The sequence below is a fragment of the Ptychodera flava genome (assembly GCF_041260155.1).
Source record: "Ptychodera flava strain L36383 chromosome 3 unlocalized genomic scaffold, AS_Pfla_20210202 Scaffold_25__1_contigs__length_14229661_pilon, whole genome shotgun sequence".
Lineage (NCBI taxonomy): Eukaryota > Metazoa > Hemichordata > Enteropneusta > Ptychoderidae > Ptychodera > Ptychodera flava.
In genome coordinates this window covers 8,722,493-9,206,277 of record NW_027248279.1, presented here as the reverse complement: position 1 = coordinate 9,206,277, position 483,785 = coordinate 8,722,493, and the positions used below count along the sequence as shown (strand labels likewise).

General features: G+C 36.5%; 5 protein-coding genes and 1 long non-coding RNA gene across 25 annotated transcripts; 2 read left to right on the top strand and 4 right to left on the bottom strand.

Moving 5' to 3' along the window:
- The first annotated feature begins 15,095 nt into the window (after positions 1-15,095).
- Positions 15,096-17,293, top strand: LOC139125476 (uncharacterized). The gene is made up of 3 exons (XR_011550238.1): positions 15,096-16,330; positions 16,600-16,668; positions 17,117-17,293. It is a non-coding gene; the product is annotated as an uncharacterized lncRNA (long non-coding RNA).
- Positions 17,294-28,654: 11,361 nt separating this feature from the next.
- Positions 28,655-58,579, bottom strand: LOC139125489 (galactosylceramide sulfotransferase-like). Of its 2 annotated transcripts, none has more exons than XM_070691553.1 (3): positions 58,335-58,579; positions 32,363-32,513; positions 28,655-30,094 (listed from the first exon to the last, which is right to left on the bottom strand). In XM_070691553.1, the coding sequence occupies exons 2-3, from the start codon at positions 32,491-32,493 to the stop codon at positions 28,990-28,992; spliced, it is 1,236 nt and encodes a 411-aa protein (XP_070547654.1). In that variant the 5' UTR covers positions 32,494-32,513; positions 58,335-58,579; the 3' UTR covers positions 28,655-28,989. The 2 variants fall into 2 exon arrangements, with proteins under 2 accessions (XP_070547654.1, XP_070547655.1); XM_070691554.1 differs by lacking the exon at positions 58,335-58,579 and adding an exon at positions 33,925-34,011.
- A 48,387-nt stretch (positions 58,580-106,966) lies between these two features.
- Positions 106,967-115,797, bottom strand: LOC139125304 (C-type lectin mannose-binding isoform-like). Its single transcript, XM_070691402.1, has 5 exons — positions 115,608-115,797; positions 114,911-115,063; positions 112,846-112,931; positions 107,265-107,439; positions 106,967-107,125 (listed from the first exon to the last, which is right to left on the bottom strand). Exons 1-4 carry the CDS (start codon positions 115,768-115,770, stop codon positions 107,290-107,292), a joined length of 552 nt encoding a protein of 183 aa, XP_070547503.1. The 5' UTR covers positions 115,771-115,797; the 3' UTR covers positions 106,967-107,125; positions 107,265-107,289.
- Positions 115,798-145,432: 29,635 nt separating this feature from the next.
- Positions 145,433-381,279, top strand: LOC139125284 (cell adhesion molecule-related/down-regulated by oncogenes-like). Of its 16 annotated transcripts, none has more exons than XM_070691369.1 (23): positions 145,433-145,560; positions 154,295-154,395; positions 206,224-206,344; positions 226,186-226,301; positions 238,310-238,378; positions 272,097-272,185; positions 319,476-319,542; positions 360,547-360,713; positions 362,139-362,435; positions 363,181-363,327; positions 363,640-363,786; positions 364,004-364,288; positions 364,689-364,850; positions 365,247-365,357; positions 366,889-367,170; positions 368,365-368,499; positions 371,157-371,369; positions 371,666-371,856; positions 372,860-373,088; positions 373,744-373,977; positions 374,379-374,653; positions 375,943-376,195; positions 376,581-381,279. In XM_070691369.1, the coding sequence occupies exons 8-23, from the start codon at positions 360,620-360,622 to the stop codon at positions 376,796-376,798; spliced, it is 3,273 nt and encodes a 1,090-aa protein (XP_070547470.1). In that variant the 5' UTR covers positions 145,433-145,560; positions 154,295-154,395; positions 206,224-206,344; positions 226,186-226,301; positions 238,310-238,378; positions 272,097-272,185; positions 319,476-319,542; positions 360,547-360,619; the 3' UTR covers positions 376,799-381,279. The 16 variants fall into 16 exon arrangements, with proteins under 16 accessions (XP_070547470.1, XP_070547469.1, XP_070547468.1 ...); XM_070691368.1 differs by lacking the exon at positions 226,186-226,301 and adding an exon at positions 185,469-185,558; XM_070691367.1 differs by lacking the exon at positions 226,186-226,301.
- LOC139125396 (splicing factor 3A subunit 2-like) lies at positions 354,352-354,978 on the bottom strand. The gene has a single exon (XM_070691482.1). It carries the CDS (start codon positions 354,976-354,978, stop codon positions 354,352-354,354), a length of 627 nt encoding a protein of 208 aa, XP_070547583.1.
- A 19,290-nt stretch (positions 381,280-400,569) lies between the features above and the next one.
- On the bottom strand, positions 400,570-483,221 carry LOC139125673 (nephrin-like). 4 transcript variants are annotated; one of them, XM_070691777.1, is made up of 15 exons: positions 483,033-483,221; positions 473,296-473,649; positions 449,670-450,032; positions 430,995-431,318; positions 429,982-430,260; positions 419,747-420,070; positions 416,455-416,781; positions 414,123-414,425; positions 411,377-411,658; positions 410,825-410,992; positions 409,137-409,182; positions 408,486-408,544; positions 407,871-407,966; positions 406,823-406,944; positions 400,570-403,193 (listed from the first exon to the last, which is right to left on the bottom strand). In XM_070691777.1, the coding sequence occupies exons 1-15, from the start codon at positions 483,097-483,099 to the stop codon at positions 403,002-403,004; spliced, it is 3,306 nt and encodes a 1,101-aa protein (XP_070547878.1). In that variant the 5' UTR covers positions 483,100-483,221; the 3' UTR covers positions 400,570-403,001. The 4 variants fall into 4 exon arrangements, with proteins under 4 accessions (XP_070547878.1, XP_070547876.1, XP_070547880.1 ...); XM_070691775.1 differs by having other exon boundaries at positions 414,117-414,425; positions 483,033-483,197; XM_070691779.1 differs by lacking the exon at positions 406,823-406,944 and having other exon boundaries at positions 483,033-483,198.
- Between the last annotated feature and the right edge of the window lie 564 nt (positions 483,222-483,785).

Genomic DNA, 483,785 nt, shown 5'->3' with positions numbered 1-483,785 from the left:
TGTTTCACCAATTTGGTTTATGATGCCGTTTCTGACAAACTGTTACTTGGTATACAGGTCAATAGGGATGATCAAAATATGATATATTCAAATTATGATGAAAGCTATGCATTTTGGGGAAATTTTTGGTAAAAAAATTTGTTTAAAAAACAACTCGTCTGATAGGGTAGGATTAACTAATGTGATTTATTGAAATTGTGATGAAATCAGCAATTTTGTATATTTTGGGCAATTTTTGCCTATTTTTTGTCAGAAAATTGTTTATCAAAATCTACTTGTCTGATTGCTTGATATTTGGCATACAGGCTCCTAGGGGTTTTCTTAGTGTGATATATTGAAATTGTGATGAAATCTTCAATTTTATATTTCGGGGTAATTTTTACCGTTTTTGGTCAAAAACTTTCTCAAAAGTTACTCAATTGATAGTATTTTTTGTCAAACTGCCTGTATAAGTTTTCACCTGGCATGAGAGACACATTGCAAAGACACTTTCTATGCTTGCTATTGATGAATGTCTGTGTACATGGGTCTGTAAGTATTAGTCATACTGCAACAATTCTTCTGCCATAAGAATACACTATTGCCAAAGGACCTCTGCACTCAGTATGTATCTGATATTATGCTATGCACATCCTGTATACTAAATATTGACAAAGTTACAGATTCCATTTTCATTTATGTTTCCCTTTCGCACTATGATATTTCGGCAACAATTTCACTGAGGAATTCTTAAATTACCCCGGCGATAATATTCATATGAAAAAGTAAAAAACAAAAATTAAACGATAGTTTTAATGAAATTTGTAATCTCAAATATTGTAAACTTAAGAAATAACAAAATGAAAGGGTTAAACCAAAAGGGTTTTTCAGATATATTTTTCATTTTACGACGTGGCTAGTACCCTGCATTTTCCATACAGAACATGTTGTCTAATGCATGAATGAATGTCCCGTACAGGTTGCACACTTCTCGCCGATTCAAATTCCTCATTTAATAAGGATGAACAATGGCCTGATTACATTTCGATTGGTATACAAGAAATCCCATCCTAGATTTTGAATTTCTCAACGAAACTTGCTTTACTTGCGTCTTATTAATTCTTATCACACATATGCTGTTGCCCAGAATAAAATGGCGATGTGACGGCGTTTACATATGCAGAATTAGGGTCTTAAGTTGACGCACTTTGATCAGTACACGTCTATGAAATTTTAAAGATCAAACATCACTTTGGGCAAATCTGAAATGTGAAAACTGCAATAAATTGGAAAGAGTAACAGAACTGAGGCGAACAGGCAGGTAATCTCCACTGTCACTGGTGTAGTGAACTTTGTCGATCGACATACTTTCCGTCGAAAAGAAATTGATACAATGTTGTCTTTCTTTCTTTTATGTCGTTCCCAGCTCAGTGGAGCCAAATTAACTTGCTCAAAGTTAAACATCAGCAAAACTGAAAAAAAGTGTTGTCGATTCAATTTGAGTACAAGAAACAAACGGATAGGTAGATGTTATGCTATATAAGTCAATAAATTTGGGTTTAGTAGCCTATCGTGGGAACATTTAGGCCTATGATGTGACCTGAACACACGAGCAACGCTCGACCAGACTTAGGGACGGACCATTAGATCTTGGGAGGGGGGGTGGTCAAAAACAGAAAAAAAAAAATTTCAGAGCAGAAAGTTAGGAAAAAAAAAATCTTCAAACTAGTTTGCAAAATAAAAAAAAAATAAATAAGAAGACAAAGGCGTAAAAAAAAAAATCTGCAAAAGTCTTTAAAATTTTGAATTTTTTTTAGATTTTACCGACAGAAAGCAACTTTCTGTATTTTTTAGTACATCCTCCCGGCACATTTTTAATTTTAATTTATACATTTAGAGTGACTGTATCCCTTATACTGGAAGTTGTGATTATCTTATCTTTTCAGGACTTTTGTATTCTGATCACTTGAAAATTATGAAATTATAGAACCTGTTTTCTACTTGTTTCCTGCGTACAAACCAAGCAGGTACACTAGGTAAAATGTTGAAACTATGGTATGGTTGTCAAGACAGAAAGTTGTATTTGCCTTTTAAGATCAAGGTAAACAGATGCAGGCCACATCAGTTTCATTTTTTTCACAGCATTTTATTGCAATGATGAATGCAAGAATGGGTGAACAAGTAGAAACACGTCAATAATGATAAAACAACATATCAAGTCATTATGTATTATTTTGCTTTTAAAAGGCATTTTCAATTCTTTTTTCTCAAAAAACAGCCTCAAAAAACAACAGCAACACATGTTTTAACATTCAACAATACACTACGTAGAATGCCATCTATCCAACAAATCCCAACACAAAAACACACAAAAGGAGTTGAACTTTGAAAGTTTCTCAATAGCAAATACTGAATAAATCTGCATGGATAATCGTTTTTGTGTAGCAAATTTCAAAGAAATTCGACAAGCCCTTTCAGAGAATACAGATTTTTTGACCATGAATGGCATAAATTTCCCTAAAAAGACAAATATTGAAATTTCAACACATCTATACACATTCAATCAATTTGGACATGCTGCTACAGAGAAATAGATGTTTTGATCAAAAAAGGGCAACAATCGCTCTAAAAACACAAATATGCAAATTTAACTATATTATTTAGCTTATTTTAGCTTCTCAGCTTGTCAAAATCAATTGTAAATCATGAGATATGCATGATGTTTGGGAAGGTTTATGTAGCCATTTCACCAATCAGTAGAAAGGGAAGCCAGGAAACCAAAATAGTCAATTTTCAAAACTATAGGAAGCTACTGAGGAGCAAGAAGACCATGTTTCAGAGGAAGATGTGTAATCCGAAAAAAATGCTCCCAAAGTGCCACCAAATAACACCATTTTTATCTCTATTTTTCAAAAGCTCCAACGGCAGGAGGGGGACACCCCTCCTGACCACCCCCCGCAAAAATACTCCCCAAGTGCCACCAAATAACACCATTTTAATCTCTATTTAACAAAAGCTCCAACGGCAGGAGGGGGACACCCCCTCCTGACCTCCCCCCACAAAAATACTCCCCAAGTGCCACCAAATAACACCATTTTAATCTCTATTTTTCAAAAGCTCCAACGGCAGGAGGGGGACACCCCCTCCTGACCACCCCCCGCAAAAATACTCCCCAGTGCCACCAAATAACACCATTTTAATCTCTATTTTTCAAAAGCTCCAACAGCAGCAGGGGGACACCCCTCTCCTGACCTCCCCCCCCCCCCCCCGTGACCGCTTGCGTGGCCGCTTGTGGTGCTTGGCACCACATCTTTGCCCTCTTTATCTTCAGACAGCGACGAACTAAAAAAAAAGTTATAAATCTGAAAATTTACTCTGGAAACCAAAAAATTTGCACAGCTAATCTCAATTGGAAAAAAAAATTTCAGAAATTTACAATAGTAAAAAAAAAATTTTCACAATTTCATTGTGACCACCCCCCTCCCAAGGTCGAATGGTCCATCCCTTAGATCGATATGTTTTTGGGTAAAAACTCACGGATGCGCTATTTTGCGGGTTGCGGACATAAAAAAATGCGTGATTTTCGGTATCATTTTCGCTAGTAATTAGAATAAGTGCTAAAAGAGTATCTAGATGTATTTGTTTATGGAATAAAAGCCGTGAACTTCTTGAATAATGCCGGGTTTTTTTGGTGTTTTTTTTTTTGAAAAAGATAAATTTATTTCAACATAGTCACAAATAAAACAAATCTACACAACTGTGAATGCGTTAAAATTACAATGCGTCTTGTGTGAAAAAAAACAAATAATTAGCTGTTTGATTACAAAGATCATCATATGAATGCATTCAGGATGCATTCTTCTCCTTCCAGTCTTACAAGGCTTGAAAACTTTGTGATAAAATCCTCAGTTTTGTTCATCATCTTATAAATGAAATACAATGTATTCATCCATAAGGAGAGATGACATTTCAATTGCATGACATAGGATTGAAGGGAAACTTTAATCCCATCAAGAGTAACCGAATTTCGAATATTCCAAACTGTATATTTTACAAAGGAAGTAATACAGTAAATAATGTCAGATGTTGCATTATTATCATTTTCGATTCCTGCAATTGCTAATCTTTTGATATTGATATTATTATCAAAGTTGTGGTTTCTGACAAAGAAAGAAATACATTTCTGCCAGATTTCTTTAACATATTTACACTCAAAAAGAAATCTGGCAGAAATGTATTTCTGTATAATGTATAATGCCGTTATTTCAGCTTACATCTGGTAAAGCGCCACCAACGTCAGAATAGTCCATTTCCCATCCAACATTCGCCGTTGCACAGCGCACTGCAGATCGAAGCTTTCGAAACTGATGGGAATAATATGAACACAAGACAGATTTCACAACAACTCGCTATATTAACTTTTTATGTTATGATTCTAAGGATTGATAGTTTAAAAGTAAGTTTGGGATCGTTGACAGCACAGATGAACTGGGAGATGAACTTCAGTTCGTTGAAACTCGACACGCCTAATAATTTGTTACTTTTTCATAGAATGCCATGCCCTTCTCACACTTCAGATTAGTTCAACCGCCGATAAAAGCACAATTTTCAGAATCGTTTTCAATGCCGTTTAAAATTATTTTATTGTGGTGAACACGATAATAGTCCTACGAAACTTTTCATAGTCACGCTGGATCAAATGCATATGGAGCGACTATCATGCTGCAGGTGCAAGTCATAGAATACGTTCATAATATTGGGAGATACACAATTATTGAGAGCTGCAGAACACAAACTCATCCAAAATATTCCTATTAGATCGATTCCTGAAAATAAGTCAACGCACCGGCGTGTTTTTCCCGCTGAAATTCTCGCGTAAAATGTTAGCGGAATGTCGTTCTCTGCGGTTGAACCGAAACGGCAAAGTAAGCTAAGTCCATTGTCGTACGTCTTTTTCTTTTTAAAGATTTCATGAAAAATACACGGCATTTAAATACACATCACTTCTACGCTTTTTGAAGTCAAATCTTTCCTTACACATTGCATTTAAATAGGCATTGTTTAATTTTCTGTATGTGTTGCCCTAGAACCGAATTGTGAATAGATGTATTACAAAGAATTTACTTCCTATGGCCTGATACTAGAAATGTAACAATTTTCATTCCGCGATAAGTGGCGACATTTCCGAGGCGCGAATGTTTTTGTCAGTCTGGTATTATTTCTCACTCACATCCATGGCAAGAAAGAAAAGTGATTTCAGATCCCAAATTATTTGTAATGGCCAGGCAGCTCGGAATAAATAAATTGGTCCTCGGAATCGCCGCTTTTAGTTTAGCAGATTTTGATTTTTTTCAGAAACATGACGTATTTTCACCCACTTGGTTTGGTCTGTTATAGCATCTTTAGTCCAAAAAATCTAGTTTACAGCATATATGTTTTCAACAGCCTTCAAATGTACAGTATTATGTTAAAATACACCATATAGTTGTGTTTCATTAATTTTAACCATCTTGACCCGATGGTGAAATATGGACTTGGCAGGAAAAGGGATACTGTAAGATAGACCTGATCATGATTATTGATAATAGACACCTTCTAAAGGTTTTATTTCTTATATACTAAATGCCAAATTACATATATTAGAAATCTAGCCATAATTCTAAAAACCAGCAACCCGCAGCCCGCACTTTAGCAGATTCCAAAAACTCAATGTTCGGTGTCGACACCAGCTGAAAGCACGGTCACATAGGAAATATGTTTCGCGGAATACCTGTATGCATGATCTGTAGTTTGCCAGTTTTTGTCCACATGATTACACGACCCTGTAGAATATAGTTCGCCAGTTCCTGTCTCTAACATTGTCTGATACTGTAGAAAGCTGTTTACATGATCCTGTAGTTTGTCAATTCCTATTTGATAAGTACCGAATATTGTATATTGCAATATGCACTGATCCTATGGAAATGCACGATACTGCAGTTTGCCACTTCCTGTCGGTAAATAGCATACTCCTGTACACTGTAGTTCGCAAGTTCTCGTCTATAAGATTGCCTGATACTATAGAAAGCTGTTTACATGATCCTGTAGTTTGTCAATTCCTATTTGATAAGTACCGAATATTGTATATTGCAATATGCACTGATCCTATGAAAATCTAGACTGGATATACAGTATGGTAAAACAAAATAAATATAAATAAATACTTACACGATCACAATACAGAAAACATTTTATAATAATACATAAGAGTAAAAACAAATAAATAATAAAGTATACGTGATAGAGAAAAAATACGCTCATTCGGCATGTATATTTTTTTAAATATAATTTGTAGAACACATCTCTAATAGTATTTGCGAAACATAACTAGGTACTGCACCCACAGGGCTCACCAAAAAATATTAAACATCCAGATATCTCTGATATATATATATATATATCTGATATATGGAAGTCATGCGGCTGAAGGGCATGCTGTGAAATACAGGCCTTTGCTGCTAATAAGCTTACCTACCCGTTTCACAATTTGTGCATACCAGACATCGAAACGGGGCGGTAAGCAGCAAAGGCCTGTATGTTTCATATTTTACAGTAAAGCGCCCGAAACATACAGATACCTCTGACATATATATGTCTGATATATTAAAGTTTCGCACTTGGAGGGGGCTCTAAATAATGTCTTATTATTATTATTATTAAAGTTATGCGCCCGAAGGGCGCGCCGAAAAATGCAACTGAATGATGAAATTTGTGGCTTGTTGTACGATGCATTTTAGGCAAGTATGAGCCCGTGTCGAAATTCAAAAACATACTGACCCCCCCCCCCTTTGGGCATTTCAAAACATGGTAACCCCCTTATCAAAGTCAAAAACAGGGTGACCCCCATGAATCCACCGCCCACTCCCCCCCCCCGGCCGAAGAAACTGACCAGTCCCTAACCAAACTTTGAGCATGAGTAAACCCAGTGGGATCATCAAGGAATCCGAAAGTCTGCTTCAAATTGGTGGATTCAGTAACATATACGGCCTAATTACAGGACTTAATTTAATATGCAAAACAACTAAAATAAGCATATCATAGACATCAGATATTATTTCTAGATTGAGTATTACAAACACAATTCAAAGTTCCCAGGAAATTACTCTCTTGAATTTTGATTTATGGCTTAATTTACGATAATTCTTCAAATATTCAAATGGCATTATAGTCTAAGCCAATGAAACGTTTAGCATAGCATGACCGTACAACGATATGAGTGTTTGCAGTTACATCAACCTTGTTCTATTATCCGGTAAGCTACGTCTGGTGGCAGCATAATAAATAATACAAGCAAGTCTGTACTTGACAGTATAGCGCCCGCTATCGTTTTATGTCTTACTCAATTCCTAACACTCGTGCCATTATAATGATGAATATGAGCACCACTTATATAGAAACCATCAACTAACAGGTCATATTGGCCCTCATTTCTCAACTTTGTATGCTCGAAAACCTGTGAGACATGTCATTAACATCCATTACACGATTGGAAGTAATTTTGAGAAGTAATGTCGATTTCAACTGCAAATGTAAGCTAATCTGCTGTTTAAGTTAACCTTATACACTTGTTTTTAAGTGTAATTTGTAGTATTGCAAGATTCAGCTGTAGGACCCCTAATACTTTTACGAAATTTGAATATGTGAAAATCCAATTCTCCCAAATTACTCACATCAATGCCATACACCGTATAACCAGTTGTATAAGTGGATAACCAGTTGTGAATTGTATAGCGGTGACAATGTCCATGTTAGCCAGGCTTTATCCGTTCTTGGCAAACTGATGACAACGTTGTAGGTCTCAAAGCTGACGATAAACCAGGTGAAGTCCTTTAAAAATATTCAACACTAAAACTGTTGCATTTCAAAAGCAACGCTATTGGAACTCTTCCCCTAATTAATGGGGCCCAAAAGGGCAAAGAATCGTCTGCCTATAGGGGGGCCCTGAAAATATTTTGACTCCCAACATTTTGATGTCGTCCAATGGTTCTAATGTTAGTAATAATTAAACAAAATCTAGAACCGTTTTGTCATATTTTATGTCTTTAATCTCGAAAAAGTCTAAAAATGTATGAATGCCATTAAATTTTCGTAGAACAAGTTGGCCTTGTAATGGGGCAGGAGCTACAACAGTTACTGTTGATAATTTTTCAATATTTCTATGCAATGTATCAAACACAGTTTCTTGGTGTCTCTCTACAGCATGCTGCTGAAAAACACAATATTCAGTTTGTCAAACCCCCCCCCTTTGTATAAATATTGGTGATAATTGAATGATGCAAATGCATGGTACACGTAGGCTGTGTTGGCAAGCTGAATACTGGATAGCTCAACATTATGTAGGGAGTAGAACAAGAAAACAATTGCATGAACTGAACAAAAATATTGTCAAAATAAAAAGTTAATACAACTACTGCCCTGCTACTACATACTGGCAGTGACAGTGATACATGCAGCTCTGACTCTGATGTAGTTTAAGAAGAGTTTCGGTCATAGGACACTCAATTGACAGTGAAACATACATCTACTTGTACACAAGATCCAGCCAGAGAGCAACACATAGAAGACTAGGGGACTAACAGTTACAATGGATTTTTGAATTCTGGCATATGAGAACAATCAAATATTAGAGAAAAAAGATAGGGTCACCATACTTGATCTTATACAAATGTACGATGAAAAGTTAGTTTTTCTAAAAACTTAAAATCATATCAATATATAAAACCATTCATTTCAAGTTCATGCAGTGAATGAAATTTTCACATCTCATTGTACCAATAATACAAAAGTAAAACTTTGAACAGTAAAGACTCTAATTTAAATGGAAAAATTTGTGACTAAATGGAATCTTTTATTTTTTATCAAATTTACCATTATTACACCCAAAATTTCTGAGATTAAAACATTAACATGGAAAATTTTAACCTTCCAGTATTGTCAATTTTGTAAACGTTTAGTAAGTGGCATCTAAGTTGTATATGTCTTGTACTTTTGAAAAAAAAAGTTTCGGTAGGTCACTGTGCTCATTTTTTCACAATTTGGTTAAACGTAGCTAGGAATACACAATTTTCATACTCTCTCATGATTGTCATTTTGTGTGCTTTTCAGCTGGTGCCAAAGTTGGATAAACTTAAGTCGGCTTACACTGAGAAATCCAAAAAGTTCATTGATGCATTTAAAAATGAATCAATTTAAGAACTTGCCTTAGGTATATGCTCTACAACCTGCTGATAAGAGGTAGTGTTGAACATTTGCGTGCAGAACGACACATTACATGTTTTTTTTTACTCTGCGTGCATTCCTAATAAATATGCGGCTATATGGTAATTTTTTTGGGGGGGACTTGAAAATTTTTGAGGGTATTGAGGGGGGATCTGAAAAATAAATAAGATTTCAATCGCGATTCCTCCAGCCCCCCCCCCTCACCATTTTTTTGAACGCGGCCTTACGAAGAAAGTGCAAATTCTACTTACTGTCAGTACCGTTGTAGTATAATATGTAAGGGAACGCCGCACCAACATACACTTGCAGCACTGAACTCTCCATCTATCAACTCTGCTAATTATTTAGGAATAGTGCTGTGAAGCTTTATAAAATCGTTTCGAAGTACGGTTCCAACATACGTATTTTTCTGCAGTCAATTGATGTTCGTCATCTTAATCGTGTCACAAAGAAAGTAAATCCCCTGCTGTTTGATGAAACTCATACTCTCAGGCAATAATTTGATAACAGATGAATTGACAGAATTAGCATGTCGAGATTTCTGGTTGTTCAAAATAATATGTTGCGAAAAACGTTGATACCACAATCAATTAGACTTTTAAAAGCTAATTTTCGTTCAAGAATATGAATCGTTTTCTGAGGCTATCCGCCGTCTCTTTTTTGGTACATTTGTACAACATTTGTACATTTCTCCGCCTTTTCGAACTAGTATTATATTATGTGCATTTTCCAGTTGTTTTTCATTTGTAACGTATATTTTGCAGAAGGTTTTTCATTGCCCTCCAGGGTTCTAATAAAGTGTCTTAAAGCAAAGTATTATCGGGTCGAGCTTTTCGCTAGCTCATAATTGTCTCAAATGAAACCAAAAGAGGTTGCATTATTGTTTGTTGTTGTCGCCTTTATATGAATGGAGTCCATAACAGCTAGCTTCGACAGGACTGCTGGTAGATGCCCATGCTGCAGCATTGCAGCTAGATTAAAAAAGAACTTATTTTTGGAAGGCTTGTTTTGTACTATGTTATTTTTATTATTGTATTTATTATTCTTTGTCACCTGATAAATTTTCACACCTCAGATATTATTGACCTTTGTATTTTAATCTATGTCCAAAGTTGATCGCCATATTATAGTTTATGAAATATTTATAAGAATATATAATATATTTATAAGAATATTCTATCACATGCCAGTTTGAATGTATCATATACAGCTATCTTAGAAAATACCCTACTTCATGTGACAGTCACCTAATAATAATGCATCGTTAGAAACAGTCATAACAAGAAAATTTCCCAACATTCCCCGAAATTGTGCGTTTTACTAATTTAATTTAATCGAATGCGAATTGTTTTGGTCAGAAATCTTTTGAGAAGCTGCAGACCATACTGAATTTCAGTTCCCTATTCAAATAAGCTAAAGGAGCAAGTGATGCAACCGCTAGCGCTGTTTTATTGTAAGAGTAACATCCCGCGATAAGCAATCCTGTCTGTTGCTTCTCACACAACTTTTATAGAAATATTACACTTGTATCGAAAAAGATAACTAATCTTTAACTTAGCTGTACGGCATTTTGAAATGTTTAGTCCTGCAAATATTAAAATGTACATTCAGAAATTTTAGTACTGAGCTCTGAAGCAAGCAGTTAGATTTTAGTACTGAGCTCTGAAGCGAGCAGTTTTACTTTGTCTTCAGACATGGCCAAGAATAGAGAATCTGGGGCACATTTTGGCCATTTAAATGTATGATGATTAGGTCACTGTCACTCAAAGATCAGTCAAGTAATAACCTGCAGACAGTCGTTTTTTATTTTAGCGTAACAACAACATATCTTTTCAGTTTAAGGAGTGAAGAGAATCACGATGAAACTGCAGAAGAGACAGCGGTTGGTGACTTTGTATATATTTACATGTTTGCCATAAGATTTCACTGGGAAACAACAGTGTCATCTACAAATAAAGGTTTATATGCTTATTTATTTATTTATTTATTTATTTATTTATTTATTTATTTTATTCATTCATTCATTTATTTATTTATGTATTTCTTTACCCCTATCACGATCAGGAGTAATTTACCGATAATGTGGGTCGGAGAGCATACAAATTTCATAAATTAGACAATGAATTAAATTTTTAAAATAAAACTTACTGTAACGATGCAAAATATGAAAAAAATTATCTCCACTCTTTTGGTAATTGATTACAAATTAAATTAATCCGAACATTAGGCAAACTTGAGGTTGAGTGCAACTTTTGAAATCAGTGACAAAAGAGATAGGCGTTAATAAAATAAGATATCAAAGTCTGTCACTTGTCATTGCTCTTGTCAGTGATCCATGCTCAATGCTTTCTCTCTGACGTAATGTTGATATTAATTTACAAATTGTCGGTATCCAATTCGCGAGGCAATATATTCTCTTTTGCCAAACAGTAATTAGATAATTTTCTTTTTTTTTTCACTTGTTTTCGCAAGTAAATGTCTAATATTATTACTATCAATGAAAATAATAATTGTAAACTACCTATGGAAAGTTCGCGTATAAGATACAATCACACATTCTAAATTAGATTTGCCAATGTGTGGTTATAATTCACCCTTTTGATCATAAATAGACATACCATGAGATAAGTCATAGACTTCATTTCAAAAATTACCAGTGTAACAGGATTACAGTAAAAAACAAAATGGAAAAATGTGGTTTTGAATAGTCACATTTCTATCCTTTGCAAAATTTGTGATGATATAAATCCGTAGCACATTTCGCCCAACCAAAACACCAATTTGCACCTTCAAAATAGCAAATCGAAATGGAGCTAATTTTTAATGTTCAAATGGTTTCATCATCTTGATTATTATCTTTTAGGCCTATTTTTAAATTTAACATCTTTGGTCTGAGATTGAAAATACAGGAAACAGATGTATACAGCCGTGAAGATAGAACTTTGAGGCCATTAAAATTTCCCTATGATTGTAATTGTAAATTTAATTGTAATTTATTTCTCCAGAATATCAGGAACATCGTACATAACAAAGGAGTAAACTCAAAAAGTATTTCTGGTGAGGTCATGGAAAAATTTCTATTTGAACTAGTCAAGTCCACGACCCTAACAAATGTGATTTTACTATAGCGAGTTCAAGTGTAACCGTATGAGAAACCTTTAAACGAGCATAATAGAAGTTTACTAAATGTCAACTGCAAATTAAGAAGATTACAATACTCAATAAAATAAAATACAATACACAGTAAATTACATGAGCAAGTACGCCTTTGTAGCAGCTGCAAATAATCTTCTATCTGAAATATTTTTGATATGATTTGGTAGGGAGTTCCAATGAAATGTTGCAGCATACGTAAAGTTGTGTTTACTCTGTGTCAAATGAACTTTAGGAATAGAGAAATTATCAAGAGAAGCGAAACGGATGCTATAATCATGGGGAATTGGATTAAGTAATGATGTATATCATGGGCAAAATGATCTTTACGCAGATCATATATAAACAAACATGTGTGAAGTTTACAGAGTTGATGAACATCTAAGATTCGAAGTTGTTGGAACAAAATGGCAGAGGGAGCGCGGCAGTCAGAAAATGTAATCAGACGGACAAGTTTCTTTGTAACAGGAGTATTAGCTCTAGATATGAAGTAAATGTATTGCCCCATATTTCATTACAGTATGTAATATGTGGTAGAATAAGTGAATTATATAACAAAAGAAGGATATGTCTTGGTACATAATGCCTTAACTGAGAATATAGGCCAATTTTTTGGGCTATAGCCTTTACAAATTTTTGGACATGAGACTTCCATGTAAGGTTCTCATCAAGTGAAACCCGAGGTAAATTGCTGACTGAACACTTTGTATGGGACATCCGTCAATTTCCACCCTGCCATGCACATTTACCTTTCTTCTCGATGTTTTAAAGATCATGAAGTTTGTCTTTTCAACACTGATAGTCAGCTTGTTAGCATGGCACCAATCACAGACATTTTGGAAGCCTGAATTTATGTGCGCTATATAGATTGAGGTCATTGCCTTCCAAAAACTTAAATAGATTGGTATCATCAGCAAAAAGTCTGAAGTGAAAAGAGCTGCTGCAGTTTGCAATGTCATTGATATATATTAAAAACAGTATTGGGCCAAGAATAGACCCTTGTGGGATGCCACACTTTATTTCCCTACATGAAGATGACACATTGTCAATGTTGACAGACTGTTTTCGACAGGATAAATAACTTTCAAACCAGTGTAAAGGAATTCCTCTAATAATGCTCCAACTTATGTACCAGAATGGTATGGTCGATGGTATCAAAAGCCTCTTTTAGGTCAATAAAAAGACCAAGTGTAGGATGACTGTTGTCTAGATGTTTGAGATATCAGAGACCAAGTCTACAAGTGCTAGCTTTGTACTAAATTTTTAACGAAAACCAAATTGTGTGTCTAAAAGAATATTTTAAGTCTCGAGGTAATTCATAAACTGCTTATTGACTACTGATTCGAAAACTTTGCTAAAAATGGGGAGTATAGACAAACTCTATTTCCCACAATGCACATTTCCGGGTTTTTTTCAATTTCAAATATACTAAATATCCAATCTTCCCATTTCATTTTGTGCGTGGCGCAGTATATTTGGAATCTTTGGATACTATGGCGGAAAGTAAATATATCGAATCGTTATTAAAGTGTAATGAATGTACTTGGGGAGGCGCTCAGTAAAGATAATTGCAGAAGATAATTTTTTCAAATTAGCGGGAATAACATCGTCTCACGACCGACATAGTTATACGGGAAGAAAAGCAAACAGTGTTCTTTTTGATAGAGTGCATGTACTTCAGGCAATGAATTTAAGTTGGTGCGTTCAGCCTCAAGAAATTCAAAATGGTTGATAAGGAAGAAGTCGCCGCGAAATATTGGTGTTCATCTCTAAAATGTTTTGCCCAGTGCAAGTTGTATCTCTGAATGAAGTGTAAGACGATAGCGTCTCAAACATGATATCAAACGCCTTCAAATTCAAGATTTGGATCGGGCTGTAACGGATGCAATTTATATAGTGGGCCGCAATAAAAACTATTACGGGGCACTTAGATCATTTTGCAGAGAACATCGTTGCGTACAAAGATTGACATCTGAATAGATTAATCAGATAAAATGAATATGGATGCCGCACTCTGATTGGGCTGATGGCTGTCACAATTTTTTTCACAACGTACAAGTGTGCAACATTGACGGGAAGCGCGCAAAATTGTAGCAGGTCAGGTCAAACTGATTATATCGGACTTTCCTCTCCGGCAGCAACACAATTGTTCTTTGTATGTTCGTTACTCGATCCATTGAAACAAGTTGCCCGCGCAAATAACTGTCACAATTTGATGCATTCCTGGGCCAAAGATAGGTACTATCAGCTGCCAGGCACAAAATGAAATAGGAAAATGAGATGTTTGGTAAATTGAAAATTTGAAAAACTTAAATATGTATTGTGAGAAATAGAGTTTGTTGTAGGGAAATTTGAATGGCCGCAAAGTGCCATCCTCACAGCATTCCTATTTTCTATATTTCAATCTCAGACCAAAGATTTTAATTTTAAAAATAGGCATAAAAGTTAATAATTAAGATGATAAAACCATTTGAAAATTGAAAATTAGCTTCATTTCGATTATCTTTTTTTAAGGTTCAAATTGGTTTATTGGTTGGCCGAAATTTACCTCCGGTTGATATAGTTTATTAACTATTCCCACTTGAATGCACAAGCTACTTTATCTGCTTTAAAATAATATACTCATAGGGACTTAGCAGTCATAATATGTAACTTGCTTGCTACTACCCGTTGCAGGCACTGGCATATAGTTCTGAGCACAGAATGGTGGCCGAGGTCTGGAAATATCCCTATAAATATACTTCAAGGAGATTTGATGAAACTACTAACACACCAAGGACGGGTTTATATGACTATCTTCGAACCTTCTGAGGCTGAAAAAATGGACGCCGAGAAAAAGCAGATCAAATTAATAGAGGCAGAAAATTTTCAAAATGATAGGTTATCACTCACAGAGCGACTTCTCCGACACAAATCCTATTTCCCCTCTCTTAAAAATGAGTGTGCTGACGTCAAAATTATAATAGGGTATTCTATGGTTAACGGACGACAGACGCTGCTAGGAGCATTCATGAAGAAATTTTTCCAAATGCTCATTTTGTTCCAGTCTTGTCATACATACCGGAAGACCTTAACAAAGAACCGAGTGACATCCAAGATTTTGAATATGAAATAATGGAATATGTTGAGAAAGCTAAGTTTGCCATTTCAATCGGACCCAAAGTACATTCCCACTTTTCCATTAAATTTAACGCCCTAGAAAATAAACCAGAGCATATAGAATTTTTACCAGCGGTGGATGATCAAATATTTGATAAAACGATTTCTAATCTTGATATTAATGATCAAATACATTTATTAACATTCGATTTCTCTTCAAGGACAGTTGAAAAATGTACAGAAAGTTTAGAAACTGTCGCTCTTGCAAGTGGTAAAATCGCTAATTATTTTGCAAACCGAATACGCACAAAATTGAAAATCCGAGGTCTTCCTGAAAAGATTGGAAAAGAATGTCAAGAAAATTTATTAAGAATTTCTGGTTCACCTTATCTCGATATTATTCATTATCCTTCTCCTGTAACTATTGTTCATTTACAAAACACTATTTTGAAGGACTTTAGTCAATGTCACCTACATCTACATGCCCCTACAATAGCACCTTTTGGCTTTATAAGCTTATTAGCAAGTGCTGCTGGAGTTCCATCCCTAAGCACAGGACTGTCAGGGTTTTCAGAGTTCATTAAAAGGGATTTGACATATTATTATGACACTGTCATTATCAAAGAAATTGGAATTAATCAGCACTGTAATGACTCGGCAGAGATATTGAAAGATAAATGTATCGAAACTTTGGTAGAACCCCGATTATATGAAACGTTTTTGAAGAAGACGAAGGACCTACAACGAGACTTGAAGGAGAGTATGACAAATGGAGCTATTAAGGAATCACATCATAGGTTGTCGAAAACTTTTAACACTGTCATCTCAGAAAATAAGCTAGGTAAGTGAGCCAACCTAAGAGCTATGATATACTTAAGAAATGATGCATAGTTGTTGGGATAGACAGGCAAACTAAAAAAACACACTGATGGAGTAAGAGACTGTACGGAACAAACAGACGCACTGATTGACTAAAGTTAGACGAAATGGGTCAAAAGCATTTGGTGAGTGACAAACCTAATGTGTGGCCGACAGGCTACGCAAATGTATATAATGTTGTATATCCTCTTGATTGTTCACCTTTGACTTTGTATGCATTTGATCCTTTAGACTCGACAGCTACACAGGAATCAACTGAAAGTGAAGACAATCACAATTCAACAAGTGCATCTACAGAAGGTAAGCAGAAAATCTTTCAGTAGATATTTTCTACAATGCTTTGTAAGTGCCTGTATGACAAGTAGAAACAATGCTTATAAGCATACTGGCTCGCTTAAATAATTACTCAAAATCAGTTTCCTTCTGATAAAGTAAAGGCTTGCTGAAGTTTAACTATTTTCTTGTATATTTGATCATCAATAATGTCAATGACATATTGCATTATTTGTTCTTATTATAGCCATTTTGCGAGGCCGTGTTTACATTTGGAAAGGAGACAAATTTTACATGTGGATTAGCGGAATGAATGTTATTGTCTGAACGATCGATGAAAAGTGACCATATGATTCATTTCTAAGAAACTTTCAAACAGTGTCTGCTATTATGTGGATGTCATTTTTGACGAATCAATAAATTTGATAAATTTACGTTATTGATAAAGATGGATGCTTTTTTTATTTGTTTTCAGTTTTCATCCAAATTGACGTAAAAGTCACTGCACCAGCTGATGATCTATCAAAGGTTGAATCCTGTGATAGCCTTACAAGACTAAATGAGTTCTTAAGTCTTATTGGAAGTAGATGTCAATGTGTAAAAAATAACAGTCCGCTGAAAATTCGTGTGTCTTGCCCAACATTGCAATCGGTGGAGGGCTGGAGCTCTGGGAAAGCTACAAAAGTGATTTTCTCCTCCAAGTGATCTGCTCTGATGTTTTGCTGAAATTTGATAGTGATGGTATCTGTGACAAAGTAATTATTGAGAGTTGGCGATATCGTAAAGCAAAACTAGAGTTGAATTCTCTGTACTTAGGTAATTTTACAGATATATGACAATATTTATGTAATTTTGAAAGCGTGACACGTTTGAGTTAAGTGGATGACGGTTCTCTACTGTCAATATCCAGAGATTTGTTTCACAATACGTTACTTATCTTTAGCTAAGCATTTAGAATAGGTCATAAAGTCATCAACATATTGAAGAATTACGTTCCATCCTGATGCCTGTCTGTCATCAAAATTAATTATGAAAAAAGGCTTCTACAATTTTTGGATTGGTATTTCATCTACATAATGGTTTTAAAAGGATTCTCACATATATTGTTTTGCTACTTTCGTGGAGGTAACCATGGCAATAATGGCAATGGTTCAGTGAGAGACCCTGTGAATACCAAACCTGATAACAAAACTGGTAATGGTAGGAATGGTGGTAACCAGGTACAAAAAATGACCATTGATTAGCATCACTCAAGGTAAGTAATTAAACAGGCTCCAGAAACAAACAGAAAGTGACAATGCCAATAGGTAATCTAGACCACCATTGCTGTGGTGGTTGTTGACACGCATCCGGAATGGTTAAGCGTAACCTTACAGCATGCCACACCCGTCAAGAATGACCCGCCATGATAGGTGTAGTGCGAATCAGCGAAGCAACTGTTGTCAGTTAAAGTTCGTTATACTGTCGCTCATAATTTGAAAAACAGACATGTCATCATTAAATGTCTCTCGGTAACTACCATAAAACTTTGTCAATATTATAAATATTCTAGTTCTGAAAAAATCCTTACCTCAACTTAGGTGCTAATAAGCTGTACCTCACCATCGTATCTCATGAGTTTTCACGCCACATGTGTTAAGTAGGTTAAGACCGGTTTGATGTAAATTGAAGTTTTGAAGTCAAAGGTTCATTACCATGCTATTATGCAGACCTATGAACACCACGGTCAGGGTCTTCTTCAGCAAGCTGTACTGTCTCCTTAGATCTGCACAACAAATACCTGACATTGTCATATTAATTCCCAATACTCGATAGACCATCAACAGTTTATGATTACATTATTATGTTTAATATTCTGTTTCAGTTTTTAGCATCAGGTTCAGAGATATCATTTTACGTGTATCCCGGATAACTTGTGAATGACATATATAGACCGCGAAAAATTCTAGCAACCGTCCTATCGGGCTCTCAAACTGTTCGAGGGAAGGCATAGATTAAGCAACATAATGTATTACATATGGGGAACGCCTGGAAATGGTAAAATATTACGAAACAGGCGTTCCCTACCGCTTTTTATCGCACGCAAAGTTCTATGGTTCTCTTTTGAGGAGCTCTTAACATACGCTATAAATCCAGACAAATTTGATATTACACAATAACTGTCGATACTCGACCCAATGTACACTCCAGTCTCGAATGTAATATGCATTATGATAAGTTTAATCCTTTAGTTACTGACTTATTTGGATTTTGATTTCTTTCGTAAATTATTCAGTACAAAGAAACAGAGGTAGCACAAAATTCCTTACTTAACTTTTAAAAAGTCACAGAAATTCATTTTCCGAGGACTACACATTGACAAAGGGTTAAAACATATTTTCACTGTGTTCCTCACCTATATCCGATGGTAGGCTATTTTAAATTTTCACAGAGTGTCTACGCCGAAACTGTACAGTGGCTTCTCTGTATGCAAATCTACAATGGTTGGGTAGCTTATGGAAGCCAGGGCAATAGTAAGAGAGAGCGGAAATAATTTCCAAATCGATATTAGTAATGTATTATGACTTGCAAAGGGAGTATTACATACATCCTTGTTAGATCGATGTTGGTGACATATTTAATCTAACAAGATCGTTCTTTTTTGGTTTTCACCAACAGTGCAGCCAAACTTGACAAAAAATTCTAACTGTTGACATTTGTTTGACATTTCTTAAAGGTTTACCACAAAACATCACTGTTGTTTTCTTCATCAGGATAGAGCGATATCATTATCTATCTGTGCATGATATTCATGAACTGGTAGATAAAGTAACTTTTAACTGTTTCATAAATTGACGGTAGTTTTCCTCATGCAAGCAACTGATTCTCATCATAAATGCTGATTTGGAAATGTTGACTTATCACTCCTTTCCTTATTTGGACCCACTATAATATCATTTTCTGAATGCCTCCCAGGGGGCTCCACCAAGGGGCTCCACAATTTAATGCTACTCATTATACTTCATTAATTTCCCTCTTCTTTTTCTTTGGATGTCGCGCAAAGGATATTACAGATCGTTCTTCCATGATCGAAGTCATCGCATATCGCCATTTACTTGTACAAGAGAGGCGTTCGGGTTAGCTGTTAGTTGCCATAGCGATTTCTTTCAACATAGACAAAACAGCCATCGATCAACAATTTCACATTTCATCTACAACTGTAAACGAACTTCAAATATAGAAGATTTACGACAAATAGGGTAGTTGATATATATATTCTCAGAGGGGTAAAGTGCTCGTTGGAGGGATGTAGAGATGTAGAGCAATATTATAATACAATGCAATAGTATATATATATATATATATATATATATATATATATATATATATATATATATATATTCATATATATATATTCGTGTGCCTTATGCTTTACTTTGTAAGATGGAGTTGACATATCTTAATGCTGTACAATTTTATGACATGAGTTTTAGAGTAACTGTTGAATATCGTGTTAAGTACTTTGTTTTATATATCAATTGAAAGTTCTCGTTCTATCTCCCCTAAGCATGTTCAATCTGATTTCAGTTTATCAAAACAGCCTATGTCCGTATAAATGCACTGTTTTTTGTTTAAATTTGAATTCTTGTTCAGACCACAGTTCGCTTATTAACGATACATGCAGTTTACACATGTAAAGGCTGAGTTGACAAGCTGACTGCTGTTTATCGCAATTTGCTTTTGGGAGTGAACACCACTAAAATAATAGTGAAAAGGTTAATTTAAGTTGAAACATCGACACAATTAGTTTTCATCCGAATTTTGGTAAAGGTTTATAATGTATCAGTTATTTCTTGTTCACCCCTGTTACTTATGTCTTATTCCTTGTCATGTGACTGCATAGAAAGGGAACTTATTGTAGACTTACACAAGTTCACACCAGGGAAGAATACAGGATCCTTGACAATAACTGTCAGGTGATTACTTAGGGAGTAATGTAAAAGTTATAAGGTGTCATATATGAAGGAACAATTTAAAGTCACGCGATGTTTTTTATTAGTAAATGCACCATTAAACATTTGCTTACTGTACGTACAGTTACAATTGAAAGCCCACCGTATGTATAAAATTCATCGCAAACACACAGAAAACAAAATTTTCGAAGCCGATAGTAACATTGCTCTTGTTAACGCCTTACAGTGCAAAAAGATACGTTTCTTTGATCGCATCCCTTCTGTAAAATTGAAAATCCAAAAACTTTGTGGCAACAAAATTACCGTCCGTGTGCCATGTTTTTCAAAAGGTACCTTAAAAAATAATTTTGATTATTACAGTCTTAGGGTCACAAATCAATCTCCCTTACAGTAAATATTGTAAGTAGGGTGATTATCTTAACGTGGCTCTATCAATTTACTTTCACTAATCACTTGAACAAGTTCATCTCCCTATCCTTTGCATGGTGACATTTTTCTCTACCTAAAGCTTGGACTGTCTTTCAATTATCATGGATATTTTGGCGATCTTCAAATACATTCAGTGTGTTTGCAGTGGAAATATCATACCATTTAATGCACTGACCCTAATTACTAAGATGTTAGTTAGCCTCACAGAATAACTGCACAAACATTAACACATTTTCACTTGTTCCACATTCTCTTGAATACATATGCTAAATCTATTATTACCAGGTATCGTCCGTTCCTTGTGTCGTACCAGCGCAAGTATTATTTAGCTGTGTGAGAAAGTAAACTTAATTAGTGGATTTGTAAAGTCCTCGATAACATTTTCCAAAGCTTTTATTCTCAAGTGAAACTTTATCAACGAGACAGATTGTTGTCAATATAACATTTCAACACTTACTAATTAGGTTTTTTCTGTCTGTATTTTCTTCGTTTTTTCATTTATTTCTCCTTGTCATGAGTAATTTATATGTATATTTACACTTGCAATCCCTGTGTTACTATCAATGCTGACTTTACATGACAAAACTCGCACTTTCCGTGATGATTTAGCATATATGTAGTAGACACGCTGTAAGTTGCGATGTGTTTTCCATTATGTTCGTTGCTGTCATAAAGTACAGTTTCTTGAACAACTCCCGAAATCATACCTACTGAATTTAAGTCTGGTGTAGAATTCATTCGTCAACAAACACATTACCTGATGTACACAATGTGTAAACTAGAAAGGTTTATATTTGTCTTTCGTAGCATAGGGTGAAGAAAATAAAACTAACGAAAATAATGAAGATATCATTAAAAGTTACAGCTATTGATCATTTAAGCAGCCTTTAAACTATGTATCCAGTACTGTAAACAGAAGAATTATTTTTGTATATTTGTGTATGCCGAGTGATTCATGGTTATAATAAAATATTCTTAAATTATATGACTGATTACCTGTTTATAAGCATAAAAAGCGACAACTGCTTATATTATCATATATATTTTTGTAATTTAACAGTTTTAATGTGATTTAAGAAATAAAATCGTTCGAAGTCCCCATCAGTATGCTTTCTATATTTTCTTAATGATGATGATTGATTTTTTCTAGATATTAGACTTCACGTATATTGTGAATAATATATTTAGGACTTCTGCCTTTTTGAATTGCGGTTTCAGTTATATAATCTTTTGTTATAGGAGAAAAGATTTAGAAATCCGACTATGACGAGGAGATATCAAGCAAGAAAGAGCAAGATAAGTAGACTAAAGATTAAAGTGTAAGTCCCGCATAAATTCAAAGTTAATTTTGCTTAAAATGAGCCATGCTATATGATTTTGCCACCCCTACTTTATCAAATAAACGCATCATCCCAAGAAAACGAGGCGGTTAAATATTATAAAAATGCAATATGTTGTGCGATTTTGAAGTTGGCTGCCATTCGTGTCGTTTTGGAATTCGCGGGCATTGCAACCGGAAATGACGTAACTAATTGAACGTACGAGTGAACGTGTTCACCACGGCCATAGCGAATCCTTACGCAGGCGGCAGAAGTTGCAACTGTAAAATGACCTGAGGGCAGCGCTGCCCTCAGGGCAGCTCAGAGCAGAGTGAACATGTGCACAACATTCAATTACGTCATTGAGGAACTCAGATATGGTGCCCTCGGGGCAGATTGGCATATAGGACAGGAAATGTATGTCTGCCCTGAGGGCAGCTCTGATATATTGCTGCCCTCAGGGCAGATTGATAGATATACAATTATGCAATGATGTGCGAGCATAGAAAACGTATGTTTGCCCCGAGGCAGCAATATTTGTGAGCTGCTCTCAGGGAAGACATACACTTCCTATCCTTAAAGTATTGCATAATGTATATCTACCAATCTGTCCTGAGGGCAGCAATATATCAGAGCTGCCCTCAGGGCAGACGTGCATTTCTTATCCTATTTGCCAATCTGCCCCGAGGGCAGCAATATCTAAGCTGCCCTAAGGGCAGATATACAATTCCTCAGGGACGTCATTAGATGTGCACATGTTTACTCCGCTCTGAGCTGCCCTGAGGGCAGCGATGCCCTCAGATCATTTTTCAGTTGCAACTTCTGCTGCCTGCCAATGCTTACCGCTAACATGGTGAGAAGTTCTGCTTTTGCTGTCTGAAGCAACTGTGGTCATTGCCAGTTTAATATGCATTTTAGGATGCCGTATTAGCATTTGCAAAAATTACAAGAAAGTGTCGGAAAAGAGGCATTCAGAAAAGCGTTTTTTTGCGGTGCACACTTTCGGTGCCTCTCATGCCGTGCCTTGGCCTTGTGACTTCGCGTTGAATATAGAGTTAGATGTACTTACGGTAAGATAGACTTTAGTTCCTGGAGCTAGTCCATCGATTCTGTGATCGAAATGCCTTACCAGTACGACCATTGTCACCAGGAAGTGTTCGCGTGTATCATCATCAACTGAGGTGGACAAGAGCGAGAACAGCAGCAAGACTGCGACAGGTTGCCCAAAACATATCGAGGGGGTCCAGGGCGTGAAGAAATATGGCCGTGTTTACATCCACCAGGACTGAACGCCGATTCAGCTGCTTTACGAAAGTGGTTGTAAATAAAAAAAAGTACTACATCTCATGTATGTGTGACTCTATAATTACATGTTGTAACGTTAGGAGATATAGAATTTATTCAGTTGTGATTATTGACTGACTTTCTGCGAGACACTATCAGTGGCAACATGTAACAAAGTTTCATTCTGTTGACGAGGTAGTCACGTTGTCGTCATCTGTTCCCTTCTGTCCGACTAAGTCTCCCCTAAAATATTTTAGCATCTCTGAGAATTTTGTAGTCATGAAACAATTGATACTGTGCTTTACATCGCTGTTACATGTTACAGTGACTTATCAAGTTATACCACTCCAGGTCATGTGACCTATTGTTCTTGCCATCCATTTATTACTGAAATCACGACTGACACCTATTGTTCTTATGCAAAATAAGTAATCAGTCATACTTTTATTCATATGTAAATAAGTAATCACCACACTTTAATGAAAGAAAATCATTATCATATCAATAAAAGTGTAGTGATTACTTATTTAAATATGAAAAAAGTATGACTGATTACTAATTTGCAAGAGAACAATAGGTCAAGTCGAGATTTCTAAAGCATTCACACACATTCAATAACAAAATGAAGACAATTTGTTCAACTGATATGTTATAGCATCACATTTTATAATTCAATTTTAACTTTCTTTGGACCATGCTCAATGTAAGCAACATGATTTGTTGATGAAGAATGTCCATCTTTAGATTCGGCGTCTTCTTGGGTTGGACCAATCTTGTCTGTTTTGCTACATTGTTTTGTCGTAACTTGAGAAACTGGTTTACTTACAGATTTCTCTGATTAAACACTAGATGGAGGTGGTGGTAATATATTCGACACATGCTTTTGTTGTGCAGTAGACATACATTTGAGGCGCGTACACCGTCATCTGATCTGTGACCTGTTTGTTCTTTGATAAGCTGCTCATCGAATCCCTGATGGTACAGAGATGTTGCCGCATTCACCTGAAATTATCAAACAAAAGACATATGTGACAAATATCATGGAAATAAGTACAGCCTTTTTGTAACGTTTGTGGAATAGTCGAAAGAAATTCTGTGATACTGCCGCACACACAACAAATTGTTTTGGTCAATGAATTTAATTTTATAACTTTACAGAATTCGTTCTGTGTATAAATATTTTAGTAAAAGAATAAATTACCTTGCCAGAATATCCAGTGTGCTCTCAGTCTGGCCAAGCCATCTTGTACATGTGCTTTGTGTAAAGACGTATATTTCCTGGCAGGAGACTTGATTATCCCTTGGCAAGGGTCATCGATAGTACAATCCCGTCCGGTGTTATCATCGCCAAGTACTTTTTTATAAGTTGAAGTTGAAGTACACATCGTGGATTTTATGCGCTCCGTAGTAGCGGCTGCTCTTATAGGGCAGTTTGCCCGTGTAAAATCCACTTTGGTTGTTTTTACATGGCCGTCCATGGAACTCTGGGGAGTCTCTTGGGTCATCAGATCAGACAAGTTGACAAGGTCCATCTTGACCAGTCGAAAAAACGAAAATGATATTGAAAGCCTGATGCATCCACGAGGCAATCACATGCATCTACAGATTGAATTCCTTCTCGCAAGCCAATAGCCAACAAGATAGAGTAAGGCAAGCCATTTTATTTAACCAATCAGACTAAAACAGTTTCCTTCTCCACAGGTGCATTATACCACTCTGTAACCCTTATTCAAATGCAGATTTGCAGTTGTCCAGAGCCCTTGTCCTACTTAATTGTCTGGGATAGGTCATTCTCCCCGGACTCGCATGCCAGGTGCATGATGACCTCTGTGAACCTTTCGACGTACAATGGGTCACTCCATTCCATTGTGGGTATTCAAATCAAAAGTAGATTTATTGACGGTAATTTTCAAATTTTAGAGAAGATTGGCCTGTTTTTCGTGGTATAAGTCGTTAATCGCACCTCGTAGGTGTGCTGTTACAGTTGTAATCACCACACTTATGGTCAGGAACTTGTAAACATCACTCGGCCTTCGGCCTCGTGATGTTTACAAGTTCCTGACCATAAGTGTGGTGATTACAACTGTAACAGCACACCTACTCGTGCAATTAACTATAGAAATAACCTGCCGAAGCGTGACTGATTACTCCGTCACAGAAATGGCCAGCTGAGCCGCCCGGCCTCGGGTGCCATTGTGCCCGATATTTACACCATGTCAATTTTAATTTATCTCTTCCCGATAATTTAGCTGGACATGTCTTCACAGTTATATGATTTTAAAAGTGCCAAACTTATGTGAGGTTTCATAACGTCAAAGGTTTAGCGGCGAGAAAACTACTTTGTTTTTATGCTAACTTGACCCCCAGCCGGTTCGATCCACTTCAGCTGTGGATCGGAAAGATGTGTAATTTTCAATTTGATCTCTACTACAATTATCTACAAACGTCATGGTGTCATATAAATTTTTGTGTACATATTTTGAACGAGGCAATTCATGTTGAGAAGTAATAATGAGGTGGGATGGCAACTCCAGACTTCGTTCATATTTTGGTAGCTTGTGGTTGTGTGTACGGTATAGCTTAGACTCTCCACAGTCGCTGTGCCTTGTTGTGTGCCCAAAGTGGGCCTGCATTCGAAGGCTACGCTGTGCTAGCTGTGAGCAAGCGCTGCCAGACACTGCGTGGCAAGGCTGTGTTACGGGCGTTATACGGCACAGTAAGTGAGGTTACCCACAATTCCTCTTGATTTGTTCACTCAGACTTTTTTTGCTAAAGGCTTTTTCAATTTTATCAGTTTCTTAACAATTTTTTACTTACAATTTAAGTTCAGGATAATTTGTTAAAAGTATGTTCCAAAATTATTGATTATGTTTAAAAAAGAGTAAATTGAATGAGAAGTCGATGTTTGGAGGTACTAAAAATTGCACACTTGTCAAGATAAAGTTATCAGCAACTAAGATGGTCTCATCATACCACCTGTCAGACATGCAAATTTCCTTTGTCATCATGAACATTAAAAAAATCAATACCCTTTCTTTTGCCAACACAGATGCAACTTATTCCCTTAGTTTCCTTGACAATATTGTGTATGGCTGTCAAAAATCTATGTCGATAAAATTACAAAATTGCTATCTCCTCCGCGGAAAAGGGGTTGATCTCCTCATTATTCTCAGTGAGAAATCAGAAAATTATGATTATCAGAATATGTTGCCAGAATTTTGAAATATGGACCGAGTAGTTCTGTGTACAGAAGAAATTTGCTTCAGTTCAGTGAGTGATCTCCGTGTGTACAGATCATGGCGAATTGTGGGTAGCCTCACTTACTGTGTACGGTGGGAGGCCGTATAACGCCGGTAACACACAGCCCAGCCAAGCAGAGCTATGTACGGTAGTGCTCTAGTGTGTTGGACTGTAGTGATCTCGTCATAGACGACCAACAAGAGTTCCTTTCCTGTTCTCGTTAAGGTTGAGGTCCCGATGGCTGAAATCTGCAGGCCTGTAAATTCTGAACAGCTTCGTCATATCTTCTGTGACGATAACATTCTCAGTTGCACTGATTTCACTCATGACATTATCACTATCACCATAACCAATGCACTATTAGTGCAAAGTCGCCATCGCATGTTCTATTAGTGACGTCACAGCTACTTACGCCAGAACGGGACGAGCTCGGCAATTTCCGGGAAATGTCGCTATGATTGCAGTCAAAAGTGTAACTTTTCCCGTGTTTTTTTCGTCAAAATAACACAAAACAACAGTCTAAAAACCGCCCCAATAAGCTTCAGTTTGTGTGCGAATGTTTGTTTTATTGACAACACGATTGGAACTAATTTGGGAAAATTGGATGGGAATAATTTTTAGGAAAATGTAACGAAATCGAAATTTTTATTGCTGAAATTTTACAAAATGATAGAATAGTGTAAAATTTGAAATATTGTTCTCATCGAACAAAACAACGAAAACACAACGATTATTGCTTACCTCTTTCATCGGATTCATTTTCATGAAAAAAAGGTTCATTTTTGTGTAAATGTACTAAAGAAACGAGACAAATGCTTAAAATTTCTCTTAATGATTTTTGAGTCGGGGAACTTTTGAAATGCCCCTGACTTTTGAATTTAAGGCTTCATAAACATTAAATTGAGTCAGGGCACATTTTAAACGACCCTGACTGACTTATCAGTAAATCAATCGAAAAGCTTCATTTTGTTCGTGGAAAAATGACAAACTGAGATCATTACTAGCATTATGTAGTTTTTAACCATTGCACTCAACAAATAAAGTTACTACTGTCTGTAGCTTTCGGGTCCGTCCGTTAACCCTTCATCAGCATGAATGACACTGGCTGACAATTGGCATCAGTCACGTAGTTCGGTGATCACATGTAAATCACGTGATTGAATTAGGCTACTAAATACTGATGGTAAGGCATAGCGGCCACGATCACGATTCAATTCAGGATTAGAGCTGGCGATGTGTATTGCTTCCTTGACTCCATGTCGAATCCGAATGTGTTGTTTAGGTTGTCAATTTCAATCTTTAATGTTTGGCTAATATTTTTGGTGGTTTTGTTTTGTGTATTCACCTCAGTTTCTTGTTCTACTCCCTGAAGCATGGTGAAAAGTACGCACAGCAATATGTGTACAGTCAGCATTAAAATTTAAAATTGAATTCAAGTCCGGATTAGAATTCATTTGTCATCAATAACAATTACTGTGGTCTTTACACACGCGTATACAGAGTACTTGCCAACGGAATATTTTCATTCTATCATGCTGTGGGGAGTAGAACAAGAAACTGCCCTCGGTACACAGAGCAAAGCATACCTGATTGGCCGAAAGGTACACCTAATGTCCCTTTTATACAAATATGTTAATTTCGTCCAGTTTTACTGACAGATGAGGGAAGCTATCCTGTTCCCAAACCTATTTATGTGATCACAAAAGGGACAATATCTATTAAATGTATACTTTCATTTATAGAGAGGTTTGTAATTGTAGAGACAGCACTATTACTATTTTGTTAATAAATTTATTACAGCCTAAAGTCAATATTTACAACACCCACATAAATACATATACATTTATATATTACAGATATAGCTAGTTTTATAAGGGAAGATATTTAGTAGATTACCTATAGACTACCATGAGAAGTGATATTGGTAATATTCCAATTTCAGTGTAATGTGGCACTATATATAACTTTTCTTGTGTTGGATTGCTTGCTTGACAGTGTTTAAGTCCAGGAATTGTATTGAGGCAAAATAAGCATTATTGCTATAGATTGTCATGTATTTTCCAATCATTACGTTATACTCTTGACACTGAGCATATCAAGTTGGTAAAAACAAAATGTAGCCGTCACCCTTTGTGTGGGAAACTACTGTGTCTGGTATATTTTGTCTGCATCAGTAATTTTTGATGTTTTGTCAAATTGTAATTTTCTGCAGCCTCCTGCTTAAGCATGTCGTGAAACTGTCCATTATCAATCAAAGCTAGCCTGCATTCAGCGCTTGCATTCGCCTTCATTAAAGGTTTATATACACGTCCTGACGTTCGTTCCGTTTTGTTCATTTCGACACAATCTTCTTGAAACTCTTGCAAACGGGTTCGATACTCACGTACGTCCTCATAGAAATCTGTGCCGTAACTATGAACTTTCTTCCAAAAGGTTTGATTGAAATGCTCGTACAACTTGACGTCAGCTTTGTTCCACTTCAAAATCTTTTTAGCGACCGATTTCGATATCGGATACCGTTTGCTGTCAGTTCTTATGAACTTGCTGATGTACAATAGGTCATCTAGTTTCCAGCATAAAGCCTTTTTTAACAACACAAGCGATTCATCGAAGTAGTCAGATATTAAAACTAAGTCAAGTTCTCTATCCAATCTGTCAATCATTTCATTAATTGCAGAATCATTGTCATGAAAGCGATGATCAAATCCCAAAATAACGGACATGCCATTCCTTAGAAATACTCCCTTTCGTCCTCCGATTTTATTGACATATTTGTCAGGTTCCTTCATGAATTCTTTGAGGGCGTTTTCACGTTTATTTAGTCCAACTTCGCTTGCATATTTAAAGAAGGCAAACGCCGATTCAAACCTCTTTACAGGACTTCGTATTATGGTGATATAGGTGGCATTAGGAACAACTTTATCAAGTTCAGGTCTGTTGTATGTCATATGGCTTGCTATAATGTTAAAATGAGCGCTCTGGTTCCCCGGTGGTCTTTGGTATTGTAACTTTCTATGAGAGAATGGTTGCTGTTCATCAAAGTGATGTCCATGCTTCGGCAAGGCAAACGCCAAACTACGATTGTATCCAAAACGCTGAAAGACAGAATTGGTTGTAGTACTAGCTGTCTTATGAGTCTTGATAAATACTATTTGAGTGATTTCTGTGCACGAAATTCTTCTCTTTCCATGGGGTCTGGGGGCGTTTCTTAAAGCATCCGAGGCAAACCTGGAAGTAGTAATACAAACGCGCATGATGAAACAAACTTCACTTTCTTCAGAAGTCGTCTGTCGGAAAGGCATATGTGTACAGTTCTTGATTACCAGCTCTTGTTGATTATATTCAAATCAATTTACAACATTTCATAAATTATCTTTTCCAGTGCAATTCCTGACTCTAAGTTGTATTTGTGTATACTTGTAGTAAATAAATGGTGTTTGATGTTTCCCTTTCATTGATGTTCATTTCTCAAATTCTTTTCCTGTAAGTTTCAGATTTTGTAAATAAATGATGCAAAATGTGTCTAGATAAAGCAAATAACAAACATTATATGTATGATTATTATAATCTTAAAATAATATAGCACGTCGCAGTTTTTAAATACGTAAGTAGAACGGGTCTGCGCTTTCGTACATGTATGAGTAGAAAAAAACTGTGCAAAATGGTGAATATATGCCATACGCGAATTAAAATCCTGAAAGGGACACAGTGTTACAATCGACTGAGTCCCATGCCAGTAAATCTTTTCACAGTCTCTGGTTTAATGATAAATTTTGAAAAATGGCGGGAAATTGTAAAAAAAGAGTTAAAATTGATGCATTTTGTTACCAATTGTCTTTGTCTTACAGATTAACATTGTTGCTAATAAGCAGCGAAAACCCTCTTCTTTCAATGGATAGAATCCAAATATATCGGAGAATATTACAAATAACTGTGATGTCAATAAACAAAGTATGAATAATGCGTCCAGTTCAGCATTCCTTTTTTCACCTTGTACTGAAAGTGATGTTGTCAATACCATTGTATCTCTTGATACCCGCAAGACTGGCCATGACTTCATAAATGTAAGGCTTGTAAAAGATGCAATTTCTGAAATACGTAAATCACTCTGTCATATCATAGATTTGTCATTTTTCGGGGAATTCCGCAATGACTTAAAAGTTCCAAGGGTTTTGCAAACTGGGCTTTAACCTAGATGTGACGTATTGGTACGATGCCAACAGGCTGACAATAAACTCTAAAAAAATAAAATATGCAATCATACAGTAATACAAAAGACTGTGTTTGTCACAGGTCGCTCGAATGAAAAATGAAATAGTAGAAGGAGTTGACTGTGCATTTTTTTGGAGTAACTATAGATAGCAATTTATCATGGAAACATCACATTGTACAAGTCAGAATGAAAATCAGTAAGTTAACAGGTATGTTCTTAAAATTAGGTCATCTAGTAGCGCTTTTCACACTAGTATTGGTATACAATTCCTTTGTTCTACCCCAAATAATATATGGCTTGGAGAGTCTGGGGAAATACTTATTCTACTTATTTGAAAGATATTTTTCTGGTCCAACCAAAACAGATGGTTCGTATAATGACCTTCAGTGATTATAGCGCAAACTCATCACCAAGTTTTTAAGAAACTTGGTATTTAGATATATTTAAGCAACATAAATTACAGCTTGCAGTTTTTGTACATGATGCTTTAAAGCATAGACTACCAGATGCTTTTAAGATTTTTTCCTTCCGATTCGACATACGTATAGTACAAGACAAAGTGTTCGTAACGATTTAGCCATAACACAAATGAGACTTAAGGCAGGTGAGTTTACTGTAAAATGCGCTACAACAAAGGTCTGGAATGATATACCCAGTTATATAAGAGAAATACCCAGTAGATATCACTTTGAAACTGGAATATAGAAATTATCTTCAGAACAGTCTCACCAGCCATTAATGTACATTGAATCCTTGGTTTTCATTTTCACAAATATTTTGATTTTGCAAATTTTGAAATAATTTCTCTATAACTGTCCAAGTATATGTCATACACATCTGCTTTTTTTGTCTTCCTGAGAGCTGTACGTCTCGATACTGAGCTCCTAATTTAAAGGTTAATTAGCACATTCTATGTAATTTCAGTCATAACAGTCAGCCCATATTGTGAGTTTGTCAAACAATCAAGTACTCGGCAGTGAACCCGATTTGGTTGCTAGACAACTATTTTTACTCTCGTTTTCCCAGCCATGTCATAGTTACTTTGGTTCTTTACATAGGAAGTAAACAGAAAACAGTTTCGGTAATATCTCCACCCAAGATTTGTGAACGGTGACACTACCTGACAACCTACAAAATTACCTTCTTCGTTGATCGGCTTTCATCCTGGTAGCTCCGAAAGCTACCTTACTTTAATGATGTCTTTACCCGTTTTAGGTTGATGTCAATTCTATGAAAAGAGTCATCCAGACTATAAACGTTATTCTGTAAAAATCATTACTTACTGACGGAAAGATGTGCTCAACTTGGTAGCTGAAGCGAGGACGTGACCGTTCAACATAGCAATATAGCAAGCCATAACGAAAAATGTTATTGCTATGATGCAGAGGAAAGCCGTCTTTCTTGTAACACCCATGCTGATTAATGTAGGAGTTTCTGAAATGAATGAAAAAATTTCAAGAACAGCTAATTAGACAAGCAAAATAAGAGGGTAAAAACAATAAAATTGACATTTTATCCACTTTCACCGGGGGGGGGGGGGTATTTTTCATCCGCAACAAGACAGCACAAGGTGCGTAAAAGAGTAAAGTGAAACCAATACTGATAGTTATTCTTGAAATATCAATGATTAATAAAGTAAAATCGATAGTGATCAGTAATCTTGAAATACCAGTAATTAATAAAATGCAGAAGGAAATGTTTCTGAATAGCTCAAGTTTTAGAACTCAACGTGTTTCGAGTTTATTTTTCTCATATTTTTTTCTCAGGTTTGCGTGGCAAATTTGTTTTTGTACAAGCATCACTCAATCCAATGAGAGTTCCCGGCCGAACGGCAAACTGTCATACTAACGTTTTTTTTATCAGTCCATCATCCAACCGGCGTTAGCCCAATTACAGGATGAGGTACCCCCAGCGTAGGATTGTCATGGTATAATGTCCTTATTAAGTTTCGGATGAAATTGATGTAGACGTCTGCATAATAGATCTTGATTTGACAATGTGTAACAATGACTGTCCGTCCATATTGTGATATAAGGTGGCATACACAAACATCTCTTGAGGGGGTGGGAGATTTCAGGGGGAGGGCGTTGGAAAAGATTGCAGTGATGTTAAATCTTTAAAGACTCTGTATATCGCCCTGGTACGCAGCGGCCTCGAATACTGTTCTGTTATCTGGAATCCGTGGCAGCAGAATTTTGTTGATAAGGTTGAAGGTGTTAAAAAGAAATTCATTAAGTACTTGTGTTTTAAACTGAATATGCGTTACTGTTCATCAGGATACACAGAATTATGCAAATTTTTCAATTTGCCTCCTCTATACAATCGTAGGAAGGTTTCTGATCTTAGCTTCCTGTACAAATGTATTCATTCTGTGGTAAATTGTTCTCATTCGACTCAAATCCTACTGAAACGTTCAACGTACTCTACAGGTAAACCTAACATTTCGGGTACCTTTTCCAGAATCAATGTTCGTAAACACTCCTTTTTGCCACGTGCTTTAAGCACTTAAAAACTGTATTTCAAAATTACGCTCGAGTATTGACAATATTGACAAATTTAGCCTTTTTAAACAAGAGTAAGGAATTATTTTTATTCATGATTTGTATGTTCTTTGTAATTGTTCTTTGCATTAATTTTGTGTTAGTCTGTATTTTGTGTATTTCTATGTTTTGCGGAGCCTGTAATTGGATCCCTGAGATTCCTAGAACAACAACGTTATGGAAAATAAAGATTCTTTTGAAAATTCGTTTTGAAATGCATATTTGATACTCGGATATATTGAGATAAAAAACTGGGCTAATTCAGTCCACGAGTCCAGTTCACAGGTCTAGTGTACAAAACTTACGCAAAATCTCAACTGGCCAAGCGGGCTAGCAACTGAAAAACAATTACTGGCCCTGAAGGAAATCAATTGGTCCGATCCTCAGATTAATCCAAATATAGTGCAGATTTTTAACTCGTGCCTAGAACAAGATTGAAAAAAAAGAAAAAGACACTTCAACATCCTAACATGAAATGGTTTTTCTTGCCTTTTAAATCATTTTAAAGGAAAGCAAAGAAGATGACTATCAAAAGCAAAAGTTTGGGCAACTGACGTCCTACATATTTCTGTCATACATAACAATCTATATATCGGGTCTGAGATTGATACAAGACGATACAAGAATGCCTTTTGTGGCGACACGCTTGGTTTGCGAAATTGCCGATAATTTACATCAGGCTGATACAAATTGACGATTTTAGGACTCTCAATCGATACTGGACAATTCTAGAATGACTTGCCTTGCGCCTCGGCACGCCAGATCTTTGAAATCACAGATATTTACTCAATATTTATTGTCGTTTGGAACTCTATATCGACACTAGAATGACTTGTATCTCGGCACGTCTGGTCTATGTAAAACACCGATGTTTATCGGCGATTTCAGGACAAATATCCGATATATAAGCTTAAGCCAATAAAAATAGAAATTTTGTTTCTCCTCATTGCCCGTGTCAATCCAGACCCACTGCGTCCACCTTTTTTCTCCTCATGAGGAAATAAAATTAGAAATTTAAAACCGCAAAAATGCGTGACGATACCCAAAAAATTATGTGCCCGTAGTGCATAACACAGTGCCGTACAAAACAAAACTATAAATAAAATAACTGACACTAACATTCCATTCAGAACTGTACACATATGTCACTGTTCGATTAAGCTGTCATGTAACTTTTGACCATTTTTTACCTCGGAAAATTCCATGTTGGAGGCTCATATTTGTTGCAAAATGTTGTTTTACGAAGAAACAAACATGATTAGTGATGTTATAGCCACATAAAACTGCTAATTTTTGTTCAAACATGTTGCCCTTCCGAGCTCGTTTGTTGATATCTGGCATGCTCAGCGTGCTGGGGAGAACGCAGATATGGTGACGCCGCGATCACGCGAGATGTACAAGTTTACGTTTATTGCGGGATCAAAACAACATTGCGTCGTGGATTGCCAGACATCTGGCTACGCAACGTGCTCGGACAATGGACTACGACGTAACTACCGGGCATAAGTAATGAATATTTATTTTGAAATTGCTGTAAATGGCTCGCGCAGGTGCAGAAGAATGCTTACGTTGCAATCCGCGTGTCAACAGAGTTTGTATTTCTGTCCGGACAAAAATTGAAATTTTCGTTGTAAAATCACATGTTAATTAGTTTTAGGGCACGTAATGTTTCCGAATCATATGCGATTCTCTGTTATTTGACAGGCTATTCAACATGAGCCAGCGATCATTTCAATCAAAACTAACGGAAAAATCGCCAGAAGATACAGCTAATGGAACTTTAACAAATGAGGAGCATACTGAAAAGCGCCACTACTCTCGCCAGAAAACGTGAGTTGAGGTCTTTCGCTTTGATGCAGTACCGATCAGTCAGTTCACTTTTTATTTGTGAATTCTACGTTTTGTTAATCTCTTGAAAGAATAAATTTCCTATCTTTGAATAATTCTGTCAGGTATTCAGCTTAGCGAAACATTCTGGTAAACTTCTTTACATATAGGGGAAGTTACTGACCCGCGTCTTTAGGAACAGCAGGACATCTGGGGCGACTTGCAGCGATTTGAAAGCTTTTGTCCAATTGGTTGGCAGAATCTCACCATTATAATTGAATAATGAAAATAAACTCCCTAAGTTGCTGTGAATAATGACAATCGACCAATCAGATATAACCTTGCAAACACGCTGCAAGTCAGCCGGGACATCTTTCAAGAGTTACGGGTCCTGCCTGAAAACTGCCGGTCTCGGGCATCGGGTTAGGGTGAATTTTTGCACGCTGCACAGGTCAGGTCGACGGGTCCAGTCCATGGGTTCGGCTCACGAGTCTGGTCTACTAGTCCAGTACAGGTTTTAGACACTGCCGTTAAATCTAGACGTTCATGAGCCAGCGTCGGTAGATTACTTAATTACATTTTCTTTGACAATCACTTTGCTGACCGTCTTTAGTTAATTATAGATGCATACCAAGGCATGACAGTAATGTAGATTTGGAGACGATTTAAGTTATACTCTTTCTAGCGAGAGTCATCCCCGCATTCGACTAGACACAAATTTGTAGACACTCTGAGACCTTTATGTATTGACTTCAGTGAGATGCCCAGTCTGTTTGACAGTCACTATAGGAAAAAATTCCGAGACTGGAGCGAGAAAGTGACGCTTTCTCGCAATTGGTGAGAATCTCTTGTTATTCTCACTGCTGTCGGTGAGAAGTTTTAATTCTCACCGGTGAACTGCGAGAAATGCACTCGTTGGTGAGAATAAAGTATGATAACAGATTCTCACCAGTGAGACTGGAAATTCTCACCAAGCACGGTGAGAATGGTAATTTTCACGGTGAGAATGTATCATACTCATCATTTACTGGTGAGAATCAAGCAGACTCGCTGTTCACTGGTGAGAATTAACCAGAGTCGCCGTTCATCGGTAAGAATCAACCAGACTCACCATTTACTGGTGAGAATCAAGCAGACTCGCCGTTCATAGTGAAAATCAACTTGTGAACAGCGAGTCTGGCTGATTCTCACCAGTGAACAGCGAGTCTGCTTGATTCTCGCCAGTGAATGGTTAGTCTGGTTGATTCTCACCAATGAACGGCGAGTCTGGTTTATTCACAGGGTGCCCAGGAAACAAACAAACAAACAAATAAACAAACAAATAAATAAATAAACAAACAAACAAGCAAACAAAATGTAACAAAAACATACAACCAAGCATACAAATACATAAATAAATAATAAAAACACAGACAAACATAAACAAATAGATAAACCAACAAACATACAATATCATAGAACGTTGAAGCGAAGAAAAATCAAGCACTTAAGGATTCGAAGGGCCTCTTTTCTATTCAATCTGTTATCAAAAAAATTAGGTGGGCTTTCTATCTCAAGTGCTTTTAAACTATTTGATTCTGTAATTGTACCTACTATCCGCTATGAAAGAGAAAAAATGGGGTTATGAATATTCTGATGAGTTAGAGCATATTCAACTCAGATTTTGTAGATATCTACTAGGTGTTAATAGCAATGCTAGTAATTATGCTGTCCTTGGAGAATGTGGAAGATTGCCATTATGCTGTATTTATTATAAAAGATGTATTATGTACAGGATAAAACTTCTTGAAATGAGTGACAATAGACTACCAAAGGCTTGCTATTGTATGTTAAAAAAACTTGATGACGCAGGTAGAACCACTTGGGCCACCCACATCATAAATATTCTTTTTAAATATGGTTTTTGGGTGGTCTGGATAGAACAGCAAGTTGGGGATAAAAACGATTTCTTACATGTTTTTCGCAAAGAATAAAAGATTGTTTCCAGCAAGAATGGCATGATAATATAACAGAGTCACCTAAATTAAGTCTGTACTGTAAATTTAAATCGCTGCTCGAGCCGGAAAAGTATCTGAGTCATCTCAACGGTATATAAGATTATTTTTTCAAAGTTTCGTTGTTGTAGTCATAGACTGAATCAAGGGGATGACACCTAAAATTGCTACTTTAACAGAGAATTTGTATGCATTGTAAAATTGTAAATGACGTTGAACTCGTAGAAAATGAATTTCACTTTTATGTTTATTTGCCCACTTTATAGTGATATAAGAACAAGGTATATATCCACATTACTGACTACATTTCCATCCGATAAAAATCGTATTCATATTTTATCTTCGCAAAATATTCATGAGATCCAAAAGTTTGCCACTTATCTATCTATCTATCTATCTATCTATCTATCTATCTATCTATCTATCTATCCATCCATCTATCTATCTATCTATCTATCTATCTATCTATCTATCTATCTATCTATCTCTCTCTCTCTCTCTCTCTCTCTCTCTCTCTCTCTCTCTCTCTCTCTCTCTCTCTCTCTCTATATATATATATATATATCCTATTTAGGGAGTAGTGGTACTGCCGTTGCATGTTGATATGTTGCATAAGTAGTAGAGTAAGCGTGGACAACTGGGATGAAGTAAGAATTTTACACCCATTTTATTCATTTATCTACATGAAGCGAAGGAAAAATTAACCATCCATGTAACTAAAGTATGACCCTGACCTATATATGAACTCACGCATGCGCAACAGTGCATTGTCCTGAACTAAGCAGGGAAATTCCCTGCTGAGTCACACAACATGTATAAACATGTACGGGAAATTCCGTGTGAGTCATCACCATCAAACTAGCCTATATAAAGGACCCCGTTGTCAGTCCGGCCGCGGAGTCTAGCTGATGTTGAACACGAAGTTCCTATCGGTGCGAACTTGTTCACCTGATAGATAAAATTTTAGTAATTTCCTCTGAACTTAAAATGTGACGGAAGACCATTACTTCAAATAATATGAGACGTTTCAGATGAATGGTACTGATATCTAAAGTGTTCCTCTTTTATCTCTACGTACAAATGTAGTTCCTAAGTCGTTCTCTATTCTATTCCCACCAACAAAACATTCAATACTCATTTCCCCTCCCCGATCTTTATCAATACTTATGATAATATCACAAGTTGTTCTGTTATCTGTTTTCATAGCATAATATCCAACCAATCGTCAAATTCATCTCCAGTAGCTAACTTTACACATCTAATGAGAACTGTACCATGTTGAAGTATTTTCATATTATCAGTCATCTGTTGATTTACTGTCTGTAAAGTGAGAACAGCTGCCTCGTCACCGACACTTTTCAAGCCCAGTTTCTTTAAAGTTGTGTCCCAAAATAATCTAACTGGAACTCCGCTAGCTGTATACGAGCAATAATTCTCCCCCTCGTTTATCCACCTTCTTAGTGTATTATCTGCCTTCATTATTGTATTAAGAGGACTAATTTTAAGATGAATTGGTATACCAAGAAGTGCAATGTATGGATTTGTAGGAGTAAGCCAACTACGAAATCTAACAATTTATATTTGTTTACATTGCTATCAAAATAAATCACATTCGGAGTTCCTGGTGGTTCAGCAACACCTCCTGCAATTTCACTATCCAATATATCTAAGATGTTACGCGGCACATTATAAGGCATGAATTTCTGACTATCCCCATCCCATGTCAGAGCAAAAGGAGTAGAATCATTCGAAGCCTTTGTGGCGTCAATTACAGTTTCATCAATGTCTTTAAGTTCGGAAAATTCTACAGCATGCTCGTGGGATTGCACCGCGGCATTGGCTAAAACGAAATATTTTTCGCGGTCTTTATAACGAAGGACGTAATCCTTATTATGATTAGCAGCCATCTTAGTATTATTGTTAACTTTAACATCACTCAGATCTTCAAGCTCAAGATTTTGCATACGAATTGTACCTAGACCGAAGCCACTTGGATCAGACATACTCCGTAGGGACCTATATACAGTGAAAATTAAAATAATACCTTGTAATATACAATACACAGTCATGGCTTCAGCTATAGAATGACAGTTCTCGGTGCTGTATTAAATGCAACGGCATTTACAGGAGGAAATATTATCGGACAAAAGCTTTCGGGGAATGGTGAGGCTCTTATTGAAGAGAAAATTAGACATGATAAAGCATTAGAAAAATTTGAACATGATCGCAACGTCTGGTCAGAAAAAAGATTACTACAGGCTGATTGGGAAAGAGAAAATCAAGCAAAGACGCACATGCTGCAGCTGAGTTAAGAGATACAGATGCAGAAATCCTTGAAGAAGCAGCGGCGCAAAGCCGTTCCGAAGTGCCAGTTCAATTCTCAGATTATTATCAACCCAGTCCTGAGCAAAAGAAATATGAGATGATCTATATTGCTGGAGGATTAGTCGTGGGATGGTTTATCTTCCGATAGGGTTACACCGGGCCCGCTTCGGGACTACTACAGCAATTCAATACAAAAGCTAATTGGCCAGTTATTGAAATCGATCATGTTCCCATCCTGATCCGTTATCCAGATACGAATTGAATTCATGTAATCTCCCCCTTTTCTCAATGGCATAGAAATTGCTCCGTTTTTAAAATCGTAAGTAACCTTTTCACTTATTTCTCTCGTATCCCGGATGGGAAGTATTTGTAAACAGTTCGATACTTTCCCCTGTATGTATCCTCCGGAGCCAAATGAAACATAATTTCCAGTAACATCGACTACATCTGAATGAACTATATATTTAGTGACTGTTAAGAAATCCACTTTCTTCGGACTCATAGTACTTTTTATAACTGGGTTGTCCTCAGGTTTATCTGAAAAACCAACTACGTTGGCAAAGCTACCTGTAGCATTGAAATAAACTTTAACATCTTTAGCCAAAGTTAGAAGAACGTGGTTTGTCGGCAGATGTTTTTCAAAATTAATTTTTTGCTTCAACCCGATTGCTTTGTTTAACGTATCGATATTGTAGTTACCTGGACGTATTGATTTAGTCTTCTTCGGTTGGTCACCTTCTTGATATTTTATTACATTATTCGTCGATGTTATGTTATGCCATGAATTATATAGTCCGCACTCTAGCAGTCTTATCTTCGTAAACTGTGTCGTGTCAATACAAGGGTAAAAATTAACAGTAACAGGTTCACCTGTTTGACTTTCAATCCAAATGATCATCGTTGTACGTTGTATGTATATATTACTAAGTATAAATGTTCGATGAATATTATTATTACGAAGTATAAGGTTCAGCAGGAATAATATTTTTCTGTTCAAGGAGATCTTTGGTTGCTACCGCGGCAGCAGTCGCACCGCCTAATTTTGCCAATCGAGTCAAATTTGGACGACTTGGATCGCCAACCTCTATTTTCAGAAATTTGCTGGAGATCATTAGATATCCCATCGCAAGTCCTGCGATTACAATACCATCGTACATTGTGTTTACAACTGTTTTAATATCCATGATTGCTGACTAGTATATAAAATAAAAAATAAAAATAAAAAATATGGGGAGTTAATCCATCTCATACAATGTAGAGGAGCTGGAAACCTCTCCCTCCCCCTCCCCTCCTCTCGGAACCCCTGTCGGAACTGTTCCGGATGGAGCTGCTACGGGCTCTGTTTTTTTCGCTTTCTGAAGCGGTTCCCGCGGTTTCCGGGGAGGACAGGGGGTATACCGAGCACGCCCCCAATATAGCCCTAATGCAGTCAATGAAACTCCCACAATTCCTAAAACAAGATAACATTTATTATACCAGCGTGAATTATTATCACACTGTTCTTTCATTGTAGGCGGTAGGTCTGCCGCTACCGCATAGCTATCCTCCCTCCCCCACCATTGCTTGGCGTTTCTTCTCCTTGTTTTGCCTGTTCCATTCCGCTAGTCGCTTGCCCGCAGCAACTCTCCCTGGATGCTTCGGCGGCATTGTAACTTTCTCTATGTTGCGCTGTGACGGAGTCGGGAAGGTCGTCCCTGACGGAGTCGTTTGCGGTGTGGAGGTCGTTTCCGTTTGCTGAGTCGGCGAAGTTGAATCCATTTATTTCAGGTACTATATTAAACCCGATTTTTTTAAAATTTAAATGTTTACCGTAATTAAACCGGTGGAAATTAGAGCAATCAGGGGCCCCCACGTGTAGGCTATCCGTCCTGATAATCGTTTTATTTCACTGTTTAGAATAAAATCCTTTTTAAGATCAGTGGCATAGTTATCTCGGTCATTGATCGGAACTACCTGACTTATTGCGCGGGCTCCTAGATCTATGAAACTTTGAGTGATATTATCACTTATAAGAGAACTGTATTTCGCTTCATAGACTTTAAATGCTTTATTCACCGTTTCATCTCCCCATTTTTCTACGTCAGCAACTGAAATCTCCTTACCAAAAAATAACTTACTTTGACCACTTGCGATGACACAGAGTATTTTTTTTTTTCACGTTTCGTCTCTATTATGGATTGAGCGTCCGAAGGCGCCGAAGACCCTTCGGAACGCGTATTTGCCGCTGCCGATGACTTTATTAAATTCTCCATTGTTTGCAGTATGTTATCTATTCTTAGTAAAAATAAAAATTCGTTTAAACCTGAATCCGAAATATAATATTAACATGGTCTGGAATGTTAGAATGATTCCGACAGGGATTCCGAAGTATGGAAAATTCTCCTCCATTAAAATCTATCTGTATATAGAAACACGAATCATGAGTACAGACTTATTCCCAGTTGCTTTTCAATTGAATAAGACGAGCGTACCGACAGTACAGCATGCTGATACCCCCCCTCCCAAACCGGACGGGGGAATAAAACCTATTCTCATGGACTTAGAAATATATGTAACGCCGACAGATAAATTTACTTTTCATCCTCGAGATATATTTAAAGATAACGTAATCACTCATCGAACAGCGAAAGAAAGTAATGTCTGGCTGGGGGCGGCCAAACATGAAATACTGGGACCAGCAACTGAATTTCGCCGTATGGTGCAGCACTACTGGTTGTGGTATATCATTCGCCCATCTCTTTGATAAGAAATTTCCGCCCCAAATACGATCATTCTGCCGTTTCCATGTATACTTTACAATACGTCGTATCCTTCACGAAATGGGCGTTGCACTTCCAGACGATACCCCCACCTTCAAAGCGGGCGACAATCCGTACAATCTCGTCCAATATGAACTTCTATGTACAGAATTTGGAAATATAAGTCCAACGAAGTCCGACTTTCGATATCGAAAAGGTCAAAATAAAGGTCTTGGTTATGGTTATGAATATTACACTAATCGTGGTCCCGTTCGACAGCCAAAAGCGATATACAACGGTCGGGACTTTTTCCTCTCCGCCGACGGAGGCGTTTTCTATACACATACCATTTTTGGAAAGAAAAAACATGTACTGCCCGACAAAGACAGACCACACTATTATTTCTTCCGAAATGATGGATCGGAGGGACAATACAATAGTTTCATTCCTCTGAAGGGAGACTCGGGACTAACAAAGGCCGGTCTCGCCCGCCTCAATGAAAGCCTTGAAGCCTACGTATATTGCATACTCGGCGCACAAGCAAATATTCGCAGTACCATTGTGGGCGATACTGGCAGTGCACAGCAAGTAAGAAAAGAATTCGGCGTTCTCCTCGAAGATGAAATTCGTAATACTGACAAAGTAATCAGTTATAGGCGATATCAAGACACAATAATGAATACTGGTGTCAAACTTGATATGGCAGTCTCACCAATTTACTTCTCTTACCGTCTGAGATGGTCATCCTTTCGGGCCCGGCAATCTCGGGTTATAATAATGAATTGCAATACGCAACAGAATCTATGTCCTTCGGGGTGAATGGTGATATAAACACGGAAGTTCGAGAAAGTGCTATACATGAGATGGAAGGGAGGGAGGATCCTGTGAAGTGGCAGGACGAGCCCGGAGTGTCACCACCACCTCACAATGACACGACTCGGTCCCGAAGGCCCTTCGGAACCGTTCCGACAGGGCTTCGGAACGGGCAGCAGCAGTGACCGGCGCAGACCCTATTCATGAATATGGTAAAATTGGTTTGTTATCTTTAGCAATATTCATTACATTAATGTACAGTATATAGATCCGATGTATGCAACTGTACCATTCAACATGATTGTTACTGGACCGACAAATTCTGGCAAAACAGAATATGTAATGGATCTCCTCACCGGTCCGTACCTAGGAAAATTCGAATATATAGTTTTCATTTGTCCGACATTCATGAACAATAAAACGTATAATAAAAGATTCATTTTCACTGATGACAACGTGTTTGTGTTTCCAGTCGGACTCGATGCTGTGGATGATACACTAGCCTTCGTACGGAACGAATGGGCCAGTACAAACACTTTAATAGTACTCGACGACTGCGCTGCCTCCAAAGATATGAAGAAGCGCAGTGACGTTTTTAGTCAAACTTGGTTTCAGCGCAAGACACGACGGACTATCTGTCTGGGTTCTGACTCAGCAATATACTAGTATTAGTAAACCATTTAGGGAAAACATACAGATGTTAGTACTTTTTTACACACCGAGCAAGACAGATAACAAGACTATTATTAAAGAATATGGAATGGAGGTGTCAGAACGGGAGGCCACGGACCTGGTCAGACAATTGAAAAGTAAGCCATTCAGTAAACTAGTATTTCATTTACGGCATCCGTACGACATAAAATTTTTCGTATAATATAGCAATTATGGAAGCCGAAGGTACTCTTAGAGAATTATATTACAACCCAAAACTGGTTTTGGAGGTGTACAAAAATTGTATGACGCAGCACGGGCCAGCGGACTCCACGTCACTAAGAAAGAGGTACAGGACTGGTTAAAAACTCAGCTAACTTATAATCTTCATAAACCGGTCCTCGTACTCGTGGCGCGTTCCGAAGGGGCCGGCGCGTTTTCGTAACATCGATAGACTCTCAATGGCAAGCGGATCTCGTGGAATTCCCTCCCCCATTCGCAAAAGAGAACCGTAACATTCGATACATGCTAACAGTAATCGATGTGCTCAGCAAATATGCATGGGCCAGGCCGATTCAGTCAAAAACGGCCGATGACACTCTGAAGGCACTACAAGATGTGATTAAGAAATCTGGGAGAAGACCCGAAAACTTCAAACAGATGAGGGGCGGGAATTTACTAACCGAAAAATGCAGGGGTGGTTGGAGGAGGTGGGAATTCACTGGTTTCACACCTACAGTGACAAAAAAGCTAGCGTCGTTGAACGTTTTAATCGGACTCTTAAGACGATGATGTGGAAATACTTTACATATAAACAGACACGTTCCTGGCTTTCTATTCTACCCCAACTTCTTGAGAATTACAATAACACCGTACACGGAAGTATCAAAATGAAACCCAGGGACGTAACAGAGGAGAACGATTGGCAGGCATTTTATACACTATTCGGTCCTGAGTTGGCAGCCGGGGAGCCAACCCTGAATTCAAGCCGGGAGAACGAGTCCGAATTACAAAATACAAGACCACTTTCAAGAAAGGATATTTACCAAATTGGACAGAGGAGATTTTCGTAGTTTCAAAAGTTGTGTACGCAGCTGGCTTGGGAACACCACCAGTTTACAAAATAAAAGATCTGAATGGAGAGGAAATACTCGGCACTTTCTATTCTGATGAACTTCAGAGCGCCCGGGGAGCCGACGAGCTGTACAGAGTAGAACGAATTTTGAAGACGAAAAAAATTAGAGGAAAGAAATATTATCTGATAAAATGGAAAGGTTATCCAGAAAGTTTCAATAGTTGGGAGCCAGAGGAAAATGTTATTAGAACTTCGTAAGTTCCTGTGCTGGTACTTGTCAAGTACTACGTAAGTTCCTGTGTTGGTACTTGTCAAGTACTACGTAAGTACTAACGTAAGTATTTACGAAAGTTACTCAATAAGAACCATGGAGGAAGTCTTAATTTCTTGAAAGCCGAAAGTGTCAGTTTACCACCCCGCTTCCACCCCCCACCTGGCCAAGTATTTATCATGTACTGTCGTAAGTAATGTTCACTTATTGCATCTTTTTCGGCCGTATGTGGATGAGGTGGGGGCCCCTCAGTTCCTCCGGAGGCACATATTAAGTTTGCAAGATCTTCAAAACGACTGTGCATGTTACCACAGTCCGTTCTTTCGAGTCCCCCTTTTTCAGCTTTATCTATAAGTTCTGTTGAAGTATAATGTACACAACTGACATAAGCCATAGACAAGTAACTTCAAAGTCCGGTGTTACAGAACCGTAGGGTTCCTTCGGCATCATATCAAGTGCTCGTAGGTCAAACGAAGCATTATAAGCACACACAGATTCACAAGCGTTAAGAAGTTTGTGTAGGTTCTTTAGTGAGACTCGAGGTTGTTCTAGTTGTTCTTGACCAGGTGGGAAGTACGCTTTTTCAAGTTCACCTTCGGAAAAACCGTCTATTAAAAATCCCTGGCTGCCGCTATCGCGTGCCGAAGGGCTGCCCCATGCAATTCCAAGTCAAAGCTCGTGGATATTCTACTGGTCCGACTGTCTCGGTATCAATTGTTGGATTAAGTATATTCTTGAGAACGAGGGGGGTAAGAGTGTTCCGAATTACCAAACATGGAAGTCTGTAGTCGTGGCAAATTTCTAAGAAAGTCTGTTTGAACTTATTGTGAATCTCTTCTAGTTCTTCTAAGGCGGTACCGGTTATTTCGTACGACCTGGCTCGAGTCAACACATTCCGCCTGCAATAATCCCAAGGCATATCTTTGAATATGATAATGAAACTGGGTAAATGGTCAAATGCTCTAGAAACAATCTTTTTTTCTTCCGACTCCGTGGAAACACCCCGGATTCTAGAAAAAGTTAGATGTTGAATTATGGAAGAGTCACAAATAATGTAGCGTTCCGAAGGAGAGGCCCTCCCAGCCTGACATTGTAAACTAAGAGTATGTTCTATAACTGATTCTGAAAATCAGCAATCGAAACGGGGGTGACACGCCCATTATAAAAGTCGGCAATGTTGCTGGAAAAACTAGTGTCAAATTCTGGTACGTGATACACCTCCGGTCCCTCCGCCAAATTTATTGCATCGTACTCTTACCACTTCCAGTTGGTCCATTTATGAATATGTATGACATTTTGGGATACTATATCATAGAAATTTTTTTAATTTTTTTTTTATTAAGATATATACTATAAGACAATGACAATCCTTTCTATTTCAGATGCAATAAAAATACTTGAAACCGGAGAAAACATCAAATTGATGATGGAGGCAAATTAGTATTTGGTGAATATGTAGATCCTTTCATATACGTAGACAGTGAGCTAGAAGTAGTTTTCAACATCGGACCTAAGTACGGTTCTAGAGATCCAGCTACATGTGATGGGGTGTGTGTCAGTTGGCAACTTAGTCTTCAAAAGTTTACTGATTTAATAATATTCCGTACCCTAGGTGAAAGTTTCGATGCATCTACTGCTAAAAGTTATGCTCTAAGCCTGGCCGCTCACTCCAAGAATACTATCGGAACCGTCACCGAAGGGTGCAGATTTTACAATCCATCTAAAGTGTATCCGAAGCGAGGGAGCGAGGCACAGCCGGGCATGAGGTATTTTAAATTTCAGTTTAAAAGAGGGAGAGGGAGAGGGAGAGGGGTTCACGATTTCGCTACATGTATTGATATGGTTCAAGAAATTGACTGCGGTTTTAAAACAGTGAGTCCGTTACTACCAGTCCGAGAAAATCCTGCTATTGTACCTCGTAATATCCGAAAAGGTAGTAAGATAGAATTCTTAGCATTTAAACCGCGATTAAGTAAGCGTGGCCTTTCTTTCACTGTTGAGAGATTAATATTTTGTGCTGCGCCTAATAAACCAGAAATTCAAGATGTGGAAGAACTAGTCGACTTAGAAAGATTAGGTGAGATATATAAACAAATAAATGCTGACAAAAATATTATAGTGGATTTTGATGACCTATCATAGAATAATTATTTTTTCATTTTAAAAATTTTTAGGATAGTATATATCATAAAGATTATTATGGCCCGTCGATTACATACAGCATTCAAGGGAGCAGTTTTACGAAAAGAATTTCCTGAAGTCAAGCGAGTCAAGGATATCGGGAGCTGGTGGATATTGAAGGTATGGTCAAAGGGGCGGAACGAAAGATGTACTCTGTTTATACCGAAATGGAAGTCAAATTATCGGATCCGAAAACTGGTAATACACAACCGCGTTCATTGTATGTTAAATTAAATGATACATACACAAAAGATGTAAGAGGATCGGGATCGGATGTGGGGCAACAGTTAATAGATCGCTACGATCGTATGCTTGATACAATTGAAAATGTTGAGGGTTCTGGTCTCGTTCTCGAGGAGATACTTAATTTTGAAGTAATTCTAGTAGAAGTTTTACTCGGGGCTGGGGCTCCTACGGAACGGAACGAGTCCAACTTCCAGATGGTTAAAAAATAAGCATTGTGTTAGCGATCTGGTGCTACCTTCGGGCAGCGAGAACTGTTTTCAATACGCCATCGTAGCAAGTTTAAAGTTGACCGACCCCGAGTTTCGTGAAAAGAAATGTGGTCAGGTAAGGAGAAAATGGAATACGTACGCCCCATTTATGGCTGACTACTGTTGGGAAGGTATTCCCTTTCCTACGCCCGCCGATCTGACTATATTCAAGCGCTTCGAGCAGCAAAATCCAGGCATCAAACTTCAAGTATTTCAGATCTACGAAAATGATCCCGCTCCCCCGTCCGACATAACTGTGTTATATAGTGCCCCTGGCGGAGCCCCTGACGGAACCGTTCCGATAAGGGAAGGTGAAGCCTGTTCCGAAGGCGGAGCCCGTTCCGAAGGTGATAGGAATCAAATAGCAAATATCTTACTGATAGTTGGCGAAGACGGCGGCCGTTCTCACTTCGTACCAATTACTGCGGAAAATCGCCTTCGTAATTCTCGTACTAATCGAAAGAATGAGCGCAGACGGAAGTGTATTTGTATGGTTTGTAAAAGAGGTTTTAAGTCAACAGAAGAATTAGAAAAACATCAGGTATACTGTGGAACAGACACTGCCCAGCCAGATTTTCCTAAGGAAGTGTGTCAATTTGAAGGACATCGGAAGAAGGTTCCTTCTCCTTACGTCGTCTATGCAGATACTGAGGCAATTATTGAGAAGGGGACCGGTCGACACATTCCAATTTGTTCTTTCGTATGTTATGGTGGAACGGGGGTGGGGGGCTCCTTCGAACGGCGACCACCCACTGTTTATGGTAAAAGAACATTCACAGGTCTCTCCTGTGTTACAGACTTTCTAAAGGATATGAAAGAACGGGCCGAGTATTATTCTAAATCGTATTATTGGAAAATAAACCGATGAGGAAATAATACCGATGAGGGATCCTTCTAATTACCGGCGCGACGGATGTGATCCAGTCTGTATTGCATGTGGAGAGCCGGCAGGATACCGAGTAGTGAAGGAGGAGGCGACCTTCTATTGCGAAGGATGCCGGCCGTCGAGAACCATTCCTATCTACTTTCACAACCTCAAGGGATACGATGGTTCTTTTATTTTGAAAGAATTACATGAAATAGACGCCGGAGGGGGACCAGAGCCTAAAATTATAGCTAAGACGAGCAATGGAGGAATTATGGGTCTCTCGAAAACATTTATTTTTCACGCCTCAATTGTTGTTGCCGGAGGGAAGAGGGAGATAAAGAAACGTTTCTTTTCTATAAAGTTTATGGACAGTGCTCAGTTGATGATGGGGTCATTGGCGAAGTTGGCAACGACTGTGCCGGACCACGGATGGACGACAGTACCACTTACGTACCCGGACATTCAAAGGGCGAAAGGTTTCTTCCCCTACGAATATTTAGACTCGGTTGACAGACTAGAAGAGGAGGAGCTCCCGGAGAGGGGGGAATTTTATAGCGAATTGACGGAAGAGGGGATTTCAGAGTCCGATTACGAACATGCTTTGCGAGTATGGGATGAAGTTGGATGTAAGACGATTCGTGATTATATGGAATTCTATTGTGAGACTGACGTTCTACTTCTTGCAAATATATTTGAAAACTTTCGTGACACATGTTTAGAAGCATATAAGTTAGATCCGGCCCATTACATGTCAGCGCCTGGCTTGACATGGGATGCTATGTTACTTTACACGGGTAATAAGTTTAAACTCATTCAAGATGCTGAGCAGATGACTTTCGTACAACGGGGGATTCGAGGCGGCATCAGCCAGTGTAATATTCATTATTTACAGACAAATCATCCGGCTTACGCTGGCCCCGCCGGCGGGAATACTTACGTTAGTTACGATCCAGAGAAGCCGGTGACCGAAATAAAATATCTCGATGCAAACAATCTCTACGGCTGGGCAATGAGTCAGGCAATGCCTACGGGCGGACTTCATTGGATGACGATGGAAGAGTGGGAGGAATGGGAAGAAGGGGTCGAGGCGGAGCGGGGGGCGGAACGGGGGGCGGAGCGTGGGGACCTGGTTCCACCTTTCCACCAAGTTTTCTAGAAGTAGACTTAGAATACCCAGCCGAATTACATGAAGAACACAGCGATTTGCCATTAGCGCCGCATCACTATGAATTTCCGAGGCAGGGCGGTCGACTGATTACAAGTGTGATGGATAGAGAGTCCTATGTCTTACACTACAAGTTGCTGGAATTCTATCTTCGGATGGGAATGAGATTGAAAAAGATTTATCGGGTGCTTGCTTTCGATGAGGCTCCATGTCTCGCGAAATATATTGACTTTAACACTAAAATGAGGGCAAAGGGGAGGACAGATTTCGAAAAGAATTTCTATAAGCTGATGAATAATGCAATGTTCGGTAAGACAATAGAAGATGTTCGAAAGTACAGAGACTTTAAATTTGTTTCGGACTGGAACGGCACGGATAGTGGACGTAAAAAGATTCAGAAGTATAATCCAAAGATGAAACATATAACTTTCATAACTTCCGAAGAGGATGGTGATTCCTGCGACAGTGCCCTACTGGAACTGAAAACGGATGAGCATAGATATGTAAAACCAGTTTCATCGGCGCCGCAGTACTGGAACTTTCTAAGCTGCTTATGTATGAGACGCATTACAATTACTTTCGGGTCAAGTTCCCTGGAATACGATTAGCCTACATGGATACTGATAGTTTTGTTTACAGTGTGCCGATCCCGAACCCGGACGGCTCACGCGTCAGCACTTTCAATGATATAGTCCGAGAAGATGTTGAAAAGAATGGTGAGAAGTCTATATATGATACTAGTGGGATGAGCTCCGCAATAGGCCCCAACTTTCCGAAGATTAATAAAAAAGTGATAGGTAAATTTAAAGATGAGTTGAATGGTGAACCTATTCTTGATTTTGTCGGCATACGCTCGAAAGTGTATGCTTTTCGAACTCCAACTTCGGAGACGAAAAAAATAAAGGGGTGAAAGATGTTTGTGTTAGAAAACATTTGAACTTTGAAGATTATAAAGATCTATTTGAAACTGGGAAGAAGCCGGAGCCGGCACAGTTTGTACAGTTTGTACGGAAAAAGGCTGGAGAAATCCGTAGTGAAAAGCGTAGTAAAATTATGATGGCACCAAATGATATCAACGTGTGCAGTTATATAATCCAGACAAGGGTGAATGGCTGGCAGAAACATGGCCGATAGGACGGACGACGGGTCATGGTTAAAATTGTAAAGACTTTAATCTACTATTTTCAATAGAGACCAGGGCATCACTGATAACATAAATGTGGGCAAATATATTGTCATCGTGAATGTAATCGCCAACCCTAGATGAGAGGTCTTTCTTCAGAATTTCAAGTTGAATTCCGTCCTTTGTGTTCATTACTTTTAAACCATTTCCATGAAATTCAATATCTTTAAAACTACGCAGATCAATAAACAGACAGAATTTATTCTTCAAATAATCAACTTCATCTATGTCAATTTCACACCAATCTTTATCTTCAGCAAAATACCGTCGCGCCTCTCGCCAAAATGTCTTGGTATCATCTTCTGAGCGTATACTTTATTTGCAATGCCTTCGATTGATACAGACACAGATTCAATGGAGGGGTTAATGAAAAGTTCACTATTAATTTCTTCATTACTATAATATTTAGTGAAGAGTATTGCGATACCTCTAATGCTACGTCGTGGTACATTTATATTTTCATTGATAACCGTGTCCGATTCTTTGAAAGGGATTGTTCTAAAATAATGTATATGCTCGTAAAGGTAACTTTTTCCACCGTTGTAATAACCAGCAGTTGACCTCGCGAGTTCGGGGTCAGAAATTGTTTCGTATTCCATTTGAATGTTTTTTAATTTATAATTGGCTGGAAAATTAGCACGATTATACATGATAATTAATTGGAAGATGGGTGCCAACGTAATTTCCCATTCAATATGACTCCCTAACGCTTTTGGATATGCAACTCCATGGCCTGTTATGAGGGGATGAGTGAGACGAATAGCATATTTTGTTTTATATGTGTCGAAAAGTAACTTATCGCCCACGACGGTGTCATCTGCATCTTTCGCACCGCTTCTTAATTTTCTTAGATTTTCGTTCTGAATTCCGTACAGTGTCATGTTCGATCTCTCCTTTTTATGTTTGAAGAGATCACGATAGCATTCAATAAGTCTATATTTATTCAAATCGAAAGTGTCTGACCCTCAAATGTGAGTTTCATACGCTCCACCAAATTTTTTGCAACATTTTGTACTACTCGGTTATTTTCATCTCCCATTACTTCGAGATCAAAACCAGGTTGAAAGTATCTGGAACTAAGAGTACTCCGCTTTCTAACTTCGGACATCGTATGATAAGTGTCTGGCCTGGATCTGCCTCACTTGGATTATGAGCAATCACGTGATGAGTTCTTTCTGACTTCGTTCCATTCGGTATTCGGTTGGTGAAATTCGGTAATAATGTTCTATCGTACCCCATTTTTCGTGTAATGTATATAGTAGAAGAAAAAAAGAAATTAAGTTTCACTTCGTGTATATAATAACTTAGAAGAAAAATTCAAAAATCACATCTTTACGTAAATATTTCCGTCTGACTGAAAGATAAATCGATTGCCTGTGTCGCGAATCAATCGAAGAACCCAATATTCTTGGAGATGATGAGCCTCCTGGTCATCCTCAGTATCCTGGAATACAGCTATGAATTCTAGTCGCTTAAAGAAGTTAGTCTTTTGACATTCCTTCACGAAAGCTAATATGTTATGATATAGATTATCATCTTTGAGTCGGACACCTGGATTTGCTCGAAGTATATGTCGATTTACTCGTCGGAGTTTGCACCATTCCAATTCGACGGAGAAACCAAACAGGTCTTTATTTTTAGAAAGAAACTTTGCAATATTCTTTTCACCAAACATGTTGATGCCATATTAATACATAATTTTATTTATAATGACTAATGTTAATCCAGTTAAAAATATCCATAGCTGTTCTCCAACAAATCCGACAACCGATCCTGCTGTTTTTAATAGAAAACTGACAAGGGAGCCGATTAAACCTGGTATTGCAGCAGCACTTTTTGCAGCCAATGTTTTTAACCATTCGCCAAATTGCTTTACAATTTCTTTCGCTTTTGTATATACTTTGGGCGGACCTGAACCACCTGTGTTTGCTCCAGTTCCTGCTCCCCCTCCTCCTCCTCCTTTAGTCACAGCCAGGGCAATTGTTGATATTGTCATTCCAAGGGCAGTCAGTATTGCAGCGATTGTTATACCATTTCGTTTAAATAACTCTGTCAGCTTCAGTCTCAGTGATAATTCTGGATCGGAAATTACATCACGAAGAGACCTAGTCGGCGCCAGTCTTTCACGTGCCCCACTGATCATATCAAGTTGTACTTCAATTCGATTATTAATTTTAGCTAGTCTTCTTCTTCTGAGTTCGGGTGTAAGTTCTGTCTGCTCTGACAGATTTTCTCTTTCACTGTAAAGCTCATCAAGACTCATATTTGCTATCTTTAATTCATCAACAAAAGCTCTATATTCTGGGTTTAGATTGTTCCATTGTTCGATTTTATTTTCAAAAGCTTGTATTTTGTCTGCATTACCAGAAGCATCTTGCCGTAACTCTGTCAGTTCATCTTTGTATACACCCATGTCTTCTGGCGTCATCTTCTCAGCCGGTATTTTATCGTTTTTCACATCTTCAGAATACAATGTTGAACTAACAAATTCGGGCTCTGCGCTGCTCCCCCTCAAACTGTATACTTTACTTACAAATTCATATCCTCCTTCTTCTCTTTTTACTGTCTCGAGTGATCTAAATCCACGTCCTGTAGTTTTTGATAGCCTGAGGTTTTTATAATACAGCTTTCCATTCTTAATATTTGCATTCAAAATTAATTCGTTTCGTGCTGCTTCATCAGTAATATTATTCTCATTTAAGAATTTTTCAGCCACTTGTATTTCGATTGTTACTCTCTGTCTAGTCGAAGGATCTACCTGCGGGCTCTTCGCGCTTGAGCTATCCCGGTAAGGATCGACTTCTGCAAGGGCATTATCATCGTCTATAAAGAATGTTTCAGCAGTAGCGTCATCATCATCATCATTTACATTTGCATCATCTAAACCCTGGAGTGGTATATCTTCTCCTCCTTCTGCCATATTGTATTTCTATATTACTACAATTATTTTTTATCATCCCTTACATATACAGTAAAAAAAAATGCACATCTCAGTTGTTGAAAGCGTTGAACAATTGGCTGATTACATAGAAAGAACAAGTGCTGCATATCGACGAAGTTATAAATTAATGGGTCGAATTGATATGGCTCTTAATATTACTAAAGGAATTCTTGTAAGCTCTGCTGTAATAGCAGCAATTCCGACAGTTCCGGTTCTTTTAGCTTTAACTCCTATACCAGGTGTTGTTATTGATGTAATACAGGGAAAAACGGGTGTAGCAAAGAGACGAGAGAAGTATAAACATTATTATGTGCAATATAAGCAGCTGCTTACACAAATACAAGAAAAAGGTGCAACCCTTCGGAACGAGGAGGCTCCGGAGTCAGAACTTATTCAGAACATATTTCATCAGGCGCTAGAAATTCAAAACAAGAAGGATTTAGTCCACCTCTGGAAAGATACCTAAAACATTATGGATTAAATGGATATGAAATTTAGTTAACTTCGTGTTCAACATCAGCTAGACTCCGCGGCCGGACTGACAACGGGGTCCTTTATATAGGCTAGTTTGATGGTGATGACTCACACGGAATTTCCCGTACATGTTTATACATGTTGTGTGACTCAGCAGGGAAATTCCCTGCTTAGTTCAGGACAATGCACTGTTGCGCATGCGTGAGTTCATATATAGGTCAGGGTCATACTTTAGTTACATGGATGGTTAATTTTTCCTTCGCTTCATGTAGATAAATGAATAAAATGGGTGTAAAATTCTTACTTCATCCCAGTTGTCCACGCTTACTCTACTACTTGCATAAGCTGTTCAGTCAATCATTTCCATCTTTTTTCAATACGCTATTGTCTCTCACACTCACACGCACAACATACATTATATATATATATATATATATATATATATATATATATATATATATATATATATATATATATATATATATATATATATTTATTTCTTTATGTATATGCATGAGTGTTTACATTTGTCTGTTTATTTGTTTGCATGTTTTTTATCCAACGTTCTTTTATATTGTATATTTGTTTATTTGTTTATCTATTTTTATGTTTGTCTGTGTTTATTATTTATTTATGTATTTGTATGCTTGTTTGCATGTTTGTTTATATTTTGTTTATTAGCCAATCCTGTCAATCTTTTTTTAATATGCTGTTGTCTCTCACACTCACACACATACATTGTATAAATAAATACATATATATATAAATATATATATATACATATATTTATTTATATAAATATATATACATATAAGTATATTTAGGTATATGCATGAGTGTATACATTTGTCTTTTTATTTGTTTGCATGTTTATTTCTTCAACGTTCTATGATAATTTATGTTTGTTTATCTATTTATGTTTGTCTGTGTTTTATTATTCATTATGTATTTGTATGCTTGTTTGTATGTTTGTTTATAGTATGTTTGTTTGTATGTTTGTTTGTTTGTTTCCTGAGCGCCCTGTGGTTTATTCTCACCAGTGAATGATGAGTATAATGACAGTCCCCTGTGGTCTATTCCGCTCTGCGTCTATGCGCCCCATAGATATTTGTACATATGCCTGAGAAAAAAAGGTATATGTACACACGTCTATGGGGCGCATAAACGCAGAGCGGAATAGACCACAGGGGACTGTGGTATACTTTATTCTCACCGTGCTTTGTGACAATTTCCAGTCTCACCGGTGAGAATCTGTTATCATACTTTATTCTCACCAAGGAGTGCATTTCTCGCAGCTCACCGGTGAGAATTAAAAAATTCTCACTGACAGCAGCGAGAATAACAAGAATTTCTCACCAATTGCGAGAAAGCGTCACTTTCTCGCTCCAGTCTCGGAATTTTTTCCTATAGTGGTGTGGTGGACCACGTATCAGCAGACAGCCGACCTTTCTAGACATTGTAATCATGTAGGAGTACTAACTATCCGAATTATGATGTACTACTCGCCTGTATGTGCTTTATTACCGGACCTGTTACACGAGTAAAGGCGGAATAGCACAGACTAATCACGAACAATATACGTACCGGGACCATCACGACCTAAGGGGCCGGGGATAATTAAAACATGCGCACAGTAAACGAAACTTAGTGCGTTTGTCCTCAAATCGCCCCCACCCCCCACATACCACCTCTAAAATCAATCTCTGTTCAGCGCAAAATCAACAATGACGCAACCAACAGAATGAAATAAAACAGTGTATACAAAATGATTGTTATGTTACTCGTGCAATGATTCACATAGATGTCAAAGCTGGTGTAGCGCCGGTGTCGTACTGGCCAGGTACACGCCAAACAATATAGCGCGATATTTTGCGAATAAAAAAAAACGTGTAGCGAGATGTTACGATAGGAAAACTTTTAGTGCGATTTTTGCGCACTCTAATCGAAATACAGCCAAACCCCTCCCCCTAAACACAGAAGTTTCGTTTACCGTGCGCGTGTTTTAATTATCCACGGCCCCTAACCACTGCTCGACCAAGCCACATTACATATTGGTGCAGGAGGGGAAATGATCGACCAAAGCCAGAAGCCTTTGCCGTTATTGTGTTTCATCGGTATACTGTTTGCTGTGCTATCATTTCGTAATTGCAATTACCGAAGATATTTTCACACTACACTTTTGTAATGAATGTAATCTTCTGGTGAAGTACATTGACGTGATGAAATTGACGACTGATAAGCTTATGATTTCATGACAGCAGAAATACGGACATTGAACGACTTAAATTTGGGCATATTGCAAAGAGGCTAGTGAATTTGAAAATGTAAACGGACTATTGATGTATTAAATTCACATTGTCACCGACGACGACGACGAATATAGCGCGTGTAGCCGTGGTGATGACTCCAGCGCGCGAAGACGATCATCAGCCCACGTTCCGGTCTTTCGCGGACAAGGACCGACGTTCCGGCAGAGGCTTATTACTGGCAATCAGCCAAAGGAGGCGATGGTGATTTGTAATACCAAGTAGATCTGTTTCACGAGAATGATGTTCCCGGTTCTAGGCAGACCTACCTTGACGAGAACCATGATAGCGACCAAGGCGAATTAGTGGCAACCGGCCCGGATGAGGTGTTGCCCGAAAGGTAGAGCTGTGTGAATCTTTCCGAGACGAATGTGTGCCCCGAGCAGACGACACAGCTGGACGAGCTTTGTTACAGTATGGAATACAACCTCTTTACGGACATTGACGAAGATAAAACAAAACAGATAAAGGAATTCGCCGACTTAAAACGCAACGCCCGTGTTATATAAGTACCTGCCTACCAGTGAACTGTAGAAACCAATACAATCAACGTATGTAAGACAGATAATAATGACACTGAAACTATCAAAAGTGACCATGTTACAAATAGACTCTGTGATATTGGATTTGAATCGTCTTTCGAGATCAATAACAACGTTGAACTTGTAAACGAAGAACATCATCGCACTCTTACGAACTTCACGAAATGATTGCCACTGTAGTGAACTTTGGTATCTGTAAAACCTGTATTCATTGATTATTCTCCCTTCTATTATGATTTTTGACTTTGTTGATTTTTGATATTGTTTTATTGTTTTTGTGTTTTTTGATTTGGAGATCTAACAAGACCGCCTATGGACATACTTCAGACGAAAGGACGACCACCCCTTTCTTCAGTATCTACACCAATGAGTGACAGTATAAGTGTAGGTAAATCATGGCTATCTCACTGGTCCAGTCCTGCAGGTGCTTGGTTTGATGAATACTCTTTGTAACGTCACCTTGAAAGCCATACAACCCCGCCATTCCTATCAGTTTAATTTTTCAGCTCTCTGAAACAGCTGTATATTATGTTGATTTTTGATATTGTTTTATTGTTTTTGTTGTTTTTGATTTGGAGATCTAACAAGACCGCCTATGGACATACTTCAGACGAAAGGACGACCACCCCTTTCTTCAGTATCTACACCAATGAGTGACAGTATAAATGTAAGGTAAATCATGGCTATCTCACTGGTCCAGTCCTGCAGGTGCTTGGTTTGATGAATACTCTTTGTAACGTCACCTTGAAAGCCATATAACCCCGCCATTCCTATCAGTTTAATTTTTCAGCTCTCTGAAACAGCTGTATATTATCGGTAGTGATGGTATGCAAATTGTAAGGTTTGTAGAAGAAAGAATACGATTACCTTGTAAAGTCTCCGTCGCCTTTTACAAATATGTAACATTGATGTTGGTAGTCTTATACAAGCCTTTCCCCGGACTTTTCAATGAGTGAACTTGCACACTTTGTGAAGACTTTCACGAGTGAGCCCGGCTTGTGATACCCGATTCGCTGTCTTGCAATAAATTGTAAAGCTACGACCTCTGTTTTTTTCTTGTAACAACTCTCTCAAACACCGATAAAATCATGGTATAATCACTTGGTATGTTGATTACGTGGCATCATTTGCCTATAAATAATCGAGGCTATTTGGGTAACCATTTGAACATTACCACAACAATAGTGTTTGCATACCAAGTGAATTATCGGCCACTCTATGGTCTACAACGGCTGTTCAGCCGTCAATTGATGGCACTCAAACACATTGTCTCGATGTACATAACTCATGATTTCAGGATCTGTTTGTGAACATTCAAATCTGCCGATATCGGACATCGCTGCAAGATACATTCAATCCCAATGATTCAGTTCGTATCTTCATAATAGGCTAAACGGTGTGATCATAAAAAATGTCTTTTCTGAGAGGACAGCGATTGTTTCGGTCGTTCCTCAGGAATCTCATCTTGGTCAGTGGTCCGCTTTTATTTATTTTTTTCATTAATGGTATATGTGATAACCTCGTGTCAGACTCGTTACTCTTGGCTGATGACATGAAGATTAATCGCATTATTGATTTTGATAATGACCCTGTCAAGGTGCAATTTAATCAAAAATAGAATAGTTAGCTGGTCTACCACTTGGTTATCAAGTTTTAATCCTACCAAATGCAAGTTCCTAACTGTTGCAATGAAAAGAAATGTTCTTATTTTCCCGTACAAACTCGATAGCCATGCACTGATTAAAGTCAATCATAGAAGTAGCCTGGGGGCGGGGTGTGCAAAGTGCAATTGAATCACAGAGATGCTGATAAAATTGTTATTATATCATACCAGTATATTGATGGTGCAAAATTCCAGTGATCTGATCGGTCGAGACGCGAAAAGAAACGGGTATATTGGCGATATACCACGGCTGGCATACGCGTTGAGCAAAAATCCGTTTTTTGACGTCACACGCCAGAATTTCAATATACTGTTATGATAAAATAGCAATAAATCACATCCAGCGACGGTATACCACTCGATTTTGACCAGTTCACTTCATATATGCACTCGCTTTCGCTTGTGCGTATATGTCGTGAACTGGTCAAAATCTCCTGGTATACCATCGCTGGGTGTGCTTTATTAATCCGTGGCACAATTCGGCCAACCAATAAACCAATTTGCATTTTCAAAAATGAAAATCGAAATGGAGCTAATTTTCAATTTTCAAATGGTTTTATCATCTTGATTACTAACTTTTAGGCCTATTTCTAAATTTAGAATCTTTGGGCTGAGATTGAAATATAGGAAACAGGTGTATACTGCAGTGTCAGTGTGGTTGTAAAGTTCTAGGGTGGTTGAGGACACCAAAGTTCAATGTGAATTTACACTTTTACAGAGGAGTAAAGAGCACAGGCAATTATTCATTTCATGTCTTTGTTCATACTGCTTGAAAACTGACTTGTACTATTTTTAAATTTCTGAAATGCACTTGACATAAATAATTCAATATTGTGAACAGAAAGCTTTTAGCAATTTCCAGTTTTCCATTTCTTAGCTAATTAATCATCAATGAATAGAAGACATTTCAAATATGCTGAAGTCACATGATTGGGATACAATGTTGCAGTTTAATACATTATTAGATACAATTTGTCAAATCAATTTCATTATTGTTATATCTGTGTACACAAAATGTTTACAGTTGTGGAGTTTATGTCTGGTATATAGTTACCCTCTACCGTTTGACAAAGTTTGATATACATTCACTTCTATAGCGATTTTGACTGCTCATATAATGCCATGTAATTTATTGCAGGTTCAAGTTTGCGGGGGTCACAGTTTACAATTGATAAATTAAAGGGGTCAAATTTTAGAAATTTGATTTGGAGGGAGTGTTGCTATTTTGCATTTTATTTGTAGCTTAAGTTCCAACCGGCACCCCCTCCCGTAAAAAACGAATGCTTCCTAAGTATACCATTTTGTAGGCTGTCAAAGGAAAAACGTCGTTCAACATGACGCCAGGTCGTATGCATGCATCGCAGTGACTACGAATGTGGTCGATATAATCTTTAAATGGCAGGTAGGTCTCGTTTTGAAATATTTGGTGGCCCTGAAAAGGGCTGTTTGGTTTGTGATCACTGTGAATCAAGGCTTGGAGCCTGCAAGTTTTCCCTTTCGGTACGGGCAAACTGAAACTGTTACGATTGTAATTTTCAAAGTAAAGTATTATAGGAAATATGTACAATTTTGTTGAACTCATAACGAACGTTCACGGAGATAAACAATGTCACACGGTACAACGTGGAGGGTCTTTTCTTTGTTTACTGGAGTATTATTACTGGTAGTTCTTTTATTACCTCAAGTATCATTGCAAGGTGTAATTAACGAACAATGCCACTATCGGTCAGATGAATACGAACAAAAGATGTTTACTGACATTGACATTGATACTGGTACTCGAACGGACAATTAAGCTAAAACAATGACGTATGACACCGATATGGCTACATCGCGGTGGTCATCATTTAATTGACTTCGGCATGAAACAATGGCTCATACATACATACATAATCATATCCTGGCTCCACAAGTCTTGACCATGGAACGGTAGCTACTATTATTTTTAGAAGTCGGCATTTGTCAAAAGAACATTATAAATATTAAAAAGCGTTAGTTGAGATGCCAACTCAGCAGAATAATTCTGAATATTTTAGAAACTTCTTCCAATCAAGTACTTGTATTTTTATCTTTTACCCAATCAAGTTTCTTTAATACTTTTTAGCCAATGTACAGTCACTTCCTGTAATGTATTTTACATGTTCAGGTTACGCCCTGAAAAATTGTCTATTTAATGTGAAGTTTTGAGAAATAGGCATGACTTTCTGGTCGGTCAAGCTGACAGCGTTTGCAATAAACATCGTCCACTTCAACCTACGACGCCTCTGTGTAGTAGCATTTTGTGTTACCTCTCAGCGAGTTAATTTCCCAGCTGAAGTCTTCACCGTTAAAATAGCCGGCAACAAAACGTCTCTGCATTTTTGAAGTAGGCTTCTACTAATATAGCAACAGCACGCAAACATCTTAGGGACTGGTCAGTTTCTTGGGCCTATGGGCCGGTTGATTATTATTTGCCTACGTCAAAAAGTGGCTGACCCCCCAATTCCAACTTTAAAAACAGGGTGACCCCCCTGCGCGCGACAAAGTTAAAGCCCCAATAGCTGTAAATCTGTAACAAAAGGATCTCAAAATATCCCAATTTTCCAAGAGTTTTCTTTGAATAAGACCCATTAAAGACTGAAAAAGCATATAATACTGCCATAAGTGCCGAAAATGACATGTAAATTCAAACGTTTTACATCATTTTAGATTTCCCGCCATTTTCAAAAACTAATCATATGACAGAGAAAATAAAGATTACAACAGCAAAATGTTAGCCATCGTGTATTGTGCATTCAAATAAATGGCTTCATGCTTGTTTCTGGTATGATCACCATGTGTACGTGCAGGAAATAGTGTTTTTCGTACTTGTCCGTGAGGGTGCCATTTTATGAGTGCGGCACCCGTTTATTATTCAGCCTGTTAAAATGTGTACGCATGGTCCAAATCAGCAAGCAGTGATACTTCTATACATGTCCTTCAGTCAGAACATTTACATGAACCAACTTTTGTTTGAAAATAAAATCATGAAAATAATGCATAAAATTTCCAGCTATTGGGGCTTTAAAACAGAAGGTGGTATATAAATTGAATAATTCAGTGTATATATATATATATATATATATATATATATATATATATATATATATATATATTATATATATATATATAAATTTTGGGGTATATTTTAAACATTCAGTCATTCTGTATTTCAATGAAATTGTTGTTGTGTCAGTTGTAAGATAGGAACTTAAAAGTGTCAATTCTAAAGTTTATACAATTTATTTTGAATGAGCTGTGAATGTACTGCACTCTTTTTATGCATAAGCAGATGTCCAGAACTGTTGTAAGAAAACTGTGGCTGTGAAATATTAGTGCATGTTGCTTTCTAATACTGAGGTCTCATAGACGAAACAGAAAAGTATCAGGAACTTGTAATACTTTTCATATGAACTGAAGATTTCATAATCGTTAGTACACTTTGAACAAGTTATTGACAATGACATAGTCCCACTTGTAATAGGAGTATTAGTCTTGAGTAATTGATCAGCTGTCCTTGGAGAATGTGGAAGATTGCCATTATGCTGTATTTATTATAAAAGATGTATTATGTACTGGATAAAACTTCTTGAAATGAGTGACAATAGACTACCAAAGGCTTGCTATAGTATGTTAAAAAACTTGATGACGCAGGTAGAACCATTTGGGCCACCCACATCAAAATATTCTTTTTAAATATGGTTTTTGGGTGGTCTGGATAGAACAGCAAGTTGGGGATAAAAACATTTTTCTCATGTTTTTCACAAAGAATAAATGATTGTTTCCGACAAGGATGGCATGATAATATAACAGAGTCACCTAAATTAAGTCTGTACTGTAAATTTAAATCGCTGCTCGAGCCGGAAAAGTATCTGAGTCATCTCAACGGTATATAAGATTATTTTTTCAAAGTTTCGTTGTTGTAGTCATAGACTGAATGTTGAAAGGGGACGACACCTAAAAATGCTACTTTAACAGAGAATTTGTATGCATTGTAAGATTGTAAATGACGTTGAACTTGTAGAAAATGAATTTCACTTTGTGTTTATTTGCCCACTTTATAGTGATATAAGAACAAGGTATATATCCACATTACTGACAACATTTCCATCCGATGAAAATCGTATTCGTATTTTATCTTCGCAAAATGTTCATGAGATCCAAAAGTTTGCCACTTTCCTGAGAAAAGCATTTAAAAAGACAAGACGAAAGTGTAACAGATTTAATTTAAATGCGATTGTAAACTATTTCATCATTGTGTTGTATTTAAATGTTTATTTGTCAACATTTGTATTTTGTTAATTTGTTTAGTGATATGTTTGTCACCGACCATCATCCTTCTTTTGTATTTTTCTTCAATTGAATTGTACGATGGGCTGAGGCCTTGTACTGCAAAAAATAATTATATATTATAGAACGTTGAATGAATAAACCTTAAAACAAATAAACATACAAATGTATACACTCATGCATATCTATCTATCTATCTATCTCTATCTATCTATCTATCTATCTACTATCTATCTATCTGTCTGTCTATCTATCTATCTATCTATCTATCTATCTATCTTTTATATATATATATATATATATATATATATATATATATATATATATATATATATATATATCCTATTTAGGGAGTAGTGGTACTGCCGTCGCATGTTGAAATGTTGCATAAGCTGTTCAGTCAATCATTTCCATCTTTTTTCAATATGCTATTGTCTCTCACACTCACACACACATACATTATATATATATATATATATATATATATATATATATATATATATATATACATTACTATATCTATATTTATTTCTTTATATATATGCATGAGTGTTTACATTTGTCTGTTTATTTGTTTGCATGTTTATTTATCCAACGTTCTATGATATTGTATATTTGTTAATTTGTTTATCTATCTTTTATGTTTGTCTGTGTTTATTATTTTTTATAGCTTGTTTGAATGTTTGTTTACATTTTGTTTGTTAGCCAATCCTTTCAATCTTTTTTTTAATATGTTGTTGTCTCTCACACTCACACACATACATTGTATAAATAAATGCATATATATAAATATATATATACATATACTTATTTATATAAATATATATATACATATAAGTATATTTAGATATATGCATGAGTGTATACATTTGTCTTTTTATTTGTTTGCATGTTTATTTCTTCAACGTTCTATGATAATGTATGTTTGTTTATCTATTTATGTTTGTCTGTGTTTTATTATTCATTATGTATTTGTATGCTTGTTTGTATGTTTGTTTGTTTATGGTATGCTTGTTTGTATGTTTGTTTATTTGTTTGTTTGTTTCCTGAGCGCCCTGTGGTTTATTCTCACCAGTGAATGATGAGTATAATCACAGTCCCCTGTGGTCTATTCCGCTCTGCGTCTATGCGCCCCATAGACATTTGTACATATGCCTGAGAAAAAAAGGTATATGTACACACGTCTATGGGGCGCATAAACGCAGAGCGGAATAGACCACAGGGGACTGTGGTATAATTTATTCTCACCGTGCTTTGTGACGATTTTCCAGTCTCACCGGTGAGAATCTGTTATCATACTTTATTCTCACCAAGGAGTGCATTTCTCGCAGCTCACCGGTGAGAATTATAAAATTCTCACTGACAGCACCCAGAATAACAAGAATTTCTCACCAATTGCGAGAAAGCGTCAATTTCTCGCTCCAGTCTCGCAATTTTTCCTATAGTGGTGTGGTGGACCACGTATCAACAGACAGCCGACCTTTCTAGACATTGTAATCATGTAGGAGTACTAACTATCCGAATTATGATGTACTACTCGCCTGTATGTGCTTTATTACCGGACCTGTTACACGAGTAAAGGCGGAATAGCACAGACTAATCACGAACAATATACGTACCGGGACCATCACGACCTAAGGGGCCGGGGATAATTAAAACATGCGCACGGTAAACGAAACTAAGTGCGTTTGTCCTCAAATCGCCCCCCCCCCCACATACCACCTCTAAAATCAATCTCTGTTCAGCGCAAAATCAACAATGACGCAACCAACAGAATGAAATAAAACAGTGTATATACGAAATGATTGTTATGTTAGTCGTGCAATGATTCACATGGATGTCGATGCTGGTGTAGCGCCGGTGTCGTACTGGCCTGGTACACGCCAAACAATATAGCGCGATATTTTGCGAATAAAACAAAAATGTGTAGCGAGATGTTGCGATAGGAAAACTTTTAGTGCGATTTTTGCGCACGCTAATCGAAATACAGCCAAACCCCCTCCCCCTAAACAGAAGTTTCGTTTACCGTGCGCGTGTTTTAATTATCCACGGCCCCTAACCACTGCTCGACCAAGCCACATTACATATTGGTGCAGGAGGGGAAATGATCGACCAAAGCCAGAAGCCTTTGCCGTTATTGTGTTTCATCGGTATACTGTTTGCTGTGCTATCATTTTGTAATTGCAATTACCGAAGATATTTTCACACTGCACTTTTGTAATGAATGTATTCTTCTGGTGAAGTACATTGACGTGATAAAAATTGACGACTGATAAGCTCATGATTTCATGACAGCAGAAATACGGACATTGAACGACTTGAATTTGGGCATATTGCAAAGAGGCTAGTGAATTTGAAAATGTAAACGGACTATTGATTTGTAATACCAAGTAGATCTGTTTCACGAGGATGATGTTCCCCGGTTCTAGGCAGACCTGCCTTGACGAGAACCATGATAGCGACCAAGGCGAATTAGTGGCAACCGGCCCGGATGAGGTGTTTGCCCGAAAGGTAGAGCTGTGTGAATCTTTCCGAGACGAATGTGTGCCCCGAGCAGACGACACAGCTGGACGAGCTTTGTTACAGTATGGAATACAACCTCTTTACGGACATTGACGAAGATAAAACAAAACAGATAAAGGAATTCGCCGACTTAAAACGCAACGCCCGTGTTATATAAGTACCTGCTTACCAGTGAACTGTAGAAACCAATACAATCAACGTATGTAAGACAGATAAAAATGACACTGAAACTATCAAAAGTGACAATGTTATTGATCTTTACAAATAGACTCTGTGATATTGGATTTGAATCGTCTTTCGAGATCAATAACAACGTTGAACTTGTAAACGAAGAACATCATTCACTCTTACGAACTTCACGAAATGATTGCCACTGTAGTGAACTTTGGTATCTGTAAAACCTGTATTCATTGATTATTCTCCCTTCTATTATGATTTTTGACTTTGTTGATTTTTGATATTGTTTTATTATTTTTGTTGTTTTTGATTTGGAGATCTAACAAGACCGCCTATGGACGTACTTCAGACGAAAGGACGGCCACCCCTTTCTTCAGTATCTACACCAATGCGTGACAGTATAAATGTAAGATAAATCATGGCTATCTCACTGGTCCAGTCCTGCAGGTGCTTGGTCTGATGAATACTCTTTGTAACGTCACCTTGAAAGCCATACAACCCCGCCATTCCTATCAGTTTAATTTTTCAGCTCTCTGAAACAGCTGTATATTATCGGTAGTGATGGTGTGCAAATTGTAAGGTTTGTAGAAGAAAAAATACGATTACCTTGTAACAGCCATCTCCGATTTGTTTGAGTGTTTTTTAATTGTAACGTACAACCTAGAACTACATGTACTAGATGTCAAAATTTTTTACCCCAAGAATATCACCTTTCATGCTAGCAGTCCCACAAATTAACAAACGTGTTTCACGTAACTTTCATTACAGTCCTTTTATCAATCGCCCATGAAATTATTTTGGGGGCGTTAATTTCCTTGTAATTCGACAATATCGAATCGAAATCAAATTCTTTTTTTCGTTCCTGAAATCGCAAGTGAATAGGTATGTGGATCATCGGGTGTGTATAATTGGAAATGCCCATTAGTGATGTTTCAAACTTAGAACGTCGTTTCGAAACATGTTAAAACACGACCAGCGTAAGCTGTGTAAGCACATTGCAGGGATATATGTAAACTCATTGTAGTCTCTGGTCGTCTATTAAACTAAAGTACCCTTTTAGAGTTCGATTGCCGAAGTTCCAGGCAGCTTGCTTGCGCTCAAGGATGTTCAAAAAACTGTAAGCGTACGTCTACCACCATAGCCGATCTGAGCTTATTTGAGAGCAAATAGATACGCAAATAAATTGCCATCGCTCCAGACCGTAACGTACACACTCATTATACACCACGAAACCCTATCACCATCCACGTAAATTTAACGTGAAGCTGTTATTCCGTTGGCTGGAGGGGCCCACCGTGCACCCCCACCCCCGCCCCAACACACACAAACCTACTCCACGGGTATTTTTTTGTTCTTTAGGGTCTGCTGAGCTAGAAATTGATGTTAACATTGGATATTTTTGGATGCACTACCTCTCTGAACTTGTTTTTGATTTGCATGTACCGCGAAAAATGACGAAAAATCTGAAGGGGTAGGGGTACTATATCCTCCCCTACACAAAGTAAACTGGCATAAAATAACACAAACCTTACACTTTTGGAAAGCTCAGATGCTGCTCTTTATTGAAAACACTTATTTTCTTGTTTAATATGCAGAATATTTAAACACAGAAAATTGTCAAAAGTTTGCTCCATAAAAAGTAAATCACAATTGTTACATGGTATTTTGGGTAAAAATTTCAAAATTTTCAAAAACATTCATTTTAAAGTCGTTCTATTCTATGTACACAAATTTATTTTCCTAAAGTTGGTGTTTTCCATATAGGGCAATATCTGAGTTTTCTAAAATGTATGTGTTATTTCATACAAGTTTACTTAATGCATGGGAAGATACAGTACCCCTTCCCGTTTTTCGCGGTACATGCAAATCAAAAACCTGCCAGAGATGTAATGCATCCCAAAATATCCAATGTTAACATCTTTTTTCCAGTTCAGTAGATCCTAAAGAACACAAAATACCCATGCAGTAGGTTTGGGGGGGGGGATGCATGCTGGGCCCCTCAGCCATGGACTATGGACCACGGGTCCTGCCACAGCTGCCTTTAATGGCAAATGAAATATGACATGTAAATTTTTGATCTTTTTCCTATGTTATTTATCTCGATGTTGATGGTATCACCAGTTATGGTACTAACCTTGTTCATTTTTGGCTTAGTGTTCAAACACATGAGCTAATGTCGCAGCAATGTCTGTCTATCTATCTGTCTGTCTGTCTGTCTGTTTGTCTGTCTGTCTGTCTGTTGGCCCAATACCTCAAAAACGGCTGATCAGATCAGAATCAAATTTGGTACATCGATTGAGTTTGCAAATGGCAAGAGCTGATTAGTTTTTGGTGGGTGTGGCTTGTTTACTTTTTGCTCATTTGCATAATTAATGATTTTAGAAAAAAAAATTGATATACAATGAGAACGACTGCGCTTAATTTAATGAGATTTGCTACAAATGTTGATCACAACAAGATATATCAGCCGTAAAGGGTATCAAGGGGTGACATGAAAGATAATTGCTAATTTGCATCTTTAATGAACTTTCCTAATTACGGATATAGATGGATATAGATCTGAATTAACTTGATCAAAATTGACGAAACTTGATAAGTATATTGAAGACTCTATGATTTAACATTATTGAAAGTTAAGCATTACTTCCGCCAATTCCTAATTTGCATATTTAATGAATTTTCCTATTTAGGGATACAATCTGAACTGACTTGACCAAAGTTGACGAAACTTGCTATGTTCATTGAAGATACTTTGATACAAATTTATTGCAAGTTACTAAACATTTTCATTTCAGCCAATTCCTAATTTAAATATTTAATGAACTTTCCTAGTTAAGGATATTTGTCTTGATTGACTCCGCTAAAGTTGACAAAACGTGCTATGTTCATTAAAGATGCTATGATACAAAATTAATGAAACTCACTAAACATTTTTACTTCAACCAATTCTTAATTTGCATATTTAATGAACTTTCTTATTAGGGATATAGGTCTTGATTGACTCAACCAAAGTTGACAAAACATGCTACGTACGTGAAAGATACATTATGCGACATTATTGAAAGTCATTAAGCACTTTTATTTCAGCCCATTCCTAATTTGCATATTTAATTAACTTTCCTAATTTGGGATATTTACCGGGACTATGTACGTAAGGTTAAATATGCAGCTTGTCAACACAGCCTATACAGAAAGCAATTCTATAATTATTGACAATTGAATATAAAGGTTCATCTTCCATACCTTTGTTTTGTGCATAAACCAGAGTTTCTTGTTCTGCTCTTTATTGCATGTATTGAAACACAAAGTATTCACTTCTGATATCATCATAATTAATTGTATGTTATTATTTGAACAACTGAATTGCAGTTCAGGCTGGAGCTGACTGTATAACACCCACTGTCGGTAAGCCGAATACATGTTTTGGGGGAGTAAAACATTAAACTGATGACATACAAAACATTCGGAAAAAAATGTGATCAAAAATTGCTGCGACTGTCCCCTTCACAAGTCACAAGTGAAAATAAACATATTATAGAGCCTGTGCTAGACAAGGTGAATATATGAAAATTTCGGCATGATTTGCGGGTAGAATATGTAATTGTTAAAGCCGCAATCTGCAATAATCACCCGGTACCCTTGTATAAAATGTATCGACAAAGTAAATAGAAATCACGAATTTTGAAATGTGGATGACTGATAAATAATTTTAGATATTGACGGTAAATTGTAAATGGTCAGGAAATTTTGCTAAAAATCCGATTGATACATTTTGCAACGAACATATTATCCATAGAGAGTAACATTAATTAAATTTGATATTTTTATCAACATTTTCATTCTGTGCGTCAACATTATTTTCTTGTACGTATTAAAACAATATAAAGTTGAAATGCTTTCAGTTTTTTAACACAGCTTGAATATGAATATGCAGCAGTTTTATTGTAATATTGACATTTCAATTTTTGGCCGAACTGAATTACACCTGACAGCAATATAAGAGAAAATAAGTGAACGAAACATATATGAAGGCTCTTGATGTTTTTCTACCCGTCAAAAACAGGAGAAAGTGCAGAAGAAAGGACGCTACAATATTTTAGTGTTGCTCAAAGCAAAGTGGAAATTATAGAGCGTTATTCACCGCTTGAACTCACATGTTACATTAATTTGCTGCGTCTTTCCGTCTTCCCTTCAATTTAGAAAAAATAAACTTGCTTAACAGTCATATGTTTGACCTTTTTTGAATAGCTGCAGCTCCCTACCAGGTGAACATTTGCATGAAAATTTCCACATGTCAAGAATAAAGATGACATTTAGCCACTGAATAATCGTGCATCGGCACAATATTTGTCCAAAATTTGTCGGGACCAAAAACTGCAAACCATGACATGCGTGACACTGTTCTACTCGAGTAAACTTTCAAGGTTGTTGACCTTGATTGTGTAATGTCAACAAAAAGAGGACACAATTGGGTTTTTTTGTGGTTTTTTTTTGTTTTTGTTTTGTGGTGTTTTTTGGCAATCTAAATTTTTCCAAGGTCGGTGGAACCTTCCTGGAGATTTGTTCATTGTCATGCGGAGTGCTTTGGTTACCCATGAAGATAGCACATAAGAAAAGTAATTGTGTTCGATTTTACAGCTTCAGCCATCCTTGGTTAGCTTGAGCTTAAAGTGCCTATGCCATGCCCAGAACAACAACTTTTAAAATTAATCTGCACGCTGTAGATAGTTATAAGCAAGTAAATGTTGCCGGTAGGTGTGTCCCCAAAAGCCCGCTCGGTCAAATTTTTTCGCCTTTTCGAAGTTCACACGAAGGTTTATCTAAGTATTTCACACCTCTGAAGCTCTCCCTGAAATAACAGTGAATTTCGAGGGACTCTGTTTACACAATTGTTATATCGATGAACTACGTCACTAGGTACCATTTCTCCACTGACCATGGTTTAAGGCTTTCGTTTTGTGGCCGCAAGAACAAAGGCGGTTCGGGGATGAATTGTACCCAAGTTCCTCATTCTTACCTAACTTGATGTCCTCCAAAATTGAGAGAATTTTCGCACGTCTGTACCGGCAAGAAAGTTAAAGAATATTCGATGTAATTCATTCAGAGTCAGATTTATTGTGTTCGAGTAATACACATTGTACCTCATCAACGTTAAACCAGTCCATCCCGTTTAGTTGAATCTGAAGATGTACTATTTTGTCACATGAATGCGGGCAATGTGAGAGGATCCTAAGGGATTGTGAATTTACTATGTTTGTGACCTTGTTCGATTTCGACTAGTTTGTGTAATTTGCTGAAACCATGGAGATACCTCCATACTGAAACTAACATCGACATCTATCTAGTCAACTGCAACTTTGTTTCGTTCCTGGGACGAAATGCCAGTAAACTTAAGTGTTCTCCCAAGAGAGTTTTACTTTAATTTAGAGTATCGGGCCCTATATCGTTTAATTTTTGCTATGTTATCTTATCAACCGGCCCGATAACCTTGGTATATCTTATGAAAGTGTACCTCCCTTCAACTTGAGTTTTTCACGTCGGCCATTGTTTTTGTATACGTAAGATCAGTTTTTTCGTACTAAAGCAATGTAACATCGCATTGCATTAAGTATCCACAACAGTCGATGTTTGCAATTTCAAAGCTTGACCTGCTTGAGCGATTGACACTACGGCAATGCAATTGCCAAGGTAGAGGTGTGAATGAGATTTCAGAAGCAAATAGACGTGAGGCAAAGCACGATCCCTCATTTAGAGGGACTAAGGTACTGACAACTCTGTCCTAAGCGACAGGCTTAATTTTAGCTGATCACCAGTAAATTTGATTGGTATGGCCACTCATTAAATTTGGCCGCAGTTTGTCAGAGCTATAGGTAACCGACCAGAGCTGAACATTAGAGAAGGTCATCCGTAGCGAGAACGTAACGTAGCAACGCGTTCCGTACGCGTAACGTTCTGCACAGATTCGGATTAAGACTTGACCGGCCCCGTCGGTTTGCTTTCCACGGCAGCAGTAACTGGCTAGCCGAGCAAGGTTCAGATGTCTGTTTTCACCTAACGATCTACGTAACAGCCTATCACTAATGCGACAGTCTACTGAAGTTTATACATTCAATTCGCTCTGTTTTGATTTTATAGACTTGAAGCATGTCTAGATTAAGGTGTCTAGATTAAGGTGTTTCACACAGTCGCATTGTCTAAAGGATTTTGCTTTGATATCAGATTAATAGAACACAGAGATAAAAACTTGAAAATACTGAAATTTTACTTTGTGTTTGAAAAACCGTGTAAAGCCACGGAGGTATTAACAAATGACAATGTTAATTTCAGTCCAGACTAAATGTTCTCGGCAGTGCAGAGTAACGACGTCTGCCGCGCGTATGCCGTCGTCTGCGGGTGCAGGAGGTACTTTTTCCGTTTTATTACCTAAAATATCTCAAAATCAGACAGCGATCGATAAAACCAGGAGCAACAATACAAAACGAAAGGAATGTCAGTTTTGAATATTAAGTCTATGGCGAAGCGAGCGTGAAAATCGCTCTTGGAAAAGGTACACGTACGAGAAAAGTAGCAGTTTCACGTAGAAAACGACTGCCAAACGACACGAGAACGTGTGACATCATCAGAACATGATGAGAGCGCGCAGAAAGTGATGACGTATCCGTTCGCGTTCCGTTCCCGTATGAAGATCTACCGAGTAACATTTCTAGGCTGCGTGAACACGGAAAAGGAAATCTGCTGTTGAAAACATTGTTTTCTTGCAGTTTTGTCGGACTATGCGGGTTGGTAGGCACGCGATAGAGTTTTTAGTGAAGCGATTTTTACGTTATCTCATTATTTTAAATTAAAGCACGACATCGCCAATATTGCGAATTTTCAACACAATCTTGTAGTCGCTCAGCTTGTCACAATCATGTCGTCACTTGTGCCATGCTCTATCATGGACGTACGTACCAGCGAGATGCGTTAGATAGGTTGAGGTGGAATAGTCTGTTTTATGTGAGATTTTGTCAGTCGTGAACGGTTAGATAGGCAACTTTTCTTGCATAAAATAGGCAACATCATCAAATTATAAAATTAAATGCTCAAGTCGAGGTTTTAATTCGTATAGTCAGATCATGAAAGTATCTCTGCATAGCAACCCCTGTCACATCGTCAATGCTGGAATTTCCAAACAGGTACTATGATGATTGTTTATATTGATGAAAATGAATAATTGTAAATTGATTTTTTTTCTTTATTGTCCAACGCGTGTTGTACAATAAATTGCCTTCAACACAAAAATCCTCGAAAAAACTTCCCGTCGAGTCTGAAGCGTTACTGTTGCTCACATCCATGGCAATGACTGCTTCAGAAGTAACGCTATTGGTGGTTAACATATCATGCATATCAATTAGAACAATTGACGTCATTTGTACCTGGTAAACAGTATGCAAAAACCTCATGGCTTAAGATGGTCCAGCGGTCCAGCCCAGCCAGATGCCTGCAGGCGTCCTGCAGAAGTAGAAAATGTCGCGTATTTTTCACATTTGACATCGTTACAATGCATAATGTGACAAAACAACCCTGGAGGAAATTGTTTAAAGAATGTTGTTCGGGGCATGGTATAGACACTTTAAGACGTGAAACATACGTTAGTAAACAGTTTTGTGCCATCATGGAAGTCTAGTGTGATGTAACGAGCGAGCGTCAGAAAAAGGTCAAGAACCCAGCCCGTGAGCGGATGTTCTACGGCACAAAATTTACATTCTTCTGTTAACAGAGGCAGGTATATGTTCCAGGATCGGCGGGGGATGGTTTGATCGCTTGTCAACGTAGAGTAGCTGGTTGCTTGTTTTGCTATATGGCTGGTAAGAAGCGTTTTCAAGGTTGAATGTTACGTCAAGAAAGTTGGTGATCTTGATGTTGGTTTGGATGGTAATACGGAGGTCGAATGCCTGGACTCCTGGTGTTTGCTTAGTGCATGAAATAGCCTGTAGAGTGACAACTACAGGTTCCTAGATTCTCAGTATTACCGCCCTGTAAAAATGCATCCAGCACTGTACTTTGCCTGCAATGACAAGCAAATCGCTTTTCGTATATATATATATATAATCACCAAAGTCAAAACCAAGGTGACCCACCATGAATCACCAAGGCCAAAGAAACTGACCAGTCCCTTATCAGACTCAATAATGCGATAAATCTTCATGTCATCAGCCAAGAGTAACGAGTCTGACACGAGGTTGGCACATACGTCATTTATGGAAAGAATATATAAAAGCCGACCAAGGTGAGATCACTGGGGGCCGCCCGAAACAACAGCTGTCCTCTCACAAAGGGCACTTAATAATCACACTATTTAGCCTATATGAAGATACAGTTGAGTCATTTGGAGTGAATGTGTCTTGAGCTCTTTCAGGGATATCGGCAGATTTGAATGTTCTCATACAGAACCTGAAGGCATAAGGTCTATACAAAGGGACAACGTCCTTGGAAATGGAGTAACATCAGTTGACCGCTGGACAGCCATTGTAGTCCAAGCATTGGACAATAACACAATTGGTATGCAAACACTATCGTTTGATTACGCAATAGCCTCCCTTATTTATAGGCAAATGAAAGCCACGTAATCAACATACCCAGTGACTTTATCAGTGTTTGAGAGAGTTGTTTCAAGGTAAACCAAAGATAGTAGCTTCACACTGTATCCCAAGACTACGAAGCTGGGCTCACTCTTGAAAGTCTTCACACAGTGTGCAAGTTCACTCATTGAGAAGTCCGGGGAAAGGCTTGTTTAAGACTACCAACATCAATGTTACATATTTGTAAAAGGCGACGGAGACTTTACAAGGTAATCGTATTTTCGTTTTATAAACCTTGAAATATGTACACCGTCACTAGAGATTGATGTGAAATTATAAATTGATTTGAAAACAGAAAAGTTTTATCCACAGGCATTGTCTGGCAGTGATGATTGATAGATGGATGTCTGGTGGTGACTTGTAACAATAGATGCATGGAGATGATAGATGGATGACACCATGTCTGGTGGTGACTTGGGGTCCTACTAAAAACTGCCCGGCAATGCCCGGCACTGCCCGGCGACACACAAGCACTGCCCGGCACGAAATAAGCGTGTCAGTTATCACAAGAAGTCGATATCTACATACCACAGACCACTAACTCTTATTAAAAACCTAAAAAACGATAGTTCAAGCCCCCAAAATGTCGATTTACTGGTCTATAGTTACGGTGTTTGTAACCTTACGCTGGGTCGGCCCTCAGCCATCTTGTTTACAGGACCATACTATTTACTGAAAGAAGGGGTAGCAGCATGTGTGCCCGAGGCTTTGGCGGCAAAATTAGTTTGAGATCAGATCTTTTTACATGTTTTCCGCCCGTAATACCACACATCGCCTATACTATTCTTTCGTTCTCTGTGTTTATGTTTGATTTTGTGTGTTTGGCTATTGGTAGATATAAGCCATGGCGAGACGTAGCCGTAATCTGGCTGTCGAATGACAGCGTGATCCTTTGACGCTACGTTTCGAAACCAGTGTGTGGTCTCTTCCTCAGACGTTTTGGGGGCTTGAACTATCGTTTTTTAGATTTTTAATAAGAGTTAGTGGTCTGTGGTATGTAGATATCGACTTCTTGTGATAACTGACGCGCTTATTTCGTGCCGGGCAGTGCCCTGTGTGTCGCCGGGCAGTGCCGGGCATTGCCGGGCAGTTTTTAGTAGGACCGGTGACTTGTACATTTCGGAGAGCTGGATTAATTAAACTGATAGGAATGGCGGGAGTAACATGGCTTTCAAGGCGACGTTACAAAGAGTGTTCACCAGACCAAGCACCTGCAGGACTACACCAGTGAGATAGCCATGGTCGAGTGTTACGTTTTTACTTTACGCATCGGTGCAGGTACTGAAGAAAGGTGTGGCCGCCCTTTCGTCTTCGCGACAGAATATGTCCTCAGGCTATCTATGTGTTTGTGCGGTGCTTCATTGGTCGGAATACCAATGCAGACATCAAGTCATGGAGGTGTTTGGAATGAGTTTCTTTTGCGGAAAATAAAAGAATGTTTATCCTTCAGAACCTGAAAGCATCAGATAATAGCAATGCCAACCAATTATTATGCAAATGTTGTTGAGTAAGGCGCGGAATTGTGTCTTATTGTTCTCAAACCATTTCTACACTATGTGTAAGTGGCTACTTATGATAAATACGGCTGAAAAATAGATAATTATCACTTTCTAAATAGCTTTCAATATTTAAAAATTAGCTGGTTTAGAAAGTCGGGCCTGAAGTGATAAAAAATTTTCAAACGAAATGTCACATATTTACGATAATTATAGCTTACTAAATATATTTTAAAATATATCATTAGCTGGAGCACTATCCTCAGGGACTCAGGTTGAAGTTTAGAAAGTCGGGCCTGAAGTAAAAATAGTTTTCCAGCGATACATCGGATATTTATGATAATTGTTGCTTTTCTTAAAATAGCCTTTAATATTTATAATTAGCTGAAGTTTCGAAAGTCTGGCCTCAAGAAAAATTATTTGCACGATATACCGGATATTTTCGATAATAATCGCTTTCTCAATAGCTTTCAACATTTATAGTAACAGAAGTTTAGAAAGTCAGACCTCAAGTGAAAAACGTCTTCGAACAATTACAAAATTATCGCTCTCTAAATAGCTTTCACAATTTATAATTACCTGAAGTCTAGAAAGTCGGGCTTGGACTAAAAAAGTTGTCAAACGATATCTCGGATACTTACGATAATTATCGCTTTCTAGATATTTATTACACCCCACATATAGTACTGATCTCGTTATTGGCTGAAGCTCCGCCGCGTGACATTCTAAAAACTGTCATTATAACATGGTTGGATCATAGACCCTCGAGGGTCTATGGTTGGATTTGCTATTGCCCTCCACTCTCGCCCGCTAGCCGTTCGAATGCGCGCGCACGCATTGATCAGTGTACAGGTGCCAGGAACACGTGCAAGAGATAGTTAAAATGCGTCATTCGTGATATGCGTGATATTGACCTCGCTGTCATGTGTGTTATTGTTTAAATCTTGATTTAGCAATCACTTTATAGTCTTTTGGCTGGTCTGTAGAAATATTGTGGAAGAGCCAAGATATTAATATCGGTTTGCGAGGGGAAACATTTTTATAGCCAACATTCATCTTGTGGAATAATGATTAATAATATCACAAAGTGCTTCTGTCTGAAGATTTCAAGATGCATGAAACTTACGTAACAGATATTATTACTTTGTACTTGAAGGTTATATATATATATATATATATATATATATATATATATATATATATATATATATATATATATATATATATATATATATATATATATATATATATATATATATATATATATATATATCGAAGTATACAGATGTCCTCGTGGGAAATTACAGTGCTCAATGCAAAAGCAGAGCGTTATAATCTCTGTCTGAAGATTGCAAGATGCATGAAACTTAAGTAATAGAATTCATTACTTTGTGCTTGAAGTAATCTGTTTATATATATATATATATATATATATATATATATATATATATATATATATATATATATATATATATATATATATATATAATGCTTACCTAGTATGGTGTTCATTATCGTGGATTTTAACAATACGAGTAGAAAATTGGATGAAATAAAGTTATTGCGGTACGCCTCTGCAGTTGATTCTGACCGTTTGATCTGAGTCACTGAAAGAAGATACTATATCATGTATGTCTCATCTTATGATAAGAGACAATGACTACGACAAGACTAGCACCTCATTGTTGATCTTTACGTTTCACAACTCAATACAGAGTCACTTCTTGCTCGCTGGCATGTTGTTTCGGACCTTGATGGCCACGACGGCAATTCATAGCATTGTAAATACAACGAGATGGTAATAAGCCAAACCATAGACAGTAGAGGGGCCCCCTCTACTGTCTATGGCCAAACATGCGCTCCATCCCACGTACATCAAACACGAAATTCGTGGAAAATGCTTCATTTTCTCTACCTGTGGACAAATGTGTGTAGACATTTTACATTTTACATTTCAACATCTTTTATAACGATCATACTCATCGTCTTATAAGTTATCAATCCCAGGTATTGTCCATAACGTTTAACTTGAAACATTTCAAGCAATTTCACGATTTCACCAACAAGTTTTACTCATATCATCAGCGGATAAATCGTTGGCAAAAATATTGTATAACAAAGCGTGCATTACTACATATACGAGCGAATTGTGCTGCAGTAACCAGTTAATTTTTATCTCAGTGCTGCAGAGCGGATGTCAAATAAATGAAATTACAACAAATAACTCACAAAATAGGATCACTTGTTTCAAAGTTGTGTCAATCCGATGTCCGATGGTGGTTGACTCCTGTACTATATGCGTTATATGAAAAGCGTGGAAGGCAATGATGAGGAGACTATTTGTTGTAAGCGATGCGTGAATATCAGGAAGGAGTACAAAGTCATTACGGTTGATAACATTATTTTTAGATGAAAGAAAGCAATCAGAGATGACAAAACAATGTAGACTGGAAGTTCAACTGAAACTGCTAATAAAAGCATTTTTGGGGGTAGAGAGCGCCCTCGAGCGACGAATCTTTCAGTCTTTCTGAAATAGACCTAATTTAGAAAGTTGAGAAGGGTAATGAGAAGGCGATAATATCCTAAATGTCTAATATATCATCGTGCTCTGGGGAAACGTTCTATACTTGAGCTAATCTGGAAAGTTGAGCTAAGTGTAGCTAAATTTCATAATTTAGATGAGGACAATTCGATTTTAGTTAATTTACAATTTTAAACTTGAAGCTAAACGTTCTAAAATTATATTTAGACGCAGAAAATTATAATTGAGCCTTCTAAACTTCTAGCTATACTTTCTAAAAACGCCATAACACAATTCTGGCGCACGGCCCATGGGCTACAATTATTGCAGCTAAGGTCGGCTGAGCGTTATTGAGTGAAAACATAACGTCCATTCTATTGTTTTTAACCCTGTAGTCAATTTTGTTTGCCTAATTAGCTGTTCTTCAATTCTTTTCATTCCTTCCAGAAAACTCAACATAAATCAGCATGAGTGTTACAAGAAAGACGGCTTTCCTCTGCATAATAGCAATAACATTTTTCGTGATGGCTTGCTACATTGCTGTGTTGAACGGTCACTTCCTCACTTCAGCTACCAAGTTGAGCACATCTTTCCGTCAGTAAGTAATGATTTTTACAGAATAACGTTTATAGTCTGGATGACTCTTTTCATAGAATTGACATCAACCTAAAACGGGTAAAGACATCATTTAAAGTAAGGTAGCTTTCTGGAGCTACCAGGATGAAAGCCGATCAACGAAGAAGGTAATTTGGTAGGTTGTCAGGTAGTGTCACCGTTCACAAACCTGGCTGGAGATTGTACCGAAACTGTTTTCTATTTATTTCTTATGTAAAGAACCATAGTACTTGCTATAGTGAGGATGAAAATGCCGATATAGGGCTGCGGTCACAAATACCGATGGGGGTGCTGGAGTATGAAAGCCCATAAGGGACATTTTTTTGTGAGGGAAAAAAAATTATTAACTCGTGCGCACGAGATACTATCTTGTGCGCACGTCCCTTATGGACTTTCATACTGGAGGAATCGTGATTGAAATCTTTTTTTTCAGATCCCCCTCAATACCCTAAAATATTTTCAAATTTCCCTCTATATGATCAAAATTTTTCAAGTCCCACCAACTGTCACAAGCCCGTATATCAGTAAAGGATGTGTGCGCAGAAAAAATGAACTCATATCGCGCCCTTCCGCTCGCAGATGTTCAACACTATCTGTTGTGAGCAGTTTGTAAAGTCATATTCCTAAGGCAAGTTCTTAAATTGATCCATTTTTAAACGCATCAGTGAACTTTTTGGATTTATCGGCCTAAGCCAACTTGAGTTAATCCAAACTCTGGCCAGGTCAATTGCTCCTGCTGAAGAGCACACAAAATGATGGTCATGAGAGAGTAGGCAAATTGTGAATTCTGGCTAATAGCCATATTGTAAAATAAACTGAGCACAGTGACCTACCTAAATTTTGTTTCAAAAGTACAAGACATATATGAATTAGATGCTACTCAAAACTGACAATACTGAAGGTTTATAAAATTTAAAGTCTCCTTGTCTTCCACGTGATGTTGCGATGTCATGAGCGTCATTTGACCCAATTTCTTCTTCAACAACCATGTACATCAGAGTCAGAGCAAGTGAACAAGTGAATAACTCTGAAAGGTGCCACAATTTTTTATACAAGATTTGGCATTATCGTACATATTGTAAATTACATTCACTACCATACAGTTAATGCCATGGCTAATAAGCTTTTTCCAAAGTGAGGCTCTATCAATCAGGTCAAAGCTTTTATGTAATCGATAAAGGCACAAGCAACCCGTTTGCGACGAAATAAGTACAAATCTGTAATGCTTTGAAGAACAAAAATGTGATCTATTGTGTTATGACATTGCCTAAAACTAGCCTGTTTGTCGCCGAGCATACTTGTGCTCTCAACGTACCAACAAAGACGGGCATTCAGAACAGAAGTAAACAATTTCCCAAGGCAACTAAGCAGTGTTATACCTCGGTAGCTATCTGGATCATCAACTGACCCTTTGTTTTTGTACAGGGGTTTTATAACACCGATGCAACAGAATCCAGAACCACATTGAACAAATCAACTATAGTCTCGAGGATGTTGTCAGGACTGTTTTTGATGAACTCATTAATGATATTATCTATACCACAACTTTTATTATTCTTTAATTTAGTTATCAATTTACGTAATTATTCGACAGTAAAAGGAGTATTAATGAATTCATTAATGGAATGGTTTATAGATCTCGGGTCGAAAGAGTTGTCTTAGCAGGCATCATCTTTCTGGCTAAGGTTTCTGAAATGTTTGACAAAAGAGTGCATGGGGCACATTACTCCAATAGTGTTTAGACTTATTCTTTTTCAAGTGTCTAAGCTTTGTGTGTAATTCTTTATGTTACTTTTTATACTATTGCTTCAATATTTTTTGGAAGCTTTGTTCATTTGTTTGATTTCTATTCGTTGCTCGAGATCCGTAAGTTCGCAGTGGAACAAACTTCATTGAACTTATTTTCAGCATAAAGTTGTCTTTCCGATTGAAGTCGGATTCCCTTATCCTAAAGACTGATTTATTCCTAGATGCGACAAAGAAACATTGCTTTCCTTCTAAATGGCATTATATGGCATTAATAAACAATGAAAATAACATTAAAGTTTACATTTTGCCATGCTGAAGCGCAACATAACTTTGGCGATCTAGAGTCATATTCAAATCCAATACTGAAGCTGTGGCAATCCCGAATGAACTGGGTCATAGCAATACAAGCCTTTGACAGTACGTTCCAATGTCCCGCCTGATCGTCATCTTTACTGAAGCTTTCCGTCTTTTAGTGTTGGAGTCTGCAGATTTGGTTCTACCTCAGTGACTTAATGTATATACAAGGTAAATAAAAGACAACTCGTCATTTATTGTCCATGAAATACAAAGATTGTGTGATCGCATAGACAACGTCAGCGACCCCATAGCGTACATATGTATACAGTGCAGTCGTGTGTCATAGTCCAGTAGAGTTTGTGTGTGGCGAAGGGTATTCAGTAGTCATTAATGATAATAAAGAAATATGAAAACAATATTATGTAAAATATGAAAATTATCAAAAAATATGAAAAATATGAAAATTATTATTGTTGTTGTTGTTATTATTATTTTCATCATTGTCATCATCATAATGAAGCATCGTTGGCAATGTTGAATTCCTGCCAAAGTTCGCCAGGCGAGCGAAAAGTACTCTGTCTATGTAGATAGAGTACATACTTTTCGCTCGGCTGGCGAACTTTGGTAAGAATTCCACATTGCCAATGGTGCTTCATAATGATGATAATGATGAAACGGGATTTTTGATTCATGAAAACTAGTCGGATCTCTGTGTCCCGATTTATAATGATTTGTTGCGTTTATGTCGGTTGCGTTTATATTATTATTTACCAGTTGTATCGGCGGATGTAATAGTATGTATTGATTATTGAGGCTTTGCGAGGTTTTTCGAGAAATCGTTATTATACGTCGTGCGTGCTTTAATCGACCCCTCGCCGTTCGTGTATAATGCGTGTCGTCGTAACAGATGTGTGCATATTTTGTTGTACATGTGTATTTAATGTATGGCAGGTGCAGTCATGCATTCTGATCTGAAATTCATTGCAAAATTTACGGTCAGTCCTGCAGAAAAATATATAAACAATCGCACTGGAGAGAGCAAGCGTATGAACCGGAAGTACATGACAGAATGACCATGGCGGTAAAAAACCTCCTTTGAATGACTGTCGCGAGTTTCATCTTTGCGTGTTAGCTCCCAAGTGTGCGGAAATGCATGTTTTTAATATAATATCAATTAATACTGAAGAATTACGATTCATAACTACTCTTCTTGCTCCGAAAAAGTTGTATTCAGGACACACTGCCTGTAAGGGCCTGCAAGCATGTTTTGCGAGATTGTGCGACAGTTATATGGTATAGATTTGTTATCAATAGGTAGGCAAATCAAATGTAGTTTATTCCACACTAGTTCGTTCAAAGGAAATACCACAGCTTTCCATCCTGTTTCTCGACTGTCTATGGTTCAACGGATAACTGTGTGTTATGGTCGAATACATGCGTATCAGTAGCCATAGAACTAGCATTTAGCTGTCCCAGTGGTGGCAGTAGTATTATTTCCAACACTTGCGATAAATTATCCGCCAATCAGATTCATAGTGGTTGGTATCATTCCCAGCTCTACTCCATAGTTATTCAGTCTTCATTTCTTACCTGCACTTATGCCATTCTGTGTGCAACTAATGAAAATCAGACAACTCATATCAGACAAATTAAATTTATTACTATGATTGTCGAGAATGTAGTTTGCCACTGTAAAATTGACATAATCTTTTTCACGTTCATAATATATCAACAGAACTTGTGAAGAAAAGGAAGTCTGTTTCATCACGGCAATTTGTATTATTACTTACAGGTTTGCCTCGGATGCTCTAAGAAACGCCCCCAGACCCAATGGAAAGAGGAGAATTTCGTGCACAGAAATCACTCAAATAGTATTTATCAAGACTCATAAGACAGCTAGTACTACAGCCAATACTGTCATTCAGCGTTTTGGATACAATCGTAGTTTGGCGTTTGCCTTGCCGAAGCATGGACATCACTTTGATGAACAGCAACCATTCTCTCATAGAAAGTTACAATACCAAAGACCACCAGGTAATCAGAGCGCTCATTTTAACATTATAGCAAGCCATATGACATACAACAGACCTGAACTTGATAAAGTTGTTCCTAATGCCACCTATATCACCATAATACGAAGTCCAGTACAGAGGTTTGAATCAGCTTTTGCCTTCTTTGAATATGCAAGCGAAGTTGGATTAAATGAAAGTGAAAACGCTCTCAAAGAATTCATGAAGGAACCTGACAAATATGTCAATAAAATCGGAGGACGAAAGGGAGTTTTTCTAAGGAATGGCATGTCCGTTGTTTTGGGATTTGATCATCGCTTTCATGACAATGATTCTGCAATTAATGAAATGATTGACAGATTGGATAGAGAACTTGATTTAGTCTTAATATCTGACTACTTCGATGAATCGCTTGTGTTGTTAAAAAAGGCTTTATGCTGGAAACTAGATGACCTATTGTACATCAGCAAGTTCATAAGAACTAAGAGCAAACGGTATCCGATATCGGAATCGGTCGCTAAAAAGATTTTGAAGTGGAACAAAGCTGACATCAAGTTGTACGAGCATTTCAATCAAACCTTTTGGAAGAAAGTTCATAGTTACGAGGGAGATTTCTATAAGGATATGAGTGAGTATCGAACCCGTTTGCAAGAGTTTCAAGAAGATTGTGTCAAAATGAACAAAACGAAACCATCGAACGGACAACGTGTAGATGCACCTTTAATGAAGGCGAATGCAAGCGCTCAATGTAAGCTAGCGTTGATTGGTAATGGACAGTTTCACGACATGCTAAAGCAGGAGGCTGAAGAAAATTACAATTTGACAAAACACCATAAATTACTGATGCAGACAAAAAATACCAGTCACAGTAGCTTCCCATACAAAGGGTGACAGCTACATTCTCTTTTTATCAACTTTATACGCTCAGTGTCAAGACGATAACGTAATGGTTGCAAAACCCATAAAAATCTATAGCAATAATTCTTATTTTTGCCACAATACAATTCCTTGACTTAAACACTCTGAAGCAAGAAATCCAACTTACAAGAAAAGTAATACAACAAATTACATGAACCGTCACACTCGACAAAAGCAATGTGTTTGTGCTAAAAGTGCGACCCACATTACAACCATTTATAAATCCATCTGATAACATTTCCTTTATAAACAAATGTAACGCTCCATGTTGACAGTGTGATGATTTTTATTGCAAAAAAAACCCATAAAATCTTTGTCAATAATGCCTAAATACAGGGGAAACAGCTACAGTCATATAATGGGTGTTTGTTTTGTTTGTTGTTTTGTTTATTTCACCACTGATGAAAAAATGAACATTTGTAAAAATATACAATTCAGTGCAAATAAACAAAATGTATAAATATTTGTTACAATAATGTGTCTGAAATATCTGAAGTTAAGTGGTGAGGGCCATGAAGATAGTTCGGTAGAACTAATACAAGTTCATAGCCCCGGGAACATATCATCTCGTACAGTAAGATCAGATGACAGTTCGTAAAGCTGGTGATAAAACGAAAAGACAGATGTGATCGAAAAACTTGAAGTTGAACAATGCAACTATAAAAACACACAACATTTGAAACACTCGAATACAATAAATTACTGGTAAAGTTATGTGAATCTTAATCGTCACTATGTAAAAGGTAGTGTTTGAGTTTAGTTTTGAATGCATGCCTTGTGGTGATCTGTTTGAGTGATGGGGAAAGGGACTTCCAATGTGTAGCTGCCGAGTATCTGAACTGGTTTTGTGCCAGTGTGAGGCTATGCTGTGGAATAAGGTAGTCTCCTCTGCTAGATAATCGGGTGGGATAAGAGTGTGAAGGGGTGTCAAGATATTGTTGAACATCACGGGGGTAACGGTTGGATTTTAAATCATGGATAAACATGCAACAAGCATACTTGCTAAGTTTGAAAATATTCAAGATGCCAAGCTGAAGGAAAAGTGGTTTAGTATGGGCTGTAAAATGTGAAAATGTGATAAAGCTGATTAATATGAGATGAATAAGTATTTCCCCAAATCTCAATGCAGTAACTGAGATGGGGAAGAATAAGTGTGTTGTAGAGAAGAATTAATATAGATCTGGGGACAAAATGACGAATATGTGATAGTATTCCGATTTTAGAGATGATTTTATTAGTTATGTATTAATGTGAGAGTGCCAAGTTAAATGTGAATCAATCGATATTCCAAGGTAGGATGAAGACTCTGTAGCAATAACTGGAACATTATTAATGGAAAGGTGACCATGAATGTTAATCAGTTTCTGGTAGGTTTTAATAAACATATAGTTCGTTTTGTCAACGTTTACGGTGAGTTTCTTTGCCCTACACCAATTAGCGACTTTAGTTAATTCGTTGTTAATGATATCAAGATTGATATTTTGATTTTTTTGTGTAATGAAAAATGTTAGTATCATCTGCAAACAGCTTGAAGTCAAAAAAATTAGTTGATTTGTTAATATCGTTAATATAGATAAGAAAGAGAGTTGGACCTAGAATAGAACCCTGGGGGACACCACACTGCACCTGGTGAGACCTGAAGGATATGCTGTCTATGTAAACTGACTGATGGCGATTATCTAGATAACTTGTAAACCAATCAAGTGCACAACCTCTTATTCCATAATGATGAAGTTTCTGTGGGAATATATCATGGTTTATGGTATCAAAGCCCTTTTTTAAATCAATGAAGATCCCTAGGGTAACATAACCTTTATCAATGTAGTCTGTGATCTCAGAAATCAAATCCACTAGGGCAAGTTTGGTACTACGATTTTTCCTAAAGCCATATTGAGTATCTAAGAAGATATTGTATTTGTCTATGCACGAAATCAAATGCTTGTTGACCAGGGATTCAAAGATTTTGCTAAATGTCGGAAGAATTGAGATTGGTCTATAATTTCCAACCTCGAAAGGGGACGCCTTTTTAAAAATTGGCGTTATACGGGCAAACTTCAAAGCGTTGGGGAATTGACCATTAGTAAGAGAGAGGTTCGCAATATCTGCAAGAGGGTGAGAAATGTAATTAACAGCATCTTTAACTAAAAGAGGGTGAATAAAATCGTACCCTGCAGATTTACTACAATCAAGGGCCAAAATTTCCTTGGTGATATCATCTACAGTAATGGGGTTGAAAAAAACGGAATTCATGTTGCTATTATTGAGGTAGTTAGTTGGATGAGTGTCAGTGTGAATATTAGAAGCAAGATCTGGTCCGATGTTAGTGAAGAAATTACAGAAAATGTCTGCAATATTGGCGGGCTCTGTTGTGTAGTTATCGTTCTGGGCGTTAACTCTAATTTTGGTGGGAACGTTGCCTTTGCACTCATTTTTGTTTATCAAGTTGTTTATGACTTGCCATGTTTTGTTAGTATTGCCGGCAACTGAGTTAAACTTGTCGGTATAATAATTACGCTTAGCAAGTCTCAAGAGCTTGGTGAGCAGATTCCTGTAGGTGTGATAGTGACCTATGCGCTCAGTGTTGCGTGGCTGACGTTTCGTGCGTGAGAATAGTAAGTGCTCGGTTCTGATTGAATTACGGAGACCACGTGATATCCAGGGTTTGTTCAATGTGCTGTGTGAATGTTGACGTTTGTTAGTGACAGGTGCATGTTTGGAAGCAACACTATAATACATTCCGTAAAATCTGTCATACGCAATATTTACATCTGATGACTGATAAACTGATTCCCATGAAATATTACATAAATCTTCGTTAAAAAGCTTCTTTACTATAATATTTGAAATTAAAAGTGTGAGAACAAGGCTAAGACTTGAAAAAATGATGAAGTTCATGTGAAATCGCAAAAGTTGAAAAATGATCGCTGATATCGGTCTGCAGTGAACCACAGTCAAAGAACTGATCTGTGATATTTGTTAAAATATGGTCAATAGTTGTAGATGTGTTCATGTGAGTTCTGGTTGGAGAGGTAATAATCTGATGAAAATTGTAACAACTAAGAATTGCTGTGTACTGGGTAGTAGTTGAGTCATTACAGCTTGTGTCGATGTTGAAATCACCAAGCATAATGCAATCTTTGTTTTTTGTTGAAATATCCATTACAACACCTTCTAGGCTATCAAGAAACTAATGAATAGATGTGTTTGGACGCCTGTAAACAACTCCAATTACCACCTTTTTGTTTGCAAAGACCGTTTCGACAATAACAGATTCACAGCTGTCAAGCTGATAGTTATCAATGTGTGAGAAAGACAAAGAGGAGTGAATATATAATGCCACGCCAACACCTCTGGAATTTTGACGGTTGCAGGTGACAAGTCTATACAATGGTAAATGAAAGAGCTGTTGATTTGAACTATTTTTAAGCCAAGTTTCTGCAGCATACATTTTCATTTATAGCTGATCTTCGAAATGCTTACTAATAGATCTGATATTCACATGTAAAGGGGAAAATATGAGCTTATCAGAGGATGATTTACCTGTATTAAATTCGTCAATAGAATATGAGTTACAGTTGTACTTGATGGTTGGTGGTTCTTGTGTTGCGCTCATAGTTCATGAAAACGGAGTTGCAATACAAAACCAAGAGTCAGTGTTTAGAGTAAAGCGTTCACGCGATGCAGATTATGGAGTTTTCTGATGAGATGACGATTGCCCGGGTGTCTTCATTCTTTCTTGTATAGATTTTTCCGTTGCTTGTCCAGATATACTTCCATTTTAGTTGCTTTCGTCTTTCGTTAACTTGGTGAAAAAGTCTTTTCATATCCGGTATCAGGTTTTCGTTCATGTAGATCTTATTACTTGCATGTTGATCGAGGTTGAGTTGTCTCGGTGTTTTATCCTTTAGGAATCTCCTCGCATAATAGATGTTGTTTCGTACGGATCTTCTAACGAATCTAGCAATGATCGGGGGGATTGTTAGGCCGCCCAGTTGCTACATCTTGTCGACGACGAGGCAGACGGCAATGTCGATATCACTTGATGTTATGGTGACACCGACAGTTTTAGCCACCTGTATAACTATATCGTCCGTACTTTCATCATCATGTTGTGGTATTCCGTGTATTTCAATTTTATTGCGCCTTGTGTATTGCTGTAAATCGTGTAATTCATCTCTTGTCGTGGACAGTTCTCTTTTGGTTATTGAAAGTTCAGTGTTTAGGCGATCGTTTTCTTTTTGAAGTTCTGTGAACAGTTATTTGATGTTGGCCATGTCCTGTTTCAAGCTATCAAAACAGGTACTCACGAAATCAACTGAACGTTGTAGATCTGCTAGCTGAGTCTCAATAGTGTCAAACTTGTTTATCTTTACCTTGAGCAGAGCGAGAGAGTTCTGAATATCTGCTAGACATTCAGTCGACTTTACCGGAGACTGCGTGGTTTCGGTTCTATCGGCCATCTTGGTGAGCTGCTTGTTCACTGCGGGGATTTAGTTGATCACACTGCTGAGCAAATGCATACCATACTGCACCTTCTAAATGTCACTTTCAAAGAAAACAGATTTCTATTTTTAAAATTTTCTTTGAAAGGTGGATTCCACAGGGACATGAAAACAGATGTAAGAAGACGACAGCATGACATTTTGAAGAGCCTCGGTTTGGATTTCGAGGGAAGAATCAAATATGCATCGAGTTTGCTTATAGCGAGAGGTTTTCCGCCAGTACACCCTTTTAAACTTTGGCGTTAGTATGCTTAGTAAAGACTACAAACATCAGAAAACAGTGCTTACACATTACCTGTTCATGTAGCACGTCATCTTGGATGTTTTTGATAAACCACAAGCAAAAGTATGTAAAATAAATGTGTGAACAGGCTTCAAATCTTTTCAACATGTCGACTACTGTAAATTCTGTAACCTCAAACAAACAAACAAACAAACAAACAAACAAACAAATTAACTAACATTCAAACGAACATACACACACGCGTAAACTCTCTTGCCAACTTATATACCTGTTGTAAATATTGTTTTAGTACTGCAACATTGCAACAGCGGCACTAAGGATTAATAACTTCCTCTACTATATGTATTTTAATGTTCAGTCTATTGCGTTTCAAGGCCAATGCAAGTGGGGATTACATAATTATTTTAGAGAATAAACACACAAGTCTAGGAACAAAAACAAAGTAACACACACAAGGCCTCCATCGGAGCCATACAATTACATATCAAGTAGTTGGGATGTGACTGTTGTTCTATACTTGCAAGCTTTACATACAAGAATACAAAGACTACGGAGCTCTAAGCTTCAGATTTAGAAGAGCTCATGAGTTTCACAAATTTACAAAAGTTTGGCTCCATCAAAAATTCTTCTTGTGAATATTGCTTTCCCAAATCTGAATACTCTTGACACTCTAAAAGAAATTGGTACTCGTCTTCTACAACCGATTAACTTTGAGCATAATTTACAAAGTCTGGCTGATACATCAAGATTTTGTCTTCTACCTTCCTCTATTGCTAGAGGGATAACGGAACAACGAAAACAATACAATTTTTGAATTATGTTTGACAACATCACAACATGTAAGCAACATGGTAAGCTTAAATATTTCTCAGGCTCGAGCATTTTCTTTTGAAGTGCTTATAAGTTCGCAGTTTTTGTTTCAAGGAGAGTCTGCTCCTCCATTGTTCTTTAAAAATGTCTTAAATTCTTGTATCAAAAAGTGACTGTTGTTTACTACCTATTTCCTGTGCAAGCCAGGCATAACCCAAACCGTATGAGGATAGCATGTACTTTATAGAGATTGCCCACGAGTGTCTGCCAATGGTATCTAGATTATATAACATTGTATACTCATGTCTTGGTAGTCTATCCTGGGGCATCTCAGTAAGTTTTATCCATGAGAGAATACATCGTTTAAAGTATGAAAATGAATGGGAAGTCTTCCGCTTTCGCCCAATACCGCTTCATTTGTTCTATGGTTAGGTACACCTAAAATGTCTTGCACCAAGATCTCTGGACCTTCTTTATTAAATCATAGTAATTAAAACTCTAAATTTCCCAACTGTAGCATAGAATTGGTAAATTCATTATATCAAAAACTCTGGCAAAATCGTCTGGCGGGATAAACAAAGTCAAAGATTTACTAGCTTGACTTGCTAGATTCTGGACCGCTTTTGACTAGTTATTTTGCGGAGTGAAAATCAAACCAAGGTACTTATAGTGTGAAACAACACACAGAGAAGTATTACCAAACACCAGTTTTCCCATCGTGTTCTACGAACGCCATTACTGTAAATCGTGACTTAACTAACATTCAAACAGACATACACACGCGCGCGTAAGCTCTCTTGTCAACTTATATACCTATTGTAAATATTGTTTTAGTACTGCAACATTGCAACAGCCGCACTACGGATTAATAACTTCCCCTACTTTGTACTTCAGTGACAGTGATAAAGTGAGTAAACGATATTTTTGGCCTATCGATTGACAGAGCGTTTCTATCAGTAAAACTACAGATCGCGTGATGACATATATAAATGAAACTTTTTTGCAAAGGGGGCCTAAATGTAATGGGGTTTGACTGACGAACACTTTTCAAAGGAACCCGTTTACAATTCATATTATTTTATGGGGTGTGTTATTCACCATGAAAGGCTGTCTGACAAAAAGAAACATATTTTGGCCATACTGAGGATAAATATGGCAGTTCTCCTTGAATGCTTCATTCAATTCCCTTCATCGTTTTGTTATAAGAACATATAGGTAAAGGGATAAATTTAAGAAAGGACAATGTATTTTGCACGCACAGAATGTAACGCAATGTCTTTCCAATAGCGTGCAGGTAGTATGCAATTCTACAGATCTAAGTTATCGTTGCTGTCTTACTTGGCAGTCGGAATTATTGCGGTATGTGAACATACTGGGTTTGTCGTTCAGGTCTGTATTTCCGTCTTGTAGGCTCAAAAAATACTTCAAATGCAAAATACAAACAACGTCACCATATCATTTTTGTACGATACCCTTAGTAATGAATGAGATGTGTGATTTTTGATCCGAAGAGAATAAAATTGCAAATTTGGTTTATACTGTATTTTGTTTTGAAAATTTAGTCCTCAGTATGAGTCCACTTACATTCAGATAGCGGAAAACTTTTTATATATGATACTATTTTGTTGCAAAGACTCATATAATACCTGGCGTCTGACTTTTCGTCAACAGGAAAAGTGTCTCCCTCCTTAATCTCTTCTCTCAGCAATTTTAACATGAATGTTAAAGGTCACAATGAAGTATGCCTTAGTATCGATATCTGTCTGTGGTATGACGATGTTGATGATTCTCTATCTCACGGCAGAACAACGACAAGACGTCATTTTGTGCAAGGTAGGAATATGTCGAAAGCGAAAAGCGAAATGTACTGATTTTGATCAAGTTCACTGTAAGCTTTCTAAAAATTCTGCTCCTGTTATTACTGATTCTCTTTAAAGCTTTTTCAACATGAGCATAGGACAGCCACGTTTTCAAAATGCATTTCAATGTGCCAGAGTGGTTCCTGTGTACAAAGGTTCAGGGAGTGTCAACAATATTTTGAATTATCGTCCAATATCCTTTTACTAACTCTTTCCAATATTCTTGAAAACCATGTTTACAGTATGCTAAATGACTGCTTTTCATGTAACCATTTACTTTTAGAGAACAAGTCTGGTTTCACAAATAATTACACCCTTCAGACAGTTTTGATACGCTCACAGATGATCTCGTTAATAATATTGATGATGGTTATTTCAACCGTGTCATCTTACATGACCTTTCGAAGGCTTTTGACGTTGTAAATCACCATTCTTTTTAAGAAATTGTCACTTTATATTTCGTCCGATACACTTATTACTTGGTTTCAATATTACCTTTCAGATCGTCAACAAATCGGTAGCTATATGAGCAGTGTGTCAGAATGAGCTATTGATAATGCAGGTGTTCAACAAGGCTCTATATTAGGTCCGCTTCTATTTACACTTTTCATAAATGACCTGCCTCTAGCCACTGATTCTTCTCAGCTACATACGTACCCAGATGATCAGACTTTACTAAGTCTTGCCGGCGGTAAAATATATAGCTAATGATGTAAATGAAGCTATTAATAGCGACATCTTCCATATAGAGCGGTGGATCACCTCTAACTCTATGGGCCTAAGGGGCAAGTTGGGTGACAACTCCATACAGATTAAATGGTGTTAATAAGAGTGATTTTTCATTATCTATTGATATTAACAGAACGACTATGTCATATGTTTTTTCCTCAAAAGTTCTAGGTGTTATTCTCGATGAATGGTTATCTGGAAATGACTACATTGATTGTATAAGGGACTGCAAGTACAGGCACAGAAACATGTGACTGGAGCCGAAGATTAAAGAGTACATCTATTTACCAAAATTAGCTTGCACAGTCTTGATTAACAGTAGAAATCTAGAACGATTCAATAAAGCAAATGTTGCCAGGCGATATTATGACACGAACGCATAATAAATGTAGGACATTCATGCTACGTTTTGAATCTCCCTGCACACCGTCAATCCGAGATTCGTCAATCCTAATATCCCGTGACCGAATACTGAATACCATCAGTGTCTTGAGTTACTGAGAGTTACCATGACTACAATGCTAATCAGTATCAGTATCAGATTACTTTACATAAGACTACATGAGACAGCGACACGTTGGTAGTTAGTCGACAGTCAATTGAGTTGTGTATATAGCTTTCGTAGAGCTAGTAATAAATGTATTGAAAACGACATCGAGACTCGTCGTATATCATGACATGGTGGCAGCGGTAAACTACTGAACACCAAGAGAAAAGGAAGACGAAGATGGCAGCACAATCGAACATCAAGTCTCCTGAAAACTTCAGCTTCAAGCCCCCAGAGTGGCAAGAATGGAAGCAGCGCTTTGCAAGATACCGGCTCATAACAAAGCTCAACAAAGAAGATGGAGAAATCCAGGTAAATTCTCTTATCTATCATATGGGAGCTGAGGCGGAGAAAATCCTCACGCGATTCAAATTCGATGCAGAAGCAGATGCAAACGACTATGAGAAAGTCTTGAAGAAATTTGATGAGCACTTTGTTCCCAGAAACAATGTCGTCCATGAAAGGGCACGTTTCCGCCGGCGCGTACAAAAGGCAGGGGAAACCGTGGAGGCATATGTGAGAGATCTTTACCACATAGTCAACAAATGTGAGTACGGTGACAGGGATGAGCACATCAGAGATCAGTTAATCTTTGGCATTCAGGATAAAGAACTGTCACGGAAACTACAGTGTAAACCCAACATAACGGTAGAAAAGGCTGTAGATATGGCAATGTATTCTGAAACAGTGACCCACCAAGTAGCGGCTCAAGGAAAAGCCCAGGCTTTAGATGAAGTTGCACAGAAAGGCAAAGGCAAATTTCGGTCTGGTAAAAACCCCATAGAAGTAAAAGGGAGGAAAATTCCAGAGGTGCCTGCACTAGGTGTGGCCGTAAACATGAGAAGGGGGATTGCCCAGCCAAAGGAAAGCAGTGTAATAAATGCAAAAAGACCGGACACTTTGCAGCTGTCTGCAGAAGTAAAGGTGTCAAAGAGGTCACTACCGCCGAAAGTGGTGATGAAGTTGGGTCAGTAAAACATTCACTTTTTCTCGGAGAAGTTTCCAGCGCGGGAAAAAGACAGGGTGACTGGCAGGTAAATTTGAAGATTAACGGAAAAGTAATTAACTTCAAGATTGATACCGGAGCCGACATCACGGTTATCTCTGAGAAAGCACACAAACGCATTCCGAAGTGCGCAATTTTGAAACCCCCAGATACCAATCTTATCAGCCCAGGAGGTAAGCTGAACTGCAAAGGATGGTTCATTGCCGATATAAAACACAAGGGGAAAATATATCATACCAAGGTCTACGTCATTGAGGGAGATCATGTTAATAATCTACTCGGACGAGAAGTCGCTTGTGAGATGGGCCTAGTAATCAGAGCTGAGGAAGTTGTCAAGCCTGATAGTCCAAAACAAACAAACCAAAGCGTGTTTGGAGACATAGGCATATTCAATTGCAAGCCAGTAAAAAATACAGCTGAAAGATGGAGCAAAGCCATACAGTGTCAATACAACAAGGCGAATTCCATTTCCAGTCCTTCCCAAAGTAAAGGAGGAATTGCAGAGAATGATAGAGGGCGGAATCATCGAAGAGGTCACTGAACCTACAGAGTGGTGTGCCCCGATGGTGGTGGTCGCAAAATCGTCAGGGAAAGTTCGTATATGCGTGGATCTGAGGACACTCAATGAAGAAGTGAAAAGAGAAAGGTATGTGCTTCCAACTTTAGAAGACATAGCCCCTAAACTAGCAGGGTCCAAAGTTTTCTCGAAATTAGATGCTTCGAGTGGATTCTGGCAAATTCCGTTAGATCCAGCAAGTTCAAGGTTAACTACATTCATCACACCATTTGGTCGATTCTGTTTTAAAAGACTGCCATTTGGAATCACCTCCGCACCAGAAATATTTCAGCGTTTGATGACAGACTTGTTACGTGACAATGAGAAAGCAGAAGCGATTATGGATGATATAATTATACATGGCGAGACAATGCAAGACCATGACATCCACTTCGACAATACGCTACAAGTCATCGAAAAGTCAGGACTGAAACTAAACAAGAGTAAATGCGAGATAAGAAAAACAAGTATTAAGTTCTTTGGAGGAATAATCAGCGCCGATGGGGTCAGCGCGGATCCAGAAAAAGTAAAGGCAATTCAGGAGTTGAAACCGCCAACAAACAAACACGAGTTGAAACAACTACTCGGTATGGTAAACTATCTGGGAAAATTCCTACCAAATTTGTCAACAGTGATACAGCCAATAAGTGAATTACTGAAGACAGATGTAGCATGGGTCTGGAGCGTAAAGCAAGCTGAAGCATTCCAGAAAATGAAGCAATTGGTATCAACTACACCAATACTTGCATTCTACGACCCAAGCAAACCAACAATAGTGAGTGCAGATGCCAGCAGCTATGGACTAGGTGCAGTCTTGCTGCAACAACATGATGATGTCAAAAGGCCTGTTGCATATGCTTCACGTACACTAACGAAAGCAGAACAGCGGTACGCACAAATCGAAAAGGAGTGTTTAGCAGGTGTTTGGGCTTGTGAGAAATTCTTCCGATACATCACTGGTCTAGAGTCATTCATACTACAGACTGACCACAAACCACTAGTACCACTGATCAACAGCCAAGATATCGACAAAGCACCACTAAGATGTCAACGCTTACTACTAAGGTTGATGCGATTCAATGCAAAGTCAGTATACGTACCTGGAAAAGAATTAGTAGTGGCAGACACACTGTCAAGAAATCCGATTCAGTGTATAGAGAAACCTGATACGGAAGGTGAAATACAAGCACATGTCGATAACCTGGAAGCAATGGAACCAGGAACACCAGACAAGATGGAAGAAATCAGACAAGCAACGATGGATGATGAACAACTGAGGTTAGTACTATAATATACCAGTCTAGGATGGCCAAAACGATCGAGCAAAAGAAGTGCCAGACGAAATTCAACAATACTACTCAGTGAGAAACCAGCTTTCATTGAATGATGGCAAACTCATCTATCAAGACAGAATTGTCATACCAACCACAATGAGAGAGGAAGTCCTGGAGAAAATCCACGAGGGACATCAAGGTGTGACAAAATGCCGTGAACGAGCAATCCATGCAGTATGGTGGCCAGGCATCACCAGTGATATCAAGAGAAAGATAGCTAATTGCAAATTCTGCATGGAAAATAAACCAACACAGCGGAAAGAGCCGATGATAGCAACGCCATTGCCAGAGAGACCATGGCAGAAAATAGCTGTCGATCTATGCGATCTTAACAATAAGAAATATATGGTCGTCATGGACTACTACAGCAGATACTTAGAAATTGTACATATGACAAGTACAACCAGCGAACAAGTAATTGGAAAACTGCAAAATCTGTTTGCCAGATGGGGAATTCCAGAAGAAATATTCTCCGACAATGGTCCGCAGTTTTCATCAGCAGATTTCCAAGAGTTCGGCAGACAGTATGGATTTCGATGCACCACATCTAGTCCACATTACCCACAATCCAACGGGGAGGCAGAAAGTGGAGTACGCATCGCTAAGAAAATCCTAAAGCAGGATGACGTATTTCTTGCATTAATGAGCTACCGAGCAACTCCAATAGCAGCAACCGGCATGAGTCCATGTCAACTGATGATGGGACGCCAAATTCGTACCACATTGCCTACAATAGCAGCAAAACTAGAGCCAAGACAACCTGACTTGGAAGTAGTCAGAGCTGCAGATAAAAAGGTAAAAAGTGCATACGAGCGAGCATTCAACAAAAGACACGGAGCCAAAAGTTTGCCAGAGCTGTTACCTGGAGACAACGTCCAAGTGCAATTGGATGGAGAAAAGGGATGGAAAACTCCAGCCAGGGTACTGCAAGCGGGTACAGCACCACGCTCATACATCTTTGGCTTATTCCAGGAAAGGGAGCTTCAACACGGTAATTATAGGTGATTCGACCATTAAATACATTGACCCACAGAAATTTTCAACAATCAGAAAGACGTTTGTGAAAACACTTCATGGAAAAGGAATAGATGACGCCCATGCTTTCATCAAGGCTGCCAAACTAAAAGACCCACAAAACATTGTGCTGCACATTGGATCAAATAACATTGCAAACGGGACACCACTTGACATGTGCCAAAAGAAGTATAAAGATCTAATCGACACAACTAGAGCAACCTATCCAAAAAGTAAAGTGTTTATAATTATATCAAGCATTTTACCGAGGTTAGGCAATGATACCTTCAATCACGCCAGCAGTGAATTTAATGACACTCTCCATTTCATGAGTGACAATTCACAAAACCTACACTTCATACAAAACAATTTCCAAGACAGAGTGAATAATATTAGATTGGAGTTGTTTGAAGATGAAGTACATCCAAATTACAAAGGCACTGCTTCCTAGTGGCAAACATGAAGAGAAGCATCTACAAAGTTATTCTGACACAGATGGGTAACAATCAGCCAAATCCAAGGATTGGAGAAGAGCACATTCCAAAGAAATACACTAATCGGGGGAGAGAGTATAACACTAATGGCTCCTGGAATTACAAATACAATGCAAACAACAATCACAACAGCAACAACAATAACGATAAAGGAAAGCACCTCGTGAGGGAGTTTTTGACGAACATATTGAATTTTATCAACAATTGAATACATCATTGACATCCGTCCTTTAGATATGTGAGGACCTTGAATCAGGTATCTTTATGTCACAATACTTAACTTCACTGTCACTACTTTTGAACTCTTGACATGGTGTGTTCCTCAATAGCGAGAAGTACACTGAAATTTACTACATGGAATATTTATGGAAATTTAGAACAGAAAGTTAGAGATAGCAGTTTTTTAAGTAGTTTAGAAAGGTTTGATTTTTTAAGTCTAGTAGAGACAAAAACAAGAGTTGACTCAAATATTAATATTTCAAAATATAGTTATTTTCATTCGGCTAGAACCAAACAACATGCATAGAAAAGCACGCTCACCCTCTGGAGGAGTTGCATTTTATTTTAGGGATATTTTTACTGCTGGTATTACGCAGATGGAAAGTAGTTCTGAAGATTTATTTGGGTTCGTTTAGATAGTAACTTTTTTAACTTAGATGATGATATCTTTATTTGTACCCTATATTTTAGTCCACAAGGGTCAAGTATTTTTAGCTGGAAAGAGTCAAACCAGTTTCAGCTGTTGGAAAAAGATATTGCAAAATTTTCAAAAAGGGGGCAATTATTCTCACTGGAGATTTCAATGCACGTACTAAGAATATACAGGAGGTTGCAATTTATGAACAAGACGACTATCATTTATCAAATGCAGACATTGCTTTCAAAAAACGAAATTCACAGGATATTTCAATGAAAAATTATTATGGTGACCAACTTTTAGATCTGTGCATGGCCACCGATATGGTAATTCTTAATGGGAGATGTATTGGAGACAGTATTGGAAAATTCACCTGTCACCAAAGGCATGGCAGCAGTACTGTGGACTATAGTATTGTCAGTACTAACTTATTTAGCAAAATTCTATTTTTTAAGGTTCACCCACTGAACATTTCTATATCAGATCATTGCCAAACTGAATTTCAGTTACAAACTAACGCCTACTTAAATAATGTAGATACTAATATAAAAATTAATCAAGATAGACGTAGCAATGATTTTACTCTTGTATGGACAGCGACTCTAGGTATTACTTTTATGAAGCATTACATAATCCACACATTGCATCACCCATTATAATTTTAACAAAACAAATTTTGATGCCACAATACAGTCAGTTAATACAGCTTGTGCAATGTTATCAAACATATTCCTACAAACAGCAGGAGCTAGTCTCCATAAACGCATTATAAGGAAAAAAAAGGAACAAAAGGGCAAGAAGTTAAGCACCTCTAGGAAACCAAAGTGGTATACCAATGATCTTGGTAATTTAAAAAATGATGTTTACAAATTATCAACTAAGTTGAGCAGAGACCCATATAATACTGAATTACGGAGCTCGTGCTACAATTTAAAGAAACAATATAAACGTCTAGTTAAAACAAAGAGAAGAGAATTTAAAAGTCAGATTTTAAACAAATTAGACAGCTTGGGGAAATCAAACCCAAATAAGTACTGGGAGCTGATTAATGAGTTGAAATCAGATTCACAAAATAATAGCAGTGAACACACACCAATTAAAAAAGAAAGGTGGTACAGTCATTTTAAGGCACTTAATACAAAGGTAGATTTGCCATTAATAGATGAGAATGTTATGATAGATCAACAGAGGCTGGGAACACAGATATCAGCTTTGGACAAACCCATTTCTGAATTAGAAATTCAAAAAGCCATCAGTACTTTAAAGAACAGGAAAGCCCCAGGTATGGATAAAATAACAAATGAAATGATAAAAGCAAGTAGACATGTATTAATTAAACAAATCAAAACTCTTTCAACGTAATCTTAGCTAGCGGTCACTTTCCTGATGCATGGAGCACAGGCATTATTGTACCGATATATAAAAAAGGAGACAAAAATGACCCGAGAAATTACAGAGGGATAACATTGCTAAGTACAATTAGTAAACTTTTACTTCAGTTCTAAAACAAAGACTAATTACTCATATTAAAAATGAAAACCTTATAATTAGGGAACAAATTGGCTTTATGCCAGAGTTTAGTACATGTGATCATATATTTGTTTTAAAACAATTACTTACAAAGTATCTGAGTAAGGGGAAATATATTTTTGGCTGTTTCATAGACTTTCAGAAAGCCTTTGATTCAATTTGGCATGTGGGGCTTCTACACAAACTAATAAAGTATGGTATCACAGGGAAATTTTATAACATCATTAAGTCAATTTATTTAAATTCGAAGGGTTGCATTAGGGTGAAAGAGGGACTCACTGAACAGTTTCCCATGGAGAGAGGAATAAGGCAAGGTGACGGCTTAAGCCCACTGCTTTTTAACCTATACATTAATGACATAAAAGATTCGCTTAATTGTGTCAGCAATGACCCACCAACTTTATTACGGAGTACTTTATCATGTCTACTTTATGCAGATGACTTACTTCTACTATCTGAGACACCTACGGGGCTACAGAATGCTATAAATTCAATAGGGCATTATTGTGAAAAATGGCATTTAGGCATAAACATTCTATCATGGTTTTCAACAAATCGGGGAAAATTTTCAACAAATTTAAATTTACTATACATGGTAATGAGTTGGAAAATGTGTCAACATACACTTACCTTGGCATAAAGTTAAATATTACAGGAAAACTAAACAGAGCACAAATTGATTTGAAAAACAGAGCTATGAAGGCATGTTTTAAATTGAGACAGTTACTCTTTGCAGAGTTAAATATTCCAATTAAGGTCCATTTACAAATGTTTGATGCCATGATAAAACCTATTCTGCTATACTGTACAGAAGTATGGACTGCAGACATATGCACAAATGCAAAAACCATACTCACAAACTTAACAAACACAATTGAAAAGTTGCACATTAAATTTTGCAAGCACATACTTAAAGTGAATAACAAAGCATCCAACATAGCATGTCTAATGGAACTGGGTAGATATCCTCTAATTGTTTCAAGCATAACACAAATGGTCAAATATTGGTTAAAAATAAGTAAGAAATCTGATACAACACTGACTCGTGAGGCTTATGATCTGGGTTGTCAACTGGACAATGCACATACAGATAATTGGGTGTCAGGAATTAAACAATCGTTGCTGCTCGTAAATATTGGAGATGCCATGAATGTAAAGATAGAAAATGACAAACACTTTAAAACTAATTTCAATGTAAAAGTTAAACAGCTATTTGAAAAATGTGCATTTGAATTGATTCATGATGATACCAGACAAGGGCACCATAAAAATAAACTTCGCACATACAGAGAGTTGAAAAAAGATTTCTCTCTCGAAAGCTACCTTCATGTTATAAAAAACCCAGATCACAGATCAGCCCTGTGCAAGTTACGCATTAGTGCACACATACTACACATAGAAACAGGTAGATATAGAAACCTTGATGTCATAGACAGAGCATGCCCAATTTGCCAAAACAAACAAGTAGAAGATGAGATACATTTTCTTTTTCATTGCAAAGGATACACAGACATTAGACATGATTTTTTCAGTAAACTAAACATTTGTAAAAACGCATTCAGAGGCACACAAGACCTTGTAAGCATCTTTTCAAGGACAGATAAAGCATCACTATGTGAATTGGGAAAATACATACATACATGTTTTAAACTCAGACAAGACAAAATGAAAAAGGCAAAGTAAACTATTTATGAACCTTTAATATGTTGACCTCATGTATAGATATTTATATTTATATATATATTATATATACTCTTTCATTGTTGTTTTTGCAAAACCTTTATTGTACTTTATGATCAAGATCCCAACTGGGATACGATTTCAATAAAGGCTTACTTTACTTTACTTTACTTTACTTTACATTGTGCAAACACCAAGCGGTACTCTGAGAACAAACCGAAGACATCTATTATTTGTGTCAAGGCCAGACAAAACAGAGAGGAAGACCCTGGATCTATCAATGTTTGACAACGATGAGTCAGCAGATCCAATTACACCAACCTCAGTGGAGAAGTCAACGCCCACTGTGGAACAACAGCCACCGGTTGAAAATATCTCACTGCCTATGCCAGAAGCTCAGGGAAAACAAACAGATGTAATCAGAACCCGGAGTGGAAGAGCAGTTAAGAAGCCTGTGAGATACTACGATGAATACTGTTAAGTAGATAGCAACCAGATTGCCTTGTGCGGGGCAGAATAATCCCCAGGCAGCTGTTCGACTTAGGATAGTCCACCCCTAAGTCTAGTTAGGCGAACCTATTTAGTAGAATAGAAATTTTGCAAATAGGACGACAACCGACATTAGAAAATTATTGACAATTAGACAAGGACAGAACAACGTATTGACCATTATGATTGGATGACGAACACTGTTCAAAATGAACTCAAAAGAAAGGGAGATGTCTTGAGTTACTGAGAGTTACCATGACTACAATGCTAATCAGTATCAGTATCAGATTACTTTACATAAGACTACATGAGACAGCGACACGTTGGTAGTTAGTCGACAGTCAATTGAGTTGTGTATATAGCTTTCGTAGAGCTAGTAATAAATGTATTGAAAACGACATCGAGACTCGTCGTATATCATGACAATCAGGATTAGAAATTTACTCTGAATCTGAGCCAAGTTTGTGCAGGCTGACATGACCTCGATTATTGGGTATATATCGACATAGTATAAAGGAAAAGAGAAAAATAATGTTGGATTCCATCGACATCTGTCGGACTTTGACCTCGAAGCTAATGATTAAACTATAACAAATTGCATCAAAGCTGTCCATAATTCCTGGTTCTCCCATTAATTCGTGTTGACATTGTGCATGGCGTACAGTCTCACATTTTCTGTGGAATTTTTTATCAAATTAAGTAATATAGTTTATGTGCAAAACTAATTCTACTATCCCCTTGCTTCATGCCTGAGTAAAAACGTTTCTTACCAATACTAAGCTTAGTCTTTCCACACTTATTATTTTGAATCTTTTAAAAACCACATTTTTTCAGAAAATTCAGTACAGACCAGATTGAAGGCAACAGATGTAGCTATAGCTAAGTGTATCAGATAGACAGAAGATGTGGTAAATTTTGCTATTTACAGCTGGAACTGTGAAAATTAGACTTTCACACTCGATCTCTGCCACGTGTGTGCTGTAACTCAAACAACCACTGAGAATGAGAGAGATATGCCGTTCATACACCGGCCATTAAAACGCCTCTGAAACGGTTCTGGGCCAATACTGGCAAAGAAAGTTATGTGTGGACACTCCGAAGTGGTTCTGAAGCGTTTCAGATTTGAGACGGTTTAGTCGGCCCGACCTGAGCCGTTGTAGGGATTAACTCTATCTGCAAATCGCTGTGTGGACGGACCGAGCCGCTTCAGAGGCGTTTTAAACGCCCTCACGCGACAGGTTTTTGTAACTTAAACAAACAACAACCAACATATAATATTCGCGTTGGTCATGGCTGCCGAACACAGCTCTACAACTCGTGGAAAATAACTGGTCAGACGACGAAAGAAGTTTGCTGATCTCAGTCTAGGCAGACGAAAGCATTCAAAGAATGCTAAAGAGAACGTGAGTCGCGATAGCCTCGTGTACAAAAAAATTGCAGAAAAGGCTCTACAGAGAGGTTTAAACCGGACAGCAGATCAGTGCCACTGCAAGCTCAAAGCACTGAAGCTAAAATACAAAGAAGTTGTGGACAGCAACAGACCATGAAGGCACGACTTTGCACAATTTTTAAATATCGGATATTTACAATCTAGTATCCCAGTTTGACATATCGACGATTTCGGGACTAATATCGATACTAGACGATACTTGAACGAACTGCGGTTGTCCCATGGGAAGCCGCGTCTCTGAAATTGCCGATATTTACCGGCGATTTGGGGATCTAATATCGATACTATGACAGAACCCCATGGGCGATATTAGATTCATTCAAATCGCGCGTAAATATCCGATTTATATAGCGGAGATTTCACCATCTTACAGTTCTGGCCAAACCCGACTTACAAGGACTGACTCTAGCTTCGATACTACCGATACTAGATTCTGTCAAATCGCGCGTAAATATCCGATATATATCGGAGATTTCACCACCTTACAGTTCTGGCCAAACCCGACTTACAAGGGCTGACTCTAGCTTCGATACTAGCGATACTAGATTCATTCAAATCGCGCGTAAATATCCGATATATATCGGAGATTTCACCACCTTACAGTTCTGGTCAAACCCGACTTCCAAGGACTGTTTCTAGCTGCGATACTAGATTCTGTCAAATAGCGCGTAAATATCCGATATATATCGGAGATTTCACCACCTTACAGTTCTATACAAACCCGACTTCCAAGGACTGACTCTAGCTTCGATACTAGACGATACTAGATTCATTCAAATCGCGCGTAAATATCCGATATAGGCCTACGGTATATCGGAGATTTCACCACTATACAGTTCTTGTCAAACCCGACTACCAAGGACTGACTCTAGCTACGATACTGGACGATACTGGATTCATTCTAATCGCGCGTAAATATCCGATATATATCGGAGATTTCACCACCTTGCAGTTCTGGTCAAACCCGACTTCCAAGGACTGACTCCAGCTACGATACTAGACGATACTAGATTCTGTCAAATCGCGTGTAAATATCCGATATATATCAGAGATTTCACCACCTTAAAAGTTCTGGTCAAACCCGACTTCCAAGGACTGACTCTTGCTTTTATACTAGACGATACTAGATTCTGTCAAATCGCGCTAAATATCCGATATTTATCGGAGATTTCAGCCCTTTTAGATCTAGCTAAGCCAATCTAACTTCGATATTGTACAGTCTAGTAGTCGTAAATATCGGATATCATATAAAAGTGCAATGTCGCGGTGTCCCCCAACAGACGGAGCGGCAGAGGCAGAATATCGGTAATTGGCCATCTGTCAATACCAGTAGAAACGCCAACAGAATACCTGTTAGCTATGCTAAACATTATTCTGAAAAACAATACATTCGAATTTAACAAGGAATTCTACAAACAAACATGTTGGTGCCCAATGGGATCGCCATCGTCACCCGAGATTGCCAATCGACATCACGTTTCACGAATTAGAACTGGAAATCATATGTGAACTCACAACAAAAATATCATTATGGTGTAGATTCAGAGACGATATTTTCCTAACCTTCATTAGAACGGAGCACGAACAGTACAGCGGAACAGTAATTTAAAAATGCATCCTACTGTACTTTCAAATTTTCATATGAAAGTTATTCACGCGAAATAACATTTCTTGACCAAGTCATTTACAAAGGTCAACGATACAACAACGAAAACATACTAGACACTAGAACGCTCACAAAACCAGCAGATACATTCCAGTTCTTACACGGAAAATAATGTCATCCAAAATCAACCTTCAAGGGCCTGATCAAAGGTGAAACATTAACGTGAGGACATGTAACAACGAAGAGGACTTTAACAATAAAGTCAAAACATTTAATGAAAAATTGCTACAACGAGGATATTCACAACAAGAAATATCGAAAGAAGAAAGAAATCCAACATTGGCGACACGCTCATAAATGTACAAGTACACTATCTTACAGAAAAGACAAAATGAAACACAATCAACTGACTCGAATATAAATATCCTAGTCTCCTTACTGGACGAACAAAACACTGACAATGATTAAACCACAAACAGTGACACAAAAATCCAAGGGGAGAAAATATCAAAAAAGCGACTGAGGAAGAAACCACACTGGTTTCGAAACGTAGCGTCAAAGGATCACACTGTCATTCGACAGCCAGATTACGGCTACGTCTCACCGTGGCTTATATCTACACTAATAGCCAATCGCATAAAATAAAAAAATGGACACAGAGAACAAAAAAAATAGTGTAGGTGAAACATGGAGCCGTTTTCCCTTTATTATAATTCTGAACGTATCAAACGCAAGGGCTAAATCGGTTAACGATTTCATTTGGTCTGCATTCAGATCATTAAAGTGACGATGACTCGGTTTGGACTGCATATGCAGCAGGTAAAAAACAGAACACAAGGGAGTACGACGTCGTTCATTTCAGCCTTCGAAAGGCTTGTTACAGGGCCATTATTTGTAACTTTTGACCATTTTTTACCTCGGAAAATTCCATGTTGGAGGCTCATATTTGTTGCAAAATGTTGTTTTACGAAGAAACAAACATGATTAGTGATGTTATAGCCACATAAAACTGCTAATTTTTTGTTCAAACGTGTTGCCTTCCGAGCTCGTTTGTTGACGTCTGGCATGCTCAGCGTGCTGGGGAGAACGGAGATATGGTGACCCCGCGATCACGCGAGATGTACAAGTTCACGTTTATTGCGGGATCAAAACAACATTGCGTCATGGATTGCCAAACATCTGGCTACGCAACGTGCTCGGACAAAGGACTACGATGTAAGTACCGGCCATAAGTATTGAATATTTATTTTGAAATTGCTGTAAATGGCTCGAACAGGTGCAGAAGAATGCCTACATTGCAATCCGCGTGTCAACAGAGTTTGTATTTCTGTCCGGACAAAAATTGAAATTTTCGTTGTAAAATCGCACCTTATTTAGTTGTAGGGCATGTAATGTTTCCGAATAATATGCGATTCTCTGTTATTTGATGGGCTATTCAACATGAGCCAGTGATCATTTCAATCAAAACTAACGGAAAAAATCGCCAGAAGATACAGCTAATGGAACTTTACAATGCCGTATGCTTGGTCATACACACCTTTTGAACTCGAGAGGGTGCATTAAGACGTCTTAAACACCAAAACAATGGCTTGTTGCAGAAGCGTTTCAATTTTTACCTGTCTGAACATAGCATTAATTTTGTGAGTATGGACGCAAGCGGACTCAAACTATTAATCCCCTGTGTTTACGAATCACAAATAGTGTTGCAGAAGCGTTTCAATTTTTACCTGTCTGAACATAGCAAGAGACACAAAGAAATATGGAGATACAGTGGCAGACAGACTAACAGAGAGAGGGTGACAGGATTGAAAGATACAGTGGCAGACAGACTAACAGAGAGAGGGTGACAGAATTGATAGATACAGTGGCAGACAGACTAACAGAGAGAGGGTGACAGAAATTGATAGATACAGTGGCAGACAGACTAACAGAGAGAGGGTGACAGAATTGATAGACTTCATCGAAAGTCATGAACATGATCCTTCGACTTATGTTGCTTACATCACTGTTATCTATTCCTTTCTCTTTTCGCTCTTTTCATCTCTTTCAATATTTCCATGTGAGATATGTAGACTACCACATCACGTAAATGAACAGTGACGGAAATACAAATAGTTTGCAGGAGTAATTTATCTCTTTTATTCAATTCGATTTTGCAAGTCATTGTACTTCCGGATCATCATCACAGGCATATGTACTTCCGGTTCATCATCACAAGCATATGTACTTCACCTACTTCCACACTCAGGAGAATGATTCGTTCGTGGTAGCAATCTGTGATATAGTACAAGAATAAAGAAATTAATGTCGCAGTAAATAATCAATAAGTTATCCGTGGCGGAACTTCTTCAAAATTGACGATGAAAGAAGGCCATGAAAACGTACAGATTTACAGTTTTAGTTTGATACTCACATGTAATTGTAACAAAGTTGTTGGGCTAATAGTTCTTCTCGCATATGTATCCGTAGAGGGCAGTACACGTGGTGTCATACCATTGGCCGTTGTAACTTCTATGCATGTAAACACAGTCGAATAAATTGGAGGATGACGTGAATGGACGATTGTTGTACCAATTGGTGTATGTCACCTGTCAGTGTATAGATTTATCACAAATTACACAAGACTGACAAATAACGAGGTAAGGCTCAACACAAGGTAATAGTGGTGTGCCGCCAATGGCGAGGGTAAGCTCATTTCGAAATATTGCAACTTTACTTCCTAATCCTATCCGAAGGGCAATTCAAACAGACTTTGAACGAGAACCAAAGACAATTGCCTCGCCTACTCATCTTGGCCTGGGGTGATATCATGCACCGTGACTCCTATAAATCTAGCGAAACCATGGCTTGTCGTCCGATTCCACAGTCTTGAGTGATAAAGAACGAATAAAAGAATCAAAAGGGAAACAAATCTGATGAGGATGATTATTTGTTCATGAGACAGTACAAGTCAAAATCTTGACCAATACTGAATGAATGCGTCGAATTTGACACCACACTATCTCGGGCTGGAGAAACTTATAACTGAAATAATATCAAATCTGTTTAAATTTTATTGAACTATGTCGAACCGTGGATGCTTTATGTATGTTCGTTTGCATTCAATGAATCGCGCAGTGGAATGGAGTATGGTGTCCAATCCATGCCAAAATTACTACTTTGATTTTACAACACAACATGCCATTCCGAATTCTATTTTACAATTCAACATGCTATTTCACAACTCAACATGCTATTTGACAACACATCATGCACTTCCAAATCCTATTTTACAACTCAACATGCTCTTCCCAATTTCATTTGACAACACATCATGGACTTCCAAATCCTATTTTACAACTCAACATGCTCTTCCCAATTTCATTTGACAATTCAACATGCTATTTCACAACTCAACATGCTATTTGACAACACATCATGCACTTCCAAATCCTATTTTACAACTCAACATGCTCTTCCCAATTTCATTTGACAACACATCATGGACTTCCAAATCCTATTTTACAACTCAACATGCTCTTCCCAATTTCATTTGACAATTCAACATGCTATTTCACAACTCAACATGCTATTTGACAACACATCATGCACTTCCAAATCCTATTTTACAACTCAACATGCTCTTCCCAATTTCATTTGACAACACATCATGGACTTCCAATTCTATTTTACAACTCAACATGCTCTTCCCAATTTCATTTGACAATTCAACATGCTATTTCACAACTCAACATGCTATTTGACAACACATCATGCACTTCCAAATCCTATTTTACAACTCAACATGCTCTTCCCAATTTCATTTGACAACACATCATGGACTTCCAAATCCTATTTTACAACTCAACATGCTCTTCCCAATTTCATTTGACAATTCAACATGCTATTTCACAACTCAACATGCTATTTGACAACACATCATGCACTTCCAAATCCTATTTTACAACTCAACATGCTCTTCCCAATTTCATTTGACAACACATCATGGACTTCCAAATCCTATTTTACAACTCAACATGCTCTTCCCAATTTCATTTGACAATTCAACATGCTATTTCACAACTCAACATGCTATTTGACAACACATCATGCACTTCCAAATCCTATTTTACAACTCAACATGCTCTTCCCAATTTCATTTGACAACACATCATGGACTTCCAAATCCTATTTTACAACTCAACATCCCATTCTAAAGCTAGCTCTGCGGAGCAGGGCAGTGTTACTGGCTATCGAACAAGATTCAAAATGGCGGACGCGAAATGGTCCCCTCGCACAGAGAGAGAAATGCGAACTTTGCACAAGTCTAAAAACGCAGCTTAGTACATTGTGTATCTAAACAAAATGAGCGTGCTCGAAAACTAGGATCGATCACGATTATAAATTAAAAATTGGCTGTTTTTGGAAAAGAAACTGCGCGCTGCAATCAGCAGTTTTGTCTATTGTGCACCATGCGTGGGAGGCTTATCGTGAAAGACCGAGATTTACTATATGGCGCATCTGATACGGATATGGTCCCATCGCATAGAGAGATGAAAATAGGCTTTGTCTAAGTTTCGAAAGCACAGCTTAGCTCATCGTGCATCTAGACAAGTTGAGCGTGCTCAAAATAGGAGATCGATCACGATTTTGGGTGAAAAAAACCGATTGTTTTCGGTGGAGAAACTGCGCGTTGCAACCAGTGGTTGGTTTTGCCTATGGCGGTCAGCAAGGCTGTGGTGGGAGGCCTTTAGCCGGCAAGGGGTGGACCATTGGGGAGTGGAAAATTTTCGAAAAAAAAATTCCCCACAAATTTCAATAAAAATAATCAGCCAAAGAAACTTGAGAAAAACAGATGACGCACTTAGGTAAAAGGAAAAAAAATCCGTCAAAAGTTACTTTCTGAAACATTTTTATTTTAGTCTGCATCAGATATACTATGATTCTTTGGCCAAGAAGGGGGGGGGGAGGGGAGATCTGAAGGGTATAATCGTGGCCAGTAAATGAAGTAACTTTTTTTATTTTATAACTTTTTGTTCTGTTCATCATATGTTTTTCTTTCACTGAAGTTTGGCATCGTAAAGTAATTCGAGATATAAGATAATATAAAAATCATATCTGTGATATCGATTGTTAACAACTGTATTGTGGGTCTTTACACTATGATTAATTAACAAGAATTCAACAATTCAGGCAGCTTGCATCGGTACATAAAATGGGAAATATTCATCAACCATATGACAAACAATCACTTTCTTTGTATTTCACTATTCAACGAAACTGATTTCCATTGTAATGTTCTAAACTTTATTTTACAATTAAACATTACAAATCCGTATTTTTCTTTTCAAATTTCATTTGTACACTTGTCTTGACGGTTGAATACCGTGCGTGTGAAATGCAATAGTGCAGAAGAATACGGATAGCGACATTACAGCCATGACAGCTGACAACTAAGCCTCAGCAAGCGGAGATGTAAAATACGAATATGGGGCCAGACAAGGGTCAAAGCTCTGTTGGAACGGACTTCGCGAGAAAGACTGTGTGGATAACAACCGATAGAGGTCGCTGTAATGTCGCTATCCGTATTCTTCTGCACTATTGCATTTCACACGCACGGTATTCAACCGTCAAGACAAGTGTACAAATGAAATTTTGAAAAGAAAAATACGGATTTGTAATGTTTAATTGTAAAATAAAGTTTAGAACATTACAATGGAAATCAGTTTCGTTGAATAGTGAAATACAAAGAAAGTGATTGTTTGTCATATGGTTGGTGAATATTTCCCATTTTATGTACCGATGCAAGCTGCCTGAATTGTTGAATTCTTGTTAATTAATCATAGTGTAAAGACCCACAATACAGTTGTTAACAATCGATATCACAGATAAGATTTTTACATTATCTTATATCTCGAATTACTTTACGATGCCAAACTTCAGTGAAAGAAAAAATATGATAAACAGAACAAAAAGTTATAAAATAAAAAAGTTACTTCATTTACTGGCCACGATCATACCTTTCAGATCTCCCTCCCCCCCCCCCCTTCTTGGCCAAAGAATCGTAGTATATCTGATGCAGACTGAAATAAAATGTTTCAGAAAGTAACTTTTGACGGATTTTTTTTCCTTTTACCTAAGTGCGTCATCTGTTTTTCTCAAGTTTCTTTGGCTGATTATTTTTATTGAAATTTGTGGGGAATTTTTTTCGAAAATTTTCCACTCCCCAATGGTCCACCCCTTGCCGGCTAAAGGCCTCCCACCACAGCCCTGCTGACCGCCATAGGCAAAACCAACCACTGGTTGCAACGCGCAGTCTCTCCACAGTCGTTTGGAGAGCTATTCAGCGCTGGGACTATTCGCCCCATAGACGAGTGTACAGAAGCGAGGGGTATTTCTCGCTTCTGCACACTCGTCTATGGGGCGAATAGTCCCAGCGCTGAATAGCTCTCCAAACGACTGTGGTCTCTCCACCGAAAACTCGGTTATTTTCACCGAAAATCGTGATCGATCTCCTATTTGAGCACGCTCAACTTGTCTAGATGCACGATGAGCTAAGCTGTGCTTTTGAACTTACACAAAGCCTATTTTCATCTCTCTATATGCGATGGGACCATATCCGTATCAGATGCGCCATATAGTAAATCTCGGTCTTTCACGATAAGCCTCCCACGCACGGTGCACAATAGACAAAACTGCTGATTGCAGCGCACAGTTTCTTTTCCAAAAACAGCCAATTTTTAATTTATAACCGTGATCGATCCTAGTTTTCGAGCACGCTCATTTTGTTTAGATACACAATGTACTAAGCTGCGTTTTTAGACTTGTGCAAAGTTCGCATTTCTCTCTCTGTGCGAGGGGACCATTTCGCGTCCGCCATTTTGAATCTTGTTCGATAGCCAGTAACACTGCCCTGCTCCGCAGAGCTAGCTTTAGAATGGGATGTTGAGTTGTAAAATAGGATTTGGAAGTCCATGATGTGTTGTCAAATGAAATTGGGAAGAGCATGTTGAGTTGTAAAATAGGATTTGGAAGTGCATGATGTGTTGTCAAATAGCATGTTGAGTTGTGAAATAGCATGTTGAATTGTCAAATGAAATTGGGAAGAGCATGTTGAGTTGTAAAATAGGATTTGGAAGTCCATGATGTGTTGTCAAATGAAATTGGGAAGAGCATGTTGAGTTGTAAAATAGGATTTGGAAGTCCATGATGTGTTGTCAAATGAAATTGGGAAGAGCATGTTGAGTTGTAAAATAGGATTTGGAAGTGCATGATGTGTTGTCAAATAGCATGTTGAGTTGTGAAATAGCATGTTGAATTGTCAAATGAAATTGGGAAGAGCATGTTGAGTTGTAAAATAGGATTTGGAAGTCCATGATGTGTTGTCAAATGAAATTGGAGAGCATGTTGAGTTGTAAAATAGGATTTGGAAGTCCATGATGTGTTGTCAAATAGCATGTTGAGTTGTGAAATAGCATGTTGTGTTGTAAAATCAAAGTAGTAATTTTGGCATGGATTGGACACCATAAATGAAGAACAGACTTTGGGACATTTTAATAAAATTCTTAGTTTGCCGTCCGCGTGCTGGTAGGTTCTCAGAGAAAATTAAGAAAACAAATACAATATTAGTACTATACAAATAAAAATATTATTTTTCCAAAACAAACCAAATAACAAAATGAGATTACGTTAATACACTTGTATTTTCTGTCTGTGTTTGTTTTAGCCTGGCTGGCTTGCAGGTTTGTCAAAATCCAATGACGGCAAACAAAGAATTTTCTTTAAATGGTGTTATGAAGATGATAAGATAGATAATATGTATCACAATATCAATTTCATTGATGTTTGGAAAATAATTATATATCGCAGAGAAAGTCCAACTATACGTTCCTCAAAATATCTGTCCAAATGATAATATTAACGGTAACATACGTGAACAAGCCAGAAATATTTTGAATTGTGGTACTGTTTGAAACAAAGTTAAACAAGTTATGCGAAGTATATATTCTACTCACAATGGAACCTTTATCCCACTTCCAATTTCCCTCAGATAGGATATCATTGAAACCAATCCACAGGTTGCCTTCAAGACGAGCGAATTCTGAAAGGGAAATATTGAACACATTGAGTTTAATTGTGTAATATAAATACAATTTTAAAATAGTAGTATCACAAATAACTCTACGTCAAAGAGTTGAAAGCTGCTTTGCGTTGTGTCATGATACGTTTGACCACGTACATTGTACACTGTCATCGACACATCAGTGGAACGGGTAACCTTCCTTGTTATCCTCCTTAGGGATCGTTCAGTTTTTATGGCCGGGGATGGGCCGGCAAATTCTTCCTGCGCATCAGTCAAAAAAGGTGAACCTCCCTACCCCTTGTACCAAAAAATTGATGAACCCCCCCTTTCAAGATGACAAAAAATTCGTGACACCCCCCCCCCCCCCCCCCATTGCTTGAGTAAATTAGCTGCACACACAAACACCTCAGGGGTATAGAGCAATAGAATCCCCCAAAAAAAGAGCTTAGATTTTTTCAAATGACCTTCCTTACAAACTCAAAAGGTGTTAATGCTCAGATTTCCCATTCTAACTTGCTATAATTTTGAAATTACCCCTCAAAGGGGTTGAACAGAAATTACTGGTGGATCGCAATATTTTTGCGCAAGCGTGTGTGTACATATTTTGATATTTGGATTTAATTAAAAATCAGCTGTTGATAATGTTGATTCACTATACATCGTACACATATATTTTCTCATGCATGTATGAGGAATCTATGTAATACTTTCTCAATGCAAAACTCTATCTATGCATTTATAGATATTTGATAATTTACATAAATGTACTTAAATGAAATAGGGTTGTTACAACTGGCATGTGGACAAAAAGTTTGACCTTAGAATTTCACCAAAAATGCTCATCCACCTCATCCACTATACATGGGAGTAATATTGTGAATAATTTGTTTTCCAATGAAAAACTTGGTATACTTGTGCATATACAGACGTTCAATAATTAACATAATTGAATTAAAGGTGCATATTTATCTGATTATGGAACTTCACTGAAAATGTTCATTCACTATACATTGGAGTCTATTAGGAAAGTATGAATAATTTTTTTCCAATACAAAAATAGGTAAACCCATGTATTTATGTACTCTCGATTATTGATATCAATGTACTTGATTAGATTAGGATGGTAATAAATGGATGTGTTCGCCAGAAATTGGATTTGGAATTATACCAAAAATGTAGATTCACTGTACATGGGAGTCTATGAGGAAAATATGAATAATTTTTTTCCAATACAAAACTATCAAAGTCTGTGTATTTATAGACATGTAATAATTCATTTTAAAGTACTTAGTTAGCCTAGGATGGTTAAAGGTTGATATGTGTGCAAGAAATTAGATTTTGGAATTTCACCGAAATGCTGATTCACTATACACTGGAGTCTATGAGAAAACTAAGAATAATTTTTTACAATGCTTAACTATAAAATTAATTTGTGCTGTTATAGGTGTTTGATAATTGATACAAATGTACTTGATTCAAATAGGGTATTTAAAAGTTCATATGTGGACAACAATTATGATATTGGAATTTCACCTAAAAGTATTATTTAACTTTTCATGGTACTAGTAGTCTCAGTACAGGTAACTGTTAAATAATTTCCCTGACAAAACTTGCTATATCTCTAATATGTAAGTAATAGGAATTGTTCATTGTCCTCAGTGCAGTGAGCTTGATTTACAATAAGAAAGCCTCAGAGTTGTCAAGTCAAGATGTTCATGTGACAGATAATTATACTTTTGTCCAGATTTACAGGTGAATAACTCCAGAGAATGAAATCATGCAACGAATCATTTTTATCACCCAGAATATTTCTGAACACTGAAACTGCTTTTTTACGGGACGGATACTTATAAAAATTAAGTGACCCCCCCCCCCTCTGAGCTGTTTGAAAAATACATGACCCCCCCCCCTTTGTAGTTTTCAAATTCGAGGTGAACCCCCTCCCCCCTGGATTTTGCCGGCCCACCCCCGGCCATAATAACTGAACGCTCCCTTACCTCTCAGGTACGCGTCTTCCATAGCGTCATCAATCGTCGCCAGTTTCCCGCCTCTTAAATTGCACTCGCTTTTCGCTGAACTCCAACTGTACTTTTGTTCAGGGTAGATAAAGTAACAGCTGTTCTTTGGAAAACACCGCCATCCTCTTCCAACTAAGGCAGGAAAATGTATGATAGCATTTGATGAAAATTCATCGTTGGCAATGAAAAACAAATAGCGGACAAGAACACCTTATAAAACAAAACGACTGTGTATATGTTAAGTGTTAATTATCACAGCAGAATGAGTTTACACCGTAAAGATTCCTAAATGTTACTAGATACCTGGCGTAAAATGAATACACAAATTGGTACGTTCTTCGGAAATCGTAAATAGCAATTTTAACCCGTTTTCTTACATAATTGTCAGCTCTTTTTTCGATATCTCACGAACATTCTTTGAGACAGATTCTCATCACAATCAATATCATTTGTCTATCACAGAAAACATAAGCTGTATTTCATGAAGCGATGAAACTACGGTTACTGACTCACAGTTACTTTTCATTTTACGTCAATAAAATGACATCGACGTGATAAAACTTGGAAAACTATATCTACTTTTCTGGTGAACAGCTCCCAAATCATGACCATCCCAGAGTAGAAATACATAAACAGGAGAACTTTCTCTTTCTGTCAACACTATGAAAATACTTACACTTGGCAATCCCAACGTCAAGAGATACGTCTTCACGAACATCAAAGCTGTGATCTCCCGTCTGGACATCGAATGCTTCGTCAGCAGTTTGATGAAATTCGTCAGCACGGTATAGCGCCAAGCTACAAAGTAACAGAGACAAAACCAACTTCAGACAAACCATATCGGTGTCTATTTTGTGCCCAGAGGAAATGGCAGACAGAATGATTGTTTTGCAGTTTACTCGCGGTCTTTTTATATCTTTAGCAAAGCATGGCACGTGCACACATTGCTTATCTACCGGAGTATTTCCCACTGGCTTGACTTAATTCAGCGTATATGACAAATTTCTAAAGACATTACACGTTCCAACGAAATGCGGACTACCTAGGGTGAGTATTATGTTTGAGTTCACTTTGCGAGGTCGTTTTCAATCCCAATATTTCACAAATGACGATTGGTGCTATTTATCATACATTGAGGAACAAACTTAATCAAAAATAGTTTATCCCGTATAAGTCATTCGTGCCATTCAATCATTCATTTATCCATTCATTCATCCATTCATTCGTTCGTTCGTTCGTTCGTTCATTCATTCGCTAATTCACTTCCCGTTTGTTGTGAGATGTAAGTACAAGTTCAACGTGTCAGTATATCATCTGAAAACAAAATGGTTATTTGGTTAAAGTGTACCTTCTGTACAGTTGACGAAAACAAGTCAACAATTCCGTAGAAGATAGTCTTTGCCCTTCTGTCTAAGTACTACGTCATTGGCCGTAAACTATCTCTTAATTAAAAGTTTCGAGTAGTTTCGAGTAGAGGAATCACAAGCAATTAATTATATGGTGTGTATTTCAGTCACAAGGACAGTGTGGATAAGATTTACACATCAGAAAAATGTTGCTTGTGAAATAAACAGATACATGAACATGTTAACTGACAGGGCTGCGCCCATACTTTAGGAAATGACGTTAACCGGAACCAAACTATCGCATTTTAATGGCTATGCTCGATTCCTGGTTACCAAGGAATTAGTGTTTCACGTGCAAACAAAACTTACAGCCACTTATTCTATTTTTAAATTAAATTAAATTTTCTCTGTCACTCGTGATCTAATATGTCATTTTGATCGACAAGTTAATTATGCGGAGTAAACAATAATATCTAAATTTGTCGTCAAATTAATGTTTTAAACGACAAATATTTGACCACCGCCTTGATTGAAGAGGTACGCACCCAGCTATCTTGAATTCATAATGTGCTTTTCAAATTAATAGTTCCTTAATTAAACACATTACATGACAGTATGGGTGCAGTTTGTTTAAAATAACGACAGTCGGCCCATTAATTTAATACGACCTCCATTGCTTTATTTCTCGCAGGAAGTGTCAGCAAGACAATATGACACAGGCGTTGAACAGCGCCATCGGTGTTTGATATGCTGAAAAGAAAAACGCTTCATTGCCAACCTACCTCTTTTACACGTGCGATACGCAATCGAATGATGTGTTCTGACTAAATTATCTCTATTTAAAACGAGTTTCTCTTTGTTGCTCTATGTTACTTGTTTGCACTACAAAAAATGTATAATATAATTTAAGGTGTTTTAATTGAGATAGCGAATGCAAACAACAAGGATCTCTGACGAAAGAGTTTACATGGTAAGCTTACAGTGTTTGGTATTTTAACATGCAGGGAACGTCACTGTGAGTTTTCTGATGCGAACGTCACAGGACTGTTCATGGAAGCAATCAACAACCGAATTACTGGGTTCTTTTAGATTATACGCATTGACATAGTATTATTTTGTAGCCGTTATGAAATTCAAAATACACAATGATCTTGCACCTTGTTGTTCAGAACATTACCGCTATGTTGCGCATACATGAGCAATTTCGAGCTCAAATAACTGTAAGTTATATGCACCTTCTTTAAAGACATCTGCTGGATAAAGAACTTTCATTTACCGTGCAACTGTACTTTGGAACGTTATTCATAATTAGAAATGTTGAAAACGTGTCAAAACTCGCTGCTTGGTTTCCTTTGTTTCTTCATTTAGATTGATTTTTTTCTTCTGTTCCTATTCAGTTGAGTGAGATGCATTTTACTCAGATGATTCCATATTGATGAGGTATACTTTTAAGGGCTTTGATGTAAATCTCAATTAATTTGCAAATCAGACTACTCCCTTTAATAAAGTGTAACTAAAATAAATAAATAAAAACAAGAATTGCGACACAAGTCGATATTAGCTTTTGCAGTCTGCTCGTTGAATACAATAGCACAAACTACTGCCATTAATGTGTTAGCTGTAGAAATAGTGTAGGAATTAAGTGTAGAAATTAGTGTATAGGAATTAAGTGTAGAAATTAGTGTAGGAATTAAGTGTAGAAATTAGTGTAGGAATTAAGTGTAGAAATTAGTGTAGCAATTAAATGTAGAAATTAGTGTAGCAATTAAGTGTAGAAATTAGTGTAGCAATTAAGTGTAGAAATTAGTGTAGCAATTAAGTGTAGAAATTAGTGTAGCAATTAAGTGTAGAAATTAGTGTAGGAATTAAGTGTAGAAATTAGTGTAGGAATTAAGTGTAGAAATTAGTATAGGAATTAAGTGTAGAAATTAGTGTAGGAATTAAGTGTAGAAATTAGTGTAGGAATTAAGTGTAGAAATTAGTGTAGGAATTAAGTGTAGAAATTAGTATAGGAATTAAGTGTAGAAATTAGTGTAGGAATTAAGTGTAGAAATTAGTATAGGAATTAGTGTAGAAATTAGTATAGGAATTAAGTGTAGAAATTAGTGTAGGAATTAAGTGTAGAAATTAGTATAGGAATTAAGTGTAGAAATTAGTATAGGAATTAAGTGTAGAAATTAGTATAGGAATTAAGTGTAGAAATTAGTGTAGGAATTAAGTGTAGAAATTAGTGTAGGAATTAAGTGTAGAAATTAGTATAGGAATTAAGTGTAGAAATTAGTGTAGGAATTAAGTGTAGAAATTAGTATAGGAATTAAGTGTAGAAATTAGTGTAGGAATTAAGTGTAGAAATTAGTGTAGGAATTAAGTGTAGAAATTAGTGTAGGAATTAAGTGTAGAAATTAGTGTAGCAATTAAGTGTAGAAATTAGTGTAGCAATTAAGTGTAGAAATTAGTGTAGGAATTAAGTGTAGAAATTAGTGTAGAAATTAGTGTAGAAATTAGTGTAGGAATTAAGTGTAGAAATTAGTGTAGGAATTAAGTGTAGAAATTAGTGTAGGAATTAAGTGTAGAAATTAGTGTAGGAATTAAGTGTAGAAATTAGTGTAGGAATTAAGTGTAGAAATTAGTGTAGGAATTAAGTGTAGAAATTAGTGTAGGAATTAAGTGTAGAAATTAGTGTAGGAATTAAGTGTAGAAATTAGTGTAGGAATTAAGTGTAGAAATTAGTGTAGGAATTAAGTGTAGAAATTAGTGTAGCAATTAAGTGTAGAAATTAGTGTAGGAATTAAGTGTAGAAATTAGTGTAGAATTAAGTGTAGAAATTAGTGTAGCAATTAAGTGTAGAAATTAGTGTAGGAATTAAGTGTAGAAATTAGTGTAGCAATTAAGTGTAGAAATTAGTGTAGCAATTAAGTGTAGAAATTAGTGTAGCAATTAGTGTAGAAATTAGTGTAGCAATTAAGTGTAAAAATAGTATAGGAATTAAGTGTAGAAATTAGTGTAGGAATTAAGGGTAGAAATTAGTGTAGGAATTAAGTGTAGAAATTAGTGTAGGAATTAAGTCCTTTATTTACGAATTACCGCCATTAATGTGTTAGCTGTAGAAATAAGAGTAGGAATTCAGTGTAGAAACTAGTGTAGGAATTAAGTGTAGGAATTAGTGTAGGAATTAAGTGCTGTTTCACGCATTACTGCCAGTAATTGTTGGCTGTAGAAATTAGTGTAGCAATTAAGTGTAGAAATTAGTGTAGGAATTAAGTGTAGAAATTAGTGTAGAAATTAGTGTAGCAATTAAATGTAGAAATTAGTGTAGGAATTAAGTGTAAAAATTAGTATAGGAATTAAGTGTAGAAATTAGTGTAGCATTAAATGTAGAAATTGGTGTAGGAATTAAGTGTAGAAATTAGTGTAGGAATTAAGTGTAGAAATTAGTGTAGGAATTAAGTGTAGGAATTAGTGTAGGAATTAAGTGTAGAAATTAGTGTAGGAATTAAGTGTAGAAATTAGTGTAGGAATTAAGTGTAGAAATTAGTGTAGGAATTAAGTGTAGAAATTAGTGTAGGAATTAGTGTAGAAATTACTGTAGCAATTAAGTGTAGAAATTAGTGTAGCAATTAAGTATAGAAATTAGTGTAGGAATTCGTGTAGAAATTACTGTAGCAATTAAGTGTAGAAATTAGTGTAGCAATTAAGTGTAGAAATTAGTGTAGGAATTCGTGTAGAAATTAGTGTAGCAATTAAGTGTAGAAATTAGTGTAGGAGTTAAGTGTAGAAATTGTAGGAATTAAGTGTAGAAATTAGTGTAGGAATTAAGTGTAGAAATTAGTGTAGGAATTAAGTGTAGAAATTAGTGTAGGAATTAAGTGTAGAAATTAGTGTAGGAATTAAGTGTAGAAATTAGTGTAGGAATTATGTGTAGAAATTAGTGATAGTGTAGCATTAAGTGTAGAAATTAGTGTAGGAATTAAGTGTAGAAATTAGTGTAGGAATTAAGTGTAGAAATTAGTGTAGGAATTAAGTGTAGAAATTAGTGTAGAATTAAGTGTAGAAATTAGTGTAGGAATAAGTGTAGAAATTAGTGTAGCAATTAAATGTAGAAATTAGTGTAGGAATTAAGTGTAAAAATTAGTATAGGAATTAAGTGTAGAAATTAGTGTAGCAATTAAATGTAGAAATTGGTGTAGGAATTAAGTGTAGAAATTAGTGTAGGAATTAAGTGTAGAAATTAGTGTAGGAATTAAGTGTTAGCAATTAGTGTAGCAATTAAGTGTAGAAATTAGTGTAGGAATTAAGTGTAGAAATTAGTGTAGGAATTAAGTGTAGAAATTAGTGTAGGAATTAAGTGTAGAAATTAGTGTAGGAATTAAGTGTAGAAATTAGTGTAGGAATTAAGTGTAGAAATTAGTGTAGGAATTAAGTGTAGAAATTAGTGTAGGAATTAAGTGTAAAAATTAGTGTAGGAATTAAGTGTAGAAATTAGTGTAGCAATTAAGTGTAGAAATTAGTGTAGCAATTAAGTGTAGAAATTAGTGTAGCAATTAAGTGCTTTATTCACGAATTTTCTCGTAAAGTATGCCTACTGTTATCAGCTAGTTATCGTTTTCGCGTTTTGTGACTTCATGTGATGTGATGTCAAATTTAAAGCTCTATATCGGATCCCCTGACGTTTGCGTTTTTAAATACCCGTCATTAAATTTCCGTTTGAACACTGTAAAGTTAAGTGTTCAAGGATAGAACACCAATTAAACGCCTTTTTGTAACACTTTTTGAACGCTTCTAGACGTTCAGAAATTTAACAGCCCTACGTGTTCAACCAATGTTCAATTTTTGAACACACGTGTGCAGAAATGAACACTATGTGTTTATCAAACATTATATTGAACACCATGATGTTCCATATCTGAACACACGTTGCACATGAAATGTGTTCAAAAAATCGAACGCATTTACGCTTTCAAAGGGCTGTAACACTTTTTGAACGCATGTGGACGCCGTTCAACGATAAGTGTGTTAAAGGATTGAACATATGATATGCACTTGTTGAACACCTTTAATTTTGGGCGTTCAGGTCGTGTTCAAATAACAAAACGGACCACTGATATTCAGTAAAATTATTTTATTCTAAAAATACACAAAAATTCCTTGAGTAAAATACAATTATTTAGTGTAAAATGGGAAAATAAAACAGGCCACTTTGTAAAGTTTGTCAGAGGAAAACGCCAACGGTGTTAACACCTTCCTATCAAAACATAAACAAAAGAAAATCCTTATAAACACTGTCGATCGTTTTCAAAAAATATGAACAAAGTAATGACAAAACAGGTTTTACTTAAATATTGTGGATTACGTTATATGTTCATACTTGTAAAAACGTACAAAAATATATGTTTTAAAAAGCTCAAAATTTGGCTTACTTATTGTGTTGAAAATACGTATTCGTATGAAATGTTTACTCCGTTTTTGTAAGATGGTTTATTTTATTTATTTTATTTTATTTTATATGCTCATCAACAGTGCCATCAGGCAGCCACTTACAAACAAGAAAATAAAAAAGAAGGATAAAATACACTAAACTTTAAACAAGCATAAAAGCACTCTAAAAATCAAACAATGACAAAAACAATTTAACATGCCTTTTAATAGTTGAATGAGATTCTTCAAAAACATTGACATCGCAAACCTTTTTAATCTGATCATTAAAAGTCGTGACCTACGTCCAATCAGGCCATTTTTTGTAACATCAACTCTACAATAAGGGATGTGTAACAGAGGTCTATGTCTAGCAGAGTATCTAGGTACGCATAGACCATAAAAACCTGTACAATCTGTAGAGTCATAAGAAGATAAAAGGCATTTACGCACAAACATACAATCAAATAGTTTCCTACGTAAAAACAAAGGTTGAATTTTAAAAAGATTACAGAGCAAGTTATAGTCACAATTACACCATGATGAAAAGTCACTGTGATGTTTATGATGTAAATATATAAGAAAACGTTTCTGAATTGACTCAATACGGTTTGCCTGACTCTCAGAAATTGAATTGAAAATGACTGTATTATATTCTAAAATTGGACGCACCTTAGTAATAAACAGGTGTCGAAGGACAGCAACTTGAGTAACCAAATTAAAATTGCATTTAATGAGACCAATTATGCGATTAGGCTTACCTACAATAGAGTCAATGTGATGAACAAAAGTGAGTTTTGAATACAAAATGATATCCAAATCCTTAATGTGAGAAATATGATCGAGCAAACAATTATCCACATGGTAATTAAACTTAATAGGTTTCTTTTTTAAGGCGATGGTAAGTACCTTACATTTGCTGGCATTCAAATCTAAGCGCCAAATTTTGACAACTGAACAAGTTTATCTACAGACTTTTGTAAGCTTGTTTCCAGATAGCTACCTGTACACTCATCGTCTTCAATTTCTGTACCATCAGCTTTTGTAATAACTCTTCGATTACCAGGTAAATCCAACTTTTCACATCCTGAAAATAATGCAACAATAGGTAATATGGCGACATGACACTTTAAATGAAAGACAAGGTGGCCTTATTAGGGTGACCCTTTTATTTTTTTGTTTCTCATCTCCAGAGGAATACTCGGGCAGGGCGGGCGGTCGCAATAAAAAAAAACAAGTACCGGAAAAAACACCTGTATTTGTTTCAGTTCAATGTTCTGTCCATTCAGTCTCTACAATTTTTAAGTACAAAAAACGTGTATTTGTTTCAGTTCAATGTTCTGTCCATTCAGTCACTGCAATTTCTTGTCTTTCACTTCAGTGTTCTGTGCTCTCTGTCCTTTCAGTCTGAGTCGCTGCAATCTCACAATTTGATGATGGTGGTGCTGTTGCTAGGATGATCGCCTCAGAGGCGGCGCAAATAAAAAGTTTTTTTTATTTTCATGTCGGAGCTGAAATTTACGGTCGGTCGGGAGATGAGAAACACAAAAATAAAAAATGTCGCCCTTAGGTTGAGGAAAAGGGGTGACTTTGGTATACAGTGCCTCTTTTCGATACTGTTACAAAATATTGGCTTCTTCTTGTCATCAACTGATGAAAAGTAAAGAAAAGCCAACTATCATATGCTGAAACAATATAGTGAACACTCTGCGATGTTTAACTAATGTTTTACATGCGATTGTGATTACTAAAAGACATGTGTTAGCTGTGATTACGAAGCGGTAATGTGGCATATCGATCGCACTCGGGTAAAGGGTCATCACTACAGTTCTGTTGTGATGACCCTTGACCCGAGTGCGATCGATACGCCATGGCCCAAAACACCGCTGCGTATTCACAGCTAGTGTTTGGTATACCAGCCACTGAAAGAAAAAATGGTTTCTTCACGTATTTTAGCTATTCCAAAGTACTATACAAATAATTTCGAAGGATAATGATACAGATGCTTCAAAATTTAACACTTTTTAATTTTTGGAGAGAAAACTTATCCTTTCTGGTCTTCCTTCCGCACGATCACGACTTCAGCGTGCGTTTACGAGAAAAATGTCGCAACTTCCGTTTTGATGCATGACGGGATAAGAAAAGGCATCAAACTTGAACACCAAGTGTTTAGGAGTAGAACGCCTCTTGCACGCCGATGTTAAAATTAAAACGTTTATGGTGGTTATCTGATTTTCTTTTCAAAATTTAAAGATTTGAACCCGTAATAAACGTGTAAAATTATTTTGTATACTTCCTTTTTTAGAAAAAACATGCTTTCAGCAATTTTAGACCGGAGATATTTTTCACTTAGTGGGAACTCGTTACATCAAAATCCGTGTATGTTTGCCGGACAGCGAGGCAGTAGTAAATTTAATATAGCCATAGTAAAGTAAAAAAACACTAAAGATTGTTAATTGTTTTACAGTATTGTAAAATTTCTGTAATGCTGAGTGTTTGAACACTTGAAGGAGATAGTTGATAACACTAAGTGTTCAGGTTTAAATCATCATTATCAATAACATGAACACTAGTGTTAACAATATGAGCACTAGCCGTTCAAATTTGAACACCGACATCTACATTTTGAACGCGTAAAGACGCGTCTAGCGTCCGCTATTTTTACAGTGAAGCTTTCACAGTGATTGTCTATTGAAGTTCCTCACTATCGTATATTTGGGATAAGTTGATGTTCTTGTCGAGTAAACTGAGTAAAGGCAGTTTCCAGAAGCTGGGGTGCTTTTTCCTTTGAAAACAAAAGCAATTGATCGTTGCCTATGAGATATCTAAGTATGGATTTTTCAAAGTCAGTGCACAACAGGAATTAGGACGAACGTCTTAGGGAGCGTTCAGTTATTATGGGGTGGGCCGGCAAATTCTTCCTGCGCATCAGTCAAAATAAGTGACCCCCCTACCCATACCATAAAATTAATGACCCCTTTAAGATGACAAAAATTTCATGAACCCCCCCCCCCACACACACACACACACACACATTGCTTGAGTAAAGCTGCACACACAACACCTCGGGGGGGGGGGAGTATGGTGCGATGGAATCAAAAAAAGAGCTTAGATTTTTTCAAATGACCTTCCTTACAAACTCAAAAGGTGTTAATGCTCAGATTTCCCATTCTGACTTGCTATAATTTTGAAATTACCCCTCAAAGGGGTTGGACAGAAATTACTGGTGGATCGCAATATTTTTGCGCAAGCATGTGTATACATATTTTGATATTTGGATTTAATTAAAAATCAGCTGTTGATAATGTTCATTCACTATACATGTTATACATATATTTTCTCATACATGTATGAGGAATCTATGTAATACTTTCTCGATGCAAAACTATATCTATGCATTTATAGATATTTGATAATTTACATAAATGTACTTAAATGAAATAGGGTTGTTACAACTGGCATGTGGACAAAAAGTTTGACCTTAGAATTTCACCAAAAATGTTCATCCACTATACATGGGAGTCAATGATAAAATTGTGAATATTTTTTTTTCAATGAAAAACTTGGTATACTTGTGCATATACAGACGTTCAATAATTAACATAATTGTACTTGATTAGAATACAATGGTTAAAGGTGCATATTATATGTACAAGAAATCTGATTTGGAATTTCACTGAAAAGTTCTTCCACTATACATGGGAGTCTATGAAGAAAGTATGAATATTTTTTTCCAATACAAAAATAGATAAACCCGTGTATTTATGTACTCTCGATTATTGATATTAATGTACTTGATTAGATTACTGTGGTAACAAATGGATGTGTTCGCCAGAAATTAGATTTTGGAATTATACCAAAATGTAGATGAGTCTATGAGGAAAATATGAATAATGTTTTCCCAACACAAAAATATCAAAATCTGTGTATTTATAGACATTCGATAATTCATTTTCAAGTACTAAGTTAGCCTAGGATGGTTAAAGGTTGATATGTGGGCAAGAAATTGGATTTTGGAAATTGGGTTTTGGAATTTCTTCGAAATGTTAATTCACTATACATTGGAGTCTGAAAACTAAGAATATTTTTTTACAATGCTTAACTATAAATTAATTTGTGCTTTTATAGATGTTTGATGATTGATACAAATGTACTTGATTCAAATAGGGTATTTAAAAGTTCAGATGTGGACAACAATTATGATATTGGAATTTCACCATAAAGTATTATTTAACTTTTCATGGTACTAGTAGTCTCAGTACAGGTAACTGTTAAATAATTTCCCTGACAAAACTTGCTAAATCTCTAACATGTAGGTAATAGGAATTGTTCATTGCCCTCGGTGTAGTGAGCTTGATTTACAATAAGACAAGCCTCAGAGTTGTCAATTCAAGATGTTCATGTGACAGATAATTATACTTTTGTTCAGATTTACAGTTGAATAACTTCAGAGAATGAAATCATGCAACGAATAATTTTTTTTCCAGAATATTTCTGAACACTGAAACTGCTTTTTGACGGGACGGATACTTACGAAAATTAAGTGACCCCCCTCTGAGCTGTTTGAAAAATACATAACCCCCCCCCTTTGCAGTTTTCAAATATGAGGTAACCCTCCCCTGGATTGTGCCGGCCCACCCCCGGCCATAATAACTGAACGCTCCCTAAGTGCAAGAAGTAGAAATCGGATTCCTTCGGATGTTTCCCGGCAGGCCGAAGTGTTCAATTCAGTCCACCGCTGGCGGCGCTGTGCTGGTGTCGTCGCCTAATATAATCACTAAACTATTAGTAGCAACAACGCTCTGAGAAGGCTGTATGGACAACATAACTACAGTCCCTCCACAAGGGAAAGACTGTGACGTAACAAAGGTGATCATATGTTTTCACTTCATATCAGGTTGACAAGCTGTTTTGTTAGGAAACGGATCCACAATTTTTCGCGTTATCATAAAATTTTTGAGTGAATGTTCAGGAAGGTAATCCAATGATTGTACATAAGTGTGATACATATTTATGTATTACTAATAGTATGAACAAATAGGTGTGGTATGTGATTTTTGTTTTGTATTTTTCTCAAGTTCTACCAACGGTGCCTTGTGATTGTCAAATTACATTATTCGCATTGATTGAACTTTTCCAAATTTATGCCGTTTTGCCAATACCTTTAAACTCAGAAACCGAAGCTTTATCCCATCAGACCCAACCGCAGACATCGTTGTCTGTATACATGTTCAGCTAGCACCTCAATATGAACAATGTTCACCACACCACCAGTCAATATCAACAATATTCACCTCATAGCCGGTTAATATCAACAATGTTCCACTTAAAGTTTCTCTGTTGTTCATGGTGAGTGTATAGAAAGGGGTCCCAAATGGTATTTAGTACTATTACACCTCACTCGTTCAGCATGCATGCCATTGGTTGAACACGACTCACGTGACATGTAAAAGAACGTGATGATCCCTCTGCGAATGTGATGATGCCCTCTGCATTTGATATTACATGGATGACATCATTTTACTTACTGCGCATCCTGTCTGCGCAAAACAAATTGTCGTTCGCTTGTTGTACTTTGCAGTTGGCAACTTATGGCAGCGAAACGTCATGCAGAGCTGTCACCGGCACAGTTAGACGATATTTGATGCAAGTAAACAGCAAACGAACAAAATGGCAACAAGGAATGCAATTTCTGTGTTCAGCGACTATGCAAGCAACAATTGGATACGCCACCGAGGAGATCGGCAAACTTTAGCGGCAACCCTAGACTCGGCACTGACAACATTTTACGCTGAGGTCCGGACTCAGAAGGCGAACTGTACTCGAAGAAGTCTTTGTGTTTTTGTTTCTTTGCATGTTTGCTTGCTCGGTGTAACAAAAATAATAACACATGAGAGCTAGGGCAATATCACGATTTATTGCCTGCCCTCAAGCTGTTGGTCATGATCGAAATACTGATGATCCCCTCGCCTACGGCTCGGGCATCATCAGTAGTTTGATCATGACCACCATCCCTTGGGCAGGCAATAAATCGTGATATTGCCCTCGCTCTCATGTGTAAACTCTTATTGCCCTGTGACTTGCATACTTTGACATGATGATGTAACTTCTAGTATGCACTAAAAGATGCGTCATTATCGTAAATCTAGGATCACTAGAAATGCTGATAAAAAATGAGCAAGCTCAGCCAAATTTAGCACTTTTCTTATATAGTATGGTTGCGCCAGTTACCTCTTATTATACAGTGTATAGCTATTGAATTATCAACACAGGCGGCCCAGACTTATTGAGTTTTTCTCACTGTTTTCTCTATCCGTTCCTCTCCATACTCTCCTTTTCATCATGCTCTGACTGATCAGAGTAAATAAAATAAATGATTATATAACCAAGCCTTGCCTCTTGACGTGTTTTTTAATTACCCCCCCCCCAGTACAAGGACATATATCTCTCATATACACATCTTGTAATTAATTAGTCAACACAACTAATTATGCTAATCCATGGACTTATCAGGGATTTTATGGGTTGGTCAACATCGCTAAAGATAGGAAAAGTAACTAAAAGGGGAAGAAAAGGAGAGGAACTGATAGAGAAAAAAAACAGTGAGAACAAAACTCAATACGTCTTGGCCGCCTGTGCGATACCTAGGTAAATTTTGAAAGCGCAACCTATGCATATGCGCATTCTAAAAACGTTAACTGAAGTGGTGGATTTGTTTGTTTGTTTGCAAACGAGACAAACGAAGAAATTTTTCAATTTTTCGGCGGAGAAATGAGACATTGACTTGTCATATTCGGTTAAAAGCGTATGTTTATTTCTTTCGGACCTGTGCGTCACCTCAGAACAGTCGGTTTCCTTCGGTTTACGGCCCTGTTAACTAGACTGCTGAAAGGTCGATTCACAGACAATTGGGGAAACAAAGAAATGCTGTTACCCTGATGACCAGTCAATATGTGAAGATAGGAAGCCATAACACCGTTATTCCCTATAAAGATTTAAATGATATTGTGTACTTGTACAGTACAGGGACCTCATTTTGAACAATGAGCAAACAAATAGAGAGACGACGAAGAAGAAAACGGAATGTTAAAATTAAAATACACAAAAGACAATAATAAGAAAATAAAAAAAACCCATACAGCTTAAACAAAAGAAACGTGGGAAAATCCATACGAGGAACAAAAAGTTAACAAAATGCAAACACCTTGCAATGGCAGACCTTAGAGGTAGTAGACAGAAGATGGCCATTTCATAGTAAAGTGATGACATAAATAGATTAAGTTTAAAGTTGCTCTACAACATATGTTGTATATTTATTTTTCTATTCAGTTTGTGTTTATCTATCTATCTATCCATCCATCCATCCATCCATACATACATACATCGATCTATCTATTTTGATTTTTTCTCATATGTTCTCTTTTGTTTTCCTGGTTTTCTTTTTACTTGCTAATTATCCAGCCTGGTGTACCTATGTAATATGCATGTACAACATATGTTGAAAGGTAATACAGCTAGTTTTCAATCGGGTTCGAATCCACAACATACGGCATCAGTCGCCTAGCGGAGAGGCCACAGAGAGAACCGCTCGGCTAAATCTCCACTCCCAAACAGAGAGTGGTTCTATACAGTCAATATCCGGCTAAGTTGTTACATTTTTCTGACTGAGACCGCTCCACACGTTGTAGAGTTCGTGAAGCACTCACGCACGCATGCTCCACTATCACACATCGCACATACAAACTTTATCGAAGCGAAGAAACGAATTCATCGCTTTAACTGGACGAACGATAACCTTGGGGACAATTCTATCCACCAGCAGAGTTACCAACCCAGGGTAGAAAATACGGCTAGTTTCAATCGGGTTCGAACCCACACATACGGCATCAGTCGCCTTGCGGAGAGGCCACAGAGAGAACCGCTTGGCTAAATCTCTGAAGTCATCCTAGCTTAATTTTGACCGTAGAAATTAATATATCATGTGATCAACCTTTATACCGGTAACGTTTGATTTTATGGTTGGAAAATATTTCGCCTCTGTCAAATATTATATATAGTCGAATCAAAAGAATCTATAACTTGCATCAGTCAAAAAACAGAATATATTAAACTTTGAATATGATCGAATTACGCCTCTAATACCAACGGTTTTAAATCTGAAATGCGCCTTGGGGACAGATATACAAACTTTTAGGGAGCCTTCAGTAATTACAAGGGAGGTGGGCTGGGGGAATTGGGGGGAGGGTCACTTTTTAGAAAACAGTTCAAGGGGGAGGGTCACTTTTTTATAAACCTATCTTGGGGGAGGGTCACTTTTGACAGAAGCTGATTTTATGGCCAAAACTTTGATTGTCCATGTGATATTTCCTAAATAGGAAATCATCAACAAAAAACATACATTATAGACCGCCATGCATAGTGAATTGACATTTCGGTGAAATTCCAAAATCAAATTTCTTACACAACCATGGACTTGTAACCACTCTAGTCTAATCAAGAACAATAAGTGAATAATCAAGCATACATAAATGCACAGTTTTGTATGGAAAAAAAATTATTCATAGTTTCATCATAGACCGCCATGCATAGTGAATCGACATTTCGGTGAAATTCAAAAATCAAATTTCTTGCACAATCATGGACTTGTAACCACTCTAGTCTAATCAAGAACAATAATGTGAATAATCAAGCATACATAAATGCACAGTTTTGTATTAAAAAAAAATATTCATAGTTTCATCATAGACCGCCATGCATAGTGAATCGACATTTTGGTGAAATTCCCAAATCAAATTTCTTACACAACCATAGACTTGTAACCACTCTAGTCTAATCAAGAACATTAATATCAATAATGAAGAGTACACAAATGCAAAGATTTACCTATTTTTGTATTGGAAAAAATCTATTCATAATTTCATCCACGGTCCCTTGTTGTGTTTCATCATAGACACCATGGATAGTGAAATTCAGAAATCAATTTCTTGTACACAAATGCATATTTTACTTCCCTATTCAAGCAAAGTACATTTAAATACATTATCAAACAGATATAAAATACAGATATAGCATGTTTTGTGGGAGGAAATCGTCAATAATTTGCCTGATAGACTCCATGTATATGATTTGGTATTTTTGGATGAATCACTAAATCAGCCACATCTTGCCTTCTTATAGTTGCACAAAATATGGTGACCCTCCCTCAAATGTATGAAATACCATATCTCTTCAAAAATTCTTGCGTGATAAATTGCGACTGTCGCTCCAAAAACACCAGCCCTCCTCTCTGTAATTTGTCCCATTGGTCACATAACAATTGAACCAATTGCTATGTAAATTAGCTGATACTGTTTCAGTTATTCCTGGGGAGAATACTGCAGTGGTTGGGGGAGGGTCAAGTTTTAGAATGTCGAACAAGGGGCAGGGTCACATTTTAGACAGGAGGACAGGAGGGAGGGTCATATTTTACGGTACAGGTGTGCGCGAAATTCCCCCGGCCCACCCCCTGTAATTACTGAAGGCTCCCTTACAATCCTTTTCTGATCTTCAACTTCTTGGGGTTCATTTTAAAGCTCTTGGCGTAAAAATAACTTTTCACCGTCTTAGTTTTTGAAAATCGAAAATTTTATTTTCCTCCACACAGGGATAGCTGCCATTTGAATTCAAATATCAGTAAAACTTGGGTAATTTGTTTCTCTAGTGCCAAAATTTGCACGATGACCCCGATTAATTGTTGTGTTCGTTTTTCTAGGTAATGTTGAAAATTTTAAAGGATGCCAATGTACTGAACATCATCAGCAAAGATGAAATCGCTCCGCCAATGTTCCCGGATGTCGAAAAATATAAATGAGACAACTACTTTTGGTCTCTGGTAGAGCAGGAGATATGTGCACGTAAGTGTTTTTTTTGTTTTTTTTTTTTTGTTTTTTTTTGATTTTTTATTTGCTTTGCAAAAATGAAAAGACACAACACAGATGGACAGGCAAAAACACAGAGAAAAACAAAAAAGAACAGAAGAAGGAAACAATGGTTATATACCTCACTTTAAATCAATTAAAACAGAGTCATGAAAGGAAAATTTACTTTTTAAATTTTACAGAACTTGCTTAATTTTTCCACTTTGTATCTGTATCTCGCGTGAGCATTATCTTATCTTTATATCTTTCTATTTTAACCTTCTGTTGCATACTTAGTAGAAATTGATCTATTTTTGATGTTTTCTCTATCCGTCTACAATCATAGATATATTTTTACCCATTATTATTATGTAATTGATTAAGAAAAAATTATATTTGTTTACATTAGAAGTAGTACCATCATATTTCGGAATACCTAGTATAATATTCTCTGGAGATAGCATGATTGATATTTCACAGTAATTTAGGAGACACAATTCAACATCTGCCCAAAATTGTAAAATACATTCACATTCATAGAAAAGATGTACAATACTTTCGGTCCAAGGTCGACAAAAAGTACATTTGTCTGATTCGGAAATCTTTGCCATTTCAAGAAATTTATTTGTCACTATAGTTCGTGTGAGGATACTGTATTGGAAACTGCGCAGGGCTGTTTCATTTGTTATTTTGAAAGCTAAAGAAAAGTGGTCTCGGAGATTATTGATACCAAAATAATCAATCCATTTTTCTGTGCTTTTTTGTATTTTAACTTTTTTATCACAAGAGACTTCAGTAACATTATGTAAATCTGTCTGCATGTTTTCTCAGACACTGTGTGATTGATTGTTATCTGTAATTGTTGCAATTGTTTGGCACGTGACTTCCATTGTCTTGGAATGGCATCAACTAGACCTATGTATTTTAACTTATCAGAGTGGGGTACACCGTACTTGACACTAAATTGCTCAAAATTCATGACACTGAGATTCTCATCCAACAAGTCTTGAAAATTACAAATACCTTGTCTATGCCAATTGACGTACTGTACAGGTTTATTGTTGACCGTGACCCTGGGATTGAGCCACAGACACTGTGTGCAGCAGTCTTACCTGAACTTGTGTGTAATGTTTGATTGTTTTGCTCTACCGCACTTCCCGAAGTGTGTTGCTTTGCAATAAAGTATTATTATTATTATTATTATTATTAATTTCTTGATTCCCAGTAATAACCAGATATGAACTGAAAATGCTCACGTGTTTCATTATATATTAAAGTTAGGTGTAAATTTGATCCTTTGCCACATGTTTGCAACTTCATTGAAATTATAATCACGCCGATTAATTCTAAAAGGTCATGAAGTATACAAATATGTAATTAGCTGAAATAAAAATATTTAAGTTATTTGACTGCTCTTATTGTATCACCACTTTATTAATTACCATTGGACAAGTCCTTCAAGCCATATACGCCGAGCTGTGAAAGCTCATTAGATATGCAAATTATAAATTAGCTGACATGAAAATGTGAAATGTCTTTCGATATTGTTTTGACCTAGTACCTGGTATAATCATAAATGTACATAGCATGTTTTGCCAACTTTGATAAAGTAAATCCCTGTATATATCCCTAATAAGCAAAGTTCATTAAATACGTAAATTAGGAATTTGCTTCAGTAAAAATGCTTAATGATTGTCAATAATGTTGTATCATGGTATCTGCAATATGTGTAGCAAATTTTGTCAAACTTTGGTCAGTCAATACAGACATATATCTCTAATTAGGAAAGATCATTAAATTTGCAAATTAGGAATTGGCTTAAGAGAAAATGCTTAATGTTTTTCAATAATATTGTATTATAGTATCTTTAATGTACATAGTAAGTTTCATCAATTTTGATCGAGTCAATTCGGATAAATATCCCTAATTATGAAAATTCATTTAATATTCAAATTAGGTTTTGGCTTGAGTAAAAATGTCTTTTGACTTTCAATAATGTTATATCACAGTATCTTTGATGTATATAGCAAATTTCAACAACTACAATCAAGTTAATTCAAATATATATCTCTAATTGGGAAAGTTCATCAAAATATGCAAATTCGGAATTCGCTGAAGTAAAAATGCTTAATGACTTACAAAAATGTTGTATCATAGTGGCTTCAATACATGTAGCAAGGTTCATCAACTTTGGTCCAGTCATTTCAAATATATATTCCTAATTAGCAAAGTTCATGAAATATGCAAATTAGGAATTGGCTGAAGTTAAAACGCTTAATGACTTTCAATAATGTTAAATCATAGTATCTTTAATATACATACCAAATTTGGTTAATTTTGATCGAGTCAAATCAGACATATATCCCTAGTTAGGAAAGTTCATTTAATATGCAAATTAGCATTTATCTTTCATGTCACCCCTTAATGGTTCCCACTTCTGATATATCTTGGTGTGATCAACATTTGTAGCAAATCTCATCAAATTGTGTGTAGTCGTTTTTAATATATAGCCGTTTTTTCTAAAATCATTAATTATGCAAATGAGCAAAAAGTATGCAAGCCACATCCACCAAAAACTAATCAGTTCTTGCCATTTGCTAACTGAATATATGTACCAGATTTGATTCTGATCTGATCAGCCGTTTTTGAGATATTGGACCAACAGACAGACAGACAGACAGACAGACAGACAGACAGACAGACGGACAGACAGACAGACAGACAGACATCGCTGCGACATATGCTCACGTGTGTTAACACGTGAGCAAAAAATTGACCACGTAATCAAAACGTCTTGCCAGAATTTATTTTGGGTAAAACAATTTTGAGCAATGTATTTTATGTGAGTTGGAATCATAAATTGCAAACAATTCCCGCATAAATTACTAACTGATTGAAACCATTCTTTCCATTGGCATTGTTTTTCATTCATTAATCGATATATCCATGCTATGTGGAGAGAATCGGCAAGCGTAGAAATATCTGTCATATTTAATCCTCCATTTTGTATATCACAGCATAATCTTAGCCGGTTCACTTTTGCTCTTTTGCCATTCCATATGAAATTAGAAAATGCATCATTTAACTTTTTCATTAAAACTGGTAGAATCTGCATAATGTGAATGAGCATCGGCACAGCTAGCGTTTTGATTACACATATTTTCCCACACAGTGTAGGTGGCCTTCTTGCCCAGCAATTTAACAGTCGAATTATTTTATTGACCGCAGTAATGTAGTATAACTCTTCGCATCTCATTAATTCCGCATCAAAGGTAATTCCCAGAAGTGTGAACGGTTCATCTATCCAGGGTATATTTGTTCTGTTTCAATTTTTTCTCCACAGTGAATTTTTGACCCAATCCAAACTGCTTTGGTTTTATCAAAATTTGGGCAAAGCCCAGAAATTTTTGAAAAACGATTTAATATGAGCAGTGTTTCTTTCAAAGATCTCTCAGACCCATCTAGAAACAGAAAGGCGTCGTCTGCATACTGCCCCAATAAAAATGATTTTCTTTTTATTTGAATTCCTTTGATAAGACGAGATTTTCTGAAGGCTATTGCTAACAGTTCGACTGCGGTAATAAAAAGATACGGTGAGAGAGGATCTCCCTGCCGTACTCCTCTGTGTAGGTGGAAAAAAGAAGAAAAACTTCCGTTGTTTATAACACAGCTGCTTAAAGTAAGTGTTTATTTACATGGAACTGAATCAATTCGTCATACTCTAAGTGTTCACACAAATGTAACTGCAACACTCTGTCACCTTACTCTGTCATATCCTGATCTGATTGTTTACACAAATGTAAACTGCAACACTGTCATACTCTAAGCGTGCATGTATGTGTAACTGCAACGCCGTGTCACTGTATACACATTTGCATCACGGGTTTGACATGGCCCTTTCATCTTATATCGACTTTTGACCGAGGAAACTGTCGATAAACTGTGTGCTTTTGATCCCTCTTTGAATCTAGCTCAATGTTTGGTTTTAGATAAGCACTTTGTATATATCTTTTTGGAGAATTTGTAGACTTTTAACATATTAAAGGCCTGTGTTGGCACCAGACTGTCTCATCAGAAAATTTACCCACCAGATTACAATTTCAATGGAAAACAAAAGGCTATCACACCTCCATAATCCTCTTACAGACTACTGAACAAAGGCGATCCTAGGGATCGCGAACAGTGCCTTTAATTAAGAATTAGACGTCAAAACTTCGACTTTTGACACCGCCACATTTAATAGGGAGAGTTTTTGCCTTGTTGTTTGAACTGTGCAGAGTACAAGTGTAAAAGTCGGGACTAAGTGACACTTTCCGAGGTATGGTATTTTAATATTTTGGAACAATTCGCTCCACAAAGAAGTCTGGGTAGCCTAGCGGGTTGTGCTATGCATTACACGTGTCCGTGGAGTTGCATAATGTTATCATTACTAATCTTCACCTTTTACTTTTTCTCCAACATTGTACAGTTTCCCATGTTTACATGGCAACTGTACATTCAAGTTTGGAAGCCAATGTTATGAGTGTGAATACGGAATGCCAAAACATTGAAATTGACTGATATTGTATCCTGGATTGCCGACGACACTGCTGTTAGGCGATTAACTTTTGGTTGCAATCACTGCAAGCGAATTCCATTTTTGCCCTCCCTGGATTTACCAGAGAACGACATGAATTTTATAAACTTAAGGCAGAATGGCCGTCGGGGACAGACATTCGGACTTAAAGTTTGTTTCCGGTACTTTGCTGATCTACCACTTGTTGGGGCTCATTTTAAAGCTCTTGGAGTAAGAAAAGGTTTTACCGTCGCAATTTTGCGAAAATCGAAAATACTCATTTTCTCCATTTAGCTAACACAGGAATGGCGGCTACTTTGAATTTCAACCATCTGTAAATGTTGCGAGGCTCTGTGTTTCTCCAGTACAAAACTTGCATGGCGACCCGTGATTTTTATTCTTGATTTGGTAACAGAATGGTTGACAGTTCGTTGTAGAAAGTTTGAGCAAAATTTAAGACTTTCGTTTTCGATGCGTGTACCCTTGTCTTCTATTCAAATTTACTGAGCCATAAGCTTAGGGTTTCAATTGTCGTAACGTGACAATTTATCTGTCATCATGGATATACGTATACTTGCGGTCAAAATAACATTCTTTGTTTTGTCAGACAATCCAACACTGGTCTTGGAGTTTCCAATCTTGATATTTTGTAAAGCTTGAAAAAATTAGACTCACGACTCAAATTTTGCGAAAAATAACATTTGTATCAACAATGTATTGATAAAATGTCCGAGGTCAATGATGTAGAAATACAGTATAAGAAGTAAAGAGTATGTACACATGTTACAGGTCGTCAGTTTGGGTGTAGAAGGTCAAAGGTCAACAGTGCAGGAATAACGAAGTCTGAAGAGATTCACAAAGTTTAACGATGAAGGAACTGAAGGAAGATAATGACCTGACGGGTCAAACACGTAGGAAGTCAGGGTTCAAGGTCAATAATGCAGGAATACCGCGCCAAAGGTAAAAAATATGACCACATGTCGCTGTGACTTGATGTCCAAACGTAGACGGCCTGCTTTGATATTTTTGTTTTGCGGTTATAAACATGAACGTAACTTGCCAGACCGACTTTGTATCCTACGATTTATCAACTCTGGTGGATAAACAGATAAGAAAGATTTTATTTCTCACAACACTGATGAGTGTCATTTTTATTTATAATACGGCTTTGTAGATTTTATATCGCTTCATCATCGCCAGATAATAAATATTTTGGTCGTTGAGATTCAGTACCAACACACAATTTAGATTGTTTACATCAGACACATACATTCAAGTCACAGCTAATGTTGTATTTGTGGCAACGTCTTTTATGTGACTAACAAACTATAATAAAAATGCAAACGACAAGAAGTGTAAAATCCGGCATTGCAAATAATTCAAAATAAACTTAAATTATAAATACTTACTATTTTAAAATAATTAAGAACACCTTTAATACGCACAAATTTAAGGATGTATTTAAAACACACACAAAAATGAGAAAGATGAACACATCACGCTAATAGGTTGAAAACAATAAAAAGATCTGATTTTTAAAATAAAGACAAGGTTACGAAACGAGCAATCAGCTTGACCTTACAAGTCTTATCGGAACCAGCGAATTTGACAATCTCATATAAAGTCAGGAGGAAAGATATTTTTAAAATGTTGTATAATTTGTGGTAATTATTGCGACAGTCTCAATGGAAATCATATGATTGCATGGACAACTTTGCTTCCAACGAAAATTGAACTACTGAGAGGGCCTCAGATTGAGGGCCTTAGGGGCCGTCTCAGACCTTCGCAGAAATTCAAAAACGTCATTCGTTAGATGGACGGGGTGGGTTTGACTCAATTCACTGATGATCATGAGAATTCTTGAAACGAAAGCAAATCTGTCTGCAAAATAATTTAACATAGGAGCTACGTTTATTCAAGATCGATCGCTCGCGCGCGCTCTTTGTGACGCTCATAAGCACAGCTTATTTTAGCGTTTGTAATCATGGTAACCGTAGTTTCACGGAAAGTTAAGGTGTAAATGATTTCCCTTCTGTCTTATTGCTTTCAACTCTTGATGTTGTTTTATAGTAAAAATACCTGTTGAAGAGGATACAGACTGCTTGGTTGACAGTAACCTCACAATTCTCCATCAAAATATCTGGAAATTGTGAGAGTTGGAAATATAGTCGGAAATGACAGCAGGGCAGACTAGAGCAACGAGGCTCCTATCTGTAACCACGAACTCGTAAACCGTTAGATGAGTTCATTTTCCACTTCACGAAGTAAAAGTTGTAAAGATAAACACAAGAGATATCAGAAAAAACTGCATTGGACAATTATTTTGTATTTTCAGCATGATAATTGAGTACTTTATCACTAAATTTCATCCTCTGTATAGTGTCATTGGCATTTTATCATTAGTTAGCATAGTTCTTATTCAGTTTATTACTTTTCAACAGTTGCTTTAAAGCATCGTGTTGTCTGCGCTCTTTTAAGAGGCAAATCCGTGACACGTTGTGTCGTCAAATGTACTGATAATATGGTAAGGCATCAATCTTCCGTTTCTGAGGCGCTGTCTCAGATTATCGCATAAATTCAGCAGTGAAATTCGTTTGCAGTTTTATTTCATTATTGCATTTTCACTTCTTTGTCTAATTTTGCAGTTTTATTTCATTTTGTTGCCGACTTTCATTTATTTGTATTTCATTATATTAATGTTTTTATTTTGTTCTCTCATTTTGCTTGCATTTTTATTTTACTGCTTGAATTTATTTTCGATATTTTATTTTATTTCATTATAGTTTCATTTTCATTTAATTCTCTCATTTATTTGCATTTTTATTTTTGCCTTTTATTTCATTTTTAATTTAATATGTTTACGTTTTATAGTCTAAATTTTTCCTTTTTTGGGTCACAAGTAAAAGCTTTTCAATATTGTCATTCAGTACCACGCTAACTCATTTTCGGAAAGGTTTTGAAATCTAATGAAACGATTTCTAGTATGAAACTGAGAAGTACCCGAATGATGTTTGTTGGAAGGGAACATGCATTGGCGAACAATGACCAGGTCACCACTGTTAAATAATTACTTTGTGAAGAGTAAAGACAGTATTTACCGTAGACCGAAAGATCTGTCGCTCGAGGGCACTCTTTGCGCTCCCCTGGATGGACGGATCTTTCAGACTATATTTACCGTTACTGATTTGATTATCAAGCTGTTTTTCTAGAACAATCAACCCTGGTAAATCGTCATACACTGTATCATATAAATGATCACCGATGTAATTTTATTACAATCATAATTCATAAATTATTTAGATTATTCGAAAAATACTCAGAAGTCGTTTTAACAAAGTATTTGTCTCAAACTCTGCTTCTATCGATTTTATACGAGAAATTTGAGGCTAGTCAGAGAAAGACGCTCAACTTACGAATAACGCCACCGACAGACACGGAAGGTAGGTAAACAATTAAATAATGTCTGGTGTTGGTAAGATATTTGCCTACGCTCAGGGAAAACTTCTATCACTCACTAGACAACGAATAACGTACTTTGGAATCAATGGTTGATTTTGAGTCGGTATTTTGTTTCAAAATATCAGAATCAGCGACTTTTCTCCCTTATCTCAAAATGTTAACACTACATTAATGCCGCTCAAACTTTTCAATTAGATTGTATGCAATTAATTTCAATAATACGAACAAATAAATGTCTCTTAGATAAATTGATTTCTTCCCTAGTGATCATTGTATTAGAGCGAAGGAAACAACTAAAAAGAATTGGAACCGCCGAAAATCAGTCATTCTTCTTCTTGTACAGTCTGTGAATCTCTGTCCACAAAGATTTGTAAATTTTGAATAGTGCCACCAACCGACGGACTAATATATACAAAACATCTCAAACTACAATAAGTAAAGTAATTGATTCAATAAAATACAAAAGCCGACCCCTTCATTTTTGGGACATGCGTCGCGACTGAGCAGAGGATAAAAACGTGAACATGTGGAACAGCCCTTTGTCAGCACTGAAAAAAAAACACACGAAGCTTGAACACAGTGGAAAGAAAACCTTCAAAAAAGCCAATCACGGAACAGAAAACAACCAAACAACCAAATTGTACATTAATTATTTCATCTTGTCGGAGCTTATCCCACGGTCTGCACTATGCACTACTTACCAAGAAATGATACACCAAAACAAATGTTCTTTTTTACTGATTTTAACAAAGATTCTTACACATGCATATCGAACCAATTTTAATGTTCACAAAATGGAAACTGTTATGTAGGTCATTGTTCCCTCACTCATGACCTGAGTTTAATTTGTCTAGAACATCCTTCACGACCTCACGACCTTGAATTCAATTAGTAATGTTTGGAATGTGTGGAAATTTAATTAGTTGTGTAAGGGAGATAATTTTAGGCAGTAATTAGCATATCAATAAAAGTTTTAGATTGTTCTTATATAACAACGGGCACAGCTTGCAGTAAGACATTTGGGATTGTGTCTCTTGCGTGTTACTTCAAGACTTTGGAAACTCCAGCAGTATTAATTTCAAGAATTTTCAAGACCTTCACAGCAAGGCTGGATTTATTCTTTGGACTTTGTGCAACCTCAAGCCTGCAAGCAAGCCAAAGAACTACATCGGTCTGCCTCACTGTCTGACTTTGGAGCTTTGCCGTCCCAGCTGAGATAAGTAGCTGTACACTTTTACAGTTTGTATTCTATCCCTGACTTAGCGATTAGTTTTATTCATTTTCGTAATAAATTTCGTTTTAAAAGGAAACTGCTGAGTTCACCTTTTGTTCGTTTTCTTTCACGTAACAAAATTGTACATAACGCAGCATCTCTTAAAATGTATGTATTTCTGATTAGTTACCGCTGATAACTGGACTAACTGGAGTACGTTAGTCACGACACCTAACGCACAAAATGACGAATGGGATTGTAATGTACACAGTACACATTAGAATTTAGATTGTGTCAAGAGCGAAAAATTACTACGGTGTTATACTTCATCATAACCTGGACCGGACGGATCGTATACGGCGGTACAATATCTGTCTTATTGTTCTAACCACTCACCACATTGACTGCAAATATTAAAGTTCTACAGCGTATACAAAGACGTTCAGTTGCCAGGGATTAATTCTTAACGCAGACTGTACATTACCAATCAAAGATCTTTATTCTAGATTACATTGGTCGCCTCTCACCTTGAGACTCAGTTAAGGGACTATGCGCCTCCAAAGTGAAAGACTTAAACTTTTGCTCAAACTTTTCTAAAGGAATCTTTTAACCATTCTTTTTCAAACTCAAGATTAAAAATCGGGGATTACCGTACAAATTTTGGCACTAGAGAAACAAATAACCCAAAATTTACCGATATTGAAAATTCAAAATGGCCGCCATTCCTGTGTTAAGAGAAAAATAAAATTTTCGAATTTCGAAAAACTAAGCCAGTAAAAAGTTTTCCTACACTAAGAGCTCTAAAATGAACCCCCACTATAGTGGTAGATCAGAAAAGAATAGTAAAAGTTTGAGAGTCCGAATATCTGTCCCCTGGACGCGTTCTACCTCAAGCATTGAGTCGTGTATGTAAGGCTAAAAGAAAGTTTGCAGCAGACAATGCTAATGCCCTTTTTAACAAATAACGTCCTTCACTAAATTTTAAATCAACTATTCAGCACTTTTTAGAAATTCTAAGAGCAAAAAGTGAGTTTTTAAAAGGTAATTTCAGGTAACAATATCCAATGATTTTAACAGTTTACCTTTGTACGTGTATTCGAGAGAAATAGAAAGTGTTGATACTTTTAAGCAGGCTTATTTTAATTATTGTTAACAAAGTACTTGGAGGAATCGTCTTAATGTTACTATGATTTATTTCCTTTCGGTGCGTCTTCGAGTCTTTTTGTCGACTTAGAAACAATATTTATGTCTTTTATTTATTGTAATGTAAAGCACGTGATTGTCCTTCTTTCATGTTATTTATCTTGGACCTTCATGAAAAGAGGTTTGAAAATTATTTTAGTTTCAGTAACCATACCTTATCATGAGCCGATAGCATTCAGGCTTGTATTGTTAAATACGTAAATTTTCTGAAAACTATATTTTCGATGCGATAGGAACTTAGTAACGAATCGGTTGCAGATGTCTAAGTGACGCAGTGTTGCAAGAGATAGTTCACATTTAAAAGGGATACAGTCGTCTCAACTACGCTCAAAGGTCGTATGGGACCCATACGACAATGGCAACACTGTATCCAACGTACGATGGTGATTGATTAAAGTTAAAGATGTCTGTCATAATCTACATCGTATAATTCAAATGTTGCAGCTATGACTGATGATGAGGTGCATCTAGATATCGTGCACAAAATACATTGTTTGTAAGCAAGAAACTAGCACAGGCGCAGTTCCGATGATTGTTTCCCTCTAACTGCGCCGTTATGTATAGGATAAAGCCCGAGTACGAGGGCTCTTCTGGTATATAAAGTCCAACCCAACGATAAAATGTCGAGGCCGCAGGCCGAGACATTTTATCGTAGGGTTGGACTTTATACACCAGATAGAGCCCGAGTACGAGGGTTTTATCCGACTTAAAAGCTATCGCCCCGAACTGATATATTTTCGTTTTCAATGTGTTTACGTCAACCGTCCCCTTTGTCAGTGTAACATGTTTAGGATATGAATTAAAATTTTTATTTGTGAAATAGCCTTCCAATGTAATGGAACATCCTATAAATGCCCTAGGGCACATTAGTTTATGTTTGTAGCACAGAAGATTTTTTGTTGCAGCTGGTTTCCGCTGTGTTACCAAATTTGAATATTAAAACGTACCAGATGTCTACAGAATATGACATGTTCACTTTTGATTGGACAGTACTTTACTACGGCGCTGTCATTCGTTTCTGGAATTTGGTGACCAAGGCTTTAAGAGTAGATAAAACACCCTGAATTGAGCACTCTGATTGGTCAATCAACAGTAGATAGTTTTTAAACACAATTTAAAGTGACAGTGGGATTTAATTCCCACAATACTGTTATTTACGCCTATGTTTACCGTTCTATAGGATCGTGACCGAAACTTCATACGGAGTGTATACCAGCAGTACATTTGAACTCGAGTGCATTAATTCATCAGCACGTGTAGGACCAACTTACACGATTAAAAAACACATCTCCGATAATGCCATAAGCCTGTATTTCGGACGCAATTAGCAAGCGCTCAATTGATATACCAGAGGGTTGGTCATTAAATTCTATTTGCGCCCCTTTAATTTTCAATTTATTTAATTCGAAATCTGCTCAAAGAGAAAGAAAAGATGATTCCCTTAGTAAATGATCAATATTGAATTTTATAGTACAAACCCCCATGCAATGCTAGACTAAACCTTGATGACTTTCCTGATATCACTGTGTTATACAATAACTGAGAAACGTAATCTGTATGTAGCTTTGCGAGACACCGTCTAGATGCATATACATGAAAATTGGCCAAAAGCTATCGTAAAATGTACAGTAAGAATTTCTGTGATTGCAATTAAAGAAATAAAATATCTGATAATTGTTAGATTCTTGTCTCGATTGCATATCACTCCAATCAATGTAATCTGACATAAATCTCCATGTAGTTCTAAAGATTTTTCATATTACAAGATATTTGTTTTACTCTTCATTTTTAGAATGCAAATAATCTCTATATAATTGAAATACAGTTCGTCCAGTTATGCTATTTTTTATACTAATCACCAAAAATCTACTTGCCTATTTTGTAATCCTTTTCAAGATCATTCATCCTCAAGTTGAAAATTGTCGCAGTTCGAACGCCAATACCAGCGACAATGCCGTCACTTCATGTTAAAATTAAAGACAATTCTCGTATTTATTCCTCGATTTCATACCTTTCTTGAATAGGCCCCAGGGTTAGATATCAAGACAAAAGCTATCAAACAGCAAAACGTGAACTGAATCAAATCGAAAGAGCCCGGTCTTCGTTTTACTAATAACATCAAGAACCAGTCATTTGAATACTGCCGACACAATTTTTATACAATCCTTTGTTGGTTTGCCGAGGAAAGACGTCTGACTTTAGTGAGATCTCAATGAACGATTACCAAGGAAAGACGTCTGACTTTAGTGAGAGTTCAATGAACCAATTAACATGCGGTCAATCTCATATTTTCCTGTGAATTTCAAAAAGCGAAACAATATGCTGTTTGGACGGATAGGAGTTTTCTATGTAAAATCAAGTGATCCCGTGTGCAGTGTATATGTGTTTAGGGGTGGGGGAGGGGTAGGTGTTTAGGGGTGGGTAGGGAGGGATAGGGAACATAATCTTCCCTGTGAAATTTTCCTATTTAAATTTTGCCGACCATGACGAGTGATTGTTCCCCATATTTTCCGAGACGAAAACACAAACTGTACCGTGAGGGTGCGACAACTGAGGACATCAATCGTACGCAGTTAGGCTACCCTTCCCCCACTGTCCAAGAGAATCATTAATTGGGACTTTCGGACGCGACCGGAGAAATCGGACTGTAAAGGAAAGGCCGGTGTAAAATTGCGTCTCACCTTTAATTGTTAATAATTTGCTCAGATAATAATTGCTTTTGCAGCTATGAAGTTCTCTAGTGAGGATATATTTTGAGTTAATTCGGTTGTTTTGGTGATGTATTTATGTACCATACCATACTCTCTTCGTATGTGTTGAGTAAAATATAGATAGATAAGCTTACAGGTAGATAGAAAGATAGATAGATAGACATATCGATTGATTGATCAGATTGAATGTTCTTTGTAGCGTAGTTCCTACATTTTAAATTGCACTGATGTGATAATCACCCGGCGGGGTGAGCTGTTTTTCTCGCTTTGTATTTGTGAACGTTTATACGCATTTTTTACTGGAAATATTGAGAGAGAGAGAGAGAGAGAGAGAGAGAGAGAGAGATTCATAATTCATGCCACAGGATTCAGGTCCCATCGCAGAAGCGTACACATCTCCAGTTGTCAACAATGGAATGAATATGTGCCAGATCTGCTCCGTTACTTGTGCATGTGGCGTACGTAAGCTTAAACTTTATGACGAGAGTCTCAAGGAAGAAATTTGAACCGACAAAAATAATGGCGAACAGGAAAGGTTCTTTCTGTCGTCATATTGTTGACTGAAGCTTGTATTGAAACACTCGACACGGCCGACACCTTATCTCTACGCCGCGTTTCAAACCAAAGGGCAGTTTTAGTAATCTTGGAAAGTTGGGAGGAGTCCTTACAAGCCTTGATCACTCAGCCGTGTTAATTTGCATCTTATTTGCATAATTGTCAGCTGCTTGGGCGAACAGTGACTGAGATGAGATTAGACAACTTCAAAACGGTTTTGACTTCAAGAAGCTGGAATCACCCAGGGAATTCGGTAGATTTTTCAGAGAAACAGAAAAGGTAAGTCGTGTAAAACTTACAGACGCAAGGTCGTCGATCAGGATGTTTGAAAACAAACTAGCTTTCGTGGGTCAACTGTTAAAGTTTTGGCCCTGGGGCACCTAACGAAGCGAGCGGTTCAACACCACAGTCTCTCAGAACTCGTCACGGCCACGCTTTCCCGAACCGTCTGCCTCGGTAGATATCCCGGAGGACTCTCAATGCATGCCAAAGCGGGTTTGACGTTTTGCCAGTCGGACGGCGACTGTGTTTATTCGGGAACACATCTTTATAATCGTTTGTAGGCTCCACATGTGTACGTCTGTAGCGTTGTGATAATTTCCATTGAAATGCATGCCATGTCAAATACACTTCGACTTTCAATGGGCAGTCTTTACCGCTGTCCACAGTTCCTCACAACAAAACACAACCAATCTTTTGTCAGTTCTGCTATCACATTCCACGTCTCGGGTTTCCAGACTCTCGACAGCGGAATTTGCGTCAGGGGGGATTTCTAGCCGTGATGTGTGAAGTGTCTTGTACGACTCGCCAGTATTTGAACACAGAGAGGATTAAAATAGCCGATACGGTGTTCTTCAAATCGACCGGTACGCATTTGTAAACAAATCGGAAGTACTGCCAACACGTAATAGTGAAATTTCCATTCAAAACGCTTTGCGTCCCTTCACACCCGGCCTTCATACACACACACTTCCACAGACTGTTATGTTTCACAGGTTAAATATCCCAGTTGCAACACTTAATGTGCTCACATATTCGTGCATTTTCAAAATGTTTGTGAAGACCAGTGAACGTTGTGTTTTTGCGAAAATCCGGTGCACTACGGTGTTTCATATCTCACTCCCAATTAATCCAAGAGTTCTTGCACCATAGACGTTTGTACTGTCTATGCTTCATGCTTCAAGTCAGGTATACTGGTCTCAAGATTTATTCAGCTTGGGTAACGACAATAGCAAACTGTTGATGCGTGGAAGTTCGGCCAAGTCTTTCGCGAATCTAGCCGTTTGATTTCTGTGACAGTTGTTGAGGATATATTATATTTCGCGTACTATGCAGACTTGCAGTATTTTGTCTTTTAAATCCCCTAAATCTAGAATTTTTTGTCAGCGCTAGCAACTAATGCCTTATCATTGATTTATTCAGTATGTTGCCATCGTTTGTAGATTCAGTTGACTTATTGTTCAGACCACATGAAAAATTACATGATATTAAATGTGTAACTTAAAAAATATATATAGTTTCCTTGTTGCTTTCAATTCACTAACATCTCGTCATCATTAAATGTTACCCAAAGCAAAGGTGTACAAAATGTTTTGCAATAGTTGTACTAACAGTCAGTTCAGAATTTTAATTCCTCCCCCCCCCCCCCAACAGACATATGTTTAGTAGCAATGTTTCAAGATATTTTTTGTTTATCATGGTAATCGCACATTGGGATTTTTTTTTTCATTTGGACAACCCCTTCTCTGATGAAATTATCAACCCTTAAGGCGATTATACTCCAAGATGATTTTAAAGACAATAGAACACAATGTCATCCCAGCCAATATACCAAATGGTAATTTTGTGAGTAAATGGAAAACTCCACACTATCTTGTCTAGCCGTGAAGAGAACATGTTATTATAGAAATGACAGACGACGCACTGACCATTAAGGTTTATTTATGGGCAAGGGCGAGAGGAAATTAAGCCAAAAACTAACGGGCGAGGCTTGCCGAGCCCGTTAATTTGGCTTTCCTCTCTCCCGCACCCATAAATATAAACGTTAATGGTCAGCGCGAAATCTGTTATTTCAATTATATTATCAACGAACCCTGAAAAACTGGCAAAATTTACAAAAATTTCCCATGTGAACGACAATGGGGCCCCAGAACCTGTCAGTGAGTACTCTGCACGTGCTGCAAAAATTTTGCAAATCCGGGGATTTTTGAAAAAAGCGTCTAAACTTGGTCCACAAACAGTCTGGGTCGTTTCCAAAATTGGCAACGCTATACCATAATATTTTCCCCCTATCATTAGCTAATCAGCAGCCAGCACGCCATCAGTAAAAATTGTATTTCCTGGCAACCTCCACACGTGTCCTTCGTTACCTACGCCATATTGTGTCGAACTCTTGCGCCATATTCTGTCATAATGTCGAACAGTTGTGTGGCCACTCTGTCAAAACACATTTTCAAAATCGCGTACCATTTTTATTCTGGCTTAGACAACCATACCCCATATATCTATGTCATTCCTGGACTCTGGCCTGAAGTCCTGCGAAATATAAATCGTGTACCTACACAGATCGTTCAGAAAACCCCATTTGTATCGGAGATGGCAGCGATCACAAATTCTACCGTATGCCGAACAGTTGTGTGGCCACTCTGTCAACACATTTTCAAAATCGCGTACCATTTTTAGTCTTTGTAGGACAACTACAAAACAGGTATCATTTTAAAGCTCTGACATAGCTCTTCCATCTTGCAAAAGCCATACGCGTACCCTCACAAATAACCTTTATAACAGCATTTCTAATAGAGATGACGAACATCTACAAAATGATTCTTGGTACTAAAGCGAAATCGATTAACTGGGGGTAGAAACGAATCGTCAATATTTTGGATATTTCTTCACTCATCGGACTAGTTGTTGGACAATGACCTTCTGCAGAACACATGGATTATGTTGACAGTCGAAATTCGTTGAAATTCACAAGACAGAGGCTTATTAAGCAGCCCAAAACTGCTGATCACACTTTGTGGGTAATTTGTGACCCAGCGTGACATGTACTTTATTAATGATGTAATCTGGTCGATGATTGGCTAAAAGCCGGAATACATTATCATAATGAGTTGCCAATTTTAGGAAATGACCCGGACTGACAAATGCTCCATTTTATTTCGATCTTTGTACAAATCACAATTTTCGTTTTAGCCTTAAAGTTACTATGTGTACGATATTATTCATATTCACGGGCATGAAAACAAATCATTAATGTGTATTTGTGGGCAGTCACATGGTTCAGCTCGACCAATTAAAATGCAATGGACAGGGCATGGTAATATAATATTGTGTGTTTGACCATGGAAACCCTAATACCATTAGTAAAAATTGTTTTTTTTAATTGATATTAATTTTACTTTGAGCTTTGTATTGTTGCTATCACTCATGTGTAAGTAATTAGTCCCCCCGGACACCGTCCGGGGGGACTTATAGGTTTGGTTGTGTCCGTGCGTGTGTGCGTGCGTGCGTGCGTCCGTGCGTGCGTCCGTCCGTGCGTGCGTCCGTCCACGCAGATATCTCAGTGATGCCCAAAGCGATTTCATTCAAACTTGGTACAAGGATTACTTCATATGTCATACAGATGCACGTCATTTGTTTTGTGATACGATCCAATATGGCTGCCAGGCGGCCATTTTATTACGATTTTTTCATGTACAGAGCCATAATTCAGGCATGTTTCAACTGATTTTATTCAAAGTTGGTACAAGGACATTGACCAATGTCATAGATATGCACGTCAATTCTTTTTGTGATACGATCCAATACGGCCGCCGTGCGGCCATTTTGTTACGATTTTTTCATGTACAGAGCCATAACTCAGGCATATCTCAACCGATTATATTCAAACTTGGTACAAGGACATTGACCTATGTCATACATATGCACATCAATTTGTTTTGTGATACGATCCAATATGGCCGCCAGGCGGCCATTTTATTACGATTTTTTCATGTACAGAGCCATAACTCAGGCATGTTTCTACAGATTTTATTCAAAGTTGGTACAAGGACATGACCAATGTCATAGCTATGCACATCAATTTGTTTTGTGATATGATCCAATATGGCCACCGTGCGGCCATTTTGTTACGATTTTTTCATGTACAGAGCCATAACTCAGGCATATCTCAACCAATTTTATTCAAAGTTGGTACAAGGACATCAACCTATGTCATACACATGCATATATTGACTTGTTTTGTGATACGATCCAATATGGCCGCCGTGTGGCCATTTATTACGTTTTTTCATGTCCAGAACCATAACTCAGACACGTATCAAGCAATTTATTCAAAGTTGGTCAAGGAGATTGACCAATGTCATACATATGCATGTTAATTTGTTTTGTGATACGATCCAATATGGCTGCTGTGCGGCCATTTTGTTATGATTTTTTCATGTACAAAGCCATAACTCAGGCATATTTCAACCAATTTTAATCAAAGTTGGTACAAGGACATTGACCTACCGTATGTCATACATATGCACATTGATTTGTTTTGTGATTCGATCCATTATGGCCACCATGTTGCCATTTATTACGATTTTTTCATGTCCTGAACTACAACTCAGACATGTATCAAGCGAATTTATTCAAAAGTATTTTTATCACAGACCTAATTAATGAAGAGGACTCTATCCTCTCTGAGGACCTGTAATCAAAGCACCCATTAACAAGTGGGGACTATGTCATCAACGATGACTTGTTTATTTAGGGATTTGATTAAGTAAATAGTATGTGAATGCCCTCACTATACATCATTATTGTTGTAATATTCTTTTTTAAGAAATGTGTTTAAAAATTTGGTAGTAATTTATCGGCATACTCTCAAATTATCATTGTTATTTGGCCAATGTTTTACACAAAAGTTACTTTAATGTGACATTGTGACTATTGCAGGTATTGTTTTAATATGTGTGTTTATGCTGAAGAGGGGCATGGAGAAAAATTTATTAATATTTAAAACAGTTGAAAGTGTATTAGCTGTAGTGACCAAAAACCATAAATTTATCAATTTATTATGCAAATACTGCATGGTATGCAAGCACACATGTACTTATAACTAAAATCAGTACAGCAGTGCAGTGTGTACTCCTTGGAGGTACAGAGTGGAAGTACCAATGATAAATCTTTAAATCACCGTTTGCAAAGAACATTATATAATTATCTTATCAGAACATTTATGATTAAAAGACCACAAACACAAGATGAGGGTAGTAACCTCTATGCAGATATCTAATCTGACTAAATCACTTTTACAATTATCTCATTATCAGTTTGTAGTGCAATGGTTTGTTGCATTTTACAATTATGGATACAAGCAGTTTTGCTACATGTAATTCAACTTCAATGCCACAAGTAAAATATGATCTGATAAGTTATAAAGCCCATATCTGCTTTTAATCTAGAAAACGGAAATTCTGTATAGTCTCCTTCTAAGATTTGAAATTTCTAGAGACAACTTGCTGAATTTCTTAAAGACTTTCAATAAATCATTTCATTAAGTTTCACTTGATAATCCTATGATAATATTTTATTGTGGGACTTCTGATAGTTCTTGTAGAGTTGATAGAGGTTGGATAACGAGTCTTTTTGTGAGTAAAGTGACCCATTGCTAATAACACATGTATTTCAGTGGTAAGCTTAGATATATACTTATGTATCAAAACAGGTTTTATTGGAAGACTGTCTGTTGGCTTGTTGTAGTCTGTCCTGTTAGTTTTCATGTCAGTTACGAACTTGGCAGTGAGAATTTTGAAAAACAGATTTCTACTTCTAAAGAAAATTTGTGTAGTAAGGTCAGTGAGACAGCCAGCATTGTGAACTAAGTGATGTGTGAAAATAACTAAGTGCAAGATGTACGTCATGCGAGCCTGTATGTGTGTATGGAACGCTGTGATGAAACTGTCGCACATCTTAGACTGTTTTGGTCACCCAGTGTGTGATTAACAGTTCTGAAGTTCAAGATAATGTGTACATAACTACATTGTTTGGAATCTAATCATGAAATCATTCTATGTTTTTGAGTTCCTAACACCAGATGGAAGTGTAAGATAGATATGAGAGGGAAGTGTAAGTCACTGAGATGAAAAGAATTTCTGGTTCCTTTTTAGTGCACTGCTTTTGTTAAAGTTTAACAAGCCCTGACAAAAGACATCTTCAAAGAACCGCAGACGTCTTTTTTTTCTCTGTGTTGAAATGTAGAGGAATGCTTACCATTAAACCATGAATAATGTTTTGCCAACTTAGTCACGGATTTCTGTATGTTGAATCACTGGATAGATATAATTAAAGGCTGTTGGCAGATTTCTTTTTGACGTGACTGAATTGTTGGTGTGTCTAATGATAGGCAATATCTGTACATTGAAGACTTCTATGCTAAATTGTAGGTAATCAAAAAGTGACTTCACAGTTTGTACAGGATAAGATCACACCAATAAGGGGATAATCATTGGAAACAATAAAAGACTATGGAAATAATCATGGTATTTTATTTCTAATGATATGCATTCCTTGTCTGCCAAGGTTTTGAGTTTGGTTCATCAAAACTGATCAACTTTAAGGAAATGGTGAACTCATATCATTCTCACACAATGTACAAGGAGTGGTTGTGAGTTACTGGCCTGCTGCACACTGGATGATTTCAGGAAAGTCAAGTTTAGCTCTGCTATCATTTTAAAATGATAAGCACTGACATTTTCTTGACCCACTCCAAGAATCATATTGCAATGTCTACACAGTATTAATATTTCACACACAAGGTGTATTTGTGTGTAATACCCAATGATTTTAATTACAATGGAATTCTGATATTGTGTAGAATTTTGAATTTTAGTTCTGACTGGAATTCACATATAAACAGTATTATTGCAAATTGAACATCATGTACCGTAGTCTCTCTCACTAAAACTTTACAATGTCCCAATGCGCTCTGGGGAAGTGGAATTAGTAAATTTACTAGTTTGATAGAGCAAAGAATACATGTTATGGCAAAAGTTTTGAAAATTCTCTTACTGATACATCCCTTGAATGTGACCAATACATTGATCTGTCATTGGTGATTTAAGGGTAGTTTGCACCTCAAAAGTGAAAGACTGAAATTTTCCTCAAAGAATCTTCCAACAGTTCACTTTCAAAATCTAGAATAAATATCCGAGGTCACCGTGCAAATTTTTGTACAAGAGAAACAAATTTACCCAAGATTTACCAATGTTTGAAATTCAAATGGCCACATCCCTGTGTTAACTCAATGAAGAAAAATAAAATTTTTGATTAGAAAAACTAAGATGGACAAAATTTTCTTACACCAAGAGGTTCAAATGAACCTTCACAAGTGGTAGATCAGAAAGGAATTGTAAAAGTTTGAGAGTCTGAATATCTGTCCCTGAGGTCGCATTCTACCTGAAGGGATCATGAATTTTCAACGCTAAGCTTCAAACGGTAAAAGATTAAAGAATTAAAAAAGTGTGTGTGACCCATTTCCTGTATTAGACTGTCACCATGTCTGTAGAATCAGCTGTCTGCACATAACATGCAATAGAATGGATTACTGATTTAAATGAGACCCCACCCCATCAATAAACTTTCATTTCACAGACCAAAGGAGATTTTCTGTTTAATTTAATTCTACTTTCATGGGATTATAATTCTGTGGATAGGGATCACATACATCCATGGAATGTAATGGAAGAAAACGTATTTGTCAAGTCTTTGCAGAACTTGTCTATGCTATATATCTCCTTCAGTAGAATCTTTTATTAGTTGTGTTTGTGCCGGGCGGAAGGCCCTGGGGGTGGGTGTTCCTCTTTTGTTACAGCTACTTTAAGTCTAGATATCAGACTTTACAGAACTCTGTCTGTAGACATGGTAACTTACCTCAGCTTGTGCATCACTAATTACAAAATATACTCCGTTGTTTTCTCATTTTAAAAGTTGTAATTTCTTAGATCATATTTATCTTATAATTCAGTCTGTCACTTTATCATTGTTTTGGATGCAAATGCTTTGTTGGTTTATTTATTTATTTTTGATTTGTTCAATATTTTTTAGCAAATCAATGCACAAATACCAAACAGACCATTTTGAAGCCCTTTCTCATGTGACTCTTAGCATCGCACAATTAATGCCTTTGTATTGGTTTGGAATTATGGTGTAAAATAGCGTATTATTATGTTGCTGTATTCAACTCTCCAGTCAAATACTGTGACTCAACACCCATTTTTTAATTTCATACAAAACCAACACATTTAAAATGAACACACTTGAAAACAACACAATTACACAGACTTGCATGTATGATACTACATTAAATCAGCTTTCCTTCATGATTTGGTTGATTGAAGAATCTGTAAGTAAGCAGCAGGTACATCTAGCTGTTGTATCTATGGTTACACGTTGCTGTTGTATCTATGGTTACATGTAGCTGTTGTGTCTATGATTACATGTAGCTGTTGTATCTATGGTTACATGTAGCTTTTGTGTCTATGGTTACATGTAGCTGTTGTATCTATGGTTACATGTAGCTGTTGTATCTATGGTTACATGTAGCTGTTGTATCTATGGTTACATGTAGCTGTTGTGTCTATGATTACATGTAGCTGTTGTATCTATGGTTACATGTAGCTGTTGTATCTATGGTTACATGTAGCTGTTGTATCTATGGTTACATGTAGCTGTTGTGTCTATGATTACATGTAGCTGTTGTGTCTATCGTTACATGTAGCTGTTGTATCTATGGTTACATGTAGCTGTTGTATCTATGGTTACATGTAGCTGTTGTATCTATGGTTACATGTAGCTGTTGTATCTATGGTAACATGTACAAATAGCTGTTGTATCTATGGTTACATGTACTTACTAAAAGCTATCAATCTAGTTACCATAGCAATATACTGAATAGATGATTGACAAAAATTCCTGTCATTAATTTCTTTACATGAAGTTTATTGAAGTTTTTTTTCATTTTAAGGTTACATCACAAGACACACTTGGAAGTGTTGCTAAGGGATATCAAGTATTCTTTATAAAATGTTATCAAAAGCTATCATGGCATAGATTGGATAATGACAGGTAAGAGTATTGGCAATTCTCAGCCAAGTCTTGTCAAAATTTGCCTAAAATGTTGGAAACTGTGAAACGTTTCTTCATGGATGTTTCTGATAAGGCTAGAGTGAAACCTTTCTTCGTGGATATGTTTCTGATAAGGCTGTCGACTGATTTGGGTCAGAGGAACATGAGGAAAATTCACCAGATTTTCTATTACAGAAATTGCGTTGATACTTGTGCATGTGACAAGCAATGGTATGTAGTAGTGTTCACCCCTGAGCTATTAACAGTGATTCTGTTATTGGCCGATACCCTGGTAAATGTTACCATTCCAGAGTTCCAATGTCATTTTAATGGGGTTCCCCTTGGTATATCAATGCAATCAGATTTACATGTAGGGACATCAGAAATGTTACGGGGTTCCCTAATCATTTATCAATGTTCCAGAAACTTAGCAAAAACACTGTTATTTCCAAAGGGAAAGACAAAAGGAATTATTAACTTAAAAATTACTTTTACTGTCATGAAAATTTCTGGGAAGAGCTCAGAAGCACCTCATTCTGTACACATCAAAAACAAAATCTAACTTAAAAATTCTAGAGTTGAGCAAGTGAATCTACCTTAAAAATTCTAGAGTTGAGAAAGTGAATCTACCTTAAAAATTCTAGAGTTGAGCAAATGAAATAGGGAATTACCCTCAATAAGCTGTATCATATGAAATAAGTGCTGTTATTTCTGTGTCAGAACATTTTTGGAAAGATTTACGCTTCATAAGTGATGAAATATTATAGTTTGTGAAAGCTGCCATTTTTTCTGGTTAATTAGTCCCCACGGACACCGTCCGGGGGGACTTATAGGTTTGGTCATGTCCGTGCGTGCGTGCGTGCGTGCGTGCGTGCGTGCGTCCGTTCACGCAGATATCTCAGAGATGCAAGGAGCGATTTCATTCAAACTTGGTACAAGGATTACTTCATATGTCATACAGATGCACGTCGATTTGTTTTGTGATACGATCCAATATGGCCGCCAGGCGGCCATTTTATTACGATTTTTTCATGTACAAAGCCATAACTCAGACATGTTTCAACCGATTTTATTCAAAGTTGGTACAAGGACATTGACCAATGTCATAGATACGCATGTTGATTTGTTTTGTGATACGATCCAATATGGCTGCCAGGCGGCCATTTTTATTACGATTTTTTCATGTACAAAGCAAAAAATCAGACATGTTTAAACTGAATTTATTCAAAGTTGGTACAAGGACATAGACCAATGTCGTAGATATGCACGTCACTTGTTTTGTGATACGATCCAATATGGCCGCAAGGCGGCCATTTTTTTACGATTTTTTCATGTACAGAGTCATAAGTCAGACATGTTTCAACCGATTTTTTCAAAGTTTGTACAAGGATATTGACCACTGTAATAGATATGCGCGTCAATTTGTTTTGTGATACGATCCAATATGGCTGCCGTGTGGCCATTTTGTTACAATTTTTTCATGTACAGAGCCATAACTCAAAGATATCTCAACCGATTTTATTCAAAGTTGGTACAAGGACATTGACCTATGTGATACATATGCACGTCAATTTGTTTTGTGATACGATCCAATATGGCCGCTAGGCAGCCATTTTATTATGATTTTGTCATGTACAGAGCCATAACTCAGACATGTTTCAACCAATTTTTTTCAAAGTTGGTACAAGGATATTGACCAATGTCATAGATATGCATGTCAATTTGTTTTGTGATATGATCCAATATGGCTGCCGTGTGGCCATTTTGTTACGATTTTTTCATGTACAGAGCCATAATACTCAGGCATATCTCAACCGATTTTATTCAAAGTTTGTACAATGACATTAACCTATGTCATACATATGTACGTCAATTTGTTTCATGATATGATCCAACATGGCTGCATGGCAGCCATTTTGTTACAATTTGTTCACGTCCTTTGGACACGTACGATTTTATTCACCAATTTTATTAGCTACTATAGACTATAGTCTATAGAAGCTATTGGGATGGGTATCCGTCCGGCGTCCGTCGTCAGTCTGTATGTATGTATGTATGTATGTCCGTTTGTGAGGCGTCCGTCCACTCAAATATCTTGAGAACCGCAGTACTTACTGATTTGATATTTGTTGTGTAGATGAAAAATATGATTTTGAGAAACTATTTTTTTTTATTTTTTGATATTGTTGAAAAAAGGCAAATTAATGCCAAAAAAGGTGTTTTTGGTAAAAAATCTTCTTCTTCATAACCGCTGGTCAGACAGCTTTGTTATTTGGTATACAGGTCCCTAAGGATAACCCAACTTAGATTTGTTCAAATTGTGATGAAATATGCAAATGTGTATTTTTAAGGAATTTTTTTGTCATTTTTGGTTAAAGTTTGACTTACATTGTATGTAATTCTTGTACTGTATAAACCCTATCAATTCACCCAGAAAAAAATAATTAATATGTTTTTAAATAATTGAATTAATTAGGAAATCATCAAAGCCAAAATAATTTTAGTGTGGAATTATCAGAAAGTTCAACTTTTTTTGATAGTTCATAGTGAATTGAGGATTAAAACATGTAAAGGCAACTTTCCTGAATCCCAACTTTGATATATTCTGAACCACCATTTATGTTATCTAAAAGTAATTGCTCATAATAGTTTGTATGATAGGGTGGTCAAATAAATAGAGATAGAGAAAGTTCTAATTTCCATTTATGGTTGACTTGGTAAGGATAAAATAAGATTACTTTTTGAGGAAAAAAATAGAGTGGTCAATTAAAAGAGTGGTCAAAGTGATAGGGTTTTTATGGTAAAGCTGGGCTGTAAGATTCCTCATGTGCTATTTATAGCAATTATGCAATCTGTGTAAACAGTGCAATGAAAGTGTAACATGATTCCTTATGATGCTTTTGATGACCTTGAACTTCTTAAAGCCCCAACTCCCGTATAAAAGCGCGAGAACCTACGAGAGTGGTCATAATGGTGGGATATTCAAACGTACTCGGTACGCTCTGGACGTCGTCAATAAAAACCGTTAATTAGAAATCTACCGATTAATTTTTTCTTAGAAATTGAGGGATATGTGTATAAGTATTTGGAGCACAATATACTTGGTTTCTGACGAAATTAAATTTAAGATGACGTCTGGAACCAGGAAAAGGATAAAATATTTGCCGGTAATATCGCCGGTATAACGTTCGATGTTGTTTGAATCTGCATGATTGACATGATATGCAAATTGCAAATGAGTCATGAGCGATACGTTGTTTACTTTTTACGTACGTAGCGTTGATTGTTCAACGCGGGGAAAAAACACCAAATACTCGGAACGTACCGAAAGATACAAACGCACACACACTGTATATAATAAATACATGCAAACACATTTGATTTGGTAGTTCTCTTTTTGGAAAATTTGTTGGTCCTGAAAAGGACCGTTTTCATTTATGTTGGCCTACCTGAGCCGTACATTTTACAGACAGGAAGGCCTATCTTAGTATCTATACTGTCATTTATGCCCGACATAAAGTATGTCTGGTATGTTCGGGTAGAGACCACGGACAAATACTAGCACAAATTCTGGCATGATCTCTCACTTTGTCTACACTGTCAGTATATCTTCTGTTTTCTTTTCAAATTTCAAGTTTTACCCTCGAGTCAACGTACTGTTGTAAGCGCAATCATCGCAATGCGATATGCGTAACTATCGCTTACGCTTAGCTGTTTCCAAAAGTGATATACATTTTCTTTCCCGATCTAAAGCCGTGCATGCCTATGTGACACAAAACAAGTAGCCTCCAGAATCCAATATGCTGACAAAACCGGGATTTTTTTGACGCCTGCTATCGCCTTCGGCATATTCGGTCGTCACTGCTGGGTCACTTATGCTGATCAGACGTCGAGTTGACAAACGTCGCCGGCGGCAGCTGAGGTCACCGTACCAATCAGTCCCATAAGTTGCACTCAAATGTCCATCACAGCTGGCTCCAATTCATTCCTGGCAAAGAAAATTCCGAGGCTACCTCTAGTGCTCATCAGTGACCGCTATCTTCATAAAGCCAGTGACATAGTGTGATTAGCAGTCTGACTCTGACAACCACCGCGTTTGTAATGAACTGGTATCGCGACTGCGTGGAGAGTGTAGAAGTGCAAGTGCACTCGATTTTGGCGGGATCGTTCAAAGTAGCGAAATACTAGAACTCACCATTTTATAAGGAGGGATGGACATTGAAATGAATACTCCGAGAGATCATGCGATCACTTTATTCTGATTTTATTTTAGGTGATTAAATATTAACAGGTTTGATTTCTAAAATAAGTATTTTTCAGAAGCTTTTTAAAATAATCATAAGACAGCAAATCGACACCACATTTCATTTCGGTCACCATAAAACGTATAATCGAAGCCGGGGTGAATAGTCGTCGCTACCCTCCCATCCGCGACAGCGCCGAGTTCATGAGACAACGAAATTTGAAAAGGAAACTACAACTACCATCCAAGAACTGTGGAAAACTACGTTTTATAATGGAGACACAGCCCTGCCTCGCTAAACTAAGGTCGAATAAGGAAAGGATTGTTTGTAAGACAAAAGCTCTACAAAATTTGGTAGACGACTCGGCCGTTGAGCATTGTGGTAAATGTCCAACGTCGTCCATTGAAATAACCACACTCGATAAATTTGGACATCTAGTAGACGAATTTGCTGTTCTTTTAGAACTGTTTTGATTTTTCCCGTTCTTTCCTGAAATGCGGCATTTCTAGGACGGCGTTTGGACAAAACGGTGCTTCATTATCAAGGCAAATACGACTCTGCAATCAAGACTCCCTGCAAGAGTGATGTACACTATGACGAGCCGAGGAAAACTCCGATAATAGATCCCGCGGCAGAAAAACTACTCGTTGGATTTCTGCATCGTTTACCCGTATACAAAGATGCGGATAGCTATTGCCACTGTTTTGATACGCGCTATGTTGAATCATTCAAAACGCGCTGAATACAATGACAAACGCTTCGTTTTCGGACGAGAAACATATACCATGACGCATGAGATCTAAGGAGTGTCGATCGATCGCCTGGCAACGTCATCACGGTTTGTACAAATCCGAGGCGACGCCGCGCCGAACCTCTGCTTCAGTAAGACTTCGAAAAAGTCTATGTTCAAGACAAACCTATGGGGAAATGAGTGGATGTATCGTATGGAAAGTAAACCGTAAAATTGGGTGAAAATAGTATACGTAAAGTCACCGTGCAGTCAATGTTTACATTATGTGGCGTGCACGTTCTATTTTTGGAGATGTTCAACCAGCTGTTTTAATTTGCTACTTTTTGTTCACAAAGATACCATATTAGTTATGTTTTGCTCCGCCCATTTTTATCGATTTTTCTCGGTAGGGCCCTACCGAGAGTTACCGGTTTAAGTTTCAAACATTTGTCTCTTCAGTGTGCTTTCTCTGAGTACGTATAGTCTCAACTTATCCAACAGAACTTACTTACAATGTTAATTTGAAAGTTAAAATGTGCTTGGTAATAGAATGAAAATACTGATATTAAAAGATAACCAGCTCAAGATTCTTTATAACCTGACAGATATGCTGTTTTTTTATGACGTAAATCTTGATTTAAGCAAGTCTTGTTTACTTTTAATTAGAATGTAATTAACTCTCGTTTATTTGCTATTATAGACTAATATACCGGTAGTCTGTTGAAATATGCAAATCTGTATTTTTACGGAATTTTTTTCCATTTTTGGTCAGGTCATCCTGAAATTAGCTATCAAAGATATCCACCTTCTTCATCAATACATGTGTCACAAAAGGTTATTCTCTACATAACACAGCAGAGCTTTGTCAACTGTTGAGTCGCTTGTTTTTTCAAAACCGCTGGTCAGACAGCTTTAATATTTGGTTTACAAGTCCCTAGGATGACCTTAGTGAGATAATTTCATAGAGTCAGGAAATACTTAATTTTGTATCCATGTCTATAGTAGCTTCAGGGACTTTGGCCCTATGTTTCAAACTTGGTACAAGGACATTGACCTATGTCATACATGCACATCGCTTTGTTTTGTGATACAATCCAATATGGCCGCCTTGTGGCCATTTTGTTGCCATTTTTTCATGTCCGGAACCATAACTCAGACATGTATCAAGCGAATTTATTCAAAGTTGGTACAAGGACATTGACTTATTTATACATATGTATGTCGATTGGTTTCACAAGGTGGTCAAATATGGCCACATGGTGGCAATTTTGTTATGGTTGTTTCATGTCGAGAGCCATAACTCTGGCAAGTCTCAACTGATCTTATTCAAAGTTGGTACATGGACATTGACTATGTAATACATATACGGTACGTGTTGATTTTTTAAACAGTAAGATCAAATATCGCTGCATGGCGGTGATTTTGTTACAATTTTCTAATGTACAGAGCCATAACTCAGACATATTTCCACCAGTATCATTCAAAGTTGGTACAAGGACATTGACCTATTTCATGCATATGCTCGTCAATTTGTTTCACGTCATGTAGCAGTAACATGTCAATTATTGAAGTTTTGTAAGTAGGCTGATATGTCAAGAAATACTGCACCAAATTTCATGAAACTTTGCACAGATGTTAAGCTCACATTGCTTTAACATTGAAAAAGACATTTATCAGTGTCATTTTAATTAATTTGTAATTGCATATGTGATGAACTTTCCTAATTAGAGTGATATAGCCACAAATTAATACAACGTCAAATTTGATGAAACTTGATACAGATGTTGATCTCATAGTTTGTTGTAAATACTGCATCAAACTTCATGAAATATGGTACCAGTGATAATCTATTAAGTATTAGGATTGTATGCAAAAATGTTTTTCAACACCCTGTTGATTAATTCCTAGTTGACTCATTTTATGAACTGTAGGATAGTGGCCTACATTGGTTTTATGTTTTCATCACCATGGAACTCATTCTTGGCCATTGAGTGCCATCTGTATCAAAGTATTTTTATCACAGACCTAATTAATGAAGAGGACTCTCTGAGGACTTGTAATCAAAGTACCCATTAACAAGTGGGGACTGTGTCATCAACGATGACTTGTTGTTTAAATAACAGGAATCAAATAGCTTTTGTTTTGAACATATTTCTCCAAAAAACAAGCCTTGTTTAAAGCTCTAGATTATGTGTGCTTTTGCAATATTGACAGGTGATAATGGTGAATGCTGGGAAAATTTCAGATTATTCTGTGGGAAATATTTCTGTGATAAACAAAGACAACCAGAATTGTCAACTTTCAAAGTTTCAATAGCCTCTGTGGGGTAAAATATCAAAGTGATACTATATTTGATCTGAAAGTTTTAGTCTTGTGTTTCATGATAAAATGTCCAAACAGCTTATTAAATTTTATTCATGGTAATACAATGTTACCCCATGCTATTTAATTTTACATTCCATTGTTGAAATCTAAAATTCCTGTCAAGCGGACAATTTTCCAGGATTATTATACGGATCAAATTTGGTCTCATAGAACAGAATGATTTTATTTTCAAGTTATATAGCTTGAAAAAAAAATAACAAAATGATTGTCAACAATGGTGAGCAAAACAATGCTGCAAAAGATTGAAATGTTTTTAGCTCACATTTGGTTATACCAATGTGAGTTTATCTTATAAGCTGAAGTCGATGGCGTCTGTATGAATGTATGTTTGTATGTATGTATGTACATACGTACAGTATGTCCGTCAACATCAAAAACATGCAGACCGCTGCACGTTTCAGCTTGGTATTTGGTGTGTGGATGCATCCTGGGCTATAGATGGGATTTTGTTCAAATGAAGTCTGCATTGCCAAAATTATGCAAATGAGCTTACAAAATGTGAAAATGGTCAAGAATTAATAACTCGAGAACCGCTGTTTTGATTGCTTTGAAAATTTATGTGCAAGTACCTTAGGTGAACCTTATACAGTTTTATGAATATTGTGAAGATATCCTTAATTTTGTATTTTTGCTGAATTTTTTGGTGATTTTTCTCATTTTCAGTAAACCGCCAGCCCAATCGCTCTCAAATTTGGGTTAGATCTTTGCGAGGGTGTTACTCTTCTAATTTGTTGAAATTATGACAAAATTGGGGAAATTACTATTTTGGAGTAATTTTGTCATTTTTGGTCAAAAAATCTTAAACAGTATTTTCTTTTTAAAACCCCTGGACAGATAGCTTTTATATTTGATACACAGACGTACAGAGATAACAATAGTTAGATGTGTGGAAATTGTCCTGAAATATACGAATTTGTATTTTTAAGACAATATTGTCATTTTTGGTCAAGAAAACTTGTTCTCAAAATTACTTGTTTGATAGCTTTGTAATTTGGTATAAAGTCCCGAGGGATGTTATTAGATAAATTTTCTGCTCAAAGTGTTGGGAAACCCCCAAATTTGTATATTTTAGGTAATTTTCTTTTGTGACCTTAAATGACCTACACCAACCCAGAATATGTTGTGAGACAGTTTCGAAGGCTGTGAACATAATTTTGTCATATTTGGTATCAATTTGTAGGAAAATTTGATCCAGAAAACAAAGCTGAGGTGAATTTTTTCATTGCGGACACATTTCATTGTGTCACAAAAAGTTATTCTCTACATAACACAGCAGAGCTCTGTCAACTGTTGGGTCGCTTGTTTTTTCAAAACCGCTGGTCAGAAAGCTTTAATATTCGGTTCACAGGTCCCTAGGATGACCTTTGTGAGATAATTTCATACAGGCAGGAAACACTTAATTTTGTATCCATGTCTATAGTAGCTTCAGGGACTTTGGCCCTATGTTTACCCACTCCCACCTTTTCTTTTTATCAAGCCTTCTCTGTCTATTTTTTGTTGTTGACATTTTCCTATGTATTTAGGATCTGCTTGTCCCATTGCTATAGAAGTTGATATGCATGTTCCTAAAGATGACCTCCAGTACCTAAGTTGGAGACCTTATTTGCTTTTGTCATTCTTATTTTTTCCTGGTTTAAATATTTCTCTAATGGACCAATTCAAACCGAATGTGAGCGCACTGTCCTTGACGGTATTTTTATGAAAATGTACAAAGAGAGGAAAAAGAGTGATGTCAGAACCTACCATACTGCTGTAAGAGTGCTTTTCATGACAATTGAAGTCTTCTTTTAACCTTCAAACCCCCCCCACCACCCCCATGGGAAAAGTAGTTGAATCCCTTCAGAAATGAAATATATATGAGTAAAAAGTGTAGGTGTGCCGGTAAATTGATTCATAAGTTGTTTCAGTTTGGAACAAAATTAATGGAATAGGTTTTCAGGGCCTGTGGATGTTAAAGAATTGTAGTGTACACTCCCGTGGACTAACAGAGGATCAACTTTCTGTTTGGACCATTCATTGAAATCAAAGCAGTCTCTTGTCAGAAAAAAATGAAAATTGAAAATTCCAGACAGCAGTCAGTTGATTTCCCCAGGGAAGCTAAAGGTAATGCTACACTTCATTCACATGGTTTAACTTGGGTGAGCTGTTTAATCACTTTGACCTGGTTTGACCCAATGACCTCTCTGTGACCTAGGATTAGTGGGGGTTATCTTGTAAAAGTACATGTAAAGTATGTGGAAATCTCAGGGTACAGTTTATTTCATTGAAAGTTTTAAGTCCAATTGCCATTTCAATCAATGCAGTTCCTGTGATATATCTGTAAATGGAGTTTACAGCGAGACGGAAAGATATAGACATATTTATTGTCCAATAGTCTGCTTTATATTATTCTAGACTTTTGACCAGATTATTTTCAAATGTATGTATCTATTAAATGCCACTTTGTGAATGAAATACTGAAAACATTCATTTTCATTGTGTACTCTTTTATTTAAGGATAAAATGTTAAGTTCTACCGTATAAGGTTTAGTCAAACTCTGGACATTCAAAAGTGTTATTGAGTTTTCATCTTCCAACGTTAACACCTGCCTTGGTGCTGATTCATTTACATTACTATTAACCCTTTTCCTGCCAAGTCGGTGAAAATCCGCTTGAAATTCGGTGTAGCCAGAATCTAAGTACTGGTGACCGTTATTCTACCAACCCGGTGGAAATCGGGCCCTTTTTGGGTACCCCCTTTCCTGCCAAGTCGACGGCACTACGTTTTGCTATCCCCTATGCGTTTAGGGGTCATCCGAGGACAGGTTTTCTGACAAGGAACGCCTTTTCCCCTCGAAATGGGTTCGCAGGGAGTCGATAGACAGGGAAAGGTGCAGAAACCTGTCCGCCAGTCCCCCACACCCGAGGGGGGCTGGTTTTTTTTTACCGCTTTTTAGCGGACTTGGCAGGATAGCATGGTGACGTTTTCTGGCGGAGTTGGACGTACTTGGCTGCCTGGCACTATAGAGATTGCTGCCGAACTTGACCAACTCGGCAATGCTAATCTAGAAGGCTACCTCTTGCAAACGACTTGGCAGATGGTGCCGATGGTGCGAGACGAAAGTCACTTATTCAGTTGTGCGTGACTGAAAATGAGAACGTATTTTTGACGGGACGGCTCGACTTGTTCCTCCGATGGAACGGATATGAACGACTCAGAAATACCATTACAAACTGGTGTCCGACGTACTAAGCTGGGCTTAAGCTCTGTAAGTTCAAGCCAGGCAACGTCCTTCACCGCCTTGGCCGTGCCATTCAATGGACGTAGCTTTTATTTATTCCATCGTCCGAAGTATTGGCTCTGGTTTGCAGGCAAACGTATCCTCTTGCCGACGCATTAGTAACTACGTACGCTGTTTGCGTACAGAGAATTCAAAAGGGGACATAAGGTCAATGCGTAGTCTGTGCTACATGGATACCGCCTGCATTTAGCAGGGACTGCTTTTGTTATGCAAACCAGCTAGCAGTACAATATGGCTGCCAGGCATGTGGACACGTCGATGGCTAGAACAATGGAAGCATATTGCGTTGCACCCGTGCATCGCAAAAGTGAACTGAAGACTTGGGTGTAGTGACTGGTTATCACTGGTTAGCTGCAGCCCAAGCCATGTCGGTACAAACCCGTACCTGACTGAGGACCACTCGATTAAGTCAGTAATGAACGATAACACTCGTAAGCCAACTCTCAACTGAGCTGGCTAAAACTACGTGGAGCTGTGCTTCAATGGCTCAGCCATGTCGTTAATACAACGGCAAAAAACGTAGTTTTTGTGCTACACTGCCAAGTCGTTGAAGGTACGTATTCAATTGACCCTACCCTGGGGAAACAGACAGGTTTGCCGGTGCTGCTGCACCCCTAGCACGACCCTCAGGGTCTCTGACTAACAGACGAGTGAGGACATGTTTGTGCCTAGCGGACGTGCGTAATACTGAAGGAGTTTATTTCCGAAAAAATAAACATGAAACGGCAATAAAATGACGCACTCCCAGGGGCAAACAAAGCCGGTGACCTCAATTTTTTTCTGCAGTAACCCTTGAGCTCCTTCCCCTGTCTACGGGCATGTAGAAATTATCGAAGTCTAACACGTATAAGTACGGCTAAAACAACCCTGAAAATGGGCGATTTCTGCCAAAATGCCTGGCAGGATAACATGCAGGAGAGCCAATCTTTTGTAGGCACATATTATGGGGCGGTTTTCTACTGACTTGGCAGGATAACGGACAAGGGCGCTTGGCAGGAAAAGGGTTAAATCAATTTAATACTCTTCTTACCATCACCTCATCTTTAATCACTTAGCCAATTAATGGAATAATTTACCCAGGGCATTAAGGACCATTAATTCAATGCTTGCATTTGACTGAGCAATAAAAAATGGTATTTGAACGAATTTCATGGTTCGTTTGATCCTTAAAACATTTGTACATGGACAGTTCACTACTTTTGTAGTAAACACTTGTACATGGACAGTGTAAACACTTGTACATGGACAGTCCACTACTTTTGTAGTAAACACTTGTACATGGACAGTGTAAACACTTGTACATGGACAGTCCACTACTTTTGTAGTAAACACTTGTACATGGACAGTGTAAACACTTGTACATGGACAGTTCACTACTTTTGTAGTAAACACTTGTACATGGACAGTGTAAACACTTGTACATGGACAGTCCACTACTTTTGTAGTAAACACTTGTACATGGACAGTCCACTACTTTTGTAGTAAACACTTGTACATCCAACTTTCCAACTTTACTTTATTGCCAATTCCAAATATAAGTATAAGTATACAAGGTATACAAAGTATACAATGACGAGGAAAGAGGCAAGTTGGAGCCAGGAATAATAGCTTAGAGCTAATCGAGCCTGGCCCCATTTTCATGAAAGTTACATTGCAATATTTGTTTTAAAGGGCTAATTATGTCGATTGTTAATCAAAATTCTTTATTTTAAATTAAAAAAAAAATAGATAAATATTCACACATCTTGGTATTCACTTAAGAGATGCTGTCTTAATGAGTTTATAAATATATCTCTTGTTGCACTTTGTTTGACAACATTGGGTAGCTGTTCCAGAGTTTCGCACCCATGTATGAAATTGCAAACTGTCCTGCAGTTGTACGTACTTTCGGTAAAGGCAAGTTTTGACCTAGTTTAAATTGAGTGTCATAGCAATGATCAGCTAATCTAAAGTAATCACTCAAATTATATGGTATATTTTTATGATGCAAATCAAACATGAATTTTCCCAGAAGTAATTTATGAAGTTTATATACATCCAGTATACCTAGTCTAAAGAATAAAGTAAACGTAATTATTCGTACCAGCATTTTTTGGGTGATAAAAATCTGATGTAAATATGATGGATATGTACTTCCCCATACCTCAAGACCATACATAATATTTGGTTCAATAAAAGCTTTGTAGAGCAGTACTAGAATTTGCTGTGGTACATAGTTTCTTAGCCTAAATATGATTCCTACTTTTTTTCTTATACTATTATTTATCTCATTAATATGATATTTCCATGTCAAATGTTTATCAAAAACAACCCCAACAAAAGATGCTTGTAGAACTTCTTCTATGATAACATTCTTTACAGATAAATTGCCTTGTAGTGTTACAGAGTTACGATTGCTGTGAAAAAGTACATACTTTGTTTTACTTATATTAACTGTCAGCTTATTGGCATCGCACCATTGAACAACGTCTTGTAAATGTACATCCACAAAAGAAAGATTTACAGAGCGTGTTTCACGTGAAAAAGTGTGGAAAAGGTTGGAATCGTCGGCAAAAAGCCTAAAGTCAAAAAATTTTGAAGAATTAGGAAGATCATTGATGTACATCAAAAATAGTGTAGGGCCAAGTACAGAGCCCTGGGGTACTCCACATGTAATTGGTAAATGTTGAGACATACATCCGTCAACAAAAACATACTGTGACCTGTTATTTTAAGTTGCAATATGGGTCACAATTGACTTCATATTTCGATGATTTAACTTAATAGAAAAATCCGTAACAATTTCATTTGCAGATTCGACCATTAACAGGAACACGGGGATGACTCTAATTTGAGTAAATTGATTTAATTACCGAATAAATTGCTGTTTTGGTACGTACTGTTTGCGAGAGTAAAGCACAGAATTTGAAACGTCATTTCTACTATTTGAATATGTACGCATGGTATTTGGTGCATGGTAACGGTTTGCGAAATCGCAACATCGTGTCAACATGCCTAGCTAGCCTTCCCACGGGCAAGCGGTCAGGTGTCTGCCCGCGTCCTGGTCTCTGCTGACTGATTCAGTTTAATAAAAATGGCAGAAATTAGCCCACAATGTCGGCAAAATAAACAATGTTTGGTCAGATCGAAAGATGGAACCAGAAAAAATAGTGACACGCAACTACTGCACCACGTCGAGGAGGCAGACTGTGTCTACAGCTTCTCGCGAAAGCACCAACGTCGCCACTGTGCTGTGTGATGATCAACTTCGCTAGCCAGCGGTGTTTCCTCGGGCAACATCGACCTACCAACACCGTGCGGACCCCACGATTTGTAATGTGAACCGGGCCGTAGTCCCTCCGCAAGGAAATAACTTAGATCTGTTAGCATACATTGATAATCTATATCCTTCAGGTCAAATATGCATTTTTCGGAAACAAAGAAAAACTGCAGTTTCCATCATGGCATGGTCTCATTTACGACGCGACGCGTCGATCGACGCGCTGACATGGCCATGCAAGACCTGACTGAGGGGCAAGACAGTTGCCGAACTTCTGCAGTGGTGGATAAATATTATATAAATATATAAATAAATATAGCGTGCAGATACCTCGCCTTTTAACATGAAAAATGTAACAACATGCAACGGGGAGAGGATTGCGGAAACGCTGTCAGGCACGCGGTGAACACAACCAGATCGGTGTACGTGGTCTTGACGCTCGATCGATCGAACGTACACAGTAGGTGCACACTGCGCGGCACTGACATACATGTATATGGGTGAGAAAAATCAATCACACGATCTTTTGTAGAGCTGTACTTTATCATATCGATATACTTATATTTCTGAAACATTGTGATGCTACCAAAGTTAGGCAAACGCAAAATTTACAATGAATTATCATTATATATGTCAAGTTCTGTCATCGTGTCAACATCGCCCCTCCAACGTGCACTCTATTGAGACGTCATCACTCTTGGTGGTACTTGTCACGTGCACAGCAGAAAACGCCAATGTTTTTGTTTTGAAAGTTTGTTTACAAAACAGCTTTTCTAGGCGGCCGCAACGTATCAAAATGAACGTATTTGTGTGCCGGGATTGGTAAGAGGCTTAGCTAAGAAGAGTACTTCAACGTAGTATGGTCTATTTGCTTTAGTTTTACGAAAAAAATCGACAATTTTGATCCATATTGCAACTTTAAGTATTCTGTAAACCAAGTAGTGGAATTCCCCTAACACCATAATGATGAAGTTTGAGAGAAGAATAGAATGATCTATGGTATCGAATGCCTTGGCGAAATCAATAAAAATCCCAATGGTAGAATTCCCTTGTCGACTTGTTCAAGTAAATTATTCATTAAACTAATAAGAGAAAGTTTGGCACTATATTTTTCTCGGAAACCATACTGATGCTTATAGAAAACACCGTGATTATTCAAATAGCCAACCATCGGTTATTCACAGTTTGTTCAAGAATTTTACTTATGAGCGGCAATACCGAAATTGGACGATAGTTTCCCGGTATGTCCCTCGAACCCTTTAAAGATAGGAACCACTCTTGCTATTTTTAATGCATCAGGAAACTTACAATATTTAAAGGTCTGGTGAAATGGTCCCGGTCGTGTGACAGAATATCTTCCAGGAGGTCAATACTATTACACTCGCAACAAAATTGCAACCTAAAAGTACGCGCAAGTGTTAATTTTTTGATATTTCTATGCGCGGCTTTCATGGGGTCATTTTGCGACACTCAGGTCACGCCCTCAGCGGGAGTCAAGGTTGGCCGTCTGTGACGTCACAGGTGTGTTCATTTACATCGAATAGCGGTCCAACGCCGCCTTATCTCTGCCCGGTATCCGCTAACAAAACAGGCTTCGCGCTGCCCATTCGCCACGTTCGCCAATGCGAATCGAAATCCGAAGTGGCGAAAAAAAATCGATCCTAATTCGCCACAGTGGCGAAACTGATTTTTGTTTAAAAAATATGGTAAATAAAGAAAAAACGTGGGTTTTTTAGTCTTTTGTTTAATCTGCGCTTCTCTCTCGGCGATTCGCAAAAACTGTGTCTACTTCCTTTCCGTCGCGTCGTACGTATTTGCAATCAAGCCAAGTCTCGCGAGAGATTTGACGTCATCTAGTCTAGTGTACGGCATGCATAAATGGCTCTCGCGAGAATTGAAACTTACACACACGCAATCGAGCCCTTGTGATAAATTTGACGTCATTTGTCCAGTGTACAGCGGGCATAGGAACGCTCGCTCGCGAGAATTGAAACTTTTGCTATACATAGCAGACATACGCATTTTAATCGAGGCAACAAGGTTCGGTGTTATAGTTGATTTACACTGATTGCGGTCTAGATGTTCTGTGTTGTGCATTTTAATCACGGTCTTAAACATTCCATGTTGTGGTCGAGTTGCATCGCGTTCCTCGTGGTCCGGTATTCCCCGTTGTTCTTCAATTTAGCCTCAGTAATTGCCGTCCCAACGACGCGTTCCGTGTTGCTGTCGATTTGTATCATGGAGGACTCTACCTCCATGATTTGTATCATGATCTCTACGTTCCGTGTTGTTGTTCGTTTTTAATGGTAGTCTCAACGTTCAGTGTTGCTGTTCATGCAGCTGATTTGCATCGTGGTCCCAACCTTCCGTGTTGTAGTTGTAGTGCATTTTAATCACGGTCCCATTTACGTTTTTTACTGTCGATTTGCATTGCGGTCACGACGTTCCGTGTTGTAGACTAGTGCATTTTAATGGCAGTCACAACGTTCAGTGTTGGTGTTCATGCAGTTGACTTGCATTGCGGTCCCAACCTTCTGTGTAGCGAGTAGCGAGGCAGGCTCAGCCGAGGGACCGTGGCCGATCGTACGAACCAGCCGAGACAAGCACATTATGGTTCAAACACTCCACACTTGACGGGAACTTGAAAAAGTTTACAGTTGAGCCGTTCATGTTCTTGCCGCTGTCACAGCCACCAAAAGAACCACGTCTTCCCAAAGTGAAGGAGGACACTGTCCTGATCATGTAAGCGGAAACCCTAGAAGTTACCCCGTGGGGAGCTTATGGAGGTGTGAAATACTTCACTTCCCGTTATGAGATACGACGTCGGGCAAACTTCGGAAAGCCGAAAAAAGTCGACTGGAGAGGCTCGGGGGACACGCCCACATTGCATTTTTCTTTTGCCATATTTCATAATCACGCGCGCTAAACGAAAAAAGAAATGAATGCAACTGTTTTATAGACCATCAACTGTATTTTTGTGATTTTGCAACATGGGCATTTCACCAGACCTTTAAAAGAAAGATTAAAAATATAACAAAGAGGTTGAGCAATATACTCTGCTGCATGGTGAATAAGTTTTGCAGGTAAGTCGTCATAACCGGTTGCCTTCTTCACATCAATACTTGTCAACAAATTAACAATTTCCATTTCTGTTGTGGGATACAAAAAGAACGAATTTCTAGGGGATTTGACAGATAATCTGCAAAGGAAGTGTGAGGAGTATGTATTTTTCTAGCAAGATCGGTCCAACGCTAGTGAAAAACTTATTGAACCCATTAAGAATTTCATTTTTTGTACTATAAGTAACTGTATTTTCATTATCGCCTGCAGAACATGATAAATATTCTGGTAGAGACATACCAGGTTTCCTGTTACGTTTACCAAGTAATTCATTCATGATCTTCCATGTTCTTGTGGAATTTTTACTATTTTCAATAAACAAGGACTCGTAATAATTACGCTTGGCAACTCTTAGCACGGTTGTCAAGATATTTCTGAATTTTTTATACTTGACCACAGTTCTAGCTTCGTAATTCGAATGCACCATATCAGCAAATAAGATGTGTTTCCTGTGAATTGAATTTTTGATGGAACGGGTAATCCATGGTTTGCGTTTCATGACAGTGTAAACATGGACATGGACATGGACAGTGTAAACACTTGTACATGAACAGTCCACTACTTTTGTAGTAAACACTTGTACATGGACAGTGTAAACACTTGTACATGGACAGTTCACTACTTTTGTAGTAAACACTTGTACATGGACAGTGTAAACACTTGTACATGGACAGTCCACTACTTTGTAGTAAACACTTGTACATGGACAGTCCACTACTTTTGTAGTAAACACTTGTACATGGACAGTCCACTACTTTTGTAGTAAACACTTTTACATGGACATTGTAAACACTTGTACATGGACAGTCCACTACTTTTGTAGTAAATGTAGACCTAGTTAAACGTGATTTTTCATATTTTTCATTGTTGTATTTTTTCTTTAAGTTGTTGAATATTACTTCAACTTTCCTTTTGCTGGTTTTGTAGTGTTTATGGGAGACTGACTTTGTATCTGTTGGTGATTTGTAACTGTTTTGGTCACCTAATCCTATGAAGATGATTTGTTTTCTGGTTTACCTTGGATGAATCATGGAGGTAGTAGAGAAGGAGTCACATCTAGGCGGAGATCAAAGGGACCATGTGTTTTGCCGCTGTTTGCCTTACTAACTACTCCATTAGCACCAATGGGACTTGCGAATGCGTTTTCTCAGATTTAGGAAACAAGATTAAATTCGTTCGGGGTCGTTCGGGTGTTTCAGCCGTCCCTCAGTAGTTGACAGATCTTCAAACATGGCGTCACGTGTCCAAGCGTCGCGTCGGGAAGTTCGAGTCATTCCACTGATTTTTGTGTACACGGTGTTAAAGAGGTCGAGGAACAGATAATTGAGGAAGGGAGCTTTTGTATCTGCAAAGGCGCGGAGACTGAGTTGATGATAGCTTGCGATCACAAAAAAATGCCATAGGCCTACATCGTAGTGCAGCAATGTTAACACGCCAACTTTTTCCAAATCGCGATTCTTGATTCTTGCCGTGTTTTACCATGTTGTACTGGCATTAATGATAAGGTTAAATAAGAAAGCATAGCTTTTAACTGCTACGTCCATAACTTTAATGAATCGTCATGATATAAAAACAACACGTAGTATGCATTGAAACAAAGCATCGCCTATGGCGTCGCTGGCGTCGTGTCATAAACACCCGGGAAAAGCTACAAGTTTAACCCACGCTCACGGCAGTGCTGCAATCCGCTGCACCATACTCAGTACATGATTGTAAAGTTCGTGATCAGAACTTCCATTCCAATAAGGAAAGGTTCCTGCGATCGAATGTAAAGTATAAAAAAAACGACGTTGAAATTACCAAGATTTTGAGAATGAAAAATTTAAATTCCTTGTAACTCAACTTTTCGTGGACGGAACGTGTCGGTTCTTACACTATCATGACGCACTTGACCCAAGCTAAGCAAATACAGTCTTTGCGCATGCGTTTTGACATTCTGGAGAAACTGAGTCGCATTAGCAAACCCAGGTTCATTTCACTCGGTTCGGTTGCGAAGTCACCGTCGGCAACGCAGATGGCGGGAAAGGGGTGTTAAACAATGGACATAAATGGATTAAACCAATGGTGCACAATAGTAATAAACGTAATTATCTCAGTTGTGACTCCTTCTCTACTACCTCCATGGATGAATCTTATAAAATGAATGAATAAAAATTTATCTCAATTCATTTTAATTAGAAGTTACAAACTTTACTCATAATTATTAATCTACTGATTACTCTGTAGTAAGATTTGGAGGGGAACTTTAACCCTGTTCTGCCAAACTACAATGTAAAGTCCCATTGTTCTCTATGGGAAAGTTGGACCTCTTTACGTGACAGCGTCTTGCTAATGTTAAGCCTATAGAATTGATGCACCATGCCGTAAGCTGTAATCATGTACTTATTTATTCCTGATGTCAGAATTGACGGAACAAAAAACATGATGACAGTGTTTATGTTAGCTATCTTTACATTGTCAGTTGTAGGCAACATTGATTGTGAAATCATTTACTTTGGTGTGTGATGTGGCAGTGTTCATTATTGTACGATCTGAATGAATTCTTTCCTGTTCAGTCATTGGTTCTTGTCAACACTGTACATTGTGATGTCATCACTCTATGTTGTGATGTCATCAGTTTCATCGGCATCACTTGGTGTATCATAGGGAAACAGCACTACATGGTAGTCTGATATGAATCTCCATCAGTTACAACTTTTGAGTATTTCTATTGTGTCACCATATGATTATGCAGTTTCTGTTTCCACTCACAAAGTCATGTTGGAATATTGAGTGTTCTAAATCGTGAACACTACATATACCTGTACAAATATAATGTCTAATGTTAACATTTATAGAAGTCAGCCCTCAAATTGTTTGGCAATAACACTATTTTATATTGTACATAATTGTGCTTGTAAAACTTGCATTTCAACATTATTTAGAAAAGAAGAATAAGAAGCCATTTATTTGTTTTATGGAACCAACATAATGAGTATATGAAGAGTTGCAGTTGTTGTCCCTTTGATCATTGCATGTCAAATCATGAATTACCCAGTAAGATCTTCAGTGGCTCATACCATCATATTATACCTCACTAGGACAAATTTAATTATGTTTAAAGTTATTTTAGAGATCTTCTAGAGGTTAATTTAGCTCAAAGTCCTCACTTGAATATTTTGCCTTTAAATTGAAAAGCAACTTGACCTGATAGTAACAGATCAGAATGTTAGGGAAAGGTAAAAAGTTTTAAAATTTTCTTTTAGATTCAATAACATTTTGCTGCTTTTGAATTGATGTTACTCTTTGCAAGTTTTGAAAAATTTCCATAGTTCAATCTGATTACAAGTGCTAAAATCATCTCTCATTATTAAGTAAAATCTGTGGCACATTTTATGCAGATATAGTGTGTGCTGGAAATCTATGGGTAGGGTTCAGAGGTCAAAACATGCGCACAAATGATGGAAATAAATACTACCTATCACTTCATCATATCTACCTTGGGCTTTAATTGGTATTAGCACAGACAAGGGAATCTTAATGAGATAATTAATAAAAATAAACCAGTCAGTGAAGATAGATTAATTAATAAAATAAACCAATTGATGGAAATGGACATTAGAACCCATTCAAAGCCAGTATCATATCATGAGTTCTGTAAAACTGTTTCAAGAGAGGATATTTATTTATTTTTTAATCAGAATAAGAAAGGATTGGTTATATTTTAAGGAAAGTGGGGATGACTATATCTGTTTAATGATACATTCATTTAATGTGGTTTGGTGAAGATGGAAGGTTTTCATGATTGTGGAGTATGTATGAACGGGAAAATGAATGACTGATAAACTGACAAACTGTTGAACTAGTAAAGTTCATGTATACCTTTAATAAAATTCTTTGTTTGTCATCTGCAGTTGGCTGGTTTTCCGACAAAAAATAAAGAAAACAAACAGTGTTCAAGAATCAAAAATAGCTATCTTCTTTTTCCCATCAAAAATATGTTGGAAATTAATGGATGCACTTACATGCTTTATTTCTGTGTTTTTTTACGCAGTGGGAGAGTATAGGTTTGGGGAAAATTCGATGACGGCAAATAAAGAATTTCATTAAATTCACTTGATGATAGAAAGAACAAAACTTTTCCTGTTTCTTTGCGTGACTATTGTAGGTAATAAATAAAGCCCAGTGTACTGATAGCTTTGACAGATTGTCTTGAAGGGTTGGCGTACTGTAGTGGTGTCTTTGTGACAGCTGTGTGAAATTGTTTTGCAGATAGGATGTTTATTGTTGTTAGACATTGAAACAAAATGTCCTCTATTACCTTAAGCTCTCTGCATGGTACTACTGCCCTGACACTTCAAACATTGTATCAGTTTTCTCTAACAGTTTATTCAACGTGAAAATATGTAAAGATCTGCCGATGCCCTAGGTTCCTGTCTAGGTCCCAATTCAGGAATATTTATCCCATGTTGAATCTTTGGCCGAGCTGATTTACACATCATGTATCATTTTGCTGATATTTTGTAGGTAGCACTGAAAAAAGTCTGTCATAAAAACTGTACTAGTTTGCTGTTACCATGGTAATGACCTAGTTGACTGTAGGTTTGTTCACAATACATACAAGTACATTGAGTCAACTTACATTTATCCTCTCCAAGATCTCTGTTTTTATTTTTGAACAATTTAAAAAGTGAAGTTTTGAAGTTTTGAAGTTAAAGAAAACAAAGCTCTAGCATGCTATGTGCATGATGTGCATACATGTATGATGTGATATAGCTGCTGACATTAATCTAGAGTGTTAGATGCTGACTTGTTCACATTTCTTCAGAGAAATTTTCACTCACTTTGTGACCTGAATATCTGCATGTGATAATTATCATGTAGAAATGGTGGTAAACACAGTTAATGCTAAATCCATTGCCAAAAATATGTCAACAACTGCTGTGAAAATGAGTTGTGGATTGAACCATCATGCTGAGTGGGAGTGGGTTTGGAATCTTATCAGCTGTGATATACAATCACTAGTGTCTGCTGGAAACTCTGTCTGCTTGAAATTATGGAATTACTATCATGACCTGAACATTCTACTAACACTGTGACCTAGATCCAAAGAGCTGAAGTATTGTCGTGTTTTGCAACCCAGATCATCAGTTGTTGCTGTCACTGATTTCAAGCCTTGAAGATTATACCTGATACATGGACTGTCTTGTTGACCTTTTGTTGTGGAAATCAACAAGTTAGCTTTGAGATCATTGTTTCCAGAAGTTTTATGTATAAATAACTGATATCAAAAACATCAGATAATGCTGCCAGGGATTCCAGGTTTAGCACTGTGTTTCAATTGAACATGGGTATACTGGACGTATTACTGTGTATACCGGATGCGTCTGGGTATACCCGATTTATTACTGGGTATACCGGACATATTACTAGGTATACTCTATGTATTACTGGGTATACTGGATGTATTACTGGGTATACTGGACGTATTACTGGGTATACTGTATGTATTACTGGGTATACTCTATGTATTACTGGGTATACTGGACGTATTACTGGGTATACTCTATGTATTACTGCGTATACTGGACGTATTACTGGGTATACTGGACGTATTACTGGGTATACTGTATGTAATACTGGGTATATTGGACGTATTACTGGGTATACTGGATGTATTACTTGGTATACTGGACGTATTACTAGGTATACTGGATGTATTACTGGGTATACTGGATGTATTACTGGGTATACTGGATGTATTACTGGGTATACTGGATGTATTACTGGGTATACTGGATGTATTACTTGTATACTGGATGTATTACTACATTGTAGGTATACTGGACGTATTACTGGGTATACTGGATGTATTACTGGATATACTGGATGTATTACTGGGTATACTGGATGTATTACTGGGTATACTGGATGTATTACTGGGTATACTGGATGTATTACTGGGTATACTGGATGTATACCCAGTAATGTCGACATGGTGAAATGCCAGAGATGGAGAAAATGGAATGTTCATGCATCGACATCAGTATGATCAGCGAGCTGCATGGTATCAGCTGATCAATACGATCATTATTATGTTGCTAGTAGTGTACAGCATTCATTGCTAACGATATCAACAGAGTTCAACATTGTTATTCAATGTTTATATTTCAATAATAATTGTGTCTATAAATTTAATTTTCGATGGCTTCTTGAGAAGAGCTATTTTATTTCGGGGAACGACAGAACTTGACGTAAACGGTTGCTTGAAAGGTACATTTGACAAACATACTGGAGGGCTTCGGTACCGTCGCGATATCGAGAACAAGGCAAGGTAAAATCACAGACATGGAGAAAAAACGATGAATGAAAGTTGTCTCCGATTACAGTCAATGCATCAGAATTAGGTGGCCGAGATGTTAGATCAACGGAGAGTCCACGGTCGTCATGATTGTTGGTAGTAGCTGACCTTGGACCGAGACTTTGAATGGCTCCGTAGTATGTCCGTAAACACTTCCGGTTTTTTACATCCATGATGACAGCAAGCTGCCGTTGTTGGCTCGTTTACAGCTGGTTCGAGTAGCCTTTCACGCTTGCATCGTTTACATGGCCACTGACATGCATAATATGACATGTGTCAAACCCAGTATCGTCTAGGAGTTTGCAAACGTACTGATCTGTTTCACCTATACGGCAACGAAGCGAACCATGTTGTAAACAACGTAGTAATACAACCAGTGTATGCTGAGCGCCAGCCAGACAGACGACAAATGCGTGCGCGAGGACTCAAAAAATGTGATAAATCGTACAGTAAGACATTATTATCAATATTGTGCACGATTATCAAGATTTATAGTTTTGTGTATTACATGGTTTATCCGATATTTTCCCTCCTTTTAAATGCGCAGTCCTTTTTTCGTTTTCCAAAAAAGAATTTGCTCGCTGTGGGGCCGCAATGCTGAATAATGGAATACATTATCAGTAATAATGTATGGATATGACGTCACAAAATTCACTGGTATTGACAAAGCTATAATATAATACTGGGTATACTGGACGTATTACAGGGTATACTGGATGTATTACTGGGTATACTGGACGTACCGGTATTACTGGTTGAAATAAGACATTTTAATCTGTTTTCATTGAAATCCACAAGACTTTGTACTCACTAATTCAAGAAGCTATCTTTGAATACCAAGCCCATCAAACATCGCTTTTAGGTTTAGCCCTGTGCTTCTGTAGGCCATAGGGCATACAGCTGTATGTATTACTAGATAGATGAAAGTATTGCTAGGTAGATGGTGTAATAAAAATTCAAATAATATGTTCACAAACATTTTTAATCAGGAAGGTTTCACAAATGAAAACAAAGTTGTGAAGAACCTGTACATGTTCATATGTTGGTTTACCTTTCCATTCATTTTGAAAACTTAAAATTTTATTTATGAAATGAAAAGTGATAACAGATATTGTCAAATCTACATAAATATGAATATGCTAAGTAAACAAAAGTAGAGGTTATTGATCTGAAAAAAGAAAGAAAGAAAAAATCAATAAATGTTCTTATAGGAGTATGTTTAAGACACTTCCTTTACCTTCAAGTCAAACAAGGATTGAAAAGTTGGTTATAAAATCATCAAGTTTGTTCATCATCCTGTAAACAAATTACATGTTTCATCTATATTTGAGTTGCATAACACAGGATTGAAGTATAATCCCATCAAGAATAACTGAATTTCTGGTAATCCAAACTCTGTATTTCTCTAGGGAAATGATAACGGTAGACATCTAATGTGGAATTGTTGTCAATTCCTGCTATTGCCAATCATTTGTAAGCAATGTTTTTGTTGTTGCTGTTGTTGTTGACATTGTTTATCTGACAAAACTAAGAAAAAAAAAAAAGAGAGATATAATATATATTTTTTTGAAAAAGATAAATTTATTTCAACATAGTCACAAATAAAACAAATCTACATAACTGTGAATGTATTAAAATTACAAATACATTTTCTTGTGAAGGAAAACCAGTGTTTGCTGCCCTCTACAGCCAAGGTGGAAAATTAGTTTGTTTTAGTTGGCTGGTATGTTTACAATGTACATGCAAGCAACTTCAATTTCAGTGCACTAGTTATTTTTGGTACAATATTATTTGCAATACAACATTCAAAATAATGATACTGAATTGCAGAGCTGACAGGATAAACCTATGCATTCTGAAGTATATCTGCTGAATCAAAATTACTGAAAATATACATCAAAAACTTCACTGAATATGTATTTCCATATATTTCCATATATGGGCTTGTCTTTTATTGCAATATCCTTATCTTTGAGTCTGTGGAACACACACATCCTTTTTATTCCAAAATAGAACCATTACTGGTACTTTTATTTTTTGTCATCAACAAGAGTGAAGATGAGTGGACACACAGAAAGTGTGTTGTATATTTCACATGTAACCTAGGGAGCCTGAATGAGGATTAGGCATAGAGTAATATGCCAGGAGGCTCCCTAAGAAGACCAGTTTATTTCATCTGCAAAAGTTTAGGTCAACCAATTTTCATTTATGTGTACATGTATTGATCAAGATACGATAAATTTGTGATGAAACGTAATCATTTGATACCAAATTCTTGCAATTGAATGCACCATCTTCCATGGAAAAGCAACATCAACTGAAAAGTTTTTTAGCTGATGTAAATTTTTGTGGGATTTCTCGGGTTATGTCGAGAGTTCTCTCAAGGTTTTACTCCAGGAGGCAGAAACGAACAAGTAAGCAATGGGGGTGGGGGTGTGCAGGTTTTTGAGTGTGTAAAATCATTTGGTTCAGCAAGATGGATTTGTATTTGACCAGTAAACAAGACTGTAGGAAATTTCAATAACATAATTGATGCCCATTCAACTGTTTCTGTTCACAGCAGATCTACTGTGCAAAAGTTCTGCATATTTACACTGAGGGCATTATGGCCCTGAGGGCTAGTGCAACAATTGGAATAAACTTATTCTTGAACTTAGACAGAAGCCCTCAGTCACTAGCTTTAGAAGGAATCTTACAACTTACATGTACTTATTTACTGTAGTGTTTGCTTCATAACTGTACCATGCCGTGTTCAACATGCAGGTTGGTCATTGACCCCATGTTAAATATCCAGCATTTAGAATGATGAATCCATGGGATGTTTAAGTCGATTGTTGATGACGTCTTGTACATAAGACATCATCAATCAGCTTTGAAGAAAAATAATTCCTGATACTGCCAGAGTTTTTGAAGTCAATGTCAGCAGAGTGTGACCTTTTTCAGTGTCATCGTGATTGTAACCTGATTTATTGACTTTTTGATTTGTACAAATAATCATTCACATCTCAGCAATGTTCCACTTCTTATGATCTTGTGATTTTCTTCAATTCAGTCAACATACTGTCTTCCCTGACCTCTGAGATACCTACAATTACAGGAGATTCTTCATGTTTTGGTGGCCTGCTCAAAAACAATATGTAAATTACCTGACTTTTTTTCCCTCTTTTTTCACGATTTTAAGCAAAAAAAAGCCTGGTCATACTGCTGTAAGAAATCTAATAGAACAATTATATTTAGAAAGAAGCGCAGCTGAGTTGACAAATGTCAATCATGGCCATTGGAGAAACAGAACCGTGTTAGACAAAAATACTAAGCAGGGGACTATGGAGTGGCAGTAGTGTTGTCTTCTGACCACACAGGGAGTTTATTTGTGTCTTGTAAAAGGTGAAAAGAAGGAGGTTGGTTCAACTGTTGCTTTGAAGTGATGCTTGTCAAATGAAGGCTGTGTTCTTCAAATCAGTACAATGACCACATTCAATGCTTTTTATCATGATGGATGTGTTAGGTGGTGTACACCGTGTGACCAATGATGTATTTGCAAAAACGGCAATGACTCCGGGACAATAGTGATGTATTCTATCTTCAATTTAGTCGTAGAGTTTCATTGCCATGGTGAAGATGTGTTTAGATTATGGGTCATTAAGTGAAAATGTATTTTGAAGGAATAATTTTGAAATGTGACCAAATCATTCATTGCTAGAATTGGATCAATTTTTTTATACAAAAGACAACAACACGTCTGTTAGAAAAACTTGTGAGTAAATAGTGATGTGTTTTGACACTGTGAATGACTTGATACTTAATTTTATCTGAATTTTAGTGAGGGATGATGGATGCTTGAAACAGTTTTGTTTTTGAGATTCACAGACTGAGAGATACGTGATGTCAAGTCTATGTTATACATTGGGTCCTGTCCGTGCGTGCATACGTCCGTCCATGTGTCCGTTCGTCCATCCGGAGCTGTTTCTCAGACACTGCTGAACCAATTTTGTTCAAACTTGGCACAAAGGCATAGCACTATGACCTACAGATGCACATCGATTTTGCGATACGATTCAATATGGCCGCAAGGTGGCCATATTTTTGCGATTTTTCATGTCTTTGAACCAGAACTCAAACATCCTTGAACCGATTCTGTTCAAACTTGGCACAAAGGCATAACACTATGGCCTACATATGCATGTAGAATTATATTGCGATACAATCCAATATGGGCATGAGGCGGCCATTTTGTTTGCGATTTTTCGGGTCTTTGAACCATAACTCAAACATCCTTGAACCGATTCTGTTCACACTTGGCACAAAGGCATAGCACTATGACCTACAGATGCACATTGATTTATTTTGCGATACGATTCAATATGGCCGCAAGGTGGCCATATTTTTGCGATTTTTCATGTCTTTGAACCATAACTCAAACATCCTTGAACCGATTCTGTTCAAACTTGGCACAAATGCATAGCACTATGACCTACAGATGCACATCGATTCATTTTGCGATACAATTCAATATGGCCGCAAGGTGGCCATATTTTTGCGATTTTTCATGTCTTTGAACCATAACTCAAACATCCTTGAACCGATTCTCTTCAAACTTGGCACAAAGGCATAACACTATGGCTTACATATGCATGTCGAATTATATTGCAATACAATCCAATATGGGCGTGAGGCGGCCATTTTGTTTGCGATTTTCGTGTCTTTGAACCATTAGCTCAAAGATCCTTGAACCGATTCTGTTCAAACTTGGCACAAAGGCATAACACTATGGACTTCATATGCATGTCGCATTATATTGCGATACGATCCAATATGGGCATGAGGCGGCAATTTTGTTGCGATTTTTTCATGTCTTTGAACCGTAACTCAAATATCCTTGAACTGATTTTGTTCAAACAAGGCACAAAGGCAAAGCACTATGGCATACACATGCATGTATCAATTAACCTTGCAATAGGAGCCAATATGGCTGTAGAACTGCCATTTTGTTGGAATTTTGCATGTTTTTGGAGCTTAATTCAAAGGTCATTACACCGATTTTCTCCAAACTGGGCACAAAGATCATGCACTATGGCATACATATACATGTCAATGTACTTCGTGACATGTTCTAATATGGTTGCCAGATTGTCATTTTCCCCCAATATCGCTGCCAGATGGTCATTTTTGGATTTCTTCATGTCTTTGAGGCTTAATCATATGCAAATATTCCTTATCCAATGTTGTCGAGACTTGGTACAAAGATAAAGCACTGTGGCATGCATGTCTACAAATTTTGTGCTATGATCCATCCGGTCAATAGACAGCCATTTGATTTCAATTTTGGTGTGATTTTTTTATGTCTTTGAAACATAAACATAGGTCACTGTCCTTCGATGGACTGATTTTGTTTAAACGTGATATGGCTGCATTCTTGTGCACATTAATTTGTTTCATTATATGATCCGAAATGGCTGATTACAACAACATACCCGATCCCATACCATTTCTAAAATTCCACCAAACCATGTGTATAGTATGTGCCATCATGACACTAGAGGCAGTGAGGGCATCGTTATGTGTGATGTAATCAAAAGTTCCTTCAATGGTCATTACCGGCAGAGATGGGTCAATTTTATTGAACGTTCCTCAGATTACTTTATTATGCAAGTCACAGGCCTGATGCACCTGTTGCATCAATGTCATTCCACAGCTACCTAGACCACAGCTACCTAGACACCAAAGATTATAACAAAATGGACAAGCGGGGACTGTGTCATCAACGATGACTTGTTGTTCTTTAAAATAAGTTTAAAAGGTCAAAGTTCATCAGATTCTACCCATGATGCATCATTCTTGCACTGGTGATATCAGTATTCCTGTAAAAACAAAAACGCTGTACAAAATTATATTACATTAAAGAGTTTTAAAACTGGGATCTTATAATTGCGGACAGAGACAAACTCCTGTTTCCAAGACAACAGTGTTGAGTTGATCATTATATGTCATTTCTTTATACCTTCCAAGATTTTTCTTATTGTATGTAGTCTTTGAAAGAATCACCCCAGAAACAAACAAATAAACATTTCTTTCATATTCAATAAAACTCAAAGCTAAATGGTATCTGCACCTGCTTTTGTCATTCAACTTTGATATTTGTGTCATAACAAATCAGTGGTATTCTGGGTGATTACGGTAACAGCATTCTGGGTGATTTATGGCATTCTGGGTGATTACGGTAACAGCATTCTGGGTGATATATGACATTTTGGGTGATTACGGTAACAGCATTCTGGGTGATATATGACATTTTGGGTGATTACGGTAACAGCATTCTGGGTGATATATGACATTTTGGGTGATTTACAGCATTCTGGGAGATTTATGGCATGCTGTGTAATGTTATGTCTCATTGTTACATCTTACTTGGTTGTTGCATTGAAATAAAGCAATTATATCCGGATACATGTTATCATTGTGTCCAAAACAGAGTGTGAACAAAACACAGGATATCGTAACTATTACTCTATTTTGTACATCTTTGTTGTATACAGCCCATTCAATGATAGAAATATGTCAATAGCACTCATCAAATTGATATCTGTAGCATTAATAAGAAATCAATCAGATTACCTGTCAATCACTTTCAGTGACATTTATAAAAAATTGGATCCAGGAGGATGGTAACAAAAAGCCAGGAAGTCAGTACTTTGTCTGATTCTCTAGAGAATTAAACAGGAATGATGAAAATCATTGCGTGGAGCTGATGTGGTCTTGGCAAATCTTCAAAATACAGTGGACAGGGCATGCATGATATCATTTGACACTTGGCTGACAAAGTGAATGAAGTTAAGGAATGAATTAATGATATTTCCATACCATAGATAGGCTACTTTACTGAATCTGTTTTTATTATTTTTGACTTCGCTTGAAAAAAAAACTCTTCAAATTCTTGTTTGGACAGAATGCTTTAGCTGAGAATCTTTTGTATTAGTTAACCAGCTGCTAAGAATGATTTTGTCAAAGAAAGGAGATTTTATTTTCATTCAATTTTCTGTTGGACCAAGTCTTGCCACTTGATTTACGAACCATTTATCTACTGGTACATGGTACATGTATATGTGGACAGTGCCCAGCTGTTTCCAGAATACACTCTCTGTCAATCTAAGCATCGTTGAAAGTCACCATAGCTGTTTTTGTAGTTTGAAGGATTTAACAATAATGTTATGAATATACATCTCACAAGAAGTTTGGAAATAATTCAAAAATCTTCATGTATGTAGTTATAGGGTCCTATGGTGGGTTGACATGAGCCAGAACACAGGGAAATCTAGAGGCGGCAACAGTGAACACACTTTCATTGTTAAGTTATGGTGTATTTGGTAAGATAGCGTGTCTTGCAAAGTGTGTCTTTCAGAACATTGCAGACAGTGGAACTTGCAGAATGATGGCCATGTCACTTCAGTTGAAAATGTGTATGCACAAGATTGTGAATTGAAAAAAATGTGGTTGGAGTATCCCATTTGAAGTGTATATGTTAGTGAACATAACCTGGAACCAAAATAAAATAGTGGCAAGTCATCGTTATGGAAACTACCATTGATTAAATGTTTGATGTAAAACTCATCATTGATGTTTCTAACGTCACACTTTTAACAAAAATTTGAACCTCTATCAACTGCAAAACAGTAACAGATAGTGAATAAGTCTCACTTCTGTTGCTGTATAACCACAGATCCATTGTCTATATGGTATTACTGATAGACTATTCCATTCTGAGAAGACAAGTGGGTAAGGGACTATTCCATTCTGAGAAGACAAGCGGGTAAGGGACTATTCCATTCTGAGAAGACAAGTGGGTAAGGAAAGTTTGAATATGAGGGGGAAAATGTAGTTGGCCAGCTGAGTTTTTTAATTGAATCCTGTAGCTTTTAGACCTAATTAAAAATAAACAGGTCATTGAAAAAGTTTTGCCAGTGAATAAAAGTGGTGAATCAAAGAGAATAGGCAGATTTATCTCATTCTGCCGTAATCATGGCAACTATTTAAACATCAATATCAGATAGAGATTACATGTTTCCATGACAATGAGCAATGATAATGCATGGATTATTGAATGGCAGAAGATTTCTTGGGAGTCTTACTGTTTTTTTTTAGTGTCTTTGCAGTGAGGCAGTGAACTGAGGATCAGAGATTTGAATGGTCTATTGTTGTAGCATTCTTTCCTTTGGCTGATTAAACTCTGCAAAGCTATTGTCAGTCTAGGAGTTAAGCTGTTTGCAGAGAATTAGAGTGGAGAGCAAAACCACTGCTGATTTACCAGCCAGTCTTGACATGTGTCCGCTCCTTTATTTTTCAATGCCCCGGACACATTCCCTGAAATCTACTGTCTGCTATTGCTGCTATATTTGCTGAGACATACAGTCAGTTTAGTGGTCAATCTCTCAAGGTAGGTCAGTTTTGGTATGTCAACCTTTGTTGGATAGATCCATACGCTGAACTTCTCTAGAGAAGTAAAGCAGTGTTTTGATTCACGCTGTTTTTGTTACAAGTAACTGTCATCTAAACTAACAATGGAGTTCTTTACATAACCATGTTATGATGGTATCTCTAAAAGTTTAAAGTTCACAGTACATCCATACAAATATACCTTTAGTAGTTTTCCCATTTCCAGGACTGATAGTGCTCAGATAATGTCGGAATTTTACAGAGGTATGTCAACAAGTGGAGTGGAACATGTGTAGAGTCTCAGCAAATAGCTAATCAGTTGAACAAATAGACCATGGCTGGTGGAATGTTTTCCAACATTTTAAATGCCTTGCCCATTACGGCTTGCCTTCTCTATGGATCTGTCTGTCTCCATTTGCAAACTGAAAGAACAGTCTTGTCTCTGGTGTATAAAACATGTGGTCAAGGCATTTTTGTCAAAGGGTACTGAGTTTCTAAAATATCTGAAAGAGGTAAAATGGATCAACTAATGGCAACCTCCATGCCACCATGGAGTGAAGTCATATCTCCAGGACAGACTTTTGAAGTATGAAGATATCAGCAAATGCATTGGTTAACGACTAAGGATAGCATTTCTCATTCGTGATTCCACCACTGTAGCACAAGCTTTGATTCCACCTGTGTAGAATGCCAGCATACACAAGTTGTAATTCCATCTGTGTAGAATTCCAGCATACACAAGTTGTGATTCCACCTGTGAAGAATGCCAGCATACACAAGTTGTGATTCCACCTGTGAAGAATGCCAGCATACACAAGTTGTAATTCCACCTGTGTAGAATTCCAGCATACACAAGTTGTGATTCCACCTGTGAAGAATGCCAGCATACACAAGTTGTAATTCCACCTGTGTAGAATGCCAGCATACACAAGTTGTAATTCCACCTGTGTAGAATTCCAGCATACACAAGTTGTGATTCCACCTGTGAAGAATGCCAGCATACACAAGTTGTAATTCCACCTGTGTAGAATGCCAGCATACACAAGTTGTGATTCCACCTGTGAAGAATGCCAGCATACACAAGTTGTAATTCCACCTGTGTAGAATGCCAGCATACACAAGTTGTAATTCCACCTGTGTAGAATTCCAGCATACACAAGTTGTGATTCCACCTGTGAAGAATGCCAGCATACACAAGTTGTAATTCCACCTGTGTAGAATTCCAGCATACACAAGTTGTGATTCCACCTGTGTAGAATTCCAGCATACACAAGTTGTGATTCCACCTGTGTAGAATGCCAGCATACACAAGTTGTAATTCCAACTGTGTAGAATGCCAGCATACACAAGTTGTGATTCCACCTGTGTAGAATTCCAGCATACACAAGTTGTGATTCCACCTGTGAAGAATGCCAGCATACACAAGTTGTAATTCCACCTGTGTAGAATGCCAGCATACACAAGTTGTAATTCCACCTGTGTAGAATGCCAGCATACACAAGTTGTGATTCCACCTGTGTAGAATGCCAGCATACACAAGTTGTAATTCCACCTGTATAGAATGCCAGCGTACACAAGTTGTAATTCCACCTGTATAGAATGCCAGCATACACAAGTTGTAATTCCACCACTGTAGAATTCCAGCATACACAAGTTGTAATTCCACCTGTGTAGAATGCCAGCATACACAAGTTGTAATTCCACCTGTGTAGAATGCCAGCATACACAAGTTGTGATTCCACCTGTGTAGAATGCCAGCATACACAAGTTGTGATTCCACCTGTGTAGAATGCCAGCATACACAAGTTGTAATTCCACCTGTGTATGATGCAAGCATACACAAGTTGTAATTCCACCTGTGTAGAATGCCAGCATACACAAGTTGTAATTCCACCTTTGTAGAATGCCAGCATACACAAGTTGTGATTCCACCTGTGTAGAATGCCAGCATACACAAGTTGTAATTCCAACTGTGTAGAATGCCAGCATACACAAGTTGTTATTCCAACTGTGTATGATGCCAGCATATACAAGTTGTAATTCCACCTGTGTAGAATGCCAGCATACACAAGTTGTAATTCCAACTGTGTAGAATGCCAGCATACACAAGTTGTAATTCCAACTGTGTAGAATGCCAGCATACACAAGTTGTAATTCCACCACTGTAGAATTCCAGCATACACAAGTTGTAATTCCACCTGTGTAGAATGCCAGCATACACAAGTTGTAATTCCACCTGTGTAGAATGCCAGCCTACACAAGTTGTGATTCCACCTGTGTAGAATGCCAGCATACACAAGTTGTGATTCCACCTGTGTAGAATGCCAGCATACACAAGTTGTGATTCCACCTGTTTAGAATGCCAGCATACACAAGTTGTAATTCCATCCACTGGAGAATGCCAGCATACACAAGTTGTAATTCCACCTGTGTAGAATGCCAGCATACACAAGTTGTAATTCCACCACTGTAGAATGCCAGCATACACAAGTTGTAATTCCACTGTGTAGGGTTAAAGTGAGTTAAAGATGTATGCTGTTGCCCTCATGGCCAGTCAGTATGTGTTTTATAACACACCTCATCCGCAGTCATGCATAAGAATATACCATACACAAAACTTGTCGCATGTACCGGTAATATGTTGGAGTGGTTTGGCAAGAAAAAGTTTTTCTCGACAGTGTTGCAATACTTCTGCAAAACGTTCAATGCACCTTTGATTATCATTTTCATCCATTTTGAGTTCTTGTTTGAAACCAGAACAGTCAGTTCTTCTTCTTCAGAAAGCCTAGAAATTTCTTGACTATCGTTTCCCTTGGTCGCAGACAACATCTTTGTTTACATTCCAGTTTGCGCATGTGCAAATATCGGTTTTGAAGTCAGCGAGTATCATTTTTTGCAACTGATGCCTAGCAGGCAACATTTCCGACAATTATGCCTGAGATTACGTCGTTTACATGGATCAGCACAAAAACAACGCATCCCACTTGACTATCAACTGGCGAATTAGAACACAGACTATGGATGAGGTGTGTTATAAAACAGAATAAAGACTGATGCAGGTCATTGTCATGGAGATCATATCCCGTTGTGTGTCATCTTTCCTTGGTCATCCTGAAGGGAATGAGGTTTTGTGCCCTCATCATCCATCCTTGAGATAAGAGAAACTTTCAGAAATGACAGACACATACATTCCCCATCAACAATCTGCAGCCAACCTCCAAACTATTTCATACTTCCAGTTCAGCAAAGTTGTACACAGAAGATTTTGTTCCTCAGCTACTGTACCTTATCTCTGTCAGTCTACTGGAAACCATGACAAACAACACCCTGTAGACATAATTTTAAAAACTTAAATTCTTCAAAATATGTCCTTCCTTTCTTCAAAACAAAAAATGAAGAAGAAATCTCATGGAAAAGGAGTTAGAGGGTTCGCAGTCTGTGTTTGGGAAACAAAGATTTGCAGTATGAAATTTTTAATGTTAACACAAACATAGGCCAAATATACATTTTCAACCCTTTGCCAAATGTACGTTTTCAACCCTTTGCCAAATATAGATTTTCAACCCTTTGCCAAATATACATTTTCAACCCTTTGCGAAATATACATTTTCAACCCTTTGCCAAACATACATTTTCAACCCTTTGCCAAACATACATTTTCAACCCTTTGCCAAATATACATTTTCAACCCTTTGCCAAATATACATTTTCAACCCTTTGCCAAATATACATTTTCAACCCTTTGCCAACATACATTTTCAACCCTTTGCCAAACATACATTTTCAACCCTTTGCCAAACATACATTTTCAACCCTTTGCCAAACATACATTTTCAACCCTTTCCTGGTGAAGTTTAATCTGTTTCAATCAATGTCTAAATATAACACCTCCTTTGTCCTTCTCACAGTTTACTAAGAGAGCAAGTGCTTCAAGAAGACTCTATTCAGCATAATAATACAATGTTTGCAGTAAATTCAAAATTCTCAGTCTCTTCAGTATTTGTGAATGAACAGAAACAAAGCTGCTTGTTATGATATTGTTTAGGAAATGACATTTTTAAATTAATATATACTGGAAGACTGTTATACTAAACATATAAATGACCAACTTACAAATACGACAGACCAATATCAAAAGTACTGTTTGACCAGTGGCAAAGTACCCTACCATCTGACCAGAGATAGACGTACTGCACAGTAAAATAAATTATCCACAATTCTCTTTGATTTGTATCCTTGAAGGTTACTTTTCTTATAACTTTTTCAGTTCTTCAGGCAAACAATAATGTGCAGCATCAGAATTATTGGTAAATAATATCAAGTAAAAGTACGTTTAGAAATTTCAGCAGAAATTTTCAAATAACCATTAAACAACCATGGAAGTCACGTTTTGTAGGTACTACAAATGCCATACTTTTTAGGCAGCAAGTTATGACGAACTGAAGGGGTCATTCTCTGAGAAAACTTAGAATGCAAATTTCTTTTGTCATTTCCATTAGAAAAAATCAATATCCTTTTGTTTCAAAACTCAGGTGCAACTGGTCTCCCTACTTTCCATCACATTATTCAGTATGGCTGAAGACACAATCAGTGGAAAATTTTACAAAAATGCTATCTCCTCTCTCAATCTTGCATAATTTTCCAAATCATTTAAAATGCGAATTGAGAAGAATGGTGTCCTTAAAAGTACGTTTTCAGAATTTTTACAGCTAGTCTATGAATTTGTCTACTCATGGGAGACCTGGTAGACTTCTCTGGGGAATCTCTGAGGATACAAATTGCAATGAATTATGGGAAATTTACAGGACTGTGTACTGTCTGACCAGTGTTAGAAGTTTTTATCTGACCAGTGGCAAAAAAACTCTTTGACCAGTGGCAGAATTGCCGTCTGACCTGTGGCAGTAATACTCTCTGACCAGTGGTAGGAGTAATCTCTGACCAATGATAGAAATATTTTCTGACCAGTGGCAGAAACACTCTCTGACCAATTGCAGAATCACACTTTGACCGGTGGCTGAATCACTCTCTGACCAGACGGTGGCAGAAGCACTGCCAGGCAAATTGGTAGAGCACTGTGATACCAGTGGCTTACTTCATAACACATGAGGATGATTTTGTGGGTAAAACTTCTGTCTCTCTCAGTCAAGTCAAGATTTCACATGATACATGTATGTTAAACGATGTGTTTGTTGTAAACCATTCATTAACCAAGTGCATGAACCATTTGAAAGATCCTAGTCAAGACACATCCGCCAACGCCACCCCCATTTCAAAGTGTAGAAGTCCAACCAGAGTGATAGCAAACAACCTGGTTTGTACCACTTAATAGTAATGAAAGGGTACATGCAAGTGCTCTCCTGTTTTTCAAGTAATGTTTTGGAAAATTGAGAAACTGATACTGATGGTAAACAAGAACAACAGCTATTGGTTATATGTATACCACCATGTTACATTACCAACAATGGGAGTATTAAGGCAAATAAACGGCCAAGCAACACAACAATCATGGCATTGTACTTTGTTTCTAATTAGCTATCTGAGTGCCCTCCAACCACAGAACCTCACAAACAAATATTCAGACTGCGTTAAATTGGAATTACACGCCTCTAATTAGAAATATTGGCTAGTGTTGGTGTGTTGAATCCCTGTAGCTCTATGATATTGTCTTGCTTGTCTTTGTGGTTGCTTGGCATTGGGGATATTTGTACTAAGGGTTCCAAGGTACCTGTTATATTTTAATTTGCTGTATTCAGCTATTGCTAAAATACAATTATCACTTTGTCTGTTGTGCAAGCTCGCAAAGCTATTTAGTGTTGAAATTTGTCTTTGATGAAGAAAAATAAATCCGTCCCATTAATAGACTTGTTACTTCTTTTGTAACTTGTAGCATCAACGGAAAGTCACCTTCTTTTTACTATGATGAAAGACCAAAACACAAACAAAACCAATAGAATTTGAGTTGATGTGAATCATTTGAAAATCATGCCAATAAACCATCGTGATGTTCTGCTCCACTCTTAGCAAATACATCATCCTGTTCAACTTTTAACTTTCAGCAATTTAAAGTTTATCCGATAGGGTGATCATCAAGTCAGTGTCCAGTGTCCGTCGTCTTCTATCAACTTCTCTCCTCAGACAACTTTCATTGTTTAGCTTGCAAGTCTCTCTGGATGACCTGACTGTGATTTATTCAAATATCAAGGAAATCTTCATATATGCAAATTTCATTGATGTTTTTTGTGTCAAACATCTGTCTGATACTGCATGTCTGACAGCTTTCAAATTTGACATGCAGCTTCTCAGGGATGACTGTCTTCAGATTTGTAAAATAAGCATAATATTTTTTTCATATTTTGCTCAATTTTCTTCAAAAATTGTCTCTGAAACAGTTTGTCCAATATTAATCATGATTTTTCACGCAGTATTATTCAAACAGTGTTCTCCCCAGAGCAATTGTAGAGTGGTGGCTGCCACTCCTTAATTTTTGGTGAACAATAGAAACTTATTTCCATAACAATTACATTTATTGTTATGCAAATTAGCCACCACTCTGCCAGAAAATCCTGGGGAGAACGCTATCAAATGATGATGAAATTTGTGTGTGCAAATTTTCTCATGGTTTTGGTCAAAACATCTTTTTCTTTTATGGCTTTCAAATTTGTGTAGATTCCCAGGGAAATCAATATAAAATGAAACAGAAAGTCATACAGCGATTTAACACTTGTTAACAAACATTTTGAGGATCAAGCAATTTTAACATTTCCTTTGGGGCCAACCTTGTCTACACTGAATCTCTTAATGTCCTCAATCAAGTTTTTTTGTGACTTTTGTCATCATTTTATGTCAAATATTCCAATTAACCCTTTGAGCGCCAAAGTTAGTTTTTGTTGCTTATATCAAAATATACACCAGTCAATTTTTTCTAATTTTTTGTAAAATTTTGAAAAAAAATCTGAAGCCAAAAAAATATGATGTTCATTTGGTCCAAAATTGTCACAAAAATTACAGAAAATTCACAAAATTGGTAAAATGTTGACACAATGATTTTGGTGGGGAAAATTGCAGCGCTCAAAGGGTTAATAAAACAGCCATTCGATTGCCTTTTTGTGAATTTGATTTTCAGGTACAATGTAGTAGTTCTTTTCATTGTTGTGTTTAGCAAAAACTAGCAGCAGAGTTATATTGGTGGTAAGATTGCTTGTTTACTCTTCCAATGTGTATTCTGAAATAGTTCAATTATTTCTTGTTTATATTTGGTTATTCTGTTCTAAGTGCATGTGTGGAGAAAGTCTTACAAAGATTTCAACTTTTTCGATCAAAGTTAGAAAAAGAAAACACACACAATTTTGTAGTTTTTGTGGCCAAACTTTGCAAATTGTAGAAGTAATGTTGATAGAGATGCTTTATGTAGATATTTATTCTTGGTTGTTTGTACCGTACAGTTGGTGACCATTGTTTCGCTTTCAGATTGTTTCAGCTGTTGACAAAACCCATGTTTTGTACCATCAGGTATGTTGATCTCAGAAGCTACTTACCTGGACCATTAAATCAATTATCTATCTCAATCACTTGTCTAAGACTTCAATAAGCAATTGTGACTGGTAGAACACAGCCTTGCAATAGAGCACAGATCACCCACCAAGTAAATGTATGTACATATACCAGTGATTAACTTCACTTGGTCTTTGTAATTTAACGTGATATGACTTGACTAATTCTGCTGTTATTTTGCTGAAAGGAATTCTTGCCTTTCTCTGTTTCATTGGAAAACTATGCTTTAAGGTATGCAGTACTTCCACTACAATGCCAAAACATCAACAGTCTTCCATTTTGTCCAACAGGTGACTCTTAGTCAGAGAGATTTGTGTGTCATTGCAGAGAAACACTGGTGATCATGGCCTGTCAGTACATATTACAGTCTATTACTTCACAGATCTTTATTTTTTATTCCATTTAGGGATTTTGGCAGGAAACTGTGAGGCTACTCTGATATTTGATGAAATTCTGGTTCTGTCTCATCAAGATGGTATTAAATAAAAACATCACAGCTTCAGATTCATAGGAATGAATTGAGCTGAACATCTTTCATTAGCCTCATTGAACCATGCTGGTTTATGTACCTAACCTGCTTGTTTACCAGTGAGTAGCCACTGTCAAATGACAAAGACACATACACAAATAAGGCCACCCTAATCGTCTAATTATATATGCAAATGAGATGCAAATTATCAGTGTCAGTGACCTCTGAACTTGGTGAATAATACAGAAACAACCCACAATTCAGTACCTCACAAAGCCATTTGAAAACAGCTGTTAAATCTACCTGTGGTTACTTTTGTAGTGTGTCTGTATTGTGTGATCTCTTTTAAAACTGATCAGTCTGTTTTTCAGAGTGTTTGCAAATTGATTTTACATCACAGCAACGGTTCACACGATGGCAAAGTTAACTGGTACCTGTGGTTATCTGTGGGAAAATTCCACAATCTTCAGCCTGATAATCTGCTATTTGTTGAACTGTTGTGATACTGTTTTTATGAAAAACGGTCAAGCACACAATACCAAAAATTCAAAGCAGTACATCACTAAACAGGGCTTAGACAGGGTCAGGAACAACAAGCATGGCTATCCATCTACAATAAATTTGCACTGATTCAAAATATTCTAAATATAAATGTATACCATGGAAGAAACATAAATAATTTGATTAATTTTAAGTTCTTCAAAAGATGTCAATAAGATGAAAATAATGTGATTGGTTTGTAAAGTATTGGTCTCAGCCAATGACATTGCAGTAGTATTGGTCTCAGCCAATGACATTGCAGTAGTATTGGTCTCAGCCAATGACACTGCAGTAGTATTCGTCTCAGCCAATGACATTGCAGTAGTATTGGTCTCAGCAAATGACATTGCAGTTCTATTGGTCTCAGCCAATGACATTGCAGTAGTATTGGTCTCAGCCAATGACATTGCAGTAGTATTGGTCTCAGCCAATGACATTGCAGTAGTATTGGTCTCAGCCAATGACATTGCAGTAGTATTGGTCTCAGCCAATGACATTGCAGTAGTATTGGTCTCAGCCAATGACATTGCAGTAGTATTGGTCTCAGCCAATGACATTGCAGTAGTATTGGTCTCAGCCAATGACATTGCAGTAGTATTGGTCTCAGCCAATGACATTGCAGTAGTATTGGTCTCAGCCAATGACATTGCAGTAGTATTCTCCTATATTCTCCAATCAAACATAGCTTTTTCTTGGGTTCTAGGGCCATTATCTCAACCAATGGCATGAAGTGTTCCTTCACATGTTTTGTTCAGAGCCATTCAGTTAAGTAGTATTGTCACAGAACTCAGCCAATGTGTGTAGCTTTATTTAAGGCTATATTGAAACTTTGAGAATCCAAAATACTAAAATTAACATCACAGATCTTTGTGATGTACCAGTATAACATAAATTCAGTGAGGTGAAACTGAGAAAAATAGCTGATGTGTGGCTATTTTGTATGAAATAGATAATACTGACTAATATTTGTTTTAACAAATCATTTGAATTCTCCAAGAACCTCTGGATATCACTACTATCACTTACTGCTCATGTGTACAATCCATTCTTGCTAATGAACGGCCAATATGTATTTCAAATTCACAGCTGTTTCAGCTGTTTCTTCATGTATTATGCCGTGCCAGGGTGATCGACTTCAGTTTGCTGGCTCACAAATAGACACTTCTAATTAAAATCTCTACAGGTTGGATCCATTGAAAGGAAATGTATCTTTTCTGTTCACAACTTCCTGCCTGTAACGGTCCCCAGGTACATATCTCTTTGTCATCCCATCAACATCTTTATTTCAAAATGAAGCAGTATTATGTTGAAATGAAAAGAAAGGCCTACCTATTATGTAACCCATCCAATCTGCCACCTACATGAACAAATGAAGACATCTTTAATCAGGTATCATAGTAACCACCAGCATTCAGGTGTGGTTGCCATGGCAATTATCCTGTCAGTCAATTTACAAGATGTTCTTCTGCAAGGAAGTGCATTGCTTGTTCAACCTGCAGGCATTGTCATCAATGATGTAAATGCAGCGCTCTTCATCTGCTCAGAGAAAGTGTTGTCTCAACAGAGCGTCCTGGATTAATTGTTTTGCAGTTGACAGATACACAGTGGCAGAGTGATTATAGTGAACATTTCTACCAGCACATATCACATGGAGTGCCACTACACTGAGTTTAATGTTTGTGAGTACACTGTCATTTGACAACTATCCTTTTCTATTGTGTTGATTCTGATTGAAATCACATCTCACTCGTTGTTGTCGTTGTGTTCCACTTCATATTTCAGTCACATTAGGCAAGATGTAAAGGAATTAGAGCTAGGACTTTTAATACTGTTTTAATAGTTTTTGGTTCAGAAAACATAGACATTTCCTTCTTTTTATACCTCTGCCAAGTAAGTTGAAAATGAAGTATAAGCCTCACAAAGACAACTCTTTGTGTACAAAATTCAATTTTATCATTAACAAATGAATTCTAGTGTGGACTTTAATTCAGTTAACTACATGTATAAGAGGCATTATCATATACCCATGCCCATATTGCTACATCCTAGTGATGTTCACCGTATAATATCAGCCGTGATATTTCACGGTAAATGTCGAGATATGCATGATGAATGTCATCAGTTTTAGAGTTTTCTCGAACTACATTAGCAGTTTGTTGGTAAACAGCGTAAACAACAAAATGGCTGCTGCTCCCCGCCTGCGAAGCGATGTCGCCGACGTAAAAATTTGAAGGGCTATGAGGAACATGGGTATTTCTGGTTGCAAAAAACAGAAATATCATGTTGAGTCTTGAAATATTTTCCCATGGTATTTTTTTTGGTCAAGTTCAGCAAAATTTCTGCCGTTTGCACGGCACCGGCACCGTGCACAGTCTCCCCGGACAGGTAGTGAGCGCGTGGCGTGACAGCGATGTCGCGCGCGTGACAACTGTTGACATGGCAACTCTAAGGGTAAACTAACCAAATGACGTCCTCTCCACGTGAGCTCTGTGCCGTACGACGATCGAAATCAGGATAGATTTTAAGCTGAGCACAGTTTTTGATCGGTTACAGTTGTAATAGCATATTGCACCTTAAAATGTCCCTTCTGTATGACGATTTTTGTATCCCGGTGTCTTTCTTCTTGGGTTTCATTTAGATATGGACGACTTGCAGCGATGTCGTGCGTGATGTTGACATCTTCCTCGTAAGCTTATAGTTTATGAATGAAGCCTGTTCACACAAACATTTTGATATTTATGCGCGAGGCGTAATAAAGTAAAGCCTCAAAATTTAAGGTTTTTCGTTCTATTGGTAAAAATTCCCTAAAATTATGGGCATGGGTATATGATAAATCGGTTATTAGTCCCCGCGGACGTAGTCCGGCGGGGACTTATAGATTGGTCCCGTCTGTGCGTCCGTCCGTCCGTCCGTCCGTCCGTCCGTCCGTCCGTCCGTCATCACATTTCTCAGACACTGCTGAACCAATTTCGTTCAAACTTGGCACAAAGGCATAGCACTATGACCTACAGATGCACGTTGATTTATTTTGTGATACGATCGAATTTGGCCGCGAGGCGGCCATTTTGTTGCGATTTTTCATGTCTTTGGACCATAACTCAGACATCCTTGAACAGATTCTGTTCAAACTTGGCACAAAAGCATAACACTATGGCTTTCATATCCATGTCAAATAATTTCGCGATACGATCCAATATGGGCGCGAGGCGGCCATTTTGTTGCAATTTTTCATGTCTTTGGACCATAACTCAGACATCCTTGAACAGATTCTGTTCAAACTTGGCACAAAGGCATAACACTATGGCCTACATGTGCATGTCAAATTAGTTTGCGATACCATCCAATATGGCCGCAAGGCGGCCATTTTGTTTGCGATTTTTCATGTCTTTGAACCATAACTCAAACATCCTCGAACTGATTCTGTTCAAACTTGGCACAAAGGCATAACACTATGGCCTACACATGCATGTCAAATTATATTGCGATACGATCCAATATGGGCATGAGGCGGCCATTTTGTTGCGATTTTCATGTCTATGGACCATAACTCAGACATTCTTGAACCGGTTCTGTTCAAACTTGGCACAAAAGCAAAACAATTTGCCCTTCATATGAACACCAATTTATTTTGTGAAATGATCCAATATGGCTGACAGGTGGCCATTTTTTTGCGATTTTTTCATGTCTTTGAACCGTAACTCAAACATCCTTGAACCGATTTTGTTCAAACTTGGCACAAAGGCAAAGCACGTACTATGGCATGCATATGCATGTATCAATTAACCTTGCGATAGGATCCAATATGGCTGCAGAACTGCCATTTTGTTGGAATTTTGCATGTCTTTGAAGCATAATTCAAAGGTCATTACACCCATTTTGTCCAAACTTGGCACAAAGATCAAGCACTATGGCATACATGTCAATTTACTTCGTGACATGTTCCAATATGGCTGCCAGATTGTAAATTTTTTCCAATATCTCTTAATCATATGCAAATATTCCTTAACCAATGTTGTTGAGACTTGGTACAAAGATAAAGTACTATGGCATACATATGCATGTCTACTAATTTTGTGCTATGATCCATATGGTCAATAGACAGCCATTTGATTTCAATTTTGGTGTGATTTTTTTATGTCTTTGAAACATAAACATAGGTCACTGTCCCTCGATGGACTGATTTTGTTCAAATGTGATACGAAGATAAAATACTATGGCTGCATTCTTGTGCACATTAATTTGTTTCATTATATGATCCGAAATGGCTGATTACAACAACATACCCAATCCCATAGCATTTCGAAAATTCCACCAAACCATGTGTATAGTATGTGCCGTCATGACACTAGAGGCAGTGAGGGCATCGTTATGTGTGATGTAATCAAAAGTTCCTTCAGTGGTCATTACCGGCAGAGATGAGTCATTTATTACACGTTCCTCAGATTACTTTATTATGCAAGTCACAGGCCTGATGCACCCATTGCATCAATGTCATTCCACAGCGACCTAGACCACAGCTACCTAGACACCAATGATTATAACAAAATGGACAAGCGGGGACTGTGTCATCAACGATGACTTGTTACCCAATATCGCCTGTTCCTTGTGTCGTATCAGCATTCGTGTCATTTGTGCTGCGTCAGACATTCGACTTCGTCTCGTTTCTCGACTTCGTCTCGTGTCTGACGCAGCACAAATGACACTCATGCTGATACGACACAGGAACAGACGATATTGGGTAATAACCTGTAATTATACACATACAGGTTGAGTTACCATTTTGAACACGATGTGTTTTGACTTGACTTTTGAAGAAGAATAAGAAACTATGTTTTACAAACAGAATAAAATGTTACAGCTGAGCCAATGGAGCATCAGTGTCTAGTGGACTTTTGCTATTCTTTCTGATTGGTTCATTGGAGAGAGGTATGTTTTCTGATTGGTTCATTGGAGAGCAATATGCTTTCTGATTGGTTTGTCGGAGGGAGGTATGCTTTCTGATTGGTTTGTTGGAAAGAGGTAAAGTTACCATCTTCTGATGCTATTTTGTTTAGTTTCTATGGAAATTGATGGGACTGATTTTGTGGCAGTGCAATGTTAGGGGTCATTCCTTGCCACTTATCTACTTCTCTGCTTTCCATAACTTGTAATTCATTGATTTCTCTCTAGATAGCTTGTTGCATACACAGCTGAGTGACTTGCTATAACTATGGTTGCTCTGTATGGTTCAAGTTAACAGATTTGGTGTAGGCACTATTTATGTGATACAGGCAGGGAAATAGGCAGACTATAGGCACTATTTGTGTGATACAGGCAGGGAAATAGGCAGACTGTAGGCACTATTTGTGTGATACAGGCAGGGAAATAGGCAGACTGTAGGCACTATTTGTGTGATACAGGCAGGGAAATGGACAGAGTGTAGGCACTATTTGTGTGATACAGGCAGGGAAATAGGCAGAGTGTAGGCACTATTTGTGTGATACAGGCAGGGAAATAGGCAGAGTGTAGGCACTATTTGTGTGATACAGACAGGGAAATGGACAGAGTGTAGGCACTATTTGTGTGATACAGGCAGGGAAATAGGCAGAGTGTAGGCACTATTTGTGTGATACAGGCAGGGAAATGGACAGAGTGTAGGCACTATTTGTGTGATACAGGCAGGGAAATAGGCAGAGTGTAGGCACTATTTGTGTGATACAGGCAGGGAAATAGGCAGAGTGTAGGCACTATTTGTGTGATACAGGCAGGGAAATAGGCAGAGTGTAGGCACTATTTGTGTGATACAGGCAGGGAAATGGACAGAGTGTAGGCACTATTTGTGTGATACAGGCAGGGAAATAGGCAGAGTGTAGGCACTATTTGTGTGATACAGGCAGGGAAATGGACAGAGTGTAGGCACTATTTGTGTGATACAGGCAGGGAAATAGGCAGAGTGTAGGCACTATTTGTGTGATACAGGCAGGGAAATAGGCAGAGTGTAGGCACTATTTGTGTGATACAGGCAGGGAAATGGACAGAGTGTAGGCACTATTTGTGTGATACAGGCAGGGAAATAGGCAGAGTGTAGGCACTATTTGTGTGATACAGGCAGGGAAATAGGCAGAGTGTAGGCACTATTTGTGTGATACAGGCAGGGAAATAGACAGAGTGTAGGCACTATTTGTGTGATACAGGCAGGGAAATAGGCAGAGTGTAGGCACTATTTGTGTGATACAGGCAGGGAAATAGGCAGAGTGTAGGCACTATTTGTGTGATACAGGCAGGGAAATAGGCAGAGTGTAGGCACTATTTGTGTGATACAGGCAGGGAAATAGGCAGAGTGTAGGCACTATTTGTGTGATACAGGCAGGGAAATGGACAGAGTGTAGGCACTATTTGTGTGATACAGGCAGGGAAATAGGCAGAGTGTAGGCACTATTTGTGTGATACAGGCAGGGAAATGGACAGAGTGTAGGCACTATTTGTGTGATACAGGCAGGGAAATAGGCAGAGTGTAGGCACTATTTGTGTGATACAGGCAGGGAAATGGACAGAGTGTAGGCACTATTTGTGTGATACAGGCAGGGAAATAGGCAGAGTGTAGGCACTATTTGTGTGATACAGGCAGGGAAATAGGCAGAGTGTAGGCACTATTTGTGTGATACAGGCAGGGAAATGGACAGAGTGTAGGCACTATTTGTGTGATACAGGCAGGGAAATAGGCAGAGTGTAGGCACTATTTGTGTGATACAGGCAGGGAAATAGGCAGAGTGTAGGCACTATTTGTGTGATACAGGCAGGGAAATAGGCAGAGTGTAGGCACTATTTGTGTGATACAGGCAGGGAAATAGGCAGAGTGTAGGCACTATTTGTGTGATACAGGCAGGGAAATAGGCAGAGTGTAGGCACTATTTGTGTGATACAGGCAGGGAAATAGGCAGAGTGTAGGCACTATTTGTGTGATACAGGCAGGGAAATAGGCAGAGTGTAGGCACTATTTGTGTGATACAGGCAGGGAAATGGACAGAGTGTAGGCACTATTTGTGTGATACAGGCAGGGAAATAGGCAGAGTGTAGGCACTATTTGTGTGATACAGGCAGGGAAATAGGCAGACTATAGGCACTATTTGTGTGATACAGGCAGGGAAATAGGCAGAGTAAAGGCACTATTTGTGTGATACAGGCAGGGAAATAGGCAGACTGGAGGTAAACAGGAATTCACCGTGCTCTTGTTATCTGTCAACCAAAGCAAAACAAAAATTGAAAAACAAAAATGAACAAGAAAGGCATTATTAAATCAAAACTTGTATGACATGTAGATCAGCCGTATTGATGTTGTCATAGTGATCAAACTGTATTTATACCAGCGTAGATGATGTAAGAAAAACATACTCTGATCCTGGTAGGTAGTGGGAACAGAATTTCTAAATAAATGTAACTTATCTTTGGCAATGAATATGATATGTTGTTTTCTGTCAGCTGATTTTAGAGCTGACAGTAAAAAGCTATCACTGCAGGTAAAAGCTTTAGAGGACATTTTCCTGATTAACGACAATATCATTGGTTAGCCTTGAAAGTGAACTAAAGCAATAACACTTGAAATTCAATTGAGGTTAAAAACCTAGTTACCATAGTTACAAGTATCCATTATGTATGGCTGAGATATTAAAATGTGTGTGTGTGAAGCCTAGAGAATTACTCCTGCATCAAAACTGTTCTAGATGATTCCATAAAAAATGGTATAGCATTGAAGTTTTGACCAGAAATGTGAATACAGCCAGCAAATTAGAGATGGTAGGTAGGTCATTCACTTTGATTTGAATTCAATTCGTCTGGTAGCTGCAGGTCCAACAGAGTCTGAAATGGTCCTTGGTACTAAAGCTCTTTGTTTCTCAACACATTCGAGTTTTTCTAAAGTTGTTTCATGTAGTTCTCCCCTGAAAACCATGGTAGGTATGTGTGTGGCAAAGCAACCCTAGCTTTGAGTAAAGGCCATGCGCTCGTTAAGAGTTAAAGCTTGCCTTGAGGTCATGACTGTTCTCAACACATTGATGTATAAAGCTCTCCCAAAAACCTCACCCACTCTCACTGGTCTAGTCTGAAACTGTTTCTTTTTTTTCTTTAAAATGAAACAAAATTGAAACTGCCATCAGGAGGTCACGGTAACACACCGGTTGTTTTTGGTTTCAGAACCTGGCATAACAGTTTCAGACATGACAGTCATCATATTAGAATCTGATTATCCAGTGTTTGGACTTGAAGTACTTTTTGAGAGTTGGTAGAGAATTCCCAAACAATGTGATTTCTGATGGAAAACCCAGCAGCCTTCAGACATTGATTTGCAAACTAAGTCCCTTGAGTGTGTCTCTCACAGCGTCTTTCATGGTGTCAATAAGCTTAACCTTTTGTACCAGTAGTTTGTATCCCTTGCCTCAACAATAGAATTGCATTTTGTAGTTTACTCATAACCTCCGCCAAAACTGTCCATGGAATGTACGGAAAAAATGACGGAAGATATCAAGAGACTGACTCTCCTGTGTTTCCATAGGTTTTCATAGTGTGTATACTACGGTTGGTGAGTGTCTGGTTGACTAATCTGTCTTTCAAATTTGGTATCTTAATGTCTAAAACATTGCACAAGGAATGGGACAGCAGGCTTGTGTTTTTTGTTTATGTTTGTACAGGGAACTAGAGAAAACTAATAAGAATGAAGTGAAACTCAAATGCCTATTTACATATTTGTAGTGTAAAATTTTACAACTTGTTTATTTTTCAGAAACAAGTTGTTTGTTTATTTCCTGTGATCTCAAATTTTAAGAAATTTGATGATGATCTCTAGTCCTATAACTTGTTAACAATATTTTCAACCTGCACATAAAGACTTCAAAATAATTCCTGACTATAAAAGCCATGTATCAAATCATCATAACAACGTAATACACAAGTGCCACTTGTTTAATCCATACCTATTGTATATACCAAGGAACCATTCTTGACTATGGGTGTGTACCAAGCTACTATTCTAAATCTTGACTATAGCAGTGTACCAGACCAGCATTCTATTTCTTGATCATAGCCATGTACCCAGCCTCTATTCTTGACTATATGGCCACACACCCAGCCACTATTCTTGGCTGTATGGCCACATACCCAGCCACCATTCTTGGTTATATGGTCACACACCAAGCCACTATTCTTGGCTATATGGCCACACACCCAGCCACCATTCTTGGCTATATGGCAACACACCCAGCCACTATTCTTGGCTATATGGCCATACACCCAGCCACTATTCTTGGCTTCATGGCCACATACTACCCAGCCACTATTCTTGGCTTTATGGCCACACACCCAGCCACTATTCTTGGCTTTATGGCCACACACCCAGCCACTATTCTTGGCTTTATGGCCACACACCCAGCCACTATTCTTGGCTATATGGCCACACACCCAGCCACTATTCTTGGCTATATGGCCACACACCCAGCCACTATTCTTGGCTATATGGCCACACACCCAGCCACCATTCTTGGCTATATGGCCACACACCCAGCCACTATTCTTGGCTATATGGCCACACACCCAGCCACTATTCTTGGCTATATGGCCACACACCCAGCCACTATTCTTGGCTGTATGGCCACACACCCAGCCACTATTTTTGGCTATATGGCCACACACCAAACCACTATTCTTGGCTGTATGGCCACATACCCAGCCACTATTCTTGGCTGTATGGCCACAGACACAGCCACCATTCTTGGCTATATGGCCACACACCCAGCCACTATTCTTGGCTATATGGCCACACACCCAGCCACTATTCTTGGCTATATGGCCACATACCCAGCCACTATTCTTGGCTGTATGGCCACATACACAGCCACCATTCTCGCTGTATGGCCACATTGGCTATATGTCCACATACCCAGCCACTATTCTTGGCTATGACCGTGTACCCAGCTACCATTCTTGGCTATACCGGTATATGGCGACACACACAGCCATCATTCTTGCACCATTCAGCTGCATGCATGTATATAGCTGATAACCATCCTTGGATCTGGATGCATGTATATACCCAGCCACCATATATGACTTCAAATATCGTGCCTACCACCATACTGACTATTGTGCCAAAGTCTTACCTGCATAAATTGTCACTAGTCAATCATGCATCCACAAAATTACCATGAGTGCTTTATCCTTGGATAATGTCATATTTAAAGTTTACAAAACATTTTTAATAAAAACGGTAATTTCTTAGCTACATTTACCCTCTACACTCTTTACAAAGGAAGTTGGTAGATATGTTTACTTACAAATGATTATTTTAATTACATTGATGACAGTGACACAGTTTGTAAATGTCTGAAGATGTTGGCCCCCCTCAGGTCAAAGGTCATACCAGGAAGGGGATTCTATTCTAACTGAAAAACTTGTACAATATTTACGGTAGACAGTTGACAGAGTACATCAAATTGCATCAAAGACATTAGAGGGGAAAGACTCTACTGTCTATGATTGCATACATTGAATCACCTAGTTTTGTTTAACTTACAGCAAAGGCATGCATAATCTTAGGTATTGTTGTCATATTTACATGTAAGCGTTTTTATGAAACTGATTCGTGCAGTAGTTAGGTCAATATTATGCTTTATTCAAATGAGATATCTCTCCCTTGATGTGATCATGTATTGTCAATTCCTGATTTACGTAATCTTGCAGTTTAAATAAATGGGCCTAAGTTTCATGAAAAGTCTTACTCATCAAACAGTCATCTAAGGTTGATAACAATTTCTGGATGTAACACCAAAATTAGGTGTGATATGATTAAGTTGTTTAAACTTTTGAAATATGTCTATCAGTTTTGTGATATAGACCAGTGTTCACTAGTCAGCTTTGTCATAAGATAATCTATCTGTCAACCGTCACTGACAAATTACATTTCTAATTTATGAAACAAAAATTTGTGATATGCCCAGTCTACACTATTTTTGCAGACTTTTCTATAATCATATTAATTTAATCTTATTTTTCACTTGAGGAATTAAAACTCACAACTCAGTAGAAGTTTCAGAAAAGAAATGTAATTATTGAACTCACAGGTCAAACTGTGACCCAAGATTTCACTTGATTTGCAATCTGTTTTATAACATCAGTATTCTCAATCTAGAAATATTGATATTGTTTAGATGTCAACATTTACCACGATACTTTTTAAATTTCAGGAATGTAATAAATAAATGCTCTACTGTCAACAGATTGAATTCAGTCCATTTTAACTGTAGAAAACAAAAGATGGTTGAGATAGATTGCAATGCATTGCCATTATCAAGGTTAGATTACCAGCACCAATTACTGAGTTGTTGTAATTCACTGATGCATTTCAGACACCAGAATATCATTAATGGGACCCACTCAACCATAAATCAACATTTTTCACAACGTTACTATGCATAATTCATATTTCATAAATATGCATTCTCTTCTTTGTTTTCAGCATCAACTGTCATTTTTTGAACAGAGGTGTTGATGTCTGTCCACTGTTAAAGTACATATATCTGGATATACTTGTTGGTTTTTGCTCCTAACTCTGGATTAACATCACTGATTTTTGAAAGGTAAGCGTCGTTGTCGGTAGACACCATTTTTAAGTTCAGTTGTGGGTTGTGACTGTTGTTGTGAAACCAACCAAATCACCTTCAGTGCAATCCATACAGCTCTGGTCCAACCATTAGAGTCATCTAGTATTATATGTGACAAACCTACCATTCTCTTTTCTAGATTTTCAATTCTTCATATGCACCTTCAGTGCAATCCATACAGCTCTGGTCCAACCATTGGAGTCATCTAGTATTATATGTGACAAACCTACCATTCTCTTTTCTAGATTTTCAATTCTTCATATGCACCTTCAGTGCAATCCATACAGCTCTGGTCCAACCATTGGAGTTATCTAGTATTATATGTGACAAACCTACCATTCTCTTTTCTAGATTTTCAATTCTTCATATGCACCTTCAGTGCAATCCATACAGCTCTGGTCCAACCATTGGAGTCATCTAGTATTATATGTGACAAACCTACCATTCTCTTTTCTAGATTTTCAATTCTTCATATGCACCTTCAGTGCAATCCATACAGCTCTGGTCCAACCATTAGAGTCATCTAGTATTATATGTGACAAACCTACCATTCTCTTTTCTAGATTTTCAATTCTTCATATGCACCTTCAGTGCAATCCATACAGCTCTGGTCCAACCATTGGAGTTATCTAGTATTATATGTGACAAACCTACCATTCTCTTTCTAGATTTTCAATTCTTCATATGCACCTTCAGTGCAATCCATACAGCTCTGGTCCAACCATTGGAGTCATCTAGTATTATATGTGACAAACCTACCATTCTCTTTTCTAGATTTTCAATTCTTCATATGCACCTTCAGTGCAATCCATACAGCTCTGGTCCAACCATTAGAGTCATCTAGTATTATATGTGACAAACCTACCATTCTCTTTTCTAGATTTTCAATTCTTCATATGCACCTTCAGTGCAATCCATACAGCTCTGGTACAACCATTGGAGTCATCTAGTATTATATGTGACAAACCTACCATTCTCTTTTCTAGATTTTCAATTCTTCATATGCACCTTCAGTGCAATCCATACAGCTCTGGTCCAACCATTAGAGTCATCTAGTATTATATGTGACAAACCTACCATTCTCTTTTCTAGATTTTCAATTCTTCATATGCACCTTCAGTGCAATCCATACAGCTCTGGTCCAACCATTAGAGTCATCTAGTATTATATGTGACAAACCTACCATTCTCTTTTCTAGATTTTCAATTCTTCATATGCACCTTCAGTGCAATCCATACAGCTCTGGTCCAACCATTAGAGTCATCTAGTATTATATGTGACAAACCTACCATTCTCTTTTCTAGATTTTCAATTCTTCATATGCACCTTCAGTGCAATCCATACAGCTCTGGTCCAACCATTAGAGTTATCTAGTATTATATGTGACAAACCTACCATTCTCTTTTCTAGATTTTCAATTCTTCATATGCACCTTCAGTGCAATCCATACAGCTCTGGTCCAACCATTAGAGTTATCTAGTATTATATGTGACAAACCTACCATTCTCTTTTCTAGATTTTCAATTCTTCATATGCACCTTCAGTGCAATCCATACAGCTCTGGTCCAACCATTGGAGTCATCTAGTATTATATGTGACAAACCTACCATTCTCTTTTCTAGATTTTCAATTCTTCATATGCACCTTCAGTGCAATCCATACAGCTCTGGTCCAACCATTAGAGTTATCTAGTATTATATGTGACAAACCTACCATTCTCTTTTCTAGATTTTCAATTCTTCATATGCACCTTCAGTGCAATCCATACAGCTCTGGTCCAACCATTAGAGTCATCTAGTATTATATGTGACAAACCTACCATTCTCTTTTCTAGATTTTCAATTCTTCATATGCACCTTCAGTGCAATCCATACAGCTCTGGTCCAACCATTGGAGTTATCTAGTATTATATGTGACAAACCTACCATTCTCTTTTCTAGATTTTCAATTCTTCATATGCACCTTCAGTGCAATCCATACAGCTCTGGTCCAACCATTGGAGTTATCTAGTATTATATGTGACAAACCTACCATTCTCTTTTCTAGATTTTCAATTCTTCATATGCACCTTCAGTGCAATCCATACAGCTCTGGTCCAACCATTGGAGTTATCTAGTATTATATGTGACAAACCTACCATTCTCTTTTCTAGATTTTCAATTCTTTCATATGCACCTTCAGTGCAATCCATACAGCTCTGGTCCAACCATTGGAGTCATCTAGTATTATATGTGACAAACCTACCATTCTCTTTTCTAGATTTTCAATTCTTCATATGCACCTTCAGTGCAATCCATACAGCTCTGGTACAACCATTGGAGTCATCTAGTATTATATGTGACAAACCTACCATTCTCTTTTCTAGATTTTCAATTCTTCATATGCACCTTCAGTGCAATCCATACAGCTCTGGTCCAACCATTGGAGTCATCTAGTATTATATGTGACAAACCTACCATTCTCTTTTCTAGATTTTCATTCTTCATATGCACCTTCAGTGCAATCCATACAGCTCTGGTCCAACCATTAGAGTCATCTAGTATTATATGTGACAAACCTACCATTCTCTTTTCTAGATTTTCAATTCTTCATATGCACCTTCAGTGCAATCCATACAGCTCTGGTCCAACCATTGGAGTCATCTAGTATTATATGTGACAAACCTACCATTCTCTTTTCTAGATTTTCAATTCTTCATATGCACCTTCAGTGCAATCCATACAGCTCTGGTCCAACCATTAGAGTTATCTAGTATTATATGTGACAAACCTACCATTCTCTTTTCTAGATTTTCAATTCTTCATATGCACCTTCAGTGCAATCCATACAGCTCTGGTCCAACCATTAGAGTTATCTAGTATTATGTGACAAACCTACCATTCTCTTTTCTAGATTTTCAATTCTTCATATGCACCTTCAGTGCAATCCATACAGCTCTGGTCCAACCATTAGAGTCATCTAGTATTATATGTGACAAACCTACCATTCTCTTTTCTAGATTTTCAATTCTTCATATGCACCTTCAGTGCAATCCATACAGCTCTGGTCCAACCATTAGAGTCATCTAGTATTATATGTGACAAACCTACCATTCTCTTTTCTAGATTTTCAATTCTTCATATGCACCTTCAGTGCAATCCATACAGCTCTGGTCCAACCATTAGAGTTATCTAGTATTATATGTGACAAACCTACCATTCTCTTTTCTAGATTTTCAATTCTTCATATGCACCTTCAGTGCAATCCATACAGCTCTGGTCCAACCATTAGAGTCATCTAGTATTATATGTGACAAACCTACCATTCTCTTTTCTAGATTTTCAATTCTTCATATGCACCTTCAGTGCAATCCATACAGCTCTGGTCCAACCATTAGAGTCATCTAGTATTATATGTGACAAACCTACCATTCTCTTTTCTAGATTTTCAATTCTTCATATGCACCTTCAGTGCAATCCATACAGCTCTGGTCCAACCATTAGAGTTATCTAGTATTATATGTGACAAACCTACCATTCTCTTTTCTAGATTTTCAATTCTTCATATGCACCTTCAGTGCAATCCATACAGCTCTGGTCCAACCATTGGAGTCATCTAGTATTATATGTGACAAACCTACCATTCTCTTTTCTAGATTTTCAATTCTTCATATGCACCTTCAGTGCAATCCATACAGCTCTGGTCCAACCATTGGAGTCATCTAGTATTATATGTGACAAACCTACCATTCTCTTTTCTAGATTTTCAATTCTTCATATGCACCTTCAGTGCAATCCATACAGCTCTGGTCCAACCATTAGAGTCATCTAGTATTATATGTGACAAACCTACCATTCTCTTTTCTAGATTTTCAATTCTTCATATGCACCTTCAGTGCAATCCATACAGCTCTGGTCCAACCATTGGAGTCATCTAGTATTATATGTGACAAACCTACCATTCTCTTTTCTAGATTTTCAATTCTTCATATGCACCTTCAGTGCAATCCATACAGCTCTGGTCCAACCATTGGAGTCATCTAGTATTATATGTGACAAACCTACCATTCTCTTTTCTAGATTTTCAATTCTTCATATGCACCTTCAGTGCAATCCATACAGCTCTGGTCCAACCATTGGAGTTATCTAGTATTATATGTGACAAACCTACCATTCTCTTTTCTAGATTTTCAATTCTTCATATGCACCTTCAGTGCAATCCATACAGCTCTGGTCCAACCATTGGAGTCATCTAGTATTATATGTGACAAACCTACCATTCTCTTTTCTAGATTTTCAATTCTTCATATGCACCTTCAGTGCAATCCATACAGCTCTGGTCCAACCATTAGAGTCATCTAGTATTATATGTGACAAACCTACCATTCTCTTTTCTAGATTTTCAATTCTTCATATGCACCTTCAGTGCAATCCATACAGCTCTGGTCCAACCATTGGAGTCATCTAGTATTATATGTGACAAACCTACCATTCTCTTTTCTAGATTTTCAATTCTTCATATGCACCTTCAGTGCAATCCATACAGCTCTGGTCCAACCATTAGAGTCATCTAGTATTATATGTGACAAACCTACCATTCTCTTTTCTAGATTTTCAATTCTTCATATGCACCTTCAGTGCAATCCATACAGCTCTGGTCCAACCATTGGAGTCATCTAGTATTATATGTGACAAACCTACCATTCTCTTTTCTAGATTTTCAATTCTTCATATGCACCTTCAGTGCAATCCATACAGCTCTGGTCCAACCATTGGAGTCATCTAGTATTATATGTGACAAACCTACCATTCTCTTTTCTAGATTTTCAATTCTTCATAGACATGAAGTGTACTTTTTGTATGCCGTGCTTTCCCATTGAACTTGTAAAGCTCAGTTTTCAAAGGCTCAGATTGACCCATTGTGTTCAAAATTGTAACAGTTACTCTTCTGTTCACACTGTCTCCAGTAGACTGAAACAAAATGCAGTTTTCTGAAAAGTGTCTCAGTTCAACAATTGTTTGTACGGTAGAGAATTAGAAAAGCTGTCTTTACTTTAACATCTTTGGTTAATTTTGGATCTGTTTAGTGACATTTTGAACTGCAATTCTTATGTCTTCTGTAAAAGATATATTTTTAGCTAGCATCCTTTTTTTAGCAAATTTAGCCAAGTCTATTGATTTGTTGATTGAACATGTCGCCAATTTTAATCTTTTCCTCATATTTATTGTTGTACGTATGTCTTTTCAGCTGAATTGAAAACCTACTGATTACAATAAAAATCCCTAAAGCTAAAAATGCATGCAGCTTATTCACAGTGTTTTTAGAGCATTTGAATGTACATTTTCAAAGCTGTGATTGTGAAGGCCTGAAACTAGTCACACCTCTGTCCCAATAAATTAATCCAGCACATGATTGAAAGCAGTTTGGATCAGACCACAGGTGTGGATAGAAAAGTGTAAAATAGCCAGTTTGTTGTGAAAGAGTAAAGTCAAGTTCAGAGCAACAAATAGTAAAAAAAAATGAATTGATAAAAAACAAATTTTTGATACAATCTCATAGAAATTTGTAGTGCTCACAAAAGCAATAAAAATACAGAGGTAATACCACACAAAGTTGAAATGCAGTGTTTTTGTGTAAGATGATGTAAAGTAATTTATTGCTGAGAAAAGATCAGCATTGTTGATACAATGCTGAACTAAATAACTTAGATAAATTTGAAATCATCAATGTATGTATTGAACACTGGGAGCTATGTGTGATCATTGAGTTCTACAATAATCCTTTAAACATAACGTTTATATCAAATTAAATTTGTATGAAAGATATTGTAAGCATTGTTTGTAATGATGTTATTGTTTTTGCATTTATATTTTAAAGATTAAATTACTAATATGAGTGACATCACAGGATTAAGAGAATTATTTCTGAATTAAGAGGGGTCGTTATGGTAACATGTATTAGAAAGTTCCATAGGAGTGATCTTTTAGGAGGGGAATAGAAATTGGCTTTCCGGAATAATTTGTCCATTTACCATCAGGTTATATTTACTCCAACTTTATAGAGATTAGCAAGGAACAGCTTTCATCAAAAACAGACGCTAAAAATCTCATGGGGTTGCTGTGTGGATTGTAATTGTCAAAACTAATCACACGATTTACATTTGAAAATACGGACATTGCTGTTCAAAGTCAAATATTGTTAGTATAAGTGACATCTCATTACCATAAACAGAGATTGGATTCATTTTGTTTGGAGAGAAATATTTATCATGAGGTTTTTCAGGATGTGTAAGAACTGAGAAAAAATGGTTTATTATCATGATGAACCCCTTCAGTCACTTTTTGTACAAGTTGGTTGAAAGTGAAAATGATAGTTTTTACCAAGGTAGAAATGTCAGTCTGTTTCTTTCCTTAAGTAGAAATATGAAGATAAAACACTGTTGTAAATTTGACGAAGGTTTCAAGTCATGTTAAAACAAGAAAACAAAATTAAAGACAACCCAACTTATCCTATCACGTATTTGCTGACAATATTGTAATCTGCATTTGGAAATGTTCTTGCATCTGGGAAAGGTGAACAATGTGGTAGTTTTGATTTCAAATCTTTATTTCCCTGATGAACAAAGTACAGCTAACAGATCTATGAGAACTGAAATAAGCTATTGTGCCTTTATATTGCGTGATAATACCATGAAATGCCTCTAGTCTGATCCATCCATGAGATAAGATCATTTTACTCTGATTTGAAATGCGTTAAGAATTATTCTACCCGATTTGCCATGAAATAACCCTGAACGCAGCGTAGTTTTATTCTGTTATTTTGTTGGTCTGTGACTTCATTTCACAGATGACAGAATAACTTGTCTAACATTAGCCATTATAATCTTCACCGTGTAACCACCTACATGGCACAATGGTATGTGCATTTTAATAACGGCTGGCCATCAAATCTGAGTTAATTTCTTCATATTAATTTCTCATTTTAACTGATCATTTCACTGAAAATGTCGATTAAGTTCCTGTGTCAATATTTGCCATTGTATCCTCTTAGTTTGTTCACTCATAAAATGGAAATAAATACTTGAAGTGAAAATAAAAAGATCGTACCAAAATAATATTTGTTATCTCTAATTTTTTCAAAGCTCTGAACAAACCAAAATGATAAAGCCACCTTGGTTTCCATGGCAGTGTTAAATCTAAAACTAAAATTAATGTGAATTTTGATAATATTTTCAGTATTTTTCTTCAAGAAAACAAGTAGTTCGTCCTTAATTAGTGCAAACTGGTGCAAACGCAATACACCATGTATACTGTATGGTACAATGTCATAGTTTTTAACAAATTAATTTTAACAACACAGAACAGGTTCCATTGTTGGAACTAATGCATTGAAGTGAGTTTACCTGCTCTGTGTGAAATGGTGAAAGTTTTTTGAGTGTGAAAGCTGCCCTCAACTTTCTGCAAAGAAATAAGTTCATTTGTGAAGCCATTTACTATTATAAATGTTCAGTAATTATTATATTTACATGCATATGTGTGAAATTTAATGTAAAATATCGCTATTTGACACTACATATCATGACCTATATACCGTACATCAGATCACACCCTAGATAGTAACCTCTAAACTCCAGATAGTAAGCTGTACACTCTAGATAGTAAGCTGTACACTTCAGATAGTAACCTCTACACTCCAGATAGTAACCTCTACACTCCAGATAGTAACCTCTAAACTCCAGATGGTAACCTCTAAACTCCAGATAGTAAGCTCTACACTCTAGATAGTAAGCTCTACACTTCAGATAGTAACCTTTACACTCCAGATAGTAACCTCTACACTCCAGATAGTGACCTTCACACTTTAGTTAATTACTGTCACACCATGGACAGTCACTTCTATACACCAGACTTCATTTTGGTACAGATCTCCCGACATCCAAGCAGTCAGTTTGACACCTAGGATATCTGTACAACCTTTGTACTGCAGGAGACTCTATAGTTTTTAGAAATTTTAGGCTTCAGAAGAGACCAGAGCATAATTTTATGGAAAAACAGAAAAAAACCAAAGTGACAGAGGAAGAAAACTATTTCTAGTTGAAGTTTTAGATAAATTGGAATGACAGAGACGGAGATGCCGTAAGTACATGTACATGTAGAGCATGATCACTTCTGATGTCAAATTGTATCTGCCTTGGTGACCAAGTGACTCAAATTGTATCCGCCTTGGTGACCAAGTGACTCAAATTCAATCCAGGACATGGTTGAACTGCCAAACTTCTGTTTGTATTTTTTCGGCAGAGTCAACGATTTGGCCTGAGTGATGAAGCTCAAACTCTTATCTATCTATCTATCTATCTATCTATCTACCTTCCTTTGTCCTTGATGAACACTACAATTGCCCATGGAGATTTTCTCATATTTTTAGTGCCTTGTACATTTTTTTGAACAACCAAATTACCAGTAATGTTGTGACCATTTGTAGGCTAGAAGTCTGGAATTGTCATTACTGAAATGAGAGGTGGATTTTTGACACGGCTGTAAAACCATTTAGAGGCTACGAGTGAATGAGTCATACAATACATGTGTCCAAGTAGCACAGACAGACATGACATCAGACTTTGAGTGACCCCTAATGTTTAGCCAATGATTTTTGGTCTACAAAAACTCTGTTAATGTCATTGGAAGTTACCTGGATTTCCTAGGTGTGCCAGCTACACAAAAGATCTTCGTTAATTGACACAATGAAGTTTTTAATGCTTCTACAGAAAGATGAAAATTACAAATGTAATTTTGTAACAAAGGCACATTCATTTTCACTAAAAACATCATCATTGTACTTCTCCGTTTCCAGGGCTTTATGTTAAACTCTTATATTTTAGCACAAATAATTAAAGATTTATTTCCAAAATTTTTTTCCTATCTTCCTAATATTTGGATCTAGTGTCCTTAAGTCAATTCTTTGTTCCTCTAAAAAAGTTGATATTTCTGTAATATTTTATTTGTTGGCTGTTATCACTATCTGTCATTATTGTCAACCTCAAACAAATATAGCAGTGCGGTCTCCTTATTGTAGTTTGACTTTCACAGAGTTTCAGAGTGTGTCAGCAATTACATCAAGGCAAGGCAGAGAGGGAGTGTGTGTGACAATTACACCAAGGCAAGGTAGAGAGGGAGTGTGTGTGACAATTACGCCAAGGCAAGGCAGAGAGGGAGTGTGTGTGACAATTACACCAAGGCAAGGCAAAGAGGGAGTGTGTGTGACAATTACACCAAGGCAAGGCAAAGAGGGAGTGTGTGAGACAATTACAACAAGGCAAGGCAAAGAGGGAGTGTGTGTGGCAATTACACCAAGGCGAGGCAGAGAGGGAGTGTGTGTGACAATTACACCAAGGCAAGGCAGAGAGGGAGTGTGTGACAATTACACCAAGGCAAGGCAGAGAGGGAGTGTGTGTGACAATTACACCAAGGCAAGGTAGAGAGGGAGTGTGTGTGACAATTACGCCAAGGCAAGGCAGAGAGGGAGTGTGTGTGACAATTACACCAAGGCAAGGCAAAGAGGGAGTGTGTGTGACAATTACACCAAGGCAAGGCAAAGAGGGAGTGTGTGAGACAATTACAACAAGGCAAGGCAAAGAGGGAGTGTGTGTGACAATTACACCAAGGCGAGGCAGAGAGGGAGTGTGTGTGACAATTACACCAAGGCAAGGCAGAGAGGGAGTGTGTGACAATTACACCAAGGCGAGGCAGAGAGGGAGTGTGTGTGACAATTACACCAAGGCAAGGCAGAGAGGGAGGGCTTATAACAATAAATATAAAAGAGTGTTTCCATTATTGAGAGAATCATCGAATTCCAGAGTGGCGACTTCAACTTGAAACACCATTTAACCCAGTGTAATTTTAAAACTTTAAGCATTAACAGGTGTAAATGGAACAGAGCTAGAGGCAATGGACCACCCTAATATGGGTTTGTTATCCCATATCAAGATAATGAAGGACCATCCCATGCCAAAACAGCTAGGGACCATCCCATGCCAAAACAGCTATAGGGACCATCCTGTGCTAAAACAGCTACAGTGACTATCCAGCTGTATTTTCAGTTTGAATATTTTACGAGCATAAAGCCTTTCCTCTACTTTTTTGCTCTAAAACATACCTTCTCACTCATAGAACCCCAGTCATCTGTAGAAGTCGTCGGGTGGTTGTGATCAAAGTGTGGGTAACTCTGGTTAAATATGGGACATATGTGTAGGGACCTAGGCATTGTGGGATTTAGTTGTATGGGACATTGGTGATATGGGGGCTAGGTGTCATGGTATGTAGGCGTTATGGGACTTAGGTGTTATAGGACGTAGGTGTATGGGACGTATATGGGACCTAGGTGTTATAGTACTTGGGTGTTATGGGAGCTAGGTATTTAGGACCTCAGTGTATGGGAACTAGTTGTTATGGGACCTAACTGATGTGTATTGGATGTATATGGACATATGGGAGCTAGATGTTGTAGGACAGGTTGGGTGTTATCAGACCAGGGACCTCAGTGTATGGAACCTAGCTGTTACGTATTGAACGTGTTTGGGATCTAGGTGTTATGTGAGACCTCGGTGTATGGGACCGTAGAACCATGATTTTTCTTGATTTATCATAAAGGTCATGTGATGATATTTATTCTTTTCAGTATATAGTGGTTGGGTGCAGAACACTATAACCTCTACAGGGTCCGTCTTCTTTCAAAGTCTTCACTGAGGCTGTGTTGTTTATTCAGGGAATGTATTATTGGTCAGGTTGTAATTTCATTGGTGCTATAATATTTAAGCCAAGAGGATATTACAAAGGTGAGCAAGTCTATTAAGTACCTGGTGATTACAGGGCAAATATCCATGATGATCACAGGGCCAATATCCATGATGATTATAGGGCCAATATCCATGATGATACCAGGGCCAGCTTTTGTCTCATGCTAAGGGGTCAGACTGCATGATATTGAAATGCATCATGGGTAAAAGTCAACTTCTCACCACAGTAAGAGTTGAGATAGTGATCTGATAAACACATTTAACGCAAATACAGTGTAGTTAAAACTAGCTACACTCACGTATCTTTTCATCTTTTCAGGCATTTCTGGTATGAATTCCCAGTATAACCTAGAACTTTACTTTGACTTCTGTAATCTCACATACTTTACCTGTAGAAATCCACCATGTTAAAAATATGGTCAACCACCTGAGACTTTCATGACTTACATACCCGTAGATGTTAAAATTGTATTTAAGGTACCAATTATTAGACCCAGGTTTTTAACAAAACACTTGTTTTATTTATCAGTGATATTCAGAATGTACTGGTACAGGTACATTCCAACAAAAGCATTGAATGTGCGTGCACAGAAAGTACTCTCTGAAATATTGATGTTTTCATTTTCATGAAACCTTGCACTCAGTAAATCTCAAGTGGTAAAACAAATTTTCACATGACAATTTTTTAACCAACTGGGGAAAAAATAATAACTTTGGAATTTTTCATTCATTGGTCAAAGTCACCCTGTACAGTGTTGTTAACTCTACATCTTCAAAATGTTAACAGTACTATATGAATCTTCAAATCCATAATGCAACGTCAAAGTCTTTCCGCTTTACTGATGACATGTCATTATTTGACACAATGATATTATACCAACCGCATTGGGATAATATAATTTTTCACTTCTTTCAGTTTATTGTACCATTGTTTCCATGTCTGGTATTATCTTGTACTTGATTTTACCAACAATTTTCATCACCAATACTGGTGCCGGTATCAGTCAGTGGTGGAGGCATGCTTTATCCATGCATTGAGAGGAGAGAAATTTCAAACAAACATTTTGTACATACTAGCACTGGTAAATGGTAGTTGTTAGAAAAAACCAACCAAGCAGAATAATGCCAAACGGCAGATTACCTTGGTCTTTGGTGCCCGAAATGGTTGAGAAAAATTTTGATGGGGAATGAATGAAGAATACCTATGTAGATGTATGTAGGTTGGTTGAGTACACAGAAAAACGATGTCAGTTAGACATTCCTGTGCTAAGAACCAAAGAGAATTCCTTTGTTGAGCCTAATGACTTAATGACTGTGGTCCATTATGGACAATAATACTGAAAAATGAAATGGGTTGGGCTGTAGCAGGCGTTGTTAAATGCCACGACAGATGAATCATACCAGTGTACATTATACTATCACTGTTCTCATCTTGACGCTGGCTGATTTAGCTGAGGTGCTTTTCAGGGCGCTATGGCAACTGTTTCTTTTACTCTATGTGCAAATTCACCAAAACCAAGACTTTTTATCCATTGTCTGGAGGGGTCCCTAGGGGTGTGCTGATCACACTACAGTTACTATCAATCATTTGGAAGATAGGGCACAGTGAGATTTTCAACAGCGATTTGCTGTTCCCCAATTCATAGTTTTGTGATAAAAGTCAGGGCCACCATCTGCCACACGGTCAAATTTCGTGATGGGGGCAAAAATTAGATGTCAGTCAGAAGGGAAAAGTTAGATGTTTTTGACATGGGGAATGGATACAGCATGCTATGGAGACAATAAGATTGTGGTCTGCTTAGTGTTGTGTAACATTGTTGGAAATAATTTCCTTTTGTCTTCTTCCCCAAGAATGGAATTCAAAAAATACCTACCACTGAAAAGACTGTTCTTGTTTCCTGTGATCTAATAACTGAATTGTAAATCTGTCTGGACAGATATTAGACTAACTAGAAAAACAATTAAATGTATTAGCTCTCTGATTTTCATTGATAAACTCCGAGTAAGTGCCATGCTCACCAAATCAGTATGCAATGTTATGGAACAGCGGATCAAGAGACCTGAACACTGTGCTTGAATTGCCAAAAACGAAATAAAGTTTGGTTTGCAGACATTGCACAACTCATTGCCAATGTATTTTTGTCTTTGCCTTATAAAAAAGCCAAGTATTATTGAGTGCATTCCCATTTTTTTACTGCTTCATGTTTTTTTTTATTGGACGTACATGTTTTACATAATATTGCTGTACACTTTACTGTTACGTAGAAAATAGCAGCCGTCATTTATTCAAATACCACCTTGAACATTGATGTTTTTCACCAAATACCTTCAACAAAACATAATGATATTAAAGCAACCCATTAGCTGTCTTTTCTAGACATTTGATCTATGGAGAGTTACTGACAACTTGACAAATGGCACTATTTTTTGCAAATATTTATAAATAAGCTCTACAAGTAATGTTGCAGTGTTTAACATCTAACTGAAAGGAGGGAGCTTTTGTTTAGCTTTCTCATGTGATGTTCATATATTATCATTTTTCTCATGTTTCAAAAATATGGAATGGAAACTTAGATCCTATATAAAGCTTTACTGTTTCTTTGGTTCAAGGTCAAAGATAACACTTAGGTGGTTAGATGTGACAGTGAAGGATTTACAATAAAATGAAAGAATAGTTTTGAGAACTTGAATTTGAACTTCTTGTCATTGAATAAGAGTAGAATATTTTTTACAATTTTAAATGCCAAAAACCATTTTCTAAAATATGCAGACGAGTTTGAAGTGAAATTCATCGGAATCATTATGAGCTGAGTGGTTCTTACTGATGTTTTTGTTAGGTAAATATGTACTGTACATGTACCTCTTGGGTTCAAATCTGAACGGGAATCATTTACTGAATTCTTTGTCAGGCAGGCTAACTATGAACATTGGTTCACAAAAAAGCCATTTGTAAAGAGTTTTTCCATTACCACTTAGAAGCTTACGGCTTTATAAATTACTAATGAATGGATATGACTATTTGAAGTGACCTGTCCAAAGCTAATAGAAAGCAAATGTGGTCAATTATTTTATAAAAAAAAGTAATATTGTGTAATTTGCAATCCTGAATAAAACATGACTTTGATTCCCACAGCGCAACAAATCCATCTTATTGGTGAAATATTTAATGTGCAACCTAACCAAGTGGAAAGTATACCAGCTTGCAGCTAATATCTTTGTCTGTCATTTCTTAATGTGCTGGTATGTATATGGTAGTTCTCTGACTTCAAATTATTTGAAATATAGTGAAATTGTTTGAAACATTCATAACAGCAGAGATTTAATAAAATATTTAAAGATTGATTTTTCAGAGCAGTGTCTAAATATTCAACTGGTACAGAATACATGTAGTTCACCCATGGCAAGGCTGCTCTTCTTAGGTTTTGGGACAAGTTATGATGCATTAGAAATAATCTGTTTTTTTAGCACATTTGCATAATGGTGAATTCACTGCTACACCAATACACTTGTTACAACTTACCCAGTGCTTGAAATTGGTTTATAAGTCCAGAAATGAATGATTTAATTGATCTTAGGCAGTTGGTAATAAGGCATTGATGAAAGTTTTAAAGAAAAAATACATGTACTGTATTTACCTACCGGTATTGAATAAAGCCAAACAATGTTGAAAACTGTTTTTCCATGATTTAAAGGTCCTGTAACTCTAAATGTTGATAATTTTCATTTCATTATTGTCATTTTCAATTGGATGTTTTGGTTCTACTCCCTAACCGCGTGTTTAAACATCCACTATTTAGCTTGTCAACATAGCATTAATGCATGTACCGGTATGTGTAACATAGCATCAATGCATGTACCGGTATGTGTAACATAGCATCAATGCATGTACCGGTATGTGTAACATAGCATCAATGCATGTACCGGTATGTGTAACATAGCATCAATGCATGTACCGGTATGTGTAACATAGCATCAATGCATGTACCGGTATGTGTAACATAGCATCAATGCATGTACCGGTATGTGTAACATAGCATCAATGCATGTACCGGTATATGTAAAATGCACTATTATTGTTTACATGTGAATTCTAGTCTGAACAAGAATTTTTTTCAACAATAACAATGGAGTCTACACACATACAGGCTGAGTTGATAAGCTGAATACTGTGTACCAGTATCTCAACTGCTTTGGGGAGTAAAACAATAAAATTACGGTTGACATTAAAATAAATTAAAATTGTGAAAAAGTCATAAAATGTACCGTACTAACCCTTTAATAATATATTAAATGCAGAAATTGTACAATTTTCCATTTACATGAAGCAGGGTTTTTGATGTGATTATCAAACTTTTTGCCATCTTATACGGAAATTGATGAAATTTTATATTGTCCAGTGGATGTTCAAAAGTTTGAGTTTTTATCACTGGAATTGATGGATGGGTTCAAAAAGGCAACCCATCATCTGCAGCAGTCTCCATTTAATCATAGTGGATCTAATTTGATTACAAAAAAGTCTTAAATTTATCCAGCCATTAAAACCCTGTATTATCATTTTATCTTTCCTCTCTCCAATACCCATGTATCCCCAATAGCTTTTAATTATCCTAAAAGCCATAGTTTTGTCATTTTTTATCTAGCCTGCATAATGATGAACAGTGACAAGACGATATGTAGATTAAGACCATAATATTTTGCATCTATCTTTTCCAATAAATGCCTTTTTTTCAGGCGCATTATTCCATGCTCTTTAGTGTTAAAAATTGACAGTAGAGTTTGATGCAGTTGGGGTTCAAGAACAAAAGAGAGTGAAACAGACATTCTTTACACCCAAGCAGGAAATTGTTTTGCACACCTGGTATTAGATTGGTCCCTGTCTTGATAATGTACATAATCAATCATTCAACAAATATACCAGTCTATATTCCTGGAGTCTGACTTTTAAGTAATGTACTAGTGGAGTACAAGATACTGGAGTCAGTACAAATAAATAAGATAGTAACCCAAGTTCAGCTATTAGTCCATCTCTGAAGAGTTGATGTGAAATGAGGGAAATCCTGCCAAGACAAAAATATTCATATCGCCATCGGTATATATTCTGTAATATGTTAGTTCTTTCTTTTATGTATTTGCCAAAAATTTTCGACAAGACTTTCGGCAATTATAAGTGCAAGAATGGCACAAATGTAACTTAATATCAATCAATGCTGTGACTACATTAGAAATGTTACTTTGTATCAACCAATGCTGTGACTACTGGAAATGATACTTTGTATCAACCAGTGCTGTGACTGCTAGAAATGTTACTTTGTATCAACCAATGCTTTGACTACATAGAAATAATAGTTTCATCTTATCAATCAATGCTGTGACTACATAGAAATAAGTTTCATTGTGTCAACCAATGCTGTGGCTGCATAGAACTGATACTTTGTATCAACCAATGCTGTGACTGCATATAAATGATACTTTGCACAGTACTAGAGATTTCCCATAATGCATCATGATTTGTACCAACGTAGATTCCCCTGTGAAGTCTACCATGCCTCCCATGTGTAGACAAATTCCTGGACTAGTTGTAAAAATTCTGAAAATGTACTTTTAAAAACACCTTTCTTTTCAATGTGCATTTTAAAGGATTAAGAAAATTGTGGTTGATTGAGAGAAGAGAAAGGATTTTTGTAAATTTTCCACTGACTGTGTTCTCAGCCATACAGAATAAAGTGATGGAAAGTAGGGAGACTTGTTGCACCTGTTTTATGAAACAAAAGGATATTGATTTTTTCCAAATAGAAAAGACAAAAGAAATTTACATGCTAACTTTTTTCAGAGAATGACCCCTTTAGTTGGTCATAACTTGTTTCCCAAAACTGTGACATTTGTAGTACCCGCAGAATGTGACTTTTATGGTTGTTTAATGGTTTCTTTGAAAGTTATACTACAATATTTCAACGTACTTTTAATAAATATAATTAATCAATTATCGTGAGACTTCACATTATTGCTTTTATACAGAACTAAAAAAGTTATAAGAAAACTAATGTCGTTGGTACAAATCAAACAGCATTGTGGGTAATTTATTGTACTGTGCTTTATATCAACCAAGGCTGTGACTGCATAGAAATTATATCTACAGATGAGTACCTAGAAATGATAGTCTATGTTTATACATGTACTTACCAATACTATGATCACGTAGAAATGATATGGAAAGAATGTCTGCCTAGAAGTGCACTATGTAAACTTGTGTATTGAACAGGGAAAGTTTTACTGACATATGTATATGTGTTAGCAGCAATCAGTTAGCAGCAATCATGTTTTTTGTGTGTGATGCACTATGTAATCACCATCAGTGTTCTTAACTATATTTCAAAACTCTCACTGCCTTCACCTCTGACCCAAGCATTGGATTTTGACTTGTGTTCAGATATCAATAAGACCTATTTACAGTAATTTATGAGTATTCAGATTTGGTTAGATACATGTTGTACATTGATACAAATTGTCCAGATCCTACATTTAGATGTTGCACCTGTGTGGGTAACTTCAACTCAGTACATAGAGCCATTTGTGGCTGAAAAAATATCAGGGAAATTGTCATATAGAAAAAAACTAAAATTTTAGGGAAAACAAAAATGTTACGGTACTTTCTTTTTGTCAGCACTAATACTTATTCTCCAAAGAGAATATTTAGTATGTATTGTCTTTAACTGTGCGAAAAATTCTGTGCATTATACCCAACTGTAAATATCTATTTGCAATGAGACAATGAAGGCTTGGTAGAACTGTTTTTAGCAGAGATATGGTGAATGTAGAATGATTAACTAGAGGTCGGGTCATAGTCTGAAACAATCAATAACCTTCAACATTATAATGCATATTGTGGCAGAGACGTGATAACGTCTTGGATAAAATGATCTTAGAACATGATAAATACAAGAACAGTGTTTGGCCCTCTCACAGTTTACATCCAAAAAAGAGCCTGCATTCACTTGTAAAGGAATTGCATCATGACAGAGAGCCTAGTTGTTAGACTGTGCTAGGGTAAATATGTCATTACTAATCAGACTAGTCTTGCATGGATTATTTATGACTAGAAATGAAAAATGAATGTCATAGAAATGACAGTCACAATATGTAATTGAGACATTTGACCCATTATATACGCTGAGTTGTAGCTCCTCTTGTCATTTACCTGGATTTTAGTCTGCAGACTAATTGAGCAGAATAAAGCAGCTGATCTGATGGCTTTGTTATGGAGAACAAAAAACAATTTCCTGGGCTTTAGATAAATTACTTTTTAAGAAACTTCAATGATGGCTGTCGCTTGGATAATTCATCCTTTGAAATGGAAGTTTAGGCATTACACTGGAAGCTGGATTTTCCCAATGCACATAATGTCTGATCATTACTGTGTGGGTAGGGATGGTGTTAATGTATTGATCTCTTGAGATCTGGAACAATACCATGGTAATAATAGTATCAAGTTAGCAAAGACACTAAGAATGCACATTTTACCAAATTTGTTCATTTTTCTTGATAATCATAATGTTGTGCTAGGAAATATGTCAATGTTGAACTGAAAATACAACCAGGATACTTTGTCTGGGCTTTGTCACTAATGTCAAGCTTGTCATGACATAATATTTGTCAGACTATTTGGGTTTTAGAAAACGAGGAATAAATAGGAAAGAAGAAAAGAAAACAGTTACAGATGCAAAGTTCTGTGTCTGTATTATATTGAATCTAATGTCTTGTCAACAATTTTGATAAAGATCCACCAGAAATGAGACAGTATTGGTCAACAATATGTCATCAATTATTTTTCTGCTTTTGTGAGCTGGCCATGTTAGATTTAGTTTACACTTTAGAGTTAATTCTATTTCCTGGCTAGAAGGGCTATTTCCTCATAGAAAATCGTCTCCATGTACCAGTATTCACCATGTACCAGTATTCACCATGTACCAGTATTCACCATGTACCAGTATTCACCATGTACCAGTATTCACCATGTACCAGTATTCACAAAGCATGCTAGAGGTAATTTTCTTACACAAGCAATAGGAGTATAACTTTTCTTATAGATACAGTAACATGACTGCATAAGCCCAGCCCTGGACCCACATCTGACCCATCATTTGACTGTGACAATCTTCTTGAACTTGTATGAACTTGCAAAACTATTCTGCAAAAACTAGATCAACATTTCTCTCTTGACTTGCATTCCACAGAAACATGATGGCAATCATTTCTTACAAAAAAGTGAAAACTCTGTCAGAGAGCAAAGAGATCACAAGTTAGATTTTACCGACAAATTGCCAATATCAGCTAGACCTGCCAAGCTGTGCTAGACCTGCCAAGCTGGGCTAGACCTGCCAAGCTGGGCTAGACCTGCCAAGCTGGGCTAGATGATACACATTAAAATTCAAACGATGTTTTTTATGTTTATTGTGTAGATCCATTTACACCTTAGCATTTACTTATATCTGTTCTTAAGTTTAACAAATTGTTAGTCATTTAAAGTTTAATGTGTTAAAGTTTAATGTCATCTGTTCCCTGTCTGGACAATAAAAGTGATTTAACGCAGGTTGTTGTATGTTGGAAACTTTGGCCAGGTTGGCAAATTTACTTTGTTTCATCATCAGTCTCTTCATAAAAATGTTGTTTGATATTTTTCATATTTTAATGAAAAATTCATTATTGAAAGTTGCCAGTAAAATATTTGTAATACCATGGCTGACTTTCTAGTTTATGTGAACTGCAAGTGTTTCAGTGTAAATACAACAGTAATTTACATAAGCAGTTAGACAGTCAAAGTTTTTTCAGTACTTGAAATGCTCCAGATAGAATTTTCTTCTAAAATAAAATTTTATCCAGCTTGTTCTCCTATTTCACTTAATCATGACATAAATGTGACGTTACTTTCCCTGCTCAATGCTTAGACACTGCTCGCAGCACAAACTTGCCAAACATGAATTTATGTAATTGTATTCCTCAGCCATGATGGTTTTGTTTGAATGTGAGAATATGAAAACTTTCTCCACAGGGATAAAAGATAAGGAAAAAGGACACAATCTGTGCAAAAACCTTGGGAAGAGAATGTTTCATATTTCAGTAAAATTGAAAGTTCGATGAAGAAAGAAATCATGAATAATTAATGAGGTAAGCATTAGCAGCAGAGCTGATTGATGGTGGAGGGACTGAGGTTTTTAAGAATGAGCCATTAGGGACAGACATTGATGATAGACACAGATGACTGGATCTAGAATTAGTGAATCATTCTCAGTTGTCTCTAAAGTTGAGCTGCTGTGTTCTGGTCCTCAGTTGTGAGCTTTATTGTCATATCAAAGGCTGCCAACATTACAGTTTGCTGTTTCATGTAAGTTTTGCATTTATTGTATCTGTCATGTTTGTAATATTGTCAGGTTTTCATGATATGGTAGTATCTAAGTATTACTATGACACTACTGAACGGAAACTGACTTACTCTTTAGAGAAAGATATTTTTGATCAAAAAACTGCAAAAGTTCTTTAGAGTGTCATAAAGTCATTGTTCTTCATTGTAAACAATCCAAAATACAATATTAGGTTGCGTTAATCTGTAATATGTCTCATCATTTGCCATAAAAATTTAGTTTTCAAAGACATGTTTTAACGTCCTTGAGAATTACTCTTCTCAGTGCAACTAGATCATGATTACCATTTCCTCTGCTGAAAGTTCTCTGATTCGATGGAATTACAGTGGTCTTACTCTTAGCACAAAAACACATGATTACAATTTTTGAAAATTCTGCTACCAGTAGCATGTAAGTAGCGGTCAGACTATAGAGTGTATAATACTTGTTTTCTGCTAAAATACTACTGATGTCATTGATTTGTGTCTGACTTCTGACAAATGGTGATATGTAGCATTTTGACTGTCTTTAATCCTGGATAATGGACACTAGGTTAATCTCTATAATATCTTTTTCAGTTTCAAAAATTTGATAAGGTATTGTTCAAGTTCCATTTGTAATCTCCAATGTCATCTCTCTGCATCAAATTCCAGTGATTTCACAAATGTTTTTGTAAATTTCCATTGATATTACCAAAGTTTGTATCAATTTTGATAATTTTATCTACATTTTATCACAATCTCAAACATAAAGAAACAACTCTGTTGTGTTTTGATCTGGGTATTGGCAACTGAACTTCCATTTTGCTACTGATACAAACGTTACATTTTTTATATTAAACTTAAAAAGTAAGCATAAATAGACTAATATGATATTAAACTCGACAAGTTGCATAAATAGTCAATTATTGATAATAAACTTGATATAAAGTCACATAAATAGACAAATATTGATAATAAACTTGATATAAAGTCACATAAATAGACATTGATAATAAACATTGATATAAAGTCACATAAATAGACAAAATTGATAATAAACTTGATATAAAGTCACATAAATAGACAAATATTGATAATAAACTTGATATAAAGTCACATGAATAGACAAATATTGATAATAAACTTGATATAAAGTCACATAAATAGACAAATATTGATATTAAACTTGGCAAGTAGCATTAGTAGATACATGATGAATTATGTCAAGTCTTGAATTAATGACTTTGAAATGAAGAGTGTCTGCAATAACTAACACACAACCCAAATTATAAAGGCTGTGCATAAATTCAAACACATGACAATCAGAACTCATTTAGACTGAGGGGTAGAGGATTTAGTGCTAATTGTCATTGAGACTGAGGGGGAGAGGGTTTAGTGCTAATTGTCATTTAGACTGAGGCGGAGAGGGTTTAGTGCTAATTGTCATTGAGACTGAGGGGTAGAGGATTTAGTGCTAATTGTCATTGAGACTGAGGGGAGAGGGATTAGTGCTAATTGTCATTGAGACTGAGGGGGAGAGGGTTTAGTGCTAATTGTCATTGAGACTGAGGGGGAGAGGGTTTAGTGCTAATTGTCATTGAGACTGAGGGGGAGAGGAATTATTGCTAATTGTCATTAGACTGAGGGGGAGAGGAATTAGTGCTAATTGTCATTGAGACTGAGGGGGAGAGGGTTTAGTGCTAATTGTCATTGAGACTGAGGGGAGAGGGTTTAGTGCTAATTGTCATTGAGACTGAGGGGGAGAGGATTTAGTGCTAATTGTCATTGAGACTGAGGGGGAGAGGGTTTAGTGCTAATTGTCATTGAGACTGAGGGGGAGAGGGTTTAGTGCTAATTGTCATTTAGACTGAGGGGGAGAGGGTTTAGTGCTAATTGTCATTGAGACTGAGGGGGAGAGGATTTAGTGCTAATTGTCATTGAGACAGGGGGAGAGGATTTAGTGCTAATTGTCATTGAGACTGAGGGGGAGAGGGTTTAGTGCTAATTGTCATTGAGACTGAGGGGAGAGGGTTTAGTGCTAATTGTCATTGAGACTGAGGGGGAGAGGGTTTAGTGCTAATTGTCATTTAGACTGAGGGGGAGAGGAATTAGTGCTAATTGTCATTTAGAGTGAGGGGGAGAGGGTTTAGTGCTAGTTGTCATTTAGACTGAGGGGAGAGGAATTAGTGCTATTGTCATTGAGACTGAGGGGTAGAGGGTTTAGTGCTAATTGTCATTGAGACTGAGGGGGAGAGGAATTAGTGCTAATTGTCATTTAGACTGAGGGGGAGAGGGTTTAGTGCTAATTGTCATTGAGACTGAGGGGGAGAGGAATTATTGCTAATTGTCATTTAGACTGAGGGGGAGAGGGTTTAGTGCTAATTGTCATTGAGACTGAGGGGGAGAGGATTTAGTGCTAATTGTCATTGAGACTGAGGGGTAGAGGATTTAGTGCTAATTGTCATTGAGACTGAGGGGGAGAGGGTTTAGTGCTAATTGTCATTGAGCAAAGTAATAAAAACTAGACACTGTAAGTTACGCCAAAGGAACGTATTGCCATTCAGATTGTCAAGATATTTGTTGCTCACTGTATCAGCAGTTTACCTTCAGATTATCTCTTTCATCAATTTATCCTGTTTACGGGAAGTTAAAATCATTATTTCATCCCCAGATTTTGAATTTTTCAAACTTTCCTGAGTTTAGTGGCAACAGGGTTTAAAGGTCAAATGTAATGAGTTTAGTATGGCATACTCCTACTTTGATTATAATTGATTTCCTTTAAAACCAGAAACTTTGACCACATCACCAGCATTTAAGCCATGCTGTACTGGCTACCAGTCTATAAGTGCATTGAATAGGCAATTTTGCTGCTAATTTTTCATGCTTTACATAGTAATGCTCCATCCACCGTACAGTAGTGACTTGTTAAGCATCTACCAAAGTAATCGACATTTCCAGTCTGGAAATCAATACTTATACCTGTTGGTTGTTCCTATAGATGCACTTTTAAAGTATTTGGACATCATGCATTTTGCTGTAAAGCACCAAGGATGTGGAACTGTCTCTCATGGCGTCTTAGAGTAGAGAGTCTACGTCAATTGATAGCTTTAAACAAGGACTGAAATCTCATTTGTACAATAAGACTTTACACATTGTACACCTTTTTGACTTTGTTTTGTAAAGTCCTGTGGGCGATTTTATGGATATATCACTATGTAAATATTATTATTGTTGTTGTTATTGTTATCATTTATTGACAGTCCCTAGGAAACACATCATGTTTAAAAGCTATATGTACTAACACACTCCTTCTGTCTTAGTTTATTGTTCTAGTTCTACAGTAAAATTTTGTAAACTGAAATTGCTAGCATTGTTCAACAACTTGGACAAGTGCTTTAGAAAAAAAATGGCTCTTAAAATTTTAATGTGGAAGGCTCTGTTAACAATTTATGATCAAAATAATCAGTTACCGCAAATTTGTTGAATAATTTACAAAGTGTAGATGAGTAAAACTGAAGTACTTACCGGCACAGCGGCAGGCAATTTGCAATCCTCATTCATATTTCATAGATTACAAATACACCCATATTCAGAGTCACCTTTATGTCACGTTATATCAACTGTATATTCCAGATGGGTATGTAGCTTGTGTCTTTGTTTTATTCTTTGTCACCATTCCCATTTGTAAAATTACAGCTTCTAAAATCAGAAAATGACTTTGGTAGGGAGCTAAAAATGACAGGATTTCCTACTGTGGTAAAATCTGCTGAACCACTTTTGTCTAGTGTAATTACAGACAGTAAGGAAAGTCTCCCACAAGTGGTATATATTTTGAAAAGTGATAGTGACACAGAAGCACATCTCTGTGCCTTTAATCCGTGTAATTATATCATTGCCTAAGGATATAGAGGAAGTAATAGCTACCGCACTGTCTGAATCTCACTTGTAATTGATGGTTTGGATGACATACAACTCTCTGTTGAAACTCATTCTGTGTCCACCAACTCAAGAAACCAATTCCCCTTAATGTTTGTTTAATGTTAAACCTAGCCCCTATATTGTGTAGTCAAGCTGAGAGTTCGCATCCAAGTATTGTACAATGTAATGTAATGTATCTATGAAGTGGATAAAATTGTCTCCCATTGTGATTTGTTCATATTATGATGACACTGACAAGCTGAGCAGTCTGTGCTCTCTTAAGTTTGTACTGCCTCAAGCTATTTTCAAATCAGATCTAATTTTTTTTTCTTTTTCATCCATAAATGGAGGCAGATTAAGCAATTATTTATCAAGATTTACCTGCAGGCAGTTCGATTACAGTGCATTGTGATGAAACGACTAGGCACCAAATGTAAAAGAAAAAGGAAACACTGTACGTGTAGGTTGTCATTTTTCAAAAAGAAATGTACATGTATGCCGGGGATTAAGGACCAAACATGTAATATTTTATCCACAATCAATGTCAAAACAATTTTTGGTTTCCAATTGAACTGTTTTCCTCATCCCTTTTAAGGAGAGCATAACATGTTGAATGATAATATGTGGCAGTGTCATAGCGAAAGACTGGGCCTTTCATGACGATGATTGTAAAAATGGTTAATTGCAGCAAATGACATCAAATTTCTAACACCGTAGTGTGCTGTCACTAACAACATGCCCTGTGATTCAAAGACAAATGAATTTTCTACAAAATGTTAAATTGTACACAAAGAAAGAGTATGAACAGGGATGCTTTGTGTTTTTTTCCAATCATTAGAATTCTGTGCGTTTACTCTATGTTCCCCAAGTACTGTATTCCCATTGCCTCAAGGGTCAGCCTTATGTTAGTTACTAGTTCAATATGTCAACTATTGTTTCTGTATCAGTGAAGGGGTCATGCGTAAGGAATTTAACTATGAAGTACCTTCTGGGAATAGTCTTGCTAATACCATGCATTTGCAATAATCACCACAGAAAATGTAGCATCCAAATATCCAATTCCAATGGAATAGCGTTTCAATTGTCACTCTTAAAAGTCTAGAGAGGAAAATATGCTTCTACCAGTAAATGCCAACATAATTGTTTTCACATGATTCAAAGTGTGAAATTTTTTAAAACATTTTGGTGAAAGTTTTGTTTATTTCTATTCATGATATTATATTAATTAAAGTTATTAGAAAGAGTATTTAGTATTGATTGTTAAGTTGCAATGAAAGAATCTAATCTGAAATGAGTTGGTTTTAAGGGAATCACGGGACTACATCAAGGACACGTAGAAAAATCTGCATTACAAAGGACACCGACTACTGAAATGATAAAATATTCATCTGCTCACTTTCCGTGTTTGTAAATACCAAACACCATTGTTAGGTTTTCAGAGCTGGAAGGGATTTAGCATTTAAAGCTGTAATATCTCCAAGTGGATGGGAATAATCTGTCCAAAGTGTAGCATTAAAGCTGTAATGTCTTCAAGTGAATGGGAATAATCTGTCCAAAGTATAGCATTAAAGCTGTAATATCTCCAAGTGGATGGGAATAATCTGTCCAAAGTGTAACATTAAAGCTGTAATGTCTTCAAGTGAATGGGAATAATCTGTCCAAAGTGTAGCATTAAAGCTGTAATATCTCCAAGTGGATGGGAATAATCTGTCCAAAGTATAGCATTAAAGCTGTAATGTCCCCAAGTGGATGGGAATAATCTGTCCAAAGTGTAGCATTAAAGCTGTAATGTCTTCAAGTGAATGGGAATAATCTGTCCAAAGTATAGCATTAAAGCCGTAATATCTCCAGGTGGATGGAAATAATCTGTCCAAAGTGTAGCAGTAAAGCTGTAATGTCTCCAAGTGAATGGGAATAATCTGTCCAAAGTATAGCATTAAAGCCATAATATCTCCAGGTGGATGGGAATAATCTGTCCAAAGTGTAGCATTAAAGCCGTAATATCTTCAGGTGGATGGGAATAATCTGTCCAAATTTGGCATTAAAGCTATAATGTTTTCAAAAGTGAAGGACTGACAGCTTCATCCTAAATGCTCTGAAACAGACTTTTTCTGTCTGTTTTACAATTAATTTATTGAGAGTGCAGCAGATGAATTTCACGTCTATGGGCAATGAGTACATTAAATCTTAAACAGACTATAAAAGTGAAATTACCAGTATGTGATGAATGGTTCATTGACTGTTCGTACAGAGACAGAATCAGAGCCCTGACTTTTCTTACAGGGATAAAATCAGAGCCCTGACTATTCATACAGGGACAGAATCAGAGCCCTGACTATTTGTACAGGGACAGAATCAGAGCCCTGACTTTTCTTACAGGGACAAAATCAGAGCCCTGACTATTTGTACAGAGATAGAATCAAGAACCCTGACTATTTTTGTACATGGACAGAACCAGAGCCCTGACTATTTGTGCAGGGACAGAATCAAGAGCCCTGACTTTTCTTACAGGGACAAAATCAGAACCCTGACTATTTGTACAGGGACAGAATCAAGAGCCCTGACTATTTGTACAGGGACAGCGTTTCCGTTACAATTTCAAAACTTGCGTACGATTTTACGCAACTGAGTTTTTATTTGCGTAAAATGTATTCAAAATGCGTACGGCAGGAATCAGTATCTGAAGTGAGCTGGGCAGTCTTTTCTGTAAAATTTGGGGGGTTTCCTGTGATGCGCATGCTCTATTAACAAAAAACAACAACCTGGGGGGCTTCAAGGCGTAGCTGAACATTTACCATGCCGTGATGCGTGTCCCGTATATGATCGTTGAGCAGCCCAATGAGTTCATGTTCAAAGAAAATACCTTTTGACTACGAAATTAGTGTTTTCAAAGGGCCAACAAAAAGCAGGTACCGTTCAAAGTCCAGCGGAACCTCTCAAGAATGCAACCCGACAGACTCTAAATGGTCACCCGTAAACACTTTCCAAATAACATTCGACGTAATGACCATTAACTGTATTGTGTTACCAACAACGTAGACTCGATCGATTCTCGAATTTTTTGCATCTGTAGTGCCATTGTCTGTACAGAACTGATTGACATGACGTATTGTGCTGATGAAATACAATGTTGCATAAAGTGCTGTGGTCTGCTAAAGTCTAAAATGTTGCAATATCATGATAAATGTCACTTGCAAGCAGGTGCATATGTTCTATTTTTGTCCTGCATTGAACCACGTTCAGGCAATGTAGTGCGGGTCAAATACGTCGTGTCATTGGGCGGCATTTCTCAATGCGTATTTGTTTACGCAGTCATGATTTTTTTTGCGTATTTCCGAACAATTTTGCGTAAAATACGCAGGATTTTGCGTTAACGGAAACACTGCAGGGACAGAATCAGAGCCCTGACTTTTCTAAGGGACAAAATCAGAACCCTGACTATTTGTACAAGGACAGAATCAAAAGCCCTGACTATTTGTACAGGGACAGAATCAGAGCTCTGACTATTTGTACAGAGAGCCCTGACTTTTCTTACAGGGACAAAATCAGAACCCTGACTATTTGTACAGGGACAGAATCAGAGCACTGACTATTTTTACAGGGACAGAATCAGAGCCCTGACTATTTGTACAGGGACAGAATCAGAGCTCTGGCTGTTCTTACAGGAACAGAATCAGAGCCCTGACCATTCTTAAAGGGGAAATATTTGAGCTCAGGCTACTCTATAAGGGACAGAATCAGAGGTGTGACTATTCCTAATAGGGAAGACTGAGGTATATTCAGAATATTCTTCAAGAGGCAGTATTTGAGATTTTGAAAAATTTTAGTGATAGAATCAACTTGATTTTAGCAAAGATCAAGTTGTGCATCACTCTAGCTGTTCTTCAGTAGATGTACTTTATATGTGCAATTTGTGAATATTAAATGTATCTGTCAAGCCTGTTGAAATGCATGAAAAATTTCACCAGCTAACACTCCTGTATGAGTTCAGTGTCAGTGAATTTGGATTTCATTTGAACAGCACATGGATACAAATTATGGAAAGTAGGCAGCATTGAATGTATTCTACAACCATAAGTACAGTGTGTTGTCCAAACTGAAACAGCAGTAATTTCTTTTAAGTCTAATGACTACGAAAGTGATAGTAGGTGATAGTGAAGGAAATATTTCTATTATTAAAAATGTACCGGTAGTCTTTGAAGGGCAACAGAATTTCGTATCATCATTTCATAAATTGATGTTTTCAATCATTGCGCACACTCTGTGCCTAGGGTTCTGTTATAAGGATACGGCACATCTGTCCCTTGAGTCACTGAAAATATGGAAAATTCATCAGTTTTGACTCATAATGGGTTTTTAGGTTCCCTAGGGTGTACCCTAGAAACAATTTTGCTGTTGTAATGCAGGCTGTATGCTTCAAGGGCAGATTTTATATTCAGCTTTGTCGCCATTCTAACAGAGTTTCCTGTGCTCTACTGAAAGGGCAGTAGGAAATGTGATACATAGACTTCAATGGCAAGTGTATTCATCGTGTTACTATGCTAATCGTCCATGAGACATCCATGCATACAATTATTTTGTTACTATAAAAATAATAAGAATAATAATCATGTTTATTTCAAGAACCACTTCAAATAACAAAGACCAAATAAAGTGATAATATATTCAAGTATAAAAATAATACTATCCCCATTACAAGCACATTAAACACATTTTTTAAAACATTTTTTCCAGAAAGATATTTTCACAGGTACAAAAAGTGGCAGCGATTGGTAGATTTTCACTGTCCTTAACCTCCAATAAAACTTTTGCATAAAGTGCATTGTTTGCATTCGAATGTTGTAATATTAAACTGAACTGAAGCTCCGGCAATGCTCACTTGTCTATGGTGATCAAATCGGTAGATTGTAAATAACACTGGAAAAGATGTAGGTTTTGTCTTCATCAAGGTACTAGACAAAATACACGCAATGTTTACATTCAGTTTCAAACATTTGTAATTTATTTTTTCATTGCTACCATAGTTTAATTTGAAAGTTTCTTATCCTCTGACACAAATGCAAATTAATTAATAATTTATAAAAATGTAGCATGATACCGTTTGTGTAGTTTTTGTGGCATTATGTGTGAGATTCAATGTAATTGTAACCTAGCTGTGAATTGCGGATCCGCTGTATTGTGCATTGGTGTTTTGAAAGCTGTATGGAGCAGAGTGCATTCCTATGTACATTCCATGTATGGAGCAGTGTACATTCCTATGTACATTCCATGTATGGAGCAGTGTGCATTCCTTTGTACATTCCATGTATGGAGCAGTGACATCCCTGTGTACATCACATGTACGGAGCACTGTGCATTCCTATGTACATTCCATGTATGGAGCAGTGTACATTCCTATGTACATTCCATGTATGGAGCAATGTACATCCCTGTGTACATCACATGTATGGAGCAGTGTGCATTCCTATGTACATTCCATGTATGGAGCAGTGTACACCCTTGTGTACATCACATGTATGGAGCAGTGTACATTCCTATGTACATTCCATGTATGGAGCAGTGTGCATTCCTATGTACATTCCATGTATGGAGCAGTGTACATTCCCACAGTATGTACATTCCGTGTCTGGAGCAGTGTGCATTCCTATATACACAGTGTTCTCACCAGGCCGTGATTCCTTGACATTCTCGCATATATTTCTGTTTTGTCGCGGATTTCTGGGTCATGTCTGCCAATAGTGGCGCGCATTTCAAATTATAAACTTTCATGGAGCAAGCCGTATGCAATTATGCATGGAAAAATAAAGGACTCAACAACAGCTTAACAACTTTTTTATAAACACTCAGTAAACACATCAACTGATACTGAACATCAGTGCCTTTTAATGAAAATTCTATGGGACTTTTGTTCTTTCCAGTGTGAAAGTGCACTGATATTAAAAGTTGAACCTTTCCATTTCGGGGCCCTCTACCATAATAGTAGTTAGAGTGTCTAGCCGTTCAGCACGAAGTTGATTTCTGTCATAAGTTATGTTGTTTTGCACACTAAATCCCCTTTCACAGTCAGCAGAAGGCCAAATTAGTGCTATGGCATCTATTTAGATTAGGAAACATATATGATGTTTGTAAATAATCATCACATTTTGACGTGAAATTTCGGCCGCCAGCCAAGGCTACAAATTTTGCAAATTGATTGAAGCATGGGCGTAAAAATAGACGTCCATGTTCTCACATATGAGTTCGCCTAGAATAATATACTTATCACATGCACAAGCCAATAATTAATAAATAAGAGAAGTTTTCTCCATCTATTCCACGTTTAAACCTCTGCACTACTTTTGGAATAATATCATCAATCGCCAGTGGGCAAGTTGTCAATGATTTCCAGTTGTAGGTATTAGTTCGCGTTGGCGAGGAATGGAGCAAATACCTGATGATATAACACAACACATACCTTCCTTAAAGTTCATACACGATTTCAAACATAGCAAAGACTTTTTTTTTGGTCAGCGGGACAAAACGTCCCACAAAATTTTTTTTCTGGAGAGAACACTGTGTAAAGCAGCAGTTAGACTGTTGACAGTCCCTGGTGATGTGCCTTTTCTGTCTCTTATTGGTGTAGTCTCTTACACATATGACAGAGAGGCGAATCGCAAGTGTAGCGCTGAATGCGTGAGCTGGGCATTCCGAAAACATGTGTTGACACAAGGGATGTGTCTGTTGGAGGACTTGGGTTGCTATTAATTTATTCATAAGATATGACGTTTGAACATGGCGGAGGCAAAGGAAGAAATTTTCTGTCACCATGGTGGGTTTGTACTGTTTCCAGCTGGCCTTATTGTGATCAGTGACCTGCAACCTGCCTCACCTGTCAATCATTTCCTCTGTGTTAGGTTACAACAGCGTTTCCCTGTTGTTGCCATTGAGGGCGCAGCAGACGGCAACAGTCCCTAATGCCATATGGCACTCGCGGCTTATACGCTTGCGATTCCCCTATTGTCATATGTGCAAGAGACTACAGCAACAAGAGACAGAAAAGGTGCAAGGGATTGTCAACAGTCTATGGAGCAGTGTGCATTCCCATATACATCACATAATGTAAAGACTACCTTGTCAGGATATCAAATATTGAAAATTTGAAAGCTGGTCTCAGGAACTAGATGTGTGTATAACTACAATACAAACGTGTCAATGTACCAGGGGTGTTTGTCACATTGTTTGCTGGGTTTTGAGTTTACAGGAATTTCAAATTCTTCACTTTTGCTGCACAGAAGGTTAATTTTAGGTTTTTAGCATTCTGTAAGTTTGTCTGTTGTCTTGGAAACCAGACATGAGATGAATTGCACAGCATTTCAGTTGTGAGGTTCACTGTGTCAAAGGTCATAGTAAGATCTGATGGAATGAGATAAGAATGACAATTTCAGATATTAGAACGGATTAATATAGAGGGATTATAGCCATCCAAATGGGATCAACCTATCCTATGCTGACACCTGCTCTGAAGCTAGTACAACTCAAACCAGTCAATTGGCAATGACCATAAGGCACAGAATGAATTTTAAATACAACCAAGTGTAATGGACCAATCATAGATGACTGCCGTCATTTATGTGTTATCGTGCAAGAACAAACCAACCAATCAGTGAGTGTGTAATGAACCTTGTTTTGGGTCATTACTACAAAAATCAAGTATCAGGCAACATGCATACATATCACTATCTAATCACTGCCTAATTACACTTAAAACAGATGAACTGGCAACAAACAAGACATTTGTTTTGCTTTTTATTGATTTCTTCATTTTGTGACGGCAGTCTTCCAGAACAGTGCTTCTATTTATCTAAAGCAAAAACTCTCTTGTTTCTATTAATTGCAGATTCAGGGAAGATTGTTTCTCAAAGAAAGATTAAGAAGATTACAAGTTGCTGAGTGTTGATGTCATGAGGTTTGTAAACAAGATGAACAGTTATGTTGTTGAAAAATGAATAGCTTTCTGCAGACAAACAGTGCATGTATTGTGTTCATAAGTCTTTCACAGAAATTTGTAAAGCATTGTGACTCATAATGGCCTGGTTGTACTGAGTAATGGCTGTGAACAGCATTGCCTGCTGCTTTGAAAATATCTCCTCCATGTCAAGCCATTTGATCAGTATTTCAAAATCATAGAAGATGCATTGTACTACAGTTCTTTTTAATGTCTGTTAAGGGAAAGTAAGTGTTTTTCAATTGTTAAATGTAGCAATGCAGTTTGCTGAAATGGTCAACATATGTGTATTTGAAAAGTTTCCTGTACGGTAATTTCCAGAAAAGGTATTGTTCTCCCAAGCTACTTATTTTATTCCTCCCATGCTGGATACGGCTTCCATCAAGGAACTGGTAGATATCATCCCTTCAATGGATCCCTTTGTGAAAGTACAGTGCCGTCCAGTTTTCTGAAAATCAATGCTTCTTTGAAACGCTGAAAAACACCTATTGATTTACAAGTCCTTGATCATGGATTCTGACTCTGTCATATTCACGTCCTACACACTCTCTGTCTTTTCACATCCTTTCTTGTTGTTTCCATTTACTGTATGTTGAAATCTCTTGGTAGATGTCCAGGTGGACATGTCTGTCTTCAGAGAAAGGCTTCACGGTAAAATCTTATGAAGCCCACAATGTTAGTCTCTCACAATCCAGTGTAGTATTAATTTGAAACTTTTGTTCTTTTCATTGGTGACTGGCACTGTGCCAGTCTTTGTATTTTTTTATTGAAGGATCAAGAGAACAGGTGGAGTCAAGACACAGAAACACACCAATTATCTACCAGTGTCATTTCCTCTGGTCAATTCAATATTCCCCCATTTTGTGCAAAGCCAGTTGATATTATCGTCTCCAGCCTTTGAGTGAATTTAACAAAAAGTATTCAAATTTTGTTATTGTTCATATTTCTCAAGGTGCATTGTACACAGTCTGTACCGATGTTGTAAATATGTTGACAATGAAAATACAACTCGTGTCTTAGCCATTAAATTCATGTCTTCCAGTTTACCATGCAACTAACAAAATCTGAATTTTGTGTTCTGATGGGCGACTGTTGCATTGAAACAGTTATCAATGACGCTGTGTCATTATGCAAATTTTGCAAACTTTGAACGGTTTTTAGAGATGAGGAGGTTCAGATAAGTAGCTTTGTGAAGAAATGTTCTTTCAACAAAGAGAAGAAACAAAACAAGGATTTTATGAAAGAGAGGATTGATGCACTGCTTTTAATATTATGTAATTTTCTGTCATTATTTTGGTCTCTTTTCATTGTCTGATGTTTATGTCAATATTGATGACTCAATTGTAAGACTTCTGTCGGCTAAAGAGTTGCAAAATTTAGCAAAAACTGTCCTCAACGGTAAGACGCTTTGAAAAGATTTGGATTTGGGACAGTGAGAAAGAATCAATGAAGCAGGCAGGGCTTGGTTTCAGAATGGCGAATGAAGATTAGATTGTTTAAAAAGATGTAGATTATGTTGTGGCTACAATCGGTAGACTTCAATAGAATTATCGGTCAGTGAACTCAAAGAATCTATGATTTGAAGCCAGTCACTTGGAGGCTTTGATGACTTATTGTCATTCAAAATGCTACATGCATGTAGGAGAGTTTTAAGATAGACACAGAATAAAAGAAACACAAAGACAAGTGTGAGACATCTCTGCCAATGAAACGGAACTCATGTTTGTACTGCCCATTTCATGTCAAGATCTTTTTTCTCAAGTTGACTCTTGTTGAAAGAAAACAGCAAAGAAATTAAGAAATGTTTGCTTTATGTAGCATCCATGTAGGTTCCATGTAGAAATACAAGGATAATTTAAATTTTGGTAAAAGCTCAGTTTTGTTTTACCTTTCGACATCTTGAAATTAGTGTATAATGTGCCAGAAATGTTCTACAAGGCCTTAAACAACGCACATACTATCTGGTAGTTTTAAATTGCATATTGTTCAAGAGTTCATTGAGATGAATTTGATGTACATCTTCAGATTCTCCAATAGTTGCCGGGAAAGAGCTACTTACAGTCTTTTCTGAGAAATGACGTTGAATATGGATGATATGTACAGCATAAACAATACATATTAGTGATATATGTTGTAAAAGGCTTGAGATTAATTGTTACAAAATTACGTGTAGGTCTGTTGTGATGGATGATTCGTCAGTGATGCAAGTCAAGTCCCCTGTATTCTGTTCAGTGACAAAGGCAATTTTGAAAACATTGTTTTTAAATGACAATTACGGCAATATTTCAGAGAGAGTCACACTTTTGTGGAATTCCACCAAAAAAGTTATGAATTCAGATTAGTTTGTGAAAAGTGGAAATGAATTTCAAGTTGTCTCTCTGCCACAATAATTTCATTGTGTGTGACATGCAAACGAGCACCTTTGAAATGCTCTAGTCTGACCAAAGGTAATAATAATGATAAGAAGTATATCAGTAAAATGATATAGACTTCAAAATACATGATACTGAAATCATACAGCCGAAGTGGCTGGAGTATTTGTGAAAGTATTTTGTTTGGTTTTGACCACGGCAACATGCTCTAAAATCATTATGCATTTCTTTCATGATGCTATTGAGAGAAAAAAACACAAAAACAGATAAATCTCTCAAAGTGATTACCATTACAATAGGAATTATGGCAAAGCCCATGTATTTCCGTTTCTGTGTTTAAGAACTAGCCAAGTTTTGTTGAATTCCCAATGAATAGCACAAGAAGAAATGCGATTAGTCAAGCAACCAATGGGATAACAGAATCACTGACAATATTATCAGAAACTCCAATTATACAAATTGGAAGAACAAATATTTGTCTAACGTTGAGGAAAATTTGAAACTGAAAGGAGTGATTTTAAAAATGTGGTGGTATGGTATTTGTAGCTACAAATCTATGTGTTGCAAAGGACACATCTCATTTTAGCCATAGGTAAAGGAAATCCACCCAACCATTCTGTTTCTTTTCAGTTGAACTTTGCTTAAACAGACAAAAGTAGCAGCATGTGAACTGTATCAGTTGAGTAGTGGTGTTTGGTTCTGAAACAAATCTATGAAGACTAATTGTACTAACATTTAGTTGTTGTTCAAAGTTGGATAGTGTCTTCCATGTCTAGAAAAAATCTAAACTCTTCAAATGTAAAGTGATTTTGTAGGATTTGTTTCACTCTATAGTAAACAATATGTATAGAGCAGAATTAACTCCTTGGTCAGAAATACAGCCATTGTATTAGAGATAGATTAGAGTAAATGACTTCAGCTTGGGACAACTTTTGTTGAGTCTAATTGAAAAGTGAACCTGTGTTAATGTGTGTTCTCAACTTGAAACTGTTGAATACAGTAAAGTACATGTTTACCAGTGCCAATGAAATCAGAAAATCTCATTTCCCAATTTCAAATGTTTTTTGTATGGTATTGTTCTCTGCAGTTCATCATCAGTATATCAGGGATTGTGTTTTCCACATTTCCTCTTACATGGATTGTTTTTCTCTTTTCCCCTTAATGACAATTTAAAGTATGTCAACTCTTAACAAGCCAAGGTGTAAGATCATTAGTACATAGATTGGGTGTAAACACTTACAGCTGGGGTTTGGAATGTTCCATTCAAAGCCATTAAAACAAGTCAGCTTTATCTTTAAAGATGTGTTCATCCATAAAAAGTTGGAAAAGATTCTCGCAAACAAAATATTTTTACATAAAGGTGTGCCGAGCCGTGCTGTGCTGTGCCGTGTCTTCAAAATAAAGTATTTTCTTGTTTTGATCATGAAAAAACAGAACAGTGGAATAAAATTTTAGGTAAATTATTGTTCTGTTGATTGAAAACACTTTTTGAGAGTTTCTTTCACTGATTAAAACATTATACTGCAACTGTATTCATTCCACCATTCAAATAATGTAAGTTTGTCATGACATCATATCAAAAATAAAACCCCAAACATAGCAAGAGGGATATATGCACTGAAATTTTTTGGGCATTGTTGTTGATTTATTCAGAAAGTTTTGCTGTAAATTTTCTGAAAATTGAAATGGAATTCATTAGTCTACATTCCAGCAGGATGAATATCCGGTGGAAATATTTCCTGTTTCTTCATCCGTAAAATGGAAATCATGACGGAAAGGAATTGAATGTAGTGTCAAGGTAGAATTTCTCTGACAAATCCATTTATCAGCTCTGAATTTCATCTGATCAGTTTGAAATCAATGTTTCTCTCTACGGCATGTTACACTCTGTGTGTGTTTTACAACTTTTACAAATCCAATCCTGAATTCTACCATCTGCACTCTCTGTTTTCAACAACAACAAAACAAGATTTAAAATGGCAATCATGATAAGAAAGCCTACAAGAACACCAATACTATTGTTTATGGATGTCCTTTCATCAAATTGAAAGGAAAGAATGTGAATATGAAAAATATTTGTTCTTGTCAGGAATGAAAAATATCTGAGAAATGAACTAGTTTTCATTGGTGAATAAATTCATATTTTCACCATTGCAATATAGACATTGTGATTGTACATTAAACTTGACAATGATTGTAACAGCCATCTCTTTCAGGTGTGTCTAATGTTGAAATAAATCCTGAAATATATTTATTTAGATCCATATCTTTAGTATGGTACATATTCAGAATTCCAACACCAATTTAATACATCGGCAACGGTTACAGGATATGGTTTATTCAGAATTCCAACACCAATTTAATACATTGGGAATGGTTACAGGACAAAGAAGCTAGATAAGACAAGTGACAAACAACCAAGACAAAATAATAATCAAAACAAATCAGGAGAGGCAAAGTTTCTTGTGAAAGCAGTTGACTTTCACACAATAATTCTTAAATATCATACTGTAAGTTACTGTTGCTCCTGTTTCATTAATCAGCACAAAATCAGTGCTTTATACCATCCTTATTAATGTCATTGTTTTGATAAGAAATGTTAATTTTTATCCTGGCATGTAACAGACCTGTTATTTTCTTGTTCTGAAAAGTAATTTGGTAGCATTCTGAGGAACCAACACATTCATAATATCAAATTCATGATTAACCCCTTGACTACCAAGGCCAATGTATTCCAATATACCAGGCCCCTTATGTAACTATTGATAAAATCTGGGGTGTGGTCATTGCAACAACACTGCTTAGATTTAAAATTAAGTAAGTACCAATAAACCATATATTTTCTGAATCAACATGAAATTTCCCACTTTCTCATACATAAGTTTTGTATTTTCAGGTCACGTGACTGGTCACATGACTCATCATGTGACCAGAGTTGGCAAAGAATATGCTGGGAAAGAATATTTGAAGCATCAAGACGTGTTTCGAATCCATAAAATGACTCAAATTTGAATACAGTTGCAATTTTCATGGCATTGTCTTTACATATATGTAATAATAACTACCCTTTACTTTATTTATAGATGTACCTGTTTAAGAATTTTCTCATGAAAGGCAGAGTAAATGAACCACAAACATCAGCATCTGACATAATTCTGTACATTTTATTTGTAAATACCTTCTTTATGTCTTCCTTGCAGAAACATGTATCTAAAATGGTTATGATTTATCAAAAAATAATTGACAATATTTAAAATACATTTTAGGGAACAACATATCACATGACCAATTACATGACCAGTCATGTGGCCAGTCATATTGACAGTATGGCTACTATAAAATTTCACTGGGTTATAGTAAAAAATTATATTTCCTCCAGTTTTATTAACAGAATATTGCTGTTAATAGAACATATTTACATATTACTCATTTGTTTTCAATAAATAAACATTTCATTTCATTGGAAAAAACAAATCATAAAAATCTTGCAAGTAAATGACATCAACCAGCTTCTGAAAACTTTAAACAATCAGCGCGACGCTTCTGTGATCAGCTTGACCTTTTAGGGTCGAGGTCATGGGTCACAACCTTTGCTTCTGGATTTTGGCCGTACCCGGATGTACGGGGGCGCAATCACATTCAGGCCAGGTCGGAATACATTTATCTTAGTCGCGCTGCGTGCCGATGCCGAAATTACGGGATTTTTAGGGACAAACACGAAGCAAATACGCCTATTTAACTGTGCCGGATATTTCTGGCACTAAAGGTATATGGTAATTCAAAATGGCGCCGGATATATCCGGCGTACAAGGTAGTCAAGGGGTTAAATGGTATATTGATAGCATTTACTTTCACATCAAATACATGTTGTTATGTTATCATATGAATTGTAGGTTACGTCAAGTGACAGATGTTGAGTTACAGCTTACACTATCAATGTTGAACATTCAATGAAACCATTTCCAGAAAAAACATGTTGTAAGCATCTTTTTCTCTGATACACCTGAGAGGGCAGTGTGCTGGAAAGATGGTATACACTGTGTAAAAAATGAATTCAGGGGTCTGATGTGAAATTTCTTAATTTTATTCACAGTACATGCATTTGTTAATGTAACAGTGAGGACCAAGTGAAATTGCATCAAGGAATTTCGGATCTGATTCCTATTGAATCATGTTGTGTTTCCAGTGAAGAGGTCAATTTATTGACACAAATAAAGTGCAGTACTGCTTGAAGTTTCACCAGAGTAATCTATAGAAGAGAGTGGCTGCCCTTGAATACTGTGAAACTCAAAGATATCCAAATGTTTATTCTTTAACAATACTGTAGTGTGTTCTGGAAGATGAGAGTTACTTACAGTGAGGGTTGTACAAATCAAACTGACTGATAGGCCCACCCTGTGTGTACAAAGTAACTGTCATATCCCTTACTGTGTCTTTTGTTCACTATGGCTGATCTATGGACAGTGGCTAAGTCACAAATGACCAAACTGATGGATAGTGTTCTGACTTCACCAATGTGCATGTCTACTGGTATGCTATGCATGGCTTTTGTGGGATATTTGTGTGATTTTTTTAGTTTTGTCAAAAAGACCATGGATATACTGTCTGTAATTTGCATCAGAGTTGACTTTCCATCGGCAACTTGATATCGTTACAGAATGGTACATGTAACCTCTGTAGGATACAGGATAAATGATGTCTGTAGAAATGCATTCACCCTTACTTGGTAGGGGAGAACCATTTGATTTCGGGGGGGGGGGGATATGGAGGATTTTGAGAAAAAAAAATTTGTCACCAGGTGAAATAGAAGAAAAAAAATTGATCCTGTCACAAGGTGAAATAGAAGAAACAAAATTGATCCTGTCATGGCCTGAGAAAAAAAAATTGTCATAACACACAGAAATGAGAAAAAAATTGTCACAATACACCTGAAATGAGCAAAATTCAGAAACCTTATTCTCATGTATTCTTTGCCGGAGCACCGCTAAGGTGGCGCAAATGTTTTTACCACAAGCAATTCTTATGTTTTTTTCCCAGCACTTATGATATAAGCATGCACTACATAGGTCTACTTTACACCTCAGTGCACTCAATGTTTTCCTTCCCTTTTCTGACCCAAGAAATCATATTTCAGGATTTCTGTTGCAATATCTCAATGGCATAGGCACTATCTAAAGGGGACAATTTGACTTCTGTAAATCATGAAAATTTAAAACACAAGACAGGAGTCAATAAACTAGTGTTAAAACCAATATATTATTCTCTCAATATAAATATGTTAGAAAGATGTACAAGTTGACAATGAAAAATTGAGGAACAACAAATATAATGAAATACAATGTGTGAGCCTTGTTTCTCTGACCACAAAAGATAACATCTTCCCTGAGAACTTACATCGATGCTGGGTCATGTTAATTATAATATGACACCACACACCGATCGCTCACTATAGAGTACGTCAATAGTGGCAAACTCTCTCAATAACTAATCTGGCTTCTCCTCTTTGAGGATGAAGATGACTTAATAATCACACAACCAAGCAGAGGGGATACAAAACAAGAGAGCGATTGATGAAGGAACCCCATTTTTGGTTCCGAAATACCGTTAAGACGAATCACTCAATCAAGAAACCGGTTTACCGGGGACCAAGATCACATGACCAGCGTCAAAGCACTATCGATTCACCGGTGTCTCGCCATGTATCCGGAGGAATGGGGGGGGGGGGGTGGGGGGTGTGTCACTAAAAAAATTGAAAACTTCAGGGGGGCGTGTTACAACCGATAACGTAGTAACTAACCAATAACGTAGCAAACCCAATAACGTTGTAAAAATTTACCGATAACGTAGTAAATCAACCGATAACGTAGTAACGAACCGATAATGTAGTAATTTTTTCTAACCGATAACGTAGTAAAAATTTACCGATAACGTAGTAATTTTTCCTAACCGATAACGTATCAAATCAACTGACAATGTATTGGATCAAATGAATCATGGGAATATATTCTTAGGGATAGATGTATCCTCAATCGATCGATCAATCCATTGATCAATCGATAGATTGACCGATTGATCTATCGATGTACTGATATATCAATCGATCGATCTTTCTATCAATTGATTGAATGAATTGATCGATTGCTTGACTAATAGAACGATTGGTGTGTGTGTGTGTGTGTATATATATATATATATATATATATATATATATATATATATATATATATCGTTGGATAGATAGATCAATCGATTGATAGTGTATCAAATCAACCAATAATGTGCCCAAGAGAACAATAACGTTCAAAATAACCGATGATGTATCAAACCAACCAATAACTTAGCCAAGTCAAAGAGTAAAGATTCCAATCAACTGAAAATGCACCAAGTCAACAAATAAATTATCAATCGACCGATAATGTATTGATAAATGGAAACTAATTGAATATTAATGAGTGTTGTATCTTTCGTTTTATATATAGTCAATCAGTTACACCTTCAGAGTTACAATCATGATATTACTCAGACATCACGAATCGAATTTCATCAATTGGGGAAATGCGAACTAATTAATAAATATTCCTGCAGGATGAATTCAAGATACAACACACATGTGAGTGTCTTTATCGACACACTTTCTAAGTTGGTAGGACTTGGAAAAAAGTTTTCAACATGATCGATTATGAAATTTTGTTATTTACAATGTCAGTATATCAAAATGACAATAAGCTTACAATGTCACTCTCATTCTGGGACTGAATTACAGGTAAATCTGGACTCATTGTTCAATGGAATTCCTTATAATCAGTATTCATTAATTTTGCAAGTTACTCATGTAAGCAAGCCAAGTCAACAGATTTTGTAGACAACATATTGCTTTTTCATTCCTTTTTACCCTCCCATATATGCATATGTATATATGCAAATGGGAGGTATTCGTATAAGGTGGCAAAATGGCGTCTGTGTGTATGTATGTATGTATGTCTGTTAGTCCGTCCACATCAAAAACTCCTAAACCGTAGCACCTACTGTCTTAGTATTTGGTGTACAGGTGCACCTAGTTATCCCTCTGTCGTGATTCACGTCAAGTCATATCTTATTTGAATTAGGATTACAAAGACATCGCAAAATTATTGAGTATTATATTATAGAGCTGATAGAAAAAAACGCATAGGCCAATTAAAATAAAAAGTTTGTTTCTCTTCCTCGCATGCGTCAATTCAGACCCCCACGTCAACCCTTTTTCTGCTCATGAGGAAATAAAATTTTAAAAACCCGGAAAAATACACGATGCATAACACAGTGCTGTATAAAACAGAACTGTAAACAAAATAACTGACACTATAACATTCCATTCAGAACTGTACACATACGTCACTGTTATATTAAATTGACAAAACTGTGCACTGCTGCACTAAAAGTCAACAGAACTGTTGCTATACAAATATACTAAAGCAACACAGCTGTGCATATATTTCTGCGTGCATTCCTGTGTCGTTTTCATGTTTTTTGCGCGTTCTTGTTGGTTGAAGAATAAAAAAATTGAGGAGAAAAGAAACCCGCGTCACCGCATCATTTTTGCAATATGTGTAAGATGAGAAATGAGTTTTTTATTTTGCTTTGCCTTACCAGAGTTCACTCATACATTTATATTGCAGGTTCCTGCATATTAATCACTGATATGGTTACCTTTTTCAAATACACCCGATGGAGATTTTCAATAACATGAAAAATCGTCAATTGTACGAATGACTCATTAATACGCAGTTACTTCTATCGGTGACGTTTACAATATGTGTGCGAAATTTGCGATGTTGGCTGTCGGTGATTGCGGTACTTATACTATCTCTTTGGATTTTACCCAACTAGAACTAAACTGTATAGCTACTATAGCAAGACTAGAAACAACTTCCCAAACCTTTTCCAGTAGTTTAACAACATTTAGATCAACTTAGTCGTTCGTACTACCATGAAAACAGTCGAAACACAATTTGCTGCAGAAATTTGTGACAATTAATGCTAAACAGAAAAAATAAATAGAAGTAAAGAAAATTGCGTACAAGACAATGTGATAACAAATCGATCTATCTATCTATTGACCGATTTATCGAACCGATCGATCGATCGATCTATCGATTAATTCATCTATCTTGCTATCGAATTGATGAATCCCTTGTTCTATCGATCGATCTCCCAATTAATTTATCTATTGATCGATTGATCGATCGATCGACCATCTATCAAACATCGATAGATAGATCTATCAATCTATCGATTGAGTGATCGATTTATTTATCGATATATTGCTCGACCTATTCCTCTATCTATGTATCTATCTATCTATCTATCTGTCTATCTATCTATCTATCTATCTATATACTTATTTATCTATAAATCGATCGATCTATTGCTCCCAATGAATCGCTTAATCAGATATTATCAGTTAATTGATATGTTATTGGTTGTTTTGATGCGGTATTGGTTGACTTTTCTACGTTTATCAGTTGATTTAATCCGTTATTGGTTCATTGATACGTTATCGGTAAATTTGTTGATACGTTATCGGTTAGGTAAAATTACTACGTTATCGGTAAATTTTACTACGTTATCGGTTTTTTACTACGTTATCGGTTAGAAAAATTTACTATGTTATCGGTTGATTACTACGTTATCGGTTGATTTACTACGTTATCGGTAAATATTTACTACGTTATCGGGTTTGCTTCGTTATCGGTTAGTTACTACGTTATCGGTTGTAACAGGGCATTACTCAAAATGTGGAGAGGAAGAAGGGGGGCGCGGGGTTACTCAATTTCTTTGTGCAAAATAAATTGAAACACATCTCAGATTGCACCATTGCACACATCCATTTGTCAAAATTTTTAATGCCAGAGGGGGGCACCCCCCTCTCGTGCTCTCCCCCCTTGGATCTTCTGACAGTTTTACTGGTAAAAGACAAATTGAAAATACCTCTCAGATTGCACTACACTGCACCATGGCGCACATCAATTTCTCAAAATTTTCACAGGATCTAGGACAAAATTGAACTGTTGTGAATTCATCCTTTGTTATCACAGAAACATATGTTTTAATTGACCTCAGTTCAATGACCATTTTGACAGTTAAACATACCATATTCAGGCTTTTCATTAGAAGCTGGCAGCTGGAGAAATGACACAAGAAGTTCACAGATTTTCCGTTCCTGTGTATTCATTTGTCTTCAGTCTCTGGCAAACGGAACTGTTTTTCACAAAATGTATTGTCATTGTTTGGCTGTTGAATATTGTGACTCAAACACCAATCATGCAAAAAATGTAAAAAAATATCAGTTTCAATGTCATTTTCAAACAGTTCTACCGAGTGCAAAGTAAACTGAAACTCCTCTCAGATTGCACCATTAAACACATCAATTTCTCAAAATTTCCAATACAAGAGGGGGAACCACCCTCTCGTGCTGTCCCCCTTGTGGTGTTCTAACACTAACAGTTTCACTTACTGGTGAAAACACCTCTCAGATTGCACCAGACTGCACCATTGCACACATCAATATCTTAAAAATTTCCATGCAAGATAGGGGAAACCCCCTGTAACACTTTCCCCCTAAGCCTCTGGCGTGTTCTCCCCCTGTTCTTTCAAATTCTGCCCGGTCAGATATCCTAGTGAAAACCCTGTCATAATGCCCATCCAAATTAAACAATATACTATATGGTTAGATACTGCGGGAGCTTTTATATCTTTATTTTATGGTGACTTTGAATTTCATTTTGATGGGTTCACCTTTTTTGAACCATCATGAGATAACTGATGATAGTCCAGCAGGGTACATCAGGATTTGAAAGGTCTTTACTGTCGCTGTATTTTGTAAATTTTACAATTACATGTATTTGTATTTAACTTTTCTAAGTGGGGGGTGGGGGGGGGGGGGTGGTGTCAGTCAAAATTTCATGGTTGGCGAGGGGGGGGGTCTATCGACATTTCAGAGTTTCAGGCCGTAAATAATGACGACGCCCTTATATACAACGCATTACAAACTTGATGACCAATAAAAAAAATTTGCACTGCTACTCCATTCGAAAAAAAAAAATTGATGCAGGTCAGACGGTAGAAATAAAAAAATTACTGTCACTCTGACAGGAAAAAAAAATTTGCTCCCATACCCACTTCCTCCATACCCCCCGTCGAAATCAAACGGTTCTCACCTAATGAAATGTACCATATTGTAAAAGGAAATGTATTATTTTGTTGGCTTAGCAATCATTATTGCAAATTTACAGATTATGTAGGGTTTGTAATATCTAAGACAATTCATCCTATTATAAATAATTGCACCAAAAGATCTTCACAGTAAAATCCCCACATTACACTGAACAAAAATAATATCTGCTACTTGCTATCTGTAGGAACTGCGGAGCATGGAAGATGAATTGTTAATATTAAAAACTGTGAAACTCTATGAAAGGTATCAGATATAATCCTTTGCATATGCTATAGCTTTATAAAAACAAAAACATATGTTATAATAAACTCTGAACTTAATTTGATTTTGATTCTGTTACTATTTATTTAGGGCCTAGATAATATCAGGAAAATTAGTTACGGTATGGTAGTCAAAATAAGCTTTGCAGTAGAACTAGTAATACATACATGATAGCTGTGGAATGTTTGCCTAGAGAGTTTGTCTGGTAAAGTAAGAACATGGTTTGTTGACATTGACACAAAGTAACCAGTGATGGTATGACATCTTTGTTGACATAATGACTTTGATATGGCTTGGTGCAGACATTGCCTGCAGTTCTCTTATCTCCAAGTATCTCCTTATTTTTAGGTCAGGTCATCCATTGCTTTATGTTTCTAAAACAGTGACAGAGTTGTCATATTGTTTTGTGGATTCTCAGTGTAGGTATTTCTACAACAATCATGCAGTGTCTGCAGTCGAGTAACCATGCATCAAATCAAGAACAAGAACCAACAAGATTAGAAATTATCCAAATCTATGGTAGCTCTTGCAGCAGTTCTCATCTATGGTGGGTGTAGGTCATTGTTTAAACTTGTACATTTCTGCAGACCTTCCAATCCACTACATAAGGTTACAGAAACATTTTTTCACTTTAGGATGATTCCTAGAAAAAGCATAAAAGTTATTGATTATTTTCATTGCCATCTACTGTGTTAAATCAAGTGGTTGTTTTTTTTTCAACCTAGTATGCCATTAGTGTGAAGTCAGTCTAAAGACAATGACCCATCCATTTACAACTGGACACTGTCATTACTATTGGTTCTGTGAGAGAATGTAGTAGAAATGTCAAAGTGTGATAGTCACTTTACTTCTCTAATAGATCATCTACCCAGTCAGGAAATTAAAAATCTTAGCTGTCAACACCCGAGTTATCTATGAAATTGACATGAGTAGAAACTCTATTTGGTTGACGCCTTTGGTGTTTTGAAAATTGACATGTGGATAAAGGAATGGCGTGCAAGGAAATCAAACCGGATTACTCTGCACTTAGTTCATCTTCAGTACATGATTTTTGTATCTACTTTGTGGTTGCTAGGGGAAACACCCACCTCTTGCCTTTCTGTTTTGCATTACTCAGAATACAATACTAGTACTTGTATCTGCTTTCCCTCAGTGTTTGTAAAGTATCAGTTTGCCATGGAGAACATTGGACCCGTTTCATAAGACGCGATAAGATGAAAAGATTGTATGCTTAAATTCCACCCCTATTCCTGAACACTGAAGAGCATCAATGTCTCAAAAACAATAGGGTTATGCCATATTGCAATCATGAATGGGGTGGATGCTTAGTCAGAGTTAAAGGGGTGAAAACAAAGTCAGAATTAGAGTCAATGCATACTTAGAGATTCCCCGTAATGGCAAAACCAATCAAATCAGGAGTACACTTCATCTTGTCTAATAACTACACTGTGACTAGCATCCCCTATACTGTGAATGGAATATTCCAACTCGACATAAGTAGGGGATTAAACCACAGCTAGGAAATCTATAGGCATTGAACCACAGCTTTGGAATCTGTAGGTTGCATTTCTACAGCTTTTCCTTATGTATTTAGTTTGCTAACATTTATTTCCAAATCATTACATTCTGGTTTACTTCAAGCATACCATATCATGAGTATACACAAAGCAGAGCATTCAGCTGATGTGAAGCACAGGGCAGCATGTGGTGTCGATGTCTTAGTCCAGTGTGGGGCAGTGTGGCACTTAGGACAGTGTGTGGCAGTGAGAGCAGTTTAAGGCACTTACCCTGTTCAGATTGATCACTTTGCGTCGGTGTAGCACCGGTGCGGGGCCGGGGCCGACGTAAAATAACCAATGTGGACACGCTGCGTCGGCCTTAGGCCGACACAGTTTGGTCCCAGTGAGAAGGAGTGGTTCAGGGCCGACGCAGGGCCGACGCAAAATTTGGTCCAATGCAAATCGCCTGTGTGGACACGTTACGTTGGCCCTGGTCCCAGTTGGTGCCCTCACATGTTCATTTTGAGTAACGCATTGGCGCGTAGAATACCAGTATGGCGGTTCATGGGACTAACTGGAGCACGGAGGAGACGTTTAATGACGAGTGGTAGTCATATTTGCCCTTCTTGTGCGTAAAAACCGCCGGAAAATCATGAACAATAGAAATAGCGCGCCAGTATTCAAATCTGCCATCTTGAACCTTGACAGGTCAGAGGTCACAAAGGACGGCAAATTTACGTCGGCCCAAATTCAGGTACCGGTAAGTGCGGACACAGACCAAATCTGTTCTCAAAAGGAGGATTATTTTGCGTCGGCCCAAATTTCAGTTTGGTTGCCAATGTGGACAAGGCTACTGAGGGCAGTATGTGGCACTGAGGGCAGTGTGTGGCAGTGAGAGCAGTGTGAGGCACTGAGGGCAGTATGTGGTACTGAGGGCAGCATGTGGCATGGATGTCTTAGTCCAATGTGTGGCACTGAGGGCAGTGTGTGGCACTGATGTCTTAGTCCAGTGTGATGCAGTGAGGCCAGTGTGGCGCTAAGGGTAGTGTGTGGCAGTGAGGGCAGTGTGTGGCACTGATGTCTTAGTCCATACTTTGCACCATTTTCATAATAACCTTAATTATTATGTCACATAGCATTTGGGTGGTGGTAAAGGGGGTATATCAAATGGGTCAGGTTGTGATGGTTTTCATACGGTGTCACTGCAATATATCTGTTGATTTCCAGCACCATGCAGGATGGAGTTTTCATGATCCAGATTCTGACAGTCTTTGCAACTACATGACCAAAGTCAAAAATGAATTATGGCAAATGTCAATGAGTTCCTTGAATGGGTTCCGTGAAACTGTCCAACGGGTTCCTTGAAAATATCAAAACATGCACTTGCAAATGATGTTGTGATTTGGGTGCCTTTAAACAGTCAGTCTAAGTTACAGAACAGTTATGCTATACATCTTTCTTCTTACACACAAAATTCTATTATTCTCAGTTGTAGATAAATAGTTGTACATCTTAATTTTAGACCATTGTACATGACAAAACATGAAACTTACCATTGTGCATCACAAAACATGACACTTACCACTGTGGGTAAAAGTCTCTGCTCATGGAACACTCTACCTGATCTCATTAAAACAATATTTTGGGACTTCTATTCCATTTTGTGATATGGTATTATGAGCATTGGAACTTTAACAGTAATTTTGCTAGTCCCCACGGACACCGTCCGGGGGGACTTATAGGTTTGGTCATGTCCTTGCGTACATGTGTCCGTGCGTGCGTGCGTGCGTGTGTCCGTTCACGCAGATATCTCAGAGATGCAAAGAGCGATTTCATTCAAACTTGGTACAATGATAACTTCATATGTCATACAGATGCACGTCAATTTGTTTTGTGATACGATCCAATACGGCCGCTAGGCATCCATTTTAAGGGACTGGTCAGTTTCTTCAGCCTGGGGGGGGGGGGCCGGTGGATTCATGGGGGGGGTCACCCTGTTTTTGACTTTGGTGATAGGGGGGGTCACCATGTTTTTGAAATGCCCAATAGGGGGGTCAGTGTGTTTTTGAATTTTGACACAGGCTCATCATTGCCTAAAATGCTAGTGTCAGCCACAAAATTCATCATTCAGTTGTATTTTTCGGCGCGCCCTTCGGGCGCGTAACTTTAATAATCAGTCATATTTTTCAGCACGCCCAACTTTAACATATCAAGCATACATACATCAGAGATATCTGTATGTTCAATATTTTTCAGCGTGCTCTTCAAGCTCATTACTTTAATATATCATACATCTTTCAGCATGCCCTTCAGGTGCATGACTTTAATATACAAGGCATATATATCAGAGATATCAGGATGTTTCATATTTTTTGGCGCGCCCTTCGGGCGCCATACTTTCAGAGATATCTTGATGTTTGCTAAGTGAAAGTGTACCATTATGAAATCTGCATTTCATATGAAAAGGATGACAAATTCCTGATACTTTTCTGTTCTCTCTGTGAGAATTCAGTATGAAAAGCAACATGCACAAATATTCACAATATATATTTGATACAGTGACTTATTTTAGAGATAGAAAAATGACAAGATATCTTTCCTTCTCATTGATGCAATTATTTTCCTTTGTTTCATAGGTTTCTGTAGAAAGATGCTTTTTTTATGAACAAAATAACAGTTAAAAAAGGCAGTTTTTGTCATTATTAGCTGTGCTTTTATGGTTTCAATGTTACACAAGAAAAGGTCCTCTCAGACACTGTACACATCAGATTTGGCTAAAAAAGCTCTCTATGGCTCCTCAGTAGATTTAATTGGATGGTTGGCAAGTCTTAACACCCATCAAATTTTTGATTCACTGCTTTTTCCTCTTTGATATTAATGATTGACATCCATTTCTGTACAACAGTTCAGGACATCTGGTTAAGCAGAGAAAGTGTGAAATACATTCACAGCTCATTCAAAATACAGCTCATTCAAATGTACTGTATTTAAACTTTAAGATTGACACTTTGAAATTCCTATCTTACAACTGACATGTCAACAATTTCACTAAAACATAGAATGACTATTTAAAATATAAATATATGTAAATGTAAAATATAATATTGTTTTACCTTTGTCGCGCCCGGGGGGGGGGGGGGGGGGTCACCCTGTTTTTAGAAATTTGGAATAGGGGGGTCACCCTGTTTTCAAAATTTGGAATAGGGGGGTCAGCCACTTTTGACGTCGGCAAAAAATAATCCACCGCCCCCCCCCCCCCCCCCCCGGCCGAAGAAACTGACCAGTCCCTTATTACGATTTTTTCATGTACAGAGCCATAACTCAGACATGTTCAGCTGATTTTATTCAAAGTTGGTACAAGGACATTGACTAATGTCATAGATATGCACGTCAATTTGTTTTGTGATATGATCCATTATGGCTGCCTTGCGGCCATTTTGTTACGATGTTTTCATGTACAGAGCCATAATACTCAGACATGTATCAAGCGAATTTATTCAAAGTTAGTACAAGGAGATTGACTTATGTCATACATATTCATGTCAATTTGTTATGTGATGCGATCCAATATGGCTGACGTGCGGCCATTTTATTACGATTTTTTCATGTACAGAGCCATAATACTCAGGCATATCTCTACCGATTTTATTCAAAGTTGGTACAAGGACATTAACCTATGTCATACATATGTACGTCAATTTGTTTCATGATATGATCCAATATGGCTGCATGGCAGCCATTTTGTTACAATTTTTACCTCCCATTTGGGAGGTTATATGGTTGAAAAAAGTCTGTATGTGAGATGTCTGTCTGTATGTATGTATGTATGTATGTATTGTATGTATGTATGGATGTCTGTCCGTCCAACGCAAAAACTCATGAACCACTGCACATATTAAGCTGATTTTTGTGTAGTGATGCCATACATGGTGTAGATGTGCCGTTGTTTAAATGAACTTTTTAGTCTCATAGATATGCAAATGAGGTAGAAAAAACGGAGAAAATGGTCAAAAATCAATAACTCAGGAAGTACTCATCTGATCAATGTCATATTTGGGCACATTATCCTGCCAGGCATTTTGGCAGAAATCGCCCATTTTCAGGGTAGTTTTAGCCGTACTTATACGTGTTAGACTTCGATAATTTCTACATGCCGGTATACAGGGGAAGGTGCTCAAGGGTTACTGCAGAAAAAAATTGGGGTCAGCGGCTTTGTTTGCCCCAGGGGGTGCGTCATTTTATTGCTGTTTCATGCTTACTTTTCAGAAATAAGCTCCTTCAGTATTGCGCACGTCCGCTAGGCACAAACATCACCTCGCTCATCTGTTAGTCAGAGACCCTGGGGGTCGTGCTAGGGGTGCAGAAGCACCGTCAAACCTGTCCTGTTTTCCCCAGGGTAGGGTCAATTGAATACGTACCTTCAACGACTTGGCAGTGTAGCACAAAAACTACGTTTTTGCCGTTGTATTAACGACATGGCTGAGCCATTGAGGCACAGCTCAACGTAGTTTAGCCAGCTCGTTGGGAGTTGGCTTACGAGTGTTACCGTTCATTACTGACTTAATCGAGTGGTCCTCAGTCAGGTACGGGTTTGTACCGACATGGCTTGGGCTGCAGCTAACCAGTGATAACCAGTCACTACACCCAAGTCTTCAGTTCACTTTTGCGATGCACGGGTGCAACGCAATATGCTTCCATTGTTCTAGCCATCGACGTGTCCACATGCCTGGCAGCCATATTGTACTGCTAGCTGGTTTGCATAACAAAAGCAGTCCCTGCTAACTGCAGGCGGTATCCCCGTAGCATATTGACCTATGTCACCTTTGAATTCTCGTACGCAAATAGCGTACGTAGTAACTAAAGCTGTCACGTCAGCAAGCAGGATACGTTTGCCTGCAAACCAGAGCCAATACTTCGGACGATGGAATAAATAAAAAATCCAAAGCTACGTCCATTGAATGGCACGGCCAAGGCGGTGAAGGACGTTGCCTGGCTTGAACTTGCAGAGCTGAAGCCCAGCTTAGTACGTCGGACACCAGTTTGTAATGGTATTTCCGAGTCGTTCATATCCGTTCCATCGGAGGAACAAGTCGAGCCGTCCCGTCAAAAATATGTTCTCATTTTCAGTCACGCACAACTGAATAAGTGACTTTCGTCTCGCACCATCGGCACATCTGCCAAGTCGTTTGCAAGAGGTAGCCTTCTAGATTAGCATTGCCGAGTTGGTCAAGTTCGGCAGCAATCTCTATAGTGCCAGGCAGCCAAGTACGTCCAACTCCGCCAGAAAACGTCACCATGCTATCCTGCCAAGTCCGCTAAAAAGCGGTAAAAAAAACCAGCCCCCCTCGGGTGTGGGGGACTGGCGGACAGGTTTCTGCACCTTTCCCTGTCTATCAACTCCCTGCGAATCAATTTCGAGGGGAAAAGGCGTTCCTTGTCAGAAAACCTGTCCTCGGATGACCCCTAAACGCACAGGGGATAGCAAAATGTAGTGCCGTCGACTTGGCAGGAAAGTGGGTACCCAAAAAGGGCCCGATTTCCAACGAGTTGGTAGAATAACGGTCACCAGTACATAGATTTTGGCTACACCGAATTTCAAGCGGATTTTCACCGACTTGGCAGGAAAAGGGTTAAGTTACATTTCTTCAAATTGTGGTGAAATTTTGCAGGTTGTATTTTTTTGGCGATTTTCCCGGGTTTTTTTGGTCAAAAATCTTCTTTTCTGAAAGCGCTCATCCCATTGCCTTGAAAACTTGTATGTATGATCCTAGGGTTTGCCTTTGTCAGATTTGTTCAAATTATGGTGAAATTTTCATATTTGTATTTTTGGGGCAATTTTTCCTATTTTTTGTCAAAAATCATTTTCTCCCAAGTATTTGTTGAATTGCCGTAAAACATGATAGTCTTGATCCTAGGGTTGTTTTCTGTCAGATGTGTAAAAGTCATTATGAGATGGAGCATTTCATATTGCTGGGGTATAATATTAATTTGGACTTTCAATGCAATTTTTCAGTCAACCTGTAAGAATGCAATGTCATGTGTGTACTAGTAGTTTAGTATCTCTGTAAAATGGGAGGACAGTGTCATTGACACTATTTTTTCATGTCCTTAGCCAAAACTTAGGCACTTGTCAACTGATTTTATTTACCGATTTTATTCAAACTTAGTAAAGGACATTGACCTATGTCATACATATGCACATTGATTTGTTTTGTGATACAATCCAATATGGCCGCCCTGTGGCCATTTTTTTCCGATTTTTTCATGTCTGGAACCACAACTCAGACATGTATGAAGCGAATTTATTCAAAGTTGGTACAAGAACATTGACTTATTTATACCGGTACATATGTATGTCAATTGGTTTCTCGAGATGGTCCAATATGGCCACATGGTAGCAACTTTGTTATGGTTGTTTCATGTCGAGACCCATAACTCTGGCAAGTCTCAACTGATCTTATTCAAAGTTGGTACAAGGACATTGACTTAAATCATACATATACTTGTTGATTTTTTTAAACAGTAAGATCAAATATCGCTGCATGGCGGTGATTTTGTTACAATTTCCTAATGTACAGAGCCACAACTCGGACATATTTCCACCAGTATCATTCAAAGTTGGTACAAGGACATTGACCTATTTCATACATATGCTCGTCAATTTGTTTCACATCATGTAGCAGTAACATATCAATTATTGAAGTTTCGTAAGTAGGCTGATATGTCAAGAAATACTGCATCAAATTTCATGAAACTTTGTACAGATGTTAAGCTCACATTGCTTTAATATTGAAAAAGACAATTATCAGTGTCATTTTAATTAATTTGTAATTGCATATGTAATGAACTTTCCTAATTAGAGTGATATAGCCACAAATTAATACAACGTCAAATTTGATGAAACTTGATGCAGATGTTGATCTCATAGTGTTGTAAATACTGCATCAAACTTTATGAAATATGGTACCGGTGATAATCTGTTAAGTGTTCAGATTGTATGCAAAAATGTTTTGCCACATCCTGTTGATTAATTCCTAGTTGACTCATTTTATGAACTTTAGGATGGTGGCCTACATTGGTTTTATGTTTTCATCACCATGGAATTCATTCTTGGCCATTGACTTGAGCGCCATCTGTATCAAAGTATTTTTATCACAGATTTAATTAATGAAGAGGACGCTATCCTCTCTGAGGACTTGTAATCAAAGTACCCATTAACAAGTGGGGACTGTGTCATCAACGATGACTTTTTGATTATTATTTTATCTGCAGAGATGGGATTTCTAGTGTAAAATGTTTTGACTGTTATAAAAAATACCACACATTGAGTTTTAAAAACACTCAGTGATAGGAAGTATTTTTTAGAACTTTACAATGAATATTTTTTATCAGTAAATGTTGAAAAAATGATACAATCATGATATAGGGAGTGTTTTCTGATATATTGTATTCAAGAAAATTGAATGAATCATTCTAAAGTTGAATAATTTCAGTACTATTTTTGCAGTGCAGTTTGAGGGAGGTTATGAATTCTGTTTAAATCACAAATACGTAATCTGCCATGTGATTGCCTTAGAGGTTTACCTACTATACTACAGTGTCACTGATATTATGATGTCACTGATATTATACATTTATTGTTATAAGATGATAATTTTTATCCACAGATGTTGGTGGAAGGAAATTAAAAGTATTGTACATTCAGTTTGATTTCAGAACATAAATCTGTGACATGAAATGTTCTCAATCTTGCTGTCTTTTGTTTTAGTGTCTGTGCTGTAGTGAAGTTTAAAGTCTTACTCTATGAAATTACAGACCAAAGGTATCCCAGACCTCTGACAATTATCTCTGTTGGTTAAAGTGTAATTTTCAGTATTATTACTTTGCCACAGTACAGTCATAAGAAGTATCCAGTGTGGTGTTTTGTCAAGCCAACAAAGACAAATCTCTACCACAGTCCCTTTGTGGAGGGACCGTGTCTCTACCAATATTTATTTGTGTATAGATTTAGAAATATCAGTAAATAATTTAGATGCTTCAGTAACTTTGATGCTGTCCTGTAATGTGAAATTATTGAAATTCAACAGAGTTACTCTGGTAAAATGATACTCAGGGAGGGGAAACCTAGCTGTCAGTATTTGACGACATATTGCTCTTCACAAAATGCCAATTAGGGTCTGAACCCAGCTGTGGATCCCTTGATTGGTTAGTTGTTACAAAAACTCTGACCATTCCCAGTACTGTATGTACCTAGCTTTAGATGCATTGGGATGGTTGGCTAATTGCGTTTTTTAAATCCTTTACTATACTGGCCGTACCTGGGACTGAACTGTGTACATAACGCCAAAAATTCTCTTCTGATATGAAAACTGATGACATCATACATACTGAACGGTAGACTTATTTACCAAATATTCAGTAATCTGGTCTTCACTGAGTTGAATTTGATATGGATTTATATCATGCCTTTAGGTTTGAAATTAGAAAATATGATCAGAGAATGTGGAAAAGTTTGGCTGAAAGGTATAGCTGAAACTGAAATGACAGGTACTTATTGTAAAAATGCCACAATGCATAGTGATATTCAGTTTGTCAGTTACATTCTTGTTGTACATCTGTCGTCTGAATCACAGCATGTGGCTTTGTAGAAAGCATATCAGAAATGGTATGTGAAAAGAAAACATTAAGATAAATTCTGAAGTGTGTTTTTATGACCTGAACAAGGCATCACCAACAGATCAGGCAAATAGGTGAGCGTTTTAATATCTTGTTGTCAATGGTCACTGGCTCAATATGACTGCAAATGTAGGAACAGAAAAGAAATGCAATTTTTGTATGATATTCAAAAGTATTTGTCAGAGGAATTGTTTTTATTTCAATATTAAAAACTAAATGTGAAAGTTATGGAAGCAGACAGAAAAATGATATAAGTAAGTGGCTTGAGAAGGAATTAAAGATTTCTCAAACAGGTATTTGCTATTTGAAAATTAACATGGTGGCTTATGAAGGAATTAAAGATTTCTTAAACAGCTGTGTGCCATTTGAAAAACAAATGCATGTAATGTCAGCTTATCAACATTGGAAAAAAATGGTTTCAGTTGAACATCAAATGTGTTTTTGTCACTTGCAAATAATGTGTATTTGGTCACATGATGTTGGTATTTTTTCCACCTCAAACGGCCATACCTTGTTAAATTCCCTCCCACTCCCAACCCCCGCACTTGGACCTCATTGAACTGCCCCCCCCCCCACCAATTTTACAAGTACCTCTAACAACAGAAGCATTAGTGTAATTATAGCAATACTTGCCTACACAACCTCCATGCTACTGTTAATTGCAAGTAGCATGGATTAACAAATCAAAGCTGAGAACAAAGTCTAAAATTTCACCTCTCAAAACAAAATGTGTTTTCACAAATTAGGAAAATAAAACTAAACACTCCATCTGGTACATGTATTCCAAGATAAGAAATTGTCAAAAATCTGCCAAACACTCAAAGAGTAGTTTATCAACTTTTCTGGAGAGTGTCAGATGAAATCTCTATAGTTGGCAACATTCCAACATGTTTACAACAGATTTGCTAGCTGTGGATGTTATGACTTTCCCATGGCTGATTGGCCGATCACTCTCATTTAGCTACTTTCAGTTAAAGTTGTCTGCAAATCCGCTGATTTCATTTGTAATGAGAGGTGCATGTCACACAACTCAACCATGACTAAGGTTTCCAAGTAGAAACTCACAATAGATTTCACTTTAAGCAGCTGTTTTGAACTGCATGATTTGTTCACCAATTTCAAGCTTTATGGACAAACCTTTTGTCTTTGTAAGCATCTTGTCTTTGTGACTTTCAAAAACAAAATTACATCATCACTACCAGGTTACTTCAATGGTCAACAACCCCTTCCCTTCCACGACATGTGAAGAATGGTGGGTTCTAAAACTTGTAGTTATCCGTAATATGGGCTGTAATTGGTACAAAATTTAAGATTGTTGTTTTCTTTGATAGTGACAATTGACAAGGTGTTGTTCTTGCTTTAGTTGAGTCTAAACACTTTATCAATGGGAATGAATGGCTGGCATTTCTTTGATGAGATTAACAGCTTTTTTGTCGGATCAGTGATTCATGTATATCATGTCAAAAAAGTCTTGGTCCATTCTCATTTCTCTCACGGACACTCACAAAGTGTGTAACGTTTGTCTTCCACTGGATATATTCAGCTATAGTTGTTGCTTGCTATCTACCGTTGTGTGTGCAGGTGTTTTCCAAACACCTCCATTTTAGGAAGACTGGAATCGGAGACTGGATCTGGACAATTATACCTGTGAAAGTGCTTGATGTATGCAACTTAGCAAATAGTTGCAAAGTGTGCATACATTTAGAGGGAGTGTATCCAGGGAGTGTATCTCACACTTGTGTGGCTACGTCGTTGTGGTTTGAACTCAGCAAGTGTATTGCTTCTGCAGCGTTAGTTACTAACGTAATTTGTGAAAACATTGAAAGAGTGCGGTGGTGTTGACAGGACTGCTGTTGACTTTCCAGCTTATCCTCAGAAAGTTTGCAGACCAGGTAGGAGACATTGAAAACTTCAATAGTTGTCTTAATGGTGATCAGAGTTAGTGTCTTCCTGTTAAAAAAAACATTAGACTTTAATTGTCTGCCTAGGCAAGTCAGGCAAGCACAGAGACTGGTCAATAGTCAGGTACAATTTGCCGTCACCATAGGAGAATACACTTAGCATCAAAGACTGTTCAACAGTCAGTCACGGCTTGCTTTCATAGAAGTGTTTGCATCAAGTCCTCAGAAGAGCTTGCATCAAGTCTGCTGCGTAAGTTTTTTAATTTCATGAGTTTTCAATCTTTCCCTGTACTTTTCTGTGCCTGTAGCTCTATGAATGCTATTTTCAGGTGTCAATTGTTTGGATTTAATGCATAAACTATGGGAATGTTCCCAGGAATACAACAGCATTTAAATTGATTCTGTTGAAAAGAAACCATTGTAGGATCATAGCTTTAAAATAAGATGCTCTTGACTCAACTGTTGTGTGTGTGCTATTTTGATGAAGTAAAGCATTCATTAGTGAAAGATGATCCTCTTGTGGAAGTAAATACTCAGCTTTGTTGAAAAGCTTTCTCCTTGATACGTCTCAGACATCTGGCAAAATACTATTCAAAAAGATATGAAAATGCTTAAACAAATTGGTTGTGTTGAGTTCAGAAAATCCAGTTTCTGTCTTGTTCCAGGAATTTGTATTGTTGTGAAGGTAGCGTCTGGTCAAAGATTTTGAATTCTTGCTAAACATTCTGTGTGAAGTTTGTATGTAATACATTATAATCACGGGATCTTTGAACTGAAGGAATGGCAAATTGACTGCTTTGAGCAAAAACAATAGTAGTCCTGTGATATGGACAACTAAACGGTGACTTGGACCACTAGATGGCGACTTGGACCACTAGAAGTGTGTACTTTTCCTAAAAGGATTGAAACAACTAAAAGATGCAGAACCAGTAAAAATAGTTTCTTCTCTTTGATCACAGTGGTCAGGCAAAATTAATCTTTTTTTTATTTCGAATCTTGTTAAAAGTTTACAGATTTTTAGGATAGTTTTCTGATGTAAAAAAAAAATCAAGCACTTTAATGAACCAGATATAAACTCATGCAAATGAGCAAAAAGTAAGCAAGCCACACCTACCAAAAACTGATCAGTTCTTGCCATTTGCAAACTGAATCTATGTACGAAATTTGATTCTTATCTGATAAGCCGTTTTTGAGATATTGAGCGCACAGACAGACACACAGACACACAGACAGACACACAGACAGACAGACATCGCTGCGACATATGCTCATGTGTGTGAACACATGAGCAAAAAATGACAGTGTGAGTTGTTGAAGAGGTGGCATCTCAGACAAGAATATGCAAGCAAAATGCAATGTTTTTTTTTCTGAGCCTGGAGTACATAGGAAGGTAATGTTAATACTACAGTGACATATCTGTTGTCCACAACTTTAAATGCATTGATATACCAAGAAGAAAGTAAATTGTTGTGTGAGGGAGCCTCACAAATTTGTTTACCAGCCGACACTACCTGAACAATCTAGGCTACTTGACTTACATTGCACAAAGTATAGCCATACAAACAATAAACACACCATTCTCTTCCAAACTATGCATGAAACCTTATTAGAACAATGGCTGTGAAATATCCAGCTAGGATTACACTGAGTCTGGTATTTATTTCTGATTTGAATTGAGTTTAAAGACAAAACACCAAGAACTGTGGTGAACACAGATTTGGAACAATACCATTTTTTAGAAGAATGTTTGTATTTACTTAATGCTGTATACCAAAGTAAATTACCAACAAAAATGTCCATCAGTTTGGTTTACACTGCTTACACGCATGGACACTTAGACTAATTAGAAATTCTTCACCTTTTCATGTGAATATTTTCTGAGCAGGCAGAGTTTTGACCGAGTTGGCTCACACTCTGCCTCTTGGCTTGTATCTTCAGAATTTGATCTCAAAATCTGTGATTTAGATAATTTATTGAATACGTCAGTACAGGCTAGGTGTTTATCATATAGAAGTGAGCAATTAAATGATAAAAAAGTTGCACTTTTGGTTAAAACTTCTACCAGATTGTTCTGTAGACTGTATTAACCTCAAGAAAAATGAACGTTGAGTTAGATCACAGTGATTGTATAGTGTTTCACCATATTACAATTTTTCATGTCAGAGTTGTGCACATTATCAATGAACATACCATTATTGTTGTTGTTGTTGTTGTTACATTTGTTTGTTTTAGAAAGCTTTCTTGTCCATATGTTGGACATTATAGAAAAAGTAATTATACTGATCAGCTAAAAAAAACTTATTTAACGTTTTATTCATGGAAATACCTCACACACATACTGATTTAGAGTTAGAAACTGGCAGTATGTCTTGGTCAGTAATCGTCTTTCAGAGGATGCTTTCTTTCTCATCCAGTATCTATTATAAAATAGACTTTTCTTTCCTCCGATAAGTACAAGATCTGTTGGAAAAAGCTATTGTGGAGCTCTACATGACTTACTGCTCAGAGAATCAATGCCATAGTTACTGAATGCTACACGCATCAGGCATTTCTCTAAACTGACTAGTTCCCTGATCATTTGTTTCATTCTAAACTGACTAGGGGAGCCATCATTATTTATTGCCGGTGGGGGGGGGGGGGGGTTCACTCAAAACTGGAAGCTAAGGGGGGGTGGGGTGCTCAAAAGTGGAGAACAAGAAAGGGGGGGGGGGGCTACTCAATTTTGTTGATATGTACTAAAGCATTTAGTGAAGTTATGAATTAATACAACAATAATAGTAAAGAACAGCAATATGTGTGCTTGAGATATGTATGTTCATACCCGGTATATGCACACACACACACACACACACACACACACACACACACACACATATATATATATATATATATATAATATATATATATATTATATATATATATATATATATATATATATATATATATATATATATATATATATATATATATATATAATATATATATATATATATATATACCGGGGTATATATCATAATACAGGTGGTTTCAAGTAGAAACTAAAATCTCATTACACTATGTGTTTCACGTTATTGTGATCTTCAGACAAGAATGATCAGTTATTCGTCGTGGCAAGCCTTTAATGTTACATGCTAGTACTGAGTACATTTTTCAGTATTTCCTGATTAAAGATTGATATACTTGCCTTAAAATTCATGAGAAACGTCTGCTTTCAATATTCTACATTGTATAGGTTACCGATAGGGGAAAATGTGTAAAGCAAGCTAATTCTGATCCTATAAAGTTTAAAACCAGTGGAATGCCTTGACAACAAACCCATCTTTTATTGCAGGAAAATAATAATAAATAATAAATGTGAATAAATGTATGTATGTCTGTGGCTATTTTTTCGTTTTTTAAAATGTAATCTTCATTGAAATCAGTGAAGTGGAATATAAGTTTTGGAATACTGTCTCAAATTTCTGTTTCTTTGAGTTATTTATTAGAAAAAAATCTGAAAAAAAATACTCCCCAAGTGCCACCAAATAACACCATTTTAATCTCTATTTTTCAAAAGCTCCGACAACATGAGGGGGGGGACACCCCCTCCTGACCTCCCCCCATTGCGCGGTCGCTTGTGGTGCTTTCACACCACATCTTCGCCCTCTTGTAAAAATATCCTACGGAGAACACTACATGTCATCAGAGCACTGCATACAGACCTGTACATCAGCCCCTGTCACAGCAATGGAACCTCTTTCCGACACAGACCTGTACCACAGGGTTTAATCAGGGTCTGTACAGGGCCTGTCGCAGCAGCAATCCATTTCACTGTATTGATATTTAACTTTCCCAGTTTCTTTTTTTTTTTGGGGGGGGGGGGCGGGTTTCACTCAAAATTCTGTAGCAGAGAGGGGGGTTACTGAAACATGTCATGGTTGGCAGGGGGGGGGGGGGTTACTCGAAATTTTGGAGTTTCTAAAGCAATGCCTCCGACCCCCTCCCCCAGGCCGTAAATAATGACAGCTCCCTAGTTCCCTGATCAAAAAAGGAAAGCAATTGAAAATGCTAGCGGACTGAAGAAAATAATAGCCACTTTTGAAAAAGAAAGCTATTTCTATCAAGTTGTCGTTTAGTATTGTGAACATCTGAAATTCGCAAATGTTTCTTTCTCTTGATGAGCAGATCTCTGAGGCAAAAAATGTTATGTATTTTTCTTTTTGTGTTGTAGTGTCAGATATATTCACTTTTAGGATCTTTTCCTTGCTGTATAATGTTGAAAAGTCTTCAAGGACAAAGACTAGGATGTAACACTCTGGACGATTAAACTCTGGTAGACCAGTCTATTTCTTTGGTAGACCAGCCTATTTCCCCTTGTAGATCAACCTTTTTCTTTGGTAGACCAGCCTTTCTCTGGTAAACCAGTCTATTTCTCAGGTAGACCAGTCTATTTCCCATGAAGACCAGTCTATTTCTCTGGTAGACCAGTCTATTTTGCCAGGAGATCAGTGTGTTTTTCTGTGTAGACCAGTCCGTTTCTCTGGTAGAACAGTGTATGAATATTATGTACAACATGCACACATACATGTATCCATACCAACGAAATTGATAGAATCTTTCTTTCAGCTGTATATTGCCACAAAATTCATTCTATAAACCATGCACATGTACATGTTGACAAATCACCCATCTCTATATTGCCACAAAATTCATTCTATAAACCATACACATGTACATGTTGACAAATCACCCATCTCTATATTGCCACAAAATTCATTCTATAAACCATGCACATGTACATGTTGACAAATCACCCATCTCTATATTGCCACAAAATTCATTCTATAAACCATGTACATGTACATGTTGACAAATCACCCATCACAAAATTCATTCTATAAACCATGCACATGTACATGTTGACAAATCACCCATCTCTATATTGCCACAAAATTCATTCTATAAACCATGCACATGTACATGTTGACAAATCACCATCTCTATATTGCCACAAAATTCATTCTATAAACCATGCACATGTACATGTTGACAAATCACCCATCTCTATATTGCCACAAAATTCATTCTATAAACCATGCACATGTACATGTTGACAAATCACCCATCTCTATATTGCCACAAAATTCATTCTATAAACCATGTACATGTACATGTTGACAAATCACCCATCTCTATATTGCCACAAAATTCATTCTATAAACCATGTACATGTACATGTTGACAAATCACCCATCTCTATATTGCCACAAAATTCATTCTATAAACCATGCACATGTACATGTTGACAAATCACCCATCTCTAAGATGATGATAAATTCAGCACCATTTGTAGGAGAAATTAAAATTCTCCTTAGTAAAACTCCATAGTTCTGTTATGACTCCACTGTTGCCTTGACTCCACTGTTGCCTTGACTTCACTGTTGCCACGACTCCAGTCTTCATGCAGAGAAAGTGTTCTTCCACGTCTGTTGTGAAATGTTTGAAGTCTGTATAAACAGGTTTGAGCTTTTCTAAAATCCTGGTATCACTTCAACAATCTGTAAACTGAGTCTCATTAAACAAACTGTATATTACAGAAAGTTTACATTGAAAAATTTTGTCAGAGTTAAATTGTTAGGTGAATGCAGTGAACTCTATCTACTGCCCCTAAATGCATTTAATTGTTCTGATGTGATGAGAAGATTTGTAAACATAAAGGTTGTAAGTTTAGAAATCAACTGAAGGAAAGGTCAAAGGTCATTATTTTAAGTGCTGTGTCAGTTTACAGTGTTAAAGGATGGTAGTTAATATTGATTTTCTGACATTTGATGTTTACTGTTTGGTTGCTATGCTACTGGATAAAGCTACTCTGTAGATTGGTCACTTGTGTCAAGATTTATAAAAACTTCGTGACATTCAAAAAACAGTTTCATTCTTTTAGGACAGGAAAGATGTGAAAGATTTCATGAATTAGAAAGATTTGGATTTGAATCTTTTCATGGACTCATAAACCTCTCTTGAATTAGATCTTTTAGCAGAGTTGGATATTTTGCTAATTATCTTTTAGTAGAGCTGAACACTTTGCAAATTATCTTTTAGCAAAATTGGACACTTTGCAAATTAGATCTTTTAGTAGAGTTGGATATTTTGCAAATTAGATCTTTTAGCAGAGCTGGACACTTTGCAAATTAGATCTTTTAGCAGAGTTGGATATTTTGCAAATTATCTTTTAGTAGAGCTGAACACTTTGCAAATTATCTTTTAGCAAAGTTGGACACTTTGCAAATTAGATCTTTTAGCAAAGCTGAACACTTTGCAAATTGTCTTTTAGCAAAGTTGGACACTTTGCAAATTAGATCTTTTAGCAGAGTGGAACATTTTGCAAATTATCTTTTAGCAAAGTTGGACACTTTGCAAATTAGATCTTTTAGCAAAGTTGGACATTTGCAAATTTGATCTTTTAGCAAAGCTGAACACTTTGCAAATTATCTTTTAGAAGAGTTTGACACTTTGCAAATTAGATCTTTTAGGAAAGTTGGACACTTTGCAAATGATCTTTAAGAAGAGTTGGACACTTTGCAAATTAGATCTTTTAGCAAAGCTGAACACTTTGCAAATTATCTTTTAGAAGAGTTGGACACTTTGCAAATTATCTTTTAGCAGAATTGGATATTTTGCAAATTATCTTTTAGCAAAGTTGGACACTTTGCAAATTAGATCTTTTAGCAAAGCTGAACACTTTGCAAATTATCTTTTAGAAGAGTTGGACACTTTGCAAATTAGATCTTTTAGGAAGATTTGACACTTTGCAAAAGATAGGAAAAAAGAAGAATGTAGCAAAATGGAGTTCTGTACAAAGTTGACGGCAATATTGCTATGGCAAGGTTTTCATGTAGACTTGGAGTAAATGTAGTCCTTTTATAATGGCTTGGTTTATTTATCTGCCATGATTTATGAGTCTAAGGAGCAAAGGGATAGAGGGTGTATGTTGAGTGAAAACTTAATGGCCATTGGAATGATTCTGAAATGGAAATCAACTTTTAATTTGTGGTATATTAGTGTACTCTTGGCCATTTGTGGTGTATTAGTGTACTCTTGGCCATTTCCTGTCAGCCAATTACATGTATTACTTGTAATGTTTCTGTCTCCTTAGCCTTTTCCTACAAACTTACATTGTATATGTGGAATTCCTGTGGAGAATTGAGAATTCACTGTTATGCCCAATTCACTCAACAATTCATGTATCCAGTTTTCGTTTATAATAAGTAGTGTCGGTGATTTCTCATTCACGATTACCCTTGCCAAGAAATCTTTCTGAATGTTGAAATTCTTGATATGAATTTTTAGATTCTTAATTCAGTAATATATGGAGATTGTTGGTGTGAATTATAGATCTTGATATCAATTTTTAGATGCCTGATGTGAGTTCTTGAGAATGTTGATGAATAGGAAAGATAAACAACATAGACTTCCATCATGTCTTTGTCAAACCGATCATAAGGGGATATAAAGACCGATTAGAACAGTGTGGGCATGTTAAACCTCGTGAGAAAAATTAATGAAAAAAATGCTATTTCTCAGAGAAGATTTAAATTTTCCTCTATACCATTCATTCAGACTTTATATTTTGGAATGAAGTAAAGATTTTTTTTTTATTTTCTCTGTTTTACAGTTACAACTTTTGTTCCTGCAATTTATTGTCTTCACCATAAAATGCACAGATTCTACGAATATTGTCCATTGAAATATTGACAGGTGTAGAAAGGAAATGTCTCATGTCCTGATCAAAAAATTTTAAATTTGAAAAGTTGATTGTAGCTTGCCCCCCCCCCCCCCTTGCTCCCCCCAATAAAAAAACACAAAAGAAAGAAATTCACAGTTATCAAAGCAGTAAAGATCTGAATTGCTGGAGAGCTTTACAGTAGCTTCACATCAACTAACAAATGTGTGTTGTATCTTCCCACCCCTGTTTTCAATGCAAAAATCCATAGACCCTAAAAACTATGAGAAATCAATAGACTCTAAAAACTATGAGAAATCCATAGACCCTAAAAACTATGAGAAATCAATAGACTCTAAAAACTATGAGAAATCCATAGACCCTAAAAACTATGACAAATCCATATACTCTAAAAACTATGAGAAATCAATAGACCCTAAAAAGTATGAGAAATCCATAGACCCTAAAAACTATGAGAAATCCATAGACCCTAAAAACTATGAGAAATCCATAGACCCTAAAAACTATGAGAAATCCATAGACCCTAAAAAGTATGAGAAATCCATAGACCCTAAAAACTATGACAAATCAATAGACTCTAAAAACTATGAGAAATCCAAACTACCAATTAAAAACAATACGTTGATTCTAAATGTGAAATGTATGTTATGCTAATTTAGATTTCTCAGTTCACATGAAATGACTAGTATCAATGCTTAGAATAATCTCACTCAGAATAATCTTACTTCATATACATTCCATTGATCAAAACCTTAATCCCGTAATCCTGTGTTGCTAATCTTTTTTTCAATTGGGTAGTACCCTATAGCTCTGATACGCTATCGGCAAATAAGAATGAAGAAATCAATGTTAATGTTCTCATGACCTTGTAATATTTCCATGGTAACTGCCAGAGGGGTTCAAATAAGTGCATCTTCAAGTTAGTTTCAGGAAGTGTCATTTACAGAGCTCATTAGCCCAAGGGATACTCTGATGAGAAACACAGATGAAGATTTTAGGATTAGACTTCCACTTTTCTTCTTTTGATTTGTTCTCAGGAAATAGTTTATCCAGTGGTTTTTGATCTCAACAATCACTCTTGATTTACATTAATTTGAAGAAAACCAGACTTCAACAGATGATACAGGTAAGTTTTCTAAAACTGTTACATGTGGAGTTTATGCAGATTATTTACCAAACAACATTGTTATATGTGTATTGAAGTAGAAATTGTATGTCTATTTGCATAAATATGTGAGTATTTATGAAGTCAGCTTGTCCACATCATCTTTATTTCTATTTGTATACTTCACTTTGAAAACAAATACTAACTTGAGAAGTTTGAATCTTGTAGAAATTACAAGTTACAAAAATTTATAGCTTACATGGATCCCAAATTCAAATAACAATTAGCAAATCTCTAATTGAGAAAGTTTGGACTGACACAGGTTAAATGGCATGTAGAGCTATAAGACAGTTACGATAACGGACAGATTGGCCCGGATAACACCACAGACTGACAGACAGAAAAACAGACAGACAAATAGACAGACACATAAATGTTCATTGATTCTATTTATTTTCCCAAGTACAGCTAAATTGTTTAAAAATCAGATGAAACATTTTTTATAAAAATTATGTTTGAACAGCTTTATTCTCCACCTGCAATCATCTTGGATTGTCATTGTAAAATAAAAAAGACAACAGATTTCAGTCAAGAAATGTTGTCTAACAAGACCATTAGTTTGTGGTTTTTTAACCACCAATACTCCGAAGATGAAGAATTTCAGTGTGCGTTCCTCTGTGATTGAGATTTGATTTCATCTCTGCTTGCGTGCAACTCTGTAAAAATCTTAAAGTGTGTGTATTGAACGGTTCCTTTCTGTCTCAAAGGCAATTTGATGTTGTTAGACTTGTCAAACGTTTACTTGGGTGTAATTTGTAGAGGGGACAGTATGTCGCCACACCAAAATAGCTGTCTTTTATGTGATGTAATTAGATTTGAAAGGAGAAAGGTTTTCTTTCTGTGTGAACAGAGTCTTAAGTGAACTGCGTTGTCAGGTAGCTTCCTCTCTGCTAGACTAGGGTTATTAGAAGTCTCTGAGTGTGATATTGGTAATGCTAGAGTGGGAGGGATAGAAGGCTTGAGGGGCAGCCTGCTAATGGTTGGATGGGAGGGGTAGAGGGTTGGTAATGAAGAAGTGGGAGGGACAGAGATGGTGAGGGGAGGGGACAATTCATCTCTACTGATTGTATCACGCCACATGGGTATTAAGGAATTGTAATGTGGAAAGTAAAGGCAATATCATGCATTGATCTGCTCATAAAATGCCAGTAAATCTTGATTCAAAATTGGCAAGTCTTAAATTGGTGTCAGATATTTTGTAACCGCCAGGATATATATGTTGACAGCTTATGGAGTCTTAGATCCCAGGCTGGTAGACTTGAGTCCAGTAATTTGTGTGTCACACTATGTAAGTACAAAACTGACTCCATAAATATTCAATCACTATTCTACCTGACAGCTCCTGTAAATTCACATTGATCACCTTTTCATAGATGTTTTGTGTTTTTTAAAGACAGAGTCTGCTCTTCAATATTTTGTCGAGTCAAACAGTGTACCGCATATCAAAGTATTATGGTAGAATGGCGACACATTGGAGACATTGTGTACCACTTGTCAGGGACAGGATGGTGATTCAACCAACAGTAATAACCCTTGAGGAAGTTAAAATTTTATTAATTTATGCAATATTATGTTGAGTGTTTCAATATTTACAACTTTGATACAATGTTGCCATTGTTATTACATAAAATGTGCCATACCTTTAATTTTATCCATATATAGACGTCTTTCTTGTAAAAGACAACTTTTAACAAAGTTTTCATAAACAGTTGATGTGGTATGGTTTTGTTGAACTTGTGATTGAGAAGGCCAGGTGTTGTGTCTGCTTTAAGTTCTATCAGGCTGACATTTGAGGATAGATGTGTGTGGGAGTCATTCTTCAAAATAGAAAGAACCGTACTGTCTCCAGACATGAAGTATGGAGATCAACAGAGCAGAAAGGTGAAAAGGCCGTTTTCTCTATAACGAGTGATTGCTGAGAAAATTGCAAGGTGGGAAATTCTTTTGCTCGAGTCTTATCTTGGAGCCAAATTTTTTGAAAAAGGAAGCAGTTATTTGTTGTAAAGTGTTGAGGTACAGGGGAAGTGTCTCCGTGTGAACAAAAGTGGTCTTTGATGTGGCTAAGAGTAGAGCCAACTGAGCATTTGGTCAGTTAGTGCTACCCCACTGACAGCAAATTACAAATTGAAAAAAGGTCTGTTCTGTACCATACCGGAGTTTCCGCTCGGATGCTCCAGCTATTGAACCAGTACTGACTGGGATACTTGTAAGGAAGGAGGACTGGGCTTATGGAGTTATGCTTGGTGGAGGCACACAATGTCGGAATTCACAAAAGAACCATAGCATCATCAGTAATGGTCAAAGTAAATATTAGGAGTATGACAAAGATTTTGAATGCTTGTGGCTTTTTATCTACAAAGCAGCAGTATATCGCCCATCACTTTCCATAGGAATGTTACAACAATGACACATTGCAAAAGAAATCTAGTGTCATTAAAATGATAGACACTGAGAGTAGGGCTATAGCAAACTGCAACAACTCATCCCATATATCAAAGCATAGAGCTGACAAACCCTCCATATAATCAAATGGCCAATCCGACTAGGGACATCAATGGATGCACAATGTCCCCGCATGAACTTTGAGATAATTCTTTGAATAAGATTTGAAGACTTTTACCATTGACACACGAAACAAGAGTGGTTTACATACTGCTTGATGAAGCAGAGAATAATTGATTTTTTTTTTGCCCTAAATGACAGTTTAGGTCACAGCATGAACCATGTAATCCATGACACAGAGACAGAGACATAGAGACACAGACAGAAACAGAAACAGAGACAGAGACACAGTCATAGACAGACTGAGACGGAGACACAGTCACAGACACAGAGCGCACACTCAGATCTGAAAAATTTCCAAAGTTGCATTGGATACTGTTTGAGTTACCATGGAAACTCTCCACAGTGTGTGATACTATAACTTGGAATGTGCTATACTGTCATGCATCTTGTTTTCATATTTAAATTTTATTTTATTCTCATATTTGATTTCTTGAGGTAAAAATTAAAAATAGTCAATGTGAGGATTATGTTGGAGTCAGAATTCAAAATCAGAAACAAAGACTGTTGCAAACCTTGAACTCTTGGTTTAATTGTGACTGTCAATACTTAGAGTTGTAAAGTGTGACATGATCTCCCATTAAGCAAAAGGTATTGAAAAATTTTTGCAGATAATATTTGAAACTAGATCTACTATGAAGGTGATCATTTTGCAGTTAAGAAAGTTTCACCAGTGTGTGATTGGAGAAAGAGTTGCAAAGTCTTTGGTTGTTTATCTGAAAGTTTCACCAGTGTGTGATTGGAGAAAGAGTTGCAAAGTCTTTGGTTGTTTATCTGAAAGTTTCACCAGTGTGTGTTTGGAGAAAGAGTTGCAAAGTCTTTGGTTGTTTATCTCAATATAGTGTTGGAATCATTTCAAAGTTTTTTAAAACAGACATTGTTCACACTGATAGCATTGGAAAGTAACAATCAACTCCGCAAAAACTCATCTGACATTGTTTGAATTTCAAAAAAGCTACAATTACTATTTGTTTGTCATTGCAAGTTTGGTATCTTCTATGCAGCTGGTCTTTTCCTTATAATGTCGGATAAAAATCAAAATGACTGTAATTGCGATGATGGTAAAACGGGGTTCATTTAATCTTTTGATCTGATTCAGTGGATGACATTGAATGCAAATCTTACTTGAAGCACACAAGTCACTGTTCTGATGTTGACCAGATCTGAAGAAAAGCCGTACAACTTGTTTACAACAAAGCTGTTAATAGCTGTTCATATCGTAGCCTGATTGGCATACCACTAACAATCAAGGCACTTTACTGGTGAGCTGCTCAATTAACTGGGCCAATTACATTTACATATTTAATTGACTGACCAATGGTATTGTGATTCACCAAAGAAATGAACAACGCTGGAGGTCTCTCATTCTCTAAAGTAATTCACTGTCAATGCTTTCTTAATTAAACAGCCCAACCAACTCAACATTTTTTTTAACGAGATTTTTATTAAGACTCACTGCAGCAAGTTTTTCATCATCAAATATTGCCATTTTTCTTTCCATATCTCTTGTGTCAGCGGAATTCAGTGGAATACTAGTGACCACACACTGTAATTAGAGTATGGAACTGTTAATGAATTCATAGAGAATTCAATTTTGAAAACAATTGCAGAGGAAATGAGAAAAGATAAACATACTGTTTAAGACAACAGATGAACTGTTCAATGCAAGCATATTATTTGTCTGCAAAACTTTGCATTCCAATGCTCAAATTAATACCATCTCTGTTATATTTCATTCCTTGCTTATCTATGCAATGTTTATTACTCCAAGGATTTTGATACAAACACCAAACTAGGTGAATGTCTGAACTCTATGATACTACCATGCTAGTGAATGTCTGTCTACAGTATGGTACTATCATACCAGTGAATGTCTGAACTCTATGGTACTACCATACCAGTGAATGTCTGAACTCTATGGTACTACCATACCAGTGAATGTCTGAACTCTATGGTACTACCATGCCAGTGAATGTCTGAACTCTATGGTACTACCATACCAGTGAATGTCTGAACTCTATGGTACTACCATACCAGTGAATGTCTGAACTCTATGGTACTACCATGCCAGTGAATGTTTGAACTCTACAGTATGGTACTACCATGCCAGTCATCAGTTCATCCATAGAATTGTCTATTTCTTTTTATGCTTCATATTTTCCTTGCATTGTTTATTCTGAAGTATTCTCATATCTTTATATGAAAGCAGAGTTACTTTGTATTTTATTTTCCAATTCAAATTCTTTGCCATTTGGTTACTAAAATCTTCTATTCAGATGTTTGTGTGTTTGTTTATTCACAGCCAACTTCTCCAATGCTGCTGAAACCCATCTGTTATAATTCTTTACCATAATTGCATTGTTGCCAAGGATACACCTTCAAGGTTGTGTGTTCCCTTCAGACATTGTGTGTGCATTCAAAAATCATTTTACAAAGCTAAACCTGTTAAAAATCCAAACCAATTTCTTTTAACATTTCTGAAAAGGTCAAACGTAAAAATACCTGTGTGCATTTTTAGATAGTTCATCATTATTTGCCCTGGCTAACTTTTAGCAGCCATACTACATCAATCTTTTCTTTCCATTAACTTTCTTTCGTACAACTTTATTCCCTTCTTTGAATTAAATGGTTCACTCACATACATCTTATTCAAGAAGTGTTCCAAAGTCATTCATTAATTATGAAGTTGTTTTCTTTCTGCATCCATGATGTTGCATGCTGCATCTAAAGATTGATAAAGCGTAAATTGTCTTTGGACACTCTCACTGATAACACAACACAACACACTACATTCAGGGATTTGAGATAACTTTTATTCCCATCCACTTGATTTCTCTCATCTCATGTCCCCATTCTTCTCAAAAATAAGGACAAATGTTCACACATTCATTTTAAGATTTTTGCTGCATGTTCTGCATAGTAATACTTAATCAATCAAAACTGATAGTCAGAATGGTTGCACAACAGAAAAATATTAAAGTATACAAAATCGAATCAGAATCTAAAGTTCCACTATACACTCTGATATGTAAACAGAATAACAGAAGTGTTGATACATCATTCATCAAGTTAGGGGGCCTATGTATTATTGACCTGCATTGTGCATAGAAGCTAAGTTAAAGGGCCCAGCTCCTTGAGGAGTACCAGTCATGAATAAATAATAGGTTTGATTCCATTGAAGCCTGGCATTTGATGAGCATTAATCACATTGACTACACTGAGTGTCGGCATACTTCCAATGTTAACACTAACATGTGATGGTCTTGAATTTGCTCAACGCCCCAACACAAGTTTTGCCCAGGGATCACAAGTAAGTGTGGAGATTTCTTGACTTTTTTGTAATTTCCAAAAGTTGTTCAGAGCAGTTACCCAGTGACAGTAAGCACACTATCAAAGCTTGAAGCCATCAGTTAGGATAGTGTACCATTGGCGATGTCTTGGTCTCGGTTTAAGAGATCTACTCTGGTTCATTGCATGTGACAGTATGCTTGAAAACAGTGCGTGACACAGAAATACTAATACCAATGGATACTTCTAACACATGGTTTACTGATTACAGATCTCTGCTTGTACTGCCTTACAATTTGAAGGACAAGCATGGTATCTGGTATCCACAGTTGTCCATGAGTAACAACACAGATAGAAAAGTTTACTGGGATGCATCAGACCTTTTTGAAACTTTCAAATTCTTACTTGATTTGCAACTTTTGATGAGCTTAACGCAGTGGCAGGGATCATAGTTTTAAATCTAACCAATCAGCTCTTTGTATGAAAATGTTTTGTAAACTTGCCATGTACCTGTTACATTTCTGTTTAATCAATTTAAAGTTGGTTTGTAGCTCACTAATATGTCTTGAAAGAAACTCAACACCTGATACTACAGATGTCTCTGTCCTTTCCTTGAACATTGACATATAACGTACTCTGTCTCTATAATCTGTTCTATTTCAGTCACTCAAACATCTACCTTAATCCAATATTGTTCAAATTATCGTCCCAAAACTATTAATGAAATTCAAAAACCAGAATGGAGGTTGTATAAGTTGATACATACAGGTGACATATGGCAGTGACTCTGACAGCTTCTGAATAAATTCATTACACACACAGTAGCTCTGACGTAAACACTGTATAGTGTTTATTATTGATTTTTTGTCTGGTTGTTAGAGGTATTAAGATTGTCTGAAGGTGTTGCAACAGAATCGGTGATTCAAACAGTTTCTATTGTCACCACCTAGAATTCCCGTCAGTTTTTATCAATTTATTATTTATTACTTTTTTGCATTGTGTCGTATTTATGGACAATCATTTCAGCTCACTTATTTCAACTAAGCGGTCTTTGTTTCTCAAGACACAACTTTTCAACAAATTTGTAGTCTTCCTTCAAAGGAAAGGAATTGAGTTTTGGAGTAAAAGACTCTTGGGTTGAAAACTCTGGCCCTGAGGGCCTAGGAGTAATTGTTCTACTCTCCATTCTAGCAAGGACATATGTATGCATTCCAATGGGGGCAAGGCAGCTATACTACGGAAACACTTAATGACTTTAAAAAGAGCTCATTTATTCAACCGGAAAAAATCAACAAATTCTTTGGATGCAAAGAGATCTCAAGAAAACTAAACTGAAGGGTCCATGAAGTATTGAAATATCAAGTTGAAGATGAAAAATGAACAGATTTATGGTATCAAGCTGTAAAAAATGCTGTGAAATATTCTGACAATGAAGTTAGTAGCTGTCTTCTGAAAATGTACCTGAAATATGCAGTAGGTGTTTGTGTTATGGTCAAGTTCACAACAAGGGCAAGACTGTTTAAGTCTATCTAAGTCGAAATAGTTTGGTTGTAATATTCAAAATAGCTCTCAGTGTCAGTGGCAGGTAGATCTACTTTGTTTAGGAATTATGTTGAACCCTCATTGACAATTTATTTTCACTGATAGCTGTATCAAGACTTTTTCCCAAAATACTTCATTTTGTTTTCACTCAATTTGTATATTTCTTTGTTTTTTTACTCCAAAGAAAGGCTGTCAGTGCTACAAAAGAACTTTATTTTTTAGTTTGAAATAGGTCAATTAAGACACATAGCTTCTTAATGAGAGTCTAGAGTTCAAGTTCATTTGAAAACAAATGTCAGATCAGTGTAACTTCCAAGTTCACATCTGGTGGAAATTACTGCCGTGTATAGACTCCAAATGCTGAAGTTACACAATGAAGTGATCACTCTCAATCCCACTGTATTTTTATTAATCAGTAAATCTCTGTGCATAGAAGCCTTGTTGCCAATCTGATGAAAACCTCAACCGTTTAACGGTGGACCAATTTAGTGAGAGAGGTCAAAGTTCATGTGACCCTTATCTTGCTGATTATGTGATAGGGATAGTGGTAGTTGTTCATTTGTTCAATACTTCAACTTTATCTTGTTGCTATGGTAGCTGTGGAAGTTGTAAACCTCTCTGATAGTCTAAGGATAAAGCTCATCAGACATTGATTTGTTTGACCAATGGGATCTGTCATGTATGATTTGTGACTGGTCAAAACAATCTACCAACAGGTGTAAACATTGCAAACCGTTGAGCTGCATGATACGGCTGTGTATGATAATGATCTGTGATCTTCAAAGTTTTGCAAGTTGTGTCACAAACATTTGTGAAATGTTCACAGCACATGTGGAGTTATTTCGGAGTGATTTAGATGTGATGCTAATGTCAATTGTACCCTGAACTCAGTCATTTTGCTTGGATTATCCTATACATGTGACATGCTGCAGGCTCCATTGATACAAAATGCAAGGTGTCTGAAACTTGTCAGTATTTTAACTCAGTTAAGTCCAAAGTTCTTGTCAACATTTCAGTGTCAAAGTCATGTACATGCTGGGTTAGATGACTAAGAACTGTGGACAAAGAGAAAGTGATGTCTATCAGTGTAAACATTGCCTGTGGAACAGAGATGCCCCCAAATAATTGATATTTTCTGTTTCTGTGTTTTGTCAACATATTTTTACAGAATTCATCTTTCCCATCTTTACCTACTTCCATGATTTTCTGCAGTTTGTTCATTCTTCTAGACTTTACCAGTTGTCAGCCATTGTATATTACGCATTAAGTTTTGAAATCCTAAGAATTGTTTAAAAAACTTTGATTTGAAGACTGGAACTGGTTTGACAGTATTTATAGATTATTCTAAATTGCTGACACAGCAATGCAGAGTGAAACCAGTTTGCAAATAATATACAGGATATGCCATTAGGGATACTCTAAAAAATGATTTTCAAGTTGACCTGTGACATTTTGCTGGTACTCTCTTCTGCATTGTGATGTAAAGTTTCCAGTTGAAGAAAAACCCTGAATGATGCGACTGATACAATCAGCATGCTCATGATATGACAAATCCATTCATGACCAAACCATGGGATATTTTATTGCTTCCCAGTAAGATTGGTGGACCTCTCTTTACAATGAGAGGGTTGTCACAAGGTTAAAGTTACAGTCATTGGTTAGGATGACATACACACTGGATGTGTACAAATGTTGAAACAGTCTACCGTTCAATGTCATCCTATCCTTCTTATACTTTATGTGAAATTTAAATTTTGAACACCATAGAAAAGAATGAATACTACTTTCCAGTTTTTACAATGACTGAATAAATGAGTGTGTTCTGTTGGCATGGCGATTAGATCATGTGCACTGATATCATTTATTTTGTAAAAGTAGAATGTTATATTTGTACAATGAAGAAAAGGCCTTGTCGGCTACTTGAAATAGCTGTGTAGAATTAGTGAACCACATCACAATACTGCCGGCTTTAACACACTTGAATAGGAAAAGAGAATACAATGTTGGCCACAGTATGGTTCACATGAAACCTTTACAGGCTTTTTGTTCTCAAATGGCCAAACCTCAGTAAGGACTTGATAATATTTCTGCCATTCTAAACTGGTACAGTCAACCTCTGGCTCTACTGCCACAAAAACCTGACCTTGATCTATCCCTCTTGGCAAGAACTGTGGCCATCACAATTATTGAATGGTTTGTTCTAAAACCACCTTGCTACCAGACCTGAGTCTCCAACTCAGAAATGGTTTGTTTCAAACCCACTGTACCACTGAACTTAGCTCCCCTTCACAATAGTTTGTTCCAAAATCACAGTCATCTCTCTGATATTTTCATACCTGTAAAATGTGTTCATTTTTAATAACCTTTCTCTCTTTAGTAATATATCCCATAATAATTCCATGTTTAGTGTGTGTGCTTGATCCCATAGCAGCATGTCAGGCATATAGCCTTCAATACATCCCCTGTGTATCTCAGTGAAAGCTGACTCCAAGAAATATTCAATTGGAAAAATGGTGACTGCATTGTGAGTTAGCTTGAGAGCATTTTCAGGAATACCTGGAAAGAAGATTGTTTGATTTTGGATGACAGCAATGATGTGAAGACAGCCACCACTGATCACTGTGAGAGAAAACTTATTAATAGAATCTGTTCTATTTTGAAAAACGGAAATGTAGATCTCATTTCAGGGTTAGGTTTAGTGAAATATTTGGTCTACCAGTCTGTAAGGGGCACTCTACCCTCAACCTTCCACTCTTAGGTTATATTCTAGAAATAGGAATGCATCAACTATGCTAACCTCACCTATAAATCACGGTGATGGCTTTACCAGCAATCTTATCTTGAATGGAGGAAAAAAACACCAAATGTTTCAAAGTGGACTGTGTCTGTCTCCGATGTTATGAACACAAATTGTGAATGCTATAAAGTAAACTAAGTATTACAAACCAATGTACCATCAACCAAATGAGATTATCTGTTCTACATGAAATGGAATCTTCCAATGTCCATAAGACATACCAGGTACCCAAACTCATTTTGGATGTTTCCATTTGTAAAAGTGCCAGATGCCAGCGTCCCCATTCTGAATAGTGGTGCCATCCAGTCAGTTTTAATCGTATAGACCACATTGAGAGATGCAGGGTTAGTCCAATGATATGTAGCAGGTACACTATTGTTGGGGATATGATCTCATTTTTTTTCTGCTAGAGATTAGATTCTCAAAGCTCACAAAGGTCAGTTGTTGCCACCAAGGTCAGATGTAGCCACCAAGGTCAGTTGTTGCCACCAAGGTCAGATGTAGCCACAGGGAGTAGATAGGAAAGGAGAAGTGGAATAATTGTTAATCTTATTGTGATAGGGAAATTGCAAGATAGGTTGTGTGTGTCTGTTCCTGGTGCAATCATTCTTGCAGAAAATATAGATTAGGAAACTCAAATACAGTGGTCTAGTAGTCTGCATTTAAAAGTTTAAAAAGGATTCTCAAGGAGGTAAAATTCACATAGTTTGCTGTGAAGGAGTCTTTAGTTGGGTTCTGAAAAGTTTGATATTTGATTATGGAAAATATGTTAATATTTGGTATTTGAATGTATGGAAACTGGATCAGCATAACACTGCAAAGTGATCAATACCGTTCCAATAGTTAAGAATTGTGCTCTGATGATCTTCAGTGCATTTTTGTTATGTAATTTCTGTTAAATGTTTCTGTAAAAGACAGTAAAAGACAGACCCTAAACTGTAGTGTACACTTTGCATGTTAGCCTTGGAGTTCAGGGATAGATGATAGTTTTCTGAAGAGAGGTAGATGATAGTTTTCTGAAGAGAGGTAGATGATAGTTTTCTGAAGAGAGGTAGATGATAGTTTTCTGAAGAGAGGTAGATGATAGTTTTCTGAAGAGAGGTAGGTGATAGTTTTCTGAAGAGAGGTAGATGATAGTTTTCTGAAGAGAGGTAGATGATAGTTTTCTGAAGAGAGGTAGATGATAGTTTTCTGAAGAGAGGTAGATGATAGTTTTCTGAAGAGAGGTAGATGATAGTTTTCTGAAGAGAGGTAGATGATAGTTTTCTGAAGAGAGGTAGATGCTCAACACAGAATGGCAGATGAAGTTGCCATGAGAAATTCTATTTTCTGTGTTAATGTTTAACATCATCAAGTCAGCTGTTTATGGAGCATCATTTTTTTAGCTGGCAAATAGACCTCTGGACTGATTTATGAAATCTTGCAGTATTTGAATAGTAGAAACAGTAGCAGTTTTCTGACCAATATTCTGCTACAAATGAAATCTTGTATGACAGTAACTTCCATGGAGTCATCCACTGTGTAAAAGATATTCAGATTGTGCTGTGCTGCTTCTACACAATATCCTGCTAAACATGACATCCACATACAAAATATCATGAAGTCTTATCAAAATGGCATGGAAAATTATCTAGATTTCAGTGAAATCGTGTACCACAGTGAAATTATGTACTTCAGTTAAGTTGTACATTAAAAATTAAACTGTAGAAATGTTAATAGACAGAAAACTTTAGAAGTGCAATGATTGCTATTCATTTTGTCAACTCTTTAGTTTTCTAATAATTCTCAATACATAATTGTTTAATTCATAACTTACACCATACTATCTCAATTCTGTGTTTTGTATCTGTGACATTTCAATTGAACAGAAAACTTGCTTGTAACAAAGTCATATTGATCGGTTTTTGCTATGTTACAATTGCTATCAAATTCATCTCAGTTTCTTTGAATAAATCCATGAGATTGGTGCTATGTACATGTAGGTCAGATTGCATTGCAAATACCTCGGTTTCTGATGTATCTTCATTATACATCTTCTTTTTGTCACCATCTCTATTGATGGATGGCAATATTTTCCTCTATGTCCAAGACATTATTAACACACATTTCATTCTCCCTGATAGAAAACATCTCCATCAAGGCACAAGAAATATTGCACTGTGAATCTTTTATTAGGATAAAGTGCCATCCTGTACAAGTTAATTCTTACACTCACCCATTCTTGTATAAAAACAATTACACTGTCCCTTACCTGATTGAACAAACTCAGTTTGTATCTGGTGCACCTTACAACCAAGTCATTTCATCACCAGAGCATAGTATACTACCATTCAAAAGGTATCAGGTACAAATTTCTGTGAAATTTTGATCTTTGGACCTGCTTGTCAGAAAGTAATGGTTCATGTCATTTGCCAGAATGAGAAAATCAAGGTTTGTCATTGTACTTTGTATGATTGATGTACTGACTTTCAGTCTGTATGTGTGATTCAGATAAGTGATGGAAATGAATACAGGTATTTAGATGGTATTGTTATTTCATTTAGTTTAGTTTGTCAAAAACCAATGAGCTATGAGCATCTATAAGTTAGTAAGTGTGATGAAGCAATCTCCATGACTGTGTCATGTGACAGCATTTCCATTACAGTAATGAAAGTGTATTGGAACAGATAAGGACAGTTGTAAAGATTATGCAAAGTCTTTTGTATTGGCTTAATAATTTTGAATCATATTGAGAAACAATTCAATTACAAATTAGTATATTGATTAATTGATTGATTGATAAAAAATCACAAGTTCATTTTTAGGCACATTAATACTCAACCTATTCACTGTAGCACTGTTTATTGACTCAACATTACCATTAAACAGATCAGGATGATATCTAGACTATGCTATTAGTTGTAAAATGGTTAAATAAACCACAAAATCTGGACTTTGCTATTAGTTGTAAACTGGTTAAATAAACCACAACATCTAGACTTTGCTATTAGGTGTAAACTGGTTAAATAAACCAAAACATCTAGACTTTGCTATTAGGTGTAAACTGGTTAAATAAACCAAAACATCTAGACTTTGATACTGATGGTACACTGGTTAAATAAATCACTAACAGCCAGGAATTGATCCCAAAGTTACATCATTTTAACAAGGAAGAAGTGGTCTTGTAACATCCAGTGCTTATACACCAGTTGTAAAGTGTCGTAGGTTCAAATTTTTATTTTCATCTGTCAAGTGAAATGACTCTTATTGAACTTGACTCAGTTAGGAAAACATGGTAAGTCTCATTTGATCAGTTCTCTGTGAAAAATCTATGTTGTCATGTCTAGGCTGGTAAGAATTCACTCATAAGAAGTCTTGTGTTGTTTTGAAATATTTCAAACTCCTTGACATCAATACAGGTCTCTACATGATGATCAGTTTGTGGTTTCCATAGCAACAGTCACTTGCCGCATCATGTAGCATTATTAATTTGAACATTGCAACGAACTCACTGTATTGGTTGATTCTTGTAAACAATGAAAAGTATAGTGAGAGGGCACTGTACATGTCTTGTACACACCATAGACTTTACATCAAAGGGGCAGAGTTAGCAGATGTAACAGTGTCCCATGGAGTCAAATAAGTCAAAACTCTACTGGGGGACTAAAGCTGATTTTGTACAACACACACTCTATGAAATGTTAGTGATGTCCTGTTTCTGTTTACAACTGTTCATTATCTGTCAACGCTGTACAGCCAGCAACCAAAACATGCTTTAAAGGTCAAAGTGTCAAACAGTAGTTTTCAAATTATTCATTTTGACTAGAGGGAAGAAATGCATTGTAAAGGCTTTGATTGGCTTGTGCTTTTAGCCTTTGACACCCCCTCCCAACAACTGCCTCCCCTCCAAGTTTTGTGTTCCTCAGTCTCAGTACTTGGTGCATGTCCTGTAACTAAATCAAGTACAAGGTTTTGAATGGATCAAAATGTCTTTTGGGAAATACTTTACAAAGGTAGATAGACTTATCAATCTATATTTCTCTATGAATACTTGGTTGAAGTTTCAATCCAAAAATGATCAATAATGTTAGTCAAAGTTTACATAAAATTTTGAACACTAGAATTTGTTGTACCAGATACAGGTTACAGAAAATGCAATTGCCATTTTGAATTTCAAATATTTAGGATCTTGAGTGTCAATTTCCCTGAATTACAGGCTGTTTATCTATGGTTTTCCAACCATTAAAGCTTGTTACTATGGAAACTAACTCAACATTGTGAAAATATTTGCAATGAACATTTGAAGTGAAACAAGAGCACTATTGAGTCTCCCAGTGGAGTAATTAATTAAGTAGGGCAATTATAGAACTAACTAAATTAGTCTGTTTGTTTAATTAACAAACCAAGTTAATAAGTTAATTTATTTACTTTTATTTAGTCAGTTGGCAGTGAGATGGCTATCAAGAAATCACTTAATAAGATCAAGTTTAATGTGAAGGTTGCCTGACACAAGACACAGTGTATGGACAAGTGTGCGATGACAAAACAGAAACAGAGATATATCTGAAAATCAATAAAATATGTCAAACTCTATACAGAATCAATCTACCTTCAAAATCCATTATGTTGAACAAAACTTGTATCTTCTCTCGTAGATATAATTGTTATTTTAATGATTATAATTAACCATTTAAGACCAAGTGAATAATTGAAAAATTTCAATGATTACTCAGAAATGAGTACAAATTCATATTACCCTATTTGTCCTGTATTAAGTGTAAATAATGTTTTTAAGTGTAAAATGTTTTTAACAACATATTATCTGAAAAATGATATTAAAATCATATCTGTGGGCCAGTGGAACTCCTCTGAGGAAATACTAAACTTTGATCACTTCACCGATACGGCTGACTTGTTGCATTCAATAGAAAACGTACATTCTCCTGACTTGTTTTTTTCACTCAACTGTGATAAACCTCTCCCCTCACTCCCCCCTCCATAACCCATCAAATGGACTATCCCTCCATAACCCATCAAATGGACTGTCCCTCCCTAATCCATCAAATGGACTGTCCCTGTTTTTGTCTTTGGCTGACACTGTGATTGAACTCTGAATGGACCACACAGAGAGTAGAGAAGGGTAAACTGGGTACAGATGAATAGTTTACACAGATTACAAACAATAGTCAAATAAACACAATCCCAGTCAGTGTAACTGTGTTGAGTAGCAATTCGCCGCGTTACACAGGTCCAAAACGTAGTCATCACATCGCGACACTTAACTACACTTTATGGATACATGTTAAAAACCACCCTAGATAAACACCAGTGCAAAACTTGGTGTCCAGTCCGTCCGAACAAGAGACAGTTTATTCCTGGTCATAGCTTTCTTTCGGGCCGGTTGCTATGTTCTTCAGAGCAGAAGAGATTTACAAGTTGTGTTTTCTGGAAATAGAAGCCGGTAGGAGCCATGAAGACAAATATTATGGTTGCCGCAAGCTATGAAACCAGTAACATAGGCTAAATAGTTATATCTATGACTCTAGCATCCATGTATGAACTTGTGACTTTTTCACATCTGTCGTCAATATTTTTATGATATATAAGCATATATATGAGAGAGGGACACTTAATTAGACATGAGTGTATACGTTGAGTGGTGATTTGCATCTGAGAAGTCAGTGGTAACCAGTGTCTGAAGATTTTTAGAAGACTTGGCAGAGTTCTATAGATTGTCTGTAAGTATATACTCTATCTGAGCAAGTAGATTTTGACTTTGTTCACAACACAGTACATGTTAGAATCAGCACCAAGAGTTTAATGCTGAGTTTTCTGAAATTTTCCCAGAAAAAACCAAGAAGTTACGAAGTTTATCAGAAAAAAGATGTAGTTGAGAATTTGGAGACAACACATATATAATGTATCCCTGTGATTCTTTGTTGCGCCAGATATTTGACACATAGTTTAGAACAAAATGCAGTTGTTACTTTTCAGACCGTAGTTTCATTATGTGTTGATGTTAGGATCTAATGAGAGGGTCTCAAAAAAGGCTTTTTACAGTTACGACATGTAGCAACTTCTGAGAAAAACAAGTTGTAAATGCGGGGAAAGCCAATTGTTTGTTTGCAAGTCTCTTTCCACATGGGATCTGTTGGACCATGAGATAGTAGCAGTGAAAAGCTGGGGATCCATGGGACTGTAAGGTAGTGGCAAAGGCAAGCTGGATATATTTTCAGTTTAGTGTTCGCCATTAGCATGATAAAAACAACAATGTCATTTGAAGGGACTGTTTAGTTTATTCAGGAGTAAAATTGTTGATACTATTGTAGGAGTAAAATTGTTGATACTATTGTAGTAAGTAACAGTACAAATGTTGTTACTGCAAAGAGAAATACAAAAAATTTACACTGTGTCTTTAACTAAGTTAAAGTGACAGTGTGTGTGTGTGTGTGTGTGTGTGTGAGAGAGAGAGAGAGAGAGAGAGAGAGAGAGAGAGAGAGAGAGAGAGAGAGAGAGAGAGAGAGAGTGTACATGTGTTTTTGCTTTATAACTCACTAACATTCAAGTCATTTTGTGAATGCTATGATATGACTATGGATGATCTATTCCAAATTCTTGAATACTTTTTCTTCTGCTTTTCGCTGAGTAGAAACATTTACAGTTCATGGTTTTGTGAAAATCCAACACGAAGCAACGGATATTATCTACAGGCAAAGAATTTATAGTGATAATTTGGGTTTAGGGATAGGGGATGAGATATTGCTTTGATTTCCAATGTCAAGGTTTGTCCTGCTACTTGTAGGTCAGTGTTTAAGGTCACATGAAAGTTTCTAGAGATATGAACAATTCACAGCGGCAAAACACAAATACTTCTCCTCAATTTCCAACATCATGAAAATGGCCACTATCATTCTCCGACAAGGTCAAAGGTCACACTTCCAGTGTGGAAAACCTTGCATACTGACAGAAGTCCAAGAATATGTAGGATCAATGAACTGCGTTTGATCCTGGCTAATTAACTCAGACAACCTGGTGTGCTTTCCTGAGAAAACACTAATCTGTTTTCCATTAGAACAAAATCTCTTAGAGTTCAGACCATGTCCTTACATTGGACAGGATACCTAACACTGGCAAATAAAGTTGACTGATTGGCTTCAAAGAGAACAAAACTGACAGTGTGTCTGTAAAACACTTGTCCCAGATCTAATTTTTGATGGTGGGAATTAATCCAAATGTGGCCTTCCGTCTCTGTAATCTGGTTCAGGTATGACCAATTATTGTGTTTTGTGGAATAGAAGCAACAATTAGTCCAAGTAACCTGATACTCCAAGATCTGAAGATCTCATCATTAAAAATTTAAATTGTCCAGAAACATAGATATCCCAAGAACCTGGCTGAATCAGTGATATCAAACAATCGGAAAACTAGCTTGAATATCCACCATTCCATTGGAAAAACATGATGCTTTTACACTGAGTGTTTTCAGTTCATCGTAAAATGTTTGAAATTCACAGAAAAATATGGGCATAGAGGAAAGAGAGAAAGTGACAAGACTAGAAAACATCAAATTGATGATGAGAATATAAATATGTTATGTGTTCAATACAGCAATCTAGTGATGGTTATGAAAGATGAATAGTTGTAGCAACAATGTTGATTATCTTTAAATTTGTATATACCAGTATGTGTGGTTGTGATGTCATAGTAATACATATCTCTCTGTTCTTTGAATTTATGGTTGAAGCAATGAGTATTTCAATGATGTATTCTCAATACCCCTTTGCCGCATATATTGGAATCAACCAATGCAGTTAGAACAAAATGGCTGGAATCATAGTTTGTATCGAGTAATGATATTTTTTTTCTTTTTTTTACTTTATTTGCTCATCAACAGCGCCATCAGGCAGCCACTTAGACGTACAGACAAGAAAATAAAAAAAAGGATTTAAACAAATAAAAAGTACTCTAAAAATCAAACAATGACAAAAACAAATTAACATATCTTTTAAAAGTTGAATAAGATTGTTCAAAAACATCGACATAGCAAACCTTATCAATCATATCATTAAAAAGTCGTGACGTACGTCCAATCAGGCCATTTTTTGTAACATCAACTCTACAATAAGGGATGTGTAATAGAGGTCTATGTCTAGCAGAGTATCTAGGTACGCATAGACCATAAAAACCTGTACAATCTGTAGAGTCATAAGAAGATAAAAGGCATTTACGCACAAACATAAAATCAAATATTTTCCTACGTAAGAACAAAGGTTGAATTTTAAAAAGATTACAGAGCAAGTTATAGTCACAATTACACCAAGATGAAAAGTCACTGTGACATCCCTCTTTATGATGTAAAACCCTTTGTTCATGAAGTACTGGTAGATTTGTGCTGGTCATTGAAAGAGGGACAGATTTTAGTTTTGTTTGGCAAGTTTTACTACAATATGTAATGATGCTATGATCAGTTTTAGGTATGTCAGAATAAAAGTTCCCAGCCCATCAATAAAAAAGAGAACTTTGAAAGATCTCAGCACTAATGTCTGCATCAGTCAATAACCAGGCTACTTTACTTTAACGTTTGATAAAATGAAAAACTAGATCTGCAGTGTTGTCAGCAGTGTTCTTGAGTGAGAATAGGGAGCAAAGTTGAGTGACATTGGCTGGACAGGAAATTCCTTGACTTTTGAAATCCAACTGTCCTGTGACATGTAATGCCATCTTTGGCTGCAACAGAATGGAATGTGATCCAATTGAAATAACATACAGAGTAACATGACTTTTGTACACTTTGCTCTATCACAGCTGTCTGATATTTTTAATGCATAACAGAGTAATAATTGCCGCATGATTTAACAGTCATCCCATGATTGGACAAAAATATGCCTGGAATAAACCACTGAAAAGATGGGGGTATCAGGTATCACGTATACAGGTTTGCAAAATGAACACAAAATTTATCATGACCATAAGTCATGCATCTGTCAGGGTAACCACTAAATCAGTGTTGTGTCTGGTGTAAAAACTATATCATAGTCAGAAAAAATCCCAATAAAGGTTGTTTTTTGATTTTCATCTGTTAGAAATCTGTACTCAGTCATTGAATTGCTTGGGTAGAAGAAAGGATTAATTTTGAGTTATTAAGATTTGAAGAGAAAGGCCATCAGAGTTGAAGTTTGCCATTCAACATTTTCAGTGAAATTTTCCATCCTCTACATAAGTTACTTGCTGACATTTTAGGTCAGTTTAGTTTTTAACGTAGAATGCACATCAGGGACAGATATTCAGACTCTCAAACTTTTACAATTCTTTTCTTATATACCACTTGTGGGTGTTCATTTTAAAGCTCTTGGTGTACGAAAACTTTCCACTGACTTAGTTTTTCGAAAATTGAAATTTTAATTTTTCTAAAAAAGTACTGGGATGGTGGCCATTTTGAATTTTTAATATCGGTGAATCTTTGGTTATTTGTTTCTCTTGTACCAAAATTTGCAGGTGGCCCCTATATTTTGCTTCTGAAAGATAATGGTTCAAAGAGTCATTGAGAAAAGTTTGAGCAAAAATTAAGTCTTTTACTTTCGAGGCACATACTACCTTAATTTTTTTTGAATCATGCTTTCACCTGGGTGAAATGACAAGAAATCAAAAATTACTTGTGAATTTTAATGGAGAAATCACATCAATGGTGTGAGAACAACAATATACAACTGACAATGTTGTCACTTATCAAACAGGTCTGTTCACCTTTCTATTTATCTGTGAATTAGTGAAAGAAGAAGAAATGAATGAACAAGGATCAGTTTGGTTTTTATTCCAGAGCGTGTCAAATTGTACTCTCATTAATAGTATAACTGTGAGTGACATGGTGTTTTAACTGCTGGCTTTATTCCGTAGTCTTTTAATTTCAGAAACGATTCTCTGTTAGCGAATTGAATAGCACAACTCAAGATTGACAGGAAATGAAACAATGATTAGAAACAGTTGCATCAAATAATTTTGTGGCTGGAGTCTTCATGTCCCGACTTGCAGTCTGGCAAATCATGAAATTATTGTAGGATAGATAGCGGAAAGTAATCATTGAGATAGAATAACAACTTTGCTGTTACAACTCCATGAGATAATGTGAAAGAGATTTCTAATTCTAACCTTCATGGCTGCAAAAACAAAATATGCAAAAAAATTGTTATGGCCTCAGGTGATATACAGCTAAGAGATAGAAGTTGTGTGTTGTATTTTTTTGCCTGGTTCAGATGATGGTGTTGTAGGTGTGTCTGCCTTTGACAAAACTTGCCGCAAAATATTCTGTGTAAATTTAACCTTCATTTGGAAAGGGTATTTAGCTTCAAGGCCCAATGTACATTAGTGTTGTATAGCCAATGAAGCAAACAAGATGTACTTTGCCTATTCTGGACTTAGAGTCCCTCTGACAGTGAAAACAAAAAGTAGCCCAGCATGTACACTGTCTGGCAACTATCTCAGTGCTCACCTAACAAATACTGATTTTCAATGAATTCAAGGGATCTGAGAAACAATGTCAAGCATTAGTCAGTCTGCATAATTCATTTAATATTACATCTCATTTTATGGACACATTGTGACTTCAGATTTGCTCATATCAGTAGCTTACTCCAGATTTTAGCCTGTTTGGATAAAACAATGCTGCTGGGGGATAGCAAAATCCAAATGTACTTTAGACACTCTTAGACTACCGGTAACACCATTCAAGTCTGTTTGTTTAGATTAAGACTTGAACTTCCAGCAAATAAAAACAGAATGTCAGAGTCTTCAATTTATGTCTAAAAGTGATCAGTGTACATGACCTGACTGTGGCATTTACACCAACACACATAGACTTGGCAGTTTATCTGCTGTGACATCTATCACTTACTTGTGAAAATAAACAAAGTTGTAAACCTTGACTTGGCAGTGACAAAGATTTCTTGCAAAGTTCCAACAACATTTTCTTGATGCAACTTTTCCACCCAATATTTTATCATTATTTTGATGCAACTTTTCCACCCAATATTTTATAATGCAACTTTTCCACCCAATATTTTATCATTATTTTGATGCAACTCTTCCACCCAATATTTTATCATTATTTTAATGCAACTTTTCCACCCAATATTTTATCATTATTTTGATGCAACTTTTCCACCCAATATTTTATAATGCAACTTTTCCACCCAATATTTTATCATTATTTTAATGCTACTTTTCCACCCAATATTTTATCATTATTTTAATGCAACTTTTCCACCCAATATTTCATCATTATTTTAATGCAACTTTTCCACCCAATATTTCATCATTATTTTAATGAAAATATCAAAAAATCAGAATTTCTATTAGTAACTCTTCATTCATTCATTCATTCATTCATTCATTCATTCATTCATTCAGTCAAGTAAATTTTCAAAAAGTGAGGAACAAGTTTGTTATGACGGAAGATGGACAGTGAAAGGAGAATATGAAGTACAGAAGACAAAAGATAAAAATAGACAAAGAGAAATAGACAATGAAAACAAAATAGATGTCCAAAATAGTTCAAGAGTAGCAGCAAAGATATCATAGTAGATCTGAAATAGATAAGTGATTTACTTTTGGAGATATTTCATCCATTCTTGAAGTCAGTGGGATAATCTTGTGGCTAGATTATAACCTAGGTTTGACAATTCATTGAAACTTGAAACTGTTTTGGAGTGTAGAGGAAGTGTCTGGCTGGTATTGCAAGTCCCCCTAGGCAAGACTGTGATGTAACACTCTCAATAGAGATATGGTCTCAAATAAATACGTATATGTGTTGCTAATGAGTATCTGTTGTTCTAAGTCAATATCTGTGTTTGTTCGGCTAATTGTCGTAACCTTTAAAACATACAAAACAAAGCCCACTGCAGCTACAAGTTGATAAATAGTGATGAAGCTGATGAGAAGACTGAAAAACTTTTGAAACTTCATTTTTGCATAAATGAAAGCTGCTGAAATTATGGGCTAGATATGTAGCCATGACAAACAGCAAGGCAGCCATTTTGTACAGTATCAGCAATACCATTGATATTTCCAGAGACACATCAGGACTCTTGGTTTGTGCTCTCAAAGTTAAAGTTTCATGGAAACACAGCTGAGAAAGTTTGACAGGGGAGACAAAACCGACAATTGAAGGCCCCCTCTGAGAATTATGTGTACATCCGAGCCAATCAGAAGAAGATGTGGCCATATTTTGAAACATGTTACAAACAAAGAAAAATAAAGAAGACATTGGATTGACAATAGTATGTTGTATGAGAATGATAAATTGATCAAATGTAGCCAATATCTCACTGAATTCTATCAGAGCTGGATTTTCATGGTTTATACACTCGCATGTAAGGATAAGGTCTTGGGGTTAAATAAACGTTCTTATCTGGACCACTCCAAGATCTGTAAATTTTAGTACCAGCTACAGTCTGACATGTGTTTGGCCTTTGTTTCTTATGTGTGGTTGCCTTGACGACTGCTCCATGCAAAAACTTTCAGAAAGTATAATCACAAAGTTGACTGAAACAAAACCATATGTAATTACATTTTATTACAAACACAATATGTATGTCATGTGACCAGAGTTATAATATATTTGTCGGAATGATGATAAAAGAGCTTGTCTCGTAGCCTTTACAAACATGTTTGCTGACTTGGCAAAGATTACAGATAATGAGCTTTTTTCTCAAAGCCATTGACAGGTGTAAATGCCAAATATGTAAGGAATTGTTACTTTACTGCAATTGTAGTTAAGACACATTACAAGCATTGATTTTAGCTTTGTCCTACATTACATACTTGTATGCAGACATTACCAGCTCACTGACATCCAAATTATTTAACAAAACATCATATTAATCAAATATCACCTCTATAGGAATTGATGTAAATTCTGATGAAAAAGTGTTGAAAACTCAAACAACCGAACTAATATCCATAGCTATCATTTAACTGTGATATCCATGGCTGTGATTTCACTGTGTGATATCCATAGCTATCATTTCACTCTGTGATATCCATGGCTGTTATTTCACTGTGTAATATTCATGGCTGTTATTTCACTGTGTGATATCCATGGCTGTCATTTCACTGTGCAATATCCATAGCTATCATTTCACTCTGTGATATCCATGGCTGTGATTTCACTCTGTGATATCCATGGCTGTCATTTCACTGTGTAATATTCATGGCTGTTATTTCACTGTGTGATATCCATGGCTGTCATTTCACTATGTGATATCCATGGCTGTTATTTCACTGTGTAATATTCATGGCTGTTATTTCACTGTGTGATATCCATGGCTGTCATTTCACTGTGCAATATCCATAGCTATCATTTCACTCTGTGATATCCATGGCTGTGATTTCACTCTGTGATATCCATGGCTGTCATTTCACTGTGTAATATTCATGGCTGTTATTTCACTGTGTGATATCCATGGCTGTCATTTCACTATGTGATATCCATGGCTGTCATTTCACTATGTCATATCCATGGCTGTCAGTTAACTGTGTAATATTCATGGCTGTCATTTCACTGTGCAATATCCATGGCTGTCATTTCACCATGTGATATCCATGGCTGTCATTTCACTGTGTGATATCCATGGCTGTCATTTCACTGTGCAATATCCATAGCTATCATTTCTCTCTGTGATATCCATGGCTGTGATTTCACTCTGTGATATCCATGGCTGTCATTTCACTGTGTAATATCCATGGCTGTTATTTCACTGTGTGATATCCATGGCTGTCATTTCACTATGTAATATCCATGGCTGTTATTTCACTGTGTGATATCCATGGCTGTTATTTCACTGTGTGATATCCATGGCTGTCATTTCACTGTGTAATATTCATGGCTGTTATTTCACTGTGTAATATCCATGGCTGTCATTTCACTATGTGATATCCATGGCTGTCATTTCACTATGTGATATCCATGGCTATCATTTAACTGTGTAATATTCATGGCTGTCATTTCACTGTGTGATATCCATGGCTGTCATTTCACTGTGCAATATCCATGGCTGTCATTTCACCATGTGATATCCATGGCTGTCATTTCACTGTGTGATATCCATGGCTGTCATTTAACTGTGTAATATTCATGGCTGTCATTTCACTGTGTGATATCCATGGCTGTCATTTCACTATGTGATATCCATGGCTGTCATTTCACTGTGTGATATCCATGGCTGTCATTTCACTATGTGATATCCATGGCTGTCATTTCACTGTGTGATATCCATGGCTGTCATATCCATGGCTGTCATTTCACTGTGAAGAATGATTTTTCATAAATGATACATCTGGACATTCTAAAACACAATCTGAGAACCATTTTACAGCTGATCTTAAAATGCCTTCGCAATCAATTGCCATTTAGGTCCATTTGTTTCTATGGGAACTGCCCCATTGCCATGACAATTAATGAGTCCTGTCATAAAAATAGAAATTAAACAAAGTGGTTGATGTGATGTGATGTGTGTATGCGGGATGCACTTGTAGAGTGGTGTTGTTCGGTTTACGGTACTTGCAAAAATTGATATTGCCATTAAAATCGTAGGGTTACGCCTGTATAGATTTGTATTTTACCACATGTAAAGAGTTTGTCAATGAGCTTGTCAGAAAGCACTATGAAAACATGAAGGTCCTCATGCACACAAATCTGACAGATAACAGTGGGAATATAAGGTACGTTTCTTAGAAAGGGAAAATACTTTATTTTGACAAAAGTGTTCAAGTTCTTTGAGACAATCCTATTGGCTGCTAAAAGTTACATTTGATACTACAAATACTAAAAAAATCTTATTGGCTGCTAAAAGTTACATTGAATACAGAGACAATCCTATTGGCTGCTAAAAGTTACATCGAATGCAGATAAAATCCTATTGGCTGCTAAAAGTTCCATCGAATGCAGATAAAATCCTATTGGCTGCTGAAAGTTACATTTGATATTACAAATACTGAAACAATCCTATTGGCTGCTACAAGTTACATTGAATACAGAGACAATCCTATTGGCTGCTAAAAGTTACATCGAATGCAGAGACAATCCTATTGGCTGCTAAAAGTTACATTGAATGCAGAGATAATCCCATTGGCTGCTATAAGTTACGTTTGATACTACAAATACTGAAACAATCCTATTGGCTGCCGGTTTTAGAGATAAATCTAGCGGTTTTTGTATTTTTGTGTTCCATTTTTACCATCATAGGATTAATAGGTGTATATGATTTTTGAAAGATACCTGTTTTACTGATTTAATCCTTCACTGATGTATTTAGATGTTTATTATCATATTTTATTCTGTACAGATTTCATTCTTGCATTGTGTAAAAGTAAAAGGTTCCCGTTAGAAGCTTTACTACTGCAATTGAACACAGAACTGGTAACTTGTAACAATGCATAAATTGGCCACTTCCCTTAAAGATATCATAGCTAGCCATATGGCTGTCAGCTACAACAATGTTTTTCCAGTGGGAAAAGTGACATTTGTTCATTTTAAACGGGTCACTAAACGTCTTTGAGGGCAAGTAAATTATTACTGTGATTTGAATTCACATCTGTTTCATGGTAGAAACTCCAAGTCAAACCAAGTGACCCTCAAATTCAGGAATATTAGGTCAACATCCGCTTTCCTCAAGCAGCATGTCAGATATTTGTCCAACAATGTCAAGGTCAAGACAGAAGGTCGTCAATTGCTCATGCAGTGTTTCACGCCAGCGTGCGGCATTGCGACACTTGACGCAATTTTTTTGTTTTGTCCCGATAAAAATAACCGTTGTGGGTCACCATGACGCAATCTGAGTAGGCCATATTTTAGTGGCTATTGAATTTTTAGACAGTGCCTCCTGGACAGAAAACTACGGCTAACAATAAAATGTTGTAAGATGTTGAAACAGTTTACCCTCCTTCCTACAAAGTTGCAATGTATTGAAACAGTTTACTCTCCTTTCTACAAAGTTACAAATTCCCTGGTACGTAAAACAAACATTGTTGCTGTTCGATACTACAATACATCACGGACGCACAACGTCCATGAATACACTGAGACCGTTACACTGAGGCTTGATTCTGCATAGGGGAGTGCCGCGTACCGGTCGTCGTTGACGCACAGGCGCTCCTTAGTTGGGTAGTCTGCTAAGTGGATCGATTTTCGGATCGATCTATTGATCCCGTAGTCGATATGCCCGCCACTGCAACCTAAATACTCACAAGGTGTGCAACACAGTCACTCAAAAAACACACCACCGGATTTGTAAACTGGCCGTGCGCTCGCACAAAACATTCAGAACTACACTCCCATATACCTAGTTGGATCACAAATTTAACCATCTCCTCAAAAATCACGCCGATGAATGTGTTACTCGCGTCATCTTGAAGAAATCGGCCGTGTTTTGAGACCAAGCGGGGTGAAATGCAGCCTGCAGAACGATTCTACCATATGACGTAATTTTTTCCACTGCTGATTGGTTCAACTGTACTTCACCAGTGACGTCTTGCAGTGACCTTTGTTTTGGCCGTTGATTAGCCAATCAGCAGTGGAAAAAATTACATCATATGGTAGAATCGTTCTGCAGGCTGCATTTCACCCCGCTTAGTCCTTCAAAACACGGCCGATTTCTTCAAGATGACGCGAGTAACACGCTCTTTGGCGTGATTTTCGAGGAGGTGGTTAAATTTGTGATCCAACTAGGTATACGGGAGTGTAGTTCTGAATGTTTTGTGTGAGCGCACGGCAAGTAGACAAATCGGGTGGTGTGTTTTTTGAGTGATTGTGTTGCACACCTTGTGAGTATTTAGGTTGCAGTGGCGGGCATATCGACTACGGGATCGATAAATCGAACCGAAAATCGATCTACTTAGCAGACTAACCAGCTAAGGAGCGCCTGTGTCCTTGAGTTCAAGTTTTACCTACATTGCTTGCATCAAAATTTGGCCTGCAGCTACTCAGTTTGATAGTAAAAACCATAATTTCTAAGGAAACTTTCACAAACAGAGTCATTGTACAAGTGAAAAGGAGAAAAAACTGAGGTTTTCTGAAAGGTCAAATCTGGGTCATTTCACGTGATGTCATGAATGAAGACCCTTTAAGTACACAATTATGGTTCAAAAGAAACCACCTAGGGAGGGCCAATAGGTACAATCTTATGTTAAAAAGAAATTTCTTGGTGCCTTCCAATTTAAATGGCATTTAGCTTGACTGTCAGTTTTAAATTATACTTTATTAAGAGTCATGGCAAAGGGAAATTGTCAATAGTACTTGCAGTAAGCTTATTCAAATCATCACATTTGACAGCTGCAATTTTGCATGGTAACTAAACATCAAAGCAACAATTCAAAATGTAGAGCTATTGAAATTGTCCATTTGGCATATTTCAAACTGCTATAACTTATACAAGAAATGGTGTGATTCTGAATGATTTTAATATTTTTGCAGATTCCACCAGTTTAATGATATAATAGTGAACATCACTAGACATTTCTTGATGATATCAAAATATAAATGAAATATTTCCTGGGCTAAAATGTTATCATTACTTTTGAAACAATGATTACTCTAAAACGTTGGGAAATTAAATGAACAATATCAATATTGTGTATTGTTTTACAGGATTTGGGTTTGGCCAAACCATTTTTGTCTCAAGAAAAATACTTATGCTTAAGATGCTATTGAGCCTGCTTGATCACAACTATGACACAACACCAGGGCCTTAAACACCACAATAATTGTATCTACATTGCCACTATGCTACCCAATGCTTTCTTCTGCATAGAAAATTTTTATGTGTGTGGCTCACAAATTTTCATCATGACTTAAAAACTGCATAAATTTGCCACATTAGGAGCTTGTAGCTTAAATGTATTAAGTTGTCATTCTGTGAACACTGACAGAATGCTACAGAAATATTCTGTATCTTTGGTAATATACACTTCACATTGCTACCTGATTTTAGAATTGCTACCTAATTTTATTTCTGGTGGTAAAAGTTTACCACCAGAAATGAAATATTTCTATCACTTTAATGTCATAAAAAAGACATAATTAATGCAATAAAACTGAACAAATATTTCTTTAATGTAAAATACAAAACATTTTGATTTGAAAAATGAAGAACTCCTGAATACCAAGAAAGTTAAGTTGTTGCCACACTTGAGATCATAAACTGCCTAAAATATGTTCAAAGTGGCTACAAGATTTTTGATTTGGCTAATGAGTTGGTAATCATCTTGGAGCCCTACAGTTTATGTGCATACCACGTGGTAGCAGTAAACTTAATGATACTGCAAGTTTCATGTTGGCACAATTTTGCACAACACCATTGGCTACTGACCGTTAATGCACTCACCTGACTTGCCTATTGAACACCAAATATAGTACCAGGTCATAATGACACATAATGACACTGTACTGTATTGTTTTATTGAAATACATTACATGTCCCCAAAAATTTAGTTTGTCCCCCTTTCAGACCTACTATGGGTCACTGTGTCCCCATTCAAAGCAAAAGCTGGCTGAAACACTGCTCATGACAAAGATGACATTTTGAGTGATTGCGTGGAGTTAAAAAGCCAACTTTGATCGATACATTTTACCCATATGCATGTTTGTAGCATTTGACAGTCATTTCTTCAGGTCCAGGCCATGTATTCCAAATATGCTGTTCCACAAATTTTGCATAACTTCCGCAGCATAAGGAACATTCATTAATTTGAAGCGATACGAGCTAAACAGGATTTTGTCATTAAGGTTGCGTTATGCTTGATGTCTTTTGCTCTGATAACTGGTCAGAAGTTGCTTTGCAGCAGAACATCAGAGAATCAAATATGTATGAGATGAATGAAAGATTTTGGGAAAAAAGAACAGAACAAAATATGGCTGTAAGGAGAACTCATGGGAAATGTAGACGAACAGTCTGTAGACGGGAAAAAACAGAAGGAAACACGGAAATGCAATTCTGATGTAGATATTTCTTTACTAGGATGTGATTGTTGTGTTTATAGCATTTGTGTATGAATTGTGTATGTAGCATTTGTGTATGAATTGTGTTTGTATTATTTGTGTATGAATTGTGTTTGTAGCATTTGTGTATGAATTGTGTATGTAGCATTTGTGTATGAATTGTGTTTGTATTATTTGTGTATGACTATGAATTGTGTTTGTAGCATTTGTGTATGAATAGTGTCTGTAGCATTTATGTATGCATTGTGTGGTAGCATTTGTGTATGAATTGTGTTGTAGCATTTGTGTATGAATTGTGTTGTAGCATTTGTGTATGAAAGATAAATAGTTGGCTGAAATGTGAGACTGCAGACTGCTAGCATGACTAAATATACAAAAAAAAGACAAACGCTTGTGGTCAGCTATTTTAGGAAAACATAATGGTGTTTATATAAAGGGATCTTGTCGGGGTCTTCTTCAAATGCCAAGATCAAAGGTCAACTGTGTCCATCACAAACAGGAACTAAAAGCTATATAATTAGAAGTCAACCTGTAAACAAGTAGTTGCCTAGATACATCACATGACATCACAGTTATAATTGTATTAAAAATAGTTGGGAGGTAAGAACTTTTCAGGGATAATCATCAAGGGATGGTCCTTAATGAGATCAAACAATTTATGTCTACAGTCTATTGATTAACCTAATCAAGAAGCAGATCTAGTTCTACAACAATCTGCTAATTATAGTTCAAACTTTGGACATGAAGAGATGTTGATGTTTGTAAAAATTAAGTTAAACCAAGTTTCATGAATATATTATTGTTTTAGCATCCATGCTGATTAGCACAGCAGACAAGATTTGACATTGTTATTTCTTTAGATTTAGGCAGAAGGGGAAAATAGATGGTTTGTAGCTGCCCATGTATTCTTCTGTTAGAAATGTATGTAGCTACAATAACTTGAATTGTAACTATGCGGATTAGAAATCGATTGAAAGGAAGGACAGAAATTTAAAGTAGATTGTTAAATGAAGAAAGTAGAAAATATCAAAAAAAATGGAATTAGCAAGATAGAGAAGTTGTGATGTGGAAGATAGACAGAAATGACATTTTCTGCTATGGACTACCGGTATATAGAGAGTGTAGCATTGGAAATATAGTACTGACTAAATGGAGTATAGAGACGGTAGCATTGGAAATATAGCAATGACTAAATGGAGTATAGAGACGGTAGCATTGGAAATATAGCAATGACTAAATGGGGTATAGAGACGGTAGCATTGGAAATATAGCAATGACTAAATGGAGTATAGAGAGTGTAGCATTGGAAATATAGCAATGACTAAATGGAGTATAGAGACGGTAGCATTGGAAATATAGCAATGACTAAATGGAGTATAGAGAGGTGTAGCATTGGAAATATAGCAATGACTAAATGGGGTATAGAGACGGTAGCATTGGAAATATAGCAATGACTAAATGGAGTATAGAGACGGTAGCATTGGAAATATAGCAATGACTAAATGGAGTATAGAGACGGTAGCATTGGAAATATAGCAATGACTAAATGGAGTATAGAGACGGTAGCATTGGAAATATAGCAATGACTAAATGGAGTATAGAGACGGTAGCATTGGAAATATAGCAATGACTAAATGGAGTATAGAGACGGTAGCATTGGAAATATAGCTATGACTAAATGGAGATATAGAGACGGTAGCATTGGAAATATAGTATGACTAAATGGAGTATAGAGACGGTAGCATTGGAAATATAGCAATGACTAAATGGAGTATAGAGACGGTAGCATTGGAAATATAGCAATGACTAAATGGAGTATAGAGACGGTAGCATTGGAAATATAGCAATGACTAAATGGAGTATAGAGACGGTAGCATTGGAAATATAGCAATGACTAAATGGGGTATAGAGACGGTAGCATTGGAATATAGCAATGACTAAATGGAGTATAGAGACGGTAGCATTGGAAATATAGCAATGACTAAATGGAGTATAGAGACGGTAGCATTGGAAATATAGCAATGACTAAATGGAGTATAGAGACGGTAGCATTGGAAATATAGCAATGACTAAATGGAGTATAGAGACGGTAGCATTGGAAATATAGCTATGACTAAATGGAATATAGAGACGGTAGCATTGGAAATATAGTACTGACTAAATGAAGTATAAGAGCGGTAGCATTGGAAATATAGCAATGACTAAATGAAGTATAGAGACGGTAGCATTGGAATATAGCAATGACTAAATGGAGTATAGAGACGGTAGCATTGGAAATATAGCAATGACTAAATGGAGTATAGAGAGTGTAGCATTGGAAATATAGCAATGACTAAATGGAGTATAGAGACGGTAGCATTGGAAATATAGCAATGACTAAATGGAGTATAGAGACGGTAGCATTGGAAATATAGCAATGACTAAATGGAGTATAGAGACGGTAGCATTGGAAATATAGCAATGACTAAATGGAGTATAGAGACGGTAGCATTGGAAATATAGCAATGACTAAATGGAGTATAGAGACGGTAGCATTGGAAATATAGCAATGACTAAATGGAGTATAGAGACGGTAGCATTGGAAATATAGCAATGACTAAATGGAGTATAGAGACGTTAGCATTGGAAATATAGCAATGACTAAATGGAGTAGTATAGAGACGGTAGCATTGGAAATATAGCAATGACTAAATGGAGTATAGAGACGGTAGCATTGGAAATATAGCAATGACTAAATGGAGTATAGAGACGGTAGCATTGGAAATATAGCAATGACTAAATGGAGTATAGAGACGGTAGCATTGGAAATATAGCAATGACTAAATGGAGTATAGAGATTGTAGCATTGGAAATATAGCAATGACTAAATGGAGTATAGAGATTGTAGCATTGGAAATATAGCAATGACTAAATGAAGTATAGAGACGGTAGCATTGGAAATATAGCAATGACTAAATGGAGTATAGAGACGGTAGCATTGGAAATATAGCAATGACTAAATGAGTATAGAGACGGTAGCATTGGAAATATAGCAATGACTAAATGGAGTATAGAGACAGTAGCATTGGAAATACAGCAATGACTAAATGGAGTATAGAGACGGTAGCATTGGAAATATAGCAATGACTAAATGGAGTATAGAGACGGTAGCATTGGAAATATAGCAATGACTAAATGGGGTATAGAGACGGTAGCATTGGAAATATAGCAATGACTAAATGGAGTATAGAGACTGTAGCATTGGAAATATAGCAATGACTAAATGGAGTATAGAGACGGTAGCATTGGAAATATAGCAATGACTAAATGGAGTATAGAGAGTGTAGCATTGGAAATATAGCAATGACTAAATGGGGTATAGAGACGGTAGCATTGGAAATATAGCAATGACTAAATGGAGTATAGAGACGGTAGCATTGGAAATATAGCAATGACTAAATGGAGTATAGAGACGGTAGCATTGGAAATATAGCAATGACTAAATGGAGTATAGAGAGTGTAGCATTGGAAATATAGCAATGACTAAATGGAGTATAGAGACGGTAGCATTGGAAATATAGCAATGACTAAATGGAGTATAGAGACGGTAGCATTGGAAATATAGCTATGACTAAATGGAATATAGAGACGGTAGCATTGGAAAATAGTACTGACTAAATGGAGTATAGAGACGGTAGCATTGGAAATATAGCAATGACTAAATGAAGTATAGAGACGGTAGCATTGGAAATATAGCAATGACTAAATGGAGTATAGAGACGGTAGCATTGGAAATACAGCAATGACTAAATGGAGTATAGAGACGGTAGCATTGGAAATATAGCAATGACTAAATGGAGTATAGAGACGGTAGCATTGGAAATATAGCAATGACTAAATGGAGTATAGAGACGGTAGCATTGGAAATATAGCAATGACTAAATGGAGTATAGAGACGGTAGCATTTGAAATATAGCAATGACTAAATGGAGTATAGAGACGGTAGCATTGGAAATATAGCAATGACTAAATGGAGTATAGAGACGGTAGCATTGGAAATATAGCAATGACTAAATGGAGTATAGAGACGGTAGCATTGGAAATATAGCAATGACTAAATGGAGTATAGAGACGGTAGCATTGGAAATATAGCAATGACTAAATGGAGTATAGAGACGGTAGCATTGGAAATATAGCTATGACTAATGGAATATAGAGACGGTAGCATTGGAAATATAGTACTGACTAAATGAAGTATAGAGACGGTAGCATTGGAAATATAGCAATGACTAAATGAAGTATAGAGACGGTAGCATTGGAAATATAGCAATGACTAAATGGAGTATAGAGACGGTAGCATTGGAAATATAGCAATGACTAAATGGAGTATAGAGAGTGTAGCATTGGAAATATAGCAATGACTAAATGGAGTATAGAGACGGTAGCATTGGAAATATAGCAATGACTAAATGGAGTATAGAGAGTGTAGCATTGGAAATATAGCAATGACTAAATGGAGTATAGAGACGGTAGCATTGGAAATATAGCAATGACTAAATGGAGTATAGAGACGGTAGCATTGGAAATATAGCAATGACTAAATGGAGTATAGAGACGGTAGCATTGGAAATATAGCTATGACTAAATGGAATATAGAGACGGTAGCATTGGAAATATAGTACTGACTAAATGGAGTATAGAGACGGTAGCATTGGAAATATAGCAATGACTAAATGAAGTATAGAGACGGTAGCATTGGAAATATAGCAATGACTAAATGGAGTATAGAGACGGTAGCATTGGAAATACAGCAATGACTAAATGGAGTATAGAGACGTTAGCATTGGAAATATAGCAATGACTAAATGGAGTATAGAGACGGTAGCATTGGAAATATAGCAATGACTAAATGGAGTATAGAGACGGTAGCATTTGAAATATAGCAATGACTAAATGGAGTATAGAGACGGTAGCATTTGAAATATAGCAATGACTAAATGGAGTATAGAGACGGTAGCATTGGAAATATAGCAATGGACTAAATGGAGTATAGAGACGGTAGCATTGGAAATATAGCAATGACTAAATGGAGTATAGAGACGGTAGCATTGGAAATATAGCAATGGACTAAATGGAGTATAGAGACGGTAGCATTGGAAATATAGCAATGACTAAATGGAGTATAGAGACGGTAGCATTGGAAATATAGCTATGACTAAATGGAATATAGAGACGGTAGCATTGGAATATAGTACTGACTAAATGAAGTATAGAGACGGTAGCATTGGAAATATAGCAATGACTAAATGAAGTATAGAGACGGTAGCATTGGAAATATAGCAATGACTAAATGGAGTATAGAGACGGTAGCATTGGAAATATAGCAATGACTAAATGGAGTATAGAGAGTGTAGCATTGGAAATATAGCAATGACTAAATGGAGTATAGAGACGGTAGCATTGGAAATATAGCAATGACTAAATGGAGTATAGAGAGTGTAGCATTGGAAATATAGCAATGACTAAATGGAGTATAGAGACGGTAGCATTGGAAATATAGCAATGACTAAATGGAGTATAGAGACGGTAGCATTGGAAATATAGCAATGACTAAATGGAGTATAGAGACGGTAGCATTGGAAATATAGCAATGACTAAATGGAGTACAGAGACGGTAGCATTGGAAATATAGCAATGACTAAATGGAGTATAGAGACGGTAGCATTGGAAATATAGCAATGACTAAATGGAGTATAGAGACGGTAGCATTGGAAATATAGCAATGACTAAATGGAGTATAGAGACGGTAGCATTGGAAATATAGCAATGACTAAATGGAGTATAGAGACGGTAGCATTGGAAATATAGCAATGACTAAATGGAGTATAGAGACGGTAGCATTGGAAATATAGCAATGACTAAATGGAGTATAGAGACGGTAGCATTGGAAATATAGCAATGACTAAATGGAGTATAGAGATTGTAGCATTGGAAATATAGCAATGACTAAATGAAGTATAGAGACGGTAGCATTGGAAATATAGCAATGACTAAATGGAGTATAGAGACGGTAGCATTGGAAATATAGCAATGACTAAATGGATATCTCCCAGGATGATAGATGAACAACGTCTGTGGTTGTATCAGCTTGCAAAAAATTAGACACACATGTGGACAACCAGTGTGAGGTTTCTGCTTCTCAAGTCCAGTTGTCTCGTGGCCTTTCATTGGTCGCACAGAGAATCATTTGACAACTCACAGCCAATAGCATCAGCTGTTTTAGGAATATCAGCAGGGACTTTTCAAGTGAAATGGGCAACGTACACATATCTGGCAGAAAGTATGTACAGTGCTGGAGATAAGCTGCAGCAGAGATCTTGATGCCAGTCGGTGCTGATGTCTTGTCTTTTTCACTGATTTTCTGGATATCATATCAAATTCAGTAAGTTTCATTTCTTAGATTTTACCATCAGGTTAGCCATCATATAGCTTTTGGTCTTTCAAGGTTTGTAAAAGTGACTTAAACAGAGCATGGGTGAAGCAGTCAAGATAAAAATTGCTGTGATTTGTTTTCTAATGAAGTGTGTATGTTTATGTATTGTCAAGTGCCGGGCATAGATTCTGCACTCCACACTGGTCCCTGTAGATCAACTTGATATAGTTTTACATTCATTCAAGACCAGGCAGAGTTTGGTTTCTATGTTGTACTCCAGGCTTTTTCGCAAATGGTTTGTTTGTTCTTGTGGTGTTGCGTTGCCTTGATCCCATTCCTGGGATTAACCAGGAATTTAAGGATTTGAAGTCTGGAATGATGGAGCCAGATAGATCAAGCTGGGGACATGTTGTAGCAAGAAAACAAGATGTTGTGTCCTTCAGTGTTTTCAACCAACCAATTTGCTGATTGACCTCTCGGCATTCCGCTCATTAAGAATTTGAAATTCTGTCTTATCATGGAAATTCTACAACAATTTGTCAATTATTGGCAAATTTGAGTATTTTTCTATAAATCTGTCTTCAATAATTTCTGATGGTTGGTAATTCCATAAACTTTGATCTAAGTTCACATTTGAAATGCACTGAAAAACCAGAAAACTTGAACCTAAATTTAGATACCATGATTCTTTTTCACATTACTTCCTAATACACTCCATATCATTTGGTAATTTTAATTCAACAAATGACCAGAGGACTTTCCCATTTGCCCCATTTATACTGCAAATTACTTCATTTAAAGTATTAAATCATTTTAGAAACGAGCAACAATAAAGGGTTACAATACAGCAAAGTTTGTAAAGCTTTAGAAATTACATGCAGACTTCTTAGAGTGAACACCAGTTAATCTGATTTCTATTTATACATGGATACTCATTAAAACCATCTTTGGCTCGGCAGACAAGTCTAATTTAAATTCTATTTTCAGTCATCTCAATTTGGTTCCCAAGCATGTAAGAAAATTTACAATTAACAACACAGCAGTACAGCTGTAAATATAGTAAGTTGTCCTCAGTCAATTTTAGGAAATTTAACTCTGTCAAGTTAATTTTTTGCAGAAATGTCAAAAGCTTATCAAAAGCAAGTTTTGATAATTATTTAGTAACTTCAAAATCTTAAAAAAAGCTTTTTAAATTTGGTATTTAGAAGAGTGTATCATATTAAATTTGTACAGTGAAAAGGAATCATTACCTTTTGTTAGCTTTGTCTTTTGGCAATCATGTACTTCAAATTCCTTGCTCAGTTCTTTGTCTTTGTCTCCATATGTTTCTTCCTATTTATTAGTGCCAATCTGTATTTTACAATGATTGTCACTTTTTACAAGAAACAAGTATGAAATATCTCCATCATAATCACATATAATGTACCTTATTTAGCTTGCTACAGATTGAATACAAATCAAATACAATGTGTCTTATTTAGCTTGCAACATATCTTGTACAAGTCAGATACAATGTATAACTTGCTACATATCTAGTACAAATCAAAAGCAATGTGCTTGACTTAGCGTGCTACAGATCAAGTACAAGTTGTATTCAATGTACCTAACTTAGCTAGCCATAGATCTCTAAACTTGATAAAATAAAATCATTAAAACAAAACCAAACAGTATAAAAGGGAAACAACAGCAATTGAGAAATCATGCTACACTAAGGTACTCTGGAAATAATAATTTATTCATAGTCAACAGATAAATAACATCAGCAGTCAAACTCATACAACCACTGTAATTTTCTAAATTATATTGTTATTTTCATCTGAGGATACGATGTAGAATATTGCTAGAGGCATCGTTTACATTGTATCATTTAGATAGTTTAGTTTTTTTCTGTAATCTGTGACAGCTGACCTGTTGATCAACAATGTCCACAGAATAATATACTATTCTTTGTAGAGTAGATGTGGTTTTGTAGAGATGTGTCCTCTATACCACAGGAATACCACAGTTTGCAAGTCATTAAAATGCATCTATTCCTCCTCTATCAGCATTGTGTGTGCAAATGTACCTGTACAACTATTGTGTGTGCAAATGTACCTGTACAACTATTGTGTGTGCAAATGTACCTGTACATTGTGTGTGCAAATGTACCTGTACAACTATTTGAATTCATGGATTCTGGGGTTTTTGTCTTTGCTGCAGGATAGCTTAGATCAAAACTGAAAAGAACAGATGTCTTAGACTGAAAGATTCTTCACTTTAAGTCTCTCTCTTTAATCCTTATTCTGTTCATGTAAGTTTACGACAAATCTGATCTCTCTCAGACTCAATGTATTGAAGAAAGCTTTAAAGCTTTACTGCTGTATGATATGAGTTTTTTTATTTGTTGAAAAAAGAAATTCAGAAGTCGTTCATTGACATTTTAAAAGCCAGAGATTAGTCGTATGTGCAGTTGATTGCCTTAAAGTCATTTGTTGCACGTATTTCTAACCAAATTGGGCTTAATTCAGTTAAAAGACTTATTCATACTCGAATAAAGCAGTGTAATTGAATTCCATTGGACTGAAAACCATTACTTCTATTGAGATAGGATTACGTTGAAAACAATCATGGTGAAATCCTAGCAATCATTATCTGTTCAATGATTAGTGATAAAGTTTATAAGGCACTGTTGTTTTGTCATGTCTTTTGTTGTGCATATTAATTCATACTGTGATGAAATGCTGTATATACAGTAAGATTGTTATTGAAGAAAGATTAGCCAAGGTTTTTTAATCCCAGCTACCAATTTTTGTAAACCAAGCAGGTTGCCTCATAATGTTGTCAAGTTCATAACAGTCTGAACATAAATCCACCTCTCATTAATACAATTTTTTGTCACATAAAAAGGCTTTATTGAGCAGTTTGATGTTGTTCCCGTTATCATATTGCTTGTAGCAAATTGCAATTGAGTCCACCCAAAACGATGTACATTGCCTGCCACTAGCTCAGCATGTCAACTCTAGTGACAACATTGACCTAATTCAGGACAAACAGTTACAGCAAGAGTGTGATGTGAGATTCTTGTATATGACATTTTTATTTCAATAGAAATAAAGCGTTTCAGTAAGATGATAAAGGAAATATGAAATTCAGAATGGGTCAATGTTATAACAAGTGATCATATCACCAATTACTTTGTGAGTCTGTATTAACATTCTTACTACAAAAATTTCAAGTGTTTGCCGTACCTTTATGTAGTTTGACAACCCACAACTTACTGACGTTAAGTTGCAAATTGATTGAACCCCTTGGCAATATTCAATACACTAACTGCATTTTACATCCAAGTAGCAGAGAGAGATACATGCAAGAAGAGAAAATGTTAAAAAAGTTGAACATCGCAACCCATTCAACTTCAGTTTGTGTTTATTTAACTAACCCCATCAGTAAAACAATTTAGAATAGCCATAAAACAGAAACCCTGAAATGACGTTTCTTGGACTTTATATTTGAAGAGTTTAACACAAAATTACAGCCCTTGGTGGTTAAGTCAATAACTTATCGTTTCATTTGGAAGCAAAAGGAAATGACCTGATTGTACAAATGACATTTAGGAAGCAACGGAATGATCAGATTTAGAATTGTTATCACTTGTTAACATTTGAACTAACCTACTTGTCATAAAGAGAGTATCATTTCTCAGCTAGATGCTAAATATCCTGTGTCTTGGAGTACAGCTACTTCAGTTTGCTTGTTTTAACAACATCACTGGGTTTACATTGGAACTGTCAAACTAACTACCAATGTTTATATGGCTTGCCATGATATACTTTCCTTCTTGTTAAGCTTTTGAGAAAAATTATTTGTGAATTTGATCACTTTATCCGTACATCTAAAGTTTGTTGTTTACAGGAAATGGTCACAGCCAATTTCCAAACCAAGTATCTGTGATATACCACAGTACATTCAGATTTTATGTCATTATATATTTAGCAATGATATGAGAGAGAGAGAGAGAGAGAGAGAGAGAGAGAGAACACACTATGATAGACCAAAAATACCAAGTGTCTTTAATAGAGAGGTGTCCTGATTAGAGAGGTGTCCGTAAGGACAGGTTTCACTGTACATCAAAAATCTCATATTGTGGAATTTGTCAACATGTTGCTCTAGAAATGGCAGTCTAGGTCTTGATGTTCATTTAAATATGATTAAATACGACATTTTGTCAAATATTTCTAGTTCATATTTTTGGTCATTTGCCTATAGATGCAAACAGTGAAGAGTCACAGGTTTTAAATTTGATTTCAGTCATTTGGTATGATTTGATATGGTATGACTTAATTTAGTTTGATTCAGTAAACTGCTGCTTTTAATTTCAGGTACATTGGTATGATAATATGATATTCTCAAAAATATAATACTTATCGAAGGTCAGTTATGCAGTAGTACATTGGGGAAAAAGATAACTGAATTAGAAGCATTTCAACCAAAGGGAAATGACAAGACAGAAATCATAAGAATAATTGTACAAGACAGATACTCCAATCTGCTAACAAACTTGACACCTCTGTATTGAAGAGAGTTCATAAAATAATCATGGAGTGTTGGCATGTCTATGGAAATGCTCTACACTACTTGACACTATAACCCTGTGTTCCAGTGAGATTTGTAAATGCTTTACAAACTGCCTATGGAGAGTTGTACAGTCTTGAAGCAGTGCAGTTGTACTGTCTTGAAGCAGTGCAGTTGTGCAGTCTTGAAGCAGTGCAGTTGTACAGTCTTGAAGCAGTGCAGTTGTACAGTCTTGAAGCAGAGCCTGGTTTTAGCTACATTCAAAGTAAACACTCAAACTTCAACATGTGCTTGTAAGCTTGAGTGGCAGACAATAAGCCGTATGAAACTCAAGTTATGAAAGAAAGCTCATCATGTACAACAACCTTGTTTTTATTTGAAAAAAAAAAACAACAGAAGATGATGTTTGCTATACTAGATGATTTCCATAGCTGTTTTGTACCAAGTGAAATGCATCTCAACATAGTTTACACATTATGAAATGTAACTTCAATCCAAGTTGATGAGCATTTAAATTGATGTAGAGTACAAATGCCCCTGTGCAGGATGTCCATAATGCTTGGTAGATTTAGAAATTCTATCAAGCTACTGAAAATGATAACATGTGGAAAAATACAGCTTCCATAAATATGGACAGGGAATTCAGTTTACTTCCGTCAGTTCTATCAACTCATAAGTTCACAGAGTGATTTATTTTTATCATCATAGTACAAATACTGGTCAAAGCTGAAATTTAAACTTTAACTTTTCAACGTGGGAAAGATTATTTATTTATCTTCCAACATGTAAATAAAAGAATTAAATTTGTAGATGGACATTTCTATGTTTGAAACATTGAGTATAAAGTAGGTACTGATTGGATGGTTAGGCAGGTTATTTATGAAGTTTTGATTGAAAGTTATTTTTATAATTTATGCAAATTTCAATAACACAAGTACTCTGATTGGTTAGTTATGTATCCATTTACATAAAGTGACAACATTTGACCCATTTGCTCAGCAGACGTTTCAGAACTTTGAAAAGTCGTCTTCTCTGTGTATAGTGCTATTTCCACAGTCAGTATTTGAAAATTGCTTTGATACTCTAGTGAAACCTTGACTGATATTGTGAGTAGCAGTTTACAAGAGTTGTGGGCATCTTTGGAGGTAACAGAAACCTTGCAGTTGGGTAAGATACTACTTGTGTATTCTCTAAATTATACACTTTCTATAGGACTTTATTATACACTTTCTATAGACTTTATTATACACTTTCTATAGGACTTTATTATACACTTTCTATAGGACTTTATTATACACTTTCTATAGGACTTTATTATACACTTTCTACAGGACTTTTGTAACTCCTTTTGATGTTATATTTGATGGTCAAATGAATTTGTATTTCATTTCATCTAATGAAGGTCAAAGTGAACTAACTGCAAATTATTCAGAAAACACTGAAGCATAGCCAATTGATCACAAATATGTACAGGATATCAGATTGAAAAGTCATCATATGTAATGTCATTTCTGAAAATACTGGCGCTTGCATGTGATTTGAGCAGTGAGATTGTTGTATGGTTATTTCATGACTTGCATCTATGTCTCAGCAATGTACTGTGTAGTCAGTGCAACAGTTGTTCAGTTGACATCATACTGCAAGGAATTATGGGAAGTGTTGACAATTCATGGCAGACTGTGAATACCATGAAAATGTGTCACAAGTCTGTTTGTAACATTAGAATGTAGTAAATTGATAAAAATTGTTCAGCATTGCTGTTTCAGCGAGAGAGAGATAGCGAGAGAGAGAGAGAGAAGCATTGATAAAATTACATAACTTTATTTATGAACTTCATCTGTTTTTATGGAGTGGTCCTTGAGAATATTCTTTAAGTTCTTGTTGTTTTAACAAAGCACCTGTCATACAGTAGATTCCAAAGCACTTCTCTTCAGACACACATATAAAGCAACTAGCAGACATAAAATAGAGATCTTAGAAGAATTCCCAAGTTGCCAATAATGACTCTGATATCTTAAAATGTCAAGAAACAACACCAAGTTGTTACTTGTTTAATAGCTGCAATTGCTAAAGTAGATTATGTTTGTTAGCGATATCACATATGAAGAAAACTGAAATTTTAAGGTGATTAAGTTCCATACCAACATCAATAGATTTTCACAATGTTCTTTTTCTTCATTTAATGCTAATACAGTGTGTTGCTGTTGGCAGCGTTTTCTGTTAGACACAATGATAGAACTAACTCTGCTGTCATAGACCTTCCGACAGTGTTGGATTGGTTGGTACCCCAAAGGTACACTTTGAAAAACAACCCAACTCAAGAAACCAAATCTCTTTTGTATCCACAGCTTTTATTGGTTCAGATGACAGCTGTGATTCATTGCCAACCAATTGAAATAGCCAACAGATAGAATAAGGCCAATCTCAGAGGAGTGTTTGATCTGTCTGTGCATTTGTAGCAGATTGTAGCCATGAAATGCTAACGTACATTTATGTCCACGATATTGATGCTATGTGAATAGTACTTGTCTGTAATTAATGTCAACAGCTGGTTTTGTCACATTCCTCTATCAACTCCAAAAAGGTATTTTATAGCCAAACATCAAAATTTAACATGATTTACATCTCAGCCAAAAGCCCCTATGAGGACATTGATGTTTGCAAATTGTGCAGCTTTTGTACTTTGCTTTATATCCATATTACACAACACCCAAGACCCTGATGAGCCACTGTAGTACGCTGGCTGTATAACATGCTTGCCATTCCAATAGACATTGCATCTATGAGTTTCCATAGCCTTCACAACTGTATAGTATTCTAGCATTGTCTTTCTCTGATCTGCTTAAAGCTGTTAAATTGAATTCCATGGCTGAGAAAGGATTTGTGACAATGATTGATCACAGGACAGATGTATGCAAGGTAACCTGAGAACTGCACTGGACCCCCTTGATACCCATGATTCTCAGGACAAAAGAAGATTTCTCTGACCCTTCCGTATTGAAAGCATTTGCTCTAATTTCAAAGTTGACCACAGAAGTATGGTTTATTTCAATGGCTTCTGATACTACAATGTTACAACTATGATCATTGAGCATTTGAACAGACATACATCGGTACGAATATGTATATACTTAGATGTTAAAGATGATCATGAATGTCTGAAGTTTTACACTGGTAAGATACAAAACATAGCTGCCAGTTTATTTTCCCCATTGAGTTTCTAAAATCCTTTGGGGGATTGATGCAAGTGAGAAAAGTTTTCAGGATTTCCAAGGAGAAAGTAATTCTGGATATTGTAAGTCCTGATAGTAGTAGTGGTAGTAGCAGTACTAGTAGACGTTGTCATTGTCGTCATCATCATCCAAGAACTTACAAATTTCTGTGTTGATAATCTTATCTCAGAAACATTTTCCATTCACAAACTTGTAAAACAAGTTAATTCATCTTTAATCTCAGTAAGTTTATCATGAAACCTACATAGGCATAACTTTTCAAGTGAAGCATTTTGCTATTTACGGCTTTCTGTATTCAGATTGTCCAGTCTGTGAAATTCAAAACTTAATGTGTCATTTAAATGTGTCTGTGTAATGATAACTTTTGGAATATTTTAAATTAGATGTACAACCCACCTGGATCTTGATCAGCTTATATAAATTACAATATTGCCTGCATCTCTATTGTAATGTCAATAAATGGAACTCATGCTGCATCTCATCTTGAATAGAAGACATAACTTTTGGGGAAAGTTTGCAAGGAAGTTTTTGAATAACATAATTACTAGACAACTTTGTCAGCAAGATTCTGTTTTTACCAATTGACTTCAGCTATTTACAGGGACACTGTTTACTTTCATGCAAATAAATAAAGGTTGGATTAAAATCTGACCACAACAATTGGAAAAAAATGAGAAATGATTTATTGTGTGCTTTTGAACCACTATTAAAGTTTGTGTGTGTGTCATTGTAATTGTTAAGTAACCGGAAAGATGTGTGTAATCTGACACATGGCAGATGGACAGTTTTAGATTTTAAAGTAAACAACATGAGTGTTAAATCAACAGATAGCTTGTATATTTAGGTCTAATGTGAACTTGTGATACAGTGGTGGTATAAGTAGTGAATAAATAAACGCCCAAAGTGTAATTGAATAATACAAGTTTTAGCTCGCCCAGGAAAGCTCGCATAGCTGTTTTCAAAGCTGTGCACATTTGGTTAAAATTACCCTTAAATGTGTGTGTGTTACCCATTGAGTGAATGTGATAGTCTTAGAAGGGCATGAGAGCTGAGTAAAATCAGCATGGCTGCTCTGACTGTGTGCTGGAATGTGATTTTGTTGATCGACTGGGATAGTTATTTGCAAACCGCTTCCTCAGATCATGCCATCTGGGGTCATAGGTCATCGTCATAGTGCAACTAAGGATATCCCTTCTCAAGTTTCTATGTACACAAATGGAAATGTTACAAGCCAACTACTTCAGGGTAAAGCCTACTAGGTTTATATACATGTTTCATACCAGGTCCTTAGTGGCAGTTCCATTCTCACCAGTGACACACAAGGTTTTATGTTTGTTCAGTGCATGACACGTTGCTTCTGAAGTTCATCATGGCCACTATTGTAAGATTTTGTTATACACATGCTATTGCTCAGTAATGTAAAAGAAACTTAAAGGACCAGTAATGCTAACTTTTGATAGGTTTTTCACCATGTTTGTTTTGAATGTCAATCATAATTCCTTGTTCTACTCCCCAAGGCATGTTGATATACACATTGTTCAGCTTGTCAACTCGGCCTGTACATGTGTAAACTGCTTATTGTAGAATTCTGGTCTGAACTAGAGTTAAAATGTAAACAATAACAATGCAGTTTACAAATTTAGAAATAGCGGGTGTTTCACCATTCTTTTATGAGTAGAATAAGAAGTTGCAGTTGACATACAAAATAAAATAATAAAAAAATAATCAAAAGTTAGAATTACTGGCCCTTAAGCAATTGAAAATAATTCGAGTTATCTTGGTGAAACATTCACTCCATCCTGGTTCTTTCTGATGACAAATTTATGTGTATGATTTATTGCCTTCAGAAGCTCAGATCACTCAGTGTCAATTCTGCAATCTTTAAAAAGTGTTATCGTTGTTTTATCGAATCCATGTTAACATTTATTGTTAGGCTGGTTTGGAGGTTTGAGTTTGTGTGGCAAAAGCATTCTGGGTAGAATTGTGAATATATGTAGCAAGATTGTTGATGGGCGACAGTTAAATCCCGGTGATCTATATATCTGACGCATGAAAAAGAAGGCAAAAGAGATTTTAAATGATCAAAATCGTGTCTTCAGTAGATTATATGAGAATCTGCCATTAGGCCGTCGTTTATGGGTTCCAAAGTGTAGAGCTGCGAGAAGCTGAGTTTCATTCCTAATTCGATTTCAATTATAAACAAGTCAAATTAGGGTAATGTCCAGTCTCAGTTCTATACCTTTGTGTGTAAGTGTATTGTGTGTTGTGTATTTTGGTGTTAAGAACCACATGTAAATTTCTCTAGAGGAGATAATAAAGTTTTCTGAATCTGAATCTGAATCTTTAATTGTCTGGTATATTTTATACTGGCTAGTAGAGTGTATTTTCAACAATTTTATCTTGAACACAAGGAATTACTTTCTGAAGGTAAGCTGAAATTTGAAGTAAAATCAAGAAGAGGTGAAATCTCTGTGAATTTATCTAAGATTTCAAATTGTCCTAGCTACACCTATACAGCTTGCCAAGTATGTTTCCAGTTAAACACTCACAATTTGACAACTTATAAAATAAATTAGAGCGTTCTGTTTGGTATCGTTTAGTCCAGTGGGATATTTTCAGAATCTTGGAGAAGATCCTGTCCAGTGTGAGCACCATCTGTTGAGAGTGGATGACTTGAAATCAATGAGAGTTTGATGTTTTTCTCAGCTATGGTTGTGAGAGCTATTCAAGTTTGGCAGCAATTACCATTGAGGGTTTTTCCGATGGGAGTTAAACCATACTCCAAATATTTATGATATTGAAACTTACAGCAAGGATATGCCATCAGTCACGTGTCCCATTGTATTCTAAATGATGGATTGCTTTACAGTCTTGCATTTCTGTTATCAGTCACTTACACACTGATGGAAAATATTTTGTCGATCAAAACGTTTGTTACATATCTTGTTCCCCTGTTTCTACTTCTTTGCTAAGTGATTTGCTGATATTAACAAATATCTGCAGGTCTGAATCAAATCACTTGACTTCAATTTAAGCAGTCTTTCTGCTGTTTGAACTTGTCATTTCAATCCAGCAATGGTGCTCTTCTTCTCTCCGATGTACAGGATATTTGAACCGCCTTTATTTAAAGGGCCACAACTGGTGTTGTGAGGAAGGGAGTTGAAAGGAAAGTAGAAAAGGAAAAACAAGGTTTAGGCATAATGAACTGTTTGCAATGAAAAGAGTTGAAACAGTAACATAAGAACATTGCCAATTTCTTATTTTGATGTATTACTGAATTTTCAATAATTGATGCATTTAGATCCCACACACCAATCCAGACAACACTGCTTTGTTTCAAATTCAACGCTATGTGGTAGATTACCAGAAAGTGAAATACCACTTATATCTACATGTTTCAGTCTTTTTGTCCTTTGATAGAAAGCATCATGTGATAGGTTAATGATGGCCTGCCATTATCCTGTCCAGTAGCCAATCACAGGCTAGCTCTAGATTGTCCAATGTCACTCAATCAGAGTTAAGTGATTGCATTCTTACTTACATAGTTGTAACAACTATGAACACCAACTAATACAAAGATGATGTATATGCTGTGGCTCCTTTATTTCATCGTGAATATATTAATTTCTTAAAATCTCTCAGTTTCCTGATGTTACAGATTCATTTTATCTACATTTTTAGCGTACAAACTTAAAATATGGCCTACACCCATTGACTTTCCTTACATTGGTGTACAACTACATCTGATAGTGTCTTTTCCTTTTACATGTCCCCATCACAGACACTGTATTTATCCAAATAAGCTACAGATTAAAAAGTACTATTCGATGTGCAAAATTGAAAGAAGATAATATGTCAGTTGGTTTTAACAAACTTTAAAATCTTTTCTTCTTTTCCAGAGTTATTTAATGTTTGTGTAAACCGAAGCTGTCTTCAATCATCTTTACAATTTGAATATAAGAAAAGGTATGTTGAACTAACACAGCATATTATTGTTTTGCATCACAGTATGGATGTGATTTATTGTGTGTCAATATTGTTGTTGTTGTTAGAGAGAACACTGTGGTGTTTATTGATTGTTGATTATTCTGTGTATATTTTGATGCCATGCTGTGGGTTTCCCAACCGGTACTCAAGCACAGCTGAAAAGTGTGGCACCCCAATCTTCACTTCTAATTAAGCAATGACTTTGGTCTGTATCAAATATTCTTTTTATAACATTGCAAATATTGCTAACCTTCCTGCAGTCAAGTGATTGACACCTAAAGTTCACCAAGGATGATTTTTAGCTACTATAGACTATAGTCTATAGAAGCTATTGGGATAGGTATCCGTCCGGCGTCAGTCTATATGTATGTATGTATGTATGTCCGTTTGTGAGGCGTCCGTCCACTCAAATATCTTGAGAACCGCAGTACTTACTGATTTGATATTTGTTGTGTAGATGAAAAATGTGATTTTGAGAAACTATTCTTTTTAATTTTTTGATATCGTTGAAAATGGGCAAATTAATGCCAAAAAAGGTGTCTTTGGTAAAAAATCTTCTTCTTCATAACCGCTGATCAGACAGCTTTGTTATTTGGTATACAGGTCCCTAGGGATAACCCAACTTAGATTTGTTCAAATTGTGATGAAATATGCAAATGTGTATTTTTAAGGAATTTTTTTGTCATTTTTGGTCAGAATTTGACATACATTGTATGTAATTCTTGTACTGTATAAACCCTATCAATTCACCCAGAAAAAAATAATGACTATGATTTTAAATAATTGCATTAATTAGGAAATCATCAAAGCCAAAATAATTTTAGTGTGGAATTATCAGAAAGTTCAACTTTTTTTGACAGTTCATAGTGAAATGCTTACCATCTTGGAGGATTAAAACATGTAAAGGCAACTTTCCTGAATCCCGACTTTGATATATTCTGAACCACCATTTATGTTATCTAAAAGAAATTGCTCATAATGGTTTGTCATGATAGGGTGGTCAAATAAATAGAGATAGAGAAAGTTCTATTTCCATTTATGGGACTTGGTAAGGATAGAATAACATGGGGCCCGGGGCACCGACGTCCTTTGTGCCTCCTTACTGTTTATTATTTGCCATAAATGTGAAATCTGGCAAAAAGTCAAATTGTTTGGACATAAATGAAAGTTAATGTGAAAGTGAATCAAGAATAAGAGATGGAACTCAATAGGATCAACAATATCTAAAACAGGAAACGGTGAACTTATATGATACAGAAGGGGAGAAAATTTAGCCACAAACTATTGTAATATAATGGACAATGGCTAATCTAAACCAAATTACTTAAACTGGATTGTTGGCATTGATTACACATGTATTATTGTCCATCAAATAGAAAATAAATTTGGGCCATTGACTAAAAAACATTTGCTTGTTACACTCACCACACTTGTACTTAGTATTTGGAGTGTACACCTATTTACTACAATACAATGATAAAAAGTTTGGACTCTGAAGGTCAACAGTGCATCTTTTATGTATGAGACTAAATAAGCTTACCCCTCAAGTATGTATAGGCCAAAAACAATATTTAATTTTGAATTATGTAGTGCAGGGAAGGACATAGATATGGTGAAAAGCAAACTAAATATAAAAACTGAATATACAATTATAGGAAATGTTGTTTTACAGTCATGAGTATCTAGTGTGTGCCGAGAGACATATTAAAATTGGACAGTATCATCCTGACCAGAGTTTGTCTGAGTGGTTGTTTCCTTCTGATTTTCTGACACGGTGATAGGTACAAAATATTATGTTATTCACCATAGTTAAGCAACATAGCTTGCATTTTGTTCACAGTAGAACTGAGTTTTACATGTAAGATAACTTTCTCATAAACTGTAAATGTGGCTTGTGGCAGCTCAAACGTCGCACTACTACATTTTTTGATATGATATGGAGTGACTTGCACACATATGCAATATGCAGTGACAGTCGATATATTCATAGTAAGAGTCTACTACATTCAAGCATAGTGATGTTGACAACTACATGCAGCCAGTGCACGATTTCAAAGTAGCCAGGAGGAAATTCTAATAGTCTTTTAGTGGAAATAGGCCCTATAGGTATTAAACCACAGTGAAACAAACAACATTAGTTATCGTGACCTTGCTAAAGTGCAATCTCGGATCATGTATGATCTGATGATCATGCCAAATTACCATGTCGGATTATGCCGTGATTCTGAAGTGCGCGTAAATCGGTCAACATAAGCACACATAGACTCTCGCCAGTCGCTTGTACTGCTTGGTCTCGCGTAGCTTTCGGTATTTATACAAGCTCGTGCCTTCGGCACTCGACCTTGCGCCTTCGGCGCTCGATCGCCTACGTTGGATTACTACCGCAAGTGACTCCGGATCCGGTCAAAAGAAGGCACGAGGACTGTCGACAGTCTAAAGCACACACTGTCTTCAACAATGATGCTTCGGCCCTCGATCGCCTACGTTGGATTACTACCGCAAGTGACTCCGGATCCGGTCAAAAGAAGGCACGAGGACTGTCGACAGTCTAAAGCACACACTGTCTTCAACAATGATGTCAAAATCAATGCACAACTGTCGAAATTACCCAAAATAAGCAACAGAAAACTTAAAGTTATCGCTGTGTCGAAAGGACAGTACATCAACATAAAACGACGCTAGTTTGTTATGACATGGAGGTAGAAGGACAGAGCGAATTCTCTCGCTCTCACCCAGCTATTACTAACTTCCCAGGAGCTGGTCCCTGCAAAACAACGCTAACTTGTTATATGCGCATGCGCATATTAAGGAGAGACCCATTTGATTTCGGGGGGGGGTATGCAGGAAGTGGGTATGGGAACTTTTTTGTCAGAGAGACAGCATTTTTTAATTTCAACTGTCACACCTGCATCAATTTTTTTATCAAATGGAGTAGCAGTGCAATTTTTCAAATTTAAGCCAGTGTTTCACATATCACAGGATGGTTTTATATATTCATTTTACATTCCAACGAATGAAAACAAAATGGAAAGTCTAGTATATATACAACTTTAAATTATAGAACACTTTTTTGGCAAATCAACAGTGATCAGTACTATACCTGCTTTTCTTTATAACAGTCAATTCCTTTTAAGTTCTCAGGGGAGATGTTATCTTTTGTGGTCAGAGAAACAAGGCTCACACATTGTATTTCATTATATTTGTTGTTCCTCAATTTTTCTTTGACAACTTGTAATCTTTCTAACATATTTATGTTGAGAGAATAATATATTGGTTTTTACACTAGTTTATTGACTCCTGTCTTGTGTTTTCAATTTTCACAATGTACAGAAGTCAAATAGTCCCATCTAGATATTGCCTGTACCATTGAGATATTGCAACAGAAATCCAGAAATATGATTTCTTGGGTCAGAAAAGGGAAGGAAAACATCGAGTGCACTGAGGTGTGAAGTAGTGAATGCTTATATCATAAGTGCTGGGAAAAAAAAACATATGAGAATTGCTTGTGGTAAAAACATTTGCGCTGCCTATGGCAGCATGCTAGCAAAGAACACATGAGAATGAATTTCCAAATTTTGCTCATTTCAACTGCATTATGACAATTCCTTTTTTATTTATTTCTGTCTGTTATGAGAATTTTTTTTCTCAAGCCATTACAGGCTTATTTTTTCTTTTATTTCACCTGGTGACAATTTTTTTTCTCAAAATCCTCCATACCCCCCCCCCCACAAATCAAGTGGTTCTCCCCTAAGTGAGTCCCTGACCTATGCGGGCCAGTGGATTACTTCCTCAGTAGAACTGATATGCCTGCCAGTACCATCATTCTTCAGTCGATCAAAGGCGCCTTTCGTACCAAAAAATACACGACAGCCGCAAAAGTGCATCACTGTCAACGTCATAACTATGGAATATATTGAAATGCACAGTGAAACGTTCAAAAACGTAAAAAATGTGCCCACACCGAGAAACAAGATGGCGTCCGATTCGATTCTTCAACTCAGATTTTGTCCTAGAGTTGTGCGCATGCGCAGACGGTAGCTTTAACGAAAGCGAGTCAAAATCAAGTAAATATAAAATAAAAATGGATAAAAATATTGTTTAAAAATAATACAAGGCATGTATCACCAAATTTTGAACATTTCTGATGGCATTTCAACTATACGAACACCCATGCCAAATATCACAATAATCAAATCAGTGTTTTGAGGAAAAACTGAAAATAGTGGTTTTCACATAAAAAGCTAAAAAAGTGACTTTAAAATGATTCAATCAAAAAAAGAAAAAGACCGTTTGAGATACATGCCAAAGTGACCACCAGACCAAATTTCAGAAAAAGTTACTGAAGCGTTTCTGAGATACCTGCGTCCACAGCATACGGCCCACTGTATGCAACAACAGAGGCCGCGTCATCACATTAGTACTTTTGCCAAAGGCCCAAAGGACTAAAATTACTTTTTGAGGAAAAAAATAGAGTGGTCAATTAAAAGAATGGTCAAAGTGATAGGGTTTTTATGGTAAAGCTGGGCTGTAAGATTCCTCATGTGCTATTTATAGCAATTATGCAATCTGTGTAACCAGTGCAATGAAAGTGTAACATGATTCCTTATAATGCTTTTGATGTCAGACCTTGAACTTCTTAAGTTTCAAACATTTGTCTCTTCAGTGTGCTTTCTCTGAGTACGTACAGTCTCAACTTATTCAACAGAACTTACTTACAACGTTAATTTGAAAGTTAAAATGTGCTTGATTAATAGGATGAAAATACTGATATTGAAAGATAACCAGCTCAAGATTCTTTATAACGTGACAGATATGCTGTTTTTTTATGACTTAAATCTTGATTTAAGCAAGTCTTGTTTACTTTAATTAGAATGTAATTAACTCTCGTTTATTCGCGATTATAGACTAATATAGTCTGATGAAATATGCAAATCTGTATTTTTACGGAATTTTTCTCCATTTTTGGTCAGGCCATCCTGAAATGATCGAGCTGTCAAAGATATCCACCTGCTTCATCATTACATGTGTCACAAAAGGTTATTCTCTACATAACACAGCAGAGCTCTGTCAACTGTTGAGTCGCTTGTTTTTTCAAAACCGCTGGTCAGACAGCTTTAATATTTGGTTTACATGTCCCTAGGATGACCTTAGTGAGATAATTTCATACAGTCAGGAAATGCTTAATTTTGTATCCATGTCTATAGTAGCTTCAGGGACTTTGGCCCTATGTTTACAAATGTGCTAGCTTTGTGATCACTCACCCCGGAAAAGCTATTTTCGCCATTTATAACTCGCAAGATTTTTTACAAAAACCGATAGAAATAGTACAGAAAGTTGCCCATGTAATTTGAATCATGGGAAAAGGCGCCAAGCTTGGAACTTGCATAATGTGATATTGAAGGAACCATTTTCCTATGGGTATGGCATTGTCCACTCACCCATGCTTAAACCAGGCTGTGCGTATTTACATAACTTTGGTTCATACTGAGTATCCTTGCATAAACGATGATTCACTTATACTACCGATAAACTGTCCACTGTCAGATTTTGTGTTGCTGTTTACTACTGTGTGACTGTGAGTGAAAAATGTTGAGGCCAAACCTATCCGGAGATGGTCCCTTCCATATCACATTATGCAAGCTCCCAGCTTGGAGCTTTTTCCCATGATTCAAATTACATGGACAACTTCCTGTACTATTTTTATCGTTTTTTGTAAAAAATCTTGAGAGTTATAAATGGTGAAAATAGTTTTTCCTGGGTAAATGACCACATAGTTACCACATATGTAAAAATCATCCTTGGTGAACTTCCCCTTTGACCCAACTATCCCATGAATAGTGTAACTAATCTCACAATGCAATGTTGTGACTATCTTATCTCTTTGTCAGCTGCGTAACATTCCAGAAATCCACTGCAATATGATTGTGCAGGTATACTAGTAACAGGCACATATCCATAGTGTGATTGTACAGGTATAACAGACACATATCCATAGTGTGATTGTACAGGTATAACAGGCACATATCCATAGTGTGATTGTACACAGGTATAACAGGCACATATCCATAGTGTGATTGTACGGGTATAACAGACACATATCCATAGTGTGATTGTACAGGTATAACAGGCACATGTTATATCATGTTACTGCCCAGATATCATAACCATCTCCTGTAAAACAGTGCAGACACCATTTTAACACAGACAAGAGATAAAGCCTCATCTGTTTGGCGTCACTTCTTAATTGTCCAACAGTTCCTTCCTGTCCTAGTTGGTACTGTGGTATATTACCGGGTATTTTCCCAGTGTTAGCTAATAATAAAGTGGCTGTCATAACCAAAATGTGAAGGCAGACACGATGGGAAATGTCCCAGAAGGTTACATTACCCAATGGTGCTGTACCGGTATTGCAGCTAAGCAGTTGTCTTGTTGTCTCAATTGTAATGGAAGAAAATTGCTCCATGTCTTGTCAGTTCAAAGTGAATCAGTTTAAGTTTTTAAGTGTTCATGCAAACTTTCACTCAGTCTTGTAAGGTGATTGTTAATGTTATGTAAATGTCAAATATTTTCACTGTTCATCCTTAGTTTTTTCACAGTTTGCACTTTATGACATTTGTGTACTCTGTGTACAAGGCATTGGAATAATCTCTTAACTGCCCTGACATGAAATGTTCGCCCCTTGCAGAATGTAGTCTACGTCTAATGGTTTAGAAAGTCTCCACAAAAACACATGTATTGTAAAATCAATACAATGCACTTACCTCAATTAAATATCTCATTACCTTGGCAGTCTACAAATGTATAGTGCCGCAATTAAGAAATATGGTCACACTAAGTGGCCTAACTTAGAGAAAATCCGATGGAAGCTTTGAAGATAAGATGAACAAACCAACTGTATCCAAATACCCTAGTGCATATGAAAACAATTAGTTAAATACTTTGCACTTTCAATGCTGCATACAAGGAGCTTGCCCCATATTTAAATCATCTTCGCTTGCCAAGGTCTCTTGTCCGGGCAGCTGGATGCTTCCCAAAATTTAATGTGCACCAAGAATGTTAAACTCCTTGAGTGTTCTGTCAAATTTTTTGTTATTACAAAACTTTGAATCAGAAACAAAGACTTTTCAAACTTTTGTATTGTAAATTACTTACATTTCTCCTCAAATTTGTTTTCTGATGGTATTCTCTCATTCAATACAGAAGTAGCAATATTATGAGATGTATTTCCCATATGTGACAGTGTACTTGCAATAGGTACTGGAATGATCTTTAATACAGCTGTGTGTTCTATAACAAACAGATAATAATATTAAACACTACTAGTTATTAACAAGATGTCTTCAGTGCTGACATTTTGCAAGATCTGCCATCAAGTAACCATCAATTCATCAAATTAATACGCTGGAAGTTAGATTTTAATTATTAATCAAAGCAAATTGGATATAATGCAATCCCAATACTAATCAGAAATGTCAGTGAAGTTCATATACCAGTATACAGGAAATGATGTATATGAATTGATTTCATGTCCACTGTCAGTGGCTACAACTATACAGTACAAATGTTTGACATGAGAAAATTCTATGGTTGTCAGTGGGCAATGACCAATGTTAGCTTCCAGATATCTGTGTAGCTGCCAAATTACCTGTGTAGCTTTAAGATATCTGTGCAGCTGCCAGATGTGAAAGTGTCAGATATCTACCTGTGTGAACCTGTGAGATACCAGTGTAACACTGACTGCCAGATATCTATGGCAAGGTGTAGCTGCCAGACGCTTACATAGAAGACACTGTCTTTTTAGAAATTAAAGTGAATACTAATAGCTGTTCAGAATATTGCCGTACCTATGCATACATTAGAATGTCTACTTGGAACAGATATTTGTTCTTGTACCATACAAGATGAACTTATATTCATGACAAAGGTCTTTACTACTAGTGTACTAGATCCTCAAGTCAAAAGATATCTACAAAGCATATTTTGTTATCTACCATAAAAAATAATCCAGTAAAACACGTCACAAAATGACCGTTCTTTGTTGTCAACAAAACAAAATGACTATTCTTTGTTGTCAACAACGTTTCTGTTAATATTATCACCAAACCTTGACCTCATTGTCAAATATTGCCTGTGGCATTATTCAACCCCATTTTGTACTGGAGACAAGAAGATGGAAAAAGTGTTCTTGACGATGCATTCCTCTTGAATTGAAGATATTTCTAAGATGCTGCAAGTGATCAGTAAGTGATGGGGTACAGATGGCACTGTGCGATACATTATCAGAAACTAGCTATGACGTAGACTGAGACAGCCATGATGGACAAGATAAGGGGTTCCCATGACAACTGATGAGAAAAGATGACAGAAGATTGCAGGCAAGATAGTGAATGTCCACTAAGGAGAAAGTCATGATATCAGTGATTGAATTAAGAGTGTTACTAAGGTAGCGTACAGGGAGCATTAGTTACAGACTACTGGGGTCTACGTTGAGTGACCCCAGCTAAATTTTGTACGCATGTAACAGATAATAAAACATTCAATTCCCTTTCTTTCTCTACAGCACACAAGATATAAATTTATAGACACTTTGAAAGTTTAGGTTGTTTTAAGTGCTACAAGGTACAACTTGTCCTGCTCAGACCTGTAAACATTGTCAAGCAAGCCAATACCTGCCTTAAAAGTATTTGCACTACTTGAATATTTTCAACCAAGCAAACATTCCCATCATTAGCCTGATGAGGGCGCTGTTTTTCCATGTATTGATATTTACTCTCTCTGTCTTCACATTGTTTATGAAATGATTTTTAATGTCAATGCTTCAATTTGAAGAATATTTCAGTATTTTAAGGAATGTTTAATAACATTTGGTGACGTTGACAATGAGGACAATTAAATACAATTAAATTCATTAAATATGATAAAATGTAAACCCAACCATTTACCAATTTGATGTGGATCCAGGAAATGTGATCTTCAAATGTAGAAATGAGATGAGTAAGTTATAATGTTGCTAGCATTTACTGAACCAACAAAGTTCGGTCTAAATCTTGACCCACATTTTACACTTGTGTCAGGTTGTTGGGATATAAAGGATACTGATACATTTAAACAATGTCAGAGATGTCAATTGAAAGTTCTTGATCTGCAACCCGAAACATGTTGAAATACTGATTATTTGTAAACAGTGTCTGCAGTTTACCATATACATGTAGTTCTGATTTTGTTTGTGAGACACACTGACATAGTGTGTACAGGTAGATATGTTAACCTGAAATTTGCTATTGTATGATCTTTCTATCAACCAATCAAGCTATCTGTCTATCAACCCACCTCTCAGTCTACATCTGTCAATCAATCATCAATAGATCTGTTAACCTTACAACATCATTGCTATATTGCTCATTGGATAAAAGACACAAATACATGCCTGTAGATACCTGCTTATCTCCATATCACTCTTTCTATACAGTGCTCATCTGTATTACATAGACATAATGTAACAAACACAATGCTCATCTGTCTCATGTAGACATAATGTAACAAACACAGTGCTCATCTGTATCATGTAGACATGTAACAAACACAGTGCTCATCTGTATTATGTAGACATAATGTAACAAACACAGTGCTCATCTGTATCATGTAGACATAATGTAACAAACACAGTGCTCATCTGTATCATGTAGACATAATGTAACAAACACAGTGCTCATCTGTATCATGTTGACATAATGTAACAAACAGTGCTCATCTGTATCATGTAGACATAATGTAACAAACACAGTGCTCATCTGTATCATGTAGATATAATGTAACAAACACAGTGCTCATCTGTCTCATGTAGACATAATGTAACAAACACAGTGCTCATCTGTATCATGTGGACATGTAACAAACACAGTGCTCATCTGTCTCATGTAGACATAATGTAACAAACACAGTGCTCATCTGTATCATGTAGACATGTAACAAACACAGTGTTCATCTGTCTCATGTAGACATAATGTAACAAACACAGTGCTCATCTGTATCATGTAGACATGTAACAAACACAGTGTTCATCTGTCTCATGTAGACATAATGTAACAAACACAGTGCTCATCTGTATTATGTAGACATAATGTAACAAACACAGTGCTCATCTGTATTATGTAGACATAATGTAACAAATACAAATCCATACATTTATGCTAATTCTTTCTTTTTTATAAATTAAATTATGTGTTAATGTAGATGTACATATGCAAAAACCCAAATGCAAAAATTCATATGCAAATGTACCTGTCAATGTTTACTCAGTTGTTATCTGGTAAATCTGTATTTCATAATATGAACAGTACATACTAGAATGGCCTGGTCTATCACAGACGATACAATCAATACTTACAAGTTAAAGAAATCAAATGTGAATTCAGTTTTGAAAATATTTCATAATTCAGTTGATGACTGTCTCAGAGTTGATTTGTCAAGATTGTGCAAAGTTGAATTGTTATAAACCAGTTGGAAGCTGTTAAAGGTCTTTAATACCTTGAACTTTCTTCATTTGCAATGATATCTTGAAATTGTGCCAAATCTTCGACAAAATTTTGTCTGTTGTTTTTGCAAGTAAGAATTTTAAAATTCAGCTTTAAAATGTACTTTAAGTAAACGAAACTGGAATTTGAAGTGGTAGTGATGTTTTGATATTGCAAGATAAACAATGATATGTCACTGAAGACATATGACTTATTAACCAATAAATTGCATCCACTATCATAATGTTAATGGATTCTGGGCAGGCAAAAAAAATCTCAACTGCTTTAAAAACTTGAATTTTGTCAGAGAAAATCTTCTGAAGTCTCTTTCTGTGATGTGAGTAAGGCAAGATCCATCAGCCGTTATGGTCAAAACAAGTCATTACTAAGTAACGTGATATATTGTATCAGATTCATATACAGAAATTGGAATATTTACAGTATGTAAATCTGTATACTTTACATTTTTACTGACATTACAAGTCAATAAGAAATGCTGTAGGAAAGGCAATGTGACATGTCAATGATGCCTTTTATAGTCTCCTTTCTTCTACATGAACCTAGCAATTATGCAAAGCATCAGATTCAGATTATTGCTGGTGTAATAGCTTACTGACAGCATCAGATTCAGATTATTGTTGGTTTAATAGCTTACTGACAGCAAGTAAATGAAGGCAGAACCCTGTGTAATACCCAGAGTAGCTGAGATCCATGATTAGCAAGTAATTGACACAGATAGAGGCTGCAGTGCCACTAACTGCACATACAAAATAAGCATAGTAGGATATAGTAGAATTAGCAAAAGTGTTTTATACAGCTTAATAGCTAGACTCACACTTCATTACCGCCAATGTAGCTATTTGATGTTGATAGATCTTGGGCTGTGTCTGGGTAGAGGTTTCCTCTTTCTCAGCAAATTTCCATGAGATTCAAATTAACTTGTGTCAAAATGTCAAGTTAAAATTCAACAGGCATTCTCTGTGACTGGAACACATGTTTTCCGTAACGCCTTCTCACCAATCAAAGAAAGTTTAATGATCAGTGCAATGTGTTTTTGAAATCCTGTGTCCACAGTTGGTAAATGCACAGCATATGAATGTAAGAATTACTGTAATGATTTCAAGTCCAGCAGTCAAACAAGTTATCAATGTTGAGAGATGGACCATTACCAAAAGCCTCATGTCAGTTTGTGTTGTAGTCAGAGGCTACTACATCAACTCCGCTACAGTGATAAATGTTTACCATCATGCAATCTCTTATTTGTCTTTTGGAATTGTTTTATGGGTAAAAGGTGACTATCGCTTTTGCGATTGATCATTGCTGGTGGTCATAGAGTCATAGCTAATAGTCACAGAGTCATCATTGATCATTGCTGGTAGTCATAGAGTCATAGCTAATAGTCACAGAGTCATCACTAGTAGTCATAGATAGAGTCATCGCTGGTAGTCGTAGAGAGCATTTTATTCAGCTTTAAAATAAGTCCCCACCTTTCCTATAATAACACCCCATTTGTGTTTCGATCTGCTCTGCTCTGTCCCCAATTGGTATGGGCGTGCGGGTTTCACCTGCCGTACTGACTGATGCATGGTTAATTCTTCAGCTATTTTTTCATCGTTTCGCATACGATACAGTATCTCTATTGGTGCACAAGGCAAGTCAACGTTTAGAAGGAAAGTCACAGGAGGTTAGGACATTACATAGGTGAAAGTAGAATGAAATATTGAAGATGAAAAGAGTTTTATCGGTCAACAAAAATTGCCATAAACCGAGAATTGAGATTGTCTATGATTTATTAATTGGGAACAAAAATATTCAATTGAGTCATTAAAACAACCAGAAAGAGCATTTTCTTCAGCTTGAAAAAATGAGTCGTCGTCTTACTCTTTCCTTGACACTGTCCTCATTTTCGTTTGAAAATATTAGTCTGTTCCCAGTCGGTAAGAACGCACGGCGCGGCAACGGTGGCCGTACTTACCAACATGTAACATTGATTTTTCTTCAGCAATTTTTTCAGTGTTCGCAAAAGATTTTGCAAACTTGTCCTTTTAGTGCACGGGGAACATCTGTCTATGTGTTTTAGGAACAAGCAACATGTGGTTTAGAACATAATATCTGTCAAATTAGGAAGGGATATTGATCATCCACAGAAAGATTCTGTAAATTTCAATCAACACGGGATGGTAAGAATACGGAAAAGACGATGAGAAAGGAGAAAGTAGGTAACTTATTCTGATTTTCTACGATATTGAGGTGAGAAAATAGTTACAAAACCAGAGACTAGAGGGTTGGTACTTCGCACACGCTGAAACTTCATGCATATTTTGAAAGCTGCGACTGAGATCCAGCTCACTAAAATCACTGAGGTTTCCCATTCAGTGAAAATAATCATGTGACCCAATGGAAACCAATCTGAAAGTCGTTTACAAAGCCCTTTGTGGTTCCCATTTCTGCCTTTTTATCTGACAGTGGTTCCTTGTATTCGCAACGCTGTTGTTTTTGATGTCTTGAAATGTCGTTCATTCACCAACTGAAGGAATTTTTTGAAGGGTACCGTATGTCATTTGGTCGAATTAACAGGAATTGAGAAAGTCCAAGTTTCCGCCGGTGGTCGAATTGATAGGGGCAAAATAAAATTGTTTTGAGAAAAAAATAGGGTGGTCGAATTGATAGGGTTTTTACGGTATAAAATGTAGAAACATTGCCTTTGATTTGAACTGCATTAATGCTGATAGCAAACTCTTGAAAGAAACAAGACATGTGTCTGTAGTAGCTGTTACTGTTCAGTTGAATTCATGTTTTTCTTTTCTCTTCATCCACAAGAGACTAGAAAACTTGTGAAGTGTGTTCACAGTAACCTGTGTAACCATCCATCACTGTTAAAAGACAAATTGAATTAGAATGGTTGGTGTAAATTCCAGTAGTTGCTGAGATGGCTACTTTTTGATGCCAATGACCATTTGCCATTCCATTCAGGTAGTTGATTCTTTCATTAGTCCAGGAAATCTAATGTCTTTACTTTGTGTCTGTGACGTCAAATTCTTCTGATGGAACAGGAGATAATGGTGAGATGAGATCAGTGTATGTCCCATTTCCAGGCCTTGTACTATCTCTGTTTTATTGCTAATATAGCGTGTATCTAACAGTCACAACTCCCCATCAATCTAACCATTATCATTACCTTGCAGGGAAACATATCCAGGTAACAGAAACACAGCATAGGGGTCTATAGGAAATGTGAACATTGCACTACACATCCTGCTCTGATCTTCAACCAATTGTTGGTTATTTTGGACGTGTATTTTTGTTCAAATTCCTTGTGGAATGGTGAAGTTTCCTCTTCTCTTTTAATTTTTGCAATATCAATATCAACATGTACAGGAGTCTGCTCTGTCTGAAGTCAAAGATGATTTAAAAAATAGCTGTACCGGTATATGATACAAGCAAAACTGTAACAGTCAGATATCTGTGATACTTAAATAGATGTCATTGATAAGTGAGTCAAATGAACGTGATAGTCATTCCAAACTTTACTTCAATGTTTTCAGTATCTGTTGATTTTGTTAATTTTCATGTGTGCAACAGTGTTTATCTTGTACAAAGGCACTGCAGATACTCAAGTAGTTATTCTGCAATTTACTGCACTGTTGTGGAATGCCATTCACATACATGATAATCTATATAAATGTCCTCTTAAATTAAATATTCTCAGTTTTGTAAATTGCATTTTACTTTGTACACAGGCGTCAGATCTTTGAGATTTCAACAGATCTTTGTAGTGTGTTTCCAGAGATTTAATCAGTGTCACTGTTCTTGCCAAATTATATAATGTGCTAAATGCATCTACAGCTCCTGTTGTGATACTTCACATAAAAGTAACAATTTAGGAAAACATATAATGTTACAAATAGAAAGCTTTCATTATCATCTAATTAGATTTGATAAAGTTTCCATGACAAGGGCTTTACATGAAGTGTACAAAATTTCAAAAATATTTTATCTAAGCCATCAATTACGTACCGGTAGTATTCATTCAACTTTTTCTCAAAATTTTTTGCCAGATTTGTTGACGTGTATTCAATAATTACTTAGTGTAGATTTATTATGAAAATACTTCCCAAAATGCACCATTTCAAATTACATTTGTTTACAGTGAATACATGTACTAAAGCATAATACAGCATTTTAGCCATGAAATCAAACCATTGTTTGGATGACAGATGGACTTACTAATCAGTCATACTCAATAAGTTCATAAGAAACAACCTGTTCAAAATGCCATATGTGACTTCACAATGTTTCTCAGGTTTAGTCTACACAGTCATACAGTCACACTCCTGAAATTCAATTCATACTGCAAATGAGACTCTTTCTTCCTTACTGCAAGCTGTCACCAGCGTTTTCAAGCAATCTGAGATAGCTCAGCAATTGTCATATGGCAGGCTGGTCTTAATCTGTTCAATAGTCACATTAGAACAGTATTATTGAAGTCAAGTATCGTAGATTTGAATTTGTTGCTTGAAGAAGGTCTAATTAACAACTCGGCACAAGTCAAGAAAAGCATCCTTCTTTGTATGAAAACTGCATTTATTCACAAGGTTGCATCAGAACTAATTAACACTGACAGTCCCATTTTCACATTGTAAGAACCAAGGCAGTGGTTTTGTTGGTTTCATTGTAGTAACATAGCAATTTGAGATGAGCTGATAATAACACCAGCTGGGATGAAAATACTTTCAGTCAAGGATTTTCTCTTATTAGTCATCATAATAGCAGATGAACAGATGGCTTAACAGGGTTTCACTTTTCACTGAACCTACTCACATAAAGATTACCAATTTCTACTGTAGACACAGAACATGGGACTATCTTTGTCAGTTGTGAAATGTTCAAGACATTCTCTTATTTCAAGGCGTAAAATTACAGGCAAATCAAATGTAACGCATTGTCACTCACAATCTAATACTAGTACGCAGTATATTTCTTCTGTGTAACAACTATTGCATGGCTTGCTTTCTCATGCTCAGTTTCTCAATCGCTAGCTGCTTAAATAAATCAATGTTGCTAGCCAAACTGATTCATTCTCAATGTAAATGTATATCAAATATGCATGGAAATGACTAACCAAGAACAGATGGACAGATCAGCGTTTATCTGACGTAAAGTATTTCAATATATCAGACAACAGACACATCAAATAGACACATTGAGACAAAGGTTATATGTATTTAGAATTATACCAACAAGAAATATGTTCCACATATTTCATACAAATGCAGAGCATATTAGAAACGAAATTTTATGAGCAAATGTTCCTTATGCTATCTTAGCTTAGCTTAGTTTTTTTGGATTATTGTTGGTAAAAGTCACTGTTCTTCCATTTGTTCATGTTGACATTGGCTTGTCTATAGGTTGTGTTTGTTATTTGCTTTCTTTTGACCGTGTGTCAAGTTAATAAAATGAGTTTGTTTAGCTGATAAGCTGATAAACAAGCTGTGCGTGGTCAGGATATTTCAGTTGCATTGTTGGGACATTGACATCCCAGAAAAACAAGGGTTTATGGTTGGGCAAACATACAATGTAATGTTACAAATTGTGTTTAACTCGACTAAAGATCCATCTGTACTTAATGTTTCGCAAAATTTGAGTAATTATACTGTGTGTTTGCCCATATAATAATATAAGGTTATTCACAAAATAGGGGGACTTATGTCTGAGTACATCGTGTAGCAGAGGTTTGTCCTCGACGTGTAGCTTCCAGGACAATACTGAAGCGTACAATGTACTCAGACATAAATCCTGGTATTTTGTGAATAACCTTATTTTTATACACTTTTTTAGTTCAATTTTACCAGGAAAAAGTCAAAATTAAAGTGTTTTCGGGATGCCCATTGCGCACTACACTGGGCGATAACAAGCAAACTGGGAACACGTTCTGCACATCCGCTAAGCGCACAGAATGAAATTTCAACCTGCGCAGTGGAGTGCAAGTGGCAGGAATTGTGTGTCGGGCATAATTTCACTCAAATTCACATGTTTTGGATTGATCGCTATTAACTTCATCTAGTACTGAATGTTTAGAATTATATATTTGTTAAAAATTTAAAATCATCTCTTTCTTTGCCCTGTTGACGTAAAGGTGTTTTGTGGTCAAAGGTCAAATAGTGTCCAATAACACCTAAAGTTATTGTCAAATTTATTGGACTCTGCGTCCTCTGATATCGAAACTTATTGTATGACGAAACTCCATAGGTTACAGACACAGATGTATAATAATAATCCTATACGTATGTACCCAATATATTATCCTTCAAAATTATGTAGAAATATGTCTACAATTTTCCTGTTAGCTTTGTTAACCTAATCATCATCCAGTTTCTCAGTGAAGAGGTCCACAGTTGTTATTGATAACAATGAATTTGGACAAACCATGGCATTGAAAGGGTAACCGGTGCAGGCTTTAGATAGTTCTAAATTACATATTAAACCAGATATGAACTGTAAATGCTCACGTGTTTCATTATATATTGTAGTTATGTATAAATTTGAACCTTTGCCACATGTTTGCAACTTCATTGAAAGTATTATGATCAACATAATGAACAATATTCACCACAGATTAACTCTATAGGTCATTAAGTATTCAAATACACAATTAGCTGAAATAGAAATAATTAATTTCTTTGACTGCTGCCATTGTATCACCTCTTTATATAGCAAGTGTAATTGCCTCTTGTCAAGTCCTTCAAACTAAATATTCCAAACTTTGAAAGCTCATTAGATATGCAAACTATAAATTAGCTGACATGAAAACTTAAGTGCGAAATGACTTCCAATATTGGTATAACCTGGTATAATCATCAATGTACATAGCATGTTATGCCAACTTTGATCAAAATTCCAAGTATATATCCCTAATTAGGAAAGCTCATTAAATACACAAATTAGGAATTGGCTGAAGCAAAAACGTAATGCCTTTCAATAATGTTAGCCTACATAATGGTATCTTTAATGTACATAGCAAGTTTCATCAATTTTGGTCATGTAAATTCAAATATATATCCCTAATTTCAAAAATTCATTAAATATGCAAATAAGGAATTGGCTAAAGTTCAAATGCTTAATGACTTTCAATAATGTTAAATCATAGTATCTTCAATATGGATACCAAGTTTCGTCAATTTTGATCAAGTAAATTCAGATATATAGCCCTAATTAGGAAATTTCATTAAATATGCAAATTAGTAATTATCTTTCACGTGACCCCTTAATAACTTTCACAGCTGATATATCTTGATGTGATCAACATTTGTAGCAAATCTCATCAAATTGTGTGCAGTCGTTCTCAATATATATCCATTTTTTCTAAAATCATGAATTGTGCAAATGAGCAAAAAGTAAGCAAACCACATCCACCAAAAACTAATCAGTTCTTGCCATTTGCAAACTGAATCTATGTACCAGATTTGATTCTGATCTGATGAGCCATTTTTGAGATATTGAGCACACAGACAGACAGACAGACAGACAGACGGACAGATGGACAGACAGACACACAGACACACAGACAGACACACATCGCTGCGACATATGCTCACGTGTGTGAACACGTGAGCAAAAAATGAATACCAAAGATACCTTCAATGGTATTATGACAAATATTGTCTGGATATTTCTACCACATAGGTTCCAACATTGAAGATTGCAAAAACATCATTAATGTATATTGTAAAGTACTGCCACATGACTTAAATATCAACACTGGTGATAGAATACCAAAGCTACACTAACACCTTTACTTGCTCTCTGAATGGATTCAGTCCTGCGCAGTACATAACATTTCTACAGTTTGACAGGCAATAGATTCAGTCCTGCCCAGTACATAACATTTCTACAGTTTGACAGGCAATAGATTCAGTCCTGCCCAGTACATAACATTTCTACAGTTTGACAGGCAATAGATTCAGTCCTGCCCAGTACATAACATTTCTACAGTTTGACAGGCAATAGATTCAGTCCTGCCCAGTACATAACATTTCTACAGTTTGACAGGCAATGGAAAGCAAACACTGTCTTGCTTTTACTGTGTGGATTTACATTCAAACTGATGCTGATTCAAAATCCCAGGCTTGATCCGTACTATTTACAAAGTGATTAATTCTTAAATTACATTATCTAATAGTATAGCTAGCCTTTAATAATTAAACAAACAATGATGCTGCATACTGTTCCATTGCATGTTTGCAGTATTTTTCATGTCATAAACAAAAAACAATGTTCTCTGTGAAAAGATTAAAGTGAAAGACTGTCTTAAACTGCTGTATGATTCATGTTCAAAGGAAGATTTAGGAATTCAGTCTTCAATCGTTTCATTGATCTCCAAGGAAATTCCAGGTTAGAATTGAGAAAGAAAGCTGACAAATTGAAAATAATTGTGAGTAATGAAAGAATATAGCAAGAATGAAATGAAGATTCTGTGTAAAGCCTGTATTGATTACATCCATTGTATTAGCTCTATGATTGCTGTGTTTTTAATCGATCTTAATTTTTCACTTTTTTCTGGATTCATGATATCTTGAATGAATGTTTTAGTTCCAGTATAACACATTTGTCATACCGGTAGTTTCATCATGGGACAGGATTGTATTACTATGCAATACTGCACATAAATTTTGCAAACTATCTTTGATTGTATTCATGATGATACCTTCATTTCTAGGGTCCTGTTTTTACAACATATTTGACAGTCTTCTGTGATCTTACATTTGTAGTACTCATAGAAAATGTATATAGTGTGATGGCAAAATGGACAATAAGAGTTGGGTATCACATAAGAATTGTTTTCCGACATTGCAATACTTTAAGGAAAAAACTGATATTCAAGGTGATTAAAAGTTGAAATTTACACGTAATATTCTACATTTTAGATGCATTTGCTTTGTTAGAAAGTTATTCTATTCTTGATCTGGTGTCAGTGACAGGTACTCAATATTAGCATCAGTATGATACCATCTAATTATTTTGCCACCATTTTACACAGTATGATTGCTTCAACAAGCCCCATTGTTTTCAGAAACAGTAGAGGATGTCTCTGACTACATAAGGCAATAGCTATCAGCCGGTATTTCAGTCCCCTGCAGATTTGCAAATTAGGAAATAAATATTAATTGAAGTCAGTAATTCAATACTATGGTTTTACGAGCCCTGCCTAATCACCAGGGTCGGCTTTAGCTCAAACAAATGCTTGCCTGTAGCCAATTTCAGTCAATTAATATTTCATGTATGTGATATTTGTGTATAAATAGCATGCTGTTTTACAATCACTGTTTCTCATTGACATTGGTTAGCCACACACTGCCACAGAGAATCATGGGAATCTAACATGCAACTGTAAAATGAGGATGATATTTCAAAACCTAATATAATCAAATTTAGAATTTGTATCAATCAAATTTTGAATGCTACAAGTGTGAAAAAAGGAAATGAAAGAACATTTTCTCATTTGCAGGTGAAATGATAAAATCACATTCATTTCTTGTACTTGATGTGAGCTGTAATTTTCACTGAGAATTGTGATTTCTCAACAATGTTTTCTGTTGTCAATAATTTTGTTGAAATTTGGATTCTGTCCTGCTGCATCAAATACCCTCATGCACAAAGGCAATTCTGACAATGAATACTGTCCATCCTTGCTTAAGGATTTTGTGACAAATTCAGAGCAAAAATCTTAACTAATTTTTTTGTAATACAGGTAAGTAAGGAGCAAGTAGGAAATTGTGATTGAATGTCAACTGTCCTAAATAAAAATATGAGCAAGTTCCTAGAAATTTGGAAAATGTGTTGAGTTTGTAATGTGATATTTGCAAAGCATCTCAAACATTCAGAACATGAATAATTCAAGAGAGAACTTGACCCATGAATTGTCTTTTGCCAGATAACTTTCAATGATAAAGAGATAGCAGTCACCCCATCTGGGCCATCAAACAGATCCTGTCTCTGGTAAAAATATCAGTTCTGTGACATCAGAGAAGTCTACTCAATATATAGTGTAATTATTATTTGATATGTGAGTTTTTAATTGAATTATCCATTTAATATTCACTAAATCATGGCAGATTTATTTTGCAATTCATGATTTATCATTTGTTTGCTTTACCCGTTCCAAATATTTCACTGATGATACAAGTTTAAGGTTATCCAAATATTTCACTGATGATACAAGTTTAAGGTTATCAATCAGTTTGTAGCTCAGCAGTATAGATCAAAGGGACAAAAAGTGCTTCTAGTATAAAATATTAAAAAGGGTAAATATGTTTAACACACTGAACTTGAAATAAAATGTATCTCAAGTTGGCTGTCATATGACCTAGATGATTTAATAAAAAAATGTAAGAAACACTTGAATCTTTTACAGAAAACGGTATTCATGAATTGCAATATTTTTGTGAGTATAAATGGAATGTTTAATTTCCAAATGAAACTGAAACTAATCCTATTCATATCAAAATTAACATGGATGAGGTATCATCCTTATGATTTTAATTGATCTGAAGTACAAGGTGATGATTTTGGAGAATGTTAAAGGCTAAGATAGGAGAGAAAAGCTGGTACAGTCCATGAGGATAATTAGTCTGATCTTCCAAGAGAGTACTGTAAAGAGATTGCTAGGATGAAAGTCCAATTGTTTTGAGAGGTGTAAAGAACATGACAGCAACTGCCTTGTTAGAATTTCTCTAAGGAATCTGATACAGAGGATGTGAATAACCAACTGAAATGAAATTACATCGCACTTGTAATTTATCAAGGTCTCATGTTTAGTCCTTCCTTAATCCAAGAAATCTGATAAATGCTTCATAATTACAAAGTAACATGTTACAAAAAAACTGCAGCTTCAGCTTAGAGAGGCTAATGTAATTTTTATAATTTGCTTAGTAATTTATTATTTATTCTGGTCAAATTGGAAGATTTATCATTAGTTAAAGTAGCAAGGTCTGCATTGTAATGTGTAGGATGGGATGTCATTAGTATGGTTGAATTACCCTGGTGTATTGACAGCACAGACTTAGTGGAGACATTGCCAGGGACTATGGGAGCTAAAGCTACAGTCTGTGACTTTCACTTGCCACATCAGCCAGCATTTGCTTACTTCAGCGTTTTTCAACCTCCAACTGAAAACTTTGCAGTATTCTAGAGAGACAAATCTTACAGTGCCATTTTTAGGGGGAGTGTTGAGTGACTTCCCTTGGGAAAAACTTGTCGCAGTAAGTAGTGTAATACTAAGGACAGATGTCAAAGCCACTTAAACAGGTAAGACTTCAGTTTAACAGCAAAGAGATTTCTTTAGGTATAACCATGTAGATTTCTTTAATACAGGTTAAATTTATTCAGGAATATTTTGGACCTTGTGTGGATGTTCTGTTCAGTTTTAAAGTAGCCTTCCATGTAATGACTCAACTTCGTTAAGTTGCATACTGAGGAATGTCTGTTTCTATAATCATGACTGTTATGTTTCAAGAGTGCTAGGTATGTTGATATAAATTTGTTATTTCAGTTAGACTCCACTGTAAGTAGATATTGTGACAAGTCAGTTATGCTCAAATTTACAGTAGTGTTGTTAATGTGAACAACATGTTTCTACATTACTCCAAACAGTGTTTACAACTCAATAGATTTACATAATCGCATTCTATCCTTGTAATCAAGGACTGTGGTCATTACTATATTATGTTTGCTTTGTAGTACATGCTGCTGACTTCTAAGTTGTACTCAAAGTCAGCAGACTTTCTTGCTTTCATTTGTATTGCGATTCTCTACTGAAATTAGAAGGTCAAAGGATCCTTAAAATTTTACAGGCCAATTTATTTGGTACAAGTAGTCAAATATTGACCAAGGTCACAGAGCAGAGATTGTGAGGCTGTGAAAGTTTGAAGATAGAAGACAAGACTTACATGAGTATTATGATATTCTAATATGGTTTGTAGGGAAGTATAAATCTCCATATTAAAAGATTTGTGCAAACAGATTGACATTCACTGAATGTATTTAGCATATTGGTAGTTGGGGCAGCCTCAAGGAAATGAAAGCATCCTGCCCAGACTCCATCTGACTTCCTTCGTTGAAACATCTCCATTGACATCCTGTCCATTTCATCTTAACGTTCAAAACCAAGTATTTAACTCTTCCTACTACTCTGTGGATAGAGGCCTAAGCAACAGGGAATTATTCTTGAGTTTCCCCCCCAAGAAAATAATGTATATCATTTGTATTTGCTAAAATATAAATGCAGTATTTTCTTTCTTTTTTGTGTGACAGGAAGATAGGCATTTAACATAGAGCTCTGTTTTTATTGCCCTAAGGTATTGCTAATGATACCTATTGTATGTACTGCTATGTACATTTATCCTAGTAAGTATATGTTTTGAAATTATACATATAATGGGAAAGGGCTTCATACTATCATCATGAGATTCACAGCTAAATCTTTCAGAGATCAAAATCATTGTTATCAGATAAGCTCTGAATATATACCTTCCAGCTTTGATTTAATCCATTCTCAATTCTCAATTTTCAATTGGTAAGCAGACAAAGTAATAAAGGATAAGACAATCTCCATTTCAGCATTGAGAAAAACCAAATGTTTCAATTGCGGTATGGGTGGTAGGAGACAGTATTGTGTCCACTATGTGGTTTAATGTTAGTTGCATACATTGCGGTCTTTACAGGAAGTTTACTGTGCATTGAAATAGCATTGAATTTTCACTCATTGTAATTAGACTTTCTGAACAGGTGCCATTCCTAGTGATACACGGATATTACCAAAACAGATTCAATCAATTGTGATGTCAATAAATAAGTTCCATATAAGAGTGATCAGAATTTTTGTAGTTCTATGCTATTCATATGCAAATCTGTTGTTGTGGAAATCTCAACATGGTTTATTTGACTGCATTTTAGCAATGAATACTTTATTGAGGCATTTCCTTTTATGTCAACTCTTAAACCTAAATTTTACCTGCTGATATTAGGCTGACGTCAACAATGCTACCACTAACCACTGCAAATATACACTCATTTTAGTCATGATATTCCTCTCAAAGAAATAAAATCCATCAGTTTAGGTGAGATATTTCCATGGAGGTACTGCCATAGGAAAGGATTTCCATAAGAGTTAGCTGTTTTTCCTTGTTTTATGAGGGATTAGGATTGAAATTCCATTGACAATTCTACATATCAATTATTGATCATTTTAAACATTAGCAAGGCCAGCTGGCAAGTAATATAGCATATCAGAATACAATGTTTGGTCTCCAATATCAACTTGTTAATGTAATATATAGTTACACAATAATGCTGATGTTTTAGCTGGATACTTTCAGTACAGGATATTTAACATTATTCATAACATTATTTTGAAGTTTGTGATATTTAGATTACATGAATACTGTGTAACCTGTCCAAGATTATGCTGTTATCTCACTTTAAATGACAACAATTAATTTTGGAGTTCCTTGTGTCTTTGTATGTGTGTTTGTTTTCACTCTAAGCCAACCACTCAATGAAGAGCTGTAAATGGTTAAAAGTACACAAATGTGTCACTGCTACATGCATTTGAAAGGAAAATAGGTGTGCTGCTACAAAAGTTGTTAGTCCCCACGGACACCGTCCGGGGGGACTTATAGGTTTGGTCATGTCCGTGCGTGTGTGCGTGCGTCCGTGCGTGCGTGCGTGCGTCCGTCCGTCCGTCCGTTCACGCAGATATCTCAGAGATGCCTGAAGCGATTTCATTCAAACTTGGTACAAGGATTACTTCATATGTCATACAGATGCACGTCGATTTGTTTTGTGATACGATCCAATATGGCTGCCAGGCGGCCATTTTATTACGATTTTTTCATGTACAGAGCCATAATTCAGGCATGTTTCTACAGATTTTATTCAAAGTTGGTACAAGGACATTGACCAATGTCATAGCTATGCACATCAATTTGTTTTGTGATACGATCCAATATGGCCGCCAGGCGGCCATTTTGTTACGATTTTTTTCATGTACAGAGCCATAACTCAGGCATATCTCAACCAATTTCATTCAAAATTGGTACAAGGACATTGACCTATGTCATACATATGCACATGAATTTGTTTTGTGATACGATCCAATATGGCTGCCAGGCGGCCATTTAATTACGATTTTTTCATGTACAGAGCCATAACTCAGGCATGTTTCTACAGATTTTATTCAAAGTTGGTACAAGGATATTGACCAATGTCATAGCTATGCACGTCAATTTGTTTTGTGATACGATCCAATATGGCCGCCAGGCGGCCATTTTATTACGATTTTTTCATGTACAGAGCCATAACTCAGGCATGTTTCTACAGATTTTATTCAAAGTTGGTACAAGGACATTGACCAATGTCATAGCTATGCACATCAATTTGTTTTGTGATACGATCCAATATGGCCGCCAGGCGGCCATTTTGTTACGATTGTTTCATGTACAGAGCCATAACTCAGGCATATCTCAACCAATTTCATTCAAAATTGGTACAAGGACATTGACCTATGTCATACATATGCACATTGATTTGTTTTGTGATACGATCCAATATGGCCGCCAGCAGGCAGCCATTTTATTACGATTTTTCATGTACAGAGTCATAACTCAGGCATGTTTCTACAGATTTATTGAAAGTTGGTACAAGGACATTGACCAATGTCATAGCTATACACATCAATTTGTTTTGTGATACGATCCAATATGGCCGCCATGCGGCCATTTTGTTACGATTTAACATGTACAGAGCCATAACTCAGGCATATCTCAACAATTTTATTCAAACTTGGTACAAGGACATTGACCTATGTCATACATATGCACATTGATTTGTTTTGTGATTCGATCCAATATGGCCACCATGTGGCCATTTTATTACGATTTTTTCATCTCCTGAACTACAACTCAGACATGTATCAAGCGAATTTATTCAAAAGTATTTTTATCACAGACCTAATGAAGAGGACTCTATCCTCTCTGAGGACCTGTAATCAAAGCACCCATTAACAAGTGGGGACTGTGTCATCAACGATGACTTTGTGAAGATACTTACAGGCTGTTAACAACAATCCTGTCAACCATAACCATAATTTTGCTTCAGAATATATTCCAATGTGAAGTCAAATAGCTGGAGAAATTGAAAGTACACTTCTCACAATAATTTGAAATTCTAGTGGGCAACATCTTCCGTCAGGAATATGTTAGCAAGCTACAAAGTGATATTTATTAGCATTGGTAATGGTTTACGTGTCAAGCATTGGTGCAGACTGATGTATGCTCATTATTCATTCAGTATATGTGTCATTTCATCTGATCACATCTTTTAGTCTATAAGATGTATCATTTCAAGGCATTGCCCAGAGACACCTTTAGTCTTAACTTCTCTACTCCCAAGTGTCAGTTATCAAATTTTCCTGACGCGTGCTAGGCATAGCACCATGTCCTTATACCGATCTGGTCAGGAAATCGGTAAGAACAGAAGATTTTGTTAACATCTGCAGTAGTGTGTTAATGACTAGATCAACAGACAGTGCCACTGCTCACAGTATCCATGGAGTCACTGTGGTAACATAGCAACATAATGTAAAGATCATGTAGAGTAGAAAGTTTGTACAATACTGAAGTTGGATAATTGAACCAAATATGCCAGTGAGAGCTACTCTGTATTGAAGATCAATATTGCAATGGCTAATAGTATGTAAGTATTGAACAAAGGAATTAAAGATATGGAACTGTATGAGGTGTTGTTCATTCAGGATATAAATGGTTTGTGTTAAACATACTCGGTATCAGGAAACTGTCAGCCAGAATCCTCCTTGAATCTCTTCAGTAAGAAAAATTATCTCATTTATGTTTCTTTTAGAGTAAGATATTTCAATATTTTTGCGATTAAATGCATTTTATGTTCACCATTAAAGACAAGAACTTATTTTAAAATGCTGCATTTTTCAAGCTTTCAAAGTTGCCATAGAAACTAGTAGGGTCAGTGGTTTGCTGTTGCCATAGTTACTTCATTTATAGAAGAGGTAGAAAAAGTAATGTTATGATAGTAAAAGAAAGTTGTAAATATTTATTCCAAAAACAATTGCTCACGGGCATTATTTAGTGTTCTCAATAAAAGCAAACATCAAAAAAAACACCATGCATTCATTTTCTCAGAAAGAAAGAATTTAGATCTTGATATGAGTTCAAAATATTACCTTTGTGTGAGAGGACTTATTGGCTGACATGTGCATGTAGTAAGTAGTAGGCATGATGTGCTCAGTCCATTTAAAATACCTGACATCACTCTTTTGTTTGATAATCAGCAGCTTATAATTAACATGTGTTACAGTAACAAGTTTGGTAACAGAAAATTTACATAAAAATTGATCAGCCATCCATGGTGATACATATTTTGTTATCACTATGTGTAAGAAATCAGTGAAAAACAACATATATTTCTAAGATGTAATAGTTAAACTTTCTCAACCCAAAAATGTTGCAGAAATGAAGCACAGTATATGTAAATGTACAACATAGCTGCTCTTTTTCAGGCATTTTTCATGGATATAGTTGAATTGTTGGAGTTAGATTGCTCAGTGGTTACCATGACAACTAGGGAATAGGTAGATCTGAAATGACTGCCTAATAATCTTGTCAGCTTGTACTTCTAAGTGATTTCCATGTAACTCTATGGTTTCTCTCAACTTGCAAAATTGAAACACAATTGTGTGAGTTGCTGTTGCCTAGCAACCTGATCTCTAAGCTTCTTCATGAGAGAGAAGTAACAAGCCTAGCTACTTTATGAGTAATTGGCAAAGCTAATAATGGACAAGTTTCAAGATTAGAAACTTTGGTCTTTCACCGTGAAGATTTTGACCTATTCACATATTTTAACCTCTTTTGACCTCTCAGGATCTGAAACACTTGACAATAATCAGCATTGTCTTGTTAGTTTCTCAATTGTGGACTCTAGTTGCATAGCAACAGTAATTAGGTTACTTAACTTAACTTGAATCTTAATTCTGATGAGGTAGTCCACATTCTATTGGAATAAAATTGCTTTGAAGTAAAGAACAGCTGTGGTTCAAATAAAACCTGACAATACTGCTACCATCTGAGATTTTCAAGTCAAAGATTGCAATATGATTTCCAGAGACATTGTGTCTATGAAGTACTTAGTAGATTTGTGCAAGCCTTGAAAGTCTAATATGGTACTGTCATTGGCAGACCTACACAACACTGAATATTCCACAGAGACTTGGACAACATGTCCCATCACATCAGCATTTGGCTTTTCTTCTTTTGTGATTTTCAATCAGCTTTGCTATTTCCATTCTAAAGATTGACTTTTTGGAATTTTAGTGTGCACTTTAAATTCCAAAAATAATATATAGACATTCATTGGGTCTATATGTAATTTGTGGGGGCACTGTTTGAAAGAGTAGTTGTAGCATGCTACAACGCAATGCAATACAATTCACTACAACATCAGCCAAATGCAAGAATGCCAAACATTTATGTAGGTGAATGTTTTGCTGTTACCAAAGTTGAAAGCAATGAATTGAGGTGCTGAGCATATATATGGACGGTAGTTGTGGTGGTGTTTGTGGTGTGAGAGAGAGAGTGGGGGTGGAGAGATTGAATTGATGTGTATATTGTAATAATAATATAAATAATAATGGGTTCTTTTATAGTGCACATTTCCTCAAGTACATGTAATCAAAATAATCGCAATCATACCAATCCATAATCCAATGACAGTAGGTTAGAATTCGCAAGACAATTGTTGTAAACATACACACAAAACAGCACAGAACAGACAGTAAATAGATGGTACACAAACAAAGTCTTATTCATGAAAGAAAGATATATGGACCTCTGGCCAGAAGACCAAGAAGTGATGTCAGGTGTTTCAAAAATAGTAAGCGCATCCTGCCCCACATGTGGCACCCGCCATATATCAATCTATAAGTCAGATAGGTAGTGGTCACTAACTAAGGCCCAATGTCACCGATGCCATCAGTGATCATTTGTCATATTGTATTTATCTACCAGCTTGCGATACAATAATTGTTACAATAATTGCGCTTTACAATAATTGTTAATTGTTTAAAGAGAAACTTTTGTTCTACATTATGAAATGAACAAATCAGAAGTTATTTTGGTTCACAGCATGATTACATTGTATTTTGGTAGAGAACACAGGCTTGTTTTCTATGTCTGACTCTGGCAGTTAAAATGTGCTACCTTTTTTTCACTTGCGTTTTATTTCATGTACTCTGGAACATTGTGAGAGTCAAACGTATGTTTTAAACTGCAATTACATTGAGTGTAGAGAAGTCAGTGCATTAAGTACTTGTAGTTCAGATATTGATATCAAAGAAAGTCTGTGTAAAATAATATTTATTAAATTAAAATCAAGTAATCATGAAAATCATCTAAAATGAAATTTTATACATTTAAACAAATACAGTAGGTGAACAAAATTCATATTTTTCCTCTGTAACTAACGCTTGCATCTTTTATTTTGCATGAGAGATGTCTTGCTCGTCAATATTTGTTTCAAAATTGAGTTTAACATTCTGTAAAAGTGGCAGTGTCTTCCTTTCTATCAAACCCACACCTGCAAAGCATAGCTTAGATTAAAGTTACAATTTGAAAAACTGTAATGATTTGGGTGAGTGCTGTGGTGAGATTTGACTGTGAGAAAAAAATCCAATTTCCTGACATGAACTGCTATAAACTGCTATTTTCTTTTTTTGCCAATTATTTTGCCAATTATTTTGCCAATGCCTGCTGATACTTAATAGGCTAATACATGCTTTGATGTTGAAACTGTAAGGTGACTGATTAACCGTCAGCTGAAAGTTAAAAGACCATACATCAACAGTTTTCCATCAGAAAAGAAGAAGGGTATCATTGTGGTGGCATTTGTGCATTCATTATAATAGATAACAGTGACAGAATTCATGTCATTTACACAGTACAGTCAGTGTTGTCTCTCAGGAGGTGTCCGGGCATTTCAACATGTAAAAGAGATTCCTACAGCAAAAGTATCAGCAACAAGCTTGTTTGTTGGATTTCCTTTTGTTCCTTTTATCATGATATTGTTTTTATCATGATATTGTTATTATCATGATATTGTTATTATCATGATATTGTTAGGCATTGACATAGATATTGAACTCCAAGGTGTCAGTGTGATTGTAAAGTTCTATGATGGTTGAGGACACCAAAGTTCAATGTGAATTTAAACCTTTAGAGAGGAGTAAAGATCACAGGCAATTATTCATTTCATGTCTTTTGTTCATACTGCTTGAAAAACTGAGATGTACTGGTACTATTTTTAAATTTCTGAAATGCACTTGACATAAATAATTCAATACTTGTGAACAGAAAGCTTTTAGCAATTTCCAGTTTTCAATTTCCAGTTTTCCATTCCTTGGCTAATTAATAATCAATGAATAGAAGACATTTCAAATATGCTGAAGTCACATGATTGTGATACAATTTTGCAGTGAAATACATTATTAGATACAATGTATCAAATCATTATTGTTATATCTGTGTACATAAAATGTTTACAGTTGTGAGGTTTGTGTCTGGTATATAGTTACCTACTACCATTGGACAAAGATTGATATACATTCACTTCTATAGCAATTTGGACTGCTCATATAATGCAATTCTTTTGGAATGAGGCCATGTCAAATGTAATTTATTGTAGGTTCAAGCTTGAGATAGTTGCAAAATCTTCTAGTTTTTGCTTACAGCTATTTTTCAATCTCTGACGAGTTATTTGTGCCTATAAAGAGCCACCTTTTGAGTTATCGCAATAATAAATTTTGACAAATATTTAGGGAAATGACTGTCTGTATTTCTGCTGGTTTGTCTGCAACAAGCAAAAATTATGAATTTTACTGTATATCATTATGTATGCATTTTGAAGTTGTTTGGTTTTCAGAGAATAAGTAGCAAAAAAACTTTGAAAAGTGAAACTCTATAAATTTGTACATCCATTAGAGATGTTTGAAAATAGTGGAGTCACTGGAAATGAGAGCACTCAGTGAAATAACACATCTCTGAGGTATAAGAAATGCATGTGATGTACATCTATTGTGGTGATAAATGTGTTTGTCATCTTATGCAAGCAATGTGTTGTAAAGATTTTACCAAATGAAAAAGGACTTGTGGTTGAACCATATTGTGTGAACATAATACATGTTGCAGAGAAATCAGTTGTTTGACATGAAATGTAGAATAGAGAACTACTGGTATATGGTGTGAGAGACTTTGGTGAAGCACTACTGCAGAATCAATTCTGTATGAGAAATATCAGTTTTGATGGTTTTCTGTACAGAGATATTCCATTATTGATTCATTTAGAACTATGGATAGAATACAAGATCTGGAAAAAAGGTGAAAAATCTCTGTTAATTTCCAAGTCCTTGCTGTAAGGAAATCTCCCCCTCTCTCTCTCTCTCTCTCTCTCTCTCTCTCTCTCTCTCTCTCTCTCTCTCTCATAAATGTATGCTTGTTCAGCATGTTTATTTATTCTGTAAATATTTAAATTGAGGTGAAAACAATCACAGACTACATATAATGAATTATTTTCAAGTATCTATTAGACATATAACTCAGCAATCAATGTATTATTCAGTAAAATACAGAGAAAAGTTGAAAATGATTAAGTACATATTATATTTGAAAATATGAGTAACAGTGAAAGGGAAATGTTTGGCTGCAACTTTTCATGTCTGGAGATCATTCAATTATTTGTTTGCATGTGTAGTTATACCATACAGAGGCTGTTAACTGCAGTGTATCTATATGATCAGCTGTGTCTACTCCAGCAAGTATCTTATTCCATACATATTCCCTCAGCCTTCTAAGGCTGTATAATCTGCAAACATTGCTATAGCTTTTGTCTACATTCACTTATATTGGCTAGCAATGGGTCTTTATTCAGGCAAGACTGTCTCACACCAACCTAACTAAAGCTGTGTTGACCAGATGATGACAGTTGTTCAAAGAATTGACATTCACCAAATTGGAAATGCTAACTACAGAATTTTTATACAGTTTATATTTATCTGAGATATCTCACTTTCTTTATTATTTGTTTCATTCTGCCATTGTTGATAAAAGGATCTTAACTTAGATTGCCAGGGATGGATGTAGTTGATAATTGAGCAGGACTGGGGAATACCGGTATCATCAAAATGTTTCAAGATAAAATAGATATTTAAGATAACTGACAGTAAAACTTTTTCTACAGTGAAGACGACTACATTTACAATATACCGTCAAAATAATCAGCTTAGAATATGTTCCTTACCTTGTTCATTGCAATTAGCTGTTCAAACGTGCTTATAAAAAAAATTTATACAAAAATTATCGCATATACGAACTCTATAAAGTAAAGGCAAAGAGCTTTGCTCTTCTGCGTACATAGTTTGTTATAAATTATTGCTTTTGTTTTGTGCAATAAATTATTGCTTTGCAGATAAATCTTTGGAATTCTTTGAAGTCAAACATCATTGACAGTTCCCGTTACATGTGCATCAGCTGTTTTGTTGTCTGTTTGATTAAAATCTTCAGTACTATGGTGTGTATACTGATCAGCACACACATGTACAATTGATTACCTACATTGTAAAGAGTAAAACTCAACAAGTACGTTTCCACTGTAAACTGCCACTGGGCAAGGCAATGGAGCTGACATTTGATCACTTCAATTCAATGTTGTTTTATCCCTGCTGTTTTTCACATTCCCTCGCTGCTTTATCCACCATGATATTTGTTACCGACAGCCTTGGACCCATGATTACGTAAGCTGTGCATGCCAATCTACCTTAATACCCAGGGTGCAACTGTATTCATTCACCAGTTGATGTAAATTTTAAGGAAGTAATGGTATGGATGTTCAGTTTGTATGCTAATATTGATCTGGGAAGACATAATACAAGTGTTTCTCAATGTAGTACGTGATATGACAGACTGTCTGAGGGAAAGGGGTCAAGTGCAAAGGTCAAAGTTCAGACAATGGCTGACATGGTGTTAGATATTTGATCTTCTACAGAAATCACTGAAGCCCCAATAGCTGCAAATTTTATGCATTATTTTCATGATTTTATTTTCAAATCAAAGTTGGTTTGTGTTAATGTGCTACCTGAAGGACATGTATAGAAGTATCACTACTGGCTGATTTGGATCATGCCTACATGTTTTAACAGCTTAAGGTAGAACGCACCTGGGGGACAGAAATTGGGGCCTTCAAATTTTATCAATTTTCTTCTGACCTACCATTTGTGGGGGCTCATTTTGAAGCTCTTGGCGAAAGAAAATTTCACCGCCTTAGTTTTTCAAAAATCAAAAATTTTATTTTTTCCCTTAGAGTTAACACAGGGATGGCGGCCATTTTGAATTTCAAAGATTGAGAAATCGCAAGTTATTTTTCTCTCTAGTACCAAAGTTTGATGGTGACCCCTGATTATTATTCTTGCTTCGGTAAGAGAATGGTTGAAAGTTTCACAGAGGAAAGTTTGAGCAAAAGTTTAAGTCGTTCACTTTCGAGGTGCATACTACCTTAAAGCCACACTTTTCAATCCCAGGTTCTCGCATTAGTGGAGTTCTCCTCCCAGTCAAACACTTGGCCAGTACGGTGTTTGGTTTCTATAACATTAATTACATAAACTGATCTCAATCTTTTGTCACCTTTTGCAAATCCTGCAAACAGAGTTTATACAAGCGTTTGATTGACGGTCGGTTCAAATCGCCAACGGTCATTGATTCCCCACCACAAATGCTCGAATTTCCTAAAAAATTGTCTTCCAGTCGCGTTAGACTTTGAATATAACCACAGAGTTCGATCGGCAGCAACTTCGCGCTGACCGCTTGGCAGTCTGTCTGCGTTTTTGCAGCCGGGGAAAACTAAAAACTGGCATTTTCCGGAGCGTGTACCCGCGTGTTGCCTGTTTGGTGTCCACTTACACAATGAACGCCGCCATACCTTCGCGTCCTTTTAAAGGGAGGCTCTGCCTTTAAACAATAAACGGGTGCCGTACTCAAAAAATTGCACCATGGGAAAGTACAAAAAATGCTGTATTTTGTGTACATACATATTGTTATCATCCAAGAAACAAGCATGATGCCATTTATTTGAATGTACAAAACAAGATGGCCGACATTTTGTCGTTGTAATCTTTATTTTCTCTGTCACGTGATTAGTTTTTGAAAATGGCAGGAAATCTATTTTAATGTTAAAACTTTTGTATTTACATACCACTTTCAATATTTATGATAGTGTTATACACTTTTTCAGTCTTGAATTGGTCTTATTAAAAGCAAACTCTTGGAAAACAGGATATTTTTAGATTGGTTTATTACACATTTGCGGCTATTGTGGCTTTAAAGTACTGAATGTTTACATTCTGCTCAGAATATCTCATGGTGGGATAAACTAGACATTGACAAATCACTTGCAACTATAATCTAAATTACTGGAGATGGAATTAGCTGCATTGCACTTGATGTTTCAGGAAAGCAGTATTATTTCTCAGCTGCTAAAGTGGGTTCTCCAGGGAAGTCAGCATCAAATTTTAAGATTGAATATGTCATAGTTTATTTATCAACAACCTTTTACATTAAAGTTGGTAATTCATCTCTGATACTGAACTGAAAGCTTTGTGCAATTCTGTCACAAGAAGTGAAATCTCTAGTCTTTGTAATTCAGTTGCTTTCTAGTTTCCAGGTCTGATGGTGTACATCATTACATGGTCCATTCTTTTCTACAATGAATGATTTGAGAGATTTGGTAAATAACATTGGATGATGAGAATTTCCACCAATCACAACCTCTGAATTATGATTACCACTTGATTCTATAACATGTAAAATGGGATGCATGTATATTTTCTAAATTCCAAAGATCACTTCTATTTCAAAGATGTGACAATGTTTGAACCCCATAATTGCACAACATGTTATTCAGATTGTCAATTCTGTATTGATTATTTGTTGTTAATTTAATGACTCAATCTATAGATCACTCAGTATTTTGGCAGAATCCACTTTGATAAAAATGTTGACTTGCCCAGAAGCTGACCACAGATTCAGATTCAACTAACTTAAGTCAAGTGTCACATGCTCTGAGTTTTCATAGTAAAATTATAAAACTGCTGATTTGGCTCTGAAAGGACTGTGGTTCTGCAGAATGATGTCACTTGCCATGTGACTTATTCAGGTGAAGGTATATCATGTACATATGGAGTTACATCATGTACATATGGAGTTACATCATGTACATATGGAGTTACATCATGTACATATGGAGTTACATCATGTACATATGGAGTTACATCATGTACATATGGAGTTACATCATGTACATATGGAGTTACATCATGTACATATGGAGCTACATCATGTACATATGGAGTTACATCATGTACATATGGAGTTACATCATGTACATATGGAGCTACATCATGTACATATGGAGTTACATCATGTACATATGGAGTTACATCATGTACATATGGAGTTACATCATGTACATATGGAGCTACATCATGTACATATGGAGCTACATCATGTACATATGGAGCTACATCATGTACATATGGAGTTACATCATGTACATATGGAGCTACATCATGTACATATGGAGTTACATCATGTACATATGGAGTTACATCATGTACATATGGAGTTACATCATTTACATATGGAGTTACATCATGTACATATGGAGCTACATCATGTACATATGGAGTTACATCATGTACATATGGAGTTACATCATGTACATATGGAGTTACATCATGTACATATGGAGCTACATCATTACATATGGAGTACATCATGTACATATGGAGTTACATCATGTACATATGGAGCTACATCATGTACATATGGAGCTACATCATGTACATATGGAGTTACATCATGTACATATGGAGCTACATCATGTACATATGGAGTTACATCATGTACATATGGAGTTACATCATGTACATATGGAGTTACATCATGTACATATGGAGCTACATCATGTACATATGGAGTTACATCATGTACATATGGAGTTACATCATATACATATGGAGCTACATCATGTACATATGGAGTTACATCATGTACATATGGAGCTACATCATGTACATATGGAGTTACATCATGTACATATGGAGTTACATCATGTACATATGGAGTTACATCATGTACATATGAAGTTACATCATGTACATATGGAGTTACATCATGTACATATGATCAGTATCCAGGACAGGGAACTGTATGCCTTTATTGGACACAGTTCATAAGAATGAAGTAATTCCAATGTCATTCATAGCCAATCATTAGAACAGATTTAGGACAGATTTAGTGATTGACTGTTGTGGTGTAAGTTTCCCTGCTGAAGTCCCTTCACAGTCAAATGAGCAGTTTTATAGTTCTAAGGAAAAAACCAGAGCATGGCTCTAGGTGTAAGTTTATGGAGTCTTAACTTAATTTGAAAAGCCAAAAATGATTGGGCTTCATTTATCCATTAGCACTGAATCAAGCTAGTTTTTGTCATTCATAGAAAACAAAGATATGTGTGATAATACTGTGTAAAACAGCACTGCTTTAGGTTTATGATGTTGAAAAATTCAATAAAAGATGCTCATATTTTGTTGGTCTTTAAAAGAAACAAAGTAAGACCTTTGTAATATTTAATTTTTTAGTTCCTCCTGATTTTCTAGGAATTGTTTAAAAGTCCATTAATGCTTGTCCTTTACTGTATATAGAGTCATCTATCTGTTGACTTCACAGTCACAATATTGTAATACAGTATACTGTTTTCTGTCTGTCATCTGGTTATGATGTATGAATTGATTTTTGACATAGTTGAAATAACAAACTGTGTATAAGGTGTGTACAGCTTCTGCTGTAGCTGTCTACAGATTACAAATGTAACATAGATGGAATTCTGCTAATCAATAACTACACCATGGGAGAATTCTGATTGGATTTCACAATTTCCTGTCATTTTGTGACATTTTATGACCTTTCTCAACCTCACCCTGATCCTAACATGTGTGTTTTCATTCATTGCATTGACCCATGACATTAGTAACATTCACAATTGCTGTAATGATGCCCAGTTCTGTTTGTTGTCATCTGTCATCATCTCCTCCACTCTAAAGTAAAAGTTCAACAGAGACCAGTTGGCAAAGCTCACAACTTTGCTACAAAATGTCTGCTACCAAAGAGAATTGGAAACACTTTGTTTAACCCTTTCACCACCATGGTTTGTCCCAAATCCATTGTTTTCTATGGTAAAGTTGGACCTGTATACAGGGAACTGGGGGTGAAAGGGTTAAAATACGGCATTATCAGGGCCACGTCTAGTGTGGGGTGTATAGACAACGTCATGTTTAAATACAAACTACATTTGTCAACATTATATAGAATGCAAATTTTAGAAAACATTCCCATTGAAATTTTTTGTTAGCTTCAAAAAATAGTTCATCTCCTATAGAGTTGAGTTATGATAGCTGATCCTTTCAAGAAGTTGAATTATAAGGCAAGATCTGTGTCTAGCAGCTAACTTCTATCAAATCACCCTTACTCTTCACATCAAACTAAGGGATGGTAGAATGAACCAAAAACGTTTTCTGTGCACCCTGTGAGGGAAGTGAAACCTAATGCCTTGGTAATTTTCAGCTGTGTTTACAAAAAGACATCACCATCTTTGTGAGGCCATGGCATTGGCTGATTTTATAACATGTGTACAATTGATGTAGATGTCTCAGTATATTACTAGTAAGTTGTTAGTGATGCACACATTAATATTCATTGTTTGACAAAGCTTAATGAGCATTTCAGCATTATACGTCACATAATACTTGAGACAAAAAAAGATTCAATCATTAAATTTTAAAAACTATCTGTGTTCTGTGATTTCAACATTGTAATTTTTTAGTGTAAAATGGTATGGAGAAGTTGTAAGCTCAAGCTGGGCTGATGTGAATTGAGATTAAATTCCTGTCATATTTGTGTCCCATCCAGGAATTTCTTTATACTTTATGAAAACTGTAGGCCAAGTAGATGGTAAAGTGATTGAGGAGATATGTAATTAGATATTCTGATATTATTAGATATATCATAGCTGCAATGTCTCACATTTCTTGACCTCACCATCTGGAAAGACCCTTCCGGGCAGGCTCATTTTTTTCTGCCAGACTGTCAGCCATTTTGAGGAAATTTTACCAGGAGAACAAATGCCAGTGGGATTGTCACATGACACTGAGGATGTATGCCACTGTCAAGGTAATGGCCAGGTTATCAATATTCATATCAAGGTTTTGTTAGTCGTCATTGAAACAACTTGAAGTATACAACAGGATACTCTGAAATATTAGTTACCATAATGTTTTGTGTCATGTGTGTTGAGAGCCATGATTGAAATGCATATCCTCAGTTCATATAGTGATATAATACAATGTCTCCAGTGGGTTGCTGAGGTGTTAAGATATGATATTGATAGTTGGTGTATTGAGCATAGATAATGCATAGTAAAGTATGTTATGGTCCCATGGGCAACGTTGACATTTCCACTTTATATTGTCAATCATTCTTGATCGTTAACAGCTAACTGACTCTTCATTATATCCTCAGACATATATTATCACATACCGATATACCGTGATAAACTGATACCAGCATTGTAGACATATATTGTCACATACCAGTATACTGTGATACACCAATACCATTGTAGACCTATATTGTCATATACTGGTATACTGTGATACACCAATACCATTGTAGACATATATTGTCACATACCAGTATACCGTGATACACCAATACCATTGTAGACATATATTGTCACATACCAGTATACTGTGATACACCAATACCATTGTAGACGTATATTGTCATATACTGGTATACTGTGATACACCAATACCATTGTAGACATATATTGTCACATACCAGTATACCGTGATACACCAATACCATTGTAGACATATATTGTCACATACTGGTATACTGTGATACACCAATACCATTGTGGTAGACATATGTTGTCACATACCAGTATACCGTGATACACCAATACCATTGTAGACATATATTGTCACATACTGGTATACTGTGATACACCAATACCATTGTAGACATATGTTGTCACATACCAGTATACCGTGATACACCAATACCATTGTAGACATATATTGTCACATACCAGTATACCGTGATACACCAATACCATTGTAGACATATATTGTCACATACCAGTATACCGTGATACACCAATACCATTGTAGTCATATATTGTCACATACTGGTATACTGTGATACACCAATACCATTGTAGACATATATTGTCACATACTGGTATACTGTGATACACCAATACCATTGTAGACATATATTGTCACATACCAGTATACCGTGATACACCAATACCATTGTAGACATATATTGTCACATACCAGTATACCGTGATACACCAATACCATTGTAGACATGTATTGTCACATACTGGTATACTGTGATACACCATACCATTGTAGACATATATTGTCACATACTGGTATACTGTGATACACCATACCATTGTAGACATATATTGTCATATACTGGTATACTGTGATAAACTGATACATTGTCACATATACCAGTTTCTCACTTGGTACTTTCTGGTAGAGGTATTCCTAAAATGTTGATTGGCTTTCACAACTGGCAGTTTGAAGTACTGTTATAATATTTCAACATGCTTTCTAACAGGATGAGTTGCCGTTGTAAGATAAACTACTAGGTGTACCGTAGTAGTTTAGTTTCAAACTTACAGTCACTTTACATGAGAAAACACTGCTGTGTCGGACAATCAACAACTCATCTCTTTTATGAAGATTAGATATAAGTATGTTTTGAAAAATATGATAGCATAGTAGGATACATGTTTGCCTCTGTTCATATTTTGGTACCATAAATATAAATTGAAAATGAGGATTGGGAGAGGGGAGACAGATAGATAGACAGACTTACAGTCGTGCAAGTGGGTGCACAAACACACAAACACACACTCACACACACAAACAAACAAATACAAATATTTATCCACTTTGACATTTTCTTTAATGATATAGGAGATGAAAAAGTTTTTGTTGATGAATTGAACTGAACAAAAATGAAAGCATCAAGCAGTAATGATGAAGTCGTCTTCATTTCATAGATATCAAATTTTAAACTGAAAGTAAGGATCAAACTTCCAGGATGTGAATGTCAACAAATACTTGTCCTAATCTTTGAAAAAGTTAAGAAGAGATGAGCTTTGTACCAAAGTTAATTCTGCAGAATCAGTTTTCTTAAAATCTATTTTGGTTTCAGAACTATATAATAGATTGTTGGCAAATATATCTGAATATGCTGAAAGTTTGATTTAAGATGAAGTTGCTGTGTAAGATGTTACAAAAACCAGCTGTGTATTGACTAGAGTGGAAACAGTGGTGTGTGTGTACCCAATGTCACTTTGTGGGCCATAGTAATGTAAGGTCATCAGTTTAATAAGATTCTACCCAGTACGTGGTCAGGGCAGAATTTCATTAATACTTATATAGTAATATGATCTGTTGCTATGGCAAAGGTAACCTTGGTTATGATGCTGTCATAACAGTGTAATGCAAGCACCATGTTAAGAGGTGATGTACACTGAATTTTAACTCATGTCATATAGGATTCATGGTGTGTGCTCTGTGTATCGTTGTATAGGATTCATGGTGTGTGCTCTGTGTATCGTTGTATAGGATTCATGGTGTGTGCTCTGTGTATCGTTGTATAGGATTCATGGTGTGTGCTCTGTGTATCGTTGTATAGGATTCATGGTGTGTGCTCTGTGTATCATTGTATAGGATTCATGGTGTGTGCTATGTGTATCGTTGTATAGGATTCATGGTGTGTGCTCTGTGTATAGTTGTATAGGATGGATCTCAATAATGTGTTTTTGTTCAAAAATATGCATTAGTTAGTACAAGAAATGAATGTTTTCTTTACTGTCTTATGACTATAAACATTCTTCTCTTACTGTTGAAAGATGTGTCTACATGCTGCATTGAGTGTCTACATACTGCACTTTCACTGTTAAGGTTTAATATGTAATGCTGGAAAGTTGTAAAACCAAAAGAACTAACTTGATCTTTTTCCCCATGGTGTTAGGTGTATGCAGCTAGTGCCATGTCAGAATCTGTGTGTCGCCTTTCGAGTTAAGTAGTTCGATTTGAGTCACAGAAAAACAGATGCAGAAACTTGAAAAACTAGAATGCAAGACAGAGACAATTAAAGGAATTGGGAAACCATGAATTATTGTTTTGTGATATTATTCCCAATAGTCTGACTTCAGTCCTAATATTGTATCATCTCTCTTTTTCAATTTGTAGGTGTAATATTTGACAATATTTCTTCATCAAATTTGTCCAATGTCTGGAATCTAGTTGTTGCTCTCTTTGTGCAATGGAGACTCCGTCACTGCCTCTCTACAGGATCTATATACTTGCCTTATGTTACACAATTATAATTACAGTTTTACAAATCTGCAACAGTGCAGGTAAGATTTTTATGTCTTTACCATTCATCTCATGTCTTTTCACTGATGCCATACTTTGAGATAACTTCAACATTTTCTGTGTGCTTATTCAAAGTAATTTGGCTACGTAATCTGTAACTGTGTTACAAAGGTCAAATAATTTTGTCAACTTTGGTCTGTGTAACCTTCGGTGATATCCAACACGACTTTGATGGATTGTCCTTTAATGACTATGAGATAAAAGAAATATTTTTGAAAAGACTTGGTGTGTGAATTCTTAAGAAGATAATTGTTTGACTACTTTGTATAAGTGGCAATTCCTTCAGCCCAACCACCAACATATCATGGTGAGTAAAAACACAAAACAAGCTGTGATATTTGGTGTAATAAACTACTAAATTTTGGCACAAATTTATGGAGGAAAAAAGACTTCTAAAGCACTCAGATACACAGACTATCCTTGGATTATTCAAAGTTTGGTTTAATTTGCAAAGATTAGGAAGAGGACTAGAGTGAGAACTTAAATCAATGAATGGTAACTAAAAAAAAATTCAGTATGGCTCTGATATGAATGACACTAGATTTCATGTTACAGCAATGCCATTTATACAATAATTGTGTAAAAGCTAATTCTGTAATTGTTTTTGTCATGACAAAACTCACACATCCCTCATGAAATGTTTCTGATTGGAAGAGACAAGTCTCTGTATCCAAGCCTTTAACTGTAAATCTTTAGATAACCAAATCTGTATATACTCAACACTCAACCCCAGCACTGTTTTATGTCATTACAATAATTTTGACCAGTGGTTTGATAAACAAACCAGACATATTGGTTCATATGTGTGTGTTTGCACGTATACCAGTTCAATAGAATTACTTGACTCATCTATCCTATCCGCAGACATACACTGATTACAGTAGCTATACGGTTACTTGTTAACCCTACCAACTTCCATCTCAATATTTATTTTGGAATCAAAAACAGTTGCTGTAAAGTACTTTTAGAGTTGAATGTCGCCCTGCAACATATTGGAGAAAGTGATTTTCTGACATTACTGTGATAAAATCAAATGATAAATATATCATTTCAAAGTCATAAGGCTAGCAAAATATCAGAGCTAGGAAAAAAATTGGGAGCAACTTTCCCTGTTCTGTGTACTAGATAGATATTTTGAAATAACATGAAATGTTCAGTTCTGCAGCATTGGAGAAAGTTCACTCAAGTAATTGCTTTTTCAAACAACTCTTCTTTTGCTTTTAGATGCTGTTATGCATTGAATGCTGACATAACAACAGTGAATGCTAACATACCGGTACATTACAACATTGAATGCTGACATACATTACAACATTGAATGCTGACATACATTACAACATTGAATGCTGACATGAATTACAATATTGAATGTTGATGTATGTTACAAAACTTTTTAAAATTTTCAGATGCAGAAATAGCTCCAAGATTTGTGCAAGAGCCACAAAGTCAAGTGGTGAAGAAGAAGAGTAAAGTTCGTTTCCATTGCACGGCTGAGCCCCATGATGCGGAAATTCGATGGAAATACAATGGACAATTCATTGAGAGTGATGAAGCCAATGATATTGAAATCCGTGGCTGGCAGCTGATAGTTAGATCATTTAGACATGAAAGAAACTTATTTACACATACTGGAACCTACCAGTGCATTGTTAACAATAGTGTTGGTGCTATTGCAAGTAAACCTGTCAAGTTGGAAGCAGCATGTAAGTGACAAAACGTTGAAATAACTTCAGTCATGTTTCATTAACATAGAATTGTTCCATGTCTAAGACACAGAGGAATACTCCTTGATCAAACTGTAATAAGGTTCTTTGCCAGCAGACTGGCTCTACACTTTGCATAAGATCTGTCACGAAGTAGGTAAAAATTCTTGGCCAGAGATTTTGTCATTGGTTCACTGACAGCCAGCTAGCTGTGCTGTCCATCAATGGAGATTAACACAACAAAGAATCATCTTCCTAGCCTTGGCATTGAACAAGGAGATCTGTAGATTCTTGGACTTGAGTTGATCTATAAATTTGAAGAGATTGGTTCAGCAGTAGTTCCAGTTTCAGTCAGAGTATATCTAGATTTAATGCTGATCTTCTCAAATCAGTTATTTTATTGTCATTAATTGTACTTCTGCACTCTAAAAATCTTTCTAATCATTTTGTGTTGTGTTTCTATTCATGCAAAATTCATCATGCCAACTTCTATTCTTGTACTTGCTGTTATATTTTTATCAATTTCAATTTGAATATTACGGTCACGTCATTTTCACTGTCCTGTCAACTTGTATTATTTTTTCCATTTCTGCAAATCCACAGCCAGATACCATCAGCATTGTCAATTGATCATTGTTAAACTAACATTATATCACCATGTCTAAAGACAGACTCATAATCTATAAGACAGTCACACTGTGGACTATTCCATGATACCTATTCTTACTCTACTTATTCAACTCAGATATCAAGCCATTCACAGAAGAAATGGAACCACAAGCTACTGCTATTGTAGGACACACGGCTGTCATAAAATGTAGTCCACCTGAGAGTTTGCCACCAGCTAGAACAGAATATCGAAATCAGGGAGAATGGGTTGCTTTCAATACAGGTATAAACATCATGCACAAATTTATTCAATTTCTCAATTCATCACAAATTAGTTTTCAAATGTTCTTGAATATGCTAATTTTGCTCACCAGTCACAAATATTGAAATGATGAAAACTGTGACTGCTTGTGTTTCATGATAGGATTGGCATCACAATGTATAGCGCCAGTTATAGTTAGAACATATGTACTACTTTTGTTTTTTTGTAAGTGACAAAAGTTTAACTTCCTTGTTGTGAAAGCATAACTTTGGTACTACAAACTATTGGCAATCAGGAATTTGAAAAATTGTTGTATCTTTTTTATTTGAGCAGACAGAATGAAGATCTTGCCGTCGGGAAATTTACAGATTGCAAATGTGACCAGTGAAGATAAAGGCAACTATAAATGTTCAGCAGTGAATCCAGTATCAGATAAAAGACAAACCCCAACAAACAGTACTAAGCTTGTCATTATCGGAGGTAAACAGCTATTAACAAAGATCTTTTTTATATGTGTTTTAAAAATCCATTCCCTGCCTTACAATTTAAAAAAACATCTTACTAGGGTCAGCAAATTTGATACTTTTGTCGGTGATCGTAGCTGGATGTAAGCTGTACAAATGAAGTGAATGCTGATTTCTTTTCCTCAAGCGGTGAATTATCATTAATTGGTATTTTGCTGTTTTTTGAAATTTAGAAGATACAATGGATATTGACATGCCAGCTCACATTGAATACACATCAAGGGCCACGGTAAGGGTTGGTGAAAATGCAACCTTGGAATGCATTGCAAAAGGAAAGCCATTGCCCCGGATCAGTTGGATACGTCAAAATGGAGACATGCCTGAAGAAAGAATTCACCAGTACTTGGGAAATTTGGTAATACAGAATGTACAGGAGTCTGATGAAGGTCCATACGTGTGTGTAGCAGAAAACGGTGTGGCACTCCCACACAGACAACAAGTGTCACTCAGTGTCATAGGTGAGAGGTCAATGAAAGGTAACTTCGTCAGTAGCAAGTATCATGATTTGAGTTGCTAGTTGATTAAAAACTTTAAATCCTTTCAAATACCCGATTAAAAACTTTAAATCCTTTCAAATACCCAACAAAACATTTCATGTTGGCAGTGTTTGTTTTTATCTGGGTATGCAGGCTACGTGTCGATTGCTTGCTATCAAAAGTATTCTATTCTTTGTGCTTTGTTGGAATTCATGTGGTCGTTGACAGCACTTTATTTCATTAACTTTATATCTACTTTGTTTTGATCTTGGACACAAAATGTAATTGAAATCCCTGTATTCTGAGTGTGTTGATTCATTAGACTGTTCACATACCATTCACTGACTATGCATTGATCAATATTCTCACTTTTCTACTTCAGTACCACCAGTTATTGTTGAACCACCACAAGATGTTGCTGCTAAATTTGGAGACAGAGTAGAATTCCGTTGTGAGATAACAGGTGGCAATCCAGTCACTGACATACAATGGTTATTTAATGCTGAACCAATCTCAGATATGAGTCTTAAACACTCACTACTTGGTAAGTATCTGATATAAGAAATCAAGATTTATATCAAAATATTTATGCAAAGCAAATACTACTAGAAGTGTTGCATTAGCATGATAAAAGATCACACTTCACCCCAAATGACTGGCGTTGGTATTTCCATAAACAATTTCAACAAAATGTGTGTATCGTACTGATTTCACAGCATCAAAATATTTCAATTACAAAAGTCTGCATCAAAATATTTCAGTTACAAAAGTCTTAACAGCTGTGTGCTTTGTTGAATCTGTATTCCATTTCATTATTTCAGTATTTCAGTATTCCATCGCAATATTTCAAAATTTCATATCTGAAAACTACTATAGAAAGGAGAAAAATTACTATCATAATGCCTTCATGATTTATTCTCTTACCGTGTTGTTACCCTAGGTAATCGGTTAATAGTCCATGCCATCACAGAAAATCAGCTTGGAATGTACCAGTGTATGGTTATAAACAGACAGGGTGTTACCCAGGCAACAGCCAGACTCAAACTAAAAGGTAAGACACAATAGATAAACCCACATTTCCAAGCACACACTCCCTCCCCTACCTTTCCTAAACCCTCCCCTTATCCCCTCTCTGTCTTCAGATGAATCAATTTCTATGATTCCAAAGTCAGAGTTCAAAAATGAACAAATCATACACTATTTTCACTCTTCAAAGAGTGATAATAACTTGTAATCTACCAAAAATATTCTTGCTGAGGGATTTTTCTGGACACAAGTAGATCATTTTAAAGTACACAGTGGTGAAATACAGTCTAATCCTGACCATGAAAGTACATGGTGGTGAAATACACTGTCTAATCCTGACCATGAAAGTACATGGAAGTGAAATACACTGTCTAATCCTGACCATGAAAGTACATGGTGGTGAAATACACTGTCTAATCTTGACCATGAAAGTACATGGTAGTGAAATACACAGTCTAATCCTGACCATGAAAGTACATGGTAGTGAAATACACTGTCTAATCTTGACCATGAAAGTACATGTTGGTGAAATACAGAGTCTAATCCTGACCATGAAAGTACATGGTGGTGAAATACACTGTCTAATCTTGACCATGAAAGTACATGTTGGTGAAATACAGAGTCTAATCCTGACCATGAAAGTACATGGTGGTGAAATACACTGTCTAATCTTGACCATGAAAGTACATGGTGGTGAAATACAGTCTAATCCTGACCATGAAAGTACATGGTAGTGAAATACACAGTCTAATCCTGACCATGAAAGTACATGGTAGTGAAATACACTGTCTAATCTTGACCATGAAAGTACATCGTGTCTAAATACAGAGTCTAATCCTGACCATGAAAGTACATGGTGGTGAAATACACTGTCTAATCCTGACCATGAAAGTACATGGTAGTGAAATACAGTCTAATCCTGACCATGAAAGTACATGGTAGTGAAATACAGTCTAATCCTGACCATGAAACCCTATAAGAAATGATGTTGTCATTCCAATTCCAATGGTTCCTTTACAGTTTTCCAATCCAATTTTGCATTCTCCATAATTACATTTCTCAGTTAATAATGGTATAACCCCATACTCTCAATTTAAAATTCCAACTCCCATTGGATACAATAGGACCATTCTACCATTACAGAAATCGAGGGATGGCGGCATTAGAAAATGTGTCAAGTGTTTCTTTGTGTCTTTGTAGAATGTTTCATTTGTGTCGTTATGTTTTGAAATGTGAATATCAGTGCTCCATATTTGTGTTATTACCAGACTACCAAGAAATCAAAAACCAGATAACAGTCAGTTACACTAATCATGTCTCGTTGCAATGCTGCCAAACGTTGTTCATTGTTGTATCATCTAACCCAACCCCAGTATCCCTGTGTATCATTCATTATTTAACCAACATCATCAAACTGTAACATTAATCAACACTAACATTGTGAACAGTTGTATGAAGATAAAAAGTATCCAGGACTGAGTTATATACTTGAAAATAAATATTGTTTCTGGAAGGAAAGCACTGCAGGAAATTTGTGGTTTCTTATGTTCTTACAGTTGGGTTTCCTGAGATATTACGTCCACCTGTGGATATGACTGTATTTGAAGGCGATACAGTTTTCATGTCATGCGGCGTGGAAGGAGATCCCATGCCATTAGTGGCTTGGAACAAGGATTTTGACACGCCTATCATCAATTCTGAGAGGGTATTCATGTCTGAGGGCAGGACAGGGGGACTTAATATCTTTCACATTGAAAAAACTGACGAAGGGGAATACCAGTGTATAGCTGAGAACCAACATGGCCAAGTTAGTTCAGCAGCGTATTTAAAAGTGGAAGGTTAGTTGTGGCAGATTTATCTTGCCGTCTTTGGACAGTTCTGCAGTGTTGTTCTGTTGTTGCAATGCACAGAGAACATCCTTATTAACACACTGACTTCATTAACACTTATGATTCAAAGGGGCTGAAGTCACCATGTCTGCTTGTTTTGCTTGGAACTGAACAGTGACCATGTTCTGATTATTTTGCTTGGCACTGACCAGTTGCTCATATAATTTTGATGAATCTGTCAATCATGTGAGATTGCCATTACTTGTAGGCCTACTACAAATGAAATGTTAGCATCAGCAATTGTTGTCTGGCTGATCAGCAAGAAAAGGAGCAGTTCTTTCCAAATCAGTGACACAGAAGTATTCTGTCTGCAGACAGATCAAATGAGACATAAAATATTACTACTCTGACTAAAATAAGTAATTACGTAAATAGTAAACTATGGTGACTTTGGCCTGTTTCTTATCTTTGCTTACTTCCCAATGCTGTGTAAGATATTATGGCTTATAAATTGCGCTTGCTTATCCATATGTGCATGATTTAGATCACTCTATTGCCAGGCAACAGTTGCCAGGAAACACTTGCCTGTGTATATTGCACACAGTCCTCAGCTTTAAACTTTAATTTTTTTTGAGTTTGCTAAGTCACATCCTCTATGTAGAGATAACATACAGTGCAGCTAGGAACCACATCCATACTCATGTACACTGCATGTTTACCAGCTGTTGTTGTTGTTGTTGTGAAAAGATCTTCTCTGTGTCAGTCCGGTAGCATGTTCAAAATCAATCACCTGTATAATGCATGAGACAACACCTTGGTGATTTCAAAGCACATCAACGTTGCCATGGTAAAAACGATGGTTACTTTAACAGCATATTATTGTCATAGTGAAACCATGGTAACAGTCAAACACATCAATGTAACCATGGTTACACCCAAGAAAATTAGTGTAACCATGGCAATACCATAGTAACGGTAGAGCATTGAAATTGACACAAATCCCTCTGATGACACATGTAATGGAAATTGCAACAATTTCAATTCTAGTAATTGCTGGTACTTTCAAACTATTGCAACAAAGTGCCTGTGTGCTATCAGTGGACTTATTTGCCTTATGATTATAACGACAACAAACACTTGTACACCATCATTAAACAATTGGATGCTATGCTTGCTCTCTCTCTCTCTCTGAACTCACTTCAGCATTAGAGGTAACAGAGCCATCACGTATCACCACTAAGACCACCACAGCATCATCTTCAGTTCGTCAGTATCCAACCGGGCTGCCGTTCTTCCAGGAAGATATCATAGATATCACTGACTTTGGACGTGGTTCAGGTATTTATATATTGTTCTATTAAATTTAAGACAAGAAGTTTCCACCCAACATTTTGTATTGACCTTCTTAATGACATAAGAATGCTGATTAATGATAGTGATGTGCTACCATTGATAGCGATATGCTGCCAGTGATAGTGATGTGCTGGCAGTGATAGTGATTTGCTGCCAGTGAAAGTGATATGCTGCAATTGATAGTGATTTGCTGCCATTGATAGTGATATGCTGCCATTGATAGTGATATGCTGCCAGTGATAGTGATATGCTGTCATTGATAGTGATATGCTGCCATTGATAGTGATTTGCTGCCAGTGATAGTGATTTGCTGCCAGTGATAGTGATATGCTGCTAGTGATAGTGATTTGCTGCCATTGATAGTGATTTGCTGCCAGTGATAGTGATATGCTGCCAGTGATAGTGATTTGCTACCAGTGATAGTGATTTGCTGCCATTGATAGTAATTTGCTGCTAGTGATAGTGATTTGCTGCCAGTGATAGTGATTTGCTGCCAGTGATAGTGATTTGCTGCCATTGATAGTGATATGCTGCCAGTGATAGTGATTTGCTGCTAGTGATAGTGATATGCTGCCATTGATAGTGATATGCTGCCAGTGATAGTGATGTGCTGCCAGTGATAGTGATTTGCTGCCAGTGATAGTGATATGCCAGTGATAGTGATATATTTTTTTTTTTTTATTTAATTCGAGAGCGTACTCATAAAACCAGAGGAAAACACACCAAAAAAACTTACTCTACAAGAAAATGAAATAAAAGTAGACACACTCTTCACTTGGAACACAAGTACATAAAGCTTAAATTTTAAAAACATTCTGAGAAAATCTTGAGCCAAAAGTTGCTGTGCCGAATGATATCAAAAGATAACGCTGCTGCCAGTGATAGTGATATGCTGCCATTGATAGTGATTTGCTGCCAGTGATAGTGATATGCTGCCAGTGATAGTGATGTGCTGCCAGTGATAGTGATTTGCTGCCAGTGATAGTGATGTGCTGCCAGTGATAGTGATGTGCTGCCAGTGATAGTGATATGCTGCCAGTGATAGTGATTTGCTGCCAGTGATAGTGATTTGCTGCCAGTGATAGTGATTTGCTGCCATTGATAGTGATTTGCTGCCATTGATAGTGATATGCTGCCAGTGATAGTGATTTGCTGCTAGTGATAGTGATATGCTGCCAGTGATAGTGATGTGCTGCCAGTGATAGTGATATGCTGCCAGTGATAGTGACTTGCTGCCAGTGATAGTGATTTGCTGCCAGTGATAGTGATTTGCTGCCAGTGATAGTGATTTGCTGCCATTGATAGTGATTTGCTGCCATTGATAGTGATATGCTGCCAGTGATAGTGATTTGCTGCCAGTGATAGTGATTTGCTGCCAGTGATAGTGATGTGCTGCCATTGATAGTGATTTGCTGCCAGTGATAGTGATATGCTGCCAGTGATAGTGATTTGCTGCCAGTGATAGTGATTTGCTGCCAGTGATAGTGATTTGCTGCCATTGATAGTGATTTGCTGCCATTGATTTGCTGCCATTGATAGTGATATGCTGCCAGTGATAGTGATTTGCTGCCAGTGATAGTGATTTGCTGCTAGTGATAGTGATATGCTGCCATTGATAGTGATATGCTGCCAGTGATAGTGATGTGCTGCCAGTGATAGTGATGTTATGCCAGTGATAGTGATATTTTTTTTTTTATTCTTTAATTCGAGAGCGTACTCATAAAACCAGAGGAAAACACACACAAAGAAACTTACTCTACAAGAAAATGAAATAAAAGTAGACACACTCTTCACTTGGAACACAAGTACATAAAGCTTAAAAACATTCTGAGAAAATCTTGAGCCAAAAGTTGCTGTGCCGAATTATATCAAAAGATAACGCTGCTGCCAGTGATAGTGATATGCTGCCATTGATAGTGATTTGCTGCTAGTGATAGTGATATGCTGCCAGTGATAGTGATGTGCTGCCAGTGATAGTGATTTGCTGCCAGTGATAGTGATATGCTGTGATAGTGATATGCTGCCAGTGATAGTGATATGCTGCCAGTGATATGCTGCCAATGATAGTGATATGCTGCCAGTGATATGCTGCTAGTGATAGTGATATGCTGCTAGTGATATGCTGCCAGTGATAGTGATGTGCTGCCAGTGATAGTGATTTGCTGCCAGTGATATGCTGCCAGTGATAGTGATAGTGATATGCTGCCAGTGATAGTGATGTGCTGCCAGTGATAGTGATGTGCTGCCAGTGATAGTGATTTGCTGCCAGTGATAGTGATATGCTGCCAGTGATAGTGATATGCTGCCAGTGATATGCTGCCAGTGATAGTGATATGCTGCCAGTGATATGCTGCCAGTGATAGTGATATGCTGCCAGTGATAGTGATGTGCTGCCAGTGATAGTGATGTGCTGCCTGTGATAGTGATTTGCTTGTTGAAGCAAAACACAGCCTTGAAATAATGCACAATCCTAAAATCAGCCTTTCTATTGGAAAAAATGAAAATTGACCAAAGTAATGAATGAGTAACAATTTTCATTGCATACTTCATCTTAAAAGCTGCCACCATCATTGAATTTATTCAGATATGTTCAATGATATTTTTCCTTCACTCTTATCATTTCCTTTTGCATGGTTTTTTAGTTCCAGAACCCCCGGATAAACCAAGGATCACAAAGACATCAGATAGCTCTGTGATGGTCAGATGGACTTTCAATGAAGATGATAACGGTGGTTCTCCTGTCACTGCATTTAAAGTTGAGTATCGTGAACTTCACAGTCTAGATGGTTACATCACTGCAAATGGTAACATATCACCAAAGAAACGCATGTATGAAGTCACCAATCTACAACCAGGTAGGTGAACTTTGAATTCTGAACTGAGGTCATATACAAATAGATAATTACTGAGATCATTAACTCTTAAGATATTTTTTGCAATACTAGGCCCCCTCAAGTAATCCACTTATTCCAGTTTACTGCTGATCTGACCTTTGCTTCTAACTCATAACTGCCAGCATATTTCAAGTTCAATACTTATACACCATGGAACAATTCTGATCTACAGAAGCAAAGTGTTGCATTTTCATGTAACATCATTCAGAACGTAGGTATTTACAATGCTGTGATATAAACTTATTTTGTGATTACAGATAGCATGTACAGATTCCGTATGATTGCAGTCAATGAGTATGGAGAAAGTCGTTCCAGTGAACTCTCACATAGGTTTCTGTTGAAGGCTGACCGACCAACTACAGAGAAGTATGTTAGACCACCAGTTATTGCTCCTTACATCAAACACAGTGAAGCTGCTAATACTACAGCAATCAAGGTTGTATGGGAAGTGAGTATTCAAATAACTGTAGCAGAAATGAATATCATAAATGAATATCATGGTAACAATTTTACATGTTATTGCCTGAATACATGGGTTTATGTGCCAGAGAGCAGGTTACAATTTGCCCGACACCAGGAGGGCAAATTGTCTCCTGCTGTGAGGGCACATAAACCCATGGATTCTGGCAATAATATTTTTATTACATGCCTCTTCACAGTTAAAGGGACATAAGCTGTAACTTGTGGCAAGTTTTTCAGTAATCTGCTTCTGCATATCAACTACCATGTCTGACCCTAATCCATTTGTCATGCTGAAATTTCGAGTATTGTTTTTGTGAAGTAAAAGAATAGGCGGTTCAACCAGTTTCCAATCTTCAAAGAATCTTTATTTACCAACATTTCGGTGACGCATAAGTCACCTTCTTCAGGGTAACACTGATAAAAAGAAAGCAATACATAACGATAACATTCAACAATGCTAAAAACTGCACAAGTTAAAATACAGTACAATGGGTGACAAAAAGGATTGTAAAACATCGTGGAGTGAGTGAAAAGTACAAATAAAATTTGGTTTGCGTGGAGATTGCTAAAAACATAGTCTGAATGCTAAAATTCTGTGCCAAAGAAAATAAAAACAGGTAAAAGTTTGGGTTGTAACTAACCTTCAAGAGTGCGTAAAAAGGCCCGCGTGAAAGCCTGTCCAGCTGGATGACAAGTACTGATGAGTGAGAATGGCATATATGAGCTGGACAGGCTTTCATCAAAGCATGTACCTCTAAGCAGTGAAATATTGTTCAGCATTATTTTGTCTTTCATTGCTGCAGCACTCAGCAAATCTTGGCAGTTTTCAACATTATTTTAAATAGTTTGTCTTTTATTGCTGCAATACTCAGCAAATCTTAGCAGTCTTCAACATTATTTTAAATAGTTTGTCTTTGATTGCTGCAATACTCAGCAAATCTTAGCAGTTTTCAACACAGTTGTAAATATTTTGTCTTTCATTGCTGCAGTACACAGCAAGCCTTGATGGTGTTCCTATCGATGGGTTTTACATTTATCATCGACTGACAGACCGAGATGAAGACAAAGATTACGTCCGAGAAACAGTGCGTGGAGTGAATACCAGAGAACATGTCATCTGTCATTTGGAAAAGGAAACATCTTATGACATTAAAATGCAGACATTTAACCAAGGTGGTGCTGGAGAATTCAGTAATGTCATTATCATAGAAACTAAAGGTGAAGTATATATGTGCACACTCAGAATACGCAGGGTACACTCAGAATACACAGGGTATTCTCAGAATAGACAGGGTAGAGACATACTTGTTTACACTCAGAATACACAGGGTATTCTCAGAATAGACAGGGTAGAGACATACTTGTGTACACTCAGAATGCACAGGGTACACATGGACAGCTTTATGAGTAATAACTGAACTACTGCTCAAATAATGGTATTTCAGAATTTCCTAAATAACTGCTGCCACACAACATAGTATAACATATTACAACTTACAAAAACATAGTAAATATTTGTTGGAATTGGTTTGTTCACTGCTCATGAAGACTTCATGCTATATGGCAGGGACAATTTTCTTCTCTCTGTTATATCACGTACAGCAAAGTGTAGATATTTTGTACAATGGATTTCAGCACAAACTATATACAAAATATACAATTGTACCAAGTATTTGTTGACAACCAATTATACTGTTAGTTTAAGTCAATGTCTTATAGTAACTTGAAAATAAAATTTTATTCCATGAATCCATTTTCCAAAGAAATGTAAGGTTTAAATCAATGTGTCAACTGCTTATGGTAACTTTAAAACAGAATCATAATTTGGACAATAATTAATTTTCTCATGTACTATATCTGTGCAATTCAACAGCTGCAGACATCACTTCCACAGTGAGTACAACCACAACACATCATCCAACCACACAGACATTGATGACGACAAAAACCAATGCTCCAGTCGCCAAGAAGAGTAGCAGAGCTGATAGTGATATGTTGTATCTTATTATTGGAATTATTGTTGGTATCATGATACTAATGATTGTAGTCTTCATTGCAATGTGTACATGGAGATCTAAACTCTACAATGGTACTCCACCTGTTGTTGGTAAGTACATGAAAAACTAAAACCATTTCTCAGTCAATCCATGTGTTGAATTTTCCCATTTCATTATTCAGATAAGGTTACATTTTACTGGTTTCAGTACCATGAAGTCAAATATGGCAATATTTTACCATTGTGAATACCATGAAGTCAAATATGGCAATATTTTACCATTGTGAATACCATGAAGTCAAATATAGCAATATTTTACCATTGTGAACACCATGAAGTCAGATATGGCAATATTTTACCATTGTGAATACCATGAAGTCAAATATGGCAATATTTTACCATTGTGAATACCATGAAGTCAGATATGGCAATATCGCCAAAATTAAACGGAAATTGACAACCATAGGGCTGTATGATAAATTCAATTTTCTGATTTCTGTTTTCCACACTAGGTGACAATGCAGATTGGAATAAGCGTCAGTATTACGATCCCAACTGTGGAAATCACATGGAAAATGGCAGCGTAAGTGGAGCAAGCCAAGCCATCCAGTCCAATGGAAATGCTATCAATTCAGCAGAGGCTTTGCCTTATCCAACACTACCACTACCACCCACACCACTAACTAACGGACATGTGTATTGCCATGATATTAATGCTGTCAATTTTAATAATCCGCATGAATATAAAGAAGTGGAACCAGCAATTATTACGTCACCACTTCCACACGTAAGTCTGCCTAGATCACACAAAATGGTCTAACATCTACTTTGCCTTAACAACTGTCTGTAAAGAATGTCAAAGGAATTCTGTCAATATAATAGCTTTGCAATGTATGTTGTCTGTCTGTTCTCGATAATTTGTCAGCATTACAGATTTCAAAAGACCCAATTGAAACTGTGACAACGATTTGTATAGCGCCCTCTTGTGACATGGATCAGAAATATCATATGTGTTGGTAGTGTGCTGTACTTGTTTGTTGAACCTGCACCTGTGTTGCACATCACAAGAGTAGCCTTGCACTGGAGGAAACAAACTGCATGAAGTACATGACACAATGAAGCAATTATGCAATGCGGGAGTTCCAATACACTTGCACAGTGGATACATTGCCACACAAATTTTAATGAAAATGAACATGTATGTTTTATAAAAATATGGCAGTGACACCCACAAAATTCACTTTTCTCTGACCTAAACATTTCTGTCCTAATCATCCTCTGTTAAGAATTATACCATCAGTATGATTGATAGTTTTGATTGAGCCCAGAACCAATGGATATTTCCTTTCTATTTGACCTAAATATAGCTACCTTTGGATTTTGTAAAACTAAGTCAAGCTCTGTAAAAGCCATTGAATTTTTTTAAAGGAGAGTAAGAATATCAGTTTCAGACGAATAGAAAGTGTCTTAAACTTACAATTGTTTTGGCGTAGATTCTAACTTCAAAAGACAATATCTTAACAACATTGTAGCATTTCAGTTCTCAGTTGCTTATTTCACGCTGTTTTCCTCCAAGGTCGTCATTCTTTGTTTCAATGAGAATGTAATTTTTGGTTAAAAAGTTATCATTTGTGATGTTTTCTGCATTTAGATAATTAACAAAATGTGAAGATGAATCCTATGGTGCTTTCCACTGTAAATGTGTTCCGCTTTGTTTCTGAAAGGCCTGTACCGGCGTCTGATTGTTTTGCAGGGAAAGCTACATATTAGACATAATCGTCATATAGACTAAAACAAACTTGATCCCGGGGATCAAGTCCCTGGCCTTTAAAGAATGGATACTTGTCTACTTTGCCTTCATCATCTTACATAGCCGTCATGTTAGACACTGAAAGTGATATTTTCTTTTCACCCACACAGGATAGCCTTCATGTTAAACACTGAAAGTGATATTTTCTTTTCACCCACACAGGATAGCCTTCATGTTAAACACTGAAAGTGATATTTTCTTTTCACCCACACAGGATAGCCTTCATGTTAAACACTGAAAGTGATATTTTCTTTTCACCCACACAGGATATGTCATTCAGTAGCAATGCAAACCATAGTGATCACAGTTACAGTACAGTGTCTGAGAGAAACAAGAAAAATATGGACGGATATCATCATAATAGACAAAACAACAGTAGACATCGTTGCTGTAGCAACAGCACAGATCAGCTTTGTTCCTGTGATCATGCCAGATCCCATAGCAACAGATCCCATAGCAACAATAGAAGTAATAAACACAGAAAACATCACAAAGATCATCATTATATCAGGAGACCAGGTTAGTCTATATACAGTATGTGATTCTGCGTCTCTTGTGAACCACCATGGTTCTGATGTCAACTGTTTTGTTCACATTCATACCAGAATGCAGCAACTAAAATTGAATTTTACAATTCCAGATAATTATACCAAACTCACATTTTATGTTGACAAGGTACAGCAATGTCTATCAACAGCAAAGCACTCTTAGGATATATCTACTTTCAAAGTGTAAAAACTGTTGATGATTCCAATATAAGTCATATTAATTGTTTACCAGTAATTTGATTGTCAAAATTGCTGTCATATTTTTTCCCATGACAATTGTTCCCTCCAATGATGATTTTTTTTCCTACGGTGATCACAGTTGCTAATTGTACGTTGTTTGTTTCTATGGTTACCAGACTGCAGTTGTAGCAGCAACTATTCTGGAACAGAATCGGAGCAGTGTTTATCAGACCCAATGCCGCCACCAATGGTGACACATAGTGACCTCTATCTCTCAGATCCACCTCCAATCAGATACAACGATGATTGTCTGTCGGACCCCCCTCCTCCACCACCAACGCTGCATTTCACAGACATTAAACCAATTAGTAAGCCTAAACATTCAGAGTTGTAGGATCCTTTCAATCAGAAGGTTTAATCTCAAGTTGAATTGTCAGTTACCTGGTCCATCAAACCAAGAATGACATCTTTGTCTAGTCAAGATTCAGTCAGTTACTTTTCACAAAGTATACACATAAGTTCTTTTTTCTCCGCGTTTTGTCAAAAAAACTTGAATTTTTAATTCAGTGTAATTTGGCCAGACTTGTGAGTTCATAAAACCCACCTGGCTGTCAATTTACCAGAGCTGTGTTTGTCAAAGGGACAAAGATCCACACTTTCATACATTTCTCTGATCAAATAGCTTAATTGGATCCATAATCTAGATCAACTTACTCTATCTACAGCAAGCAATGTCGCACAGATTTAAATACCTCATACAATCTGTTCGTTTCATAGCTTGTATCAGAAGTTGTTCACAATGGTGAAAAAGGTTCAATTAGTATGTTTTAAAGCTTCCATTAGTATGTTTTAAAGCTTCCAACATGGTGGACCAGGTATACTACAGAATGAAACATTTTAACTGCAATGAGTTTTGACCAAATCTAAGTTTTTCAAGGTTTGTTTTTATTTTTTGTCATACTCAAAATCTGACATATAAAAGGAACAAGTTGAAAATATTTTCCTGTGTTTCTTGTGTTATAAAAGTATAGTTAGCAGCATCAAGATGCTTGACAGAAAACAGACTATTCATTGAAATATGAATCTGATGAGGATCTACCAGAATAGAATACATAATGTAAATACAGACGCAGTGAAAATTATCAATATTATCAAAATAATTGTGTTAGAAACTTTTGATCAAGGACATAGAAGGCCAAGTGTCTGATTCGGATTGTTGAAGCCAATGATCATTCTGTGGTTCTATCATGTCCCCCTATAGTTTACTAGATAATCATTCTGTGGTTCTATCATGTCCCCCTAGTTTACTAGATGATCATTCTGTGGTTCTATCATGTCCCCCTAGTTTACTAGATAATCATTCTGTGGTTCTATCATGTCCCCCTAGTTTACTAGATGATCATTCTGTGGTTCTATCATGTCCCCCTAGTTTACTAGATAATCATTCTGTGGTTCTATCATGTCCCCCTAGTTTACTAGATGATCATTCTGTGGTTCTATCATTTCCCCCTAGTTTACTAGATAAAGCCTCAAGCTTTGAATTTTTATGCCTTCTAAATGTCGCAGCATTAAAGGCTTCACTCCACTGCCATTAATAAGACTCCTTTATTTGTGATGTTGAAAAAGTTGTTTGCAATTTATAATAGAATAAATTATGGGTACAGAAATAGATGCATTCTGGGTAAAGAGAGAACAAATGCATCATGGACAAGGAGAATATATGCATTTTGGTAAACAGAAGAGATGTATTGTTGGTAAAACAGTAAATGCATTGTATGTATTAAAAGACAACAAACCTGAAAGAAAATACTAGTTAAACCAATCAACAGTTAATGGAAGTAAACTAGGAAAATACTAGTTAAACCAATCAAGAGTTAATGGAGGTAAACTGAGTAATATACTGTCAGCTTAAAGGGAATTTTTCTGTAACAAATTGCATTTCATCTGTTACTTTGAATCTCTGTTTCATGAAATAACTTTGCATTCTATCCAGTCTGTACTGTTTAGCCTCTGCTAGCGTAGAATATATACAGATTTGTGGGCAAGTATTTTGTTGGAGAAGAATATAGGGTGGCAATAAAAGTAAATCAAATGTGATATTTTACGATGCAAAGAAGGTCTGGTTGTGTTAGTGTGTGCAATATATTCAGGATACATTTCCAGATACCCTAATTGATATTACTATTATAGTTTATATATATGATCTAGTCACTGTCTGTCATATGCACTCGTCTGGAATTTCACATTGGTGAGACAGTGCCTCATATAGAAGCTCAGTTTCAGACAAAATATTAGTTTATTTGTTACATTTTCACATTTTTGGAGAGCCATAGAGAATACGGCAATAACTTTAAAAAGGACGTACTTCAGTAATTTTCATTTTTGTTGCACATAATCTGCTTGTATAAAATTATTTATGCTGTCAACAGATTGCAGTCTGTAAAGCTAGTTTTGTACAATTTTTTTTGCATTGCTTATGTCAGTCAATTTGTAGATTTTCTGTGCTGTTAAAAAAGTGACCAAGTAACTGATATATATAGTGTGCAGTAAAAGTGTAACGATATTATTGAAGGGAATTGGGTAGGGAGATGAAGATTTTATTTGCGAGAGATCTATTCTTGCCATGCATTTCAAACAAAAATATTTCTGTAAACCTTACGTTTTTGGGAAGGACACATACCGAGGTTACAGAAAAATAGGATTATGTTCCAGTGATGAGAAACGGGTACTTTGTGAATGGGGTATGCAAAAATAGCTTAAAATATGCAAATTACAGAGCCATATTTAGGCAATGAGGTGAAGTATGCAAATTGACAGCCATATTTGGGCATTGAAAGGTGAACATGTGGATATACAATTTATGTAAACTTTCATTGGCGATGAAAAGTTAGAGACATTTTGTCATGTTCCCAAAGTAGAGCAACATAGTAACTTTATTATGAGAGAATTAGTTTAAAATAATAGACATTTGAGGTGTTATACAGTGTCACAAAATATGAAGATATGTAAATAATGAGAGATAAAGTTTAAAAATATGTCATTTTTGTAATAAATATTTCTGATAAGATTAATGAAACCTTGATTTAAAAAGAAATTAGAAGTTTCATGAGTGATTTTGTGTTTCCAGTATTGAACTCTGTTCAACATTTGTGTCTTAGCGTAGTCTCTGTCATTGAATTTCAACATAACTTGTAAACTGTGCTTATATTTATGTAAAATTTCTTAAACTGGTATCTACATTTATTTTGTTAACATTGTTCAAATGTTATAAGGTGTTACCATCCCCTCTCTGGAGTACAGTGATTACTTTTCTCTTCTTTGTTTCTCAACGTCAAGATCAGTCCAAGTGCTGTCAGATAGGGGTGTCAGCTTGGCCTTTAATATCTGCCAAATACTAAGCATGCCATCAAAATATACAATAGATTTGTTGACATGCTACAGGACAAACTGATCAATTTTAAAGAAATAAAGTTCATAAAAACAGGCAGCAGTGAAAGAAATTGTGTCAATTTAAAAACTGAAAAGGATTATGATTGAACTGTGTTACAAAGCAATGACAATAGCTTGTCAGTCCTTCACATTGGAGACAAAAACTGGCTACTTCTGCCTTGAAAGAAAACAAAGGCACATGAACAAACAACTTATGAAGTGAACTTTTGAACTTTGATTATTTTGTATTGTAGTTGCTCACACTAGCAGCTAGCATTGCATCTACAGTTTACCATCAAATAGTTACAGTGTTGCAACTCTCATCAAAGTGTATTTACATGTACTGCTTGATATTTCATAATATTTCGAAATAAAAAAGACCCCTATCATTGGATGTGGATGCAGTACATCTGTACATACATATACCATACAACACACTCTCAATGTGTCAGAATTAAAATGTCATTAATAAACCTTTGACTGCTCTCCCAACATTTCCCACCAGTACCCTTGACACAGTTGCCATAGTATCCAGACCCTTGTCCAATGAGAGTTGCAGACAGAAGAGCCAATAGCATGCAATGTAGCATTGTGAGCAAAAGTGAACAACAGTCCAACAAGACATGTTGATTCTGTAAACTACAAGTTCATCACATTTTGTATTTATGAATATTAAAGATTTTCTCAGTAAACTGAACATTGAGAAGATTGGATTTGGTTGCCATGCAGCACATTAAAAGTGTAATCAATATCAAAATAAGTTGCTTCACTTTCACATTTGTGGTTTATGTACCCACCATCCTTATTGATTACTGTAATATTTTTTATAAGTTTTTCAAATGTGCTATTTTATGTTGACTCTTTTAAAAAAAACAAAAATAGAAAAAAGTTCTGTGAAACAAGTAAGTTATTACATTGTGTATATATTGATATGATAATGTACCAGTTTTGTAGATTTTATTTATACCAAACATGAATTAGTCATTTTTCCTTTTATGTATATTTAGCAAAAAGACAGCCGTCTCTGCTGGTTTTGATGGCCTTTAACCTTTGACCTCATGACATGTGCATGGTTGTTAAGGAAACTAGTTATATGTTATATCAAAACATTGATAAACACTTTGTGAAAAGAGATTTTGTCAGCAGGTTTCTTTCAAACTTGAAGTAACTTTTTGAATGTATTCAAACATCTAGGTTTCAGGGCAAACCAGGATAGATATAACCTCCTTAACAATCATAATGTACATGTAATAGCTACTGTTTTAAGGAGGACAAATGCATAGAGACATAGACGACTTTGGGTCAATATTAACAATACATGTATGTTTCTTAGTTGCAATTATTTGTGTTCAACAAGAGCTGATCATGTACAAATCTCCAGACTTGAACTTTGACCTTTGTGCAAATATGAAAAATTCAGAATAAAATATGAGACATTTATTGAAACCGGTGTCTGTTGTTAGTTTCAATTCAAATGCAAAAGTTCATAATTCTACTCAACTTACACAACCATTCATTGCTTTCTGTTTATGGTTCTTTATTAGTATGACATCATTTTAGTGATTTACATATAACCATGGATACCAAACAGATAATTCCATTGCTATGACTCCTAGGGCTATGACTCCACAGCCTTGATGGCTGCCAGTAAAAACACAGAGCTAACATTGCACACACAATGAAGAGACGTTATGGTGTAATTTTCAAATGGTGGACTTGACAAAGAGTTTATGGAGTGACAATTGTTTTGAAATCACACCTCCTTATGCCAAAAGCTGCAACATGCATTTGCCTTTATGCCGAATGTGGTGGAAATTCTGAATATAAGTATGGATGTTGTGTGCAAAAGCACTGTGGCTTGTGGTTGGGTACATGGTGAGATGCAGGCCTGTGTGCCTCTGAGGCCTTTGCCATGTGTACCTAACCACAATCAACTGTGCTCCTAAGGTGATTGTTCAATACTACTTTACCGTAAACAGCCATTCATTTTAGGTATTTCCCATTAGAGAGGACAATTTTTAGCTCAAATTTGGTTTTATATATAAATACCAAAAAGAGCTTATATGATGAGTCTGAGTGGCGTCTATGTCTGTATATTTGTGGGTATGTGCGGATGTATGTCCGTCACACACAAAGGCTCCCATACCGCCAAAGCTACCATCTCAGTATTTGGTGTACAGGTAGATGTAGGGGTTGAGATGTGAATTTGTTCAAATGAACACATCAGTGTTAAAAATGTGCAAATGAGGTAAGAAAAAGCGAAATTCTGAAACAGGCTTGAAACAGGCTTACCGGTACTCCACTGACTTGAGTCATTTCCTGTCATTGTCATTGAACTGTTACATATTAACAGACCTGCTCAAACCATATGCAATAGAGGGGAGGAAGACCCTCAATAGAGGGGAGAAAGACCGTCTATGGTCAAACTAAGGGGGCTAGCTGCCTTTCTGCTATGCATGTTGCTAAAGTTGACCTCCAGTACCTAAAGTTTCAGACCTTAATTACTTTTGTCATTCTTGTTTTTCTGGTTTAAATATTTCTTGTTGTTTTTCTGGTTGTACTGTGCAGAAATCATTGTCATAACATCAATGTAGAATTTTGCTGCACTGAACAGATAGAAACAACATTTATTGTTGATCTTTGGTACCCATACCGGTATGTACCAATTCTGATCAAATTTGAGCGACACCGTATAATTGCGGTATTTTTTGTGTGATTGGTCTAAAAATTATCAGTCACAGTTTTAGAAAGATGGTGATAATAATCCACAGAAAGGAATGGAAGAAACAATACTGAGAAATTTCTTCTGTGATTGTCGTTTTAGATTTGATGTATCAAACCTTTGATATAACACAAAACACTATGTGTTACGCAACCAGCCTTTTTCTGATGAAAGTGTTGGAAACCTATAAACACAAAAGAACTTGACATCCAGCATGTATTTAGTTCATATTGCAGGAGGAACAGAGGCATATACTTGGAGTCTATCAAATATTGAAAGTTGGTGTGGAACAGGAAAATGTTTCATTGATGGTGCTTACCTTGACCTGGCATAACAAGTTGGACAGTCAAGTCAAACATTATACGCGTAGATTTAAATGCACTTTTCAAACAATCCTATCAGCTGAGAAAAATGAAGATTTCAACCAATGATATCAGTTTACCCAAAGGAACACTTTCTTTGGCCAAACTTTGGCCACACTTTCAATTATAAGAGTCACTTGGTATGTACAATATTGATATTTAACCATAAACACCAATTTAAATCTGATTCACACAAATGTTTTCCCATTGAAAACAAGAAAACGCCTTGCCATAAACAACTGTACAGAGTAACGCAATTTTTAGCTCTCATTTGATACCAAAGAGAGCTAATCGTATAAGGTGAATCATTTCATTTGCATCTCATTTACATGTCGTCTGTGTGTATGTATGTATGTAAGTATGTATGTATGTCTGTTAGTCCGTCCAGATCAAAAACTCTAAACCGCAGCAGCTACCAGCTTAGTATTTGGTGTACAGGAGCACCTAAGAGTGGAGATGTGAATTATTGTTGAAATGAACAGGTCAGTTTCAAAAATATGCAAATGAGGTAAAAAAAGGAAAAATCCTGCAAACTGTTAAAACTCAGAAACCGTTGGTCAGATTTGGTTGAAACTTGGTATGTAGGTTCCTTTAGGTATTCTAAATTAGGTGTGTACAACTGAGGATGATATTTGCGTGTTTGTATTTATGGGTAATCTTTTTCAAATTTTAGTAGAAAAAAAAAAAATTTCTGAAACAGCTTGTTCGAGTGCTTTGAAAGTTGGTATACATGTTCCTCGGGATGACCTCAGTCAAGTTTGTAAAATTGTAGTGAATTTTTAGTATTTGTAATTTTGGGGCAATTTTCCCCATTTTTGGCAAAAAATTTTTTCCTCAAAATACTACTCATCTGATGCCTTTGGTATTTGGTATGCAGGTTCATAAGGTTGATCAAAATGTGATGTATTCAAATTCTTATCAAATTTGCAATTTTGTATTTTTTGGGCAATTTTTTTCATTTTTGGTCAAAAAATGTATTTCTCAAAAACTGCTCGTTTGATATCTTTGATGTTTGGTATGAAATCTGCAATTTTGTATTTTTGGGGCAATTTTTGCTATTTTGGTCAAAAAATTTGTTTTACAAAATCTTTTTAATAGCTCTGATATTGAGTAGAAATTTTCCTATGTATGATCTTAATTTAACATGTTCGAATTATATCTTCTTCAATTACATATTTTTGCAGCTATATTTGCCATTTTGGTCTGGCTGACCTGAAGTAGGCTGTCGAAGATTTCCTCCTTCATCAACACGTGTTGCAAAAAGTTATTCTCTACATAACACAAAGGAGTTCTATCAGCTGCCAGGTCGCTTGTTTTAAATTTTTAGAGAAATGTCTTCAATTTCCTATTTTTATGAAGCTTCCTAATTTTTTGATGGAAAAAACTTACAGAAATAGTCCACAGTATTGATTCCATAACTTTTTCAGGTTGTGTTGATATGAACAAAATTAATAAATATTTGTGAAAAGATTTTCTGATTTTTGGCGATTTTATACCTACAGGAACTATAAGAATACATACCGGTAATGTGGTGATCTTGTGAGCATTTCATATTGTAAATTGTATTTGGTGTTAAAATGTGGTAAAAGAATCATTAGAAAGCACAGCTGAAGGTGATTTTGCAGGTTTGGTTTCCAACAGATATATTCCAAACTTTTTTTAATGTTTGAAAAAATGTTTGTGTCTGTCTGAATTGAATTGCAGTGTCAAGATCGTGTTATTGCCGAGGTACGTGAATTGAAAAAACAATTGTCATCGTTGCGGACTTCTCTTGAGAACAAAGTGGCGGAGATCGAGGGCAAATATGGTTCAACTGTATATTCAGTCAATGATATCATGGACAAACTTTCTTTTATTGTTGATAAAATAACAACGGCTGATACTAAGATAGGAAAGGTCCCGTGGTGAATTTGTTTGCTGAATCTTTGAACTCCGTGTCACGTTCACGGAGAAACATCTCTGCTTCTGCGACCGCTGTGACGTCATCAATAGAGGCTGGTGTAGGTGTAACTCGTGATTGTGAGCGTGTCGTCTCCAGTGTCACACCTCCCGCAGATCTTCATCGTCACAATGTATATAGTTGGTAATATCACTCCCCAGTCGCAAACATCTCATTCAACAACACCAGAACCAATCCTGTAGAATACTCCTCGGTCTGATCCTCTACCGCCGTCTTCCGCGGTAAACCAGAGCCCAGTCTGGATACAGCCACTAATGGCTACAATGTTACACTGTGCTCCAAAAGAGTTGTTGTGTGTCCATTAACTTTTGTCAACCTGGTGCTAAAATTTAGCACACCAGTTATTCTGGCTACTTTTTAGCTCCTCAGTTTTATGTACTGAGGAGCTATTAGAATTGAAAACTAGAAATGGCGGCGTCAACTTTTACTTCCTTCTGTCAAGACTTCCTTCTGTCAAGATTTGGCCAACTAACTTCCGTCTGTGTGTCCATGTGTCATGTGATAAACTGCGGCGTCAACTTTTACTTCCTTCTGTCAAGACTTCCTTCTGTCAAGATTTGGCCAACTAGCCTCTGTAGATGTGTATCTGCGATTTTTACAACATTAACACAGCAGGGCTTGATGTGGTCTTGTTTACATCTTTAATCAGCTATATGCTCTCAGTTACACAACACACCAGGGCCACTTCATGAATGTCAGACAGAGAAACATAAACAAATCACCACACTTTGCAATGTCATGTATCTTTCATTTTTATTTGTGATGAACAAGTGAGCGTGAAAGTTCAGGTAGCTTTGGGAATTGACCGGCTAGACCAGCATCATATAAACTTACATGTTCAAAATACATTTGTAAATGTATTCGTGGAGTTCCTGATTGGACTCAATGGTGCACTGCAAGAACCTTTTCAACATAACGATTCTAATAAAACGTAAAAAAAGACAGTTTGTTACAAGGCATCCTTTTCACTGAAACACTTGCAAACATGATTATGATGTGTTCTATTACTTGTAGCTCATTTCATTTATACCATTTAGACAAATTTTTCACTATTATTTCTATTTTTAGCTTTAAGGTATTTTTAAAGTTGTAACAGCTCTAGTACTTTCTCTTTCGTTCTGTTTTTGAGGTATACTGTGATGAGAATGTTCCCTTACAGTATTTCATGATTCGATTCATCTGTAAGAACTAGGATTGCAATGATTAGACCGTTGTAAGCAACAGATAACTTATCATTGTGTCCAATTGTCAAGAATTCCCAAAATTGTTTATATGTAATATGTAGATTCACTGAGACTGGACAAGCGAAAATTTCAAAACCTTCCTGAACTTTTCAAGCTCATTTGTTCATCACCAATAAAAAAGAAAGATACATGACATTGCAAAGTGTAGTGATTCGTTTATGTTTCTCTGTCTGGCGTACAGTGGAGCGGCCCTGGTGTGATGTGTAACTGAGAGGTGTAGCTGATTAAAGATATAAACAAGACCACATCAAGCCCAGCTGTTAATGTCGTAAAAATCGCTGATACACAATACCTTGGCTAATTAAGTTTTGCAGCTTGATCGGATTTCACTCTAACTGGCTGTCAACTTCAATGTGCTTTTGGTACATAGAGAAAACTATGGGAGCACAGTTTTTTGACAAAATGTCACATGACCAGCCACTTCCTGTGTTAATTATGCACATACCTAATTCTGGGCTTAATAATAGAGCTATAGTTCTGATTTTTTGGATTATAGGGATAACTATGGGATACAATTTTTTTGACAAAATGTTACGTGACCTCAATTACCTTTGACCTCAAATATAGATATTTCTTCATATTAAACTCAGTAATCACAAGGGCTACACCCTTCATATTTGGTATGATGGGACACCTAATGATGACGCATCCTGTACCTCATTAATTATGCATGTATCTAATTTTGGGCCGGTCAATAGAGCTGGAAGTCTGATTTTCGGTATATAGGGATAACTATGAGATACAATTTTTTTTGACAAAATATTATGTGACCTGGCTGACCTTTGAACCCAAATATACATATATGGCCATAACTCAATAACCACAAGTGCTACACCCTTCACATTTGGTATGATGGGAGACCGTATGGTGCCATATCCTGTACCTTATTAATTATGCACATATCTAATTCTGGGCAAGCCAATAGAGCTAGAGGTCTGATTTTTGGTATATAGGGATAACTATGGGATACAATTTTTTTTGACAAAATGTCACATGACTTCGATGACCTTTGAGCTCGATTTCACAAATACTACTGTAGCCTTTCATCTTTTTTGCATATTTATTTCTCTATTGCGCCTGTGCAGACAGAAAGATGGTAAACATTTTGCAGAATTACTTAATCGTCTCAGAGTTGGCCTATATACACAAGAAGATATAAACCTACTACAGCAAAACGCTGATGAATTTTCTGGTCAAGCAGATCAATGTGAAAATGCAATTCACTTGTATACTACAAATTTAAATGTTGAAAAACACAATGAAGCAATTTTCACTAGAGTGCTGACAGAGAAATTACGGTGGCTCTCCTGCGTTCCAATGTAGTAAATGGCGCTTACTCACTTTACTAGTCGCCTAATAATGAACCGACACATACTCAATCAGGATAGATTGGTGTTAATGTATATGCAACTTATTTTTATATTAATGCGCCAAATCATGCCGTATATACAATTAAATGTATCTAACACAAATCTTGTGTATCCCATATCCCAACCCCATGCCTCCGAGTCAATTACTGCTTACCAACAACCAACTACTTCAACTGGCCTCACACTTGAGGAGCTTCAGTGTCCTTGACGCTATTTTTTCTATTTCTATTTGTAGTCAGCTGTTCATAAAGTTTTCCTTCAATTTATCTAGTTCTGTTATTCAGCTTTTACACTGCCATGTGTTTTGCCTCGCAGAGACAGAGTACTGCTGTTTTAAGAAGGAATTTTAAGCGTTCTTTTTAACCTGTTGGAAGTTGGAACATCAAAGGTGGTTTATCAAAAAAATGTGGTGATGAAGATTTTCTATCAATTGTTAATCTATTTGATATAATGTGTATTCAAGAAACGTGGCTTTTCAAGTCAATCACTGTTGCTTTTGATAGTAATAGTTATTTTAGATCTTATAGGAATTTACAACATAAACCTAGTAAACGTGCTGCTGGGGGATCTGTTGTTGTATTTAAGTCCTGCTTTAAGTCAGGTATCCATAAGATGAATTCAAAAATTTCTGACTTGCACTGGGTAAAACTTGATAGGGATTTTTTCTCATTCAGTAGTGATGTTTTTATGTGTTGTGTATATTTGCCTCCACAAGGGTCTGTAATGCATGTAAATAATGATTATTTTGAAGCTCTTCATTCTGAGATTCTTGAATTTTCGAGTTTGGGAGTGTTACGTGCAGAGAAAACGAACAAAAGGGTGAACTCAGCAGTTAACGTTTAAACAAAATTTATTACGAAAATAAAACTAATTGCTAAGTCAGGGATAGAGTACAAGCTTTAAAAGTGTACAGACTACTTATCTTAGCTGGGACGGCAAAGCTCCAGTCTCAGAGTTGTAACAGTCAGTCGGATGAATGAACAGTCCTTTGGCTTGCAGGCTTGAAGCTGCTCAAAGTCCACAGTATAAATCCAGCGTTGGCAGTGAGGGTCTTGGAAAGTCTTGAGAATGACTACTGCTGGAGTTTAGTAACACACAAGAGACACGATCCCAAAAGTCTGACTGGAAGCTGTGCACGTCCCTTTTATACCCATGTGCTTACATAAAGGCATATAAGAACAATCTAGAACTTTTATTGACATGCTAATTACTGTTCTAAAATTATCTCTCTTACACAACTAATCAACTTTCCAGAACATTCCAAACATGACTAATTGAATTCAAGGTTGTGAGGTCATTAAGGGCAGTGACCTTGAGAATGTTCTAGACTAATTGAACTCAGGTCATGATGAGTGTGGGGGAAATGACCTACATAACACACCCCCTCTTCAAAAAAAGAAAATTTTTCAAAGAAAAATCTTTCTTTTGCAAATGTAATCTTGAAAAAGATTTAAGTACTCAAAATTTTTTTTTTACTCTAAAGTAAAATTTCTTGAAAGTGAACAACAATAAACTCTAAATACGAGAGAGACAGTCTGCAATTAAATTGTCTCTGCCTTTGATATGTCTAATGTCAAGATTAAACTCCTGTAACATTAAACTCCATCTTAGCAATCTCTGATTTTTGCCTTTAAATTTCTGCAGGAAAACAAGAGGGTTGTGATCAATATAAAACACTATTGGCTGATTTGAAGAAGTAACATAAACTTCAAAATGCTGTAAAGCTAATATCAAAGATAAACACTCCGCTCTTTTTCAATTGTAGAGTAGTTTCTCTGGGATTTGTTAAATTTGCGTGAAAAATAGCAAACAGGATGATCTGTCCCATGACTATCTTCTTGCAATTTGTTGTTGGAAAACTGGAACATAACATAATTTTAGTAGGGGACTTTAACTGCAGATAATCTTTTAGTTTTGCGTTCAGCTATTGATCAGCATGTCTATGCGAAATTTTCTCAGTCAAGCTATAGTCCCAGTCGTAGGTACCTTTATTGTTGTTTTGTAGATTTTCAGAAAGCATTTGACAGGGTTTGGGGCACAGGTTTACTTTGGAAATTACAGAAATATGGCATTAATGGTAATTTTTATAGCTTAATTAAGTCTATGTACAACAACATTAAGTATTGTGTGAAAAGTAACAATTGCTTTACTGAAGAATTTGACTCCAATTTAGGAGTTAAGCAAGGGTGTAATTTAAGTCCAACTTTGTTTAATATTTTTATAAATGATCTTCCCAGTACATTTGGTTCCAGTGAGGACTGCCCTATCAAACTTGGTAAACTCCTTTTCAATTGTCTAATGTATGCTGATGATCTTTTATTGATTTCAGGATCTGAAACAGGCTTACAAAGCTGCTTAGATAAACTTCAGTTCATAGTTTTTGTCGTGAATAATAATAAATAATAATCTTTATTACCCTTAATCATAATAATATTACAATTCAATGATGAATGTACATCTGAGTTGTGCTGTGATAAAGGGTAAATGGAAACGGAAAATAGCAAATGCTAGTCTAGTCCGTTCCCAAAGCCATTTGATGTTAAAGCAAGGAAACAAAGAAGAAAAAAGAAAACTGAAGTATATCGAGGGTAGTGTACATGAAAGTAGTGGGATTGCAAAGTAACCTAATTGTAACAAAGTAACTAAGTGAATAAAAGAACAACTACATAAATAAATATATAACTAAATAGATACATTACGAGTAAGTAGAAATGCGTAAAAAAGAAAACGATAAGAGAGAAAAAAAAAAACGTATATAAAATATATATATATTTAAATATGATATACATATATGTAAAGTTGAATATAACTCTTCATCACTTAAAAAAAAAAAACCAAAAAACAATCGTGTAAAAGTAGACTTGAAAGTGCTAAGTAACTAACTAAGTAAATAAGAACAACTACAAAAAATACATTACGAATAAGTAGAAAATATGTAAAATAAAATAAAAAAAAACAAAAACAAACAAAAACAAAAAAAAAACAAAAAACAAAATGTATAGTGAAATATATATATTTATATATCTATGATATACATATTTGTAAAGTTGAATATAACTCTTCGTCATGTAAAACACTAACCGTGTATGAGGAGACTTGAAAGGGAGTGTCTGAACGAACTTCTAGTGGTTTTTGTTTTAATTTGTTTAGGTAATGTATTCCAATAGATGCAGCCTGTATATGATATCGAGAATTTACCCAAGGAAGTGTTGACACTTGGGACATAAAGGTTACCATTAATTTTATGACGAGTACTGTAGCAATGAGAAGGCAACTGACAGTATGTTGTAAGACTGTGTGGCAAGTTATTATTTATAAGATCATACATGAATGTACTGATATGTAATTTATGTAATTTGTATATATCGAGAATATTAAGTTGTTTGAAAAGAGTAGCTGAGTTTGCTGTGAATGGAAATTATCTTTAACATAAAGAAAACGAAAGTTATTGTGTTCAACAAAAGTAATCATCTTGTAAAAGGAGTTACACTCACTTACGATGGAGTGACTATTGACTTAGTGAAAGAGTACTGTTACCTTGGTTTTGTCATTACCCAAATGGTAAATTCAAAGGTAATTTTCACAATCTTAAATTGAAGGCAATGAAAGCTCTCTTCAGCCTTCGTAAGGGCCTTCAAAATGGTTCACTTTCTGTTAAAGTTGCATTATCACTCTTTGATAGTTTAATTGTTCCTATTATCACATGTGGCTGTGAAATATGGGGACATGAAATTAATGACAAGTGTAACTTTCTCAATGATGTTAGTATATCTTATTATAGATTTATCCTAGGAGTCTCTAAACATGCACCGTCTGATGGTGTTGTTGGAGAGCTGGGTAGATATCCAGTTCACTTTATGGTGATAAAACACATGCTCAAATACTGGCATCGATTGGTTTTATCAGATGACATCTTATTGAGATCTGCTTATACATCCAGGTTGAATTCAGATTGGTCTAATTATATACAAAGCATATTGAACTCTCACAGTGGGAGCAATATATGTTCTTGTGTTTGCAATATTAATTCCACAGTTAATAATGTATATGATAGTTTATGTGAATTTATGAACAAACATGGCTGAGAAACATTCATAATGATACAAGGAAGTGTGGAATGCAGAGGAATAAGCTCCGAACTTACAGACTTTTTAAAGACAAAATTTGAATTTGAAAGTTACTTGCTAGATATAAGATCTTTTACCTATAGGAGGTGGCTAACAAAACTAAGAATTTCGGAGCACAACCTACAAATAGAACTGGGTAGAAGGTCAATTCCAAAAGTTCCTGCAAATGAAAGATTCTGCAAGTTTTGTAAGTCTTTAGTTGAGGATGAATTTCACTTTGTTATAGAATGTCCAAAATACAGAACGTATCGAGATGGTCTATTTTCATCCACAAGTTTGTATAATCCAGGTTTTCTTGATTTGAATGACAGAGAAAAGTTCATGTATATCTTTACTCACAAAGTTAAACTACCTCTTGCCAAATTTATTTCTTGTACTTAAGTTCCTCCCCCAGCAGAAGCTTCATCCAGTGTTTGCTTAGTTTTGTAATTTTTGCCATACCACTCTCCTTGAGTGTGTTGTTGAGCAATAAAGTATTGTATTGTATTATTGTATTGTATAAATAGCTCTTACGCTTCCTGTCATTGTATCTCTTTAAATAAACATTGTTGATACCAAAGGGTGGACCATTTGATATCCTGATGGGGGATCTGAAAGATTTTCAGAAAAAAAAAAGATTCCAAGCGAACGTCAAAGAAAAACGAATCTGCCAGAAAAGGCTTGACTAAAAGAAAAGGTGGGAGAGTGGAAAAAAATACTGTACAGTGGATCAGGTTGAAAATAGTGCTACCTCATCAATCTTCAGACTCCCCCCCCCCCCCCCCCCACAAGGATATCAAATGGTCCACCCCCATTTCTTTGTGCACATTTTACAATGCACTACATGTTTGAAGATTCCAAGTCAGATCAGGATTTGAAAGGAATAGTCAAGTTCACCACAGTTAAAATTCTTAAGTTGATCTCAGTGCCATCACCCTTGTGACATATTGGTTTTATAAGTTATTCCAAAAGTGGATGCACCAGTTGCACTGGAAGTAAACAATCTTTACTTTTCCCTCTAAGTTTCTGAGTTGGTTGTATGTTGAAATCTCTCTGTGTATCTGGTGTATGAGCAAAATGTAAACATTGGTTGCATATATATTGTTAAGCATTTCAGTCAAGGTTATCTGTTGTTCATGAAAATCAAGAAAAGGTAGCTGTTTGCCTGTATTTGCCAACACATAACTGTCTTGCGTGTTTATTGTTTTAGATATTATCACATACTAAGTAGAAAGAGGACAAGAAATAATCAAATTGATGTATAATATTCACCCTGAATGCCTGTATATATAACTATTTTATCATAACATCCAGCTGTTTGTTATATAACACTTTATTGCAGAACAACACACTTCGGAAAGTGCAGTATAGCAAGAACAAAACTAAACCTTGCATAAAACATTGTTGTCTATGTCTTTACCTGTAGCTGCCAGGGGAAACATAGTGTTTGTAATATATTTCATGAGAGACAGCGTATCATCTGAAGTTAAAATGTACAAAAACTTATCTCTTTCATTTAAAGTGATAAAGTGATAAAGTGATTATCATTTAAACTATCAAATATAAAAGAGCTACTCTATCACTATTATATTTTTGACACTTCATTAAATAGTGAATGACGGAAGACTTACAAAACTTACAAAATCTGGATTCCGGCGGAATTCTTGGTTTTGACCTTCTGCCTAACTCGATTTGTAAACAGTGATCAGAAATACGAAGTTTTGTGACCAATTTTCTACAGCATAAGTTCTTGATATCCAGTAAGTAATTCTCTAAACCACCGTGGGTGGAGGGACGGTGTCTAAACCAAACTTAGTTTTAAATTCTCTGTACGTTCTGAGCTTATTATTTCCCTTCCCAAGAGACTTATATCATTGTGTCAATCACTGTACCAAGAAACTTGCTTGCGTAAGGCATTCTGGACAATTTTAATAGTGGCATTAATGTTACAAACAGCTGACCAAATATTACTCTCGCTATAAGTATCTAGTATGTATTGAATGAACTCAAACCACTTTGAATAACATCTTGCAGAAAGATACGCTGAACGTAGCCTAGAATCCTACCTCCGACCCACTCTGGCTTGAAATACTGCTCAGAGGTACGGAGGCAAGCGGACGAATAGGATTCTAGGCTATGCTGAACGTAACAGAATGTCATCACTGGAAACTAATTTGTCCCAATGTTTTAACATGCGTTTGACTGTGGCAATTTTAATAGGATATCTACCAAGTTCACCTATAATACCTGCCTGAGGAGCATGTTTTGAAACTCCCAGTAAATATCTGTAGAAAGAAAAGCTAACATCATTTATCATTAACTTCATTCCCCCAAATTCCACATCCATAGGTCAGAATGGGAACAATCAAATGATCAAAAAGATCTAAAGCAACTTTCACAGAAAAATTCCCATCATAGGAAATACCTTTACGAAGACTAAAAAGAGCTTTTAATAGTAGCTTTCATCTTAAGATTTTGAAAATTTGCTTTAAATTTGCCATTGGGAGTTATAACAAAACCAAGATAACAATACTCTTTCACAACATCAAGGGCAAGTCCATTGTAGGTAAATAATGTACCTTTCAGTAAGTGATTACTTTTGTTAAAAACCATGACTTTTGACTTCTTTGTACTAATAGAAAGCTTCCACTTCAAACAATAAGAGTGTAATTTATCAAGACAACTTTGCAAACCTACTTGAGTTTCTGAAATCAGCAGCAGATCATCAGCATATGAAAGACAGTTGATGCGCAATGAATCTAATGTAATGGGGCTGTCCTCACTGGAGCCAAAAGTACCTGGAAGGTCATTTATGTAAATTCTAAATAACTTAGGGCTCAGATTACACCCCTGTTTAACTCCTACTTTAGATTCAAACACATCAGTGAGGCTATTGTTAGATTTAACACAATAGTTAACATTTTCATACATAGACTTAATCACAGAAAAGAAATTACCATTGATACTATAATTCCTAAGCTTCCAAAGCAACCCTGGTCTCCAAACTTTATCAAATGCTTTATGAAGATCAATAAAACAACAAAAAAGATACTTGTTTCTTAAGTTGCAATCAACTTTGTTCATATACGAAGAATAAATATACTTATCAACAGCAGATCTCAAAACAAAAATATTATCAGAAGTAGATCTCTTGACTCTGAAACCAGACTGAAATGGAGTGTAAATTCCCTTATCATTCAAGTACTTAACAAGCCGACAATTGAGAACAGATGTGAACAATTTTGCCAGACAGCTATAATTGAAATTCCTCGATAATTGGATGGATCACTTCTGTCACCTGACTTGTAAACAGGAACTAAAAAAGCTGATTTCCATGAACTGGGAAACTTACTGGATCTAAGAATGGTGTTAAATAAAGAGCAAATTGGAGTACGCAAACTTTGTCCACCAAACTTCAACATTTCATTCAAGATACCATCTGCACCTGGGGACTTTTTTGATTTCAACTTACAGAGGGCTTTAAGTAATTCTGCTTCAGAAAAAGGACAATTGAGAATAGGACACTCATTATCATAATTACTCTTTACCATGCAATGCAGATCAGAAAGTACTTTTACAGAAAAGTTATCAGAAACATCATGACCACCATCAGCTAAATTTGTAAAATGATTAAACCATTCCCCTTGAGAAATTGAAACGTCACTTCTGTCAGTAACACTATCGCCTATGATTTCTTTCCATAACTTCCAATGACTCTGCGTACTTTCAGAATGAGAATTCTCTAACTGTTCAAGCAAGTTCTTTTTGTAAATATACTTCTTTTGCTTGATAAGCTTTTTATAATGCTTTTTTAAAGTAAAGCATCTACCTCTAATGAAAGGATCACAAGGGAAACGACTTAAAAGTTTACAAGCCTCGTTTAACTCTGTGTGTACTGAATAACAAGAATTATCAAACCAAGGTTTCTTTTTCTTCGCTTTTGATTGCGATTTTTTTGAACTAGGTCTTGGTGTAAATTTTTTCAAAGAACAATCAGCAACTTTGTGGATAATAGCTTCAAAGGAAGCAACAGACTCATCGCATGAAGTAGAACTATTACAGACAGTACTAAAATTACTGAGCTCAGCTTGAATGGATGAACTCTGCAAAGATTCTAAAAATTGTTGTTTTGCATCATCATTCCAAATATATCTGCTTGGACATGGATTACAAACAGTGCTATCAACTGCGGAAGAGGAACAAGTATCTAAAGCAATAGAAATACCAACTGGACAATGATCAGAAAAACGTGTGTAATCATATACTCTAAAATATTGAATATCATCAAGAAGGTTCTTAGCAGCAATACAATACTGTACTGTATCCATTATTTTTATTGCAAGTGGGTTTACCATTTAAATCTCCAACAGTTCTACCATTCAAAATTAATAAATTGTTCTTAAAACACAACTCAGAAAGTTGTCTACCAAAATAGTTACTACAAGATTTCCCATTATCCATTGAAATCCTTTCCTGAATAATGTCAGGTACATAACCCATAGGTGTGGGACAAAAGTCTACATCATCATGTTTAATAAAATCTAGAAGCTTACCAGTTCTTGCATTAAAGTCACCAAAAAGGATTATTTCCCCTAAGTGAGAATAGTTTAACATCTCTGACTGAAGAGTCTCAAAGTAATCATTCGATAAATGCATCACAGATCCTTGTGGAGGTATGTAAACGCAACAAATAAATATGTCTTTTTCTAAAGAAAAAACATTTTTGTCTACTTCAAACCAAAGAAAATCAGAAATATTAGATCCAAGTTTTTGAATGCCCTCTTTGAGGCAAGATTAAAGAAAAAAACAGTTCCCCCAGCAGCACGCTTACTAGGTCTATTTTTTGTAATACGATCTGATCTGAAATAACTATAACCATTTAAATGTAAAATATTAGACTCAGAAAGCCAAGTTTCCTGCATACAAGCAATATCGAACTTATTAATGATAGAATCAAAATCAATATCATAACACTTATTTGATAAACCACCCTGAATATTCCAACTTCCAATGCGCAGATGAGAGCGTACAAATTCCTTTAAATGCACAACCATAGTATGAATACCTATAGGCAACTATTTAGAATGCAAAGCGAACACTATACAGTGAAGTGACTGTTCAGACTGGCCCCAAGGCAAAACCAACAAAACAAGTCAAGGGAATACAAAATTTCAAGGAAAGTTACATGTAACAATCACAATATTGCAGTCAAAGACACACTAGTAATATCTGTAAACTTGATCAGTATACATGTTGTTGGTATGAGTTTTACCATTACTACGATATCGGGATAACTGACTTGTACTAAACATATTGAACTGGCGAGGACTATGACTATTATATTGAAATCCTCTATCATGTTGAACACTCCATGAATGATAGGCAGGTCGTCTGTGCCTATTCCGTAAGAAAGCTCTCACAGACCCTTTAAAATCACCAACTAGTAAACTAGTACCCTGCGGGTTGACGTGAACCCCATCACTGTGAAAAAGATGGTGGCTTTTACTCAATTTATCGTGAGTAACAAACACATAATTACGGTATCAACAGAAGCACACACTCTTTTGACATGATCATTAATAAAAGCAATTTTGTCGTTCAGATATGAATCAGCACCCCAAAATGGCAAAATGCTTGAAATAACTACAATTGCATTGGACACACTTGTTTTGCTGTATTGCATAAGGAAACCAACCCATCAATGATGACATCTACATGTCTGTCAGCAACATCATTTGAACCCACATGACAGATAACAATCTCAAATTTGCTGGACCATATTGAAAATTACGAAGACGTGCATGGGCATCGTCAATATCACCATAACCTCTAACTTTGACAGAACTTCTATTTTTATATAACACATCTGATATCATACATATTTAATGCTAGAATCACCTAACAACATCACGTTATGAGTCTGTTGAGGATCTCTTGCATACACGCCCTTAAAGTCGTTATAATAGTAGTACTGATGACCACGACTCCGCTCTGAACTGCGACTAGCGCTGACATCAAAACCTTTCGAGTTCAAATTCGGGCCTTCGGAGGATGGTGATTTGTCCTGGCATGCACCGGCGTTAAGCACGACTTCCGACATATAGGACTTCTGGACCAGCGGAGTAGACTTGGGATGATCAGAAGTCGTTACCCTATGCTCTCTAGATGATAACATGTCATCGTCGCGATCAGAAGCAGATCCACGGTTGTCAACGGGGGAGTTGTACGTATTAAAATCTGTGCACTCACGGCGCTCGACGATGTGACCCGAGTACTGAATATACTTATCACTCGACTTATCACTCGACTTCATGGGCCAAAGCACACTAAGAAGCCAATGTCTGTGAGTGTCAGTCTGTCTGTATGTCCATCCATTCACCAGTCTTTCTGTAGACCAAGTTTGCGGAGCTCATAACTGAATAATTTCCACATTAAATGTGGCCAGCTTCGGAATGTTTAGATGGTTATCTATAATCCAATGGAATCTTGTAGGCGTTGATAAAAGAATGAGAAGAAAAACATGATTTTTCATAATCTGCTATTTATATTGATAAGAGAGTGCATTACTTTATTATTTGGTACATATGATCGGAGGAACAATGTATGCGATAGTTTGATTGAGAAGCATAAAACTCGTATATATGTATTTTTGAAGTTTTTACTGACTTTTTGTCAAAAGTCTTGTTTTCGAGAGTCACATATTAGATACCAGGTATCAAATTTGGATTTTAAGTTCTAAGGATCATTTGATTACCATGTATCAAAATATTGATGAAATTTGTATAAGTAAATATGAGAAAATTGGAAGACAGAAGTTTGCAGTGTAGCTGACACACTGTTTTACAAAAAAATTAGCATGGAGCTATCTATATGTTGTGTTTAAAAGAAGTTTTGGGGTACCATGTTTTACATTTATTATTTTTTTTTAATGCCAAATATGATATTCTTGAAGTTGTCCCTTATTTTTTTTTAATGCCAAATATGATATTCTTGAAGTTGTCCCTGGTCTAATTGCAAAAAATAGAGAATTAGTGCACATTTTACCTGTGTATTTGTGGTAGATACATGTACATGCTCAACTGTAAATTAGTATTTGTTCAAATGAAGTCAGGGTTACTGAAATGCTACTGAGCAACAAAAGTGAAAACTTTGTGAATAAACATTGGTCAGGTTATCTTGGCAAGGCAGCTAACATACCACATTGTACAAAAAATGTTGCATGGAGGTCGCTATGAGTGAATCTAAAAGAAGTTAAGGTGTACAGACCTTGTATACAACCAGTCTTTCATTTTCAAGATGCAGGACAATGTAAGTGTCATCTGTATAGTCAGTAGTAAACTTTGGTGCTTAATCCAACAAGGTCAGGTTACTAGTTACAAACTCTTACAACTGTGGATGTAAATATTACAATTTTGTGTGTAAAAATGTTTCAACTTTGATTTCAAAGGATTTTGTTTTCCATTGTCATATTGTATATTTATGGAATTGCTTGTCTGTGTAAATAATGGCTTCTACACAAATCCCTGGTTTGACGCTTTGAAAGTCGGTTAGAATAGCTTTAAAACAGATGTACATATCTGATGCTTCAGGCTTCTTGCTATATGTTTGTGTTTGGAAGTTTCCCTATTTGTCTATGTCACTGCAATGTTTATTTAACTTGGTGGCAGTTTGGGACATACCATTATCATGTAGGTGTGGCAGCTTCATTAACAGTGGAAGGGGAGGAATGCCCATTATTACATCTTACCTTTGTCTTCGATTGTGCAACATAGACTGTAGAGAGACCAAATATTGTCTACATTTTATGCATTTTATATTATAAGGGACACGTTTAGTTTGGTATGGCTGATTTTATCACTTATTGATGAACTAGGTTGCATGGTTTTGTGTAAGTGTATGTGATCAACAGTTGCAAGTTGCCAACCATTCCATACTTCAATGGATGATGTATCAAAATTTGTGCAAATGCACTTGACTATGAATATCACAAGCTAAGGTACATAGAAGCGTGTTACATATCGTGTATACACTCATTCTGCCTCGCAACATGTAACCAAATGTGAGCAAAGTGTCATTGACACTATTTTTATAACCTTAAAATCCATAAAGAATTGTCATTTGGAGACATTTGTGATATTTCTCTTTGAACAGAGTAGGTTAGTTATACTGCAGCCATATTTCAGAGCGAAATATTTCACTGTAAATTTATTGCAGATTCAATAGCTATGAAACACCGTTTCTGATCAGCAAACAGTCTAAAGATTATTATTAACCTATGTTATCTAGTAATTCTCTTTCTAAACTGTCAGTTGAAGGTAATTAAGAATCAAATAATTTATCAGCTTTCAGATCAAATTATTTCCCATACATCATTAGAATTAAGATTTCATCTAACCAATACTAGCTCGATTTGTTTTGCAAATTGTAAGAGTTTCTCAACATCAATCAGTTTTTACATTGCTTCACTTTTGATTCATGTTATAGATGGTTTCAATGTCAAAAGTTTGAGGGCAAGTTGGGCCTGTCATGTCACTGCACTTGACACTATGTTGTGGATAAATGGCACAGAATAGTGACTTGGAGATTGATTCTTTTGGATTTGATTTTATTCAAGCAAGAAAGCCGCCCTAGCTCAATTAAAGTGATGGTGCATAATGACATATGTTTGTTGGATGTTGTAGTCTCTACACATCAGCAAACCTTGACTACTGCAGTCTACATTGACATACTTTCTTTCTCACACTGTATTTGCATATTTTTAAGTTCATGTGTGTTAAGGTCATAGACACAAATGCAAGGTTCCATATCACTTCCAACATTCTGATGAACAAACAGAAATGTCCATTTACTACGATGTTATCAAAAATTTGGTTGTCTTGGCAACTGCCAGGACTGACCCATTAAGATGTATTTTTGATTGCATTGCTTATAACTACATTATCACTGCGGATACAAAACCACATACACAGAAATTCGCTTCAAAATATTTATTTTTTCATTATGCTACTTTTTTCGATACAAAATCTTCCCAGGATGCACTGCAGTATTAGTTTTAGACTATCACAACCCTTTGATGGCTCTGCCAACTAAAATAATACACGAGTCCTCAACAGTTAAGTCAAGCAGAGCTCGCTTTAGCTAGCCAATGAAGATGGATAGGCTACATGCACCTGGCTAGCTAAGTGAGTCTCACCTGTGTTGAAGACCATAGAGGGCGCTTCATGGTAGAATATCGGAGTTCTATAGAATAAAGTATTTTTGAATAAAATTCATATTCTACATAAAATGAAGTCTGGGATTCATTTGGGGGCAAACCTTGTCATTTTACTAATTACAAAATGCCAATTATACTGAAAATCTCCATATTGCCATGGCAACCAGTATTAAAATCACTGGGCAGTCCAAGTATCAATGTCCATATTAAAATGACTAGCATGATGTATAATCTTGTGAAATTGAAATTTTGAAAAATGTACGGACTATGAATTCACAAAATGTCTAGAAGAAATGTTAAAGTTTGACACCTTTAATTTCTTTGAAAAATTGACATTTGACAAATAGCAGCAAACCAGCGTCTCTCGTTTCTGTTTAATATTTCAGAAATTTTGTTCCTTTCCTGGTTTACAATTGCCATGAAACATTGAACGATATTGTTATCATGAAAAAAAATTACAAAATGTAGTCTACAAATAAGAAAGTTGCGTTTTCTGTACATTTCAAAAGTTGTTCTAAAGTCTAACTCTACAACGCAATTCTGTACACTCTACGATCTGGAATCAAATATTTTACAGCAATGATTAGTCACCTTGGTAACATATAGGTAAAAATAATATATTTACAGTAATCTTTCTGTCAAATTCACGGCGCATCATCAATACAGTGCAAAACCGAAGTACAAGATGTATCCTTTACTAAAGAGCGCCATCTATAGGTGGGAAGATCAAGTCCTTTTGGACAGGTGAGACCTCTTCGAGAAGAAATCTTCAGGTATACTGATGACTTGAATTTTTTGATATTTATACAGAAATAGAAGTCATGTGACAACAATAGAGAAGGGAAGAAAGAAATTGTAATATTAGTTACTTTATAAATATCAGACAAAATGCAAATTTAATTTGCAGTTTTTATGTTTTATATGTTGGAATACTTTCTGAAAAAGGTATTGTAAACACACTGAAAATGACACCAAGAAAGTGTGGTAGAGATTCAATCAAACTTAGGACTTGCTAAGTTTTGATTTTGTTCAGCCATAAAAGTTCACAAATTCAAAGGTTCTCGTGAAAATTTCAAAACTTACAAAATTGTATAAGCTGCAAAGTATCTGCAAATTTAGTCACTGATATGTTTTCTTTTGAAAATTGATAAAATACCAGCTGTGGTAATAGTTTGCACTTTTATGCAAAGGACATGCAAACCTATTACAAGTATTATCACCATGGTAACAGCTAATTGGAGAAGTCTTCTTTCTTTCCCTTATAAACTGGAATACAACTGTAAAGTCATAATTGTTGTCAAAGTTTGACTCTGGCTGTGAGGTTTGTCCACATTCACTATAAAATTGTCATCACTATAATCAGCTCACAGTGAAAACAACTTGTTTGCTAACATTAGATATTCTCATAAAAATTAATATCAACTGAGTTTTGTATACCCTGTATACAAATTATATTGCCATAGTTCAACTTTTCTCGAAAGTCACAAATTTCTTGTCAATAGAGGGCGCTGCATCACATGCAGGCTTTTCTCTCCTTTCAACACCAAGATGTGAGTTGAAATCAGTGAGTGCCTTATAGTGTGAAAGCACTCACAGACTATAACAAAACGTATGTTTGCAATCACAAAATATGTAGCAAATATCAAATATTTAATGAATCACACGGACATCAATAGACATCAAATTGAAATGTACCCTAAGCGTCAAATAACCAACATATCACAGTAAAATTTTCCTGCAAAAATAAGTTCTGGTGAAACAAACCATGATTTATGGATTGATCTGCAAAAATTAACAGTAAAGTGTTAATTTTGTTCTTAAAATGGTGATTTAGTGGTACCAAAAATAGCTATTATTTTAGAAAAATAAACACTGTTTTTCTCCCTCAATAGTATAATGTATCTCACAGTTTACTGCGAAAGCTTCACATTTGGTTTTTCATGACACCTATGTAAAATGTCATCATATTCTTGACTTTTAAAAACAATCACAGCATTTACTCAGAGATATCAATTTCCTTCTCTACTTTGTTTGGAAAATGCCAAAGTCTACTATTGGTAGGGCAATGTTTTTGTCAAGAATTGATTAACAAAGTATCAGCTTTGAGTGTCCGTACATAGCTAGCTCACTACTAGCTTCGAGTGTCTGTACATCGCAAGGAGTTCAAACATAGATGCCTGTACTAGTCTGCTACACATAGATGCCTGTATGAGTCCTGTATGGTGTATCTTTGTATATGCTATCATTACTGATGGCCGAAATGTGTGAACTTTCATTTCCACTGGATGACGGAGATGGAGCTTTGCTTGAATGGCTAGTTGAAGGAGTTGGCATTCGGTCACGTCTGCGATTCTGGTACAAGCCGTCCAGACCGTTTATAATCTGAGAAAAATAAAAGTAGTCATATGTTCAGTTCAAAGGTCAAAGTTTAAAGGTCAGTCATTGAAAGACACTAGAACAAAGTTCACTGCAATTGTTCACAATATACATTACACAATTTCCTTCAACACTCATACATGTCCCATCAATTCTTCATGTCCATATAGTGCATCTCACCAATTTTAAATAGATAAGCAAGTTCAAGAGCAGCCACTACAGAAATAATACAATTATAAAATATGCTACATTTCTTGCGTAACAGAACATGCACATTTGACAAAACGGATGAAAATAGATAAATCAAATTACAGAAGACTTTGAATGGTATTGAGATTTGATAATGTCAATGAAAAACCCATTAAAGATCAAACACAATTTAGCCTAATCAAACGAATGCAAGTTATTAGACACATACAGAAAACTTCTCACAAGAAAAGCAAAAAGCATCAGTTTTTTTTTTCATATGCCATGCAACACTAGGCTTTCATGAGATTTTACTTCTTGATAACATATTCCATATTATTATTAATGCTACTGGATGTATTTAACACTAATATCCAGGGCTGATAATTGAACCTCAAGTTCAGTCATATTTCTTTTATGGGTATACTCTCTCCAAATGGCACATGCTATTAAAGTTAGATAAAATTATCATCCAACTATGAAAATTCCAGGAGTTGACGTCATTTAACTATGGAAGCGCTGAACTGTTTGAATAATTATATTCAAACTTTCGCTGGTCATTTGACAATATTCCAACTTTAGTCTGCCATGTGAAAATATTTTTACTTTGGCCTACCATGTGAAAATATTCTTACTTTGGCCTACCATGTGAAAATATTCTTACTTTGGCCAACCATGTGATAATATTCTTACTTTGGCCAACCATGTGACAATATTCTTACTTTGGCCAACCATGTGACAATATTCTTACTTTGGCCAACCATGTGAAAATATTCTTACTTTGGCCAACCATGTGAAAATATTCTTACTTTGGCCCACTATGTGATAATATTCTTACTTTGGCCCACTATGTGATAATATTCTTACTTTGGCCAACCATGTGACAATATTCTTACTTTGGCCAACCATGTGACAATATTCTTACTTTGGCCAACCATGTGAAAATATTCTTACTTTGGCCCACTATGTGATAATATTCTTACTGCCATGTGCTAATATTCTTACTTTGGCCGGCCATGCGACAATATTCTCACAGGGCTCCCCCTAAGTCACCAAAATGATTAGCCAACTCATTAGCCAAATCAAAAATCTTTTAGCCATTTTGAGTAACTTTTAGCCAGTTTATGATCTCAAGTGTGGCAACAGCTTTCTCGTCATTCAGGATCCCTAATTTTACAAATCAAGATGTTTTGTATGATGTTCATGATGGTTTTTACATTAAAGAAATATGTGTTTAGTTTTTGCATTTATAATCTGTGTTTTTATGACTTTTCAGGGATAGAAATCCTTTTTGGTGGTAAACTTTAAACACAAGAAATAAAATTAGGTAGCAATTCAATTCTAAAAATATGGTAGCAATGTTAAGTGTATATTACAAGAGGTACAGATTGAATATTTCTGCCACAGTCAGTTAGTATTCACAGTATGATAGCTTGTCATATTAAGTTACAGGCTTCTCATGTGGCAAATTTATGCAGTCTTCCATAACCTAAATGTTTGAGCCACACATTACAAGTAAAACAATTTTGCATGCAGAAGACAGCATTTATGGTATAGCACAATGGCAGTGTAGATATGATTATTGTGGTATTTAAGGCCCCGGTTTTACTTGTATGTCATAGTTGTGATCAAGCAGGCTGAAATAGCATCTAGAGTATAAGTACTTTTCTTGAGACAAAAAGGGCTGGGCCAAACAAAACTCTTGTAATACAAGACACAACGATATTGTTCATTTAAATTACTCACTGTTTGAGGGCATTCATTGTTTTAATATGATGATAACATTTTAGCCCAGATATATTTCCATTTGATATTTTGATATCATCAAGAATGTCTGATGATGTTCACTTCTAGATCATTAAACTGGTGGAATCTACAAAATATTAAAATCATTCAGAATCACATAATTTCTTCTATAAGTTATAGCAGTTTGAAAGTAGGCCGAATGGGAGTCAGTCAAGCTGAATGCCATTTAAATTGGAAGGCAGCAAAATTACCTTTCACCTATTGGACCACCCTAGGTGGTTTCTTGGGAACCAAAATTGTGTAATTAGGGGGTCTTCATGCATGACATCACATGATGAGATGACCTAGACTTGACCTTTCAGAAAACCTCAGATTTTTTCCTTTTCCTTTGTATTATGGCTCCGTTTGTGAAAGTTTCCTTTGAAATTATGGTTTTTACTATCAAACTGAGTAGTTGCAGGCCAAATTTTGATACAGCAAAGAAGGTAAAACTTTTGATAGACTCAAGGACGACCCAGGACTCACAGAAACAAAGCAGGCCTCAGTGTATTCATGGACGTTACGTTCATGATGTATTGTAGTATCGAACAGCAACAGTGTTTGTTTTACGTACCAGGGAATTTGTAACTTTGTAGAAAGGAGATTAAACTGTTTCAATGCATTGCAACTTTGTAGGAAGGAGGGTAAACTGTTTCAACATCTTACAACATTTTATTGTTAGGTGTAGTTTTCTGTTGAGGAGGTTTAAGAATTCAATAGCCACTACATTCGCCAAACAGGAATTTTTATAGCCATTTTTAACTTTCTTTCGCATTTGGCGAATTGGCGAATAGGTAGCGGGAGCCCTGTCTCACTTTTGCTGGCCATGTGACAATATTCTTACTGTTGCTGGCCGTGTGACAATATACCATTCGAAAGACTGAACAAATTGACATCTAACATTAATAAATACATCATTGTGTTCACATTTTGTGTTACTGTCACAGAAATGAAAGGATATAGATGTTTTCAAATTCCGTTTGAATTGCTAAACATTTGAATACAGCACGATCATTCATTTCTTCATTTGCTTTTTATGTTTGTTTGACGTTCAGTTATTAATCTATGCAAATTCTATCCTTTCAAACTAAGTGGTTTTTCTAATGCAGTAAAATTCAGCAGCTAGGATGACACTGAAAATGTTATAAACAATTGAGATGTACACACAGCAGAAGAGGCCATAGTGTTTGACATCTGTCGAAATAATTCATGAAAATATGACAGTATCCAAAGGAATGTACCAATAACATTGTTTGGAAATTTGTGGAATAACTGGACCTGTTGTGAGCACAAACACAACAAACACACCAAAGACAAACAAATACACATCAAAACAGACAAAAAGAGAAACTGGTTTTGTTAGAAATAACAGAATAAATAGATCCTTATTTGTCAGGTTAGTAGTGTGCACATAGACAAGAAAGATTGAGTTTGGGTTGCAACTACAAAAACAATACACCATGTCAGATCTTACGTGAACATGACATCTGGTCACATGACCATTAGGTCATAGGTCATGCTTAGTACGTATGACAACAAATGGTGGCAAACAAAATTGCTGATCCCCCTTGTGCTGTAAGAGACAAAACATGCAAACAGAAAAAAAAACATAACATAACCACCTAATATTAATTTGTTCTATGGGTAATAAAACAGACACTAACTTGATGAGAAAAATCAGCCAAAGCATTTTCTGATGGCGGTGTGTTGCCATGATACGACGGTGGTGCTTCATCATCGTCAGGCATATCATAGCTGAAGGGGACTTCACTGTAAATAGCTTCCTCTGGTAGTGGGAAAGCAAAGTGCAAAACAAAAAATGCTGATCATCAAAGACAAACAGCACAAACTGACGCTGTGCAGCTAGAAGCCATGTCAATATCTATGTGCACTTAAAGCAGCCATTAACGCAGTGTCAGTTGTTGGGTCAAAATGAACATAAAAGAGCATTTACATCACCTTAATGAGATTGCAGAAAATTAGTAATAATCTACAGCAGACAACAATGAACTGACATAAAGACAGGCTTTCTCAAACACTGATACTTTCAAAAAATTCTGTTTCACAGTGTTTTCCATGTGGTGACTGTGAAATTTGAAAATAACAGAAGTCTTCTTTACAGATCTCTTGATTTGAATATTACATAATTTTTTTTTATGAAACTGTGCAGACATAAAGTATTATCATAAATATAATAAATCAAATATTTACTTTAACTTAACCCTTTGAGTGCTGTAATTTTTCCCACCAAAATTTTAGTGCAACATTTTACTAACTTTTAGGAATTTTTCTGTAATTTTTTTATAATTTTGGACCAAACTGAAATCGCATTTCATTGGCTACAATTATTTTATCACAATTTTGGCAAAAAATGTGAGAAAAATTGACTAGGGTATATTTTATAAAGGAGACAAAAATTGACGTTGGCGCTCAAAGGGTAAAACAATGAAACATCTGTATATATTTCCAACAAAATGAAATCCCTTTGGCAGTGAAGAAAAAATAATGACAAGAGTACAGTTTTGGACAATTTTACCTGGAGTGTCAGCATCATCTGAAGTATAAAATTTGACATTTACAGGGGGACTGGGGTAATAGGAAGAGGACAAAACAAGATAAAGAGTTTGGAAGATGACAAAATCAAATTGTCTCTCCAAAGACAAGATCAAATTCACACTGGACAGGATGACAAAACACTAGTTGGTAACTTACCTTCAGGGTAATGTCTTTTATGGTGATGGTTTTCCTGACCAGGATGTGCAATTATTGCTTTGGAATCATACGCTAAATTATTTGGTACAACAGAAACTGTAAGAGTAGAGTGTATTTATATTTCATTACAGTCAAATCATCAGACACAATATTTGCACACATTTCTTTTAAAATGCCTTCATTCATATTAAATTTAAGGTGCACGATATTAAATTGTAAAAATAATATTAATTTCAGAAGGTTATAAAGGTATATACCTGTGGGACAAATATTTCAACTTTGACACTTTGCTGCTTTACTGCAGACTCATTTTCAAACTTATAGACTAAACAAAAGCTGTCACTAACTTGTCTTTGTGAAAATCAAAACTTCTGTTTTTCCGGATAGCGTTTACACAAGGGAATAGCAGCCTTTTTAAATTCCGTTATTGAATATTATATTTTAGGTTATTTGTTTTTCAACTACCGAAGTTTTCACAGTGACGACTTGCTTTTCTTCTAGATTTTGAAAGAGAATTCTTTACGGTTTCATTTATAAAGTTTAAGCAAAAGTTGAAGTTTTCATTTTCCAAGAGAATGATGGTAGTGGAGTGAGAGCAGCTAGTGGTGTACTGACCTGTACGAAGAGGGGGGTTTGGTGGTGCTGTTGCTGATGTAAAATATGTCAGAGACAAACTGAAAGAGAAAAAAAAGATCAAAATCAAATGTATTGTAAAGGTCAATATTGGTTCCTATGGTGTTAATCTATTGTTTTGACTGTAATTATTGCTATCACTATGACAACAGCCAATTGCTATCACTATGACAACAGCCAATTGCTGTGCCAAATTTTACTGAAGCTGGATAATTTTAATGACAATTTGGAAAAAAGCTGATTGGATAAATATCACATTTACGCCTTTCATTTAATTTTATTAATTTTTGCACTTTTCGACAACCTTTCCCTTCTAAAAACCTTCTGAAAAGTGAAGTTGACCACAGGCAGATACAGGACACAAGCCTGTCGAACGTAAAGTGGCTTTGTTCTGTGTGATGATAAATGGATATACAATGAAAACTGTTGATTGGAATAATTTAATCATTCTTATAGTTCATGTCTGGAAATATACTGAGTTGAGTTTTAATGAAAACGAGAAAAGGAAACAGAAAAGATGAAACTGAAAAGAGAAAGAAAGGAAAATGATGAATATTTACAAATAAAGACACAACTGTAACATTGATCATGACAAGCGATCACTAATATCAAAAATAAATTTCTAAAACTCACTCATTTTGTTGTTGTCTGTTGGCAATTTCAAAGCTACTCACTCTCACTGAAACAAAATGACAAAGGTGCAATATAAATTATATGGACCTCTGGCATGAATAAACAGTATGTCAACTCAGTTGCATGATTTAAATTGCTACATGTATATTGTCAAGTCACCTTGGTAAGGTGTGGATATGTAGTATATTGCTCTATATGAAATGGTAACCTGAATGATACTGTAACATAAATTCAGAAAGGCTCATGCAAAATATTGACAAAATCATGAAACAACGAATCAAAATGTTAGTACCATTAAAACAAAACATAGGGCCAAAGTCCCTGAAGCTACTATAGACATGGAAATAAAATTAATATTTCCTGACTGTATGAAATTATCTCACTAAGGTCATCCTAGGGACTTGTAAACCAAGTATTAAAGCTGTCTGACCAGCGGTTTTGAAAAAACAAGCGACTCAACAGTTGACAGAGTTCTGCTGTGTTATGTAGAGAATAACCTTTTGTGACACATATATTGATGAAGAAGGTGGATATAAAGAATCTTAAACTGGTTATCTTTTATCAGTATTTTCATCCTATTAACCAAGCACATTTTTACTTTCAAATCAACATTGTAAGTAAGTTCTGTTGAATAAGTTGAGACTGTACGTACTCAGAGAAAGCACACTGAAGAGACAAATGTTTGAAACTTAAGAAGTTCAAGGTCATCGAAAGCATTATAAGGAATCATGTAACGCTTTCATTGCACTGTTTACACAGATTGCATAATTGCTATAAATAGCACATGAGGAATCTTACAGCCTCTCTTAATTGACCACTCTATTTTTTTCCTCAAAAAGTAATTTTGTTTTATCCTTACCAAGTCAACCATAAATGGAAATTAGAACTTTCTCTGTCTCTATTTATTTGACCACCCTATCATGACAAACTATTATGAGCAATTTCTTTTAGATAACATACAGGGCACAATAAATGACGGTTCAGAATATGTCAAAGTTGGGATTCAGGAAAGTTGCCTTTACATGTTTTAATCCACCAAGATGGTAAGCATTTCACTATGAACTGTCAAAAAAAGTTTAACTTTCTGATAATTCTACAGTAAAATTATTTTGGCTTTGATGATTTCCTAATTAATTCAATTATTTAAAATCATATTAATTATTTTTTTCTGGGTGAATTGATAGGGTTTATACAGTACAAGAATTACATACAATGTAAGTCAAATTTTGACCAAAAATGACAAAAAATTCCTTAAAAATACACATTTGCATATTTCATAACAATTTGAACAAATCTAAGTTGGGTTATCCCTAGGGACCTGTATACCAAATAACAAAGCTGTCTGACCAGCGGTTATGAAGAAGAAGATTTTTTACCAAAAATGCCTTTTTTGGCATTAATTTGCCTATTTTCAACAATATCAAAAAATTGAAAAAACCAGTTTCTCAAAATCATATTTTTCATCTACACAACAAATATCAAATCAGTAAGTACTGCAGTTCTCAAGATATTTGAGTGGACGGACGCCTCACAAACGGACATACATACATACATACATACATACATACATACATACATACATACAGACTGACGCCGGACGGATACCCATCCCAATAGCTTCTATAGACTATAGTCTATAGTAGCTAAAAATCAAAATGCTTGTACCATGAGGATTGTGTTGATCTTACCTGTTGCAGGTTTCTCTGATTTTCGTGATTTTCTGTTTTTACAAATGATGACAATTATTGCTATGACAATAATAACAGCAGCAAGAATTGCCATGGCAACACCAATGGGTACACCAATAGTTGACCTGGAGTCTTTCTGTGGGCTGGTTGTGCCAACATTTGACACCACTACAAAACAAAAACATTACTTCATATAAATAGCTGTAACGTTACTCTGAAGTGACATTTTAAATATTTGAAACGATCAAAAACATACTTATTCATCTTAGCAGGCCCCCACGGTCGTTTGTCTTTATCTAAAACCGACTTTGTGTAGATCTTAGACTTTGGCAACAAAAGGAGAAGAAACGCAAAGCAATTTCAATGGTTCCTTTCTATTGTACTGCTGTGTTTTTCAATCTGTCATGATTATATTGAAGTCAGACATGATTTGATTTTTGATATCGTTGAAAATTTATATGACAGTTTATCTTAATTCAGTCCTGTTTCCAAAGTCATAATTATGAAACCAATTGGAATATTTTGCTAATGAAAAGATTGATATAGACTTACTAGTTTGTCTCACTATTGTATTACTTTCACTGCTTCCCAGACTGTTTTCACTGATAACAAGAATTTCATACTGTGTGCTAGAGTCAAGGTCACGTGCAACCAATGGGGGTTCGATAACTGCTGATGATGTCATCCATTCATGGCTGCCATCTTGACTGAAAATTCGGTACTTTAGATAGAAAAGTTGTCTTTCACCTCCATCAAAGCCTGGTTGCCAGGTTACTGTTACCATGGTATCTGTCATGTGGATGACTTCAACACCCACAGCGGAGTCTGGTTTTGCTGAAAGCAAACACACAGTTATCGTCATGATATGTTGTGGTTTTGAGATAATTTTGTATAAATACATATGTATATATATGAAAATGAATTCATTTCACTGAAATTAAAACTCTGCCAAGAATTTCTTAAAATAATGTAATTTTTCAAAACTGTCCGTCTTCATAGTGAACTGTAGACACTCTTGATAGTTCACAAGGAAACATAAATGACATCTCATTTGGGAAAAGGTTTTGTGGAATGCTACATCACTATAAGAGGCAAACTTTTATTGTTTTGAACACAAATCTGAAGTACAGCATCTTATCATATTGTAAATATTCCCGACAACCAAAGCTTTATTTTTGTCCCTTGTAGACTGAGAGATTTGTCACTCGAGGCCGTTCTATACACTCAGAGCAGGGCAAAGTAAAGAGCGCCCTCAAGCAACACATCTTTCACTCTATATTCTATGTGTAGTGTGGTAACTCCTTCAGCTGTTGCCACACAGAGTGTTGCTACAAAGGTCAGAGGTCACTGTGATAACTATTCAAAGTTTTCTGTTCCTAGTAGCCGTCAATGTTAATTCTATTAAATTGGAAGCACACAGTTAAATAGCAACCGTACTCGTCCGAGTATAAGCCCCTGCTCGTGTATAAGCCCCCCTACTGATTTTAGAGGATTTTAGAAAATGCATTACATCCGTGTATAAGCCCCTACCCTAGTGTAACTCAAATAGAGAAAGGTTAGGAGAGTATATTTGGTCATTTAACTTGGTAAAATTAATTTTAGATAATAAAGAAACTATTAAAAGATGTTAAAACAATGGGAAACCAGAGTTCCCTTGACAATATCGTAAGGAAAATGACACGTTTCTCCAGTACCATCTTGATTCTTTGACCCTACTCACCCCCGTCGCCTAAATAGAATAGTCTCACTCACGTCCGCCATTGTTTATTTTCATTCACGGCCACGATGTTTTCATGCTTGAAACATGCAGTTTCTTTTGTTTGAAGCAATTATCCTTTCATTTGTGAAGACTTTTCCTGGTGACTATCACAATTTTCACTGCTATGTTGTTGTTTTCACAAGATGTAGACAGTTTGATATTGGATATAGAATTGAGTTGCCTTTCCGTGTGGGCAATGCATGCCTGTTCACATTACTGTTGATCAGCAGCATACATGACGTCTTTGTTTCAAGTTTTGGGTTTTTTTTCGACGCTGAAATTTCACCAAAATGTCACTTCTGTATTCAGAGATTGTACAATCAATTTCTTTGGATGTGTAAGTCGATTTTGAAAGCAATAGAAAGATCGAGTGGTGTTGAAAAAAATCGTGCATAAAATTAGCATAAATTAAGCGTCCATGCCAGATAACTTGGGGTTGCTCGAGTATAAGCCCCTCCCCTAGTTTTACCGCTGTTTAGTGTTGCCGAACCGGGGGCTTATACTCGGACGAGTACGGTAGCAACCTTATTTTTTTTATCTTGATTTCACTGTCAGTGAAGAACACTATCTGTATCTAGGATATTTTTAAATGTTTAGAAATACAATAGAAATTGTGAATGTTTACTTTGTACATCTCTGGTCATTTACTTGAAATATAATAATAATATTTTATCGCTTGCTTGTAAATATAGGATTTACATCACATTTATGGCAATAAAAGTGTAATACAAAAATAAGTTCAAATTTTTCTTCAATAAAGATAAAGTAATACAGTATAATAACAGTAATAGAAATATGAGAGAGAAAAAAACAATCAAATAACCATGATATCAGCACAGCATTGTGTGCCTAGGGAGGAAGGTGGGGTGGGGTGTGGGGAGGAGGGTAATGCAATAACATGAAATGTATACAGTGCTGTGCAATCACCCTCACAATACCTCCACCAATGATATGACTGAAATGGTGTCACATGACTAGTGCTGTGAAATTCACTCTGTTACACAGTGAATAGTGAATAGAGGTGCAATTTACATATGAACACATCAAATGATATCCCAATGAATATAATATTCATGATGTAAGCACAGTATGACAATTATACCAAGATATTTGGTGCAAAATAATCCACTTTCATCCATGGTTACAACACACTGACAAGAGTTTGAATGGTTTTGTCGTACATTAAGTAACTTTCACAAAAGTGAAACACGTTATCTATCCTCAGTGGTGGTGACATACAGATTTTCAAGATTGTCAATATCTACCCAGTTTTCACGAAACAGTCCTTGTGGGAATGTCTACTACTGTATATAAATTAATTCCACATCAATATCTTGAATGATATCAATCTGACAAATGACACTGCACATATGTGACCTTATCAAACTCTGCATATGATCAGAACCAATGGATTTAGGATGGATGGATGAAAATGATGACAAGATTACACATGATGTATACTTACATGAGGTGACAGGTTTGTTAAGGCAGATGACCTTTAACCTTTGACAAAGGCAAACAAACTTCACTTACACTTACTTTTTCCTTGCATATCAATGAGAAAGCTGTCCATTCCATGTGAGTTGTTTGTTGTGCAATTAAATGTCCCATAATCCCTCAGTGGGTCAACACTGGATATGTACAAGGTACTTGTTGTTATGGCGCCATTTGTTACGATGGTAACAGTGTAATAAAAGCCATCACTTATGACTCTTTTGTTGTCATGGAACCAGTAGACTTGTGGCGATGGATTGGAATTAACTTGACAATGAAGTCTAGCTTCCTCTCCACTGCTAGCTGCTGCCTTTCTGTTCAGTTCATGGTTTATAATCATTGGCTTGTCTGTTAGAAACGTAATAAAATGATTGATGATGTTTATTACAACAGGACTTCGACAGCTTGCACAGTTCACCAGAAGCACTGGTGAAGATATCACATTTTCTGCTTACTGTTTGATTGTATGTGCATTTGATCCGAAATATACAGTGAATTGTCTGTTTTCATGGAAGAGAAAAAAACTTAAGTGGGCAGGTTCCAGTGTTAACTTCCGCAAAATATACTTTCCCAATCATATACAATAACTTTACTCAAAGAGAATAACTACCAATAAAATGTTTTGTTATCTTACATTACACAATAGTGATAGTACATGTATGTCAATCGTATCTTCATAGTATCTCTATATTGTAACTGTTTTATGAACTGCAGGCTGTTTTGGGTTTGTAACGTTACACTTTGTAATAATGATTTCAATGGTTTTAGCGCCCTCTATGTTCAAGGTGTCAAATCTCAAGTCACACGCTACTCTGCTGGTTAAAAAGTAGCCAGGGCTGACTTACACTGGAAGAGTTGCAAATTCAGGATGATGTCGCCCCCTAGAGTTAAAGGTCAACTAAATTCATAGCAACAAAACATTGTATTTTGAAAGCTCAATAAGAAGCCTAAATTACTTTTCTTCATTTATACTTCTTAATCAGTAGTACTTCAGCCAAGCCTTACAACTTTCATGTACAAACTTTTTTCAATAATCTTAAACTAAACAAGCAACCTAACGGCCGATACAGCTCCGCTGTGTTTATGTAGAGAATAACTATTTTTGACACATGTTGATGAAGACGGTGGAAATCTTTGATAGCTCATTTCAATGGCCAGAAAAAAGTGGCTAAAATAGCTGCAAAAATACACAATTGAAGACTTCATCATAATTTGAATATATCACATTGGATCATCCCTAAGAACATGTCAACCAAAGCTATTTGATGAGTAGTTTTTTGAGCTATCAGACAGTACTTTTTGAGAAACACATTTTTTGACCAAAACTGGAAAAAATTGCCCCAAAAATACAAAATTGCAGATTTCATCATAATTTCAATAAATATCCTTTAGTTCATCTGTAGGAACCTGTATACCAAAATTCAAAGCTATCAGATGAGAGTTTTGGAAATACACATTTTTTGAGCTAAAATGGCAAAAATTGCCCCAAAAATACAAAAATACAGATTTTATCAGAAATTCAATATATTACTTAATTCATCTATAGAAAGCTGTATACCAAATTTCAAAGCTATCAGACCAGTACTTTTTGAGAAACACATTTTTTGACCAAAAATGGAAAAAATTGCCTTAAAAATGCAAATTTGCATATTTGTGCACAATTTGAATGAATCTTAAATAGATCTTCCCAGGGACATATGTACCAAAATATCAGAGCTATCTGACTGGTAGTTTTGAAGTAGAAGATTTTTAAAGATTTTTTTACCAAAAATGACAAAAATTGCCTTAAAAATACAAATATGCAAATTTCACCACAATTTTTACAAATCCAACTAAGGTCACCCTAAGTAAACTGCATATTAAATTTCAAAGCAATCGGACAAGCGGTTTCAGAGAAGATTTTTTACCAAAAACAGAAAAAAATGCCCCAAAAATGCAAATATGCAAATTTCACCACGATTTGAACACACTTAAGTGAGGTTACCCAACGTGAACTGCATATAAAATTTCAAAGCAATCGGACTTGCGGTTTCAGAGAAGAGGCAATTGTTGACGGACGACGTACGCCAGACGCCGGATGACGACAGACAACGACTGAAAATCAACCTATTTGACAAGCTCCGCGTCGCTGACAGCAGAGCTAAAAAAGCTAATTATACCATTTTATATCCACTGGTAATGATGGTGTTGTTTACAGGTGTTTTATGGATTCAAATTTTGGGATGACCATTTTGTGTTTTCACATTTGTTCACAAAACATGATGTCTGACTCACTGTTTACTTTCAAATTGCAAAGTTATGAATTTAAAGTGAGATCACTTACTAGCTGACAATGACATAGACTCTGAATTTCACAATGATTTCACTTTCTACTTACATTGGACCTCAAGTGTAATTTTCTGGGAAGGTGCCGGAACATTGGGCACCATTCTGTTGAAAGCACTGCAATGATATTGACTACCATGATGCTCTTGGCTCATCACCATGGTGATTTCCTGAGCTGTAACTTGTCCGTTGTACAAACCATCCGTCAACATGTCTTGGTTGGTCCCCTGCACTTCTTCATCATCCCTGTACCACCGAATGGTTGCTGCCGGGTTACTGCTGCATGACGTGCAAAGTAGGGTCAAACTATCTCCAGCTTTGAGGGGTGCTCGGTATCCAGTGAGCGATGTTACACAGCCATTGGGATATACAGGTGGAACTAAAATGAATCAACGAGACATTGTTAAACACAGAAATTTGAAACAGCCTTGCGAAGATCACATAGTATGGGATAATTATCGATTCTTTGAACAATTAACTTGCAGCATCTTTACTGGCTGGAAATTCATTGATATATTTCACTGGACACACTGCATTGATATCCTTGATGACTGATTTAATTACATTTATTGATTCCAAATTGATCAAACAGATCCAGAGAGCTGAAAATGAGAGCAATACAAGCATGGCAAGTGTCTTGATAAAAAAACTAAGTCAACATCTAGAGTTTCAGTTCAGTTAAATATACACCATCCAATGCAGAGACTGTTGTCCAGTAGAGTCAAGGTGATGACAGATTGAAAACATTCACTGCTGTGAAATTCTCTGTTCCATCAGCTTTGCATGTACGTACTCAATATCTGTGGAATGCACCACATCAATGAAATGCTATGCAAATCACTTCAAATGAAGAATTAAACAAACTTTCTGAAGACTGAAAGCAATCGATGTTACTTTTTGCTCAGACCATACCAGTAGTTATGTTTTATTTTCTCTAAGTTTGACATTCAAAGTAACAGCTTTCAGTAAAACTTTCTTAATAGGAGCGATATTTACAGGTCTAATCCTGGTTGGATACAGATCACAGGGTCCAATCCTGGTTGGACATAGATCACATGGTCAAATACTGGTTGGACACAGATCACATGGTCCAATCCTGGTTGGACACAGATCGCATGGTCCAATCCTGGTTGGACACAGATCACATGGTCCAATCCTGGTTGGACACAGATCACATGGTCCAATCCTGGTTGGACACAGATCGCATGGTCCAATCCTGGTTGGACACAGATCACATGGTCCAATGTTAGTTGGACACAGATCACATGGTCCAATCCTGGTTGGACACAGATCACATGGTCCAATCCTGGTTGGACACAGATCACATGGTCCAATCCTGGTTGGACACAGATCACATGGTCCAATCCTGGTTGGACACAGATCACATGGTCCAATCCTGGTTGGACACAGATCACATGGTCCAATCCTGGTTGGACACAGATCGCATGGTCCAATCCTGGTTGGACACAGATCACATGGTCCAATGTTAGTTGGACACAGATCACACGGTCCAATGCTGGTTGGACATACTGGTGTGACGGAGAAATACTTGTGTGACAGAGATTGAGATACCAGTGTGACAGAGGGATGTCAGTGTGACAGAAAGGTACCAGTGTAAGATCAGTTTGAGCAACAGAGAAGTTTGACTGGAATGCAAAATTACATTCAACAGTTGAGGAACCAATGTTAAGAGAAGAGTGCTGTTATTAGTTGTAGATATTTTTCAGTTCAACCTTATGAATAAGTGTAAGCAAAAGACCAGATGTGTAATGTCAGGGGACATATCAGAGTGTTTTCGTGAAACCCTTGGCAATTCTTCCATTTCAGAAAAACATGTATATAAACCATTCCCTTAATTGGAGACTAGCCAGGACATTTCACCCTTCTTTGATTTCATTGTAAAAATCCAAAACTACTAGAATCTAAAAGTGCAGGTGAAAGATAACTTATTTTGCACAACCACAAATGCAAAATGACAAAATGTTGGCATCTTTAAAGGATTTATACATTAAAATATGATTGTTAACTATCAAATTTTTCAGCTACAATCACTGTGTATCCTTTGCGTGTCTTAAAATGCCTCTGTGTGGATGAACCTTCTTGTAAAAGACCATCCAACATTAATACAGTATTTTGGCTGTTCACACAAACCTTTACTAAAATTTTAATAAGATTCAATCCAATGACCAAACCAACTCATTTGACCCGATTCAAAGGCTAATTACAAAATAAATCAATATATCACATTTATCTTGATTTATGAACTGTCTCTCAGACTTAATTCATCACATGTAACTTTTCTATAATTCTGTAACTTTGAATTACATTCTATCTGTCAACTATTAAGACACAAATATCAAATGCAAGAAAATGATATTGATACATGATTGTAAATGTGATAGTATATATATATCCTGCAGGCTGTGTTGCCATAGCTATAACTAACTGCATAGCAAACCCATCCCTTCATCTTCCAATGGTTCAGTTAAGAATCATAGATGGCAGATAAACTGCCTATAAATGTTGTACACCTGGCAAACAAATAATTCAGTAAATGTTGTACACCTGGCAAACAAATAATTCAGTAAATGTTGTACACCTGGCAAACAAATAATTCAGTAAATGTTCAAATCAGTCTCATTATTGTTGAGATTCAGAATTTCATTATTCCACTGAACTGTTATTATATATACAATATTAAACACTAATTTCAGAGTGTAATTTCATCAATCAATAACACTGATTGGAGAAACTTGTCAAATATTGGATTTAGACAGTGTCTTCACATAACAATACGCTACTAATCACTTTATCACAGTAAATCTATCAAATTACAGCCATCATAATCAAAGCCTAATGACAGTTTTTGTCAAATCTATCATGAACTAGATGTGCTTTCAGTGTCACAACTCTGTCTTTAATAAAACAAGAACAATTACAGTGGAATTTAAGAGAAGTTTATGACCCAAATAAAGATTGATGCCTTGCAAATGGATGCAAGTCAAAGTGCTGAGCCTAAGCACAGTTGTAAAATTGAATTCAATTGGTCGGTGCTTTTGTTTGCAAGGATAAATTGCAAGGTTGCATATTATTGGTCGATAATATCCTATTGCAACTTATTGGTCAAAGTTAATGGCAAGCTTTGCAAATCTTTTGTAACACACAGTAATGTAGACATGAATAAATGGATAAATGGAAAATATTATAATGACGCAACATTTGGAGTTGAACTTAAAGAGGGGAAAAGGACTGGTTGTATCTATTATGTTAATGGGGAGGGTAAGCCTGGAAGAGACCAAGATGCCAAAGGGGAGAGCTGGTACATATGAAAACAATATACTTACACAACACATCTAATTCATATTTGTCCGATGAAGTCTCTATGTTATCAAATTCGTGGTTTCTTCCAAAACACTGTATTTTAACACCATTATATGATGGAGTCACTTTAAGGATGAGTTTCTGCTCAGTTATTTGACCCTTGTTTTCTCCTTTGCTGTATGTTGTCGCCTGTAATCTCTCAGTGGTACTTCCAGTAATAATACCATTGTCTTTCTTCCAGTATGTACTTGCTGCTGGGTTACTACTGCACACAGAGCATGTCAGAGTTGCCTCCTGTCCTGTCACAACAGCGCCCTCACCAGTCAGCATGACACATGCTGGTGGAACTGCCATGAAAAATATGAACATTTCAGATTAGGAAGTGCATTTCTGTTAATGAAAACAAATCAAAAAGTGTATTACTGTCAGACTGAAGTATCTATGAGAAATGGAATATCTTGTGTAAGTTCTAAACAACATTATGAGTGTTGTATTGAGCAATCATTTTGCATTAAGAAGTCTTAAATTGTTTCTATTACTTTGGATTCTGTCAATGATATTTTAAAAAGATTTCTAACCTACTTAAAAAAAAATTTGAAAGTAAGTTCTTGGTATTATAAGTAGTATAAATAGAAGTTGAATTTTCACACTTTGCATTTAGAGCTAGCTGGAGAGGAAGCTTTCAAATTTAATATCAAGAAAACCATCATAACAACAGCTAACCCAACATTAGTAATCACAGACCAATCAGTAACACTTTCCTAAATGAGGAATCTAAAATCTTCAACAACATAGTAAATTTATATCCCTCCCTACATCCTCATAAAGAGACATTGCCATCCAAAATTTCCATGCAGACACAAATTTTATCAATCTTTAGCCGATGACAGCAATGTTAAACTCTGTACCCATTATAATGCTAACACAGCCCCAGACACTGCATGGTTAATCATGTGAATCTCCCTTATTGTACTTTATCACAATCTAATTATTACGCATGAGTGAATACATATCGGTGAATGTTGTGCGGAATCAGCTTGCTAGGCACAGGTCCTGTCTCTTTTCAATGGTCTCTCAAAAAATCATGTCAAGTGGAAGACATAGAGAGTTTAACCTTAGGGTATACAAGTTATTTTAGCCAATTTAATTGACTTCTTTATGGAACCATGCAAAACTCCTTGCCATTTGGTGTCCTTCTCTTAACTAACCTTTGATAGCAATGCTTTAGGGTTGTATGGCTTGTTGTTCAAAAACACTTCTGCTACTGTTCATTATAAACTCAAGACAAAGTTAAAGCATTTCAACCATGTTGTTTTTAAGTGCTCCGATTTTAACACAACACACCACCCGTAGATACATTATTAGTTCATGGCCAACAGGAAATGTTTGTCACATCACTACTTCTCAACATTTTGAGATGACAAATGACAACAGTGGTGAAATTATTGATTTGAACTTAAAAACTATGCCGTCTACAAAAATGAACTCATTATTCATTCTGAGTAAACATGACTCAGAAGTTGAAGACATAAGACTTTCTTGTTTCTTTTGTCAAGACATTAACAAGATGAATCTGTGAAAATCAATATCAGGCCCAAGAAAATCAATGGTAAAAGGTGTTCTGTTCACGTAAGACATATGTCGGTGACACTGTGACTTTTGAAAATGAAATGCTCAACGTAGATAGTCAACAGTGATGGCTGTAAGTTAGAAACTCTTTGTCTTGTACAATATCTTTTATCAAAATTTTCATCAAAGTTGTTCCACGCATGTAATTCTAACCACTATAATAGTCATACCTTTATAAATCCAACACAAATTAATTAATTTCATTTCTGGCCTTTACAAAGTTTGAAACTTTGTTGAGTTAAACTCATGTCAATCTAATTTAACAACAGTCATGAGACAACAACTCAACTATCTTCATCTACAAACATTACCAATATAGTTCCTTCCAATGTCAATGAAAACACAGACACAATTGTTTCAAAGCTCTCTTCATTTTTGTTGATCTGTCAATGACTTATTTTGAAACTGTTACAAAAATCCTCAAAGGTAATTTGCCTGGGAACAGTGTGAAACTTTGACATTGAAAATGTTTAACCAAGAGAGAAAGAGGCAAGTAGAAATTTGATGCCACATCGGTTGGTTCATTGCAAGTGTTGATTGTTTGCTGTAGGGCACATCTCAGTAATGACACAAAATAACTGGTGTGATACTCTTTACTACATCTAACAAAATATTGGAATTAGAGAATGGTATGTCTGTCTCCAGTTCGTTACCAATGCCATTAAATGTGGCAAGACAAGCCCTAAGGGTAAGTCTACAAACATCCATTCTGACAGTAACAGGGAGCAGCAACTGTGAGAAAGACACCTTGACTGAATGAGAGAAAAACAGCTTTTTAATACGAATGACCATGAACAGTGCCATCATGTTCACATCCTCACCATGAACAGTGCCATCACCATGGCATTTCACAGCCTCACCATGGCATTTCACGGCCTCATGATGAACAGCGCCATCACCATGGCATTTCACAGCCTCACCATGGCATTTCACGGCCTCATAATGAACAGCACCACCATGGCATTTCACAGCCTCACCATGAGTGCCATCATGGCATTTCACAGCCTCACCATGAACGACGCCATCATGGCATTTCACAGCCTCACCATGAGTGCCATCATGGCATTTCACAGCCTCACCATGAATGACACCATCATGGCATTTCACAGCATCACAATGAACAGCATCACAATGGCATTTCACATCCTCACCATGAGTGCCATCATGGCATTTCACAGCCTCACCATGAACGATGCCATCATGGCATTTCACAGCCTCACCATGAGTGCCATCATGGCATTTCACAGCCTCACCATGAACAACGCCATCATGGCATTTCACGGCCTCGTTTTTGCAGAACGACAAAATTAGTGTAAGCAACATGGCTATGAATAGTGAATCCTAGATAGCAGCTTTGTTAAAATTCTCACATGTTCTTTACCAGTGACATGGTTTCACAGATAACTTGTGTTGGTGACATTCTTGATATCACTGCTTTAAAACGATATATGCAAATTTTCATATTTTAATGCGTAATCATAATAATATTTAAACTTTAGCTTGTTCATGTCTTCTTCACACACTTGACAACATACAAACCAGATATGGATTTTCAATTTGACCTTCTTGAGGGACAGGCTTTGAATCTTCAACAAAGACATGATATCTTTTACAATTAAGACCTGATAAAAATATTAGTGTAGCATTGTAAATGATAGTCCACACTAAACCCTCAGGGCGGACGGGTTTTATTTTCTGGAAAGTAACTTGCTAGACCACACATAGAGATTTACTGACTCTGATATGCTTTGCAATGGCATTACCATCGACATCACTGAGATCAGTTGACATTTGTGAAATAGTCTGCTATGTTAGTTACACTTGATAGTGAAAGCCAAGTTTGCATTTCATATCCCCAGCATTCCTAACGTGTACTGCAACAATTCTGTGATTTAATTTTTACAAAACCAAGTTACTATGTCTACAGCTACTAGTGCATCATTTGTTGAACACAGCATTTTCTGTCACCCCTTCATGCAAATGGATGAGTCAAAACTCACTGATTTCCACAAAACTTAAAATTGACTATTGTAGTAGTTAGGGTGATCTGAACTCATCGTCCAAATCCTTAAAAGTTGTGGTAGTTAGGGTGATCTAAACTCATCGTCCAAATCTTTGAAAGTTGTACAATCAAAGGGAGCTTGTGGATAATTACAATAACAGCAAAAACAGACTGAAAATATTTGAATTAAAGATATACGTCTATGCACCTTACAGGAAATCACTAGACATGCACATTAGACTGTTCTTTGTTATGTTGTGTTTTGTTTTGCATTTTTTCCTAAGGGAAACTGATGAAAAAGAATACAGGAATTTGACAAACACCATTTCACAGGTTAATGAACTATTTTTGTCTATTTTGTCTCTTCAATTTATGGAGTCAGATGGGCCATAAATCAGTGTATGGCATGTTTTAGTGAACAATGTATGGTGTGCCTGGTGTATGGTGTGTCCGGTGTATGGTGTGTCCGGTGTATGGTGTGTCCAGTGTATGGATCTAAATGAATTGTGTGTGTAATAGGATGATGATAAATGCCACTAAGTTTGTTGCATTCTGTTACATATCATTAGATATTTAGAGTGACATGAGGTTAACAATACTTCAAGATGGTTTTGAAGTCGAACTTGACAATAACTGTAATGTTTCTTGAAGAGAAAAGACAAGATGACGTAATGTTTCTTGAAGAGAAAAGACAAGATGACTCTGCAATATGACAGAATCCCTATTATTTAGTACTGGGTTAGTCAGTTGACTTTCACTGCTCAACATACAATGTTTCACAAATAATTTTGGCACGAAAGCAAAAATTACTTTAAATAATATGGTGGCAGACTGTACTGAAGTGAAAAATCTCAAAAAATTCTGACAAATGCTGAAACATGGCAGACTGTCTTGAGATCCAATGATTACAGCACGTTGTCTTTTCAAATTCCTGATGTACGTGACAAATTCTGATTCAAATCCCAAATTCTACAAAAATCGTTAGACTAAATGCAAAACCTAATTATCACAAGAAAGGACTGGGTGGTTATATTTCATGGATTTCATGGAAACAAATTCCTGAAATGTTACCTCACGGGAAAATAAAAACTTTTTTGTTTTAAAAGCAGGTAATATCCTTTTTAATTCCTAATGTTTTACAGTTCTTCAGTGACCTTTGCCCTTACAATTATCCACTGACCTTTGCCCCTGCCAATTAACCTCTCACTATTTCCAATTAACTTGTAATCCTATGATAGCTTTTTAAGCTGAACAAATTGGAAGAATTCAGCTCTCATTACACACTGAATGCACACAGCTTGTCTTGTCAATTTCTGACTTGACTTTCAGCTAATTAGTAGCATGGATTTCTGACCCAGCAAGACTGTCTGAGAGACCGGAGCTATGCTGGAAGTCACTTGTAGTATGTACATGCGTGTCACTACAACTTATTCCTCTTGATTCTCTGAATGTAACATTATATTCTAATTTGCCAGAAATTGTGAAATTTTCAGCCATTATAAAGAGATGAGCTGAAAGCGTGGAATTTACAAAAACTTGCCAAAGTCATCAGATGCTGTAATAAACTTTTACCAAGTATCTGGAATCAGAAAAATCTGTAGATGCACACTGACACCATGGAATAGCCACTATGGTTAATTTCTGTACATATGCATCATTGCCCAATTATTGCAACTGAGAATGGTTCACATTCCTTGTTACCTAATACATTGTTCAAACTCTTGTAAATCCTGTTGAGTTACTGAAGTTTGATCAGAATAAACAGTAGAGAACACCTTGGTAGATTTATCATGGACAACATTCTCCACCAAAGTAGTGCACTGTTAACAATGACTTTCACAGGTTGATCTCATTAGAGGGATACAGTGTGAAACTCATCCAATGGAAAACAACAAAGAAATAAAAAGTTCAGGTTGGTTGTAAGGCATACATTTTGTCAACTTCACAATGCTTGTATCCGGTCGAATTCAAAAAATAACCTGTTTCATGAAAACAAAAGTGTTGGTACGTATATCAAACACTTTCCTTTCAAAAGATATCATTCTATAAGTTATGATAGAATCAAACAGAAAACCACTACGACAAACAACTTCACATTTCTGTTCATTGATGTAGGTCCTTGTTAACCTTGCAATACAAGACAAAACAACACAACACAGCAGCTAGAGCGGTGTAGACAATGCTGATGACAGAGTCTAGCCACAGGTGATCACAATTTTGTTTTTTGAGTTCAGCCAACCACTAGGAATGCTGACTCAGATGATATAACTTTATAACTGTGCATCACATTCAAGACATTCTATTGTTTCCGGAGACTTCTCTTTCAAAGCACTACTTCCTGTACTTTCACATCTCTGTCCATTGTCTACAATACACTCCCAGTAGACCAATCATATCTGAGTTTGTCTTGTGTTTTTCTTTTTACAACCATCTAATTGAAACCTAATTCCTTTTGATTACTAATTAAGACAAAGACAAAGAGATGGAAGGCTCCTGCTGCAGTCCTTGTAATTTCAGAGTTGGGCTTTATTGTTTAATTGCTGTCTCATTAGACTATTGATGGTATTAAAACCACAGCCTAAGTCCACTGATAGAGGACCATGCAGTGACCACTGATAGAGGACCATGCCATCCTGCGGTGACCAGTGACCATTCACCTGGCACCACTGACCATGCAAGTCACGCTGACCTTACCACAGGAGGGAGTTCAATAATGTTTGGTTTAATTGACTAATTGTGTTTGGTCAAAACTTCTCCCAGTCATCAACAAGTTCACCTGGTCTGAGTTTCCAACACTCATTTGAGAACTGCCCCTTCATCAGGTAATTATACTCAGAACAAAATTTGACATGAAATCACAGATTTCTTTTAAAGCGACTTTCAATCTGTGCACTCATGCCTCAATGACTGGGGGTTTTATGAGAATAAAATATCAAAGATGATCAGGAATATGAGATGGATACATCAATAAATGTGTGAAAATAATGATAGCAAACAATTTAAAATGATAAAAGGTAATGAAATGTAATGACAAGAAACACAATAATTGTACATGCTACATTTTTCATTTCACAGATTAACCTAAATTTTCATAACGGTACCTTGAATTTCTACACATTTGCTGATCTGTCATGACATGATATGTTAGTGTGAATTGTCTTCTTAGGGTTCAATAAAATAAGATCCAGGCTACACAACCATCCCGTACTGGAATTAGAGTGTAAAGTTTATGGGATAACAGAACTGAGAATAAAGGAACGTGGAACTGGTGGAAAATCACTTCTTAAGTTCTCTTAACAGATCACCATTTATAATAGTCGGAATTTCTCAATGACCACTCTGACAATGGCACAAAACATTCCCACAATGCTGGTTCTTGTCTTACATGATTCTTTTGTTCAACATCCACTACATTACCAAGATGTGAATAACTAGGTATGTCTCAATGTAAAGCCTTCATTTGTAAACAACAGACGACACCACTCATCAAATCCATGTACCGCATACCTAGTGACTCAAGTTAAGAACTGAAGTGAGACATTATGCCAGCCAATATTGCACTCAGAAATCACAGCCTGTTACGAAATACTGCTGACCACTACAAGATAACCCTTGTAATTTGCATGGGGGCGCTGAATTGAAAGCTTGTAATTGCTAATTAACAATAGAAAAACGGTCTCACCATTTGGGATACTCCCTGGTATTACTAAAAGCCCATCTATTCAACTTTTGTAAGGCAAATGGGTAACACGGTGTTATTGACATGACGGCTTATGCTAATGAGTCATCTAATGCTGATATGTTACAAAGAGTCAACATTCAATTTTTGTCTTCAAGACAATAACAATGCCCTCAGATATATCTTTAACTGTCTGTAAGAAGTTGTACAAATTTCATGACTGTGACTCACCACAAAGGTTGTGTCAACATGACTATTTCTGATTTCTGTAAACTTCAACATGACACTCCAATCACACAGCATGAACAACATGAAAATTGGAAATGCAGCCATGCTGGGAAATTCACAACATCATAGATGATTTTAAGATACTGTATGAAACTCTGAAACACTAGGGGATTTTTGGAGGGTCTATGGGGTACTCAGTAACAATAAACACCAGAGTTTGGATCATGCTGCCAAATCAACAGGAATGAAGGAACAAACAAACAACATACATGGGTTACCAGACTTCCTCTAGTTTCAACAGGTCACATATTTTTTCATCTTTTTTGGTAAAAGTTGAAGAATTCCCATGAGTCTCACTTTCTGGGGACGCACCCCTACATTTAAGACAAGTCTAAACAAAAACATTCCCTCCAAAAAAGAATGAATGCTGGGTAAACAAATGAACAATCCAAGGCATTCCACCAAACTTCCTTGAGTTAATCACCTGTTTGGATAACTGCTTCACTTTCACAACAAATTCTGTGTTACACATGTTTCACCATGTCAGGGAATACAGCTGACTAAACTGCTCAGTACTTCCTATGTTAATGCACTCTCTTTCACCCACACAAGGACAATTGTAAATTTAGTGTATTTATACAGTCCTATGCATTCCCTTGTTTTTCTTACGCAGTGTTTCTTCATATGTATTTTTCACCAGACCATACAAATCTATAAAACCGCATTGTCACAACAAATTCACGACTGACTTCGCAGTTTTCTAAACCTTGATGATGATTGCTGTGTGTGTCAACTTTTCCTGTCATTTTATAAAACACTACTGCGAACATCAGTTTGACCAGGAATGTTTTGGCACGGACCAGATCTAAAACTGAACAAATCAATCGTTACGCTATATTGATATTTATTTTACAATCATGTTGTTACCATGTCTTGAAAAAACATCAAAGTGCTTTCAGACATACAAAGCCTGACCTGAGAAATCATATTTAAGATCTATGTTTTAATATTTTCACTTGACCAAGATTAGAATGCATGAGCTACGAATCCGGGAAAACAAACCAAACCAGCACTTCTGACTTAATATACTTTTAACTCTTATGAACCAGAACACAGGGATATGGAATTTAATGGTTATTTTGCGGTGACCATCCTACCACAAATATCCCAAGATAATATCCGTTTCTACAATCTAATTGGTCTGCGAATTTATGAACTTCAAAGTATGTTGACAGACTTCTGTTACTCAAATGTCTAAAACTGTCCCCTGAGATACAGTGCATTCACTGTACCATACTGAATTTTTAGAAATAGGAGTATGTTTGGTATGCTGCCAGACATTTCAAACTTAAGAAAACGTCATGCGGAACTGGACAGCCTTGCAAGCACAATTCCAACGTTCTGTGTCATTGAGTTTTTAAGTCATATCCTGAACAAACTCACATCCTACTCTACTTTTTTCATTTCATTGAGACTTTAAAATTTGAATGCTCATTCAAAAATATCTCAAATATCTGAAAAACAAAGCCACAAAAATCTACCTTTCAAATTTTATTATATTGTAAATCAAGCAATGCATATTTCATGGGTTGTAAAAATTCGCAACGAGGTGTCATTTTCCGGTTGCACATCAGAAGTTTCTGAACCAAAAGTATTTCTGTTACGTCAATGCATTTCTATACAAGTCACATTTTTCAAGTTTATTGACCCTTTTCCATGAAGCGTTGCAATTTGCAAACGAGCGTCAAGAGCGTTTTGTCAAGTCGTCGCCAACGATGCGACACACAGCTACCGAATCCATGCTGTATGAGACACAACAAATTACTATTACAAATCACTTTGCAATTCATGTTTCGTTACCAGCATTTCTTCATGAAAGATAAATCCTTCCCATGAAATCAGAATAACTTTTGAATATTTTTAATGTGGCACCATTGAACTAGTTAAGGTTCAAAATGATATGAGACGTACAGAATGTTCAGAACAGGATGTTGCCATGGTATCACAGAGATGATCATATCAGTAACTGTCTTGAATTCTCAGAAAGGGAAACCATTATGTATTTATAATTGCTGTACATTTTAAGGTAATGGCTGATATCTAGTATAGCTCTGGGGTCGATGATTCCAGATCTGCCCAACAAATGCTTAATAAACATTTCCAAAAGAAACAACTAAGTATAAGATGGCCAAAGTAAAACCTTCAAGTCTATACAACTTAAGCCAGTGCCTTTGTTGTCGTTGTGGTTTTCTACGTTTGAAAGATAACGACCGACTGCCTGGTCGCTACCAGGCTGACTAATCATGTGACTAACTGACCATGCAATGACAATAAGTGGTCAGACCTGAAACAACAAAATTAGTTCATTGACCTGACTGTCTCCATCATTTGTGACAGTGCTTAAAATGTTGATAAAATGATGTCAGTAAATGGTAACAGACTCTAAATTGTTGAGTGACATGTTGTTTACTAATACTAATGATTCTATAATGCTGATGAAAATGTTGTTAATGACCATCAACAACGTTGATCACAAAGTTGTCAATGAGTAGTAGAGTCAATGCATAGCAATGACTCTAAAATGAACAAAATGTCATCAGAGAGTAGCAGTGGTTTGTAAATGAATCAAAATCTTATCAATGAGTAGCAATGACTCTCAAACAATACAAAATGTCATTAATGAGAAACAATGACTTGTAAATGAATCAAAAGATACTTACATAAAATATTGAGAGGTGCAGTGTCCATACGAAGTGGATGGCCAATATTTGCATCATTATTGGCCAGACAAGTATAGATTTTACCATTGTCATTGGCAGTCATTTCTAGGTCAAGATAATTGCTGTTGAGAACCCCAGTGACTTTTTCTTGATTTCCTAACCACCAACTAACTTTAGGAGCTGGTCTACCTCCTGAGCTGGAACAGACAATACCACGTGCTGGCTCACCAGCTTTGTAATGATCTGAATCTCCAGTAATACCAATTTCTGTGGGTGGATCTACGTACAGAACAGCAATGAAATATTAAATATCAAATACAACATCCATGTCTCATTCTTTGGAAATGTCAAATGTTTTCTGGCTTCAAATGCACCAATCATGGCAAACTCTTTGCCTCAAAGCCCTAGGGACAATACATTTGGTCTCATGAAATTTGCACAATAAATCTGTATCGATGCAGTATGATTTCAAAAGATCTATTCCTTGGGAGTTTTGCCAATCCAAGTAGACTGACTTGAGTAACTAAAAGCTGAAAATTGCTACACAAATCATGTTGTACAAAAATTGGCAATCGAAAGCACAATTACTGCACCTTCATTGATTCAAATTTTTGGATTCTGATTCAGTCTGTTAGAAAATGAAAAGTCACAAGTGAATTGCTGTATATTTCAACTACATGGTTATCATCAAATATTATTTATTCACATTGTTAACTGTGTGAACTAGTTTGATAAATGTCAGAACGTTAACCGCAATTCTAAAATCAGTGAAAATGATTCTAATATTTTATTTTCATTTTTTCATTGTTATTTAAAACCACAATAAAATTGACAAAATGAAATTTGGAAGATAAAGTATGATTGATTTACGATCGATCACCAAATATGTGATAACTTTAAATTCATCCCAAAACCATTACAAAAAACACAACAACCTGTGTTCTGTTTCACCTTGGCAAACTTCTACCAGTTCAATTGTTTGAATTCTCTGTTGAAAGATACAGTATACTCACATAAAATATCCAATGTTACGTAGACACTGTTAGTTGCAGACAATGGTTCTCCACTGGCCACACATTGCACTCTGGCGCCATCGTCACCCTTTGCACGACTTGCCATGTATGTCCATGTACTCATAACTGTCACTCTACCATCGTCATTCTGAACATTATTTGCCGTGATTCCATGTTCAATGGGTGCTCCATCTAGATACCACTGTAACTGTGTCACTGGGTAACTCTCCACGGCACGACATGATATGGTGAACACCTGACCTTCAACGACTGGCACCATATCACCACTCTCATAGCCTACGATATAATGATTACTGGGAGGTACTGAAAAAAAATGAGAAAATTGGAAACATTTCATTTCAAATCTTAAACATTATGTGAATTCTTTCCAATCCATATTGTAATAGGCTTTAAAATGCTGAAATCTTAATAATGTGACAGACATCTTTACACTGTGTTTAAGTAAATGACACCATCTTTGTTATTGGACCAATTGAACAACAGAAGACTGCAGAACTAACCAGGTACTTGATTGATTTCATACAATTTGCATCATAAAGTTGAGAATTGGACTCTATAAATGATACAAATGTTGAATGATATAGTAAGGTATATTTAAGAATTTTCTCATCACCGTGATTTTCACATTTTGACTACAGAGGAAATCAATCAAAGACAATCATTTTTAATCTTTGAACAAGCTGGATGACAGAAAAAGGTCATGCAACCTGAGTTAAAACACACATACTATATTATCAAGTCACTTATGGAAAACATGTTATGAAATGTCCGTGTAAAAATTACCAAAAAACAGAAAAGTCAGATTTTGTACAAGTCGATGACAGACAATGCTGGCAATGCAGTGTATTAAATTTCAGTTTGTTGGCTAAGCCAGGACTAACATTACAAACAAATCAATACATTGGTGTTCACTAAAACCTCTTTATTCATAGTATAGCTGACTATATTACAAGCCAGCTCTGTGTCTGCATGCAATGACAAGACCCACTCAATGCACCACTCTGCAATTCTACACTGCAATTTACATCTCAGATTTCAACATACCGTTGACAGAAATCGCTTTACTTCACACTTTACTGTAGAAACAATGATTTTAAGAAAAGTGCCTGAGGTGAAAGTGTACTGCCAGACTTCCTTTTCCTTTGCCCTGGATTTCAAATCTACAGGTATTTGTGTACGCCGTGGCAAAAACAACAAAATTAAAAGTGTCTGTAGTACAATAGAATAACAAAATACTTTGGAATGTGTGCCTAATGCTCCTTTACTTTTAGTGTACAGACCCTACCCTTCACACAGCATGGTGTACAACCCTACCCTTCACACAGCATGGTGTACAACCCTACCCTTCACACAGCATGGTGTACAACCCTACCCTTCACACAGCATGGTGTACAAACCTACCCTTCACACAGCATGGTGTACAACCTACCCTTCACACAGCATGGTGTACAACACTACCCTTCACACAGCATGGTGTACAACACTACCCTTCACACAGCATGGTGTACAAACCTACCCTTCACACAGCATGGTGTACAAACCTACCCTTCACACAGCATGGTGTACACCCTACCCTTCACACAGCATGGTGTACAACCCTAACCCTTCACACAGCATGGTGTACAAACCTACCCTTCACACAGCATGGTGTACACCCTACCCTTCACACAGCATGGTGTACAAACCTAACCCTTCACACAGCATGGTGTACAAACCTACCCTTCACACAGCATGGTGTACAACACTACCCTTCACACAGCATGGTGTACAACCCTAACCCTTCACACAGCATGGTGTACAAACCTACCCTTCACACAGCATGGTGTACAAACCTACCCTTCACACAGCATGGTGTACAACCCTACCCTTCACATAGCATGGTATACAACCCTACCCTTCACACAGCATGGTTCAATGATTAGGACAGCTTAGGACCGTAATATGTGCTTGTTATAATTGTTACAGAATTTCACTGTTTTTGTGATCTTGGAAAAGAAGCAAAAAATCTGTTTACCATGCTGGTACAGAGATCATTTCATATTGGAATTGTTTTCACGGTGAATAATTGTGTTAATATGCCTGAGGGGATGAACTCATTAATCAACTATGTTAATAATTCAGATGAGTTTATTGTTCAAGAAAACGGACAAAGATACACGCACATACAAAAATGTATTGTCATGGTAATGAGGCGTACATCATCAAGGTACAACACAGAACCATTAATGAAAAGACTCATGAACCATAAAACTCAAATCTATGAATTATGGAACTTGGTGCTATAAACTTTAGATCAAATCAATGAAGCTGTGATTTTTATAATTTACTGTGAACAATGTAGATACATGAAAAGCTGCAGTAATGCTAAACTCATGTCATCACATGGTGTTAGTCACATGCCTTGTCACGTTTTATCACAGGGTGATACGAACTACAAGACTAGTCCTGTTTTTGTTTTTATAAATCATTTTTAGGTTAATATTTGTCAGAAAGCTACCAGTAACAATCTATGATGACAATAGTTCCATCACACACACACACTTCACTATTGAACTCAATGGAATGTCTCTACCTGTAAAATTAACAAACTAAGATCACCTGCAGGCTCCAGATGTCTATTTTTTTGTTAGCTAAACAAAGCAATGAAAATACAAATTTTTTCTGTTCTGATGATTGAGCTAAAATTATTAATCGCAAGAAATGTTTTCCTTTGTCAAAAGGTCTGATGTATTTGATTAAAAAGACAAGAGTTGCAATAAAAGCCTGAACAAAATCAATTGTAAATGCCATGAAAAAGACATGCAGTGTTCATAACTTGTGGAGTCCGATACACTTGTATTGAAATGCAAGTCTGATACACTTGTATTGAAATGCAAGTCTGATACACTTGTATTGAAATACAAGTCTGATACACTGGTATTGAAATGCAAGTCTGATATACTTGTAATGAAATGCAAGTCTGATATACTTATAATGAAATGCAAGTCTGATATACTTGTATTGAAATGCAATTCTGATACACTTGTAATGAAATGCAAGTCTGATATACTTGTAATGAAATGCAAGTCTGATATTCTTGTAATGGAATGCCAGTCTGATATACTTGTATTGAAATGCAAGCTTCAACAGGGCTTGACAATTCCTATCGCCCGACGCCCGGGACAAGTGAAATTTACATTTGGGCAAGTCAAAAATAAAATCTGGTCGCCCGCCCGACAAGTTGTTTATGCAACTTCTGGCGTAATCAAATTAAGTTGCTGTTTGTGCACGTGTTGCCCGATTTTCATTGTCATTCACACAAAATAAATGTCAATCACTGACTTTTTTTAGATACAATTGTGACGTTCTTGTGAGATTCACTTGCCGACTCACACAATGTTGCAATTTTTAAATGATCGACATGAAATTGTTTCATCGTCCAATTAAAAAAGTCGCTTAAAATTTGGCGTAAGCAGCATTTCTTTGTTGTATGCTAACTGCTCCGCCCCAACAAATTAGGTGAAAAATTGCAAAACCCAATCATATTTCTTATCAGCGATCGACCATGCTGCTGTACTTTAAACTCATTTATGCGGCTCGCGAGGTAGACGAACATTGTTGGCAGATAGTTTGTGGAGTGATCGCTGTAAATACGAGTATTTTACGGTAATATTTCCACTAACACAAACAAGGCGTTCTGCATTCTCGAGAGCCAGAGCATAATTTCCGCTCCGCTGACCCTTTCAAAAATCAAGCAAAGCTGTTGCCGTAAACAGGCGTGTGGTTTACGACGATGGGCATTGTGTAACTCTGAGAAACGACGTTGTGATGATTTATGACGGCGCCATAAGGGCCAGTGTGAGTGGGATTGTCTGAGAATCGACGACTCAATGTGATTGTAGAACGATGTTTCTGACAAAAAATCTAAACATAAGCATTATGATGAGGAAAAACGACGTAGATGTTATCTCTCGAAATGGAAAGCACAGTGGCCTTGGTTGAAATACGACGGTTCAAAAATGTTCTGTATGTCGTGTCTCAAATACCCACCATTGCCAAACCATTTGGAAAGCGAAGTGCTTTTCTTGACTGATGCGACATGTTTCGCATTGAATTGATAAGGTCTCACGAGTTTAGCCAACCGCATTTGGGCTGTTTGGTGCATCACAGATGAGATTGTGATGGGGACAATGATTGTGGAAATCTTGTGGGGTCCCGCTGAGCCCTATACGGTTTCACTAATGCCACACCCTGATTGCATGCACTCACAATACGTAAACTGAATGACGACAACCAGCGACAGAAACTGACCAATCTGTTTACGACGGCATTTATGCTTGCCGAACATTGGAAGCCGATGTACAATATGTACCTTCAATGTTGGCCCTGCATACAGGTATGAGTGTTACCAGCGTTATACGGCCTCTTGTGGTGGAGGCCGTATAACGCCGGGAACACACAGACCTGTACGCAGGGCAATGTGAACTTTTGAGAAAAATAGGCGTCAACATTAGCAAAAAATTACCAAAATAAGAAAGCCCTTATAATAGAACGCACCTCGGGGACAGACATTCGGACTTTCAAACTTTTACAATTCTCTTCTGATATACCACATGTGGGGGTTCATTTGAAAGCTCTTGGTGAAAGAAAACTTTTCACCGGTTTAGTTTTTCGAAATTCAAAATTTTTTATTTTTCTCCATAGAGTTAACACAGGGATGGCGACCATTTTGAATTTCTAATATCGGTAAATCTTGGGTAATTTGTTTCTCCAGTACCAAAATTTGCACGGTGACCCCCTATTTTTATTCTTGATTTTGAAAGAGAATGATTGAAAGATTCCTTGAGGAAAGTTAGAGCAAAAGTTTAAGTCTTTCACTTTCGAGGTGCAAACTACCTTAAAGCCGTTACGGAATTTGTCGCAAGTATTTTGGTCCTAATTATTACAAATGGAGGACAAGTAAAATTTTTGTGAGGACAAGTGAAAATGAAAATCTGGAAAAAAAATGGTCAAGCCCTGCTTCAAATGAAACCTGGGTATGTACATGCATCCTGTGTTTGATTTGACACTGACAATGGGTATTTGTAAGAAAGCTGAATTATAATTTGTGATATCATTGGCAGACATACATAGATTGGACAGAAAATGAGGGATTTACAATTTTCACGATCAGTCATTTGTTTAACCAAGAGACACAATATAACGACATGGTTCCTACAGTTGACCACAGAATGCTGAGATTTTTAGCTCACGTGTTGACACACATGAGCATGTCGCAGCGATGTCTGTCTGTCTGTCTGTCTGTCTATCTGTCTGTGTACTCAATATCTCAAAAACAGCTCATCAGATCAGAATCAAATCTGGTACATAGATTCAGTTTGCAAATGGCAAGAACTAATTAGTTTTTGGTGGGTGTGGCTTGCTCACTTTTTGCTCATTTGCATAATTAATGATTTTAGAAAAAAAATGGATATATATTGACAACGACTGCACACAATTTGATGAGATTTGCTACAAATGTTGATCACACCAAGATATATCAGCTGTGAAAAGTATGAAGGGGTGACATAAAAGATAATGAATAATTTGCATATTTAATGAACTTTCCTCATTAGGGATATATATCTGATTTGACTCGATCAAAATTGACATAACTTGGTATTATGATTTAACATTACTAAAAGTCATTAAGCATTTTGACTTCATCAAACTCTTAATTTGCATATTTAATGAACTTTTGAAATTAGGGATATTTATTTGAATTGACTGGATCAAAACTGATGAAACTTGCTATGTACATTAAAGATACTAAGATCTAACATTTTTGAAAGTCATTAAGCATTTTTTCATCAGCCAAATAATTGTTTGCATATTTAATAAACTTTCCTAATTAGATATACCGTACTCGTTCGAGTATAAGCCCCCTGTTCGGCAACACTAAAGAGCTGTAAAACTAGGGGAGGGGCTTATACTCGAGCAACCCCATGTTATCTGGCATGGACGCTTAATTTATGCTAATTTTATGCACGATTTTTTTGAACACCACTCGATCTTTCTATTGCTTTCAAAATCGACTTACACATCCAAAGATTACAATCTCTGAATACAGAAGTGACATTTTGGTGAAATTCAGTGTCAACCCCCCAAACTTGAAACAAAGATGTCATGTATGCTGCTGATCAACACTAATGTGAACAGGCATGCATTGCCTACACGGAAAGGCAACTCAATATTCCAGTATCAAACTGTCTACATCTTGTGAAAACAACAACATAGCAGTGAAAATTGTAATAGTCACCAGGAAAAGTCTTCACAAATGAAAGGATAATTGCTTTAAACAAAAGAAACTGCATGTTTCAAGCATGAAAACATCGTGGCTGTGAATGAAAATGAACAATGGCCGACGTGAGTGAGACTATTCTATTTAGCCGACGGGGTGAGCAGGGTCAAAGAATCAAGATAGTACTGGGAAACGTGTCATTTTCGTTACGATGCTGTCAAGGGAGCTCCAGTTTCTCATTGTTTTAACATCTTTTAATGGTTTCTTTATTATCTAAAAGTAATTTTGCCAAGTTAAAAGACCAAATATACTCTCCTAACATTTCTGTATTTGAGTTACACTAGGGTAGGGGCTTATACACGGATGTAATGCATTTTCTAAAATCCTCTGAAATCGGTAGGGGGGCTTATACACGAGCAGGGGCTTATACTCGGATGAGTACGGTATATATATATATCTGAATTGACTTGACCAAAGTTGATGAAACTTGCTATGTACATTTAAAGATACTATGATATAACATTATTGAAAATCATTAAGCAGTTTTACTTCAGCCAATTCCCTATTTACATATTTAATGAACTTCACTAATTAGGGATATATATCTGAATTGACTTGACTGAGGTTGATGAATCTTGCTACATATATTGAAGATACTATAAAACAACATTATTGAAAGTCATTAAACTTTTTTACTTCAGCCAATTCCTATTTTGCATATTTAATGAACTTTCCTAATTAGGGATATTTATGAATGAAGATCTTGGTCTTAGGATAGGCAGACCTTACGGGGGCGTCGCCGTCCTGTGGAGGAAATTTTTGTTCAATTCTGCTCATGTGAAAATGAAGTATTTCAATGATGATCGCATAACTGGTCTTGAACTGCAATGTGGTGATAAACTTTTTAACATTCTTTCAGTGTATTTACCAACGGACTCTGATCATAATTATCATGAGTATGTGCAATATTTAACAAAAATCCAAGCTATTATAAAGGACCACAACTTAAGCAGTTTTATTATCGCTGGCGATTGGAATGCTGATCCGCAGAAATCTTTCGGCAGGGAGCTGGTCTCATTCTGTAGAGAGTACGGCTATATTCTCTCGGACATTGAATTTCTAAGTTGTCATGATACCTTTACATACGTCAGTGATGCTCATAGAACAACTTCATGGCTCGATCATTGTCTCTCGTCGAAGTCTGCTCATGACGCAATCCAGTCTGTTCAAGTTCTAAATGACTTTGTAGCCTCTGATCATCTGCCAATGTCGATCGCTCTTTCCATTGGTGACTTGCCATCATTAGACATTTCCAGTACGAAGAGTGTAAACGAAAGTCATAATGTAAATTGGTCCAAAGTGAAGGATCATTCCATCAGATTATATAACGTTATGTCTGCCAGACTCCTAGAAGGTATCAATGTACCCCTTGAAGTTCTTCGGTGTGACAACAAGTTTTGTGAATTGGAAGATCACAAGTGCCAAATTGAGAAATTTTACAATGATGTTATACATTCTCTGAAATGTGCATCTCAGGAATGCTTTGTGAATAAGAATTGTAGTACTGACCACGTGATTCCAGGGTGGAACGCTTATGTAAAGGAATTCCATACTGACGCAAGAAATGCTTTCAAATTATGGGTTACTTTGGGTAAACCACGCAATGGCCCTATCTACATGACAATGAGCACAGCGCGTGCCCGATTTAAGCAAGCACTACGTACATGTCGACGCCGTGAACAAGAAGCGAGGGCTGACGGTCTGGCTGACTCACTACAATCTCATGATCATAACACTTTTTGGAAGAAGGTTCGTTCGATAAATAGTCAAAGTTTACCTTTATCTTCTAATGTGCACAGCTTTTCAGGTCAACAAAATACAGTGAATATGTGGAAAGATCACTTAAGTTTGTTACTTTCATCTGTGACGAACAATAACTATGAGAAATTTGTGACGTCGTGGTTAAAAGATCCTGACACCATAAGGGAAAGTCCAAATATTTTATCATCTGATATAGCTGAAGCGATTGTAAAGCTCCCTCTTGGAAAATCTATCGGCCATGATCATCTGTCTGCCGAACACTTCAAATATGCTAATGAACGTCTGCATGTAATGCTAGCTCTGTCTTTTACTGCAATGTTAAATCATGGCTTTCTTCCTGAAAGTCTAATGAGAACTATTCTTGTTCCCCTAGTCAAAGACAAAACTCGTGATATGTCCAGTAAAGATAACTATAGACCAATCGCCATTGCAACAGTGACTTCTAAGATCTTGGAGTTAATTATTTTAAAGCGTTGTAAGGACAGTCTGAATACTACAGATTTTCAGTTTGGTTTTAAACAGAAACATTCTACTGATTTTTGTATTTATGCCATGAAAGAAATAATCTCCTACTACAGTCATCTCAACAGTCCAGTATTTGTATGTTTTCTAGACGCGACCAAAGCATTTGATCGTGTCAATCATTGGGTTTTATTTAAACAAGTCATCGTTGATGACACAGTCCCCACTTGTTAATGGGTGCTTTGATTACAGGTCCTCAGAGAGGATAGAGTCCTCTTCATTAGGTCTGTGATAAAAATACTTTTGAATAAATTCGCTTGATACATGTCTGAGTTGTAGTTCAGGAGATGAAAAAATCGTAATAAAATGGCCACATGGTGGCCATATTGGATCGAATCACAAAACAAATCAATGTGCATATGTATGACATAGGTCAATGTCCTTGTACCAAGTTTGAATAAAATTGGTTGAGATATGCCTGAGTTATGGCTCTGTACATGAAAAAATCGTAACAAAATGGCCGCATGGCGGCCATATTGGATCATATCACAAAACAAATTGATGTGTATAGCTATGACATTGGTCAATGTCCTTGTACCAACTTTGAATAAAATCTGTAGAAACATGCCTGAGTTATGACTCTGTACATGAAAAAATCGTAATAAAATGGCCGCCTGCTGGCAGCCATATTGGATCGTATCACAAAACAAATCAATGTGCATATGTATGACATAGGTCAATGTCCTTGTACCAATTTTGAATGAAATTGGTTGAGATATGCCTGAGTTATGGCTCTGTACATGAAACAATCGTAACAAAATGGCCGCCTGGCGGCCATATTGGATCGTATCACAAAACAAATTGATGTGCATAGCTATGACATTGGTCAATGTCCTTGTACCAACTTTGAATAAAATCTGTAGAAACATGCCTGAGTTATGGCTCTGTACATGAAAAAATCGTAATAAAATGGCCGCCTGGCGGCCATATTGGATCGTATCACAAAACAAATCAACGTGCATCTGTATGACATAGGTCAATGTCCTTGTACCAATTTTGAATGAAATTGGTTGAGATATGCCTGAGTTATGGCTCTGTACATGAAACAATCGTAACAAAATGGCCGCCTGGCGGCCATATTGGATCGTATCACAAAACAAATTGATGTGCATAGCTATGACATTGGTCAATATCCTTGTACCAACTTTGAATAAAATCTGTAGAAACATGCCTGAATTATGGCTCTGTACATGAAAAAATCGTAACAAAATGGCCGCATGGCGGCCATATTGGATCGTATCACAAAAAGAATCGACGTGCATATCTATGACACTGGTCAATGTCCTTGTACCAACTTTGAATAAAATCAGTTGAAACATGCCTGAATTATGGCTCTGTACATGAAAAAATCGTAATAAAATGGCCGCCTGGCAGCCATATTGGATCGTATCACAAAACAAATCGACGTGCATCTGTATGACATATGAAGTAATCCTTGTACCAAGTTTGAATGAAATCGCTTCAGGCATCTCTGAGATATCTGCGTGAACGGACGGACGGACGGACGCACGCACGCACGCACGCACGCACGGACGCACGCACACACGCACGGACATGACCAAACCTATAAGTCCCCCCGGACGGTGTCCGGGGGAAAAAAACTCATAGATAGAAATATGCCGGGTACATAATTCGTATCATAATGGTCTGGTACCGCACACAGTTATTTTGTGTTAAGTGGGGAGATTGTTTTTCTTCGTTTTTTTCAGTGATAAACGGCGTCCGTCAAGGTAGTATTCTGTCTCCATACCTGTTTAATGTATACATGGATGAGCTTAGTGCTCGTTTAGAAAATTGTAGAAAAGGCTGTATCATTGGTGGACTTATCATCAATCACCTAATGTATGCAGATGACATTGCGTTGATGTGTCCTTCTCTAAGTGGTTTGCGTAATTTAATGCTAATCTGTGAAACATACGGCTTTGAACATGATATAGTTTTTCACCCAAATAAGTCAGAATGTATGTACTTTTTACCACGTAAATTTGGTTTGACTACAAACATGGTCCCTCCAATTTATTTAGGGGGTAAGATTTTAAACGTTGTCTCCGAACATAAATATCTCGGTTATGTTTTTTCTGACACAATGGCAGATGATGCAGATATCAAGAGGCAAGTGCGTAGATTTTATGGTCAAGCTAATTCATTGATTCGTAAATTCTCAAATTGCAATAACCATGTAAAAGTTTCCCAATTCGTTCTTAATGCACTAATATGTATTGCTCCCATTTATGGTGGTTATACACTAAGAAAAACATGAATAACCTCAGAGTGGCATATAATAATGCTTTTCGCATTCTCTTAAGTTTACCACGTGACTGCAGTGCAAATAGAATGTTTGTATCAAACAACATTCCATCTTTTGATGCTCTCAGACGCAAACTATCGTATAATTTCTTCATCAGACTGCACAATAGTAAGAATTGTGTTCTGAACCACATTGTGAAGTCTCATGCATTCGTCGTCTCAAAATATAATGAATCGTATAGAAAGTCGATGTATACTGTGTAATCGGGAGTACCCGCTTGGTTCCTTTTAATTAATCCTTTTTAACTTTTAAAACAGTCATGTTTCGTGGGTTTTTTATCGTCCGTTTTTCTCGCTGCTTTTCTAGTCTGGCTGCTTTATTTGTTGTCTATAATGTGTATCTATATTCACACTTGCCTGTGTTCTTTTAATTACTATTTTTTATACCATAGTAAGATATGTATTTTTGATATGGGATGTATAGATTCCTGAACTAAATAAATAATAAATAATAATAATAATTATCTGTATTGACTAGACCAAATTTGACAAAACTTGCTATGTACATTAAAGATACTATGATACAACATTAAAAGTCATTAAGAATTTTACTTTAGCCAATTCCTTATTTGCAAATTTTATGAACTTTCCTAATTAAGGATATTTATTTGTCTTGACTAGACCAAAGTTGACGAATTGCTGTGTACATTAAAGATATTATGATACGAGATTATTGGAAGTCAATTAACATTTTTACTTCAGCCACTTCATAATTTGCATTTCAATGAGAAATTTCAGTCAATTCCTAATTTGCATATTTTAATGAACTTTACTGATTGGGGATATATACTTGGCTTTAGAATCAATCTGTGGTGAATGTTATTCATTATGTTGATCATAACACTTTCAATGAAGTTGCAAACATGTGGCAAAGGTTCAAATTTACACATAACTGCAATATATAGTGAAACACGTGAGCATGTTCAGTCATATCTGGTTACATGATAATACAAGGATTACTTCGTCTCAAATTACAATGCCATACTTTCTCTGGGGGTAAAATTTACAAAATTGCTGACTGTTACTGAATGACATACAGTCATGTTCAGCTCATCAACTTAAACCAGATCTCGAAAACATAAAATTGTCTACTTTACCAAAGAATTTACTTTCCACACTGCATCAATACTCAACAAGATATGAACTGCAAATGCTCACGTGTTTCATTATATATTGCAGTTATGTGTAAATTTGAACCTTTGCCACATGTTTGCAACTTCATTAAAAGTATTACGATCAACATAATGAGCTATATTCACCACAAGTTAACTCTATAGGTCATTAAGTATTCAAATACGCAAGTTTCATCAATTTTGGTCATGTAAATTCAAATATAGGGGGTTTACATGTGTGAGTTAAGTCCGGAGTTGACACCGGAATAAATTTAAACCTGTGTCAGTTGGACGTTGGTGAACAGACAACACCGAACTAACAAAGAACTAAATTAATTCCGTGTCAGTGGGACGCTGGTCCAGGTTCGGTGCTCCGTACTAAACAATGGCTATTTACACGTGTGACCAGAACACCGAACTCAACGCCGAGCTATGTCCTGTCTCCGGGCTTGCGGTCATTACCACAATGGACGGTGTTCAAGCAGTTTTTACATCCATGGTTCAAGTAAGCTCTCGCGATCGCGGCAACAATTGGCCACAGGAAGAGATCAGGCTACTAATATCAATCGGCAAGTGTATCGTCGCTGCCAAGGCCAGGGAGAAGGGACTCGAGAGGACAGCCGAACAATGCCGCAACAAAATCAAACGGTTGCGAGCTCAGTTAAAGTCCGTGTCAGACAACAACCGTCGTAGTGGCAGAGCTAGAAAAACGATTCCATTTTACGATGAGTTGTAGGTGGTAAAGGGAAAGCAACTGGTAGTAAAGAGAAAGCAACTCTACACATCGTTCATATTTGGGTTGTTTGCGTTTTGTGTATGATATTGTGTATAATATAAGTGTATATCATGTTTAACTGTTTTATATAAAATGTTGCTTGGCCATGGCGAGACGTACCCATAATCTACGTGTCTTGTGTTAATCCGCACTGGAGCGGAGAGACTACTGACACTGTGATCCTCTCGCGCTACGTTTTGAAAACAGAGTTTTCTTCATCAGTCACTTAAAATTCATTTTTGATTGGTGAGACGTCTTCAATGGTTGATTGTTTTTATTTTATAATATGTTGTTCCACTTACGTTTGGTAGGGAAGCTAGAATGCCTACTGTTTGGTCTTGTTATGCTTGTGTAGGTTCGTGTGAACCTGAGTTTCAGCTATTTTAGTTTTTGTGAAGTCTGGCGCTTATAAGTATGTCACCTATCTTTCTGTTCCTTCTACATGCGTTTATTGGTTGGTTTTGGAACAGTTTTTAAGTGTTTTGTCTTTTTCAAGTTCACTCCAGTTTTCTGTCAGGGCTTGCTTGAGTTTTGTCGTTTCCATGTACGGGCTATACGTTCTTATGAAAACTACTGTATTGTTGGTGGCGTCATTTCTTTCGCTTGACCTGAACTAAATTTATACCTTGTGTATGACGTGTAAACGCTTAGATCGCTGATAAGGAATATTTACAGAGCGATTAATCAGATTCCCCCAGGTTTAAAAAAATACATGTGTAAACCCACCTTATATATCCCTACTTTCAAAAATTCATTAAATATGCAAATTAGGAGCTGCATGAAGTAAAAATGCTCAATGACTTTCAACAACGTCGTATCATAGTATCTTTAATGTACATGGCAAGTTTCGTCAACTTTGGTCAAGTCAATAAAGATAAATATCCCTGATTATGAAAGTTTATTAAATATGCAAATCAGGAATTGGCCAAAGTTCAAATGCTTAATGACATTTAATAATGATCTATCATAGTATCTTTAATGTATGTAGCAAGTTTCATCAATTGTGGTTATGTAAATTCAAATATATATCCTTAATTTCGAAAGGTCATTAAATATGCAAATTACGATTTGGATGAAGTAAAAATGCTTAATGACTTTCAATAATGTTAAATCATAGTACCTTCAATATGGATACCAAGTTTCGTCAATTTTGATTGCGTAAATTCAGATATAATTAGGAAATTTCATTAAATATGCAAAGTTGTAATTATCTTTCACGTTACCCCTTAATAACTTTCACAGCTGATTTATCTTGATGTGATCAACATTTGTAGCAAATCTCATCAAATTGTGTGCAGTTGTTCTCAAAATATGTCCTTTTTTCTAAAATCATTAATTATGCAAATGAGCAAAAACTAAGCAAGCCACATCCACCAAAAACTAATCAGTTCTTGCCATTTGCAAACTGAATCTATGTACCAGATTTGATTCTGATCTGATGAGCCATTTTTGAGATATTGAGCACACAGACAGACAGACAGACAGACAGACATACAGACAGACAGACAGACAGACATCGCTGCGACATATGCTCACGTGTGTCAACACGTGAGCAAAAAATGATATCTTCCTGATTGGAATTTCACTATTCAGTTAAATCCAGTCAATCTGTTCACAAAACACAGTATTTTATTCACAAAACTTCAAGTTTAACAATCTCTGCTGTTACCAGTAATGTTTCCCTCTGCTTTTTTTGCAATTCGTCATTGCTCATGTAATGGCAAAAATTCTCACTATCTAGCTTCACCTTTCTTCTAATCACAGTCCCTCCATCATATGGAAGTACTGTCTGTCCATCATGGAAGTACTGTCCCTCCATCATGGAAGTACTGTCCCTCCATCATGGAAGTACTGTCCCTCCATCATGGAAGTACTGTCCCTCCATCATGGAAGTACTGTCCCTCCATCATTTGGAAGTACTGTCTGTCCATCATGGAAGTACTGTCCCTCCATCATGGAAGTACTGTCCCTCCATCATATGGAAGTAGTGTCCCTCCATCATGGAAGTACTGTCCCTCCATAATATGGAAGGACTGCCCATCTATCGTATGGAAGGACTGTCTGTCCATCATGGAAGTACTGTCCGACCGTCATATGGAAGGATTGCCTGTCTACCATATGGAAGGACTGTCCGTTCATCACGTGAAGGGAATCAGTCTGTCTTCCAATATATTACCATACTTCATAACATCATCATGACTTTCACTCAAATAAATGCTTTTCTTAGGATCAAGACAGTCTTGATAATAACTCAGTGGCCTCACTGACACTACATGATGTTCAACATTGTTATAAACTTTATACACACATTCCTACAGGGTCAAAAACTTCCATTCTATGGTTAATCCGAAGTACTACGAATCACGTCAAAATTAAGTTGTGGTGTAATTTTCTTGAAACTTTACACAAATATTCTTGAAGTTGTGCAAGTGCAAAAATGAAATAAAAAATGGGGGTCACCACGCTTGTTTCCATGGAAACGGACGTTAAAATGGCGTCGTTAGAAATAAATAAAAATGATATAATTCACTTAAACTAAAGAAAGCAATTATAAAACGCTTAGCAAATGAGTTAATTTTACTAAATACCAAGACTTAAGATCCATATCTATCGAATGTATAGTTTTCATAATGTTTGTGAAGAAATTTTAACATGAGTATCGACTACAAAATGACGATATCGAAATTATATCACTACATAATTTTCGAACTTTCTTCCTGTCGCTTTGAATGGTGTCATTTTGACCAAACTTGGCGAATAAACTCCTGACATAATACCATTTAGTTTACACTTTTAATAAAAGGGTGTCACCACGCTACTTTTTCAAATATCTCCCGGTGAATGGGTAATTTGCGCTATATAAATGGGAGAGAAATGTTAATTTTTCGCTCATATTGAATAAAAACCAGCTTCCTAGGGGGTCAAAATATGACAAGGTTATAGGTCACATGTATTTCTAAGACACTGGGTCAAAAAATTAGGTAAAAGCGCAATTTCAACAATGACAGGTGATGTTAAATACATGCGCTACAAAATAACCCATTTGCGGCAGGCTGGAGTTAAATCTGCGCAGAAACGTTCTAAAGCGTGTGCGCGCCCGAATTCGTCGCCCTTTACCTTAATCCGAACCTTATCCGAACCATTCCATTCCAGATTTTTCCCCAAGGACTCTCTGCCATATGTCAGAAGTAGCTCGGGATATGCAAATTGTAAACTCACAAAAATACAGCGCTCCATTTTTCACGCTTTGATGTCCAATAATTACCAAGTGTTTTTATTGTGAACAATAACAAGAAAACCAATTTTATCTTAAAATGGACTTTTTTCAAAAGAGGTCGTATAAAAGCTGAGGGACAGAAACAAACCAACCCACCTTTCCTTGGATATCTGAAGAAACCAACCAACCCTTGAAAGTTTCCAGACAATAACAAGCTAAATAACAGAGTAACATGTGACTTTTATCAACAATTAATGTCGACATACATGTACATGTATTACCTTAATTAAGAAAGCATATTTGGTTTGGGTTTACAGAAAACACCAGCAACATGGAACAACACAAAAGGTATGATCTTCCCTCACGGCAGATTTTGTCTCAACTTGTTTTCCAAATAACGTTTCAACACTGAGGATTTACCATGGTGGATGAATACAGCAGATTTGAGTCTAATAGACTGTCAGTGAACACTTGCTCAGGCAACTTTAAACTGCTCTCTTTTATAATTTAACAAATATATTGCAACTCAAAAGAAACTCGGCAGTAGCAAACCTTTAAGCTACAGAGAAGAATTTTTGAAATTCAAAATGGCCTGAATCGGTACAATTTTAAGAGGGGGTATTTGCCAGAGCGATTTTGACTATAATTTCTTCATAAGGTGACTGTTTGCCATATGTTGTTGTTCCATACAAACATCTATGCTAAGTCCAAGTGCATATGGACAAATCATCCACAGATAAAGATTTCTGTCTGTTCATGTTGAATTCTTAAACTGTTTTGTTTGTCTGGAATTCCAATCCACTGTACAGTAATTATTGTTCTGGTAATACATACATAAGCACTCTTTGAACTGCACAGGTCAACTACTAAGTCCTAACAAAGAATTCGCATACTCAATACTTGTACCTGCTTATCAGTAAAACAAACATTACAAATTTTTGCAAGCAATGACACTGGTTGCGTCACATGGTGGTAGAGGGACTGTATGCCTTCATGACATTTGAAATACATGATCTGAGTAAATCCATACAAAAACTTTTCTTTCGAAAGTTTGGTAACTGTATGAAAAGATAAAACTACAACCACACCTACCAAGAATAAGATGGCACTTGACAAATTCCCAGTAGTTGCCATGACACTGGTAAATATTATGGGATAGATGATCAGTCATATGACTGCAGCACTGGTAGGATTTACTGTAAATTCATCAAATCATCTGTATTTTTTGATGACAAGGTAATAAATGAAAACATTTTTTTATTTCTGTACATGTAGTTAGCCGTGGTATTCTACCCTGTTAGTCAAAATCAAACTGATGCAGCGACTGTCAACTGATACTCTGAACACTAGCTGCTCATGTGTGTCTCCACACAGTTATTGATTTGTCTAAAAAGTATTTTATGATGACAGTAATATACCACATCCTCTATAACTGGAGGTTACATGCAGGCCCTGACTCATTGTACTTACAGACACTGATAAATGAACCCAACACTGTCACAGTGCTTTGATCACAGTTTGCATGTACCTACTTTTCTCAGTGCATTGTTTACTCTCATTTGTCTCATAAATTTCAACCATCTGTAAAATAAGGAGTTTTGTCCTTGATGGGAAGGGAGTCTCCGGGGTGTGATCGCCATTGTAGGAGTACTGGTAGAAAATGGGGGTAGCTTTGTTTGTGTAGGATTGTGTAAAGAACTGTCACATAAATTATAGCATTGAAAATGGTTGGACAATTGTCACCTGTCAAGGTAAACGATGGCCCAGACATTTCAACCTCATTGAAACATGGTCATTCATGGTTTGAACTGGTGTTTGTCACTTTCCTCCAGTGTGCAGCCTCCACAAGTGTACATGCGTGTTTTACAATACATGACATTATGCTGTTTTCGCAAACCTGTTGCAATCAGATTTGGAGACCAAATTGAGGTTGGTTTCTTATTTTTGTATCAAGAAGACAAATCTGGTCCAAAATTATTATGATTTGACAATTCACAAGTGATATCACATTATATGTAGAAATAAACATCACATTATATTGCCACTCATTTTGTGTAGAGATACGGAAATAGAAAACAATGTATAGAATATGTCTTGAACTGAATTCACCAACCTTGTATACCTACATTTGGAAATAAGTGAGGGTTCATGCTCTGCATAATACGACATATTCAAAGAACATGCATAACTGATACCCAGATTAAATTAAGCTGTTTCTTTACATTTTATGAACACAGATACTATCCCTCAAATCCTAAGATTTCATTCAGAATATCTCTTGAAAAATTAACGAGCATTACTCAATGATATGCTTTTGCCTTACGGCTTTCACTGGTCTTCTTCTGAAAATTTTAGCTGACATTATAAAGAAAATGTCAAAAGGCTTTCATGAGGATTTTTTCATGCAATACAACTTTACATCAATTGTCTCCATCTCAAACGTTTATTTGTCTCTCTCTCAGTTAGATTTATCTAATCTTTGATTGTCAGAGTGTCATATTGATAACATTACAGATAATTAAGAATGTATCTTGGAACCTGTGTGAAAAGTGGATGTTGGTCTATTTATAGAGGAGATATTTATAGAGGAGATTTGAACAATGTATATGTTCTGAATTTTGTATACAACCAATTCACTTACCCAGAATTCTTGGATACACACTCAGTGACAGTTCATCAGACATGATGTCATTTATTGCTGAACACATTAAAACTTTATTTTGATGTTGAGTGTAAATGGGTGAAAATGTCAGTTGACTGACGGTGTTGAGTCGGCTGTCTCCAGGTTGATCAACTTCTTCTGTGTGCGATTCTATCGTAAACCCTTCCTCACCAGACACAATCATTTGATCCCCAAGATACCATGTGACAGATGCCGCAGGATTGGCTTGCTTTGCCCAGCAAATGATTGTGATGGGCTGCGACTCGATCATAGTGACCACATCATTTTCTCCTAAAAGGTCAATTTGACCTTCGACCCCCATGACAAGGTCTTGAATAGGACCTGTGTGAAGAGGAAAGAAATCACAAGAGTGAGATGAAATTTTGCTGGTTTCAGTTGCCAAGGTTAAACCAAGAGTGTGAACTATTGGTGACCTTCTCAAAGGTCGTTTCTATGTGAACAAAATTTAACAGTTCACCGCTGAGGGAAATTAAAATGAAATTTAATTAAAAGCTGTTAGTTGGATAGCAGTGTGTTTTTAATCAAAAATTACAAAACAAAGTGTTGACACACAAACTGAAAATGATTCTCACACTGCATGTTTGTTAGTCGAACCTTCCATACCTACTTTCAAGTGAATAAGTCCAACCATACCATTGAAAACAATAGGGTCACACCAATATTTGATGAGAACTGGTAAGGTCATGACTTAGTCTTATTGAGTATCACTTTTTGACCTTAACTCCACTGAGTGATCTCACCAAACTGTCTCTAACTACCGTAAGTCTTGATACGGTGCAATGCACAGAGTTACTAAAGTTTATGATGAAATGGTGTTCAAAGGTGTCTGTAGTGACACCTGGATCTCTGCTTCTATACAAATCTTCTAATGTTATTATTTCTATTCTGCTGAAGATTATCACAGTCCAACACCTCCATTATCAAAAATTTACTGTTTCATCAAATGTTGCTAAGTGAAAATCAGTACAAGGCCATGGAAAGGATTCACACACTAACCCTGTCCAAAAATGAAATACACCACTCCACATGAGTAGATACAAATTTTGGTTTATTTGAGGTTTTTCATTTCTTTGGATCATGCCAAAATAAATTAGATTTTTGAATTATTTTAACAGTGGAAAGTTCCTTCTTGAGAAAACATCAACACCTTAACCTGAGACGTGAATTGTTTAAAATGTTTAGAGTCATGAAGTGTATTTACAAGGAGTCCATAGCAACGTAACAATAATTGATATTTTTGGTGTCCACCCATTTGACAAATCTCTGTGAATTAAGTCTTCATCAGATGGTGTAATGTCTGTTTGTCAGGCAAATCATTTTATTCCATAATTCTTATCTGGATATCAGTTAAAAATAATGTAACACACACAAGTAGAAGACTGCTTAGCTCAAGAATTTGCAGAATGTTGTTGTTTGAAAGTGTCACTGAAAGTCTTACATATAAAATGTCATTTGCCCTGTGCATTGAACACTTATGAAGCAAACTTTAAAGTGGCTGTATGCTTGGTGAAGAAAGAGATGAACAATTTTGTAAAATGCCACCATTCTGCTGATACAGTGCATAAAGCTTATACAAGTCTCACAAAGACAAGACTGAACTGTTCCTGAACAGGTCAACCATTCTCTGATTGCCAGCTAACAATAACCATGTTGCATTAGACTCATTCGATGGTATTAGGTTACAACAACACCCATACTGCACCTTGTCTCAGACCAATCTAATATATACATACACACGTTCCTCATTCTTTGAGTGCCGGAAAATTTCTTTCCAAAGTAAAAGTGGTTGCAAAGACGCAATCAGGCAGGGGCTTGAGTTGACAAAACTAAATGTTAGCATCTGTATCACCTTTCAGTCAGACTGTCAGAGTAATCTTTCACTGAGTTTTAGCTTCTTACTTACGCAGCATCTAATCTCTTCATTTTGTCTAACTAGACTGCTAGCTACACCAATATTACATGTAAATCATCTGACAGTACGGCTATAGCGTACACTGACGTCAACAGTATTATCTCGTACCTCAAGCAGGGACAGTGATCTCATTTCATGGAAAAATCCGGGGTCCCCCCCCCTCTCAAAAAAATAGAGAGAAACCCATCGAGTTCTTTGAAATAATTTCATGAAAGCAAGTCATCAAAGGTCATACCCACTTAGAAGACTTCAGAGACAAGATTGTACATCAGCACTGTAATAACCATGACTTGAATTGACAGTGTTTTACTGATCAAAAACATCACAGAAAAAAAATTTGGATAATTTTGAATAAAAACTAAACCAGCTGGTTGCAAAATGGTATTTACCTATACAACTGTTTTGAAGTAATGGAACAAGCTATTCAATAGTACTTGATGAAATTTTTTATTTTTATTTTATTTTATTTGATACACAGATCAACGGGCAAACCACTAACAGATCTGCGAAACAAAAAAGTCACACAATCACAAGACAAATGTACAAGACAACCATAAAAGTAGCACGATACATTAAATTGAAAAAAAAACATACACGAATCAAAAAGGAGAACTGTTAAAATGACTGGATAAAATAGTTTTAAAACTACACAGCGTAGAAAAAATATCTATATTACATTTAAAAGAGATATCATTAAAAACAGACATGCATCTGGGCACTGTTGAGAATTTTCTGCAATTAACAGAACACAAGTCTGGTTTAAAAAGGGGTTTCCTGCGTAAATTTCTACTGGGGGCATAAAAGCAGATTTGATTTAGAATATCTGGAGCATCATAATGTGAATGAATTATTTTGTACAAAAAGCACATGTCAAGGGTTAGTCTTCTATTGTGTAACTTAGGAATGTTCAGAATTCTGCAATAAAATGGGTAGCTGGATTTACTGCAGTGAACATTGAGTTTGCGACAAATGTATTTCACAAATTTAATTTGTACTCTCTCGATTTTTTCTGACCGGCCCTTCTGGTGGGGTGACCACACAACAGAGCCATACTCTAGAATAGATCTTACATAAACAAAATACAGAGAAATAATTGCTGAAATGTCATTGAATGGCTGGCAGAGACGCTTAATAAAACCAAGAGATTTGAAGGCTCTAGAAACAATGTTATTGATGTGAAAAGAATAATTAAGGTTGGAAGTAAGGTAAATGCCCAAATCCTTGACAACAGAGACCCGTTGAAGAGGGGTACCATTGATGGAGTAATCAAGAGAGGAAATGATTCTTTTCTTAAGTGTAAACTGATAAATTTACATTTACTGATATTAGGTGACAGTTTCCAGTTGTTACACCATTGTGCAAATTTGTCAAGATCTTGCTGTAACATGACACAGTCAGCGAGGGATGTGATGGTGCGATAGATCTTGGCATCGTCGGCATACAAGCTGAGCTTTGCAGAAATATCTAACAGTGAAATATGATATCAACTCAAAGATCTCAAGGAAAGAATGAGTTTATAAAAACACAAATTTCAATGGAAATTCATTGGACTAAATTCCTAGTGCTATATCTGTAATTTATCTTCTGAGAATTATCCTCAGAGATAAACAAAAATCTGTTGAATTTTTCAAATATATTATTCAATCATGTCATGTGAAAAACAATACACCTTGAGATTTGAGAATTACGGTACTCCGGTGATCAAATTGGATGAGTTAAATCTTTTGCTTTCATACAAAATCCACAACTATAACATTCTGAATTGTGGAGTGCATCAGTTTTAGATGCCATTAGCAAAGCACTTGTAAAAAGTTGCTTTTCTCAGTAAACATATTCATCGATGTGGTAGGTGAGTTTGCTGTGTCTCTGATGTTTTGACATCTGATCCTGTATTTAAGTCCAACATTGTTGATTTGCTTCAATGCTTGCATTCTACAGGAAATTATTTAGACCAGTCAATTCAATGTACCATTACAATGCGACTACACTTTTACAAAATCCTGTTTTTTTCTTCCTTCTTTTAACCTTTGATTCAAACTTTTAATGAACTACGCCATGCCTTCACCACTTAGACCTGCAATTTACTTAGAAAACGCTTAGACAATCTAGCCCTGTAATTCGGGAAGAAAATTACATGTTCTGTACGGCTGAAAAAATTTCACAAGCAGCCGACTATTTCAGAAGAGCCTTGAAGACCACAGCTGACTACAAAAGATTCCAGACTTTATTGTGTACAGAGTCAGATGGTTTGAGTTTTGCTGTCTAAGTTTTTGTTAGGCTTTGATCATGGACTTGCAGATGCCCCCACTCTTTACGACCCTTTGCCCATTAAAGCCTTCTCAAAACTTTTTCACAAGTAGCTATCATTTTCATTCAAACATTCCACACTTTTTTAATGGAGACTTTTCTTTGTACATTTTACTTCATGTGAGATCTCAATAGCGTTCACTTCTTTCAGGGTTTGTCTCGTCAACATATTAATCCCATCTTCATGTTCAAAGAATGCACGGTAGTTAAACATAAAAATCTTTTCAAACTTGTGCTGTAACTTCCCAAACTTGCCAAGACTGCCAAAATGTCTTTCAGCCAGTGCTGATAATCACATCAAATCCAACCATCCTGTCATAAAATCCACACCAATTGGTCAAACTGGTCAGACAAATAGAACACTTCTTAAACTTTCATGTTCTCAAACCATTAACAAATCTGTGCTGCTATTTCTGATGTTAAATGTAAAACCAAAGTTCATCTTTGGCAATCTTGATGGCAATGTGTATACTTGACAGAAAAACCTACTTTGATACATTGAATTCAGCAAATATATCTTGTCAACTTTCTTCACATGTAAACATCAAATGCAAATAATTTCTTTTAACACCTGAATGACACTAGCTCAGCAGCATGGAGTCTGCATGGTACGGCTCTCACTTCTACCAATGGCTGGAGTTTGACTCCATTTTCTATAGCTATTTAAGCTTAATTAACTCTGTTCATATATTGGAAGAGTCAAATACAAATGGAGCTGATTTGCCAAGAGTTCTACAACAAAGTGCTTATCCACAATGCATCATTTGTAGTGGAAAATATTTCATTAAAACTACACTAGCCATTCTGAAAGTCTGTCGCTCGGCACTGAGAAAATGGTAAAACGTGCCGTTGCTTGATTTACGGTGGACCACCTTGTGTCTGTGTGTCCTTCACCAGTGAACTACTGCTTTCTTCCTACAAGATTTTAACTTTCACTTCATTTCAACTGAAACATTCAGCTTTGCTTGCCACTAGAAGTGATACACTTCAGAACTATCCCTTCAGTTTTTGTACATTTTGAGCAAAGAGCTGACCAGCCTTGACTTGTACTTTACAGTCCATTACTGACATACATGTATTTATCTTCAATGATTCACATAACTTATCTTTATAACTCTGATGATGCTGATATGCTTAGTAACCCTTTCAGCATAATTTTTTATTTAAATGCGAATTTGTGCAAGTCACGGGCTAAGGGCAACAGATGTTGACACTTAGATGCTAAATATTTATTATTGTTGTATGATCTAAAGATGGCATAAATTAAGTCAATGGAATTGTCAGTTACTTCCTGCATAAAAATCAGTGCATTATACTAAATGTTGAGAACTCATACAATTATCATAATACAATGATCATTCCATTGCTAATACACTTATCCATTTGTTCCTTGTACCATGTAGAACCTGTTTTTCAAGTGTAGAATACACTTTACACATTTAGTATCACTAAACACTTTGAAATGACAAGTGGCATCAAATTCATTTATCCTACTTAAGTTCTAAAGAGTATCACATATTTTTTTCTCTGAAGATTAGTTTTGTTAGTTTTGATGATTATAGACAATTTTGTTGCTTTCATTCAAAGACCTTTCTCCACGAATCTGAAATAAACAATTTACTTTGGCCTCACTTCTGCATTTCTGATATCGGTTAACGTTCTAACATTAAAAAGTACAACGATCTAGTTTGCCTTTCGTCAGTTGTAAAAACAGGATAGTTGGATTAGATTTGAAAAACATTAGAATATTTTCATCCATGGGGAATACTCCACTCTGTTGATTCCATTTGATTGCTGCATTCTGTATTTACTGCTGAAGGTTACCATGCCATGAATTGTGGGATATCAGTGAGATTGAAAATTAAGGCAGCAGTCTGTGCAGTGTTGTTTTTGTCGTGTTGTAATGTTAGTTCAATCTGTCTCCATATAACACACTGACCATTCTTTTACTAGGAGTTCAGTTTCCACTCAGTGACTGTGAACAGTGAACAGCTTTGGTGACAGAACTCAGAGCTATCACTTCTCAAGAATAATATCATTGTTGAATTAAAATTACATAGAATTGCTAATAAGCGTTCATAATTTTATAATCTAAAGCTTGTAACATAAAATCTAGTTAGTTTGGGTTTTTTTTACTGATATCACCATGAGCAGTGGAAAGCTGATGAGTAAATCTTTGTAGATCCTGAACGCCAATGATCTTAGGTTGATGACATCACAAGGTGATATACAAGCACGGAATGGCACACTTTTTTTATAAAATTCAGCTTGAATATCCAATGAATGCTTTCAATATTTTATGGATATTGACTTCATACACTGGGCTTCATTCCAAACCCCTCAGGGAAACACATCTGGCTTTCACTGTACTCTCAGATTCTAAATACACAACACAAACATTTGAAACGGCACATATGGAACTTAAAGACACCAAACATGATTTGTTAAAATTTGTTTCAAGTGTTGAATTGTCCATCTAAAATGGTTGGCAATTCTATACACAGGAATATTCACAGCAAGTGTGCAACTGTAACATTGCTAGCTTTGTTTTATCAGGATAACCTATGGATTTACAACACTAATCTATCTTGATTATACATTTTACTTAATTTTTTTTACACAACCAAATCACAATGTTGCAACCTGCATATCCAAATGCCTTATTACCATGATGACATGTTCTATAAAATTTTAATGTAACAACCAAAAGTCACATGACCCCCGATTATCAGCCCACAAAGTAACACTTTGCCTACAAGTTCAAGTATTGATTGAATAATATATGGCTGCAACTAATGAACGGAAATTTTACCATCAAGTGTCTTTGATGTTGCTTAATTAAACATCCTGCTAATAGATGAGATTAGAAAACAAACATCTATTAGCTACTGTTTTATCTTTACTTTCAGTTTCATGTCATCATAATATTTGATTTATATTTACATAATTTGTTTATTTTAGGAGTGGAGCACATTAAGAACAATTTACTCTTTCAAAAAATGGAACTCCCAACACAGCTCAGTTTTTTCACAATTTTTATCAGTGATATGAAAACACATTGCATCTATTGACATTCGATTTCATTTACAAAACACAGTCAACTTTGTCAAACTCCCTCATTTACATCATGGCAAGTGTGAAATCAAAATAGACTACACATTCTTCAATGGAAATACCTATCTACCTTGACTACAAGCCTTTGTGAGTCAAAAAAAGAGACACAAATAATTTCATTTTGGAAACTACAATTATAATTTCAGCAATTTGAATTACAAACAGATACAATAGTACGGTTTATATCCTGAAGGTTTTCAGATTGATGACAGTGTGTAACATCTACAAAATATTCAGATTGATGACAGTGTGTAACATCTACAAAATATTCAGATTGATGACAGTGTGTAACATCTACAAAATATTCAGATTGATGACAGTGTGTAACAACTACAAAACATTCAGGTCAGCAAATTTCTACCAACGACTATACTGGTTTGTTGTTTTTTTTTAAATACCTGTCTCCTATCTCATCCTCGTATTACTTGCATTCCACTGCTAGTAACAACTTGATTCCCATTGAACCATGATTTATTCCATGGTTTGTCCCAAAATTGATGCAAATGTGTATTTTTCAACTTAACAAGGGTCTTCTTTGTCTTCTCTCTATGTCAACATCAATGTTGCTTTCACATATTTGAATCACAGAGAGCAGAAGCTGAACTACAGCAGCTAATGGATGTACTTGACATTGTATAGATCAATTAGCAATGTACTTCCTATCTTATCTTGTCTGTCAACAAACACGTTTGTTTTCACTGAGATCCCTACTCTCTCTCCAAGTAAACATGGAATAAGTGATTAGTTTATTTGTGCAACAGTGAAATGCTCAATTGTCTAAAGCTCTCTATCGACACATCACATCTTTCAAATAGCTGTAAGAAAGCAGTGACTATGGTCACTCTGATTGACTGGGTGTTTGATGGCTTAATTGTTTTAACATGCCTAGCAACTGCTGATGATTCAAATTGCTCAACTCTGATAATATGGAGAGCCTTTGATAACATGAAGCATGGACCAAGCTCTCATCCACTTCTAGTCAGTTCATTTTTTGACATATTACAAATTAGCCAACTGATGTACAAATACATTCTCATTCACAAAGTCAGTTATACAGCACTTGTTCCAAAATGGTGGTGAGAATCACTTGATGATAATTGTATGTTTTCTGAGGTGTCTGGCGTGATTAGGATTTTGCGGACATGAATTTGAAATGTATATCAACAATTGAATTTGAACAATTGTAGGTTCACTATATCTGTTTTTAAAATCCAAATTGACACAGAATCTGTAAAGCTTAGCTACAAATTCACAAACAGCATCACTAATATTCCTGATTGTCACTATTTGCAGAGCTTTACGTGGACACTATATACAGGCTACTTTCAAATTAATAAATAAATATCAACATTGTCATATCCACAGTAAAGTTTGTGTCATTGTATGTAAAACGCAGTTACCAATTTAAAACTCTACAAAAGCAGTCGTTCCTTTGACAGGTATCTGACATCTTGTGTTTGAGGACACTGGTAAAACAAGTAGAAATGATTAATTCATTCATGTCATTGTTAATATATTCTAACCTTGTAAGTTAATGTAGATTTATTCAAACACATTGGATTATTTTTCACTGATTTGTTAAAGTGATTAACTCTATTAAGGTTAATTTCCTGGCCTACGATCATTTCTTGTGGGTCTGAATATTTCATATATTCTGAATCCAATTTCATATTACTTATTTCCTACGGAAGACCATGGAGCTGCTTTTTTTAGCTGCATAGGGAGACACTGTCAAAATAGATTGATTTAAAGTTCTCCGTTGGTAGCATTCAAGTGTTTGGAATGAAAGAATGAAAATCATTATCACTGAGAATTACAATGGAAGCTTGAAGACTAAATTTGCATCTCATTTACACTAACAGACATGATAATTACAGAATGAATATTCATAGCTGCCATATAGGTTTCTGTCTTCATTCAAATAGCTTTAACTTCATCACCCATTTTTTAAAATTTTCTTACCAAATTCTTTGCCTCACTTTCAATCGAAATGACATAATCACTTTTAACAACATAAAAATGGCAAACATAGTAGTATCTAATGACAAAAACTGTGTTCGAACAGATGAGTTTGCATGTTAAATACAAAACTATTTTCTTGGTGTGATAAACAGATTTGTAGAATTCGTAAATGATAAACAACAGTCACACCAGGACAAATAGGTATTGCTGTGACTCCAATATTACAACAGTCACACCAGGACAAATAGGTATTGCTGTGACAACAGTCACACCAGGACAAATAGGTATTGCTGTGACAACAGTCACACCAGGACAAATAGGTATTGCTGTGACTCCAATATTACAACAGTCACACTGGGACAAATAGGTATTGCTGTGACAACAGTCACACCAGGACAAATAGGTATTGCTGTGACTCCAATATTACAACAGTCACACCAGGACTAATAGGTATTGCTGTGACTCCAATATTACAACAGTCACACCAGAACAAATAGGTATTGCTGTGACAACAGTCACACCAGGACAAATACATGTAGGTATTGCTGTGACAACAGTCACACCAGGACAAATAGGTATTGCTGTGACTCCAATATTACAAGTCACACTGGGACAAATAGTATTGCTGTGACAACAGTCACACCAGGACAAATAGGTATTGCTGTGACAACAGTCACACCGGGACAAATAGGTATTGCTGTGACTCCAATATTACAACAGTCACAACAGGACAAATAGGTATTGCTGTGACAACAGTCACACCAGGACAAATAGGTATTGCTGTGACAACAGTCACACCGGGACAAATAGGTATTGCTGTGACTCCAATATTACAACAGTCAAACCAGGACAAATAGGTATTGCTGTGACTCCAATATTACAATAATAGCATTTCACTGTCCTTTTTAAAGTCACTTTAGAAATGCTGCAAAGCCTCAGCATTTTAGGAAAATAACTTTACTTGTAATACAAAGATGTCTTGTATTTTCTCAATTTGTCTTTCAGTAGACACCCACAAAGCCATTAGCTCCACACTGGTTAGAAGTGACACCTGGTGACCTCTCTGATAGGGCTGTCAACATTCTAAGTATCTGTGAATGGCCCTACCCAGTATGGGTATCCGTGACAACACTAATCCTGGACTTAGATTTTTCTCACAGTTTGTAGTCTATTAATACCAAGACATGATATCTTAATGTTCCTATGATTGGCATACAGCTATATATTTAATCCATGGGGTTTCTCTTTCTGTAAAGCTTCAACCATTACATCAGAGACTGGAGTCTCTCACAGAATTTGACACCTAAATACCTCTCTAACAAAGGTTATTTTCTCAATGCTGTATCTCAAATTCACATAAACTCCAACCCCCATTACTCAACATTGTTAGCCCTCTCAGTTTTATCCCCTTGCTCCAAAACATAGCAACAGGATAAGTGAATTACAATACATCACCAATAAAATCAATCTACTTCCATGTACACACTATACAGCTTACAAACATGGTTCTTCTTCAGTTTGTCTATCTGGAGGAAAACACAGTCAACATCAACATCTACAAATGCTACTAGTTGTCTCTGGTTTTGTTTTTTTTTAATTTTATTTTTCTTAATGGGAGCGGGGTTGGGTTCCTCCGCTGTCCCTGTTTTTTTCAGATTTAACTTCCAGTGATCTCACTCCATCCCTTCTAGGTACTGTTATAGCAGTCCATTTATGCCACTGACAATAACAAGGCTAAACCACAGACTGAAAGTGACAGGGAACAATCTAATTCTGTTTCATAAATATTTCTTGTTCATGTCTTTCTGTACATCTCTGAGAGCAAAGATTTCTCCAAAGAAAACAACTAACAGACCAGTGTACACTTAACATACCATTGTCATGGATCTAATACGTCTCATCTTGGCAGACAAAATACCGACAAGGATATAATTGACTGATCAAGGTGGTACTTGGTGCCCTGTGTATTGCAGCATCTGTCCAACACATATTGACACCATACATCTATAATGCATGGTTTTCATTCTTGCTCAATGACTCCACAGATGAAGTTTCAAAACAATGCACCCTGGGATTCTTAACAGAAGAGAGAGCAGCTATTCTACTGTGTTTGGTACATTGGGTGACCATGTCACAGCTATTCTACTGTGTTTGGTACATTGGGTGACCATGTCACAGGTATTCTACTGTGTTTTGGTACATTGGTTGACCATGTCACAGCTATTCTACTGTGTTTGGTACATTGGGTGACCATGTCACAGCTATTCTACTGTGTTTGGTACATTGGGTGACCATGTCACAGCTATTCTACTGTGTTTGGTACATGGGTGACCATGTCACAGCTATTCTACTGTGTTGGTACATTGGGTGACCATGTCACAGCTATTCTACTGTGTTTGGTACATTGGGTGACCATGTCACAGCTATTCTACTGTGTTTGGTACATTGGGTGACCATGTCACAGCTATTCTACTGTGTTGGTACATTGGTTGACCATGTCACAGCTATTCTACTGTGTTTGGTACATTGGGTGACCATGTCACAGGTATTCTACTGTGTTTGGTACATTGGGTGACCATGTCACAGCTATTCTACTGTGTTTGGTACATTGGTTGACCATGTCACAGCTATTCTACTGTGTTTGGTACATTGGGTGACCATGTCACAGCTATTCTACTGTGTTTGGTACATTGGGTGACCATGTCACAGGTATTCTACTGTGTTTGGTACATTGGGTGACCATGTCACAGCTATTCTACTGTGTTTGGTACATTGGGTGACCATGTCACAGCTATTCTACTGTGTTTGGTACATTGGGTGACCATGTCACAGGTATTCTACTGTGTTTGGTACATTGGGTGACCATGTCACAGCTATTCTACTGTGTTTGGTATATTGGGTGACCATGTCACAGCTATTCTACTGTGTTTGGTACTTGGGTGACCATGTCACAGCTATTCTACTGTGTTTGGTACATTGGGTGACCATGTCACAGCTATTCTACTGTGTTTGGTACATTGGGTGACCATGTCACAGCTATTCTACTGTGTTTGGTACATTGGGTGACCATGTCACAGCTATTCTACTGTGTTTGGTACATTGGGTGACCATGTCACAGCTATTCTACTGTGTTTGGTACATTGGGTGACCATGTCACAGCTATTCTACTGTGTTTGGTACATTGGGTGACCATGTCACAGCTATTCTACTGTGTTTGGTACATTGGGTGACCATGTCACAGCTATTCTACTGTGTTTGGTACATTGGGTGACCATGTCACAGCTATTCTACTGTGTTTGGTACATTGGGTGACCATGTCACAGCTATTCTACTGTGTTTGGTACATTGGTGACCATGTCACAGCTATTCTACTGTGTTTGGTACATTGGGTGACCATGTCACAGCTATTCTACTGTGTTTGGTACATTGGGTGACCATGTCACAGCTATTCTACTGTGTTTGGTACATTGGGTGACCATGTCACAGCTATTCTACTGTGTTTGGTACATTGGGTGACCATGTCACAGCTATTCTACTGTGTTTGGTACATTGGGTGACCATGTCACAGGTATTCTACTGTGTTTGGTACATTGGTTGACCATGTCAAAGCTATTCTATTGTATTGCTATTTGGTACATTGGTTGACCATTTCACAAATATACATGTATTCTGCTATGGGTATATGGGTTGACTATAGTTAATTTATTAAAAATAAAATTCATCCAAAGTAAACAACATAGAGAGGATCTAAACAGAATTGGGTGACCAAAACAGATGCAAATTGCCAACAGAGACAAAGTCAGCCTCCCACAGCATACCACACAATGTGCAAAAAAAAAAGTATGACGTAAAATGTACAACAAATTCAAGTATAATACGACACTTTTGATTTGAATTTGTTGTTTTACGTCAGCTTTTGTTTCTTTTTAAAATATGACCTTATTTTTATTACCCATGTTCTGTAAGCAACATTTGCTTATGTACATACATGCACGAACTAATAATGTTTTTGACCACATTTAGGCTATGGTCACTCTCTTGAAGTCACATGCTGTCTTTGTGAAGAGCTACTTGAAACTTTGTATTTTAGCAACCATCAAAGGCATGATAAGAAATGTTTGCCAAAGAGTATCCAAAGATTTGAATGACCTTTAAATTAAATACACTTTATTCATCCACTGTAGATGGTCATTTGACACACTGCAGTGTTCTCCCCAGGCCATTTTAGCGTAGCGGTCCCGCTACGCTTTCGCCTCTCCCCGCTACGCTTTGATTCTCCCCGCTACGCTTTGAAATATTCCCGCCATCCTTTAGTTCACACGCTAGCGCTCTGCGTAGCTACCAGCTGTTGCATGCATTGTCTACACATTAGCGCTCACAGCAACTTTCAACCTGGTGAAAGAGTGGATGGTGTGAAGTATGGTATGCGTCCGATAAGTTGTCCGTAAGTGTTGAGGAACGTTAAAACAATAGAAGAATCGGCTGGGTTGTTCACAAGTTTTCATTCTACAACAACTATTACGACCAACAAAGACCTTCAGTCGGTATATCGTGTACATCGAGGACAAGTATTCACAGAGTTAGGCGGTGTAGCACTAGCGGGGCCTTTGATCACATTCCCATGCTTCGATCAACGAAATGGACCGCAAAAGAAACAAAAGAAGCAGTTGACTAGTGAGGTTGATTATGATTTTACAACGATGATCTTTTTTTTGTCCGACTACGATCACGATCGCGATCGAGTTCACATTGCATAAATTCCAATATGGCGGCGGCCATGTTGGCCGACGTGTTTATAACGTGTTGACATTGATCCTGGCGTCGCGTGTGGTTCCACTCTGACACGTTCTCTGAAAGATTTTACACCTGATTTTCGAGTGATTCTAGTCGTACTTAGTTCATGTCTTGTGATCATCTTTGTGGTATTTTTTAAAATCAAGAATCGAACGACGATGTTCAGTGGCAGTGGTAGCTGCAATAATTGTAGCCCTTGGTTGGTGGGGATTGGGGCTTCTGTCGTGCGGCTCGCGCCTTGCCCCAACCAGGGCTACAATTTCTTCCTATACCTGCTAGTGTAAAAGCTGCAGTGCGGATCTACACTGCATGGTCAAGGCACACACGGGGCCGCATTATTAGAGAATCTCGCCTTACCGTGTGCAAATTTCACTATAATCCTGCTCCCGGATAATGTTAGAGCCCTTGTAACTCCTATCGATGGTCAACTTTACTCCTTGCAGCTGAAAAATGACAGTTTAATGACTCTGGCGCGAAGTCAATTCGAACTGGACCGCCGTCGTTGAACTCTGTACCCAGCCGACTTGTACCATTACATTTTAGGGGTGGCCGACAGGTGTGAGGGAGCTGAATGAGCATGCTTACGGTAGCCCTTCACTGCCTCCGGAGCCAAAGCCGGACACTCTTGCCATACTCGTAGGACTAGTTTATGGGATTGAAAGGGGTGGGTAATTTTCATGACAATATATAACTCTTGGTGAATAAAGAGAGATACTTTTGCCGAAGTTCAACTACGCATTTTAATTAGTTCAATAAATCCTGTGCTCTATCTTCCGAACTTTCTCAAATATGTTACGTACTAGTTCAATAAATCCTACACGGGAACGGGTCATTTGAAGCAGTTATAGAACTTTGTGTCCATGTACATTGTTCAGAGGCGTGTGCCTAAGTTAAACTCCATATAACTAGTTCAACTTTCACAACTAAGTTCAACCATCCACCTCCATGGTACAACTACATTTACAAGATGCCGCTGTTGTTCAATGTGGAAAGAGTGGTTCCAAGCAAAATCTGTTCGACTAAAAGGTCACAATGTGTGAAGTGGGGTGCCAAAACGGCATTCTTGTCCATGACGGCGTGACTTTGAACATTTTTTTTTAAATCGGATATTTTCCATCTAGTATCAAAGTTTGACATATCGACGATTTCGGGATTACTGTGAAATCGCCGATCGACACTGGACTCAGCACTCTGCGTCTGTGAAATCGCCTATACTTACAGAATATTTATCGGCAATTTCCGGACTCTAGACGATACTACAATGACTAGCCTTGTGCCACGGCACGCCGGGTCTGGTGAAATCGCCGATATTTATTTATAGTTACTTATAGTGCAGCTTTGCCAAATACTTTGCTATTTGTATACAACACGTAGGTATTTTACTGTTTTTGTAGGGTCGTAGCATTTTATTCTTAACTCATTACACAAACGCGGATTACATTCCAGGTTAATTTTCTCACAGGACATTTATGTAGTCTCGCTTCAAACCATAGTGAACTTTACAGTGTGCATGATGAACTCAGTATGGAAATAGCCTAATATAGGAACGACTTCCTCCAATCTGATTAAAATCAGAAGTAGAGTACGGCGACGTCTTCTTATGCGTACGCGGTATTCTCTCGCTGTCGCGTAGTGAGAGGCGACAGCGACTCGGAGAGAATACCGCGTACGCATAAGAAGACGTCGCCGTACTCTACACCTGATTTTAATCAGATGGACTTCCTCCATCCGTTTGCTCATGACTACTTCAATAATGCAGTGTTTATCAATTTAAAATTTCGGCATTTTCTTGTCTGTCAACATACATCTTAATGATGAAGTAGGCCGGGTTGTATGAGGATTTCTTTACATCATTTTCACATCTGTGCTTTTTCATGGATACATCTTTCTTTTTGTAACAAATTCCTTGTAATCAGCATGTTTTACATACATGCTTTGATATTGACCTCAGCAGTTTTTGAATAAATCTGATAAAATTTGAAGCACCGAAGTAGTAGTAGTCACAGTAGTATCACTAGTAGTAGTATCTATTTAAAGCTTCCCATTTTTACACAAAGTTGAGAATGTTCCAGACTAATTAAACTCATGTCATGATGAGTGTGGGGAAAATGACATACATAACATGATCCGAAGTGGACCAAAAATGGACTCCTGAGATACACCGCACCAATCGACAAAACATGAGCGTGTACACCTAAATAGCTAACATTGACTTCTTCCTGTAAGGTCTGATCGAAACCACTTCAGTGACAAATCAGAAAACATGTACACAGAAAGTTCGCTTAGCAAAATGTTATGATCAACGATGAAAAAAATCTTTAAGTATATCTAAAAACAATTATCTTCATCTATATTCTGTAAAAGTATAGACCCTGGTCAGTTAACTTGACTAAAGCAATGTGACAAGAGTGATGTTGTCTGATGATTGTGAGTTGTAACAAAAAAGATTAAATGCATAAAACTGTAAAAACTAAATAACATGTTTTTCTAGTATTTTAGATAGAACTGGTAGAAGGGAGATAGGCCTATAGTTGTTAACATCACTTTTAGAGCCTCCCTTATGAATCGGAACTATTTCATCACATTTGAAACAGTCGGAAAATGTACCACTATAAGCTTCAAGATTAAAAAGAGTTGCGAATATTTGTCAGACATTTCACCACTTTACAGCTCTGGCCAAGCGCTAGTCTGGCTCGAACTTCGCTACTAGATGATACTAGAGTTTGTTAATTAGGCGGGTAAATATCCGATATATATCGAAGATTTTATAGCCTTAGAGATCCATATCGTATAGTATATTAGCCGTAAATATCGATTGGATATTTTATAATTATATCGCGGTGCCCTCTTGTTGTCAGAGCATCTGTATAAAATGGCAAAGACGAGACACAGACTTTGCATGGCGTGAATATCTCTTTCACTTCTCAGGAAATAAAGATGGCAAGTTCTTCAATGGTCACTGGTCTCTCTTTGCTTTCAGCGATAGTGGTATTCTAGCAGTAATTGAAAAGGAGCAAACAGTCCTATGACCTTTTTCAATCCTCCGAAAAGATAGCGTTAAAATAACAACAACTATACTGCCACTAGCGCGCTACTGTACTGCTGGTGTCACCGTTTTCATTAGTCCCTCACACCTATCGGCCACCCCTAAAATGTAATGGTACAAGTCGGCTGGGTACAGAGTTCAACGACGGCGGTCCAGTTCGAATTGACTTCGCGCCAGAGTCATTAAACTGTCATTTTTCAGCTGCAAGGAGTAAAGTTGACCATCGATAGGAGTTACAAGGGCTCTAACATTATCCGGGAGCAGGATTATAGTGAAATTTGCACACGGTAAGGCGAGATTCTCTAATAATGCGGCCCCGTGTGTGCCTTGACCATGCAGTGTAGATCCGCACTGCAGCTTTTACACTAGCAGGTATAGGAAGAAATTGTAGCCCTGGTTGGGGCAAGGCGCGAGCCGCACGACAGAAGCCCAATCCCCACCAACCAAGGGCTACAATTATTGCAGCTATGGCAGTGGTAGTTACGCGGGGGGGGGGGGGGTCGGCTGGTTGAAATTGAACCCCGTGATGAACATTATTCGCGGTGTTTGTCGTTCAAAAATGATATAAAACTCAATTACATTTTAATTGTGTAAAGCTTAAACTTATGAATTTTCCTCTTTGTTGGCAATTTTTGACAATTTTATTAGCAATATTTAATTAATGAAACTCCAATCAGACGAACCATTTCTGCTGTTACTGTTTGAATCTTCTATTTTAATTGCAATTGTACTATACTGTGCAGTGTGATTATTTATTTAAGTGTAATAAAGAGTTTCCATGATGTTCAAATTGCATACTTGTGTGTTACCATTGCATTTTGTTGTGAGTGTACATGAATGCCTGGGTGCATGTGCAAGCTTATATCCATATGCAAATATAAATTAATGATATGCAAATGATTATGCAATTAGCCGCTACGCTTTTGCTTGATCCTGGGAGAACACTGCACTGTCTGTCCCATGGTGGGTGAATGGACGGTTTGACATAACAGCCATTTAGTAACACCTGTACACACACATGCACTCATAAAACTGAATACTGTTCACAGGACTACAAATAGAAACTTGGAAAATAAATGTTACAGTTAAAGAGGCATCATTCACCCAAGGGTCAACTGTTTTTAGCTCTGAGTGTGAAGGTTTCTGAATAATATAGAGACTGTTCATTGGCCGTGACGTTTACAACTCAATGTTTCTGATTTTGATGAACGTGTCTGTGGATGAATGTCATAAATGTTTGCTGGCAATGTGAAATGTCAATACGCCTTGTAGTGAGGCTTCTATTACATACAAAGAATTGTAATGAAAAGGTGATGATTTGCCCTTTGGAAAGTCTGAAACTTTCAAGTGAAACTTGAACCTAAAAGCTGACAACATGAACAGCTACTTCAGCAGGAAAACACTTCCAGGTTTTATCATGCATTCATTGGATCATGCAATCATGAGAGGCTACTTTCTAATTGAGTGTCTAGAAAACAATGTTGATTTAATCTACCAAATATACACTGCAAGATTTGCAGCTATTACATATCTTGTGAAATTGTCTGAGCACAGCTCACATTTTTCTGGTTTTTGACACATCGTGGTGCCAGCTTTGAGTTCATGTTTGTACAGTTCACAGCGTTTCTGAATAACAATACAGACACATCATGCAAATCTGCATCAAATCTGCATCTAACATTGATTTCCTTACAATCTTTTAAAATAAATCGTTTTAATGTTAACAAATTCTCCACTTTGTAATATCTTGAATCCAGTATTAAACAAAGCTATATCTATGAACTGCTATAATCCTGTTAAATGTTTTGTGTCTGCCACTGTATTTTGTGTTTGTGAATGTATTTGAGAGAAAGTGGCAGCCAGATATTTTACAGCCCTATTAAATGCTTACGCTCAATAACTAAACATTTCAGTTTCTTCACCCATAAAAATGTAAAGTCTGTTATGATAAATTGAAGTCCAGGGCTCGAACTTAACTTTTTTACCTACTTGCCCTGCGGGCAAGTTTCCAGAAATTTTACTTGCCCGAGGAACAAACTTACTTGCCCGATTTTTTTGTCTGTTTACATTGTTTGGGCAGAGATCACGAAGACCAAGCAATCTCAAAATGTGGCTGACGGCATCATATCAATGCAGGTTCTGTTTTGTCTGTATTGATAATCGCGTTAATTGTTACGATCCATTAGTGTTGGTCTTCGTGATCTCTGCCCACTCGTCTACCAATATTCTAGTGCAGGATTGGGGTCATACAGTTGAAGGGGTGGCCCATCAATCGATATTCGCATCAGCAAATCTCTTCTCCATAAGTTTTGAAACTTCCATTGTCGTTTCCTTTAATATATGTCGCACTTCTGCTTCTTCACTTACTAAGTAACTTTCCACTGAACTCGATGCTGCGACCGCTATAGCTTTATCACCGTCGATTTCTGAGTGGCCGGCCAGCTGAACGTGTACTGTATCCCCTGACACAGATCCTGTTCCGGAATCTGTGACTTTGTCAGGCGTAGATTTCAAAAATTTACATGAAAACAGGGTGGTTTGCTTTGCTATGACATACAGTCTGCGTTGTCTCAGTCAGGTTACCGCGTGCAAAGTGGCTGTTGAAATTACTGACCAACACCCCCTTGGAGTCACTAGCGACAAGCAAGTGAGATTACACTTCCCGAGGGAGGAAAGACAACAGCTGAATATTACTCGCTGAATGTTGACGTCCAGCTTGTCGGTTGTGATACCCGCTTCAGTGACTTGAAACAGCGAACATTGTTTAACAAAATTTCTTGAGTTTTTTATTCCCAGAACATGTAAATTTTATCAAAGTCTATCACTTGCCCGACCGGGCAAGTGTAATTTATTTTTACCAGCCCGATGTCAGGTTTTACTTGCCCCGGGCAAGCGGGCAACCGTTAAGTTCGAGCCCTGAAGTCTCACTGATTTACAGAGAGGAAACATAAATTTGCATTGTGTGATATTTTGGCGTGAAATAAAGTCAACTTATTTGAGTTAATCAGCAACTTACAATTGAAGATAAACAATTTGATTAAAATGATGAGTTTTGTAAAAATAAGCAAAACAGAACTGTAAAGGAAAGCTTTCCCTTGCAGAGTGTCATGGAAGTGTTCACTTGAGACGAAAATCTTATATTTGCATCACAAGTTGACGCCTGATAGGGCGCTTCAATGCAATCATGGTTGTACCCTGTGAGGGCTTCATGATGCAATCATGGCTGTACCCTGTGAGGGCTTCAATGCAATCATGGCTGTACCCTGTGAGGGCTTCATGATGCAATCATGGTTGTACCCTGTGAGGGCTTCATGATGCAATCATGGCTGTACCCTGTGAGGGCTTCAATGCAATCATGGCTGTACCCTGTGAGGGCTTCAATGCAATCATGGCTGTACCCTGTGAGGGCTTCAATGCAATCATGGCTATACCCTGTGAGGGCTTTAATGCAATCATCAATATACTCTTTGATGGGATAATTTAAGAAGCAATCACTGTGGCTGCTTGGCTGATACTGAGGAAACCAAAGTGTGAAAAAATTTTAGACCAGTTGGCACATCACGAGTCATTTACCAATCACAATAACATAGACTATGCAGCAAGAATAGCAACTGATTTCATATGAACTAAACTGTGTTTGATCGGCAGAGATCTGAAAATAGTTCCAAAACTGAGGATAATTTACCTGCCTGTCAAAACTAAGACTATGCCTGTCCATCAAAAGTGTATCCCTTCAAGTAATATTATACTGTAGAGAAACTGTCTGCCGATAATATTATACTGTAGAGAAACTGTCTGCCGATTTTCTTGCCAGTGGCTTGCAAGATATTATATTCCCTCTGCAGTATTTGAGTGAAAACATACATGTACATGCCGCTTCAGAGCTACAACAAACACTGAACCACCTATGTTACTGTCTAATATGTTCTACAACTTCTAAGTTTCCATGGTTACCCCTTTATACATGAAGTCTTACCACACTAAGAACTTTATATACTCCTATAAATGTCTATATTTCTTATGACATGAAATGTACCAGGGAGAGCCTTCAAAAGTTCTGCCATATTACAAAAAACTCTGTAAATCAAACTTGTAACACCTTGCTTTGCTGCACTGGTAACCATCCTTAGCCTACTTAAATAATGAAGGGATGTTTCTCAAAACATAGGAATTATCTTTTGTTTAAGTTTCATTACATGTCAACTAAGAAACATACACCAATTCTTTACATATGTCTGTCACCATGACTTAGCTCCAGATAAATTCATAATGATCAAAGACATGCAAAGAAATATCAGATCATAATTATTAAATGCATTCTATTTTTAGGTGACATGATATCAAATGACAAATTGTCCATATCCTGTTTCTATACTTACAGACCTTAGTCTGTATATGCATCAGTCTATCTAATCATGCACTTTGGACAATTCTCAGATTAAATGAACACCCCTCTCGGGAAATGGAACTTTCCAAGGTAGATACACCACATACATCTAAGATGTTGAAAGTTCCGACAGAAAATGGTTGATTTTTATTCATAGACATGACTGTAGCTTAAGCAGCCTGATTGCAATTACTAATGAAGTAGAAAAGTTTTAATAGAGTGAATAGGTACTTGGAATGTGGAACTGATTTGATGACTTGCCCTAGGCAATGACACCAAAAATATCAAATTAACGTTGATGCTGTCACTCAAGCATGTTTCATTTTTAGGGGTGAAGGCTATTGTTACAATCATGCAGAAATAGCCATACAAATATTTGTGTCCATACAGTGTTATCGGTGGGAATGCCAAGATGTAACATTCTGGTTAGAAGTGAAATCTTGTGAAAACTGATAATTCTGTCAGGCTGTGTTTTCTCACCTTGAAACCTTGGAGGTTATGAACACATTCAGTTTAAATACAGTAAACACTAACTAAATGTAAATGGAGGCTTTCCTGGCTGGTACACACCGACTATTCACACACCAAATTGAAAACTGACCACCAGAGAAACTCCACTTTTCAACTAATTACATCTTTTTCAGTCTCTAAAAGCCTGATATCCCAGGGGATGGGTGTGTGCATTTGAAAGTTTACCTTAAGACTCTGAAAATCAGTGCAATTCATTGAAGTTTAATGTACACCTGGTACTGGACAATTCATGAAAACACATCGTTTAAAGAACACTCATTGTAAAACACAGCTGATTGCCAAATACATGACATTGTAGCGTACTTTTATCGCTGCCAATACCAATTCTGATGAAATACCGGTTATTTGTAATGTTACAATGTATGGGATTCAATATACAAGGTAAAATATTCACACCAGGAAAGATTTTAGTTTTTTATCAATAACATTTCACTACTATTGGGACATCTTCTAAACATCAATAAATCAAAAACTTTATTGTCAGCAATTTCTTAGTACTTGCATTATATTCAAAAACATATCCGTAAGTCTCAGGTAGAGTAAAACTATTTGTCAAATTTTTGTTCATGTCTTACAGTGAAAATGCTTTTTTAGTCATTGATAATATCGTTACGCGTTAGAAAATACTAAACGCTGTGTGTATGTGAGACCATAGTTCATCAATAATTTTGTGTTGTACCAAGTAATGGTGTACATTTATTTTAAATCGTTTATGCTGTCCCTTGTCAGGAGATAATATAAGTATGACAGGGACAATGGTAATGTCTACTGACTTCCTTGGCTACATTATACTATCAATGTGTCATTTCACAAAATAATACTGTGCTCGTTTTGTTTAAAGAATTTGTAAATGATTACAAAACAATAGTGCAAGAGTTTATTGCTGCCACTGAATTCATTCAACCAACAATACATAGCGTACATCACACATCCAGTAGCTGACATATTAACATATAATTGACTGATAGAACAAGAATCGCCCTGTCAGTTGGAATTATTTATACTTGATGACATATGACGATACAAAGATTTCCTAGAGGTTGTCTGGACTATTTCTGAGAATTCTACATAATACTACTAATATGACATGAATGAACTATGCAGTATCTTAAACAATTTGCCGACAAGTTTTTTTTCTGATTTCTCATTGCTTTTAATTTATCGCATTGACAGTAACTTTTCTTTGTTAAACATCTTTTTTTTTATTTTTTTTATTCAACAATCATCCAACAGGCATTGTCTAATTACAGGAATAACATCAAAATGTTGAATGTTCTGTAATTTTTCCAACTTGCTTCATAACTTCATTTTGTTTTTTCATTGATGATACAGTGCTTGAGTTTAGGCAGTCAATACTGGACAGATATTCATTGAAATATTCTAAAATAGTATCAGTATTTGAGACAAACATGGAATTTGCATTAGAGTTGGCACATCAGGCAATGACAATCAAATTATGAATGGGTGATAACATTGATCACAATATATTGCAATGTTCACACAAACAAAAATATTTTGAAGTATTACTTACTATTAATAAGTAATTCCACACTAGCTTGCTGCGTTCCACCTGCGCCTCCACCAATCAGAGAAACTTTACAAGTGTATCTGCCGACATCGTCAACTGTGATAGGTCCAGCTATACGTAGATTAGCTTGTCCCTCTATGGTGTATCTTCCAATAGTTTCTGGGTAACCATTAAATTGCTGAATCAAGAATTGTTTTTGTCCAGTTTCGGTGTCTGTTTTTTCCCATGCAAGGATAATAGTAGCAGGAGTTCCTGAATAGCCACTGAAAGAACATGACAATGATGTTGATGCATCACCATCAGTCGCAGTCTCTATGTCATTTACTTTGACTTCTAACTGAGCTGAACACAGCAATCCTGAAATAGAGAAATTAAAATAAGTCTTGAAAATTTCTTTCTTTCTATTGATGTTTCCAAACGTATATGGATCTATTATCGACAGTCACTGCCAGACATGTTGTATCTATCATCTGGTATATCTACATGTATCTATCCTCTATATCATCTACTGTCTACAAGTCACCACCAGACATCCATCTATCATCTACATGCATCTATTGTCTACAAGTCACCACCAGACATCCATCTATCATCTATATGCATCTATTGTCTACAAGTCACCACCAGACATCCATCTATCATCTCCATGCATCTATTGTCTACAAGTCACCCCCAGACATCCATCTATCATCTATATGCATCTATTGTCTACAAGTCACCACCAGACATCCATCTATCATCTCTATGCATCTATTGTCTACAAGTCACCACCAGACATCCATCTATCATCTACATGCATCTATTGTCTACAAGTCACCACCAGACATCCATCTATCATCTCCATGCATCTATTGTCTACAAGTCACCACCAGACATCCATCTATCATCTCCATGCATCTATTGTCTACAAGTCACCACCAGACATCCATCTATCATCTCCATGCATCTATTGTCTACATGTACAAGTCACCACCAGACATCAATCTATCATCTCCATGCAGCTATTGTCTACAAGTCACCACCAGACATCCATCTATCATCTCCATGCATCTATTGTCTACAAGTCACCACCAGACATCCATCTATCATCTCCATGCATCTATTGAAGTCACCACCAGACATCCATCTATCATCTACATGCATCTATTGTCTACAAGTCACCACCAGACATCCATCTATCAATCATCACTGCCAGACAATGCCTGTGGATAAAACTTTCCTGTTTTCAAATCAATTTATAATTTCACATCAATCTGTGACTTTGATTAATACTTCATCATAATGATTTAAATCTTGATCAATAATGAGACAAATCACAAAGGTCGAAAGATTACCACACCTGAATGACAAATGGATTAGTTATATTTCATACAAAACACTTACATCTGCAAAATTCCCATGCTGCTATGCATGATGGGATAGTTTGTTTCTAGCATAGACTAATACATACTCTCATTCTAAGATCCCTGTTCAAAACCTCTCCTTAGAGATCTGATATGACCAGTACTTCAATCACCTTATGCTATCCTATCTAACAAAGCCCCAGGGCTTACAGAGATATTTAGGTCTTGAAAAGCTTACTCTAGCTTACTCCACATAACACCTAGCAGGGATTTCACGCTTGGCACTCTGTGAGTACTGAAAATAGACTTCTAAAAGCTTATACAGTCACACAGATAAAACCCTTGCATTCAAAAATTTATTAGGCTAATCTAAGGAGGCCATACATGTACACACACAAGTATTTTTTATCAAGACTTGCCTGTTACAATTAAGTATCAGGACACTCGTAAGATACTTTTCTAACAACATTTCAGATAGATGTCAGGTGTTGATCATGTCCTTAACTCTACAGAATTTAGTTCTAGCTGATAATTGTATCAAAATGGCTTTCAAGGAAAGGTGTGAACAGATGGACAACGTATCTTGATTGCCATTCAATAAATGTGTGAAAAGTTTTGAGAAGCTGTAAGAGATCTGCAGGTACAGACAATAACAGAGGCAGTGGGCAGGATAAGACAGTATGGACAGGACTGTACTCTAGTGTTTGTCCTCAGCTAATGGAAGTACTTGAAAACCTACTTGTAGCTGAGAAGGATTCAACCATTTTCAATTGAACAAATTACTAAAGCGTTTGTCAAACTTCACAAATTGAGACAATGTAACAGGTGTTCCTACAGGCAATGCTGTGAAAACACTCCGCACATAAGACAACCAATTTCTGTCAATGGAAAACATCCTTACAAAATGTGATGTCACTTTCATGAAAGATAGCCTGAAAAACTTCCTTTCTGGTATTTCAGGCTTGATTTTAGACCAACAGATTTCTTCACTCAATTAGTCAACAGTCTTGTCTTTGATGGCACCGATACACAAATCCATGCTAACAATGGAAGGTATTAAGAAAACAAATGAAGTGTTTGGTAGGTCCACTACATGCAGTCTTTCAGTTTGCTTCAGACGTTGTTGCCATTTAGACAAGCAGCCTTGATTTGCATGTGACCGCTTTGTTTCCACAATTAAAATAACGACTGTCCAGGTTACGCATAACAGCTGGTTGTCAAAGACACATGAAGAAAATTGAAGGTTTGTGATGAAGTTGATTAAATGGGTTCCAATGGTATTGTTTTGTGACATTCTCCAGTCTATTTGCACACACTGAAAAAAACTGAGCATATTATACGTACATGTAGAGATCACTGCCTTGTGTTAAAGCTAATCTGTCTGGCTGTGAGGTCTTTGGCAAATATGTTGACCGTGTCTCTGACTAGACGGTCTTTGACTACAAAACACTGTAGTGTAAGAGCAGTTTTGTAGGTGTATGCCAGACTTCTACTCTAACTCACATACAATTTGGCATATTTATTTAAGGTTTAAACTTGAGCAATGTTGATGAAGCAATAGCTGTAGCAATCATCTGCTCTATGCAGTTCATAAAACAGCAATTCTGCGGTCAAATTACAATCTACACCAGTCAATTGTGCATGCTTGCTTAGACGTACAAAATTAAAAACGCAATTCAAATTCGAAGCTTCAGACTTTGCTAGGAGTGCAATGTCAAACTAAAACACGTATCAACACCACTAGTGTATGTACTTATTTACAGTTAGACAGTCTGGGCATTAATGTATCTGAGATCACATGAATTGTGAGGGAATTTCTAGGGCATTCACACTTTATTCCTAGTACACTGAGGTAGGGTAACATATAATACCATTGACTTTCACTGACTAATCCACACACTATATATGGTACATTTACAGATACCCATACTGAATTTTACAAATACAGCACATCTTTAAAAATCCATTGATAATTTGAAAGAAAAGCAATTCAATAAAACATTGGCAAGACACACACGTTGATGCAAAGATATCTTGTCCATACTGCCTATGCAGACACCTTCTACAAGTATTGATTATCAACATTTTTGACTTGAAAGCTTTGTACAGATCAATGCAAGGTTGGATATTTCAATCAGAGGAACAATAGATCTCAATAGACTTACTTAAGAAACTTATTGCAAGACAATTGAAGCAGTAACTCCTTAGGGCTTTGAAAATGACCAAATGACAAAAGGACGTCCTTTAAATATTTTGAATTCTTTCTCCACAGAGTGTAATGCAGTAGGATATTATTGATTTTAAAATGACAGAAATTTCAGTTAACTTTATTAAAGCTGAATAGCAATTTTAAATTTTCTACATCAACAATTTTTAAAATTTATTCAACATTTTTCATCAAATCCTTTTTTGGAAATTTTGCAGACAGGACCATCATTGCACACTGATACAGTAGTCAGTATTTGAGCTGCCTAGACTCCAGGCTTAGATTTCAAAATCTTCCATTATTTTTTGTTAAATTATCAAGTTTAGCTAAAATGCCACTATGGCTGGTACTCAACATTTCACACTTGAACTTTTCAATGCCAGACAAAAAACTGATCGATTATTAACCATGCTGACAAAACTGATCAAGCCATTTGTAGATCTGTCCAAAGTGACTGATCATATACTAACAAGTCCACAAAATGTCTTTTCCAATATTTGCTTTATACTGACATGGTCATTAATTTCCTGACAGAGTCATTTCTATTTCAAGGGTTCCGCTACTTAGCTTTTCCTTGAGAAGTCCACCACTCTATGCTGATATTTGCATCTCTAAATGGCCCATGATATGTGCTGTGTTTAACCAGGCCACAACTGCAACATATTTTGGAGTTGTTGAAATGAGTTTTTCCAGACAGCAAAATATAGTACTCCTTTGTTGCAGAGCTGCCTTACACAAAACTGATAGTCTCTTTTTGGAGTCTTTATCCTTCTGTTTCTGAAGATTATAACAGATAGTGTGCTCCCTGTAAATTTGGGAAAGTGAACTTTTGTCTGGCCAAGTTCATATTTCACCACCAGGTCAAGTTGGTTAAAACTAGTAAAGCCCAACATGTCTAATATGGTACATTTTAAAATTAAAATTAAAATTTGAAGTCCCCTGAAGACAGAAATTCTGTAAACACGATTTTTCACAGATTATAAGCTGCTGCAATAACAAACCAAATCAAATCTGTGTATTTAGTGATGACACAAGGTAGATGGGGGAGTGTTGGCAGGCAAAGTGTTTGTGAATAATTGCAGCCACTTAAGTTTGTTTTCTTTTCCAAGTTGAATTCTTAAAAAACAGTCAATGCAAAATATCAGTTTGAAAAACATTTCATTTCCATTGACAAGACTTCACATGTGGAGACAAGTACGTTTCACTGAACAAACAAACAAAACATGGTAATCCCTTCATAAAAAGTGAGTAAAACCACAATAGATGGAGGGACTGTGGTACAATCTATGCCTACGGTGGAGTTTACTGCTCAGTCAAACTGTTAACATCAAATTTTATTTACTCTACAAGTATGTGAGGGCTTTGCAAAATATCTGCAAGGAAAATTCAATATAACGACTAATGCTTTTGAAAAACTAATTTTACCTTTGTATTGTATGGAGGGATCTAAACAGTGGTCTATCGGTTTGCTTGGAAACTCTTTCTCTCTGTCTTCGCACACCTTTGTCAAAATAGCATTCACAACAAATGCTGTTTATTGAAGTAGCAATGTTGGAAGATGAAACTCTGATAAGAAGTACATGTGTTTTCAATCTTTCATCAACTTGATGGAAATAACGACACTTTTGGATAGAGCTAGCCAAGTACACACACATGTACTCAGTTTAGAACATTACTACTGATGGAACAAAAGACTGTTTATTCTTGGCAGCAAACACAGACATTTTTCTTCCATAGGGTGGGGCATTTATCAGTAAACTACATCTTTATTTTGTCCTTTAAACTTTACTTTGAAGTTCCAGGGTGTTACTTGCCTTGCCTAGATACCTTTACACATGGTTTCTAAGCAAACCATCAAATATTTTGGTAATGTTTGACTTCCTACAACCACTAGACTCCTCAATGACTTAACATCCTAAAAACTTTTTTTTAACTGATCCGAAAAACTATGTAAACAATACGTGATAATGCCTTGCACACAAGAGAAGAGCATTTTTCTTTTGCATATTAAATTAACAATCACTTGCTGCACTATTTCTATTCCTACAATTCATCATGGCTTGGTTGAAACACACAGTGACACTCTCACAATGTCGGCCATGTTTTAAAATACGTCAACATACTGCATGTTAAACAAAAATTTTCAAAGAAATCATTTTATGCCAAATGGTGTTCTCAATGGAAAACAGACATAAATTTGAAAATTTTCAAAATAACTGTTATATTCTCAATTTAATGCAATATTTAAATAATAAAGAATCTGTCTACAGTCCATACATCTAATCTATTTTACTGTCCATACATCTAATCTATTTTACAAACCAGAAATGATGATAACAACAACAAAGTTCCAAATAATGGACAGCTTCAGTTCAAACTGAACTTGTTTGATTGAACAAGATGGATTGAACTTTGATGTGACCCATCTTAATCACTTCAAGCTTGCTATCAGTGAAAATCAGCCAGTCATATCCCTTATTGATTATTATAATCTTAATCCCATCATACAACATTCCTGACTGGAAACTTGTGGATTGTAATCTATGAATTAACATGGGCAAACACACATTTCTATCAATTTGCCAAGCATTCACCAGCAATTGCCACGCAGTGTACAGCAGATTTTACAAAACCCTCCTTACTGATTAGTATCTGCCTGATGTTTTGCTTCCTGTACAATGAAGGACTACTCAAATAATGAGTAAGTGATTGCTTACATCCGAATTCAGATGTTCTACAAGGTTGTACACCCGGTACTACTTTCTTATACTTATATGATATCATGATATTGATGAAATCCATTTCCAGTTTGCCATCTTGGTGATTCAAACCAACAGTTTGTATTGGCCGCCTTGGTAAACATTTATAAAGTCAATATGTAACAACTCTATGTACTTGGCAATCAATGTCAATATCCTTTGTTAACTGTTCCTTCTTACATTTCCTGTCCATCGTAGTTATTCAAGACTTATTTGTGCATATAACTACAATTTCTCTTCACTTTCACAAACTTTTCCATTTAACTTAAGCAAACTTTTGAATAGTAATCTTCAGTGACTGGAGAAGCAATAATTAGACCACTCGATTACATCATGGAGATACCAAAAGACATGAAGACTTGTACAAGTCATGTTTTCATTAATACTTTCTCATCATTTTTTTACCAGTATACAGAATTCATATTTTATGTGAAATAATACCATTAGCAAAAAGTACTCACAACTTGCAATATCTTGACAAGACTGACCGTCATCAAAATTGGGATAACCAACCTCTATCAAAAAAACTCTTTCACATCATGTTTGCCACTCAATGCTGTGCTTTTACATTGCACTTATCCTCTTATATAGCAAAACGGTCATATATTTATGTTTGCATTAAACTTTAAGATTTGAAAGTCCAAGAAGAAAGGATGTAAAGAATGATGACTTTTATCAAGTGTTGTTGGCAGATTTGGAAGCAGATTAGAATTTAGAAATCACTTATTCATCTGAATAAAAATTATAAAAGAACATTCCTTAGTTGATAAATAGTTGAACTTTTCTGAGAAAGTAGTACTACTCTGATGTTGAAACAAAGAGGATGGATTGCATGGTCATGAGTGTGAAGTTTACAACTCTGCACTGCAACATTTCACCAATTGTTAGATCTTTCTTAATGACCATTGTGTACAGAACGTCGGCACTACATGTTAACAACAGATATCTAAAATGCCGGCAGTAAGTCCTACCAACAGATACCCTATCCATAAATGAAAAGATCTAATAAACTTGAAAATGACACACTGAAAGACCTTGTATGGAACTACACAAATTCCATTCCAATCAGTAAGTGTACTGAGAAACATTTCATTTGATCATCAAATTGAAGCCTGGGTGCAATTTGAATGAACATTAGTTTCTGAAAATATCAACACACTTATCAAGTGAAGGAAATATTATCTGATCTTGTTTGAAACATGGAAGAGAGAGTGTACATAAAACTGAATTGAGAAATTCGTTCCTGAATGTGACTACGAACATTGACAACTACGGAAATGAATCAGTTAACCTATGGTGTTAATGTGTACTTTGTTGAAAAGTTGGATTGTGATACAACATAGACTGTAGAGGCAAGTCAATGGGTGTCTTCCATTGGTCAATTTGTCTGTCTTGTTGCCAATGGGGTTTTGTACCATTCACATACAATGCAATTCATACTATAGACAGCACAATACTGATGTCTTACATAATAACAGTGTGTTAGGAAATCAGCCTCAAGGCAAATTACTACCAGCAGTTGAAGTAAAGGTACTTTATGACCCTGAAAAATAATACTTTAATCAGTATGAAATTAAATTATACCTAAACCAGTGAGATTACATTGAAATACTGATATTAAATTCATAGATCACTTTCTGACATTAATTAGAGAAATTATCCAGCTTAATGAAGTCACCTTAATTGCTATATTTGTTCCACAAAACCTCATTCGGAAGGATTTTTGTGAATGTCTAAAATTCAATGCTGTGGAAGTTGGTGAGAATGCGTGTTACAGAAAACTACATGTAATTTTGTAAGTCATAGAGTTTCAAAAATTGTACTTGGAGAGATCAAACTTTCCTGTTTGTGGAATAAAATAGTCCAACCTACACATATAGGCAAGATATCTTACAAATGGTATGAATCATGATTCTATACAGGTCAAAATAACAATTCACATTATCCAAACTGAACTTATTTGAAAGTATTGAGTTCATTATCTGGTTAAGGCTAACTTGTGGTCTTGACTAAAAGGCGATAGTTCCATTTGGTTAGATTGGTTACCAGTAGTGTCACTATGGCTGATTTTATGTACATGAAATTACGATCAAAACCAATCATAATTCCATCTACGTTTTTTTGAGTCTGTCTTTGCAATGCTGTGCAATATTTCAGAGATATACTTGACAGAAAATAAACAACTGCTAAAATTCAACTTGGTGTGGGGGAATGTTTTGAGAGAATTTTGGTGCGTTGCTGAAGCCATTAATATTGTCAAATAATTATAACAAAATTATTTCAACGAGGTCCTTGTTCAGTATCTAACATGTAAACAACTTACTTGACATACATTAATGTATTTAACAAACATTCGAGACGGGGCTTGCTGAAGATTCTAATATAAAACTCTAACAGGGTTTTCTATAAATTGACGTTTAAGAAATAATCACCAGTATTTGCCAGAAAGTGTGCAGTTTCGCAGTTGACTACATTTTCACATCGTCCATTCCTGAATAACTTTCCGGATACGATCATGTACCTGCATTACTTGGGTGTTGGTTTTGTCTTGCCCGCTTCATTGTCCATCGATTGACTCCACTAAGCTGTCCAAAACTATGTACTATGGATTTTTTATTTCTTGACTCAATGGCGAACACAAATACCATTTAGATAGGATTAAAACTCTCCCTTCTATGACACATGATGGGTGTTTTTCACTTCGCCAACTTCGACGACAAGACGATTGGCTGTGTTGAGGCTGATTACCAATTTAACGATAAAAGTAAATCAAAATAGCACCCGACTTTGGTCTGACCCTAAACTGATGTTTAAAAGGATTTCACGCTGTTGCTGTCTGGAATCATGTCAGCGCTTGCTGAGTTGACGATGTCAGTGATCGTTCTGTTCAGAACTCATCTTCTCATATTCTCAGACACTGCGTTGGCAAGCGGCCTTCCCAAACCGTGAAGTAAAAATTGTAGAGCGAATCGAAAAGTCGCTACGGATCAACGACATTTCCTATAATATGAAGAGCACCGTTACAAACGACAATGTCTTAACGGAATCGCTCAACTTTTGTGCGCATATTACTATTCGCTCATTTTAAACAGAAGAGTACGGCACTTATCAACAAAGCTGATCGCTGTGTGTTGTTCTGACTGCTTGCAAACCCGCGTTCCGCCGTTCAACACGATCGACAAACCAATGAACACACGTGGGAAAAAAGACTTCGATAAGATTCAAGCGAAGTGTATTTACCAAGTAGCGATCGGTTTTGAAGATATTAGATCTCTCGGTCCGAACTGGACAACGTAAATCAGAGCGATACTCGAAGTATTATCACGTTGCAGCGATCTCAGACACGAGCGGCGACGCGACCGACAGCCGGCCCGGCGCGATAAAGTTTGTCGTAATCGGCAAGGAAATACATAAGAAACGCAAAATTCCTACCTGTGAAGAGTACACTAATGATGCACCTGTAAATGACATTGCACGTAGATGTCCTTGGGATCTCCATGAGGCTTCGATGAAATGATCCAAGTGTTTACCATTTGAAGCGTCTTGTACACTACACAACCTACAACGCTGAATGTTAATCAATGTTCAATCCTCCATGCTAATACCTCTTTACATACGCACTTCTAACTTCCGCATTCAAAGTACACCTGACAAAGGTATTGTGTACCTCCGCGTGGTACTTGTAAAATAGTTCCGGCTGTTCTATGATTTTGGCTTTTCTCGGCGAATCTGGGTTAAAATGACCTTACAACGACCAGATTCGACTTAATGTACAATTTAAGAGAAACCGATTAAGCAGTATTCTTCCTGTTGCATGATTTATAGACAGTGTTGAATTTCCAGGATTTTGACCTGATATTATTTCCATAATATTAAATTAGATGTCAAACAAAGGCACAGATCAAACAGCCGAGTGGTGGCGACATACTAAAAGTTTTTTAAGTCGCGCTCAGCATTAAAAAAAGAACGTACTTCAGCTAAGGGACCGTTCAGTTTTTACGGCCTAGGGGGGCCGGCAAAATCTTGTCGCCGGTGTTCAAAAAAATATAGACCCCCCACCCCGTGCAAAATAACCAAAACCCATATGTCAAATTTACCCGTACGGTTTGGATTTGAACTCCGGTACGCGGCGCACTTTATTCGTGTAGCAGAGATGCCAGTGCACAAACTTCTCAGCTACATCCA

Bases quoted from the DNA above. Each gene is read 5' to 3' on its own strand.
- LOC139125304 (XM_070691402.1), bottom strand. From the start codon at position 115,770: ATGGTTTGTCTGAAGTTGGTTTTGTCTCTGTTACTTTGTAGCTTGGCG. The intron at 115,064-115,607 runs GTAAGTATTTTC...TTCCTGCCTTAG, and splicing joins TGACGTTGGGATTGCCAAGT to TTGGAAGAGGATGGCGGTGT. The intron at 112,932-114,910 runs GTAAGGGAGCGT...TTTCCCTTTCAG, and splicing joins GGAAGACGCGTACCTGAGAG to AATTCGCTCGTCTTGAAGGC.
- LOC139125673 (XM_070691775.1), bottom strand. From the start codon at position 483,099: ATGGAGATCCCAAGGACATCTACGTGCAATGTCATTTACAGGTGCATC. The intron at 408,545-409,136 runs GTGAGTTTTAGA...TTTCTCTTTCAG, and splicing joins AACAGACAACAACAAAATGA to TTTGTCTCTGACATATTTTA. The intron at 407,967-408,485 runs GTCAGTACACCA...CTACTCTTACAG, and splicing joins AAACCCCCCTCTTCGTACAG to TTTCTGTTGTACCAAATAAT.
- LOC139125396 (XM_070691482.1), bottom strand. From the start codon at position 354,978: ATGTACTCCATATGTAATGATGTAGCTCCATATGTACATGATGTAACT.
- LOC139125284 (XM_070691371.1), top strand. From the start codon at position 360,620: ATGGAGACTCCGTCACTGCCTCTCTACAGGATCTATATACTTGCCTTA. The intron at 362,436-363,180 runs GTAAGTGACAAA...TATTCAACTCAG, and splicing joins TGTCAAGTTGGAAGCAGCAT to ATATCAAGCCATTCACAGAA. The intron at 368,500-371,156 runs GTATTTATATAT...ATGGTTTTTTAG, and splicing joins TGACTTTGGACGTGGTTCAG to TTCCAGAACCCCCGGATAAA.
- LOC139125489 (XM_070691553.1), bottom strand. From the start codon at position 32,493: ATGGGTGTTACAAGAAAGACGGCTTTCCTCTGCATCATAGCAATAACA. The intron at 30,095-32,362 runs GTAAGTAATGAT...TACTACTTCCAG, and splicing joins TTGAGCACATCTTTCCGTCA to GTTTGCCTCGGATGCTTTAA.